Source organism: Eublepharis macularius, chromosome 13, assembly GCF_028583425.1.
Source record: "Eublepharis macularius isolate TG4126 chromosome 13, MPM_Emac_v1.0, whole genome shotgun sequence".
NCBI classification, from domain to species: domain Eukaryota; kingdom Metazoa; phylum Chordata; class Lepidosauria; order Squamata; family Eublepharidae; genus Eublepharis; species Eublepharis macularius.
In genome coordinates, this window is record NC_072802.1 from 32,013,042 (window position 1) to 32,589,757 (window position 576,716).

A 576,716-nucleotide genomic window follows, 5' to 3' on the forward strand; every position below is an offset into this window, starting at 1 on the left:
AAATTTTATTAGTCTTATAAGTGCTATTGGACTTTGCTTAAAGTAAGGGTGTAAGGTACAAGAATAGTGTAAGTCATCTGGTAGAGGTGGGGTATGAAAAGTAGAAAATCATCTCTAGTGAGATGAGAGCAAGGTTAGGCTCCAGTAGCACTTTTTATTTTATTTATTTATTTTGATTTCTGCCCTCCCCACACCAGCAGACTCAGGGTGGATTACAGTGACATACAGGTTAAAATACATAAAACAGTTAATGTAAATTAAAAAGCCATGAGACACCCAAAACTAAGCAATTAAAATGCATATATATACATGTACATAGCACCAAATCCAACCGACCAGTCCTTAATCCTCTACAGAACATCGTAGCAGTAAAAAATTACTAGATGGGGGTGTTACTAGTAGGGAGGGCATCTTCTACAATCAGCTGACCAGGAGGGCTCCGCTTAGCACGGCTAGATTCCAGGATATGAGCTTTCTAGAGTCAGAGCTCCCTTTCTCAGATACAATGTTGCTTCCGCCAGTTTGAATCAAAAGCAAATTAAGAGCAAACCCCTTGAATATTGTGTTGCAATATGCAAATGGCTGGTGTACAAGTGGAGGGTACTTCCACTTCTAAATGGATCTGAAGAAGGGAGTTCTGATGCTGGAAAGCTCATACCCTGAAAATCTAGTTATTCTTTAAGGTGCTACTGGACCTGAATCTTGCTCCTGTACTTAGGCCAATACAGCTACCCTTCTGAAGCCAAGGATATACAAAAGCTCTGCCTTATAAGCCCTGTTCAGGTGTAACATTTCACTGCATGCACAGAACATAAAATCTGATATATACAATCACTTTTTTTCTGAAAGGGGCAATGCATATTCCAGCTCTGGAACATGCGTACCAGACCCTAGATTAACCTGAAATCTGGTATGCATATGCCAAAGCAGAAAATCCACACACTGCCCCTTTCAGAAGAAAAATGGCTCACGTCAGAAGGATTGTGTACAGCACATTTATTCCATTAGAACAGTCAAGAGCTTCAGGAACATCTCAGAGGGGATTACATAGGATCTGAAATCTCTACAGAGTTGGGCCTTCCTCATGTCCTTTGGAAGATGGTTTTATAAAACAGGAGTAGCCATTGAGAAAGCCTGAACAAAAACAGTGGTCACTAACCTGAGTGAAAGAACTGTTACTGATGCCTGATCTAAAGTTCAGGGCTGCCTTATGGGCGCATATGTATGGAGGCAGTCCCCAGACAGGAGGGTCATGGGTTTTAAAGGTTAACTCCACTGTTATATTCTCCTTTCTGTCAGTTAGATTTTGCTTTTAACCTTTTTCTTCTTGCCCCCTCTGGGTAGATTGCTGCCACCAGGAATTATATTCCAAAATAATTTAAATTTCCCCTTTAATAATGTGCCTAAGCATCAGGCTCCTTCGTGGGACTATGTGGCCCTGTGGATAGGAGTGGGAAATAAGAATAACATATACTCTGGGATAAACAAAAAAAAACCCTTTTATTTTTACAAGAAATGTATCAGTTTCATATTATTTTTAAGCATGTTAGTTTCAAAGACTGTTATTTGTTCTTAAAGTTTCTTTACTTAGGCACAGTCACACAGATCTTCATGAACTTTCACTCTCAGGCTGCACACAGTTTCCCTACTAAAACCAGACTCAGTATTTCAGAAACACTTAAACATGCTCAGGCTGCACACAGCTTGCCTGCTTTCCCCAAACTGAATCTTTTCTCTCCATGTAACTGAAAATGGCATTCACTCTGCCCACACTCAGTCATCAGCCAATCATATCACTTACTCATCCCTCTCTTTCACCCCCACTCTTCAACAAGGACTTAAAGACACATACACGCACTTAAAATCATTACAACCACCTTGCCTCAAGGACTGCCATGGTCTTGCCCTAGATTGAATGGGCTTAATCTACAGGAAGGTGGATTTTAGTTGAACATTAGGGAACACTTGCTAATAGAGCAGTTCAGCGCCAGATACCATTAGAGACGACTGGGCTCTCCTTCACTGGAGATCTTCAGGCAGAGGCTAGACAGACACCTGCCTGGAATGGAAAGCCCCAGCTGTTGACTTCCCACATTCAGTCAGAAGATAGACTGGATAGGCCTGTCAGCCCCTTTCCAACTCAACTACTAGCTGACAGTATAACGCCCCAGCTGTCTACCTCTCATTACTAGAAACCTCCACACACCGTAGGGCATTCTCGTTAGCCAGGTGGAATGCACTCCCCTCAGCAGTGATGGAGGGACGTTATAGATACCAATGTGTGAGAGGGTCTGCCCCTGTGGAGAAGGCATGGTGGAGATAAATGAGCAGGTTTTGCTCCACTGTAAATTCTATGTGGATATCCGAATAAAGTTTATTTCTCCTTTGCTAGGTAGGCTTTCGGGGTGTTCTGACTCAGAACTTATTAGGAAACTGCTTTTTTAGGTGTTAACCCATTGATTACTCCCTGTGCTAGATTTTTCTGTAGCGTGTAAGATTCGTAAGGAAATAGTAAGAAATATAATTGAATTTTTAACATATATATTTCCAAAGAATTGTATGCATAAATTATGTATAAATCATGTTTTAAGTGCTGTACTTTTATGTGTTTTATTCAAAGGACCAGTTTTGGATGTTCTGGTCTTAGACCGTATTAATAAATATAAGATACTGCCTGACATAGGATCATACTTGTATAGTGTTGAATCAAAGGCAAATCAAGAACAAACAAAAAACCCTGAATATTGTGTTAGAATATATAGTGTATGGGGTACAAGAAGAGAATAAGCTCCTGTAGGGGGCAGCATATGGAAAGCTAGTGAGGAATTGGGGTCTCCACCTTATTCCTTCTTCTGAGTATCATTTCCTCATGTCTCCCCAAAATGCAATTATAGGCCAATTTCCATCTCCAAAATCTGCTCCTTCCAGCTGTGTAGCTTGTGCTGTTTTTCTTATATTGTTAGTTCTCCACTTTAAAAATAATAGGGGCAATTCTGAGATTTTATTATACCAAGGTCATAGATCCAGAGGAGTTAGCCGTGTTAGTCTGTAGTAGCAAAATCAAAAAGAGTCCAGTAGCACCTTTAAGACTAACCAATTTTATTATAACATAAGCTTTCGAGAATCAAGTTCTCTTCATCAGATGCCTGATCAAAACTGCTATAATAAAATTGGTTAGTCTTAAAGGTGCTACTGGACTCTTTTTGATTTTATTATACCAAGGGTGGATCTCTTGTAGACCCTGCAATAAAACTGTATTTATGTAAGGCAATCCCCCACCTCCTTTATGGTATAGAGGCCTGGGGTTGGAAAGAACATGTCATAACCCGTCTGGAATCGATTCAAAATCTTTTCATTAGATGATTGCTTGCACTACCCAGGGGGACCCCCTGCAGCCCTAATGAGGGCAGAACTTGGTCTGCCTTCAGTTAGAGCTAGGGTTTATTTGGCCATACTTAATTCTGGAGCAAGGGTAATACTGTTATTACCAACACTTTCAGCAAGCAATGCTTTCAGCTGATGACACACAGTGACTCACCCTGGGCAACCTGCTACAATAACATTCTTGTTCATTATACCATTCCAGATGATTTGTTGGAGGTCTTAAATAATGGCCCCAACTTATGAAATTGGGTCTACAGATGTGATGCTCTTTTGGACAGTCTTAGAATTTCCCAGTCCAGACCTTCCCCCTAGTTTAAACTGATCAAAAGAGATCATGTTAGATTTTATTTAGTGAATATCACATCCCAAAATCTCAGAAAATCATTTACCTCCCTGCGCTTTCAAACAATGCCGACAGCTTTACTTACAGGAAGATACCATCAAACCCCAATGGCTCTCCGTCTCTGCATATGCGGTGCCTCAGTTCCTGAGTATCTTCTACATTACACCTTATTTTGTCCCATGTATGCAGAGGTTAGAGCTAAATTTCTTGCTAACTTGTTAGTGGGCCGTAACTTTACCTCTGATATTGACAAATTAGTTTTTTTGTTATCTGATACTGATTCATTTGTCACTAGCAGAGTATCCCTGTTTGCCTTAGCTGCAAAAAAGATTAGGGCCAAGATTGTCTCCTCAGAAACCTAACTTTTCTCATAACTATCTGGTATTTATTAAGGTCCCATTTTAATTGTATTTTATTTTTAATTATTTTAATAACTGTATTTTGTGCTTGTAAGATAGATTTCTTTTTACTGTTTTTTAACTTTGTATTGTGACGGCATTTGGCCATATACAATTAAACCTACTACTACTACTACTACTACTACTACTACTACATAGATCTACTTACTACTACTACCTACCTCATATTGTTAGTTCCTAAATAAAGTACTCTGAGCCTTAACATTTGTGTGATTGACTCTATGTATTCACTCTGCTGAGCAGCAGGATTTGAATCTAGTGGCACCTTAGAGACAAACAAGATTTTCAGAGTATGAACTTTGGGGAGTCAGAGCTCTCTTCTTCAGATACTAGAGATTCTGCTGAGATTGTTTGTTTGCATACATATGAATTTGTTTAAACAAGGAAAACAAGGTCTGATGATATATAGCTCAATATCAAGTCAATCTTTTAAAAAATATCAATGTATTTGAATGATATGAATTCAACATATGCATACAGATCAAGATGGGTAGCCATCTTTATCTGTAGCAGTAGAAAAGAGCAAGAGTCCAGTAGCACCTATAAAAAGGTAAAGGTAGTCCCCTGTGCAAGCACCGAGTCATTGACCCATGGGGGGACGTCGCAGCATGATGTTTTCTTGGCAGACTTTTGTTACAGGGTGGTTTGCCATTGCCTTCCCCAGTCATCTACACGTTAGCCCTAGGAAACTGGGTACTCATTTTACCGACCTTGGAAGGATGGAAAGCTGAGTCAACCTTGAGCTGGATATCTGAACCCAGCTTCCCCAGGATCGAACTCAGGTTGTGAGCAGAGCTTAGGCTGCAGTACTGCAGCTTACCACTCTGTGCCAAGGGGCACCTATAAGTAGGGCCGGCGCACCCATTGAGGCCAGGTAGGCGGTGGCCTCAGGCGCGGGGTGCCAGAGGGAGCGCCGGAGGAGGCACGGGGAGCGGGAGTGTGCACCACAGAGTCGCAGCCTCCTACTCCTCCCGCCCTGCGCCACCGCCGCTGCCACCAGCATGCCCCCGGCCTGGCACAGCAGCCGCGGGCAGGCGTCTGTGGCGGCGCAGGCAACCGAGCAGGAGAGCTTGGAGGCCACCCGCGCACCGTCACAGCCGCCTGCTGCAGCGATCACGCCAGCGGTGGCACGTGCGCTCCCATGATAATGTTACGCGTGATGTCATCACGCAGGCCAGTATGTGCGTATGCGCGGGGGGTGCCCGGCCAGCCAGCCGCAAGCGCCGAAAACCCCGGCACCGTCCCTGCCTATAAGACTAACAAAATGTGTAGTAGGGTATAAGCTTCTGTGAGTCGCAGCTCGCGTCTTCAGATATGCATACAGATTCTGCAAAAATGCAAAAAACAGTTACCATTGTAGCCAAGTTAAATGAAGAGTTAACAATTAACAGAAACAATTAGTGCAAATAACAAAATTACCTTATTGTTTAAAATCTTTTCTTCTTAACACTTGTATCAAGGCAGAGAGCAGCTATGAAAAAGCCTTTCACCCTTTTACCAGACCTAGCAACTATATGAGAATAATTAAAGACATCCACTTGGGGACACCAGTAGCTACTCTTAGGAAATCCTTTTTTCTGGGTAACTCCTCTTCCTGTTTCTCTCTCTAACTGCCCATACATAGGGATCCTCCCATCAACCCTGTAAGGTAGGTAACTATTATTATCCTTTTGCGGCAGATCAGGGACAGAGGCTGAGAAATGGAGAGGCTTGCCTAAAGCCAACTGCTGTATTTGTGGCAGATTAGGATTGCCAACCTCCAGGTGTGTCCTGGAGAGCCCCCAGAATTACAGTTGATTTCCAGGCAGCAGAGATCAATTCCCCTGGAGGAAATGGCTTCTTTGAAGGATGGACTGTATGTATGGCATTCCTACCTGCTGAGGTCTCTCCCCACTCCCAAATCCTACCCTTCTTAGGTGTTCTATCTTGGATCGCAAACTCTTCTAAACTTATGCTTAGCAACAACAACTCTGGGTTTTTTTTCACTTTTTTCTGCAATATTTCTGACATAACCTCAACAATATTCCCCCAGAATTGTTTAGCCAGTTCACAAGTCCACCACATATGATAAAATGAACCTTCTTGTTTTTTACATTTCCAACATTTGTCTGACATTTGACTATTCCTATAAGCTAATTTCTTAGGCGTTAAATACCATCTATATATCATTTTATATATATTCTCCTTTATATTAGTACATGTTGATATTTTTAATGTATTTTTCCACAAGTACTCCCATGCATCCATTGTGATGTCTCTATTACAATTTATAGCCCACTTTACCATTTGCACTTCAACTGTTTCATCCTCAGTAAACCACTTTAACAAAATTTTATACATTTTAGATATCATTTTTCCCCCTCTTGTAATAAACATTCTTCTAGTTCCGAGTTTTTTGTTCTGAATCCTGATTTCCTGCGATCAGAGTCATACAAATCTTTGTCTATATTGGAACCACCCATAATGAAATGGTAGTTCCTCATTTGGTTTAATTATAACTGCTTTTTGCTCCAATTTCAAGATTTCTTTATAAGTCAACCACTCCTCGCCATTATATTCCGTTTTCGGGTTAACAACTTCAGCCGGTACAATCCACAACGGAGTTTCTTCATTTAAGTATCTCTTATATTTTTGCCAAACAATGAATAAATTCCGTCTCACATAATGATGTAAAAACATAGCATCTGCCTTGACTTTGTCATACCATAAATACGCATGCCATCCAAATATTTATTTATAACCTTCCAACACCAGTAGTTTATGATTCTTTAATGTCATCCACTCCTTCAACCAACCTAACAAATTGCTTCATGATATAGTCTCAAGTTAGGCAATTGTAATCCACCTCTTTCCTTGGCATCATACAAGATCTTCATCTTCACTCTTGGTTTCTTGCCTGCCCACACAAAATTTAATATCTTCCTCTGCCATTTTTCAAATTGCTTTTTATCTTTTACTATTGGTATTGTTTGCAGCAAAAACATCATCCTTGGCAGCACATTCATTTTAATCACCGCAATTCGACCTAACCATGACAAGTTTAATTTGTTCCATTTAATCATATCACGATCTATCTGCTGCCACAACTTGTCATAGTTATTCTTAAACAAATCAATATTCTTCGCCGTGAGCTCAATCCCCAAATACGTTACTTTGTGTACTACCTCACAATTTGTAATTTCCATTAATTCTTCTTGTTTTTGCTTAGTCATATTTTTACATAGCAACTTAGATTTGTTTCTATTAATGTAGAACCCAGCAAGATCTCCAAATTCTTTTATCTTGTTTAGCAACTTCGACATATTTTGAATTGGATCTTCAATTATGACCATCACGTCATCAGAAAATGTTTTTACTTTATATGAGAAACCTTTAATTTTCATGCCTCTTATATTGTCATCGTCCCGTATTTGCCTTAATAGAATTTCTAATACCATTACAAACAACAATGGCGATAGTGGACATCCTTGTCTCGTGCCTTTTCTTATCTCCAGTTTTTTTGTTAATTCGTTATTTACCACAATTGCTGCACATTGATCTTTATATATTGCTTTCACTGCATAAATAAATTCCTTGCCCATCTGCATTTTTTCCATAATTGCAAACATAAAGTCTCAGTTCAAATTGTCAAATGCCTTCTCTGCGTCCACAAAAAAAAGCCAGCCTCCTTCTCTGGATGTTTTTCATAATACTCCATTGCATTAATTACCACTCTCAAATTGTCTTTAATTTGTCTATCTGGCAAGAAGCCTGCTTGTTCATCTGCAACAAATTCTATCAACCAGTCTTTTAATCTCTCTGCTAAAATCTTAGCAAAAATTTTATAATCATTATTTATCAAAGATATTGGTCGATAGTTTTTCACATTAGCTCAGTCTTGCTCCCCCTTTGGTATCAGTGTTATATTTGCTTCATTCCACGTTTCTGGCAGTTCTTTTCCTTCCAATACTCCATTACCTTTTGCAAAAATGGTGCAATGTCTTTGGCCATTATCTTGTAAAACTTCGCTTATATTCCATCAGGTCCTGGTGCTTTTCCCAGTTTTGTTGCGTGTATTGCTTTGGTAATTTCCACCTCTGAAATTTTAGCATTTAGTCTTTCCTTCAATTTATTAGGTACATCTGGTAAATGTATCTTTTGCAGATATTGATCAATCTGGTTAATATCTATAGGTTTCTTCTGGTATAAATTAGCATAGAATTTATAAAATGCCCTACTTATTGCTTGTTGATCAATTAGTTCCTTACCATCGTCCACAATTCTATTTATTGATTTTTTCTCTCTCTTTTTTTTCAATTGCCACGCTAAATATTTTCCAGGTTTGTTGGCTCCTTCAAAAGTCTTTTGTCTTAATCTTTTCAATTCCCATTCCAGCTCTTTGTTTTCCATTGCTTTTGTTTGTTCTTGTACAATTTTTATCTCCTGTTGCAGTTTCTTTTTCCCTGGTCTTTTCCTTAATTGTTGTTCTTTTTGATTTATCTTTTCTTGTATCTCCTTTAATTTCAATTCTTTATTTTTCTTATCTCTAATATTTAAGTCAATCAATACTCCCTGGATAACTGCTTTATATGCATCCCATACCTTCTGGATTGGCACACCTTGGTCCACATTAAACTGAATAAAATATTTGGTCTCTTTTTGAAGAGCATCCAGATTAATTCTGTTATGAAGAAGGTCTTCATTCAGTCTCCATCTTAATTTCTTGGGTCTCATTCAAAACCTCCATAAAATAGGATTATGGTCTGAGCTTATTCTTGGCATTATTTCCACATCTTTTGTCTGTATAGCTAATTCTTTAGACGCCCAGATCATACCTATTCTTGATAGAGATTGGTGACTTGCTGAATAGTAGGTATATTGCTTCACTTTTACGTTATATTTCCTCCAAATATCTTCCAAGTTTTCCTGTTTTTCCAATTGAAAAAAGGATTTAGGCAATCTTCCCATTTTATTTTTAATAGCCTTCGTTTTTTTTATCCCATTGTAAATCCACAACACCATTGAAATCTCCAGCTAGTATCACCTGGTCATAAGTCATTTGATCTAATTGTACCACTATTTCGTTAAAAAATTGTTCTTTTGATCCATTCGGTGCATAAATCCCCACAATTAAAGTTTTTTTGGAGTTCCAAATAATTTCTACAGCCAAATATCTGCCATCAGAGTCACTAATAACCTCTTTTGGTTGTAAGTCTTCTTTTATGTAAATTACAACTCCCCTCTTCTTTTGCTTTGCTAACGCCACAAATTCCTTCCCCAATTTCTTATTTTTTAAATATTTAGCATCCTGATTTTTTATATGGGTCTCTTGCAAACAAATTATATTATAATGTTGTTTTGCCAGCCAATGAAATAAAGCCTTCTGTTTTGAAGGTGAATTAAGTCCATTTACATTCCACGATATTAATTTACATTCCATGTTCAAGATCTGGCTGGTTTTGGTAAGTCTTTTTCGTTTTCTGCCATAAAAACCTCCAAATCATGCCGTGATTTGATGACTCTTCTCAAGGTTTGAAATTCAAAGCTCAGACCTTCTGGTATTTCCCATCTATACCTTATATTCAGGGTTTTTAGAATCTGAGTTAAATCCCTATATTTCTTCCTCTCCAGCAAAATCCTCTTTGGTAGTTCTTTCATGATTCTCACTCGCTTCCCCTCCATTGCTAGTGGACTTGGAAACTGCTTGCTGATAATTTCTTCTTTCATTCTTTTTGTGTTTAACTGGACAATAATGTCCGTTGGCAGATCCATAGTGTCCCTTGGCAGTGCATAGCTTGAGTTAATTCTGTAGGCTATATCTAGGTTAGCTGCAATTTCCTCTGGTTGTCTGTTTAAAAATTCTGCTAGTATATCAGTAATTTGCTCCTCGGTTGATTTCGTCTTTGTTTCAGGAACGCCCCTAAATCTCAGTTGTTTTTCCATACCTTTACATTCCACAATAGCCGTCCTGTCATTTAACACTGAGTTCTCCACTTTAAGGCTTGTGGCTAGACTTTCTGTTTTTTTCTCTACCTCCTGAACTTTCTGTTGGGTAACTTGGAGCTCCTTTTTAATCTCAACAATATTTTTTGCCAACTCTGCCACTTCAGACTTTATTGCTTCTTTGATGTCACTTAGCAAAGTCTGTTGTGCTTCTTGTAAAGTCTGTTGTGATTTTTGTATGGACTCATTAAGCTCCATGTTGCCCTCTGTTACTTTTTTGTCCAAATTTTCAATTGCCGTCTGCCAATTTTTCGACATCGTTGGGCTTGATTTACTGCCTGTCCACGAGTCTGATCTCTTTCTAAGCTCCGTTTTTTTTCTGTTTATTAATTTTGTTTTGTAAATGTCTTTTATAGTTCAACACAGTTCCAAGCATTTTCTGCTGCGCCAATCAAAGTGTCGGGCGTTTTTTCTCAATGGTATACTCTATGGTGAAGCTTTAACCTTTCCCTTGTTCAAAATGGTGTCCTTCCGCTTCCTCTTCTAGTCCGCCGATCCTTCTAGCGCTTTACTCGCTGGTTCTCTGTCGCATTTCCTGTCTCTCTTCACACGTCTCACTGCTCTCACACCTAAACAAGCTGTCCTCTCACGATACTTCCGCTGTTCCCACACTCTTTCCCTCCACGTCGCTATCTCCCCAGACCACAGGTATGTAAACAAAATCCCTTTTCAGTTCTTTTACGCCTTAACGATTTTTAAAGTCTCAAAAAAAAATTCTGGATGGCTTTCATAAGACTTCTACTTTGTCTAGCCCTATTTTTCCACGTTTAAATTTTAGTCCTTAAGCCAAATTCGCGTCCATAGGGGGAAATAGTAATCTTTACCTCTTAATTTCTTCTCCGGGTTGTAATCACTGTTTCTTTTGCCAATCCTGTTCAAATTTGTTCCTGAGGCTTGGGTACGATGATCTTATGCCAGTTCGTTGACTCCAAAGCTGCTGCAGAGTTAGAAGCCGCCCTTCTTCGAGGGGACCTCAAGGCAGGGGGAGAGTCCTTGATTCAGAACCCCCCCCCTGTCTGCCGAGATCACTCACTCTTGGGGTCACAAAGTGTTCCTGCCTGCTCTCTGCCTGAAAACGGGAGGCTGTGGGTGGTCGAGGCACTTCGCCAGCCAGAAAAACAGCAACTCGGATGGTCCAGCTCCTTGGACCACTTCAGCTTGCCATAACACCAAACCGGAAGTCACAAAATTACCTTATTGTTTAAAATCTTTTCTTCTTAACACTTGTATCAAGGCAGAGAGCAGCTATGAAAAAGCTTTCCACCCTTTTGCCAGACCTAGCAACTATATGAGAATAATTAAAGACATCCACTTGGGGACACCAATAGGATGAGCAAGCCAAGGGAGTGTTATGATCAGTGTAAAGGCTCCCAGCAAGCCTGCCTGGACCCACAGGGAGCCAGTCAACCTTAATGGTGTCAGAGAGCAGAATTCTCCCCACCCCTCAAAAGAACTGGCAAGTCTCACTAACCAGAGTAGCAAGCTTCCACCAACTTCTCTTGACTAAACCTTCAGCTGTAGAAGGGAGAGGCAAGTTCCCAGCCCTACCAGGTTTTAAACAGGAAGTCAACCCTGCAAGGTAGACTACCTTGCAGATTGAGTTCCACCAAACAGCTATTTGGGTAGCTATGACCAAAATAGGTCAAATACAGGACCAAAATACAGGATTCAGATTGAAGCTACAACACTTTATAACCCCATACCAATATAAGTAAAAGAAATTTATTTAAGAACAGGCAAAGGGTAAATAAAGGAGCGTAGAAATGTGTAGGAGAAGCAAAAAGTAACAAACTTATTTAGTTAGGCTAGCATACACCTGTAAACCTAGGTGTTACCTTTTAGCAAGTTTCAGGATCCAAATGGGAGCTTCAGTTCTTTGGTCCAGAAACTCAGAAGACAAAAGCACAAAGGTTGCTAGCAACAGGAATCCACCAGTGACATAGTATTCAGAAGCAGCACAAAAGATTCCACTGGGAAAGTGTTCCCAAGGGAAGGAAGAAGAAAACAGACTAATAAACAACTCTTTTAAGACCAGCCGCCTGCACAAGTCTAGATAACTCAGCCAATCAAAAGAGACTTAACCAGTGATAACAAGTGCTAGTAACTCATAGGTAAAAAGAATTAATCACTCCCATTATGCTACCTAGTAATGAGCTGGAAGGTTGGTGCCAGCCTCCTCCAAAACTCTGTCCTTGAGAGCTGTTAAGTTTCTAGGGACTGACAAGGCCAACCAACCTTAGTCTCCCAAAAGAAAAAAAAAGGTCTCAAAAGCCTGAAGCAGAATGTTAAATAAGAAACAAATTAAATAAATGAGTTACTCTACAATTGGTATGTTGGATTTAGAACAGAACAGTTTAGGTTCAAATCTTTATTTAGTCACAAAGTTTACCTAAATAGTAAAGAGTCCAGTGGCACCTTTAAGACTAACCAACTTTATTGTAGCATAAGCTTTCGAGAATAGATGACTGGGGAAGGCAATGGCAAACTACCCTGTAACAAAAAGTCTGCCAAGAAAATACCGTGATGGTTCCCCCATGGGTCAGTAATGAATCGGTACTTGCACAGGGGCCATTTACTGGCCGTTTCCACACACATTGGATAATGCACTTTCAATGCACTTTAGCGATCTTTTGGAAGTGGATCTTTTGTTTCACACATGAAAATTCAGTTCCAAAAGATCACTAAAGAGCATTGAAAGTGCATTATGCAACGTGTGTGGAAGCAGCCACTGTTAAGCTTTTGAGAACTAGAGCTCTCTTCATCAGATGCATGGAGGATATGAAGAACCTCCAGAGATCTATAGGTGGGGAGGGGAGGGGGAGGGTGCAGGGAGTGAGGGTCATGTAAATCAGTTATAAAAAGTCATGAAAGAGGTAGAGTGCACAGCCCAGGCTGGGTGTGACCACTCCCCTTCATAGCAGAATCTGAATGGAATGCCTGAAGGCCGTTACTTCTGGTAATGAGATAACCAGTCATAGTCTCTATTCAATCCAAGTCTGACTGAGTCAAATTTACATATGAATTCCAATTCAGCAGCTTCCCCTTGGATTTTGTTTACCTAGTGAGTGTGTGCCTGTCATTCAGCACAACCTACATTACAGGGTTGCTGTGAGGATGAATGGGAGTAGAGGAACAAAGTATGCCATTCTGAACCCCTTGGACAAATGGCAGGATAAAAGTGTAAGTTTTTTTATGCAACCACATAGATGTATTGTCGAAGGCTTTCACGGCCGGAGAACGATGGTTGTTGTGGGTTTTCCGGGCTGTATTGCCGTGGTCTTGGCATTGTAGTTCCTGACGTTTCGCCAGCCGCTGTGGCTGGCATCTTCAGAGGTGTAGCACCAAAAGACAGAGATCTCTCAGTGTCACAGTGTGGAAAAGAAAAGATGTAGGTCATTTGTATCTACTCAGGAGGGGTGGGGTTGAGCTGAGTCATCCTGTAAGAGTTTCCCAGGGTGTGGAATGCTAATGGCGGGAGGCTTCACTGTATCCTGAGGAGGTTCTTTTGCATATGGATTGGTACTTGATGTGCTAATCTTCTCTGCAGGGCTATTGTCGGGGATAGAATGTTTTGTTAGCCTGGTGTTTTTCAGAACTGGAAACCATGCTCTGTTCATTCTTAAGGTTTCTTCTTTCCTGTTGAAGTTTTTGCTTATGCTTGTGAATTTCAATGGCTTCCCTGTGCAGTCTGACAAAGTAGTTGGAAGTGTTGTCCAGTATTTTGGTGTCCTGGAATAAGATACTGTGCCCTGTTTGCGTTAGGCTATGTTCAGCCGCTGCTGATTTTTCAGGTTGTCCAAGTCTGCAGTGTCTTTCATGTTCTTTTATTCTTGTCTGGATGCTATGCTTTCAGTTAGGTCACAAGGTCTACAGGAAACCAACTCACACTGATCGGTACTTACACAAAAACTCCAATCACCACCCCCGACAGAAAAGAGGCATAATGAAAACATTAGTGGATCGTGCAAGACGGATATGTGAGCCGCACTTTCTCAATGAGGAAATTAATCATCTAAACCACGCACTTCAGGCAAATGGCTACTCCAGAAATGAAATCCGAAGAGCAATCAAACCCAGGATGAATCAAACAACCAAGGAAAAACAGTCTCCTACAGGAAAAGTGTTTTTGCCATATATCAAAGGAATTACTGATCAGATGGGAAAGCTTATGAAAAAGCATAACCTTCAAGCAGTATTCAGACCCACCCGAAAAATACAACAGATGCTACAATCAGCAAAAGACAGTAGAGACCCCCTCACCTCTCCAGGAGTATACCGTATACCCTGCAGCTGTGGACAAGTTTACATCGGGACCACAAAGCGTAGCATCCAGACAAGAATAAAAGAACATGAAAGACACTGCAGACTTGGACAACCTGAAAAATCAGCAGTGGCTGAACATAGCCTAACGCAAACAGGGCACAGTATCTTATTCCAGGACACCAAAATACTGGACAACACTTCCAACTACTTTGTCAGACTGCACAGGGAAGCCATTGAAATTCACAAGCATAAGCAAAACTTCAACAGGAAAGAAGAAGAATGAACAGAGCATGGTTTCCAGTTCTGATAAAACACCAGGCTAACAAAACATTCTATCCCCGACAATAGCCCTGCAGAGAAGATTAGCACATCAAGTACCAATCCATATGCAAAAGAACCTCCTCAGGATACAGTGAAGCCTCCCGCCATTAGCATTCCACACCCTGGGAAACTCTTACAGGATGACTCAGCTCAACCCCACCCCTCCTGAGTAGATACAAATGACCTACATCTTTTCTTTTCCACACTGTGACACTGAGAGATCTCTGTCTTTTGGTGCTACACCTCTGAAGATGCCAGCCACAGCTGCTGGCGAAACGTCAGGAACTACAATGCCAAGACCACGGCAATACAGCCCGGAAAACCCACAACAACCATCAACCACATAGAACTGACAGATCATTTCCCTTCATTTGTAAAGCAGATATTGCAGAAGTGGGGATAACACGGTAGACAGGGATGTTGTTGCTAGAGCATGTGGCACCCAAGGTTTTCTTGAAGCCTTTTTGATATGTGCTACCTTTATTCTAAGAGTGAGATTTTGCTTTTAGAATAAGAACTTTTCTGATTGAAAATGTGGGGAAAGGTGTGGTCTCTTGTTTTCTCTCACAGTGGTAATTCTCCAAACACAACTCACTGAACACTCCTTTGGTCCTGTCTAGATTCCTTTAGATTCAGTGTGGATTTTCCTTTGCTATGTTGTAGTGAAAAAATCTCCCTTTAGGTATTATGATATTGAACCCAGCAAGGGAATTAAAGAGGAGAAAGCATGTCTTAAAGATGCTGTTACGAAAAAAGAAAAAAGAAGCTGTTATGGATTGAAGGAAAGTATTTGTTATAAGGAGGTAAATAAATCTGAATGTTTTAAAAAAAGTTCTTACTCAGATTGTACATTTTTTCAGACAGGAACAAGTCTGAAACACAAAAATCCACTTATTCATTCATTCATTCACTTCATTTGTACTCCACTTTTCTCCCCAAAGGGGACCCAAAGCTACACACATTGTTCTCGCTTCGATTTTTATCCTCACAACAACCCCTGTGGGGTAATGTAGGTTGAGAGTATGTGACTGGCCCACAGTCACCCTTCCCTGGCAGAGAAGGGATTTGAACCTGGGTCTCCCACACATAAACACTTGGGGATGGCAATGGAGTTATGAAAAAGCCACAAGAAGTGCAATTGAAAATATAGCAATCCTGAAACTTTAGCAACCCTGGAGCTCCTATTTTGATTTAAGCATTTTTGCAGATTCCACGCCCTCCCCTTCTCTCTTACTGATGTCCAATATTTGCCAGAGAGCAAGTGCAAAGCAAGCCACGTGTGCCCTTTAGAGGCCTCTTCCTCTAATATCCTCAAAACTACATCAGTTAGGTTTTAAAATCACATTTAGGTAAAATGTTAGTATTGCCCTTGGTCTACAAGGCCTGATCTCAGAGGATAGCAGATCCTATAGTGCTACAACTCATGAGGTCATGACCAAAGTACTAAACTATCTCACCCCTTCATTGAAAGGGAACTTGCACTCAAGACAGCAAGAGATTTCCTTATTGGTTAACAACTTCTAACTGGAGACAAGCTTAACAGGAGTGGAAAGGGGCATGGAAGACCTTTTGAGATGCCTGTAGAAACAGAAAGACCAGAATCGCACAAAGCTCAAAGTTGAAAACCTCTATTGGCTGTTATTGCCTATAGACCCAGAGCAGTGTCTGTGCTGAAATCCATTGCGTTGAAGTTCCATTTAAACCTGAAGTTCAGTTTTAAACCTGAAGTAATTCTGATCACTGTTTTAAAACTGTACCTCCTTGGGATCACTTAACCAATTAGCGGTCCCAGGTCTGAACGATCTAGTTTCATCATTACGGCAATTTGGCGTGCTTTCCTGTCTAGTGTTCTAAGGTGATCTGGGTGACAGCAGATGGCTCTCTGTGAGCTCCCACTGTTCAAAATGGGGAAGCCCAGGGCTTTTTTTCAGCAGGAACGTGGTGGAACGTGGTGGAACGGAGTTCTGGAACCTCTTGAAAATGGTCACATGGCTGGTGGCCCCGCCCCCTGATCTCCAGACAGAAGGGAGTTTAGATTGCCAAGCGGTGCGGAGGGCAATCTAAACTCCCCTCTGTCTGGAGATCAGGGGGCGGGGCCACCAGCCATGTGACCATTTTCTCCAAGGGCAGCCCACGGAGTTCCACCACCTCTTTTCCCAGAAAAAAAGCCCTGGGGAAGCCTATTACAACCCATTTCCCTTAGGATGAGACACCCTGCCCCCATTACTAGAAAACTGAGAGGGCTTCGTTTTTGTTAGCAGAGTTGCATATTGTGCAGAAAAGCATGTGCGTGGGAGCCTGAGTGCATGCACGGAGAGAAGCAAACTTACACTCAGTGCCTTGGTTAAGCTTTAGAAAAGAAATGATTTAATTTATTGTTGGAACTCCATACAGGATCGAAAAGGGAAGAGAGAGGATTCCTTCTAGCTATCTAGTCTAAACATGCCAGCAGACAGCAGGACGGTATGTCCTGCATCCATGATGTCAAGATGGAGAAGGAGCCACTCCTCTCAGCCCCAGCTGTATTGTGGGGATAATAATAACACTAACTTGTTCACCACTCTGGGTGGGGCACTAATCTGTCTAGAAGAGTGGTATATAATTGCAGTTGTTGTTATTATCATTTATTATTATTACTACTACTATTATTACTATTAAGAAGAAGAAGAAGTGGAGCAAGGAAGAGGAAGTTCCTGACAATACAATCTGCACATCAAAGGATAGCAGCAGGACAGTAGAAAACAAGGATGGGCAGATATCCAACCTTGCTATAACTCTTTGACTGCCCCCCTCTGAAACCTGAGAAAGGAACAGCTTAACAATCTTCCTCTCCTTACAGTTTTTGCATTGCCCAGGTGGGCATGGCTGACTCCTGGATTCCTGGCATACAGTTAGCAGATAGTTGTAAAGAAAATGATTGGTTTCCCATTCATTTCTTTAAAGCCTCAACCAGGGCAGCGACAGTCCCACCTAGCAAGGAAGGTTGGCTTAACATCCATGCTACCACACACACACGCAACCCAACTTTGCAGAAATATATTGGCCAAGTTGAAAGAAGTCCCCACCTTTCCTCAGACCTTCCAAACCATCTGCAAGTCGTACACCCGGGATATCTCTGGCAGAAGACGGCAGTGCAGTACAGAGGTGTGAATCAGGGCTGGCTGAAACGTCAGCGCACTGAAGGAAAGAAAGACTTGCTGCCTTCTGCTGCACAAACTTCAAGGTTGATTTCACCCTCCCAAATTCTCTCAGGAGCAAGGAGCACGCCCTCTGCACCTCTGGAAGGATCCCTGGCAGGGGACGTCTTGGAGGAACACACATGTAGTGCTCCCCTCCCCTTGGACTTATTTGTAAAAATTGCATGCCATGTTTCCAGGCAAGTTCACAGTCACAATAAGCAAATACATACAAGAGAATAAAAGAAAAATACAGATCCTTTTATTGATATGCATGTCACATCAAAAGGTATGTCTCCCAAACAGTGATACAAGCAGAGCTGCTGTAGCATAGTGGTTAAGTGGTCAAGCTGTAAATCGGCATCCTCCTGGTTTGAATCCCACTACTGCCATGTGCTCTGCAGGGGGCCCTGGATAGGCCACTCCTCTCAGCCCAGCTCCCCAGCTGTATTGTGTGGATAATAATAACACTGAATTTGTTCCCCGCTCAGAGTGGGGCACTAATCTGTCTAGAAGAGTGGTATATAAGCACTGTTATTATGGCATTTATTTATTTACTCCATTTGGGTCCTAATAGGGACCCAAACCAGCTTACATCCTGCATCTATTCTTCGCAACACCCCTGAGAGATGAGTTAGGCTGAGAGTGGGGGACTGACCCAAGCTTACCCAGCAAGCTTCCATTGCAGAGTGGTGATTCGGATCTGGGTCTCTTAGATCCTACCCTGACATTAACCCCCACACAGGCTCTCAGTGACAAGTGTCAGCCTTGTTGTGCTGCACAGAATGGTTTTGTCACCCCCACCCCCACGACACTGCATGCCACCCACAGCATCATAGGGATAGAATCCTGTTCATTTCACTGGGCACTCCCCATCTCGAACATGATTGCCCAGTGGAGACTGGCATCATCCACAGTACCTCTTTAAACACTATATGGGATCCCATGGACTGACTGCTTCATCAAAAGAGTTTTCTTTCACAGTACTGAGTAGTTCCAGTTCACGTCCCTTATCGCTACGCAGCCTGTTGCTGTTACTGCCCCACCAGTTTCATATCTTCAGGGCACTTTCCCTCCCACTATTTTATCCATGGGAAACACAAAGGCCCTGGATGCCCAACCACACCCAATTCAAAGGAAGATGCACAGGGGCTGCAACTCCACTTTGCAATATGCTCATTATGGTATGGCCTAACTAATCTCATAGGTAGTTAAAATGGGGAGGGTGATTTAACCAGGAAATGCCAGATAACTGGATTACTGATTGCACTTTTTGTCATGTCAATTGCAAGCAAAGGCCAGCCTTCCACAGTGATAGGACATCTCCTGTTGGTGGTGGAAAGTGCTGTCAAGTCATAGCCAACATATGGTGATCCCTACTGGAGTTTTCAAGGCAAGAGACTCTTCTAGCCATCAATAATGCCACTGAGGATAACATAATCTAAATTGAGTTAGAGACTGTAGACCTCACCACTATGTTGTCCTACGTACTATCTATTGCTTTAAGTATGTGCTCCTATGTACTACCTGTTGCTTTAAGTATGACCCTACTAAAATCAACATCGGATATGCAGTTGCTTATACAAGGAGCAATGTGTTGTGTTGGTTGTTTTTAATGCCCACCTAATGTCTTTAATTTTGGCCAATGAAAGTGCAGTTGTAAGCAGTGATACACTCTTCAGTCTGTTGACTTCAATGGACTTCAAAGGGTGTCACTCTATTTAGGACTGTAGTGTAAATAAATTACTTACTTTAGGCTGTGCAAGGAAAACAGCAAGATATGGCAATGTTTTAATTTCACAATGTTTTGCTATGGCATTTTTTCATTTTGTAGGGTTTTTTTATTTTTTGCAAACTTTTGGTGAAAACTACCACATTGTTACTCCACCCTTCCTTCAAAAAGCTCATGGTGGTATACCTATTTCTTCCCTCCCAACAACCCTGCAAGTCTGAGAAAGACTGACTGGCCTAGGATCACCCAAAGTCAGAAATGGAATCTTGGTTTCTCTAGTCCTCATCTGACATTAGGGACTATACTGTCCAGCTCTCCAAACTGCAGGCAAATATTGTCCTCTTGCCAGCTCCAGGGTGGGGAATTCCTTTGGGAGTAAAACCTGTGGAGGGCAGGATTTGGAGAGGGACCTCAGTAGGGTATATACTATATTATATTATTATACTATAATGCTATTATACTATTATACTATAATAAAATTATATATATATATATATATATATATATATATATATATATATATATATATATATATATATATATATATATATATATATATATATATATATATATATATATATATATATATATATATATATATATATATATATATATATATATATATATATATATATATATATATATATGGGGACACCAATAGCTACTCTTAGGAAATCCTTTTTTCTGGGTAACTCCTCTTCCTGTTCTTCTCTCTAACTGCCCATACATAGGGATCCTCCCATCAACCCTGTAAGGTGGGTAACTATTATTATCCTTTTGCGGCAGATCAGGGACAGAGGCTGAGAAATGGAGAGGCTTGCCTAAAGCCAACTGCTGTATTTGTGGCAGATTAGGATTGCCAACCTCCAGGTGTGTCCTGGAGAGCCCCCAGAATTACAGTTGATTTCCAGGCAGCAGAGATCAATTCCCCTGGAGGAAATGGCTTCTTTGAAGGATGGACTGTATGTGTGGCATTCCTACCTGCGGAGGTCTCTCCCCACTCCCAAATCCTACCCTTCTTAAGCTCCACCCCTGCAAATCTCCAGGAATTTTTTAACTTGGAGCTGGCAACCCTAAGCAGAGGTATGATTTGAACCAGGAACTTCCTGAAACACAGCTCATTCTCTCCGTTGCTCTGCAACACCAGCTCCCAAACACAGAAACAAAGCTCTCAAGGGACAACAGTAGACTGTTAGTGTTGATATTTGCAAAACATCGTGGACTATTAATCTTTAAAAGACTACAAATGGTATCTTTTTCTTTCTCTTCGTCTGCATAGCAAGAGTCCTCTGAATTTTCTATGAAAGGCCATGAGATCAACCCTGGAAAGAAAATGGGAAGGTAAATGATGATGGATCTTTCATCGCAGAGGTGGTTATTGTATTTCATAAATGCAATTTTGGAAAAAGGCAAGGAAACATTATCTTTGGTTGCATTCGACTTCTTTTTAGGAGGGGTTTGTCCTTTTCCTGTCCCCTGCCATTGCAAGCTGTGAATAAGGCACCCACTTTACATAACACATAAGCTTCAAACCCTTCAAAAACGTTACTGCTGCACTGATATTCTGGGCTGCATTGCTTTGCTTGCAAAATAGTAGGCCTGCTCCCATGAAAGCTGAAATCTCATCCTTTGAAGATTATAAGAATCTACTGTGTGAGCCTATGATAGCACAGCTACAAAGCAGAGCCTAATGTATATCAAATCTAAATATTGTCGCTACATTTCAGTCCACTGAGAGGAACGGGGGCGTTAAATTCATACTGAATGTTCTATAAAATTTATAACAAGGACATTTTAATATGCATGCATTTAGGAGACAAAAATGTTAGTTTTTAGGAACTTTTCTGGCTGGGGGAGATTTTCTGGCTGAGAGTTAGTTCTTTCCCCAGGGCCCTGAGGATGTCAGCCACAAAGACATAAAAGCCCTCTGTGATGCTTTTGTGGTGGATTTTGTGGATACAATTGAATGCATCTGCCATAACTTAGATTCCACAAGCAGTGCTGTTCAGTCCCCGGATGTCATTGGAAAGCAGTCTGACCTTGTTGTAAGGAGGACTTTCAGTTAAGGAGGCCAGATAAAGTGGAGAAGCTTCTTAGAAGCATGCAGCTCACCATGTCTGGACCTGACTCATTGCCCTACATGAGTAACCAGTAGGTGAGAGTATCATGAGCAAAGTCAATAACCAAAGAACCTCGTGAAAACTAACTAGAACCAAGAGTTAGCACAATGCGTGCTTGTTAATACAGTGAATTACGTAGTGAATATTCTTATAAATTGCACTTTATTGTTATTGTAGTATATCATTGTGCTACAAGAGGAAACGCCCAGGGTTTAAAGTTAGTTAAGTCACGCCTGTCTGTCTAATAAAGTTGTGCTCTGCTCTCTGTTACTGGCAAGAGTTGAACAACACACTGAGGGGGTTTTCAGGGTTCCATCATGACCTCCATGCTGTATGACATCTACATGAAACCTTTGGGAGAAAGCATCAGGGGACTTGGAGTAAAGTGTCGCCAATCTGTGGCTGACACCCAGCTGTGTTTCTCCTTGATAGCTGAGTCAGGTGGATCTGTGGAAGTCCTGAAGAGGGGCCTGGAAGAAACAATAGGAGGGCTGAGGGCCAATAAACTGAACATCAAAACGAGGTGCTGTTATTCAATGCAACAAAAACGAGGTGCTGTTATTCAGTGAAAGAACTGCTCAAAGACTGAGGAGTCAGCCTCTCAGGGAGGAAACTGCACTCCCCCTGAAGGAGTAGGTCCATAGCTTGGGGTTGCTGCTAGATCCTGGCCTATGATTGAAGACACAGGTCTTTTATCACTTGCCACTGATATTCCAGCTGTAGCTGTTCCTCGAAAAAGTGGGGGAGGCATGGTGAGCCAGGCTCTGATTACATTCCAACTAGATTACTGTAATATGATGTGTGTTGAAATCACATTTGGTGGTACACGTGGGATGCACAGGACTGAGTTTTTCCCTTTCCCCCTATTTTCCGGGTGTTGCTTCCATGGCAGACTACCTCTGGAGCCCCCCCAGCTGCTAACTGCTCTGGTTGTTTCTCGGTGTTTCTTGTTGGACCAACAGTTTGTCTTTGAAATTCTTATTTTTCTTCATGGCTTACTGTCTAAATTCTTGCTCCTTCTACCTAGAAAGGTCTTTGCTGAGGAGTTGGCTCAAGAAAGTTTGTAGTTCTCCAATGTCTAACTTTTCACAATTTAGCCTTTCCTGTCTGTGCTCTTCTATTGCAGAGAATAAACCGTGAGAAGGAATGGGTACATTAACTGGAAACGGTCAGCTCCTCATTGTGATCTCGCAGCTTAAGACTAGAGACTGCTGTGTAAATCCTGCATTCTCTGTGGTTATTTTACCACACATTTTATTTGGGGATGCCTCCGAACTTCAGCTGGTCCAAAATACTGCAGCTAGGCTACTGACAGGAGCAGGATACAAGAATCATATTACCCCAGTGCTGAAAAATCAGCATTGGCTGTGCCCGTCTGTTTCCAGGCACAATTCAAAGGCATTTTTCCTGAAAGCCCTAAATGGCTAGAGGCAAGGGTAGTGAAAAAACCACCTCTTCCCATACTATGGAATGACCTTCCCCACAAGGCTTGCCTGGCACCTACATTACGTTCTTTTAGGTGGCAAGCCAAACTTGTTTACCCAGAAGTTATTTAAAGATGATGATCTTTTAACTCCCTTTTCATATGTTTTTAGCCTGAAAACATTTAAATTCATTTTTAACTGCTAAGTGTTTTTATGTTTTTATGCTCTGGTTGGGTTTTAATTAACAATTTTTAATGTTTTGCAAGCTACCTCAGTCAGGTTCCCTGAAGAGGTCACATACTTTTTTTTATGTAATAGAGCAAGTGAGCAAGCAGGTTAACATTCAGGCAGAGAAGCAGGCGAAGAGTCAGTTAAAAGCAGCAGCTTCGTCTCTATCATTGGCATCACTTGCTCAGACTGAACAGAAAGGGCAGATTCTGGAAATGTATAGGTCAAGGTGAAATTTCATTGGCTGCTTGTGTTGGCTGACCAGTTTTGTCAGCCTGAACTTGTCAGGATACAAAACTGCAGCCGCTCCTTCAAACTGTGTTGACAAGCCCAAGAAACTGCAACTTTTAGATCTGAATAGACCAGATGTTTTTTCTGGGCAGTGCTGCAGTACCTGCAGCTGCAATTTGGTGGAGTGGTTACATGTAGTGATTAGGAGTGGCAGGACTCTAAGCTGGAGAACCAGGTTTGATTTCCCACTCCTCCGCTTGAGCCAGCTGGGTGACCTTGGGCCAGTCACAGCTTCTCTCTCAGCCCCACCTACCTCACAGGGTAATTGTTGTGAGGAGAGTAATAATACACTTTGTAAACCGTCTGGTATTAAGTTGTCCTGAAGGGCGGTATATAAATCAAATGTTATTGTTATTAATTTTAGTTTCCATTTCTCCCATTACATCTTTAAATTTTCTAAGAGAGCAAAGGGTAGAAAGGGGAGTGCCTTGGCAATATTTTCCTGAAAGGCACAGTCCAACCAGAGTATTTAGCCCATGCTCATGCCACACAGTGTTACCATCCCTGATTAGCTTTTCTTTTCACAATGCTCCTCTCCTAATCAGACTTGTCTCACTAGTTGGGGAGGGATCTCATTCTACAGAAACAGGCACCTCTTCTTACTTCTATCAGGCCCTTAGTTCCTTGAAAGAACAGGCACACTTTGCTTATATCCAATAGACCAGGAATGCGGAAAGAGGACAAGCTTTAGCCTTGTCCAATCCTCCTTCTCCTAGCCCACTGCCTTGCACACTCAGAAAGAGGCTGACTTGCATACTAGGAAGATGGGAAGGGCTGGTGTGCCCTGGGGCAGGCAACCAAAGCGCTACAGGCTGGCCCTCACGTACTCCTCCCTCTCACCTGCTTTAAAAGTCAGAATGGCGTAGTGATTAAAATACTGGACAGGGATCTAGGAGACCCAGATTCAAATCCCGTGTCTGTCTGGAGTATAAATTAAGTAAGCAATTTTGTAGCCCTAGAGACCCACATGTACAAATAAAGCATGTAAAGGAAGGATAGATTTTTATTAAAAACAAAACTAAAATGTAGCATTCATATAAGTCCTCATGTCTTCCCTGCTACTTGAATTTCCTCCCATTCACCACCAGTAACTAAATTTAGGTAGGCAAGGACTAGGGAGAAAACACTGAAGTGAATGAACCTAGTGCAGAACTTGTTCATGCGGGCCAGCTTTAGTGCCCGTCCAATTTACAAGCAAAAGGGACCTCACCTGTATTGATTTGGGTGGCATAAAAGAGAGAACAAATGCAAGTCTCCCTCCGTCTGCTTTCCAAGGAGAATTTTAGTGGCTTGTTTGATGACAAACCTCTTCTGCAGACAAACTGCCAGGGAACATAATTTGGTTGAGGGCTATGATCCCTGCCAGTTTCATATGAATTGGGAATGTGTGCGCGCAGTTACAGGAGGCAAGGCATTTCCCATAAAGAAAAATGGGAATGACTACCAATTTAACTAACCCGAACACATACATTGATATTAAGAAATCCATTAAAAAAACCCTGAATTGAGATTAACTAAAATTCCTGTTCAAGCCTTCTTGTCAAGAATCCCTGCCAGAAAAAAAACTAGTATCCTCATTCCTTTATATAAGAGAGGGCAGGAAAGGAGCCGGGGCGTGAGACTGCACCTTATTCATGATGGCACTTATCACTTCTTACCTAAATGTGAGAAATAAGCAACAATATGTAAGAAAATCACTTTATTAAAAATTGTCACCAAGGTTGAACTGCAAAACAGTTCTTATTTTACATAATTGTTTTTTTTAAAAATAAATCATCCTTCAGTACATTAGAATTTCTAAATCTTTGTTCCAGCATGGGCTTTTCTTCTGCCATGGGTCAATATATAGTAAATATATAGTATCATTTTCAAATCTCTTATTCATACATGGTCTAAGATTGTCCCTGTGTTTACAGATTAGAAGATTTGCATAGTTCAAGAATGTTTTAAAAAAACCCAAGTGGCCTAATGCAATGCAAAGAAACACCATATTTTGGAAAGATCTTTGGAGGGGGGTGGAATCTGCGTTCTGTGGGAATGATTGAGAACTAAAGTTACAAAGATGAACCAACAGGAGAGAGACAGACAGATTGCCAGCGAACAGCACAAGCGGCCATGTCCCACTGCAGCAGCCTTCATTCATTCTGACGGGCGACATTCTTGCATAAGTCTCATTAAAAATATGACGGAAGATGAGCAGCACGAGAGCTGGGAAGGCTGAGCTCAGCACTGATACTTGTGACTTTTAAATAAGTATACCAGAAGCAAAACACCAAACACAAAGTTACACAGCATTTTGCGGCTAGGGATTTTTGATTTCAAACTAGCCAGCGACCACATTCTTTATCCACATAGCTGCTGTGGAGAGCACCACCTTGGAGTGCTGCGGATGGCTTCCTTGATCTCCGCACAGTTGTCAGACCTGCAGAGGGGGTGGAGTCCACTTAACACCGCTGTGTTTCTCCTGGCAACAAGAGGAGCTGCATCAGCCGCCTCTGGCAGCATTGTGAATCAGGAGGACCCGAGGTTACAGTCTCACACCCTTGTTACCCGTGCTAGTGCTATTCAAGTCTATGGGGATTTCAAGCACTCGAGGCCAGTGCAGCAGCTGTACAGAAGGGCTCACATGCAGAAGGGCTCACGTGCAACACAAGTGCATGTGTGTGCAACATGGAATACATACAAGGTCTTCCGTTAGTGTTTGATGGATTTTCACTCAGCAGCAGGATGATGGCATTCATTATAGCACATCAGACTGTTACAAATTGATTTATAAAGTTAAGGAGCAAAACACTACTGACTAATCCAGCAACGGAACTGGGGGGGGGGGCAGGGGGCTGAGATTAACAGTAGCTCCAAACTCCCAACACTGGGGGATAATTTTATCTGCAAAGCACACAAATTTCTAAAATTGATTTAATTCATAGCAAGAATCTTCTGCTTACTCTGACATCAACAAAAAGACTTCATATTGATGTATTAGCAGCAAGTCCCCTGTGACCAACAGGAGTCTAAAGGGTCACTGAGCTGTAATTAAAATTAAAAAAGGAAACTCACCATCCTGGAACCTATTCGGGATTCTTTGACAAGTGCCTGGGCCTCTTATTTTTTTGTCAGTTTATCCTTCAAAATTTACTCTACAACTGAACAAGTGAGTATGCAGTGCATTTAGACTCTCAAATTCTAATGTACCCCATGCTTACGCTAAGTAGTGGGAGGGGACCCCCTCCAGCCTTGGTACTATGTGTGGGAATCCCTTAATCATTCAGTTTTCCACATTTTACAGTCATAAATAGCTAAAGCTCACAAATACCGAGTGCAATACATGTTAACACTGCTGTATTTTAGTGGGCTGGATCCTATGCAAGTGTCAGTGGAAGGTACAGGCGGATCTTGCCCGCCCTCCCCTTCCCTCCAGCAGTGGAGGACTGGGGGCTCACGTGGATGAAAAATCCATGTAATATGAACGGGGGCGATCATCCTCTTGCCTCTTCTGTCCTTCAAAGTCTCTTGTGAAATTCCCTCCGCAATAGCTGGTTGCAAGGCTTCTTCAACTATGGAGGTTGCAACTATGCATCTTCAACACTGCCTTCTTGTTGGAGGAAAGCAAGAAGCATCTGCTTCTGTCAGTCCTTTGCGCATCCCTCTTTAATATATATTAGCATCAATATTATCTATGTATGTACACCACAACAACGTAGGGATGGGAGAAGTTACTGGCTTTCTGTTTCCATGATAATAAAAGTAGAGAGAAGGGGAACCTGATTCCAGAGCCACAACACAGAGTGGAAAAGGCATGTAAGCGAGACAGAGCCAAGCACGAACACCCCAAATTGCAATGACAAGATTCTGACCAGAACACCTCTGGCCTGGAGTTCATCAGGGCGGTAAAACTCTCTAAAATGTACTGGTTTGGATGGCACGAGGGGTTTCATAGGGAGGAATAAAAAAAAATAGAGAGGGGGGGCCCTTGATATACATTTAAAAAAAGAAGAGCATACTATCATCCAAATTCAAACCTGCAATCTAACAGGTCTAGCCTAAACAAAGATGTACCACTTTTTTAGGAATTAGGCCTCTGAATACCTTTACCTGAGGCATGCCACAAGGCGTGGGGGGGGGGGGGAGAGGGAAGAGATGCTGATTGGTGCAGGCAACTAGTTCACTGTTCTACGGAAAGTGTGAGTCAGCCTCCCAGAACTTATGCTAGGAGAGGTTTCTGATGCCCTCTTACAAGCTCATGCCAGTGTGGATGACATCAGCAGCAACAAGCCTATAGGACTAGAATGAAGAACCCACAATTTAGAAGCCATTGGATTCGGACCATTGTTCAACATTTTCCATGAAAACCAAATAATTTGTTACTCCAAAATAAACACCCTCTTGAAATCCAGTTCGGTGTGTTAGCACAACTCCGGCAGTCAGCTAACAATATTCCGCTGATTGCGACCGACGTTCATATTTGCACCAGGGTGGCACGATCAGGACATGTAGATCTTCTGCCTTGTTGTGATAACTGTGCAACACAAAGGGCATTTTTCAACAGCTTCCGCACAGTCCTGACAAGCGACAAGGTGCCCGCAAGGAATAAGGACCACAGTGATGGTTTTATCCATGCATACTTTGCACAGCTTCTCTTCCTGCAAGCGTCTTAACTGTTCTTCAGTACTGAGGCCTATGGGTGGGGGGAATCAACACGTTTCAGAAGGAACAAAGTATTAGATTTTACATTTTCCCCTCCTTACGCTGAAAATACCCCCTTATGGATCTGTATATTAAAAAACAAAACAGAGACATAGTATGTCTAGTGGTTAGAGTAGTGGGAGTTGAACTAGGGACATCTGGCTTCGGATTCCCAGCCATAAAGTGCACTGGGTGACAACAAGCCAGTCATTTCTCTCAACCCAATCCACTTCACAAGGTGGTTCTGAGGAAACCGAGGTGAAAAGACCCTCTCTATGAATGCCATTCTGGGCTCCATGAAGGAAGGGCAGACACAAGCAAGACAGACGGGTGCAGTCTCCAGTTCAGATTGCATCACAGCAGTGTATTTGCCTCTCTGCTATATCCCTTCTACAGCAACGTGGGCAAAATATATTGGATCCAACCAACTTTCCACTGGGAGAAACAGACCTCTCTCTGCCTTTCTTTCTACAAGCAGTTCCTTTTCACTTATGTAAATGTTATGTCACACTTTGGGAGGCATGTGAGTGTGTGTGTGTGTGTAGGGGGGAGAGTTGCTTGGGATGGGGGCAGCAGTAAAAAAAATACACAGGAGAATTGAGTGAGAGCCTCTTCCTCCCTCTTGGGCCAGAGAAAAACTAGTCGGCTCCAACCCACCGGCCTACTTTTTAGGGCTCTTATAATATATAATAATAACTTTCGATTTATATACTGCCTTTCAGGACAACTTAATGCCCACTCAGAATGGTTTATGAAGTGTGTTATTATTATCCTCACGACAATCACCCTGTGAGGTGGTTAGGGCTGAGAGAGCTCTGAGAAGCTGTGACTGACCCAACGTCACCCAGCTGGCTTCAAGCGGAAGAGTGGGGAATCAAGCCTGGCTCTCCAGATTAGAGTCCTGCTGCTCTTAAACACTACAATTTACACAAAATGCCTTTGACACTTGAAGTATGCATTTTAAGTTTTGTAATCAGTGAATCCCTAAGCAAGGAATTCCCCCAGAGCCCATTCCTCAAAGTATCACAGAGCTAAAGGACAGAAGGATTCAGACTCCACCTTTGTTCTAAAAACCTCTCAACAACTTGAGGAGGTGCAAAAGCTCTCTCTCTCTCTCTCTCTCTCACACACACACACACACACACTCATTGCAACAAAAACATCTTTCACCCATGTTGCCTGTCACAGTGAAGATGTTTTACCATGTATTACACTCACTTTTCTGTAGGGTGTTCTCACAGGGTAGACTGCATATATTTTCACGCTGTGCATTTATTAAATCCGCAACCAGAGCCTCAATGGACAGGTGCCGCTTCCTTTCCACAGCTTTCCTAATTTCATCCAGGCTGAAACCCATCCGCATCACATCTTGGACCAAATTGTTCCGTAAAAGTTCCTCATCTGCAATATAAACAGTAGATGAAAAGAAATATCAAGAACAATATAGTTTCAAAAATATAGGTCGTGTCCTGAAAGTACTATCATATTTCACGTACGTAAAGGACACTGTTAAGACACCTAGATGTTCATTAATCATTTTTGCCATCAGAAGTTTAACCGCAGGAAGAAAACTGAAACATCCATCTTAAGAGAGTTAACATTTCCCTCCATCCACCTCCTTATTTTATTTTGAAGCAGAATGATGTTTCTAACAACAAAGAGTCTTGCGTTAAGCTTCTGTGGGCCAGAGCCTATTTTGTGAAATACATGAAGTATTATTCTCCAGTGCTAGGCTTCAGAAACACTCACACATAAAAAGAAAGTATGCGTGTGTAAATGGTCTGGAGGAGAGACAGAACAATGCTCAAGATTATGCAAATCATGAATGCTAAAAAGATCCTATCAAGAGATTAAAAGATCTAATCAGAAAGGGTGGGAAAACCACTCCAAACAGGATAAAATTACAGAGCAATCTGTGCTCAATCCAATGAATAAAAATCCCCGAAGAACAAGTCTTACGGAAGTCCAATAACTATTTATATTCAACTAGGCACAACTTGTGATCTTCCAAGCCAAACACACATCAGCAGCTTGTGCTGTCGCCCGCAATATGCTCAACAGCTCCCTTGTTCTTACAATACCAGATTTAGAGAACAAAAAATAGAGGGTTACAGAGAACCTATTGACTGGCGTACATGGCTGGTGGCTTGTGTTCACCTTGCTGGGTTACAAAGTCACAACGGTCTGTTGTGAGCATACATACCTCCAATATGTGACGTATTCTCAGTTTCGTTTATCTTTAAAAAAAAAAAAGGGAGAAACTTACATTAGACTTTGATTGTAATGGATGTAAGGTGCAGAAACTTAAAGAGGAAAACTCAATTTATAAACTGACTGGTATCACAATTGGTGCAAATCTATTCATCAGATCTATTCCTTCATTAAACATTGTTACACTGATGCTAACAACAGTATGCACTTTCTTGTCAAGGTTCTGCAAAAACAAGCTTTTATAAAAGTTTTTCCCACAATATTCCAACATCAGCAGGCACATGCACACACACTTGCAAATGCACGAACAAACAAACACCAAGCAACTTGAATGCAGCTCTCCAACTGAAGCAATTAACCAATTCAGTAACATATGGAGGCACCATCTGCTTACTGGAGGAGACACACGAGCAGCTAGAGAAAGACTAAAAAGACAGCGCTCTGCAACCCAAAGCCCTTCCATTAATTTAATCAGATGACTGAATTCACTGTCTAAAATTTGTTACTGAAGAGAAAGCCTGACACTTACTGTAGAACCATGAAGCGAATGAGTTAACTGAACGTTGTTGACGTAGTCTTGTCCCTTTTGTTCAAGCAGGTAGTTACATCTAGAAGAAAAACATATGAACAACAAAAAAAGTTGAGGTAACCCAAAATAGACAGTGCGGCTACACGTCAAAGGGTACATGTGACTGAATTTTGGATGACTATATTAACTTACGAAATACATTTCTTAATATATTCTAGAAAGAGAAAAGAGAATAATCCTTCAAAAAGCTCGAATTGTCAGACTTTCTGAATACAGATTAGCAGACATCAGTAATAAACATCAATCTGAAAATTGTGTAGGGAAGGAAGATATACCTATTTCTATAAACTGCACAGCTCACTTCTCTCCCTCTTCCCAATGAGGAAGGAAACATGGGCAAGGATTAATCACTGCTGTGGTTTTGCCAAAGTAAGTAGCAGGAAACCAGTACCTGATCTCAGTTCCCTCTGCGGGGAGAGCGAGAGGCGCACAGAGCAAGCGATATTACCTGCCTTGGCTCCTGAGAGCCTCACCTGCCCCCTCATCTGTCCCATCACCTCTTCTTGCCGAGTTCCCAGGTAGTAGGAAGAATACCTCAGTGGCGTTTTGAGCTATTTCTATCCCCTGGCTTGTTTAAAGACTGACAATTTATGCTGATCTTATTGCATTGTTTTTATTTCTGAGCCACTGTGAACAGACCTCTGTAAAAGTGGCACATAAATCTTATCAACCAATCAACAATCCTTTCTAGGCTGCCTCTCCCAAAGGAGAATGCTACCGTTAGGAATAGGTCGCCTCACAATAGGGTTGCCAGGTTCCCTGGGCATGAAAGTGGGGGGCTGATCTGGACACGACTAGATCGGGGGGCGATTTTTTACTAAGTCAGCCCCATTCACAACCCGTTGCTTCTGCACTGCTCCAGGAATGACGTCATGTCCGGTGTGACGCAGAAGTGCTCTGGAGCATGTAGAAGTGTGCTGAGGGGTTCTCTGGGCCTGTTCCTGTGTCTCGCCACCAGGTGAGAGGTGGCAGAGGCTGGGAGTGGGGGACCCCCCCCCCCCTCAGCAAATCCCAGTGCTCAGTTCAGTTGCCCACGGAGGAAATGAAAAATAAATGCCTCCCTGTGCACAATGCTGACGACTCCTGGATCTGGACCAGACTTAATCCAGGTTTGTCTATGGCGTATTTGTCTTCTTTTGCTACTATTCACTAACAGGCTGAAACTAAAACATGACTTATGGTTTCACTTTTCCCAAATGGACGAAGCAGTGCCTCATTTTTTCCTCTGGAGTTGGGGAAGGTAGAAGTGTTTGCATAAGACTCTTTAGTTTTCAGTGCTTTTGTCTACTTTGAACTAGCCATAATGTCAAAATATAAAAAGCTAGTGTGTGGCATCACTGCAGTGAAAACCATTGAAGTAAGAAATGTAAAGACAATGGGCAGAATTATACTAAAAATCCAAAAAGAAGCATTTAACAGCCTGTAGAAACTGTCCTGAAAAATAAAATACCAGCCACATACATGGAAAAGTCTACTTCCCATGTAAGTAAGCTACTTAATATCATAAACATTACTACATATTAGTACCTATATTCTTGAAAAAAACTGTACACATACTTCACACAAACATGCACACAAACTTCTTTCCATTAACTGAACAGCAATACTGGAAGGAACACGACAAACTAATTAGACCATCATGTTATTGTTTATCTCTCTGAAAAAAGCGTATGATCGAGTTCAAACAATGGTTGTTCAAAGCACTGGCCAAGCAGAATCACTGGCGCTGATGGCAGATGGATGGGCAGACACACATGGAAATCCTTTACTGAACATTACGTTTGCAACGCTAGAACCAAGATTCCCGAAAGCAACTGAGACCAGTGAACACAAGCCAGTATGTTGAGTAAAGAGAATGAAAGTATAAGTCCCTCCAATGTACAAGCCCTCGTAACAGACCATGTAAGTAACATGAAAGCCTCATGGTAAACACTGAAGGCAAAATATCCTCATTTAATAACATTCAGTTCTCTTGCTCGTGAGCTGAATCTTACGGCAAATGCGATATTAAGTGTGAATACAATGAAAACATGCAAAGCAACTGTGAAGGCATTCAGCAATCATAATGCAACAAACTTTGAAGAAATTACAGAGGCACACATAGGGATAGAAAAGTGCACTTCTGCTACCAGCAGAAACTAGATGAGGTTAGGCTACAACCGAGATTTTGGTACATACAGAGGATTGCTTGCATTATGCTTCAACAGATGATACAGTATCCCAGATTATTGCTGCACACATTTGGAAGCAGACTCTTGACATGTTCTGGGATCAAGTTAAAGGAGCATTCCATTTGCTGCCACCAGTTTCAGTGGCTATTAGGAGATATACCAAACCTTTCAAATATTCCCAGGATATCCAGATAACTGAAAGAAAATTTAACAGCGCTTTGGTCGCCTTCACCTCTGTCCAGGGCTTTTTTTCTGGGGAAAAGAGGTAGCGGAACTCAGTAAGTTGCCCTCGGAGAAAATGGTCACATGGCTGGTTGCCCCACCCCCTGATCTCCAGACAGAGGGGAGTTTAGATTGCTGGAGCAGCGCGGAGGGCAATCTAAACTCCCCTCTGTCTGGAGATCAGGGGGTGGGACCACCAGCCATGTGACCATTTTCAAGAGGTTCCGGAACTCCGTTCCACCATGTTCCAGCTGAAAAAATGCCCTGCCTCTATCCCAAAAAGAAAGAAGGAGCAAAACAAATGTTTGCCAACAGATCTGAGTTCTGCTCTCTTTCAGCTCATTTTACAGCAAACTTTTGGGATCCTCAACAGAGGACACTATCTGACAGAAGATGAAGCATCTTCTGCTTTTGGTATAACTGTGGACGTAGCTAAGAAAGTTCTCAGCACTGATGAAAAAGCTGTTGTGAGAGACATTGCTGAGTACAGTTTAAAAAAAAACCAAATAAACTTGGGAACAAAGACATCATCTGGCAAGCAGCAGGGAATGTGGCTCTTCTGACATGGTGGACAGAATACTGCAACACTTGACTATTGTTCAGAATTGCCATAAGCATGCTAAGCGTACCCCCTAAGAGCAGCTTCTTGGGAAAGGAACAGGAAGGCTTTCATCTCAAGGGAGACAAAAAGGAACAACAGACAAGCAAATGAACGCATTGCTAAACTGGTTTCTATTTTGCGAAATCTCTTGCTTTCAGAGAATCCGTTACAAGAAGCAGAAGTAGGAAGGAAGAAATGTGATCAGTTGCCTTTACCCACAGACTCACCGCTATCCTTCTGTAAAAAGGAATGTTTAAGTGGATCTGAATTAGATTTTTGTCACCATGACATGGAACTCATAAGCGGTGCAGATAGCAATGCTGAAACTGAAGGTCCCACAATTACATCAGCAAAAGAAACTTAAACTCTTGTCAATATAAGATATATCAGGCACAGCTTTTGGGGTATCCAAAAACAGTGCATTCAGTTGTAGTTTTCAAAGCCTTCATTTCCCCCCCTTAAATATAAACAAGCAACGTAATGGAAGTATATACGATCACTTTTACATTTTTACATAAATGTAACACCTAAACTATATTGTGTGTTTAAGTCAATTTCCCGCTAATCAAATATTTCAATTCAAATATTTTGTGGCTATTAGGAAAAATTTTGATATTTATACTGCACATAAAATTGACATGGCTTACATTTTTAGTTCTGTTTACTAAATATGAGATCTTGTGTTCATCTGCTGATAGAGAATGTGTGTGTGTGTGTGGGGGGGGGAATTAGTCAAATATGCTAAATCAGATCACTTATTTAAAGCACTGGAAAAATGTCTGATGCAAATCTTTCCCAAAAAACCGACATCACTTCCTATAACGACTCTTTAAATGACAAGGAGGGAAGACCCACTAACAAGTCCTGGAAGTGAAACTAGGAGCTGGACATGTACTTCATAAAGAATAAGAACAGGATCATTCAGGCTCACTTATGTAAATAAATTTATCTATACCTGTCAGAGCTGTTGTGTGGCAAATCAATCATGTTAGATGGGCTAAATGTGGGATATGAAGCACAGGCAACCCTCACCCCCACCCCCGGTGCTTGTACAGCCTTCTTTTGCTAGCACTATTTAAATTTTGCTAACAGTATTTAAATTATTTATTTAAATTTGAATCAGAAAATTTTCTGGCAAGTTTATGGAATACCTGTACCATCAGGTAGGGTATTAAATAAGAAACACTTCCCTAAGTTCAAAGCTATCCGGGTGCTGAGATGACAACACACAGGCTGCAGAGAAGAGTAGACAGCAGAGGGCCTTTATTCCCTATCTGGCATCAGGCCCGCAGCTCAGGGTGCCTCACAGCTTACCTATCCTCCTCTGGCAGCTGTTTCAAGGTGAGAATCACCTGCCAGCTACAGACACCATTGGGCCACAGCCGTATCTGCTTTCCTGAAGCATACAGCGGCTGCCACACTGGGTGTTCAGAAGAACTACATGTGGCTCCTGTTCTAAGCCCTGGGCAGTTAGTTGCATAATTATTCTGCAGGTCTTGATTAAACAAGAAAATGGGATGCAGGCATATGAAAAGTAATGCCATCATAATATACAAAGCAACACACACACACAGAAATCAAGGGTCTTACCCAGGAAACCACTGGGCATGTTGTTCCCAAGGATCGTCATCTGCCCTCCACTGTCGCAGCCCACCGCCACAATGAAAGCAAAGGACATTATCAGCATCACCTATAGAGAAAAAGAAGGAAGATCTGATACAGTAATCTGATTTTTTTTAAAGGTGCTTGATTTCTACAGTTTACAAATAAAATTCCAATTAGTAGATTGCTGCTTTATGATACGAAAGCTCCCCTACCCCAACCATTCACATTCATATCCAATTCTTCCGCAGGGGCATGTTACATGGATAGGCTGACCCAATATGGGTGTCAAGTATCAGCTGCACAACAACTGGACAAGCAAACAGCAAAACAAAAACAGCTCCAGTAGCCATCACAAATAGAACACAGAAACCAGGTGCCGCTACTCAAGTTATTAATGGGAGCCATAAAGATCCCAATGCAAATTCCTAGCAAATATGCCACAGCCTGCTTGGCACTACAGAGAAGGGCCACATGAAATGAGTGCACTCTCTAGGCAAACCCTCTCAGAGCCAAGCTACAAGTGACGCCTGACAGGAGTTGGACACGTGTCAGTTTCCCTCAATGGTTGATGGGAAGTGTAGGCGTCACTTGTAACTGCCCCGGCCGGCAGCACAAACTCGCCCGGCATCTGCCTCTACCCCTCAAATGGAGCCATGCGGTGTCAGGCTGCCGCCTGGCCAGCAACACAACCTCGCCCCTCACCACCACCCCTGCAGCCGTGCCCCCTTCTGGTCCCCGTTCCGCCACCACATTTCGGAGGCGGCTGCCAAGGGAGTGCAGGAAGCCGTGGTTTTGGCAGCGCTCCTGGCTCCTGCGCCCAGCTGGCAGCAAGCTTACCCAACGTCTGCCTCCTCCCACCCTCTCCCGCAGTGCAGGAAGCTGGCAGCAAGCTCACCTGGCGTCTGCCTCCCCCCCACCCTCTCCTGGAGCGCGGGAAGCCAGCAGCAAGCTCGTCTGTTATCTGCCTCCCCTCCCACCCTCCCCCGGAGTGCGGGAAGCTCTGCTGGGCTGATAAGAGCCGGGAGTACTGCTGGGGCTGCGGCTTCCCATGCTCCCTCAGTGGCCGCCTCCGAGATGCAGCAGCGAGACGGACCACGGCTTCAGGGAGCAGTGAGGGGCGAGCTCGCACTGCGGCCAGGCTGCGCACGACAGCGCATGGTTCCAGGAGAGGGTGGGGGAAGGACGTGGCCACGGCTGCAGGGGGCAATGAGAGGCAAGTTTGTGCTGCTGGGGCCGCAGCCCAACACCGCGGGGCTCCAGAAGAGGGGGTGGAGGCAGACGCCGGGCAAGTTTGTGCTGCCAGCCGGGGCAGCTACAAGTGACGCCTACACTACCCATCAACCATTGAGGGAAACTGACACGTGTCCAACTCCTGACAGGCATCACTTGTAGCTTGGCTCTCAGAGGTCCAGAGAAACATGGGCCTCTTCCAGCTTTTAAAAAAATGACTATACATTATCTACATAAAAATGCAAATGTTATAAAATGCCAACAAAATTAAAAAGCAACCAGATTTGGGACCCCTTTGAGACTAAGGCCCAGACCAAATGGTCCTATGCAGTGCAACCCCCCACTGGCCTTGATCCCAAAACATATTCGTTACTCCCCAAGGACTGCATTTGCAAAGGATAATAGTAGCAGACAAATTGTCTTTCTATGAATCTCATATCTGTTATTACTTATGCTTGCATTCAAGAGCCAAGGTAGTTTAGTAGTTACCGAGTCTTGGATAGCATCTGGGAGACTGGTTTAAATCCCCCACTCTGCCATGGAAGCATGATTGATGACCTTAAATCAATCACTCATGCTCTCTCAGCCTAACCTACTTCACAAAGTTGTTATTTTTTATTATTTACACTATTTATAGTCCACTTTTCTCACTAAGATTCAAGGCGGATTACACAGTGTGAGTCAGTACAGTCAATTTCAAAGACATTTCAATAAATATGGTATATAAATGCAAATTTGCAAAGTTTTAAAACCAGCATAAATCCAATATAGAGTTGAAGAAATGCTGAAACAGAGCATAAGCATATGAAACAAGATAAAAACTACCCCTTAGGATCATATTTATAGCAACAGACAGTATACAGTAGTAAAGTTTCTCTCTCTCTGTACTAATGCATCTATTTGAGACCACTTCCTTACACTACAGCCTCCTATCTGAGTAAAAAGCCCTCTTGAATAGTTCAGTTTTGCATAATTTGCAGAAAGCCAGGAAAGTGGGAGCTTTATTCAGGTAGGCCGTTCCATAAGATGGGGGCCACCATAGAGAATGTGAATGTACAGGCAGTGGTTGATTTTGTCCATGCACAAGGCAGCACCTGCAGAAAGCCCTGTTCAGATAACAAAGCTGCCATGATGGAACAATGGGAGAGAATCATAGAGTTGGAAGGTACCTCTAGAGTTATCTAGTCTAACCCCCTGCACAATGCAGGTAATTCACAAATACATTCCCCCACCACACACACCCAGTGACCCTTACTCCATGCCTAGAAGATGGCAAAACACCATCAGGATCCCTAGCCAAACTGACCTAGAGAAAACTGCTACCTGACCCCAAGGGGGTGATCAGCCTTATCCTGGGCAAGTAAAAAGGGGCCATGAGAACGAAGACTAAAGTAACCCTTCCTGCCCTCCTTCTCATTATCTGCCTAGGTTTACAGTATCAGCATGGCTGTCAGATGGCCATCTAACCTCTTCTTTAAAACCTCCAAAGGAGAGAGGCAGTCCCATAGATATGCTGAACCAAGACCATGAAGAATTGTGTATGCAACAGCCAATACCTTGAATTGGGCCCACCCTGATCTCATCAGATCTCAGAAGCTAAGCAGGGTCAGCCTTGGTTAGTAATTGGATGGGAGATCTCCAACGAAGACCAGGATTGCAGAGGCAGGCAATAGCAAGCCACCTCTGTTAGTCATTTCCCATGAAAACCCCAGCAGGGGTTGCCATAAGTCAGCTATGACTTGAGGGCACTCTCCACCACAACAGACAGGTAGCCAATGGAGTGACCGCAGAATGAGAGTGATATTCATGCTTATCATAGCTTTCAATAATGACCAAGCTGCAGAATTCTGCACCAGCTGGAGTATCTGAGGGCCAAGCTACACATGACAAATGACACTTGAATGGCAAGTGTATTTCTCCCTGTTCACTTGCCCTCCACTCAATCCACTTGCCGTTCAAGTGTCATTCGTCATGTGTAGCTTGGCCCTGAGTTAACTTAGAGAAGAGACCTATGTACAGTTGCAAGGATAAAATGAAGAGAGAATCGTGTACTCGAGCACTGTGGATCCCCATTGCGGAGAAAGGTGGGATATAAATAAACAACCCCTCTTAAGCTTCTAGGGATCTACAATTTTCCCTAGAACAGCACTTGAATTCTGCAACCTTAAGCTACAATGTTTTGCCACTTCACAATATAAAACCCCCTAGGGACCGGTTCAGAGATCTTCCATCATCTTGTCATCTGACCCCTGGTCCAAATAAGAGGCAGGAAAGATATTATAGTCCCCAGGCAGAGCAGAGAAGTCACTGAAGCACAATCACAGCCTGCCTCAGGAAAGCTGCTTATGGAGCACATTTGTTTCCAACTCAGCAGAAATAAGGATCAACTTCTTTCATGTAAGCAAACTGACAGGCCGTGTGACCCAACAAAATGTGTTGTTGAACGCTAAGAAAATCAAAATATATTTTGGGATAAACCAAATGTTGTACTAATTTTGTCTTAGGAAAAGAGGCAAGAAATTAAGTGGAAGAATGCAAAGTCCACATTGCAGGCCTCCAATATTGAGGAGATGCGAAATCCCAGGCACAAGCATGCTAAGATTCAACATTATGTACCATAGGACCTGTTTATTTTCTAACAGGATTGACAGAAAAAATTCTTATTGTACTGGCATGGATTGAGGCAGACGAACTCCGGCATACTTGCCAACAGCAGCACACCAGATTGTTTGGTTTGGCATGCAGGGCCAGATCTTTGTCCAAGAAACCAAGGCACTGGCGATACTGCTGGGGCAGGGAAAGGAAAGGCAATAGCCATGGATCTTTCCATTCATGACCTTCCCAGACCTGCACAATCACCTTTTGAGTCCAAAGCAAATGCTGGCAGCAGTGCTGGGCTTGGTTTGCTCCAAGCATGTCTGACTAAGTACAACCCTAATTCCTTCGCCCAACACACACACGCATGCACTTTGTTTGCTGGCACATCAATATCTTTGCATGTGGCTCTGACTTCTACGCAAACAGGGCTACTCTCATCCTAGCCGAGGGAAGTTGGCAACATGCGATCGGACAGCCTCTTCACCGTTGGCTGTTCAATAAAGTCTGTGTCGACCAACTAGTACCACCCTACCTCTTTGCTCACCTGCAGCTGCCAGCAGTTCCCCCCTACCTCCCCCACTCTTCCCAGCCTGCCCCACAGCTCATCCCTGAGAATGGTCCCCGGTCAGCGGCCACCAGGGAAGCAGCAGCTCCAAGGATCCACCAGGTGTTTCTGCCCTGTTGGATGGCATGGTCCCTGACTGGAGTGGAGGACCATTAATACTATGGAGGCTGCTGCTACACGCTACCCTCATCCTGCCGAGCCCCATCAAATGTCAAGGAGGAAAACAAAGTGGGATGTGGGGTCTCACCTGTGAGTGGGGTGGAGGGGGTGCTGAGACCCCCTCAGCAAAATGGGGCATGAGATGTCAGGCAGATGGACATTGCGGCATGGGGGACAACGATGATCTGGGGGGGGGGGGGAGCCAGTGCACATGCTGCATGCACACAGCCGCACGGGAGAGCTCCTCACCCCGAGGGTTCTTCTGTTCATCAATGAGAGTGGGGGTACAGACAGGTGGCTGCCCATCATTCCAACCATGACTGTTAACCCAGGGAGTACTGAAGGAAAGAAAAAAGGTGCTGGAGGGCCAAGGCCCCCCCTCGATCTGCGCTTCCATATGGAATGCCACTCTGAGGTGGGAACACACATATGGTATGGCAGATATGCACCAGCTCCCTATCAGTACTCTTAATAGTCCCAATCAGCCTGGCCCAGGTAGCCCAAAGGCCGCCCAAGCAGGATGAGCCCCCCTTCCCCCGTTCGTGACCACCTGCCCACTGTCCCCAGGGGGGGCCTTCAGCGAGCAGCCCTTCCGCGCAGGGGATGCCGTCCAGGAGCTGTAAGGGTTCCAGGCCAGCAGCAGCAACTGCCAGTGCGCAGTTCCCATGTGCAGCTCCCTGGCAGGGCGCAACCGAGACAGTTTCACATTGGAATGGCCCCCTCATCTGCACAGAGATCCTCCACGGGGGCAGGAGGGGAGGGGCAGTGGACCATATGGCCACAGCTGGGCAGGAATGGCCAGCCCTGTGCAGTGGGCTGTGCAGTGGGCCGTGCAATGCCAGCATTGAAGCATGTCGCCAAACTGTAGGTGCCATTGCCGGGGCAGGTGTTGGCAGGCAGCAGAGATCACAGCCCACACATTGGCTGTGCCTTAGCTCACCACACATGTACCTGTCAGAGGGGTGGCACAGTTATTGGGGGATGAAGGCAGGCTTGCCAGGGGAATGGCGGGGTGGGAGCTCTCACCAGTGGCCCTGCCTAGTGGGGGACCGCGGGTGCTGGCAGCCCACCAGGCCTCAGGATTGCACTGCCCAAATTGACTAGAAACATTTTTGTAAGCAATACATTCTTAAGCTAACTGAGGGAATTGGGGATCCGGGAGACAGATTTTAATGAATGTGTGAACTCTGACGTGAATACTTTGCATCTGTCATTTTTGTGACAGGGAGTAGGAGAAGGGAAGGGTATTATAAACTGAATTTAAAAATAAGAATTTACTTGGAAACAGGAACAGGGGAAAGTTCAAGCGTATAGGACACGACCACAAAGATACAATATGTATAAGGAAATCCCTATAGTACTTGCAAAAAATCTGAGACAGTTTCTTGTTATACAGAGTAATTATATACCAATAACAGTTTAAACTCATTGTCTGCTAACCCCAGCAACAAGCTATGTAGAAATCTTGCTAGATATTGCTAATCATATTGCGCAGAATTTATCCCATGCATGGTGGCAAAACAAACTATGATACCCTCCGTTCAGCTTACCTAGGCTATAAAACCCTGCTTGAGCAAGCTGCTCTTTGCTAACCAAATACCTCCATGTCAAAAAGGACTTGAGTCGTGTTTCGTAACCTGCCATAGAAGGGTTTTTGGGAAGGCTGACATTAGGTATTTCACTTCTATCCAGTTCCGCGTGGCCAGATTGACTCAGAACACTTTCAACATTCCCAACATCATGACCAAGGACAAAAAGACACCTTGGGAAGTGACGTCTATGTTCTGACCAAGCCTGATCATTCGGTTCCCAGCTCTTCAGTTTGCCTCCGCAACAGAAGCACTCGACTTGATCGGCAACGCCAGTATAAAATAATCCCGCATTGGCTAAGTCTGCTGGCGTTACGAGAGCATAAGTAGGCCAGTTATGGAAAGACCGCAGCCTGGTTTCTTCACTACACATGGCAGGAGTCCTGGGGTACAGGCTGTCCGAAAGATCCACCACTTGCCCACTTCTCAACAGATAATCTGCATAGAGATCAGAGGAGGGTTCAGACGACTGCTGCCAATTAGTGTTGGCAAGCCTGTCTTCAGTCCTTTGCTGAGAGTTTGGAAGAACAGAAGGCACACCATTCCTCCAAACGCTGACGCTATTAATAAAGGCACAGTTAGGTGAAACAGTTTTGTGCCTTCCAGCTGCCGAGTCACCATGCTGCCAACCTTCTACGGTTGCACGACAACGGAAGCACTTGACTTTATCCCCTTCGCCAGTGTAGAAGAAGCCAGCTCGGGCAAGAGTTAAAGCAGAAACAGGGCAATGACTTGGGAAAGTGGAAAATGTTTGCAGTCTGGAGCATTCATTTGCCAGCTCTTGGTCAGAGTCGTTATCATGCGTGGCACAAGCTTCAAAGCTGTTTGGTCCATTACACGTCATCCCTCCTTCACAGTCAGGTTCTTGCGAGTCCCCTAAATAAGAACATACGTAAGTTTGGAAATTATATTTAAATTTTAAACAGCAGCAAAAATGTTATTAGCAGAGTGACAAATCCAAATGCCTACCCCCATTCAGAAATTCTTGAACATTTAGTATGCCATAACTGAAATTCACTTTAATAAACGGGTGGGGGAGAGAAGAGGGAAATACATTATAATACACAATACTGTGCAGAAACATTTATAGTACTGGGAGAAAACTCTTGTAGAAACGTAGTTGGATAAACGTTATTTAAATTTAATTCCAACTTAAGCTGTTATTTTATTTATCCAAATAAACATTTTGTTTGCACGTATTATATCACTATACATTTATTTATTTTATTTAAGTCATTTATAGTCTGCCTTTCTCACTGAGACTCACAGTGTGAGATCAGTATCTTCAATATCAAGAACATTTCCATAAACCATAGAGTAAACAGATAAAAGTTTACATAGATATAGCGTTAGCAGGAATCCAATACAACATAGCAGTGAAGTCTATGGTTCCTAACTCATTAGCAAAGCATTTGAGACCCCCTCCTTACAATACAGCCCTCCTATCTGAGTAAAAGGCTTTTTGAATAATTCAGTTTTGCATCGTTTGCAGAAAGCTATGAGACTGGTGCTCTCCTGGCCCCTTCAGGCAGGCCGTTCCACAGGATAGGGACCACTACATGTACGAGCTGCTGGTGATTTCGCCCATGTGCAGGGTGGCACCTGCAGGAGACCCTGTTCAGATGAGCAAAACTGCCATGGGGGAGCATATGGAGGGAGGTGGTCCCATAGGTATGCTGGACCATTTTATGAACTTATTACATATGGACATAATACTAGAGTGGGGATTTGAACCTGGTCTCCCAGATCCTACCACGACACTCTAACCACTGCACCATACTGGCTCACTATGAACGTCTGCTTTCTCTGCCACCAAGTCCCCAAACCAAATGACAAACTGTGGCCCTACCTTTATAAAGGCAGCCACAATATATAATTGATAATTTCACTGATCCTCTTTACCTCTGTTATTGAAATTCAAATACTGTGCTCTCATAATGTATCTCAGAAACAATCCATAGGTAATTTAAAGTTTTGACAACTTATTATAGTGTTACACTGAATAATGTAACAACATAATGGAATGTTGGATTTGATTTTCCAGATAGATAAATGGCTGTATCTGTCAAGGGTCATCCAGAGCAAGACTATTTTTAAAAATGAGATTACTGTTTAGACTCTCCGATCTGCAGTACAACCGAGCCCACGACTGAAGCTTTTAATGTGCTGAAATGTGAAGCCTGCACAGCTGTAGAAAGGTCAACTACATCCAGGGCCAATCAAGACAGTAAATTCAAAAGCATTTTATTCTGATGTAGCCAATTGACTTCAGTGGAACAGATCTGAAGGTAGAAGTTGATGGATGGTACTCTAATCACAATATCCAAAAGGCTTATAATTTACATGAACAACTGAGGGAAAGGCATACAACAGCTATTTTTTGTGTTAAAATTATGCATGGATATTATGTATTGATAAAAATGTATTTCCCATTGCCAGGTGCACAAAACAATTTAAAAAAACCAAAACAGCTAAGCTTCAACTTTTATTTAGCTGATTAACTAGTTAATCAAGTCACTATCTTATGTATAAATGTACCCCAGTTAAGCAGTTAGTTTTTTTAAAAGGTATTACAAAAAAATGCAAGAGATGGGCAGCATCTGAGAAGGGGAATTCCTGCTTATCTCTTCTATGCAAAGGCATGCCTCTTTTAAAATGCTTTTTTTGAACAGAATAACCCAAATGATTATGCTGTTGAATGATTAACTGATTGTATTATGAACTGTAATTTATAGTTTCTATAGTGCTTTCAAATGTCCAAAGCACTTTACACACATTCCTTATAATACAGCAACCCTGTAAAGTAAATGGTGTTATCCCCATATTACAAATTGGGAGGGTGGGGGGCTGTGAGTAGCTTGCCTCGTCAATTTGCAGCTGAAGCAAAATCTAAGCAATGGGCCGAGTGATTTGGAGCTCAGCTGCCATAGTCCACTCGCTTTTTTCTGCTGGTCTTATTGTCTTGCATAAATTTAAATGTATCAATGGCAAGAAAAAGAAAGATGCCAATAACATAGCTCCATCTGACTCTACAAATGCAAGCAATGAGAACAGGAGCTCCACAGTTACTACGAAAGATCTAAACAGAACATTTCTATGCAACTTGCAGGAAAGAAAACTATATAGGTTGAAGTCTCCAACTGGTAAGGAGGTGCATAGATTTTGGATAATGGTACATACTGTAATACAAACCATCTTACAGACTGCAATTCCCTTCCAACCAGAGACATTTTTGCTAAATTGTATGCCAGATATGAGCAAAGAACAGAAGCACCTCATAATTCATGTAGTAACTGCGGCCAGAATTTTATTGGTGTCAGACTGGAAACAACAAACAATACCGCAGCAAGAGGAACTAATAGTGAAGATAATGGACACTGCAGAGATGGACAAATCAACTTCTTTAATGAAAGGACAAATGGAAGAATACTTCTCCGTGCCTTGGAATCCTTTCTGTAACTGGATTAAGAATAAATATAGAGACTAAAACCTAATAATAAGGCAATACTGTATGCAATGTTAGAATTCACAGTTGTATTAGGATGAAACATATGACCTGGAGAACTAGAATGTAGATATAATGCAAAAATAATGAACTCTTTAAAATTACTTTGTTTTCTTCTCTACTCCCCTACCTACTTCTTTCCCCTTTCTTACTTTCTTTCTATGTGGAAAATAAAAAACAAAATTAAAAAAAAAGAAGTGTCCAACTGAAGATGGGAATGTGAGCTGGAGAACTAGTTGGATGCTACATAAAATAAACTTACCACGTTAAGTGCAACATAAAATATATTAGAACAAGAAAGCTGGGTGACAAAGTAGGTATATGGGAGCAACTGCTCAAGTTAAACTTCCAAATTGTTCAATTAGATAATGAAGTGCAGAGAAACAATTTGACAATGCAAGGTGTATCTCAAAAACTAGTTTGAGAGCTTAACTCTGCATTAACATTGCTAGTTTTTTAAAAAAAATTAGAGGCACAGGCAAAAGATTCTAGAGCGAATTCTTCTTTAGGCTGGAAATCCTGCTATGCTTGTCTCACATGTGTCAGCAGAGCAGGGGTGGGCAACCCAAGCCCCCCCCCCCCGATTCAAAATCTACCTGTGAAGATGTTGTGTGCCAGCAAAAAAAAAAAAAAAAAGAGCACGGGTTGAGATGAAGACTGTACTGGATGCCTCTTGGAGCATGCTAAGTCCCAGTACTGCTTCCAGCATCTCGGTAATCAACCTGAGACTTGGATGGTGGCTTTTCAGACCAGGGAGGCAATGATGGGCATAAGCCATGCCGGCTGCCTTCTCTTGTTGACTTCAGCAGTGCTGCCAGGGCAAGCTCTGCCTGTCTGGATATCTGGCCCCAAGTGCCAAGCAAAACCATCTTGTGAGCTGCTGCCAGCATGATGCTGGGGGTTGTCTACCCCTACCTGCTCTTCTTCAGCTACTTGCTTTTCAACTCGGCAGATGGCCAGCACTGGAGACTGCAGATGCAAATTAACCTTGGAAGGCTTTTAAAAAATATGATAACAACTGCACTTGTATACAGCTCTTCCAGACAGATTAGTGCACCCACTCAAAGTAGTGAACAAAGTCAGCTTTGTTATTATCCCCACAATATAGCTGGGGAGCTGGAGCTGAGAGGAGTGGCTTGCCCAAGGCCACCTGCTGAGCTCATGGCAGAAGCGGTATCTGAAACAGCAGAGTGCCAATACACAGCCCAGGAGTGACTACAATACTGAAGGAAAGAAATGTACATCAAAGTACATTCTAGCTTCTATTCAGGACATGATGCACAAAAGGTTCCCCCCCCCATTTATTTACATCCCAATTCTATGCACATTTATTTGGGCGTAAGTCCTGCTAAAGTCTTTCAGGCAAGTTGTGTACAGGTCACTGGAGCTTCAGTTTGCATTTTCATGGTGCACAAAAGGCTGCAGAAAAAAATTATATTCCTAGGAGGAATCTAGACACTCAGCCCACTCTGTCACCCCAGAAGCAGTATCCTTGTTCCTTCTCAGCCCTGATTTGAGTCACATGGCACCTTAAAGAACAACAAGATCTTCAGGTTGTAAGACATCTGCCAAAGGCAGCTTTGACTCTCTGACAGCTTACACCCTGTAAATCTTGTTGGTCTCCAAGGTGCCGCTGAACTCAAATCCTGCTGTTCTACTGCAGACCAACAGCGCTACCTACCTGAAATTACCTCCTCAGCCCGTGCACCTGCGGAATAAAGAGGCTGGGTTTTTTCCTGCATCAAATCTTTCTTCCAGTTGCACATGGAAATGCGCTTGTCCAAACAGAAGTACAGCCCTCCGGAATCATACCAAGAATGCAGCATTCTATTTCCTCCAAGAAGCCGCAAGCAGGCAGGAAAGCGAAAGCTATCCACTCCCTGCTGTTATTCCCCAGCAACTGGCGCCAAGTGGCGTTTACATTTAGTGGTTGCAGCAAATACCCGTTAAAAGATATATGCTTCAAACATTTTTTCTACTTATCTTTTTTTAAAAAAACCTTAGCCTAACAGTTGTCACTGAATAACCGAATAAACTCTCGATCAAATAGAGGAGCTTAGCATTAGTTAAAGATACAGAGCCTTTTTCCAGCAAGACAAATTCCAGTAGTTAAGGACAACTGGTCGTGGGAAGCTTTCAAATAGCACTTAAAACACACACAGTCTGGATGGTAACATTCTCACAGTAAAATCCTATACCAAGATAATTCTACTCAAAACCCAAGCATTTGGACTGGAGCATCTCAGCTTAGCAGTATATGCCAAAAAACTCTATTTCTATTGTAGTAGAGGATTAGGGCAAATGCATTCGTCAGCGGCGAAGATGCCTGCCACACAGACCCCTGCGCCGGCAGCGATCGCAACGCACCCCTCCCTTACTGTAAACCCACTTTCGTTTGTCCTTGACGTGCATTTGCAAACACACGCGCTAACGCCCATACATAATGCGGACGCTGAAAAACGTCTCGTAGGAAACCGACAACCTGATGCATGGAGACCGCAGAAGGAAAGGTGTGCAGGCGTGAATTCTCCCCCTGCAATCTTCGGCGCTGGATGCAAGAAGGAGGGACAGAACGGCTGCTTTCCCTTCCCATTCCCACCCGTCCCAATTTGCAGGAGAAGGCGTGCAAATGGAATCCTTTTCCCTCCAGCCTTCAAGTCCTACAACCAAGAGGGAGGGGGAGGAGATCCCCATAGCAGCACCTACTCTGCTGGGAGGACGTGACCCAAGCGCTGCCGCCCCGCTGAATAATTCGGCGAAAGGCGTGCGTGTGGCTCCACCTTTTCCCCACCGGCGAGTTCCCTCTCCCACCTGCAGCAGCTAAGCATCCGCTGCCCTTGAGCAAAAGCATTCGGGTCCCCCTTTCCCCTCCAAAGTGCGCAGTCCGGGGCTGGAACTCACCACGCTGCCCTCCTTCCAGGAAGCCCGGCTGTCTCCTCTGTCTAGCCAACTTGACTCGGAGAAGCGAGAAAATGGCGCTTCCCCTGGCCTTGCGAACCACTGACCCGGGGGGGGGGGGGAGGAGGAGGAAGCGCCTTCCCGCGGCCTTGGAGAGGAGCCACAACCCAGGCGGCCCTCTAGGACCGAGCGACACCGGGTGGCGGAAAAAGAGGAACTGCAGATGGGCGCTCTTTGCAAAACGCGCGTTCACTGCGCTTGCTTCACACGTTCATAGGCAATCTGGTCAAACAGCTGAATGGGAGCCTTAGGGAAGGGCCAGGAGGCGCACGTTGGAGTGGTTCTTAGGTTTAAAACCTCCTTTTTTGTTGGCGTGGTAGTTTTTTAAAGTGAGGGAATATTCAACGCTCCTGGCTTCCTGTCTCCAGGTTGGGAAATATCTGGAGATTTGGGGTGCAGCCTGGTAAGAGTGGACTTTAGGGAGGGGATGGACCTCAGCAGGGTATAATGCCATAGAATCCACTCTCCAAAGCAGCCATTTTTTCCAGGGGAACTGATCTCTGTGGTCAGAACAGGTGTAATTCAGGGAGGTCTCCAGGCCCCATCTGGAGTTTGGCAACATTAGGAATATCCACCAGCTGCACTCTAAAGTGATACAGCCTAACATGAGGCTTACTTCTAAGTAAGCCTGTTTAGGATTTATCACAACATCAATCCTGCCACCTCATTCTCCTGCCACTGTGGACCACAGTGCAATCCTAATCCTAAACACCCTTCTTAATCCTTTGAAGGAATCAGGTTTAGAAGGGTGCCACTCTGCATGGCATTGCACTACCAGGCTCTAGAGGTGATGCCCACATAATGTCACAGCTAGCTTTCTTTATGGGATGACAGTGAGGTGGTAGAAAGGGCTGCACCTCCTATCTGTGTTAAAAAAACCCTCCATACAATTAGAAAAAGTACCCCAGCAGAAAGAAATATTTTGCCATGCTGGGTTGCTACTTGCAAGGGGTTTTTGATATAGCAGAGCTTCCTCTCCTACCCCTCAGGCCTGACATCTGCTAGCTCGCTCTCCTGCACAGGTAAAAACCCCAATTATTTACTTAGGAAGCGCTGTATTAGCAATGACTGCTAAAAACGATTGTTAGAATCAGGGATCCATAATAACGGGGGGTGAGTGATGATAGTGTAGGATACTACCTCTTCTTGCCTCCCACATATCTATAGGTGTGGATAGGTGTATTCTCTTTCCCTCCCCAAACAAGGGAAGTCTGATCCTAACTATAGAAGTTGAATCCAGTGTCCCCTTAGAGGCCATCAAGATTTTCAGCATGTAAGCTTTCAAGGGTTAAAGCTCCCTTCTTCAGACATGAGTAGGAATGGAGATCCCTTTGAATCCCAGCCAAAGGTGGGTATGGAGTTACAAGGGAGGGCATCAGGATGTAAAGGTACAATGCACCTTGAACAGAGCAGAAATTAGTATCAGTAGTGAGAGAAGAATCCTAAATGTTTATTCAGCCCCCCCCCCCGGTGCAGTGCGGGTTCCATTGTTCTGAATTTGTGAATAAACTTCATTACAGCAATTTCACTTTGTAATCTCCCCTTGAAGTTTCTCTGTTAGAGGACATCCACTTTTAGGTCAGCAATGGAATGTCCTGGAAGATTAAAATGTTCTCCTACTACTGTTTTTTGAGTGTTGTGATTTCTAATGTCAGAGTTATGTCCATTTATTCTTTTGTGTAGGGACTGGCCTATTTGTCCAATGTTGAGAGTAGAAGGACATTGCTGACACTTGATAGCATATATAACGCTGGAAGATGAAGAAGTGAATGATCCTGAGATGGTGCAACTGGTGTTCTTTAGGCCCAGTGATCGTGCTGTTGGGGTAACTATGGGGACAGAGTTGGCATGTTAATTTGCTGCAGACTCTGGTCCTAGAGTCTATGTCAGTGTTAGGAAGTACATTATTGTGAGCAAGAAGTTGTTTAAGATTAGGGGGCTGTCTGAAGGCAAGAAAAGGTTTGCCTCCCAATGCTTGTGAGAGAACAGTGTTATCATCCAGCATAGGTTGCAAGTCACTGATGATGCATTGAACTGGTTTGAACTGAGAGCTGAATGTGACCATCAATGCTGATTTATTGTTTTACTTGGGCCTGTCTTTTAGCAGGTTACCCCTTGGTATCATTCTGTCTTTGTCAGTGTGTTTCCTTACTACATGTAAGGAACTACATGTGGGTACTGTAGTTCCACAAATGTCTGTTATAGATCCTGCAGGTGAGAATTTCTGTCAGAAGGATTGAAACAGATGTGGCTGTAACATAGAGCTTTCCAATTCCAATCTCTTCAGTTCATATTGAAGTGACCAGTGCTCAAATACATGAAAACACGTTTCATCAGTTTCATACAATTCATATAAGTGAAATCTCATCAGTTTCATCAGTTTCATACAATTCATATAAGTGAAATCTCATCAGTTTCATACAACTTATACAAAAGATGAATACAGTAATGATAATGAGAACACTCCCCCTAAGGTTTCTAAAGGAACCAGGGATCTTGTTATTTCCCGAGTGGGGTTTCCCACTTTTTCACAGCATTACTGTACCGGGTTAGCCTTGTTTGTTGGTTTATGTAACGTAGAGCTTGGCTGAAGACAATGGATTGTTTGGTGTGTTTAAGATGATGACTGGACACATGTAGATATGTTTGTCAATCGGTAAGTTTTCAGTATAAGGTGGTTCTTAAGGATCCATCATGTATTTGTACGGTGGTGTCTAGAAAATGAACTTTCTGTGTGGATTGATTGATGGTCAGGTTGATGGTGGGGTGGAAGTTGCTAAAGGCCTGGTGGAATTCCTCCAGTGGTTCTTTCCTATGTGTCCAGGTGACGAAAATAACATCAATGAATCTCAGGCACAAGAGGGGTGTCAACGGGAGCTGAGAAAGCAGTGTTCCAAGTACGCCATGAAAAGGTTGGTGTATTGTGGTGCCATGAGAGTGCCTGTGGCTGTGCTGTTGATTTGAAGGAATAAATCTTTACCACATCTGAAGTACTTGCAGGTGAGGACAAACTGGCCCAGCTTGGCAGCTGCTGTGGTGTTGTCAATGATGGTGTTCCTAAGGGCTTGTAACCCAGCTTTGTGGGGAATGTTGGTATATAAAGATTCAGCATTCATGGTTGCAAACGTAACGTTACATGGTGGATATCAGGCCTGGTTAGAGGACTCTCTCAGACTTGCCACATCATTAGACACAGCTGCATGAGTTAAAGGTCTTTATTATAAGATTTCTACTAGTAGAACACTGTACAGAGTAATTTCCTAGAATGCCAAATTGAAACTTTTTCAGAAAAGTTATACCCCCAGTCTCCTCCCTCCTGTTGAATGAAAGCCAGTTGAAGTCAGAGCGTGGTTGCTAGGAGATGCAGAATGGAGTTCTCACAGCCGGTTCCCAAACGCTCACTCCCACCTCAGCTGAGACAGTAGCAGAAACTCAGGGCCAAGCTACAAGTGACGAATGACACTTGAACAGCAAGTGGATTGAGTGGAGAGCAAGTGAACAGGGAGAAATACACTTGCCGTTCAAGTGTCATTCGTCACTTGTAGCTTCGCCCTCAGTAAAGGAAACAGTGAAGCAGCTATTCTACTCTACTATTCCCCATCCCGCCCCCCCCCCCCGCCCCAATAGGTAGATACTTTCATGCAGGGCTTTTTTTCTGGGAAAAGAAGTGGCGGAACTCGGTGGGTTGCCCTTGGAGAAAATGGTCACATGGCCGGTGGCCCCGCCCCCTGATCTCCAGACAGAGGGGAGTTTAGAGTGCCCTCCACACCGCTCAGCAGTGCGGAGGGCAATCTAAATTCCCCTCTGTCTGGAGATCGGGGTGGGGCCACCAGCCATGTGACCACTTTCAAGAGGTTCCGGAACTCCGTTCCCCCTGAAAAAAAGCCCTGCTTTCATGTATGGCAGGCAGGCTGGCTTGCTAACTGATAGTACTTTTCTCGGGAAGTCTGTGTTATTTTCTCAGGAAGTTGTGCATTGTGCACACATAACAGGGAGCATTGATGGCATAGGGCCTGAGAATGGAGTCCATGTACCTAGATGCCCCAACAGTGATGGTTCCTATGTCTGAGACAATAGGACATCATGGGTTGGCTGGCTGCTAGGCTTGTATATTTTGGGCAGAAGATAGAAAGTATCTGGCTGAGGTTCCTGTGGTGTGTCCATATAGATTTGTTCCTGTACGTGTGTGGGTAATTCCTTCAACATCCTATTTAGTTCTCTGTGGTGTTCCTGAATGGGGTCTGAGGTTAGTCGTTTGAAGAACTATATTTTTCTTGGAAATTAATCCTATTAATTTTCAATTGGATTGATATCCAAGTAAATAAACTGGAATTAGGACTGCAGCCTTTATGCAGTTTGTACGTTACCTTGATTCCACCCATACTCAGAATAAGATTAGCGGCAAATCTTGCAATCCTGTGCACACTTACAAAGGAGTAAGTCACACTAAGAGGACTTCAAAGTGCACAGGATTGGCTCCACAGGGATCAAAATCAGAGAGTTGTATTCTTTGTCCATCGTCGTAGATTTTAAAATGTATTATGTTCAGGAAATCCTTTCTGTACTAACTTCTTCAGTGTGCCGAAACCTTGTTAGTTGTGGAGGATTCTTGAAAGTATTCAAGGGTGCATAGTAAAAAGTCCCTTCTTCCATTATCTTTGGAACATGACTCGTTTGCATGCTACAAAGTTAACATCAGAAGCGTTAGGTCACATGGGAATAGCCCACACTATAGTTCCCATGATAGTCTCGAAAGGTGCAGGGAAGAGCAAGCACGCGGGCTTCACCCACATATCCGGCTCTTCTCTTTTTTCTGAGCAGTCCAGGAAGGACCTCACAAGAACTAAGAATGCACCCTAAAACAAATTCAGTGCTCTCGTGTGACTGAAAAGATAGAAATATAGAGCTGGAAGGGACTCCAAAGGTCATCAGGTCCAACCGTCTGCACAATGCCCAGACTTCTATGGGAAGTTTGTGACAAACCAGTCCTGTTCATGTGTTACATTGGTCAGACATATATCCTGCAAGGGCATGCATACATCTGTTTTTAAGAAAGATCCAACATGTCTTCACTTGACAAGTGAAATCAGGGAGCTAAATGTGTAAAAAGGAATTGTTCAGAAGAGCATTTTTATGAAGGGAATAGGGGTTTCTGTGAAATGTTAGTTTTCATTGCTTTACTCTCTGCCCCATGGCGCAGAGTGGTAAGCAGCAGTACTGCAGCCCAAGCTCTGCTCATGACCTGAGTTTGATCCTGGCAGAAGCCAGGTTCAGATAGTCAGCTCAAGGTTGACTCGGCCTTCCATCTTTCCGAGGGCGGTAAAATGAGTACCCAGTTTCCTGGGGGTAAAGTGTAGATGACTGGGGAAGGCAATGGCAAACCACCCCGCAAAAAGTCTGTCAAGAAAACGTCGTGATGCGATGTCCTCCCATGGGTCAGTGATAACTCGGTGCTTGCACCTTTACCTTTACCTTTTACTCTTAGTATATATTATGCTGTTTTATTGCTTTGTTCTCTAATGTTGCAGTCCAACTTTGTCACATTGCTGTTGTATGTATTATACTGTTCTACTGTGTATTCTACTGTTCTAAGTGATTTTCTGTCTAACGGTACAATCCTAAGCAGAGTTAACGCAGACTAAGCCCATTGATTTCAATAGGATTGAAATCCTATTAGGATTGCACTGTAATTTATCTAATTGATTTTTATTCTATGATTGGCTGTGTGTATTATACTGTCTGTTTCATTGTTTTTAATTTGAAAATCTGCTTTGAGTCTCAGCAAGGAAGGCAGACTACCAATGAAATAAGTAAATAAATAGTATAGTCTTAGAGAAGATCCAGGTTCAAAGACTAACTGTATGACAAAATGTACTGGTTTTGGTCCGATCATTATTTCTGTATAATCTACCTCTCAAGATTGTTGTGAGAATAAAAATGTGCTGTGGGATCATGCATACAACCCTGAGCATATTTAGAAAGAATGGACTGTAAATAAATAATCAGGGCAGACCCTAGTTAAAGAAATTGTAGTTGTCAGAGGCTGCAACCCTGAGAATACTTTCCTGGGCGGGGAGGGGGGGGGACCAAATTAATATAATGAGAATTACTTCTGGGTAGAACAGCTTTGGATTGCCTCCTAATTATTTGTGTTTAATAACCCATCAACCCAAACAGTATGTATTTATATATGAGGGAGAAAATGTTCCAGTGAGGGGGGCACACTAACAGTTTTATTTTTGTTCACACATACAGGGTAATGAGGTGGCACAGATCTGAGGTGACAGAGTGGACTGCAGCCCTTTGGACTGCAGATGGAAGGACATGAAATTCACAAATCAAAATGTTTCCTTGTTTTAAAAACTCCCTGCAAATAGAAAAGCAGAACAGCAGGGACATACTCTCCCTGCTGTGTTAGTTTTCTATTTGAGTGGCAATTTTAGATTTCACCACCTGCCGTCTGAAGTGGTGCAATCTATTCTGACACTGCAGGCTTCTGCCTAGTGCATGTGTAAACCGGGCCTTATAAAGAGGGTGTCAGCAAGCTTCTTGTGATTCACGCATTAAGGGGAATGACGTGACAGACCCCTGCCCTGTCAGAATGGGCTGCACCACCTCAAATTCTAGGTGGGAGATCACATCAGAAAATGCTCCCCTATGTTTAAAGAAAAACTATGTGCAAGCAGGAAAACAGCAGAACAAGCAAAAAGTGGTAGATCTCTCTTCCCTGCTGTGGTAGTATTTTTTTCTTTGTCAGCAAATGCTTTGTGTAGGGAGACATTCAACGCTACAATCTGAAGCTGTTATTCTCTGAATACTAGGATAGATGGGGAGGGGGCAAGGATATGGGCAGATCTTGGTCTCTGTGTTCTGCTAGCACTTCTAGGAACAGGATGATGAACTTGGGTTGCCAGTGTCGAGGTGGGGTCTGGAGAGCTCCCAGAATTACAACTGATCTTCAGACTAGAGAGATCAGTTTCTCTGGAGAAAATGGCTTGAGGGTGGACTCTGTGGTACTATGCTCCATAGAGGTTCCTCTCCTCCCCAACCCCAGCTCTCCTCTGGCTTCACTCACCAAATCTCCATATAAAGCTTTTCATGGCCTTGGTCCATCATATCTATGGGACCATCTCTCTCCTTGTGTTTTACTATGGCAGCTTCGCTCACCTGAACAGGGCCTTTTGCAGGTGCCACCTTGTGCATGGCAAAATCAACATCTGCCCATAAACATGCATTCTCTGTGGTGGCCTCCTCCTTATGGAATGGCATACCTGAAGAAACCAGGAAAGCTCCTAGTCTCCTGGTTTCTGGCAAGCTATGCAAAACTGAATTATTCAAGAGGGCTTTTTTATTCTGATAGAGGAGGGTGTAAGATGAAGAATCAGTCTCAAAGAGATGCATCAGTAAAGGGATAGTCAGTTTTGTGTAGTGGTTAAGAGCGCAGGATTCTAATCTGGAGAGCTGGGTTTAATCCCCCACTCCACTTGAAGCCAGCTGGGTGACTTTGGGCTAGTCACAGCTCTCTGGAGCTCTATCAGCCCCACCCACCTCACAGGGTGTTTTGTTGTGGGGATAATAATGACATAGTTTGTAAACAGCTCTGAGTGGGCATTTAAGTTATCCTCAGCAGTATATAAATGGAATATTATTATTATAGGGAGAGACTATAGACTTTTACAACCATGGCTGCAAGTATCAATCTACAGGATAGTTCCTATGAAATTGCTTATGCTCCGTTTCAGCATTTCTTCAACTCTACTGGATTACTGTATATTACATTGTTTATTGAATGTATATTGCATGTATGTATAATGCATGTATATTACATTATTTATTGAAATGTCTTTGAAATCGACCGCACTGACTCGCGTTGGAATCCGCCTTGAGTCGCAGCGAGAAAGGCAGGCTATAAATGACCTAAATAAAAAGAAAGTACAAAAAATTGAAAATAAATGAATGCAATGGAGTCGGCAACTCTGTGCCGAACTAGACCCAGCAGATTCGGGTCCAGCAGCACCTTAAAGACCAACTAGATTTCCAGGGTATGAACTTTCGAGAGTCAACGCTCCCTGTGTCAGCCCCAGCAGGGATCCTCTTCGGTGCTGCCGCCCCACACTGCTCACCTCCGGGCCCTGCTCTCCCCACTTGAGCCTCAAGAGAGACATTCGCCAGACCCCGGAGATGGAATGCCTCTTCTAAGATGGCGCCGCCGCTCGGCGCCGCCGGCCGAACGGCGCTTAAAGGGCCGCCGGCTCCGGCGCTCCCGTCATGCCCCGCGCGGCCGTCCCCGCCGTCCCCTCTGACCTCGGGCCTGCCTGCCGTTCGCGCATCCGGGCTCTCAGCGCCACACGGGGAAGATGGCGGCGGCGACGGTGGTGGCGGCGCTCCCTGACGAGTGGATAAAGAACTGGGAGAAATCGGGCAAGAGCGAGTTGTGAGTGCGGGGCCGGCAACGGGGAGGGCTGCCGGAGTCGGGGTCGCCTGCAAGGGAAGGGGTCGCGCGGGGGGGGGATGGGGGGCTGCGAGGTCGGGCCCAGCTGAGGTAACGGACCCTTCCCCTCCTCAGCCAAACTCTTTCGACCATGCCCCCCCCCCAGCCCCTTCTCTTTCCTCTCCCCCTCCCGCCAAGTATTAGGCCCTAAGGTGACTCTTGGGTTCTCTTCTCGCCCTCCCTGTTCATTTTTCCGGACTTTCGTCTCCTTTCTTTCTCCCCCCCGCCCCCGCTGTAGAATCCTGAACCCCTTTGAGTTCTTTCCTCCCCCCCGCCATGGAAACTGATTCTCTCCCCCCCCCCCCTCCGGTCGCCGTCCTCTTCTGTCACCATTTCCATTTCATGCCTGACGTTTGTCAAAACCTGTCAAGTTGGCTGAAAACGGGACGCAATGAGACTCCCTGCCCCGCGGTTCTCCTGGTATCTGATGGCCACGTTCCCCCATTTCTAGCCTCCCAGCCAAGTCCCTTAGCTTTGTTAAAGGTTCCAGGCCCTAGTTCTGTGCCTGAGAGTGACATGGGTTGGTAGGGGGAAAGGCTTCGTTGTGCAGTAAGATTATCTTAACAACCATGTTAGCAATCTTGTCATGTTTACTCAGAAGCTGTGCCCCATCAGTGATGGGGATTTTCTGGGGGCAAATTCCCACTCAAATGTAAATAAATACACATTTCAGTAATGTTAACGTAACGTAAATAATGCTAGCAAAGGAAGGCAAATACATAGGGCTGCCAGCTTCAGGTTGAGTAATTCCTGGATATTTGGGGATGACACGTTTGGGGAGGGGCCTTGGCTGAGTATAATGTCATAGAATACATGTTTTGAAAAAACTGTTTTCTTCAGGGGGACTGATCTTTGCTAGCTGGAGATCAGTTGTAATCCCAGATCTCCAGCCACCACCTGAGGCTGGGAACCCTATGAAATACACTGTGTACAAGTGCTAGGGGTTGTCCATGTTTCCTGTCCCACATTTAGCTCCTTGAACATGATTGATAACTATAGATAAACCAACTGTGTTTATCTATGCGGGGTACAACATTTTCCATGGAAAAATACTGCATTTACTTTCTGATGTCAGTGAACCCCATTGATTTAAGTGTATGACAATCCTCCTTAACTAAGGAGTATGTTCCATTGAACTCAGTAGGGCTTATTGGCAGCCAGTGTGGTGTAGTTGTTGGACTAGGAAGACTCTTGTTTGAATCACCACTCTGCCATGGAAGCTTGCTGGGTGACCTTGGACCAGTCACACAGTTTCAGCCTAATGTCCCTTGCAGGGTGGTTGTGAGGCTAAAATGGAGAAGAAAAGGATATAAGCTTCTTTGTGTCCTCGATGGGGAGAAAGGAGGGGTATAAATAAACTAAAATATAATAGATAAGGTTATACTGTAGTGAAGGAGCTGCTTTTCCCAGTTGGGTTGCAGTAAGATTTGGCGGCATTATAGCTTGATGGTAACTTGTTTCATGTTGCTTTGGATTGGTTTAGTGCCTAAAACTGAGTACAATTTATAGCATATTCTTTAGTGTTTCATAGGCAAAGTTGATGTTAGTGTGAATTATTTCTAACTGCTCATTTAGGATTGCGGCCTAAATGCTGTGCAGTACTTAGAAGAAAGTTCCATTTAACTTTGTGGGACTTGTTTCTGAAGAAATTAATGTGAGGCAAGGCAGTCAGACTGCAATCCTGTTGTGCACTTAGTTGGAAGTAAATAGCCTTGGAATGGAAATCTCAAGCACTTGGTTGGAAGTAAGTTGCCCCTGAATAGAAACTCTTAAGCAATCACAACAGCACTCTTATGAATTTTCTTCATGAACGGATAACTTCAGATATGTGAATGAATTTTTTTATAGGTGTTGTTTTGTTTCTTACTGTGCTGTGCACTGTGGATCTCTGTGAGCTGTAAGCTGCTCTTGTGTGTACCAGATGATTGATACCACAATACTTCAGTGATCACCCCAGTTCTGATTTGTTTTGACAGAAAGGTTAACTTTCCATTTAACTTTCCTTCCCCATTCCCCACAAACACACACACATTGTATAATTGTAATTGGGAAAAGAGCTATAGACTGATCTGAATTTGTAAGTCTAAGGGAGCCTCATTCAAACCATTTCTCCAGATGCATGTTTTGTATGTAATAATGTTCCTAACTATTTTTAAGAAGTTCTTATGTATGCCATCTACACATACCGCTGCTGAGCTTCCTTAGAGGGCACCTATCCACTGCTTGCTTTATTTAAATCCCCTAAAACCTCTCCTAGGAAATCCTTGCACATTTTAAATGCGAAGCTTAAATTAGTTGCACAATTTTTTTAAAAGGGTGTTCGCTTAGGAAAATTCAAGCCCTTTACACTTTTCCAGATAAATTGATTGGAAAAGATTAGTAAAGATAAAATTATCAAGCATGTAGAAGAACGGGCATTGTTGAATAGGAAGCACTTTCTCTCTGTAAATGCATCTCACCAGATGTCTACCAGGAGGTTATCTGTTTATACAGTTGGACTTCCTAAAGATTTGACAGTGTCTCATCAAAAGTCTGGAGAAAATATGTAGTTTTCATAATAGTAATTAGAAGTGGGGTTCTTCAAGTATCTGTACTGGGATTTGTGTGACCGATCTGTATGTTGAAAGCCCAACCAGGCTATGAAGAGCTCTAAATCAATTTCTCTATAAACCACATTGGCACACACCACAAATTGGCAACAAAGTGGCAAATGAGATTCAGTGTAAGTACATGTAAAGTATTTCATATTGGGGTAAAAAATCGCAGTTTCCTCATTGCGCGAATGAACTGGCTGTAATTAGTTAGGAGAAAGATCTTGGTGGATGGTGGATAGTTCAATTAAAATATCGTCTATTGGGTAGTGGCAGCTGAAAAAGGCAAGCTCCATGTTGGGAATTATTAGAAAGGAGATTGACTCCAGATGCTTTATTTTCATATTACCTTTATATAAATCTATGGTGCAGCTGTGTGTGTGTTCTAGTCACTGAATTCAAAAACTGTACTGTAAGCTAGAACTGCAGCCAGAATAATTGAGGGATTAGAACACCTTTTCTGTGAGGAAAAAGATTTGAAGAGGCAGACTTTTTAGCTTAGAAAAAATAAGGGAGAAAATAATAGGGGTTAAAATGATGAACAGTATCAAAAAAGTGGCTAGAGATTTTTCACCTTTAGAGAATTTTGGAATGCCAAGTCAGCAAAAGTAGAATACTACCTCATGCAAAGTATAATTAAGATGGAATTGATGTTGGAAGACCGGTGGCGATCACTGGTTTAGATAGCTTTTGAAAAAAGAGCTTAGATAGATTCATGGTGGATAAGTATATCAATAGCTTGATAGCTGAATAGGACTTCCATGTTAGGACTTGTCTTGAAATTGCCTTAGGACAAGTAAGGATGTGGGATTGTTGTTTTCATGTTCATGGATTCTTCAAAGAATCTTAGTGGTTCCTATTGTAAACAAGGTGCTGGACCAGCAGAGATAGTAGTTATCTGACAACATCAGGATCAGCTTTCATGAAAATTATCCAATGCCCTAAATACAACCTGTTTTGACTTAGCATGTTGATTTTAACTTACCTTTAGTAAACAGATTTTAAAAGTACCTCATGTTAATCTTATTTCCCAATAACAAGCACTTGAACTGAAATATATGATTAGAAGAAAAAATGCATGTGTAATTTAAATGTTATATTCAAAGTTAATGTGAAAATTGTTTTTATTGATATAATATTTGTAAAATTGCATTGTTTAAATCTGAAGGGGGAAAAATTGAAGGCACTGAAAACTGGTTAACATATTAGTTTTAGTACAGCCCAAAGAACTGTGCACGATATGCTGTAGAAGTGGTTGTACACTCAGTTGTTTCAACAGAATTTAACTCTTGTCTAGAGGTTGCTGGGGCATCTCATTACTTGTTAGTTTCATACCAGATTGATTATTTCAATATCCCTTCCACTATGCAAGAGGAGACATACAAATAAAAAAAAATAGCTTTGGTTTTGCTTTGACCTGCAGAACTCATAAGGTGAATCTATAATTTTTTTGTTTGTGTTTATTTGTGGTTTTGACTCTCCACCTTGGTTTCCAAATCAGTGAAACACACACTATTCCTAAGGATAATTGGCTAAAAACATTAATTACTACTTTGAAACTGCCACACTTGCCATATTGAATTGGAAATAGCATCTATTCATTGATATTAATTTTACGAAACAATGACTCTTTGCTCTGAAGACATTCTTTCCTTTTTCTCTTCCTAAATTAGCATTCAAGGAGAGATTGAGCATGGAAAATGGTTCCTTCTATCCTTACACCCCTGGTGTTTTGGAGATTTTAAAGAGGAATAAGGTCTGAATGTATAGAAGAAGCATTAATAAAAATGAACAAAGGTTTTGTGGTTAGTCTAGCACATTGTAATGTGAATATTTAACACTTCAACTCTGATCCAGAATGCTCAGTGACTGTAAGTTGGAGTCAGGATTGTTCCAAGTTCACGCTTCACAATTAACTCTTTAAACCAGGATAAAATTATATGGTTCCAGCATGTAATATGCTTCACTGAAATATGTTAAAATACTATCCCTATTGTCAGGAAAATCTGTCATGTTAACAAATTAAAAAATATTTTTTTCATACTAGGCTGATTGAGATGTTAATCTAAATGTTAGTGTTAAAAACATTGATTCAGTTCTGGTTGGTTGTCTATATTAGTGTGATTTAGGATTATATGGCACTTGGGTTAGTTTGTCCAAACGGTTTGGGTCTGGCCAGGTTTCTTTTTTTAATGTTTATGTCGAATTAGGATTGCAAATGACTTCTTTAAGGGAGTTGTTTCTAATTAATAAGATTTATGCAAGAGTTATGACGGTACAAGACTACTATAAAGATGCTTATAGGACATAATCCTATGATTCTGATACCACAAGTATTTATTTTTGATAGCTATTTAGTATAAGTATTTGATAGTTATACACAGAATCTTCAAAAAGAGCAACAAAGTCACTTTTATAATAAATATGAAATAATATTATCTCATATCAAACACCTCTGACTGGTTACGAAGTGTATTTGTAATATAGATTGTCTGCCATGGGAGGTAGCATACATCACATTTACTTTAAGAATTTTATTTCCTATGATTACCTCTTTTTTGAGGTCTATATAATTTATTTCAGCATTTTGTATTTTAAGCTATAAACAAGGTAAAACAAATGAATATAAAACAGATTTTAATATTTATTTCATTTATATCCTGCCTTTCTCCCCAGTGGAATTCAAATTGGCTTACATCATTCTTTCCTTTATTTTATCCCAAATCAATCCTGTGAGATGGGTTTAGGCTGAGTGTGTGTCTGGTCCAAGGTCACCCATCAAGTTTCTGTGGCAGAGATTTGAACCTGGGTCTCCTAGATGCTAGTCGGAAACTTTAACCACTATAACCACACTGGCTTTTATTTATGTGTTAATTTATTTTGGCAGCTTATTATCTCAATGTGTTTGATTTTCTGATACTACTTTCTGGTTTGCCTGTGTCTCCTTTATTATGTTCTGAAAAATGCTGGCCACTTCTTGCTTTCCAGTCTTAAGCATAGTTACTTGAAAATATCTTGGTTTGGAAAACTGTTCTAATATCTAATGAGACTTCTATAAATTGAGTAGATATTTGCCATAATAATAATAAGACTCTGTTTTACTAGTAAAATCAAGTAGATATTTGCCATAATAATAATAAGACTCTCTGTTTTACTAGTAAAAATGGAACTAAGAGGAATGCATCTGTTTTAACATTTGGGAAATTAGCACAATATATGACTGGGCTCAAACATTTTGGGGTAAGCTTAATCAAAACCATCTGATTAGGCATCCTTATCCATTCAGACTGTAAAAAGCAGACTTTACTATAATTTGAACATATTAACCTATAACTCAGCGATGAGAAAATGTTATGTTATGTCAATTCCACTACAAAAATGTATTTGAGATGTCTCTGAAACTTTGTTAATAATGAAGATATCATTACAGTGATTCAGTGATTCAAACTGGTACAGCTGTCCAATAGATTCTTTCTTTTAGCAGTGGCTTCATCCTCTGTTACTTGGAAAAATACCCAGAGAGCACTAACTTGCTGGCCAGAAATGACTTGACTCTCTGTAGCTGTTTGTCAGAAGCATTGCCTAATGCTATTCATGAAGTGTTCATTGAAGAATGCATTTAATACTCATGGTTGGATTTCCCTGGATCGTTAATTCATTTTAAAGTGGCCATTGGTGGAATTTGATTTGAATCAGAGCTAGGGGAATGGCAGTAGAGCACTGAGTTTAACATCTTCCCCACCACCATTTCCCAGATACAAATCCATCTCTCTCTCTCGCTCTGCTTTGTAGAGAGAGGCATCCATATCTTTGGGTGGGTGTTTACCAATGCTAATAGCAACATGGAAATAACACAGGGGGAAAGGATTACTCCCTCCTCTCTGCACACACATGCTGCTTTTAAATAAAGTTAAACACATCAGAAGATCTGAATCACATCAGTAGCATCTCATCTGGTTGTATCCTGAGCTGAACCTGCTGCAGGATCAGAGGCTAAGTTAATCTACTCATGAGTCACTTAAGCAGGGAATTTCTCCAGCCTTTCAGTAAATTGCACATGAGTAGTTCCAGGCTGAGTTTCAGTTGTCAGATATTTTTGTTTTATATTTAAAGATCATTTGCCATATTGGTTAAGACTGAAAAGAAAAAAAATACATCATTGGCAAGAAATGAATGAGACCATCCATTTATTTATCCATCCCACCTACTGTTGGAATAGTATACCTTCCCTGTGGTGGTCAGTTAGTGCCCCCTCCCTCAAACTTTCAAAATATGCTTTAAAATTTCCTTGGGTCAAGCTCTAGTAGGGTTTTTTTTTTTGATGTATCGGTTTCATTTATGATTCATATTCCAGAATGTTTTGACCCTGTTGCTTCTGAAGTTATCTCTCAATTGATGGAGCAGCTGTTTTGCCTGGATTGGATGGCAGCTGCTATAAGTATTTATGATTATGTGAAATTGTTATAGATGAATTACCATCAATCATTTTTAGTGTTCCTCTGTAGTATTAAAACAGCAGCATGTATCATAGCAATGGATGCGAGTATAAACAGATGCTAGTTTTATTTTTCTCTTGGATAGTGGGGCAGAATGATGTTTGATAGTTGCAAAAGGAAAGTCATGTCATGCAAACAGTGAAGCTCTATTAAAGTCTCTTTCCAGTCTTCTAAACATTTACAGCACATTCCTAAGCAGAGTTACTCCATTCTAAGCCCATTGTTTTCAACAACTGGAGTAACTCAGCTTAGAATTGCACTGTTAGTCCCCTTATTTAGATCTGCTACTCAGGGGAAAGCTTCTTCCATTGTGATTATGTAGTAAGTAGATTATCTGCTTTTTTCCAGCTGCGCCAAGCCAGGCAGCTTTTCCCCTATCTATCCTCCCATGACTTCGCCACAGTAATTCATGCGACGGTCACATCCAGGTTGTACTACTGTAACTCATGCTATATATGGGGTATTCTACATAGACTGACTTGTAAACCGCAACTGGTCCAGAATGCAGTGGTGCATGTCCTAATGGGGCGCCGTTTAGGGCACATATATATATCTGGTGCTATGCCAGCTGCATTGGTTTCTTCCAGATCAGATTCAAGGTACTAGTTCTGACATTTAAAGCCCCAAGTGGATTGGGGCCAACATATCTACAGAACTGTCTCTCCAAGTATGTCCCTTGGAGGATCTTGCACTCCTTGGACCAACATTTGCTGTTCATTCCTGGGCCAAAGGAATTCCCCCTGGCCTCAGTTAGAGCCAGGGCTTTTTCTGCCCTGGCACCTGCCTGGCGGAACACTCTTCCAGTTGAGATCTGGGCACTGTGGGAATTATGCAGTTCTGTGGGGCCTGTAAAACGGAGATGTTCCACCAGGTTTGTGGTTGATGGTGGCACCTTCGTCTCCCCTCCCCTGTTTTTCTCTGCTTACTTTTTGGCAGATTTTTATCCACCTACTGCACTGTTAGTTACAACTGCAACATTTTAGATGTGCTTGTGGATGCTGTCAATTGTTTATACTATTTAATTGTTGTTTTAGATTTATAGACTAGTTTTAGAGTAAGATTTTATTCTGTTCATGTATATTTGATGCTATTGTAACCAGCCCTGAGCCTGCTAGTGGGGAGGGTGGGCTATAAATTGAACAAATAAATTAAAAATAAATAAAAGATAATACTGGACCTTTGTGCTCTGTTACAACCTGGTCTTAGATGTGGATGGCTTGTTGTAAGCAAACATTGACTTGAGTAACTGGCCTGATCATTTTATTGAAAGAGAGACTTCCAATTGCCAGACCAAATCTAAAAGCAACACTTGGAATAGAGGTGTTCATTTTACTTTCAAGCCCTTTAAACCTAAACCCTTTAAATGCTCAAGAATGTAATCTTGTCTCTGTTAGTATGTTAGTCTTCAGTACATCATAATAGGATGTGAAATTCATCCATATTCCTGGCTTGGCTTAGTCAAGAGTTACTTGTTTGTTTTACTGTACACAATTTATACCCTTCCTTTTTGCCCTCATAAGGTCCACCAAGGCAGCCAAGTTCTATTTGAATCTATTTTCTTTCAGGTGTTGTAAATGACCAGGTTGTGAAGAATCTAGGTAATAATTGGCAAATGACTCCAGTGATTTTCTTAAAATAAGAGATGCCATATTTATAGATGTATGCAACATAAAATTGTTATACACTCTGTATCTGAATGGTTATACACAAAGTATAAGAAATGGAGCAAACATTTGAAAGGAATTTCATGCTGTATTCTGGGAAACTAGCTTGACGTTATTTCCAACTTGGTGTTCAGGCTGTATGCTTGTCCTGACATCTTAAATTATATAGGATGAACAAGTAATGTGACTTCACAAAAAAGTAACTTATTTTGAAGGGCAAACTCCAAGTTTTGGTTAACAAAAATGCTAAATGTTTTTTCACTTTATTTCAGCTTGCAGTTATGTCGTTCTCTCTCTGAAAACAAAAGCCATGATAATGTGACTTTTAGAGGTAAGTAGGCTTTTTGTTTGTGTGTTAAAGAAATATTTCAATATCTTTAGAGTAGCATTAATTCTATCACATTTGCTAGAATGTGTTTCAAACTTATTACAGATGCCAGATAGCTTTGGGTATGTTTCCTTGACAGCAATCTCTCCCATTGTGTGTGCATGTATGTATGGCCAGTTTGAAATGAAAAACAGTTTGTCATGATATGAGAGTCTGTTATTCAAAGGAAGAAAGTAAACAATCCCACTGGGTATATAAAAGCCCATGGGTTTGTCTGCAGTAGCATTAGTTGATCTTCATAGACTGTTCTGGCTTGTTTAAGAAGGAAACTTTATATAAAAGGGAGAATCTTTTTTTAGGTTTCATAGGAACTGGTCAGGAACACATCATTGACATGGTTTTACTCATGAAAAATCAGGAATGCTATGGGCTCTTTTACTTTTGGTCAGAGCAGTCCCATGTTCAAATAAACACTGTGTCTGCTTAGTTTATTTTCTTCCTCCGTGGTGAGGAAAGCATGGAATGGAGTGTGAAAGCTGAAGGCAGGGTGGATTTGATTTAAATCAAACTGATTTAAATCACGATTTAAATCACTAGTCAGTAAGGCTTGATTTAAATCATAGTTTTCTACATAAAGACTAATTCTTGCTGGTATAACTTTAATATGCAAGTAGATGAAGATTTTTAGAATAACAACTTTTCATATTAGTTTTACAGTTGTATAAAATATTGATTTTAATACTATTAGAAACACATTATAGTTAATTTATTGTGAGATGAATTATCCCCAGTTTAGGTTAATCATTCATATTTGGACAACTTTTCTGTTGTACTTTATTGGAAGGAGAAAAATAATCATTACCTTAATAATAACAATTCAACTGAAACAATAACATTACAGCATATGTTATTTGCTTAAACAAACACCCATGTTTGTTAACTAATTTGGCTAAACAAAATATATATATTTTAAGAAACTTAGACTGTCAGCCCAGCCTACACATGAAAAACTTAAATACTGTCCTCTGTAGCTCACTCGTCATCTTCATCTTCTTCTTTGTTCATAATCTGGAAAAGAAAAACAAGCTTTCCTGCTTTATCGGGTCCCAAACGATTTCTCAATTTAGAATGAATGAGTCCAAAGGAAGAGAATATTCTTTCAACGCCTGCAGAAGAAGCTACTGCTGTTAAAAGTGAAATCATTACTTGAACAGTCTCTAAATCCAAGTGCTTAAGTGACTTCCACCAGTTCACTGGTGTGACTTTCTTTAAAATATCTTCAGCAAACATATATTTCTTGAATGGTTCCCCCTTAGCTCTGAAGTTTATTATAGTTGGCATTACAGATGGATGATTGCTGGATACCCATGTCATAGCTAACTCCTCTTCCTCAGCACTTAAGTTTTGACCCTGGTACTGAATATTGACAATATTTGCCAAAAAATGAGCTGGAGACAGTGCTTGTCCCATTCGTTTTTTTAATGCTTGTAATTTAATTCTGTCTATGTGTAATTCTGTTTTTAAGTGTTCACTCAGTTCCTTCCAAATTTCAACAGCATCAGCAAAAACCAGCTATTTTTCTGTATTTTGTTTAAAGCTTCAGAGATGGGTTTCAGGATGCTCAGCATATGTTCAACTTTTCTCTTAAGCCCAATGTTGAGGATTTTGGCAGTGACAGTTCCATCTATTTTATCTCGATTTTGTTCACAAACTGTCATCAGAATAGGCCAGTTCTTGATATACTGCTCAAAACAGTCCACCACAGAGTTCCATATAACATTTTGTGGGAGCGTTAGCTTGGTTCCACCCATCCTTTTCAGAGCTGCTGCAGCAAAGTGATTGTTACGGAAGTATTTAGCAATTTCAACAACATTAGTCTTTATTTCTGGAACAATTAAAGTCTTTGGCTAAGAGGTGCAGCAAATGAGCGCTGCAACCATATGTTATTAGCTTTGTATTCCCTTCCTGCTCTTCTAAATTTCTTCTCATCTTGGATACATTTGCAGCATTGTCTGTGACCAAACTGCATACTAGACATTTGAATTTTTGTTCACATGTTATTATAGCTTTTACTGCCACTTCTTGTAAGTATTCTGCTGTGTGTGCATTTCCTGACATATCAATTGTTTGTGCAAGGAAAACTTTCCCTTCTTCTGTTGTTATACAAGCACATACAACAGGATCATTGTGGACATTACTCCACCCATCAATACTTAGGTTAACAATTCTACCCTCCAGAGCTGTTGCACGTTGCTCCATTTCTCTGTCATACACTTTATCCAGCAGTTTCCCTGCAACATCTGCTCTGCAGGGTGGACTGTATCCTGGTCTCAGTGACTGAACCATATTAATGAAATGTGGGTTCTCAGTCAGACGGAAAGAAGAGTTCGTTGCATAAACAAACTGGGCAATTTTTTCATCAATTAACTCTTTTTCTAATCTGCTAGTTTTTATCACAAACTTATCTATGGTGGTTCCAGGAGGGAAGGGTTTTTTCTTTCTTTTAGGTGATATACTGTGGGTGTCTGATGATGATGCAAATGAAGCACTATCCGGGATGGATAACTCTGAAACTGTAGAACAGGAGGATGGTGATCTTGAAGGTGGATAGTTTCCAGAATCCTTAATGTTGACGATGAATTCCCCTAAACAAAAAAGTCAATGCTGTTATTTTATTGTTTATACAATTTCTGCTTATTGTACAGCACTGCCCCAAAAGGAATATTTGCTTTTCTTCATAACTGTACCAAATGACAGTAACATGCAGTAATAATAAGAAATATAATTTTGCTCAAACATGACAGTTCAATGCAGTCTTTAGAAATATGACTCAATAAAAATGTTTACCAACCTGAAGATCCTGCCTGTTCAAATGTGTTTCTTTGGTTATCTTCATCACAGCACTTCTCATGATGTTGCCTCATTCGGGCCACCAGGCCTTGCATTTCTTTGTTGCAGTGTTTGCATTTTGCACGCATGCCTGCCTTACCGACAGGTAAAGGAACTTCCTTAAAGTATTCCCAAACTGGGTCTCTTTTACGGCCTGCTGCCATTATAGGTTTTTTCCTCCAAGGAAAGAATGTGATAAACCTCAGGTCACACACAAAAGATCCAAAGTCTTGTGCAGTATTGTGCTCAAAAAGTTTCACTTTCATTTTGTACTGCTTGCCCCTCCCTCCTCACACTTAGTTTCTTCTTGTGCAGATCTATTCCACTCCAAACAATCAGAAAAATATTGTTTCTATTCACTGAACTTCTTGAAACTTAGCACTGAAGGGGTTGATTCTGTCTTCATAGGTTTGTAGGACAATAGGATTAAGGTCTTTTTCTCTACTCTGTTCATGTTCTAACATTTTTGCTGTGAAGAAGAGGCATGTGATCTCTGCTGAGCTGACACAAATTCAGTTTTGAGAACTGCAAAACCAAGCATCTGTGATAATATCTTGTAGGCAGAGAAACTGCCCAATAATCTTACAAAAACCTCTGGAAGAGCATGACATTGTGAATGGATTAATGGAATTTATTTACCAAAAAAATTAAACATATACAGCCTTATTCTACATAATTAAAAACTAATGTTTATTTCATGATGTAATAACCTTTGGATGGTAATATATTTTCCTCAAAAAGCATTTTATTTTAAAAAATCCAATTTAAATTTAAAAAGTCCGATTTAAATAAAAAAATCCGATTTAAATTAAAAAAATCTGATTTTTTTAAAAAAAATCATTGATTTTTATCCACCCTGGCTGAAGGTCATGTCCTGATCCCCATAGGAGTAGAACCTTGAGCAATGTTCCCTGAAGGGGACCATAGTGACAGAAGACTATGACTTCATCCACATGTGGATTTCCCCCCACCTAAACTGCAGGAAGCCCTAACTTAAATGATAGTGTCCACACAATGTCGTATCAATTCTGATATATAGGGTCGCTAGATTTTTGACTGCCAGTATAAAAATATGGAAACATAACAAAGCAACTCCATAAACCCTATCATTATGTGAGTGGTTTCCCATTAATGAACTCTTAGCAGCTGTTTGAGATCACTGGGTTGAGTGAACAGTAATAGAAAAGAAAGAGAGAAAGAAAGATCACAACTCATGGGCTTACTGGGGCTTTTCTCTTTAAACAGAGTCAAAGAAACCTTTGATCTCATTCAAAGGAGGAACTGCAGGGTTGCTGGGACAGAATGTCCATATAGATGCTCTACCTGCACCCACTAGGGGAAGAGGGCTGCAGAGTTAAGCTCTACATTTCATTCCACATGCCTTTTAAAGGACTTTTTTTCCTTGCTGAGCTGAGCTGTACCTTTTATAGATAATTTCTCAGCTTTTGGTGGGGGGGGGACTATGGAGGGAAGAGGGGAGGGTAGAAGATAACTGCATTAGCTAACAGTGCAAGGAAAGGGTGTGTGAATGGTGCTTCCATGTCACTTGCTTTTCTGCACCCTCTTATAGGTGTAGCTCATCAGAGTAGAACTGTTTGTTCTTAATGAGTTGTGTTAAGAATCACAATGTTCTGCTTTATATTGGTATTTCTTATTGAACGAAATAGTTTTGATTTTTTTTTAAAGAATCGTAAACCGTGTAGTGATTTTTAAAAAACCCGCAATTACATCTACAGCTCTTATGTAAGGGGAAAGTTTACTTGCACTAGCCTCACTAAAATGAATAATATCAAGATGGTGTCTAAGATCAGTCCATAAGAGATTCCTGCTAACATTTTAGAATAAAAAATGGAAATAATACTCATTTTTTATGAATGTTCAGTCTTCAAAGAGTTAGAAGTAAGATCTTAACATCTAGGGAAATAGATAAGTAAATAGGAAATTGGATAGAAATCTAACGTAAAATGGGAAATATTTGGCAAAAGAAAAGTACATTTTTTGTTATACATTATCAATATTCCTTCTTTCATCATAGTTAACAATGATATAATTTTAGTGCATTTTTATCATGTTCCACAGGTATTCAGCAGGCTCTGTATGAGCTTGCTTACCATGTTGTGAGAGGAAATCTAAAGCATGATCAAGCATCAAATGTTCTCAATGATGTCATAGTAAGTATATATTTTAAATATTGGTTAACACATAATACTTAACCTTGCTCGATGAGTCTGTTGGAAGAAGCATATGCCCTTTCCATTGTTCACAAACTGATGTTAATTTTAGTAATGAAATTGAACAAGTTGATGATCAGTTTCTGCCATAGCACTTTTCCAATGCAGTGTGACAGAATGTTCTAAGTGGGTGGTTTAAATGTTAGTATTATGCTGTTAATTCTAATGTTAGACCAGGAGCTGTTTCTGATTCCTGTATATACTGAAGCAATGACATCATTTTAGCTAGAAAAACTACAGTGGTTTATGTTTAAAATTTCATGTCTACTTTAATTAGCGGGTCACTGTCCATAGTCTGAAATTTAAAGCAATTCTAGTGTCAATCCAGTTAAAAGCACTGAAGTTACAGTGCTTTTATTCAAAACTTTCTCATTCATATCGATAGGACTTCCAAGTGCTTAATTTAATCAGAATCATGCTGTAGATTTTTAATGTCTGTATTTGAAGGTGAAGAACATGGCATGTAATGCCTTTTTTAATATATATTTTTATTCAATTTTAGAACTGTAACAATAATTAAACAACAAACCAATATAATACATTGCATTTACAAATATTAACACAGTGCTTCAACTTTAATACATTAACAATGAGTGGTGTGAAGAGGGAGGTTGCAGATCTCTTGCTTCTATGAATTCATAAAATGGGATCCATTTTTCCCAGAAGTTTGATCCCGAAGACTGATATTCCATCTGATGTAGATTATCAGTTATTTTTTCCATTATCAAATGGTTCCAGATTTTTGTAAACCAAAGTTCTGTAGTAGGTGGAGATTGGTCTTTCCATTTGGTTGCTATTGCACTCCTAGCTGCCACCAGGAGAGAGTTGATAAGGTCTCTTTTAACATTTGGGATCAATGTCTGATCCCACAGTCCCAAGAAGATTACTTTTGGTGACATAGGGACACTGTACCCTGTTATTTCCTTAATAATATTTAGTATTTCTGACCAAAATCGAGATATCAAGGGACATTCCCACCAACAGTGAGCAAAATTACCCTCATTATTGCATTTCTGCATGTAATGCCTTTTAATGGCATTTCTCAGTTTATTTTATTCATTAGTGTTTTTATATTTTGTAATACATGGGCTATAAATGAAGTAAATGAATAAAATAAACCAACTGAGAAATGCCATTAAAATGCCAGACAGTATAAGGCATCCAATAAACAATGCAGTAGGACTAGGATTACAGAATTAGAAAATGATATAAACAGAACACTGGTTAAAGAATAGCTTAGTATAGCTGTAGTCATATTCTTTAAATCCGTGTTTCATAATAGATCATACCTGGTGACCTCTAGATTATATTGCAAAAGTAATCTAGTACTATTTTGGGATTAAAAAGCTTGTGTGATGTTACATGAGTACTGTTTATTTTAATTGTTGTATGGAGACTGTTATCAATAATTGAGACACATCTGAGGAAAACCTCTACTGATCAGGCAACTTTTTTTTCTTTTTAGGAATTTCGAGATGATATGCCCTCCATCCTAGCTGATGTATTCTGCGTATTAGGTAGGTGACTCATCACTTTTATTGATAATATCACTTTTTGTAGCAACCAGTCTGCATGGAAGATACCTTGGTAGAGGCTTGGTGTTTCCACAGACTGTCCTAGAAGACTGTCACCATAGTAATCCATAGTTCTCTTTGATCAATACTGCTCAGCCTACTAGTTTTATTACCATTAGCAGATTTTAATTAATTGATTTTTAGAAGCCAAGCATTTTGTTTAGATTGTTTAGACCCCTGACCTTACGACAGTGATCCAGGCAACGGTCAACTCCAGATTAGACTACTGTAACTCACTCTACACAGGGCTTCCCTTGGGCTTGATCCGGAAACTGCAGCTGGTTCAGAATGCAGCTGCACGAGTGGTTGCTAGAGCTCCAATCATGGCACATATAACACCCATCCTCCGTCAGCTGCACTGGTTACCAGTTGAGTACTGGATCTGGTTCAAGGTTTTGGTGTTGACCTACAGAGCCCTATGCAGACTGGGCCCAGCATACCTTCGGGACTGCCTCTCCCCATATGTTCCCCGGAGGTTGCTTCGATCAGCTAACAAGCAGACCTGGTGGAACTCTCTGTCTGAGGAAACTAGGGCCCGGCGGGATCTGTTATCTTTCCGCCGGGCCTGCAAGATGAAGATGTTCTGCCAGGCATTTGGTGGGGGCTAGGCTATCATCTTGCCAGCCATACCACTGAAGACCGTCCACCACCCATGCAGGAGCTCATAAGTGTGGCGCAGGGCATGATGTAAGAGCCAAGCCCTGCGCCTAAAATGCTGTATTTTAATATTTATTCTGCCAATCGAGAAATGTTATTGCATATGGAATAGTGTTTTAATGTTTATTTATAATATTTTTATTGTTTTTAAACTGCATGTTAAAAAATTGTACGCTGTTACACCACCCTGAGCCCATCTGATGGGGAAGGCGGTCTAGAAATGCAATAAATAAATAAATAAATAAATAAATAAATAAATAAATAAATAAATAAATAAATATTGTATAGAAAAGTGGTCCAAAATGTTAAGTTAACTAGGAACAAACAGATCTGGCCTTAAGCACACTGTGAAAATGTTATGAAAATGTTAACATCTCTTAACAATACCACAGTGTCCATACCTTTGTTTAAAGGTTGAATGCTAAACTAAACTCAGTTACTGCAATGTGCTCTGTGTGGAGCTGTGTGCTCTGTGAGAAATCTGTCAGGAAGCTACAGTTGGAACAGAATGCTGCAGCCAAAGTATTGATTGGAGTTGGTTGTAGGGAGGGACCATGCTACTCCAGTCTTCTTCCATCTATACTGCCTCCCAGTTTGGTTCCAGGATTAATTCAGGGTATTGACATTTAAAGGCCTATATAGCTTAGGGGCAGCATACCTCAAGTACTGCCTTTTGGGACCTACCCATCCTCTCCGGTCATCTTTGGGTGCCACCACCACTCAAGTCTGGGCAAGTTACAACCTAAAAAAGGACCTTCTTGGTTGTGGTACCAAAATTTTGGAAGATTCATCTCTCTCCCTCTATTGGGAGATTTGTATGTCTCCCTCTGTTGTTGTCTTCCATAAGCAGGTGAAGACTTTGTTTCATTTGGCATACCCCCAAGCCAGTTACTGATCCTCTTCCCTGTTTTTTGTAGTTTGCATTTATATGTTTTTATTGAATTATTTTAAATATCGTTTTAAATGCTGTTTTAATGCTTTCGTGTTCACCACCTTGTGGTATTCATTTGGATGGAAAGGCAGCATAAAATGTTTTAAATAAGTATCATTCAGCTAAATAATACTGAGATACTTATTTTTTATAATTTAATGTAAAAAGTGGAATTGTACATTCATTGGATTCTGCCACACCAGTTTTTGTTATGGTATGATCAGACTAGCATAAAATTCCACAATACTTGTTTGATAAATGAGTCTTGGACAATAATCTTAAATACTGGATATTCTGCCAGTCTACCAGCCACCTAGTTTCCCAGTTAGCACCCTCTCTGAATTGGTAGAAATGCACTCAGATGTGGTGCTTGAGACATAGATTGGTATTGAATGCTCCAAGTTTGCTCAGTGAGTGTCCTAGCTATTGATTACATTGTATTCCCTTGCAATTCCCTTCCCTTGGATCTCAGTGAGAAAGGTGGACTATGAATAAGTAATAATTACAACATGGTTCAGATATGTGAATTACCTAAGCAATCATCAGGTTTAAATGTTTCCTTTCATGCAGCTAGATGATTGGGTCTTTCTGCTTTCATGACAAATCAGTTTTCTTGTGATGTTTGATGTACTATTGTTTTGTCCTATCCAAGATTCCAAATACTGGCTTTATTGGGACTTGAATCCTAGTACACAGGGAAAATGCAGATAGTTGTTTTGCCTATTACTGGTTTGCCATGAAAGCAGAAATATCTAATTATTTGGCTGTGTTTAAGGAGAGACGGAAGAGGAAGCATTCTGGTCTAGTGCTCCCTGCCCCCCCCCCCCACAAAGCATGCTTATATTTCCTAAACTGAAGAAGTGATTAGGAAGATATTGCAGTGATGTAATGCCAGTTTTACTTCTTGTTTTTTCCCCCTTTGGATAGATATTGAAACTAGTTGTTTAGAAGAAAAAAATAAGAGAGATCAGTTCATGCAGCTGGTGTTAGCGTGTTTGGTAAGTTCTGCATCCCTCCCTTTCTTTGAATTTTAAAGACCAACAAGATTATTTCTATGTTAGTATGATTTAGAATTGTTACTCCCATTTTGTCAGTTACTTTTTTGATTTATAGTCCATGATTTCATACTCTGAGAAGATTTGCCTCTGCCCTCTAGCCGAGGTGGAAACAATGGGACATTTTTTATGCTGTCCCCTCTATAAAGAAATTCGAGCTAAGGCAGTTTCCGCCCCCCCCCCCCTTTTACGGATAGATCTGTTATAGAGATGAACAGAATATGTCTAGATAAACTTAACAGATGAAATTTCAGCCATTATCAAGGTAACAACGAAACTCTGTGCACAGACAATCAAACTATGCAATACATTTCAGCCCTGTTCACTTGAGTCCTGATTCAGATCATATTAGGAGGTTACTATATTGTTGTAGTTTTTAGGTCTCTAGATTCAAATTTTAAAATGGTTATCCAGGATGCCATTTTATATTTTTTAGACACTATTTTAATTCTGTTATATAATTTTAGCTAGGTATCTTGATATTTGTATATATTTTTAACCTAAGTTTCTTTTAACTTGTATATTGTATACCAAAAAATGTTTTGTTTTATAAACCTGAATCTGGTCGTCAACCATAGTAAAACTTACTACTTACTAGTCCATATTTAATGTGTTTGTACTGAAACTGAGTTCTTACCAGACAGAATCCGGTATAAGTGGAATGCATATTCTTCCCTCCCCCGATCCCTTGGAGCTCAGTCTCTATGAGGAGTTTAAACTGTGCTAAGCTTCTGATGATACTTACAGGACTGGATGTTCTATGTACAGAACAATTCCTTGAAGGCTTACATGCCAGGCTACACTGGAAAGCCTTCTCTCTAATATTTAGTTTTCTGTATAGTAGATTTTTTTAAAAAATGACTAATTTGAGTGCCCCTCCCAGCACATGATCTAAGGTGTCTCATCCTGAACCTTGTTATGCGACCTCAGAGATAACTTAGCAAAAGTCTGCATAGTTTCTTGAATTTAAATTGACTTTCTTTTTGTAGTAAGATAATCAGATGCTGCTATAATTAATACTTGTGCTATTCTCCCCTTCCCCCCCCCCCACTTAGTATTTAGTTTCAGACACTATACTAAAAGAGCGTCTGGACCCAGAAACATTAGAATCATTAGGGCTTATCAAACAGTCTCAGCAGTTCAATCAGAAATCTGTGAAAATCAAGACAAAACTTTTGTAAGTATTAAAAAAATCTATTCTAGTCAAGTCTATTTCTGTGGCAATTTTTAATCTTCTAAAACATGGGCGGAAAAGTGTATTTGTACATTGTTGAATAATTTTTGGCTGGTATTCCAACATCCATTTATGCAAGCTTGCATTTCTGTATTATTTATCAGATTTGTATGCTGCCTCTCCAGAGACTTCCTCAAAGTGGTTGACAATAAAAAGTAAAAGCAAATTCAGAACACAATAAAACAAACCAATACAAAATGCGAGTGGCCCCGCCAGCAATGTAACCACCCTAATTATGCAGACATAATATCATGATCTACTGAAAGCAGAAAAAAGCAAAGTAAAAATATTTGGAGGAGTTTGTGATCTGTGTCCTTCCAGCAGCAAGCTCCTATGCACCCTTGAATTCTTTTCTGGTGCATTCCCCATGCCTTTCAGAATAGTTTCAGGCAGTCTGAAGAGTCTTGGTGCGTGTTGGGAACACTGCATAAACTCCTTTTTTCTCCCTAACAGTAAAATGTGTTCTGCTTGAAAGTTTGTCTTTTCTCCACTGTTTGCCAAACTTTTCTGCACACACTGCTTTCCGATGTGCATCATCACATGGTCCTGCATCATCACATGGTCCTGTTTGCATAGGAGAGACTACTGGATTACATTTTCTGTATTCATTTCTGAAAACTATCAGCTGGTTAAACTCTTTTTAAAGGATATGGAAGTTGTTATGAGCGAGCAGTCTCTGAAATCTGACATGCACCATTGTGCCACAAAACCTCCTAGATCCCTATGTTCCTAACCAGTATTTGCTTCAAAGTTATGAAAGTATTTATAGTTTATAAAAACAGGTACACAGTTTTATGTAAAGGATAAAAAGTAGGTGCTGGAAGCTTTTTTGTTAGATACCTGTTGATGTTTTTTGAAATATGCTTAGCAATAGTTTTTAGTTTGGAGTGAGTATTAAGTGTTTATAATAGCACGAAGATCACAAAGAGCAATGTTTGTAGTTCTTCAGATGTAAAACTATAGTCCTCATTGAATATTGGAACAGTTGAGCAGGCCATTTCACATAAATATCCTAGCTGTTTTTTTTTAATGGAGCCTCTGAAACAGTCCAGTATTAAATTTTTACTGATTTAAACTTGATATAAAAACTACACTACCTTTGGAAGAGTCTCACATTTGCATAGGCATAATGCAAAAAATCCAGAGAAATTGATGCAGGGATCACCAATTTTGAATTGAACCAATTACTAACCTTTCATAATTCTAAAATGAACATATTGTTTTTGTTCTTTTATCTAACTAGTTATAAGCAACAGAAATTCAATTTATTAAGAGAAGAGAATGAAGGTTATGCAAAGCTCATTGCCGAGCTGGGGCAAGATTTATCTGGAAATATCACTAGTGAGCTGATCCTAGAAAATATCAAATCTTTAATAGGTAAGGTGTTTTTTCCCAAGAGAAATGTAAGCTGACCCCCCCCCCCCACACACACACCACATATAGTTATGTTATAGAGGTGCCGCAATGTTAGCTTTAATTTGTAAAGCAAATTTTAAAATATTTGTATATTTGTTTTTAAACACTGAGTCTAATAGAAATCTAAGCTCTGTCTGTCTCCCACACAGTTTCTAATAACTTCTGATATATAATCCAATAAAGACTATTTCTCTGTTAAAACCCAAATGTATACATTTGCTGATATTGGTATCCCCAATTAAGAAGTTTTGATTAACTCCTAATTTGAAATCCTGTAAGATTATCAGAATTTTCTCATGTAGTCAATATGTTTACTTCAGCAGAGGTTACTGTTTTAACTCCTGCGTTTTCATTTTAATAGGATGTTTTAACCTGGATCCTAACAGGGTGTTGGATATTATCTTAGAAGTCTATGAATGTAGGCCAGAATATGATGAATTCTTTGTACCTTTGATAGAGTCCTACATGTATATGTGTGAACCACAAACACTCTGTCATATCCTTGGGTTCAAATTCAAGTTTTATCAGGTAATATAGATATCTGCAGCTTGACTATATAGTAGCTTTTCCTGTTACTTGGTATTTCAGCATGAAATAACAGTCTTGTTTGCTCTAAGTATATAGAGTAAAGTTGACCTTTATCATTATGATAGTGTTAGGGTTTGACATTTTATAGTATGTATACTTTTCCACAATATTTTATTACAGCAGCATTTGCCTTTGGAGGATCTAAATAATGGAAGAGAAACAATCCTTACATTTTTGTTGTTTTTCTAATCTTAATTTGAAGCCCTTCTTGGGTTTTTCAGTGTTTTGAGAATATGGAGACAACATATTCAGTTCTTAAAGGTCATATTGGAAATGCATAACAAAATTGGAAAATCACAGATTGTTTCGAAATCCATGACCTTTGCATTGGCATGAATAGGTAGCAAGCCACTGATGGAAGAAACATGTCTTGCTTCAAGTTGGCTGGGTTGGCTGCCCATCATTGCTCATCTAAAATAATTAAAATCCTGTTTGAGTCTCCTGACAACCATAAGATTAAAAATATATAGAAACTGAGACTGGTTTAATTTATGGCTACTGACTTTTTCAGACATGGTCGTCTGGCATGTTCAGAGCCAGCATTGTATAATGGTTAAAGTGATAATGGTTAGAGTGTTAAAACTAGGATTTGGAAGACCTGGGTTCAAATTCCCACTCTTCTATGGAAGTGTGCTGAGTGACTTTAGGTCAGTCACACACTCAGCCTGACCTATCTCAAGAGATTTCTTGTGAGAATAAAATCGAGAAGAGGAGAATGATATAAGGCACCTTGGGTCTCCATTGAGGAGAAAAGTGGTGTATAAATGAAGTAAATAAATAAATTCCGCAGGGATAAGTACTAAAACTTCTCTGTTCAAGCGTGGCTGTTCTAATACTCAGCAGCACAACCCATGGAGCCAGGAAGCCTGAGCAAAATATGGAGAAATGTATAAAAATGTCCTTCGGTTTGGTCTGTTCTCCTTGTAAAAGATTTTTGCAGAAGGAAACAAGTACACACTTAGAACAGTCATATAAAGTTTATTTGAAAAAGTGCAGTCAGTTATAGAAAATTTCATTTTAGATGTGTTTTTGTCTGTGTCAAATGCAATTTTTGGTATGTTTTTCATAATGGTAGTGTTGACCTAATGTTATTCTATAATACTGCAAATGGTCTTTCTAAAAATTATACTTCTCTCCTAGGAGCCAAATGGGGAGACTCCTGTCTCTTTATACAGAGTTGCTGCAGTTCTTTTGCAACATAATCTAATAGATTTGGAAGATCTTTATGTTCACGTAAGTTGTTAAAACCAAATTAAGAATTAAAAAATCCTCTTGAAATGATTAGAGTAACTTGCAATAAAGATTATCTCACTACTAATTTATCTCTGTGTGTTAATTCTGGATTTCCTTATGCAGTTAGGTATGCTAGGTGTACAATTATAACTTTTGCTTCTATTCAGAGCAAGCATCATATACTGTCATATGTATCTCCCTAAATTTAAGAAAATAAAGTCCTAACGGTTATGTAGGATGTGCAGTGTTAAGTAGAGCTGTCCATAGTGCTCATTTTTGCAAAACAATAAATAGGTTAGCAGAAAAAAAGTGCTACTAGATATACATGTTCTCAGTGGGAAGGGTCCTAGGAATGTGGAAGGACTGTGGAAAAATGAGGGGGTGCACCATTTGCTCATGACTAATCGCCTTTCACTAGCAGAAGTGATGTGCTAGGTATGACCCATCCTGGAAAAAGATAGCCTTGCCAGAGTTGTCCGTGTCCTGGTAACATCCAGGTTGGATCACAGTACATGGGGTTGCTATTAAAGACTACTAGGAAACTTCAGCTGATTCAAAGTTCCGTTCTTTAAGTTAGTTGATGCATTAAATGTTTGAAATGCATCTCTGCTTTGAAAACAGCTCTGGTGCTATCCATTGTGCTTCCAGGCACAATTAAAAGTAACATTTTTTAACTCATAAAGCTTTATACAGCTTTGGACCTAGATATTTTTTAAAAATGTCTATTCCCATGTCAGTGTGCCTGTTTTCTGTTATCCTTCAAGCCCTTCTCTAATCCTTCAACCATCAGAGATGGAATGGTGGTCAGAGACAGAGATCTTTTCTGTGATGGCACCATTTTTATGTGCCTTCCCTAGAGATATTCCTCTGTCATCTACTCCACTGAGTGCCAGGTGCACCTGTTCTTTTAATGCTTGGGACTCCAGATTGCCTCTACTTGGTTGTGATGCACAGTGGTTAAGTGGTTCAGCTATGAATCAGCACTCTACTGGTTCGAATCCCACTACTGCCATGAGCTCAGTAGGGGCCTTGGGTAAGCCACTCCTCTTAGCCCCAGCTCCCCAGCTGTATTGTGGGGATAATAATAACACTAACTTGTTCACGGCTCTGGGTGAGGCACTAATCTGTCTAGAAGAGCAGTATATAAGTGCAGTTGTTGTTGTTCCATTACCTACAGTGCAATCATAAGCAGAGTTGCATCCTTTCAAGCACATCAACTTTGGTAGATTTAAAAGGGTGTAATTCTGCTCAGGATCTCACCATTATCTTCCAGACAATACCATCCTGTATTGAAGGGTATTAATACTTCAGATGACTAACACTGTCAGTAAACTTAATTGGGGCTATTTGTTATCATTCTCCTGTAAGGTGAAATGTAAAGGGGAAAGGAGAGGGTGGCTTCCTGTCCCTAGACTGTACCCTTTTTCCCCAAGAGGTGTTACCTCTCAAATGGAGACTCATGTGTAGATAGCTGAAGATGTGCATTAAGGGTTCTTGCCTTTGAGTCAGCATCTAAAGCTTGCAGAAGACTGAATGAATTACATGAGCTGGTGAATAAGTGGGTGAGAAACGAAATTCGTGCAATCAAATCAAAGACAAATTCTCGATTTGGGGTTACAGTCTGAATTCCCTTGTGTGTATAAATGAGCACTCATCTGATGGTTGCTTCTGTTATGGTTGTAAATTTCATTACCTCTGAGTGCTTGTAATGTTCTTAGAGAATTCATGACAAAATCACACACCTTGCTCTAGTTCATAGTGTGACTTAACCTGTCAAAATAACAAAATCAGGAACATATACCCTAACCAGGAAATATGCAGTCTTCATTAATTGGGAGAAAGGTTTTAATTACCATAGTAAATTTCACAACATGTTGAGCTATTTGTTCATGAATGGGGCAAGAAGTTTTGTTGAATGTTAAAACGTCATTTATTAAAAAAGACACTAAAGGCTTAAAATCTGGATCTGTGATTTCATTTCCAGTCTGCTTTTCTGTACATTGAAGCTGCTGCGATATCTCAATAACTGTGTTTAAGTGGATTTAAGTGGTAATAATTAGATTGTATGTTGTTACTTGTTTGACCGTATTAAATATATTGATTGATTGATAGTAGCTTGTGATTTTTTTAAAAAAAATGACCCCAAACAGACTTGATGAGGCTCAAACATGCTGTTTGAATGCTGAGAGCAGTTGAGAAGTCATTTGAAGGGAAAACTCAGGAAATTGGCCTGTTCAGCCCCATAAGATTCCCCCTCTTTTGGAGGGAGAAATTTTCTAGTATATTTCTGTATGTGAGCCTCCAGCTTGTATTACAGACATTAACCATGGGCATCTGTGATGAACCATGAACCTTAAAGAAAGTACTTTTTATACGTTAGTAAATCTCCAAACTGTCTTTGTAGCTTCTTCCAACAGATAATACTATCCTTGAAGAACACAAACGAGAAATTGGAGAAGCCAAACAAATTGTGAGGAAACTTACAATGGTTGTATTGTCTTCTGAAAAGACTGAGGAGAAGGAGAAAGAAAAGGAGAAGGAAGAGGAGAAGACAGAAAAGGTATGCCTAGAATCTAGAGAGAGGATCCTGTCTAGAGTCACAAGGGTCTGAGATGCTGCTATTAGGCAGACTATGAGAAAATCTGAACACTTCAATTAGGCAGGTCTTTGTATAGCTGTGCAGTTCTTACGTGAATAGAAATCTCATTGCATTCAAAAGAGGTGAGGTTCAGTTGGGAAAAGTGGAATGCACAGCAAGTCTATGCTAGACTTTTCAACAAAAGTCAGCAAGTTTACTAATGAACAGAAGAAATTATTCAATTTGTGTTAGAGCAAACCAGCTTTTCTTCTGGTGCAAGAGGGAGGAGGGGGGGCCTCAGTTTCACCCCAAGTAGGCTATGTCAGGCATCTTAGGACTTGAGTAGGGAAAAAAGCCATATGGGTTGGCTACTGCAGTGAAGAAGATAAATGGCTATGAGTCAACCACCCCTCCCTCTTGTGCTAGTGGAAAAGGTGCTAGGATTCAACTGTTACATATTTTACTCAGTTCCCAGACAAATAACTGTTCCACCCTGGAAAACTAGATAATCTCTAATATATGTATTAAGACCTTCCCATACAATGTCAATCCACATTTTAAGTGCCAAAGAATGGGACAATAGGATAAAAAGAGGGCTTTTTCAGTGACAGTCCCACAATTATGAAACAGCAGTCCCTAGAGAGGTGGACCTGGCCCTTCACAGCTGATTTTCAAGAGGTAGCCAAAGACATTTTTATTTAGAATTGCTTTTAATTAACTTTGTTTCTGTGTCTATTGGCTGTCCTAAACTGTGTTCTTAACTTAGTTATTATTCATTTTATGATTATTTTGTAAGCCATCTTGAGTTCCTGCAAGGTAGAAAGGCAGCTAATAAATGTTTTAAATAAAATTAAATATTTTTTTCTTTCTGTAGCTATTTCCAAGTATTTTTTCTATAGGTAACAGGTTAATCTCCAGTTAAGTTTACCTGAAAACTGAACTGGAGATAATTGAATATAAACTGGAGAATGATCAGCATAGATTATTGGAGCTATCTCTACTTTCATCAAATATTTCAACAAACAAGTCAAACATTTAATCTGTTTAAGAATTTAATCTCATGGGGATGGGAAAAGAAAGTAAAGTCTTCATGTTTAGAATAAACTTGACAATAAACATTGCTACTTTTTCTCATTTCAACCTCTGCTGGAAATTTTTTCAAAATTATATATGCAGCCATTGGCCACCCTTGTTTGGAAATAAGACCCCTCCAAAAGGTCACCTCGGGGGCGATATAGCTAGAGACGGCAAGCTGTTTCACTTTTCCCCACTCAAACACTAGCCAGAGGGAGAAAGATAAGCAGGTCCAAATCAGCAGCTGCCACCTTTCCCCAAAGTGGTTTTATGATTTTTATTTGCATGATATTATAAGTAGATGTAATCATTGGTTAATACAATTACTCACCTATTATATTTTTCTTTAAAAGGGTAAAAACCCTAATACGTTTGTTGTAATGTGCCTTTTCCCCACTCACTAGGTATAAAAGCAAGATATGAAAACATTTGGAGAAAAAACAATTCCTGTGCTAAAAATGTTTTTCCTTGATTACTTCATCTTTTCAGCCACCTGATAACCAGAAACTGGGTTTATTAGAAGCTATGTTAAAAATCGGTGATTGGCAGCATGCCCAGAGCATTATGGATCAGATGCCTCCATTTTATGCGACTTCACACAAGCCTATTGCTGTTGCTCTTTGTCAGCTTCTTCATGTGATGATTGAGCCCCTCTATAGGAGGTAAAATGAACTGTGGCTATGTGTAAAGAGCTTGTATAGAATAGTTGCAGCATATTTTATATGTAACTGGTTTTGCATAGAGCCCTTCTTAGCAGCTCCACTGTTGAATGACGTTTACAAATGTTCCAACTGTATAGAAAGTTTTAAAACAAAACTTGTGTCAGAGGCCAGGGTGCAAGTGGGCTTGTATACTGTTCAGCATTGCCAGTCTGGAGGTAGAGCCTAGTGCAGAGGCTGTCCATCTAAGATGTTTTCATTAGGAACAATAATACCAATAATAATGCTAAGAAGGAAAACAGCCTTTGCCCTTGGTTATGTAGCAAGTATCACAAAAGCAGAACCGTAAGCCTCCCCCCCCCCGCCCCCGTTCTTAGTTCTGTATAGGCCAGGATCAATCAGCAGAAGTGCTTTAAAAATCATCTTACATACGTGAACCATTTGTTTAAAAAGTTGTTTGATCTATGTGAAAATAAGGGTTTTAAAACTGCATTCTATGCACATAGCTCCTCTGTTTCAGGGAAATAAAATATGTGGTATTTAGAGGTCTGGATTTATATACTCTTTGCTGTATGTTCACTTTTTCTTTATGTGGGTTATGATGACAATTAACAGATGCAGTGCTTCTGTTTTAGTAAATTGTGGATTGTGTGGAAGAGATTCTGAAATGTGCAGGTAGGGGTATGGGTCAAAGAACTTACGTGCTTCAGGTATCCGATTTGGGTAAAATACCCGAATCGAGCCCAATTCGGAAAGCTTTCAGGATTTCTGGATTGGGAAATCCCGAAGCAAAGCTTTTTGAAGCATTTGTAATGCTTCGGGAAGCTTCGGGGCTTACGGGGATTAAGTTTAAAGGGTCCTTTCGCAAGCAGCCAGGCCCTTTAAACACCCATTTCCCACCCTTACCCCACCATCCCCACTTACCACTGTCACTGTGCTGGAGGAGGCAGCCTCCCTCCTGCCTGCTGGCTTCCGGCAGCAGCAGCAGCCCTCTCTGCCAGCAAGCCACTGCGTGGCGACAGCGGCAGGGAAGGCCCTCTGCCGGCCAACCATGCTGACCGCGGCTGCGTGGTGTCGGCGGCAGGGAAGGCCCTTTCTGCCAGCAAGTTGGCCAGCGTGATGTTGGGCTGCTCAGCCTTCTGCCTGAACAGGTAAGTGACTTAGAAACCCAAATCCAAAGCGGCATGCCGCTTTGGATTTCAGGGCTTTTTCAGAAGCTTTTTCCTGCTTCGGATAAAACCTGAAGCGAGAAACCCGAGTATTTTTCGGGTGCACAGCCCTATGTGCAGGGATGGATGGAATACACAAACCCTGTAGAATAAAATAGTTTGATGTATTTATGTGTGCTAGTTTTAAGTGTCATGTAAACTGTAAAATGTTTGCTGTCTTTCTCTCAGACTTGGAGTGCCAAAAGGTGCTAAAGGGACACCTATTCCTCCTTTGCAAAACAAGAGAGCACCAAAGCAAGTAGAAAACTTTGAAGATTTAAGAAAGGAAGTATTCAACATGCTTTGTTACCTTGGACCTCATCTCTCCCATGATCCTATTTTATTTGCAAAGGTGGTGCGTCTTGGCAAAGCTTTTATGAAAGAGGTTGGTTGAACAAAAAATTGCAGTGACTCTTTCTGTATCCTATGGAAATGTGTGTGTAGGCAGGGTCTTCAGTATCTCATTTATATGCAGAGGGGTGGCAAAGCAGCGCAGACTGTGGAAAGGCAATAGTTTTTATTCAAGAGAGTGAATGTTGGAAACCTTTTCTTCATGGCTTTGATTTAAAACAAGGTGATGTCCTTATTTTCTCATTGGCTTTATTAGCCTTCCACATAGCTCCACAACCATTCCAGTTAACTACCTTGCCATAACCAGGCCCAAGACTAGATGAATCAACACCCTTGCCTAGTTCAGGAGCAATCCCTCTCAGGATCTTCAGTTTGGTTAATTATGCTTCATCTTATGTGAACTGATCAACATGCAGAAGGATAAAGTATGTTATTAACATATTCTTTTTAAAAATGGTCACATTTTCATCTTAGGGTTCCTTGGCTTTATGAATAACCTCCTCCAGGCTTTACTTCTGAAGTATGCAACCGTTATAGCCACTGAACAGAATTGTTCAGTGGGAACTGGAATACAGAAATGAATATTTAATATGCAGTGTGGTGTAGTGGACAGAGTGTTGGACTAGGATTTGGGAGACCTAGGTTCAGATCTCCACTCTGCCATGGAAGCTAGGTGGGTGACCTTGGGACAGTCATACATAAAATGGAGAATGTTGTAAGCCACTTTGGGTCTCCATAGGGGCAAAAATAGGGGGTATAAATGAAGTGAATACGTATTGCCTGACAGTTACATTGTAATAATTCCAGCGTATGCATGCATCTTCTCTGGTTAAAGTGTGCCCGGTGAATTGTAACTTGCATATGCAATGCCACTGAAAGGTAGCATTTTAATGTCTTCTGGATAATATTTAAATTATTTTAAGCATCTGTATTAAAAAGAAGCAAGACTCTTTGTGTTAGGCAACAAAGGATTTAGTAGCCTTATATATATCCAGTTTTAAAGATGCTTTTCTGCAGCCAGACTTTTTATCTATGAGTGTCTATCAGTCCTTGAATAGGCTGCATAATAAGTAGATAATTGCAAATGTTAAAGCATAAATATTGCTGTGTCAAAGGTACCAGTTTAGAAGTTTTGGGGTACAGGAAATGCTAAAACATCAGTAGTTTATTGTAGCCACTATTTCTTCTTTCTCCCATTCTGCCTTTGGTCTCTGATCTCTAGCATTTGTCTTTTAAATTACAAGCAAGTTGTTTGGAAGACAGGTGGCTAAAGAGGAAAAACAGTTAATGCACATTTCCAGGGTCTTAAAATGCTAATCCAGACAATGAATAATATGAGTGCATAAACAAGAGATAGTGATAGGAGCTATAATGGGAATCTTCATAGCGAGGTGTTTCTTTAGGACTAGAACTGCAATTGTATTGTGGTTGCACGTACAGATACTAAAGAATAAATAAAACTGTATTGTTGCTTTGAAAGAGAAAATTATAACCCTTTTCGCATAGCAAAGCATTCCATGTAATTTCACCGTTAAATAGCTGACAGCCACAGTAGTTTTCCCGTTAGGTACAATGAAATTAGTCTTCTGACAATTACAAGTTGTTAACAGATGTTTAAGTACTTTGCTAAGCACATGTAAATCTAAATTGGAATTTGTCAGTTCCCTAAGAAATGTCTCTGTAAATATCACCTTCGTGATAAGGTATGTTTTGTAGAAAAGCATCTAGCATAATACTATTGAGACTTGAAGGTAGTAAATTTGTACCCTTGTTTTGGCTCTCCTTATTGGCCTCTAAATGGAGTTTGTGCAAAGAATCCATGCACCTTTAGTAGTTGTTGGTTTTGACAGGTGCCTAGGCATGCATGTATGGCAGGAGAGCCCCTGTCCCAACTCTCTCCTCATACCAAACTCACTAGCAAAGAAAGAGCTTCTACTGCACTTCATTCAGTACTTCACTTTCTCTAAAACAACAGAGAGGACCAAGAAAATTGATTTTTCTGCCAGGATCTTTTGCTTTCTTGTTTGCTTTTAGCTGCTTTCCTCTATTGTGTCCTTGGTCCAAAACAATTAAATTTTAGCAGTGGTTTCATTTTTCTTTTTTAGTACCAATCTGATGGAAGCAAGCAAGAGGATAAGGAGAAAATGGTGAGCCTCTTTAAAGTTATTCCTGGAATTATACATAATACCTATATTTTTCTTGCACAAATAACAGCAACATTTGTCAAAGTACTCTCAAAAATTTAGCCTAATGCTGGAACAGGCATGGTAACAACTAGAACCCACTGAACTGTCCTGTGATATGTTACTATCTTGAGAGAGCCAAGAAGCATAACTCTTGTACCAGAAGAAGCAACTTCTAGGATCTCTGTGGCTCCCAAAGTAGAATTCTGATAATTCAGATCCAGAGATCTGTGTGTGTGTGTGTGTGTGTGTTTGCACATCCATGCATCCACAGCAGATCTCCATTCATTTAATTGGAAAATCAGTTTTGGAAAGGAGTACACTGCTCTCAGATCAGTGTCTATGATTACAATCCCAGCTGAAGTGTTTTATTTTGTTTTATTAGGAATTTGTTTGATTCAAATGTTTGGTTATATCTTCTAATCCACTTACTGATTGACTGATGATGATCACATTCTTATGATCTGCTTACTGACTGACATGTCTTTATCATACTTGTAATCCACCTTGAGTCCCAGGGAGAAAGGTGGACAGTAAATGGAAATAACAACAACAACTTGAGGATTTGTGAGTTTGGCTAATAGCCTTTCCCAACATCAGCTCTTGGAGAGAAACCGGCTGGTGTTAATTCAGCCATACCGCTGCCTTAGTATAAAGAGTAGTGTTTTGGTGGGTTAAGGTCACACAGATGTGCCATGATGCAACTGTTCACAGGAAAGAAAAGCATCTGCAACACATGCTTTTAAATGTATTTTAACTGTGTTTCAACCTCTATTTTTAACTGCTGTTTTCTGATTTTTCATCGTAAGCCGCCTTGAGTGTCTTTTGAGGAAAGGCAGCAAATATATATTTTAAATAAATAAAAATAAAACTGTTTCCCTTTTTATGTTAAGATTACAGAATTGTAGACAATATGGAGTTAGTGAGATTTAGTGGTTAGCTTTGGACTGATCTGGGAGATCTGAGTTCAAGCCTTTACATTTTTTGTTTTCCCTCCCCCTCAGGAATTATTATTCAGTTGTTTGCTGAGTATTACAGATCAGGTCTTGCTCCCTTCTCTTACCTTGATGGACTGTAATGCATGCATGTCAGAAGAACTCTGGGGGATGTTTAAAACATTTCCATACCAGCACCGGTGAGTACTTGCTTGAAAAAGATATATTTGGAAAACTGAAGTTAATTTTATAGAATTGTTTAAATCACATAGTGTTCATATGTGTTTTTTAATTTCCTTCTTGCAACATCTGATAGGTACCGTCTCTATGGCCAGTGGAAGAATGAAACGTATAATAGCCACCCACTGCTAGTGAAAGTTAAAGCTCAGACAATTGACAGAGCCAAATATATTATGAAGTAAGTTGTTCTGAAGTTTGTTCTTCTACTAAGGAACGTAAGTAATATTCTAGGAACTGATTGTCCAAAATGCTGTCTGGCATATCTGAATGGATTTATTAAGCTTTCTTCAGTGCTTTTGCATTGGTAAAATGATCAAACATGACCCCACCAAAGTTCTGAGCATGGGTGTGCGATTCGGGTTTTGGGTTCGCGTAAAGTACCCGAATTGGACCCGATTCGCAATGATTCGGGATTTCCGAAGCAAAGCTTCCTGAAGCGATTTGTATCGCTTCGGGAAACTTTGGGTCAAGGGGTTTAAATGCCCCTTTCCATGCCGCTGCGAAGCAGCACGGAAATGGGCATTTTAAACCAGCGGATCAGCTGTTTAGTGGGGAGATCCCTACCAAGCAGCCGATCCAGGCCTTCCCTACCGCTCTGCTGGCCACTGCAGTGGCGGAAGAGGCAGTGCGTGCCCTAAAGGAGCTGGCTCTGGGCTTCCCCGCCGCCCAGCTGGTCGCTATGGTGGTGGAGGAGGCGGCGCGGTCCCCGCAAGAGCCAGCTCCGGCCTTCCCCACTGCCCAGCTGGCTGCTGCAGCAACGAAGGAGGCAGCGCAGGCCCTGGAGGAGCTGACTCCTGCCTTCCCTGCTGCCCAGCTGGCTGCTAAGGTGGTGGAGGAGGCGGCACAGGCCCCGCAGGAAGTGGCTCCAGGCTTCCCCACCGCCCAGCTGATCAGCCTCCCCTATCCCTGCTGGCCAAGTAAGTCGGGTGGGTTGGTTTGCCCCAAGGGGGTGGGGGTGGGGGATTTGCTCCCCCTCACTTCAGTATGCTCTGAATCTTTATGGAGTATACCGAAGTCAGGTAAATACCAGAATCCCGAAGTGGCTTCGGGTAAACCTGAAGTGGGAAACCAGAATTTTTTTGGGGGTGCACACCCCTAGTTCTGAGGGAGATTGGTCTGTCCCCCTCTATTGCAGTCTCCTGTCAATGGAGACTTTTTCGTTTGGCAGACTCCCGGTAACTTACTGGCTTTGCTTCCTGTTCTTGCTGTCATTTATGTGTATATATTTATAATATTTTAAATGTTGTTTTAAATTTAAATAGTTCAGACTGTTTTAATTTTTAAAATGTTTGCCACCCTGGGGGACCCAGTTTGGATAAAATGTTTTAAATAAATGCCATTGCTTTCTATGGGAAAGATTTTAACAATGTGTTTACTCCTTCATGGAAATCAGTGATGCTTAAAATCACTTAGGCTAAATAATACCTATAATAGAATCACAACACAGGACCGTATTCTTTATTACACATGATTGTGGTTTAGTAAGTACCCTGTGATTATGCTTCAGCCACTCTCTCTTTGCCCATTCTGCCACACTTTGTATAATGCTAGTCTACATGGTAAGGGGAATATGTGTGAAACCAGTTCACGTTTAATGCCAAACCACAGATGTTACATTACTAAGCCAAAGACCTTCCCTTCCTTTCACGATTTACCATTAAAACAGGTGCCGTGGTTTGTGTCTGCTCTCTAGACAGACTCAGAAGCCATAATACTCATCTTGGTTTGCCAGTAAGACAGTGACTAAAACCCTCATAGTCCACCTCTTCAGGTTGAGAATGTTGTGTACAGTCAATGAGGCCACAAGGCTATGGTCATTTATTCAGTTACATTGCTTTTTGTATCTTACCCCACTCCTTGATAGTAAGAAATCTTAAATGAAATTGTATATAAAGCTCCCCCCGCCCCCCGTCCGGAGATGAAGGAACAATTGAACTTACTCCCTGTTTACAGGTAAATAGATGTGCACACAATTGTGAATGAAAATATAAAGTTGCAGATAAGAAAATTTAAATTGTGGTGATGTCTCTCATAGGCGTCTAACCAAGGAAAATGTGAAGCCTTCTGGAAGACAAATTGGGAAATTGAGCCACAGCAATCCAACAATTTTATTTGATTATGTATGTGACAAGATAAGTATGATGCCTCTTTGCTCTTTTAATGTAATCAGAAAAATAAGCTGTGTGTTCTACTGGGTTTCTTAACCATATAATGTTTTAAAGTATCTGGATTGCTTTTAAAAAGTGCACACAAAGCATTATTTGTTGAATTTTAGAAGGTAGACTCTAAAATTTTAAGGGCTTTTCTCACAGAGGTGTCTTGAGAGGAGCTAATTTTTATTTGGTCTTTTCAGATTTTGTCTCAGATACAGAAGTATGATAACCTAATAACGCCAGTTGTTGATTCATTGAAATACCTCACTTCGCTGAATTATGATGTCTTGGCATGTATCCTTTTGTCAGCCTCTTAGTTGGCCAGTGCCACCTCCACTTGCCCCCGATAATCTTTTAATTTCATCCTGTGGTTGCTCCTGTTAGGTTTTTTGCTGCATTGAAGCCAAAGTAGATGCTGACAGTACTTCTTCCAAGCTTAATTTGATAAAGCTGCTTGTTTAAAATCAACCCTTTTAAGGCTTATCTTTAACTTTAATAAGGAGTTTGCAGTCTTCTCTTAAACCTCTTGTCTTGTTACTTTGATGAAGTACCTTTCATCCTTGCCAAATACTGTGTAAGTTTCTAAATACTCAGGCTCGTGAACTGCTTTTAATGGTGTCATTTAAGAAGAGCTATCTGAAGAAAATGTCCTTGTTCTAACTTATACAGAAGCCATGTTTCTTGAAACTTTGGTCAAGGGGCCTCATGTTATAGAATCCTCTTGCTAGGAAAATCTTCTTACCCAAAACTCCCCCCTTTTCTTGCTAGAAGCCTGACTGAGAAACTAGCTGTCTCCAGAGTCTCAGCTCTCTGCGGCTTTGGAGATTTATTTATTTATTTTATTTATACCCTGCCCTCCCCACAGATGGGCTCAGGGCAGCTCCACACATTCCACCGTGTTAGCGAGTAAGCCTTCATGGCACAGTTCTTGAGTCAATTAACAAACTATTTGCACCTGTAGGACTGATGGGTGGTGCCAAGAACTGCAGATTTGGTCTCACTCCTCTTTCCTCACGTACGCACCTACCTTTGGTGACATCAGCATGTGGACACCTGATTGGTTAACAGGCCTTGGCCGCTTTGGTTTCCAAATGACATAAAAGTAACTAACCAACATGGAGCTATAAGCTTTCGGTGGGTTTCAGTGACTTGGCTGTAACATATCGCTGGCTTCACTCCTGGCTCAGAACTCTGTGATGGACGCTCATGCAACCATCTATTTGTTTTGCTGTGATGCCTTGCTGATTTGCCTCTTAACAGACTTTCTGCACCTTCAACAACATCTTATTTTGCCTTCTGTTGGAATACAGTGGTATGCATAGTAAGAGCTAACATGCTTTGGGATTTATTGTTTTATCCCCACATTCTGTCTTGTGTATGTAGAGTAACCTTGCACCTTAAAATAAATAATTATATGTTACTTTTGTGTGGGTTCTTGACTTTAAAGCAATAAATCATTCTGTTGAACTCACTTTGTGAACCTCGTGAACCACCTACAATAATAACATTCTGCTTTGTGAATTCTGCTTGCAAGACGCCCTTGCAAGGTAGGCTTCTGTTTAAGTTCCTTTACAGGCTTGGAGGTTTGCCCTTTACTCCTGTTTCTTGGGAGTAATTCAAGGGAATGGTGGCAGCCTACTACTGTAGGCCTACTACTGTAATTGTGAGACTTTCTCTCATTGCTAGTTTTGTAACTTATGTGAAACTGACCTATAGGGCATATGTGAAACTTATGTGAAACTGACCCTGGGTCGAGATGGCAGTGCCCCGTAGCCATGATAAGCTCAATCCCAGATTTCACGGAGTCGTGCATTTCAGTCTGGTTAGCCGTTCCTTGTTAACCATTCCTTGTATGGAACTGCTGCTTCTACCAGAGAAACCCCTTAAGTGTGTTCCTTGTTTTTGATGCAAGGATAGCAGAATTCTTTCGCTAAAGTTATAGGTTGTATGAGCAAGGAAATGAAAAAGAGTCTGTGAACACTTCAAAATGACAAATACTTTACTGAAGTTGTAGCTGTTTTAGGTTTATTTTGCTCTTAAATCACATCTTCCCATGTGCAAATGTGGCAGTACATTTATTTAGAAAATGATGTTGAATAATTCATCAGTGCAGTATATAACTGATTCAGAGGTGGAATCTTGCTTAACTTCCAAACAAAAAAAAGATTGCATTATTGAAGCATTGGCTAATCCTGAAAAGGAGAGGATGAAACACGATGACACTACAATTTCCAGCTGGCTACAAAGTTAGTACTTTTTAAACATAATTAAAATATCTATGTTTTGTTGCCTAGGGTAATAATTAATGTGTTGCTGGCAAATGCATAGGGCTACTCCTCTGCATTTTCCTTCCCTTTTATTTCAGTAATGTTTAGTTTTGGGAAAATGTACAGTTAGAGCCACTGATGTGGTTCCTTATCACCTAATGGTTGCTCAGGAGACAGGAAAGAGAGCAATCATCTTGTTAAGAAATGTGCAGATAAAGCAGTAAGGACTGTTTCTTGCTTGCAGCTCATGAGAAATTAATATGCAGTAACCAAATTCACATAAAGTATTTAAACGCTTATTGTACAGTGACCATACTTGGATCTGAGCTATGTCTTTCTCCCCATCTGCTGTAGGTTTAGCTAGTTTCTGTGGTGCTGTTTTTCGAAAATACCCTATTGAACTGGCTGGTCTACTCCAGTATGTGGCAAATCAGTTAAAGGCTGGAAAAAGGCAAGTATATGTTCCTGTGTTACTTCAGATTTCAAGGTCATAGATCCAGAGGAGTTAACCGTGTTAGTCTGTAGTAGCAAAATAGCAAAGAGTCCAGTAGCACCTTTAAGACGAACCAACTTTACTGTAGCATAAGCTTTTGAGAACCACAATTCTCTTCGTCAGATCTGCATCTGATGAAGAGAACTGTGGTTCTCGAAAGCTAATGCTACAGTAAAGTTGGTTCGTCTTAAAGGTGCTACTGGACTCTTTGCTATTCAGATTTCTAAGTATCCTTGCTGTGTTGCAGTTGCGCTGCTGCAGTTGTACTTGTGCACCATCACAAAATGTAGGACTAGAGATGTTTCAGTAAAGTGGCCTTCAGCCCATGTACTGAGGGGGATTTTTGAGGCCCAGCTGCTGGGTTATAAGTTCCTACAGAGCTAAAAAGTAGTTGCTTTTTGGATGGATCTGCTATGTGCTGTGTAGGCATGAAGAGCAGGCCATGCCTCTTGTCTTTCTTTGCATGCACACTGAAAAGAACAGCAGGAAGGTGAGGCAAGGTCACTCCTGATTGGAGAATCCCTCCTTGGTTGTTGCCTACAGAACACTTCATGGTGCTTGGCTTTTGTTGGCCTGCTGCCCATGGTTCTAACCTTGATGCAGGGTAAGGTCATAAATCTGGCTGCCCCTCACACTGTCACATTCTTGCAGCTTGGTGTACTCCAGGCTCAGTGCATCCTGAGCCTGGAGAAGTTGAAGATCACTGTTTTAGTACATAGGTGTAGGCAGTTGCATCCAACAACTCAAGCAAGGTGTGTTTTCTCCAGGAGCTGGATTGGGAATTCCTTGTGGAGTACCTACTACAATTATGTACATATAGATGCAAATCTGTATGCACAATGACATTGCAGCACATACAAAAGGCATGCCATTTCCATCAGCTGCACAGCTACTGTTCAAGAATGCTATTAATATGCTGTTGACTGCACGCGGCACCTTCTTGCCTGTGATCTGGTCTGGTCATCTGTAAAAAAATTTGGAAAGATGTTAGTCATTAATTCTTTTTTTAAAAAAATAAAGCCCCCTCAAAAAGCACTATGCAGTAACTACATTTTCAAAAACACACAGACCTTGCCTGCATGCTCACAATCTATGATAATTAGTGGCTCAATCTGTCCTGATACTGCTTAACTTAGTTTAGGAATTATGCACTGTGAATTACTGTTTACTGTGCTCACATTTCAGTTTTCTTTTGTTCCCATTCTTCCCTGTAGTTTTGACCTACTTATTTTGAAAGAGGTAGTACAAAAAATGGCTGGCATAGAAATCACAGAAGAAATGACCATGGAGCAGCTAGAAGCCATGACGGGGGGAGAACAACTCAAAGCAGAGGTGTGTTGGCAGTTAATTTTTTTAAAACAAATGATTTGGCAAAAATGCAGTAACAGGAATTTGGGTTGTATCACTGGTGGGGTGTGGGTATATATACAAATGTATGTGTTTTAAGAAAACGATGGCCTCAACATTGGAAGGAAAGAATAACAGTACTGAAATGACTTAGAAGCAAACAGGATGTATATTTATACTCATGGCTAGTGTATGCATAATATTCAAAGACCTTTAATGTCAACTAAATAATGTATATATTTGCTTTATTTGTAACCCACTTTTCTCCCCAATGGGGATTGAAAGTGGCTTACAACATTCTCTTCTCCTCCGTTTTATCCTTACAACAACCCTGTGAAGTATGTTAAGTTGTATGTGTGTGAGACTGGCCTATAGTCTCAGCAGAGTGGAGATTCAAACTGGGCTCTCCCAGCTCCTTGTTCATCACTCTGACTTGCTACACCATACTGGAGTAGGCCACAGGATTTTTCTTTCTTTCCCTGCTGCAGTATATTTCCTCCATGGGCTTTTAAGTCTTTCATTGGTACCACTTTAACCATAGTTACAGCAAGTTAGAGTTTGCTGTTAGCCAGGGTTTTAAAACCAGCTTCAAACCCCGTTTCAAATCTTGATTAATAGTGAAACCTCATTCTCAGAAGCAGTGGCTAAGCATGATGATTTGATTTATGCATGATCAAAGCACATTAACACCGATATTGGGAGAGTGGGAAAACTTGGCTGGAGCATCAAGGGATACCAAATGGAGTATATTTGGAATTCTCCAAATGAAGAGAAGCTTTATAGGTAGACCTCCCCCTGCCCCCAACAGCAAAGCTTTGTGTCTGCTCCTGTAGTTCTGTTTTCCTGATGCACCTTGTGATTTTGCTTTTTAGTAACTTATATCACTTCTTTGGTTAGGGTGGCTATTTTGGCCAAATCAGAAACACTAAGAAATCTTCTCAGAGATTAAAAGATGCACTTTTGGATCATGATCTTGCCCTTCCACTGTGCCTTCTCATGGCTCAGCAGCGAAATGGTGTGATCTTTCAAGAAGGAGGAGAGAAACATTTGAAACTTGTGGGAAAATTGTACGATCAGGCAAGTAAAAACTATTTTGGTATTTCCCATATTCTGCAAGGAGACCCTCTGTAGAGTGTATAGTAACAGAATTTAGTTTTGTTGCCTGTCCTCTGTCATGTCTTCAGGCACAAGCACAGGTGAGAACAGCCACAAAGACTGCAGTGGAGTGATAGTTCAAGCTGCAGATGTATTGGATCCGCATTCATCCTAGATCTGTCAGCTGGGAATCCTTTGGGTAGGAAGGCCCTGGGCAAGAACTCCCTGAGATGATGTTCCCTGAACTGGTTGCCTTCAAGAAATACTCACCCATGTCTCCTCTGAAACACTAACTTTTTCCTTGGAGCATTATTTCCATTGCCAAGCAAAACTGAGGCTCTAACCCTTTAAGGCTCTCAGCTGTGCAGAATGGGGTTTTTTGGGGGGGGGGAGGTATTGCCTGAAGGGTGTCTGGGCTGGTGGTCAAAGGGATTCATTTGGTCTTTTGTGAGCAGCCTTGGATGTGACAGTTCTGTATCATGTGGGACTTTTTTGACTTGCTGATCCAATACAGCTGGCCTGCACACCTTTACTTTGGATGTGCTCCTGCACAGCTAACCCAATACAGAAGTGGCTGCACCTTTATTTGGCTGTACAGCATTGTTCTTTCTGAAACACCTGCAATGTTCAGAGGAAATGCTACTATTTATTATGCACTGAGGAAAGCATCCATATTTTTTCAGTGGTATTTGTTGCCCATAGTAGTGATGTGTTTTTTAATGTTGAATGTCATTTAAAATAGATATTTTTCCATGGAAAGCATCCATTGACTATCTAATACTTCTTGTACTTCTCCTTTTAGTGTCATGACACTCTGGTACAATTTGGTGGGTTTTTAGCATCCAACTTAAGCACAGAGGATTATATTAAGCGAGTGCCTTCTATTGATGTTCTGTGTAATGAGTTCCATACCCCTCATGATGCTGCATTTTTCCTTTCGAGGCCTATGTATGCACACCATATTTCAGTAAGTACAAATTTTCAGTTGATCTCCATTCTAGATATGCAGTCCATACAGTTTTATTGACAGTTAATCTTACCATAGATTCATTTTAAAGGCCTTGCAGAGACTGGCAACATGTCATACTTAGCGACTAGCTCAGTTCAGACATCTCACTGAATCATGGTTAAGGAAGCTTAACTATGCTTTTAGTGTGATGTCTGAAATGACAATTCATGATAAGCAATAAGCCAGCAAACCAGAATTGGAAACAGTGGTGTGAAGTGGAATTGCAGACTGTGTTTTCTGCAAACCAGGGTATGTTGTGATACCTGAATTGACAGACCATCATTATGGCCTTTGTTCTTCTTCTAGAGACAAAGTACTGAGCAGATGAAAAATAAAAACAGATATGCAGTTATACCATGACTTTTGGAAGATCACACCATGGTTAGAGTTCTAAATTACAGTTAGCAGAAACTATGACTGGGCATGATGTCTGAATTGAGCCATTGTGGTAGGGTTTACTAGGACATGATGAGAAACACAGACTGGGCTTTAGAGGACCATTGCAATGGAACCACAGTTTAGGACAGTATTTTCATTTTATTTTGTTATAATGCAGTCTAAGTGGGTGATGCACTTTTGTGTATATGGCCAAGATCTAAAGAACTATGAAACAAGCTGGGCTTTTTTCTCAAAGAGCACCTTCCAATGGCTATCTGTCTTATGGCTTTTAAAACAGAGTTCCATTTTGAAAGGAGCTCATGATACAGCATTGGGAGTCTCTAAAACTCTTTGAATCCCAGCCTCATTTGTTGTCTCTAAAAGCCTCTAAACTCAAGGTTAGTGTGTCAACCTTTACAATAGACATGTCTCAATACAATAGGCCTGATTTGTATACTATGCATTCCATTTCTCCCAGCCCCATAGTATTATATTTGGGGTTGCTTTAAAAAATGTAGCGGCAAATGCCCACACAGACATAAACCTTTTTTTGTGACTCATTTTCTCTTTGCTTAGTAAGCTGTGGTTGCTTTTGAAAGCAAACTCTTATCTCTTACCCTCCCCCCCCCCCCCCAAGTTAGAACTTCATAGAGAAGATTTAAGAGAAACAATGTGAGAGCAAGCCAAGTTTTTTTTGTAAATGCCTGTTTCACCACTGCAGTGATTGCTGTGTTACCATAATGGCCTGGTCAACTATAGAGATGAAAAGGCCTGGAAAAATTTGGAGGGGTGGTGGTGGTCCAGTTTTTCCTAGCACTGCAAAAAAATCCTATGAATTTTATTTATTTACTTTGGGAAGAGTGAAATGTGGTATAAGATAACATGTGGTGTAACAGTCTGCATCTTTCTCTTGCTTTAATAGTTGATGTTGTTGCAATTTTGCTGTAAAAACTACAGCGTTTATATGATTACATTTCATAAATATGCCAATTAATACAATCTTGTATTGTCGAAGGCTTTCACGGCCGGAGAACGATGGTTGTTGTGAGTTTTCCGGGCTGTATTGCCATGGTCTTGGCATTGTAGTTCCTGACGTTTCGCCAGCAGCTGTGGCTGGCATCTTCAGAGGTGTAGCACCAAAAGACAGAGATCTCTCAGTGTCACAGTGTGGAAAAGATGTTGGCAGGTCATTTGTCAGACTGCACAGGGAAGCCATTGAAATTCACAAGCATAAGCAAAACTTCAACAGGAAAGAAGAAACCTTAAGAATGAACAGAGCATGGTTTCCAGTTCTGAAAAACACCAGGCTAACAAAACACTCTATACTCGACAATAGCCCTGCAGAGAAGATTAGCACATCAAGCACCAATCCATATGCAAAAGAACCTCCTCAGGATACAGTGAAGCCTCCCGCCATTAGCATTCCACACCCTGGGAAACTCTTACAGGATGACTCAGCTCAACCCCACCCCTCCTGAGTAGATATAACTGACCTGCCAACATCTTTTCCACACTGTGACACTGAGAGATCTCTGTCTTTTGGTGCTACACCTCTGAAGATGCCAGCCACAGCTGCTGGCGAAACGTCAGGAACTACAATGCCAAGACCACGGCAATACAGCCCGGAAAACCCACAACAACCATAATACAATCTTGTATGCAAAGTTACATATAATGCATTTTATGTTGTTAAAACAGCAAAATAGGTTCAAGTTTGATAGGAAACTAACCACTGCATATATTTTAATTTTTCCTGAAGTGTTGGGTTTTTTTTAACAGGAGTACTTTTTTGGCTAAAATTTTACCTATCCAGTCAGCTTTCTGGTGTGATTCCATCATGCATTTTAAAATGGATGATTGAATTACCTAAGCTTTTGCATATAACTCCACTTTATGGGCTGTCCTGCCTGATGACATCAGAAAGGCTCCCATCATCCTGGCTTTCTGCAAACCATGAAGAACTGAAGTAATCAGGAGGAATTTTTTACACAGTTAATAGGATTGTTACTGTAATGAAATCTTTTTCAGAAATAAGTTTTGATAAAGGGATAGGGACTGCACTAGTTAACATGCCATATTAATGTTTATGCTTTGTTTCAGCTCTGTTATCCGATTTCTGCTCATTTTCAGATTTCTGTGATCCAGACCTCTGTTGTATTGTTTATTGGTTGTCCTATTCCTGTTGATTTGTATTTTCTTGCACTGTGTAATCCGCCTTCAGTCTCAGTGAGAAAGGCAGACTATAAATGACATAAACAAAATATAAGGCAGATTTAGCAGAAAAGTATCTTTCTATATGTATCCAGAGGAGTTAGTTTGTGGTTGCAAAATAATAGTGTCCAGTAGCACCTTTAAGACTAACCAACTTTATTGTAGCATAAGCTTTCAAGAACCATGGTTCTCTTTGTCAGATGCATGATGCAGAGAACTGTGGTTCTTGCATCTGACAAAGAGAACCATGGTTCTCAAAAGCTTATGCTGCAATAAAGTTGGTGCTATTGGACTCTTTACTATTTTTATATGTATGTATATCAAGATGGGTAGTCTGTCTGTAGTAGTAGAAAAGAGCAAGAGTCCAGTAGCACCTGTCTGAAGAAGTGAGCTGTGGCTCACGAAAGCTCATAAGCTACCACAAATTTTGTTAGTCTTATAGATGCTAGTGGACTCTTGCTATTTTCCATATGTATGTGTCTAAGTACAACATATGATTCAATGTGTGTGCATTTTTTTTCAATCAGTCAAAATACGATGAACTGAAAAAAGCTGAGAAGGGGAACAAACAGCAACAAAAAGTTCACAAATACATTACATCATGCGAACTTGTGATGGCTCCTGTTCACGATGCGGTGATCTCCTTGCACCTTCCCAAGGTTTGGGATGACATCAGCCCACAGTTCTATGCTACGTTCTGGTCACTGACAATGTACGACCTCGCTGTGCCTCACAGTAGCTATGAGAGGGAAGTCAACAAACTCAAAGTCCAGATGAAAGCAATCGATGACAATCAGGAAATGGTATGTAATGTTGATTCTAAGAGACTTGCTGCTTTCCATGCTTGGTTGCTATGATACTTTACAGCCATCCCAGTTCATGACACTTTTTTATTTGAGTGATACATTGATGGGATTGAACACAGTATGTTTAAAATAAATAGCACATTCAGGTTCAAGGTCTTCAGTGTCTGGAAGTTAGTCATACTAACCTCAAAGCATATTTAATTTCCACAAGACCCCTTTGCTAGCAGGCAGTAGAAAAGGTATGATACATTTTATGAGGCTTGATTCTTATGGACTCAGCATGATTGTGGGCTGAATATCAAACTCATGTGTAGTGTTTTGGATTTTTTTAGCCTCCAAATAAAAAGAAAAAAGAAAAAGAGCGCTGTACGGCCCTTCAGGATAAGCTTCTTGAAGAAGAGAAGAAACAATCTGAGCATGTGCAAAGGGTGCTGCAAAGGTTGAAGCTGGAAAAAGATAATTGGCTTCTTGCAAGTAAGTGGGGCGGGACTTTTTCCTATGATCCCTAAACACACACACGTTCACTGCTTAAAGAGGATTGTTCTGGATGACTGGTCAAGCCTGATTCAGATATAGGCATGTACTTAAGAAGCCCTAACCATCTAGTTAGCTTTCCTATATCAAATCATTTAACTCCTGGCAAGTGGTACACCACAGATAACGTTTTAGGTTCATTACCAGGTAGTGTACACAGTAATACAATTACAGAATCTCTGCTTCCATTCCAAGCAATAAAACATAATTATTCAGCAATCTTAGTATCAATTCACTCAACAGAATTCACTCAACAGAAGGGAGGTGCTTGCCTATAGTATAGAGTTATAGCACACGACACTAATGTTGATGATCTAATGTTGCCTTTGAGATCAGTTGAGTTTTCCTGAGAAATAGGATGGAGACCTGAATTTTTAGCCTTTGTATTCTAATGCTAAGCGTATCTATTTGTTGCATCTTCATAAAATCCCAATATCTATTTCGTAAAATGCTAATATCTATTTGTTGCATCTTCGTAAAATGCCAATATCTATTTGTTGCATCTTCGTAAAATCCCAATCACATTGGTGTAATCAGTGTTGCTTTGTCCTAGTTGTTTTGATCAATAAATTCTAACTATATCTATGGTTATGGCTGAAAATTAGACATCCCAAAAACTGACATATTGGTGACAATAATAGTAAACTTTTTAAAAATACCTTTTACAGAGTCTACCAAAAATGAGACCATAACGAAATTTCTACAACTGTGTATATTTCCTCGCTGCATTTTCTCTGCCATTGATGCTGTCTACTGTGCCCGCTTTGTAGAACTGGTGCATCAACAGAAAACGCCAAATTTTTCCACACTTCTTTGCTATGACAGAGTAAGTATTTCTGAATTATGCTGTCCTTCAATTTTGTTTGTTCTGAGCCTTGTAGCAGCAACAGATAAACTTTTCTGCCAAGGAAAGCCACTCCAGCATTTCTGCTGAATTCCAGAATCTCTAATAGTGCAATCCTATGGAGAGTTACTCCAGTCTAAGCCCATGACTTCAATGGGCTTAGACTGGAGTAACTCACCATAGGATTGCACTGTAATTGTCTGTAATCTAGTTCAATAACTCCATCTTGTCCTCTGGTTAGTATGAAGCTTTGTTCTGCTGCTAGTTATTTCAGAAGCAGTCTGAAAGACAATGTGCATGAACAACAGAAATTAATCTTCCTGGATTCCACTGCTATTCTGAGGGCCCCAAAATTAAAAACTTGATAGAATGGTGAAAAAATTTGGAAAGTTACTTTTCAGTATAAAGTTGTTTGGAGGGTTATACAGACACCTTAGTTGCAGTAATATCCAGATCATTTGAAGGGAACTTCAAATTGAACAGGAGGATTTGGGTCTTGCTTTTAAATAATTAAAATGTTACTGAAACAAAACAATTATGTGTTTAAAGCATGGAGCTTGACTTTATTTTAAGGTGCATTTTTTTTACTGTGCCAGTGTTTTGTGCTTTAATTTCTCTCAGGTATTCTCAGATATAATCTATACAGTAGCAAGCTGTACTGAAAATGAAGCTAGTCGCTATGGCAGGTTTCTTTGCTGTATGCTGGATACTATAACACGGTGGCATAGTGATAGAGCTATATATGAAAAGGTATGTAAAGTGTTTAAATGATCCCTTGAAAACCTAATATTTAAAGATGAATTATACAGAAAAGCTTTAATGCTTATTAGTTTCTAATGAAGGAAATGAAAACTGCTGCTGGCCCAACTAAGAATGATTACACCACAGAGGTGGGGTTAGATCCAGAGACCCGAAGGATGTAGATTTTCAACACATTCCCCCTTTCGCAGCAGTCTCTTCTATCTCTCCCCCAAAAGATGATTCCTGGGAGTGCTGGACCTATGTAGATAAACAGGCATCTGCAGTAAGGAGGAGGAGAGGGTGCGTTCAATATAACTTTACCTTGGAAGGGGATGGTAAGCTGGGGTTCAGGAACAATGAAGGAGTGCACAGTTGCTGCCCTTCCTCCATCTAACTTCATCAGTAGTAGGAGAGAAAACTCCCATCTGGTTCTGGGCAACAGTAGAGGTGTTCCTAGCCACTTCCTGCCCTTCCTGTGACATGGATATAATCCTGAGATACTAATTTTCAGTAGCAGGCAGATTAACCCTTTGGTATATCTGGAATTGAAATCTGTGCGTCCTTGTCAGTACTTAAAAATGTATACACTTTCTTTACCACCTACTTCAATAAAACAAACTTTTTTTTCTCGGTGTACACCCAGGAATGTGGTAACTATCCAGGCTTCCTCACTATATTACGAACAACTGGTTGTGATGGTGGGAACAAAGCTGACCAGTTAGATTATGAAAATTTTCGACATGTGGTACACAAGTGGCATTATAAGTTAACCAAGGTATGCAAGGAATGTTCAGAAGCTGTACTAGTTCTGTGCTGTTGTTGGACACAGCTTGACTGCATCTTTCCTGGTTTGTTCTAGGCGTCTGTTCACTGCCTCGAAACGGGTGAATATACACATATCAGAAATATCCTGATTGTGCTGACCAAAATCTTGCCATGGTATCCCAAAGTTGCAAACCTAGGCACGGCATTGGAAAGAAGGGTCCAGAAAATTTGTCAAGATGAGAAAGAGAAGAGACCTGATCTCTATGCATTAGCTATGGGGTAACAAAACCTTCCTTTAAAAGATGACTAAACATTTCAAGCAAGTGTTTCCAAAGTCCTATGTATGAATGTTTTTAGCCTTCTTAATAACTCTAGGTTGACTTCGCCTTATCTTGGAAGATGGTGCCTCATGTGTCCAGAGTCTGGTGTGAGTGTAGCTTTGAGTTTGTTTTAGATGACTTGTATAAACAACAAACCTTCCTAGGCAAACTAGAATCAGGATTCCTCTTCTGTTATTTCCCACCCTCTATCCAATTGCCCCCTTGGGTAGGTTTTGATAGTAGGGCATGTTATTAAGAGAGATAAGAGCAAGTATAAGAGATATTAATACAGGATTATTTATATAGGTTAGAAAGCTTTATTCTGCATATATTTTAAATTTGGTAATTTTTTTTTTATTTAGTTCTCCTGTGTAAAATCACACCTATGTTATATTTTGCATCATTCTTTAAAATAAAAGCTAATCTCCCTTCTGTGTTCCAGAAACACTTTAAAACAGTAATGTGCTATTTCTTAATAGTGCCAAAGGTTTGTTTGATTATCCTTTGCAGTACAGGGGGAGAGATGTGTTTGATGGCAGAGATGTTGAGGATTAAGGTCTCCTAAGTAAGTGAGTTGAAGAATATTATTTGATTCTCAAAAGTCAAATGTATGTGTTTAGCTTGGGTGGGAAAACCATAAATGATTTGCTATCAGAAAGAAATGCATCTGTCTAAGCCTCTGCTCTCTTATCTTATCTCTTGTCTCTGTTGAAGTTGTTTGTGTGTATTTAACACTTTGTGCGACTTTCAGCTACTCTGGACAGTTGAAAAGTAGAAAACATTGTATGGTCCCCGAAAATGATTTCCACCATAAAGACCCACCCACCAGGAATGCAGTACCTACTACAGTGCAAAACGGGCCAGGTGGAGCTGCGCTGCCTCCTTTGCTGACAATAAATGCAGCTAAACTGGAAGAAAGCACTGCTGAGGAGACTGGTACGGCAGTAGTGAACAACAAGGAAAAATTACCCCTTCCCCTTCAGCCAGACAAACACTGAGGTCTGGTTTACACATGCCATTTTGTTGACTCAGTCGGTGACTTAGATGGATTTAAAAGTGGGTGAGGTGTCAAACAAATTCGCAGACACTCTGTCAATCAGTAAGTCATGTTGGCTAAACTGAGCCTCCATTTTCAGAGGCAGTATATCTCTGAATACCAATTGGGGTGGTGGAAGCATTTGCATCTGTGCTTTGCTTATAGGCCTTCCAGAACCATCTTGTTCATCTTCGTTCTTCTGTGCCTCCACACATTGGACTGCGCAGGCACAGGCCAGCCGCCGGAAGATTTTTTATCGCTTCCCTCAGCTCTGAAGGGGCTGTTGGGCGCGCGCCTCAGCGACCGTTTCCCGCCCAAACGGTCACGTGTCCAACGGCGACCAACGGCCCCTTCCCTCAGTTCTCTTCTTGCCGCCGCTAGAAGGGAATGTCTGCTTCGCAGCTCCGTGCTTTGTAGTGATTGTTACTTCGTGATTGATATTTCAGTTTTGATACTTGGATTTCGGACTTGACTTACTCTTCTTCTTGCTGATTTGGACGGACTTTGGACTCGGTGTGTATTGACTCGGACTGTTATTCAACGACGCGTATTGCTGAACCCCTTAAACATGGCCTCTAAGGCCTTATTCAAGCACTGTGCTCAGTGCCAGACAAAGATGGCCCAAACAGATGGGCATGATCTGTGCCTTTTTTGCCTTGGGGAGGGTCATATTGTCCCAACGTGTAAGATCTGCCAGAAGTTCACCCATAAGGCCAGACAGGAGAGGTATGCGCGCTTGAAGGCATCCCTATGGCAGAAAGTGTTGGATGGAGAGGAGACCTCCAGGCCCCCTTCGGTGGCGAGCAAAACTCCGTTGTCCTCCCCAAAGGCTGCCCTTAGCTCCTCGGCCGAACGGCATTCACGAGCGGGCTCTGTGGCTTCTGCTATGTCGGTGTCGACATCTCGACCAGTGAGTATAGCAGCACCAAAAGCGGGTTCACAAGTGGCGATGTCTCTGAAATCGCCGAGAGAAAAGGCGTCGTCGAGGCCGGATCTGAAGAAGTTGGTTACGGGATCGGATCCGATGGGGTTGGATCCTACCTGCCTGTCGACTCTGACGCCGGATCCGAAGGCCACTGCAGCACCGAGACCACACTCCGCTGGCAAGAAGTCCTCCACCAAAAGGGCGTCGGATCCGAGAGCCTGCTCGGAACCGCCGTCGAAGAAGCCGAAGAAGTCCAAACATCGACACTCTCGGTCCCCACGGCGCAGGTCTGCTGATGAGGTAGTGCTAGTTTCTCCACGCATGCCTTCCCCTCATCTGAACTCGCCAGACCGTTCTGCTCCGGAGGAAGTACTGGATCCGGGTGCGTATGTTGTGGTTTCGAGTGCTCCGTCGCCGGAACCGAGCCCGGCTGCCCCTCGTTGGATCCGACGCACACCCGACGCGCTCCTCCGCATCTCCAGCTTCCTCCACTCGGAGTCGACGCCCTGTCTCCGATGTGGAAAGCGTCGGTTCCGAGCGTTCCTTGGCTTCCCGGCACCGACAGGCCTCCTATATTCCACCTCCTTACCACTGTCAATGGAGAGGGGCTCCTGTGGGGTATAACTCCTCGGATCCGAGGCCATCAACATCCAGGCAGCGTGAGTGGCTACCTCCACCGTTTCCAGCTGATGAGGTGTCGGTTCCTGCTTCTGATGAGGAGGAGGCTGCTGTTGGCTACGAGTGTGGCTCTGAGTCCTTGTCAGAACCGTCTCCGGATGACAATGTGGCTCCCAGTACGAGTTCCCCGTATGAGGATCTCCGTATCTACGCTGACCAGGTGGCCCGTTGGACACGTGACCATTTGAGCGGGAAACGGTCACTGAGGCGCGCGCCCAACGGCCCCTTCGGAGCTGAGGAAAGCGATTAAAAAATCTTCCGGCGGCTGGCCTGCGCCTGCGCAGTCCCATGTGTGTCAGCACAGAAGAACTCGATGAACATAAGTTACAGGTATGTTAACCCTGTTTTGCTGGGAAACAGGTTATTGGACTAGACATATCTCAAGATCTGATTTGATAGGGCTAGTTTTAGGACTTGCAGCTGTGTCCACGGACTCTACCACAATCCGGTTTTTCAGTGATAACAGACAAAGATTATCTGTAGTGGCTCATGCGTACTTGATGCTCTAGTTATATAAGCTTTGCTCATGCATCTGTAAGCCAGCCCTCAGATGCTCTAGTTCAGTATTAACCCATAGGTTCAGTGCATGCTAAATATATTGTGTGTGTCAGAAGATAAAAATTAGGCTTCTGTTTCTTCCCCCCGCCCAAATAACTACAGTTTGAGTAAATTTGTTGAAGCTGTGCCTGTGTTGTATTTTTTTTTTATTGGCAAATGGCATTGCTTAGTAAAATGAACCCAATTTACTTGGTTATTTAAGTAGAGTATAATTGGTCAATAAGTCGTTACAAGCCACTGAGCCTCTCAGGCTAATATCTTAACCTTTGTTTTAACAGATAAATTAAAGGAGAAATCTCAGGGTGCTGTAAAAGTAATTAATAAAGCTGCCAGTGCAACACCAAAGGTGACTGCAAGCAATGGGAACAGTGCTGCTAACAGGTGAGTTAAGCTGTCTTTCTGTCTTTAAAACTTAGCTTGACATAAGGAAAAGACCCATTTGTGTATAGAAGAAAAAACACTTGGACTTTAAAAAAAAATCCTGGCATCCCAGCAAATGTCTAAGGAGAAATATTTTTTTAAATATACGGGTTTATAAGCCAGCACAAGGACATCATAATGACACTTTGGTGCCACAGGTGAAAGAATGTTTACTTACTCTGTTCTTTGGCCTGTGCAAGACCTCTGAGAATTTGGGCAGAGAAGAGACCTTGAAAATTCACATTTCTGGCTAATCATTCATGATATCAGGAGAAGGTTGTGCTACAGTAGCATTTGTCTCATCCTTAGTTAAGAAAGTATGGGTTGGGAATCAGGAATAAGAGTACAAGAAAAGCCCTGCTGGATCAGACCAGTGGTCTGTCTAGTCCAGCATCCTGTTTCTTACACTGATCAACCAGTTGCACTGTTGGGCCAGTGAACAGGGCACAGAGACCAAGGCCTCCCCTAGAAGTGGCCTCCTAGCAATGCTTTTCAGGGGTTTACTGCTTTTCAATATGGAGATTTTCTTTAGTCATCATGATGAAATTATCCCCTAACTCCTTTTCAAAGTTATCCAGTGCTTGTGGCCATCATACTGTCTGCTGCCAGTGAACTGCACAATTTAATTATTAAAGAAAAATGGACCTGATGATATTTTTGTCTTCTTGGTCTAAATGACAACCAGCTGGTTATAGTAGTCAGTAGTGGATGGACAAACAAAATTCTCTACCATCCCAAAACGTCAGAAGAAGGCATTAGTGATATAAGACCAGTTCCTTATCCTGATGGTGGATTACAGGGCCAATAATTCTCCTGTTACCAGCCATTATGTTCTGAGTAATGTTCACATACAGAACAATTTGGGATCAGTTATTTACTTCATTTATACCCTGCACTTTTCTTGTACTCTTATTCCTGATTCCCTGTAAGTGCTGTAAACAAGAAACTAATGATGTATTTCCGGGTGCCTCTTTGTTCCTGATACTGTACCCTTAACATTCATATTTATTGTTGTTTTGCTAAATTTCCTATAGCAATTACTAGTTTAGGGACAACAAAACTTAAAGGATTGTTAAGTTTGAGGCAGGCTGCTCTTTCGTTAAAAGGGGGAACTTAAAATTGCCTCTGATTACTAATACATAGTACCCCTTATTCCCTGCAGCAAAGTTATTAAAGAAAAAGAAGAAAAAGAGAAATGTGGGAAGGAAAAAGACAAGGAGAAAAAAGAGAAGACTCCTGCTGCCACTCCTGAGGCCAAATCTCTTGGAAAGGATGGGAAAGAGAAACCAAAGGAAGAGCGAGTGAACAAAGAAGATAAAGCCAGAGATACCAAGGAGAAGACTCCCAAGTCCGATAAAGAGAAGGAAAAAGCCAAGAGAGAAGAGAAATCCTCCAAGGATGAAAAATCCAAGATAACTGTTACCAATGCCGAGTCAAAGTCAACAGCAGAAAAGGAGAGAGAGAAGGAACCATCCAGAGAGAGAGATCTAACCAAGGATATGAAATCCAAGGAAAATATTAGAGGAGGTGGAGGAGGAGGAGGAGGAGGAGGAGGAGAGAAGGCGCCTGTTGCTGGGTCCTTGAAGTCACCTGTTCCCCGATCAGAAGCATCAGATTCTGAAAGGGGTAAGTTCACCTTCTCCATATTTTCTTCTTTAAAGATGGGCATTATATATAGTATCATGCCTAGAGAATCATTATGGTGTACTGGTGATGATGAGGCCAACCCCTGGCACATTAGGCAGTGTGCCAGCTAGTAGCACACCAGAGCAAGTGGCTCGGCAACCAAGCTGAGCCTTTAAGGTGCTTGCAGTGCTGCTGGTTCGGGTAGTATAAGGGAAGATGATATGCTTTGATTATGCCTGTTACTATCTCTTGGACTCGAATGGCAGCTAGCAAAAGTTAGAGGGGATCCCAGAAGTGCTGGCAGCATACTGGATGTCTGTTTGCCTCCCCTGTGTTTGGTCAGATACAACCTTCTTTAGTTTCCCCATGCCCCATTTTCTTTTCCAGTACACCTGTTCACAAAGTAGATGTTGAGATTTTTGGCACTCAGACTAAAAAAGATTGCTTACCTCTAGACTAGGGACTGGAAGACCTGGATTGAAATCCCTCCTCTGTCATGAAGCTTACTAGATGACCTTGGACTGGTCACACACATGCTCAGCTTACCTCACAGGGATGTTTTAAGGATGAAATGGGGAAAGGAGAACCATGTATACTATCCTGAACTCATTGAGAGTGAGCAGAATGAAAGTGTACTAATTAAGACAGCAGGACACAGGGACTTATTTTGTGTCTGTGCACAAGCTGGGGTCCCTGTTAAGAAACTTATTTTATCTTAGGCCTATTAACATTGTGAGGACGTTAAGTATCTAGATGGGAGGTGAGAATTTTAAAGCTCAGTGACCTTACGGGGTATGGATTATTTTGTTTAATAATTGAAAATGTTTCTCTCTTTCAGAACAAAAACGCCGCAAAGTTGATACCCATTCTTCTCCATCGCATTCCTCAACTGTAAAGGTTAGTATAGCCTGAGGAAGGCAGCGCCCATTTTAGGCTCACGTGTTTGGAATGGCAGTGTCCGACTTCCTTCAAGTTTTGTGCCAAGTGGAGCCATTGGAGGTTTTTTGTATTGCATTACAAAATGCATTCCTTTTCTTGGTTGGTGGACTCTTTTTTTCCATAAAAATAAAACAAATATTTTTTTTAATTAGAAAAAAAGAGAAAGCTTCAAGGACCTAGCACAATTTTTTGTAAATATAATTTTGGAAGTGTCAAAGAATTGTTTTTTTACCAAAAAAAAGTGCCTCATTGTTTTTAAACAGTCAGATATATTTTTGGAGTGCAGTGGTAGCTACAAGCAAATGAGTCTTGCAGCAAGCAGAGAGGAGCATATTTTTTGCACTAATGTTGAAGAATCTGTAGCACTGAAGAGTTCCTGGAGGATATGGGATACACGATACCTCTGAATTCATCAGGCTTCTTGATGAGCATCCTACCGCTGTGTGCCTTCCCGGGAAGAGCCTTGAAAAGGAGTCCTGTTTTAAAAGTCTCCTTGGTGATCAGTTCTCCTGTAGTTGTGTATATTCAGTGAGCAGGCAGCTTCTGTTGCACCTTTCCTGCGAGGTTTGTTTATATTCCAGTGGGTTCCCACCCTGTTGAGCTCTGCGTTCCACTTAACCCAGATGCGGCAGCCAAAACCTTCCACCCAGCAAAGAGAAAACCCCCAGCAGTCAAGTGCAGCACAAAAACCATGGCCGTAGCCTTCTTGAAGACTCAGGGTAGCAATTCCTTGCTCCATGTTTGTAATGTTATTTCTAAATCATCTAAGCTCATGGATTCTTTGAGTTTGCAGTACGTTGAAGCTTTAAAACTGTAAGTTACCAATACTTCATCAGAGCACTGGGATGGAATGTGTGGGGTTGTTGCTAACTTGCCAACATTTAAAATAGCTTTCTCGCTCTCTCAAGAGAGAGAGAGAAAGAAGTTGGCTTAAGGCATAGAACAGCCAGAGAAATAAAACTACATAATCACTTACAAGCAAATAGATCAAGTTGGGTAGCCATGTTAGTCTGTCTGTAGCAGAAAAGAGCAAGAGTCCAGTAGCACCTATAAAACCAATGAAATTTTGCTCTTTTCTACTGTTATAAGCAAATAGTTGATCATAATGTTGCTGTCCTGCATGCACCTTGCTTGGAAGCAAGTCCCATTACATTAGTGAGATTTGCTCCTGTGTAAGTGTTTAGCAGAGACAGCAACCGTTGGGGCTTGGTTTTTGCATTTCGAAAAAAGCAATGCTATATTATAACCTTTAAGGGAAGCATTATCCATGCATTTAACGTTAAGATGGAAGATAATTTTCCCCCAGTTGCTTAGCTGAGTGAGAAATTTGAAATTATTCTTTAGTTTGGGGTGTGGGGTGGGTTTGCAGTTTTTTAAAAGAATTATTTGGATTCATTACGGAATAAGATTTCTTCAAGTCTTCATATAATTAGCATAGGTATGTGAATGTAACTTTTCTTCTTTGAGAAATATTAACATTGGACTTATTCCCAGAAGGAGTAGCTGTTTTTTGTTTCGAGGGTATGATCCTGCTCTCCCAAGTTCCTGTGGTTTCTGAGAAATGTGCGAGCTTACGTGTCATCTCCATTCATTTTCTACAGGACAACCTCAGCGAACTCAAGGACTCTTCAGCAAAGGTTTGAATCTTTCATTCAGCCACAGCGAGATTTGTTCATTTTCATGGTTACAGCAGATCATTTAAGATGTACATTAAAGGGCTATTAATGGGCATGTTGGGACAGCAGGAGGTATTATGAGTAAAGTGTGAATGTGCATTGGGAATAGACATGGGCACGATCCAAAAAATAATCCCGATTTAGCTGATCATGATTCTGCGCCGCCGCCGAACGCAGGTACCCGATTCTAACTGATCAAGTCTCGTTTCCGGTCCAAAATCGGAAATCGGGGAGGCCAGCGCCTAGAGCAACTGTAGTCAGGCTGTTGCACGCGCTCCTGAGTCGCTCCCGCCCACGCAGCAAGCCGGCTGTCCCGGTGCGCTGCGGAGCTGGCAGCAGCGCGAGTGGCTCGGAGGCTGCCCGCGCCGTTCACCTGCCCCGCAAGACAAGGGGCGGCCGGCTTGCCCGCGCGCCCCTTGTCCTGGGGAAAGGCGAACGGCGCAGGTGGCCTCCCAGCCTCCTGCGCTGCCTTTTGCCTTTCCCCAGGACAAGGGGTGGCTGGCTTGCCCACGCGCCCCTTGTGGGATGTACTAAAACAAATGACAGAATTGCCCATTGAAAATAATGGGAGAGGATTGAATGCCCATTGGAAATAATGAGAACCTGGAATGCCCATAGACTTGCATGGGCTCCATTGAAACACATTAGAGCAAAAAAAAAGGTGCAAAGAAAACGTGGAATGGATTTTGAAGGAAACTCTCTGGGCCCAGATAGACTGTTCTGGGACTGGATTGACAGGCCCCTGAGTGTATTGACGGCCCCTGGGTGTCTCAGATGGGCTCTGGGACTGGAATGACAAGCCCCTGACTGGAATGACGACCCCTAAGTGTGACAGAAGGGGTCTGGGACTGGAATGACGGCCTGTGGGTCTGCCAGAAGGGCTCTGGGACTTGAATGACAGGCCCCTGACAGGAATGACGACCCCTAAGTGTGACAGAAGGGGTCTGGGACTGGAATGACAGGCCCCTACCTGGAATGACGGCCCCTGGGTCTGCCAGAAGGGCTCTGGGACCGGAGTGACAGGCCCCAGACTTTCACCCAGGGACCATCATTCCAGTCTCAGAGCCCTTCTGACAGACCCAGGGGCCGTCATTCCAGCGTGTGGCCTGTCATTGCAGTCCCAGACCCCTTCTGTCACACCCAGGGGCCGTCATTACACTCGGGCCTGTCAATCCAGTCCCAGAACAGTCTGTCTGGGCCCAGAGAGTTTCCTTCAAAATCCATTCCACGTTTTCTTTGCACCTTTTTTTTGCTCTAATGTGTTTCAATGGAGCCCATGCAAGTCAATAGGCATTCCAGGTTCCCATTATTTCCAACGGGCATTCAAGCCTCTCCCATTATTTTCAATGGGCAATCCTGTCATTTGTTTTAGTACATCCCCCCTTGTCCTGGGGAAAGACAAATGGTGCGGGTGGCCTCCCACACTGCATTTTGCCTTTCCCCTGGACAAGGGGCGGCTGGCTTGCCCACACGCCCCTTGTCCTGGGGAAAGGCGAACGGCGCAGGCGGCCTCCCAGCCTCCCACGCTGCCTTTTGCCTTTCCTTTGTGCCCACCCCCTTCCCCCTCCCTCCCCTGGGTTGCTGCTCCGTGGTTGGAAGGAAGCCTGCTAATCAAGGAAAGCTGGGCTTCCGTTCGTGTTTCGAGGGCGTCAGAAGGAGGGCAAACACAGCTCATTCCCCCCCTGACTCCGTTGCCCCGGGAATTAATTACTGGTGTCAGAGTGTCTGCAATTCCGAACAGAAACCGATATATCTGATCAAGTCCCGAACAAGCAAACTCCCGACTGCTGGATCGGTTGCCGTGGACAGAACTGATTAGCTGAGTCATGATGGAGCAAATGCCAAAATCGAGGACTTTTTGAAATCGTAATTCAGATCGTGCCCATGTCTAATTGGGAATAGGTAATTAGTTAGCAGCAGTCTGAACGATATTAATTCAGTCTGCCGGTAGTTCTCAAACTGTATTTGAGAGAACCCTAAGGTAATTGGGGGCCAATTTCAAGGAAAAAACAGTTTCAATATATTGTTGAAGCCTTTCATGGCTGGAGAACGATGGTTGTTGTGGATTTTCTGGGCTGTATAGCCGTGGTCTTGGCATTGTAGTTCCTGACATTTCGCCAGCAGCTGTGACTGGCATCTTTAGAGGTGTAGCACCAAAAGACAGAGATCTCTCAGTGGGGATCTCTCAGAGATCCCTACAGTCTGGTTCTGGTTCATGGATGATACCTTTATCATTTGGAGCCACAGTGAGGAAGAATTGATGGAGTTTTTAAACCACCTCAACAATATCCAACTGAACATACAATTCACCATGGAGAAAGAAATCGAGGGTAAGCTTCCATTTCTAGATACCTTGGTCATCCTGAAAGCAAACTTTCAGTTAGGTCACAAGGTCTACAGGAAACCAACTCACACAGATTGGTACTTACACAAAAACTCCAATCACCACCCTCGACAGAAAAGAGGCATAATACAAACATTAGTAGACCATGCAAGATGGATATGTGAACCGCACTTCCTCAATGAGGAAACTAATCATCTAAACCACTCACTTCAAGCAAATGGCTACTCCAGAAATGAAATCAGGAGAGCAATTAAACCAAGGATAAATCAGACAACTAAGGAAAAACAGTCTCCCAAAGGAGAAGTGTTTTTGCCATATATCAAAGGAATCACTGATCAGATGGGAAAGCTTATGAAAAAGCACAACCTACAAACAGTATTCAGACCTGCCAGAAAAATACAGCAGATGCTACAATCAGCAAAAGACAGTAGAGACCTTCTCACCTCTGCAGGAGTATACCGCATACCCTGCAGCTGTGGACAAGTTTACATTGGGACCACACAGAGTAGCATCCAGACAAGAATAAAAGAACATGAAAGACACTGCAGACTTGGCCATCCGGAAAAATCAGCAGTGGCTGAACATAGCCTAACTCAAACAGGACACAGTATCCTATTCCAGGACACCAAAATACTGGACAACACTTCCAACTACTTCGTCAGATTGCACAGGGAAGCCATTGAAATTCATAAGCATAAGCACAATTTCAACAGGAAAGAAGAGACTTTAAGAATGAATAGAGCATGGTTTCCAGTCCTGAAAAACACCAGGCTAACAAAATACTCTACATCCTACAATAGCCCTGCAGAGAAGATTAGCATATCAAGCACCAATCCATATGCAAAAGAACCTCCTCAGGATACAGTGAAGCCTCCCTCCATTAGCATTCCATACCCTGGGAAACTCTTACAGGATGACTCAGCCCAAACCCACCTTCCTGAGTAGATATAAATTATCTGCCAACATCTTTTCCACACCGTGACGCTGAGAGATCTCTGTCTTTTGGTGCTACACCTCTGAAGATGCCAGTCACAGCTGCTGGCGAAACGTCAGGAACTACAATGCCAAGACCATGGCTATACAGCCCGGAAAATCCACAACAACCAAAAAACAGTTTGTTTGCTTGTGCTCCTCTTCCTTTATGTTGTATGGCTGCAGAAAGAATGTAGGCTGTGCATGCAACTCTTTGTTCAAGCATGGCAACAATGAGTCCCACCAAGTCTAATGAGTGCCACCCATGAACTTTAGATTTCCCCTCACTTCCTTCGTAAGCTAACCATCACCAAAATCTGTAGCTTGAGTGATCCTACGAACAGAACTGGGTCAACCATCTTTGGAGGCCAAAGCTTGGCAATTGGCCTTCAATTTGTATCTTAACCTGCTCTATAGCAACTCTGGATACCTATCTTTATTGAAAGTAGATTCTCATAAATTGACTTGGTTCAAGACTCTTGATTCAAAACAATATCTGATTGAACTAAATCCTGATACCATCCAGGGTCTGAAATTCACACCTGTTAAGTCTTATATTAAGAAGAATATCCAAGAAAGAGATTACTTGAGCACATGATTTCTCGCCTGCACCAAAATTGTTACCTTCCTATGCATTTTACTTAACTACCCCAAATTATTTTAGAGCATTTTTATTAAGTCGATCGAATGCGCAGCCCACTGCTGTTATGAAGGGAAGATTAAGGAAGGTTCCTTATTAGACTGTCTTTGTGGATGTTCTCAAGGGAAAATTGGTACCTTTAATACACGCTATGTTCGAGTGCCCTCTTTATATTAGTCTTAGAAATAGGTTTTTAACGCAGTACCTAGATAATTTTTCAGCTCTGTTTCAATATGAGTTAGTTTTACTCCTTTTATCTAATAGATCTCTGAATTTTACCCTTGCTGTTGCAAGAGTCTTTTATTATTTTAGTGTTATGTCAAGTTGATGTCATTCAACAGACGGGTTTTGACTGCTCAAGACTTTTAGTCAAGGAGCTTTAATCAAATTAAAGGAAAGGAAAGGTATCTCCCAAACCTTTTTCAGTAGGGCTCAGGATCAGGGATTCCTTGGCAACTACTGTAATATGTAACCCATCTTGGATGTCTTCCATAACCTGTCACTTGTCCCAATGCGGCTGTTTATTTATTGTGACATTTTTTGAAGTATGTGGCCCTTTGATTTGGTCCAGCGATTCCAGTATTCTTATTAACTTCAGCAATGACCAGGAAGACTGAATTTTCCAAAAGGGGGACTGTTAGGAAGCAAGTTGTATTCCAGACTTCTTGATAGAGAACAGGGAATACACTTGGGCCATATGATAGTCACTAAGTGGAAACACTAGAAAATTTTTTGGTATTAACTAGGGAATCACCAGAATCACAAACTTGCTTTAAATTAAGTTAGAATAATTCTAGATTAAACTGCACCACAAATAACATAAATGGTGTGTTTTAAAAGAGTGGGTTGTTTCTTTTTTTGTGTCTCATAGTGAGGAGGCTCCTGAGAAATAATCACATGTGGTCAAAAATTGGAGCCTCTCTCCAAGCACCTCCCTTAACGAACTAAATTTCTAAGAGCTGGGAAAACACAGATTGTAATGATTTTATCCCAAATAAATAATTTAAGCTTTAAAAAAGTAAATAATAAAGATCAGGGCAGAAGTCTGTATTGTTTTTCTTTTTTAAAAAAAGATCATCACAATTTCAGGGAAAAGTGAAGTGTTTCTCTCCCCCCCCCCCCCCCTTATTGAACACTGTAATTGATTTTTATAAATTCACAAAAATTAAATATGGAGTGAGGGGGGAATCTGTTTGTAGAAGTTCCACTTTCCATTGCTTGCCTTCACTTCCATTTAGCTTTTATAAAATCCCCTGCAACAATATCAAAGTAACTTCTAATCTTTCAGAGGAGTTTAATGAACTTTTAAGAAGTATGTGATATCTCTGGCCTAACTTTTTTATTTTTTAAAAAAATAAAGTTTTATTGAAGAACCATATACAACTAATTAATTACAATACAGAACCAAACAGAAATCCATTTGAAGTGTATTATCTCAGAACCAAACAAAATACATTTGAAGTATATTATTTCAAGTCCTTATAGAGAATCTACAATACACACCCAACCTAACTTGGAGTTAATATTAGATAGTGATAGCACAGTGTCATTGCTGGTCCTATATTTAAGCTATGTTCTTCTTTTTCCCTTACTTAACTTTACAACACAATCATTTCTAAATGCTATGATACAATCAACAATCTCTAACTTCTCAGGTTCTTTGAGATCTTCTACCTTCTTGTATTAAACCATATAATACAACTAATTATCAGACAGGTACATGTACAGAGACTTGAAAAAACTAAGCAGGTCTAGGGAAGACCAAGTGATGGGCTGGGAAAGAAACCCAAAAAAAGAAATCCTACTCCACCCATAGACCTGTGATGTGGGAGCACATACCTAATTGCTACCCATATCCCCCAGCTCCTTGCATACAGAAAATTCAAGAACGTTACATATTCAGCTTACTAATTGAAACATCTCCAGACTTTTCAGAGTTTAGAACTTAGAGTCCCTTTATTTCTATTTCTCCATTTTCTCCTTCTTCAGTAACAAAACATTTGTTACTTTTAGCTGAAGTCAATGGAGATTGTCTTTCTTTTTTCAGCTCTAGTTCCCACTTGCTCTAAAGTAGACAGTCCCAGTGCAGATAGTAGAGCTGCTCCAGAAGCATGCTCATATGCAATATATTGAGCTTGGTTTTATTCCACAAACATTTTGCCAGTGTGTAGCCAACGATATTTAACCCCAGCTGCCTGCAGTTTGGAAATAGTGGGTTTTACGTCTCTATGAATCTTGAGCATTTCTGAAGGGAGGTCAGGAAATACAGATCTCTTACTTCCTTGGAATTCCAAGCTGTTCTGCTGGCGTGCTTCCATCAAGATTTTCTTCCTGGTCCGGTAATCAGCAAACTCCACCACTATATCTCTACTGGGAGAGGCCACCTCAGAAATATTTGTTGTTTTGTCAACTTAGTAGGCTCTCACAGTTAAAGACATCACACACACCCCTCCAGTTTTAGCTAAGTAGCTAACCAGGACACCATAAAAATAGTGAGTTCCATTGCTGCTTCAGAGTTTGATGAAAACCCACGAAATTTTAAATTTTTATCTCTTAAACGAGAATCCAGTATCATGTTTTTTTCTCTGGACCAGCCGTCTTGAGAAGTTATTCCAATCTTTTTTTCCAATCCTGCAAGTTTCTTTAAAGCTGCTGCTGCTTTTTGAGCAGTTTGCTTATGCTGAGTCTCCAGTTCATCCATACGGTGAGCTAAAGGGGTTATCATGTCCATCATATCTTGTTTTAATTCTTGACACTGTTTCTCCAAGCCTTCTAATAAGAATGTTGTCGTTAGGAACTAGCCTGCATTGTTTATATCTCCGTGGCTCGAGGAGGCTATGGAGGTGCTGGCTGCTTCTGCTGAAGCAAAGAAGTCCTCTGACGAAGACGCTCCCCCGACATTCTTTTGTTTCTGTTCAGCCTTCAAAGCCTTGGGTGGCATTTTCCAAGACTCATTTGTTTCAAATTAATAAGTTAAAGTTATTTTAAGAGTGAGAGACATGGGAGCAACAGATAATGGCTTCTGCATGGCACACCGTCAAAGCCATGCCCCCCCCTTTTATTTATTTAAACAAATAACTTGTAATGGTTCCTTTGGCTGAACCTACATCTTGGACAGAGCAAGCTTTGATTGTTGTCACCACCACCACCCTCAACTCCCAGTTGTCCTTGCTTGACTTCTGTTTTGGTTTTTTTTTGAAATTTACAACTTCTTTGTGTTAACTCATAGCATTGTTCTGTACCCTTTCTATGAAAACAAATTTTACATCTATGGTTTTGAAGTGGTCAAGGACTTGTTGAAACAACGTATGTGATAGGAATAGTTCTACGGCTTCTGGACATTGGGGAATGCATAATGTGTGTGATTTTAGTGCAGGAAGGAATTACTTCAGTGTACCACATCCAAGATGATGCGTTAATCCTTTGTAATGTTGCCTTAATTTAACAGCACTACATTAACCACTCAGCTCCAACACTGTCCAAGAGTAAAGAGAGAGAAGTGGAAAAGAAAGATTTGGACAAGTCAAGGGAAAGATCCAGAGAGAGAGAGAAGAAAGATGAAAAAGAGAGGAAAGATCGAAAAAGGGTTTGTGATCTCTGCATATTAGCTTAGATCAGGGATTTTCAATTTATTACCTTGAGCCTAAGGCTGCATTCAGATGTTGAAACAAACTAGAATTCAATTTCAACTGGGCACAAGCATTTGATACAGAACTTCCCAGCTTAGTCAGACTCAGATTTGCTTTGATACCCAAATGTGGGTTCTTGGGCAAATTGGAAGTTTGTTTACTCCACATAATAGGAGGTTCTGGGTGGACTAAGGTTTAGAACCCCAGTTTGGGTGGAGTAAAGAAACTCCTGTTTACTGAGATGCTTGCCTTTAGACCAAATGTGGAGGTTGTCCATCAGGCTGTTTATGTGATGGGAGTGGGGAGAAGCAAAGGACTACTGGCATGCCTGACTTGAAATCAATTGCAACTGTGTCCAAGCAACTTCTAGCTCTTCTTGAGACACATAGAAGACTTCATGTGACTATGGTTCAAGTAGGCAGTTTAAAGGGGGGAAAGAAGTTAGTGCGCTCTCATGGCTCGTAGAATGTTATACTACTGGGATGCTTCTTCTTTGTCAAGTTGGCAAAGCCCAGTTCGTAAAGGGAGAGAAATGGGCCTTTAGGAATAAAGTACCACACTAATCTGCCGTTGCAGTTTATAAACACTCCAGGAATAGGTTAGTGTTGGGAAGGAAGAAAAAGAATACTTTTTGAATGTCATGGCTTCTTGGGGAGAATGTAAAAAGGGTGTGTCCCATGAGCAGTGGCACGGCATTTTACTTTCAGCTGGAGGGATCTTGCTCCCCCCACCCACCCCCCAGTATTAAGTACATTGAGAGAATGCCACTGTTGATAATGACTAGCAAGTAAGCCAGTATTAAGGCTCGATCAAGATGCCTACAGAAATGCATAAGGAAGGATCTTGGGCTTCCTTTGACAAATTATGTTGTCTGAAAAAGTCTTATTTGTTCTTTTGAGAACTGTGAATGTGCTGAGTCATATACTTTGAGAAAGGCAAGCTCTTGGTTGCTTGTCTTAAAGCAGTCAGAAAACTGATTTCATTTTTACAAGAGGCTCTTGTTAGAAGTTAAGTTGCCTTTCTTAACATTTGAAATGTCAGTGTTTTGAATAGCATTTGAACATGATATGCTTAAAGTGTAATGTACGCTTAATAGTTAGCTAAAATTTATATTCTGCTAAAGGTGTATGATACTCTAGAAATCCATTAATTTAATCTGTTTGTGTTGTATCTGACTAGGATCATTCAAATAGTGACCGAGAGGTGCCCCAGGATTCCACCAAAAGGCGGAAAGAGGAAAATGGAACAAGTATGTCCTCTCTTGCTTGGCCTTTTCACAATATGCCTAGTTGCTGCTGTGAGTCATCACATTTATGCAATTGTGTCTTTCCAGCTGTTTCTTCCAAGCATAGCAAGAGTGAAAGTCCCTCTGATTCCCCTCGCTCAAATGAGAAGGAGAAGGAGAAAAACAAATCAAAATCTTCAAGCAAAGAAAAAGGAGAGTCCATCAAAGTGGAAAAGATGGAGAAAAGCTCCTCTGCTAGCAAAAAGGTAAGATGGTTCTGCTTCTTTTGGGTGTGTAAACTCTGATTATTTGCTCCTCCAAAATAAATACTAGTGTTTGGAATTACAAGGCCAGGATCCTGAGTTTTGGTACTCCAGAGTGTTTCATAATGTTGCAAATAAAATAAGTAGACATTCTATACAAGTAGATTTAGTTCTTGATTTGTTTTCAGAATACTTTAGTCTTTTGCTGTCCTATGAAAGGAGTGCATGCATTGGTAATTGTATTTTTCTGCTGTATGTATTTTGCATAGGAGTCCAGACATGATAAGGAGAAAACAGAGAAAAAAGACAAGCGGGACAGCACTGGAGGCAAAGAAGAAAAGAAACAATATCCTTTCACTGGGTGACATTTTATTTCTGCTGTGAGATTTTTAAAAACAAATAAATTTCCCTTAATGTTTGATCTACTCATAAATCTTCAGACAAGCACAGATAATGAACACTGTTCTGACCAAGGTAAGAGCAACTTGGAAGATTCCTCTTCATTGGAGATTAAAAAGATATTTGTAATAAAACTGTTCATGTTGAGAATGCTCCTTTCCTACAAAGTAGCAGGCTGTATTTTTCATATGAATGTTGCCCCTGCTGTTTGTTTGGAACATATATATGCCACCTCTCCAGAGAGGAATGTTGAGAACCACAATTTCAGGTTCAGGGAGATTGTAAATATAGATGAATCCTTCCTTCCTTCCTTCTCATATGGGGGGAGGAGGAGGAGCAAAATATTTGCACAAAAAGGATGTGAGTTTCTGTGGTGGGTTGCCATTCTCCATTGGCATTGGCTATCATGGATTTATATAACCCAATTGAAAGCATTCTACCAGTTTTATAAGAAGCTTTCTTTGAACTGGTGAGCTGTTTAACTGTTTCTACTTCAAGATATTTTAGACCTGGTGTTCATTAATTGTTTTTCTGATTCTCCTTCATGTGGCTGCAGCTAATGAGCATTGGGTTTCATACTAGTCAATATGAGAGGATCTCTCTCCCAAGAAGAGCTATGTAGATCTCTTACCTGTAGATCACTTCCAGGGCCCAAGTAGACATGACCATCAATGCACAGCTTTGCCAAAAACAGTCCCCCTGAGACTAGTGCCTCACCGAGCAGATATAACCCTGTTCCATAATGTCACAATGTTCTATGTTTCCCCACTTACCTTACCATCAGCAGCCAATGATGTGGAGGAGGGACAGGGAAACACAGAAGGTCATAATTTCAAGACACAGAGCAAGTTCTTCTAGATGTTGGGGGCAGGACTAAATGAGTGGCAGACATTTTTAGTGGCAGCTGTCGATTCACCATGCTGCCAGTATAGCCCATAGTTCAGTACTAAATGAGAAAACATGTTTTTCCACTACCACCTTCATCTGCTTTATTGCTCCTAGGTATTGTGTAAGAACAATGCTTAGCACAGTTGTTTAGAAGGACAAGAGAACACGTCCTCTCCAAACTGTTGCTCATACAATCCATGTACCAAAAATTCAAAACCCTTCTCTTGAGAGGCCCCAGGACAGTTTTACACAATATTTTTAAAAGTATATAATTAGTGGAATTCTTACTTGTTACTTTATTCAGTTTGTACCAAGTAATCTCTTCATTCTCACTCTTTCTTCTCTGCCCAGTTTTGACCGTATGCGAACAGTTGATGTCGCATTACAAATAGTTGTGGGCCAGTGTTGAGCCACTGCAAGCAAACCTGGTGCCAGTCCTCTCCTGCTCAGGGAGTACTGCTGCTATGGGAATAGAATTATGCCTTGAGGCATGTCAGCTTTTGGCGGGGGCGGGGGCGGGGGGGGCAGAGTTGGTTGATGCCACATAAAAAGCACAAACACTGTAGTGTTCAATTTATCTAAGGGAGAGCAAATATAAGTTCAAGTCTAAATTTTTCAGTCCTGGTTAAAAATGGCAAGGAGCTTATGAGCTCCTTGAAACAATATGTTTAATTATTTTTTTTTTAATTTTTAGGCAAGGTTGAAGTTGGGAAGACATCTAGCTGTGATCAAAAATGTATTTTCCAGAATATTAGATTGCACAGAAGATTGCAAATGAAGAGGACCCATCTGCATCTCCTTAAATTATTCAGTTCTCTGCTTTTATTTCCTGCCCATTGCTGAAGATTTGATTGTTGAGTTGTACATTACTGTATTTTTAACTTGTCGCTTAGTTTCTTAAAACATTTATTTTCAGTACCTGGCTGAAAGTGTTACATGTTCCATATTTTAGCACAATGTGCTGCAAACAGTTGCCATCGTGCAAATGAGGTTTTTCATGTGTACAGAGTTCAACATACTAGGTTTATCAAACAATACTGCCTGAGTTAGTAATCCTTTTCAATTTGGAAATGCATTATTTTAGGTGTTTGGAAACCAACAAATAAACAGTTATATGAACCTTTTGGAATTTACCTCATTGAAATCTAGTTTTTATTTATTGTTTTTAATATCAAAAACTAAAACCAAGTGGGAGCACTGTTTTCGAGCAATGCTTAGGATTTATTTGTATATTATGTGCACACTATTGACCTGTTCAAAAACAAAAAAGCCAACCCTACACTCGATCGTTCCTCACTACACCTTGTTTGTCATGTTTTTAGATAAATTGGGAAATACTTTCTTCCAAACAGAAATTAAGATTAGGTTTCAATTCTACAGCTGCAGGAGCTTTGTATCGCTGGACTTTCGTCAAAAACGTTTCACAATGACATTTTTAAAAAGGAAAACGATTTTTTTATCTGAATTCTACCAGTGTAACCTTTTTTCTAAATAAACGATAGTTTTCTCAATGGGTCGTAAATCATTGTGTGTGTTGCTTATTCAGGTGGTTTATGCACTGTAATCCTAGCTGTCCTCATCTACTTCTGTCCTTTTGAAAAGTAGATTAGTTTTCTGCTTCACAGGCACTGAAGAATGGCTTTAAAGGGGGATTAGACAAATTTGTAGAGGTTTATTAATGATTGCTAGCTATGGCTAAGTGGAACCTGAATACTAGTTACAGGGAAAGCAGCAACATGGAGAAACCTGGGTTGCCATGTCTTTTGCAGATCTTTTAGGAGCACTAGATTGACCTCTGTAGGGGATGCTAGGCTTGATGGACCATTGGTCTGATCTTTCTATGCCAAGCAATGGGTCCCACTTAGAGCTGGGCACGATCCAAAAAAAAATACCAATCAAGCTGATCGTGGATCCGCGCCGGCGACGACCCCAGATCACTGATCCACACCGATCAAGTCCCATTTCCGATCAGGGATCGGGGAGGCCAAAGCGGAGGGGCGCCCCCCCACACACTTAGAGCATAGGGGAGGAAAGTTTTTAACCTGGCGACGAGCCGCCTCCCCTCAGGGAAGGGACGTTCTCTCTCTCTCTCTCTCTCTCTCTCTCACACACACACACACTCACACTCTTAGAGCAGAGGGGGGGGAGTTTTTAACCCGTCCCTGCCTCTCCAAATAGAGAGAGAGAGACACCCCATCAACATGTTTCAGCCAACTTTTAAAAAAAAGCAGGGACAGAATCCTCCATTCCTCCCCACCCAATTTTAAAAGCAAGCAGCCAGTCTTCCAAAAGCATATTTTAAAAACACACACAGAGCCGTGAATGAAGTTTCCCCACAAAATACAGTGTTTTAAAAGCAGGTTAAAACAGAGAGTGACAGACAGAAAAACAGCCATTCCTCCTACAAAGCCCCGTTTTTTTAAAAAGCAAAAAACATTTGGAGTGCCCATGGCTACAGAACACCCCCTTCCCCCTCCCTCCCCTCTCTTCTCCCAAATGGTGATGCGTTGCTGGCTGCTCCGTGGTTGGAAGGAAGCCCTGCTGATCAAGGAAAGCTGGGCTTCCATTCGCGTTTCCAGGGCGACAGAAGGAGGGCAAACACAGCTCAGGCATTCCCCTGGCTCCGTTGCCAGAGGAATAGATTGCTGGCACCTGCAATCCTGAACAGAAACCGATCGATCCGATCAAGCCCCGAACAAGCAAACCCCCGACCGCTGGATCAGTTGCCGTGGACGGCACCAATCAGCCGGGTCCCGATGGCGCAAACGCCATTATCGGTTTTTTTTTTCAAATTGTAATGCCGATCATGCCCATCTCTAGTCCCACTCATTCTGTGTTAGCTCTGATTCTAGCAACTTTGCAGTGATGTTATAGGCAACTAGGTTCTCCGTGTTTACTTAAACTATTCTGCAAGGAAAGAACAGAATTGATCTACTTTTTTCCTTATGATCATCCTCCATGGAGATCCTAGAAAAGAACAAATCTCTTGCCTATCTTGAGTAGCATGACTTTGTTACCTGGAACAGTGATAAATGAGTTGAGAGACCATCTGAAACACCACAAGACGTTTCCAGGACATCTGCTGCAGCCTGCAAAGGCCACCATGTGGTTGCTAGCTTCGTCAAAGTCCCAGGTGGTGCTCCAGGCTAGTGGGAAATTTCATGTGGTTACAGACGACTCACAAAAGCTGTATCCCCTTTTGGTTTTTAAAAGTAACATGCAAAAATTATCAAAGGGGAAAATGCTTGGATCTGGAAATGAAGTCTGTAAACATTCTAGTGGCTCACTTGGCTGTGAAAATATAGTGGAAGAGGTAAAACAGCTGGTATTGAATTGTTCTGGCAGAATTGTGCTGGGTTTAAAACATTTGGCTCTCAGTGCTTGAAAATAAAAACAAACTACTTCCTCATTGTCTGGTGCATTGCAGCCCCGCACCACTGAGATTTCTCCTGAAATCCGTTCAAATGCACACACACTGAGCTCTCGTTATTGACACAGTCTAGAAAAAGAAGATACAGCAAAAGGCAAGCGTCTGAAAACTAGATCTGTCTTAAGTGAATTTGTAAAGATTTCTGTGGTTAGGAAACAGGTTAAATTGTTAATTTTCTGTCTTGTAAAGGTTTTTAATAAATCAGAGGAACAGATGCTTTGTGTAGAACCTTAAACTAATGAGAATGCGGGATGCGACTTCCCTTGGGCTGGATCCTACCAATTCTCTCCTGCTTTTCCTCGCTTCCAGCTCACTGCAGCCTCCATCCCAAGTGGCTTTGATTCAGGCAGATCCTCCTGTGTGGGTGACTAAGAGGGATTTGTCCTTTCACTTTCATCATTGGAAACATTGGTAGGATCCGACCATATTGTGGGCACCTCCACCCATCCCAGTCTGTAATTTATAGATTCCAGATTTTGTTTGGAGCTGTGTTAAACTAGGATGACATTAGTCCATGTGAGAATGAAATGAATGACTCTTAGAAGTCAGTGCTTTCTTCCACAAAGGAGGGAGGTCCTTCCCCATCATTCTGGACTGCCTTCCTGACACCATGAGGCAAGGAGATGGATAGGAAAGAAAACTTTTTTTTCTTCTGATCAAGCATGCTGGATCATATTTACTCTTTAAGTATTGCTTCATTAAGAAACGGAAGGGTGGAAGGTAGCTTTAAAACTTTTAAGTCTACACTTCCCTAAAAATGTTTTGGAGATGCTGATAACTATACAAATCTTACCTTGATTCATTAAAGTAACATTGGGTCAGCAGATGATGAAATTTTATAAGGGGTCTACAAGAATGTTGATCCATTCACAGCGCCTAAATGAAATCTCTGGAGTGGTTTCAGTAGAGAGGATCCAAGGAATGGGTTCCAACCTGAACTTAAAAGGGGAATTTGAAAATACTTAGGAGAGATGGGACAGCATGTGCACCATTTTACTGTTACGAACATATTTTGGACTTCTCATCTTTTGTCTTGTTTGTGGGCATCTTGTTAACAACTGTAGGAAGTGGAATGCTGGCTTAGAAGAACCCTCAACTCAGACACGTAGGCATTTTTCGTAGGTACTTAGGACTCTTGGGACATTTTCTCTTACTTTTATTCCACCCATTCACCACTGAAGAGTGGGTGGCATGCAAAGTTCTCTTTCCCCATTTTATTCTCACTGCAAGGTAGGCTGGGCTGAGAGCATGTGACTGACCCAAGGACACCTAGTGAGCTTCATGGCAGTGGAGATGTGAATCCAGGTCCCCCACTTGAACCACTACAGTAGCAGCTTTCTCAAACAACAAAATACAACATGAGAAGGCTAAAACAGCAGGTTTGTGTGTGTGTGTTGGTGCTGACAAATGACAGCTGACTTATAGTGAACTGTAAGGTTATCAAGGCAAGAGATGTTCGGAGGTAGTTGGCCATTGCCTGCCTCATGTGTTGTAATGCCAGACTTCCTTGATGGTCTCTCATCCAAGTACTAACCAGGGGCCAACCTTGCTTACCTTCTGAAATCTGATAAGATTAGGCTAGCTTGGAGTATCCAGGTCAGGGGAATGATTAAGTCCTGTCACCAACGACTCCTGGTGAACCCTCATGGAGTTTTCAGGGCAAAAGGAGCAGAGGTGGTTTTTACACATATCCAGTGTTGGGTAGAAGAACAAGCATCTGATCCCACATCTGCTGCTGAAGGAACATGGCACAACTTAGCAAAAACCCAGATGCTGGACTTGTGGGGTCAAAACACACAAGACGCATGGGTGAGTGTCGTATCCTGCAAAGATCCCTGGGAATTGTAGTTAAAACCAGCTGCTCATGTGAATCTTAGCCGGGAAGAATCGCAACTGGAGGGACTTTCTCTCACACACACTCTCAAAAATCCTCCGGAGAGCTCAGGATGGGGGTGGGGGTGAAGGGTTGGGAATGATGTAACAAGAAGCAGGAAAAAAGCTGAGGTGTTTTGCAAGCGAGAGAGAAACCCAGTCCCTCCCATTCTTCTTCTTCCAGCAGGGTCCTGTTACATTCCCCCCCACCCCACCCCTGAGCTCCTGAAGGAAAACCAGCCAATTGGATTTTTGAAAGAGAGAATCCAGTCGAGCGGCAAGAAAATCCACTTTGCTTGGTTTTTCTTCAGTTGCTTGGAGAGGGAGAGGATCAGACTACCACTCCCAGGGACGCTTGCAGGACCAAAGAAGTGCTCTTCATGTGTAATTTATTTTGTGTGTTTCCACTTGTGCTTGCCTGAGAAGGGTTCAGAGGAAGAGCATCACAATTGGTAGGCAGGAAGTCCCAAATACAGTGAGATGGGTGTCTGCAAAAGTCAGCAGGATTTGTCATCATTCTACTGGGCCTGAAAGACAGAGATGTTCCACAAGGTATATGGTGGCTGAAGAGGGCGAGCCATCCAACCAGCCTCCTGCCATAAGGGGGCTGTATGCCCCTCTGGTTTTGCTGCCTTTACCAATCAGCCACCCTGCCCCAGAGATTCGTTGATACTGGAGAGTTGTGCAATATGTGCGCTGCTGTTTAAATGAATTTTTGTTTTACATTTTTATGCTACCCTGTTTGATTTTATATTTTCTGTTTATAATCCACTCTGAGCACGCTTGTGGGGTGAGTGGAATATAAATCTTATTAAACAAATACATAAATAAATCTAGCCCATGGAACTCTCTGCAGCCATTCTTGTCCCTGCTCTTGTGAGTTTTGAGTAGCTAGTGAAGATGTGTTTGTTTTCACAGGGATTGGTGCTTTGGCTAGCTTTCAAGCCTTTTAATAATTTCTTGTTTTCAAACCACCAGCTGACTTTCAGACTCTTTAATTGCTGCTTTATGGAAGTTTAGCTTATTACGGCCCATTTTCTTACGTAGTACATTTTCATCCTGCCCATTCTTCAGGGACTCAGGGACTCATGCGTGGTACTTGCCTCCTCCATTTTATTTTCACAACAACCCCATGAAGTAGGTTAAAGTGAGAGCAAGTTATTGACTTGAGGGGGGATTTAAACCCGGGTCTCTTTGGTTCTAGTTTAACACTCTCACCACTACCTGACAGTGGCTGATTTGTCATTGGAAACGTGTGCAAGTTTATCACTTTTTTTGAGGTGAACTGTCTCAAGAACTTTTATTAGTTTACACTGGTGATACGCAGTGGCTCTTGAGCCACATGTGGCTTTTTGAACTGCCACCTGTGGCTCTTCTGAGCACTGGCCTCCAAACATGGGCCACTCATCCCATGTTTCAGAAAAACTGGGCAAGTGCCCAGTGGAGCTTGTGGTTTGCAGTTGGTTCCAGATGAAGACAAAGAAGCACTTTTCCAGGACAGAAGACCCCCTATCCTTTATCAGACCCCCAGAGAGAGGCCCAGCAATACCCCCAAAGCCCTTCAACCAGCTCACATCATTCAGACATGGACACATTCCTGCCCCCTCCCCTTCAGCTAAGTGGGACATTATTCTCCTCTAGCTTCCTCCCTTGCCTGATAGGTGTCATTTCTGAACACTTAAGATCCACTGAGGTAATATGTACAATCAATAACAAACCTGATGCTTCCTTTTGTCAGGGGCTCTGGCTGCTGCCAGGTATGACACTACAGGCTTAGTCCATCATTTAGAATTCATAATTTTTTTAAAAAAAGAAAAACAATACTTTCTTGAGTAGAAACTGCCAGCTGCAGTTGGGTCCGTCTGTTGGTTTCAAAGTTCATTTCACTTCAAATTGTGTGAGGAAAAGGGATCCACATTTTTGCCAGCCCCAACTGGCCACTGAATGTCAGTGTTGTTCTGAATGAAAAACGAGGAATAACCTTCACTGGTAACAAATACTTTCAGAGTGAAATGACTGATACTAAACAGAACCAAACTAATGGAACTAGCTACTAGGAACAAGAGTATTTGTTGTGTAGCCAAAGGCTACTACAAACAAACACAGAGAATTAAAAGAAAAGAAACATAAATCATGAATATCACACAGTCTAAAAAAAACCTTACATTAAAATATGACTAGATTTTTAACTTCATCATCTACAACCTTCCTCACTTTTTCCTTACACCTATGATGACTTTGTAATGCAGTCTAGCAACTGTAATATTGGAGACCAGGCACTTATGAAATCGCTTCATATTGAGTCTGACTATTTAGCTCAATATTATCTACTCTGATTGGCAGCAGTTCTCAAGTGTCTCAGAGATAGAGAGGTCTTTCCTGACACCTGAAAGCTTTTTAAAAATTGAGATGGCAGGGATGGAACCTGGATGTGGGACCTTCGACATGCAAAAACAAGTGCTGCATCAGTCACCCTGTCCAATTATGCTGTGGTCCATTTGTTCTAAGTTGTGCCTCAGTAGGCCTGTGTTGGCTTGTTTGTTCCAAATGTGCAGGGCTTTGGAACAGATGTCATTTATTCCCAGTTTACAAAGAAGCAATCTCCTTAACCAACTGTCATCTATCCTTCCTTCCTCTGCATAGTACAAAACAGGAAATGACAACACCACATTAGGGCACCATTCTAGAATTCACTCATAACTGTGTGGCTAAAACTGTAGTATTTGTGGTGAATCCTAGAGCATTGCCCTGATGCAATGGCGTCACTTCTGGTTTGCATTGGAAGTAATGTTGTGACATTGAAGAGCCCCCCTTCCCATCTCTTGTTAGTGATAGTGGAAGATGTGGTTGGCCTGGGAAGTGGTTGGCCTGGGAAGATGTGGTTGGCCTGGGAAATCTACCTCTGTAGCTTTATGTATACCTATTCCTCCTATGACTGGAATCCAGTAATTATCTCAAAGGCTCAGTGAAAAAGGACTTATTTGCTCAGAACTTTCTTCTTGTTAATTTTCTTTGCTCAAGAACATGGATGTAAATCTGATGGAGATCAATAATTCAACTATTTCTTACCTTGGCCCTCATCAGTGAATCAGGACATTCTAAAAAGGAGCTGCCAGCTGAACAGTCCATAGCAGTTTTTTTTAAAGAATAATGTTCTTGTGAATGTCTTTGGGGTAAGACTAAAGACTGGGCCTGTCATATGAAAAGTACAAGAATCACAGTAAAATTCTATGCAGTTACTCCAATCGAAGTCCATGGCTATTAGCGCCCCGATGACTAAAGGGACCTGCTACCTCTAGAAGCACTTAATCTCTGAATGCCAGTGCTGGGAGGCTACGTCAAGGGAAGGCCTTGGCATCTACACCCTATTTATTGGCCTTTCCGGACATCTAGTTGCAGGGATGCTACTTTTTTCCATTATTTTTTTTTTTGCCCAATGTATATAAATATAGTCTGCTTTTCTATAGTTGCCAGGACCGTTGGGCTGAAAATCAATAATGTGAAGTGGGCTAAATGTGGGGTATGAAGCATGGATGAACCCCCTTGCTTGTGCATGGTCCAGTCTTGTAAATGGTGTATTTACCTCCTTTTGCAAATATGAGTTAAATATTTACATTATTTATTTAAATCTGAATAAGAATTTTTTACAGTTCAGATTCTCTTGGAAACCCACATCACTGGTTAGCCAGTATGAGAAACAGGATGCGGGACTTAGGTCTGATGCAGCTGAGCTCTTCTTATGTTCTTATGGACTTCAACTAGAATAAAACTGCATACAACTGTAGTGTGGTGTCGCTATTCCAGCAAGACCCAGCAAAAACGGAACCCAGAAGTAACACATCCTAACAGTTATGTGGCTTTTGTATTAGGATTTATAGAAACTACTTGATGATGGCTGGTGGCTTCTAGTTCCTGGACTAAAGTTGCCAACCTCCAGGTGGGACATGGACATCTACCAGAATCCCAACTGATCTCCAGACTGTAGAGATCAGTTCCCTTGGAGAAAATAGCTGCCTTGGAAGGTGGACTCTAGGACATTATACGCTGCTGAAGTCCCTCACCAAACCCCACCCTCCCAAGGCTCCATAACCAAATCTCAAGGATTTTTGCAACCCAGAGTTGACAACACTGTTCTAGACACAGCTACCAGCCTGGTTGTGGCCAAGACCAGCATTGGCCTTGTTTTGTATGTCTTGAGGCAAGAGCAAAACACAAAACAGTATGGAATTGGAACGTAGCCCATGAAGGAAAAAGAAGCAGCCTTTTGCAGATCAAAGGGGTGTGAGATGTGTTTATTTGGAAATTTGTAAATGAAAGAAAAACTCATCCGTCTCCAGTATATGCTTTTCTCTGGATAACTGATTCTGTAGCATGTCTTACTAGAAGTTTCCACTGCTCTGGGAAGTGGGAAATCATCAAATAACACATTCTGAGCCCTGATATTGTCAGCTGAGGTGCCACTCTAGGTTAAACCCATCTTCAGATGTTAGAGGGCTGTCTATCAGAATCTCTCTACACAAGACTTTTGAACGTGTTCTTCACATGTCAGGAGACACAATGTTAGTTGTGCAGTGTAGTTTTAAATGACAGAACCAGTGGAGACCTCTCCAGAGTTGATGGATTCTCTCATAGCCCTCTGCTACCACTGGGGGGCCAGCCTGTCTCCCCTTTTGAAGCCTTTGCTGTGCCGAGGCTCTGTTAATTCAAAGTTTGAAGCAGAAAGGGCAGCAGGGAAAAGGCTCCAGAAGGGGAGACAGTCTGGCATGCCAGAAGCGGTAGAGGGCTGTGAGAGAATCTGTCCCCTCTGGAGCGATCTCTCCTGGCTCTGTCTTTTAAAACTATGCTTCCCTGCTAACATTGTGTCTCCCACCACTTGATGAACATGCACCTTGGTGTGTAGAGACTCTCAGGAACAAGGCCTTTCCTGCTGCAGTGGACTTAGAAGAGTGTAGGTAACTCTGTTAACAAATTCACTGGCCCATACTGCAACTACTGCAAAGCTGCCCCAAAGCAAACTCCTGAGATCCTGTAAGTAGAGTTGCCATCCCTCCCTCCACTTTCACACCAGGGGCAAGGAGTGCTGGGTGGGTGGGGGAGGGGTCCTCTTTCTCAGCACGCATGTGCTAGAGTTCCCAGGTACCCGCTGGTGGCAGGCAAACTCTTGGGGGGTTGCCTCCTTGCCTGCCAACCCGCCAGTGATCTGCAGGAGCCCACAGAGGGTGTTCATGTTCCTGGGGGGCACGATGATATCACTTCTGGGGGTGATACCATCACACTGGCTGGGCAAACGCTCCTGTGCTTTGTTTGGGGCTGATTTTGGCCCCAAACGGGCTGAATCGGCTCTGTGCAGAGCATGGGAGCACTTGTGTGGCTGGTGCAATGACATCACCCCTGGAAGTGTCGTCATTGCGCATGCATTTGGAGCACAATGCAGCCGGCCCAGTGGGAGGGGAGAGGGACCTGGCAACCCTAGCGTGTGCTCTGGGGGAAAGAAGAAACCATAATGCTGAAACCTAATCAGTTCTTTCAATAATTAGTTTCCTAGAACAAATCTGGGATGCGCTGTGCCTTGTTTTGAATATGTGGAATGTTAACAGTCATTCCCTGCTGCTGCTCACGCATGCAGATTCCTGCTCAGAGATATGGCAGTGGCTTTTGCACCAAATCTCTTCCCTACCCAGAGCCTTTTCTGCTTCCCTCCCTCCTGTGCCCTCATGCATTCACTGTCACTTCTCATCATGTTATTCCTCTAGCTAATGACTCCATCCTTCAATCCTATTGATTCGGACCTCTCCATCGTTGAGGCTGGGCGAGTTGTCCTGCTGCAAGCTGCCGGAAACATCTTGCTGACTCTCTTTGCATAAAAAACTCAGGACGTCATTGCACATCATGCTCAAAAGTGCCTATGGCTTTGCAATTTTGGTGTGCATATTGGAATGCTCAAAATGTGAACTAGAGCACTGCCTGTTTTGGAAATTGCAAAGAGATTTTATGATGGTGGCACTGAATCTTCAAGTAGTGATCTTCCTGGTTCATGAGGACTGGGCAGCCGAAGAGGTCTCTTGCTGCCCAGATCCCAGGAAGGGGCAAAGTGGGCAGTAAATCCTAGGTAAAGAGGAATAATTCAGGCAGGCAGGCAGGAGTTTTTACTGTGGCAACAGTAGGGCAGATAACTCCAAGAAACTTTTACAAATTGAGTCTAGATGGATATTTCACCTTAAGACTTTAGTGCCACATGGGCTTAATAATGAATTAGACCTGTCTTGCTTTATTGGTCATTAGAACAGGAGCAGTTGTTAGCTGTGCATGCGACCCTTGATAAATGAGGTGTGTCTCCCTGAAAAACTTAAACAGCAATTAAATGGTTAAATAAGAGATGGTAGGCAGTTGAGTCACATACCACACATTCCTTTGCTACTTGGTAGAGCACAGGGCCAAGCTACACATGACGAATGACACTTGAACGGCAAGTGGATTGAGTGGAGGGCAAGTGAACAGGGAGAAATACACTTGCTGTTCAAGTGTCATTCGTCATGTGTAGCTTGGCCCACAGAGGGAGCTGAAGCGCAGGCGGCCAATGTGTGAGTAGTTCATTCAATGTTTATTTGGGAGATGAATATGTATGAATTATGTAAACAGTTATGTAAACATATGTGTACCCACTCAGACCACCAGATATTTGCCCGGAGATGAAGATTTTCGAAAAGGGAATTTGATAAAGTTGCTCTGCATCACCATCCCGTCGGCAAATGGCTCAAAAGCATCAGAACCCCTCTTCCAAGGACTGGTGTTTGTCTATATCGGAGGTCACAACTCTGCGCTCCTCATGCTCTAGCGATGGACTCTGTTTACAAAATTAGTTCATGAAAATTACAAACTGTACTGGATGACTTTGTATTGTGTGGCTTGCGGATATTTGTAAAATTTGAATATTTATTCTGTATTTATTAGCACATTATTTATTAACACTATTGCACGCTGGCACTTTAATATATATAAAAAGTGTAAATTATTGCCTTGAGCATTTATTGTTTTTCCCGGTCTGCATTTGTTCTAACCTCCAGGTGGGGCCTGGGAATCTCTTAGAATTGCAACTTATCTCCTCCAGACTACAGAGATCATTTCCCCTGGAGAAAATGGCTGCTTTGGAGAGTAGACTCTATGGCATTATAACCTATATAAGTCCCTCCTCTCCCCAAACCCCACCCCCCAGGCTCCACCACCCAAACCTCCAGGTACTTCCCTACCTGAAGTTTCCCACCTACAATAGGTTCCTGCATCTTCAGACTGTTTTGAGCATCAAGAGAAAACTATGCTGTTTCTCCTGATCCTTTTCTGACAGTGCAACCCTAAGCAGAGTTACCCCAGTCTAAGCCCATTCATTTCAATGAGATTAGACTGAAGTAACTCTATTTAAGATTGCACTGTGCGGGTGTCATGATCTGTTGTGTATTATTACTTATTATTTGCTGTTGAACTTGTACCCTGTGTGTGTTTAGACAAAAGGCTTTTTATATTTCTCTGTTCATTATATTCCCACCCCACATACTTCAGGGTACATGCAAATGTTTCCAATAGCAAATGTGATCCCTAGAATAAAAAGGTTTGCAGTGGGGTGGAAACTTCTGCAGAATGGTTTGATGGGCAGAACCATTCATTTTCAAGACAGAGAAATTGGATGATGAGTGATCTAGAAGGGAAGGCTTGAAACGAAATAGGTGGGAAGGGAAGAGACAAAGCCTGTAAGGGTGATTAGAGAGTTTGGTGGTGAATGGGTTTATTTTTGTGGCCCCCAGGAACAATGCACGCGCAAAACAAATTCCACATGCCACACGTGCAGCTTCTAACATGGGACTGCATAGAGAGAGAGAGAGTCTCTGTTCCTTGGGTACCAATAAATAAATGCAGCCCCGTTTCACGTGTTTTGAGGATGAGGCCTGTATCAAATCAAATATATAAACATGAAATAATTGATGTACTGGGAATCCATTTTTATTAAATAGCGAGGTGGGTGTTTGTTTTCCTCCCCTTATGCCAAGTGTGTAGAAAAACCCTTTCAGCTTACCTAAGGGAAATTGTGACATTAAATGGGCTTTTACACTTGTTTTAGCATCAGAAACCGTTTGCATATGTCAGCGTAACATTATGGATGAGATACAAGAACTGGAAAAAGAGAGGTAAGCATCTTTCAAAGATTTATAGCTGAATGATTTCTAGTTGAGAGGATGCCTGTTGTCAGCTGTAGATTATATACTGGCGCATCTAAGAAGCTGAGACCAGGAAGAAGCTGCTATAGCCAACAGTGTGTTACTTGTCCTCTGCTCCTGCAACTCATCTGTGCCACCAAATGTTATTTACACCGGTCCTAATCAAGTTATAGGAAATCTTGACCAAGCCTCATGGAAAGCTGTGGGATCTAAGTTAGATGCAACTGACTTTCAATGAAGCTTTGGACAGGTCAGCAGCACATGCAGAAGAAGGAAATAGTAAAGCCCTGAAGTAACAGAACCACTGCAGATTGTAGGTGATAAATATAACTTTTTGAAAGCTTGCAATTAAAAAACACACACACCCTTGCAATTAGAAAATAAGCACACATGGGAAAGAGAATCTAGCCCAGTCTTCTCCCTACTGATTTCTCCTTACGTTTTTTTTTTAAATAGGAGAGCATCCTCCTCCCCCTGCAGTTTGAATTGGTACAGCCCATTCTGCTTCCTGTGGTTACCGCCATCTCACTGGTGCCTCATTGTGCTCTGTGTGTAATTCTGTCCTTGTTAGGCACACCTAGCTTGAACTGGATTGGGGGCAATGATGTATTCAAATGTTACTGTTTTTTCAAAGAGTTGATCCATTCATTCCTCACATTCATCTCTCGTCTTTCCTTGCAGGAGCTCAGAGTGGCACGCATGCTTGGGGTGATCCCATTTTCCCTCTCACAACAACCCTGTGGGGTAGATCAGGCTGAAAGAGATTGAAAAAGAAGACACTTGCCTGACCTAAGTTCAGAGAGAAAGAGAGCATGCCCCAGAAACCTTCATGGCCTGAAGAATGATTCAAACTTGAGTCTCTCTCAGTTGACACTCTTACTATGATACAATACTGGTTAGGAAGGTACTCCCATTCTCTCAACAACCCCAGGAGACAAATTTAATTTGTGAGTGACCAGCCAACACTCATTAAGTGTCATGACTAAGGACCACTCTACACATTACAAAATCCTCATGTTTCTTGATGGACGACAGAAAAACTTTGCATCAGATGTGCAGTGAGATTGGTCCTGAGAAGGAGTTAATCCAAAGTTTTGATAGCATGTTTTAAACCTCCTCACTACCTACCATAGATTTTTGTATTTTGCACCCCATAAGAGTCTGGAATCTCTGATCCTTCTCATCATTCATTTAAAAGCATCAGTTCCAGTCCCTAACACAGGGACTCGCACCTGAATGATTTACATTTGGATTTAAAACAGGTTTCTTTCTGCTATGATTTCTACCCATTCTTCTCCCCCCTTGCTGTGATTTTGGATATAAAAATCGATGTAAAAATGTTCCACACCATATACATCTGATGAAGTGAGGTCTGACTCAAAAATTCTTAAACTGGAATAAACTTTGTTAGTCTTTAAACTGCCTCTGGATTTAGGTTTCATTTTTCTGCAATAGACTCTCTGGAAGTACTCCCATTTATATCATACTTTGCCCTATTAAACCAGTATTCAAACACTCCTTTGTCAAAAATGATGCAAGATATACTTTATGAATGATTCCCTTGGTCTCTTCTGCCCAACACTCTACCTATCACTGGCCTATTATTACTACTATTCCTATTATTCGTGTGCTGTAACCTTGGATCACTTGTTTTGGAATGGGGGTTGGCAGACAAGCCCCTTCTCAATAGGAGGCCCAGCTGTCTCTGCATTGGCATGGTAATATTCTGTGTCTCCCCAGCCCCATTCCGGAGTTTCATAGAAACTAATAAGTGAAAATGAAACTGGCAATATAGATTATTGGTGAGCTCGAAGTACAGCATTATTCTTGTTTTACACAAACCAATTTAAATTGTATTATATGGCCTGAATTAATGCCATTTGGTATTTTATGGCTTCCATGAAAAAGAAATTATCTACATATGAAAAATCCTTAGCTTAATGGATTGCTTCCAATATGTTTTTCAGGCTGCAAAAGACAGCAAATTTTAACCCAAGGCTCAATGATCAACAAGGAATGTTTGTAATATCATTACAACACCCATAAATAACCGTTTCCTCCACGACTTCGGCTTCTGTTTATTTCTCGCAGATAAGCTTATCACATCTTGCTTTGAAGAGACAATTTTCACAACAGACAGCCATATTCCCATTTTGTTTGTTTGCACAGCAATATATTCTGAGATGCTTACACAAGCTGTACATCTCCTGAAAACAACTTTAGAAAGTCATTGAATCTGAATCTAAAGATTGCAAGAAGCTGCAAAACTTTGATCGTTAATATTGGTCGATGCTATAAACCTATACTGTTTTCATAGCAAATTATTTGGATGCCAAACTCAAGCTGAAGTTCTGTAATTGGAAATCCAGGTGTGTAATTTTGTTCTACAAACAGCTGCAAGGGATAGCCTGTCTGGATTGTGTCCACAGAGGTAAGGGAGTTAACTCCTTCCTCCTTGTGCTAGGGAGGGGAATTGTGGAAACGTGGCCACCGGCTGTAGAACATCAAGGCTCAGCATTTGTCTCCTTCCTAATTCCAGGTATTAAGAAACCAGGCCTTGCGGTGCGAGCTGAAAGACAGCCCGTGGCTTTGAGTGGCCCCACCCAGACTAGCACAGGACTGAACTGAATTCCTTTTTCTGTCGCTGGATGTTTGTCTAATTGTATTTGTATTTGTGTGTGTTTTTAATGTAAACGCCTTTAGGTCCCTTGTCAGAGAAAAGTGGCATATCAATATTTAAATAAAGAAATCCCCCCCTTCCATACGACCACGCTGATGATTTTATGAGCATTGATGCTCACAGTTCAACTTGAGTAATTTTGAGTGGGTTTGCATCTGCACAGTTGGTAGCATTCTGCGTAGCAGCTGGCAGGGAAGCTGCTGTTTGTGGATTGCTCACAATTCCCTGGATTGCTTGGACTGAGTATGACCCAGTTCCATCAAAGGCAGATCATGCTTCAGTTAGAAATGCTCGCTGATCTACATTTTGAGTGCATACATTGCTTTTGTGCCAAAACACCTGACAGCATTCATTGTGCGTATATGCTCAGAATTTACAATATGGAACTACAGTTCCCAGGCAGCATTGCAAAAGTGTGCAAAGCATTAGCAATCAAAGTGAGGTACGTGCTCTGCTTTGGAAGCTGGACAGCTGAAATGAGGAAGGCTGGATTTCTAAAGAGAAAAGCCCAAAGATTTTTTTGCTGGGGTTACTCACTCACCACCAGTACCGAGTACCAGCACCTTTTTTGGGGTGGGTGGGTGGGTTTATCTCGACTCCTGAGAAGAGAATTAGTAGAAATCAGATCAACCGTAGGCATGAGTACTAGCACCTTTTCTAAAAACAAAAAAGCACTGGATAAGTCAGACTGCTTTTGACTGCACTGCAGCAGGATCAAGACAACCAAAGAAAAAACACCTTTAATGTTTTCTTTTTCTTTCTTTCTTTCTTTCTTTCTTTCTTTCTTTCTTTCTTTCTTTCTTTCTTTCTTTCTTTCTTTCTTTCTTTCTTTCTTTCTTTCTTTCTTTCTTTCTTTCTGACAGATTAGACAAATGGCAGATGAGGAAGGGGACAGCTGCAGGAAAAACGTAAGGACATGTGCTCAAACCATTTGCAATGCAGTCTAGAAGAAATTCAAGTGCTTAATAAGTAAGGTTTTAAAAAAAATCTTTGAGGCTGCTGCTCAGAATTTGTGATCAAATTGCAATTTGAACTGAAGAGTGAATGCAGGTCCTTACTGGAGCACTACATGAAACTAGGAGTGTCCCTGAATTCTACCTGCCACTGGCATGCTAGCCAGAACCCTAATACCAGTTAGGATGGTAATTCTTTTTCTTTCTTTCTTCCCTTCCCTTCCTTTACCTTCCCTTCCCTTCCATCCTAACCCTTTTTTATAATAGTTGTTAAAAAAGTTTCTACTAGGACAGGAGTCACTAACCTTTTATTTAATGAGAGTTGCTCTGAGTAATTAAACAAACAAACAAACAAAAACCGCAAGATACTTCCCCCTTCATCTGACACGATAGCATAAAAAAAATGAAGCTATCACCTAATCAGCACAGACAAAAATCCTATGGAATAAAAGCCTTTTATAAAAGCCTAGAGCAGATTCGTTCACACTCTTTCCCTCAGTCTTCTAAAGGAAGCACAAGCTTGCAGCAGCCCAGGAACTAATGGTAGCTCACAAGTTAGCTGTTCGAGATACTTGGGCATATCTGTGCTATCATGCTGTGGGAACGACACAGACAATCCTGGTCTCTGCAATGTTTACACAAATTCTTGGGATGGTCTAGAGTGAACCTGAGATATCTGCAATTACACGACTAAATGGTTTTCTTACAGTCACTCGCCTTTGGGGTCTAGCTCACTTCTGCACTCTAATACAAGCAGAAACAGCAGCTGCCTGAAAGCAATGCATATGTGCTGAGTCACTGGAGCGCAAAATTGCTGTAAATCTGCCATAAAGCATGGTAGTGTGGAGAGTGCTGTCAAGTCATAGCTGACTTATGGTGACCCCTGGTGGGGTTTTCATGGCAAGAGACTAACAGAGGTGGTTAGCCATTGCCTGCCTCTGCAATCCTGGTCTTTGATGGAGATCTCCTATCCTATTACTAACCAAGGTCGACACTGCTTAGCGTCTGAGATCTGATGAGATCAGGCTCACTAGGTCTATCCAGGTCACGGTGCCATAAAGTATACAGCTGTGAGAAAATGTCTTAAGACTCAACTGCACCATAGGCTAATTAGTCATTGCATCTTCCCAAGGGTCCAGTTGGGAAATTCCTGAAGATTTTGGAGGTGAAGCCTGGAGTGGGTGGGATTTGGGGAGGAGAGGGACCTCAGCGAGGTATAGTGCCATAGAGTTCACCCTCTAAAGCAGCCACTTTCTCCAGGGGAACTGATCTCTGGCTTGGAGATCAGTTGTAATTCTGGGAGATCTCCAGTCACCCCCTGGTGGTTGGAAACCCTATTTTTCATTTATCTCCACAAGGAAAAGGAAAGAATATAAGACTTCCTTTTTTAAAAAAAATGAAAGCTGAAAATTTAGAGCACCTGATGCATATTTTGCTATAATGATTAGAGATGGGCACGAATTTTGCATGGCGTTCATAAAGTTTGGTGTTCATAAACCAGTGGGTCATGGGAGGCCTGTTTTCCACAGACCCATGGACTTTTCACTGGTCCGTTGGTCCATAGTCTGTTAAAGCCTCCCAGCACTGCTGGGAAGCGGTGCCAGGAGCACTTTAACATTTAAATCCCCCTTGCTCCAGCTGACCAGCAACCCGGGGGGAGGGGGTAGCGTGCTCCTGATGCCGCTGGCAAGTGGTGCCGGGAGCACTTTTACATTTAAATCCCCCCTTGCTCCAGCTGATTGGTGGGTCCACCAGACAGCTGAAGCAAGGGAGGAGTTAAAGCACTCCCGGTGCTGGCCCGGACAGATGAACTGGTGCATTTGCTGGACAATGAAAAGTTCATGGTCTGTGGTCCATGAAATGCCACGGATCACAGACCCACAGCCCATGGGTTTTTCCCGGTTCGTGCCCACCTCTAATAATGATGTATCACCATAACATTATTAAATTATCATTTTAAGAAAAGGAGAGAAAGAGAGAGAGAGAGAAGCCCTGTACAGTAGGAAGAGGAAATGGATGTTGTAAGGAAAATGACCACCCTTTGGGCAGAACCAGGAAAATCCAAACTTTTCTGCCTACATGGCTTTGCTGAGATCTTTCTCAAAACTTCAGAGCAAAGCAGGTTTGAGAAAAATCAGAGAAAATCTGGGGAAACCACAGAGGTTGTACCATATGGTGCCGAGAGGAAGGAGGAAAAATCCCTCTTCCTGACAGCATCAAATTTGGGGCAAATAACCTGTGCAGAAACACCTGTTGTCTCCTGTGCATTGAAATGAACAGGATATGCGTCGAGCTCCATAGCACCTCCATGTGCTTCCCCATCTTTGGCTGAGACTTGGGCATCCAGCTTAGTTTAAATGGAACACTTTTTCAGCTTCCTGTAGCGTACAGAGCCTTGCTGCTGGAATATCGGCACAGAGGGCTGCTCAAACAGCAAGGGCTTTATTTATTAGTCTGTTATTATAGTTTCTTTCACACTTGTGTAGCTCTCACATTGTGAATAGCCCGACAAATTAACAGCCAAGTTCTCAGTGGCATGCTGGAAATTTTGACATGTGCTTCAGGTGGTTAGAATATCAATCATCGGTATGTGGTGAGTTTTGCTTGCCGTCTTCCTCCATGTTTTGTACCAAGTCTAACCTCCTCTCCCAGCATTTTCTATTTGTAGAGAGGGGAGGGAAGGATCCTACCTTGGTCTGACTAAATTTGGAGCATGAAATGAAGTTGCTAACAAGGAATGTAATTTTGCCCTCCATCATGCATTACTTGCATATATATCGTGTGGGAGGTTCACTGCAGAAATGGATTTGTCTCACTGTGTCGAGCTGAATGTCACACATTTGAGCAATGCAGCGTGCTTTGGATTTTATCATCTAACTTTGTACATTCAGCAAATATCTTCCCAGCTTGGCTGCTGAGGGGTTTGCCAAAAATTCTCTGCAATTTGTGCTGGGCAGGAAGTGGCCTGGAGTTAGTGTAGAGGATAGTGTGTTGGACTGGGGTGATGTAGGATCCGCAGGAAGAGATATATTATATGTGAATGTTTCGAAATACTTTCAATTTCTGTGAACTGGTCTGTGAATTGGTCTGTGAACGGCACATCCTTGACAAGGCTGAAAGTTTAATGAATGAAATGAAAAATGAAAATGACAAAGGGGTTTTGGAAACGAGGTGGTAAATCCAGGTCCTCATCGGATGAAGCCTTGGAAATTCCTCTTCCTGCCTTTACAAAAAAAAGACTAATAGCACTGTAGTCACTTTATTGGATTCTTGGACATTTTCCAGCTGCACATGCAATTTGTTCATTGATTTTTACCTGGAATTTGCAAGTGTATTTATCACTATTTATGTATTTATGAGATCATGATTGTTACTTATTACTGTATATGCCTATGAATTAATAACATTTCTCAATGAAATTGAATTGTGAGTCTGTTTATAAGTTGGCTCTATATGATCGTTGGAAACTTATTTAGATATTGTCTTGAGTTATATTAGTTAGGCTATTACAGTGTGGACTTTTTGATAACACATTTAAGCAATGCAGTGTGATTTGAATTTTATCATCTAACTTGGCTGTTGAGGAGTTTGCCAAAAATTCTCTGCAATGTGTGCAGGGCATGGAGTGGCCTAGAGTTAATGTGTTGGACTGGGGTGATGTAGGATCATAAGCAAACCCATCATTACCTCTCAGGCTAACACATCTCACAGGCTTATTGTGAGGATAAAATTGGCTAAGGCCCATGTATGCCTCCCTGAAATCCTTAGAGGAAGGGTTAGCTATAAATGTGAAATTAAATAACAAGCACATGTCTTGGTTCATGTGGAATTTTGGCCTCACCGTTTTTGAATGAAGTGTATGCTTCAAAACATAACCAATGCCTCTCCCCTCCAGTATGTGGATAGGGAAAGTCTGTGAAGAGGAGGAAACTGTCTGAGGGCCAAGCTACACATGACGAATGACACTTGAACGGCAAGTGGATTGAGTGGAGGGCAAGTGAACAGGAAGAAATACACTTGCTGTTCAAGTGTCATTCGTCATGTGTAGCTTGGCCCTCAGATGCCTTATCGGTCCTCTTCTTAAGGACCCCTTAACAAATTTCCAAAGTGTTCACTGATGGCTTTTAGATCATTTTCAAAAAGTAGTAAACAAATACATGATGGGAAGCATCCCTTAGCCACAGCCATGAAATCTGAATTGAATCTCCGCTGAATATCAAGCAACGAAAGGTGAGGTTTTGGGTTCTGCATCCTCCTTATTGACCTTCTGGAAGCATCTAGTCCCTCTGGGAAACGGGATGTGGACTAGATGAGCTGTAGAACCAATCCAGTGCGGCTCTTAGGAATCACAGAGTGTGTCTGTGGTAATCCCAAGACCTCCCAATCAGTATCATGATCATCCCCCCGCCCCTGTACTTTGTGTGCGTGCGTGCACATGCAGGCTCATGGGGGGAGCAGCATGTTTTGACAAAGCACAGCTGGCTTAAAGCTTCAGAGTGGCAGGGAGAGAATTACTGCCTTTTTCGGTCTGCAGAGAATTGAAGGTCTCCTGACTTAACATCTGCAGGGCCAGGCTCCCACTTGCCGGTGGCTACTTATCTTCACAAAGGACTAAAGGCAAGTAGGGAAGCCTGCACTAATTTGGAGAACAATGATAAAATTAATTACACCCATCTCTGGGCAGTTGGTATCTTGGACTCTGACCAAAATCTTGGGAGTCCAAAAGGCAATCCTAAGCAGAGTTACTCCAGTCTAAGCCCACTGAAATCAATGGGCATAGACTGGAGTAACTCTGTTTAGGATTACACTGTAAATCACTCGGTAACAGCTGCTCTGAGACGCAGCTACGGAGGGAAGCCACGGCGAATCCCTTCCATGACAAGCGGCTTTTGTAGATTCAACTGTGCTATCATTTATGCCTTGAGAGCTGCTGGGGAAATTCCTCCCCTGTTTTCTGTTTTCCTAAGCATATTAGAGCTGGTGACAAGCTTGTGTGATTATTGGACACATGCTCACACAACCTGAGCTGCATTTAGCTTGGAGCATAAAAAATGAGAGAGGTGGAAAACAGGCCTGAAAGCAGATAGGGTGACAGAGATTAGCCAGTTTGGTGTAGTGGTTAAGAGCGACAGGACTAATCTGAAGAACCAGGTTTGGTTCCCCACTCCTCCGCTTGAACTCAGCTGGGTGACCTTGGGTCAGTCACAGTTCTTCCAGAGCTCTCTAAGCCCCTCCCAACAGGGTGATTGCCATGAGTATAATAGTAACACACTTCCACATGAACTGTCAGCTAGATGGGAGTTCCATGCTGGAAATTTTAATTCTCAGGCATGTATGGGCCTAATTTGGATCGTGTCATGAAGGCCTCCCCTTTTGTTCCCTATGCTGGGAACTTCTAAACTCTCTTTCCCAGGGCAATTCTGCACAGCCCAGGGGTGCCACAATGGTGGGCAAACTTCTGAGTGCCAACTTGTCCCTGTGAAAGAGCACCTGACCTGACACACAGACAACCACCCCCTGACACCCCCACCACCTACAGAGGAGGCTGGCCAGCCTCCCCATTGTTCCCTATGATGGGAACCAACTGCACAACAAAGAATAAAACACGAACAACACAAAATAAAGTTTTTTAAAAAATATTTTCTCCCTTTCAAAGTACAAGTAGGCAAAGCATTATGACACATTACACCAGCAGTCCCCCACACAGAAAAATAACACAACTCTCACTTAACACCAGAGAATCACAAAAGCACAATTCCTGTCAAAAACACTTTATTTCTTTAACTACTTTAGGTTACACAGTAGGAGGGCACAACAGGGCATGATAGCAGTGTACTACACAAACTAATACAACCCACTTCACCGTTTTTGACAGCAATTGTGTTTGGGTGATTCTCTGATGTGAAGTGAGTTGTGTTATTTTTGTGTAGTACACTGCTTTCATGCGCTGTGTGTAGCAGCTGGGGGGGAATTGGGTTTGTGTGGGGCTGTAGGGGGTGGACTTTGGGGCTGAGAGCACCTACTTGGGGAGGCCATGAAATGCCCCCCCAAAGTGGGAGCTGGCTGAGCCTTGGTGGGGGGTGGGAGTAGAGGTGGGAGAAGGGTCCCTGAGGGTTGGGGGGCATTTTGCATGCAAAATGCCACCCCTGGCAAGACAAGCCTCTCCCAGCTGTAAGTAGTAGAGAAAAGAGCACCTACTTGGGAAGGCCATGAAATGCCCTCCCAAGTGGGAGCAGGATGAGCCTTGGTGGGGGGTGGGAGGAAAGGTGGGAGAAGGGCCCCTGAGTGTTGGGGGGGATTTTGCATGCAAAATGCCACCCCTGGCAAGACAAGCCTGCCTCTTCATTTTCCCCCCATAGGAAATAATGAAGAAGATTAGCAGCAGCAAGCTAAAAATACGTTCACGTTTCCCTTTTTTAGGCGAGGATAGGGGGACCATAGGGGGGCCATAACAAAGTCCAATCGGTCTGAAACTTGGGGGGTTGCTAGAGAGGAGTTAGAGGAAGGTCCCCACCAATTTTGGCTTGATTTGGTGGGAAAATGCCTCCCCCAGGCGTCCGGGAAGACGGAGGCATTTTCCCATTGAAAAACCCGAAACAACGCGAAACGTTTCGGAAATCGCTGTTTCGGATTACCCGAAAAGTTTCGGGTTTTCTGAGACGTTTTGGGAGAACCTGAAACAGGTTGTTTTGGGTTTTTTTCGGGTATCATATACCCGAATTGCACACCCCTAACCAGGAGTCACTCTTTGCCCTGTTGCGGAAACAAATATGTACTGAGGACTGCATGTAAGTTTCCCCAGCGGAGCAAATGCCAGCTCCGTGAGATCATTTCAGATTGTGGAAATGGTACAGAGGGAAAGCTGAGGCCATCTCTTTCTACCCACCAAGCTCCTAGTCCAAAGGCGGCCCCAACATGCCTGGGAATTAAAATCCCAGCACAAAACTCAACCTCTTGTGTTACAAGCCCACATGTCTTCCATGTAGACTTCATAACATGTGAATTGGCCTAACTGATTAATATTACAAGGATTCATACCTCATAGTTGAAGAGTTCCAGCAGGAACCCTGAAAGAGCATGAACAGGTCAGCCAATCCCAATGTGTGTGTGTGGGGGGGGTGTTAAGTTTTAAAACCGCTTACAAGTCTCTTTTGTATTTGTTCAGGGTTGATCATGAGTTATGCTGTCAATGAGGAAGAAGGCCTCACCATCACCTTTTTAAAAAGCCAAACACACGATGAGGAAATTATACCATCTATAAAGAAAAAGGTGGGGGTGGGGGGAGGCCTCAGTGAAGCAAATATTCAGTTAGGAAAGTAAACACTATCCTAGTGTTACCTGTCTGTCTGCCTTTGAGAAAGATTTACATAATTGCCTTTTCTTCTAAGATAATGTTCCAGTGTAGAAGGGCTCCTCTTTTCCACACCTGAATAAACACTTTCCATTTCAACTGACAAAATAGCCGTGGATTTTGTTACTGCGTTCTGCGTACTTATATATTTAGGGAATTTTGATGCTGCCTGCTACAAGTAAAAACAATACCATCATATCATTAAAAACACTCTAAATTATCTGCAAAAGGCCAACCACGGATTAATCTTTGCCTGTGCTTCTTTTCCCCGGCTTTATTAATGTAGCTCAGATGAAATTTGGTCTGGTCTTTCCGATGTTCAGATGGCGTGTTTGGCATTTAAAAACAGGTAGTGGTGGTGGCATCTACCTTTCTTCTCCTATGATCCGGGTTTATCGTAATGTCTGAACACAGCTTGAAAACTGCTGTTTGTGATAGTCTGTGTATATGTTTTTATTGCATTTTTATAAATTTTAAAATTTTAAATGTTTTAATGTAGAAATGTTTTCCTGTTCTCTGCCTTAGGGCCCTATTTGATGGAAAGGCATCAAAGAAATATTTTGACTGGATGAATGAATGAAATGAAACAAAGGAGAACCTCTTGTGAAAACCTCTATATTTTGCTACTGAATTGTAGCTCACTTGCTTCCCAATGTGGATGGGGGAGGGGGGTTAAAGACATTAGCCCTTTTTATCTTTCCGGTAGAAACACTCAGCTATTGCCTCATGCTACTTCAATGTCTTGCAAATGGTGTCTATATTTATGGTGTGATACTGCTGCAAAATTATTTAATTCATTTACTTTATTTGTATCCCACGGTAGATCATATAATTCTCCTCTCCATTTTATCCTCACAACAACCCTGTAAAGTAGGTTTGGCTGATGGTACAAAATGGGAAATTAGGAAAAGCAGGATAAAAGGCAGTGTGCTGTTCCCAATATCTGAGAAAGAAATTTCTTAATAATAAAAGACATCTCACTTGTCCTTTCCTCCTACCAAGACTTAAAGTACTTGGGGTATGCGTGGATATGGTGAATTCATCTGGGCAAATATCAAAGAAAAAGAGTCTATCCCACTCCATCACACCCCAAATTTCACTTCATTCCAGGGATTCTTTATCCTTATCCCGCTGGGTATCTATGAGCAGAACCACAAGTGACAAAAGGCACAGATTGGACACTTGTCTGCTTCCCTCAAGTTTTGATGGGAAATGTAGGCATCCTTGTCTCGCAGCTTCGCTCTCTGACTGTTGTCCAATGGACTTTTCAACTGTCACTTGTCCAACATTCCGCCAAGCTGCCTACATTTCCCATCAAAACTTGAGGGAAGCTGACAAGTGTCCAATCTGTGCCTTTTGTCACTTGTGGTTCTGCTCTATATCAGTTCATGCCATCTGCAGTCAAGCAACATGCATGAATTTTGCCACTAGTTTTTTGTCTGGATCTGGGACTGGACACAGAGACTGTCCGTTTGCTGCCGATACTGTTCAAATACATTGTGAAAAGGAGCTGTTCCTTTGATGGGATAATACAAGTCTGTATTACCCCATCATGCTGGTTCCAGCCAGTAGCCCACAGACTCAGGATAACACTTGGCAGCTTATTTAATTAAATGGGCTGCTTTAACTAGACCAATGTCTTATACTTTCAGCTCAGCTAGTTCAATGTGAAGACTGCCTCTGGTGACAATGCATGAAAGCCCGAGAGCTGTTGCCATGGCATATTCTCCAACACTGCAAACAAAGATAGAAACACACTCCCAACATACAAATCTCATACGAAGGGTCACTGGTGGAGCATTCCTGCCTGCATTGCTTGAAGGCGTTACTGTGCATTTCCTCTGCAAGACGTTTTGATTAAAAATATATTGGAAAAAGTATAATTGTCCTGCAGTAAACAGTAAATAAAATAATCCTTAGTAACTACCAGTGTGGGAAATGGAAGATTGTACACTGTACAGTGCCTAAATGTGGAAGCCCAGACTTATAAATGCCTGAACACAGAACTTTATCTTTCTAGAGACCTCAGGGAAGGAGTTGAACCCTGCAGAATTGCAACACTGACATAATTTGAAAGAAGACTTCCCTCAAATGCAGGGGGAAAGGACAAATTAGGGCCAGTGCTTTACACCAGAGACTGGTAACAACAGCAACAAAAATAAAGACTATCCAAATAGGTCAGAGAACAGATCGATAATTGAATTTTGGAAATGTTGGAAGATACACATTGTCAGTGCTGTTGAATGCTATTGTGAACCCACACAAAAAGGTTCTGTCTGCACACTGCCTACTCAGGGCCAAGCTACACATGACGAAAGACACTTGCCTGGCAAGTGGATTGAGTGGAGGGCAAGTGAACAGGGAGAAATACACTTGCCATTCAAGTGTCATTTGTCACTTGTAGCTTGGCCCTCAGACCCAATTAAAACATCACATGAAAACAAATCATATGTGCTGCTCAGCATCATGAGCCCCCAATATGATCAACCACTTTGTAATTAGTCCCTTTAGTCCCTCTCTCTTGAAGGCCCTGAATTAGAGATCCCAGACCCCTGGTGAGGGTGGGGGGATCTCCCGCCCCCACTCCCCACATCCCGCCCCCACTTACCTGAGCAGCGGGGGGGGCACACCTTCCTTGCGTGCTCCCCGCAGTGCAGTGTGCTCCCATGCACTGCAGCTGCCAGGATTGGGCCTGTTTTGGCTCGGATTGGGGCCGCTGCGGAGCGCAGGAGCGGTCCTGCACTCTGCAGTGTTCAAAATGGGCCCAATCCATAGCAAACCAGGCCTGTTTTCAGCAGCTACGGAGTGCAGGAATGCTCCTGCACTCCGCAGCACCCCCAAATGGGCCTATTTTGGGGCGGATTGGGCCCGTTTTTGAGGTGCTGCGGAGCGCAGGAACACTCCTGTGCTCCGCAGCACCCAAAACGGGCCCGTTCTGCCACGGATTGGGCCTGTTTTGAGGAATGCACCTGCACTCCGCAGCGCCTCAAAACTGGGCCCAATCCACGGCAGAACGGCCCATTTCGGGTGCATTCTGCAGCGCCCAGCCGCGCGATGACATCACCCCCGAAGCGACGTAATCGCACCTATGGGGGTGCGCATGTGCATGCTCTGCACGCACGCGTGCACCCCCTCTCCCTAAAGTGTCAGGCCCCTGTCCCCCGCCAGGAGATTGAGGGGGCCTGGTAACCCTACCCTGAATAGAGTTATGTATTGGTGTTCCTTGGCTCCAAGGAGGCCCGCCTGACCTCAACCAGAGCCAGGGCATTCTCGGTCCTGGCTCCAGCCTGGTGGAACTCTCTGTCCAGTAAGACCAGGGGTGGACACAGCAGGATGTGTTATCATTTTGCCAGGCCTGTAAGATAGAGATGTTCCGCCAGGCATATGGCTGAGGTTGGGCTTGGCCTCCACCAGCAGAAAAAATGGAGAAGAATAAAACCGGAATCCCTACCTACTAGGGTTGTCCACCACCTTATTTTGTCAAGCTGTGTCTGCTGCTATTGATTGTTGCCATCTGAATGTATATTTTCACATGTGAAGTTTTAAAAAATCTATTTATGGTTTTAATTGTATAATTTTAAATGTGTTTTAAAATGCTGTAATCTGCCCTGAGCCCTTCGTGGGAAGGGAGGAATAGAAACCCAAAGAAAACCAACCAACCAACCAACCAACCAACCAACCAACCAACCAACCAACCAACCAACCAACCAACCAACCAACCAACCAACCAACCAACCAACCAACCAACAAAATGTTTTCAGGACTAGAAGTTAAAACAAGTAAAAATATTGATTCTTAGCACACTAAGGAATACTAATTGATTGAATTTAGATATTTATACCCCACTTTTCTCCCCAACTGGGACCGAAAGCAGTTTACAACATCATTTCCCCCTCTTATCCATACAACAGCCCTCTGAGGTAGGTTACATCATGTGTGTGCATGTGTGTGACTTGCCCAAGGTCACTCATGAACATTCATAGTACAGTGGGGATTCGAACCTGTGTCTCCCCAGTCCAATGCTATAACCACTACACCAAGCTGATGTTCTACCTGAAAAAAAATTGCCAGGAATTTCCATCTAGACCAGCTAATTCTTTGATGGTCTGGTTTAGGCAAGTTCAGAATCAGGCTTTTTATTTTGTTTTCTTTACAATTTTATTTACAAAATGTATTAAAACTCTTTGTACAAGGCCTCATTCAAATGAGGCTCAGGAATTTATGCCCAGACATGCAGTTTACACTTTTACAGCCATGAGTTTGCTTGGCAAGTTTCTTTTTCTTTTCACTGAAGTGCAATTTTAACAACCAATAAAGAAAGAACCTAAAAAGATTTGTTTTGAAAAGAAAATAATTAAAAAAAGGAATCCAAAAATATCCTCAAGTGGTTACTGCTGAACTTCTACAGCTTGAAGTTAGAAGCAGGATTTTTTTTAAAGCAGTTGACACTTTTTTTTAAACATGCACTTTTTAAAAAATAACAACCTATTTCCCAAGTCTTCACACATGTGAAGCCACTCTCTCTGCAAAATTATTTTCATTTGATAAACATACATTTCTTTTTTGTACAGTTTCTAAGAAAATGTTTTTTTCTTTTTACTTAAATACAACATATTTGCACAGCGTTGCATTTCCCTTTGCTGAAACATTATAGCATTCAGAAATCGAAAATCACAGTTTCATGAAAAAGAGCAGTTTCTTTTTGCTTAATTACCTTTGTAAAAACATGAGCAGCAACTTGGTCTACAGGAGTTTTCCTTTATGATCTTTTTTTTTTAATGTTACATTTTGTGGAAATGGTTTTCCCCCCTCTCTTTATTCCTATATTATATCCCTTGATTTAATGAGCTATCAAATATATCATCAGTGACATTTTATATGTCTTGTTTGTAATGAACTATCAAATATATTGTCAGCAACCTCTTTCAAACATTTTCTTCTTTTTTAATTTTAAAGAAAAAATATATTTGTTATCTTTTTTATCTTGTTTAATATCCAGTATGTTATTTATGAAATGAAACCTTGCAGAACTATCAATCGCACATATTGTTGTATTAGAGGTAATTAGTATGTAGATGATACCTTTTTATATTTATCTATTTGGTAACTGACAATGTGGCTTTAAAAGATGCAGTTATGAATGTATGAAGCTGCCTTTTACTGACTCTGGCCATTGTTCCAGTTCACTCTACATTGTCCATTCTGACTGGCAGCACCAACGTCTCAGGTTCAAACTCTTTCCTAAACCAGGCACCTGAGATATTTTTAACCCAAGGTACCAGGGACTTAACGTGGGATCATCTCAATTCCAAGCATGTGCTCTACCACTGACCAATAACCTCTCTAGCTCTGATAATTTCTGGTAGGTTCATGGATGGAACACATCCAGCGTCTGAGAATTTGGAAGCCAACAAAGCCGAGTCTCTATCTTCAGCAGTATGTCCTGGAATGTGTCATATTCCTTGTGAAACAAAAAAGCCTAACTATCCTGTTGATAAGCAACCATGACAGGATGACTGAATGCACTTGAACCTATTGTAGCTCATACTGGAGGGTTTCCCTTGTGATCCAGACCAACTGGTCTCGTTTGAGGTACCATCCTGTTTTTCTTGAGCCAATCTGCAAAGCATCATTTGGGCACAGTGCTGTGTTTTGAAGTACAAAATTAAACTGGGGGGGTGGAGGTCTAAATCTTCATTATGGGGATAACGGTATTCTGCTATTTTCTCACTTTTCTCTTTTTTGCTATCAGTGGCTCAGTGAAAACTGAAAGCACGCAGATGGAGATCTAGGGCAGGAAACGAAATAGTGAATGTTTTCTTCTCGATACTAGTGGACACTATTTAAAATAGAAGGAGATCATGTGCCGATGTTAGAGGAAAGGTAGGTTGTGTTTCTTGCTGGCCCTGCATTTAACTTCTGAAGAACTAACTCGTCAAGATGCTCTGTCTTCTCCCTCCTTTAAAGATTGATTCCTGTTCCTCCACAGCTTGTTGATGCACCCTCCCTCCTTTCTGTTGTTTGTTACATTCACTTAGAATTGATATATGCATTTTCTTAAAATATGAGGCAGGATCTAGAGTAATGATGGTAAAAGAGAAACCTTACCACCAGGAAAACGAAGCAAAGCTTAGATCTACGTTACAGGCTGTTTTTAAGGAATACAAGCAGTGGTATTCTGAGGCTTAATATTAAGGATAGCTTAATATTTTGATGGGGGGCACTTGAAAACTTTGTTTTATTTCTTTTCAAAAGAATGTGTCCATATACTGTGCAGTGGTATCAAAGAATGGCTTCTGTTGAACTTCTGTTAAAATTCTTTTTACAAGAATATTTTTTCACACATTTAGACTATTGTCTTGTTTTCAGTCCGTGTTCATTTGTTGTTGTTTTGTGTTCAAGCAAAGCAAGAATATTTTGATGGTTTGCATTGTTTTTGAGTCTTAAGAGTCTCCCATAAGGCACTGAAGGAAAAAAAAATTCCTATGAAAAGTTCATTGCACCATCATCAATAATGTATCCTGCCTGACACCTTGGAGGGAGAAAAATTGGCTGAGGTGGTCAGGATTGCTGAAGTAGCCGGGATCTCCGTTGCTCCTCCCTTCACATGCCGCCATAAGCGTGGGATCTGTAACGAGATTGCAAATCACTCAGCTTTGGCCTACGAGAAGGGGGCATTATCATGACAGCAGAGGAGACAGACAGGAAGACTTGGTTGCTCATGACATGAGATCCCGGACATGGAAAAGGCTGACTGCATAGAGGTCTACTGCATCTAGATGGCTGTCTTCAGGGTCACTGATAAAAGGGGAAAGGAACAGGTGAAACTATTACAGAAGGCCCCAGAGCTGAGATAGATTTCTGAACACATGGCCAGGGATCATGCTTTTGTCAGGGTGGAGGGGGTAGAGTGGGAAAGTGAATGCCAATAATGTACTGGGCATAGAAGTTCTTGACAGTTATTGACCCAGTCCATTCACTAGTGATGCTTATTCTGACTTTCAGTAGTTGTCCAACATCAACTCAGAACTAAGCTACAAGAGATGAATTACACAAGAACATGCACATGAAGGGAGTTGCAATGTTAGCTGGGAAGCTGAGTTTTAAGAGATTGGAAGGCTTTGTCAACTTCCCCTCTTTACAGAGCCAGGGAAGATGGCTCCTCAGAGGGTTTGTTAATGTCCTCTTTGCCTCCTGAAGGCTCTGTCAGTTTCACCTCCCCTTCTAGGAGGTGAAGAGGAAATAAACAAACCCCTTAAGCAGTGATATTTGCAGCTCTGTAGAGAGGGGGAATTGAAAAAGCTGCCAATCTCTTTTAAAACTCAGCTTCCCGGCTAACATTGTGACTCCCTTCATGTGAGCATCCTCGTGTAATTAGTCTCTTGTAGTTTAGCTCTCAGCAATGGCCCAATGAGCAGGAAGTCCAGGGGCTGGTGTGGTGATGTAAGCACAATGGTTTTGAGCCAGAGAACTGGGCATGAAATGGATCCTTGCCATTTTCAGTATTTGCGGCAGCCCCTGCAGGCCCCACCCATTCCTAAGGGCCAAATCAAACAAGATGCAGGAGTTCCATGATCAGAGCTCCTAGCAGTTAAAATCATTATTCAGGCAAGTAGGATCCTAGAGTGAACAGGACTGTGGTGCAAGAGGAGTAGGGTTTCTAGGCCATAGCCAGCAACTACCAGGAGAAATTGGTGGCAGAGACTGTTAGTATGCTGGGACTGCTAGTATGCTGATGTCACTTCTAGTAAAAAACAGAAGGGCATCTTTAGATGCTCTTAGCAGCTTGCTCTAGCATTTACCAAATAAAAACAAAGAAAGAAAAGAAAACTCTATGGTTTTACTATATAGTTTTTGTAAATGCTAGAACATTAAGACACTTCCGTTTTTTACTGGAAGTGACATCAGTGCGATGCTGACACACACTCCATTCCCCAGTTCCTTCTGCCAGCTCCTCAGCTGGGATGCTGTGAGCTATAGTGGGAAGCCTGGCATCCCTCAAGCAGAGTAGGAGGTTAAGATTTTCCCTGGTAATATTTTCCCAATCCAAAATGCCTCTACCGTTTGACCCACTCAAAGAATTCTGTGAGTGGGAAAAATGATGGGGCCATTTTGGACTGGGAAAATGGCACTAGGGAAAGTGTATCATTTGGACATGAGTATCGGGGCACGCAGTGTAGATGACTGGGGTAGGCAATGGCAAACCACCCCATAACAAAAAGTCTGCCGAGAAAACGTTGTGATGCAATGTCCCCCCATGGGTGAGTAATGACTCGGTGCTTGCACAGGGGACTATCTTTACCTATTGGGGCATGCAGAGCATGGAACTATAGCAGGAAGGAGAAATCAGTGGAAATGGTCCCCCGCCACTCTTGAACAAGCCAAACATTATTTTAATTATTAAGACCTGGGTTCAAACAGAAACATAGACACAGAGGATTTCTGACTTGCCACTCTTAAAATAGCAACCTTTCCCCCCGTCTCCACATGACAAATCAGTTTTGAAACTGCAGGAAGCTTTTGCAGTGGGATAGGGGTCCTCCTGTTCCAATAAAACAAGTCGGCAATCTCACTAGTCCCTCCATTTTTGGATCCTGTGCTTTTATTTTCACAAACACACAAAAAACCTTACCCACTTTATTCCCCTCACCCCTCATCATATCTGCAGTAGCTCTTGGCCTCCGGAAGACTCTTCCAAACATACTGATGATAAGGAAAAGCTGACATTTGTTGAGATTCTGTCGTCACAGGCACACAAAAATGGACAAACACCATCTATAACACATTTCCACTTATGGACAGAGGTCCCCAAACATGAACACCTCATAACTGGTATAAACAAGTAGCATATTTTACGGATGGATAGGCAAGGGGACACAGGTGCAGCAGGCTGGGAAGATGGGACTAGTCTTTTCTTGCTGCTGTCTAATACTCATTTACTACCTATGATTTGCATTCCACCAACAGTGACACATTTCCTCACTCACCAGATGCATTTCCCTATGGTGAGTGCCTCTTGGATTTTCTGGAGAAGGCTCTTTGTGCAGAGGGAAAGTGCCACCATTAGAAGAACAATTTTGCAGGATCCATTCCAATGAACAGGAAAGGGATTTCTGGCAGTTGATTCCCCACTGCTCTGAGTGAAACCCCATTTATTGAAACTCGTCATTCCCCCTTAACTATGTCAGTTTGACAGTTGCAAGCTTTAATATTCTGCAGTATGCAAGTGGAAAAAATCATTTACTTACTGGAAAGCAACGCATTTAGTGTCTTAACTGGGTAGATTTCTTTTTTTTTAAGTATTTGATGCATACATTTCTTCTTAAATAAATCCCATAGTTATATTGTAGAACACTGGCCATTTTTCCCCTATAGCTTTGTTTTAGCAGTAGGGGAAATACCTACAAGAGGCACTTACCTGTATTCAGTTCAGTTCCCTTTAATAAATAAAAGGGGGAAAGATCGTAAGAAAGCAGGAAAGAATTCTCAGTTATGTCCATTTCTATACATAGGATTGGTGGGCCAGCTGAATGACCTGTGAAAGGCAAGATTTTTTAATGTTCCGTACTGAAGAGTATCCAGGCCCTGAAGAAGAATGAAGCTGCTTCCTCAGGTGGCAGGTTTGGGGGCACCATTAAATGGTAACAAACCACAACATTTTAATCTTTCATAGAACCTGTTTTTAAAAAGTGATCTTGTTTGGTTTTCTAACAGCCTTCTGTAAAAAGTAATGGCCTTGGAGTGTTATTCAAATGGATTTTGAGTGTGTTGGTATATCTGCAATGATAAGCAAGGTGTGTTTTGTTACACCAGCTAATACCTTTGTGAAGTCAACCCCTTCGGGTATGTACTAATGTGTGTGTCGTTCAGATTATCAAATGCCGGGAGGTCTTAGGTCAGACCCGGATTTTTTCATTGAAGATTTCTGGTATCGCCAAGAAACTGCAGGGGGCACCATGATTAAAAGTTAAGAAAACGGAAGTGTGTGAATAAATATGGTGGGCTTTTGAACTCGGTTTGAAAAGATACCAGCTGCGTTGCGCTCTGCTCGTACTTCCAGAGAGTATCATCCAAATGAGGGAACACAACACTAAACACATCACGACAGGGACACACCGAAAACATAAACCAGTTGATTTGCTTACTAGACCTTTAGTCGTACCACTAGATCTTAACACTTTCTGTTCCATAAACGTTGTAGCCTTCTCTGTACGTAGCATAATTCTGAGTATTGGGTGCAGGCGCAGGCTTAAAGTTTTGTGTGTTCTTTGTGATTTTCATTCGTTTGGACTCAGCCCGAGACTTGTAACAGAATTCTATCAGAGCCACCGTCATGGCAAGGCCGAGGCCTCCGACAAGAATATAGAAAACCCCAGCAACATTACTCAGGCTCAGAGCACTTGTCTTGTCCTAAGAAAAATGAACCAGTTGATTAGTTTTGCTGTAGGGGAAAAAAGAAAGAAAGAAAGACAACATGTTACTTTGCTAGAACAAGACGTATCAGCTTTGGAAGATTTAAGTGCATATTTAAATAACTTGTTCTTGCTAGTTTGGAGCTTAGATTCTTGTGCCCAAATCTCAGTTCAGAGGTACCAAGTAAATCAAAAATGCTTCTGCCAGGTTAATCTAGGTCCTTTTCACACAAAAAACGCGGAAGATAGCGTCTTCTCATGAGAGTTTTGCGTGACATCGCACAAAACTCTCACGAGAAGATACTATCTTTTGCGTTTTTTGCGTGATATTTTGCGACGTTCCAGCAGCAGGTAAGCAGTGTGAAAAGGGCCCTAGTTAATCGTTAATTGTTTAAATTTGTCCCATAGTGGAAAGAGTCTTAAAGTTGGGACATCCAGTAGAAGATACTCTTTTACCTCCTCCTATTTGGAGTTCACTCTGCCTGATTGCAAAATTAGTATTTCCTAGTCCAGTGGTATTCACCAGGTAAGCTGCTTGGTTATGTGTGGGCTACTGCATAAGGAATATCACTGTTTAATTGGTTCATTTGAATTTTTCCATGGGAGGTCAGCTGAACAATGCAGGGTGAATTAATTGAAGATTACTTTCAAAGCAAAGGCCATAGATATAGTTGATATTGAAGAATGTACAGAATTTTAATTTTGCTAAATTTTTGTGATTTCTATGCAGCAATAATGTTTGATGAAGTTGGTCAGGCTGTGCTACATTATCCTAAGCTCACTATACGTTTCTGGGGTTGAATAAAAAGTAGTATCAAATTAAAGAGAGCTTGACTGTCTAGGGTGTGTATCTTAATTGCATAAGAGACAGTGGGGGAAGTTGTTCATATTTTAAAAAAAATCTGTCTGTTGAGACACCATCATAACCATTTTGCTGCTGGATTGGATTACCTGCTATGTTGGTTCTCCAATGTTTCAATATTTATTGTTTGAGCTGTGACACAAAGAAAATCAGAGGGCTTGTCAACATGAGAAAGTTGGGCAGGTATTACCTGACATGAATTCAAACCGATAGAGTCAAACCGGTTCAAGTCCCAATGTGGACAAACCCCTTCTGGGCTTCAGAGATTTGAAGGGGAAGGAAGGGGGAAAGGTTAGGCAAAAACTTGCATCTTGTGTTGGTTTGAATGCTGCAGGATTAAACCCGTTCTTCTGACAGCATTTCTGCTAGGAGAGTCTCAATTACTTGAGTCTCCATGAATGCAAGGAAATCAAAACCCAATCCAGGGAAGAGAAAGTGGCCATAAGACGTTCTAGAATGGAAAAAGCAGTGTTCACATACGGGGGCTTGCACTGGTTTCACAACTGCTTTAATCTAAACCAGCTCAACTCTCTTATGTAGACAAGGCCTGAGTAGTTGATGTCAATCTGGATTCCAGACCAATCTGTGGCAGAAATTGGAACTGACTGTTAAAAAAAGTTGCAGGCTAAGCCTCTGTTGACTGAAAATCTTTCAACTTGTTGCAAAATGTCTATAAAATTTGGAAAGAAATAAAAATTACCAAAAAAAAAAAAAAAGACGGGTAATCAATTTCAGCCAGGAGAAAACAAAGGCATTTTAGAAAACTGGGCTTGGTTGTGAGAATCAATTTGAATTCTTTCTTATTTCAAGTTTGCATTACAAAGAGGCTGATCCTGCAATGGTGCATTCAAACGTCCGTCGGCCCAAAGGTGATCTTAACTAGAGGTCATATCCTAGTCCTGCCGGAATCAATATCAATCAATTGACTTTGGTAGGACCAGAAGATGTTGCCTTCTGTAAAGCACATAACAATTATTGCTATGTTCATCATCATAGTAAATTTCAAAGGTACAAGCAGAAGGTAGGTGCTCAGTTCTCATTAATTTCTAACGGGGGCTGAGCATCAAGCTGTGCTTTGTGCCTCAGAAAGGCATGCCAAAGTATCTCTTTCAAAAGCGCTCCATCATATAAATCTCCATGTTTCGGCACAGCAAATAAGCAGAAGGTTTTCTCCCAAATCAAGAAAAAAGTGTCCAAACCTACAGTGGCCACTCTGCATATGGAACATTCACTGAGATTTACAATTGTTCCATAAGCAAATGTTTCTCCAGGGTCACTCTCCACCCACCTTCCCAGCAACAGAATTCGTGTGTGTTGCTCAGTGACAATAAGCCAAAAGCCATACCAAAAACAAAATCATAATATGCAACTGCAGAAGTTTCAGGTATGGAAATGTGATAATACAGTAGCAAAATGGTTTGATGAATAATTAAAAAAATAGAATTCATGGAATGAGTCAGCAATAAAATAGTGCACTATTTGATTTTTAAAAAATCAACTAAACCCCTCCAAAATTTCAACTTTCTTGGCAAAAAAAAAAAGAAAAAAGGAGGATGTGTCATGCTCATTAATGCGATGTCCTCTCAAAAATATTCATCCTTAGCAATCATGCGGCTATTCTTCAAAAAACATCACGTATAAGAAGAAGTTACGAAATTTCATCATACAGCGGTATGTAAACTAGTAAGGCTTTTGGAGGATTAAAGCATACAGTTGACTCAAATGGAAAGTGTATATTGAAAATGGAGATACTAGTATGAGTGGCTTTTTGTAAATTTTGAGAAAAATTATCTGAGTAGGTTAAAAAAACGTACTTACAACTAACACCTTTGATACTGCAAAAGAGACAGGCTGTCACTTTTTCTGATCTTTTAACGAATTTCTCCTTTTTTCGTTAATGCCCTGCCTTTTTCTTGCTCCCCCGTGAACCTTCAGAATGTAAATAGTAACTTTGGAAAGCCATTTGGTATAAAATAAAACAGTTGGGTCAAAAAATGTGATTGCTAATCAGTACAAAAAGACCTTCAGCGACTGACCTTACTTCCGGAGTCCTTGGCTCCACATTCACCCTTATCGTACCACCATTTGTTTTTCAGCTTGTCTAAGATGCCTTGTTCACTGAGTTTCAATACTGCAAGGTTTACAGGAGTTCTTCACGTGGGAAATAACATAAATAACATTATATTATGTTATTTTATGTTATTCAAGCTTTAAACTACTTTAAAACTATACAAAGCGATAAAGCAGGGTTCCTGGCCACAAACGTAAAATTATAATACTGCAGGCAACTGGATCAAACCCCTTAAAAAGTTAAAATTCTAGATCATCACTAGATCACCAGGTCCTGCCCATATCGCTTTGAGTAATCGGCATACACTGTTAAATAAACTCCATGGAAACAAGGTAGCTCAATTATTCCCCACTTTGGATTTTTGTTTTGTTTTGGTTTTTGAGTAATAAGGTTTCTCAGCTTGCAGTAGCTTTGCATTGGATTTGGAAAAAGTGGTACTGAAGGCTTGCTTATTGAACTAACAGAAAGAATGGGTACCGCTTGGTTTTAGCCAGTGTTCACATATAAAGTCTTTTCCCACCATCAGGCGGATAAACAGGATATTTAGTTCTTAGAGACACTTGTGCGGAAATTTTCAACTCTAGGACTTTTATTTCCCTCTTTGGAAGAATGAGAGAGAAATTTTTCTGCCTTTCCCCCTTAAATCTGCATAAATAGAACCTACTGTAGACATCCTATGGTGGGATTATCATTTGTTGTATTGTTATTCTTTATTCCCATTGATGGAAATAAACAAGATGGAATCATTGGGGACATTGGCTAAAATGTTCCTACAAACACATTGTTCACATGGATTCATTCCACCAAGGGCTACATCTTCCACCAGAAAGACACCCCCCATATTTTTCTCATAAGCACACAATGTCTACACCCTTTAAACGATGCCAGTTTGTTACATTTGCATTGTATTTAGAAGTGCAGGGAAGCAAAAGAAGCAGGAAAAGAACTAGAAGAAACATTCAAATGAGTTATAAGATGCCCTAGTTCTAAGGCAGTTCTAATTTATTTTATTTATTTATTTGGTTTATAACCTGCCCTCCCCACAAATGGGCTCAGGGCGGCTAACAACATTCACAAAACACAGCGAATCAATCACAAAACCATAGAATCAATAATGATCTTAAAAGAGTCATTAAAATAGTCCAGGCACAGGCTATTTAAATAAATATTTAGGAGTTCGTATATGGGCATAGCACATGGCCGGGGGCAGTCGCAGAAAAAGTGGTGGTCTTAGGTGGAAGAAGGGGGACACCCACTGGCACTCAGCCAAAGGCCCAGTGGAAGATCTCTGTTTTACAGGCCCTGCGGAACTGTAACAGGGCCTGCAGGGCCTGTATCTCCAGCAGGGGAACATTCCACCAGGCCGGAAATAGCCCTGGCCCTGGTTGAGGACAGACGGTCTTAGGACTTCTAAGAAGTACCAAGGTGGCCCAGTTCAACATTATTCTTGTGGTCTGGTCCCAGAGCATTCTAGGAAGCTCTGTGAGAATGGGGCACAGCTGAATGATGTGCCTTTTTCTTGTAGACACCAATCTACAGGGAAGCAACTTAAGTAGTGCATGAACAGGGCCACATGCAGTAATCCACAAAATTAAGAAAATAAGATAAGTGCTGCTGGACCAGGTCATTGGTCTATGTAGTCCAGCATCCTCTTTCCCCTAGTCTGTAATTAGCTGCCCCAGAATTCCATGTGGTACATGTAGCCTGAAATGGATATAATCTTAATATACATTTTGTGCAGGGTGAGATGCTTTCTGTCCAGTCTTTGACTCATGAAATGTAAGGAAGAGCCATGGAAAGACCATGTAGCTGGAGCAAATCCCTCTTCTTAGATACCCTTGATTTCAGGACACCACCTCCAGAATTTTTTTTCACAAATAATCAAGTCTGTACAAAGTAGAAGACCCTTATTCTGCAGAGATTAATTCCTGCAACGCAAGAGAAAAATTAGAGAGCCCTAGTATAAACCAATAGGTAAAACTAAGCTGTGGAATGGTTGGAGCCAGAATTCCAAGTAACCAAGACTTTGAACGTGTTTAGGTAAAATAACAATCCTGACTTTACCATGTGTTGCGATGAAGGTAACGATCAGGAGCAAACAGAAATCCTGTCTATGCAAACAGCTGAATGAAGTGGCATAGTCCTGAGGCAATTGAATGGGCATGTAAGACTTCAAGGGGGAAATGAAATCATATTTTTTAATGTGTGAAGGAAAAATTATACAAGTAGAAATTTAACACAGCAGAAAGCAAGCTGGGAATAGAACCTTTCTCCCTGATGTATTATTTTGTACTTGCAGGGAGTCTTGCCCAGTGGAGCCTTTAAAAATATAAGCTCAAACTGCATTCTGAAGTGGCACAGTCCATCCTACCACCTCATTATCTCACCAGTCACCACCTTATTCTGCTGCATGTATAGTCCAGCCCTTCCCCGCTCCTGAAACAATTTATGAATGAGAAAAGATGAATGACTTCAAATTGTCCTATTATCACCTATAAAATGGACAACTGGGGCATCATTGCCTATTGTTAGCTCTATGCTCTACTTCAGATTTTTTATTCCACATTAACATTCCTCAGCCATAGCTATAATCTAATTAACTATCAGTCCAGAGAATCTTAAACTCCTTTCACTGTAGATAACTACTGCATTGCAGTGATGGGTCCCATGAGACGCAGCAAGCTTGCTATCATCTCTCTGTTGGCAGAGCAATTATGGAGCCTCCTCAACCAGCTTCGGGCAGGAGCAAGACAAACCCACCGCTTTGCTGTCTCAAGATATGGTTTGCATTATATGAATAGCTGATGGTGATTGTAAGCCTCAGTCCTCAAACATTACAACGTGGCTCTGGTACACCCAAGCAGCATATGAGATGCAGCAACTATTTGGGAGGCTTCAAGCCACAGAGGGGGATTTATATGATCAAATGCTCTGCCACACTTATAAAATTTCCCTGCACATAGAAAATTATACGCCCTAGAGAACTGCTTCTAGCCAGAGTGAGGGCCAGTGGGAGTACTATTTCTCTGCCTTCCCAATAATTTCTCAAAAGACTTTTAATTTGCAGCATGGTTGCTTCCATTTGAAGAATGGGATCTCATTTTTAGATGATGACTTAAAACCCTCCCCAACATCCCTTTATCTTCCATAATTGTGAGCACAGCAGGGAAACGGGTACCTGCAATAAAGGACCGGCTGCTTCTTCAGCGTAGGCGATGGCTCCTCCATGTCCGTGACGTCACTGTTCTCCCTCACTCTACCCCTGCACTAATGGGCTGGACAACACCTGGAAATGCTTTGAGGTTAGGTGCAGCCATGGTTCTAGTGTGAGCTGCTCTCTAATATGCTAGGTTTCTACGTATAAGGATTCTTTGTTGTTATTCAAACACGATCAGTCATGCTTTCCCCTGCATTCTGAAACAGTACAATCCAGAAACAGTTTTACCACCACATCTATTATCTGTAGGCCTAACCTGTGGGAACAAAGCATATCTGGGTTGGATATTATGGCTTGCTGCGCTGAGATGTTATTTTACTGGTATTGGAATGTTTGAATGTAGTTTATTTTATTAATGTGTCTTTATATCTTATATATGTTGTTATCCACTCTGAGACTGCTTGCAGGGAGCGCACAGACTATAAATTTAATAAAATAAAATAAATAAGTATACATCCCGAATGTCTAGTTCTGAGGCCTAAAGATTGTGATACTGACTTCTTTACAAGCAACCATCACAGAGTGGATCAAGACAGGCAAACTATATAATCAGTTGTATTGTCGAAGGCTTTCATGGCCGGAGAACGATGGCTGTTGTGGGTTTTCCGGGCTGTATTGCCGTGGTCTTGGCATTGTAGTTCCTGACGTTTCGCCAGCAGCTGTGGCTGGCATCTTCAGAGGTGTAGCACCAAAAGAGATCTCTGAGAAACGTCAGGAACTACAATGCCAAGACCACGGCAATACAGCCCGGAAAACCCACAACAGCCATATATAATCAGTTGCTGGGAATCCATCTGATATTCTCTATTTCAGATGGGGGGGAGATGCATGACCGAATGCTTCCCCAATGAAAGAAAGTATATGCAAAGAGGCTTTTAAAATGGAGAATCGTTCAATCATACAGCACCCTTCCCCTTAGTTTGAACTGGTACATGGTTTCTGTTGCCCTGCAAATCCCACCCCCCTCCCTATTCCCAACACTGTAGAAATGGTAAAAGTTTCTATCAGACTCCTAGAGCATTCAAGGAATCTGCCCATCTTCATACACATCAGACTACCTTTTACACAATGCTGAGATTCTAAGGATGGTTTGGCTTGATAATAGTTTTTTTTTTTAAAAAAAGCTAATTTTAATTCCATGAGAACACGAACTCAAATTATCTTAATGAAACAGATGTAAATGTGCATTCGTCATGGCTTGTCAAGTGGAACTTGTCATGGTTACTTTTCAAGTAATCCATTTACACCATGCTATTTATAGTCCCCAAACGGAAAATTAGCCCTCTAATCAATTATCACGTGAGAAAGGAACATTTGAAAGCCACTGTGGTGTAGCGTTTAAAGAGTTGGATAAGGACCTGGGAGATCTGGGTTCAGCTTCCATCCCCTGCACTCCATTTACTAAACTTGCTTGACTGAGCAGCAGGAGAAAGAAAGTGTGTGTGTGGGGGGGAGGATGACACTACAGACACTATGACATCATTTCCAGGGGACTGTCTGCAACACTTTAGAAATCTCCCCTATCTCTATGGTCTTTACCATAGAGTGGCATGAGGGTTTGCTGTGAAATCATAGCATCAGGGATGCTTCCCCTCCACGTACTCCCCCTACAAAAGCTCCAATGGTTTGCTTGTGCAGGACAGGCAACCCAATATAGCAAACTGTACTCCCTAATCAACATCAAGGAAAACTAAACAATTCATCCATGCATAGTCATCACTTGATGACTTCAGTTTCAAGTGATAACATACCTGCATATCTAGCCCATCATAAAGTTAAGGCCACAGACAGAACTGTGCAATGCTTTCCAGCAAAGTTGGACAGGAGACCCATGATTGGGTTCCCTGCTGTTTTTTTTATACTTAAACAAAGGCAACTGAGCGTAGCCTCAATTGGGATCACAGACAAAGAAGGTATGAGAGGAAAGGGGTTTTAATTCTGCCCCCCATCCCACTCACAATGTGGATTATCTCTCCAGGATTTTCTCCCATGAGGGAAACACAACTTCCTGTACCATATGTGTATTTTTCCTCCATGGGGCAAAATGACTTCTGGATGGGAAAGAGATACAGATTGGGGGGAAAGTGGTGCATGCTACAGCCTCTGACACAAACTGGCCCCCGTGCAGGTGCAATTTCAAGTTTAAAAACCACGGAGAGATCAATGCATAGATCTCCCATTGCTGTACTTAGTAGGCCTGTCAACTGCAACTGCAGTCCATCAGATGAAGTGCCAAACAATGAGATGCATGTAGGAGTGAACCACGCAAACATTTGCTGAGAGGAAAATTATAGAAAATTACAAACAAAATGCCATATAACCTGTATAATGGTGGCAAGCTAAGGATTGGTGGGAGACCCCTGATCAGGATCTTGTATGGTTTCTTAAAAAGAAGCTTGGTTGGGGGGGAGATAACTTGGATCAGGGCTTTGCTGCTGGGTCAAGAGGGTTAACCCTTTCTCCCCATCACTGGTTTCTAGATTTAGGGCACCTTCCCCTGGCAGTGCCCTGACCTGGATAGCCCAGGCAAGTTGGATCTGGGCTGCTAAGCAGGATCAACCTTGGTTGGTAAGTGGTTGGGAGACCTCCAGTGAAGAACAGGGTTGCAGAGACAGGGCATGGCGAACCACCTTGAAAAGCTCCAGCAGGGGTTGCAATAAGTCAGCTGCTACTGGCTCCATAGGAACACCATAGAAGCACGCCCTATTTTATGTTTTGTCCTACAAGGCAGACAGGCCCAATCTCATCAGATCTCAGAAGTTAAGCAGGGTTAAGTAGCCTTGGTTAGTAATTGGATGGGAGACCTCCAACAAAGACCAAGTTTGCAGAGGCAGACAATGGCAAATCACCTCTGTTAGTCTCTTGCCATGAAAACCCCAGCAGGGATCATAATAAGTTAGCTATGACTTGAGGACACTCTCCACTCAAGCATTGGGAAGAGGAGGCATGGGAAAACAGCAAGTGGGAAGCCAGAAAATACTTTCCCCAGTAACTGCACCTTCAGTTCAATTTAGGCCTCCCCGGAACCACTTTTCACCTTAAAAAAATAGGTGATCTGTACTAAATATCACCTAGTTTGGCTGTGAGGTTCAGCTGCTCTCTACAACACAGTGATCAGGACTATAGAGATGTTACTGAGGTTTCAAATAAAACTTTGGAGCAAGTAAACTTATCAGAGTACCAAAATTTAAGACCGCAGTGAAACCAACAGGGTAAAACTATGCTCAAGGGTTCCTGCACAGGTAGCTTTGCTCTGTGTTCCTTTAATACCACTGAAACGGCACACAGAATTCCTTCTGGAACTACAAGGCAGTGCTTAACACATAAGGTACCACACAACCAGTCATACAGGTATTCCTATGAAGATCTTGAAGAACACTGCACTCCCCACTTTCAACGGGGCTTAACTGACTCTTGCAGATTTGGTTAAGAGCTTAGGGATTACACTGGATCCAACATTGCTGCTAGACAAGCGAGTTAATGCATCTGCAAATGGGGCTTCCAACTCAGGGCCAAGCTACAAGTGACGAATGACACTTGAACGGCAAGGGAACAGACTCGCATGTATTCCTCCCTGTTCACTTGCGCTCCAATTGCGCTCCACTTGAGTCTAGCCTTGAAAATGACCCCTTCCTTGACACAGCCAATTTGGCCTGCTGGATTCATACCAAGGTAATGTCCAGACTAGAATAATGTAATGTACTCTTCATAGGTCTCCTCTCAAGTCAACTTAGAGATTCCAGTTGATGCAGAACGCTGCAGCTCAGTTATTGTCAGGAGACAGAAGGTGCATGCATATTACTCTCATTCTACACTCACTCCATTGGCTACTTATCAGTTACCAGGCTTGATTCAAAGTATTGGCCATCACATACAAAGCCCTTCATGGCCTTGGTCCTTCATACCTGCAGGACCACCTCTTTCCTTAGGCCTTCTGCAGATACTACCCTGCCATCGGGTAAAATCAACAACTGCTTGGACATATGCATTCTCCATTGTGACATTCACCTTATGGAATGGTCTGCCTGATGAGGTCAGGAAAGCTCCCACTCTCCTGGTATTCAGAAACTATGCAAAAAATTATTCAGAAGGGTTTTTTTTACATGGGTAGGAGGGCTATACTGTATGGAAATGGTTCAGAGATGTGTTGGTAAAGGGATAGGCTGTGGGCTATACTAGTGTGTAAATACTGGCTAGCTTCCATGTCATGTCTAATAGCTTGTGCTTTGTTTCAGCATTGTATTTGGATTTCTGTTTGTATTCAACTTTCTGCAGTCCATACCCTGCTGCATTGTTATTGAATGTCCAAGCCTCTGATTGTATTCACTCACACTGTGTAATCCACCTTGCATCTCAGTGAGAAAGGCAGACTATGGCAGACTATAAATAACATCCTACTATATAAAAGGCAAGCCATATTAGCGACGACTCACTTTGTATCCTCGTGCAGGTGCGTTGCCGACAAATCTAGCCTCAAGGCCGCTGTGAAGTGCCCATTTTCCATTGGGAGGGGCCCACCAAATCAGTTTTCTAGTGTCCATTGTATTTTTTCACACAATGGGTGTTGGTTCTAGTACATACATACATCCGATGTAAGGAAGCTGGTTTGGCTGAGCTACAAATCAAGAAGATCTAGGTTCATATCCTGCCTCTGCCAGAAACTCACTTGAAGATCTTAGTTGAGCACACACTCTTATTTCTCTGTCTGTCACATAGAATTCATAATACCCATCAACTCCACATAGATGAAATAGAAACAGACACGTAACAGCCTGACTCTTGTAAGAAAATGGAGGCTATCTCTGCTGAACAGAGACAGTTGGAGCACATAAATTCCAGATCTCCCATTTTGCTGCTGCTTTTCTATCCTTTATCCTCCAATACAGACAGAGTTCAGTTGGGATATACAATTACTAGGAAAGGCACATCAGTGGTTCTGTTTCTATTATTTCATTACCTGCTGTTTAAAACTTCATTTCACCCTCAGCAGGGATAATTTGATGCTTTACAACTTCTTTTTAATCAGCCTATTGTTAGCTTCTCTCTCTCTCTGGACTATGTGGCACTCCATCATGTTCTACACATTCTTTACTAATCCTCTGCTAGTTTGGGGGTATTTTCCTTTCTGTGACTGTCTTTCCAATTGCCTTCCAGTCTAGCCAGATGCTGTTCTCTTGTCTACTTATCAGTTCCTGTTATTATATAACCCCCTACACCCCACAACACAGCACACTGAGTTTGTGTTCCAAGTAGTTAATTTTACCAGTGTTACATCTCTTTAAAAAAGTTGTTTGCAAATGTCATTGACCAATTTTGCCTTTTACTGATTTGTGTATGTGTGTATAGTTGGAGGAGGCACACCCACACCCACTTTTCAAGCTGCTCTCTTTTAGACACCAGGACAAAACATTTCTGTTCCCCCAGGCTTTTAATTAAGGGATCTTTTAAACACCATTTTAGTATGCTTTTAGTTTGAAAACTTTTTTTGAACTGCTCAGTTGGGTGTTTTTATTTTGTGGCTGTGTTTATTTGATGCCAGATTTTAATTAATAACTTTAAACATTTTGTTATCATGATGTTTTATTTTGTAAGCTGCCTCTGGCAATTTCCCTGGAGAAGCAGCATAAAAATGTACTAAATAAACAAATCTAAATAAATAAAACGTGTTTCACACCCATTGCATATAATGGGAGAGGTTCCATTTTAGCAGAGAGATATGCTAAGCAAGGTCTGCCACCTGTTTTGCAATTTCCATTCAAAGCAGTGCTTCTACAACCCATCTTTATACCAAGATTGTAATCAGGGAAGCATTTGCACACAAAGAGGGATGCCATTGTCAGGGTGGAACAATGCAGTCTTCCTGACCTTAGTGCATCAGATGACAAGTGATTCTCCAGAGCTCATACCTACTTAGAACTGGTTCTGTACAAGTGACTGATGTTATAAGCAATTCAATGGAGCTATGCACTAGGTACCCAAAGAGACAAATTATTAACAAAAAAGAGAGAGACCACTTGACCGGTGCTAGCAGGAAATAATTAAAAATGGCCAAGGAAATTTTTTCAGGGAAGAAATGGGGAGTGTAGGAAAATGACTGTGCCTCCAACCACTAAGATAGATCAACTTGGGTAGCCATGTTAGTCTGTCTGTAGCAGTAGAAAAGAGCAAAAGTCCAGTAGCACCTATAAGACTAACACTGCTTCAGATACAGCTAGAATGGGAGTCCAATGTATCCACTTTGATTGAATTGGGACCTAGGCTTCCTGTCTCATTACCAATGCTGATTTATCCACACCTACTACCCCCTCTGCATACCCCACCTTATCCAATCACGCCTGCTATTGTCATTCACTGGCGATTGTCATTTACCTGCTATTGTCATTCAGCATCTGAAATCTGATAGCACTCTCCAAGATAGAAGGACAGATGGACTCACATTTTAGCTGCATCTGAAGAAGTGAGCTGTGGCTCATGAAAGCTCATGCTCTACCACAATTTTGTTAATCTTATAGGTGCTACTGGACTCTTGCTTTTTTCTGCTCCAAACACCAAGTTTGCCCTACAGATGTTGCTCCCCACCCACATGTTAAGACAAATCAGGGGTTGAGTTCCCCACCTTTGCCTGTCTCTCTCATTTTTATCCATCCCTTCCTCCAAGAAACCTTGGGCATAGTGATTAAGTGGCTGAGCTCTGACTCGGCACTCTGCTGGTCCAAATCCCACTACTGCCATGAGCTCAGCAGGTGGCCTTGGGTAAGCCACTCCCCTCAGCCCCAGATCCCCAGCTGTGTTGTGGGGATAATAAAAACACTGATTTTGTATGTCTCTTTGAGCTGGACACTATTCGGTCTAGAAGAACAGTATATGTGCAGTCATTATATAAGTGCAAGGAGTCCAGGACAGAAAATATGATTTTCCCTTCCTCTATTTTATCCTCACAACAATGGTGAGTGGTAGGTTAAGCTGAAAAAGAGCAACTGGCCCAAGGGGATTCAGTGAGAGTCTCTCTACACAAGACATCTGACACATGAAGAGCACATGTTGGGGGATGCAATGGTAGCTGGGAAAGGTTGTTTAAAAAGACAGAGCCAGCAGCAGGACAAAGGCTTTGCTATACAGTGGAGCTGTGTGAAGTGGCTATGAAATGCCAGAAGGGAAACTTCAGCCCATTATAACCTCTCCAGATCCAAGCCTGGCTCTGGGAGGCAGCTCCAGCCCATTTCCATTCCTCGCTGCCCTCTGGTTACCATCCCACACAGTAGACTGGAGAGGTGAAATTGACAGAGCCTTCCAGGAGGTGAAGATGAAATTAACAAACCCTGAGTAGTGATCTCCACTGGCTCTGTCTTTTTAAACCATGCTTCCTGGCTAACATTGCGTCTCCCTACACTTGGTGAACATGCACCAAGGTGTCTCGTGTAGAGAGAGAGACTCTGAGTTTCATGTCTGAGAAGAGCCTCATTCAGTAATGTTTAGTTCCTTCCTGAGGTCAGTTGTAGACTGGGAGGAAGTTTAGGATTATTCTGTGCTCTGTCGGGATGATAATATGCCACTTATTTGAAAGGCTCTTAGGCTATTCCAAATATTCAATGCTTCATAATGGATCACAACTTTAAACAGGCATCACAATGTTGGTGTTTTGGGTATATTGACTGTCAAGCTGCTAACCTTCAGCCAAAGCCCTTTTCACAACCCCCAAATGTCATCCTTTACACAAATTTTGTCATTTGCAAGTAATTGATGCCATCACTGCAATGACACAATGTAATGATAGGGAATGCCACATTGATGCTAATGATTTCAAAACAGAAATAGAACTCAGCAGGCTGGCTGCATTTTTTGGATAATTTGTGTCCCATTCCATATGCTAATGAGACATGTTGTAAAGGTTATTCTAAAGACCCCCATTTTGTTGAAAGGCAAAATGCAGAGAGGCGTCTGCTAAAGTCAAGCCAAGCAACCCTGCTGCTGTCCTTCAAACTCAATGAAACCCTCTTTGATGAATGAATAGTAACCAATTGCTTAGGAAAGCAAATTGCAAATAAAAGACCTAACAATTACCACATTTTCGAGAACTAATAATTTCCTTTGGGTGGCATTTAATCAGTGCGGACGTAGACAAACTGATGACAGATATCAGAGAAAGCAGAATCGCTTTTGCAAATGTTTCACTTTTGCAGAACACTTTCCCTGTTGATTCGTCTGCTGGAGAGACCCAAAGCTTCTGCCAGGGAACCTCAGTATATTGGAGAAGATTCGGGGCCATGGTATAGGGGGTCAGTGCCTCCTCCTTCAAGAAGCAGAACATTAGTTTCAAATACATCCCTGACAGATAGCTCCTTCACCTCTAAGTAAAGTGACGCCTGACACAGGTTGGACACTTGTCAGCTTCCCTCAAGTTTTGATGGGAAATGTAGGCCTCCTGGTCTTGCAGCTTGGCTCTCCATTTAATTGAAGTTTACAGAGCAGCAGTCTATGGGAGGAAGAACACGCGGTTGGGAGGGGAGTGCAGGCATCGGGCTCTCACCAGGCACCCCCTTCCCCTCCACTGGGTGTGTGTGTGTGGGGGGGGGGGGGTTCTGTAAACTTCAATTAAATGGAGAGCCAAGCTGTAAGACCAGGACACCTACATTTCCCATCAAAACTTGAGGGAAGCTGACAATGTCCAACCTGTGTCAGGCATCACTTGTAGCTTGGCTCTCATCATTTGCCTCTGCAAAAGGCTCATTTGGGGCCCAAATTGACCTGCTGCAAAGTGCAGGAGAGCTCCTGGCCCCTGCGTGATGAGATCACGTCCCAGAAGTGATGTCACTGCACCACCTTGTGAGCATGCACATACTTTGTACATGTACGAAGACATCGAAAAAGATGAGTGCCAAGTCCCCCCTCCTGCTGAGAGGGTAAGGGGACCTGGCAACCCTAAGCAGACCCATTAATTTGGGCACAGCAGGGGGATAACCTGGAAGCTTCACAAAATAAAAAGGTACTTTTAAAAACACTAACATGGAAAGAAACCCATAGAATAAAGGTTAAGTGTGCATCATGGCACACGAGCAATTCTAAGTACTCGCTTAGAACATGCTTTTAAGCAGTGCATTCACATATGCTCTCCTTCATCAAGACAATGAAGATCCTTGTACCAAAGAGCAAACATTTTCATTTCTGCTGGAGCACAGTTTCATGTCTGTTGATGTGCCCAAGGCCTGGATTCTTTTGTTTCCTGTTGTGTCATTTGAATCCTGAGGGATGCTAAATAAATATTTTGTCCGACTTGTTGAAGTCAACTTGCTGCTTGCCAGCCTCTTGCCCCTTGTTTGCAGTTTCGAGTAGGCTACTGTGCATAACTGGTGAACTGCATTTGGCGTGGGATATTTCTAGTTTAGTAGTAGCAGCGGAAGTGATCTGAACTGAAGTTGCTTCTGTGCCCGCTTTCTTGTGTTCTGTATGCCGATGTCTGATGAAGTGAACCAGTTTCATGGATTTAGGTAACAATGTTGTCTTATGTTGTAATTCATACCAACAATGAAATTACTAAAAATGGATGTTGGCCATTGCCTCTCCCTGGAGCATATACTACACAAAGACCAGTAAGAGACTGTTAGAAGCAACATTCTGCTTCGTTCCAGAATAACAAGCACTCCTCAATGAATCTGCTGGGTTTAAATTGCAATCTAAAAACACTGTTTTCATAAGCAGAAAATGAGAAGCAATTTGCAGTTGACTTTCTTGTAACCTATGGAAATTAGTAGTTGAAGTGTTAAATTCCCTTGATGCATTAAGAACAGTTGCATCACTGAAGACTTCACACTAGGTGTTCTCTTCCATTTTCTGTTAATATGTTTGTTTCTGTAATTAGTTTTCTTCTGAGCAATTTAAAATGTTTCTTATTTGGTTGCTTTCAAGTGAGCAAATTTAGCCTTTGAGCTCAGTTGTTCTCCTGGTACTATTTCGTGCCATTTCTTTTCCACAGTGTTGCAACAGGATTTAATTTACTAAACCAGACAATGCTGGATTAAAATACATAATAAGAAAGACATTGGGACAAATAAAGATACACAGAGATGTCTATCTATAAAGAATAATGATTATAAAAGCCAAAAGTATCTGATCTACTACTACTACTACTACTACTACTACTACTACTACTGTGCTTATATACTGCTCTTCTAGACAGATTAAGAACATAAGAACATAAGCAAAGCCATGTTGGATCAGGCCAGTGGCCCATCCAGTCCAACATTCTGTCACACACAGTGGCTAGAAATCCAGTGCCATCTAAAGGACTGTCAGTGAGGCCAGGACACCAGAAGCCCTCCCACTTCCTTCCTTCCAGCACCAAGACAACAGAGCACCACCTCCCCACAAAGAGAATACCATCTATCTCCTGTGGCTAATAGCCACTGATGGACCTCTGCTCCATATATTTGTCCAGTCCCCTCTTGAAGCTGGCAATGCTTGTAGCTGCCACCACCTCCTGTGGCAACGAATTCCATGTGTTTATCACCCTTTGTGTAAAGTAGTATTTTCTTCTATCTGTTCTAACCCGACTGCTCAATAATTTCATAGAGTGCCCACGAGTTCTTGTATTGTGAGAAAGGGAGAAAAACACATCTTTCTCTATCTTCTCTAACCCGTGCATTATCTTGTAAACCTCTATCATGTCTCCCCTCAGTCGTCTTTTCTCCAGGCTAAAGAGCCCCAAGCGCCTCAATCTTTCCTCATAGGGAAAGTGTTCCAACCCTTTAATCATTTTAGTTGCCCTTCTCTGTACTTTTTCCAGTGCTATGATATCTTTTTTAAGATGTGGCGACCAGAACTGCACACAGTACTCCAAATGAGGCCTCACCATCGATTTATACAGAGGCATTATGATACCGGCTGATTTGTTTTCAATCCCTTTCCTAATAACCCCTAGCATAGCATTAGCTTTTTTTATGGCAGTCGCACACTGTGCTGACGTTTTTAGTGAGTTATCTATCATGACTCCAAGATCTCTCTCTTGGTCAGTCTCCGCCAGTTCAGACCCCATCAACTTGTATTTATATTTTGGATTTTTGGTTCCAATGTGCATTACTTTGCACTTGGCTACATTGAACCTCATTTGCCACATGGATGCCCACTCTTCTAGCCTCGACAGATCCCTTTGGAGTGCCTCACAATCCTCTCTGGCTTTCACCACCCTGAACAATTTCGTGTCATCTGCAAATTTAGCCACTTCACTGCTTAATCCCAATTCCAAATCATTAATAAACAAGTTAAAAAGCATTGGACCCAATACTGACCCCTGTGGCACCCCACTGCTCACCACCCTCCACTGTGAGAAGTGCCCGTTTATACTCACTCTCTGTTTCCTATTAATTAGCCAGTTTTGAGTGTCCCACTGTTCTGAGTGTCCCACTCAGAGCAGTAAACAAAGTAAGCATTATTATTATCCCTACAATATAGCTGGGGCTGGCAGACAAATTAAACTCCACACTCACAAGATCATAATTTAATATGAGTACTAATGGAATAATGCACACATATGGGATTAGGAAACAAAGGCTGGTACAAGTGATTTTAAAAAATTCATTCACAATGCCTGAAAAGGAACTTGGCAAGATATAGCTCAAGTTAAGCCTCACTTAAGCCCCATTAGTTTCAGAGGAAGAATTCGGTCCATTCTCAACTCTCGCCCATTTGGACGAGGTGTCTTTTGCCACTATAATAAGGTTTCCTCCATTGGAGGAGGGCTATCACCATCAGGGGAAGGGAATCCTTGGATTCAGACTAGTGGATGCAATCCGCTGACTGGATCAAAAGGTTAATTTCTGTAGTAGACAATGCCTCTTTTAGCCTCCACAGCTCAAGCTAAGCAAATCTGGCCTTGTAAGTCACCTTGATACATGACCATTTGGGAGCCATATGTAAGCTTCTCTGAATCCTCAAATGAAAATCTTTATAGTAGTGAAGACATGCACAAAGCTTGATTTCTCTCACATGGGGACAAACATTTCACTTGTTCTCTTGCCCTTGTGTGTGTTTTCTTTCAACCTTCTTTCCCCCTTTATAAAACCTTCCCTTTGCTCTTGCATCTTCTATCGACTCTGTTGTCCAAATATTGCTTCATGCATGATTTTTTTCCCCCTATGCAAAGATTAGTCCCATGTAATAATTGCAAAGAGCATCCTAGGAGAGATGGGTTGAAGTTATGTAGTTGTACTGAGTAAAGATCTTAATGAAAGACATGACCTTCGTGAGATGAAACTCTTTTTGTGAGAATGCAAACACTTGAGGACTCAAGATTCACTCAGCTATTCTTCAGGCAAAACATCAAAATAGAAAAAAACCCCGGTGGTTGTCTGCAGAGGAATATTTGTGTTCCTGAATGTATGAAGACTGGAATATAACTGGAATAAAAAAGTCCCACAATACAGTTGGAAGGCACATGATCCAACAATCTGACTGAAGATAAGCTGCTCTGGGCTTTGGTCTTGAATTTTGGACTTCCGTGTACACGTACATCTTATGAATGCTTCACACATTATATAACAACGGCTGCATACCCTCATCAGAAAACTGTCTTGCTTGTTTCTTTCATGAGTGCACCTGATTAACACTCTCATTTATAAGTACATGACATGTCTGACACTCCAGAATTTAAAACAAGTTTGTTATAAGCACATCTTGCATTGCTCCTTTAAAAAAAGTTTCAGGAAAATAACTTTCCATTTCAGGAAAATAACCTGCCCAATTCTGAACATGAACTTGATTTGATTTGAGTTGTCAGCAAATTTGTTCCACTCTCCTTTCTGGTCTTAAATCTCTTTTCTTGGCCATTCAGAGTTGGTGTCCATTTTGTTCTTAAAGAGAGATAATTGGCCAAATGATCCATGCTGTGTCGTTTGTTGAAAGGAATCTGCCTGCTTTTCTTGTGCATGTTACTATCCAGGAGAAAGCTTGGATGTTTGTTTTTTAAAGTATTACTTGGATATAGTCAGCATATTGTCAAATAGTTCAAGCACCATCAAGGTAAGATGACACATTTCATTAATGAACTCAGAAGAACTTATTTTTCCTTGGCATTCATTGGAAATTCTGAAATGTCAAGATAGATCTTTGCAAGCTTCTTCAGCAATCAGTTGCTGCTATAGAAACTTCAGTGACACATAGTTCTCTTAAGTACAGAAACAGTATTGTAGGACTGCAGTCCAAATGAAGCAATCCAATAAACATCACTCTTGTAGCACCCAAATTAATTTCAGTGGGATTTCAATGAAAACAAATGGTGTACCAGAGAGTCATTCCATCCGCCATATTTATGACCGTTCCTCCAGTGTATCATCTGGTTGTAGGTTTTGAAACTAAACACTGTCACTTTCACTAAAGCTAAATATTCAACCTTAAAATTGCCTCTGGGCATTGCAACAGCATCATTTACACATAACTAGCTTGTTCGGTTGAATAGAAAAGGAAAAGTTAACATATTCATTCCAAATAGAGTGAGCAGGTGCAAGAGAGGACAAAGGCTTCTCTACATTTAATCGTTGCATAGAACAAGAGATTTTGCCAGGTGCAGGTGACATTGCAGGAATGAGAAGCTGTACCTGTGAAAATCTTGTCTTTCCACATAGTCGTTGGGGGAGGAACTGTGGCTCACTGGTAGAGCATTTGCTTTTCATGCAAAAGACCCCAGGTTCAATCTCTGATATCTCCAGTTAAAAACATCAGGTAGTTGGTGATGTGAAAGGCCTCTGAGACCATAGAGAGCTGTTGCCAGCCTGAGTGGACAATACTGACGTTAACAGACTAGTGGTTTGAGTCAGACTAAGGCAGCTTCATATATGTGTTCATTACAGGTAGTAGAACCCTGCATTTCCATTATATCTGGTTACCCTAATCAGAAATGCATCTTTGAGCTTTGTAACATTTAAAACATTCACAGAATGATACTGCTGTGCTGTTACCTACAATGCATTCTAAGACAATCAGGGGATAGGTAGGCATAGAAATATTTTTAAACAAATAAAAGTATAGGAGATTCCCTTGTGATAGTTTTCTAATCTCTGTTCCCAGTCATCCGATCATTTAAGATGATGATCCGGGATTAAAGACCCTCATTCACCTTAGAGGAAAAATATTTAAACCAACTGATAAAAGCAGGGAAGGAAAGTATAACTCCGATTTCTCTGTAATTTAGTAATAGCCATCAAGATAAAGCCATAGGTAAAGGAGGCACACACTTACTGAAGTTCTTCAGCCAGAACAGAAGCAGCAGGCTGCCACAGTAGTTACGTTTCTTAATTTGTAATTATATTTCCATGCATACAGTACTTGCCTCATGTAATACAAAAAGATCTGCACAATGCCAAATCTAGACAATTGTCTCTCTCTCTCAAAAAATCGAGATTTTCCCTGTTGTGGCACTCTCTTTCTCTACCCATGCACAGGGAAGGGCTAGCAGTAGAGGAAGCAAACGCTGAAGCAGTCAGGGAGGCGGGAGGGGACAATGTCATAGGATCCAAGCTCAGGTTTCTACTAAGCCAATACACCTAGCTGTTTCATTGGCCTCGCTGATAGATATGTCTTAAATTTGTATATTCCTTCACACATTATAATACAAAGACATGTAAGTTGAATACCCACAGCCATTTGCCAGGTGGTAACTTAAGTCACTCGGGGGTCACCAGGTGGTGTTTAGGGAACCACCTGGTTAGCAGGGCAACTGAGAGGTGACCTCTATCACTACAGAGTTGGTCTGGCCATCTGTATCAAGCGGGAAGGGAATTTTACCACACACGGGTGAACATATATGAATAATGGTCGTTTGTATTCACTTTCTGTATCATCTTGTCCACTAGTAGAAACAATTTTACCAAACACCTGCAATCAGTGAGCTCTGGGACACAGGGGAATAGTAGAATTCCCCTCACGTATTGTTGGACATTATAGATAACCAGCTTCCCACATGGATTACAGACACTATGGGTTCTAAACCACTGAATTCTGTCCAAAAGTGCCCTTACACTTATAGAAGAAAGTTGCCATGATTGGAAGAACACTTTCTGAGTTCAGAAGGATGTCTTAGAATCCATCCCTATAGTTTCGATTCAACTTTATAGGGGATACAGACAACCATTTTACTTCACACAAGGTATACAGAAGGTTACCTACTTGGTAAAATCCTCCTTACCATTTTGCAGTATGGTACAGTTGATGATGCTATCTCAAGGTAAAAGAGCTCATCCTGGGGTACTTAGGTTGTCTGTATGGGCTCACTATAGTAAGTTAACATTTAAATCATTGACTACGTTCAGTCCCAAACACATGATTTCATTCTATAATGCAAATGCTAGGAGAAGTTTCTCAGAAATATGCTCTTTAAACACACACATGTGCACACACACACGCACACAGACACACAAATCTTACCAAACTATTTCACTTTTTCTCAGTAGATGATTAAAACACACTTCTTGTCATGGTATTTTCTTCATTAAAATTAAAAACAGTGTGAAACAAAATCCTTCAACGCAAGGATTACAATGGTGATCCACTGTGAATAGAACTAAAATAAAGCTGCAAAATCTTCCTTACTTTTGGAGAACTTTGACTTCAATATAAAAATGAGGCATTTCCCCTTCAATTTCCCATTTCCCCTTCAATTTCCTCTGTGTTTTGAAAGTCGTTTCATATGTTGCCTGGATCTCCTGGAAGTTGTCCAGTCTCATGAGCAATACAATGTGTGAACCAGAGACTTGCAGGTCTGAACCACTCCATTGCTGTGGTTTTATTTATTAATAGTGGGTAAGATCCATTTACTCTATTCTGCTAAGACAGAAATCTTCTGCTGGAGGAATGACTCATTTCTCTAGTGGAAAAAACCTTCTTCCAATGGAAAATTTCTCCCATATCTTATTTATATATTTATACTCAGCTTTTCTCCCTAGTGGGGACCCAAAGCAGCTTACAATATCATTCCCTCTCGCCTCATTTTTATCATAATAACCCTGTGAGGTTACCCTAAGAGACAGAGACTGGCTCAAGGTCATTCAGTGAGCTTCCAAGGCAGAGTGGGAATTCGAACCCAGACCCTAGCCTAGGGTTGCCAGCTCTGAGTTGGGAAATTCCTGGAGATTTGGGGGTGGAGCCTGAAGAGGGCAGGGTTTGGGTAGGGGAAGGATCTCTGTGGAGTAGAATGCCAGAGTCCACCCTCCAAATCAGCCATTTTCTCCTGGGGAACTGATCTCTGTCATCTGGAGATCAGCTGTAATTCGTGGAGATCTCCAGCTACTACCTGGAGGCTGGAAGCCCAGCATTCTAATGACTACATCATTTTGGTTCTCTTAGGGAAGTGAAACATTGGATTAAACACAATAATTCTAGACTGCTTTTTCCTGCACTCACAGCAGCTGATGATGTTATAAAACAATCCAAAGCTATCAATCTAAACAGAAACCAGCTCAGATCAAACCCATAAAAAACACACAATAGTTACCGAATTCTGTTTTGGAAATGCCAAGTGGAAAAGGAAGCTTTATACAGCCTTTATGAGAAGAGAGAGGGTGTTTTATGCAATCTGTCATTATGTTATCATCACCCTCTGATACAAGAGATTGTGTAGTATTATACGGTGGCAGAGGTACACGAGTCTCATGCCTTGGATCGCTTGTCCAAAAGCAGCCTGACTCCTCAAAGGGGAAAACCTCACTCCCAGCTTAACATGCGAAATAGCTCTCTGGTTTCAACATATATTGCCTTACACTGGGTCAGGTCACTGGTCTGTCTAGCTGAATTTTGACTAGTTTGACTCGGTTGCATCTCTCCAAGCTCTCAGGCAGGAAAGCTCTTTCCCAGTTCCTTTGAATCCTTGAGATCTTCTGCATGCAAAGCATATGCTCTGCCACTTAGTCACAGCCCCTCTCCTTTACATTAACGGAACAGAAGACGGGTCTGGAATGACTTCTGTAGAGCCCTTTGTCCAAGCTTGCAATTGTATAGAAAGTCCTGCCAATCAAAAACACCTTGGCGGCTTTTATCTGTTATAATAGATGATAAACACTGAGTGAGTGTTGTCATTCACATGACAATCCCAGGTCAATTTCAGAAATGTCCCCCCAAAATAAGCATTTACATACTTTGGGGACACACACCAGTGCATAACGACAATCATGTTTAGGTGACAGTCATTATTCTTGGGTGTCTTGTGAATCAGTCTTTGGTGGGCTGTGCTATATACAGTCTCTGAAATTCTTCCATGTTTGATTCCCCAAGCATCAGATTTAACTAGCCTGTCACTTTATTATTATCAATACTTCACAATGGTGACAAGTATGGAGTGGGTGGAAATGTGTGGGTTATTAAATACTTATTTAAGGTCATAATAGAACTTGGCATAAAAGATTTGTGTAGGTAGGTGCGCAATTACTAGGTGACAAACTAAAGAAGTGAGGGGGAAAAGAGACTCAGACTGGGAAGCGAGATGATGGGGGTCCATATGAGAGAGATAGAAAAACATCACTTACGAAGCATACATTCACCCCTATTTTATGCACATTATGTGGAAGGAAGTCCTACTGAATCAACGGAACAACATGGCAATGATCCAGCAACACCCCTGGCATGAGCGCAAGAAAGTGAGCACTTGGAGTTTCTTTCAGTATCATTTGGAAATCCACAGTTCAATTTCTTACGCTCAAAGGGGTTTAAAATGTGGGTTAACTATGCCTACATGCGAGGGTGGTGAGAAGACAAATGGAAAGGCCGAGACCAAAAGGGAAAGGCCAAGCCAAAAAAGATGGTTGAGTTTGGACTTTCTCTTTGGACTTTGGACTAGTTAATTTCTCTCTCTTAGGGTCAAACTAGATATGCAGGTTTTAAAGAATTGGGTCCAGGTTCCCCAGACCCAACTTGGGTTCCCCACAGCCACACAGCAGCAGAGGGAAATGGCTGTTAAAAAATAAAGGCGAGCCCAAATGGCCTCAAAATGCCACCACAGGGGTAGGAAGAGTGCCTGCCTCAAGCCATTTTCCAAAAGAACAAGCAGACAGATGTCTCTGTTCTTACTGCTCCATGTGGAATAGCCTGTGCACATGGAGCAGTAAATAATCTCCCTCTGTGCTATTTTGACATGGGAAAATGCTGTCTGATCAAGATACTCTCTGGAATCAGGAAATCTTGTTTACAGAAAAGACATTCATGAATGCTCTTTATGAACAGACCATGAAATTAGTGCTCTTAGATATACAAGGAAAGTGCCTTATGAAACAATGTTGTTGTCTGAATCTCAGAACAGAAGACAGTCACTACATGAATATTTGGCATGAATCAACATAAAACTTCAGGGCCTAACTACATTTAGTCTTCGGGTCCTGTCCAGGTCTGCCATATGATCTTTCAATCAGAAGTGTGTTTAGGGATCCCATTCCCCTGGTGGGGGCAGGCGATCTCCTGCTTTCACCCTCCACCGCCTGCTTCCACTTACCTGGCCAGCGGAGGAGGAAGGCACAGGAACGGGCCTCCTGGGTGTGCTCCTGGAGTGGTGGGACAACATCAGTGACGTCATCACACCACCCCAAGAGCACTCCTGTGCTTCATTGCAAGCCGATTTGGGCCCCAAACGAGCCAAATTGGGCCTGTTTCAGGCCCAAATCCACCTGCTGAGAAGTGCAGGAGCACTCCTGTGCCTGCGTGGTGTCGTCACCGGAAATGATGACATTGCAACATTAAGTCAGGAAGAAGGAGGTAAGAGGCTGGTCTCCCCACCTCCCACTGGGAGGCTAAGGGGACCTGGCAAGCCTAGGTGTGTTAGTTTTCCACTGGGAACACCATTTCCAGATATACAGAGGTCCGTTTGCATCAGGCCTGTGGGAAGAACATGAACAAACCTTCTCCCCCATCGTGTTTATCTGACCTGAACACCTGCAGGAGGTGCTATTTGACCCATTTAGGAAGCCTCTTTGTACCCCATCAATATATTTGGTACTTCTAGTGGGGCAAATACCACCCCCAGGGCAATTTTAGTTCAGGAAAATGGCACATGAGGGGGATGCTTAAGTACCTTCTCCCCATACAGTGCAGCACCAATCCAAATCAGGTCCCCATGCACCTAGGAATTGGGTCCTTAGTAGTGAACTTACAAATCACATTTGATTGAAAGTCCTTGCAGCAGATCTGAACACAACCAAACACCTTTGTAACAGTTAAGCCATTGGCTGCATCTTCATGTAAAAACATAATACAGAAATCTAGTGTGAGGGTCCAGAGAATGGTAATTTTGGACATGTGCAGGAGCTCCGAGACCAGTCGCTGCTATTTTAACTTGCCTAATAAACTGAACGCAGAGAATTGAGCTTGCCACCCCCATTACTTGTTAAATCCTAAAGCCAGCAAGCCTATTCCTCGAAGGTTATGCCACCTCAGCAAACTCTCTTGAGCAATTGCAGTTGACGTGTCTTATTTACAGTCAGGAATAGATGGTTTTAAAGTGCTGAATATAAAGACATCCCAGCCTGGAATATTAAATGGGTATAAAATGTCACGTTAGAATGAAAAGCTATTTTGAGCAAAAGCAACTGGCGCTGCCAGAAGATGAGCACAAAGCATTTGCAATGTGCCAAGAAGAAAAGAAGGAAGAAAAGCCTATTTTTTAGTGGAAGGCAAAAAAACCCTTTAAGCAGTTTTTAAGGGCTTATTTTAGTTCCAGGAGGGAAGAGTATATGTGTGCATCTGGAATGAGCAACTGGCTTGACCCACATTCTGTTCCCAAGGGATATGGCCTGGGGAATGGAGGTTTATAACTGAAAATGACCGCCAGTTGTTATGAGTTGCATTGTGCAAACAAACAAATGAATGGGAGCAATTTGCAACCTGCAGGTTAAAACTATGGAAGCCAAGGCTCTAATTTCAATTTTTATTATATAATGTGGGACACAGAAAGGGCTACGACACCTCTGAGCATTTTGTCAGCTGGGGTCCAATTAATTCCTTCAGTGCACCCAAAAGCTTAGTCCTACCTAATGGGATATTTGGAGGATTTTTTAAAAAGTGAAGATCTTCCATGCATAGTTAATTTATAGCATTCATTGTCATAAGCAATGGCAGTGGCTATTTGCCTAGACAGCTTTATAAAAAGAACTGAACATATTTTTGAGAAAAACATTGGAGGAGATCGACAGGATTGGACCAGATGTCCACCAGTCCAGCATGATACTTCTGACTGATGCTAGCTCTATGTCTCCATGAACTTACAAGTGGATCAGAAAGATGAAAGCCCTCTTCTGAATTTTGTCCCTGGCACCCATGTTCAGGGGCATATTCTTTTCAAGCATGGAGATTCTATTTAGCTAAGAGCATGGATCTGTACATTAGTGGCTGTTAGCCCTAAAAGCCAAATCAAACCTTCATCTACAAGGGCATTATATGTAAGAATACCGCAAGTTAATCATGGGACAGCTATCAGTTTTATGTCTACTTGCCTGAACTTGACTGGAGCATCTAGTTGGCCTTTTGGAAACATAATATGGATATAAGTTAGGATCTAACCAGATGGCACATTGAGAGTTCTGCGTGCAGAGCTCACAGCGTTTTTTTAAACTCACCAAGCACGTGGGGTGTCCAATTTGGACTGGGACTGCAGCACACCATTTTCCCAATTGCATGACAGGCAAAACTTGTGCTGAGAGCTCCATACAACCTATCATCTGGTTAGACCCTTATTCTAACCCACTGGGAGAGTTCTGAGGCAATATCACAAATTGCTTTTGCTGAGTATACAAACGATGTTTGCAGCAAAGGATGTTACAGATAAACACCTATCTCACTATTTGAGGTGGGTATAGAGAACTAACGGAGTGTTTATTTGTATCCTGACCCTTATGTTGAATTTTAACAGATTAAGTTGAAAAGCAAGAATGGTCCTTGATCAGATACACAGAGTGGTAAGCGGCAGTACTGCAGCCCAAGCTCTGCTTACAATCTGAGTTCGATCCTGGCAGAAGCTGGGTTCAGGTAGCTGGCTCAAGGTTGACTCAGCCTTCCATCCTTCCGAGGTTGGTAAAATGAGTACCCAGTTTCCTGGGAGTAAAGTGTAGATGACTGGGGAAGGCAATGGCAAACCACCCTGTAAAAAGTCTACCAAGAAAATGTCGTGATGCGACGTTCCCCCCATGGGTCAGTATAGTAATGACCTGGTGCTTGTACAGGGGACTACCTTTTTTTTTAATGTAAGTTGAAAAGCAAGAATGGTCCTTGATCAGAACCAATTAAAACATCACAAAATAACAAGCAAGCTTTCAATGTCACCAAAACTCTTCTTCAGGATGGGTGCCCCACTTCATTTCTGCCTCTCCTTTGCTATCCTTTCTATATTTTTTGTTAACATCCAGCTTGAAGAAGCAGTCTAGTGAATTCAAAAACTTGCCTTCTACTTTGTGATATTTTGGTGATCCTAACAAAGGCATTTTATAATATTTTTTTTCATAATGGACCAACCCATAATTAATGGATTGAAATTACCCATGGTGTTTTAATAAAATGAGAAGAAGCAGCCTGTAATCTGACATAAAATAAGACATTGGGTTGCAGCCCGTGAAGCGGTTCAGCTAACAGTGTATCCTTGCTTCAGTGAAAATAGCTTCGCTTCAGCAAAAAAGGTGTGGTTCTTTAGAGCAAGGTTCCTTGGGGAAGGCACTGCCGTTAGTGGAACAAATTTATAGCATCCAACCCATCAATTTTAAGCTCATGGAAATAAATGGACTCAAATGGACTCAATCCTGCACTGTAGTTCCTTGGCTAGCTATTGAAAATAGTACATGTGGCCATAGTTTCAGTTGAGAAATGGCTTAAGGGCAGGCACTGATGGCTCCACCCACTGACTCATTCCTATACCTGCAGGGACACAAGCAAAGGGATCTTCAACCCCTTTTCCTTCAGTGTGAACCGCCATAGACACTTTCAGACGGAGATACCCTTTGTGACTCTGAGATGCCTTTTCTCATTTCTCTTTATGTTGATTTGTGCACAGAAGAGAGCAGCTGAGGTAAATAATAAAGGGATGATTCCGTCAAAGCCTCTTGCACTGTTCAAATGGAGAAGAGAGGATTAAAGAGAACTTTATCCTGGGTTTCAGCTTCAGAAAAAATGGCTGAAATTGGTAATAGTGTGCACAGGTGAGTGCTGGTGGCCAAAGGGAAACCCTTGGGACTTGGATTTGGCTATGAGGCATTTGGTTGCCTAGCCCAGTTATAAATGAAATGTTTCCCCCCCCCCCTTTTCTTCTATGGCTTAATAGAATGTGACTTGTATGCAATGCCTGAGTAGGATAAAAAAAAATGAAACATGATTTTGTCCCTGAGCTTCCCATTATACAAATGTTCTGTTAAAATTATTCAGAGGAGACAGTAATATCTCTTTGCACTAAGATGCTTGAAAGGGCTGTGATCTACTTTGGGAAACCAATTGCCGAAGCACCTTGCACAATGCAATGCTATGAACATGCAGGAAATTAAATATTTCATATACTGGTGTGTGCAACATTAAATTTAAGGTTGCATTGGGGAGTAAGCATTTGAGCTAAGATGCCTATTTGGATATTTCCCCCTTTCCAGCTTTTAGTCCTGGTGGGGTAACGATGGAAGAATAGAAGAAACTGCATAAACTGTTCTTTGTTTTAATCATGAAACCATTTTTGCTGTTATCCAATATGATTAAAGTAACTGATTATTCCATTTGCCGGGCAGAGAAAAGCAGCCCTTATTAAGAAACGCAGGAAGAGCAATATGCACTTGAATGCTTTTCTATCAAGAATCTTTCTGCAATGGGTTGGTTAGCTACAGAAGAGCCTACAGGACATTGTTCTTTAAGTAAGATTGCATGAAAACATTGTAATTCAGAGAATGTACTGGGATCCCTTGGGGTATTTGTTTTCGATGAATGGAACTAATTCACCTTCCATCAATGCCCGTTCCCCATTAGGGTGATTAGCTTTGATAAACAGCAATGTAGGTCAGATATTGGAAGCTAAACAGCGTTGGTACTTGGATGGGAGACCACCAAGACTCTGAAGAGGAAGGCAATGGCAAACTGCTGTGATGAGTTCACATTCTTGCCTTTCTTTCATAGTCAAGACAGAGCGGGACTCATTGCTGAGCTCCTCCCTTACTCTCATGTAACTCATAAGGTCTGTTAAATATGGGCAAGGACCCTTAATGGTTCATGGGGACTAAGCTGGTACAGAGATGCAGTATTTTTGTGAAGCTGTAACTTGAGATGCCTCAAAACAGCACTACAGATGTCAAGGGAACTGGGGCATTCACGTAAGGACCGCTGAACTCAGAATGCCAATTCATGCTGGTCCCACATACTGTAGCATTGTTTGCCTGGGGGACAATGAGTCATGCAGTTTGGCAATTAAAGTCCTATGTGCCACAAAAAAGTGGGCTCAGACCCTGGAAATGCAAATGATGCCATTTGTGAGGGAGGCACGTGGATATGGTCCAAATTACATCTGCAAACAGCCAACCCACACATGACATTGGTCGTATAGCCATTTTGATGTAGTAGTTAAGAGTGGCAGGACTCTAATCTGGAGAACTGGTTTTGATTCTCCACTCCTCTGCTTGAAGCCAGCTGGGTGAGCTTGGGTCAGTCACAGCTCTTCCAGAGCTCTCTCAGCCCCACCCACCTCACAGGGTGATTGTTGTGAGGATAATAACATACTTTGTAAACCGCTCTCAGTGAGCATTAAGTTGTCCTGAAGGGTGGAATATAAATCAAATGTTATTATTATTATAAATCAAATGTTATTGTTATAATATTGCTATGATGATGTGCTTCTGGGGTCTATACTCTGCTCTCCAACACAAGAAGGAATTTACATTCAGCCTGAATTGGCCTGATAATTGTCAAAACATTTAGTGCAGAACAGTACTATATGTCTCAATGGGCCTCTTTCTTTGCAGCATTACAACTTCCTTGACAAAAGGCTCTTCCTGTAGCTTTAAGAGCTGCACGACCCCAATGCAGCTGTTTGGTGGAGAAAAACTGTTCCTGTTAAATTTCAACCTTGCATGCATTCCATTAAAAACACAGGCGGCTTTGTCAGGAAAAGAGTTGGCAGGTATTACCCCTTAAGAAATTCTTTTTTAAAAACAAGCTCTGGAACTAAATACCCATTTTCTAATTTCTCCAATATCACCAGCCTCATGTTGCATATGCAATACTAATATGGAGCTTTAAAAATTCATAATAATTAAGTGGCTATGAGAAGTTGTCAGCCTTATAAAACAAGGCCCCTTTATAATAATAAAAAAACCTGCAACAAGCCATGAACCTAAAAACTTGCTTCCTAGTTTTCACAGTATATAACGTGCAGCTTTAAAAACCTACTAATAACGAATTGTTGGAAAAGGGTGCTATATACAGAAGGCCTCTTTGAAATGGTTTTGAAACTAGCATAATGGCCTTTTGATATTTTTCTCCACAAACATGCAACTTCTTATATGTAGATTTAAAAAAAAAACAATTACAGATGGGATCCAAAGAGCCTCAAGCACAAATTTACAGTGAAATCCTAAGCAACACTTTTACATACACACAGCTCTACTGGTCATTCTCAATTCTGAAAGGAGCCCTTGAACCTTCAGGAGCTGCATTTTAGGGATGGATGGAAGGGGGTCGCCCTGAAAATCCTCTAAAACGTGCACTGAGAATCAGTTCCTGGACAACAGATGCAAGAGATGTTGACTGGCTCTTCTCTCTGTTAGTTAAACAAGGGCCCAGGGTTAGAGTGCAATGGTAAGCAGTCTATAAAATAGAAAGCCTGCCCAATTGAAGAAGCTACTTAGCAAGTGAGTCACTCAGCCAGGTCAGTTTCAAGACAGTCTCTCATCTTCTAAAGGCTCTTTTTTCCCTGATGCATAAAATAACAGCCTTGCCGATTACTCTTGACTAAGGTACCCGATTTTGGTGACATTGAGGCTGACCTTGGAGTCACCTCCCCCGCTGCCGCACTCTCCTTTGTCGTACCACCATTTGTTTTTCAATTTGTCCAAGAGGCCTTGCTCATTCAGTTTTAATACTGCCAGGTTAACAGCATTTCTTGAAACGATAAAACATAACTCGTAAGAATAATGCACAGATGCTCGGTTAAGTCGTTCAAACGTATAAAGAAAGGAGCACAAGAGGACAAATTGCTAGAAAATTTTCACAGGGAGGTGGAGCTATAGAGATGTGTTTGTTACAGCAAATAACAGGGTTAAATATTGGAAGGTGGCATGGAGGATAAACATTTGCTCAAAAAACTGAAGTGTGCGGGACGGGAAAATTGTCTTTGAGAAAAAAGAAGGAACAAAAAAGTAAAGAAGAAGTAGAAGAGGTAACAAGAACACCACGTCATGCAATTAACGCTTGTCATGTATGGCGGTCTCAAAACTCGGGCTTTTACCATCTAAATTGAAAAAAAGCCACTGGACTGTAAAAAAAAAAAAAACAGCAACAAACAATCAGAAAGGACAACACGGAGAGAACATTTAGAAAAAAAAATGGATGCATTCAAGTCAATGAAACCATCATTTACCGTCTTATTTAACTCCATGGAATACGGAAAGATTAGGTATATTTTTTTAAACTGTGCAAGTTTACCTCAAATCCACAAGAAAGAAAATGACAACACAATACATCAGGGTAGGTGGAATACTATAACAACATGGAGATTGTTATATTATTCCACCCACCTTAATGATGAGCCTTTGGGAGTTGCTACACCATAGCCTTTGGAATCCAGGTTCCCACCAACTTTCATTGTGTCACAGGGCTTTCGTTGTTCAATGTACTCATTCATGGTCGATTCAAGCAGGAAGGCAAACTTCCCCTTTGATTTCCTCACGCGGGCCACTCCGTCTGCTGTCGTTTTGGCAAAGACCGATGGCTCTGCCGACTTCATGTATGACCACATTTTCTCATACACAGCTATTTTGGATCTCTGTGGAAGGGGAAAGAAAAAAAAAAGGAAGACAAGGTCAAGAAATAATTTGCCACTCTACAGACTTCCTGAAATAGGAAAGGGATGATTTTTAAACTTCTCCTCTCTACTGTTTCAACCTCCAAATCCCTTAAGCAATTTGTTATTTTCATACTTTTTAAAAGTGTATCGAGTTTTAGCCATACATTGCATGCATTTTTCAACATGATTTGTGCATCAATAATTTACATGCATCATATAAATGACATACATTGTACTTTATAGAGGCTGAGATCCCTTGGAGAATTACCACATGCACCACATCACTTGTGCAAGGGGAAGTGCTATAAAATGGCACTGCAAGCTGCTTGCACTGAGGGCCAAACTGCAAGTGACGAATGACACTTGAATGGCAAGTGTATTCCTCCCTGTTCACTTGTGCTCTACTCAATCCACTTGCCGTTCAAGTGTCATTTGTCACTTGTAGTTTGGCCCTAAGATAAATGTACTGGATCCAAACATTCTTTTCTGCATATACAAGACACAGTACAAGGTATTTTTCGTTTGGATCAACACTGCAACGAAGCACTGAGGGCCAAGCTACAAGTGACGAATGACACTTGAACGGCAAGTGGATCGAGTGGAGGGCAAGTGAACAGGGAGAAATACACTTGCTGTTCAAGTGTCATCCATCACTTGTAGCTTGGCCCTGAGTTACACTATACATTCTGCTCATGCTTGCTGGATCCAATCCAGAATGTGTCTAAAAACGGTATAACTTGAACGCATAACACAAACAAAATCGACAAAATCAACAGCGAGAAATAGAGAAATGAAGCTGCTGATGAAAGTATAGATAGGTAGAAACATGGATAAAATAGGGAACATTCACTCATCCCTAAAATTGGCAGGTTTTTTTTTTTTTGGCTTTACATATATTTGATTACAAGTATTGTTAGGAGCAGGGAGGGAAGGTGGCATGGTATAGCCTGCTGATAGCAGAGAAACAGCCCCAGCACGGGAAAGAGGGTGAGAAGGTGATGTACACCCCCCTCCTCCCTACAGCAGGGGCATGTCTTTGGACTGGTCAACCAGGAAGGTGAGCCCCCCCAGGCAGAGCTTGACATCCTATATGATTTGGAATCAATATACCTTAACAACAACAACAACAACTGCGCTTAGATACTGCTCTTCTAGACAGATTAGCGCTGCCTCACCCAGAGTAGTGAACAAGTTAATGTTATTATTATCCCCACAATACAGCTGGGGAGCTGGGGCTGAGTGGAGTGGCTTACCCAAGGCCACCTTCTGAGCTCATGGTAGTAGTGGGATTCGAACCAGCAGAGTGCTGATTTGCAGCCGAACCACTTAACCACTGTGTTACTAAGGATTGCCTTCTCCCATACGAACCTACCCATGTACTCCAGTTGTCTTCGGAGGCATTGCTTTGGGTGCCCCAACCATTTGAGGCCAGATGGCCAGACAGAGCCTTCTTGGTCATGGTGCCTTCTTGGCCATGGTGCTGAAACTTTGGAACTCCCTCTCCAGGGAGATTCACCTGTCTCCCTTCGCCAGCAGGTGAAGGCTTTTTTGTTTCATTTGCCGTACCCCAGTAAATTCTTATTGGTCCTCCTCCTGGTTATGTGTATGCTTGTTTATATTCTAGATGTTTTGTTGTATTTATGGATACTTTTAAATGTTGTTTTAATGTTTTAATATCTGATATTAACCACTCTGAGGACCCTATATGGGTGGGAAAGTGACATATAAGTGGTTTAAATAAATACATAAATAAACTAACCCCCAGGGCCTGGCACCAAAAACCCCACATTGTGGATTTAATTGATTGATTCCCAGAGTCTCCTGTGAGCCAAAGACTCTGTCCACTTTTTGATTTATTTACTGGTTCGCTCATCCAACTTCTGCTAAGGTTGGATAATTCTGCCATGTATCATTTTTGTGTGTGGATATGGTAAGTTTAGTCAGGCAACAAAACTACAAAAGATTTCCTCCAACTATCACTATACAATACAAAGATTATCAAAAACAGTGAACCATTTAATCAAGAACAATTGCGGAAGTAAACAACATGAACTGATATTCATTTGACTCTGGTATCTGGTGCTACCAATTACGACATGTATGACTGACTGATTGATACTTGATAGTGATTATACTCATTGGATGTTGTTTACTTCCGCAATTGTTCTTGATTAAATGGTTCACTGTTTCTGATAATCTTTGTATTGTATAGTGATAGTTGAGGGGAATCTTTTGTAGTTTTGTTGCCTAAGTTCCCCCGGAGCTCCTCTCACCCCTTTGCCTAGTTTAATCAGGCAGCAGTGATACACAGACCCGGCAAAATACTCACCATATGGGGAGGCGGCCTATTGCATCTCTGCTTGATTCACTGCTCTGGCCATGTCTCTTTCCAATCAGTCTGCTGTGTTTGCAGGACTGTGATTGGGACATTCAACTGCTTCAGATGCAGAGAGGCAGCAGTGTTTACTTGCCCTCAAAGGATGCATACCCACAACACTGGCTCATGCAGAATCACAGAGGGTAGACTCCTTCACAGCAGGTTATTGCCACCTGTCTCTAGTTTTAATTCAGAAAGCAAGTGTGACATCTATCAAGAGTGTTGGAAATCCTGCTCTAATAGTAGCACCTTAAAGACCAACACCCTTAAACTGCAGACCAATAGGGCTACCCACCTGAAACAGCTCTAATCTGAGAGTTCCAACTAGGTCTGCCAGTTTTTTCCCTTCTGGCAGGGCTCCTGTTTCTTTAACAATTGCATAGCAGGCAGAAACCAGCTGGGAAAACCTTTCCCTAACCTAGGAATTCTTGAGCTAGGAATAAAGAAGAGGAGACTTCACATCTTGCAGTGTGGATGCAAAACACAGCTACAGCACAATAACAGCTCATATTGGCTGATAACACACAACAGCTGGAAAGATTACAAATGCTGGGATTACAAAGACGGCATTAAACATTAATCAACAGTTTCGGCAATGCACATTGTTGAACATTTCACAGGATCTCAATTTGCCTCCCAAGACAAGTAATGGGCTGTTACTCTCCATTTAAATCTTTTACTAGCTATGGAACGAAGATGCGGCCCATTTTATCATTCTAACCAACCACTGTGATACATCATTTAAAGGTTTTGCTTGTTCCAGGGTGAAAGTGAGTTTAGTGCCATTTGCAACACAGCAGTTCTGATTCTGCCAGAATCTACAAAACCCAGTTAATCAAACAATCTAACCCTGCTGTGGGGTTGTCTCACTTTGGACTGCAGAACCAAAATGCAGAGAATAATAATATAATAATAATAATATTCGACTTATATAACGCCCTTCAGGACAACTTAACACCCACTCAGAGTGGTTTACAAAGTATGTTATTATTATTCCTATGACAATCTCCCTGTGAGGTGGGTGGGGCTGAGAGAGCTCTGGAAGATCTGTGACTGACCCAAGGTCACCCAGCTGGCTTCAAGTGGAGGAGTGGGGAATCAAACCCAGTTCTCCAGATTAGAGTCCCGTCGCTCTTAACCACTACACCAAACTGGCTCCCTTGTATTGATAAAATTAGCTTATCAGGGAGAAAGAAATGAGACATGCCTTCTCCCTACATTTTTTAAAAAATTGGGACAATTGCTTTGACAAATGGAGCATTACTGCTGGAGTCAGATCTTGGACTGGAGTAGAATTTAAAAAAACATAATTATATCCAGTGCACTGAAGTTCAACCAAACCTGTTTTTTCCCTTCTGATGTTAGAGGGGATATTTACATGTACGTTCGAAGCTGCATTATACAGAGTCAGACCATTGATCCATCTCCAGTGATCCGACTGACAGCAGCCCTCCATCCCTGCTACTTGATATTGTCGAATTGGTGGAGATGCCAGAAACTGAACCGGTGCCTTCTGCATGCAGAGCGGGTAGTCTACCATTGAGTTATGTGCTGTCTCCTGCTAATTGAGGTCAATAGCTGAGCATATGCCGCATCTGACACTAATTTCAGAGCTTTTCTGCAGTTCTCTGAAAGGAAGGGGAGGAGGAACTCAGAGTCACTTTTCTCCTCCTGCTAATATTCTTTGATCTGGGTCACTGAATTTGATACAGTAAGATATTAAGTAGTTTTGCAGACCAAAACTGATCTAAAATTTTTATTCTTGGCTAATTGAGAAAATTGATCTTTTCTCTCTTTTATGGGGTTTATTTTTTATTTCATACTAACTTCTTTCCTAAACTGCAGTCTCAGGGCCTAACATGACATTTTTCACGTGTACACTTACGTCTTGCTAGTCCCTTCCCAAGGTCAATATTTGCTCCCTACCCAAGACCTGAGAAAATTGTGCTGCATTGCCCTGCAAGGCCTCCTTTCTACTCTGAACTGCTGCTGCTGCTTTGGGAAAGATACCCTTCTATTGTCACATTCAGCCCACCTGCCAGGGCTTGCACTGGGCCCCCCTCTGTGCCCCTGACACAGGCTCAGTGGATGCCCAAGGAAGGAAAGAGAACCATATTAGGTTCTGATCCTGCCATCTGGTCAGGGAATGTTAAGGACAATTCTGTGATCTGGACCCTGTGAAGTTGCATCATGAAAAGGCCACGGACCTGCTGCAGAGGCTCCTCCCTCTTCCAGGTTGCTCTTCCTTCCTTGAGTATTTGTAGGGCCTGCGGTGTGGTCACCTTCTCCGAAACAGCAGCAGTTTGGGAAACGTTAATTTCTTCTGGATGGAATGCAGCTCTTAACTGTTGAAGAAAGGGTCTAACCACCTGCCAATGTACACTTACAATGTATACCTGTGAGTGCACACATGTAAAATGTCATATTTGGACATTTTCTCCATGTGCAGCAGAAAAAACTGGGAAAAACCCTACCCCTGTACTATTTTGACACAGGGAAACAGCTTGAGTGAGGAGCCCCTCTTCCTCCCACGAAGGCATTATGAGGCTGTTTGGGCTCACCTTTATTTTCTAACAGCTATTCCCCAAAGCTCCTGTATAGATGCAGGGAACTTGAGTTGGGTCTGGGAAACCCAGACAGAACTCTTTAATAACCTATATGTTTAGCTTGACCCCTACATATCCAAGTTCCCATTCCTTCTATAGGTTTTTATGTGCCATTCAGTTCACCGACAGTTCACTCATCACCTGGAATCTCCCAGAGCCTTTTCTGTTGTAGCTTCCTCTTTATGGGCTTCCCTGGCATTGTGGTCAATTAAATAATTAGATATCTGCATAATTAACCTTTAAAAAACATAAAATTGCACCAATTGGCTATTTGGGATGGACAGCTGGGTTCACTACCACTCTTCTAGGTAGGATTGCCAGCCTCACTCCCCACTAAGGGGGGGGGGGGGAGTGCATGAGCATGCCCATCACAGGATGTGATAACATCACTTCTGGAAGTGATGTTACATTCCCTGGGGATCACACCCAGGTTCTTTTGCATATGGATTGGTGTTTATCATATGGTGCTTTGCATATGGATTAGCATATCAAGCACCAATCCATATGCAAAAGAACCTCCTCGGGATACAGTGAAGCCTCCCTCCATTAGCATTCCACACCCTGGGTAACTCTTACAGGATGACTCAGCCCAACCCTACCTTCCTGAGTAGATATAAATTACCTGCCAACTTCTTTTCCACACTGTGACACTGAGAGATCTCTGTCTTTTGGTGCTACACCTCTGAAGATGCCAGTCACAGCTGCTGGCGAAACATCAGTAACTACAATGCCAAGACCACGGCTATACAGCCCGGAAAATCCACAACAACCATCAATAGGGATATTAATGGTATTTTGCTATGGGGCATCTGTGGCAGGAACTAATGAACATATATGGTGAGGAGCTGTGGTTCAGTGGAAAAACACCAGCTTTGCATGCAGAAGGTTTCAATTTCAGTTCCTACACATAAAAGAACCTGGTAGTAGTTGATGTGAAAATCTCTGCCTGGAGAGTTGCTGCCAGTCAGATCAGAGACAATACTGACCTTGATATGCTGATCAGAGGCAGCTTTATATGTTCACTGGATACAAATGTACTGATGCACAAATATGTTCCTCTGATTTAAGCAGAGCTGTGTATATTTTATTTGCTCTAATGCCTGCCTCTCCCATCCCATAAGCGTGGCTAGAAGACGAGTTCTGAAGCCCATCAATGAAACATATTTATCTGATGTTCTCTGCAAATTCCCGTTTGTTTCTCAGCTGTTTAGAAGTCCAGAGGCAAATGTTTCTTAGGACTTCAAGAGAGGATGATTATAGACTTTTAAAGAACAAACAAAAACAAACCCTGGCATTCAAAATCCAAGATTTCTGAGTATTATATGCCTTGAGGGAGAGAAAGACTTCTACCCACAGCACAAGCTTATTTTAGACTATAAATAAGGACAACCAACAACTCGGCTTTCCATTTTTATCCAGAAATATTTACACAGAACTCATTATAAAGACACAGATTTCCTTTACCACAAACATGGTATGTTGCCTTTTCTACCATAGCAAACAGAAATACCAACTACATTGCTGGGAAAGTGCTTCCTCCTTCCAGTTCTGCTTGCATCTGAAGAAATAAGTTCTAGCTTATAAATGAGGGCACTGTCTTAATGGTCATAAAAGTTAAAATTAATCTAAGAAAGGGTCTCCGGCAGTTTTAAAAAATGTTAAAAGCTAACCTCCGCATGGGAGGTGGAGTTCTCCTGGAATTACAATTGATACAATTGATCTCCAGACTACAGAGGAAGTGGTAACTTCAGAGAGTGGGATCTATGGCATCACATTGTTGTTGAGCTCTGTCTGCAAACTCTGCCCTCCCCAGGCACTCTCCAGGAATTTTCTGCACCTGAGATGGCAATGTCTCTGTGTGTATCATGGTTGCCAGCCCTCCTCCAGGAGTGGAGATCCCCTGCCCTCATCTGCCACCCCCCTGCCACAGCTCACCTGGCTGGAGGGGAGGGAGGAGTTGTCAGAAAAGGGGAGGAGACAAACTGGTAGGCACGTGGGCAAAATGGGCACGTACATGCTTGCATTTCTGGCAATTGCATTATTTCTAGAGTGATCCAGAAATGATGGGTCATCCATGCCCATTTTTTAAAGAATCATGGCACAGGTGTGTGCTTTATGTGAGCACACAGATAGGTACATGTCATCCCCCCATCCTGGCTTTTTAACCTGGGGAAGGGGGTATCCTTGCAACCATGGTGTGTGTGGAATCAAGTCAGGAAAGCCAAGGGGAAAGGATTTTAACCCTTTTACTCAGTGCTGATTTCACATTCTAAATCACCTCCTCCCTCCAAGGTGTTATATATTCCATGAACCTGTCCCAGTAGGTTTCCCCCTTGTGAAGCAGTGGAGGATGGGAATCTTCACTGGGACAGCATATACCACCTCCAGCAGCCCTGCTGACCTGATTTCCCCCTATGATCCCCTCTCCTGTGATTGATTTCAACTTTTAAAAAGAAACAGAAGTGATCCTACTTGTGGATTTCTGGCATCTTGCCTAAGTTGGCCTCAAAGTCAAGTCCCATGATTTTTTCCTCCATGTTTTTATTTTCAACCAAAAGTTTCATTTGAACAACAACAACAACAACAACATTTGATTCATATACCGCCCTTCAGGACAACTTAACACCCACTCAGAGCGGTTTGCAAAGTATGTCATTATTATCCCCACAACAATCACCCTGTGAAGTGGGTAGAGCTGAAAGAGATCTAAGAGAGCTGTGACTGACCCAAGGTCACCCAGCTGGCTTCAAGTGGAGGAGTGGGGAATCAAACCCGGTTCTCCAGATTAGAGTCCCGTTGCTCTTAACCACTACAGTCGAGTGTGCTGGGGGAGGCTGACAGAGTTACCCCTCTTCTGTTTTTCAGCTCAAAATCATTTTGTTTTTTCTTTTGTGGGGGAAAAAGGCAAGGAAGCTACAGCGATCTTATTTTAGATATTTATAACCTGCTTTTCTCCCCAGTGGAGACCTAAAGCAGTTTACAACATTATTCTCCTCTCCTCTATTTTGTCCTCACAGCAACAACCCTGTGAAGTAGGTTAGGCTGAGAGAGAGTGGCTGTCTGAAAGTCATTCTTTCCTCCTGTGCATGGAAAAGCAACTTAAGCAAAGTGGATTTTGACCTAATGGGAAACAAAAGGATTAAGAAGCCTTCATCCATGCTATCATTCCTTGGTTTCAACTTAAGCTGATTTCACATGTGTGTGTGTAAAAGTACCCTCACTGCAGCAGCAGCTCTAAGTGGTGATGGTGCAGGCAGGTATGGCATACACCCCTCCATTCCCACACCACTTACTGCTTTGGCCAGTGCCTAACCTCTACTCCTCTCCCTTTCCCTCATCATGCTTGAGCAAAAGTAGAGATATAAGTGCAATTGTACCAGGGACCCACAGCTCAGAACTCTGTAATCCTACTGAGTGGCTTGGCAGGAAAATAGAAAGGGCTAAAAAAAGAGGGGGGATTTGTGTGCAGTAGTGAGATACCCACACCATGATGAAAACAAAGCTTAGCTCTCCCCCTCCAAATGATGGCTACAGGTAGAACATCCATTCACAGCCATCTTGCTCTTCCTCCCATAGACCAAAGAGAAAATGCTCCAGGAACACCATGAACCATGGTTGGAATGATCATGACACCATGCTTATGTCATCGCTTTCTATATTCCATGCAGGGGAAAATCCCTGTATGAAAGCAGCCTTACAGCCTCCTATGGCTGCTTAAAAAAATAGATGAAAGACCTGCTACTAGAGGAGCTATTGAACTCAGATGTTTACCTTATTGAATGTAAGGCTAGCACAGAGTCCACTCAGTGGTTTTTAGAATTGTGGCTTTCTGTACTGATCCAATAACTATTTGCCTACAGGAAGCTCAGACATGGAGCCAACTTGTAAGTAGTCAGCCCTGACCTCCACCATATTTAATATAGGCCTGTAACACAAAATCATGGGGCCCTTGGATTAAATGCAGCCTGATCTGCATCAGGGGAATTCCAGCCAGCTGGGCAGAGCATTGTTAAGACCCACCTGGGAGATCAAGGCATGTCATGCCTTGGTGGTGATTGTATTTACTGCCTCCCCAGCTGCGGGTGTGATATCATGACAAGAAAGTGTCTCATTGAGTCACCCCACTTAGTACATTCCGATGCCCTCCTTCTGAGATTAGATTCCCACCCCAATATTGAGGAGCGATCAATCAGCACTGATAAGTTTATAATTTATTTATGGGAACAGGCATTTTCATATCTAAATTCAGCAACGCAGCTCCAGGAAGATTCATTACAAATTGCCCTTTTGTGAGGCAGCAGGAGAGACTTTGCATTTCCTTTTACACACCCCAGTAGCACCAATCAAAGGTAATCAAATGATTGTTACTTCCTGGAGATGCCACAAAATTCACAAGGGGACGGTCTTCAAATGAAAAAGCGTGAAAAGACAAAGTCCCACAGACCGTTGTGCTGCAAAAAATATTCCTTTTATGAGCCTGAAAGCTTCAAGTACTCCAATTTTACAGGCACAGAATCAACAATACCGCAACTGTAAGTTTGCCGAATATCAATCCGAACGCCATGAGAGCGTCTCATCTGCTGTAGACAACCCCCCGGCAGGAAATTGGCAACAGGTTTGCCGGCTATGTTGGTACCCCATTTCGCTGTACCATGCTTTAGAAGCGAAATGGGGTACCATACTCAACATTTGTTTAGTATGCTCTGTCTCTCCTGAGCCCAAAATCTCAGAAAATAGCATTATAACATCCCTGTTACTATCCCTAACACGGATAAACAAAATAATAGCAAGAAAAAGATATCTTCTAAAGCTGTAAAAAAAACTTCAGGATTTTTTTCCTACACAGAGTCAAATCGCACTGCAGCAGAAGAACACCAGTGGACACGCCAATGTGGTAGATGAGCAAAAAAATGACACAATTTCAGCAAATGAATCTGAGCCTGCTTTATCATTACAACTAGCAAAGTTAGAATGTAATATCTTAAACCAAATGGCATTATTGTTACAACCAATTGCGGCACAACTAGCAGAAATTAGACTTAAACAAAATAGATCAAAAAGCCGAAAAAGTTTTAGATCTTGGCATCACAGTGCAAAACGATGTGCAAGACCTTCAAAAAGCAAATGATACTCTTCAAGAAAGAATTCTAAAATTAGAAATCGTGGCCAGACAACGAAATTTTAAATTTAGAGGCCTGGATGAATCATTGACAATAAATGAAGATCTTTTGTCATTTTTGGCATCGTGGCTAGCAAAATCCCTTCATTTGGAAGATGGAGTGGTTTTGGAAATATCAAAAGCATATCGCATTGGATCAAACAAACAACAAAACAGTCCAAGAGACATCTTTGCCGAATTCCCAGATAAAAGAATTCGAAAGAGATTATTTGATGAAGCGAGATGTAAAGGCTCAGTTTTATTCCACTCCCATCCTTATATTTACAGACTTACCTAGTGAGGTCCTCAGTAAAAGAAAAGAACTCAAGACAACAACAGAAGTCCTGAAACAAGCAAATATTCAGTATAGATGGGTGAACTCTATAGAACTTCTTGTGTTTCATCAAAGTAAATACTACATTGCCACTGATTTTAAATCAGGATTGGCCCTTTTGCAGAACATCAACTTAGAAGCACCAAAGAACTATAAGAACCCACAAAAATGGAAAATGTCTCAAAAACGGAAAACTGTCCCCATAGAAAACAAGCAAAATTCTTGTTCGCTCCAATTAAGGAAAATCAGATGACTATACCTTCTCAGTAACAGGGTTAGCTTTATAAAATGAAGCCAATTATTAAGCAACATTATAGGGGTTTGGGGTCGGGAGAGAACGGACCTCCCAATGTTTGCTCCTTTATTTAGTTTTTTATAGCTCTTTAGTACTAGGTTTGAACCAGTAACAGGCAGGGCTCATTTCGAGGGGGAATGCGCAGGAACGCAGTTCTGGCAGTTCTCCAAAGAGGTCACATGTCAGGTGGCCCTGCCCACCTGACTTTCAGCCATTCTGGGTCCATTTTGGCCTGGATTGGGGCCAAAACAGCCTGGATTGGATTGGTGCCGGGCGGGGGAACCCTCCCCTGCCCAGCACTGACCCGATCTGGGCTGTTTTGGCCCCAAACCAGGCCCAAAGGGGCCCAAAATGGCCACTTTCAGTCATTTAGGGCCCCTTTTTGTCCTTTTGAGCCCAATTTCGGCCCTGAATGGCCAGGATTGGGTCCAAAACAGCCGGGATACGTGATGCCAGGGGGTGTGGCATATGCAAATCAGTTATGCTAATGACACACTTGTGGTGATGTCAAGGGGCGTGGTATATGCTAATGAGTTATGCTAATGAGTTCCTCGAGCTCTTTTTCTACGAAATGACCCCTGGTAACAGGTGTGTAGAAATCAACACACCAGTTACAGTGAGCTGTAATATTCAATTGTATTATATTTTGTTAGCTTCAATAGAAGGAAAGGGGAGAGGGTAAAGGTTTATAAGGGGAAGCACTTGTAAATCCTAAAAAACAAAATAAAAGAGGGAAGTGGGAGATAAGGGGAAAGGGAAAGGGGGGAGGTGAGTGAACAAGTAAGTGCTTTTAGAAGCATATATGGCAACTTAAACAATAATATCTGAATCAGCTTCACTATGTGTATTGCGAGTAGGGAAGCTTGGGGGAAAAGTTGGTGAGGGGGGGAAGGGTTAAGGGGGAAATAAATGGACAGCCAGTTTGGTGCAGTGGCTAAGAGCGCAGGACTCTAATCTGGAGAGCCGGGTTTGATTCCCCACTCCTCCACTTGAAGCCAGCTGGGTGACCTTGGGCTAGTCACAGTTCTCTGGAGCTCTCTCAGCCCCACCCACCTCACAGGGTGTTTTGTTGTGGGGATAATAATGGCATACATTGTAAACTGCTCTGAGTGGGCATTAAGTTGTCCTGAAGGGCGGTATATAAATTGAATGTTGTTGTTGTTGTTATTTTACATATAACTAATGTCACTGATAATAGTTAATTCCTGTTAAATAGTGAAACAAATACTTATTAAAAGCTTATCGTCATATTCCTATTAGCAGTTATATATCAAAACAATCTTAAATTGGCAAAAAAAGAGCAATGTACATAGTTATCGTAATATATAATAATTGGTGGAATGTATCTTTTAAATTGTTTTATTATCTTTATTGTATCTCTGCTGTGTGTGTTTATCTAAATTAAAAAATAATCTATTCCACCTTCAACTCTGCTTTTCCTAGGAGTCTGTGTGCTTCAGCATTGCTTCTTATGTGTGTGTGTTTTCTCCTATTAATAAAAACTACACTTTGAATTCAAAAGGATCAAGTCTCGTCTACTACCTTGGGGAAGGGACCCCATAAAATTGGTGGAGTTATCCCACAGTTACCCCTCTCGTATAGCTGTCTTCCTTGCCGGTAATTCCCCCCTACTCACAAGGAGACCAACTCAGGTAACAAACCGAACCATTATTTTCCACTGGATCGTGGCCCTGATCAAGTTGCATTCCTAAGGGTATAAATCTGCCTATCGCACCATACTATACTATATTCATGTGGGAACCCCAGTGAGATTGCTAAGGTTGCTGTGGATGCTACAGAAAGCAGCTTTCATTGGCTGGGCTTAGGAAAGTCACTATTTCTTAGTCTAACTTTGCTCACATGACTGTTGTGAAAATAAAACAGGAACTCTATGCAGGCTACCTGGATCTCTTTGCAGGAAAAGCAAGATTGCATTTCATTAAATGAATGGGGAAAAAAATCTCAGTGCTCAGAGCAAATCCCCAGATTGTATGCTAGCTAGTCACAATTCCATGGAGCAGGGTAAAATGACATTTGTGACTCCACTACCTTGAATGGCTGTGTTAGCCTTGGGCTGAGGGCTTCATTAGAGGAAACAGTCCTTGCTTTTCATCCTCTGGGCATCTCTCTCAGCCTCAGGTCCTGCTTTCAGCCCAAGCTCTACATTCTTAGGGAAATACAGAGGTCTGAATTTCCAGGATGATCATGTAAAGCTCTTGGGGCCCTAATGATTTCTTGCCTGAAGTCAGAATAAGAGGAGGTGATATGCTCCCAGAGGACAATTCATACCATTACCATTTGCAATGCTTTGTGTCATTGCTAGCAGGGCTGAAATAAAAATCATCCAGCATTTTGAATAGATTTTTTTTTGCAAGAGGATTTTAATGTATTTAAAGAAATTTTGGAAGATTTAACAGAGTAAATGATACCTTTCTAAACCTGCACACATTTGAATATCAGTAAGGCCAAAAGTTCTGAAGTCAAAAAGCATATTTCTTTGTTGATAGATGTGGCACACTAAGCTCAGGGCAGGCACTATCTTAAAAGAGGCATTCCTTTGAGAGAGGAGAGTGATGCCTTTTTCTAAGAAAATGCCTCTTGTTATATCTTACAGCATTTTTCAACAGCATGCATTATGGTCAAACGCTTTAGGCCAGAACTTCTGACTTCAAATGCTTTTGTAGCAGTTTTGCAGCAATGCAATTCAGCTATTTGGAGATTGCTTTCAGCTGTAGCCTGCACCACTTCACTCATCCTAAAGCCCCCAGGCCCCAAAGTAAGCCAGAATAAGGTTTGCTATCTGATTACCCCTGGGTAAGTTTTACCCTCTAATGAATAAATCATTCCTAGTTAACCACAGAAGAAGAGCCCCATGGTGCAGAGTGGGAAGCGGCAGTACTGCAGCCCAAGCTCTGCTCACGACCTGAGTTCGTCCTGGCAGAAGTCGGGTTCAGGTAGCTGGCTCAAGGTTGACTCAGCCTTCCATCCTTTCGAGGTCAGTAAAATGAGTACCCAGTTTCCTGGGGGTAAAGCATGGATGACTGGGGAAGGCAATGGCAAACCACCCCATAACATATTATCGTTCCGCCGGGCCTGTAAGACAGAGCTGTTCCGCCAGGCGTTCGGTGGTTGAAGGGGGCAGTGCCATGTCGGCCTCCCACCTTTGGCGTGGGGAGGTTCTCCCCACCATTGCACTTGGTTAATTTATTTCATGTTGTTTTATATATTGATTTTAGTATTGTTGTTTTTTGTTTTTATTGATTTTAAACTGTTCACCGCCCAGAGCCCCTGAGGATGGGCGGTATATAAATTGAAATATAAATAAATAAAAAAATAAAATAACAAAAGTCTGCCAAGAAAACGTTGTGATGTGACATCCCCCCATGAGTCAGTAATGACTCAGTGCTTGCACAGGGGACTACATTTACCTTACCTTAGTTAACCACAGAAGTGTCTCAGATTGTGCTTGACTGTTCTTGCAGCACACCAAGATAAAAACGTCTATTTTAAACAGTTTTCAGATGTTATGTCCATGTTTACATGGAGTCTCCTAACCATGCATAACTCCCCAACATGTGCAGTCATTGTATCATCTGAACAGAGGCAATATGGGCATTTTGCATGCATGTACAGCTTCAGTGTATGTAAACTAACCACTGGATTCTTCAGAGTTCTGGTTCAGATGTTGTGAAGTTGTACATGCATGCAAAATAAACACATTCGCTTGTTCAGACAACATGGCAACATAGCAACCATACATATCAAGAGCATACTGATGGCATATACTCTTTAACATGTATCTAGGGTTACCAGCTCCAGGTTTGGAAATTCCTGGAGGTTTATGGGGTAGAATCTGGAGTGGGTGGGGTTTCAGGAAAGTAGGGTTCTCAGAGGTGTTTAATGCCATAAAGTCTGCCTTTCAAACCACCCATTTTCTCGAGGGGAATTGATCTCTATAGCCTGGAAATCAGTTGTAATTCTCGGAGATCTCCAGCTACCACCTGGACGCTAGCAACTCTAGCAATATGCAATGCATGGATATAATGTCTGAACAGGGCTATAACTCCCATTTCAAACAACAGCAACTACCTTTTTAAAAATCTGCTAGCTTGTTAATTGGGATGAAATTTGATCCAAAGTTTTAAAATCAAATTAATCTAACTGATCATCAGCTGAGCCTTGCAGCTCTAATTAGAACCCATATATCCTTCTAACAAGCTCTTATTCATGTGACACAGCAGGGTTATATAAAGTGGTACAGTAAGTTTGGAAAAAAAAGAAGACATGGAGCCTGAGCTGTCTTGGGCAATGTCATTATCATTACGGCATCGTTGTTCTCCCAAAAGTAGAACACTGAAACTGCAAGTGATTGCTTTCCCTGGGGCAGTGGTAGCTTTGCTCCAGTGATACATTCCTAGCCCGCTAAGTTAACCCATTAGCCTATTCTTCATTTATAATTCCACTGTAGGGTTGCAATTCCTGCACATGCTTTGATCTGCATTAAATCAGTCCTGCAATTAGTACAGCCTGCAAGCAAATATTCATGAGATGGGGAGCTGGGATTATTAAGATGCATTTGCTTGTGTGTGTGTGTGTGTGTGTTAAAGAGCTTGAGTAGCAGGTCAGGTGGAGAGGAGGGAAGATCTGCAGGATTTAAATCAAGTAGGGCTATTTTTTCTCCCAAGAGATTTGGTACAAAGATACAATAAAGAGAAGATTTCACTTCATTTCACCCCCTTAAGAAAAAGGGTGTTAACCTAAACTATTGTACAAACAAGTTTCCTCTCTTGTGGCCTGCTCCTCTTAATTGCCACAATGATGTTCCCATCTTAATTCATGTATACAGACAGCAGAACATTTAATGCGAGTGCTTCATAGCAAAGAATTCCTTCTACAGCAACATACAAGACAATAACATTTTTCCAGATTCCCCTCTCCCAGCTATTCTTTGCTAGCTTTGAGCCCTCCATAGAGTTGCCAGGTTGGGAAACACCTGGAGATTTGGGGGTGGAGCATGGGTAGGATGAGGTTTGGGGAAGGAAGAGACCCTGGGGGTATAATGCCCTACAGTTCACCCTTCAAAGCAGCCATTTTCTGCAGGAGAACTGATATCCGCAATCTGGAGATCAGTTGTATTTCCAGGAGATCTCTAGGCCAAGGGTTGCCAGATCGCTCTAGCCTCCCTCCAGGAGGGTTGGGAGCTGGCACTTACCTTTACCTGTGCTGGTTTCAATCTTTGCACACACACAAAGTGTGAGCTCCAGCGGCAATGTGATGATGTCACTTCCAGAAGTGATGTCACCATGCCAGGTGCGTGGTGCCATCACTTCCATAAGTGATGTTGTTGTGCCAGCCGCGGGAGTGCTCCTGCGCTCCATATGGCTCTGATTTGGCTAGTTAGGGGCCCAAATCAGCTCCAAACGGAGCACGGGGGCACTCCTGTGGCCAGTGCAACAAAGTCATTTATGGAAGTGACATCACCACACCAGGTGGGAGCATGCACGTGGCATATGCTCATGAGGTGCCTGCCAGTGGCATCCAAGCTCCAGGAGTTTGCCCCCTCCCGCCGATCGCCCAGTGATTGGCGTATGAGGGGGCAAATCCCTGGGAGTTTGCCCGCCACAGGCAGGCACTTAGGAACCCTATCTAGGTCAATTACATTTGGGGAACAGGCAGGCACTTGGGAACCCTATCTAGGTCAATTACATTTGGGGAAGAGGTATTTTGGGAAAGAAACAACTAAATGCCTGGAAACACACCAGTGGGCACCATGTTATGGATCATGGCTTTTTATGAACCTGCGCAGGAACCAAGGTTATCAGAGTCCCTTTCAAGCTCTTGCCATTTTTTGCTTAATTTCTGGGTACTGGGAACAGGGCCATTCAGTGATGGTGTTCCCATGAAACTCCCTCTCTCGGGATATTTGTGAGATGCCACCATTAAGGTTCCAGATTAAGACCATCCTCTGGTGTTGGACTTTGAATAGCAATACATATTTTTATATTGAATTTGTGTCTCAGACTGGATTTATTCTCATTGGTGATGTATTGATGTGATTTTTTTTAATGCTTGCTAAGTCACCTTAGAGAATTTAGCCCAGTTTACATGTTACAGTTCTCTTCACATGTATATCCTGCATAACATCAGATTATATAGTTTGTATCATTAAAAGTTATTAAACAATGGGGATAATGAAGACATAGACCTTCTGTTTTTGGTAGCAGCTGAATGGGGGCAAAAAAACTCATCTGTTTGTAAGAAACAGCCAATGTACATTCGCAATACAAATGAAAATAGGAATCAGTGCCTGTATAAATGTGGGATTTAAATCACATGTCTAGCTGTACATGAGGTGAATGTAACACGAGAATCACACCACACATGTACTAAGAAAAATTGAGTCTACACTGTATGTGGATCATTCATGCATCACTATAACTTGTGAACAGGATAGGGATTTTAAGATAGAGTGGTGTAGTGGTTAGAACAGTGGACTAGGATCTGAGAAATCCAAGTTTAAAGCGCTGCTCTGCCATAGATGTTGACCAGTCAGTCTCTCTCTCTCTCAGCCTAAACTACCTCACAAGGGTTGTTGCTGTGAGGATAAAATGGCAGCAGGGAGAACAATATTGTAAGGTGCGTTCCATTAGGGAGAAAAGAGGGGTATAAGAATCTAAATAAGTAAAGGATTTTTTAAAAAGGTTTTAAAGTGTTGCATGAATAGAATTTTAAAATACATAGCATGTGCTTAAACTAGTTGGTAGGGAAGCCTTCCAAGTTCTAGACAGCTTCCCATGTGAATGGTGGTAATGATGAGTAGCCTGGCCGTAATTAAAGGAGACTCCAAGATTCAGGTGGAGATTTATACTCGAAAAAGACTAGACAGGGCCTTTCGGTTAAACACACCCAATTTTCACCAGTCATTAACAGGGCACAAAGGTCACTTTGGTCTACTAGAATTTTAAAAACCAATTAAATTGCAACATCAGGCTTTTTTTAGTGCCAATTGTGGATTAGATGGCCCCCTCGCTAATTTTGATGCACAGGTTATATTTGTTTGAAGCTTTAATTGAATACATTAGAAGATATTGGTTCTTCGAACCCATAAAGTGATGATTCTGATGATTTTTTTTGGTAATTGCTTTCTATCATGGTTGGCTTTTTTAAAAAAAGATAAAGAAATGTAGTAGAATTAATTGGAGCTTCGATGCTAATGCTTCCAAAAGAGAGAGGTCCCCCCCTTCAATTCCATCCCTCTGGGATAAGCGCTCTCTGAAATCAAAATGAAAACTGGGCTTTTTAAAGACTAGCTAAAGAAGGTTGGCTTAGAGAGAAACCAGCTTTTGAACAATTAATTACTGGAGACAAAAACCAGCTATTAGGAAAAATATATAAAATGTCATTGCAATATGACTCAGAAACAGAGCAAGTAAAAAATGTATGATAAAACGGACGCAAAATTTCAGAGAAAATATATCCATGAGCTAGTGAGAAAATCTATGGACTAAAGAAATCAAGTTTACTGAATGTCAAGTACTAAGAGAACATTGGTATAAAATGTTTTTTAGATGGTATATTACTCCCAAAGACATTGCAAAAATTAATAAAGAGTATAATGGAAAATGTTGGAAATGTCAGAAATACGGATGCAACTTTTTATCATATATGGTAGATGTGTAAAGCAGCAAGGAAATATTGGATAGATGCATGAAGAAATGCAAAAGATATTAAAATTTAAATTTGTGACGAACCCTCAAAATATGTTGTTAAATGTTATGCCACGCAATATTACAAAAATGCATCGTGAATTATTTAAGTATATGATGACGGCGGCAAGAGTGATTTTTGCAGCAAAACGGAAGGCAGTAAAATGTCCAGATTTGAAGGAAAGGAAGAATAAATCACATGAATAGGCAATGATGACAAAATTAATATCTTATATACATCATAGACCAACCTCAGAATTTCAAGAAAAATGGGAAGTATTTTCGACTACTTAATTAAAAATCAAGAATAAGGGAGAATTTTAAGTTTAAATTGGAATAGGTAAAGAGATTGGCAATATATGTTTGTAATACATGTTTATAACAAAATCATTACTGGGGATGAAGATAGATGATAAAGATAGAATAGAAATGTTGAAATAGAAGTGAAAAATCAGGAATATATAAGACAAGTCGATACAGTTATGTGAACTATATAATTTGAATGGTGTTAGTTTAGGTTTATGTTAAAATGTCTAGGTTCAGGGCTTTTTTTCAGTGGGAATGCAGTGGAACGGAGTTCTGGCACTTCTTAAAAATGGTCACATGGCCAGTGTCCCTGCCCCCTGATCTCCAGATAGAGAGGAGTTTAGATTGCCCTCCGCGCTGCAGAGCAGTGCGGAGGGCAATCTAAACTCCCCTCTGGCTGGAGATCAGGGGGGGCGGGGCCACTGGCCATGTGACCATTTTCACTGAGGGCGATTTAAACTTTAAAAAAAGCTCCTCCCTTGTTCCAGCTGACCCAAAGTAACATCATTGAGCAGTTTTGAGTTTCACTGAGTTTCACCACCTCTTTTCCCAGAAAAAAGCCCTGTCTAGTTTTATGTTTTATGTAGACAAATGTAGAAGTAGATGTATGATTTAGTGATTATATGGTTATATTTTTGAGTTTATAAACTGAAATAAAACTTATTAAAAAGAAAACAGGGGCATTTCATTGATTAATCTTTGTAGCACCACCTTTGTTAAGCATTATATTGTTGCAAAAAGCATAATCTTGCTATCAAGAAATATTATCAGAACCATGAAAGCAATGGAATCTTTCTGTTGGCAGATAATTTGCAGTTGTGAATCAGCAATAATTCAGAAGTTATTGAGAAAGCTACATATCACTTCCTGAGAAAATGCTGTGTCTAGAACATCAGATCATAAGAATTCAGCATTGCATATTTCTTTGAGAAGAGCAATGTTTAACCTACAAAGTCCGAGTACTACGTATCACCAAACCACAATGATGGTTAAGGAAAAATGCTATAAAGCAGGTGGTGGCCTGGATCTTGCCCAAGTCTGAAGCAGATGAAATTCATTACCATCTGTTTGTACAAAATGAGTTGCTGGTGAGTATCCAACAGCTAAGGGCTAAGTGCCCCCGTTTCTAACAATTCCATTAGTGCATAAAGAAAGATTCAGTGGCTAATTTCTTGGCAACTTCTCTAAAGAGGTCAGAGAATGGTCAGAGTGGAACACCGCTCACTCGGAGACAGACATGTGCCAAAGATTCTGTGGCTTGAACTAGGGAACTTTACTGCCTGAGAATGGAACCTATCTGAAATATTTAGAAACCCAGTTTTATTATAGTTCTATGGTACCAGAATCTGGAGCAGTTTCCAGATCAGGTAGGGTTGCCAGATTCCCTTACCCGGCAGGACGGGGGCGGAGGGGACCCAACATTTACCTTTAGAGCATCCTTGCACACGCTCCTGGCATGATGTAATGTCATCACTTCTGGGAGTGTCATCATTGCACAGGCCCTGGTAATGCTCTTGAGCTTTGCGCTGGGCCAATTTCAGCCCCAAATGGGCTGAATTAGCCTGGCACAAAGCCCTGGAGCACTCCTGGGGCCTGCACAATGAAGTCACTCTTCCGAGCATTCCGAGCTAGGTCTCCATATTCAATATATCTGTCTCAGTGACCTCATCTCTTGCCTTTGCTAGAATGCTATTTTCAGATCATTTAAAGCTGTAGCTTCTCCTGGAATTCCAATAAAGCCAACATCTACCTAAAACGCACAATGCAACATTTAGATATTTGTTTGCATTCAAAATAACTATTTTTCATTTTCTTTTCCAAGAAAGGATTTCTATTTGGATAACTGGGGTGAGGAGGGAGAAGTAAGAGAAGTAGATATCCTCTCTTGCTTTCTTTCAGTAATTGTTCTTTTCCTTGAATCACAGGGTTGGCAGATAACTGAAGGGCCATGTAATCTAACTCTCTGGAGAAGAGTTATCAGGTGAAGATGATCTGTTCCAAAATCATTATAAGAAATACCCACCTGAAATTGTACAGCTTGGTTGGTTGGGCTTGTAAGCAGATCCTACACAGTTACTGTACTCATAATTAGAGATGGGCACGAACTGAAATATGATCCAAAAAAACCCATGAAACAGGCTGGTTCGGGGTTCCTGAACCAGGGTCCGTGGAAGGTCCTTTTCCAGGACTTCCATGAACTTTATACTGGTTCGTTGGGTCGTATTTACAGGGGCAGTTTAAATGGCCATTTCCCCAGGGAAATGGCCATTTAAACTGCCTCTTTAAGGGACTTGCAAGGGAAGGTCCCTTTAAACTGCCAAACTCCAGCCCCCCTACCTCCTACCCCCTCAGCCCCACCCCCACACTTAAATGGCTGCGCGTGCCATTTGAGGGGCAGCACGGCTGTTTTCGGCCTCCTCCATCCCTCCCCGGGCCTGCGCAGGGGCGCAGGAGTCTGAAAATGGCCTTGCCGCCCCTCGCGGGAGGAGAGGAAGGACCCCCATGCTACAGTGGAAGGTAAGTGTGAGGCTGGGTCAGGGGTAGGGGAGTGGGGGAGTGGGGTTTGGGGGGCTGGGGTTAGGTCCCTTTAAACTATCAGCTGGCAGTCGATGGGGGGATAGTTTAAAGGGACCTGCTGCTAGCAAAGCAGGAAAGGGCCCTTTAAACTATTAAAGGCTGTTTCCCTGCCGCTGCTAAGCAGCTGGAAAGTGGCATTTAAACCCCACAAACCGCCAACCATGAACTGGGTCGTAACTTGCCCCCGTTCTGTGCCAGTTCGTAGTTTTTGGTCCGTTAAAATCCACGAACCACGAATCTCATGGTTCTTTTTTTTTTTGGTCCATGCCCATGTCTACTCATAATATGAGGATCCTCTCTCTGTTTCAGAAGGATTGGTAGGGAGAAAAGGTTAAGACAAGCCCCAAATACCCTACCATATATACAGGACTTCCAGGTAGGGTTGTCTCCAGGTTGGGCCTGGAAATCTCCTGGAATTTCAGATCATTTTAGACTGCCATTTAGAATGGCCATTTTGGAAGGTGGACTTTATGTACTGTACCACACTGAGGTCCCTTCTCTCTAAAAACACCACTCTCCTGAGGCTCCACTCTCAAATCTCCAGGTATTTCCCAACCGTGAACTGGCAATTCTACTTTCTGGTAGCAATTGTGTAAACCAGTCTTAAGATGAGTGATTACATACTAGATTAAAGAAATCTCAGCTGATTAATTCTATGAGGTTCAGTTGATCAATTGACTAAGTTTGCATAGGCCAGTTTGGTGTAGTGGTTAAGAGTTGACAGAACTCTAATCTGGAGAACTGGGTTTGATTCCCCACTTGAAGCCAGCTGGGTGACCCCTAGATCAGTCACAGCTCTTCAGAGCTCTCTCAACTAGAGATGGGCACGATCGGCATTACGATAGAAAAATACCCACGATAATGGCGTTCGCGCGATCTGGACCCAGCAGATCGGTGCCGTCCACGGCGACCGACCCAGCGGTCGGGGGGGGGGGCTTGATTGGGGCTTGATCGGGCGATCGGTATCTAATCGGAGATCCAGTCACTCCGGCGCCAGCAATCTATTCCCCTGGCAACGGAGCCAGGGGAATGCCTGAGCTGAAAACTCCTTCTGTCGCCCTGGAAACCCGAATGGAAACCCAGCTTTCCTTGATCAGCAGGGCTTCCTTCCAACCACGGAGCAGCAACGCACTCACCAGTTGGGAGAAGACAGCCAGGGGAGGGAGGGGGAAGGGGGTGTTCTGTAGCCATGGGCACGCCAAATGTTTTTTGCTTTTTAAAAAAACGGGGCTTTGTAGGAGGAATGGCTGTTTTTCTGTCTGTCACTCTCTGTTTTTAACCTGCTTTTAAAACACTGTATTTTGTGGGAAAACCTCATTCACGTCTCTCTCTGTGTGTTTAAAATATGTTTTTGGAAGACTGGCTGCTTGCTTTTAAAATCAGGTGGGAAGGAATGGAGGATTCTGTCCCTGCTTTTTAAAAAAAGCTGGCTGAAACATGTTGATGGGGTGTCTCTCTCTCTCTATTTGGAGAGGCAGGGACGGGTTAAAAACTCCCCCCCTCTGCTCTAAGTGTGTGTGTGTGTGTGTGTGTGTGTGTGTGTGAACGTCTCCTCCCTGAGGGGAGGCGGCTCATCGCCGGGTTAAAAACTACCCCCCCTCTGCTCTAAGTGTGTGTGTGTGAACATCCCCTCCCTGAGAGGAGGCAGCTTGTCGCCTCCTCCCCATGCCCACCGGGCCCGGTGGTCACCGCCACCACCCACCTTCCCACATAGCTGGGAACAGCGGGGCGCCCCTCTGGTTTGGCCTCCCCGATCCCTGATCCACGGATCGGAAATGGGAGATGATTGGTGTGGATCGGTGATTTGGGGTTGTCGCCAGCACTGATCCCCGATCAGCTTGATCAGTAATTTTTTTTGGATCGTGCCCACCTCTACTCTCAACCCCACCCACCTTGCAGGGTGATTGTTGTGGGGATAATAATAACATACTTTGTAAACTGCTCTGACTGGGTGTTAAGTTGACCTGAAGGGTGGTATATAAGTCAAATGTTATTATACATTTGCGTATGAGTAAGAACAAGAATTCTTTACTTTGCTTTTAGATTATGCAAGTATTTGCCATAGCATGCCTCATCACAGAAAATGTGTAATCTGTGTGTGAAAGAGGAGGGAATTCTTCTTCTAAAACGGTGGTATTTGAATTAATTTCTGTTTAAATGCCAACATGTTAATTGGGAACTTTTTTGATTAAAAAATTGTAGTTGATTAACTGATGATCAATTAAATGATGCTGTAATGGTAATGATTTGCTTAAATTTTGTACTATAATGCATTATAGAACTAAATGGCAATGTACAATAAATTCCAAGAAAGAAAGAAAGAAAGAAAGAAAGAAAGAAAGAAAGAAAGAAAGAAAGAAAGAAAGAAAGAAAGAAAGAAAGAGTATAAGCATAGATGGTATTATAGAGAGGCAATTGTAACCCGCCAATGATCTGCCTCTACACAGGAACTCATCTTTCCCCAAGAGCTTCTACATGCAACACACAGACATTATGTCCATAACATCTATTTTGTTTTCTTATTCGTTAAATATAATGTGACCAGATGGGGTTGTTTAACAGCTACTTACCTGGTCAGCAGCTATATTAAACCCCACTGGAAGTAGGTAGAGTGGGGGAGGAAAAAGGTATGACCTAGGGCTGCAGGACTAGGGCACTACACAGAAGAGCTATCTGAAAAGAAGTGATGTTCATGCCCCTTTTCAGACAGCTGCGTTGGTGCGAAGTCGAAGGGCAAGATCTTCAGATAGAGAGACCTTTACCATACCCAAGCCCACTGCTCCGTTTTTTAAAAAGTAAATTACAGAAAGTTAAACCCAGGGACACAGATGGGCAGCTAGAATGGGATTACAGGGTGCCCTTTCCCATCAAGGGCACTTCTTTGTCCCGTCTAACACTTTTTTTTAAAAAAGAAGCTTTTAATTTAGAATGAGAGCTTGGTTTTAGGACAGGAAAAAAATTACGTGAAACTAATTCTCGTTTATCTACTATGACTGTGGTCATTCTGGGGTGCTTAAAAAGGAAAAGGGATAATTAAATGAAGGTATGAAAAACATATCTAGCTCTGTGTGTGTGAGAGAGAGTGTGTATGTGAATGTGTGAGTGTGTACCTACAGAATCAAGACCCTCTTTACAGGACAGTTTAGCGTTGGAAAAAAGAGTTGAAGCCAGGAACACTTACTCTAAAAAATTCTTTGGTTGAGCCTGAATCCAAAGTCCCATAGGCTATTTCGGTCTGCTTAGCCAAATCTTCAGCACTTTCGATGGGAGACACCATCCTTTCCACCGTAAGGAAGGCAGCGAGGTTGGCAGTGTAGGAAGAGATAATGATGAGCGTGAAGAACCACCAGACGCCTCCAACGATTCGCCCTGAGAGAGATCTAAAGAAGAAGAAAGGCAATTTCTCATTAAAAAAAAAAAGCTAAAACAGAAAACTTGATTTATATCGGAGTGAATTTTGAACACAAAATGATGTAATACACTAACAAGGATAAAGGGCAGCTAGCAAAACAAAATCAATACAATGTTTTACAATACTGCTTGTTTGAAAAAAATGCATTAATTCCACACTGTACCTAGCCTATACATCATACTATGAGATCATTCCAAAGGTGTTGAACTCCTCAGTAGGCAACAAGCTGCGGTTGATGGTTAACTCAATGAATGTGTTCCAAATTGCAAAAACTTCTATCGTGAATAAATTACCCTTCCTTTTTCTTTCCAGAAAACAAAGACCGTGGTTTTGCTACTGTTTCCATCTCATTGTGCCTACAGAATTGTATGTACTTTGGGAGAATCCTAGCGTTCTGCAAGCAATCTATTCAAAGGTATCTTATAGAAGGAGTTAATAGTAAAATCACAGAGCTGTATGGGGGCTTACAGGTCATCTAGTGTGGCCTCTGGACAATTCAGGAAATTCAAAGCTAGTGCATTAGCAAAAGATGGCTGCCCAGTGATAGAATCCATTCTCATTCCAAGTCATTGGTTCTGCCGTTCGACTGCTCCTAAATCAAAAACGACCCTCGTATAACTTAAGCCCATGAAATCTAGCATCAGAAAACGAGTCTTTCCCCATTCTATATCTTCAGGTATTTGAAGGGTGTGATCATCCTGACCTGGATAGCCCAGGCTAGCTAGATCTCATCTAGAGCTCAGAAGCTACACTTTTCCTGGCATGGAGTAAATGACAGAAATATCTTCCCTCGCTTTACCTTGGACTGCTGTTAAGGCAGAAAAAAAAATCCAAGGAGCAGCATGTTCTGCTTGAGTTCTACAGTAAGGATAGTTCAAACTAGAGATCCAAGCACAGATCTGGAGGGATTGGGATCACGCCCGCTTCCGCCCTCCTCATGTGGATTGGATCATTTACATAGGGGATGTACCCGAGCAGGGTGCAGGTCACAGGTTGAGTCTGTTCCTGCCTCAGCTCCATGCAGATGACCTGTGTGGTCAAAGCCCGTGGGTATTGATTGTACACTGATAGATATGAGCAGTCTCTTTGTGTTGACTCAAGCTGAGGGAGGAGAGGGGCAAAGAAGGAAAGTGTAGCAAGTCAGGGGAAGTGTAGCAAGAGGAGATCTCTAAATGTATATGTTATGGACAGTTCCTAAAAATTCCTCCTTTCAGTCCAGTTTCTCTGCTTATCTATGCTAGAGCCAGATTTTTTGGGGAGCCTAAAGATCTCCCAAGCAAATGACAATTGCCATTGCTTTTTCTTACCACATGCCATTTCCCCCTCCTCATTCAGACAGAAGAAGAAAGACAGTGATAGCGGCTGTTGCTGATTTGTACAACCATAGTTATGCCTGCAGGGTGAGCAGTGATGAGGCTTGCCAAACTTCATGTTGTGGCTGGAGATCTCCCAGAACTGCAACCGATCTCCAGGATACCTGGAGAAAATGGCTGCTTTGGAATCCATGGCATTATATCCCATGGATATAATGAAGTTCGCCATGGATATAATGAAGGTCCCTCCCCTTCTCCAACCCTAACCCTTCCACTACCCCAATTCTCCAGGAATTTCCCTACAAGCAGCTGGCAACCCAGGCAGTGATGGTTGTTTGGAGCAGCAGCAAAGGAGCAGGCAAGTGAGTGGCGTCAGCTGCTGCTCTTCGCTGCCATCATTGCTTGCTTATCTGGGCATGCTCACAAGTGGGCAGTAGAAGGCAGGCATGGTGTTGCTGTGCCATGATGTCAAGGGGCCATCATCAGAGCCCCCCAAAGCTCTTGGGCCTTGGTGGCTGCCCAACAATGCTAGCCTATGACACCAGACTAGCTGTTGGCAGGATTCCGAAGGGGGGGGAGGGGAGGATTAAAGATTTTTTGCTGGACCAGGCAAGTAAGGAAGTAAAATATTCATTGCAATGGAATTATGCATATTAAAAGCCAACAAACCAACAAAATATCATCAGGCTTTCCTGATCTTCCCCCCTTGAGAATTTGAGAGTCTAGCTCCAAAGCGCAGTGACAGGAAGAGACATTCTAGTGTATTTTGTGTTAATTAGAATTTGCATGTCTAAAACCCACTGTTCCAAAGCAAGCATATTCTTATTTAGCAATCTAGGCTCCACGATATTTCCATTTTCGCTAGTGCTGTTCACAGAGGAGAACTGCAAATATTGAGTCATTTCTGGCTTCCAGTTGGTTTATAAAAATATGTAAGTTGTCATCCTACAGATATTTGCAGAGATGCTTTCAGTTTTGTGATCTAGGCACAATGGTGGAAAGAAGTAGACTTCTCTTCCTCCTCTACAAAAGCATTAGAGCCAAGCTACAAGTGACGCCTGACACAGGTTGGACATTTGTCAGCTTCCTTCAAGTTCTGATGGGAAATGTAGGCGTCCTGGTCTTGCAGCTTGGCTCTCCATTTAATTGAAGTTTACAGAGTGGCAGTCTATGGGAGGGAGAACATACAGTTGGAAGGGAAGTGCAGGTGTCGGGCTCTTTCCAGGAGCCCCCCTTCCCCTCTACTGGGGGGGGCAGTTTCTATAAACTTCAATTAAATGGAAAGCCAAGCTGTAAGACCAGGATGCCTACATTTCCCATCAAAACTTGAGGGAAGCTGACAAGAGTCCAACCTGTGTCAGGCGTCACTTGTAGCTTGGCTCTTAGTCTCTAGGATGGCCTCTTTGTATTTGGCAGGATTCAGCCTGAATTTTTCACCTCTCCTTTCTGAACATCATCTCTGCCACTTCCTTAACTGCAGTGCCCTGTCCCCCAACCCACCCACTCCCCAGCAGCAAGAGAAGCTTTTCCTCAGTTTTCCATAATACTAGTACTCGAATGCAATCAAATTCATTGGCAGTACATTCAGGACAAACCAAAGGAAGCGTTTCTTCACAGAATGCATAATTTACTCATGGGATTAACTACCACAAGGTATTTATTTTTATTTAAAACATTTTTAAGCCGCTTTTCTTCCCCGTTTAGGGTCCTCCCAGCAATAAACAATCAAAACTACCTTTGAACACACACACACACACACAAATTAAAAACAACCACTAAACTATGGTGTTTAAATGAATGGTAATACTTAGAAGCTGAGATGGCTTTGAAAGGCAAATTCATGGTGGAAATACCGAGGGTTATCAGGCATGATAAGTATATCACAGTATACCACAATATTCTCGGTATTCTAAGTATACCACAGTATTCTCAGCCAGAACTTGTCCCTAAAAACAACTTCAGTATTGCAAAAGTTGATGCCCTCCCCCAACCAAAACTGAATCTACCCACCATAAAGAATCGACATGAACTTAGCTATATAAGTTAAACTTGCAAATAAAATCAGTTGCAATTGAGAGAAGATTGGCTGCTACAGCTGTTAACAAATCAATGTAAAGAGGATGCATTCATTTACCTTGAGAGGAAAATTTCAGTGGAAGCATGGGGTTAAAAAGAGAGCAAGTTAAAAAAAAGAAACATTATTATGCAAATATCACCTTCCCTTTACGGAACAGGATATATGGATGCACGCTTAATCTTTACCGCAAACAGCATGACTTTCTAATTCTATTCTCAGCGACAATTTATACTCCTCTTTTTCTTTAGACATACTGGCCTTGGGCTCCCTCTCTCTGTATTGTAATTAATCTGGAGCACTTAAAGTTTAATCCTATTTTCTCTAATGTAAATCAAGGAGCTGGAGTCGCAAACTACAAGTATAATACGGTCCTGCAATTGACTGTAGTTGACCAACATCTGGGTCTGCCTAAGATCCATTTGCATGGCCTTCAGCCTCCATCCCCTTCCCTAAACCTGGACGCAGTTCCTGTTGGGCTTTGGCCTGTCTTTCTCCAGTTGTAGTCACGTCACACACATCACACCACAAGGGAACTGTACAAAAAGACGGCAAGTTTACTTTTATTTTAAAGTTTAAATGTTCACTGGGCGTGACCAAGTCCTTCAGTGAGCCTAAAGTAGGTCTTTTGATCCTAGGCTCCCAGTACAATAATGGTTCAATTAAAGCTGTAAAACTGTTTGTTTTGTTTCTTATCCTTTGACAAGCCAACAGCATCCACTTCAGACACTTGAAAGTCAAGCACCACATCAAGCTGTGTTTAGATTACCACCAAGCGCCATGTTAAGGGTTATCTTCCTACTTGGGCTCTCATTACTCATAATGGGAATGTAGCTGGGGTAAAAGAATAATTGTTTGTGAAAAGTAAACGGTTTGCCACCCAAGAATCTACTAACTCTCCATTCCCTTCAGTGAAAGTGTTCTAAGGGTTGTACAAGTTATGCATTAGATCAGTAATATTCAGTCAGTGGCTGAAAAACCACATGGGGCTCTTTGATATGCCACCTCTGGCTCTTTTGGCACTGTTCCCCGGTGTGGCACCTGCCCCATGTTTCAGGAAAGTGAGCAAGGCCCTTGCCTGGTGGGGCTTGTGGTTGGCAATCGGTTACAATCTTGATGCAGCCAGCACTAGATGAGTAGATAAGCTGTGAGCTTCCTTGAAGTTTCAGCTTCATTGTCAGAGTAAGTACCACTGCATTAGATAGTGTGCTTCATATGAAACTTTTTTCAAGTAACTAGTAACTACTACAACTCCAGATCAACCGGTTGCACCAGATCTGCATTGTTCAAGCTTCTCTTGAACATATTGTATTACGGCAGTCAGGTTGGGAACCATATGGAAAACAAAATGAACATAATAATATAAGAAAGTAGTTCTTTCTTACAACAGTCTAGCCATATGGAGGGCATATACATGTTACCTTGATAGTGGAGACAAATTAATAAAAAACTTGTGTTAAGAAGACTCATCACCCAGGAACGTAAATACAGCACATGGGCACAGAAGATGTTACATGAGGATAGGGTCATACCCTGGCAGGACACATCAAAGCATGCTAACTTGAAGTATTTGGAATACAGTATTTTTAGACCCACAAGTGATCAAACTTTCATGAATGCCATTGTTCATGAATACTGTGCAAATGTCAAGACTTCCGCAGCATTATGCCAAAAAGAACTTAGAAGCCAGACTGTTTGATATCACTTTTGTTTGAAAAGCAATTGCTCAACAATTAAATAAATGATATAATGCTTGTTGGATCTGTCATGACTAAATTCCTTTAAAAAACCCATTTTATATATTGCACAGAGGTAAAATGAGTACCCAGTTTCCTGGGGGTAAAGCATAGAAGACTGGGGAAGGCAATGGCAAACCACCCCGTAAAAAGTCTACCAAGAAAATGTTGTGATGCAACATTCCCCCATGGGTCAGTAATGACTCAATGCTTGCACAGGGGATGCTTGCACCTTTACCTTTCTAAAACCTGCATTAACCACCATATCAACAGAGAGCTTCAGCCTATGCTGCCCTCCTGACAAGTAAATCCACAGGACACACATTTGTTGCATCCCTATTCTACATTTTTAGGTGTCTACTTAATATATATTTAGTGTATGCTTAATTGTTAAGTGGCCTGCAGTAACAATGATTATCCAAGGCTGCATCCAAATAGAGATTTTCTCTGGCTGGGTTTCGAAACTGTAGTATATTTTGGGAGCATCAATATAATGTAGCCCTGTAATCATCCACTTTCCAAGCTTTTCTCTTGTCTCAAACATGGTTTGATAAGATCTTTCCATAAAGAATGCAGTTCTTGCCAATTAGCAAGTTGTCTAGGTGGGAAAGTGTGCTTTTTAGCAGGCCCTATCCACACTGGCACCATTTTCTTTACCTCAGTCCTCACAAACGTCTCCCCCCCCCTCTATAAGATCCTCTGAATTCCCAGCTTGCATTAAAAAAAAAAGTCAGTCTGTAGCCCTTTTTGTTGTGGAAAGGGAAAAAGGCAACCACGGAATTTCCCCTTACAGCTTTGCAATGAAAAGAGATGGAAACTTATGGAGTGGCAATATGTGTAGTGGGTAGTGTCAGACTAGAATCTGTGAGACTCAGGTTCAAATCCCCACTCTGTCATGAACATTCACTGGGTGACCTTGGCAATCACACATTCAGCCTAATCTCGCTTGGTTGCGGTTAAGGATACAATGGAGAGGAGAATGAGGTAAGTTGCTTTGGATCTCCTTTGGGGAGAATGGTGGGGTATAAATGAAATAAGTAAATAAATACTAAACAAATATGGTTTTAAACTGCTGGGAATTCAGAGGAACTTGGCAGGTCATAGCAGTAGATTACTATAACTTTGTTAAGCTATAGCGCAACAGCAATTACCATTTTTTTTAAAAAAGCCTGACAAAAGCCCTATGGTGGTCTCATGGTGAGGGGACTGGAGGGGAAATGGTAGCTGATAACTGTGTGTCAAATTGTTATGCAGATGCTCCTTAGCCAGTGCAAATACCTCTGCATATGTGGCAGGAATGACAGGGAAATGGAGACTCCTCACCATATGAATACTGAAATATTTAGGTTAGATGATGCTTTTTAAATGCAATATATCAGCTAAAATAGCCACTCTAAATACTCACCTGATATCGATCTAACTAGCTGTTAGGAGTCGCAGTGTTTTTGCACAAAGGCAGCTGAAAGCTTTTACCAGGATGCTAAAAAATGATGCTTCTCTCAGATCCAGACCGTTCGTTAGTATCTAACTCTATGCTTTCATTCAGAATTGTATTCTTATCAAGCAACAAATCTAGAACCTCATTTGACAGCAATGTACAGATTTTGTTATGAAACAGAAAATCATGTGCTATAAAAGGTTGAACTACGACAGCATCTTCTGCAAACACAGCAAGTTTAATTCTGTCCATAGAATGATATGCAAATATGAAAAAATATTGCACAAATGGCAGGGAGTTTGTTCACTTTTTCTCCTGGCAGTTCCCACCGCTGAAGAAACAAGTTGCTGTTGTGCTTTCAAAGTGACTTATCTCTACAATGGATTTGATTTATAATTCACTGGAATAATTCATTTCAAGACAACACGCAACCCTCTATTGTTTTCACTTCTACAAATTCCCGTCTGTTGCAGAACATATTATATTGTGTTATTGTATTTGTTCTAAAGCATTTTAAAAAGGGGGGGAAAAGTGCTTGTCTTTTTGGTGATGAGAATTACTGTGAGGAAAATTTTCTCCTGCATTTGATCCCAGCCATTAAGAATGACTGAACAAGTGAGAAGAAAAAGAGGGTATCCTGAATACAGATACCCTATTTCGGTACAATCTCTAGGTGCACATTTGGAGTAAGACACCTTATGAGTGCACACATTTGATATTTATACAATGATTTTCATCACCAAATTGCATGCTGTCAATTGCCATCTTGTTTAAAAGCATGAGGAAATGCCACAACCATGACTGACGCTTGTTTAATTTATATGCGGAATGTTCATCAATACTGTTACTCATCCTCAAAAGTGAGGGCCAACCCAGACAAGACATGGAGAGGTCTCTAAATAGATCTCCTGAGCATTTTTTATTCATAAACAGTAGCCATCTTCTCCCCCAATACAATGATCTCCATTGTATGGAGAATGGGGTTTATTGCTGCACAGTTCGATTGAGCTCATATGGCCCTTCCTCGGACTAACAATTTGTCCCACTGAGAGAAACATTCAGACATCTGATATGTTCCCTCAAGCAGGGTAAACAGAAGTGGGGGATGGGGCATTTGAATTTAGAAAAACTGTGGATGTGGGAAGAGATCATTTTCCCTCCTTGTGTTATAGTTCCAAACCTCACAGCAGCTATTTACCAACAGAAAATTCTCAGGAGATCCCTCCACGGAGCTCTCTGTATCTCGTCTAATTTGGCTCTAAGAGCCAAGCTACAAGCGACGCCTTACACAGGTTGGACACTTGTCAGCTTCCCTCAAGTTTTGATGGGAAATGTAGGTGTCCTGGTTTTACAGCTTGGCTCTCCCTTACAGCTGCAAGACCAGGATGCCTACATTTCCCATCAAAACTTGAAGGAAGCTGACAAGTGTCCAACCTGTGTCAGGCGTCACTTGTAGCTTGGCTCTAAGATGCTATACTGGAATGGGTTATCCGAGCAATCTCCCCTCGCAGGACTTGTGAGGAACATAGTATACAACATATATGTTTTTATTAAAGATACTGTATACTCATAAATGGATATTCATTAACTTCTTGATTTATTAATGGATGTTCATCGAACAGTCAGTCTTTGTATGCTTCTGTTACATGGGTTGGTTATAACACAGTGATAAAAACCAAGAGAATTTTGACATTTCTGGAATGATATAGCCAGGGAGGGAAAAAATGATGGTGTCCAGTCAATGAGAATCAGCTGAGAAGTAGCTAAAATTATTAATAACATCAGCTGCTAATGGACCTATATGTATAGGCTGCTTTTGAATTATCACAGGCATTCCTGAAGAATTTTAAATTGGAACTTTGGTAAGAAGAGAAAATTTGTTAAGTAAAAGAGAGAGCTGAACAACACTCCTTGCAGGAACTTAAGAAAAATGTTGAGGACTCCATTTACTGGCCCCCAAAAAGGCCTAGTAGAATGAGAAGAAAAATGCCTACAGCTTTCCATGTGATGCCCCATGCTTATTTTCTCGGTCCTTTAATGGTTGAACACATGGTCAACAGCAATTTAAATGCTATCTCTTTGCATTATCCAATCAGCAAGCACAGAGGCAAAATTTTCGGTATTAAGTTCCAAAGCACACGTGTGTGCACATGCGCGCGCACACACACACACACAAGGGAGAGGCTAAAAGCTACCCATATACAGGAACATATCACAACAACTCTGCAGATCATTTGATAAATGTGTTTTAAAAAGCATAGCACCTATTTAGGAAAATGCCATTTGTGCTAAGTAAGGTGGTACATAGATATTACTGGAACTTGGACTGAGAAACTTCGGTTCACATTCTTTATACATAAAGCCTATGGGGGGGGAGCTTAGACAAGTCCCTTTCCCCCAGTGTAATTAGCCTCAGAGGGTTAATAAGGGTGAAATGTGGAAGGGGAAGCTCTTCTCACCAGGCTGAGATCTGCCAACCTGAACACCTGTCTGAACAAAGGACAGGATATGAATAAATAAGTGATGCTTTTCCAAAAAAAAAATTGCATTCGCAGATTCCATCTTCTCTGCTCTCAGGTGCTCTTCCTCCAGTTTCATAATGGTTGTGGGCAGGATGCAAAGGAGCTCTTCTGCTCATAAAACAGCATGGAAAAGGCACCTTAGCACCCAATAGCTACTGTGAGAATCAGAACTGCCCCACATTACAAATACTATTTACTGCAAGCAGTGGGGTCAATCTTCATGCCCAGAACAGACCATGAAATCTAACTCAAAATGAAATCTAATGCTGAGAGCCAGTGTAGATATTAGAATATCAAACTAGGATGTGGTAGACCCAGGTCTGAATCCCCGCTGTGCTATGGAAGCTCTAGGTAACCTTGAGACGGTCACGCTCCCTCAGCTTAACCTACCCCTCAGAGTTGTTGTTGTGAGGATAAAATGGAGGAGAGGAGAACAGAGTTGCAATCCATGTTGGGTTCCCATTGAGGAGAAAAGTGGAATATAAATATCTAAAGAAATAAACTCAGAATGGGACAGTTGTGAAATCTACCTACATCCATGGATGAGCCTGCCATAGTCCTGTGGACAGAACCAGTGTTAGATCCTGACACCATAGATTCTTCAAGAGGCATTATGAATGAAGTGACAGTTCTGCAGTAAAAAGGACACCTTTCCAAACATTCAGAGGAGCTGTGCTTTGTCACTCCATATTTGAAGGATGCTTCATCATGCACGGCGTCTGGCACTGTCTCTGAGTGTTTGTAGACACTCTTGCCATTCACGCTTTGTGTGTTCCTTGTGACAAACACCTTTTAAAACCTCTGATGTACTTGTGGAACTGCGTGAAGTGTGGAGCAGCCTTTAGCCAATGCAGATCAATTGCAAGAGTCACAAAGATCCAGGGCATTTTTTTCAGCTGGAACGCAGTGGAATGGAATGTGCCTCTTGCTGCAGGCATAAAATTCTGAGGGGCTGTTTGGCGCTGCATGGAGATCCGGTGTGAGTGGCTGCTCGGGGAGGGGAGGCTGGATCGTTGTGAGGAATGGGTTTCCCCAACATATATGAGGGACTCACCGTGGCTGCCCTAGGAAGGGTATAGAGGCAGGGCTGGAGAAACTTTGCGCCACTCAGAATTTTGTGCCCGGGGCAAGAGTTCACGACTATTGTGATAAGTACAATCCTACTGGGTAGTTCCTATGTCATTTAATACCTCCACCCCTCACAAGGTAGGGGGTTCTGTCTCACAGTTGATGTAAGTCCATAGCACATGAAAATAATATTATTTCGAAGAATCACGTGTTTCTCCCTCATTTCCCTCTTGAGAGTTCCACCACCTCTTTTCCCAGAAAAAAAGTCCCGCAAAGACCTCCTCAGAGTACAGATATTTTAAATCCAAGCTGTACAGAGGTTGCTCGGCTGAGTGACCCGTTGGCTTATACTTTATTGTCCTGTAGGTGTGCTACTTTGTAATGCCACAGCAACCCTTATTTTCTTTTTGTGAAGAGTTGTGGTGGCATTGTGAAATCTGTGTGGCAAGTGGTAGATACTCATTGAAAATACTACAAACCCTGAGCCACATATAGTAACCACTACATGGCTCAGACAATGGGTGATTATCGTATGTTTGTATGACTCTGGCCATCCATCCTCATTGATTTCAGTGGAACTTGTTATTGACTATCATCTGCTTAACAGCACAATCTTGACATTTATTGGGAGGGGCTCAGTGGAATTCCAAAGTTTCCAGTTTAAATTCCCAGCATCTGCTATGCAGATTCAATCCCCAGTGTGCAGGAGGTCTCATGTTCAATTCCTGGCATCTCCAGATGAAAGGTGGCAGGTGATATGAAAGGCCTCCACCTGAGATTCTGGAGAGCTACTGCCAGTCTCAGTAGGCAATACTGCCTTTGATGGGCCAATGGTCTGACTCCGAAGAAGGCAGCTTCCTGTGTTCTTGCTGTGTTGCAAAAAATGAAGTCTCCTAATGATTGGATGTGTGGATTTTCCAGAAATTCAGACTGATTGATTGATTTCCTTTATTTAGAGCCCCTCACTTCTCCCCAATGGGGACCCAAAATGGCTCACACCATTCGCCTCTCCTCAATTTTATCTCACAACAACCCTGCAAAGTAGGTTAGACCAAGAGTGTATGACTGGCCGAACTTTTCTGAACACGTTTCCATGGCAGAGTGAGGATTTGAACCTGGGTCTCCCAGATTTTAGTCTGACGCTCTAACCACTGTACCATGCTGGAAAGAGAGAGAGTTTACTTGTTTCCTATGTGTGGCTTCATCAACTGAATGCACCCCAGTACTGTTATTAGCCCTCAAAGGGAAAAAGAAAATTGAAATAATATTTTTTTCCTTTGAGAGATAACATTAGTATGGTGCATGCATGTGATGGTGGTGGGGAGGCCAGTTTTGGTGGGCAAAATCGTACTTGAAAGAAAACACCCTCTTCTTTTCTGCTGCAACTTTGAATTAGCCCTCATATCATTTAAAATGCTGGAAGGATTTGATCATGGATCTCCCATTATCTTTTCTATTTTGATCCAATGCTTCCCTATTGAATTAGCCAGATAAACCCATGAGATTAAATATATTTGTTCTAAATTCCAATGCTTAAATAGGATGATCATATTTAATATAAAAATGTATATATGTTTGCCTGGATATTAAATGAGTGTTTTTTCCACCACTTTCACCACTTAATGGTTTATGTCAGCTAAAAAGTAAATTCACATAGCTAAGTTTATTGTTCAACATCATATCAGAATCAGGAATGGAAACTTAGATTTATTGCTTTTGACAGATATTGTCAGAAATAAAATCACAAAACAGATTATATTGCTTATATTGAAGCTTATGCTGTTTTGCACAGATCTAAAGTGTCCATGCCCTACTCCGGTGTAATCTCAGGGCTTCACAAAGTTTTCACTAACATGCAGCTGAACATATTTTGTGAGGGGTGGGGGGACTGCAATGGGAACAAAAATTTTCATGCAACTGGTTGTACAAAGTTTAATAAGCAGTTAGGTTGTTTCTCAAAAAGAAACTAGTAGGAAAAAAGATAGAAGGAATCAGAAAATATAATTCCATGTAATTTTGCCTTCTGTCCTCCTTTTTAGTTTGAAAAAGTTCCAGTGTGTGCGTGTACAGACCAGAGCTTTCAGTCCAGTAGGAAGAAAAGCTTGAAGTAAAGCTGGGACTTTTTCATTGCCAACCTTCAGGTGGAGCCTGGAGATCTCCTGGAATTGCAAATGATCTCCAGACTATAGAAATCAGTTTCTCTGCAAAAAACAGTTGGTCTGGAGGGTGGACTCTATGGCATTATACCCCACTGAAGTCCCTACCTAAGCTCCATCCCCCTATCACCAGGAATTTTCCAGCCATGAGTTGGCAACCCTAGGGCCTTCCCACCTCAAAACACAGGCCTACATTCAAAAGACTTGAGCCAATTCATTTCTGATGACATGCACACAGTACATTACAAAACTTTTCTTAGAGGGTATATTTGGAGAAATGAAGAGATAATGATATAAGGAATGGGTGAAGGGTTGATGGAAAGCAGGAGACGGAAGAAAAAGTGGCATAGAGAGAAACTGGTTAGCATAAGTTGTGGTGAGCAGCATGGTGTCTTATTTAAAATGCTGTTGCATGTGGCTTTGCAAGGAATCAGCTCTTGCTTTGCAAAGCAGAAAGAAAAATGTTATATGCACCAAGCAGATGACCGTAAAATGAGATATGCAGCAAAAACACGGTAACCCTCCAAGCATTGCTGAAAGATGTAAAACCCGATGCATTTTACAGTCTCAACATGGTGTATATAAGTTCAGGCAGCAATGCATGAATGCATGGCACTGAAAGGCAATACCGGCCACTCCCGTTTCATATTCGGGGTGTGTGGGTGTGAATGCAATGGAGGCTCAATGGAGGAAGCTTAGCATTGGATGGAATGTGAAAATAAAATTTGGAATCCATAAAAAAAGGTTGAGAAAGAAACATATATGCACCATGGCATCAGCGGACGACCATAAAATGCAAAAAGGTGATGGGAGTGTGATATGAAAAAACAAACCTTGGAGAAATATCGCATCCTTGCTGCATAAAGGCACCCAGGGAAAACCAAAGGCTGTTAAATATTCCAAATTCATTTGGAGGGTCAGGAGGGTTCTGAGGGTCTCGGGGCTCTTCTTGGTTGTCTTCCAAATGCCACTCGTAAGGGCTGAAGCGACTGACTAGGAAAAGAACCACGCTGACGCCAATGTAAGCAAAGACTATACACATCCATATTTCATAGGCCAAAGGATCCAGAAAGGAGAAGACACCCGGCTTAGATTTCTGAGGCTTCTTGATCATGATCGAGATGCCCAGACTCATGAAAGGTTTGGAAAAATCAATGACTTCTTCTCGGACCAGTGTTATGGTAAGTGGGGCCACAGCGATGTCTGCTCTCTGAAAAAACAAGACATACAATGGACAGAAAAGAGCATTACAGCTTAACAACCAGATCGCTTGATGTTTCAGACTTCTTCACTGAAAAGCCCCTCTCTGGACACCCGATAGGTGTCAATGCATGTACAGCAGTTTACTCATCCGTTATCTGTGGGAACCTTTCATTACTGCCACTGAACCCTGCAAATGAGTAAGATCGGCAGCTACCCAAATATGTGCTTTCGCTGCTGTGGCTCCCACCTTCTGGAATGGCCTGCCTGAGAAGATCAGGGAGCTCCTCCGCTCATCTATCATTTTGCAGAATATGCAAAATAGAAATGTGCAGGGAGGTATTTTTATACAGGGATCAGAACGGTAGTACAATGGAACAGCTCAGAAGGTAGCTTTTATAAGGGAATAGGAGTGTAGTCTCTATTGGCGCCAGTGCGGCGTAGTGGTTAGAGTGTCAGACTAGGATCTCGGAAAACCAGGTCTGAATCTCCATCCTACCATGGAAACTCACTGGGTGACCTTGGGTTGGTTTCACATTGTCACTCTAACCTGCCTCACAGGGTTGCTGTGAGGATAAATGGGGGGAGAGGAGAATTATTTAAGACATTTTGAGTCCCCATGGAGAGAAAGGTGAGGTATAAATGAAGTAAATAAATAAATAAGTGTTGCAATGCTTATTTACCTTGCTTACTGCATTACGAGGATCTGGGAGGACCAGGTCTGAATCTCCACTTTACTATGGAAACTCACTGGGTGACCCTGGGCCAGTCACACACTCTCACTCTAATCTACCTCACAGGGCTGTTGTGAGGATAAAAGGGAGGACAGGAGAATGATGTAAGCCTCTTTGGGTCCCTATTGGGCAGAATGGTGGGGTAGAAATGAAGTAAATAAACATTGCAAAGCTTATTGTACATACCACCTTGCTTTTACTGCATTGCCTTCTACCCTTGCAACTCACTTTCTGCATTATGATGTCATAACTTAGACATTTTTTTTTCTTTTCTTTTTTGCACTGTTTTCTCATTCTGTATTCACAGTCTTACTGCCTTGTTTACTGGATGTCTTATGGTGTTCAATAGAATTATATTTATACTTTGTAAATCTACCTTGAATCTCAGTGAGAAAGGTAGGCTATAAATGAAGTAAATAAAATAAATCACAGAGAATCCTAGATCTATGTTGCACATAGGGTATGTGCAAGCTAGCCTTCAAGAAGTCTTCTCTGTCATGAAATTCACACATGGCTGCATGTTGTAAGAAACAAGAGGTATGGACAAGGTGTTTTTCGCTGATGCAATACTATCAATCTTAACAACCAACCACTGATAAGCTTCCAAGAAAAGCCAGGGTTTCCCAAAACAGCTTGAAAAGCACGGATACAGTGTAATCCAAGTGTTCAAATTATTGGCCCTGCACTATATCAGCAATATATCCAGATTGCAGAATGTTGCAGAACTCTTGTTCTGTGACGTGTCTGTTATGGTTCTATGGGAAATTGCCCACACACTTTCAAACTTATCTTTGGAACCCCAAGAGCAACAACTCTGCTTTTATAAGAAAATCAGGATGCTGGATTCTCTGGCTATCATTCTATGCCCAGTAAAAACACATTGACTATTTGTTGGAAGGCATCATTATATTTTGCCATAATCAATTGCAGTGTTATCCAGTTTGGGTAATTCCCCCCCCCCATTTTGTGCTAAGGCCAAAGACAGCACAAAAATGAAAAGATGAAATGGCTCCGCACCTTTCCTGAAAGCAGAAATGGATCTCAAGAGGCGCAGCCACAGAAATAGGGTAAAAAATAAGGTTATGAATTAAACTGACACAAATTTTCCAGCACTGAAACAATTATTCAAAAGAGATGGTAAATCACTGAGGAAGCCAATCCATCCCAAACTGAGAAAAAAAGAAGCTTATGAAACTGAATGTGCATATTCTGACAGAAACAAACAGGCAAGGCTATTCCTCTTGCTCTGCTCCTTCTCTCCAGACCGCCCTCCCACTCTATTAGGAATGCAATGATTACATCCAGTCTGTGGGAGTTTTACACCTGGCCCTCAAGTTAAATCCTGGACAGTGAGGATGGATGTTTCAGTAGCTGAGTTTGACTTGTGGCTCTTTTGTCTCTGGGCCTGCCACTTACTCAAAAGGTTCTGTTTTAAGGAAGATGTGATGGAATGAGCTTTTAATGAAAGTGCAGCACCCAAAGAGTGGAAGAGAAAGGCTCAAAATACTACCTGAAGGGAGAATAATTGACAGGCTGCTCCCCCCCCTCTGTGATTGGCTAGTGAGAAGGTAACAATTGGTGCCAACAGAATTGTAAGAGGAGTTGAAGTTTGGAGTCTGGCAAGGAGGGACAGATTAGTAACCCTCTCTGTGAGGAAAAAGGAAGACTTTAGTTAAAGTACTTAAGTGTGAAAGCCAGCACCGATTTACACAGACAAGATAGAACTGGGCATGTATTGTTGGCCGAGGAAGTGGGTAGTAAAAGGAGACTCCCCTTCAGCCAACTAATCGGGGTTATGTCTTTTGGAGAAGAGTAATTCTTGGCCAGTGTCTAAAAAGGGTTTTTTGGCTCTGAGGAGGACCGTAGGTCTGGTGTAAAGGGAAAAGAGTGCTGTACTAAAGTCAGAACACCTAAGCTGTAAAATGAAATCTATGAAGGAACTTTGTTAAAGTAACCTAAGTATGAAACTACTAACCTCTCACTTTGAAGATAACTACTGAAACTAAGCTTTAAGAAGACTATTGTGCCTAATGCTTGTGAAGTATTCTGTTATACAATCAAAAGTTACCCCAGCTTTTCTTTCCCCGCCTACCTATTTACCAGCCCTGCCTGTATAACAAACCTGCCATTTCCATTTGAACTTTACTCAACCTCTTGTGCCGTTTCCTTTAAAGAAGACATGTGCTCTTGCTTCTCCCCTACCAAATATTTTGGCTGGAATATAAGCCAAAAATATATACATGTTAAAGTGTGGGACAAAAAGACAAAATGTGGCAAGCAATTCCTCGTCTATCTGAAGATTTACTGCTCTCCAGTGTTGATTTAGTTTCTCATGAGAAAATATGGACAAAATCTATCCATAGCTAGCATTCTACAAAGCGTCTGAAATATGAGTAATATGTCCAAGTTATAAATGGGTGTGGAACCTTACTGTAGGGGCAAAGGTGATGTCTTTGTTCAAGGACTCAGAAAGCTAAAAGAATCATGTCTTTTTCACAAGGTGCTCAGGCTAAGGTAGATAGCAATCCCATTTTATCATCATCACAACCTATAAGATAGGTTAGACTGACAGATGCTTCTCCAGGATCACACAATAAGGAGCTAACAATAAATTACCAAGTCCTTCTGTCCCCCAAATCCACTCCAGTCCCATTGACCAGATGTGAATTGGCACTTTCACGCCATAGGACTGATTTGTCTCAGTACTGCAGTGCAGAGAAAGGGGCTGGTCTCTCCCTCCCTGCCATTATTTTAGCCACCTGAAACAGACTCAAGGAGCTGCTATTTGCCCCAGTGGGGAACTTACATGTAGCCCAGGAGAACATGTAAGCTTCTCCAATAGGGCAAATTATAGCTCTGTCTCTCCATGTGCTACAGTCTCAACCTGAATTAGGCCCATATGCACCTGGGAAGTAAGTTCCAAGCTCCCAATGTATAGCTGGCTAGCAGGACCAGGGTGGATATGTGAAAGTATAGCTAGATCTTGAGCTTCAGTGCTGAATAGAAATTTAAACTCAAGTCTCCATGCTTGGAGGCCCTAACTAGACATAGATTAAGAGTTAGCTGTGTTAGTCTGTAGTTGCAAAATAGTAAAAAGTCCAGTTGCACCTTTAAGACTAACCAACTTTATTGAGGCATAAGCTTTTGAGAACCATCTGACGAAGAGAACTGTGGTTCTTGAAAGCTTATGCCTCAATAAAGTTGGTTAGTCTAACTAGATATGGCATTTTACCTGTGCCCTTCTATAGATCGTGCCCATCTGGACAGACCTGCCGCCACCAAGGAACACAAATCAGTTGGGAAGCAAGAGGTCAAAGTGTTGCATCCCCTGGCACTGCTTTCACTGAGCATGCCCTTCACCACCACTCCACCACCCAGCTCCCTTTCCTGCCATTTCCTCCTGTGGAGCAGCCCAGTCCCTCGCCCCCTTTCTGCTCCTGATGGTGTATTCCGCAATGGCAAAAGGTCTAGGACTTTTTCATGCATTACAGAGTACACAGGTTGAATCTGGGGATCCCCACTCAGTCACATGTGAGTTGCAGGTGCTCCTCAGTGCCTGAGCATGAGGTACTCAATTAAGATTATGTGCAGAGGGTGCATCCTCTTCCCTCTTGTTGTTGACTATTTTCTCTACCTGAAATATTCCTGGGAGGAGGATCTATTGGGGGGAAAAATGTATTCTCCCTGGGATATAGGTGGGTTTCCCCGACAGACCCAGCATCTATTTTTCATCATGCTACACTGTTTCTTTATAATCTGGTCTAATAATAATAAGAATACCAATAATAATAACAACAACATTAAATTTGTATACCATCCTTCAGGACAACTTAATGCCACACTCAGAGCAGTTTGCAAACTGTGTTATTATTATCCTCACAACAATCACCCTGTGAGGTGGATGGGGCTAAGACAGCTCCTAGAAGCTGTGAAGCTGTAACCCAAGGTTACCCAGCTGGCTACCAGTGGAGGAGTGGGGAATCAACCCTGGCTCTCCAGATTAGAGTCTTGCCACTCTTAACCGCTACACCAAATATTAGGGTCTGGAGTGTTATTCATGGGCAATACAGCTGTGGTGTCCTGACAGACGAAGTGCTAGGGGAGTTGGGCTTAACTCTTTCCCTGCCCCTCTGCCTCTCTCAAAAAGACCTCTCCCCAGACTGCTTGAAGCCAAGCAGGGAGAAATGCAGATTATTGTGGGGGAAAGGCATTCTGATTGAAGAAGTGGTACGGGGAGAGAGTTAATTTCCTCTTCAATATTGCTGTGTCCCAATCTGTATTCCCCCTTCTCCCAAAGCAGCTTTTTACAGCTAAATTATACTTCCAGGATTCAATCCCAGATTCCTAACTTTATGTGTAATTTGGTTTGAGAGCAGGAAGGGAACTAGTGTACCTTGGGCCACTCCAACATCACAGGGACACCAAAGGAGATGGTTTTCTGTTTTTATTGAGATGTTTATCTTCCTCATCAGCTTTCCCCCTCTCAGGAGCTGGAGAATTACTGGCATAGGAAGGAGCCTGTTTGTGAGTTCATCTCACATAGGCCAATGGTTTAGGACTTAGCAGCGTGGCATTTGAAGGCCACCTGCTTTCAAGCCACTAAGGTAATGTCAGAAAAGGCCTCGGCATGGGTGTGTTGACTACACTGCCTACATTGTAGGAAATAACTTGTTTCCCATGACAGGTAAGTACACAAGTGGATGAATTATGAATTACACAGCCACTCAGTTCAGCTGTTGGTTTCCACAGCAGACCAGAGCTGGGTCTCCATGCCTCGTAATGCGTGCATTCAAAATTAATGCCATGCATACAAAATGTGACAACCACTTTTCCATACAAGACTCTCAGAGGCACTGGGAGAAATGAACACCTCCGCTTTCAACTTTTGTGAAAGATTTCTAAGCTCTTGAGAGAAAGCAAAGCTGTACCACAGTGAAAAGCATACTTATCATAATTCATCATTTTATAGGACTTCTCTGGGCCCAAAAGAGTTCCGGGAACCTAAGATTTCTAGTCGGAGGATCCACCTGCACTTTGGCTACTTGAATGCTGCAGCTGGCGGAATGCAGATAATCAATGGTTTGGGGAGCAAACCACACATCTGGTAGCAGACCAGCTACAAAGATGTGGGTGAGGGGTGTTTAATCCCACCCACTTCTTTCCCCTGAAAATTCCTATCCTCATCCACTCCTCAGTCACTTGGCAAACACACATGTGGAATTTCAGCCGCAGAAAAACAGTGTGGTGGAGGTTTCAAGGTGAAGCTGGCAAACAGGGGTAGCGTTAAGCAATCTTCTCACTGTTTCTCTCCTACAAATTATCCTCTCCTAATTCCTAGAGCCGTATTTGCTCCCATTTAGTTTCCTCCCATTTAGTTTCCTCCATAGATGTCTATGGCTGCTTCCACCCTGGGGTTTTTAATTTCCCTCGAAAACCAAACTAAAACGTTATTTTTGGAATGTCCGCACGACATCGTGCCCTAGTAGTGTTGCACAACCCCAGTGTCTACTTTCAACTAGGCCATCAGCCATCATGTGTGCACACTTAGCATGTCAGATATCTGAGGCCCAGGAAGGCATGGCACTAGCATGCTAATATTGCATATACATCAGGACTGCACATGTGGTAGCTGTCTTATATGAAGGCCTGGATTTCTGCAAAGTCACATGGGTAAGCCCTCCTTGCTGGCTGCTGTCGTATGTAAATGAGGTATTGACTGCCATGTGTCATCCCAGCAGCTAAGATGGATAGTCCATGTGGATGAGGCTTCCTATGTACTGGTAGAGATGAGGTTATGATTTCAAAGCAGACAAACAGCATTTCATGCTGAGTGAGAACATTTTCATTGTGCAGGCTCCAGGTGTTTAACAAATCCTTGCTGAGTGCAAGAAAGCTCATATCACTCTTCCACATTTTATTGCGGGGAAGTGTCAAGTCCTTTGAGGTTAAATACCTGGTCAAACACTGAATAGCAAATCGACCAAAGGGCCAGACCACAACACAGCGATCTTGGCTTCCACTCCATTTCTCTAATCGCTCAACATTTCTTAGGTTAGGAAACACTTCCTCTTGGTGAGCCAACATCTACTCCCCTGTAAGTTGAAAGCATTACTTCTCACAGTGTTCTTGGTCCACAGAGGAGGGAAATGTTTCCTCTTTTTTCTCAGAGACTCTTTTATATATGCCAACAGTGCACCTGCATTATATATCCAACTTGATTTAACAATCTTTCCCCAAAGAATCCTGGGACTTGCAGTTTGGTCGGGGCCATTTTAGGGATTTGTACCAGAGAATTCTCAGCACCCTCACCAAAGGATTTCTTGGGGAAAACAATGACTGATAAACTGGTATAAAATTGATATATGTTTGCATATACTGTAACTGTCTATATATTTACCCAGGAGAGCATCCCTGTTTTTAAACACCTGCCCTGGTAAATCACCAGCCCTATTTTGTCCCTATTTTTCCCCTTAGTATGCCTTAGTAAAATCTGTGTGAACTGTGGCCATTGTCATTATTTTGGGTTCAGCTCCCCCACCAGGGGTCCCTAGAAATCCAGTCTCAGAGTAGGGAGTGCAGTGTCACTTCACACACTGTAACTGCTTAGGTATATTTTGACCTGGGATTGGGAACAACCTTTGACAAGATAATTAAGTTTTCCTAGTGGATCTTTGGAACAAATACCAATCTGTCCTTTAAATCACTGGAAGGCAAGATAATGCACAGTAAATGAATACAGCATACGAACAGTGAAGAAGCACCTTCATTTGTGTGCAAATAAGGAAGGGAACTTAGGCAGTGATCCTTGGTATGAACTCTAGAGTGCCAAAAGAGTGGCCCTTTTTTTGTTTGGGAAATATTGGAAACCAGAGCAAAGCAGCCCTCTTCTAAGGGCATTTTCATACATGAAGCTACTGTGGGACAATTAAGTAGGGTTGTAAGAGAGATATTGCCCAATTTTGGGGCTACTGTGGGATATCCGGTTGGCCATTGTAGGAAAAAGAATGGTGGGCTAGATGGATCTGTTGCAGAGTTCTTAAGAACTTCTTTCATTATGCCATGCCTTTGTGGTCACACCAAGTTTAATTCAAAACTAGGAATGAACTGGACAATATAGGCATTTTGTCCAAATAATAATGGTAAGGACAAGAAATCTGCTATGCATATTAGCATAAAAACTGAGCGATCATCTACATAAGAAGAGCTCTACTGGATTTGCAGACCATCTAATCCAGCATTCCAGGGCTTTTTTTCGGGGAAAGGAGGTGGTGGAACTCAGTGAGTTGCCTGCACAGGGGGCAACTCTTGGTGGCAGGTGGTGCCCCTGGTACCACATATGTGGGCGCAAAGTGCACACATGCTCCCAGGGCCAATGGCATCACTTTGGGTTAGCTGGACCAAGGGGGGAGTTTTTAAAAGTTTAAATCTCCCTCGGCGAAAATGGTCACATGGCTGGTGGCCCCAGCACGGAGGGCAATCTAAACTCCCCTCTGTCTGGAGATCAGGGGGCAGGGCCAGCAGCCATGTGACCATTTTCAAGAGGTTCCTGAACTCCGTTCCACCGCATTCCAGCTGAAAAAAAGCCCTGCAGCATTCTGTTTTATACTGTGGCCAACCAGCTGCACTGGAAGGCCGACAAGCAGGGCATAGAAGGAAAGGCCCTCCCCTGATGTTGCCTTCTGGTTTGTAGCTCTGAATGTGGAGATTCCCTTTACTCATCGTGAATCTTTCTAAAATTTAAAATCTTATAATATAATTATTTTTAAAACATGCAGAAAATAAACCATCTGCTTCTGCAGGACTGAATGACTTAATAGTATTCTGCAACAAAGCAGCCTTTTGTTGACAAAGGGAAATATGATGTATAGCCCTCAGGGTCCTATGTGACCTTTCAAAATCTCCAACTCAGAAATAGATCCAGAACATGAAATTGGAATATTCATTTCTGCTTTTGGAAATGATTAAAAGGAAACCTTTTCTGGGGGAAAAAATAAGCTGTATATCTTTTAGAAGAAATGGAAAAGTTTCAGATGAGGAAAACATGAAAGAACAGCTTACGAAATCCTTCCGCAGGGTTAGCATATGCTAGGCTTATGTTAAAGCAGGTTTACATTTCAGTATCCTGTCATATAATTTTGAAAAGCAGTAACTTAGCATCTGTGGTTGGGGGAGGGGGGCATCACTGATAAATAGGACCTTTTGATATATTTAGCCCAGATTTCAGTTGAGATCCAAGAAACTGAGGCTGTTTAGGTATGATCATGAACTGTCTTTTAGGAAAGGACACTGTGTTCATTGATGTTAGAGCCTGTAAAACATCCCCGGATACACACAATTCTCAAAACAAAACTTCAATTGCATTAACGTGTTTTAATGCATATGCAAAACTTAGCTTTGCTAGAATACTAATTCACATTCCTAGCAATATAGGTTTTCATAAAAAAAAATGCATGAGAAAAGCAGACAAGAGAGTGTTGTTGTACCTTGATAATATATCTATTTTCTCTATATATTTGGTACATTTTATCTATATATTTAGTACCAAGGCTTTTTTTCAGTGGGAACGTGCTGGAACAGAGTTCTGGCACCTCTTTAAAATGGTCACATGACCAGTGCCCCCCCCCCCGATCTCCAGACAGAGGGGAGTTTAGATTGCCCTCTGCACTGCCGAGTGGCGCAGAGGGCAATCTAAACTCCCCTCTGTCTGGAGATCAGGAGGCGGGGCCACTGGCCATGTGACCTGTCATGGCCCAGTCTGAGAGTGAGGTCTCCTCCGGAGGAGAGGAGCCTCGTGTAGCCAGCCAGGACTCCTCAGGAGAAGAAGAGTTCTGTGTAGCCAACCCTAGCCCTGACTCAGCAGAAGCCGGCAATCAGGAGCAGCAGCTGCTGGCTGATCAAAGCCTATGGCCAGCAGCTGAGACACCAGCACCTTCTAGCCCCAATACCACGGGGGAAGCTCAGCCAGGAACTTCCACAGGGGAGGCTCAGTCAGGGACTGCCAGCACCACAGGGGAAGCCCAGCCAGAGGCTTCCACCCCACCAGGTTCACCCACGCCTAGAGAGCACCACAGACAGCGCCAGAGACTGGAACTGCAGGAGAGATGGCGCAGTGCTCGTCTCCTGAGCCAGCGCCAGCTGCTGGAGAGCGATGATGAGTAGCATCAGGATGGAGCCCCAGCAGCTGGCTGAAAACCATGCCTGGCTATAAAAACCAGCCAGGAGTGACAGCCAGGCGTGGACGCAATGTGTCTACGGCTTGCAACCATGCTGTGTTCCTTGCCCGTGCCTGCTTTTGGACCTGACACTACCGGTAAATGACCTTGGATTATACCTGACCTTGCTCTTGGACTCTGGACTCACTCCTGGCGTTATCTCGTGCTCTGACCACCAGTTTGACCTGGCTTTTGCTCTTGGAACTCCCCTCAGACTCTGGCATTAAGGTTTGGACTTGAACCACCCTGCTTGAGCTGGCCCAGCCCGTGACATGACCATTTTTGCGGAGGGCAATTTAAACTTTAAAAAACTCCCCCCTTGTTCCAGCTGACCCAAAGTGACATCATTGTTCAGTCTTGAGTTCCACCACTGAGTTCCACCACCTCTTTTCCCAGAAAAAAGCCCTGTTTAGTACTATATATTTAGCACAGTTCTCCCATTTCTTTTTGTCCTCACAACAACCCTGTGAGGTAGATTTAGATGATAGCTGATGAGTGGCCCAACCCTCCCCTTCTAGGATACTATAAACTCTTGCTAACCTATTCTCTCATCCCCCTCTGTCAACTGCTATCAACAGTCTGAGGAAAGTGATCAAATTCAGGGCACATCTGGATTGGAGTGGTGGCAGAAGGCTCTTCTTAATTCACAAACTACTTTTTAAATACAAGAGGCATTTTCCTGAGCGTGCAGAAACTCTAACTTTGTCTGCAAGTGGGCCCAAGGTACTCAGCCATAAAGTCTGCTATTAGAGTGAACACACAGAGGGCCTGAAAGGAATCCCATTCAGAGATAAATAATGGAGACGCCTGAGTAGGCCAACTACCCAATCACAATTGTTCTCTCTCCTTTAATAAACTATCAACTGCCTTGACATGTTATGCATTCTGCATTTTATTTATTTATTTACTTACTTCCTACCCCACCTTTACTCCCCAACGGGGACTCGAGTGGCTTCCATCATTCTCCTTGCTTCGCTTTTATCCTCACAGCAATGCTGTGAGGCAGGTTAGGCTAAGAGTCCGTGACTGGCCCAAGGCCACCCAGTGAGCTTCCATGGAAGAGCAGGGAATCGAACCTGAGTGTCCCAGATCCAGGTCCAGCACTCTATCCACTCATCAGGCCACTGTATAAGCTACCCACTTTATTATAACAACAACATTTGATTTATATACCACCTTTCAGGACAACTTAACACTCACTCAGAGCAGTTTACAAAGTGTGTTATTATTATCCTCACGACAATGACCCTGTGAGGTGGGTGGGACTGAGAGAGCTCTGAGAAGCTGTGACTGACCCAAGGTCACCCAGATGGCTTCAAGCAGAGGAGTGGGGGATCAGATCTGTTTCTCCAAATTAGAGTCCTGCTGCTCTTAACCACTACACCAAACCAGCTATATTATTAGATATAAGAATTCAATCATCATCATAAACTTTATTGCATAGGCTCAAAGCCTTAGCAAACAACATTAAAATAAAATAGACAGTCCAAATAATTACTATACAAATTGAAACTTATAAAACATCAAGAATTCAATAATATAAAATAATGATGATGTTAGAATGAATGTCCAGAATGTGGATATAATCACTGACTGTTACTGAGACAATTCCAGTGAATGGTTGAAATTACAGATTTGCACTAAAATGAATATTAAGATTGGTGATAGTGTGTCAGATCAGGGAATGTTGATACAGTGCCTCCTCATTTTGTACATTCTCTGTAATATACATAACGTGATGTTTATGTGCATGTATTCGTGAATGCAAACCTGTGAAACTGCCAATTATAGTTTCTACCGTCACTTATTCATACAATGTTTGATTAACAAAACTATAATAGATGTACAAATGTTTTAAGGGCAACTTACCCCATAGACCAGCTCACCCACCATGCCATTCCACATCTTGGTGTCAGGATCCCTCGCTCCATATTTACCATCAGGAACAATGGACAGTTCATATTTTATTCCAACATGTTTTGCTATTTCATAAGCTAGATCTACACAATAACCTTCATACTTTTCATTTCCTTCTTTTTGGTCAGGGGTCTGCTTGCGCATTACGTAAGGGGCTTCCTGTGAAATGAGAGGAAGAAAACAAAATCAACAGCCTTTTTGAACACCCAGGTTTGCAGAAAAATAAGAAAGGTTTGAAAAAACTGGGGGGGGGGTTAAACCCCCCCCCCAAAGGAGGCGTGGGAACTGTGGCTGTACTAGATAGTCTATGGCAATGGAAGTCGGCAGGTGTGGGACAGAGGGCAGGAGACACTGCCACCCGTTGCTGCTCCCCATGGCAAGAAGGAGAACAAATGAGTGGCCCTGGCAGAGTGGCAGGCAGCTGGCAGGCACAGTGCTGAGAAGAAGATGGATGGGCGGGCAGGCAAATTTGGGGAAGATGGTGAGTGTGCAGAGCAGGGGGAGGGCAGGCACGATTCCCTTCTCCCATTGGTTTGTTGTGAGGGGAGGAGCAGAAGCTAGGCCTGTGCCCATGGAGGTGGCCATACTGCAGGTGGGCAGCAAGGTAGGAGAGTGGGGGGGGGGGAAGGATGGGAGTCTCCTTCATGAGCTTCACAGCACCCTGCTTTTCCCCATAATGTTCCAGATGTTTGCAAGGATTCACCTTCTGAACCACTCCACTGCTATTACAGAAGTGATATTATCAGGAAAGGTAAGGAGAATAACAGACAGGGTTGAGAGAACTGACGACATTCTATCCAGCGTCCCATTCCCTTTAGAACTTCCTCAATGCACAAATAAGGGTCGTTATGGCATCGGTAGCCAACCCCCTCCATCTGCCCTCTCCCCTGTAACAGAAGCAGCTTTTTCCCAAAGGCAGGCCAGCTGCTTTTCTAACTCCCATGCTGTTCTCAAAGGCAAAAAGAAGGTAGCTCTGTCTTGAGGGAAGCAAGTGCAAAGGGGCCCAAAGGCAGGGCAATGCAGTGCGAATGAGAGGTGGGAGGGGAGCAATTGGAGCAGATGGGAGTGCCTGTTTTAGCCTTAAAAATCAGACTAGGAGCCAAGCTACAAGAGACGAATTACATGAGGAGGAGCACGTGAAGGGAGTCGCAATGTTAGCCAGGAAGCTGAGTTTTAAAAGAGATTGGAAAGCTTTGTCAATTTCCCATCTCTACAGAGCCAGGGAGATGCCTGCTCAGAGGGTTTGTTAATTTCCTCTTTGCCTCTTGAAGGCTTTGTTAGTTTCACCTCCCTTTCCAAGAGGGGAAGAGGAAATAAACATTCTGAGCAGCCATCTCCCTGGCTCTGTAGAGAAGGGAAATTGACAAAGCCTTCTGATCTCTTAAAACTCAGCTTCCTGGCTAACATTGCTCCTCATGTGCTCCTCCTCGTGTAATTCGACCCTTGTAGCTTAGCTCTAGGAGGCAGAGGCCAGTGAGGTAAGAGGGCTCCCAGACCCTCTTTGATGCAGAGCTGCCTAGTACAGAGGTTCCAGCCAAAAGAGCACCCTATCAAACATCCCAACCAGAACCGTGTATTCACTAAATACAAGCCAGCTGCTACGGAACTTACAAGGATGGTGGTGACGACAATGGTTCTATTCTCTACAGAAGAGGTGTCATTAGAGACTGATGGGTCAATTGCAGGCACAAATCTTTCATATTCATTCCAGTAGCCAGCCTGCCAATGAAGAGCACATATATTAAACGCTGCGTGTGTGCCACGTGAAATGCTTTCCCAACCATTCCTGCAACAACCGGTCTTCCATAGGGAGAAATTAAAATACTTTGCCAGTTGGCACTCCAAATAGAAGAAAACCATTAAAAATTGTTAAGGCTGTTATTAAAGATTGCATGTGGGAGGCTTTCCCCCCTCCCTTCTTTCATTCTTCTGCCTCCAGGTATTTGGAGCTATTTGACAGAAGGTTGAGCTTCAAGGAAGGAGACATTTGCAGGTATTAATTTGAATGTTACTTGTTCGTATTATTTCATCCATATCTTGTTAGATTAATTTAAATTAAATGAAATGTATTGATGATTAGAATATGTTTAAATACATATATATTTATATAATTTAAACCCTCAAACCCCATTTTTTTAAAAGAGGAAAAAGAATGATACAGAGGAACCTACTCTTCCTTCAAAACCTACTAGAAAGCCATTCTTGTACAGTGATTAAAGGGTTGGACTAGGATCTAACAGTCGTGGGTTCATATTCTTTCTCTGTGACAAAGCTTGTGGGCGGACCTTGAGCCAAGAGGGTTGTTGTGAAAATAAAGTGAAGAAAGAAGAACCATGGACACTACTGTGACCTCCTTGGAGGAAGAAAAAATTATGTAATTTTAAAAATTTATTTATGTCATTTACAGTCCGCCTTTCTTACTGAGGGCCAAGCTACACATGCCGAATGACACTTGAACGGCAAGTGTATTTCTCCCTGTTCACTTGCCCTCCACTGAATCCACTTGCCATTCAAGTGTCATTCGTCACTTGTAGCTTGGCCCAAAGACTCAAGGCAGATTACACAGTGTGAAATTAGTACAGTCTATATCAAGAACACTTCCATAAACAATACTATAGGGTAAATAGAAACAAGTTCACAAAGACATAGCATTAGCAGGAGTCCAATACAACATAGTGGTGAAGTCTATGGTTCCTAATTCATTAGCGGATCATCTGAGATCCCCTCCTTACAATACAGCCCTCCTATCTGAGTAAAAAGCCTTTTTGAATCATTCAGTTTTGTATCATTTGGGGGACTGCTGTGCCCTTTTCGGGAAAAGCAGGCATGGAAGGTAGGGCTGCAAACCAAAGGCAGGAACTGTCTGCAAGATATCATGTTGCCAGCTGTGGAACCAGAGAGACAATAGGGGGTGATGCTGTAAAGAATCATAACCATCACACTAAAATTTTCAAATACACAATTGCCATAATTTTATTTCTATTTATTTCTCCCATTTGTATTTTGCACTTATGTAAAGAAGCAGCATATACAGGCTACTTTTATCTTATCTGTTCAACAACCTTGACAGGCAGATTGGTCCTTTGCCTGTTATGACCTAGTCAGCTTAGAGGCAAAGCAAAGATTTGAACCCAAGCCTCCTTGGTCCTACCCCTGAATTATATGGACTTAAAATGTTGCTTTCATTTGTACACAACTGATGACAGGACCTAAAAAAAAAGTCAGTTCTGGGCAACAGCTCAACTGAGCAGGTGACTTACCTTCCGTGGTCCACCAGGTCTCATTTCATACACATCAATTGTATAATTAGTTCTACGTCCATAGGTGTCAAATTGGATATTTCCAGTCATTCCTTGCACTTGAACCTTAAAATGACAAATTGGCACATATTGATATAGCAAGAAATAAAAGAATCTCTGAGAGTTTTGAACATTTTAACCCTTTCAAGATGCTTTCACCCACACTTTTTATTTCCAGGTGGAACCCATTCCTCCTATTTTTTCCATATTTTATGTATCATGGTTTTAGAATAGCAGCTGGAAAGAAAACAGAATAAAAGTTCTCAAAAAGTTCACAAATGAAACAATACTGAATGATAACAACAGTGGTGTTATTACAAAAAAATTAAAATTTATCTCTTGAGAAGATGTGGGCATGGACCAGAAAACAGATCTAAATTTGACACGAACTTGCCCTGTTCGGCGTTCACGAACAGGAGGCCCATGGGAGGCGTGTTTTTCATGGAGCCAAGACTTTTGGGCAGGTCCTTTGGTCCATTGCTCCATGAACACAGACATTCCCATGCTGAGCAATCAATTCCCTAGGCAACATAGAAGCCACCTGCAGGCCTTTTGCTGCCTTTGGAACACACCAATCTTAACCCTGAAAACCTTGATAGGCAGCTCTGGATGCCAACCAGAGAGCTCCCATTATTCTCTATGTGAACATTTAGGATGGAGTCACAGTTTCACTTTCCAGCCCACAGTTACTGAGTGATGAACTGCTCGTTACGGAGTGTTTTTGTATTGCGTGTCGCAAGAGGAAGGCTTGGGGCTTGTGCTGCAGCAATGCTCTGCAAGCAAGCTTACAGTATTATAAGTTTTTGGGTTTCCTTGGCTGAGGGCTCTGAGTTTCTGGAGTTAAACCCGTGTTGGCTGACTCTATTTTTAAATTGATCTGTAGTTTTTTAACACAGAGCTGCAAGGCCCCCTCCAGAACAGGTGCACAATGGGGCAGCCTTAGCTGAGCGTGCTTGTTAACTGGCCAGCTCACCCAAGGATGATGCAAGAGGAAGACAGCAACCTAATCTAACTGCCTCTCTCCACCCCATTTGTTTGTATTGCAAGGAAGAATCTGACAGCAAATGGAAGTTTCCTGTGGGTGGCTGCTTTGGGGGTCTGTAACTCGGACCTCCGAAATGCAATCTTGTCCAAACTTGGAGTATGGCTGGAGGAGAGCCTGCTGAAGAATCACTGCAAGTTTGGCATCTCTGAGTACAAAGGGGGCAGTCTCAGGGCCCCTGGAAGTGACAGATCATGGACCAATGAACCGGTCCGTGAACCGGGGCGGGTCCATGAAAAGTTTGTGGTCCGTGGTCTGTGAAATGCAACAGACCATGGGCAATGGTCCATGGGTTTTTCCCAGTCCATGCCCACCTCTACTCCTGGGTAATATTTTTACCAAACAAGATGAATCGGTTAATTACAATAAAAAATTTAACGTAGACGAAAATGTATAAGAACATTCACAAATTGTTAGTGATCAATAAAAAATGATATTTGGATGGCTTTGTCATGTGTGAATCTGGTTTCTCTTCCTCATCTACAAACTAATTCCCAACTTTCACAAATGCTTCCAGTTTGCATATATTGAACTTACTCTGATGAGTCAGGCTTTTAAATAAAAAAAAAATCTCCCAAACTTTAGCTAACTGCTGAGACTCAGAAGGGACTTGATTAGCAAGCCACTTACCATTTCAATGATGGTAGACCCACTGCATGGTATTGTGCCATTACAATAATTCTCCAAATACCAAGAAAAAAGGGCATAACTAACAAAGGCTAACCACTATCACTGAATCAGTAAGTGGCTTGCTAATCAGAATGGAAAATGAACCTAATTTAAAGCAATTGCTTTGCCCTGAAGGGGCCATGTCAAAAATAACGGTACTATTAAATAGGGGAGCATCACCAAATTCACAATTGCTCATGACGCAATAGACCCTTTTCTTTGGAACATTTATTTCATCTACCCATTTAAATGAAAGAAAGTTCTCAATGAGAAATATCAGCTGATGCTCCCAGGCAAATAAGACCCAATGGCAACATGGATCTTAAAACTTGGCCCAATCTGAAATTGCAGCCAATAGCTTTGGCCTCAGTAGTAAATGCTCAGGGAAAAATAATGTAAGAATGGCACCATGAGAAGAAAATCAGGTTTGGTCCCATCCTCGGATTACTCCTCCATCACTGGACTATCAGGACCTGGACCCCCTTCCTGTCAAGACCTTCTCCATGCTATTTCCACCTTTGGCAACTGCACTGTATCAGGTAAGGAAGGAAATGTATGATGCCTTCTGCTTGCTCCATTTGTTTTCCTTCCCCTTCACTCCTAACCTCCTTTCCCAAGTCTAGTTCCTCTGCTTCCCATACCATCTCCCCCTCCTTTCTTAGTTCTGCTCAAAGAAAATCCTTATCCTTCCATCTAACTCCACCCCCAAGACACTATACACTTGTAACAACCCCAAGGCTGTGTCCACATGCCCTTAAAGGGATGGCACACTACCGGAATGCCAGCAACGATTCTGGTTTTTTTTCTTCTGGGATCACGGAAAGCGTGATCCCAAAAAAGGCAGCCAAAAACTCAGAAGCCAGATGGCCTGCAACCGTTTTGCAAACAGAGACATCTGGATTCATGAGGAAACGCCGCCAGTGTTCGGTGATTGAGCTGTCCTTTTAAGGGCATGTGGAAATGGCCCAAGGGAGGGTTCCTTCCAACCTTCTGGACTAGCACAAGGGAGGACACATCTCGCATAAGTGGGCTGGCTTCTGCTTGGATTCATCTGATTTGCTCGTTGAATCATTATTCCCCAAATGCTTGATTATTTCTCTATTCCATCCCGTTACTTGTAGCTTAATAATTCCACAAATTTGGAATATCACATTGCCGTCTCCAAACTGGCTTACTTTTCCCTTGTTTTTTTCCAGTTCTCTTTACATGTTCAAGAAAGCTTAAAACTCAGTCCTGTCTCCCTTGTTGCCTCCCCCCACAAGTCTTTAAGGTATTGTTCCTAGACTGTGCCTGTGTAAAAACAGATTCAAAGGTCCCCTTACCCTGGGACTTGGAGGCACACGTGGAAAAGAATGAACATGTGTCATCCCCTCAATTCCCTGGTAACAATAGGTCCATTCTGGTAGCTTTCAGGGCCCAAAATAGGTAGCCTGAAATTGCCCAGGGGGGTTCTGAATGCATTCATTATACTAATAAATGATTTAAGTTTATTCACTATATCAATTCAGTATCATGTAGTAATAGTGGGAGCTACGACTGAGCTTCTGACAGAGATAGAACATGAGTCTCTGCTCCGTTTCCTGCTCCACTGGATGGGGTTGTGATTTATGCTACGCTCTTGATCTTAGTGAGAACATTTTGGTATGATAAGTGGGAAGGGGGGGGGGTATGATGACTAGTTCATAGACTCAGTCCCATTCCCAGTCTCTCCTATTAAGGGATATCTGAGACCAGAATATTTATTGCATGTGGCCAAAGGATATCACAATCAAAAGAATAAAACTCGAATAAAACACGTAAGCAAAACATAAACACCAAGCAATAAAACTAAGATACTAAAAACACATCAAATTACTTAAAACACAAAAGCACCTTTGTTATGCTTAGGCAAAGGAGTCTAAACCTTAAAGCACAGCTCGAGCCCTGATTTCTTAGCTGCCAGGGCAAATTGTGCTTTTCTATAAGAGATGTGTAGATCCAGGTCAGAAAGAAGGAGGGTTAATTTTTCCACCATGGGAAGAATCAATGTTTTTTGGGGGTGGGTGGGGATGGGGACTGAAGCTCCACAAATAGAGAAACAGGCATCAGTTGGTATTTGTGTCACGACCATCTAGAATGACTGATGGTATGGTTTGAAAAGAGAGGTTAAAGCTATTCTAAGACTAGGAAAGGTGATTTTGATCAAATAAGAGGCTCTGCCATGGTCCCTCTTGAGAAAATTTGGGACAGAGAGTTGTACTTCTGTCCAATGCAGCATTGATCTTAAAGATCCAGCCTTGTATACTGAGACTGGGCAAGGGGACATCCCGAAAGTCATCCACCAGGGAATAACGACAGAGGATATTGTTAAAGCCGGTGGAGTAAATGGCATCTGACTGCATCAGCGTATTGCTTTGCCTTAAGAGTGGACTGGCAGAGAGATTCCTTTGATTTCTCCAGAATCTAAGGGATATCCAGTAGCTGATATTGGTATATCAGCTCATATTTCTCTGTCCGAAGACTTAGAGAGCTGCTGCTGCCAGTCAGAGAACTAGGCTGAATGGACTGATGGTCTGATTCATATGTGAAACTGATGAAGGCTACCTTTATGTTAAAAAAAAAAAAGGCTGCACACTCAGATTCCTCACTTTACAGTGCATGCATGGCCAAGCAGATTTTTAAAGATGTCCTGAAGATTATTTACACATTCAATACATGGCAGGGTGGTTGTTATTTGGTTGTTATTGTCCTTACCATTTTCAGTGCTCTCTCGATATCAATTCCTTGGCTCCAAGGCACAGCCGGGTTCGCTAAGCAGTCTCCAGCACTTCCTCTCCGGGAGACATCGACACGCTGCCTTCGGAGGTACCGGAACGCTTCTGCTATGACTAGTATGGCATCGTGGGTCAATGCAGATGTATACTAAAAGAAGATACAAAGGAGACAGTTTGACAAACTGCACTGTGAGGCCTGCAGGTGGCCTGTTGCTTTCCTCCATGGAACTGTCACCCTAACTAAGCTCTACGCTTTGAGATATCAAACCTTCATTTTGCAATGACGTGTTGCATACTTCCTATTCCCCCAACCAGTGAGAAGTTCTTGAGGCATTTCTAAGAGTATGAATTCCTTTAGAGGTGAGTGCACTTTGCAATTGTTGCTTTATTTAGAAATATGCCATAAGTGGGGGCAAAGAGGAATTCTCAGGAACAACTTCAGAATATTCCCCCCGCCCCGCCCCCAGTTACTGCACTATATAAGACAATTCCAGCTAAAAACTCTCTGTTCTCTCTCTCAACTGCTTTTATTATTTTTTGGGGGGGGGGGCGTGTCATATAAAATGAGGGAGGCTTGAGTTCAACACTTTGAAGGGCTTTATCTTTGCAGATAGCAGTTGGACAAGAACCTGATCTGAATCAGGATCATGGCATGGGGCAGAGAGGACCAAATGCTTTTCCTCTGCGGAGCTAGTATTTATCCTGCTGAATTAAAGAGACAGTTTAGTCCCAATGAGCAGGTCCCTGGGACCATTCCCTAGGAAGTTACAAATCAGTGTGTGTGGGGGGGATGGGGTGGGGTGGGGTGGGGAGGGTTACCCTTCCCCCCCCCGGCAGCCCCCTCCTAAATTGGACTCCACATGGCTGCTAGTTTGACTGTCCCCTTAGGTGTCACCTTCTCCAAACTCTGGTGGGCATTTCACTCAAAACCAGAAAAATTCCTATGGAGAAGGAATCCCTGCCTACCTACTGGTTCCTCATTGAAGAAACACCAAACAATCATCCTCTCTACTAAACCAGCAAATCCGTCTGACAAAGGAAGGGTCAGCATGCATATCAAGAACGGCCAGCGGGCAGTCAAGAAAGAAAAGGTTTACGTTTCTCTTCCATGCTTCTTTATATTAAGAAGCATAGCCCACCTTTATATGACAAATAATGTTCAAGGGGATTCAGGCAAGACATTTATGTAACAGAAATAGAACAATGAAGAATAAAAACAGCATGCAAAATCCCTCCAGGAGGTGAGGGTGCTGTATGAGTATTGTAATGTACACTGGAGATACCTCCTTTCAGGACCAAACCAGAAATACATTGGGGGGTCCGTGTTTGTAGCTCCAAGTGATTTTTAAATTTAATATATGGGCATGGAGAGGCCTGATTTAGACTGAGAATATGGTGCATCATGCAGTTTTCCCTACTTGAAATAACTCCGGGAAGTGGGGTGGATTGGCTGTTTAACTTAAAAGGGAAATTTCCCAATGAGCAAAGAGCTCCATGGCGCAGAGTGGTAAGCTGCAGTACTGCAGCCCAAACTCTGCTCACGACCTGAGTTCAATCCTGGAGGAAGCCAGGTTCAGATATCCAGCTCAAGGTTGACTCAGCCTTCCATCCTTCCAAGGTTGGTAAAATGAGTACCCAGTTTCCTGAGGGTAAAGTGTAGCTGACTGGGGAAGGCAATGGCAAGCCACCTGGTAACAAAAAGTCTGCCAAGAAAACATCATGATGCGACGTCCCCCCATGGGTCATTAATTACTTGGTGCTTTACCTTTTTACCTTCCCAATGGGCACTACCCTAGAGTGCCACTGGTGGCCCATGGCAAGCAGACCCAACTCCTAGACAGTACTTTAGGGTTTAGACTCTTCATCAACAATGGTAGCTGGTATCAGTTCACCAACTGTGTTTTCCTACAGTGCTGTTAGTTTTCAGGAGGAAGCAACGAATAAGCTAATTCCCATTGTTTGCTTCACTGAGCTAAGTGATCCTTGGCTTATGGCACATTTGCCAAAAACATAGGCCAGCACTGATGTAAAACAAACTGATAGTCCTCATTAGATAATGATCAATTTTCTGCAATATTCTGCCTCCAAAGAAAACTTTCAACAATGTTGTTACAAACAGTAATCTATAACATAGATTTCTTCCTCCCCCCACTTTCTTTTTGGTTGCAGTTTTCTTCTTTCTTGTTTAAACAATGAGCTAGCCAATATAGACTGTTCAATGTTAAAAGCAAAGCAACCATGAATCACATCTCTTCAGACCATATTTCCTATTAGCTCAAATATGAGGCCAGCAATAAATCTCTTTCTTTTTCTTTGCCAAAGAGAACTTTCACTACTTTCTCATGCTGTTCAAAATTACAGTTCTTACCGAGGTGATAAATCTGATAAACATTCCCATTCACTGAAAAGGAAAGATCTCTAAATGGCATTTTTGGCCAGTGAGCTATATTTTATTTCAGAGAATGAGGCAGAAACCTCTTCAACACCAGAGATTTCGTAAATTTATGAATATAGTATTTTTTCATGGTCAGTATCCCATTTTTGATAGTTTTTTTAAAATATAAAAAAGTAATTAACTGAATTCTTTAGAGCTGACATAGTCACAATGGAAGCCAGCTATGAAACACTCACTAATTCAATCCGTGGAGCCTATCTTTTCTCCACGGAGCTCAAGCCAAAGATATGGAACTTCAAAAGCTGAAGACATCTTGCTCTCACTCTTCTCCATTTATACTTTCATAAACTTGTGTCATGTATAAGGGTCCTACTACAAACAATGAATGGTTCAAGTTGGCCAATCAACAGAAGGCTGAAAAGGAAACCTATTTGATTAACTCATCACTTCAGAAAACATCATGCCACCGTTCACTGGAAATGGAGGGCTACTTGATTTACATGACCATTTTGATCCACATCAATGACTGTGAGCATCCATTAATTAATTAATTATTATTATTTCAATTTATAAACCGCCCATCCTCAGGAGCTCTGGGTGGTGAACAACAGTTAAAATCAATTAAAACAAGAAAACAATAATTCTAAAATCAACATACAATAAATAATAATAAAATACATTGCACCAAATACATTAAGGTGCAATGGTGGGGAGAACTCCCCCACCCCAAAGGTGGGAGGCCGACATAGCACCGCCCCCTTCAACCACCGAACGTCTGGCGGAACAGCTCTGTCTTACAGGCCTGGCAGAATAATATGTCCCGCTGGGCCCGGGTCTCCATTGACAGAGTGTTCCACCAGGTGGGGCCAGGACTGAAAAGGCCCTGGCCCTGGTTGAAACAAGGCAGGCTTCCTTAGGGCTGGAGAGCACCAGTGAACATTTATCCACTGATCGAAGCGGTCTCCGGGAAACATACAGGGAGAGGTGGTCCCGAAGATATGCCGGTCCCAACCCGCTCAGGTCGTTAAAGGTAAGAACCAACACCTTTAAGGCAATTAAGGCAAATATGTGGGTGTGATTACATATATATGCCTTTATAAATGGGCACTTGAACAATCAAGGATTACTGGCATCATTTTTTAACATGGTAGTGGCCAATTCACACATTATGGCATATACAGGTTGAGTCCCACATTTTGTAATAGTCACACACAAGTTGCATCTTCTCAATTCCTGTTTATGAAGTGTCTAATTCAGATAATTAGATATGAGGAAGAAGTTACAGCTTTCCACCTCATACCATTTTTCAGTCCTGTGAAGGTACTATTTGAACTGTTAGTGAAATCCACAAGTGTGCACATGGATTTCCTCTTGGGCCAAATACTGCACAAATAAGTCCAGTATGAACAAGCCATTGTGAATTAATCACTGGGTTTAATCCACATTTCAAACATTTTCCAGGATGTAGTCAGCCACAAGTTCAACACAGGTTGAAGACTTGGTCTTCAGGACCAATAGTGACCTGTAATGTGTTTTCATGTGGTCTTTGATATTTAGCTATCAAATTTGCATCCCTTCATTCCTTTCTTCCTCCAAAAAACCTCTTGACTTAGTGTGTGATGCTATTTTCTCCTCATAACAGCCCCATGAAACACATTTAACCTGTTTATTGTTGGCACAGGCTTTCATGAACCAGAGGCAACAGTTGAAGGGCTGAGGTATGTGTGTAACAAAGTGGACTCACAAAATCTTATGCCGACAATTAATGTGTTAGTTTTCTTTAAGTTGCTACAAGACTCATTGTTTTGCTTATAGCAGATTTACATGGCTACCCCTATAGAAGTTGTCCCTATGAAGTACATTAGGCTGAGACATGGTTACTAGCCTATGGTTATCTTATGAATTTGAACCCAAATCGCCCTGGTCCCAAACCAACATACACTCAGCCACTATGGTGCAGAGGCTAGAATACTGGACTATGATTGCAGAGACCCAAGTTCAAATTCCTGCTCAGCAGCAAAGTTCCCTGGATGTCATATGACCAGTTCATTCATTCATTCATTCATTCATTCATTCATTCATTCATTCATTCATTCATTCATTCATTCATTCATTCATTCTAGTCTGTCGTCCCCGCAAGCAGGCGCAGAGCAGGTCAGTTGTGGCCTCTTATTCTCTTTCCCACACAAGATTGTTGTGTGGATAAGAAGAACCATATTCAGTGCCCTGAGATTTCTTGGAAGAAAGATGAAAACAAGATGAAAACAAGATGAAAAATACCCTCTGTCTAATGCCAAACTTGGTCCCCATGTGGAACGATAGACCCAGAGAATGGGGCCAGGTTTAGATAGGAGACGTTCTTCTGCATGGTGTAGTCATTAGACTAGGATCTGGGAGACCCAAGCTTGACTCTGCCATGGAAGTTTGCTGGGTGACTTGGGCCAGTCACACACTCTCAGCTTAACCTACCTCACAGGGTTGTTGTGAGGATAAACTGAAACAATGAAGGATGGTGTAAAACACTTGGGGTTTTCATTGGGGAGGAAGGTGAAATATAAATGAAGTAAGAAAGAAAGAAAGTAAGTAAATAAACACACTGAAAACTGCAGCTTTGTGCTTCTCCTTCTTTTCTTTCCTGTAATGTCTAATAAACTAAAAATGCATGATGTGTTCTCAACCAGTGGCACATTTCTCTGCTCCTATTCTTTGTTTTGTTCACTGATGGCACATTGTATGTTTAAGCTGATTCGATGTTATTGTCGAAAGAGGGGGAGGAAACACAGGGCAACAAAAAACCACTTCCCGTTTTGTATAAGACCCATTACCTTAGCTAAAGGGACTCATAAATTAAGAACTACCCAAGTCTCCTGTTTTTCTAAACAGGCAACATCCAGGGAAATCAAGCTCCCAAACTTTAAACTGCAGCTACATCCCCCAGCAGTTGTCACAGCAGTTAGCAGTAGCCAACCTTTTAAAAACCCTGTCATCTACTTGCCCTCCCCCCAACATTTTCTTTTGTAAAGGGTCTCTTGTTTTTTCTTTTCAAAACAATTAAAATAACCAAATATTACAGAACATTCTGCCAAGCAACAGAGAATGAGATCATATTTGTACTCTATATTTTTGCACGAACACCTCCCTTTCCTCCCCCCAAAGGGGATCTTGCAATAGCTGTCCACTCTAGTGTTACACGAGGCTTCATTTCCCCTCACCAGCCTGCCTCAGTAATCAGCAACTTTAATGCAGTCTCGTCCAATTCATGCCAAAAGACATATCTAATTTTCTGCTTTATTCAGATTCTGCTAACAAATGCATGAGCATGCGAAGGAAAGCCAAGAAAGGAACTGGTGAAATACTGAATAAATTAAACGCTAAGGTTTTAGCCTCTAGCCCATTTTATTTTCTAATCAAAAATATTGTACATCAATTTCTAAGCATAGTGATTTTTCTAAGAGGGAAGGGGTGCCTGTTTGATAAATTCTATATAAGTTTATATAATACAGAGTAAATTTGAACAAATGTTAGCATAGCTTCTGAGCAACTCCTTAGATTAAGGGTATTTTAAAACAGGGGCATATTTTTCAGCCACAAAAAAAATCTAATTTGCTTTTAACTGGACCTAACTGAGAACAGCAAAATACCATCTAAAGTTTTTATAGTAGGATACAATCCATCCTTGATTTTTTAAAAATGATTAATTTCTAGCAGCTCTTACATTTAATCACACCCCATCCTCTGTATTCAGTAATCCATGGTCATGGTTGCTAACATGGAAGAGAATCTCATCTCAACTCATATACATCTTTTGAAATATTGTGTGGTGGGAATCTGCCCCTTTGCTACTCTTTCAACTCTGTGGATTTTGAGTACAGTACAAGTGTGCTAAGAGGTGACTAATCATGTTAAGTGATCTTCAGCTCAAGGATGTGTAAGGTACTGGCAGGATCCCGTGAAACATAGCAGCTTACGGGCAGAAGGAGCAGCTGCCTGGCAGTGTCACCACTGCAGATGGCCAGAGGGCAATACTGCAACTACCAACACAGCAGGGATCACATGATGTAAGGGACCAATAATGTTCCATCCAGTTCTAGGAATCAACTGACACTGGTTTGTCCTTACAATCTGAGGGAGACAATCTATATGATATAAAGTCTCCATGCTTATTGGAGGAAGGCAGGAAAATTTGGGATCGACTGTGGGATATGAGTTTTGTGTCTTCCAGATGCACAGTGGTCCTTTTCTACTAATGCCCATGGCACGTGGGGAGAAGTACCTCAGCCTTGCTTCCAGGGCCATTTTTGCATCCTCAAATCACTCATGGAACAACCATTGGCTCTGCTGCAAAAATTACATGCAGCCACCAGCCACATAAGTAAAATGATTTTCACAACATAGCCAATAACAGCTTCACAAGGCAGTTTGAGAATGAGATGATAGCAGTACTAATCTCACACTATGTAATCTGCCTTGAGTCTCAGGGCCAAGCTACACATGACGAATGACACTTGAATGGCAAGTGTATTTCTCCCTGTTCACTTGCCCTCCACTCAATCCACTTGCCATTCTTCATGTGTAGCTTGGCCCTCAGTGAGAAAGGCGGACTATAAATGACATAAAACAACATTTGATTTATATACCACCTTTCAGGGCAACTTAATACTCACTCAGAGAAGTTTACTATTATTATCCCCACAACAATCACCCTGTGAGGTGAGTGAGGCTGAGAGAGCTCCAAGAAGCTGTGACTGACTCAAGGTCACCCAGCTGGCTTCAAGCAGAGGAGTGGCGAATAAAAACCCGGTTCTTCAGATTAGAGTCCTACTGCTCTTAACTAGAGATGGGCACGAATAACAATACGAACAAAAAAAAAGCTGCAAACAGCCCAATCTGCTGTTTGCGAACAAGCTGCTCATGAGGCCCCATTTCAAATGAACAGGTGGTTGTTGCAAGCCTCGTTTGTTGCTGTTCAGCAAGCCAGACAGTCTGGTACCTGCAATCAATTTCCTTGGCAATTTAGGCAGGGATTGTCTGAACTCTGTCTGAACACCTGCTGTTGCCCTGGAAACCCCAATCTAAGTCCAATTTAGCTTGATAGGCAGGTCTTCCTTTCAAGTGTGGAGCTCCAAATTTATTACAAGGAAGCAAAGACCATGGGGGAGGGGGGCTCCCAGCTCTGGATTAGTTTGCAGACAGTGGAGAGGGAGAGACAGTTGCTGTTGGCATTTTGATAGAGAGAGTGCATTGGAGCTTGAATTGTCTTTGTGTGTGGTAGGAACTTGAACCCCTTCAAGTTCCAGGGATGCTGCCAGGCTCTGGGCCAAGCTATTATTTATTATCGGTACCTTTTCTACTGCCTGCTCAGGTCAGGTTTCTGGGAGTGGTGCAGTAGAGATCTTGACTTGGATGATGGCTGGAGGAGAGCCTGCTGGCCCCCACGAACAGCCAACCATGAACATGTTTGTGAACAGGGCCATGTTCGTGGTTGTTTGTGAGTCCCTGTTCATGGATGGCAATGAACAACGAACATCATGGTTGTTTTTTTCCCCTGTTCATGCCCATCTCTACTCTTAACCACTGCACCAAACTGGGCTGGGGGAGATTGAAAACACTTTTCCCCTTGAGCCATGGTGGTGAATAGAAAAGGGCCAGTTTGTGTCTGAGAAGCTCAAGACTCCCATCTCATGTCTGATACAAAGTCCCTGTGTCATCCCTTAATAAAATTAGGACATTCTAATGGTCCTAAGTTCAGCACAAACCAAAATGCTATTGCATCACCCAACTCTGTTTGCTTTCTTTCAGACCACAAGCCCTGACAACACTCTAAACTGCCTGAATTTTTTGTTTGATTCCAGCACTGGGCTTTTTGGGTCTTCTGGGAACAGAATCATTTTTCTCACCCATTCAGCCACTGTGCTGCAACACTTACCTTTAATGGAGAATTTTTGGCTTCTGGAAATTCCCTTTCATCCAGCCTAACCCAGCGCTGCATAAACTGCTGGACCATGGGGTTTTCATTATTAATGATCTGAAATCCAGTCACATTGGCGCCTCCTTGAACCACTCTTTCCAGCGAAATGTCTGTAAAACCCTGGAAAGATAACCGATAGCTCAGACCGAGGCCCTCCCCAAGTACATCTCCAGTTGATGCAGTAAGTAAAACAGATTGTTTCCATTATGATTATTTACTATCATATATTTGCCATTTCTTTGTCTGCTCCCTTAATTTGTTTTTAAATTTGTCTTTCAACTATGCTGTCAAAAGTTGAGCAGGCTGGAGTTTTCATTTCAACTTATATTTGTCATGTCCTATTTGTTCCTTGAGAGAGTGAGAGAAAGTTATGCAGATGATGTTTGCGGAATGGAAGTGGTACACATGTTGGATTTTAATGTTACGGTGGAGCAGTTTTCATTGCAGATCTGTACAAATGATCACTTTCTATTTACTATCTATACAGTGCCAGCATTGCAAAGTGGCTATACCTCCTCTATCCTTTGTGCTCCTCTGAGGATCAGTGCACAGACTGAGGGGGATGGGCAGAGAACCTCTTAATGAAACCCACAAGAAGAGAGAAGCTGAGCTGATATGATCATTTTAATTTCTTTTTGATTTTGTGTGTTGCAAATGGTTTCATTTCACTTCACTTGCATTACTATTGTTGATGATTCTTTTAAATCATTTATATGCTTCAGATACCAAAACAATGTTGAAAAAATGTATTAAGTATAATGGGGGAATCTGGGGGTAAGCAAAGAGAAATTGGTTTGGTTTCTCATAAATGTGAAATAAAAATCAAATTGGTGATACAAAAATGAAATAATCAGCCCTGAGCTCGGTACAACTAAGGAAGAGAAAGGGTGGCATCATGCTGAAGGAGTGGCATAAGGAGGAACCAGGAAGAAGGGTGTGTGTGTGTTTTTAATGGGGCAGGATATTTGGGGGCAGCTAAGGCTGTTGAGGCTGGAGAAGCAATATTAAGGGGAATGTGCTATATCAGGTCGGGTTGTCAACTTTGGGCTGGAAAATTCCTGGAGATTTTGGGATGGAGCCTGGGGAAGATGGGGTTTGAGGAGAGGAGGGACCTCAGTGGGGTATAATGCAATAGAGGCCACCCACCAAAGCAGCAATTTTCTCCAGGGAAACTGGTCTCTGTCATTTGGTGATCATTTGTAATTCCAGGCCCCACTTGAAAGTTGGCAACTCTATTACCAGGTAGGCAGAAGATGAATCAGGGCCTACAAGTAGATCAGTGGCCAATTGCAGTTGGGGCCTGCTAGGACCCTTGTTAAGACTGCTGGACTGGATGAATCATGATCTGATCTGACAAGGCATGTTCTTAAGCAGGGACGCCAACTCAGAGTGACTAAGTACAGCCTGGATATGCCTATACTGTTAAGACAATATGGAATAAGCATTTCGGACCAAGACTGAAGATAGCCCATCCTTGACATTACTAGATGTTGCAAAGTGGGAAGGTACCTGTGTGAATACCGCACGTCCTCACCAAAATGAAAAAAAAATTGCTGTGCAAACAAATCAGTGTGTTAGAGAAAATGGTTCAGCTTAGACTTCTCCCCTTATGCTGTGTCTCCAGGTTCAAAGATTTGGGTGGGGGAGAGTGGAAAGGAACAAGCACAGCCTCCCACACCATCTGTCACCCGAAATGGAACAATGCAGCACAAGATTTTTTGTCCTTTGTTTAATATACTTAAGACCAGCCAGGTGGGGCTCCCTAAATGGTTTATCTTTCAAATTCACCACAAAATATTATTCATACTAAAGAATCTCGCAGAGCTCTGCTGAACTGATGGAACAGAAGAGTTTTGCTTTGGAAGAAAAGAAAAAAAAAAACTTTGCCTATGCTGGGCCAATGGACTCAACCCAATGTATCTAGCAATAAGAATGTCAGATACACTCCATGTTCTCTCTTAATACATATTAAATTATCAGTGCAAAAGCATATGCATATTGTATGTATGTGTGTGTGCGCATAAGGAGGAAAGCAATGTGAGAATTCAGTGAAGATTTTGCTCGTTTCCTCCCTTTTCTAGGATTATGAAAAAAGTCTTGTTTTTTGCTCCTCCTTTTTTCTCCTCTGAGGTGTAAAAAGCATGCAAAGAATATAGCTCTTAAGTATTTTTGAATGTACAAACAGTTAAAACATAACTCAGTTTCATTAAATGATCTCTGGTGTCCATCCTCTTGTTGCCTAAGAATGCAAGAATTGCCTTGCAGCATCGGATCAAAGTTCACCTAGCCCAGCATTCTTGGCAAGAATCCTAGCAACTGACAGGCATGAGAATGTCTACTTGAAACTAGCTAGTGGTTCACAGTGGGCCACATTCTGCCTTCTGCACTAGATGTTTTACTTTTGTATAAACTAAAGAATCCAGTTGTTAATGTAAAATGTGTCATCATGGATATAGCTAGAGCTTTTTTTCTGGGAAAAGAGGTGGTGGAACTCACTGGTATCATATGCGTGCACGCAAAGTGTGCACACACTCCCAGGACCACGCAATGACGTCACTTCTCAGAAGTGATGTCATCGTGCAGGGTGGAGCTACCCTACAGAGGATATAAAAACAAAAGATAAGGAGACCAAGCTTAGCTCTAAAGAATTAGAAGTGAGCCAGCTGGGTTTAAATGCCCCTTTCTGTGCCGCTGCACCAGGCATCTGAAGCAAGCCAGCTAGGTGCTGCTAAAGAGCCTGACACTGTGAGCTGCAGGTGGGAGGAAACAGAATGAAGTAGGCGGGGCCACAAGACACGTGATCTCTTTGGAGAACACGTGATCTCTCTGGAGAACTGCTGGAATGCCGTTCCACAGCATTCCGGCTGAAAAAAAGCTCTGGCTATATCCATGATATAGGATATATGATATAGAACAGTTCCTAGATATGACCAAGAAAACAGGGCTAGCTCAGCCCCATAACTAGACAGGCCACAAAGGCCTAAATAGAACAAACTTGGGGACAAGCGTGAAACAACAATGAGTAGATCTGAAGTACCACCTAACTTGTATCACTATATACAAAGTTAAGGCTCAGGTGCAGAGGGTGTCTGAGAATGTCAGGAATGATTAACTTCATAGAAGCTGGCAATATTATTCAAGAATAGATGTATTGATTGAAAGCCAAAAGATAATTCATATATATGAGAAACTTGTAATTGCTAATTGTACATAGCTTTGGTTAAGATAAGAGGTAGTAAGAATGAACTATTTTTATATATTTTAAGAAGATGTTTCAAATATGGATCACCTTGCCTGCTATTTGAAGCTATAAGATAGCCAAGAATGTGAGCCTTTGAAGCAGACAGACAGCTATGGTAAGGAGATTGTTTTGAAACTCTATAAATATGACAAGTTGAATTGATCAGGAGTTTCTTCTTAGAAGGGGCTCCTTGCCTGTGACCTTCATATCTTTTGACAAGATACTTCTATCATGAAGAATGGAAATGTGTATTTTAAAAATAGATAAACATAGGGCACACCATACCTGGTTATTGAATATGAAGTAAGTTATCTCTCTCTCCGCAATAAGCTTTAGATTTACAGCCAGAATTGGACAAATGCATTGTTAAGAAGGCTGGCAACTTTACTAAAATTTATGGATTAACTTTGGCTTTTTGTAAAAGCTATAAAATAACCATATATATTGTAATATTTTTTCAAGAGTGTTTGCATTTTAGAAGGGATTTGGATTATAAACAGTATCATTTTAGAGGGCATACGAATAAAGCATTGATTGTAATTCAGCTTTTCTTAGGAAAAGGGCTGGACATTTGTCATTGTATGAAAAGGGATGCTTGGAATGGATCATGCTTTTTATGATATTCATTGATACCTGGTCTAGATATTAATTGCAGTTTCTAAAGATTATTGGTGTTGAATTGTTTTTGTTACTTCATGTTTTAAAAGAACATTATAACATGCCTTGAGCCCATCACTGGAAAAAGGTGGGTTAAAATGCCTTAAATAAATAAATTAATTAAAGGTTTAGAAAAAGTGGCTTCTTCACTAGCACCCATAGCCACTGGCTCAATAAAAATAACCTCCCAATGTTTGCTTTTTTCTAATGAAACTGATGAACGTTTGAGAAATACAGTCTAGCTAGGATTCAATGAGAATTGTGCACACTTACTGTGAACTATGGAATTCTCTTTAGGGACAAAAGCAATTCATTTATATAGAAAATGTATATTCCACCTCTCCAGAGACTAGTGCAAGGCATCTTACAACTAAAACAATTAAACAAAACCACTATAACATAGCCACCCAAACCAAAACAACACCATTGAAATAAGCCAAGGCATAAAAGTAGGATAACACCAAGTGAGATGGGGGTGGTGGTAGAGCTGATAGTTAAGAAATACAAGTCCAACCCTCCTCAAAGAACCAGGAGCTTCTTATAGGGTTCCTTGGACCTTGACTGGTTTCCTTCTTTCTCAAAGCCTTCTGGCTTTGGCTACTTGAAAATGACACAACTTAAATGCCAGTATATTATTTCCCAAAGTTCTTACCAAGTTAGCAAGCATGTAGTGATAGCTTCTGGAATGTTTACTCAGGGTTACAACCTGCATAAAAAGGAGAAAGAAAGAAAACCCATTACTTCATGAAAGGAAGTTATTTTCAACAAGAACAACAAAAGAGGAGGAGGGAGCATCTACAAAATGATGTAAATTTTGAAGCACTTAAAACGTGCAATCTGCTTTCTGTGGTGATCCCCAACTGTCCTGCAGGGAGTGTTGCACAAAACTCTATACATCACCAAGCTGTTCTCTTACATATATTCCACAGTAAAAGGCTCTTCTGGTTATAGCTGTAGTCGTGCATGCCTCCTTCCCACACAGCATGTGCAGATGTTTTAAAAGTGAGTGCAGTCAACACTCTGTACACCAGGAATGATCAACACATGTAGGCCGGGGGAAGGGCCAGCAGGCAACATCCTAATACCACTGCACACATTGATAGTAGGGGTGTGCACTCCCAAAAAATCTGATTGATCTGGATCCGGGTTTCAAGGATACCAAAGAAATTCTGTATCCCTGAAATCCAGGTCAGATTCTCTAGTACGGTTAGAGAATCTCAAATTTATCCTACCATTATTTCTTATGGGGAAAACTGTCTGGGGTGGGGGGGTCATTTGTCAAGCAAATTCCCCCAGACTTGTAGGGAACCTACTCCTTCCTATCCACTCCAAATTTCAGGAAGATTGTACCGCAGGGTCCAATTCTACAGGCCCTGAACAAGCTGCCCCCAGCCTGTCTCCATTGTTTCCTATGAGGGAAATATTTCCAACGCTTTCTAGGCAAAGACAAACCCTGATCCAACAAAACCCTGATCCAACAAATATTAACCTGAAGTCACCAAATGATAAATTGGATGATGAGGTATCACATGGTAAACATGCACATAGGAATTTGTTTCAGATGTAACTAGGATTCCTTCAAGTTTTTGGTTCAAATAGCAGTTTGGTGTCAGATACACTGACAAGTGTCCATGGAGAAACATCCAAAAGTTGTTGAAATGTGTAGTTTTGAGAATTTGTAGTGTTCTACAAAGCTGCTTACTTCTGTCCTGAAGCTGCTACAACTCAGAAAAACAAAACAACAAGTATTATCTGCCCAGATGATGGAATAGAACTATTTTCTGCACTGCACCATTGTTTTCTGTTCTTTTTGCTCTGCCCTCTTCTTTTACATGCTGCTACAGCTCAGTTAATGAGCTCTACCTATCAATACTGGCCAACGGTTATCGAAGAAATTGTTAAACTTGGTCAGGAACTTTTATAAAACTAACAGCAGCACCAGGCTCTCGGAGAAATAGAAAGTAACCAGTAACTGTGAAGTCCCTATTGCAAGATGGCACCTGCTTTGAAACTAGCCCCCCTAAACCTTGGAGAAAAGTCAGCTCAGAGACAGAGAACTGCCTTTGCTTACAGAATGTGATAATTTTCATTTAGATTTAAAAAAACCAAACACCCCACATTCTCAAAAGATATTCCTATGAAAAAAACAGGCTTTCATATTTTTTTTTGTCCTGCTTCTTCCAAGCAAATGTCAGTCGATTACATTTAACATGGTATTCTCTTGCCAAGATGAAGTGGGAACAATCTCTTGCAGCTGCTCATTGAATGTCTGCTACCCACACACAGATCCTGGAGATTGCCGTAAGTCCTGCTCTCTTCCCAAGTTCAGACGTTTTTATGCCTAAACAGCAAGGAGTCCATTATGACTTTCTCCCCTGGCCAACTCACTGCCCAGCAAAAAGAAAGCTCTGCTGCTCAATGGCCCATTTGTGGGTTTTTAAAAAACAAAGTGCTCGAGTGTACAATAGGGTCTGTCAGGAAAACAAGCAAAACTGGAAAAGTAAGAAGACTGTGTCAACTAACAGAGCTATCCTAGGCAGGTCTATTCAAAAGCAAGTCCCCTTTTATTCAGTGGAATTACTTCTAGGAAAGTATTAATAAGATGGTAGCCTAAAACTTAATTTATGGATGAGTGGATTCCCCCTTTCCCCCCCTTAATTGTTTAGGAAATTTGCTTTGCATTCCATTTTTCCCAAGAGAATTTTCAGAAACTGATCCCAGACTTGCAGCCTGCATAGTTGTCATTGTCTTCCATTTCTCTGCATCTTTTTTTCTCCTCTGTGCTTATGTATGTATGTATTGAAAAAACACCACAAAACTGCAATCCTAATGTGATCATATATACAACTGCAAGACGATTCCTTTTCCATAGTGATTTGCTGCTTCATATGACAAAGGTGAGAGTTGTACTTGTGTTTCTTAAATAGTAACCTTTTCCCATGCCGCATAGTATAGTATTTTAGTTCTTATGGTAAGTGTAAAGCTACTAAATCATTCCCCCGGGGCTTACATGTGCTTGTGGTCAATTATAAAACAGTATACAGAAAGCATTTTGATACAAGCATATATCCAATCACGTCTAGATTAGTTTGCTGTACTGTCCTAATACATGTGTAAAAAATACACCGCTATAGGCCAGCTGAGTGAGCAATCAATCTGATTGTCTCATAATAACACAAATGAATTGAAGGACCGAAGAACTGAAATCCAAGGCAAAACTTGTATACACAATATTCTAGGAGAAGGGCTATGGTTCAAAGGCAGAGCGCATGCTCTATGTGAGGGAAGTTTAGTCCTTGGCATCTCCGGTTGAAAGGCTTTCAGGTAGCAGATCCTGAAAAAGATCTTTTGGAGGGCCAGAGAGATAATGCCGGTTAGATTAGACGTTGAGTGATTCCGCACACGTTGGATAATGCACTTTCAATGCACTTTATCAATCGTTTGAGGTGGATTTTTTGTTCCGCACATGAAAAAATCCGTTCCAAATGATCTATAAAGAGGATTGGAAGTGCATTATCCACGTGTGCAGAATCACTTACTGATCCTGCACACGTTGGATAATGCACTTTCAATGCACTTTAGCTATCGTTTGGAAGTGGATTTTTTGTTTCACACTCAAAAAATTCAGCTCTAAATGATCTCTAAAGAGGATTGGAAGTGCATTATCCAACATGTGCGGAATCAGCTAATATCAAGCTACCTGGGTCAATGTCTAAGGGCCAAGCTACAAGTGACGAATGACACTTGAACGGCAAGTGTATTTCTCCCTGTTCACTTGCCCGCCACTCAATCCACTTGCTATTCAAGTGTCATTCGTCACTTGTAGCTTGGCCCTAAGTCAGTATGATTTTTTAAAATGGAAGCATGAGGGCAGGGTCCTAATGCAGCAGTTCTACTTTGGGGGGGAAACCCAGACAAGTTGGAACTCCTATATCCAAAGAGAAATTTGGGGGAGGAAACATTTGGAAGAATCCATGGATAACTTTCAGGGACCAGATAGAAACTTCTCACAGTCCCACTCCTAGCTCTAAAAGCATGAAAACTAAAAACCCAAGCATCTGTATGGGACCCCCTAAATAATTTTGTTGATAAAGACTATTTAAATTGTGTTCCATTTTACAGCCCATTTATTTTGCTCCATAAAACTCAATAACTCAATGGCAGCTATTGAGAATCTCTATGCTTAAGCACATCCTGTGTTCAGTTTTGTGATATGACACTAGAGGTAACACAATTCTAGCAAATGGCTTTGTGATATATTAAGTATTTCTCTTTTGTTATAAACCATTGTCACATCCTCCCACATGCCATAGCTCTTGGCCTTCAGGATACAGTCGCAACAATCAGTTTAAAAATTTCCCTTTGTTATTGTCTAACACTGAAGTGGAACTAAAGAAAAACAACTCTACATCGGTAACTTTCTTGTTACCTTAATACAGGTCTAGCAAAACAAAATCAGATTTTTTTTAAACATCAGGGAAAAAACCATAGGGCTCAAATCCAAAGCCCCGGAGACCAGGCACTGGCATGTTGTAGCAGGTCAGCGTGGTGGATGGCGGGGCGGGGTGGAGACGGAAGGCCTTTCAAGTCAATAGCAGAAACCAGTTTGAGGCCAATACACAATGGATCTATAGACAAAAGAAGCAACCCTAAGCAGGTCTACTTGGAAATCAATATATTTAACATATTCGACATGGCTCCATCTATGAATACTTAAATCCAGGGACTGAAGCCAAAAACAGACAAGACAGATTTTTCTACAAATTTGAGAAAAACCCAAGAAAAAATACAAAATATATAAAAATACACTCTTATTCCCTCCAAATAAGCCCCAGCATATGACACTGTTCCTCAGTCTGACAAACTGGTCACCTAAACAGACACTTGGCTGCTCCACAGTGCTTGCCAGACTTGTAATCCCCAACCCATGCCTGGGTGTTTTTTTAGTCTACCTGTTTGCCACCTCTGCTCTCCTTTATTACCCTATCCAGCCCCAAACTGCTGGATCTACAGCATGGAGAACTCAACATTTCAGTCTGCTTTTGTGAAGCCTAATGGAAATCCAGCACAGTCTCTTCCACTGCATGCAATTCTGAGAAAAACTACAAGGAACCAACGTATCAAATTTCTGCTTGAGAATATATAGCTTTTCTGGAAGAAACCCAATCATCGTTTATACGCAGAGAATTCCAGGCTTGTTAGAGGAAAAATGACTTAATTAGATCCTAATAGCACTTTTAAAATTCAGCATATCTTCCTAGCCTAGAGCAAACAGCACATAAACTATAGAGAATATTGCAGCAATCAAAATGGAAACAGAGAAGACCCAATCAGCCATGCTGGTTTTAGTTCTATGGGAGCAAAAAAACCTTGAGCATGCTTTCCCATGAAACAGAAATACAAGAGAGGAATTTATAAAATTTGTCAACTGTTTGCATCTTGTTGAGCATAGGATGCTGGATATCAAGGAAAACGCTGACAAAAATTCTTTAACGGGAGCATAAAAACAATACAGAACTCCTCAGCAAATAGTTCTATGGTCTGTTGTGCATGGAACAAGACTCAGGTCTTCTACTGCTGAGGGAAGTAAATTTGGCCATTTATCCCAACAAATGATGAATGTTATAATCAACAATAGGGTGTGTGTGTGTGTGTGTGTGTGCCATCAAGTTGTCTCCGACCTATGGCGATCCTATAGCGGTGTGTATAACCAGCACCCACTGAAGCCAGGTAGGCGGTGGCCTCAGGGCGCGGGGTGCCGGAGGGGGCACCGGAGGAGGCATGGGGGGCGGGAGCGCGCACCACGGAGCTGCAGTCTCCTAGCCCTCCAGTCCCATGCTGCTGCCACCAGCACACGCCCCCAGCCGGGTTCAGCAGCCGCGGGCAGGCGTCTGCAGCAGCACAGGGCAACTGAGCGGGAGAGCTGGGAGGCTACCCTTGTGCTGACCCAGCCGCCCGCTGCAGCAATCGGGCCAGCGGTGCACCCACGCCCGTGATGATGTCACATGTGATGTCATCATGCAGGCTGGTGTGTGCGTGCGTGCATGCACGTGCAGGTGCCTGGCCCACTGGCCGGCCATGGGCACCAAAAACCCTGGCGCCACTGCTGTGTATAACTGGAAAAAAAACTGAGTTGAAATTACATATGATTTTTGCTGATTTGGCTCATTATAGTGGATTCTGGAACGCTGAACCAAATTCAGGAAACTAAGAGCGGGACCACAAGTGACGCCTGACACAGGTTGGACACTTGCCAGCTTCCCTCAAGTTGTAATGAAACTGCCCCTCTGTTTCTTCATGTATTTTCATGCCATGCACTTCAGCTCAGTTCTTACCAGTAGGCTGGGCAGCAGCCAGGCCAGCATCATTGTAGAGGGAAGGAGAATGAGCCAATTGAAAACAAAGTCACCCACTGGATGAGAGGAAAAGGTGAACTATTATTTTTGGCTGGTTCCAAAGCAACAGCATTTTCTTCAAGCCAATGGAAATTCATAGGAGAACTGCCACTGTACCCCTTCCAGTCCATCACCTTGCAGGGGGGAATCGAACTTTGGGAGGGATGGGGGGAGAGCATGGGCCCCCAGTAGAGCAAGCAGGAGTCCCTCCCAAGCAGTAACAGGAAATAGCATGCCAGGATAGAAAGGTAATTGTGCAGTGCACAAAACTTAGTGGATCAATGGAAGAAGGAGGTGGAGTGCATTCAGGGCTATTTGGGGGGCATTCTAAGCAAAGCTGGCTGCAGAGCGCTGTTTCCCTCCCCTCACTGCCCTGTGAAGGACAGTTGGGAAAGCGTCATGCATTTTCCCAAAAGCAGGCATGGGGACCTGTTAATGAATGTGCGTACGTTCTGCTTCTGCAGAAAACTTAGTAGGTTGATGGAAGGAGGAGGAGTGCGTTTGGTGTTATTTGGGGGGCCATTCTAAGCAAAGCTGGCTGCCCCAGAGTGCTGTTTCCTCCCCCACCCCCTGCAAGAACAGTCAGGGAAGTGGCAAAGTGCATGCTTTGCCAGTTTCAAAACTCAGGATATATACTGGTAACAAAACAGACAAAATCTGAAACAGCTCTAGGGCCACTGAAAACAAAAAAATAATGGCAGTGGCTTCATTCTGAGACCCTGGATTTGAAAGGAAAATGGCAAAATTAAAATTGCACACCCTTAACATATCACAGGAGTCCATGAAAACCATGCCATCAAAGGCCATGTTGTGGAAAGATCATTACAGCCACAATGTTTTCTTTTAGTAAGCTACCCAGATCTACTAATTCTTTGTGATTCATACTGATTTGTAAAACAGAATTGTGTTTGCTTGGTGTGTGTGTGGGGGGGGAGGGGGTTTACCCTTGCTGCCACTGAAGGTGACATTTCTGATGTTCCTGAGACTATTATATTTTTTCTCACCAGATAAAATATTGATGTCAGAGAGTGTTGCTAAAGTTTTTCATCTGTTTTGCAATAAGTGAGAAGTCATAGAAGTATGCCACCTTAAAGAGGTGACAGTGTGAGATTGACTTGTTGTAATGTATCTTTCTTATTTTTTAATAGCACAAAATGAAGAGCATATTTCACTTATACTTCTTGGGGCTCAAATAAGAAAGGAGACAGATCAGCTGTGAAGACTGACACTTGTGGGTCCAGATCACCTTGTCTGGTATCATATTCTTGGTAAGTATGCGGAATAGCTATTGCCTCAAAACTCGGGCACACATCTATGATAGTACCCAGCTAACTCCAGAGCCCAACCTGCTTCTTGGTCTTAGGGGGTTCTCAGTTCTACATAGCTTATACCTTGTCCCACATCGGGGTGATGTTCCCACTTTGCACTCTGTGTTTGCTTCTGGCATTCCAAACTGACACTGATTCAGCTTGATGAGGAGACTCGCTTCCTGGATAGCACCTCACTCTCTGGCCACATGATCAAAGTATGACTCCAAATCCTGGCTAAAATTGCAATATCATCAAAATATGATACCACAAACTCGTCATCGCATCCAGCAAGCTGTTCAGCAGCTTCTGAAAGTTTGCTGGCAAATCCCTATGTCCAAATAAAAGTACAGTAAATTCATAAAGACGGGGAGTAATGAAAACAAATCTTAATAGAAGTACTGCAGGTGCCCGTGGATTCATGGAAGGCTGAATCACTCTTAATGCCAACATTTCCGGAACCTTTTCTCGTGTCGCTTAAAACTTTGCTGCTCACTATGAGGCAGGCATCCAATTGACAGATAAGACCTTGTGTTTATACTGTGCTTTGCCAAATCCATTCCCTCCGGTTTGTTCCTAAAGAAACTCTAAAACTGGTGCTAAACCAAAAGGATTTTCTCGCTGTCCTGAATGACATGTATCTTGGCCACTTCAAAGCATCTCACCGCTTCTACCACATGTGAAGAAATGGACCTAAAAACCTCATTCCCTTGAACCCCATGAGCTTATAAAAGCTGCATGGCCAATCCATGTTTCTGCACAGTGACAGCACCCCTTTCCTTTACTACCAGAGTGTTCCAGTTTCTCGCTGGGTAGCAACTGTTGGGATGTGTACATATAGCACTCTGTCTCCACATCACTTTTTAGAGGTCCCGCCCAATTGCTGTGTCTTCGGCTTTGCTCATATTACCTAGCATAGAGAGGATCTATTGAACTTTCACACTTTTGAGCTCTCATGCTGAAGGGATGGTGAGCTGAACTGCTGACCCTCCCCTTTACAGCTCTTTGGAAGGTGGAACCAAATAGGCTTGGGGTGTCTACACAGATCAGGCTCTGAGCATTCAAAATATAGGAAAGTTTAATAAACAAAAGTAAAAATAAAAGTACCTATAACAACAACAACAGCAACATTTGATTTATGTACTGCCCTTCAGGGCAACTTAGTACACACTCAGAGTGGTTTACAAAATATATTATTATCCCCACAACAAACACCTTGTGAGGTGGGAGGGGCTGAGAGAGCTTCAGGGAGCTGTGACTCACCCAAGGTCACTCAGCTGGCTTCAAGTGGAGGACTGGGGAATCAAACCCAGTTCTCCAGATTAGAGTCCCACTGCTCTTAACCACACCAGCAAACTGGCTCTGTTCAAACATCAGGGTGAGCAAAGATATAAAAAAAGGTGAAAACAAGCAATCCTTTAAGTCCTAAGCTCTATATTTATCCTAAATGATGTTGAATTAGAACAGACAAGTAAATCTTGATGCTGCATCATTTAAAAGACTATCTATACTTTAGTTCTCAGAGCAGCAACTTCTTCCCATGTTCCCTTAACTGGGGATAAAGATGGAGTCTGTAGGTAAAGGTGTAGTCCTACATGGCTTGTGCCCATCCAGAGAAAATGAACAAGGAGAAGAGAGCTTCTTCCTCAGGTCTGGAGAATTTATAATCTCCCCTTGGGAATCTGACCCCTCTTTGGGGTCAGTCCTGATGTTCTTGCCCCAAGAAGAAGAAATTGTTATCTAGCTTTTTGGCTTTCTCAGTTTCTGTACCTTTAGATTTGACATTCCGGCAAGGTGTGAGATGTTAAACCTTTTATTATTACTACTGTCAGAGCCATTTGCGTAACTAAACTCTGGAGTGCTCTATGCTTGTGAGATTGATGACTCACCTCCTTGTAGTTTTTCCCTGTTGCCAGCTAAGAGCTTGTATTCCCCGCTCATGAGCAGAGGGTTGAATTATTGGGGTGAATTCTAGAATGGAGGGCATTTCTCTGCAAATATCAAGCAACCCAGCAAACACCATGGGTTAGATAGTCCCTTGTGGAGACTGGTCAGTCTCTACCAGCTGGACTATAGTTCATGTTCTGTACATCTCATACTAGTTGTCTAAGTCTTTGTACTTGTAGAAATAGAATTAGCACAAGACTGCCTTTTATTAGCTTAGCTGATGACAAAAAATAGGATGACAAAAAAAGGCTTGAAGAGAATCAGATGGAGCAGGGATAATCTAATCAGTCTGCTGGTATCAGGAAACAGATACTAGATCCCAGGGAACAAAAGTAGCATGAAGAGGGAGAAATTGACCTTTTCAGGACCAAGGAGAGCTCCATGCAATAGAGTTATTGTTACAACAAAAGTGTGCTTCCAAACCGCCTCCTAACGGCAGCACAGGTCTGCTAAATGCCTTATCTCCACCTCCTTAGTTTAAAGTGATTAGGAATTTATGGGGGCAGAGCCTTAGCTTGGAGGCTTCTACTCCCAGTTGTGCCTAGTGAAGAGGCTGTCTTCCCTTACAGATGTAGCCAATATAGTCACACTGGTTCATGCTACTATGACCTCACAGCTGCATTATTGTTGCTATATATGGGTCTGCCTCCAAAAACTACACATAAATTCCACTAGGTGTAGAATGCAACTGCTTGCCTACTTACTGGATTAAGTAAGTTGGATCATAGTACTCCAATAATAAAGCAGTTGCACTTTCTACTGATTTGCTTCTGAGTTCAGTTCAAGGTGCTGTTTGCTACCTATAAAGTACACATCACAATGTGGGACCCACATGCCTAAGGGACTGCCTGTCCTGGTATAAGTCGAATGGTGTACTGAGATCTGTCCAGAACTCACTGTTAATTTCTGCTATAGATTCAAAATTGTATAATGATATCCCAGGGAAGATCTTTTGTTCCCCAACTCTTTTTAGTTTTAGAAATAGCTTTTTATGAACGCCTTAAAATTAAATCAGACCACTGGCACACCTCCAAGCAACCCTATCTCTTTTGGACTGGGAGATGGCAAAGTAGCAAGGAAGCACCTTGTATGTTTGAGAAGATGAGAATTCAGCTTGTTTGCTTGAGGAGTCTAAACCACCAGTCTTAAAGACAAGAGTTAGGTGTTGAATCCTTTTGCCCTACATGACCTGTAGATCAATCCCATTTGAATGGGGTACTAGACTGGCTGGGGTCTGTGGAATGCCCAAGGCAGGCTTGGAACCCTTTTCCCTGGAATAAATATTCAAAGCAGATGGGGACCAACCATATATCTCTAGTACAAAGACTTTACCAAGTACAGATCTAATGATGAAATGGGAGCTGACCTAGTGAGTTAGCGAGTGTGACCATGGCTGCATCTGCACGTCATGGGATATTATAATATTGTTGCATTATAGCAATCACTTGCAAATGGGATAATCCTGTTGTGAGTGATGACTATGGTGCAGTAATAACGCAGTATTTAATGATGCCTGGATATGGTATGTATATGCATACAATGCACACGTGTAGACACTAATGCCAGGAGATCATTCGGACAATAACACTTTTTGAAAAATACACTGTTACCAGGACAACAACGTTTACAGAATCTGAACTCAAATCCAAGGAGGCAGAGATCCCTGCTTTCATATAAAGCGCTCCTGAACTCAGCAGTCCCATCAGGGCTACTTTCAGTGATTATTTGGCTATAACCTAGAAGTGTCATTCTTGTTCAATCCCAATGCCATGGGAAGATCTTTCGAAAGACACTTATATGACACAGAGTTGCCTTCAAGGCAAATGAAGAAAACCCTCAACTGAAGCCATCTTTTCTTGTTTCTAAAGTGCACCCTTTCAAAGGACTTATGAATGCAAAAATATTGTACCTCCTCTTTGTAGTTTTTTCTCCCCAGAGCTTCCCACTGAAAGTGAAAGCATAACTAAAAAGGTACTGCAATTTGTTCTTTTCAGCGTATTGAAAGAATACCAGAGAATTATTCTGCTTTGCTATAGATCTCTGAACAACAAGGCTATCTTCAGCAATGGGATTCTGCTGGACCCCACTTATCCTGCTGAGCTACTCCCATCATAGTTCTCCATGGCGACATCCCACCGAACTCCCCCTTCCTGTTTCATCCATGGAAGCCCCAGCTAGCAGCTCTACCTCCTTTTCAATATTAACTAGAGATGTACGAATATGGACCTGGATCTTGCTTTTTGAATCTTGTAATTGTGAATATTTTCATTTTACTGATTTTTGTTGTTGGCCCCAATGTGTTTGTTTCTCTTACTCTGTTTATACATAAGTGACCCCAATTGGACAAAAATTGCACCAATTTCCATTGCAAGGGAACAGAAAATGCTGTAAAAATAGAGTTTCCTTGGCTTGATCCATATAAGGGAGAAATTAAATCAAGATCTGTTGAAAAAGCAGGGATGAGAAATCTGAAACTGTCTTTAAATTTAACTCAACAGCAGCCTGCTCTTATGCAAGATCACCTGAACCTTTGTTCATGGCTCCTCATTTCACTGAAAGAGGTACAAAAGGAAAGCTGCTGAAATTAAAATTAAAAGTGGGGAGCTCCGCAGCCGTCTTCCACCAGTTTCCTTTACCCCATATCTTCCCAACAGTGTGGGTGCCTATGTGGCATACAAATATTATCTGCACAGGAGGGAACTGATGCCACAAACCTTTTTTCTGCATTGCACACTGGTGCACTGTTACCGATGATCTCAGAGCCTCAAATATCATTTATTTAGTCAATCCTCCATATATTGATTTTAATGGACCTTTTTAGGTTTTTGATCTTAATGTTGATGAAACTGAATTGGAAGAGAACATGCTGCACATGCTGTGAAAGAAGCCGGCAGAAACTATTATACTAAGAATGCTATGGAGTTATCTTCTGTGGTCAGCTATTTCCCTAGGTTAGGTCTAGCGCTACTGCACTATGGAATCCTACGCTGTGAAGCCTAATATGGAAAACTGTATAAAACAGGTAAGTCTGGAAATTTCAATCAGAAATTAGATTTGTTGGCAGTTGCACTATTTTGCAGATATTTTCTCAGAAATGTTGTTCTGACTTAACTGAAGAATGTAATCTCTCAAGGGTTTGCTTCTCTTCAAAAGCAAAGCACTACTCGCCAGAACAAGATGCCAGGGCCCTTTTGCTGCTTTTTTCATTCCATATGTTTTCATTGTTTTTGGTTTTGATTTGCCTTAATTTTGTTGATCATACTTTCAGGGCACTGATACACAATTTATATGCAGCTGATATACAAATAACATTTTTAAAGGCATGTGGTTTTATAGGAAAGATTTGGCACATGAAAACAGAAAATGGTGCCCCTCAAAGGCTCATGGGCTCATTTCTTGTGAGAGAAAATTGAAATGGGGATATTCTCTATTGATCAGTGTTGGAAGAGGAGGATTCAGCACTGTCCCTTTTTTCAGGATTCAGAGGGGGACAAATCAAAGAGTTAGAAAGATAGACAGGTCAGGGCACTCTGTTTACTGCTCTGTCTGTCCTTTGATATGTAGATTGCTATCCTCAGGATTTCTTCCTCCTGACTTCCTCCCTCTCACATCTTCTTTTCCTGGCATTGTCCCAGGCAACATCTCTCTCCTTCTCCTCCCTCCGTCTTGGCAGCATGGATGAAGGCCTTGTCCTGCCATCCATGTCCATCCTTAGACTAGATAGGTAGTTAGGATCTGTCTCTCCTCCTTTCCTATCAGAGTATGGAGTTCCTACAATAAAGAACTCTTATTTCTTTTCTAAATATAAAGCAGGTGTATGATTTATTATTTTCTCTCCTGCACATACACCAGCCAGCAGAACCAGCTCACAACCACCTATAATCATGCTTCTTATGCCAAACAATAGACTCTGCTAACAGCCCGAACATGGAATCCTTTAATTAGGTTTCTGGAACCTACGTAACGATTTATTTGTCAATCAGTTAGAAAGAAAGCTGCAATTTTTTTCAGTTATATGAATTCATGTTCATTTGGGATAGCCAGTCCGGCTATAAAGTGGAAAGAAAATAAAAGGAAGGAATAAGCTGTATTCTAACCTTTTGTGTTACCTAGAAAAGTTTGTGACAATTTGCCCTATCACCTGGGAATACCTTGCAGAAGGATCTAAAATGCTAGGGAGTAAAAAACTTCAGTCTCTGGGGGGATAGTTTATTCTTGGTTTTACTGAGAAATCCTCAGACAAATCTAAGCACTGACGTTAGTTGGCAGAGAAATGCTCCACTACTTCAATGCACAAGTTCTCAGGTATAATGGAAGGAAGCAGTGCTGCAAGTCGATAATTTTAAACTACAGAGTTAATGATTTTAGGGCCCATCACTTCACCATTGATGCCAGGTGTTCTGAGAACTACAATTCCCAGGATACAGGGAAGAAAATAGATGGATAAAGATGAAGGCTAGCTGGGTAGAGCTTACCCATCTCTAACTACAATGTGCATTTCAGGTTCTCCTTGTGGTTGGGGTCCTGAATTTTCACCCTGAAGTCTGATCTTGATGGACCCACTGGAGGAAAGTTCATGAATTAAAGCTGCAAAAAAAAAATCACTCTTCTTTTTCCTTTTAAATTCAGCATACTGGATGAAAATGTATCAGGATAAAGCCTTTCACATCAGCATTAAAGTCATCCCTACTTAATTTCTGTGTTTCAAAGGACTGGAATAGGGTTTGTAACCAGCTGGAGAAGCTAATTACTTATGGAAACTTATGGTTTTCCATCCTAAACTATCTCACATGGCTGCTATTAGAATACACTGAGATAACACTATATAAGCTTCCATGTGGATCATGGCGGGATGGCAGGAGAGAGACAAATATGAGACACAAAAAATATAAGTAGCACAAGAACCAATGGGGTAAAGGAAAGAGGAGTTTTTTCCTTCCCTGTCCCAGAAATGTCTTTGGAAGTGCGGGCAAAACCTCTCTTTGCGCAAATCTATTCTTGAACGGTTACTGTTTCCCCTTTCCCTCAATTTGATTTTAACTGAGTCCTCTTTCTGAAGGGGTTGCCTTGGAAACTAATTAAGGAGTGACTGGTTGGGAGTGAAGTTTCCAACCCAATGCTTAAGTTGAGAGACAGATGCAGAAATTAAGGTAATGCCTGCACAGATAACAAAGTGCATGATCCTTTATTTGGAGATGAACAAAGACACCAAGGTTACGACTGCAGCTCCCTCATACAGTGCGGCCTTTTGAGGTCTTCGGCAAAAACAGAGGTGCTCGTCTTAGCGGTTGCCATCGCTCAGAGGATCAAACCAATCCATTTTCATGTGGTAATTCATTTAAACAGAGGTAAATTTGGAATACTTGGCTACTACTCTCAGACAGCAACGGTGAGTTCATCTAAGGAGGTCTACTAGAAGTTACTCCCCAGTTTCTAAAGCACTGCAGGTTGATACACAGTGTAATCTTAAGCAGAGTTACACCTGTTGATTTCAATGGACATAGAATAGGGTAACTCTGGTTAGGACTACACTAGTAGTTTTTTTTATATTATATATAACATATAGGGGCATCAGAGGGAAGACTGGAGCAGTCAGGTACCCTTCCATCCTGCCTGGGCCCAGCTCAGTTTTGAATCCTCTCCTCAAGAAATATTTGCACTGAATTTTACTTTTTAAAGAATCCCACAGGCCACTTTAGGGAGTCAACCTTGACTAAAAAGTAGGATTTAAATAAATGTCTAGAGACTTCTTGGTGGTGGCACTCTACTGGGGAACTTTGTGCCAGAGAGACATTCACTTGCCATCTCCTTTATGGATATTTAGACCATGGGTATGCTTTTACGTGTGCCTCAACTGTCTTAGTAAATTTGATTTATTGAAAATGTTTGTATATGGCCTCTCCACAGGGTGGTGTCCAATACAGTAAAACATTATTAAAAATAGACGTGACATAATCCCATAAACAGCCAGCAACAGTTTATATAATGAAGCAAAACTAGGAAAAAGGCTATAACTATTGAAGCAGCAAAACAAGGAGCAGCACTTTAAATGCACACTAATAAAACAAAAAAATCATCATGATAACCCACAGGGGAAAACAATCAACCACGTTCACTAAAAGCATAATTCTGGTTAATGTTTTATTGTGATTTTATGAGGCCATTTCCTTCAAGACTGCTCAGAAAGCCCGGCTATTGAGTGTTCTAAATGAAATGAAAACAAAAAAAAAAGTCCAGGTGGCTAACATTTTTTAAAAATCCAGATAGTGTTAAACTAGCCAGGTGGTAAAGCTATATTAAGGCAAGGATTTTTAAAAACCTAGGCTGGGTACAAATGCCACAGAAATAGGTTGCTGGAACAGTTACAGACAGCAAGGTGGGCCCTGAGCTGGCAGAAGTAAATGGGGGAAAGATTAGTTTTTGAATCAAATTGCCCTCCTACTCTCTTTCTCACTCTCCCAGCAATTCAAAGCATATTTTAGAGACACCTCCTCCACTCACAGAAAGTTATCAAGCCAAGATGACAGTGTGGCATTCTAGAGGGTTATGTTTACCTCCACAGGAGAGACCCATTTACAGCAGGGTAATCTCACACCGCGTTAAGTCTCTAACTGCCTTTACAGGGGAAGGTGCTTCAGTCTCTTATGCTGGGAAGCTGTCTTTTCTGGTTTATCCAAGTTATTCCTGATTTAGGCTGCGCTACTGAAAACATGCCCTGGAATGCCGGAATTGCATTAGGTAAGTTTTTGGTACCTTTTACGGCTTTTCCTAGACCAGCCCTAGAATTGACCCCACTACAGATCTCACCACACCTGAGGATTGGATCAAGTCAGCATGTGTATGGGCACGATCCAAAAAAAATTAACGATCCAGCTGATTGTGGATCGGCGCCAGTGATGATCCCGAATTAACGATCCACACTGAGCATCTCCCGTTCCCGATCCATGGATCGTGGAGGCCAAAGTGGGCTGCGCTGCTATTCCCAGCTATGTGGGAAGGTGGGTGGTGATGGCGGCTGCTGGGCCTGGCGGGCACGGGGAGGCGGCGATGAGCCGCCTCCACTCAGGTCCCATTCAGCAACACAGGAGGTCTGTGTTTGGCCGTCAGAGCTGCCTATCAGGGTTTGCAGGGATGAGATTGGAGTGCCCATGGCTACAGAACACCCCCTTCCCCCTCCCTCCCCTGGGTGTCTTCTCCCAACTTGTGACTGCTTTGCTGCTCCTTGGTTGTCAAAGAAGAGTGTTAGATTAAGACTAGGGAGACCTAGGTTCAAATCCACAGCCATGAAGCTCACTGGATGGCTTGGGGCCAGTCACACACTCTAAGCCCAAAGTGCCTCTCAGGATTGCTGAGAAGATAGAATGAAGGATGGGAGGGGCATAGGTTGCCAGCCTCCAGGTGGGGCCTGGAGATCTCCTGGAATTACATCTGATCACCAGACAACAGAAATGGGTTGCCCAGGAGAAAATGGCTGCTTTGGAGGGTGGACTCTATGGCATTACACCTGCTGAGGTCCCTCACTTCCTCAAACCCATCCTCTCCAGGTTCCACCCTCACGTCTCTAGGAATTTCTCAACCTGGAACTGGCAACTATTAAAGGGCCATATATATTCAGAGGTCATTGGAGGCAGGCAAAGTCAAAAAAATTGTAAGACAAAAAATGTAAGACAAACAAATTGTAAGACAAAAATTAGACAGATAGAGAGGAGGAATGGAAGGGCAAACAGGCCTAGATAGGCCCTTCAGCAGAATCACTTACTGGTCCAACATCCCCTCAGAGCAGCTCCTTGCCTAGGGAGAGCTGACCTGCTCTCCAGGCCCTAATACTTCCCAAGCTTCCAAACTCAGTGGAAAACTCCAGTGCTGTTAAACCACCAGACGGAACCACCTGCTGCCCTGATAGACAGGGCTACATCTGTCAACTTCATAACAAGACAGTATCCCTCCTGTTTGCTTTTTTTCTTTTAGGGGAGGGAGTCCATTCTCTATATTTTGAATCTGCATTTTTCATTTTTAGAGACTCAAGTAAACATCTGTATACAGCCTGCATCATGAGCAAGCCTTGCTGAGAAACATGCAAACCTGAAGAAAGGCAAGAATGATACTAAGTATCAGGGCTAGGGAGGGAACAGTCCGGCATTCAGGGTAGCTGGTGTTACACATCTCAGCAGAATGAGATCAGAGTTTGCACCAGGGTGCTCTAGCAGGGTCCCAAAACAGAGCTGGGAAGATAGGCAAAATGAAAGGGATTTGAATCCAAGTCTCTGTAGTCCTAATCTTTTTTATTTTATTTTATTAAAACAAACAGGGAATACAGAAAAGAAGGGAAGAGAAAGGGGACAAGCAAAGCAAATATAAAACTGTGTGCTACAAGGTTTGTTAAAATACAGGGTACAAAAATCATAACCGTTATAGATATTAGAATAGTGATTAGAATAATAATTAAGCCTATTTAGTATATATTTTCCCAAATATATAAAAGTCAAACCTATTTCTACTTATTATTTTAGGAATAATAATAAAAAGCAATTATTAACAATAACAATGCTTATTACTTAATGTAACTGATTGTCATAGCTTTTAAGAGTATTAAGATAAAGTACTATTGAAGATTCGGACCTATTTCTACTCCTTATCTTAAAAAATGGGGAAAAAATCTTTATTTCCCCTATATTTATCATTACCTTTAACTTTACTTAACAATAACAATGTTGACTTTTTGCCAATATTTCAATATTATACTCCAGAGGAGTTAGCCGTGTTAGTCTGTAGTAGCAAAATCACAAAGAGTACAGTAGCACCTTTAAGACTAACCAATTTTATAGTAGCATAAGCTTTCGAGAATCAAGTTCTCTTCGTCAGATGCATAGTACAGAAAGTTTCTGTATCATGCATCTGACGAAGAGAACTTGATTCTCGAAAGCTTATGCTACTATAAAATTGGTTAGTCTTAAAGGTGCTACTGGACTCTTTTTGATTTCAATATTATACTGTCTATTCTACCAATTATCTTAATATAACTAATTATCTTACAATCAAATTATAACATATATCAATATGCAATAGTTTTCAAATTTACAGGGTGGAAGATGTCTTATACATTTTATCCATTATAAGTGAAATATTTCCCCCATTTCTCTTTAGATTCTTTAATTGGCCTTCTATTTATGTAATTCCTCAATTTTGCAATCACCATATATTCTGACATTTTGTCCTTCCAAAATTTCCCTGTTGGGGCGTTCTCCTTCTTTCCATTTACATGCCATTACCACTCTTGCTGCCGTCAGCAAATGCTGAAATAGTTCATATAGTGTTCTGTCAATGTTATCTGGTATCATTCCCAACGACATAGTCCGGGGTTTCATGGCCAAATTACTTTTTAAAATTTTAAAATCTTTAAAATCTTCTGAATCTCAGCGTGTATATCTTTCCAATTTTTTAAAATCTAACACTCATCTTTCACATCTAAACACCACTGCCTTCCTGATGCAAATCCTCAGTGGAAAGGCAGGATTAAAAAATGCAATAGATGGAATAAGACTTTAAAAGCCATTTTGAAGGCCTTGGGGCAATCTGACCACTGTGTTGGGACATCATATTCCTCACAGCAGTACAAATTAATGTTTTGCTCACCGAATGCTTTCACTTAATCTCAAAGTTATCTCTTGGTCTAATCATTATGACTGCATTAAAAAAAACCCTCAACCTCCTTTTGATAAGAAGCAAAGGCTCTGGGGAATAAGCAAGCCCTTTGTAATGTTTCGCTATTTTGATCTTGAATGCACTTCTTCCCCCTTATTTCCCCTTTTGGGGATTGGAGTTTAAACAGACACAAAAGCACTCTGGCTCGAAATAAGACATGTTACCTTGGCAAAAGCAAAGCCGTCTTTCTGAAACAGAATTATTGACTGTTCAAGTACGCAACAAAATTCTAAGAGTTCCAAGACAAGATTACCTTCTCCTTGTGGGGGAAAAAAAAAATCATTGACTTGAAGGCAGCACTCTCTCACACACATACCTACTAAGGAAAGTTTTTGGTAACAAGATGCAACTGACCAAAATAATGAGGATAAAGTTTGCTTGTTTGGCCAAAATTTGCTTATGAGCTTAGGGAGTGATACAGGTCAGCAACTCATTTTAATATAGACCAGATTTTAAATTGCGTAAAGGCTCATCACAAGTCAACAACCTTGACTTTTCCCACGGATGCAGGCCTGGAAACCCATGCAGCAGACTGAGATTGTAGATTCCTGAGAAGGTATAGTAGCAGGGCTTTTTTTCTGGGAAAAGAGGGGGTGGAACTCAGTGGTGGAACTCAGGACCGCACAATGACATCACTTTGGGTCAGCTGGAACAAAGGGGGAGTTTTTTAATGTTTAAATCACCCTCGGCGAAAATGGTCACATGGCCGGTGGCCCTGCCCCCTGATCTCCGGCCATGTGACCATTTTGAAGAGGTGCTGGAACTCTGTTCCACTGCGTTCCAGCTGAAAAAAAGCCCAGTATAGTAGACTGTTCCATTTCAGGTTGCATTTGTGAATGCTCCTTCATGTAAAAAAAGAAAAACCTCTGTAAATAAAAAAAAAGTACATGTAGGCAAGACCATGCCCTGTCGTGTTACTTTGGTACATCCAGGGAGTCTTTTATTTAGAGACGCATTCAAAATATGGAATCTGAAGTGGCATAATCCCTTTTACCACCCCAGGTTCAATTACTGTCATCTCCAACTAAGGACCACACTAAAAGTTACATTTTTAAAAAAGAATGGGCCCAGGTCCCCCTGACCCAACTTTTTCTTCCCACAGCAGTGGCACGGTGGTAGCACAGAATGTCAGATTGGGCTCAGAATGGCTGATTCCACACACGTTGGATAATGCACTTTCAATGCACTTTATCAATCGTTTGAGGTGGATTTTTTGTTCCGCACACAAAAACATCCATTCCAAATGATCTGTAAAGAGGATTGGAAGTGCATTATCCAACGTGTGCAGAATCACTAAATGGCACCTCAGGAGGAGGGGCTCCTACCTCCCTCTGTCAGTTTTCCTCACTGAAATGGCACGGAGGGGAGTTATTTCCCTGTTTTTGTTGCTCCGTGTGCACAGAATGCTCCATACAGAGCAGCAAAAATAGGTAAGCATCTCTCCCCCTCAGTGATTGTGTTAGTGCAAAAAAATGGTATGACTGGTGGGCAGACAAGAGTTCTCCCATGGCGGCCTTCTGAGCCCAACTGAGCTCTCCTTTACCTTTACGCTGACATTCCCTGCAGCTGCTATGTGGTTATGGGGAGAGAGTTGTGTCTGGAGGACCTACACCCAACCTTAAAAGAAATGTAATGACTACTTTAGCCCTAAAATATCTCATGTAAGCAGATACTGAGAAAGGCCTTTCTCTCCCTGAGACTCTAGACAACCACTGCCAGTCCGAGCAGCTAACACAGATCAATGGCCTGACAGAACACTCTCCAGCTGCACGTTGCCTAGAAATCTTAGCTCATGCTCACAACCTCTTTCTTAACAGGGGCCCACAGTAAATTGACCAGTTATGCCTCCTCTGAGCAGCTCTGAGAAGTCTCCTATCCAGCCTGCTTGGCTGACCCCACCACCTAGATCATCTCAATGCCAGATGACCAGTCATGGACAGCAGAGGATAAGGTCATGGACGGCAGAGCAGGTCCCCACAAGCAACCTCCCTTTTCCCTGCTCATGATGGAGTCCGATTCTCTACCAACATAGCACATATTAACACTCATCTTGCTTACTAATACAGGACTCTTACCTTTCTAAAACCTCCAGTTCCCATATTACGTTCTGGAGTACACAACTGTGTTACAAGACATCAGTTAGCTTGCTGTTAATTAACATTAGTACATTATTAGAATAAGGGTCCTAAATTAACATTACACTCTCAATTCATTCAATGTTCATATGCTCCAGTGAACAGAAGGATCCACAGAGGGGGGCTGTCTGCTGGGTCTCTGCATGCTTTACTGCTCTGGACTTATACAGAACTACTCCAGTCAGCCTTTTTCTGTGTTGCTGCATCAGGTGTGCTTAAACAAGTCAGCCAAAGACGCAACAGAATTATTCTTTGCTAAGAAAGCTGACCCCCCTCCCCCACGGTCTCTCTGTATGAATCCCTGTTCTGTGCTGAACTCATGTATTAAAATGGAGGGGGAAGAGACAGCTAAATCCTAGCCTTATATTAAAAGTAAAACTTTTGTGATGTAAGGATGCAATGCTTAAATGGGGGGGGGGGGGTTGCCTCAGCTAGCGGAAGTTTGGGAACCATTAATCTAAATCCTCCAGACTCAGTACAGAGCAATAACTTTGTATGTTTCATTGATATCCTCCTCCCCCTTTGGGTGTATATTTTCTTCTAAGCTCAGTGGAAAACCCATCTGAAATATGCAAATCCAAAGTTATCCTCTCCCATGGTGCTGCATTATCAGTGAAGTGCAGTTGCCTATAAGGAGAATACCTCCTTTCCCCCTTGAGTATCCCTACTGCAGAGATCTAAGAAGTGTTTAAATTTCCCTAAGAATTTTTAAAATTACTTTATGTGGAGATAATGACTAAAGCTGGAAAGAATGAAACAAAAGCTGGCAAAGGAAGAAGAAAAGGAGAAAAAGTAATTTCCTCAATGGTAAACCCAAGGGATATATCAATCCTGACTTCCATCTATGACAAGGGACATCATTACTTAGAACCAGAGAATTCTCAGGAGGCCACCGTCTGTCCACAGGTGGGTTCTAAGTTGGGACAGAAACTTGGGTTTATCTTGCAACCCTCACTTAGGACTAAGTCACAAGTAGCAATCATTTCTGCTCTCTGCCTGAAAACCACATACTCAGTAGCCCTAGTCTGTTACAGTGAATATACATACATCCTGCATGTACTTGCTTAAGAAAGAGCCAATGCGTATTCCCTTTAAAAATGAAACCAAAGAGGAGTGCAATCACGTGTCCAGCTGTACATGCTTTGAATGTAACAGGAGAATCACTCCACATAAGTATAAAGAAAAAATCAAATGTACACGGAACACAGAGCTACTATTATGGATATTGTCCCTAACAGACATCAGGCCTGTGATTTGATTCATGGATACAGAACAAAAAAAAATGATGTTGGTTTAATTATACAAGCTGTTGTGCATTTTTAGATAGTTGTGCCACAGTGATTCAAATCTGCATTCATTTATACCATGCTCCGAAAGGGGAACACAATGACTGGCTGTGCAACAAATATTCAGACTTGTTTTGTTTCTTCTGTTAATTTTATTTATTTCCGAAAGTAAAGTCAAATATATATACAACAAGCACAACTATATCATATGATCAACCAAATCATATCTCTACAGTGATCTACTACTTTAGTCATCAATAATCATCTGGATCAGATATGAATCTAAGCACGGCATCTGAATCCTATAAGAAAGAAATGTAATGCATACACTACTATCAATTAAATCAAATTGTCATGAACCTATACAGAACTTGCCCATATAGATTCCTAGTTTCTTCCTTCTGTTTAAATATTTTTCTGTCTATCACCATATTTAATAGTAGGTGTTCTTAATTATTCTTAAATTTCCAGCTACATAATCCAAAAACATTTTCCATTTTTCCGGGAATTCTCAGATTGGCCTATTTTGTGTATAAAATGTTAATTTTGCCATTGATGCAATGGCATCATATAGCTTGTTCTTTGCCCTGTTTTGTTTTTAAGAGAGAATGAGGCATCTTCACCTCTTGACACACATTCAAGGATTAATCTGGACCAGAGGTGACCAGAACTCAGACTCAAAACCTGTGCTGAGTTCCAGGAATATAAGAGAGGCATGTCAATTTATAATAAAGACAATGCTTTTGAACATGTACAGATCACATAATGATCGGGGAAAGGCAATCCCAGCCTTCACTACTATCAGATTAGGAGACAAGTTGCAAGGGAAACAGTAGCATGTAGGGATATTTGAGCTCTACTACCCTTTTAAGAAATTAGTCACCCTATGTATTAAACAAAAAAAATCTTACGAGAGGTTTCCCTCTGAATCAGCACAGACTGACCCACATTTCCTGGACTTTCAAGGCTGTGTATGTGAACTAGCTCCCAGCAATATTCAGCAGAAATTCTTTTATGATGCCAACAGGGGGGTACCATCAGCATAAAAAACAACTGTGATTATTTACAGATTCTCCAGTATGAATTAAACCCATGATATTCCAGGGACATTTATGATAAGCTATTGGCTTTTCTTAAAGAAATTCATCTACAGTATAGCTCTCTTGCGATGTTCCTGCTAGCCTCAACGGCAGCAGGATGTGACCCAAGGATTCCACTAGCTTCAGAAGATGCAACTCAAGCCTTGATTGGAACTGAATGCTGTCGGAACCAATTCACATGTGTATCACTTCTTCCAATTTGTTTATGGCAGAAGGCTAGGCTGCCGTCAGTCAATAGTGGAAAAGTTTCTCAGAAGAATATGCTAACACTGCAATCCTAAACATATTTCCCAGGAAAGTAAGCCCACTGAACTCAGTGAGATTTCCTAGCAAACAGCTTCCAAATGCATCTGACAAAGAGAGCTATGGTTCTCGAAAGCTTATGCTACAATAAAGTTGGTTAGTCTTAAAGGTGCTACTGGACTCTTACTAGCTTCCAAATGTTACTTTAATTTAACTCTCAGATATAAATATAGAGCTATTTCAAAAGTAGTAGGACTTTAGCCAAGGATCTTATTGCTGCTGCAGGACGAATTTCAAAACTGGATCAAATGGGCACTTCGCATGGTTCTTTAATTTGTATATGTGCAAAATTGACTATTTTACACAGGCTTACATTTATATCTGACCTGGATAGTCCAGGTGAGCCTGAGCTCATCAGAAGTTAAGCAGGATTGGCCTTGGTTAGTGATTGGATGGGAGACCTCAGGGTTGCAAGAGGCAGATAATGGCAAACCACCTCTATTAGTCTCTTGCCATGAAAACCCCACCAGAGGTCATCATAAGTCTGCTATGACTTGAGTGGACTTGCTACGTATTTAAATATATTAACAGGTGCAGATGTACAATGGAATAAATTGATACCACAGCCAGCCATTTTCAATATGTTCCATTTCCCCACATTGTCATTGTGAACTTCTCTGTTCCATCCATATGCGTTAAATCTATTTCCTATTTGTTTCTTTTATGCCATTTTTAAACCACAGAAGCCGAACAGATGCCAAAATAGCATTAGAATGTGAACAAATGTGATAGGAAAAAAATTGACACAAGGAAACGGAAAATAGCATGAAAATAATGATCCACCGGCTCGTTTTTCACAAGGGAGAACCCAAGGCTAAGACAAACTGGTGGGACTATGAAAATTGGTAGCATTATTAGTCATTTTTTAAAAAAGTGAGAAACCCAAGTTTGAAATCCTTATCAGGCGCAATCTGAATTCAAATGTTCCAACTAGCTAGAGTGTGGCTTATTGTGATGTTTGAACGCAGCTGATACATCTACCGCAGAAAGCAAGACCAAGTGCCACGTACCTGTTCCAAAATGGTGTTTATTCTTTCTACTTCACAGTCAATCAAGTATCTTTTCTCCTGCCGTTTGTCCATTTCCTCAATGATTGCCTTAAATTCTTGAACATCCTTTATACTTCCCACAGATCGAGCTGTCACTTGCCAGTTATTTTGCACGGCTGCTTCCATGATTGCCTGGAGAATGGCAAATCCTGTGCACAAGGGGGGAGGAATGAAAGGTTGAATTAGTGAGGGGGAAACCCTCTAGTTTGCCTGGAAACATCTGCAATGTTTATAATCCAGGAAAGTGAATAATCAGTAGCTATTGGGTAGCTCTAAATTTTACTACAATAGAAGTCCAGTTTTAATAATGTGTCTTTAATGATATAAGAAGCATGTTGGAGGGGAAAGTAGAAACTCAGATGTATACTTCTGTCACTAGTTTAAGAGAAGTATTTTGTGCTGTACAGATAATATCCATTTTTTTTGCTGTACATACCAATTTATTATTGGTATCACAATCCACCTCTCTTTGGAGAATCTCACAGCTTTAATAGTATTTGTATTGAGTTGTAAACTTCTGATTAGTGGCTTTTCAACAAGCTCTTCAGGGCCTTGGTCTGGCATACCTACAGGCAGGGGTCATTTCATAGAAAAAGAGCTGGAGGAACTCATTAGCATAACTCATTAGCATATGCCACGCCCCCTGACATCACCAGAAGTGTGTCATTGGCATAACTGATTGTATATGCCACACCCCCTGACCTCACCTATCCTGGCTGTTTTGGACCCAATCCTGGCCATTCAGGGCTGAAATTGGGCCCAAAATGGCAAAAAGGGGCTGAAAAATGGCCAAAAAGGGGCACCAAATGGTCAGGATCAGGCTGCTGCTGAGTGGGAGAGTGATCCACCACCCGTCAGAGGCCCGATCTGGGCCGTTTCGGCCCCAATCCAGGCTGAAACAGGCCCAAAAGGGCCAAGAGTCAGGTAGGCTGGGCCACCTGACATGTGGCCTCTTTGGGGAACTGCTGGAACTGTGTTCCGGTGCGTTCCCCCTTGAAATGAGCCCTGCTTACAGGACTGCCTCCCTCCTTATGTTCCTCCATGGCAACTTCGCTCATCTGAACAGGGTCTCCTGCAGGCACCACCCTGCACATGGGCGAAATCAACAGCAGCCTGTACATGGGCTTTCTCTGTGGTGGCCCCTACCCTGTGGAACAGCCTGCCTGAGGAGGTCAGGAGAGCCCCCCCCCCCCACTCTCCTAGCTTTCCGCAAACGATGCAAAACCAAATTATTCAAAAAGGCTTTTGTATTGTAGGGAGAGGTCTCAGATGCTCCACTAATGAGTTAGGGATCATAGACTTCACCACTATGTTGCCTTATGTACTACCTGTTGCTTTAAATATGTGCTTCTATATGCCAGCCCTAGAATTGCTTATGTTCTGTTTCAGCATTTCTTCAACTCTGTATTGGATTCTTGCTAATGTAAACTTTGTAAACTTTGTAAACTTGTAAACTTGTGTCCATTTCCATTGACCATTGGTGAGGTGCCATGAGACAGGCATATAGTTTAAAAGTATATAAACATCCTCCCAAATAAATGACTATTCTAATACTAAATTAATATGAGTAATGAGTTCCTCCCCAAAGGATCGAATATGTCCTAAGCATATACTTAAGAGACACATCCTGTAAGTTACAGTGTCTACAACTGGACACCCTGCTTAATCCTCTGTGGTGACCCCTATATCCTAAACATAATTTTTTGCTGAATAAGTTGCAGCTTAAGATCTATAGAAGCAATTGATATAAAGACTTCAAGCCATGTTCCATTGCTTTGGCAGAATTGGACCATCTAGCTAGGGCTGCCAATCCCCCGGTGGGGGCAGGGGATTCCCTGCTTCCAGCCTCTGCCCCCTGCTGCCACTCACCTAGCCAGTGAGGGAGAAAGGCCCCAGAGAATAGGCCTGGGAGCCAAGAAGCCTCCTGGGCCAGTGCACTGCAGGGGCAATGATACCACTTCTGGAAGTGATATCATTGTGCCCGGTGATGGGCTTGCTCTCTCCCTTCACAGGGGCCTAAATTGGCTAAAATTGGCCCCAGTGAAGAGTGAGAGCACACCCACCTCCAGGCACAATGGCATCACTTCCAGAACTGTGTAAGCCTGAGAAGATCACAAGTGCTATATCCCCCCTCCTGCTGAGAGGTTAAGGAATCTGACAACCATAGATCTAGCTCACTGTTCCATTCATTTCTGAGATTCTGCATATCATATTCATTAAGCAACATCAAGTATTTATAAACAAATACTGTAGGTTTCATTTTCAGTGTTTATTCACTAAGAGCTTCTGAAAGTATTGGAGGAGATTCTGAAACGCTGATTACCAACACAACGAACCTGTCAGTCAGGTTCAGATTGACAAGAGCAGGTCCTCTTCCTTACATTCGTTCCATGGACCCAACTCAAGCATTCTGCAGACACAAAGTCATTGTGGGAAATGGGTCTTTAAAAATAAAGGAGCTCCTCCCAAATGTACTCAGAACACTGCTGTTAGGGGAGGACAGGCTCCTGCCTTCCCCTCAAGCCATTTTCCCACACCGAAACAGCACTGCAAAGCACGCACAAGGAACAGCGAAAATGGAGAAATAACTCCCCCCTCCTGAGTGCTGCTCAGGGGTCCCCTTATGCACAGTACTGGGCTCTTGCTCTTTCATGCCCCCGTCTGCCTGTGCATTCTTCCCTTGCCCACTCACAAGTTCTCCTACTTGCAGTCATAGTTGCCCATACTGTCTGCACTTGCTTTCCCCGATGATGCTGGGTGATAGGCACAACTAGGAATACCATTGCTGTGGCCACCAGGAATGGCAATGCTTTGTGCATCACCCACATGTCCTTCTTCAGCAGCTCTTGGCAGCATAGGCAGCGGAGAGAAGACAAAGCACTCACAAGCAGGCAGTGGAAGGCTGTGAGCGCAGGCATCAGAGGAGACACATGAGTACAGAGTCAGCATCAGTGGGCCCCACCAGAAGCCACAGGCTCTGGCAGCTGCCCCACCTTGCCATGTGCTGACACCAGCCCTGCATTTAGGCCTTTGTGGTGGCTACCTATGGCACACACTGTTGTGGCACAGGGTAGATGTATAGAGTTGTCATATGCACATTTCCTAAATCCAGGCAGCCTAATTTATATTCCATGCAAATTGCTTGCTCATTGTTTGCATATTATGCAAATTGTTGTGTTATCTTCCACTTGATTTACATTTCCTCCAGTTAACTACTGCAAAACAATTTGGATAAGGATCACAGAAAACATATCTTTATCTGACCCCTTTGCTCCTGCCAGGATACAGCAAGGCTTGTCTGCCAGATCTCGAGCCCTACAATTTCTGGTTTTGGTCCTTCAGCGCTACAAAGCTCTGTAATTAACACGCAGCTGACGTTTCTGTGTATGTATGAGCTTCTTGTTTGTGGTTTCTCCCTTTCTGAGCCATTGACAGCTAAATAGGAAACGCCCACATACATAGCACCCCTTAGCTTGTAGCTTTCAGTCTTAGTTAGCAGGAATGCAGTCTTTAGAACTGAGCAGCTTTTCTGTGCCTGCTTGCTTCCCACTGATTTCAGCAGAATTTACTGGTTTCCATGAAACAACTGTCTATGAAATGTGAAGAAGACCATAACCTTAAAGTTGAATCGTACTTTACTCAGAAGTAAATCCTATCCATTTAAATAGGACTAACTTCCAAACAGGCGTGCATAATATTAAAGCTTTAAGCATCTTAGATATCTCCCAACAGAATGCAGTAATATTGAGTCTAAGAGTTTCTGCGCACAGTATAAACTCAAAATTAAGGTATCAAACCATAACCTCGGCCAGTTAGCTGTCTCAAGAAGTGCCACCACAGATTCCTTGCTGACAGCCAGCTGTACTGCTGCTCCACACCCCCACCCCAAGACTGCAGAGGTTGAATGTGTTTTTAATGAACATACCCAATCAAAGCAAGTATACCTACGGAAGACCATAAAGTGATAACTGAATTCTTTCCAGTGTCCACAGCCTCCAAAACAAAGCCCCCCCCCCAAAAGACAGGACTGATTTCACAACCTCTGTCCACCAGGTAATGCACCCAGTTGGTTCCTTTTGACTTGCTAATGCGCCATCTACCATTGTTTTCCAGTTTTGAAACACTTTGCTTCTCTGCTGCTCTCAGTCTTGCAGACAGAGCTAGGAAAGAAATGGATACATTTACATTTTTAAAGAGAGAGATTTCTTTCAATTATATTAATGGGGATAGAGAGGAAATGCTTTTCTGAACATTCCTTTTAGAAGGCAGCTAACACCCACAAAGGAGAAAACGGCCTGGACCGTAGGTTCTCAATAAGCTCAGAAAAAGCAGCTTCGGGCAACAAGGAGACAAAATATTCCCTTGGGTTTTTTATAACTGTCAATCCCTGCTATGAATTCCTTCCTTAGCTAGAACAAAAGCAAGGCAGAAAGACTGGAACCTGGACAAGCTAATAGTCCAAATGAGCACAGGGGTGTGGAGTGGAGGGAGAGGTACCCACAGAGGTAAAACCTGGCCAACCATGCAATATGATCATCTTACAGATGCAGCTCTTTATACTACCTGAATCACAGCACTCACCTTGTCAGTCACCCGGGAGGCTTGCCAACCTCCAGGTGGTAAAACAATAGCAAGCAAAAAAGCAGAGGGCAATATCAATGAAAAAAAGTGTAAGCGTGAAAAAGATATATTCCAAACAGTATTTATAACCTCCAGGTGGTGGCTAGAGTTCTCCCAGAATTACAAATGATGTCCAGATGACAGAGATCAGTTCCCCTGGAGAAGATGGCTGCTTTGGAGGATGGGCTCTATAGCATTATAACCTGCTGAGGTTCTCCCTCCCCTGCCCTCTCCAGGCTTGGCCCCCAAATGCCCAGGAATATCCCACCCAGGAGCTGGCAACCCTAAGGTTTTGAACCTTCTATGTGAGCCATTAATATAAACCAAAAGTTTACAGTATTTTCAGAACTCAGACCCATCCCAATATTGACATTTAACAGTCTGGAGCTGTATAGCCCAGAGGCTAAAAGAACGATACAGAGTTTCTCCAGGTGCAAGAATTTTCACCTGTGAAGCACAACTTTTTCACCTCCCATGGCTGCCCCAAAAGCCTCCTGAAATCCTGTTCCTGGAAGACACCTACCAGTTTTTCAATACTCACATTATGCCGTCTGCATTAACTTATGGTCAGCCACCTGCATGGCAGGAAGTGGCTTCAGTCTTGGGGTTAGACTCCCCAAGATTGGCCTGGGCAGTAAAGAAACTGGCCGAGAGATTTTGCCAGACCAGTAATTGGCACAGGCTGCAACTCCATAAAAGGAAAGCGGCAATTAAGTTATTGTGGCAATTATCCACGGCATGCAATGTGGACATGCAGCGTGCTGGTATTCGCTTTTATTTCATGTGGCGCATTAAAAAATGTGTGGAATGTAATAGCATTAAATAACACTCTTAAAGCTCATATTAAGGTAATATCGACTCATTTAGCAGCTTCAACAGAGCAGGGAGGCAGCATGAAATGAACAAAGAGCGGCACAGTGGGGAATTTATGCTTGAAGTGGGCAATTCATTCCTCCCGAACAACTGTGACTGGGATGCAGACAGAATCTGAGCAAACTGCTGAGAGTTAATTGCAGAGCAGCTGGGGAGAATAATTTCCTACTCGAGGGCTACCTTTGTGGAAGCTTTTTGGGGGACCACAGGGTTTGCATTCTGGCTCTGACATCTTACAGAACGCATGCAATGATCCCAACATCAGTCAAGATGCTGCCATTGCCTAATTATAAGGATTCAGTCTTAGGCCAGGCTGGGGTCAAGCCTTGCTTTACCAGGGACTCTGAAACACAATCCAGAGGTTGTAGCTGGAGAATGGAATGCAACAAGGAGCAGATCCCACTCTGGGGCCAGGAAGGGGCAGAAGGCCAAGTTAGAGTTGCCAACACCTGGTTGGGAAATTCCTGGAGATTAAGAAGTGGAGCCTGGAGAGGATAGGGTTTGGGGAGGGACCTTAGCAGGATATAATGCCCTATAGTCTACCCTCCAAAGCAGCTGTTACTGATCTATGTGGTCTGGAGATTCCAGGAGAACTCTATGTCATACCTGCAAGTTGGAAAGGCCTAGGCCAGGCTCCTACCCGAGTCCAGACTGGTTCCAGTTTGCAGGGGCCAAGCAGCTGCACAGTTTGTTCACTTCTATGCCTGAAGAGGATTGCACGTACACATTATTTTGCACAATTAAGGATACATGATTTTTTCCTGAGAAAGGACAGGAAGAACCTCTAAACTAGCCTCCATTTCTTTCTTAGTATAACTTTGGTGGGGTTTTCTATGATCTTCTATACTCACTCCAATTTACCGCATCTGCACTCTCTTGCCTCAGCTGTAAAGGCAGGTAAAAGTAGATCTGGGTCATGTGGTAAAGCTCACTGGATGACCTTGGGCCATCACTCTGTCTCAGATTAACCTACCTCACAAGGTTGTTGCGAAGATAAAATGGAGAAGTAGAAAAAAAACTATGCACACTGTGTTGAAGTAGTTTGAGGAAGGGGGGAATAAAGTAGGTAGACAGATGGATGCCGATAGATGGAAAAATAGATAGATTTGTTCCTGTAGAAAACACCACCACTAGAGGATGGTTCACGTATGCTGTTTTTAGGTACGGCAAAACCACCATGAGTTGATTTTGATACATTGCTTTCCCATGGGGAGCACATTCTGTACGGGGAACAGAAGAATAGACTTTGTTCAGAAACAATAAAATGTTAAATGTGCTGCATTCAGAGGGTTTGATCCAGCTAGCTTTTTCAATACATCTTGCCCAATTCCCCTCTTTATTACAATGCATGTCACAATAGGCTTTTGTCTATGCAAGACCCACAATTCCCAGCATAGCTATTTTGATGGCCAAAGGAGACCCCCATCTCCCTTTTTCACCAGTGGGAAAACTGGCTGGATCCAGGGGTCATTTTGTAGAAAAAGAGCTGGAGGGACTCATTAGCATAATCCATTAGCATAACCATTAGCATATGCCACACCCCTTGCCATCATCAGAAGTGTCATTAGCATAACTGATTTGCATATGCCACACCCCCTGACATCACCTATCCTGGCTGTTTTGGACCCAATCCTGGCCATTCAGGGCCAAAATTGGGCCCAAAATGGCAAAAAGGGGCTGAAAATGGCCGAAAAGGGCCCCCAAATGGTCAGGATCAGGCCGCTGCTGAGTGGGAGAGTGATCCGCCACCCGTCAGAGGCCCAATCTGAACAATTTCGGCCCCAATCCAGGCTGAAACGGGCCCAAAATGTGACCTCTTTGGGGAACATGTGACCTCTTTGGGGAACTGCCGGAACTGCGTTCCTGCACGTTCCCCCTCAAAATGAGCCCTGGCTGGATCTAACCCAATGATCAAAGTGGTAATGCAGAATAGAATTTTGTTCTGTCACCTTGTGGTGACTTTTTCACAGCCTACATTAATGTATGATTTGGCCCTAGTGATCCATTAATTGCTTTATGGATTGGGCTGCTTGGCCTCTGCACTTCTTTATAAGACATTCAATTCAGGCTGTTCCCAGTGCAGCATATATTTTAAATATACAACTTTTTAGTAGGCCTTTCTGCCTCCCTTAATGATGTCCTGACTTTCGCTGTTTAATCTTTCTTGAACGTTCTTACTTTCGTACGTGTGCACTTTATTGCCTAACAATTAATACATGCTGTGCTTGGGAATACTGTCTGGCTTCCCCTCTCCCCAGAGACCAATGAAAGAGAGGCATTTACATATGAATAGTACAATGAACTCAGCCTTCCTTAACATCATATTTTACAAAGATGGCTGTGATGTTTGAGACAGCATTACGATTCCACGACATGCTGGAGAACGAGGAGGCATGCAGCTCAGTTACTCAGCAGCTTACAAATGAAAGATTTTGATAATTGAAAGTCTAAGTGCAATTAAAGGAAATTTATGTCAGTTTTTAAACTACGGAAAATCTTGCCTTTTATTGTTTGCACTTAAGAGTATTTATTACTTTATGTCTGGAGCCTAGGAGAATTTGTGGATGCATCAAATGGGAGTATAGTGATGTCGTCCCATTGCTTTTATGGTTTTGCTTTAAATTCATGATTTTCATGTTATATTTCATGAATTCATGGGTAGGGGTGGTCTTTGAGAGTTTCTTTGGTGAGAAGTGTCAGGTTTTGCCTTGGACACTATGGTGTGAGACACTGAAATGCCAGGCTCTGACCTCAGGGGGGTGTCAGGGATACTGCAGGACCCTGCTCTGTGGAAGGAGGGGCGGTATACATCACCCTGACACCCTCTCAGTCCCCTCGCTGGCCTGCGCAACCTGACCCAGCCGCCACTCGCCCTTCTCTACTTCTCCTTCTTCACCAGCCTTCCTCTTCGTATCCTCAAAATCTCTCGCTTCCCACCACTCCTACTCCTACTCTACTCCATCACTCCTATATAACCCACCCCACCCTGTGGGTGGACTTCCCTTTTATCCCTTCCTCAATTCTCTGCTCCATCGGTCAGCCATGCCCCCCTCCTTCACTCTAGCCATGCCTCTGGCATAGTGTTATATTTATTCAAATTTATTATATCTGCAATACAGGTGAAATAAGAACTATTAAAAAAATAAACTTTGCTGAAAACTTGAAGAATAAAGTAAGTCAAAGTTCCGGTTAAATAAAGTAAATAAAGATTAAAGGAAAAAAAGGAGGGTACTGCTAGTGGCTGTATGTAGAAACAGCTGACAGGTAAGCAAAAGTATAATAGCTTTATTTGTGGTTGTGTTTTTGCTATAATGCAAATGTTTATGAATGTGCTTAGGCAAATCTTCTATGTCCTTTTTTAATATGTACTGGTCGCAGATTGTAACAATAAACTTGAACTTGAACTATGTCCTTTTCTAATGTTTAATTGTAATATTGGGTTGGAGTGTTACCCTAGCCATTTCATATGCAACTACCATAATTTGTTCATCTTTAACCATCCTAAATCATGACACTACCATGCATGCACGCAAAAGATTAGTGCACTTCCTCCCAGCTAGTAAGCAGTGCTGAATATGACTACAAAATAGTCTTAAGATTTTTTTTGAAAAAATGAAATCCTGGTTACTTAGTACTAGCTTCTTCAGAAGACAGTGCCAGTCGCCTTCTACAGCAGATAATGGGGAGTTCTATCCTTGATAGGTATATGTTTAAGTACATATGTGTATCCTTATTTTCATCAATGATATGCTGGAGGGAATGAGGGCCAAGCTACAAGTGATGAATGACACTTGAACGGCAAGTGAATTGAGTGGAGAGCAAGTGGAGGGTAAGTGAACAGGGAGGAATACACTTGCCGTTCAGGTGTCATTTATCACTTGTAGTTTGGCCCTCTGAGTGTATCCTGAGTCCTTCCACAGTCTTCAGATGTTTCTCTGCAGTGCTGAATATTAGCAAAATATTAATGTTAAAGAATGAAGGCTCAAGTTCGCTTGGATCCAGAACAACTAGCAAACTGAGGACCGACCATGCTTCCATGGCAGAGTAACTTATTTGCATGCTGAAGGAGATGGCTCGATTCTTGGCCTCTCCCATTAAAGGATTTTTGGTGACAAATATAGGAAAATCTGTTTTCCACCTGAGATCATGGAAAGTTACTGCCAATGAGTGTGCAGTTTGATGGCCGAATTGTCTGACTCAGTATAAGACATGTTCACGTGTTCTGTTTTGCATTTGAATGCTCTTTCTTTGCAGTTTGACTAAATTGCAACCATGGCCCAATTTCTGCTCAGTGAAAATCAGGGCTGTTCCCTCTCCACTTCCTATATACAAAGCACAAACCAAATTGATTGCTCATTGTCAAAGGGGAAACAAAAGCTAAATTGAAGCAACTCCTTTATATCACCTTTTTTGAGATCAGTACTTCTCAGATGATACCACTACCACAGGTAAAGAGGCCTCTTCACCCTGTTTAATCACAGTTTAAAAGCTTGTGAGAATCAAGCTTTCAAAATCAAGCTAAGAAATGGGAGGGAAATATTCCAATTGAAGAGCTCTTTCATCTAGATGTAATTCCACCTCTGGCAAGAAGGACCAAATATATATGGATGCGTGTGTATGTGGGCACACGCATGCACACACACACACTTGATAAGACAGCATTGTAAAAATCACTGAATGCAAGTTATGAAAGGATAGATCAGATAACATCTTATACCCAGCGGACCATATGGGCACGTAGCTTTGGTAGCATGAAAATCTTTATGACAGACATCAAGTATATGAAGGCAAGAAAGCATCAGTAATGCAAATCTCTCTACACCCCAGTACACTCTCCTTTGTGGGGAAAAGTAGAGGAAATAAGAGCTGTGCCAGCATACTTCCAGGGTTTCTAATCTCCTTGACCCCAGGAACTGAGAGGAAATGAAAAGATTATTTGGGGGAAAAGCCATTGTTGATCATCTGGATCTTCTGTCCTCCTCTTGGTCATTTGTGTGCTCAGGCAACCTCTACAATTCTTTACTTATGTGAGATGTCACATTTGCAAATATCACCACTGTGCATGATGAGAAGGCCCATTACCCCACTGAAGCACATACGCCCAATCTTGGCAATTGACACCAGTTCTCCTTATAAATCAAGGTGCAATGTTGCCCAGAGTTTGGGAATAAGAGGCCCAACCCTGCTGCAATCAACATCTCCATAGACAAACTTGCTCCAGCTTCATAACGTGAGCATTCACAGACCATCTAAAGAAGGTTGATGATGAATACCTGAACTCAAAAATTCTGCAATCAGAACGAGGCCTAAGGAGAGAACTTCCAGGTTGGGGGAGAATACCTGAATCTGCCTTATACTGAATCAGACCATTGGTCCATCAAGGTCAGTATTGACTGCTGAGATTGACAGCAGGTCTCCAGAGTCTCAGGCAGGGATCTTTCACATCACCTGCAGCTTGATCTTTTTAAGTGAAGATGTGGGAACTGAACCTGGGAGCTTTAGCATATAGAGCATGCAGCACAGATGCTTTACCACTGAGCCACAGAAGCAGAGAGGATCCATTGATGGGCCAAATGATAAGAGATGGAACTCTGCATAAATGCTGTCTATTCACTCAAGATGTACAGTTAACAAAATACTGAAGAAGATGGGGTGAGAAGAAAACAGCCTCTCTCCTTGCTTTCCTAGCAACACATCCAGCCAGGCTGCCCGCTTCTTCTTTCTGATCAATTGGCAGGGTTGTCTAAACAAAACCAATGTTTTCCCATGGCTTCTCCCCCTTCTCCCCCCACATGCAAGCTGCTTCTCCCACCTCCCACTGCCCCAAACAAGTAATGCAAGCTAGGTGGATAAAAGGGGGTGGAGGAAGTTTAGTAGTTTGTTTCTCTTAATTCTTGGATTGCCCTCCTGGTTTTGAGACCAGATGTACATAGAGGAGGGGCTGCGACTCAGTACAAGAGCCTCTTGATTGGCATGCAGAAGGTCCCAGGTTCAATCCTTGGCATCTCTGGTTAAAAGGACCAGGCAGTAGGTAACATGAAAGACCTCCACCTGAGACTGTGGAGAGCTGCTGCCAGTCTGAGTAGATACTTTTGACCATGATGGACCAACAGTCTGATTGGGTATAAGGTAGCTTCATGTGTGTTTAAGCAGGTGCAGCAAACTAACCCAGCAGAAAATATTAAAAAAAGATTTGAGAAAGAAAACTTGGCTCAGCAGTTGCTCCTAGTGGGTTTTAAAACTCATGGCAACTCACAACACTCCCATCAACCTGGAATGTGCAAAAATAAATGTGTGTGTGTGTGTGTGTGTGCACGTGTAAAAGAATCTCTTTGTGCCAGCTGCTGTTCCATTGAAGATGCAAATGAATACATGTCTGCCCATGTTTATGTATTTATCTAAGGGAAAGGGATCTAATTAGGAATCATGCAGTTAGTAATTAGCAGGTTAGTGGATAACCCATGCGCTGTGTGAGACAGTTGATCTGTGCTCCAGGAGGGTTGAGTGCTTGGAGGCAGGGTTGAGCAAATCTATAATCAGGTAGCTCTCAGCTGGAGGTGAGATGGTTGCTGGCTTAGCAAGCCCCAGAAGCCCGATTCAAAAGACGCAAGGGTAAATTTGGCTCAAAGAACCGTTTCTGAGAAACGGTACGGAGGAAACATTAATTGATTTGAATCTTTACCCTGCCTCAACCTCTTCCACTCTAAAGGTCATTTGGCAAGAAAGTCTCATTTGTTCCCCAAACAGCAAGGTTGCCCCTTTCTCACAACAGGCTTTTCCATTAGGGCACAAGACACTTAATTTTTCACAGGAAAAAAACAAACTTGTCTCCCAAGGCATTTTTGTGTGTGGTTAGGATCAACGTGGTTGCTGTTGCCAACATAGTTGTTTCCTACCTCACTCCCGGTAATGGTTGCATCATCCACTCACATGGAGCTCATCTAGATGTCCAACTGCCCTAGGATGAATGTTTTCTCCCGCTTGACTATCTTGGTCACACTGCAGCACACAACCCAAGAGTAAGGAGCTCCATATCAAATGCTGGTACAGAGAATAATGATAATCTGAATGGGTTCATAGGGAAAATTCTATGTTGACACATCATGCTAGTAAAACCCTTAATGGGACAGGTCAGCATGCTACATAATCATGTGTTCCATATCATGTGGATGGGATGGACAATGCAGAAGACACTACAATTTACCAGTAGATGGTTCTATGACACTTTGATATATATAGGACAGCATTTTCTGTATATATCTTTAGGTACTGCATCCTCCTTTGTATTTCACCACCCATCATTAAAATAGATCAAGAATTTTAGCCAATAATGTTGTGATCCTAGAGATGGAGAGAAAATGGCAATCTGGTCAGTTACAGTGCCGAGTAGTATATTATATGGCTGAATAGCTACTACCTGAGCATTTTAAAAAGCTCCAAATGCACATGGAGCCTTTTCTAAACAAGCGAGCAGATGCTCACGCTGTGAGATCCAGGTTTGGAAATGGCTCTCCATCAGTTTGTCTCCCATTGCCTACATTCATGTTGGGAGGTTTTTTTGATGTGTGTACATGTGCCCTCCTCCTAGGATAAGACTGTACAAGTCTCCAGTGACATTTGTCCCATGCAAACCAAAGTAGTACAGGCAGGGCTCATTTTGAGGGGGAACGCGCGGGAACGCAATTCCGGCAGTTCTCCCAAGAGAACCTGATTCTTGGTCATTTTGAGCCCGTTTCAGCCTGGATTGGGGCTGAAACAGCCTGGATCGGGCCTCTGACAGGTGGTGGATCACTCTCCCATTCAGCAGCAGCTCGATCCTGACCATTTTGGGCCCAATTTCGGCCCTGAATGGCCAGGATTAGGTCCAAAACAGCCAGGATAGGTGATACTAGGGGGTGTGGCATATGCAAAACAATTATGCTAATGACACACTTCCAGTGATGTCAAGGGGGCACAGCATACGCTAATGAGTTATGCTAATGAGATATGCTAATGAGTTCCTGCAGCTCTTTTTCTACAAAATGACCCCTGAGTACAGGACAATTAGTTGGTAAATTGGACTGCCTGCTGCATTGTCTATGCATTGTCCAGTGATGAGACATTTGTCTCTTGGTCACCATGCATCTGCTGCAGTGTTTCCTCTTTTCCTGTAGGGGCATTACATATCACAAACCCAGCGTGAATGCTGATGAGAAACTGCAGACCTTGAGAAGACTGACAGAAATTAAGCGGCGAGGAAGAACTTTTGTCATTTGAGGTCAAGGACAATGCATTCTCTTCTCAATACTTATAAGGAGCAACATAGCATTTGCTCCCAACTATTGTCCAGTGGACTGAACACTTAATCTGGATCTGAAAATCTTGTCTTCTTATTTATGCTCATCTCTAGACATCTGTGAAAAATCAGGGTCTTTCCGCCCCAGTTCCACATCCACAAATTGAGAATAGGAATGGCCTACCTCAAAAAGGTTGTTGTGAGCTAAGAAATAATTATACAAGCACTGAAACAGTATGAGAAGCAAAAGAATGGCATCAATGCTTTAAAGTTTGAACATCTAAAACATAGTAAATCACAGCAATAGAAAAGCCTAGTTCACTGTGGACCAGTTCACACATTTTTGGCGTAATTGTACATAGTCTAGTCTTGGCAAACAAAAAGGAGAGAGTCCCTTATTAGAGCAAAACAACCAGAAGAACCTGACTAGTTCTAAGAGACCCAAATAAATATACTTTTTTATTTTTAACAAAGTGCAAGTGCTGTAAGTGCAAGAACTTATAACATTATATTACTACCATTTCACATATAACAGATTCTCCTATATAACCAATGCTATATAGCATTGCAGATTCTCCTATATAACCTATATGCAGATTCTCCTATGCAGATTCTCCTATATAACTAATGCTATATAGCATTGGTTATATAGGAGAATCTGTTATATTTGAAATGGTAGTAATATAATGTTATAAGTTCTTGCGCTTACAGCACTTGCACTTTGTTAAAAATAAAAAAGCATAGTCTAGTCTAGTCAGGCTAATCTAAATCTATTGATTTCAATGGGCTCTGCTTCCTCTGTAACTCTGAACAGGACTGTGTCAGCCTGGAGTCACCTCTGATGAAGAGCACCTTTATTCCTCCCATCACACAAATGCCACAAGAGCCAGGTGTTTGCATGCTAAAATGTGTCCAAGACACCCAAGATCCTAAAACTCCTTGTTGTCCAATGCCTGACTCTCACAGGAGTTTGTTCAGATGGTGTCAGGTGTGTGTGTTATGTGCCATCAAGTCACCTCCAACCTATGGCGACCCTATGAATGAAAGACCTCCAAAACGTCCTATCATTAACAGACTTGCTCAGATCTTGAAACTGGAGGACGTCGCTTCTTTTGTATGTTCTTTAAATCCAGGCATCATACCCACTAGGACTGTTCCACTGGGTTGAAAGTCTGAACTGGCTCTTACAGGGCAATCCTAGGCAGAGTTATGCTCCTCTAAACTCACTGACTTCAGTGGACATAGAAAGCTGTAACTCTGCTTAGCATAGCTTAGCACTGTTAGTTTAAGTATGACCCAAACCTTTCTTTTGATATGAAGCTGCCTTTCCATGGGGAACTTCAAACACATGCTGTAATCTTAAAATTACTGATAACACAAATTAATTTCTTGGTTGTGGTAACTAGATAATGCTGAGTAACTCTTTTAAAAATACATCCAGAAAGCACAGAGTTTAAATAATGATAAATATTATTCCTTTGAAGAAACAATCTTGGAAGATTATGTTAATTGAGCCAGGAATGGCAATTCATATTCTTCATAAATAAAAGTATGTTAGTTTAGTGTATCTTAGGTAAATGTCCCAGAAAAGTCAAATATTTGTCTCCTTGAATTGCCTTCCTGTTTCCTCAAAAGATTCTTGATGCCTAACCTTCAGTCATCAAAGATGAATATATAGTTTCTCCTTGGCAAACTTCTTATTAAAAATATTCTGTAGCAAAAAGGCCTGTGCTTCTGAGAATTAGAAAATTCTTCCCAAGGTACATCCTCAAATTCAAAATTGTTTATAACCGGGTCACCTTCAGGAAATCAACTTTGCAACTGGAATATATCTTGAATCTGAACGCATATGTGAAGAGTAATTACTATTTGATTACAATTTGTTTAAGATAAGACTCTTGTACTCTGCAATTTAAATACAATGTCCAGGAGGCCATTGATGATAATCCATGGTTTTCGTATTCACATACTCTATACCAGGGCTTTTTTTCAGGGGGAACGTGGGGGAATGGAGTTCCGGAACCTCTTGAAAATGGTCACATGGCTGGTGGCCCCGCCCCCTGATCTCCAGACAGCAGGGACTTGAGAGTGACCTCTGAGCCGCTGAGTGGTGCGGAGGGCAATCTAAACTCCCCTCTGTCTGGAGATCAGGGGGCGGGGCCACCAGCCATGTGACCATTTTCTCTGAGGGCCACCCACTGAGTTCCACCACCTCTTTTCCCAGAAAAAAGCCCTGCTCTATACAAATATAACATTTTTTGACATTCATCTCAAAGGCATGCATAAGAATTTAATTAGGAAATTGACTATGCCTGAAATTACCCAAAAGAATAAGCCCTTCTTCTTCTGAAATACCGTGAGGTCATGGCATTCTGCAAGGAGTAGAACAAACATGTGAAGGGAGACTTCATGGAGCTAAGCAGGGAATGGGATGCTTTAAAGTGAGGTGTAGAGAGTTTCAGCTTGACATGACTGACTGGTTATAGGGACAGTGTAGTAGAGAAGAGATGTTTATGGTGCCACATTGGGTTGATTTCAACTGACATTTCCACTGGTGCAAAAAGGAGGCATGGTCCCCTTTGAACCCTCCAAAGGCTATGTAGGGGATCATGGGATCTGTACAGACAAAAGGCATGAGGGATGCAGGAATAGAGCAAGGAGAGGAATCGGGTTAGATTGAGTGAGAAAACTGGTTGGATACAACCATACTCCGCACATGCAGAGAATATGATTGCAGTCACAGCTATACAATGCATACAAAAGACTCATAATAAGGAGTCCTAATGATGGAACCACACAATGATATTTCAAGATTCCAATGCAAATCCTAACAGCGGTGCACTTTCCCCCAAAACATATTTAAGCGTTAGCTGATGCATTCATTCTAAGAATGCAAATGTTTAATAAATGGACTCTGATGCATATTGGGTAGAAAGAACATTTATGTTGTGCTTGCCCCCCTTAAGAATTAATCTGGTAATTTCCTCACCCTCCCCTGTTTTATTTCATGCACAAAGGGGAAAAATGGTTTCAATTTAACATTGCCTCACTACAGTATTTTATCAGTGCAAAAATGGAAGGCAAAGATAAAAATTGGGTCAGTGTTGCTTGTGGACCAAGTACAGTTATCTAAATGGAGGGGAAAGACTAATTATTAGCTTTCAGATTTTACATAGTTTAACTGTAAGGCTAGCATTTACTCCAGGGTGTAGTCTACAATACTGCACCATCTTTTGCCCTCTAGTTAACATTAACTCTTCTGTTGAACAGGTAATGACATAGTCCTGTTCAGGGCTTTTTTTCTGGGAAAAGAGGTGGTGGAACTCAGTGGTGGAACTCAGGACTGCACAATGATGTCACTTTGGGTCAGCTGGAACAAGGGGGGAGTTTTTTAAAGTTGAAATCGCCCTTGGCAAAAATGGTCACATGGCCGGTGGCCCCGCCCCCTGATCTCCAGACAGAGGGGAATTTAGATTGCCCTCCGTGCCTGTGGCATGGGACCACCGGCCATGTGACCATTTTCAAGGGGTGCCGGAACTCCGTTCCACCACGTTCCTGCTGAAAAAAAGCCCTGGTCCTGTTCTTGCTTAGGCCCCACTGAATCCAGTGAACCTTATTTCTGAGTCAACATATTAGATTGCGAGATCGGGCTGCAAATCTTTTATTTTGTAACAGCATCTTACGCTATTGATAAATGTCTGATGTTCATAGTTCTCCTTGACACACACACACACCCCACCTCACAACAATGTTATGAAGTAGGTTAAGCTAACAGAGTGTGTTTGGCCAAATATCACCCAGAGAGCTTGATAAATTAAGGGGGAGATTTGAACCTGGTCCAATCCTAGTCCAGTTCCTTGACCATTACACTTCACTTGATCTATATTGGAGTAGACATGAATATGTATATAAAACCTGCCTCCTTGTTACTGTGGTAATGAGCTGCATCCCACACAACGCAATAGATTTACAATCTCATAATATATTGCTGCTAGATGAGTTCACATGTCCTCAGTTGTGGGTAAGGTTGCCTATGCCAAAGATTTAGATCAAGGGTAGCCTTTTGGGCTGTAGAGCTTTTAAAAAAGAGAACAGTATCTACTTGTGAAGAAGGTGATGTGTTGGCAAACAAAAGTGGGGAGGGAGAGATGAGGACGGCACTTTGCCGTTGGCACACATCTTGACAGGAAGCCAAGGTCCAGCAGCATTGCAAGTGTGTCAGGGGCATCCTGGGACCTGCCTGACAAACTGACTCCAGTGAAGTTCTGCATCCACAGCCCAGTGGTGGAGGTAATGTCCCCCTGACTGGGCCCTTGGTGTTCCAGGAGAAAAGCCAAAGAACAGGATTTTTAAAAATTATTCATGTCACATGTATGGGAATCTTATATCACGTTTCTGAAGAAGTTAGTTATAATAATTCATTACCAATTAAATGTTTTTAAAAACCCTACTTTGCTAATGTGTTTTGTAATTAGCATAAGAATTAAACCCATTAATGGTTAAAGAATCTTTTATATTATTCTAATAAAACAAAATTCTTTAAACACATTTGACCAATTCTTTATCAGTCAGCTGACTGGATCTTTTTTGATTGCATAAATGGTCAGTCCTAACTAGAGATGGGCACGAACAGGTAAAAAATGAACCGTGCGGTTTGTTGTTCATCGCATTCCACGAACCACGAACTTTTACAAACTTGCCCTGGTTTGCGGACCAGTTAGTTTGGTTCGTGAAAATGTCACTTTCGGGGCAGCAGAAGGTCACTTCCAGGGCTGCAGAAAGCCCATCCCCTCATTGCCTAGGAAACTGATTGATTGGCGCTAGGCTGCAGTTACGAACTAAAAGTGAACCAAACAAACTGGCCTAAAATTTCATGGTGGTTTGTCAGAAATGGGCTCTGACAAACCGCTGGTTCGTCAACCATGAACTGGTCCGGTTCGGGATGAATTTTGGTTTGTATTTCAGTTCATGCCCACCTCTAGTCCTAACACAGGGAATCAGTCCACTGGGTATGCCCTATCTATGGATATGCCTTACCTATGCCCTATCTAGTTTTACGTGGGTAGCCATGTTGGGCTACAGTAGAACAGAAGCATTTGAGTCCAGTGTCACCTTGGAGACAAACAAGATTTTAAGAGTGTATGTTTTTGAGAGTCAGAGCTCCCTTCTTCAGACATGAGTAGGAGTTCCTATTTGTGTCTAAAGAAGGGAGCTCTAACCCGCAAAAGCTTACACTCTGAAAATCTTGTTAGTTTCTAAGGTGCCACTGGACTCAAATCCTACTGCCCTATCTATCTGGTACATTTTAATTTTGCCTTGCTCCATGAAGCTTCTCTCTTCCCTCATTTTATTCTCAGAAGAACCCTGTGAAGAAGGTTACAGTGAGAGATTGTGATTGGCACAACAAGCTACATGGTGCAGTGAGGAGCTGAACCTGGGTCACCCAGATTCTAGTTGAATGCTCTAACCACTACAACACACTCTCTCATCAGACAACAATGTTCTGTGATATCAGCATCTTAGGAAATCAAAACCCCAATTTCAGAGCACTGGTACAGGCAGCATCCAGATCACTTATTAACAGTCCTTCCCTACTAAGCTAGCAAAAAAATACCGAGAAAACATGTCTTTTTCTTTCTCTGTAGCACAAGGTTTGTGTACAGGCTTCAATTGTCTCCTTCGGGATAGAATGATTTAAATCAAGATGGAGTGCAAGCACAAAAATTGATTCAAGTGGGGAAGCAAATCAAGACTGTTTAGCTACTAAAATCTCCAGTTTAAATAATCAAACGGTGCTCGTTTAAGTTATTGACCTTCATCAGTTTTCTATTTGTACACCAGTTACTTCCTAAAAGTCCTTCTTGACTTCTTCCAAGTCAGGTGGAACAACTGTAATTTATGCCCAAGCAGACGTCTGTCAAAGGTACACTATAACTTTATTCATTCATAGGCATGACCTTTCAGATTTTAGTGGTGGGAACATAAGAAGAGCCCTGCCAGATCAGACCAGTGGCCCTGCATCCTGTTTCATACACTGACCAACTAGTTGCCCTGAAGGACCAACAAAAAGGGCCTTGGTCATTCCCCTGGAGTCATTTTAAAGACATCCTGGGGCTCCTGCAGGTGCCACCCTGCACATGGGCAAAATCAACAGCAGCCCTTACACAGACTTTCTCAGTGGTAGCCCCTACCCTGTAGAACGACCTGCCCGAGAAGGTTAGGAGAGTCCCCTGCTCTTCTAGCTTTCCACAAACAATGCAAAACTGACTTATTCAAATAGGCTTTTGTCTTGTAGGGAGAGGGTCTCAGATGCTTTGCTAATGAGTTAGGGACCATAAACTTCACCACTATGTTGCCTTTCATACTGTTACTCTAAATATGTACTCCTGTGAGCAACCTGTGCTTCATGTTGTCTAATGCCAGTCCTAGAATTGCTTACGTTCTGTTTCAGCATTTCTTCAACTCTCTATTGGATTCTTAATAATGCCATGTCTTTGTAAAATTATGATATTTTCCCTATGGCATTGTTTATGGAAATGTCCTTGAAATTGACTGTATTTATCTCACACTGTGTAATCTGCCTTGAGTCTCAGTGAGAAAGGTGGACTATAAATAACAAACAAACAAACAAACAAACAAACAAACAAACAAACAAACAAACAAACAAACAAACAAACAAACAAACAAACAAACAAACAAACAAACAAACAAACAAACAAACAAACAAACAAACAAACAATTTCTTTAGTGAAGGCAAGAGTTACACCAAGATCCATACGCTCGCAATTCAATAGATTCAAGATTGAACTGGATCCAGGCAGGGTGAGCTTTCTCTTATTCTCACTATGATTACTATAGTGTCAAAGTTAAGCAGTCACACCAAGACTGGCTGTAAGATGTTATGAATCCTTAGGCCCAGGATACCCACTGACTCCTCCATTGTATCTGCCTTCACTTCCCCTAGTCATGGCCACATTTTATTCCCCCATTGTGACTCTGTTCTTAGCCACAAGTTCCTTCTTTCCTCCTCTTGCTGGAGGAAGCAGAATGTGATTTTCTTGCTCTACCTTTAGTCACACCAGTGCTGGTGGGTCTAAAAGGAGAAAGAAAGTGTCAGTGCAGAGTTGCAGGAGCCTGGAGGAAGTAGCAGAGGATGATTCCCATGCACTCTTCTGTTTTCTCCACAGACACTTTCCCTGTTAGAGAGTGACTCGTCAGCTCCTCTTAGGGTGGCCAGGTCCCTTGAGTCCCCCAGCGGGAGACTGGGAGCCTGGCACTTACTCTGCATTGGCTTCAGCATACTTTCTCGCGTGTTCTGGGAAGTGACATCATCACACAGGTCAAAGAGCAGCCCGGGCGTGCTCCCACATTTGCCAAAGGGCTGAATTTACCTCCTGTGCGCCCGATTTGGGCTGAAACGGGCCCATTATGGGGCATGAGAGCATGCCGTGGCAGGGCACAGGGATGTGCTGTGCCACCTGGGGGTGCACTGCACTGCTGGGAGGGCCCCCTGCTGGCCAGGTAAGTGGGGGCGGGGGGAGGTGGGACCAGGGGATCCCCACCCCGATCAAAGGAATAACAAGCCTAGTTCCTGTTAGAGTGGGGGCACTGCCAGGCTGCAAGCCTTGGCAGGTGCCCAACCATGCCAACCTCTAATGCCAGTCTAAGTTGGTTGGGAATACTAATAGGCTCAATAAAATTTTCCAGAAAAGCTAAATGGGCTTGGATTGTGCAGATTAATCATGCATGTCCTTACCAAAGCCAATTTAAAGAAGAAAACACTCACAAAACTATCTTGGCCTTCTCAAAAGCTTTGTGGATAATGTTGACTTGCCCTTTCTAGTACCCCCAGGAGGTTAAAGAGAGCAGAAGGATAACTCAGAAACCATTAAAATCATTAAAGAACCTTTACCCTAACATTTCCCAAGAGTTTGGTAGCTGGGGAAGACTTCCTCTTCCCCTTCAGAGAGTCTACTTTTAGTGTGAAAAAGTAAGAATGATTCTCCCTCAGAGGAACGCATCCCCTGCATATGTTTGCAGCATGGGCCATTATTAAAGAGAGGCAAACTCAGAGCAGCAACTCATGTAGATATGCAACAGACGGCCTCCATTGTGGGGAGCATTCTGTTGAGCCTTTTGGGGGAATGCAATTAGATAATTTAATGCAGAGATGCAACAGAATTATTTTCTTTGAGAAGATTGACTGGATGAAGGCCAGATCAGAACAGTAATGCATGCAGAGATGCAGCTGGTCTCCTCTTCTGTAGCAGAATGTTGATGCCTTGAATTAATGGATGAAACAAGCCTCTCCCATTTCAGATTGTCCATTGGGCATGTTCTCCAAAGTAAGTCTTTGAATTTGATGCATCAGGGTTGTGTGTTTGTTTCTTTTTAATGGTGCTCAGGAGCAACTATGTACATGTAATCTGTATGCCTTCTCAACTGATTCCAGTATTCCACTGTTGTGAATAACTTTACAAAATACATATGAGAGTCTTTTGCTACTGCAAGCAGGAGTTCAGTAAGAGAATGCCTGCCTCTCTTTGACATTTCTCCAGCTCTACTTTCAAATCTCAGTCCAAGCTTACTGTTGATAAGCCAGAAAATAACAGGCTGTTAGAGAGTTAACTTCTCTGTGATCCATTGGCCTCCACAATATGAACTTCAGTAGAGCTTTTGCCAAATGGTTGCTTTTGAGAATTTACTTCTTAGTTTGCCGGAGAGCTGGCGGGCTTAAACAAGCTTTGAGTCAAGCTCTGATCCCCAGATTGGCTGAATTCATAGCCTCATTATGACACTCTTAGTCAGATTCCTAGGTATGAAAATCATGCATAAGATTTTAGCTCAGACAGTCATAAAAACTCTTCTTCTGTATCCCTGGTAAAAGCTACATATATTGTGCATGAACAACTTTTCTTCACTTGAAGAAGGTTCACTTGCATTTTCATGCACATCATTGTTTTGGGTGTCAGCGGCCTTCCTTTAAAAATAGCACTGGTTTCATTTCAAAGCATTCTCAATGAACTGCAGTGTTTTCAAATCCCTTCTGAAGACACACGTAGAACAAGATGTATTTTAGGTAAACAAATGGAATACAGACCTCATTTTTTTTCCTTCTGGTTTTGCAGGAACAACTTTCATGTGAAAATCTCACTGCTGTTTGATAACAAGAGGGTAATGAGATCAGAGTGAGTCTTCTCATTTGTTTTTTGTGAGATCGAAATTGGGACAGCTGGTATGTCTCCTCTGGATGACATACATAACATAGCATGTCAAAAATGATACACAGTTACAGATCTTTTGGCAGACCGGAGGAAGCATTGAGATGGATCCAGCCAGGTTTTTCACTCAGTTTCACCTAATTCCCCTCTTTCCCCATCCCACAAGGCTTTTATCCATGCAGGTTCCTTGATCTGAACAGGTTAAAGGAGACATGGTATCTTCTTTTTCTCCAGTAGAAAAGCTGGTTGGATCCAGCCCATTGTCTAAATCTTCTGAAAGACACAGTGGTCAATGGTTGCTTAGATATCCATACAACAACTTTTTGTCCTTTCCTCAGATTTCCAACCCAAACATATGAAAATGAATCACTTGATGCTGTTAGCATGAATGAGCTAAAAATTGAATCTCTTTATGAATTTTCCCCATCCACTACCTCACATTTATATCCCTCTCTTTTCCCAAGGAACGCAGGCCATTGTGTACTGAGTCCCTCTAGTTTGTCCCCACAATAGGCCTATGCGGTGGTTCAGGCTGAGAAACAGTGATTATCTCAATGATTTATGAACATATGACTCTGCTTCCTGCTTGCTCAAATCATTCGCTCATCTAGCCCAGCATAGTCTACATTGAGTGGCAGCAGCTCACCAGGTACTTAGTCACAGAAGGTTTTTCCAAGCACCAGTTACAGGAGATCCTTTTAGCTAGAGTTGCCATGGGCAGTGGAATATATGGCCACACACCAGCGGCATCTCAAACAGTTCCCCAGGCCCTCATGACAACTAGATTCCCCTCCACCCAATTTTGCCCTTTTAGCTCCCTCTACCTGGCAATGCTGATGCAAGTGTGCTGTTCTGTAATTTTTGTAGGACAAAAAGTGGGACCTTACTGAAGAAATGAGGGTGGAGGACATCAACGCAAGAGTCTGCTGTCAGAATCTAAACTAGCACATAGGTTTATACAGAGCAATGTGGTTCTTCAGGCATGGGGAATCTCCTCAGGTGACCAGGCAGGGAACATTTTATAAACTAGAAAATCCCTCCCATTTAAAAGGCCACTGATGTGCCTCAAATGTCTAAAAGAGTACCGGGTAAGCCGACAGCTAATAATGAAGTTTTGAGCTTGGAACTTCTGCTGGTTTTCGGTAAGACTGATTCTGGTCAAATGTTAGTAGGTTTGAATGTGAAAAGTTACTGCCTGCCATTTTTCTTAGCCTTGTGTATTTAATTCCAGCTTCCACATGCGCTTGTTCCACACGCTGGCTTGTAATGCCTTCCAAAAAACGCTAAAACCATTTCCATTGCTTGCCTTCTTTCTTTCCTCCTACCCCCAGAAAAAATATCGTAACTGAGATATTCTTTCTTAACAGTGGTTTTTAAAACTTCTCTTCGCTAGTAAATCTTGAAGGTATTCTTGAAAATTCAACAAGCTAAAGCAGCTCTTGCTACATTCGCCTTCCTATAGCACAATGAAACCTTCACCTCCATTGTACCTGACATAAATTGTTATGCTGTAGGCATTATCGATCACCACCAACAATGACCAGCCAACAATTAAGTCAAGCTTTTATATAAAAATGTAAAATCTAATTTTAGCCACTGCTTGCCTGTCAATATACCACAATGACAACCTGTCCTAAAAGGATAACAGGTGTTACAGAGAGAGTCATCTCCCACCACTTAAAATCTCCTTTGTTACTGGTTCATGTTTCAGTTCCTTCAATTTGCTAACTTACTTCTCCCCCTTCCTCTTGTTCTTTGCAATTCCATAGACTCTCTCTCTCTCTCTCTCTCTCACACACACACACACACACACACAAATGAGTGTGTTAATGGCTGCCCTTAAGGAACGTAGATAGGGATGATGAGAAAGATGAAAAGAGAAGTAGATATTTGCCATTATTTCTGAAGGGAGGGTGGGGGTGGGTGGGGGGAGAGAGTAAGATTATATTTGAAGGGAGGAGAGAGAAAAGGATGCATAAGCCATTGCTGCCTCGAGGCAACAGTAATGTATGCACTGACAGCTTGAGTTTCATGCTCAACTATTTAAAAAGAAAGACATTCCGACAAAATTGCTTGCGTTGGTGTGTAAGGATGTGTCCACATCCCAGGAATTCATGCTGAGCATAAATGGCTGAAACATATGAGCTTACAATGTGTGAATAAAACACGCATTCCCCACCCCTTTATTTTGTAAAAAATTGAGAATAACAAGAATTACTAAGTATTGGCAGCTTTCTTTTCTTTTTTGATATGCCAAATATATTTTTTGACCTTTTGTTAATGGAAGGTGCGAAGCGGCCACATATATTTATGATAGTTCCAGCTGGGTAGCCTTGTTGGTCTCTCATAGAACAGCAAGATTTGGGTCCAGTAGCACCTTAAAAATGCTTTGGGGGTAGAGAGTGCCCATAAGTCATAGCTGACTTATGCCGACCTCTGGTGGGGTTTTCAAGGCAAGAGACTAACAGAGGTTGTTTGCCATCACCTACTTCTGCAACCCTGGTCTTCAGGAGAAGTCTCCCATCCAATTACTAACCAAGGCCGGCCCTGCTTAGCTTCTGAGATCTGACAAGATCAGGCTTACCTGGGCTAGCTAGGTCAGGGCCTATAAGATGCTACTGGACCCAAATCTTGCTCATATATTTATGAGTATGTTAAGCTTTGTTCCTCAACAGCATCATTTTTGTTCTTTCCTTTTCCCAGAAAGCTACAAAATGGAGACGTTGGAGTGGATCTTACCCCTATCCTATCACTCCACGGAGCAAAGTTCCTTACTTTATTTAAATATTTATACCCCACTTTTCCTTTTGGCTTAAGGTTAAAGCCTTCCTCCAAAGTCTCTCTTCCATTGGAGAAAGAGCCACTTCCATTGTACAAAGTCTCCTTAGGCCTGAGGAGGGCTGCTTGGAAGTTTGTTGGATTCACCCCACTCCATATGCACAGGGCTAGTCAAACACTTCCCATAGCTATGAGCTCAAATGCCCGTTCATCTATTGAAGTCTACCATTCAGCATGCATAAACCTTTACATTCCTGACAGACAGCATGGTGTAGTAGTTAAAGGGTTGGACTAGGTTCAAATCCCCCATCTGCCATGGAAGGTCGTTGGGTAATCTTCAGCCGGTCACACTCTGCCCAGCCTAGCTCACAGAGTTGCCGTGAGGATAAAATGGAAGAGGACAGAACGATACTGTGATCTGCTTTGGGTGTCCATTGGGGAGAAACACAGGGTATAAACATCTAAATAAATAAACTTTAAATGCCATGTAAATTAATTATGCTTTGTTTCAGAAAGATTTCATCTCAGTGCTTGATTTTATGCTTGTTTTTCAAATTTTCTGTTACCGTTCCTTCTTTCATTGAATGTCCTAATTGTTGTTCATTATTGTACTTTGCACAGTGAATGTTCTAGCTGTTGATTATATTGTATTTTCACATGCACTGTGTAATCAACTTTGGATCTCAGTGAGGCACATGGAATGATGATGATGATGATGATGATGATGATGATGATGATGATGATGATGATGATGATGATGATGATGATGATGGTGGTGATGATAAAGTGGACGACAGGAATGCTGCAGCTAACTCTGCCCCTTTCTTCTTCAGTCCCATCACCTGCCTTCCTCTCTCACTTGCAGTGCTCTGTAGGTTTATCACATCCTTAAAATCTTCACTTCCTTAAAAAATCAGGCAAGTTACAAGACTGCCTCTTTGAGGTGGGCAAATAGATGGGTGCTAGTTTTACTGGAGAGCCCTGTGAAGAGTGGGTGGATAGTCATGCCTGTAGGTTTGCAACTGGGAAAGGGCAGATGGTAACCTTCAGGAGGCCAAATTCTGCCCAGAGACCACCAGTACATTAAACAGCAAAAAAGGAGAAGTGGCCAGTCACTCTCATTATTGGCCAGATGGCACTTGAAGGAGCAAAAGGAGAGAAAATGACGAGAAAAGACCAATTTGCTAGCCTGTTGGTGGTAGAGCAATCTCTAACACCACTGAATTAAAACACACTCGGCAAACACATCCCAAGACCCAGTAACATTCCAGCAGATAATATATGTACTGTGCTAGCGATACAATCAGATACTGCGAGTGGCACTGATGGAACTATCTCAGAGGCAAAAGACATGTTAAAGATTTTGTGACATACAGTTGCACGACTCCTTAACAACTGACACTTGGACTCCTTTAACCTTCCCCAAGAGAATCTCTCTTTTATCCGACCGCCACATCACGCCACGCTGTAATCCTGGTAGCTAAACTCAAATTTATGATTCTAATACAATATGTTCCCTTCAGGCCCAAGAAAACAGAGCTAGAGTTTATGATTTCATTAGTTACCTTCTGGCTTCTGTTCTACGCTACACCCAGGACCATATCCTATTTACAGACAGATGGCTTGCAATAGTCCTCCAATGGCTACACTGTGTTCCTCTGGACTCAGACCGATTTCTTGCACACAGTTTTTAAGACATGGGGCCAGTTCATACATACGCTTACATTACTTGATGCCCTGCAGCTGAATATGAGAATCTATTCTACTGAAAAAAGTCACATTTGAAGCAATGTGATGCAGTATAAAAATTTCACTAGGCATGGCTAATTCATGTGTGTCACCCTTGATTCAACATTAAGTGGTGAACACACAAGTGGATGAATCAGTTCATGCAGAACTTAACTTGAACTGTGCTTTCCATGCCAGGAGGACTCTGGTATGTGAAAAGCTGTTTGAGGCATGCATGAGGATTAGAGTTAATAGGACTGCCTCAACAAATGCTGGGAGATTTGGAGGACAATGCCTAGGGAGGGTGGAGTTTGGGGAGGATGTGATGTCACTTCCAGAGTTCTAGGAATTTCCTCTATGTCTATGGTAAAGACCATAGATATTGGTGACATTCCTAGAGCATCACCTGGAAGTGGCATCACATCTTCCCCAAACTCCATCCTCCCCAAGTACTGCCCCCATACTTCTGGGTGATGCTCTAGGAACTTCCCCAATCTCAGTCATTTTAAACATAGTGATTGATGAAATTCCTACACCATTTTGGATCTTTTTCTCTCTCAGTTTTTTGAGGGCAGGGGATTCCTGCCAAGGGTGCGAAAATGGTAAGCCTAATAGGGATAAGCAAACAGAACACTTTCTGGTTTACAGGAAATGGATATAACTTGCTTTGCATGTCTTTGGTCTCCAAAGTAAGCATTTCCTGCAATCTCCCACTGCATCTCCATAAATTGCCTTCAGCAACAACAAGATAGAAATTGTATTTTGATCCCTAAAACATATCTTGCACTGATTCCTCCCCTTCCTTGTTAAGATGTGATTGAAGTTAAGCCCTGATTGGGGGCTGATTGCCTGCAACAAGCTGAAGGTCAATGTCCATCAGCTGGAGTGCACAGAATGGCCTAAACCTGTTAACTCCATTACAGTCATACATGATTTGGGTATTCTCCTCTCTTCCGGCACACAGTGTTCCTGCTCCCAGCTGTACTATAGCAACAGCATGCATGGAGAAGGACCTTCAGCCTTCCCTTGCGGTCTTGTGTAATGGCTGAAATAGCTCCCTCACTGGCCTTTTCTGTTTGGGGTGCTGAAATTCATTTTGCATGAATGCCATGGACTAATCTGGAGAAGGAATAGCACACACAGGAAGAGAGAAGAACATGCAAATCACAGAGGACTGTGATGGAGTACACGGTTTCAATATGGGTCTCCCTATAGCTTGTACCCCAGTGAACTCCATCTTATGAAAATCAAGCAGACCTACTGTAATAGCAATTTATATTCCGATTTCCTTTGGAATGTTCACCTACTCTTTCAGATAATTTAACAAAGTTTCAGCAAATCTAGGGGTAAAGGTTTCTTTCTTTTTTGGCATTATTCCTCAGGCTGCAGGTAGAGAGGGTTGCATGTCTGAATGCTTTTCTCCCCCAAGGAAATAAATTCCTCTAAGTACATAGGAAATCAACTGAACTGGGAGAAGAGTCCAGCTTTGCCTTCCTTTTGGCATTCTATTTTTCTACTTCCAGGACATTTTTGTGAGAGGGGGAAGCATCCAAATCTCCCTTCGCATGCAGCTGGTGCGAGACAGTTGAGGAGAGGTAGTATCTGCTGATTTTTCTGGATATATAAATTGGCCTATAATCACTGTGTAGGGCAGCCAGGTCTCCCAACCAACAGCCCCAGTTGTTTGCCACTGGTCAGTAGAGTGGTACAGGAGTATGGAATGGTTGGAAAATCAGCATTGTACCAACATCATGACATCACTTTTGGCGCAAACTTAGAACATGGCACCCTAGGAATCCCTTGAATGGCACCCTAGAGCATGGCACCCTAGGAATCCCTTGAATGTCAGGGAGTTTTTGGGGAATTCTAAAGCATTACACTGACATGATGGAATAACTTCTGGGTTTGCACTGCAAAGGACCATGTGGCATTGGCATGATACTTATTGGTATGTTCCTGTCCCCCTAACCCTGTCACCGGTTGCCAGCACTGAGCTGCCAACTCTAGCCAGGGGTAGGGTTGCCAGGTTCCTGGGAGGGGGGACCGGGGCATGAGGGACATTGAGGGAGTCACATAGGGGGACTTACCCTTGCATTGTAGGAATGATGTCATTCCTGGTGCGATGTGGAAGTAATGGGTTGGGCCGGGGCCGATTACGTGTAAATTGGTCCCAAAAGCTAAATTTGGGGGTGATTTTCACTCGGTCCTTGGAGGCATTCTGGAGCATGTGGGAGTGTGCTTTGCCCCCCAGCCCCTCTGTCTTCTGAGGTGCTGGCCAGTGAAGGGTCCACAAGCCACCATGGAGCTTGGGCTAGGGTTGCCAGGTCCAGGTTGGAAAATGCCTGGAGATTTGGAGAGTGGAACCTGGAGAAGGCAGATGGGGAGGGAAGGGACCTCAGCAGGGTATAGTGCCATACAGGCCACCCTCCAAAGCAGCCATTTTCTCCAGGGCAACTGAGCTCTATGGCCTAGAGATCAGTTACAATTCCAGGAGATCTCCAGCTACCACCTGGAGGCTGGCAACCCTAGCTTGGGCCCTGTGAGGCCCTCCCCACAGCGTTGCTGATTAGCTGCTGAGACAGGCAAGAAGTCCTGCCTTCTGCTCAGCTGATGGGCAGCTGGGCCGGGGTGGAGAATCCAGAAAGTCCCAGCTGAGTTCTCTTCATAACTTTTTTGTTAACTTCTGTATTTTATGCATCTTTAATCTAACTCAGGATTGTAAAGGTCTTTGGCCATAGGTAATAAAACTGTTACTACTAAGGGAAGAGGGAGGCAGCTGAAGATGTTAAGCAAGTACTTGTTCCAGGCTGTGAGAGAACAGGCCAGGCAAAAAGGAAGAGGACTGGAATGGCTGGAAACGCTCTTCCTTTTCCCACAGGAGGCCTACGAGGGGTGGTGGAAGAACCTGCAGGGCACAAGGACTGCCTTAGTAGACCCGGAGAGTGACAATCACATTGTTAATTCTTAAAAATTTCCACAACAATACAATATTGCCTATTTACCAGAGCACGTACTTGCAGGACTATTAAAAACACGACTAAGTAGAAGCAAACACATTTAGCAAGAAAAAACGAGCAAGATTCTAATCATCTCATTGGAATGCTAAACAAAACCCATCTACGTAAAATGAAAATACTTTACAAATTGCTTTAAAAATAATCCAGAATGAGATAATTCCATACTCCAAATGAGCAAAGTTTGTCATGTTTGCATTTCAATTTTTTTCCTATAAACCATCAGAGTCATCATTATGCTCCACAAAGGGAATTAATGCTTTCCCAAAAAACATGACATGGATAATTAAACAGGTAAGAGAAAGCAGTTGATTCTATCGTGTGAAGTTTTTTTTAAGCATCAGAATACATATTTAGAACAAAGGAATTACTATCAACTTTGGGCCAATTCACACACTGGAAGGTTCCATGCAGTAACGCTACCTTATCAATTTTCACTTGTGGAAAATCTTTATGTAAAATAATTCTTCGGGTGGGGGGATGAAATTTAATTTTGTCTTACTTGTGGAGTATTACTTCCCCCATTTGACATCTGGGGCACTCCAGCTGGCGAACATGATTCCCCCGTCCTCTATTTTATTTTCACAACTACCCTGTGAGGTAGGTTAATTTGAAAGTGACCGTGTAAAGATCACCTGGTAAGCTCTGTGGCCGAGTGGGGATTTGAACCAGGGTCAAAATGAGGGCATGTAAACTGACCTACCATTGGTTTCTCTCTTCATAGACTAATGTTACTAATATTTTGAACTAATGGGAAGGAAACGTGATTCATTAACCAGGCAAGGACTGGTTCACATATTAATATAATCACTGGGTAGAAAGTGAACAAATGAACTGACTCCTTTGTGTTAAAAATTATCTGAAAATTCCATCAGTGATGCTTGATTGGCAGTGTCTACTAGACCCCTCTTCCTTGGTGCTTATCATTTGTATATTAATAGTGCAAGTACACCGTGAAGACAAAACACATCACAACATGTAGTCCAACCAGCATTGCAGCCCTTAGAGCCAGGCTATATTAACAATCCTATTTCCCAATTATCCAAAATGGCATTATTATCCAACTTTATTGCTTTATTATCCATTTTCTTGACCTTGCTGCTAAACTGGCCATTTAGATAAACTAAATAGTGTCTATCTAATGAAGGATTCATATGGAGTGTAGTTCTGGAAGTTTTTTTTTTTTAAAAAGATAAACTGAAGGAAGATAGGTCTATCAGTGGCTGTTGGTTAACACAACTGTTATCCAGGCACAGAAGTCATACATTTCTGAATGGCAGGTGCGTGACAGCAAATGGAGACCATCTCACCTTTTTACCCTTCTTACAGGCTTCCAGATGCATCTACCTGGTCACTTTTAACGAGAGCATGCGAGACCTGGGCTGTTTTCACACACCTAAAACTTCCAGAAAATCATGCAAAAACGTCCAGAAAATCACGCAAAAACTTCCAGAAAATCACGCAAAACTCATGGCACGGTGGTGTCTTCATAGCACGATTTCCCATTTAATGGCATGATTTCTGACGTCATTGCACCATTAAATGGGAAATCGCGCTATGAAGACGCCGTCGTGCCACGAGTTTTGTGCGATTTTCCGGAGGCATTTAAAGGCATGTGAAAACGGCCTTGATGGGCCTTGGCTAATTCAGCGAGGTATTATGATGTTAAAATCTCAAATATAAAGCCAAAATATTAAAGAGTTGACAAAGTGCTAAATCTTTTTTAAAAATTTAAGTACATAAGTAGCTCTACTGAAGTCAATTGGAATTACTGCCATGATCAATGTCAGATGTGCATTTCAGAACCCATCATTTTGTACAATCTATTGCTTTAGGTATCTAAATAATAGAAAGAATGGTGGAATTAATCAGCCTCTGCCTGTTCCATCTTTACAGCAGTAAGTCTTATTCTCGGCAATGCTAAATGAAACACCTGCAGTTTTATCTGTTCTCCTTCACCTTGATATATGGAAGAAGCAGCTAAAGAAATGTTTATACGGCAGTAGTCCTAAGAATTAATCTCTGTGCTGTTATTTTTTAATGGGAGAAGAAGAACAGGAGAAACTGAGCAGAGTTTCGTGGGGACCTCCGATTATTTTACAGTGGTTATAAATGGCATTCACAGGGAGACCCTGGAGAGAGATTCCTTTTCCGCAGCCTTAACAGTGAAGCTGCCAAGAACGCATTTCAATGACAAAGCGGAGTTGAATGGTCAGTGGCACACAGGCAGAGTTGCTCAAATAGTTTGGACTCAGAGGCCCATTTCTAAACCAATTCCACCGTCTAGTGTCCCCTTAACTTCAGCAACAACTGCTTATTAGGAAAAGCAGACCAATACCTATGTCCAGCTATGGATACACAGATTGCTACAGTGTACAAGGCAAAAAGGATTGTAAAGACTTCTGCTCCTTCCCCCCTCGGCCTCTTGGATGCTGCCCTCTTGCACAACTGTTACTTCACTGACTGATTGACACTCACTCACTCACCCACTCATTGGCTACTACAACGGCCTGAGACTATCTAAACTATATGTCAGCACAGCATAGCTGTATCAACCTAATGCAGGCAAGAGCATATGTTCACATCCGTGGTGATTATGGTAGCAAAGCACTTGTATTTCTCCCCTAGCACTGTCAGTGCAAAGCTATCTGGTAGAGCTTCTCCAAGTTATGAGCAGGATTCTTCTTCAAGCCGGTGATGAAGTAGAATTTGGAAATTCGGACTTGTTGAACACTTTATAGACAAAATTGTTTATGTCTCTTATGACTGAAAGCAATGTGCTCTATTTCTAACTAGCTGATGGGTACCAGAAGCTGGTGCAGGAGGACAGCAGTTCCTTGACGCTTGTGCTGCAGAGTCCCATATAGTTCCATCTTGTTCCTTATACTGTTACAAGATAAAACTGCCGGGAGAGTGTCATCAACGTGCAAATGATACATAATTCCACTTCCTCTTGAGATGGTGAGATGGTTTTTAAAGGATTTTCTTAATGGATGTTTAGAAGTGGTAATGAGAGGGGAAAAGGCCAATAACATTTCTGCGATATCCACATTCTGGGTACAAACAGAAGAGGGTGCCATTCTCCACAGTGTCTGAGGGCCAAGCTAGAAGTGACGAATTACACTTGAACGGCAAGTGAACAGACTCACATGTATTCCTCCCTGTTTACTTGTGCTCCACTTGCACTCCACTCAATCATGTGATCAAGTGGAGTGCAAGTGGAGCGCAAGTGAACAGGGAGGAATACATGTGAGTCTGTTCACTTGCCATTCAAGTGTAATTCGTCACTCCTAGCTTGGCCCTGAGTGTGAACGTCCAAAGGAATCTGGCTGACCATTGTTGGAGAGAGATTACTGGTCTCACTAAATATCAAATCTGATCTAACAAGGGATTAAGGATGCTTTAATTGAGAAGACAAAACATAGTTAAGAATTAAAATGGAGAATGCATCCTGGCTGAAGTCCAGCCCTGACAGGCAATACCCTGCACAGGATGTCTTATAACTTATTGACTGAGAGCGGGACCACAAGTGACGCCTGACACAGGTTGGACACTTGCCAGCTTCCCTCAAGTTTTGATGGGAAATGTAGGCAGCTTGGCGGAATGTTGGACAAGTGACAGTTGAAAAGTCCATTGGACAGCAGTCAGAGAGTCAAGCTGCAAGACCAGGATGCCTACATTTCCCATCAAAACTTGAGGGAAGCTGACTAGTGTACAACCTGTGTCAGGTGTCACTTGTGGTCCCGCTCTGAGAAAGCTGGGACAGCATTGACATTCTGGTCCCTGGCTTCATCATATTGGAAACTGTTGGCCAGGGGAGGCCAGGGGAGGTTTCCAAGCAACCATCTGGGCTTCCCTCAGAGGACCTCATCAAAACACTGCATTGTAGTATTTTTACAGTGCAATCCTAAGAACACTTTCCTGGCAGTAAGACCCTTTGAATAGATCTAAGCAGGATTTTGAGTAGGCATGCTGAGGATTGCTCTCTTAGAGATGGAGTTTCACTGGAACAATAGAAACTGTTCATTACAACAAATGTTTTTACACACACCCCTCGGCGCAATTAGGGTGAGAGCTGCACCCTCACGCAGTAGGCTTTGTAAGCTCTTGGTAAAAATTAAGGAGAGGAAAGGGTTAAGCATCAACTACAGAACCATTCCAAATAATCTTAAGTAGGGAAAAAGCAACAGCATGTAAATCAGAGTTTAACATCTCATCTGGATGCATGAGAATTTGTTGGTAGAAGCAGTCCCAATACGCATCCCCAAAATTCTCAAAGAACAAAGGATCATTTACTTAAATTATTTACACATATATACATACTATCAAAATTAAACATTCTGCATCCTATTTTGTGCAAGTAGCCAAAACATGCATATTTATAAGCTGATTAATATTTAAATGGCATGCACTTAAATGAGAGCCTGCTTATAAATATCCTGTGTTTCCAGCACTCACGGTAAAATTATCACCACTTTCCTTCTCATATCCACATCCAGCGTTTCCTTTCATGCTCTCTAGGATTCTGTTTGCTTTTTTGATCAGTGCATGGGAAGCTTTGCAGGGCTTTTAAGGAGTTGCTTCTCCAGCATTATTTCACAACCCATTTCCAAATGTATTGGGCTGGATGTAAGAACTAAGTATCTGGTATTAAACTCGTAACTTAAAGTGGACCCTGAAACCAGCCACAGATGAGCAGTTCTCTGGACATTTCAATTTTCACTGAAAGGCAACAATGGAGGGGGAAGGAAGCTGCAAATTTGATTTGGGGGACAACTCCGGGAAAGGGGTGTTAAAGATAAGGTTTTCCGTAGCAGCATTTGCAGAAGATGTGGGGAGGGATAGTGATAATGGAGAATGGGAACTGGAACGGAAGGAGAAGTGTTAAATATACATCTAACAGCTGCTCTCCCTGGGTTAAATTAATAAAAATTAAAATGTTCAGACAGCCAATATCAGATCTCCTTAGACTTGTCCGTTTGCACCTAACATTATTGTTGCACACTCCAAGTACATCTGGAAGTCTAGGAATGCCAAAGCAGGTGAGTCTTGGACAATTTGCAACCCACCAAGATGAATGGCACCCATCAGAAATGTATTGTGGTAGAACCGGCACTGGGGCTCAGGCAGTTGCTACAAGAAATGCATACTGCTGATATATGAACTTTGCAGCACAAATGCTGCCATCAGCCATCATTTCTGGGTGGCAGTGGCAGGATTTGCCCCTTATAGGAAGACTGAGCCCACCCTGTTAATACCAGGTTGGGTAGTCAACTAGACCACTGACTTTCCAGGTGAGGCAATGAAAATGGCAAGCAGCAACCTTTGATGCTGAGTGGCAAAGGACACAGAGCCACTGTTGTGGCACACTTTTATCAGGAGCTTACTGCCCTCCAGAAGCTGGAATCACAACACTGTAAAACAGCTTGCCAGGTATCTGGCAAGGAACCAACTACATGCTCACAAGCTGGTGATGGCACACAAGCAGAGCTCAAGGGCAGAGTGCTTGTGCCACTTCTGCTCTATTGATTGAACATGCAAATGGATCACATCTAGTAAGCCAGGCAAGGGAGGAAAGATGCCAGTATCAGAGTTCCGGCATCCAGCATCTCCTTGCTTCCTTGGCAATGCTAGATCCTTTCAAGGCAATAAACTCTTATGAGAATGGGAAATAAGGATTGCTTTTCTGGAATGTGAAGGAATTATGAAAGCCTTGCAAGATCTCAAAACCGTGTTTATGATAAACAGTGATGTGTGTGTGTGGTGAGAGCTCTCAAGTCATAGCTGACGTATAGCGACCCCTGGTAGGATTTTCATGGCAAGAGAATAACAGAGGTGGTTTGCCATTGCCTGCCTCTGCAACCCTGGTCTTTGTTGGAGGTCTCCCATCCAATTACTAACCAAGGCCGACCCTGCTTAGCTTCTGAGATCTGACAAGATCAGGCTCACCTGGGCTACCCAGGTCAGGGCAAACAGTGATATATTAATCCTAAAAAAAAACTATGGAAGAAATGGTTCATTGTGTTATTTCATTTCAACACGGCTCTGAACACAGAAATCAATCACTTCTCATGCAACATTCCAGTCTTTCCCTTCACAATGTACCCTGTTGCACAGTAAAATTTAGAAATTAAAGACCAGAACAGAAAACATGGATATGGAATGACTGCTGGTAATATGGTATCTTTTGCCTCTCTCAAACTGCATAGGAGAGTCCATGTAGGCAAATATTCATGGCCATTCTAAGCACAAAAATACAAAAGTAAAAGTCAACACAAACTGCTGAAAACTGGATTCCATATTCACAGTAAAAGGTTTTATTCTCAGTAAAATAGTTCATAATGCACAGTGGCTTGTTGGATTTGCCAATAAAAACAAGTGCATATAAATACAATTCAGGTTAAAATATTCCATATATATTTCAAAAGGCCTATGAAATTTTCTGGGTGGGAGGCAGGGTTGCCAACTCCAGGTTGGGAAATTCCTGGAAATTTGGGGGGGGGGTGCAGCCTGGGGAGGGGAGGGTATAATGCCCTCAGTGGGGTATAATGCCCTAGAATCCACCCTCCAAACAAGCTGTTTTTTCCAGGGGAGCTGATCTCTGCAGCCTGGAAGTCAGTTGTAATTCCAGGAGATCTCCAGGTTCCACCAGGAGGTTGGCAAGTCCAGAGAGGGGAGGCTGGGGTGTGCTCCAACCCCATGTGCCAGCCTTTTCCAATCTATCGTGATCTGTTAAAACATTTCTATTCCTCTCTGGCAGTTCATGATAGTCTAAAAGCCAATTACAATATGATATACTGCACAGAGTAAAATTACAAACAGCAGCTTCAGTAGATGAGGAGACAGCCCTAAATGTTCACAGAGTCAGCCCAAAGCTTGATGGTGGAAAAAATGTTTTATCAGCTTTCCTGTAGACCACAAGGGAGGAGGTAATTGTTTGTGTGTGGGGAGGGATATTCCATAATCTTGTTGTCACCAGATTTAAAAAAAACCCTGTCCTGTTGCCACCTGTTAAAACTCTTATCATGGTGACACCCAAAGTAGGGTCTCTCCAGATGATTTGGTGAGGTAGGCCCATATCAGAGACCATATCAAGGTGAATGTCCGTATCTTGAGTTAAGGTCAGAAATAACTGGAAGCCTTTCCAATTGGCTTCCAAGCCATTTCCTTTCCACGTCACCTCTTCTATCCCCTCGCTGCCTGGAATTGTTCCAATGGATCTTCTAGTCTTCTCCAGTATATTCCTGCTCTCTCGTTTCCTCCTCCCATCAACAACCCTGCGGCACCTGTTATTCTCCACCCATAACACTTCTCTCCTGTTCTGTCTCTCGCCCCACCTCAATATTCCTTCCCATTGTAACATTTCTCTGGCTCTCTCTCTTTCCTCCTTCTCCAGGTGTGATGCTTTACTTTCACTCAAAATCTAGAATATTAGGCATTTGCTCAAGGATAAGGAGATTAAAAAGATGTATTCTTGGGCACAATTTGAGTGGGATTAATTCTGTTTTCTATATTTGGGGGGCATGCCATCACAAAAATCAAGATGCTTCTGAGTTTGATTGCCTAGTCATTCTGAAAGTGCTGCCATTTTAAGATTTAACATAGATTAGATTATTTACTCATTTATTTATTATCTTTTATCCCTTCCTTCTACCACAGAGCTCAGAGACCTCACCATAATAAGATTGGTGTCAAATAACAATGTAACATACTTTATAGAGTTTGCTGAAAGTGCTAGGTGCAAAATTCACAGCATACTAATTGTTATAACAGAAATAAGGGTGGAATTTCCCTTTGTAGTGTAGATTTACTGCGATACTCTTTTTTTGTCTCATAGAGCTCAGAGAGGCATACAAAATTCTGTCCCCTCCTCCATTTTATCCTCATAACAACTCTTGTGTGGTACATTACACTGAAAAAGACAGCTGCTGTAGCATAGTGGTTAAGTGGCTGGCTTGTGAATCAGCACTCCATTAGTTTGACTCCCACTACTGCCATGAGCTCTGCAGGTGGCCTTGGGTAAGCTGCTCCTCTCAGCCTCAGCTCCCCAGCTGTATTGTGTGGATAATAATAATAATAATAATAATAATAATAATAATAATAATAATAATACTGATTTTGTTCACCACTCTGAGCAGGGCACTAATCTGTCCAGAAAGGCAGTATTGTTGTTATTATTGTTGTTGATGTTGTTGTCATTATTGTTATTGTTAAGAGTGGCTAGACCAAGTCACATCCAGTCATTTTCATGCTAAATGGGGATTTGAACATGGCTTTCCCATGTTCCAGTCCAACACTCCAATTACTATGCCACAATCGCTTTTATTTCATCAACATACATAGTGCTCTACAATGTTCCATAACCAAACTACAAGTCTCTAATCTCAAGGAGATTGCAAGCCAAATTCCACAAAATAATTTTTTCATTTCATAGGATAAATGTAGAGTCTCTTTTGTTTCAATTCAATATTGATAAAAAAAGAAAATAGTAAAAAAAAAAGAAAATAGTAAAACATTTTTTTTCTGCGAACAAAGCAGGAACTAATAGCTCTACATCTAGCAATGCCTCACCAACAGTCCAGTTCTAACGGCAACCAAGTAAGGCTAAACTAATAACATTTAGAGAGAGTGGGAGAAGAAATATTTAAATGAAAATACATTGCAAAGACAGACAGAAAAAAATGCTCCAAACTCTCTCTATAGTGCTTGCGCCCCAAAGTAGCAAAGGATCTATTTATTGCACATGCTGTTAACAAGTATGACAGTTCCAAAATCCTCCCCTCCCCCTTATCAATGGGATCTTAATATTGACATACACATGGTCTTTTATTTCACCATATGGCGCAAGCTGTCATTCACCATCATTATAGTGAGGCCTCCTGAGATGCTCCCTTATTTGAAGACCCATCACAATACATTAGGCAGGGCACTGAAATTGCCAAATGTTTCAGGTGCTGTCAAAAACAATTACAGCTCCCGAGAAGATGGAATTTGGGGTCTATTTCTCAGAAGGCAATCCACTTATTCTGCAAATCTAGCTTTGCTCTGAACTTTCAAACACAAACGAGGCCTTTGAACTTCAATTCACTCCTCTCTGGCCTGAAATGATGAAACAATTAGTCATTTTGAATGGAGCACACTTCCCAGAAAGGATAGTTTGAGGATAAAGTCAAAACAAGAAATAGTGAGGTCTTTAATGTGGCATTAGAAACACACTGATGCTCTGATCCTGCAAAGGAAATCCTAACATAGATGCTTCCATATACCATTGTTGAATTGGACTTGAGACTTTTTGTCCTCTTCAGTCCAGCTATAACCCTAGAGCATGCTAAGTTACAGGGGACTGTCCTTCACCAGGAATCATCCAGCAGTGGGAACCAAGAAACAGAAAGCAGAATCAGGTTCTGCAGGACCCTGGAGAGCTCCCAAGGACAGCAGACCTTGATCCCAAGTGCAATGGCTTCATTTCCACAGGCAGAATTTAAGAACGTAAGAAGAGCTCTGCTGGATCAGACCAGTGGTCCATCTAGTCCTACACAGTGGCCAGCCAGTTACTCTGGATGACCAACCACAGAGCAAGAGTCTGAGGCCTTCCCCTGATGATGCCTCCTGGTACTGGTATTCAGAATGTAGAGGTTTCTTTTAGTCACCCTGGCTAAACTGATAGATCTATCCTCCTCCATGACTCTGTCTAATCCCCTTTTAAAGCTGTCTATGCCTGTGGCCATCACTACATCCTCTGGCAGCAAATTCTACATATTGGTTGTTCTGCAAAGTTGCAGAAAATGTAATGGAGCAGCACTGGGGTTCAGAAATATGCACTATGAATGCTGTAGATGAGTCATTGGTAAGCTCTCTGTCTCTTCCAATTGGCCCTCAACAGCAGGGCCAATTTAGACTTCTTACATAAAAGTTCAGAGCTTACCAGACACATTCAGAATCTAGTAACCCATATTCTTCAGAAAATTCTTCAGGGACTGAGCTCCAGGATAACATCCGGCAGCTTCTGAAGCCACAAGACTTCATGGAAACATGACCCTGGCTAGAGGTCATCAAAAGACTAGGGGACCATGTTCCAATATGGCAGATGTATCCACATTGCAATATTCATTTGGGCACAAGGCATTCATACTACAAAGTGTAGAGGAGGCTGGGTCTTTGGATGTGCGCTGCAATATAAAGGGGAATGCACATCCCTAGTCAGTGCTAAGGATACGGTTGTGCACACATTTGTGCACACATATTTGGACTGGGACTTCAATCTCTTTGTTGCTCTTTCTCTATTCAAAGAGTGCCAAAGGTAATTGAATACACTTCTCTTTAGTTTTCCAGCCCAGAAAAGATGTTCTCATAAGTGTTCAGAATGCAACGTGGCAAAACAGAAGTTTTTCTGATTGGGACTGGATTTCTCATATTCAGGTCAACACAGGAGCTACAGTCCGCAAGAAAGCCAAGTCAGACAAAATATATACCTAGAGGCGGACTATGAATTCAAAGATTCAGCAAAGGCCAATAAAAAAAAATCACAGACTAAGTTATCTTCCTCAACTAAAAATAGAATAGCTGTAAGACAATTTTGTTTTAAACCACCAGACAGTTAAAGCCATCTAGTCTGCATTAACCACAGAACAACTAATTCTGGGTATCCCTAAACAGGCTCACAGCAAGTTGATTAATGGTGAAATCTTACACAGAGTTCCTCCAGCCTTAGCCCACTGAAATCAATGATTTGTGACCAAGGGTGATTTTGTGATTTTCTTTGATTTGTCAAGGTCACTGCTAGTTTTCAGGGCTTCAGCGGGGTATCTTGAGTAAAATATTCTTGGTGCTCTCCTTCTCACACACTATTAATAGTTAAAATAACATATTTTATATGAAATACTGATTTCACAGCTTGGGTCAGGATCACTTAAGGAAATGGTGGAGTTAATGTTTTTCCACCTTTCTCTTCCCCAATAAGTCTGCTGTTTACTTTGAGTCAGGACAGCCACGTGAAGAAAGTATGGCACAGTATGGGCACTGCCGCAATGAGGGGAAATAGGGCAAACTCACCTCCCACTCTCTCTTCTGATAATGGCTGGCATCAGCAGATGAGGAAGCAACTGGCAATTTTACCCTGTTCTCTTTCATTACTGCACTACCCCGTACCATGATACATTTTGTTTGGGTGTCTCTTGGCCCTCTGAGAGCAAACACCAAGCTGTTTGAGGAAGGGGATGGTGTGGAAAGACTCCCTCCACCAGCTCCTTCTATGAATATTCCTCTGGATCCAATCCCATAAATGTACCTTGCAGTTTAGTTGCAGCATTTAATGATGTAAGCTTTATTAACAACCATGAATGCCATTTCACTAGACAGGAAAATAAACTTCTGTAAGCCACTGTCGTGAAAGCCAAATGTAAGAGATAGGATGGGCACAACCAGTTTGAGAGCCCGGTTTGGTGTAACAGTTAAAAGAAGCAGGACTCTAATCTGGAGAACCAGGTTTGATTCCCCACTCCTCCACTTGAAGCCAGCTGGGTGACCTTGGGTCAGTCACAGCTTCTAGCTCTCTCATCTCCTCCCACCACACAGGGTGTTTTGTTGTGGGGATAATAACAACATACTTTGGAAACTGCTCTGAGTGGGTGTTAAGTCATCTTGAAGGGTGGTATATAAATAGAATGTTATTATTATTAACCTTTGTAGTCCAATAACCTTTGGCAATGTGAAGGTTATTGGACTGGGGGGGCCTCAGCTGCGCCAGGCCCTGAGGCAGTTTGTCCCCTTTGTCCCCCCCACCCCTGCTAGTTTTACCACCACCAGTTGCTAAAATAATATCCACAATGACAAAATTATTTCCTTCCCTTCTCATATACCAACATACGATATCATTGACATTCCTTCTATTCATAAGTGGTTGAGCTCCCTATGCCTAAACCATACGCACTTAAAAAGGCTTCGATACCATTTGGGTTTTTTTGCAAATGCCATTAACTTACAATGATCTGAAAGTATAATGTGAAGAGCTGCTTTCATTCTCTTCCAATTTGCCTCTCCAGAGACAACAAGTAAACAACAACAAGCCCAACTGGCCCATGCAACTTCTTGCTGCCTGCACCTTTTACAGACAGATTGCAAATGTAAGCTGACCTTTTAGTATGCCGAAATGTTTTTGGTTATGTTTGGAAACAAATTTGAAGGATTTTTGACTTGAAAAATGAGATATGGGTTACCTAAGCAAATAAGATGAATAACTCTCATCTCTGCTTAGAAGACAAATGGCCAGAGAAAGGCCAGAATGTAGAGACTCCATCCTATTCTGAAGCCTAGTTCCCATCTGGTAAAGCCAGGATGGGTTTGTACCACTGCAGGCTACAGGTGGAGGGTCCTGTAACTGAATGCTCTTTAAAAATGCCTCCACATACAGAAATATGGAGCAAACTGTTTGGTTCAGTGAGCTCCCTTCCCAGGCTGAAGTGGTGCTGTCCAGGCCTAGCCTGTCTAGCATTAAATGGGGGTGGCTGGCCACTACAGGAAAACCATGTTGCTTTTTCAATTTAGTCTTGCTTTAGTTGTCTCATCATTTTCACTTGATAAGCACACAAAAGGACATTTGCTTTATTTTAAACTGATTTTTTTCCAGAGACCCACTTTGAAGAAGAAACAAAGAATAATAGGCCAAGGCCCAGTCCCCTGTACCTCGCTATGGCCTGTTTTCAGGCCCCTTTGTCACAGACATTATTCATTTGCACCTAATGTTGTCAGATACCTCAGGATCCAGGAGTGGAGGGGGCGTGGGGGGTGCTGGGGGAAGAAACTTACCATGTGCACATGTGTTTTGGAGCCTTCATTGGCACGTCATTGTCATGAAGGCACCAGAATGCAGGCCCATTCCCACACCTCCCCCCCACTGGCCAGGTAAGAGGTGGCAGGGGCAGAGGCTGGGAGTGGGGCATCCGCTACCCCCACAGAGAGACTGGGAACCCTATTTGTATTCCTTCATTTCTGTAATATCAACAACTGGACTGGCTAGGTGGCAACTGCCCCAAGCATCAAATTTGGTTTTGAGACTGCCAGTTGCTGACCCCAAACTTAGATCATGCAGTTAACTCAAGAATGAAAACAAAATGATTCTACACTGCATTTAGGAGCACAAAGAAGGGAGGGATGGAGATCAATTCTCACCTCTTTCTGTGTCATAGAGGTACACAAATTTTTCCCAGTTGTAATATGTCAGAAGGCTCAAGATGGCTCCTTTCAGAGCAGGCCGCATTTGAATGACAAACTGCACATCGGCATCGGTTGGGAAACTGGGGGTGATGAATGATGTGTGCAGTGCCCCACAAAATGACGTCAGGGTGTTCATCGACATCTGATCATAGAATCCAAAGATGGCATAAACTCCTCTGGAGAACTGTGAACAGACTAAAACAGAAAAGGGTCAAAGTTATTACAAAGAAGGACAGTTGCCAAAGGGCTATTCTAACGCACTGACAAAGACCACAATTAGATCAAGAAGGAAGCCAGACTCTAGAACAGGACCCACAATCTTGTCTTAGCAGTGACTCCATATTGCTAAACAGAAGGAGAATGGGAGGGCATAGAAATAACTTGTATGCTGATTCCTATTGGCTTTGCTACAGCCCACGGTTCCTTGAGGAAGGCCCATGCCCATAGATCAATGGAACAGCTCAGGCTTTGCATGCAAAAGGTTCCAGATTTGCCAATTGTTGATTTGGCCATTTTTCTTTTAAAAAAATCAAGCCTCAAAAAAGATGGATAGAATTTATGAACTCTTGCATCTGGCATCTTTTCTGTGCATTCATTTCTGCAGATGTGCGTTGTGCTATTCGAAAGTGATTTCATAGCTATAATCTCCATCGGTGTTTGGAAACCAACCATTTCCTAGTAATGATATATTTTATTGCGCAAGATCCATGGAGAAATAATTGCCTGAGATAGAGGCTACAACCTTTGCTGTAAATGCACGGTATTGCATTCCCAAGTAGCATCCCCAGAACATTCATTACTTCCACAAATCATAATATTTAGGCTCTCTAAAGCCAGTTAAAGCAATTTCAGAAGGAAAAAGAAAAGAGATCCTCCACAATGGCTCATTGACACAGTATCAAAGGTAATGTCTTAAACAGGTATTCAGTTAGAGGAAAAAATACTTTTAAACCTGTCCCCCCCCCCCCCCACAATGCAAATATACAAACCCTTAAAGAAGACTTGGTTTTATTTCGGAGTGGTTAAGTATAATGAAAGACAAAAGACATTTGCATGTTCAAAACAGGGCACATGCTTTTGGATAACAAGCAGATATTTACCAGGCTCATGGAAGAAAGCACAGGATTTAAAGGGTGTGTGTGTGTTAAGTGCAGTGTCAGCAGCAGAAAAGAAGACATAAAAACAGCTAGAATACTACATTATTCTTCCTCCCTGGGGCCTGACAGGAGTATGAAATCCATTGCTACCACTACACAAAAGGAGAGGGGATAGCAACTGTATCTATTCCCATTACTCCTGGTATTGTTAAAATGCATGGATGCTTGTAGAGGGCACATAAGCTTGCACTTATGGTCCCAGGCTCACCTCTTAGGATCTTAATGAGCAGGGCTTGGAAAATCACGGCAAAGATCTTGGAAATCCACCTGCCAGTCTCAATGAAAACTACCGTTTTGTCAATGGACAAATCAACCAAATCCCAATAGATCAGTATAATCACCATTTTTTTCTTTTCCAGTCTTGTGTAGTTTGTCCCTCTTCTATAGCAGAGGTTCCATGCACCAGGTGGGATGGGGTGGGTGTAAGGGAAACAGGGATAATCCAGTATTGCTTCCTTTGGGAATTTTGTCAAACTTGGAGCAATAAAGCAGAGTTGGCTCCCACCCACCCCTTCAGCCATTTCCCAGTGTCATTCCAATATGGACATGTAAGCAAGTACATTTCAGGGATATGTTATACTTTCTCATATTTTTTTGCCACCAGTTACATTCTAGGAACTAGCTGGCAAATTGTCAATATACTTCAACAGCCTTCTTTTGTTTTTGCAAAAGTGGTTTCTAAGTGATCAAATGTTTCTATGCTAAGTTGTGGTGTTAATGTTGAAAAAAAGTTCAGACCATTGCTTTGTTAATATTCCCCTCTCCTTATCCTTTCAGATAAACCCACAGATGTGTTTTTATTTCATAATCAAGATAAACCAATTTAAAATTTTTAGTCTGTCATTATGACCCTTTTTTTAAAAAAAACTGAGTTAGGGAATTCCCTCTGCCAAACTCAGCAGCAGGGCCAGCCCTTCCCACTATGGTTCAGATCTCGTAGTATAAAGAAACTCTCTCAAGGCAAGGCAACTGGCAAAGCAGAACAAAGTTTTTAGGATAGCCACTTGATGCAGATCAGTTTGGCTAGAGTGCATGTCAGAGGACTTTTCAGCTTCAGCTTTTATACAATTCAATCTGGTAATGAGCATCGTTAGTTTAGTGACAGTGTCGTCAGTCTGAGGTCACTAAAAGATATCACGTCTAACAATGCAACAGTTGTAGGTTTCATGATACATATCAGCATTAGTCAAAGAGAAGAACAAAACATGTATAAGCATATTAGATAAGAGATACGGTAAGGCTGGGCATGTTTAAGAATGGACCGTCCCTTCTAGGAAGAGGCTATCTGGTACTGTACTAGTTCTCACACACCAAGTAGAGAACAAGCTTGGTCAGCAGAAACACATAGCAAGAAAGGTCAGAGAAGGGGGAAATGAGTTCCTACTAGGCTCATCATAAAGGCAATATTAAATACCATAAAGGGGATATTCAATATTCCCTACGAACTTGTACTCCTGATTTTAGCATGCAGAAATGAACCAAAATCAAAATTTAAAAGCAATGCATCCCAACTCCTAAACCTCTTAGCCCCTGCAATGACCTTGGCAGCATCTATGGCACATATATACAGAGTGAAAAGAATGAGGTTTTCTCAGACACTTGTTTTATAATATATTATATAAATAGAAGAGAGCTATTGCTGCAGGGAACGCATCTGGTTTACTAAGAAACCAGCTCTGATGATGATTGGAAGAAATGCCAGCAAGAAAATGAACTTTAAGTTTAGAATGCAAAAATTGCTCGGAAAGCCAGCAAGTTCTAAAGATATCACATTTATGAGACTATTCTGAGAGCTAAAAAAACCTTACAGTCTTTGGCCTTGGTGCTCATACATTTGCTCTAACAGTCACTGTTTTGTAATCCCAGGTCCCCATTTTGCCTATTCAATGCCATGTTAAAAGGTTGCCAGTGTTCTTCTGGATTTAGTCTCCTTCTCAGAGTTTCTGCAGTGTTGTGTTTGAGTGAGAACTACATCTTGTCTCTCGTGCACATGCATACTGATATGCTCGGATGACCACTAAGGCACCATGCGGGGCGATGCCTGCCATTTCACACATGGCAACCGTGATGTTCCCTTTTGCTTGCAAATAAGGAAAGTTTGACTCACTTGGGTGCCTGCTCTTATATTCATGCAGCAGAGACAGGTGTGTTCAAAACAACATCCATATATTAGCAAGAAGATACAGGGATGGGAGCTACGGGTGTCAGAACAAGGAAGTGCATGCTGTCTACAGTTCAAACTTATAAAGAGGACCCAGCAGGGGGCTCCACCCCATGAGGCCCAAAGAAAACTTTCTGGGCTTTTATATCTATTGGAGGAGATGGTGTTGCAGACTAATCCAATATAGCCTACAATAGGTGGAGTAGAAGCTTCACCAATGAGTAAGGGTGGGACAGTGATGTTTGCAGTGTGGTCCTAATTAGAATTGTGACTGTGTATAAAATGTCGTCAAGTTACAGAAGACTTATGGCAACCCCTCATGCAGTTTTCAGGGTGAGGGATGAATGGAGGTGGTCTGTCATTGCCTGCCTCTGTGTAGCAACACTGGACTTCCTAGAGGGTCTCCCATCCAAGTACTAACCAGGGCTGAGCCTCCTTAGCTTCTGAGGCCAGATGAGATCAGACTAGCCTGGGCCATCCATGTCAGAGACAATAGAACTACACTCTTCTAAGCCCACTGACTTCATTGCACTGGTATGTATGAGAATCGGGGCATTATAAGTAGGGTTGTCAAACTCCAAGTGGGGCTGGGAGATCTGGAATTACAACTGATCTTCGCACAACAGAGATCAATTCCCCTGGAGAAAATGGCTGCTCTGGAGGGTGAACTTTATGGCATTATACCCTGCTGCAGTCCCTCAACAAGCCCTACCCTCCCAGGGATCCACATCCAAACCTCTAGAAATTTTCCAACTTTGATCAGGCAGTCCTAGTTATAAGCATGTATCTATTTCCATCTGTGAAATGTTGGAGAGTCTGAACATAGTACTCACACTGGCTTTCACATGCTTTCTTTCCGTCTAAAAATGCAGAGCAATTCCCGCTCTCCTTCCTCCGTGTCACCCAGAAAACGAAAGTCTGCTTTAATGTGTTCCATCTCCATTTGAAGTACATTGTGGACAGAATGGGAAATGCATAAATGGGTTGTTAAATAAGCAATTTCAATAAGTTACGACGGAGCAAACAGCAATATAATATTCTTTAAAGAAATGCTAGCCTCCGCAGGCTCATCTCCTTAATAATTACTGCTCCTTAGAAACGCTTTCCACTTTTATTCACTTAAGTTTAATATTTATTTCAAAGTAAAAAAAAAGAGAAGAGGACACTAATCATTTTTATTTTAGCTTTTCCGCTGCAGAGAATTTCACAGCAGACCGGATTTGTCTTCCTGACAGTGCTGCCGAGGTCAGGGCATTGTTTAGAATATGCCTATGGTTTCTTCCCTTTGCTGTAGATGCCTGTGTGGGGTGGAGAGAGAATTTGCTAGGCACTATCTCAGAGGAGGGTGCAGTGTTCCTCTACCCAAGATTACAGGGTTTAACACTGGCCACTCTCAAACTAGCTCTGTAGGAATGAGTGGAGCTTAAAAATACAAGCACTCCAACACATTGAAGAGGTGCAGTTGAAGCCCAGAGCTGAATTGTACCTGTCTAATTTCAACCTGGCTCCCATTGGGGATATGAAAGACTTTAACCTGCTTCAGACGATGCATTTGTGAACAGTGAACATGCACGGGGAGAGCCTACATGTGTTCTGTTGCACAACTGAATGAAATATATCCACTTAGGTATATATTTACACAAATGTCATTGTATGAGCACGAGGCTCTTGCTGTGTGAACAGTAACCATGGAAAAGCAAGGTACAGGTGTGTACTTCATGAACTCGTTCAAATGTGTAGTCTCCCACATTCCATGCATGTTCAGCCTTGTGGTGTACTGATTAGGGTGCTGAACTAGGAGCTGGGAGGCCCAGCTTCGAATCTCCACTCTGCCATGGATTGCTGACTGACCTTGGGTCAGTCACGTACTCTCCGCCAGACCTACCTCACAGGATTGTTGGGAGGATAAAATGGAAGAAAGGAGAACGATGTAAGCCACTTTGAATCCCCACTGGGAGAAAAGGCAGGGTATAAATGAAGTCAAATACATTGATGTTGCCTGAGCGGGGCTTGCATGCACAGTGGTCTCCTTGAAAGAATTCTGAGATTTCTGCAGTCTCCTCCAGTTTTTCCTTTTCATTTGGGCCACAACAAGAATGCACTACTGAATTTAGCTGAGACTTAACCAGTTTTCTAACACTATTTTCCCTGGTAAACCATCTTTTTAATGCAGTTTCCAGGCCAGACTATTCTTTGTGCCAACCCAGGAAACTCAAAAGAAAAAGAAACACTAGAATTCTCAAGATTCTCTGGGAGGAAGGGATGAGAGTTAAACATATAAAACCAACACAAGTTTCAAGTACAGATATGCCCCAAGTTACAGGCTGCAAGTATCCCACCAAAATCGAACTCTGCATGCTATGTGGAGAAAGCAAAGAAATGTGTCAGGCATTTAGAAATTTAAAAGCAAAGTAGCCAAACTCAAATAGTTTGAATTAAGTACATGTGGGGGAGTAAAATGGCTGTGTTAGCTGTTACAATCAGATACCTCTGTGCTTAGCTGTTGCAAATAAATAATATGGTAATCTAGATGATCAAGGCAAAACCGGCATAATCAGACAACAAGACACGCTATCTTATTTCAGCTTATCTTTGGGTCCTAGATCCTCATGTCTCCATTGGAGGACTCTGCAGCAACTGGCTACTGCCTGAAAGCAGAGTATACATTGCTGAGTCATAGTTCTGCCAAACCGCCAAGAAGATGCTAGAAACCAGTACTGCTCATATGAAGCATTCTGCCATGAAAGCACTATTTGTGCTGAAAAAAGCAGTAGATCCTCAAAAAACCTTGATTAACCCTTCACCACTGGTTAGATTACCACTAGCTCCAGTTGCCTGCTGCCACTCAGTGGAGTGGTGGTGGGGAAACGAAGGCAGGACAAGCATCTTTCCAAATCATAGACCCATAGAGTTTTGGATGAATCCTAGAGCATTGCACTAATGTGATGACATCACTTCTGGGTTTGCACCCTAAGTGGCATTGTGGTTTCAGAATGACATCTATTTACATGTTCCTGCCCTCCTAAACCTCCTACAGTTGCCACTGCTAAGCTGGCAACCCTAACCAAAAGTCCATAACTGTATAATACAATGAAAAAGGAACAAACATTGGACAAACCTGGAACATCCTGCATTTCAACAGTTTGCTTAGGAAACTTCAGTGACATGGTGTAATGTATTCTCTGAGCATAAGAAATATTGCAAAAGAAAAACAAAATGCATTTTAAAAAAATCTGTGCTACCTTCCTTATCAAGTATATGTTTTCTTTTGCATTCCTGAGCTCTGTTCACAAAGCCAAAATTTATGTACCATTTGAACCATTATGCTATCTTTATTCTAGCCGATTGCCTGAGAAGCTGAAAATTATGCAGAAGTTTGGGGGAAACTCATGCATGAAATTGGTACTTTAGTCTGCAACCTGCCAAATTTGAACAAAAAACTCTTCACTTTCTCTGTATTCTACCTCCTGCCTTATTTTAGGAGACTCAGGGATACTTCATTTAAGTTCAGACCTGTGTTCTATTCACTGTGACTAATCAAGGTTAACGCTTTTCCCCTGGAAAAAATACATACAAAACTACCACAGATATTATCAAAGTGAAAGTTACACCTTTAAATAGAACCTCTGAGGAAGGCAACAACTCTGTTTAAAAAAAAATTAAATGGTAGTCATTTAATAATGTTCTATGCAGAGGCATAGCATGCCCCCCCCGTGGGGGGCAGCCACACTGGGCACAAAATGTTGAGGGACCCTCCAGGAACGTTCCCAGCCCACCTCCCTGCTCCCGCTCGCCTCCCCACCCCTTCACTGGAGCCATCTGCGCCGCTGCCACCAGCTCAGCACCCACCATGCTGGGCACCCCGGTGGTGCGGCAGGCAGTGCAGCAAGCGGCCTGCCACCCCGCTTGTTTCCCTGCTCCCACGGTTTGGGCCGCTCACCTCCTCTGCCCCTTACCTCTTCAGTGCTGCCTCCCGTGCTACTGCCATCAGCTTGGCACCCAGCGGTGGTACAGGCAGCTGCAGTGAAGTGGTAAAAGGCGGTGAATGGCCCAAATTGCAGGAGTTCCCCCTGGGGGTGGGGTGCACCCCTGCATGATGACATTATTTCCTGGAAGTGACATAATCGCACAGGGCTGGAGTGTGCATGCACACTTCATGTGCACGCACAGGCCCAGGGGCGCCACCTCCTGCCCTGGGCAACCCTAGCTCATGCTACACCACTGGTTCTATGTAAGATTTGAAAGCCTGTCTGTCTGTCTAGCTCTAATATTGGCCAGCAATTCCTAGGCAAGGCATTTTAGCTCACAGGCAGCTGCAGTGAAGTGGTAAAAGGCGGTGAATGGCCCGAATTGCAGGAGTGCTCCCGGGGGTGGGGTGCACCCCTGCATGATGACATTATTTCCTGGAAGTGACATAATCGCACAGGGCTGGAGTGTGCATGCACACTTCATGTGCACGCACAGGCCCAGGGGCGCCACCTCCTGCCCTGGGCAACCCTAGCTCATGCTACACCACTGGTTCTATGTAAGATTTGAAAGCCTGTCTGTCTGTCTAGCTCTAATATTGGCCAGCAATTCCTAGGCAAGGCATTATAGCTCACCAGAAGGCCTCAAGTTTTTCATGAAGAAGTTTGTCAGTTCAACCTGAGCCCTGGCAACTTGGATTGGTAGATCTTGTAGATCTTGGTACTAGGTGCTGGGAAAGACCTTGGAAAGCTGTACAGTGAGATCCTAAGCAGAGTTACTCTAGTCTAAGCCCACTGATTTCAGTAGGCTTAGACTGAATTAACTCTGCTTATAATTTCACTGTTAATGTACACTGAGGCTCAGTCCCACCATCCGTTTTCAATAGTAAGTCTCAGTCCGGGGACAAATAAAGGACAGATCTAAAGCACCCTTGAATGGATGCAGGGTTCAACCTGAGTAACCATGGTGAAGTTAAAAATATCAGATCATCAGGTAAGGAATCTGAAAAATGAGCTCCACCTCCATCATCTCTCATGCTAGAAATAAAATATCACAGTACTAGGCTAGACAGATCAGTGATCTAATTCTCTGTATACAGCAGCCAGAAATATATGTTAAAAAGTCCAGTAGCACCTTTAAGACTAAACAACTTTATTGAGGCATAAGCTTTCGAGAACCACAGCTCTCTTCGTCAGATGCAACAGAAATATATGGATGCTCATAGAACAACAACATTTGATTTATATACTTCCCTTCAGGACAACATAATGTCACTCAGAGTGGTTTACAAAGTATGTTATTATTATCCTCATGATAATCACCCTGTGAGGTGGGTGGGACAGAGAGCTCTGAGAGAGCCATGACTGACCCAAGGTCACCCAGATGGTTTCAAGTGGAGGAGTGAGTAATAAAACCTGCTTCTCTGAATTAGAGTCCTTCTGCTCTTAACCACTCCACCAAACTGGCTCTTTGGACAACAACACAGTTAGGTTAGCAACCAGGAAAGACATTTTGCTAGGGTTGCTAACCTTCAGGTGAGGCCTGGAAATCTTCTGGAATTGCAACCAATCTCCAGACTACAGAAATCAGTTCCCCTGAAGAAAATGCATGCTTTGGAGGGTGGGCTCTATGGCATTGTAACCTACTGAGCTCCGCTCCCTCCCCAAACTCCACTTTCCTCAGATTCCATGTCCAAATCTTCAGGTATTTCCCAACCCAGAGGTAGCAACCCTACATTTTGCTCTGGACTAACACCCCAGCAAGAGACTCTGCTTCATCTCACAGGATTATTCTGAACAATAAAATGGCTCGTGCCTTTATTTCTAGGTAGGGAGTCAATCAAGTGATTTGGTGTTCCCCAAACAAGAGTACATTTGATGCAGAATTCTGAAAGCGGCTGATGACATTATGCTAAGCACACAGTCAAAGTTGCCCTTGTGTGGTTCCTGTATATTATTTGAGAGTTAGGAGAACATTACCACTTTAACGGGGCCATCACATGTTTAAATGCCTCCATTCCTAAAAATTTCCCTTCACATTTCAAAAAGGCATTAAATCTTTTTTTTTAAAAAAAAACCCTGTTTGCAAACTAGACCACCATATAGAGTCATATGGTTAAGTACTTAATCTTATTTAAAAATACACACTTTAAACCAAAAAAAAAAAATCTCCTAACCTACATCACAAATTAGGTGCCCTTCTCCCTGCCACACTATCTTTCTATGCTTTTCTAAAAGTGGGGAAGCATTCAAACATATGACATTCTAAACAGTCCCTACTTTTTAATTACTAGTCCCTGATAAATTATCTCTCCTGTTGGTCCCTGCTTTTCCCTTGGTGCTTACCTGGTTAAAACGTTTAGTATAAGTTGTTGGAGCTGTGTTCCAGATCCAGCTCCTTCCCCATAGTCTCTGGAAGTTACATATCTTAGCGGGTATTGGATATATCATCATGTCTCTACTGTATATGCACATAAATGCACGCACACATGAGCACTAAGGCATCACTCAGTGCACGGTCTGTCATTTCATACACTGCAGCTGCTGAGGTATGTTTTGACTCAGGGGACAAACTATTGAAGAATAAAGGAATATACCATACTGGAGTAGAGACTTCAGTAACACGAACAGGGAATGGAGCTCTGGCCGTGGTCTTTGACAACTGATGTTCACGAGCTTCTCCCTATATTTGTCTGTGAGATTTTGAAGGATATGTCCCACCTGTGAGCCAGCCTCCAATCAGAGTGGTTTAAAAACACAAAAACCACGGCCATTTGGAAGCCTGTTTCTGCTCAAAAGAATTTTTATTCTGCCTTCATTTGTCCAGAAGACACGCCGCTCATTCTATTTTAAAACCATGCCGAGTTCAGCATTCCAGAACGGTATTTCTTGTCCAACAATACTGAAGAGATTGCCCTTGTATCCAGACCAGGCAATCTGTGGGAGTTTTATAGGAAACAAACCAAAATGGAGGTTTAAGGATTAGAGAGGATTAGAGGTGAACAAAGAGAGGAAACATGCCAGGCTATTAATTTTTTCCCAACACATTTCAACACGAATTAAACATTTATCCAAGCATCTTACATTTAAGACATGCCATTAAGATTTTTTTCTGGATATTAATTACAAGGGCTAACATGCCACAGAATTTCAGGGAGGCAGGATGGCTCAGCACTAACCATATTATGCCAAACACTGAAGAACGCTTGAAGCAGCTGGACCTAATTTCCCATTCTGTTCAAGCACAACTTCCCCTTGTCAGCCAGCAAGCAGGTCTCATTAATTCCCAAGGTCTTAAAAGGAGGACAACCAGCCAAGTTTTGTTTTTGTTTTTAAAGTGAAGGCAGCACACAGTTTAGTCTTCAACCCAGAAAGGAAGCTAGGTCAATATGTCACAGGTCAAGGGGGCTGAATTTTAACCCAAACCAGAATCTGATGCAGTAAAAAAGAGCAAGAGTCCAGTAGCACCTGTAAGACTAACAAAATTTGTGGTAGGGTATGAGCTTTCATGAGTCACAGCTCACTTCTTCAGATACCTGTGACTCATGAAATCTCACTCCCTACCACAATTTTTTTTAGTCTTATAGGTGCTACTGGACTCTTGTTCTTTTCTACTGCTACAGACAGACTACCACTGTCAGGCTATGGATGACAGGCTATGGCAGATAGATCCCTGTACCATTGCAACAAGAAATCCAGGCTCTTGGTTAAATGGCTTTATTCAGAAATCAAATCATTTCCATAGATATGTCCATAGGGTTACTCAGAAGCAAGGTAGGCATCTAAGCAGTAAGAACAAGATTGACAGGAATAGTAACATGTGGGAAAATCTTTCCTCTTAACACTCACGTTTGCTCCTCCCCCCTCTCAACAGTAAACAGGACTTTTGGCGCAAACTTGTCCTGAGAACGTCTCGCATAGCTGTACTATCAAGTTGAGTCACTGAGAAAGCAAGATATAGCAATGCACAGGAGTGAGTAGTATACAAGGTCATGAGCACTGGAAGTTTCTACAGTCTGTTAGATAAGCACCTGCAATAAGCCTGTGAAAGAAACAGTTATGGCACTGGCAATATGATATCAAGTTACAGCGTGAAACATTGGTTCACAGCAACAGGTCAGTTTTAGCATTAGCATTGGCATGGATGGGGCTCAGACATGACAACCACAGCTACACATCCTGATCTCTCTTGGAATCTGATGGTGGATCTGACAGCCTGGGCAAGTGGAGTCTGAGGATGATTCAGCCAACTGTGTTACAAGGGCCATGCAGAGTTGTCAAACTCCAGGTGGGGCTTAGAGTTCTGGTGGAACAAAGACAGATCTACAGATGTGTGTGTGTTATGTTCTGTCAAGTCGCCTATGACCTATGGTGACCCTATGAATGAAAAGACCTCCAAAACATCCTATCATTTACAGATTTGCTCAGATCCTGCAAACTGGAGGATGTTGCTTCTTTTATTGAGTCAAGCTGTCTCATTTTAGGTCTTCCTCTTCTTTCACTGCCTTTTTTCCTACTGCCTCTGTATCTCCAGATACAGAGGTCAATTCCCCTGAAGAAAATGGCAGCTTCAGTGGGTGGGCTCTCTGCCATCACATCTCCATTGTGCTCCCTCATCTCCCCAAATTCTGCCCTCCCCAGGCACTGCCCCTAAATCTCCACACCAGAATTGACAACTATATCTGGAACTCACAGGGTCACTTGCAAACACACATTTCCTAAAGATTACACTAGACTTTTTGCAGAAGCAATACAGGGTGCTGGTGTAATCTCAGGTTCCACCAAGTCAAATACAGAGAAATGTATTTCCTCCAAATGGGGCTCCCAAAATGAGGGATGCCAATGGGGGAGTAGAAGAACTCAACCATCACCCTTTCCAACAATCTGACTTACAAGTTGTTGCTGTAGGGTGTGGAGAGAAGACCCGAAGAACCCAATTAGGGTTGCCAGCCTCCAGGTGGTGGCTGAAGATGTTCCAGAATTACAACTAATCTCCAGGAGACAGAGATCAGTTCCCCTGGAGAAAATGGCTGCCTTGGAAGGTGGACTTTATGGCATTATAGCCAGCTGAAGTCCCACCCCTCCCCAAACCCCACCCTCTCCAGGCTCCACCCCCCAAATCTCCAGGAATTTCCCAACCAGAAGCTGGGAATCCTAAACCCAACCCATTCTTCCTGCTAATCAGTGGTGTGTCTGAGGGCCAAGCTACAAGTGACGATTGACACAGGTTGGACACTTGTCAGCTTCCCTCAAGTTTTGATGGGAAATCTAGGCATCCTGCTCTTGCAGCTTGGCTCTCTGACTGCTGTCAAATTGACTTTTCAACTGTCACTTGCCCAACATTCCGCCAAACTGCCTACATTTCCCATCAAAACTTGAGGGAAGCTGACAAGTGTCCAACCTGTGTCATTTGTCACTTGTAGTTTGGCCCTGAGATAATGGCAGGTACACTGGGTGACAGAGAGCCCTCTTATTTATTTGTTTGTTTATTGTTTGCCTTTTTCATAGAGATCCATGGCGGATTACACTGTGCAGGTGAATACAACATAATCAACAGCTAGGACATTCACCGAGCAAAATACAATGTGATCAACAGCTTCACCTGCCTCACAGTGAGAGCGCAAGGATAAAATGGATGAAAATTCATGTATGCAGACCTAAGATCCTTAGAGGAAGGGCAGGGTACCAAAATAATCCACATTTCTGTTTATGAGGATTCTCTCTTTCTCATCCCGCTCTTCTTCCGAGGAACTCAGGGCAGCGTACACAATTTGCTTTCTCCAGTTTATAGTTACATCAACCCTCTGAAGTAGGTTAGTCTGGGGAGAGTGATGGGCCTAAGGTCACCAAGTGGGGAATTGAATCTGCTTTCCAAGGCCAAGTCTGGCATTCCAACTATTATATTGCAATGTCTCTGTTACGATACCCCAGTATCTGTAACACACATTTGAGACACTACACTAGCATTCATGGTATGATTGATCATTTCCTCCAGATTCTTCCATTTACCAAAACCAGATTATCTTTTTTTATTAAAAGCAAAAGCTGAGATTCTACTAGTTTTTACAAACCATTTTTGAACTGGAGAACTGTTCATGGAAGGCCAGATGTTGTCTACTTCTTGTTTATACACCGGGTGATTTCACTCTCAGCTGTGTTATTAATTTTTTTTTATTGCAACTGCAATGTGACCATATGTTGGATCAATACCTTAAATAATAAACAAACAGTTAAACAAGAATTTTATGGCATAAAGGTAAAAAAGAAAATAAAATCAATTGGCAATGTCAGGTACCTGCTAGACTGGGGATCTAATATACAACCAGAGGCTTATTTCTGTTAAAAAGATAACTTAAATGCAATGTTCTGTGACTTATCCATAGATCAATTCCCGAGTATCTACTGCAGTGGGCTAAATCCAAAGGGAGTTATCATTTATTTCATTTGTGTATCCAAATGTGATAGAAGTCTGGTCTGGAATCAGTTTAAGTGCACCCTAATATTTGTTGATGAAGCAGAAAGGAAGACTTCCTTTTGAAGAAAACATTGGACGATTTAATAATGAATTGCTAGAATCACAGTATATCAAGGTCAGATTCCAACAAAGTGTCAGCAGTTTTCTTCCTCAGGCCTGCAAGCTCACTGCACACTACTTGCAGGCGGCACTATTCATACAAAAAACTCAAGCTGCCAATGAAAATGGAAGGCATGTGTCCCTCATAACATATCACACCTCCCGGAGCTTCCTTGTTTGTTGATTGAACTATTTATACTCCTTCTTTCTTTTTGGCTCAGACTCTGCAGTCAGCCTCCTAGCAGTCCAAGAGAAAAGCCTGAGCATAGCATGCCATTTCAACACAGAGTCAGTACAGCATTGTTGTCAGAATGTCACATTATATCTTGGAAGACCTAGGTTGAAACTAGAATTTCTTACACCAGGTTGCGGAATTCCTGGAGATTTGGGATTGGAGGCTTAGTGGAGCATGATTCGGGGTGGGGGTGGGACCTAAGCAGATTATAATGCCATACAGCCAACCCTCCAATGCAGCTATTTTCTCTAGGGGAACTGAGCCCTCCTGCCTGGATATCAGTTGCAATTCTAGGAGCCCTCCAGCTCCATCTGGAGGTTGGCATCTAGGATTCCGATTCCCCCACCAGGGGCAGGGGATCCCCCGATCCCACCCTTTCCCTCCACACCCACTTACTTAGCTGGTGGGGGCATGCTCCCTGGGGTGCTACCTCTTTGGGCACCACGGTGCACCCCTGGGCGGAGGGGCACTCCCATGCCACAAGAGCAGGCAGCAGCAAGCGTGGGTGGCTACAGCAGCAGTGAAAGTGGGCTGCTCTCCCTGCTGCCGCCACTACTGCCTGCTTTCGCTGCTGCCATCTGCTCTCCCCACCACCGCCCCTTTGTGCCCAACAAAAGTGGGCCGCAGAGGTGGCAGCAAGAGCAGGCCACGGCTGCAGTGAAAGCAGCCCACGCCAGTGAGGAAAAGGTGCCCTTTGACCTGGGGGCACCCTTTGACTCCCGTGTGATGATGTCACTCCCTGAAGTGCTGTCATCACAGAAGCTGGGAGCGCGCGCACATGAAGAAAGAAGCCAGGGGTAAATGGCTTGGAATCCCCTGCCGGGAGAGTCCGGGGCATCTTCTGACGAGGGACTCCAGGTCCCTGGCAACCCCACTGGCAACCCTATCTGAAAGCCGCACTTGCCCACTCAGGACAGATCCAAACCACATAGCTGTGGCTCTCATTTTACCCTACTGCACAGAGGGGGGGAAGGTCTTGATCCATTCACTAATGCCAGGAGAAATTTGTCAATGCAAGTTCCTTATCAATATATACATAGTTAACATTATGGAAGAAACCAGTCCAATGAGATCATAAAAAATACCTTAAGACGTGTCAAACCACAATTTTGATGTTTTCTTGCTTCTCCAGATGCATACGAGTGACCACTGAACCTGCATCTCAGTCCCTAAGAACAAGTAGAAGTTTGAATTGACTGAGGGGCCATTTGCACATGCCCCCATAACCCTCCGGAAAATCGTACAAAACTCACGGCACAAAGCATCTTCCTAGCACAATTTCCTGTTTAATGGCACAATGATGTCAGAAATCGCACCATTAAACAGGATCATGATAGGAAATCGCGCTAGGAGGATGCTTTGTGCCGTGAGTTTTGCGTGATTTTCCAGAGTCTATGGGCGTGTGAAAACGGCCAGGATCGCTTCCAAGTCAGAGGTGACCCTGATGGTTTAATTGATAGGAAAAATCTTAGCACTCCGAAGGGTCAACTTTTTTACAGTATCAAAGGAAAACGCATCTTCTTTGAAAGCCTGGTTTTTGGGTTTTTTTTTACAGTCACAGGAAAAGAAAAGATTATTCAATGTAAATTATGCATAATCAGTATTTATCAAGCTCAGTTAATTGGCACATAACAAAAGAGATGTCTGGCACACTGCTGAGTAATGTGCATGCCAAAAACAAGGAGGGAGACCAGACAATGAGCAACTGATTGCAAAAAGGGAAGTAATTGTTACTCTCTAAATGCATCTCCCTTTTTCAGAGAAGAAAAAAAGCTTCCTTTTGTGTACATAGATGCAGAGGAGTTAGCCGTGTTAGTCTGTAGTAGCAAAATCAAAAACAGTCCAGTAGCACCTTTAAGACTAATGAAGAGAACTGTGATTCTTGAAAGCTTATGCTACAATAAAGTTGGTTAGTCTTAAAGGTGCTACTGGACTCCTTTTGTGTACAGACATCCCTAAATGGTGTTCAAGCTAACGGGGGTTCAATGGACAGAATGCTGGATTTGGATCAGCCAGACTTCGGTTCAAATCCATGGGTGGCCTTAAGAAAGGCAGCTTCTGAGGGCCAAGCTACACATGATGAATGACACTTGAACGGCAAGTGTATTTCTCCCTGTTCACTTGCCCTCCACTCAATCCACTTGCCGTTCAAGTGTCATTCGTCATGTGTAGCTTGGCCCTCAGTCCAACACACCTCACAGTACTGTTACAAGGCACAAAAGCTAGTGTGATGTAGAAGACGGAGTGTTGATGGCCTTGAACCAGAGGTCAAATTTTTGCTCAGACAATAAAAGCTTCTTATGTGGCCTCAGGACACTCGGTGTCTTTGTGGGCCAAGCTATAAGTGACAAATGACACATGCCTTGATCAAGTGGAGAGCAAGTGAATGGCAAGTGAACTGGGAGGAATACACATGAGTCTGTACACTTGCCAGGCAAGTGTCATTTGTCATTGTAGCTTGGCCCTCAGTCTAACCTACTTCACAGGGTAGCTGTGGAAATGAAATGGGAAGAAACCCACCAATGCTCCCCTGGAGCAAGGATGGGATACAAATGCTTGGAAGGGGCAAGTGTAGAGATGGTTCTGTTTTTATGGACCTCCCAGTTAAGGAAAGCCAGCAAGAGGGAGAAGATGGGCCGAGACTCAAAGCATTTTCTTTGCATGCAGAAGGCCCCAGGTTCAACCTTTGGACTCTCCAGTTTAAAATAGGGTTGTAGTTTAAAATAGGTTGTAGGTGGTGTGAAAGACCTCTGCCTGAGACCCTGGAGAGCCACCACCAGTCTGAGTAGACAATGACTTTGATGGACCAACGGCTGATGCAGTACAAGGCAGCTTCATGTGCCCCTAAGGGCCAAGCTACAAGTGACGAATGACACTTGAACGGCAAGTGGATTGAGTGGAGGGCAAGTGAACAGGGAGAAATACACTTGCTGTTCAAGTGCCATTCGTCACTTGTAGCTTGGCCCTAAGTGGTTGAAACTGAATTGGTCCACTGAGCAAAATAACCTAGGGAAGGAAGAAGGTGAAGGCGCTGAGGGAACATATAAAGGTGGCTGATGGAGCACTGGAAGAAAGGCTTGACTAAGCAACACCCCCATGAATATCATCAGGAGTGGCAATTGTGTGCAAGATTCAGGGCCAAGCTACACATGACGAATGACACTTGAATGGCAAGTGTATTTCTCCCTGTTCACTTGCCCTCCACTCAATCCACTTGCCATTCAAGTGTCATTCGTCATGTGTAGCTTGGCCCTCAGTCAACATAATGGAAATGGGGCATGGTCTGAGTCCAGCCGGTCAGAGCTTTAATAATAATAACAACAACAAAATTCGATTTATATACCGCCCTTCAGGAGAACTTAATGCCCACTCAGAGCAGTTTACAATGTATGTCATTATTATCCTCACAACAAAACACCCTGTGAGGTGGGTGAGGCTGAGGGCCAAGCTACAAGTGACAAATGACACTTGAATGGCAAGTGTATTTCTCCCTGTTCACTTGCCCTCCACACAATCCACTTGCCATTCAAGTGTCATTCGTCACTTGTAGCTTGGCCCCGAGAGAGCTCCAGAGAGCTGTGACTAGCCCAAGGTCACCCAGCTGGCTTCAAGTGGAGGAGTGGGGAATCAAACCCGGCTCTCCAGATTAGAGTCCCGCACTCTTAACCACTACACCAAACTGGATCCTGCCCCTGCTCCTTTGGTTCCTGCCCTGGGGACTGAGGGCGAAGCTACAAGTGACGAATGACACTTGAACAGCAAGTGTATTTCTCCCTGTTCACTTGCGCTCCACTCAATCCACTTGCCGTTCAAGTGTCATTCGTCACTTGTAGCTTGGCCCTCAGTCCCTTGATGATGCTCCACTCTGGGGATGGAATGTCACCTCCTATAAATAGACATGCTATTTCATTACAGGCCAAGCAAACACTAAGAGCAGCACTGCCTTTGTTAGAACAATGGGATTCGGATGCACAAATATACAGAACTGAATTATGATTCTATAATTTTCACTGCATTCAACTTCCAAGGTGTTAGTCATTTCTTTTAAAAATATGACCCAGGGAGGCAGAGGACGGATGCACAGAGGATTAGGATGTTATATATTGTGTGAAGAGAGTAAATATCACACCTTGTGTCTTTATACTTAAACTTGGGGCCACCCAACAAAACTGACTGACAGCAGGCTCATGATAGACAACAGGTGACTACATCTTTGCACAAAGCACAAGAAATGGGAGCGATGGCCACATGATGGGCTGCTACCCACTAGCCTAAGTGGTTTTAGGATGGAACTAGGCCCGTTCATGGGGGACAGGTGCATCAACAACCATTGGCCAAAACAGCTAGATGGAATCTTCATGTTTAAAAACTGTGTGCCTCTGAATCACAGATGTTAACCAAGAGGGAAGGGCTGATGCCCAGCTTTTCAACTTCCCAGAAGCAACTGACTAACCACTGCTAGAAAGCTGATGTTACTTACTAGGTGGATCTTTGGTCTGGTTCAGGTGGGCTCTCTATATGGTTTTATCTCATGTCAGTCCAGTATGCACATTTTAGAGTCAAGGGGGTTGACAGGTGCACAAACAACAATATCTCAACAGGGCTACTTTAAAAGCAAAGCATTACATCTAGAGGCATAGAGGGCAATTAGAGTTTCATACCTTTCAACCGTTTTATGAACTGGTCAGGGAGTTTATTTCTGATGTGTGTTAGGTCTTGACATCTTTCAAGCACTCTTGTTTGGCAAACTGGAATAGTGGAGCTTTTCAGGTAGATTAACAGATTAAGTGAAGAGCCTCTTCAAACTAGGAAGGACAAGAAACCTCATTTTCCATCAAGTGCCGGCTCAAGAAACAGAAACAGGTTCTTGAGCTATTGTTGCCTTCTTTGATTGTGCATTTTAATCTCCGTGAACAAATCCATTGCCTTTTTTTTTCTTGCCCAGCTAGCAAGTTATCCGTCAATGCAAACCTCTTTCTGCACAACAATAGCATAGGAACAGCTAATGCAATAGAAGTGAGCTGAATATAATTTGAGCAAAAAAGAAAAGAAACAGAATATAATGATTTTGAAAGGGACTGAATGAGAGAGTTCTTTCAGCTAGTAAGCTTTGAGAGCTGGACGGGAACTATAGTCCAGGTTTTTTTGCCCACATGAACAGCAAGGCGCACACACCCCCATCCACAAGTTCTGTCCAAACCTTGCATCTCAAGCCAGGTTCCTTTCAAGACTATGAGAGGTCTAGTGCCTGAGTTTTATTTCACAGCTCCCCCCATCTTCCTGCCTGCACCCTCTTGAAAAAAATAGATATGCTTATCATCTCTTAAAGAGCATTTGGTACCTGAATCAGAATTCCAGCTGGCAACCCTACCTAGAAATCCCAAAAGCAGGACATGAAGGCAACAGACGGTTTTGTTGTTCCTCTCCTTCAGCCGTTGAAATACAGAAGTAAACTCCCTCTAAACATGAAGGTCCCCTTGAGACAACACGGCTGATAGTAGTTGACAGATTTATCCTTTAATTTGCTTTTTTTTAAAAGCCATCTAAGCGCTATTATTAATAATACACACATTTGTAGAGTTCTTTCCAAAGTGTTCAAGGCACTCCACATTTCAGCCATTGTTTTCACACAAAAGCTTGCCTCCTGCATTTGCAACACCACTAAGTCCAAAATTTATTTAAGAAAGAAGAAAAAGAAGGGTATTTTCTCTTTGTATTTTAAACAATCCTGCAGCATCTTAAAAGAAAATCAGCCTTCCCTACCTGGAAAGGAATACAGAAAAAGAAGCGGAAAAGGGGGAAGATTAAGGGAAGAAACTAATGGACCTCTTTGAATTGGTATTGCTCAATAGGGTTCTTTCAAGAGTTTGGGCTTGTTATTGTAAAGGCAGTAAATACTCACTATGCAAGTTTTGTCTTTTTTTCATGTAAAGTAGGAGCTGTAAGGAAGGCATTTTCTAGGGCAGGTCTAGCTATGTATTTTTAAATCCTGGGGTATAACTACCCCCTAAATACACAGCTACTACAAGCCCAGGATGGAGCACACATTGCTTTGAAGCAATCATCGCTCCATACTGGGAGATCCAGTTCATGAATCATCAGTCCAAGTCTGAAAAAACAAAAGCTGGAGCTGGGTTCTCATGGGTTAATGCCAAAATGCTTACTCCTGGTCTTGGAGTTACCTTTGCATTGACCAGTATAACTATTGTGGAAGGAAAAAGAAAATGAAATAGAAGAGTTTTGTCAGTATTGATGTGGCCCCTTTGAGGTTGCCAATTGGCCAAGAGGAAAAAAATGTCCTGTCTCTTTAACAGAGGTTTAATGAGTAGAAGTGGACAATGGAAGCTTTTCACAGTAGTAACATCACTTGAGAATTATCCAGTGCTGATCAGCGCTTAGTTCTCATAACTGGACCACCCAGGGTAATGCCAATTGCCACCTTGGGGTCAGGTAGCAGTTTTCCACAGGCCACTTTGGCTAGGGATCCTGGAGGAGTTTTGCCATCTTCTGGGCATGGAGCAGGGGTCACTGGGGCAGTTGGGGGGTGGTAGTTGTGAATTTCCTGCATTGTGCAGAGGGTTGGACTAAATGACCCTAGAGGTCCCTTCCAACCCTTTGATTCTATGAAGTGCTTCCACATCAAACTTGTATTAAAGGGACAGTTAGAAAGACCAGTTTAAAAGGTGGCAAACCTAGTCCCCTTCCTTGATCGAGGATAGGTTTATCAGATCTCTTGCTAGAGTGAGAGATGTCTGGTGCTTTCCACTGCCACACCTTTGGATGGTGGGAGAATTTTTTAAAAAATCACAATTGTTGTGTGCAATGTGACGTTGCTTCTGGGGAAAACTGGACATGATGCCACATAGCTCTAAGAATCACATAAGAGTTTCTGACAATTCCTAGCACATATTATCACTTCTGGTTTTCCCCAGAAGTGACATCACATGGCACGCAACAGCAATTTTAAATCCGCCCCTTATTCCCCAAAGGAGTAATGACTGTGCCCCCATGTTCCCATCAGCTGGCAACATGTGAGAAGTAGTTGCCCCCATGAAGAGACTCCATCTCAGACTTGCCAGGATAAAAGAAGTGTTGGATCATTTTCTACCAAGGAGGTAAAGTTTGGCAGACAGGATCAAGGCTAAGGAACTGGGTTAAACAAATAAGTACTAAGCAAACAAGCTGGACTTGAAGGAGATTTAAAGCACCATCACAAATCATCTCACCAAACAAGCACTCTCAAACCGGTGTTTGTCAAGGTAGCACAGATGTGGGTTGATATTTACAGGGGAGAACTGGTGGCTAGCATGTGTGTATCCACAGCTGCTAAGCACCCTGCACCGCAAGTAATAGTCATTTCCCATTACAGAGAAAGGCTGGGCTGAAAATATTAAACATAAATAGGGAGGATTAGCAGAAGACAGTAAGTGGTCAGGCAAAGTGTTATGCACCTATTGATTCTCACATTACTGATACAACATGAGTTGGGACTCCCATGCTGGCCTCTCAGCATGCAGTTCCATCCTTAAAGTAGGCTCACACATGAATGTTCATAATTGGACTGCTACAGCATCCACAGCAGGGCTTTTTTCCAGCTGGAACGTGGGGGAACGGAGTTCCGGAACCTCTTGAAAATGGTCACATGGGCTGGTGGCCCCGCCCCCTGATCTCCAGACAGAGGGGAGTTTAGATTGCCCTCCACGCAATGTGGCACGGAGGGCAATCTCAACTCCCCTCTGTCTGGAGATCAGGGGGCGGGGCCACCAGCTCATGTGACCATTTTCTCCGAGGGCAACCCATTGAGTTCCACCACCTCTTTCCCCAGAAAAAAAGCCCTGATCCAGAGGATTGGCATATGCAAATGACCTATCACAGATATAACACCAATGGTAGAATTTATCATCAGTTCTCATTACCTCATACATATTTTTTTTGAAAAACTCTAGGCACATGTGCAGCCAACAGTCGTCAAGTACTGATTAAACAAGCAATGCACGTTTTAATTAAAGAGTGCTATAGTTGGTTGTTGGGGGTTTTCCGGGCTGTATTGCCGTGGTCTTGGCATTGTAGTTCCTGACGTTTCGCCAGCAGCTGTGGCTGGCATCTTCAGAGGTGTAGCACCAAAAGACAGAGATCTCTCAGTGTCACAGTGTGGAAAAGATGTAGGTCATTTGTATCTACTCAGGAGGGGTGGGGTTGAGCTGAGTCATTCTGTAAGAGTTTCCCAGGGTGTGGAATGCTAATGGCGGGAGGCTTCATTGTATCCTGAGGAGGTTCTTTTGCATATGGATTGGTGCTTGATGTGCTAATCTTCTCTGCAGGGCTATTGTCGGGTGTGGAGTGTTTTGTTGGCCTGGTGTTTTTCAGAACTGGAGCCCATGCTCTGTTCATTCTTAAGGTTTCTTCTTTCCTGTTGAAGTTTTGCTTATGCTTGTGAATTTCAATGGCTTCCCTGTGCAGTCTGACAAAGTAGTTGGAAGTGTTGTCCAGTATTTTGGTGTCCTGGAATAAGATACTGTGCCCTGTTTGAGTTAGGCTATGTTCAGCCACTGCTGATTTTTCAGGCTGTCCAAGTCTGCAGTGTCTTTCATGTTCTTTTATTCTTGTCTGGATGCTACGCTTTGTGGTCCCGATGTAAACTTGTCCACAGCTGCAGGGTATACGGTATACTCCTGCAGAGGTGAGGGGGTCTCTGCTGTCTTTTGCTGATCGTAGCATCTGTTGTATTTTCCGGGTGGGTCTGAATACTGCTTGAAGGTTATGCTTTTTCATAAGCTTTCCCATCTGATCAGTAATTCCTTTGATATATGGCAAAAACACTTTTCCTGTAGGTGACTGTTTTTCCTTGGTTGTTTGATTCATCCTGGGTTTGATTGCTCTTCGGATTTCATTTCTGGAGTAGCCATTTGCCTGAAGTGCGTGGTTTAGATGATTAATTTCCTCATTGAGAAAGCGCGGCTCGCATATCCGTCTTGCACGATCCACTAATGTTTTCATTATGCCTCTTTTCTGTCGGGGGTGGTGATTGGAGTTTTTGTGTAAGTACCAATCAGTGTGAGTTGGTTTCCTGTAGACCTTGTGACCTAACTGAAAGTTTGCTTTGCGGATGACCAAGGTATCCAGGAATGAGAGTTTTCCCTCACTTTCTTTCTCCATTGTGAATTGTATGTTCAGGTGGATGTTGTTGAGATGATTCAAAAACTCCATCAATTCTTCCTCCCCATGGCTCCAAATGATGAATGTATCATCCACAAACCGGAACCATACACTGGGTTTGTGGGGTGCTGATTCTAGAGCTGTTTTTTCAAAATGTTCCATGTAGAAGTTTGCTATAACTGGGCTGAGTGGGCTCCCCATGGCCACCCCATCCATCTGTTCATAGAATTCGTTGTCCCATTGGAAGTAACTGGTTGTCAGACAATGATGGAATAAGGCTGTTACATCCTCTGGGAAAATCTGATTAATCAGTGCAATAGTGTCTTTTACTGGAACCTTGGTAAACAGGGATACAACATCAAAACTGACAAGTATGTCTTGTGGATTGAGTTTCAGAGAACTGATTTTGTTGATGAAATCTGCTGAATCTTTGATGTAAGACGAGGTTTTCCCGATGTGGTCCTGCAGGAGATCTGCCAGATGTCTAGCTAATTCATATGTCGGTGAACCAATGGCACTCACAATGGGTCGGAGTGGGACTGAGTCTTTATGTATTTTGGGGAGTCCATATAGTCTAGGTGGCTGTGCTTCAGTCTTGCATAGTTTGCTGTGCGTGTCGGGATGTAGTGAGGAATTCTTGATCAGCGCATTTGTTAGCCTGGTGATTTTGCAAGTGGGATCTCGTTTTAGTTTTTTGTAGGTGGAGGGGTCCAGGAGTTCCTTAATCTTCTTTTTGTATTCCTCCGTTTTCAAGATCACTGTAGCATTGCCTTTATCAGCTGGTAGAATGATGATGTCTGGATCTGCATTGAGGGTCTTGATGGCATTTCTCTCCTTGCGTGTTATATTGCTGGTGGGAAGCTTTGCCTTTCGTAGAATCCTGGCTGTCTCTCCTCTTATTTCCTCAGCTTCCTCTTCAGGTAGATGACGGATGGCAGCTTCTACATTTGCAATGATGTCTTCCACAGGAATTCTGGTTTCCTGACATGAAACGTCAGGAACTACAATGCCAAGACCACGGCAATACAGCCCGGAAAACCCCCAACAACCATCGTTCTCCGGCCGTGAAAGCCTTCGACAATACAGTGCTATAGTTGTGGGTGGTCCAATTTTGAAGTATACTTATGACGGTATGGAGCCAAATGAATTTTTGCAGTGGCGAGGATGGCTTTTGCAGTATTTCATTGTAACATATAGCATTGGCACATTGCTCTAATTTATTGTATGGTGTGGAATTGCGTAAGCTGCTTTGTGCATTTAATGAAACAAGATAAAATACTGTAAATAAAGGAGTAATAAAGAATATGCTTGTGTGAATTGTTCCACAGCGATACCTCACAGTAGAGGTAAGGCAAAGAGTAGGGAGAAAAGATTTCAAATCATGACCTCATGTCATTACTCTGATGGATCTGTCTAGCACTGTTTTCAATGGAGGACAGCTAGCATTGTTATAGGGAGGTATATTCCCCCCCCCACAATTAATTTTTTAAAATATAGCCACTGATTCCTCTCATTTCCTTTTTTCTCTTTTAAAATATGGAAAAGTAATTTCTCCTTGGTTTCTCTTTACAAAGAAATCAATGTGCTTTTTTGTGACATCCAGCCCCTGCAGTTGTTTTATGTTACACACCACAGGGTTGTGCTTTAGCAGGAAGGTAGGAAGATTTGGGAAGACGTTGCCTGCCTCTGAGCATCTACGAAGTGAAATTCTGGAATTTTGCAGAACATCCCTTCCTGCTCCTCTTCCTTTCGGATTGATTAGAAACTGTCTCCAAATTCCCCCCAAAAGAGTAAAAGAAATCGTTAGATGCATTTTAGGGAGAAACTGGGTGAAGTGCAATTAAGAAAATGTCTCTTAACTCTGCCAGTGTCAGCTACAGCTAGATATGTGCAGTTGTTTTTAGAAGAATCACTTTTATCATGGATTTAATTTCCACAATAGAAAGAGAAATAATAGAAAAGCTCTACTGAACTCCACCAATCCTACTATATAAAAGGCAAGTCATATTGGCAATGACTTACTTTTTATCCTCGCACAGGCGCACTCTGGCCTGCTTGCTGCTGGGAGGGAGCCCACTGAATCAATGGCCTAAGCTCTCTTTCCCGTTCCTCCCCTCAGCACCTTCTCGCTCTGGCCTCCAGGATGCTGTGAACTGCCTGCTTGCTACCAGGAGGCGTACTCAGGCTGTTCATTCGCTGGGCTCCCTCGCAGCGGCAAGTGGGTGCTTTGCAGAAGACCCCAGGCCAGAGCAGGAGGATGCTGAGGGGGAAGAAGAGCAGAATACAAATTAATCTTCATGCAGGCACATTGTCGGGAGGGGGCCCACCGAATCGATGGCTTCAGCACTCCTCCCCTCAGCACCCTCCTGCTCTGACCTACAAGACACTGCAAAGAGCCCATTGTATTTTTTCACACAATGAGCTTTGTTGCTAGTTTGTAATAAGCCTGCTGAAATAGAAGTGGTTGGAGGGGCTTATAAACCAACTTTGCAGGTTCTTCTAGATGCTTTTGGTAGGTATAGGCTTACAGGGTTCCATTAAAGAAATGTCATATTTGGTTCCCAGCACAAGGAGGAAAGGGATGCTGAATGAAGAATATGCTTATTAGTGGCCCGGAAGGCAATCAGGAAGGAGGTAATCAGAATGCAATTAGATTGCTCAAGAATGCAATCAAGTTGATATTTCGAGAAGCCTTTGTATCTCTGTAATGCAACTTATCCCATAAACACACACACAGAGTCAAAACTGAAGCTCTGTCGAACATCAAAGTCCCTGTTCTGCTTATGCAGGGCAAGATCACAGTGCCCTTCTCAACTTTGCCTTGGATCAGCAGTTTATTTAAGCATGAGCTAATGCAGAAGCAGGGCACCATGGGCTGCCAGTGAGCTGGCGGTCTGCAGAAGGGAAGGGCAGTATAGGTCAAAGGAGCCCCCATGTTGTATTTGGCTCTCTTCAGGGACTGCTTCCCATGCTTCTGCTACTTAGCTTTATATAGCACATTTCAAGTGTTCCAGGCGTTCCACATACATAATCTCTGTAGTCATCGTGACAATCCTACATGATAGGTTAATATTTTTATCCTGTCGCTGATTGGATGGAAGGGAGCTGAGAAGTTCCTTGCCTATAAGCTGTAAATGAGCATGTGATGGACATAAGAGTTGTATCAGCTCTCAGGCATTGGTCTGCAAGAGGCTCTCCTGTGAGCCTAGCCAGGACCACTGCTGTTTACAAACAAGGTATTAATATTATCTGATCCCTTTCTGCAATTTGCATCTCTTTAAAAGAAATGTGCACATTGCACATTTTCAAGTACAGATCCATCCGCCCACTCCATCTATTCCTGCACCCCCTCTTATCCTAACATCACAACCGTGGTGTTTGTGGAAAGTGCTGTCAAGTCATAGCTGACTTTTGGCAACCCCTCCTGGGGTTTTCAAGGCAAGAGACTAACAGAGGTGGTTTGCCATTGCCTGCCTGTGTAACCTTGGTTTTCTTTGGAGGTCTCCTATCCAATTACTAACTAAGGACCTTGCTTAGCTTCCAAGATCTGATGAGATCAGGCTTGCTTGGGATATTTAGGTAAGAGCATCACAACTGTAAATAATTAATTCATTATGTATGTACATGTGTGCCCTGGTATCACTCCTGAATCCTAAACAGTATTTTTAATTGATTTCTTGAATGTGGGATCCCACTTAAGTTTATTATAACAACAACAACATTCCAAGGTTGGTACTTGGATGAGAACCACGAAGGAAGACTCTGTAGAGGAAGGCAATAGCGAACAATTCCAACTTCTTACTTGCCTTGAAGGCCCCTTGCTTGGGTTGTCAAAAGGTGATTGTGACTTGATGGCACATATGTATGTACATACATAATGAATTAATTGTGACATCTGGTTAATTGTTAAAGTTTTATGGCAGGAAGTACATGGGACAGTGAATCTTGTAGGATTGTCACGATGACTACAATACATGGGACAGTGAAGGACCTTTGAAGTACAATGGCTGGAGGCTTAGGAGAGAAGAGAAAGGCAGACTATAGGAGGCAAGACCATAAAAGACTAGGGGGGACTATAGGAGGCAAGACCATAGAAGAAGGGAGAGGGACTATAGCTTTCCATGCAGAAGGTCCTAGATTCAATCCTTGGCTCAACCAATTAAAACAAATATTAACTCAGGTGGCAGAAATTGGGAAAGACGTTCCTCTGCCTGAGAGCCTGGAGAACTGTTGCCGGTCTGTGTAGATATTGTAGATCAAGGTCAACTAATGGTCTGTGTAGATATTATAGATCCAGGTCAACTAATGGTAGTCTCCAACATTTCCAGACCCAGGATCAGACTTTAAGCCCTTCTGGCAGGAAGAAGAGGAGGCAGAGTCTCGGAACCTCCCAATGCTAGAAAGGAATCCTCCCTTCCCATGTTGTCCTGCTCCTCCTCTCTGACAGCATGCAAAGAGAGGTCAGAGATGTTGATCCCTTGCTTTCTATGCCTGTGCATGAGCTGCAAGCAGTTCCAACAAGCAGCAAAAAAATGGCTTTTGAGATCTAGCAAGTGGGGCTCCGTCACCCACATTAGGCTCTTGATCCAGAGGTGAAAGTCCAGTGGTTTAACTGACTATTAGGCAGGGGAAAACGTGTGTGTGTGCGCGCACACATGCACACATATGAACTACATTTAATTCACCACTTTGTGCCTTCTGCTGAGTCAAGAATTTGTGACATTTTGGCAGCAAGAGACAACTGAAGTCACTAAACTGACGGGTGGCACAACAAACTGGAAACTCTACTTTGCATCACTTCAATGCAAGAGAACTTCCTGGTGGATTGTGTCTTTGGATCATAACTGTCCACCATGCTTCTCTCCAAAGCAACCCTAAACATGTCACAGGCAGGCACATCACCTGCCTTGCAATAAAGTGACTTCATTCACAATCAGCTGCACTTGGGGCTTTTTAAGGGTCTAGAACATTTCTGTCTGGAATGGAATTCTTTATTTCACCTTCACTTGGGTAACAGTTTGGCTGATTGGCAAAGCATAAAAAGAAAAAGGGGCTTTCACCAGAGACATTTCTGTGTCCGCTGCAAACATCTGCTCTTTTTCTTCGCAATCCTTGCGACATCTGTCTCTTTGCTTAGAAATGCTGAAAAGGTCCCAGTGCTGCTCACATGCTCTCAACAGTGTATTATTTATTTAGGCCAACTTCTTTCTCTCTCTCGCCCACCTTTCTGACATCTGTCTCATTCCAGATTTTCTCCACAGCACTTTGAACATTATCTACAAATGTGAAGGTTACAAATTAGGTCACGGTCCCTCTTTGCTCCTCCAATTCGACCATTCTCAGCTGCCCCAAAGTCTCTTGGTCCCTTAAGCTATTCTCTCTGTTCTCCTTCACTGCTCCGTATCCTGGGTCTCAGTCTCTTTTTCCCCCAGAACACTTACAAGAGCCTTCTTTTTTTGTCACCAGAAAACACACAACTAACAGGTTTGTCAATCATCCTGTTCCTCTGAAGTATTATTGGTGCCAAATCTCCATCCATTTGAAAAAGAGGCACTTGTACAAAACTTATTTTTCTATCACTAGAAACTCTGGAGCAACAACACGCAGCAGACTCGGCCACTAAATTAATTATAACACGGGTGTTGTGGGCGCCATTCTGAAATGATCCAAAAATGGTACTTAAGCTGTGTTTGGTAAAAGGTTCTAATAATCTTTGAAATGAGTCCACGAGCGCCATCTCATTTTATTTCACAGGTCTCCTTTTTCATCTTTTGTTGCTTTTATTGCAACAAAAATGAATTAAGGTCTCCTTTTTTAAAGAAACAAAAACAAAATGGGCCATACGTCGTTGCATGCACTCGTTTTGGAAGATCACAGTCTTCTTTATATAAATGTAATGAAGACTGAAAATGAAGTTGGTCTGCCGCTCCATGCAGCTTTGACTAGCAGAATGAAATTGTATCGGGAAAGTTACCATTAAAGATGAATTGAAAGCATCAAGAAGCTGTCACTCTGACATTTTCTTGCACCATAGGGAGCCCTTGGAAGAAAGCAAACAAGGGCATTGCCTAGTACTTCGGTGAGTTCATATAAGGAGGATGTCTCTCTACCTACCCATTCATCCTTATCCTGCCTTTCTTGGGCATTCGAGTCATGAAAAATACAGCTGTCAAACTAATAATTGGCAGGCATCACTGCCTTGGGAAAAAGGGTGGGGAGAAGCAAGACCCCAGAATGCCCACCACATACATCTCAGAAAGTTACTAAAGACCAAAAAATTTCATCTAAGTCAAACAAGACAGGCAAGCTAGAAAAGAAGATAATATTTACAACATGACACCCCCACTCCCAGATCTGCAGCTACCTGACCTGTGGCAAAACATAGTGATCAGACGTGTAGCGGCACTTTTAATTCATGAACCTGAAAACAGTGATCTGGGAAAGACCTTTCATTTGAGACCAGGAGCAAGCTCAGAATAAACAAAGATACACAGAAAAAGAGACAAAGATACACAGAGACAAGATTTTTACAGCTGTGGAGCTAGTCCAGGTAGGAGAGACTAAGGTACCTGTAGGCATTTTCAGCCCACATTGTATACTTCTTTACAGGCAACCCCCTGATGCAAGAATAGTGATAAATCACATGGCTACTTTATTTCTTACACTCGGATTGAAATTGTGAGTTCACTCTCCCTGTTGTTATCTAACCACATTGTGTGTTTGATTAGAAACCCTGTCTCTCTTGTTTAGGACAGAACATGAAATTTGCCGTCTCTGATATCATATATTACAAGGAACATGTTAAATGAGAATATGCATTATAATAAACTGGCCACTCCGAATGCCACAGAGTGCTTCTCACATGCATGTTTTGATGATTGCAATGTAATAAGTTTTATGCACTGGGTTTTTATGTGCTTTTATGAGCTGTAATGTTTCTGGTTTTTATTGACTGGTTTGTAATGTTTGTTAATCTTATTTTGTGATTCTTATGACTTTACCTTGTTTGTGAGCCACCTTGAGCAGGTCCCCAAAGGGGCTGCATATAAATGTTTTAAATAAATAAAGGATGTCATGTTTGTGTGCATAAGTAGAAGTGAGTGAGTGAGAGGAAACAGGCTGTCAGGTATATATTGAACTATCACAGCTCTATTCTCCTCCACTTTGTGAAGTAGGTTGGGCAGAAAGAGAGAGAGAGACTGCATTTGAAGCAAACAATCCACACCATCAACTGCCAGACTCCAAACAGAGAAAATCCAAGTGACTAGAGAGTAAGTAAAATTCATCACATAAATGTTTCCCCGTTTGAAATATTAACATACAAGACTATATGGCCTAATTTCTATCGCTTGTGCTTCACCCCAATATTAAAACTTGGGCAAGCAATCTCGGCTTCACTGCTTAATGGGACATCAATAAAATTCAGAAGAATCCAGTCCCTAAGTTTCTAAAGAAATTTGTTAAAGCCATTTGTAGTGAAGGAAAGAGCATTCATTTTCAACAGCCAATCTTGAAATATAGTTTTCTGCTCTCTTTTTTTTTAACTTTCTATCTTTGTTTACAAAGAAAAAAACCCAGAAAGAGAAATAGATGTTGTCTTATATCTTAGGTTAGCTTTTGGAATAATTTGATGGTATAGTTGAACAGTTCAGTGCATGTTTTAATTAGAGAGAGACTGAACACCTGTTTGCATCCTAAGCCCATCCATTGCACAAAACAGCAGGAGAGTTCTCATCTATCACAGAAATTCAGCTTGTGTTGCTAGCTATGCTGCATAATTCCAGTTGGAAAAGTCCTTGCAACGATAAAGCGGAGGCTGTCTCTCAAGAGTCGCTCAGGTTTGGCAAGTTTAATAGCTTCCATCAGATCTTTCCTACTCTGCTCTGTCAGACGCTGCAGTGAATTGATTTATTACGATTTATTTCCTGCTCTATCCAACCAGCTTGCAGTAATCTTTTTTTTTTTCCAAATGCAAAAATTCCTTCAGTCTGCAAAGGGCTCACAATCTAAATAATTAAATGGTTTTTGAGAGAAAAGAGGCCAAATTAAATTTAAAAACATAACTGTTGAGATTCAAAACCTATTTAAAATTAAAGAAATAAAACCCCAAAACACTAATGAAAGAGGAAATGCTTTCTGGAGGCAGCCACCTGCTAAATGGCTATATGCTGAAGAGCTGCTAAGGAGTCAACTAGGCGAGGTGAAGAGCAGTATGCAGCCACTACTTAGTGTGGTGCTGATGTATGTACAAATTCAATTTCTGCTGAATCTCTACCAAAATTAAGGTGCTATTAAGAGTGATGTCATTCAAGAGTTTCCTGCAGCAAACGTGACTTTTGAGCACTACGCAACTCTTGACTGCACATCTTTAAACAGCCTGGAATGGTTGCCCCCCCCCCCCAATACTCCAGCTGTTTTTTAAACTTTTGGTCCAGCTAGCAGAATTTGTGTGAAGCTAGTGAAGTTATCAACTTAAATGTTTATATGAAGAGCTAGCTTTCTGAGTTCAGCACTTTACACTCCGCAGCATGAGAAAACAGAGAACCCATTCGTGTGTCTTCTCCACAGTCTTTTCTCCTCACCTACACGCATAAAGCTTTTCTTGAGATGAGGGAGACAAGATGGGTGAAGGTAGAGAAATCTTGGCAGCAAGGTGGATACAAATGGATGATTTTTTTTTAAATCAGATTTTTTAATTTAAATCGGATTCTTTAAATAAAATGTTTTTGAGGGAAAATCTATCTAAAGATAGTTTTCTATTTAAGATACATTATAGTCCAAAGGTTATCATCATGAAATAAGGATTAGTTTTTAATTATGTAGCATGTGGCTGTATATTCATGCAATGTTTAAATTTTTTGGCAAACAAATTCCATTAATCCATTCACAATGTCATGCTCTTCCAGAGGTTTCTGTAAGATTAGTGGGCAATTTTTCTATCTAGAAGATATTATCACAGATGCTTGGTTTTATAGTTCTCAAAACTGTGAATTTGTGTCTGCAGAGATCACATGCCTCTTCTTCACAGCAAAAAGGTTATAAAATGAGCATGCACAGCTGAGAAAAAGACCTTAATCCCATCGTTCCTTTGCAAATCTTTGTACACAGAACCAACCCCTTACCCCTTAAGTATTAAGTTTCAAAAAATTCAAGGAATAGAAGATTTGTTGGGAGTAGAATTAGAGAATTGTTCAGTTAGGAGGGCCTTCTGAGATGCTCTGTTGCACCATGTTATGGCATTGAATATATTCAGGGAGAAGAAGTTTTAAGTAGGTTTTGGCTATGATAGCCAGATGGAGCCCTCTTGCTCAAAAGAAACATACGTCTGTTGCTGGAAAGGCCTCTGGCATCCTTCACGTATAATCATCCTATGAATAGTTAAGAAAGTCCTATACAGTCCCTGCATTCACCAGCAGTGCTGGGAGGACGAGCGAGTGTGAGCACACCGGCTGTAATGTATTGGTCGAACTCTAGCTTTCAAGAGAGCTCAAGGCTATGCTATCACTGGTTACTAATTAAGGATAGCAGCCAATCATGGGGATAAGATAAAGACCAATCACTGAGCGGTAAATAAGTTACATTGTATATGGGTTATGCAAAAGAGGGTATTGTAACGTTTGTGTTCTCATTGGCTATCAGTTATTCTGGGGGTGGAGCTGCTGTATATATATTGAACGGTTCTGTTCAGTCTTGTTGTTGTGTGTGTTCCTGCTAAATAAAGAGCTGTTGATTTACCTCAAGTCGTAACCCACTATTTAATACTAGCCTTGCCTCGTATGATTGCTGAGTGGTCTGCATGGTATGAACATGAGAATGAAGTGTCTGTGTATACGCTACCTTCCTGTGTTTGGCATATGCAGGAGCTCATGCAAGGAGCCCATGCATGGACGCTTCCTCTGTTGTTTACACCATGGAGATCAGTCAGTATCTCATGGGGAGGCAAGAAGTTGCTAAGCTGTTTCTTTGCTCTAGTGGTAGCAATAATGGGGACAGAATGGTTGTACCCAGAAGTGACACTCCAGGGATTTCTAGATCTTTTTGGCAAACCCCATGAGTAATTGCTAGAGAGTTCTGCTATCACTTCTGGGTACAAACAGAAGTGACATTGCAACATCATGTGACAGTGCTCCCCCCCTTTTTTTTGCTCCCATTGGCATGAAGAACCCTGGTGGGCAGGACTGTATTAACTAGGGTTGCCTGGTCCCCTCAACCTCCCAGCAGGGGATAAGGGCCTGGCACTTACCTTGGGGGAGAGGGGGTGTGCATGTGCAAAGTGCACATGTGCACCCCCACAAGTGCGATGATGCCACTTCGGGAGTGACGTCATCACACAGCCCCTGGGAGCATGCCCAGGCTCCACAGGGGCTCAAAATGGGCCCGATCTGAGCCAAAATGGCCCGTTTTGCGCCCCTGTGGCACGCAGGAGTGCTCCTATGCTCCACAGTGCCCAAAAAAGGGCCCGTTTTGAAGCACTTTGGTGTGCAGGAGCACTCCTGCGCTCTGCAGTGGCCCCAATCCAGGCCAAAATGGGCCCAATCCCAGCAGCTGCTGCGCACAGGAGCACACAGCGCCGCAGGGGAGCATGCATGGAAGGTGCGCCCCCCCCCACTGGTTAGGTAAGTGGAGGCGGGGTGTGGGGAGTGGGGGTGGGGGATCCCCCGCCCCCACCAGGGGTCTGGCATCTCTAGTATTAACCCATGGCCATGCCCCTAGGCTTTCAGGTATATCGGGCCCCCTCCGACACTTCAGTCTTTCACCCCACTACATCTGACAGCCTGACCCTGGTACAATAGGTACTAGACCACAGTACATAGCTCTATATCCATTTTGAGGGTCTCCTGAAGAATTCTATTCACATTTTTAAAAATATTTTTATTGTGCAAGTAGAACTCTTCAGGAAAGCACATTTCAGGGGTATACTTATGAAAGTTTATATATGGATAAATATACATGTACATGTATTGCTACAGAGGAGAGTGCAAAGTGCCTTTAACCATTGGAGCCCTATGGCACAGGTAACAGCAAAAAAAACAATAATGATGGGCCGCTGGTCCCTGCAGGGCCCCTCGGCTTCAGCCTAGTCAGCCATATGAATAATATGGCCCTGCTGGTGGAGCTTGTAGGCCAGAGGTGGGAGCTTCCCCCACCACCCCTGGACAAATGACATCTGTAGGAGGTGGGGTTGCAGGGCTGCTCTGCTTATTTGGGTGGTCAGTCAACATGAGGGCATGTTGTTTGTACAGGGCTATTATTGGGACCTTGTCCCATGCTTGGGATCTATGATGTTTTATGGCTTGAGCTGTATTTATATTAACTTTGTCTGGCAGTTTCATACGTGACTGCACTGTAGCTGGTGTCTGTTGTCCACACAACACTTAGGAGTGGATGATGATTGTATCAAAGACAGGCAACTATTCTTATGGAGCACCCATTCTCCACAGAAAAATGACTGAGCTCTGACTTCAGCAAAGAATATCTTTTGTAAAGTGTTCCTCTGCTAAGCTTTGTTCTTCTTTTTTCTTCTTTTCCTTCACAAATTGTACTCTGGATATTTTAGAAGTGATTTGGTGCAAACAAATGGACTGTCTCTCTCTCAGCTGTTTTCTTTGGTTTTGACCATGGTTGGTAGTCAGCTGGGCATTTTGGGCCTCATTTATCCCACTTTTTTTGTGGAAGGAATCCTGCTCTCTTCTCTCCCTGCCCCCCTTCCCTTGTGTCTAAGAGTCGAACCACATGATACAAATTACACGAGACCAAGCGAGTGTCAGGAGTCCTGTCTTACCCCAAATGCCCGTGTCCAGCATTCTATCGATGAGCACGTGTCCTGGTCCAGGCACATATTCAAAATTTTCTGCTCCAGTGTAGCCACGACGGCGCATGTATGCGGTCATGATCAGTAAGTCGGCAATGCAGAGCGTCCTTATTTCCTATATCTTCTGCTTCCTATCTGTGCAAAGTGGAGATGCATGATGGCATATCTTGGAGGTACGCGGAGAAAACCCGTGCCACCATGAACATGGGTTCGATGGAGGTCCTGCAGTCCTGGCGCATGTAGTTGAAAACAACGTTGGAACACGTGTAAGTAAGTTTTTGTGTCATTTGTGTGTAATTCGTATCGTGTGGTTCGGCTCTAAGAGTGTCTATCTCATTGAACATTTATTCTCAAGGTGAATTTATCACACTGGAATCCACTTCAGGGAGAAAAGTACTTGGAGGTCTTTGACTCTTAATAGAAGCTTCTACCCAACTTCTTGTCTTTTCCATGTCCCTTGATACTGTCTCAGCTGGAATCATAAATGAGTCTGTCTTGTGGGAAGTGCTGGGATGCTTTTATTGTGAGGTGAGAGAAGTTTATCGGTAGATAGAAACACTGTTACTTTCTGAGGAACAGTAAAAGTTATTTTAAAGTGCACCTTCTGTTATATCAACCAACCACTTATTCCAAAAATTTGAATAGTTAGGCTTCTCTAGGGAGGTGATGACTGATGGACTTTGGTAGGAAGAAAACAAACAGGAAAAGAAATTATTCCTTTGGCTGGCACTGACAGATATTGAGAAATGAGCTAATGCTTTGCTTCTTTGATAGGATGAAAAGGTGTACGGAGGGAGATAAATTTAAAAGTTGCCATTGCCAAGCAGGGTGGATTTGATTTAAATCAAATTGATCATGGTTTAAATCACTAGTCGAGTTAGCCGTGTTAGTCTGTAGTAACAAGAGAGAAACTAGTCCAGTAGTACCTTTAAGATTAACCAACTTTACTGTAGCATAAGTTTCGAGAATCACAGTTCTCTTTGTCAGATCCGATGAAGAGAACTGTGGTTTTCTTCGTCAGATGCTACAGTAAAGTTGGTTAGTCTTAAAGATGCTACTGGACTCGTTTCTCTTTTGTTACTACAGACTAACATGGCTAACTCAACTAGTAATTTAAACCATGATTTAAATCAATTTGATTTAAATCAAATCAATTTGATTTAAATCAAATCCACCCTGCTTGGCAATGGCAACTTTTAAATTGTCCTTACACCTAGCTTCTTGCATAGATCTATTGTTCCCCCGGTTATCCCTAGCATAGGATCACATATGCGAAACAGTCCCTCTATCAATCCAAGTGGAAAGTGTAGATTTCCCCCTTAATTCAAAAAAACTCCACAGCTAATTTGATGCTTTGTCTGCCTCTTTCTCTGTACCAACTTATCGGTGGAACCAGCATGTCATCTCCAAAGCTGCAGTTTTGAAGCTCTGAGAAAAGCAAGTAATTTTATTTAATTTTCTATATAGCTCATTCACTGAATATTAACAGCATGAAATATGCGTAAGCTGACTTAAATCCTAAAGGTAGTTCCATGGAAAATCAGGGAAAGTTAGCTATTTTAGTCAATAATTCTACACTGTGATAAGTGGCTGAAAATCACATCACATCCAGTATTCTGCACACAGGAAGCCGCAGTTGGCTGGGCATTTGAGAGAGCCCAAGGAATGTTGAAGGGCCAGCCATGGAGTCCCATTACTATCTTCTCTGCATGCCCACCAACAGAAATCTTTGGTATGTTTCAGATACGGTTTCTCTAAATATAGGAAAAAAGTGGAGTTGTCCTGTGATTAGGCTGCCAGCTCTGGGTTGGAAGACCTCTCGAGATTTGGGGTGGATCCTGGGGACAGTGGAGTTTGAGAAGGCAATGGAGCTCAGCAGGGATGTGAGGTCATAGAGTTTCTCCTCCAAAGCTGCCATAGTCCCCAGCAGAACTGATCCCTGTATTCTGGCCATCATTTATAATTCCAGGAGATCTCCAGGTCACACCTGGAGTTGTGTGACAATTCAAAAATACCACCTCTAAAAATCCCCTCCATGTTTCTCAGGATTCTCTCTCGGGGGGTTGATTTCTCCCCCCTTTCCTTTAACTGAACATTCTATCCCTCCTGGAATGGTTTAGCGCTAAGAGAGTCAGACTAGGATCTGGGAAGCCATGCAGCTAGGAAACAGTCACACACTCTTAGACTCACACAGTTGTTGCAAGGTTCGGATCAGATAGAGGAGAGAACCATGTAAGCCACTTTGGATCCCCATTGTAGAGAAAAACGGGATATAAATGACATAAATATTAAATCTGCATCAGGCTAAGTTCTGACCGGATTTTTTACTACAGTTAGAATCAAAAATCAGAACAGGAAATGATCATTTCCATTTCAGTCCTCCTTCTGTTATACTAAAAGCAGGGCTTTTTTTCTGTTATACTAAAAGCAGGGGCAGCTGCATGGAGGGAAAGCTAAACGCCCCTCTGTCTGGAGATCAGGGGGTGGGGTGACTGGCCATGTGGCCATTTTCAAGAGGTGCCAGAACTCCATTCCACCACATTCCCGCTGAAAAAAAGTCCTGCTTTTAGTATAACAGAAGGAGGACTAAAATGGAAATGATCATTTCCCATTCTGATTTTTGATTCTAACTGTAGTAAATAAGTACCCTTCTTAATAAATTATATATACTCTGGAAAGCTGTCCATGAAAGAATACATAATTTAAGCCAGATGCTGTGTTCACATACATACAAATATATGCATGTGATAGTTTGCTTGACTATTCTGATTTAGAGCAACAGATTGCAATGATAAAGGCAAAGAAGAAGCAGCCAAACAAGCCATCTGCTGAGTTCCCTGGAGAATTCAGCACTAGGAGAAATAGGTAACTGAAGAGACTTGGAAATGGATACACACACCATTAGCTAAGTGACAGCATGAACGATAGCAAACTTTTGGAGGTTAGTTTCAACAAAAACGGCCACAGCAATTTTATTTTTTTGCTTCCAATGGAATTCAGATAGGCAGCAGAGAAGGTTACTGCAGGTTTCAAAATACAGAAGTTGTGCATGGAGGTATGAATTAGTGTATTATATTGTAGTGTAGTAGTTGTAGCATTGAACTAGGAGGTGGGCGACCTGGGTTTCAATCTCCACTCACCATGGGACTCTCTGGGTGACCTTTTGCCAGTCACTCTCTTCCAACCTCACCTATCTTACAGAGTTGTCATGAGTGACATTGAGAAGGAAAAACCACGTACACTACTCTGAGACTCTTGGTGAGATAAAAATGAATGATCGATATCCAGACATTGTGAGCAAACCACCATTTTTTCATGACATCAATAAGCCTGAGGTAAAGGTAGTCCCCTGTGCAAGCACCAAGTCATGGGGGGACATCGCATCATGATGTTTTCTTGGCAGACTTTTGTTATGGGGTGATTTTGTCATTGCCTTCTCCAGTCATCTACACTTTACCCCCAGGAAACTGGATACTCATTTTACCGACTTCAGAAGGATGGAAGGCTGAGTCAACCTTGAGCCGGCTACCTGAACCCGGCTTCCGTTGGGATTGAACTCAGGTCGTGAGCAGAGCTTGGGCTGCAGTACTGCAGCTTACCACTCTGTGCTACGGGGCTCCCATCTTTCCAAGGTTGGTAAAATTAGTACCCAGTTTCCTGGGGGTAAAGTGTAGATGACTGGGGAAGGCAACGGCAAACCATTCCGTAACAAAAGTCTGCCAAGATAACATCATGATGCAACGTCTTCCCATGGGTTAGTAAAGACTCAGTGCTTGCACAGGGGACTAACTTTACCTTTACCTTTTACAGTAAGTTCTTGGCCTCACATGTTTCCCTCCTCTTCCCATCAACATGCCATGCAGAGATAATTTCCCAGTTTGGGAAGTCTTCTATATAATCAGAGTTTGTTGCGACAACCAGATTTGTTGTAACAAATTCAAGTTTGTTTCCTACCACAAAGAAGCATTGTAAACCACAGTTTAGTCCTGATTTAGAGCCCAGTTTTATGGAGAGGAAACAAACCAGATTTTTTATTTTATTGGATTTATATCCTGCCCTCCCCACAAACAGGCTCAGGGTGGCTAACATCAACAAAACATCAATACATACAGGCTTAAAAAGTATGAAACTATAAATGTTATCATCAATCACAGTAGTTCAATTCCAGATGTCATTAAAATACTGAGGCCACTATAAAAGGTATAAACTCAAATTCTACAGGGTCACAACAAAGAGGTTAGATTAAAGACTTCTTAATCTAGGAAGTATTCAGGCCAGGCTCCACACATGAGAGGGGGTGGGTATGGGGGAGGGAACATGCACCCAGACTCATTCACATCAAATGCAAATGATCAATTGCAGCTTGTTTGTGACATCTGAATATACCCTAACAGATATTTTTTCTGTTACCAAGCATTGCCTTTTTCCTTTCTTTGCTGGGACTAAAAAGAGCAACCAAGATGATCAAGGTTCAAGTTCAAAGAGTTTATTGTCTATAGCCATAGGCCATCACAATTCACCAAACACTGGCCGTTTCCACACGGCTTACCTCTCTTCGTAACATCCCGGTAGATCACGCAAAAAAATGTGGAAGATCGCGTTTTCTTGCGCGAGATTTGCGTGATGTCGCACAAATCTTGCGTGAGGAAATGCGATCTTCCGTGTTTTTTGCGTGATCTACCGGGACATTACGAAGAGAGGTAAGCCGTGTGGAAACAGCCATTGACTAATAAACAATTAAATCCATGGTTGTTGTGGGTTTTCCGGGCTGTATTGCCGTGGTCTTGGCATTGTAGTTCCTGACGTTTCTCTGAGGATGCCAGCCACAGCTGCTGGCGAAACGTCAGGAACTGCAATGCCAAGACCACGGCAATACAGCCCGGAAAACCCACAACAACCATCCTTCCAATCTCTTTTAAAACTCAGCTTCCTGGCTAATACTGCGATTCCCTTCACGTGCTACTCCTCATGTAATTCATCTCTTGTAGCTTAGCTTGTAGAGTTTAAGGGTCTGACATTGCCTCCTGGCTCTGACATCCAGAGGTTTACTGCCTCTGAATGTGGAGGTTCTCTTTAGTCACTACGGTCAGTAACCACTGATGGATCTAACCTCTATGAATCTGTCCAATCCCTTTTTAAAGCCATCTATGCCTGTGGCCATCACTACATCCTCTGGCAGCGAATCGTACATTTTAATCACTTGTTGAGTAAAAAAGTATTTCCTTTTGTCCATCCTGAATCTACTGCCCATCAACTTCAGTGGATGTTCTCAAGTTCTAGTGTGTTGGGAGAAGAAGAAAAAGTTCTACCTGCTCCTTGTCTCTTCCCTGTGTATAGGTAAAGGTAAAGGTAGTCCCCTGTGCAAGCACCGAGTCATTACTGACCCATGAAGGGATGTCACATCATGATGTTTTCTTGGCAGACTTTTGTTAAGGGGTGGTTTGCCATTGCCTTTCCCAGTCATCTACACTTTACCCTCAGGAAACTGGGTACTCATTTTACCAACCTCAGAAGGATGGAAGGCTGAGTCAACCTTGAGCCGGCTACCTGAACCCGGCTTCCAACAGGATTGAACTCAGGTCATGAGCAGAGCTTGGACTGCAGTACTGTCGCTTACCACTCTGCACCACGGGGCTCATCCCTGTGTATAACATATTGCAAATAGAACAAAAGAACACATGTAGCTATTAAGGTTCCCAACCCTCAGGTGGTAGCTGGAGATCTCCCAGAATTGCAACTGATCTTCAGGCCACAGAGATCAGTTCCCTTGGAGGAAATGGCATCTTTGGAAGGTGGACTCATTATACTCTGCTGAGCTTCCTCTCTTGTCCAAACCCCACCACTTCCAGGCTCTACCTCAAAAATCTCCAGTAATTTTCCAACCTGGATCTGGCAACCAGCAAAGCAAGTCTCATGTTTGTTAGATTATTACTATTATCAGACATACACACACCAATTCCAGATTTCGAGAGACAATCTGAGAACAGCACAGGGAGTGGGGATGGAGGAAGCAACAGACTGAAAAAGAACGAGAGAGAGATGGTGGGGGGAGGAGTGCTGTTTTTGGATGCTGGGGGTAAAGGTAAGCCCCAGATAAGTAAAAGTTGGAGATAAGTTTTTTCAGGGGTCATTTCATAGAAAAAGAGCTGGAGGAACATATTAGCATAACTCATTAGCATATGCCACACCCATTGACACCACCAGTAGTGTGTCATTAGCATAACTGATTTGCATATGCCACACCGCCTGACATCACCTATCCTGGCTGTTTTGGACCCAATCCTGGCCATTCAGGGCCTAAATTGGGCTCAAAATGGCAAAGAGGGGCTCTAAATGACCAAAAGTGGCCATTTTGGATCCTTTTGGGCCTGGTTTGGGGCCAAAACGGCCCAGATCAGGTCAGTGCTGGGCAGGGGAGGGTTCCCCCACCTGGCATCAATCTGATCCAGGCTGTTTCGGCCCCAATCCAGGCCGAAACGGGCCCAAAATGGCCAAAAGTCAGGTGGATGGGGCCACCTGACATGTGACCTCTTTGGAGAACTGCCAAAACTGCGTTCTTGTGCGTTCCCCCTCAAAATGAGCCCTGAGGTTTTTTTTAAATCACAAGACAGACAGGTGAGAGCAGAGGACATGCTATATATCTTTACCTTCTAGTGAAAACTTTACTTTTAAGAAAGTGGATTTTTACTCCCTGTTCTAGATGCTAGATCTTTGTTTATTTCAGATGGAGATGACTCCTTAAAGCTATTTTACATGAGCAGAACTTAAGACTATCAGTGCAATCGTAAACAGTGTTAATCCAGTTTAAGCCCACTGATTTCAACGGACTTAGACTGATGTAACTCTTCGTAGGATTGCACTGCATGTTTCTTAACTCTGGCTGATTCCGCACACGTTGGATAATGCACTTTCAATGCACTTTATCAATCGTTTGAGGTGGATTTTTTGTTCCACACATGAAAAAATCCATTCCAAATGATCTATAAAGAGGATTGGAAGTGCATTATCCAACGTGTGCGGAATCACTCTCTGCCTCATTTGAAAGCATTATAGTAATCTTTTGTTTCTTAAAGCCATATTACTCATCTATTTTAAACATCCTACTGTACTTTTGAGCTATGAACAGTTCTCAAAAGGCAACCAGCATTAAAACAGGTATAAAGGGAAGTTTTTTTGTTTCTGGTTTCCCACTGTAAATAAAAAGCTTCTTTTTATGCCTGTTTCTATGCTGGCTGGCTTTTGAGAAACCGTTGTAGCTCAAAAGTGTATCAGGGCATCATTTCATACCCCGCATAATAGTTTCCCTGTACAAATGCCAGTGCCCCATAAATAGCCCTGTAGCTGCCAATACAAAGCCTCTTATTCAACTGGCAACATTTTTCAGACAAATAAGCCCATCTGCTACATTTCAACTGGTAATGAATCTGATTATTTCCTGTCATGCCATCAGTATATACAGTGTTCTACAGAGTAACATAAGGCAGTCCCTGCTTCAAGGAGCTTACAATCTAAATTGACAGTAGGGGAGAGACAAGCATGAATATGTACAGGAAGTTATAGATACACCAGACTTTGGGTTGGAGCCTATAACTCCATTCTGCTAAGCCTTCCTTCAACAGAGAAAGACAACTGCCAATGGAGAATGATGTTTTTTTCATAGGGAAAGATTTCCTCTGATGAAGAAAGTATTTTATTGTTGTTGAAGGAAGTCTTTCTTTGATGGAAGAAAACTTGGTGAAAAGGAGTCATAGGATCCAACCCATTGTGTCACTTTTGGACAAAGACTAAGGGGTTATCATGATTCATGAGCCAGCTCAGTTTCAAGCTGAATCAAAGGCCATAGAGGCTCACAGCCAATGCCATCTTGTCACCTAGATGTGGCACTGGAGCCAACCATCACCTAGCAACGGTGCAACCACAAGCTTCTAGGACCAGATCCTAAGGGTCCTAGATTCACAGTATATGTATGATGATGCATTCGGAATATTAATATTAACCTGTATATGGTTTCTACATGACCTGATCTGCCAGCCCAACACCTTCTGCCATGCTCAGGGTCCTGCTTTAGTTGAAGGATGCACACTTTGCTGTGACTCGTAGGAGACGACTGCTCAGAGTCCCATCTATGGATGGTCACAAGATCAAGACTCTGGGGAAGAAGAGAGACATGGCCTAGCATGGGGGTGCAAGGTTTAGGTGACAATGCCTATGCTGGTAACAGGGATAAGATCTATCTTGATCCTGTGACCATATGGTGGTTAATCACCAGAGTCTGTTTGGAGCAGGCAACATCAATGGTGAGCTGAGAAACATGCCCAAGTAGGGAGATCATGAGCAGGAGGACTCTGTCAAAGTCACTGGATGCAGTAGAAGGGTAACACAAACCATGGTACCTTCCATGAAGATGGAAGATAGTTTCAGGTGGGAAGCCATGCTGGTCTGTAGTAGAAGAGCAAGGGTTGGTTCCAGAAGCACCTTAAAGACTAACAAGATTTCCAAGATATAAGCATGAGAGAGTCAAATCTCCCTTTGTCAAGTATCTGATGAAGGGAGCTTTAAATCTCAAAAGTTTATACCCTGGAAATCTTGTTGGTCTTTATGGAGCTATTGGACTTAAGTCTTGCTCTACAAAACATGGTAGAATGGCTGGAGTAACAGCCAAGTGTCTGTTGCTCATTCAAAGGACTGCAGGCAACTCTGGATGTATTTATACCCAGCAAAGGCACTGGTTACACTGGCCTGGGTGAAGTCAAGCTATGCAAAGTATCACTATTCAAGCCTCTTCAAGATCAAACTCACTGCTGTAGGTTCTAGGAACTGGACCTGGGACTTTATATACGCAATAAGCATTTGCTGCTATTATAGCCCTTCCCCTCCCACAAATCTCTGGCCTTCTGCTGTGTTTTAGTGACCTTCTGTAAAACCAGAAATTTCCTCATACTTTCTGAAATGTTCTTTTACTAGGACAGAGGATCATCACAATTTCAGAAGGCTGGCGATGACAAGATTCCCCTAGAATATTTTAAAGGACATAACTCTCGGATATAACGATTAAAGGATTAAATTGCCCCCAAAGAGAATTTTAGAAGCATTTATTGGGATTAACTTATAATATCTTCCCAGAACAGCAATGTACCTGTATTTTGCTTTTTATATATATAAAAAAGGCAAAGTCATTGGCATCTTCAGTACGTCAGCCTAAGCCATTTAATTGTTTGTAACAACAGGGTGTAGAAGCAGTGGATCAGCAAAATAATAATTGCAAGTGGTCCGAAACCAGGAAGGGAGGGGGACAATATTGCCGTTGCCTTCCTGAGTGGCACCTCTGAAATTCAGTGCAGGCTACCAGGAGAATGCTTGGTGTGTAAGTGCACCCTGTGATTGCAGCAGATGTCTGGAATCAGTAGAGTCTTATTTTAAAAAAATTCCCACGCATCCATAACTTTCATGTTAGAATAAGTTGCATAAGAGCTGCTGCCCTTCAAATTGTACCTTCTAATCATGCCAGCTTGAATTTTGTGCCAATACTCATCAATGGTGAAAGGGATAATAATGTTAGCTCTTAACTATTTATAATGAAGCCCTAAAGTATAAAAAGAGCTTCTTCTTTTCGGTATGAATGTTGGAGATTCACCCTTTTCTTGATGGTCCTGCCCCCATGGCTCCAGGGACACAGATAGATCTCAGCTTGTACTGTGAATCTTTTCTTAGCAACCAACAAGGATGGAGCTGTTCTAAAAAGAAAGCTTTGATTACATTTAAAAAAAAAAATTAGCAGCAACATTTACTGGGAATGGCTAAATTCTTGGGAATTTCCCCAGGTCTCAGGCATTGGCCTGCCTGTTTGCATCATCAACATTTCAGGGTTACATTTGGTTAATATTGGTATTCTTTATTCCTAGCACACACAACATCGCTTCTTTTTTTGACAGGGTGGGCATTAAAAATTAGTCAGCCCCAGAATGCAATCCTAAAATTTTAAGCTAGAAATACTGTTAGATGCATTCATTAGAAAGCAGCAGGTTGGCTGGCTAGAAGTTCCTTTTAAATCTGCTGAAATAAATCAGTTCCTTGTAGATGAGAAAGGCCAAATTAGACATAGTGGCAGTAGGGCAATTTGCTGAAACATGGATCACTGTAGGGAGAACCACCATAGGGAGAAGCAGTGACATTCCGCTATGGCTGCACTCAATCCCAGCTGGCTGCACCACACAGAGAGAAGTCACTGGTATGTCTTGTGCTGGCATCACCTTGACTCATCCCACTGCAGGGGATCGGCTTGCTTGTGGGAAGAGGTGATAGAAGGCTGCTTGGGGCAGCAGAAGACATTGAATACCAGCATAGATCATTTATTTGTTTACTTCCAGTGTGCTTTTGGCTCTTAATTCTTGTTATTGTAAGGCATATTTGATTTGCTGAGTATTGTACTCGCCTGTGATTAATGTTCAATGGCAGGGTTTTGATACTCCAGTTGGGATTAGAGGGGTTTTCTGTATTTGTATTATGTTGTATGTTTTACTGAGATTTTATTGGAGATATATTCTGTTTTGTATTGATTTTAATTGGCAAAATTCCTTTATTAACGTGAACCGCTTAAAGATCTTAATTGAAGAAAAGCAGTATAAAAATCAACTAAATAAATAAAAATAAGAACGAATACTTTATTTATAGTCTGATTTTCTCATTGAGAGCCAAGGCAGATCATGTAGTAAGAGAATTGGGAGATATTTTTTAAAAAAACAGTGGAAGAAAAAGAGTACACAGGTGAAGGGAGCTGAACCTTTCTCTTTCAGGTCCTGGTTCCACCACCACAGCCCCCCATTCTTTCATGATCCTATTATTCACAAGCAAGGACTGATATCAGTAGCAGGGATTTATTTTATTTATTTAAAACATTTATTAGCCACCTTTCTATCTTGCAGGAACTCAAAGGCAGTTTATGATATAAATAGAATAAGAATAATAAAATGAATTAAAAAACAAAGTTTAAAAACACAGTTTAGGACTGCCAATTAACACAAAGTTAATTAAAAACAGTCCTAAATAAAAATGTCTTCAGCTGCCTCTTGATGATCGGCAGTGCGCTCGGGAGTGGATTGGTAGCCAGCGTAATCACTGTAATATTGTGGACAAATGGCCCCAACCAGCAGTCTAGCCACAGCACCCTGTACTAGCTGCAGCTTCCAAACCCTCCTCAAGGGTAGCTCCAATTAGGGCACAATGCTATACTTCAATCTACATGTAACTAAGAGTCTCTCCACATCTGACATATGAAGAACATGTGTTGAGAGATGCATGTTAGCTGCCAAGGATAGTTTAAAAAGACAGAGCCAGCGGCAGGGCAAAGGCTTTGCTATACACTGGAGCTGTGTGAAGGGGCTATAAAATGCCAGAAGGGAAACTTCAGCCCATTATAACCTCTCCAGGTCCAAGTCTGGTTCTGGAAGGCAGCTCTAGCCCATTTCCATTCTTCTGTTTGCAATCTCACACAGTTTTAGACTGGAAAGGTGAAATTTACAGAGCCTTCAGGGAGGTGAAGATGAAATTAATAAACCCTCTGAGGAATGATCTTTGCCAGCTCTGTCTTTTTAAACTATGCTTCCCGGTGAACATTCTGTCTCCCTTCACTTGACGAACATACTCAAGGCATCTCGTGTACAGAGACTATAAGGTATGGATAACTGTAGCTAGATTTGACTGAGCCAGGAATCAGCACAGCTGATGCTCCAACTGAAGCTGGGCAAAAGCACTCCGAGCCACCTGGTTTTCTAATATGACTGTGTCAAGCAGTACTCTCAAGCTCCAAACCTCGCTTTTCAAGGGAAGTATAACCCTGCCCAAGACAGGAGAGATCTCAAATTCCTTGTCTGCCTTTCTGCTAACCCAGAGAACCTCTGTCTTGTCAGGCTTCAGTCTCAGCTTATTCTCCCTCATCCCACCCATTACTAACTCTAAGCACTGGTTCAAAACATCAGTGATGAGTGAATGTTGCCATTTCATTTCCTTTAGTACTAAATTCTGTTGCAACAATAACAAAAAGTCTTCACCCTCCTGAACTCTTTAGCAGGCAGGTTTCAGCATTCTACATTAAAGTGATACAAGGTGCTCAATGTAAATCATTTTGGTACCTGATAAAGCTACACAAGCATGGGAGAGATGAATACAGAATTGGACTATAAAAACAGGCATGCTATAAGATACCCAGAGCATTCTGTCTCTCTGTATGTTTAACAGCGAAATATGTCATGTTTTGACATCATGTATATGCTGCAAGGTGTGTGATTCTGCATAACTGGTAACTCCATGCACCAAGGTTAAAGTGTCTGGCAGTAAGTGAAGTGAAAAACCTTGGCCTAAGACCCTGGAGAGCAGCTGCTGGTCTATGAAGACAATACTGATCTTGAAGGACCCCCCCCCCAAAAAATCTGATCCATTATAATGCAGTTTCATGTGTTCCCCAAGAACTCTCATGTCATTGAAAACATGGCAGGGGAAATACATAAGAGCAGAGGCAGAGATGCAGCATCCAACAGAGATTCTGACGGCACCTGCTCTAATGAAGAGACAGACACTCTCTTTTCTTTCACCTGAACCCCCTGACTTGCTCCCAAGGAGAACTATTGCATGGGAGGTGTCTTCCCCTTCCCTTACTGAGAGATTCTCACTTTCATTCCAGATCGGCACCAGCAAATGAGACCTTATATCAAATGGAGATCAAGGTAGCCACTCGGACGATGAGGGGATGGTTTGCAAATATTTCTGGGGCTCTTCAGTCAGACTAGCGCTCTGTCCTCTAAGAGAGTCTTAGGAGTATAGTCTCCCCCACTGACCAAGGGGCCCTTTTCATGCATTTGCTCTTGCTCTCAGCCTCTGTGCCCTAACAGTTTCCTCAACAATGGACTTAATTCTATTTGCATTTCCGAGAAAGGAGTCATCCTATTAGTAGGTCACAGCTGCTTTGCATAAACAAATATTGAAGAACATCATTATTGTTATGATTATTTCATGGTATTCAAGAATACCAAGCGATGAGTTACATGTTACACGGCAGCCATATTTAACAAAGCTCATACAACCCCTTCTCTCTTGAAATGGACCTTTAATGGGGAGGGGGCAATTTGCATTGGAAAAATGGGGAGAGGAGGCATGAGCTCCTCTGCCCATTCCTTTTGCCCTGAAACGTCTCCAGTCCCGCAAGATAAACCTATTACTCCAAATAAACGTAACGAGATAAGAGCAGCAAGAAGGCAGCATGTTCTTTTTTTTCATAACTAACACGCTGCTGCAAAGTCATTCTCCACCAGAAGAAAAATTAAGCAGTTCATACCCTTTCGACAGTAATGGTGCATTAGGCACAATGGGGCCACACAAATACTATTTGCCTGCTGCTGGATTCTTTGAATGCAATTCTAAAAATAAAAGAGTTTTAGCTACTTCTATCTCTAACAGGTTGCTGTCAGCATTGATGCCAAGCAGCATGCATCTGCTAATGTCTGCTGGCGGAAAGCCTTCAGTTATGAACATCTGGCAGCATGATCTTAGATGAAAGTCCTTTCCAATGGCTCCTCAAAACCCGAAAATCACTGGCTTGTGAGGTAGGCAGCCAACTTGTGGCACAGGCAGATGAAAACCACTGGCAAATATAGCCTCTGGGTCTCTTTATGGCATAACATCAGTATTCCTGCCTGCCTCTCACTTGCTACCCACTTATAGAGCTCGAAGGTTGTAAACTGGAGAGTTTGGTAGCAAGAACCAGATACTTGACATTCTGCATATTCATGACAGGTTGCCAGAGAAGGGAACGTCTTGTCTGCACTCTGCTATACCTCAATACTGCCACCACTGCAAGTGGTCAGAGGATGGTAATTGCAGCCACCAGCTGTGGAAAAGAAAGGTGATGTACTGGGCCAATGGCATTCTGTAATGCTACAGACAGGGTTCTTAAGATGATCCATCCTTGCCTCATCTCAACCTGAGAAAACTGCATCATGGTTCAACAGATTAGAGTAAATATACTGGAGAAAAGACACTGGAGGCGCTGTCCTAATAAAAACAACATTCTGCAGACCTCTGCTTGAAGCAATATGAACACATGAAGCTGCCTTAGGCTGAATCAGATCCTTTGTCTATCAAGGTCAGTATTGCCTACTCTGACTTGCAGCTCCTCTCCAGGGTCTCAGGTATCAGGCAGGCAGGCCAGCCTGCCCGCCTGCAATCACTGTGAATGCATATCTACTGGGGGGATGGGCTTTCTTCCTGCGGTGTAGCTTTCTTCCTTCACTGTATCTTGGCTATGCTTTGTTGAGAGGTGTTATCAGTACAGCTGGGAACGTCTGGAAACCGACCTTGGGAAATTCAGCTTTGCATCTTTTTCAGGATTTCGCTGACTTCAACTGACTTGTTTAAACTGGGGGGAGGGGACTAAAGGTATAACCTCTCGGGGAAGACTTCACTTCAGCATTCCAGGCAATACTATGTATTAGTGGACTTCTAGGGAGTTTTATCTAAATAAAAACCTTTAACTCATACAACCATGTTGGATGAAGTGGAGAGTCTGAGAGAATCCCCTAGCCAGGCCTGACATTTTGCCTGGAATCACGTCAGTCTTTGGGACCAGGGGAAACCAGTGAGATTCCCTACCTGAAGCATGGCAGCTGGAGGGGACAACAGATCTCCTGTGAGCCCCAAAGACCTTTCTCAAGACCCTGCAGAACTACTGAAGCTTGGGACTAGCTCGAAGCTGGGGCGATTCCCAAGAGAGGAGCCAGGTTCCTGAATTGGCTGGGTACAATGCCCCGAGGATGGATGTCATGTCCCTTGTATGGAAGGATGAAGGACCAGAGGGAGTGGTGCCGAGCGCACCTGTTCCAATCCAGCTTGGGAGGAGGAATGGGAACTCCAGAGAATCCAGGAGGGGGTCTGGAGGATGAGGAGCAGCTGTTTGGATTAGCCTCTCTTCGGAAGACTCAAACCGAGGACGTCAAGGAAGGAGACCTCACCACAATGGAGGAACAGGGTGTGAGTACAGATGATGAGGATGGAGATCCCCAAGATCTGAGTGGAGTGTCTGACCTACAGCAGAGGCATGAGGAGATGGAGGTGGTCAGGCAAATGATACTGGAAATTATGGACAGAATGCACAAACTGTACTTAGATGTGGAGGCGGAAAAGGGGCACAGGTGAGGCCTCCCAACCAAGGGGGCCCCTGGGTGGATTGCCCCCAGATGCAGTCGCACCTTCCCTCCCAGTGGGCCCAGCACCACCTGTCCTCCCAGGGTCCCCAAGACCATGTGTGAGAGGGGCGAGAGTCCCACAGGACTGGAACCTGCCACCCCTAGCCTGGCATAAACTGGAAGCCCATTTTGACAGAGACCCCATGGAATTGGGCTATTTCTTGATGCAAGTGGGGGAGTTCCTAAGAGAGTGGGGCCACATTTTCCGATATGAACTGAGCCAAGTAAGCTACATTGGGTCTCGGCTGGGAGGCTCAGCCACTAAATGGTGTGTGACTTTATACTCAATGCAGGCCTCAGAACTGGGGAGTGTGGATGCATTCATCTAGGCACTTAAGGAGCAGTACAAGGACCCTCTCAAGGAGGAGAGGGCGAGAATCCTCCTGAAGCAGATTAAGGCAGGGCAACCATCCAATCTGAGAGTATGCAGCAGAGTTTTGAGATTTTGCAGCTAAACTGAGGGACAGGATGGAAGGAGTGAAGATAGAGTTTTTCAGAGCCAGCCTGAACCCCGATCTGATGACCAAAGCAATGGTGCAAGATGACCCTCAAACCCTCCTGGGCTTGATCCAACTGGCTTGCGAGATTGCAAATCGGGAGCAAAAGTGAAGTTGCTAAAGTTGCAGCATCAGACCAGTCAGCGGAAAGGGCTGGCGGATGCACGACCTCGGGAGAGAGGGAGGCTCTGAGCCAACATTCCCTTGAGCAAGAGAGATCAGAGAATGAGACTAGGGCTGTGCTTGAGATGCGAGGAAGTGGGCCACTTTGCCACCGAGTGTCTGGGTGAAGGGAAAAACCGCTTGGAGATGGAGCCAAAGCTGAGGAGGCTACCAGAGAGGCGCTTGAAGGGGCAACCCCGACCTACTTCCAGGAAGGAATCAGCAGCAGCAGCCATGGTGCTAGAGGAGGGAAGGGACACTGTGAGTGAAGGGCTCTTAGACAATGAAGAGAAGCCGAAATCACCGACAGGAAATGGAGGAGCCTTTCTGCGAAGGGCACCAGCCAGCGGGTTGTGGAATTCCCGGTGCTGCATAGGGTGAGATCTAAGGGATTGTTGTTTTTCATAGTGGTCACCCTGTTAAACCCCTTGAGTGGGACAAACATAAGGGCCTTGATTGACTCGGGGTGCAGCAGAGACTTGATTGCCCCTGTACTCATGACGGGATTGGGGCTGGAGGTTGCAAACCTACTTGAGCCTCTGGTCTTTGAACAGATGGATGGGGTGGTGATGAAGGGGACCCCCTAGTTACAAAACCAAGACCACCCCAGTGGGAATGGGGGGACACTGGGAGGAAAGGTTTTTTTGTGGTCAGCCTGGCCACCAAGTTCCCCCTGGTGTTGGGAGTGAGATGGCTGTGGGGCCCAAACCCTACATGAAGTGGAAGGCCACTTCCTTCTGAAGCTTGCCAAAAACATGTATGGGATGTCAAGTGGGGCCAAAATCCTCCCCCCCTTCCCAGAGACTGCATGTTTAACTATGGAGGAGAGGGAGAACATCCCTCCAGAATACCAGGACTTAAGTCAGGTGTTTGAAGAGGAGGAGGCAGATGAATTACCTCCTCACAGAGCTACAGACTGTGCAATTGAGCTGATCCCAGGGACTAAATTGCCGAAAGGGAATGTAGACCAGGACCAGAAAACAAAAAGATTATATTGTTCTCTTCTGTCTCAGAACCCCCAATATGTTAACCAAAGATATATAAGCAACCACTAGCTAGCTTTTAGAAGGAAACCGGTGTTTTCAATCATTTAAAAATAGATATATGCAGACATATAGTTGAGGAAGTAAAGCGAAAACTAGGTCTCTCTGTGGTTAAGCTAGAAGAGGTGTATGTGTGTGCTAATGTGTGACAGCCTATGTATGGTAAAAGACAAATATGAGTAAGGGGTTTCGCAATCAGAGGAGTGGGAGATGTAAACTAAGGCGGAGTTTTAGGCGAAAACCGGAAAGGTGTAACTCCCAAGTACCTCAGCCTATGGGGAAAGGGAGAGGGAAACTGCGGACGGGGATAGGATGCTTAGAATCTGTCATTTATTAGTAGTGATTTGAAGTCTATAAAAATGTGTGTTCAGGAAGCCTCTGGGTTCCTTCTAGGCACCCACAGGCCCGTGTACTTTAATAAAGCAGCAGCTTGTACCGCTCGAAGTCTCGGTCTCTCTTCTTGTGGTTTGAAGCAGGAAGGCATTGGCTGTCTGGCCCAGCCGCCTTCGGGCGACAGTTTTCTGGTGCCGAAACCCGGGAAACTTTCTTCCTGGGGACCTCACTGCTCTCCCACTCTGAAACCGTCAGCCACCTTCCTGACTCTTGATCTACGGTGAGACCTGTCGACGACTCGCCAGCCGGCACACGACATCTTTTGTCTCGTGGGCGTCTCGGCCACTTGTCTGTTGAACCAGATCCCGAAGCAGAGAGACTGACAGACTGAGAGTGACAACGCGCTGCACTGGTGCCTGGGGAACCTGCTCAGGTCCTGAGGACACCCTTCTTTGGTAAATATCTTGTGTGGTTGTTCTTGTACTGACTGGCCGGTTGTGACAGACACGAGTGATCCTTCTATAATTTCTCCGGGGGTGCCCAGGGTCCCTGTTGTCAGTTTAATCGGAGGGGCGACACGACACCTATACGAGCCTCGCCAGGCAATGACTGTAGGGTCAGATGAGCTTTGCTCCTGACAAGTCGGACTCAGCAACGCTTGACTGGCAACAAACCCCACTCCGCAGTGAATGAAGTGTGTATGGTTGTATGATACCGGCATAGGGGATCCCTGATTTTCAGACAAGGTACCTAGTAAGTCCCATTTAAGTCCTCGGTGACGACCGACAAAAACCTCTTGGTTGAGGGATGGGCACAGCACAGTCAAAGATTCCTAGTGCAGATACACCCTTAGGGTGTGTTCTAAAACACTGGAAAGCGGTAAGAGAAAGAGACATGAGAAAGAAAAAGATGATCAGATACTGTACAGAAATCTGGCCACAATACAAAGGTAGATGACTATGACCAATGGGATGCTAATGGGTCATTCCGAATGGCTCTAATTCTCCCTTGGCTTAACTGGATGCTCAGTGTAGGAAAGTATGAGGAGGTTCGTTACATGAATATTTTTAGAAGGATTGCAGAGAGTGATGTCCCAGTCCTGTTCTTTGGACCACGTTCCTACCCACAAACTCAGGAAAATAAAAAGGGGACAAAAGCAAACAATCCAGTCCCAGTTCGGGATTCATCAGCGATCCCAGACCCGCCCCCAGTATATCCAGGATTACCACAAGTAGATAGTTCTGGCTTAGATAAAGGGGAATCCCCACTTCCAGATTTGCAGACAGCAGCATCAAGCATACCTTCGGCTCCAATGTATCCACTACACCAGAATCCACAAGTTGTTGTTCCTCAGGGAGGCCAACCCACCAGTGTTTCTGTATGGAACCACCATCCTTGGAGTCCAATGGACCTTGCCAAGTTTAAGGAGATGTCTGGAGGCTTCTCTAAGAAACCCCAAGAGGTTATAAATTTTCTTCAGTCATTGTTCCAGACTGCCACACCATCATGGGAGGATGTTAAAGTTATGGCACCCATGATTTTTACTGAAGTTGAATTACAGAACATTATTAATAAGGCACGAACAGAGGTTTTTCTGGCATTCCGACTTGCCAATAATAACATACCAGCCCGTGTTGATGATGTCTTCCCATGGGCCACTAATCCCAATTGGGATCATAACAACCCAGGTCAGAATGCTTACGGAGGCCAATTTGCCATGCAAATTTTTAGGACCATGTTTCTGGAAGGAGCCCGCCGGTCAGTGATCAGGACCAATAACTGGACACAAGTTGAGGAAATTTATCAGGGAGAGAAGGAGGACCCAGCCACTTTCCTTCAGAGGCTTAGGGATGCCTGTCGTAACGGGGCTCAGGCTGACCCTGATGACCCAGATAATCAGACTGTTTTAAAACATCTTTTTACAACTCATTGTGCTCCAGACATACGCCGTAAGTTACAGAAGTTGCCTGGAGGTCGGGGACTACCAATGAGCGCCCTGTTGGAAGCAGCTCAAAAAGTGTTCCAAGGGCGGATTATAGAAAAGGAGAAGGGGAGGAAGGCCATGGTGATGGCAGTCCAGCGAATGCAGACTATAGATAGACCTGGCCCCTCCAGACCTCGTGAGGACAGAGAGAGAGAGAGAGGCCGTCCTGGTCCACAGGAGAGACGTGCCCTGAACCCCAGAGAGTTAAGGAGAAACCAGTGCGCGCTGTGTCGCGGAATGGGTCACTGGAAGTCTACCTGTCCTAAGAGGAACCCTCAAGGACGGCCGATGATGGCCATCGAAGAGGAATCCGATTGAAGATGTCCGAGGTCGAGTCCCCAGCCACCCGCCTCGCCTCGAGTAAAACTGCGGGTGGGAAATGTCCTCCGTAACTTTCTCATAGACACCGGAGCACAATATTCAGCTCTAACCTCTCTCCCAAAGCATAAATCCTCCACCCATATCAAGGTCCAGGGAGCCACTGGCCCGCAAGATACCTCCCTCCTTCATGGAGTATCCCTCCAACTTCCTGATGGTTCCACCGCTGAGGCAGACTTTATCTACCTGCCACAGGCTCACACTGACCTCCTAGGAAGGGACCTCCTGTGCCGAACCAAAGCTCTTATTGATTGCCAGGCAGATGGCCATATTAATGTGACTTTTCGGACCCCAACTGATTATTGGAGGGGAAACTCTTGGCACTCAGCAGCGTCCGTCCTCAGTCTACAAGTTACATCCATGATAGATGCTGTAGACCCACGGGTTTGGGCCACGGGGCTGCCAGGACTTGCCGTCACAGCTGAGCCAGTCAAAATCACCTTAAAATCATCTGCACAGCCTGTTCGACTGGCTCAATATCCCATTCGGCAGTCATTACTTGAGGGCCTTCGAATCACCATTCAGACACTTATTGAGGGAAATATTTTATCTGACTGCCAGAGCCCATGGAACACTCCAATCCTTCCAGTCCCTAAGAAGGATGGCTCTGTCCGGCTAGTTCATGATCTTAGAGCTGTTAATGCAGCCACACAGGACCTACCACAACAGGTGCCTGACCCATATACCCTCCTCAGTGCCGTGGGACCCCACAAAACGTGGTTTACTGCTTTAGATCTTAAAGACGCCTTCTATTGTATCCAGCTACATGAGGAATCTGTCCCCATTTTTGCCTTTACGTGGAAGGACGGTGGCGAGGCGCCCCGTTCACTGGCATGGAAAAGACTCCCACAGGGCTTCAAAAACTCGCCCGTAATTTTTGGCCAAGCATTGGCCCGTGACCTCCGAGACTGGGAGCGCCCCCTAGGGACAGTTCTTTTACAATATGTAGACGACATTTTGCTAGCGACCGAGGAGGAAGGTCAATGCGCCACCACCACAGTTGACCTTCTGAATTTCCTAGCAGATAGGGGGTACCGAGTTGCCAAGCCCAAAGCACAACTTGTCCAGACTACTGTTCGGTTCCTTGGACATGATTTGACGAGGGGCAAGCGAAAATTAGCTCCAGAAAGAATCCAGGCTCTTTTGCAGATTCCCATCCCAAAGACCCCTAAGGAACTCCGGTCTTTTCTAGGGATTGTGGGGTACTGTCGCCTATGGATCTGGAACTTTGGGGTTTTGACTGCGCCCTTGTATCGTATACTAGCCCGAGCTGAAGAAGCGAGCAGCCCCAATTTGCCCGAGTCAGCTGAAGTCCAGCGTCAAGTTCACAAACTAAAACGCTGCTTGGCGGCCTCCCCTGCTCTGCAGTTGCCAGACCCTGAAGGACAGTATCGGCTCTTTATTGATGAGGAACAGGGAATAGCAAAGGGCATCTTGGTTCAACTCCTCTCAGGGGCACCAGCAGTCACTGCCTATCTAACCAAGCAACTGGACATGACTGCTAAAGGATGGCCCCCTTGCCTCAGAATAGTGGCAGCAGCAGCCCTTCTAGTCCCAGAAGCCATCAAATTCACCTTGGGGGGCAGCTTGGAAGTTGTGTCACCACATGCTATCCAGACCCTACTAGATGCCAGAGGATCCATCTGGATAACTGCTGGCCGGCTCCTCAAGATTCAAGCCCTTCTGTTTCAAAGTCCTCAGGTTTCTGTGATTCGTTCAGAGTGCTGGAACCCAGCCACTTTGTTGCCTCCAACTGAGGACCCACACGAGGCCTGGCTGTTACATGACTGCCTAGATGTAGTAGACTCCCAGACCAAAGCCCGACCAGACCTCCAAGATGAGCCCCTGGTAGATTCACAGAATGTCTGGTTCTCTGATGGTTCCAGTTTTGTCTCTGAGGGAGTTCGCTACACAGGCTGGGCAGTGGTCACTCTAACTGGGGAAACAGTCGAGGCTGGGGCCCTGCCACCAAGCTTCTCCGCCCAGCGGGCTGAACTCAGAGCAGGAATCCGAGCTCTTGAACTTTCTTCAAGACAGTCACTCACCCTGTACACAGACAGTAAATATCTCTGGAGTATTGCCCATGCCCATGGGAAATTGTGGCAAGAAAGAGGCCTACTCACAGCATCTGGGTCCCCAGTGAAGCATGGGCCTGAAATTGGCCGCTTGTTGAGTGCTATCTATTTGCCCAGTGCCTTAGCTATCATCCACTGTCGTGGACATCAGAGAGGAGATTCAGATGTTGCCACTGGAAATCGTGCTGCAGATGCAGCCGCTCGTCAGGCGGCACTTTTGCCCATTCCAGAAGCAGAAATGTGCCTAGCTAGCATTGAACTTCCAAGTCATCCCAAGTACTCTCCTGCTGAGTCTCAATATGCCACTGACTTAGCATGCACCTTTGACACTGAGGGATGGGCTATCCTACCAGACAGGCAAAGCCAGATCCTGATTCCCAAGATACTGGTTCGTCCCCTGCTTCAGCGCATCCATTCACAGGGCCATTTAGGAGAAGAATCCCTCCTCACCTTGTGGAAACGATATTTCCATACTATGGAACCAGTGCGTGCAGTCCTTGCCTCTGAGGTCCGGTCCTGTCCCATTTGTCAAGCCAACAACCCCTCAAACCACCAAAAACGACCAGGACCCCCAAAGCATCTAAACAACCCCTCAGTGTACCCAGGACAATTTTGGCAAGTGGACTTTGCTGAGTTGCCTAGAACGAAAGGGTACCGATATCTTCTTGTATTCATCTGTAAATTCTCTGGTTGGCCAGAAGCTTTTGCAACCCGAACAGCCAAGACATGTGAAGTCGTCAAGAAGCTGCTCCAGAACCTTGCGGTTTTTGGGGGGATTCCCCAGGGGTTAGACAGTGATTCTGGCGGTCACTTCACTTCTAGGGTCTTAGCTCAGGTCAGTCAGGCGCTAGGGATCCAGTGGAAGTTTCATTGTCCTTATCATCCTAAAGCCAGCGGAATGGTCGAACGTCTGAATGGGCGCTTAAAATCCCTGCTAGCCAAAATAGGACAAGAAACAGGTCTAAAATGGCCAGATGCACTCCCACATGCACTTAGTGTCCTCCGGTCAGCCCCTAGGGGAAAACTTAAACTGTCTCCATTTGAAAGAGTTTTTGGACGCCCCTGGCCCCTTGTTATAGGCCAAAGGGGGGAGGTCCACATTGGGGATAAGACTCTGTTAGCGCATGTTCAGTCGTTGTCTCGCACTCTGTCTGTTCTTCGTTCTGCAGCCTTGCTCGAGCGCCCCTTCAGCCTTGACGGGCCCGTGCACGACCTTGAGGCCGGAGACTGGGTTTCAGTCAAGATCTGGGACGCAAAACCTCTCCAAGCCCGGTGGACAGCACCCGCTCGAGTCCTGCTGACTACCGACACAGCAGCCAAGGTTGAGGGATTCAAGTCCTGGATTCATCACTCGCGGCTCAAAAAGGTCCCCGCACACGAAAAGTGGACAGTGCGCCAAGTTGACGGAGATCCTGCTGATGGACTCAAACTGCTGTTCCAGAAAGATCCTGATCCTACTGTTTAAGAATTGCCATTAATGTGTTCGACTATTTCCTTTTGGGTTGCTGTGGGATTGTATATTGTGATTTTTTTTCTATTGTTTCTTCTTTGGTTGTATGACCATGCCCATATTTATCCTGATCCTTGGATGCCTCAGTACCCTCATGACTCCTTTCCATTGTAGTTCCCCTCTTGGTAGTTCCTGTTCCCACTGTTATGGCCTCCGGCGAGGAGTCAGAGTATTCAATTCAGTTGCCTCTATTGATGACCGGTGTTACCAAACACCCCCAGCTCTCTGTCAGTATGCAGGTAAGCAATATATTATGGCCCGAAGTGTAACCACAACAGGTTCTAAAAATGGGGCAAACTGTCCTCACGTCCCATGGGTCTGTTTTCCACCCACTGCATATTGGGCCTCGGCCATAAAAAGGGCTAAAAAAGGGAGTAAATCAAAGGCCCCTAAGGCCTCTAGTAGGTCCCTGCCCACAACCACTACCAAACCTCCATTAGTGGTGTATCCCTCATTGTATCAAGAGGTAGCACATGAATTGCCGGTCCCAGTTCCAGGGAGAAATCTCTTTCTAACACTGGCAGAACAGATTGCTGCCTCTCTAAACGTTTCTGATTGTTGGGTATGTGGGGGACCTCTTATGAGTGAGCAATGGCCATGGGTGGCATCAGAAATAACTCCTGAAGTGTTAGCTCAGTGGAATCATACTATGCGAACTGCCTATCAGGCTCGGCCTCGCAGCTGGGCTTTGGCCTCCCCAATCATTGGCACCTTTTGTCTCACTCGATTCCCAGTTGCCAAATATACTATTCGAGTTGGCGACACCCCTTGTCGAACTGCCTTGATAGTGAATGCGAGTAATGCTGTACCCACCTGGTGGACCAATGGGGAGGTGCCCATAATAGGCAATCTCTGGGAAAATAACACCATCTTAAAGCCCTTTTGGGAAAGCCCCCAAGACCTTTCCCATACATGGGATGCCCCTGAAGGTCTATATTGGATATGTGGATCCACTGCCTATTCTCGTCTCCCCAGAACATGGACTGGTTCTTGCACTATAGGGACAATAAGGCCTGGGTTTTTCCTTTTGCCTAATAGGATAGGTCAAACCCTGGGGGTTCCTCTGTTTGATGATCTGCATCGCTCCAGGCGATCACTAGACATTGGGGGAACCCAGTGGGGAGATGAGTGGCCCCCACAGCGTATCATAGAGTACTATGGTCCTGCTACTTGGGCTCAAGATGGATCTTGGGGTTACCGGACCCCAGTCTACATGCTAAATCGCATAATCTGCCTTCAGGCAGTCCTTGAAATCATAACTAATCAAACTGCCTTAGCTCTTGAGCTTTTGGCCCGACAACAAACTCAAATGAGAGCTGCCATCTATCAAAATAGATTAGCCTTAGACTACTTGTTGGCAGAGGAAGGAGGCGTATGTGGAAAGTTTAACTTGACCAATTGTTGTCTCCATATTGACAACAGTGGTCAAGCGGTCACAGATATAGCCTCAAATATTCGCAAAATTGCCCATGTACCAGTACAAACATGGAAATCTGCCTGGGATGTTGGATGGTGGGACTCAATACTTGGAGGGGGTTGGTGGAGAAAATTCCTACTCGTTATAGGATGTGCCTTAGCTGGAATTATTTTGCTCCCTTGTTGTATCCCTTGTATAACCCGTCTAATACAGTCCACAGTCTCAAATATGACTATGTTAGCAACCCCAGTTTCATCACCTATACCCACAAAGGACTCTGCCTCTGTGGCACATCTAATGACCTTTACTACTTTGCCACCTGAACAGGTACACTTAATAAGGGAATTACGCTTAATGGGGTCTGTTCCAGAAGAGGAACAAAGGGGGGAGGATCTGTAGACCAGGACCAGAAAACAAAAAGATTATATTGTTCTCTTCTGTCTCAGAACCCCCAATATGTTAACCAAAGATATATAAGCAACCACTAGCTAGCTTTTAGAAGGAAACCGGTGTTTTCAATCATTTAAAAATAGATATATGCAGACATATAGTTGAGGAAGTAAAGCGAAAACTAGGTCTCTCTGTGGTTAAGCTAGAAGAGGTGTATGTGTGTGCTAATGTGTGACAGCCTATGTATGGTAAAAGACAAATATGAGTAAGGGGTTTCGCAATCAGAGGAGTGGGAGATGTAAACTAAGGCGGAGTTTTAGGCGAAAACCGGAAAGGTGTAACTCCCAAGTACCTCAGCCTATGGGCAAAGGGAGAGGGAAACTGCGGACGGGGATAGGATGCTTAGAATCTGTCAATTATTAGTAGTGATTTGAAGTCTATAAAAATGTGTGTTCAGGAAGCCTCTGGGTTCCTTCTAGGCACCCACGGGCCCGTGTACTTTAATAAAGCAGCAGCTTGTACCGCTCGAAGTCTCGGTCTCTCTTCTTGTGGTTTGAAGCAGGAAGGCATTGGCTGTCTGGCCCAGCCGCCTTCGGGCGACAGGAAAATTTACTCAATGAGCCCGGGAGAAAGCGTGGAGTTATGTAAGTTCATTGATAAAAGCCTGGCATGAGGTTTCACCCGGCCAGCTAGCTCCCCCTGCATGCCGCGCCAGTGCTATTCAGAAAGAAAAAGGATGGGGGCTTGTGACTGTGCACAGATTATAGAGGGATCAAGGCCATCTCGATGTCGAATGCCTACTCCATCCTATTGATTAGAGACTTGTTAGGGGTAGCAGCTCAGGGGAAAATATTCACAAAGCTGGATCTCCGAGATGCTTATTTCCAAGTAAGAATAAAGGAGGGGGATGAGCAGAAGACTACCTTTAATACTCCACCTGGGGCAATTTGAATATCGAGTCATGCCTTTCAGGTTGCAAGGGGCCCCTGGGGTGTTCATGAATTTAATTAATGAAGTTCTCCACAAGGACCTTTATAAGGGAGTGATCATTTATCTTGAAGACATGATGGTGTATTCAGAGGATTATGAATCCCATGTGAAATTGGTGCGGGAGGAGCTAAAAACTCTGTACCAACACAAACTGTATGTAAAACTGTCCAAGTGTGACTTTCACAAAGAGGAGATGGATTTCCTGGGGTACTGAGTATCAGGGAGAGGCTTAGGAATGGATCTGACCAAAGTGGAAGCTGTACTCGGATGGGAAGCCCCTCAAACAAGGCGGCAGCTACAGTCATTCCTGAAGTTTGCTAACTTCTACTGACCCTTCATAAAAATTTTTTGCTCAAGTTGTCTTGCCACTTACAGACTTACTAAAAACCAAGGGGAAGGGCACTGGGAAAGTGAAACCAAGCGCCAAACTAGCCTGGTGTAAGGAGTCCCAAACAGCCTTTGAGGAGCTAAAAACTTGCTTCACCTCCGAACCTGTACTGCGCCATCATGACGAGAGCTGCCTGTTCGTGATACAGGTGGATGTGAGTGATATCGCTATGAGCTGAGTCCTCCTGCAGGAGGGGGAGGATGGGAAAATGCACCCCTGTGCTTATGTGTCCAACAAAATTTTGGAGGCAGAAAGGAATTGGGCAGTATGGGACAAGGAAGCAGCAGTAGTCAAACTGGCCCTAAATACATGGAAGCACTGGCTGGAGGGGGCTAAGGTGCCATTTGAGCTATGGACTGATCACAGAAATCTGGAGGCGTTGAGAGAGCCTCGAAGACTGGGAGCCAAGCAGCTGCGATGGGCAGAGTTTTTCTCATGATTCAACTTTGTACTTAAACATTTCCCTGGGAAATCAAATTTTCTGGCAGATGTGCTATCCCGCCCTCCCCAACACAACAGCCAGCAGGAGGAAGCGGTAGACATGATGTTCCCCCCCGCCCAGTTTGGAGGGGCCATGATTACCAGAAACAAAGCAGCAAAGGCAAACCACCTTCCCCTCGCTCCTTCCCCAGAATGGGAAGAGAAAATTAAGGTGGAACTGGAAAAGGAGGGAGGGGGAAATCAGCCTGAGGACTTAGAAAAGGGAGAAAATGATTGTTGGTATAAGAACAACACTTAATACAAAGTGTTGCACTTAATACAAAGACTGCACTTAATACAAAGACAGTAGTTTTGGTGGCCAGGAATACAGAAGGATGTATCGCAATATATATCCATATGTCAGACCTGTTTAATGGGCAAAAAGAGGGGGGAACCTCCAGGACTACTACAACCTCTGGAAACCCCACTCTGACCCTGGTCTGTAGTATTCATGGACTTCATCACTGACCTTCCGCTGAGTGAAGGGAAAACTGTGATTCTAGTGGTGGTGGATTTGTTTTCCAAACAAGCCCATTTCATTTGATGCTTTAAGTTGCCAACAGCCAAAAAGTTGGCCACATTGTTCATGCAGCACGTAGTAAGACTCCATTCATTTCTTGATAAAGTAATATCGGATCGGGGCCCACAATTCGTTTCCAAGTTTTGGCGGAAGCTGATGGAAGTAACAGGCATGAATCAAGGGCTGAGTTCAGTGTATCATCCCAAGACCAATGGGCAATCCGAAAGGGTAAATCAAGTCCTGGAGGAACTTTAAGGTGTATCAACAAGATAATTGGACAGATTTCTAGCGTTTGCAGAATATTGTTACAACAATAGCGTTCATAGCTCTACAGGCACATCCCCATTCAAGATCATACAGAGCTTTGAAGGCAAACTTTTGCCGTTTGTGAAAGACACCCACCCGGGAGTGGAGGGGAATCTCAGTACTTGGTAGAACTCTATTGTGGAACAGTGGGATCTAATAATAAAAACCCTGGAAAAAGCCAAACAGGATTACAAAAAACATGCAGACTGTAAATGCTCCCCCCTACCCCCGGGATTTGAAACCTGGAGATGAGGTTTATGTGTCCACAAAAATCTCAAGAGAGAACAACCAAGCAAAAAGTTGGGATGGAAATACATTGAACCTTATAAAATCCTCCAAGTAATACATGGGGTGGCTGTTAAACTAGACCTGCCAAAGAATTTAAGACACACACACCCGGTATCCCACCGCAGCTTGTTAAAGAAAGCCCCGGAGGCAAACGGCACCTGAAATCTGGAGTCCCCCCCCCCCACTCATGGTGGATGAATAACCTCATCATGAAGTGGAAAATGTATTGGACTCAAAATGAAGAAGAGGAAAAATATTTTACCATAGAAAATAGAAGTGCTTTGACCGGGGGCAAAAATTAGTGGGTTCAAGCTAAAGATGTAAAAGCGAAAAGACTCATCAAAGCTTTTCACAAATGTTATCTGGAGAAACCGAGGCAGGGGTGATCCTGGGGGGGGATAATGTCAGGCAGGCAAGCCAGCCTGCCTGCCATCACTGTGAATGCATACCTACTGGGGGGATGGTCTTTCTTCCTGTAGTGTAGCTTTCTTTCTTCACTGTATCTTGGCTACACTTTGCTGAGAGGTGTTATCAGTACAGCTGGGAACGTCTGGGAACCGACCTTGGAAAATTCAGCTTTGCATCTTTTTCAGGACTTTCACCGACTTCAACTAACTTGTTTGAACTGGGGGTATAACCTCTTGGGGAAGATTTCGCTTCAGCATTCCAGGCAATTACTATGTATCAGTGCACTTCTAGGGAGTTTTATCTAAATAAAGACCTTTAACTCATACAACCGTGTTGGATGAAGTGGAGAGTCTGAGGGCCAAGCTACACATGACGAATGACACTTGAACGGCAAGTGGATTGAGTGGAGGGCAAGTGAACAGGGAGAAATACACTTGCTGTTCAAGTGTCATTCGTCATGTGTAGCTTGGCCCCCAGACAGTCCCCTAGCCAAGCCTGACAGTATCTGGAAATGGGCATTGATTACCTGTTCATACTACCTGTTGCTATATAAGTAGGTTCCTACTATGCAATTTTTGCACTGTTTAACATGTTATGTTAACACTTATGCTTTGCTTTATCAATGTTTTTGATCTCTGCTTTGTTCCTATTGCACTATTGGTTGTGTCTCATCCTGTTCACTGTATTGACTTATCCTAACTTGTCTTGAATCTCAGCAAGAACAGAGGACTGTAAAGAAAAAGTAAACAGATAGACCGAGACCTGACACCTTCTGCATGCAAAGCAGGTGCTGAGCCAGGAAAACTGCCCATTTCAAGCACCCAGCTCTACGGAGGACACACAGAGAGAAGGAAACTAGCAGACCTTATTTCTTTCAGCTTCTGCCAATATTTGAATGCATTTGATTTAAACATTTTAAAGTTTGAAACAAGTTATGTGGGTAGGAGGAGGCAAAAAAAAGTTTAGCCCCTAAACAGGACTCCTGCTTACTTGGAAGCCCTTTCATTTAAACTCCCTGGATGTACAAGGACTAGTTTGAGGTCTCGGTTGTGAGGAAAAGACTTTTGGCCTAATGTTCCCTACTGAAACAAAGCTTTAGCACCTATGACTGAAAGGAACATATTCCTCCACTGTTTATCCTCAACACCATCTCACTCCCCTCCCTTTGCAGTTTTCAGGGGCCATCTTAGCGATTTGGGGGCCCCAGGCAAGTGTCAGGATGGGGCCCCAGAATTACTGCCATTCTGACACCACCTCCCCTAGTGCCAAGCGCCCCAGACAGGGAGGTGCAAGTAGAGACAGGAGGCTGCTCTTCCTGGCCCCTCCTTGGAGGGCAGGCCAGGGGGATTTAGCTCCAAACAAGAGTGGGTCCTGGAGCAACTACCCTGTTGTCCATTGGCTAGGATTGGCCCTCCTTGTTTCTCCTATATAAAATTTTAGATTGTAAACTGCTCAGGGCAGGGACTTCTCACTCTCTGGGAAGCAATGTGCCCATTGAATGCTATAGAGATACCAACAGGGAAAAGCACTCTGTACAGCCTCAGAAATTCTGTTCTTTATTGGTACTTTCCATCTATCACAGTTCAGTCTTGGATGAGTGCTTAGATTAAGGCCTGGTTGAAAGATTAAAGAGCTAAGAAATGTACGGTCTCTTCACTATTGGCCACACTAGAGCTTTAAATGTTCATTTTATGCTAATTAAAAAATGTTAAAAGATTATTGGCTTTTATCTTAATGTTCTCCTCAATCATGAACTATATTAGTCATTTTGTTTCATATGTTATTGTTTACTTGTTTTTGTAGCATGCAAGGATAAAATAAAAATAAGATTTTTAAAAAAGGTTAAAGACAAGTCAGCACGACTGGATTCTAGGAAGCAAGTTCCCTGGAAGGCGCTTTGGATTTTCACATTTGTTCAGGCATTGTCCACCGAATACTGCAGCCATATTAAATTTGCTGTCACTGCAGACATCAGAGAGTTCAGAAGTTCACAAACAGAAGAATACTAATTAGCTATCACTCAGCTGTAGCTAGACAGCCGGTGCTTTTCCTGACCCAAACGTTGCCCTGGGATCTGAACTCCGCGCCACCAACTGCGAAACATCAGAACAACAACATCTTAAAATATTCATTACAGTCTATCTAAGAAAACATCTAAGAGCGCAGGATTTGAACTGGCACCTGCATGCTGGATCCTGCCTTGGTAGAGAACTGGACTGCAACACGCTGAGATACTCCAAGCTTTTTTGCCTACAGAGCTGAACTATCCCTTCACACCATTGCTCATACACAGCACACAGCGGCACCATCTGATGTTTCTTTGTTTTCTTCCTCAACAGCAACAAGGGGAAGCTGGTGCTGCAGGTGCCAAAGCCATTTGCACAAAGAGAAGGTCATCACCTGAATACCTGAAGGGTTACCTGTTCCTCTATAAGCCAATGAGCCAACCTATTTTCATGCATACGGGATAGCAAGGAAAAAGGAAACTTGCAGATCAAAGTCTATATTTGAGCAAGTCAGAGGAAAGAGTCCATCAACTAAGAGGAAGAATACAAGAGTGCAGAATTATGGCGTGACATTTCCAGAGGTTCTCTCTTCTCTGTTGGGTGTGCATTACAATTATACGCACACTGAGAAAAGCAAATATCCTGTGGTGGCTGAACGCAGGGAGACTTCCTCAATCCCCTAATTATCTTCATATAAAATTCCTCCAAGAGTGACCTAATCTGAATGGTAACAAAAATGTCAGCGCCGGAGCCCACGTTTGCACCGTCTGATGTTTCAAATGTGCGAAACAGGCTGGCAGAGGCATGGCTCTGTTGACATTAAGCAAAGCTAATTAGACATCTAGAAGCTTGCAGTTTCGAAATAAATCAAATCAATATGTTGAAATGGAAAGTAACGGAGGAGAAGCGGTTGTTACCCCAACCCCCTGGCGATTGCAATTCACTGTGCTCCAGTTTTCTGACCTTTGGGTTACACGGAGGTTTTTTACCTGATCAGGACCATCTTGAGGACAGAACAGTGCGCAAAGGACTGAATCAGGTTCAACATGCAGAGAGCGTTATGGCAACTTGGATCTAACAAAAGCAACAAGAATTAAAACTGTTGAATGCGAACAAAAGACTCAATGCTGGTCTGTGCAAATAAACTATCCACAGACATTATGTGTTTTCTGTCTCCTCTTTCCCCTCTACAAGAAAGCCGATACTATGTAAAGCTCTGTAACCACTGCTCCATACATCTTAACATTTTATAAATGCTAGAACTCAGGGGCACCCAATGAAGTTGATGGGCATTAGAAGCAGCAGAAACAAAAGGAAGCACTTCTTCACTCAACAAGTGATTAGAAGTTGGAACTTACTACGCAGTGATGGCCACAAGCCAAGAGGGCTTTATAAAGGCATTGGGCAGATTCATGGAGGAGCGGTGCAGCAGTGGCTATTAGTGACTTAAAGGAACCTCCATAGCCGGACAGTAAGCCTCTGAATACCAGTGGCTGGGAGGCAACATCTTGACCTCTATGTCTGTTGACCCTCCAAGGTAACTGGTTGGCCACTAGGGTTGCCAGCCTCCAGGTGGTGGCTGGACATCTTCCAGAATTACAACTGATCTCCAGGTGACAGAGACTAGTTCCCCTGGAGAAAACAGCTGCTTTGGAGGGTGGACTCTATGGCATTATACCATTCTGAGGCTCCTTCCCTCCTCAAGCCCCACCCTTTCTAGGCTCCACCCCTAAAATCTCAAGGAATTTCCCAACATGAACCTGGCAACCCTATTGGACACTGTGAAACAGGTTGTTGGACCAGATGGCCCACTGGTATGATCCAGCAGGGCTCTTCTTAGGTTCACATTTATACCCCACTTTTCAGACCATTGTATCCCAACGTTGCTCCCATCAAATGAAGAGTCATTCTAGAGTGCAGGAATGAAGAGAGAGATTAGTTTGACAGGTTAGAATGAAGTTATGGTTGATATCCTGCTAAATCCAGGCCAGGCCAATCTTCCCTTACTGGTATTCTTGTTTGGGTGGCGATGGTGCAACTATCTGGTGGCCTTTAGCCATCTGACTAGTTTTAGAAGACAGAGTATTCTTCTGCAGTTTCAGAGTAAGTCATAGTTAAAGCAGTATTATTTCTGGCAGGGGGAGCAGTTTCCTCTTCAATTACTTTTCATAATAATAAAATTATCTATATTTATGTCGTCGAAGGCTTTCACGGCCGGAGAACGATGGTTGTTGTGGATTTTCTGGGCTGTATAGCTGCGGTCTTGGCATTGTAGTTCCTGACATTTCGCCAGCAGCTGTGGCTGGCATCTTCAGAGGTGTAGCACCAAAAGACAGAGATCTCTCAGTGTCACAGTGTGGAAAAGATGTTGGCAGGTCATTTATATCTACTCAGGAGGGTTGGGCTGAGTCATCCTGTAAGAGTTTCCCAGGGTGTGGAATGCTAATGGAGGGAGGCTTCACTGTATCCTGAGGAGGTTCTTTTGCATATGGATTGGTGCTTGATGTGCTAATCTTCTCTGCAGGGCTATTGTCGGGTATAGAGTGTTTTGTTAGCCTGGTGTTTTTCAGGACTGGAAACCATGCTCTATTCATTCTTAAAGTCTCTTCTTTCTTTTCTTAAAGAAGAGACTTTAAGAATGAATAGAGCTGTGGACAAGTTTATATCGGGACCACAAAGCGTAGCATCCAGACAAGAATAAAAGAACATGAAAGACACTGCAGACTTGGCCATCCGGAAAAATCATCAGTGGCTGAACATAGCCTAACTCAAACAGGACACAGTATTCTATTCCAGGACACTAAAATACTTGACACTTCCAACTACTTTGTCAGACTGCACAGGGAAGCCATTGAAATTCACAAGCATAAGCACAATTTCAACAGGAAAGGACTTTAAGAATGAATAGAACATGGTTTCCAGTCCTGAAAAACACCAGGCTAACAAAACACTCTATACCCGACAATAGCCCTGCAGAGAAGATTAGCACATCAAGCACCAATACATATGCAAAAGAACCTCCTCAGGATACAGTGAAGCCTCCCTTCATTAGCGTTCCACACCCTGGAAAACTCTTACAGGATGACTCAGCCCAACCCCAACCCTCCTGAGTAGATATAAATGACCTGCCAACATCTTTTCCACACTGTGACACTGAGAGATCTCTGTCTTTTGGTGCTACACCTCTGAAGATGACAGCTGCTGGCAAAACGTCAGGAACTACAATGCCAAGACCACGGCTATACAGCCCGGAAAATCCACAACAATCATATATTTATGTCAGCTGCGGTCTTTCTTGCTGCCTCCTACTGTACAGAACGCCTTCACTAAACAGCTTCTTCTCACACCTTCTGAAAGCCCACATTTTAAAGGACTTTGGCTTAATCCCTGAATCTACATTCTCAGCGTCAACCTTGTTTAGGTACCAGTTCATCCAAGACTTGCTACCTACGTACTCCCCCAGATGTTGTATGGGCTTCAAAAAAGCAAAAAATTCCCATACAACCAATGAAGACTTCTATAACCTTCTCCACCAAGCTGTTCATCGTAGTGACTATGAACTGTTCATATCAGAAATCAAAAACAGCTATTTCTAAATTCAGGTTTTCCTGTGTCTAATGAACACTTTCCTTTGTTAAGTTGCTCACTTACTCCCCTTTAAACTCGCAGCTAGTCTTACAATCATAGCAGTGGAAGTAGCACCTCCCCCACATAACTTCAACATAAAAGTGATGGCCTTTCCCCAAAAAGGAAAAAAGGGGAAAAGAGGATAGGAAATGCAGAAAATAATTCATAGGTGGCGTGCTGCAGGTGGATCAATGCCATCTCCTACATCTGTTGTCCTGGGACAACCAAGAAGAGGAAGCTAGGAGGACCCAATTCCAAGGATCCTTAGCATCTGAGGGCCAAGCTACAAGTGACAAATGACACTTGAACGGCAACTGGATTGAGTGGAGTGCAAGTGAACAGGGAGAAATACACTTGCCGTTCAAGTGTCATTTGTCACTTATAGCTTGGCCCTGAGTAACCTAGGAAGCTGGGTAAGGTCCTATCAGCGTGTGCCTATATATTCAGCAGCCCTTTATTGGGAGGGGGGAAGGAACGGGAAGTGTGATAATGGGCTATTTACTCTGCCCCATTCTAACTCACAGGATTGTGTAAGTATAAAACAAGGATGGGTCAGATACAAGCATGAGTGGGAAAATATATGGAACACAAAGAGATAGTATGAACTGACTAATAACAACAGGTCAAGTGATTTGTTTCCACAGGATGTTTGGCATGGTCCAGGTGATATGAGGTGGAGGCTCTGAGGTAATCTTTGCCTAAGAGCCCATGGAGACTCTTGGCAGCCCTGCCAGTATTGACTTTAGATTTAAAACTCTTTTTGCCGAAGAGAATCATCTGCTCTTTTTTCTTATTAAAGTTAAAGCATTATATACCCAGGTGCAGTTGGCTCCTGTGGATCCATTTAACTAATGGTGGTGCTTTTCTTCAGCGGTCCTCCATCAGTGAAAGAGCCTCTTGCATCAATGAAAGGCTCCTTGCACTGGGCAAAAGGACAACTGTTTAAGGAATAAATCTCCACAGGATCAAACCCATGTCATTGTGTTGACTCACTGAAAATAGCCAATTACACTAAAGGATTTCATGATTTTTGTTGTGTTGATTGCTGAGGGCTTAAAGTGGAACATACAGCAGTAGATGAGACATTACCACTTTGGTTGTTGTGGATTTTCCGGGCTGTATTACCACTTTGTTTTTACTCTATTCTTGTGTTGATAAACTTGTCAGCCATTTCGATGTTGGAGTGCAGTCATGTATTCTGGGTTTTTTTATTTTTTAAAACACCCTAACAGTTCAGATGCTTTCTAGCCTCACTGTTGCTAATAGAGTGGTCCAGTCTTTATTCAGTGCTTTCGCTATTTAGCCCAGATGTAAATTTTCACTCTTTCTGATCCTTTCAGAAAAAGTTACTTAAGCCAAGCCCTCCCCATCTCGCTCACCATGTGCCTCCATGCTCCCTTGGATCTGAACTCCTGTGTGTTCTACCAAATTTGTCAGAGATCTGACTTGCTGCTACAGCTCTTTCATGTGAATATTCCCAGTGGGCTCAGTCCTGCTCCTCCCAAAGTCAAAGGCAAATAAAAGTCTCTTTACCTCAGAAGCATAAGAGAGAATCCCATGGCTTCTTATTTAAGAAAGAGCTCAAAGTCAAGCTCTTTCTGCTCCCAGGCGGAATACTCAGGAGTCGCAGTCTCAAATTCTACCCATAACATTCCCAGAGAGAAAAATGATGCAGAAGTGACCTATAAATGTTTATTATGTAGCTTAACACACAGCTGAGAGGCCCTGAGGTACCAAAGGTCAACAACAAAAGAAAAGCACAGCAGCCTGGATTATGGGCCAAAGCCTTAGAGAACTCCTGGGACCTTATATGAATGCTAAACATAGATGGACCCACTTCTTACAACACCAATAACAAAGTAGTTATAATTTTCGCTGTATGGGCTGTTCGCTCAAGCTAAGAGACATACTCAAGGTCACCGAGTGAGTTCATTAATAAACCCATTCAAAAACTTTGTGAATTAAGGATGGCCCATCCACATCAAAGACTGTACTTTTATCTCAGTCTACAGGGTTTGAAGGTGGCACAGAACCCAGCCACTGTGTATCACTTGCTGCTGCAGCATCCCCTAGCCAGGCCACATCTCAACCACTGCTTTGGCAGGATTTGGAGTAGAACAAAGAATCATCTAATTGCAAGAGCTGCAGGGCAGAGGAAGGCAGAAAGGGAGCAGTGCTGAAGCCAATGCCAAGATAACAGGTTGTATCTCACCAGTTTCTCCCACTCCATCTTGTTCAATTCCTGTCTTTACAAGAGTCCCAGTACCATGTGGTCTTTGCCCACAATGGGATCTACCATGTCTGACAGAGCCCTTTTGGGTGAAGAGTGGACCTTCCATCCTCTTGCTCCAGCAGAAAAACTGGCAGGATATAACCCAGTGACTTAAGGACACAGGATGCTGCTACCATTGTTAAATCTCCAGCTGGAAGAACACAAACATTTCAGACATCCCCATTTTTCAAGGACTGTACCAGTTTTCCAGTATCTATTCCTACTTATGTTGCTATCCAAGGAGACTTTGGAGATGCCTTTTAAAAAATTAAGCAATTAAGCACATATGCTTTAGAATTCCCATTCCGGAGCAACTTCCACCTGGCTTGGAGAAGTTAAGCGGGGAGCAGATCCACCTTGTCTTTAATGTACATGCAAATGTGTGCATGAATACACAGGCATCATTGAGCATACAGCCTAGTATTTCACATGTATTTCACAAGGAAGTTTATTTGAAATTGTTGCATATTATAGGATCATTCCGCTTTTCTTATTGAAATATGCATTTCTAAATCACTCAGCTAGAGGGCTGCATTTTGAAAAGAAAAGTAAAATTTAGATTCAAAATTTGAGGGAGGGGGTACCAATACCACAATCCTGAATTTTTTGGTATCCCTATGCCAGTTCAGGTTTATTTCCATGTTACCCCCAGTGGATTTATGGATCCATTGTTTCCTGTGGAGAAACACGGGGTCTTTCCAGGAGTCTAGTAAGGGTATTTTTAGAGCAAATGGCACCAAATTTTCATGGCATCAAGACCCCACCTCCCCCCTAAAGACACCCCCCACCATTTGAAGGGGATTGAACAAAGGGAACTAGGTGCTCCCAGTAGGGTTGCCAGCTCCAAGCTGGGAAGTTCCTGGAGATCTAAGGGGTGAAACCTGGAGAAAGTGGGGTCTGGGGAGGGAACAGACCTTGGCATGGCATAATTCCATAGAGCCCACCCCCCAAAGTAGCCATTTTCTCCAGGTGAACTTATCTCTGTTGTCTGGAGACCAGTTGTAATTCCAGGAGATCTCCAGCCACTACCTGGAGGCTGGCAACCCTAGCTCCCAGCCATCCTGATCTCTATTGTTTTTTATGGGAAAAATTCAGATTTTCTTTTCAAGGCTCTGGAGCAGATGTTCCTTAGATGTACACAACAACCCCAAAAAGCATTTTTAGTTGTACTTTTCGCTCAGGAGTTTTAGAATGCACATCCCGACACATATCCAGATCCTCCAGACTATGGCTGACAGTGCAATCCTATGGAGAGTTACACCAGTCTAAGCCCACTGAAATCAAAGGCCTTCGACTGGAGTAACTCTCCATACAATTGCACTTTAAGTTGCCTAAATGAGAAAATGCCAGCACTCTTCTTGCCTTTTACTTGTTTAAGATATTTATAGGCTGCCCTTTCCATGAAAAGATGCTCAAAGCAGCTTATGCTAAACCACAAAACTATTAAATCACAATCAAACCAACCCAAAACGACAAACAAAGACACAGATGAAAGCAGCAATAGAGAGAAAAATTAGAAACAGCAGATGAACAAGTCACAGAAGATTAAAAGTGCAGATCAGACACACTCCATAAGAGCAGGGGCAGAACACTATTCACTACCACCCATGTTTGGATAAGCAACACAGCTTTTACCTGGGACCTGAGGACAGGCTCCTGTGGGAATGGTATTCCATAACCAGGCTGCCACCACAAAAGAAACCTCCTGTCTTCATTTGGTAGGAGTACGCTGAGCTTGGAATCTATTGCTGATCTTAAGTAAGGGGCTGAGTCATATGGGAGTGGGTGGTCCGGACCCCAAGCCATTTATGCCCTACTGAACTGCCTCTTTAGATACTAAATGCATTTGAAGTTGTAACTTTGCTACAGTGAGCATGACCAGACCCAATGCAAGAGTAAACATTCATAGGGTCAGTTTACAAACACACCGGAAGCTAACAAAGGACAGAATAAATGTGTATGGTTTATAGCAGGCAGAGAAGAACTGTTAGCAATGAGCCATGAGAAGGGTACAGCTCGAATAAGCATGTTAGAAGTATGCACAATGCCCCTGTTTTTGTTTGGAAAACGCAGTGGGCAAAAAGATGGCCTGGGAGCTACAAGCTGCCCCATGCTTCTCTATGGAACAGCAACATATAAAACAAACTGAGTCAATGTAACAAGCAAGGGCTGTCCCCTTGTAAGGCCTTCAAGGGCAATTTGCACTTTGACTGCAAACCCTGTTCCTCCCAATGCCTTTCATTTTATGTTCTGAAATTTGCAAAACCGTTAGCAGAGACATCTTTGGCAGCAGTGAGCTGACCAGTTTGAGCATCACATTCTCTCTGCCAGCTGGCGAAAGAGAGCCCAGATGCAAGGAAGGCAACTTGTTTGTCCACTGGCAGGAAGAAACACGGACAGGAAAGCTCTTAGCTGCATGCACATCGGAGGAGGTCAGAAAGAATAAGTCAAAATCCAAACCAGTCCTATTTACCCTCTGTTTACATCAATTCCTATGACACTTAGCATAGCAGTAAAAAGGGGAATAAAATCCAAATCTACAGACGCTCCCAGTCTGAAGAATCCCACCCCTGAGAATGCAGAAGACACAAACACAGCTAAGGAGACTAGTCAAACCACAAGCCCCTATTCAAAGCACAGTACACAAACAAATAACTAAACGGACCTCATCAAACAAGGATAATTAGGTATTATGTTCTTTTCCTTGTGGCTGGCAAAGGAAGAAACACGGCAGACGAGAAAAATTTGTTAACACGTAACAAGAAAGCTTGTGGTCCAGCTCAGGGATACTCCGTTAGATCATTTTAGATAGGATGTGAGCAAGAACAGACAGGCCAACGGAATGATTAAGAGGCTTATCTACAGATTACAGATCACCCCGATTCGACAATCAAAGCTTTCTGCCCTTTTATAACATTCCACCTTCATTAAGATCAACAGATTTTCTTCAGGTTTTCGGGAGGATGTGTGTGCTCTGAAGTATTAACGCTAATCCTTCCCCTAGGAAAAATTCTGTTGGGGGGGGGAGTAACCCGAGGGTTAAGTTGGCTTTCCTAAATATTCCCTGCAAAACGTGCAGTAATCCGAGAGAACATTTGTTGGCCATAAAGGTGTACAACAGCATTTTTTTTTTGCAATGACACAGTGCAGAGAGAGAGAGAGAGAGAGAATATGCGATCTGAGTGCTAATGAGCTGACACTGCAGTGGCTACAGCTATGTAGTGGAGAGCACTACAAGTGCAGAACAGAAGATACACAGGCAGTGTTATTTCGAGGGAATCAGAGCAACAGAACTTTAACCATAATGTAGACACTAATAGTAACAGGTGCCAGTGGAGGTTTTAATCTAAACCTGAATGGCGGGAGGGGGAGATTATATTTATGGATGCTAGAAACGGAATTATGCATTTAAGTACTCTGTTTCAATATATTCTGACAAAGACATCTCAGTCCGCGTGTATGTGTGCGTAGTCACATTTGCAAAGGAAACCTGCAATGCTTCCGCTCCCACCTGCTTGCTTAAATGTTGCATGCTGCTCACAAAACCAGTAATCATTCCGCTTTCTTTTTTTCTCCCAAAGACTGCAGACACCTGCAAGACATTCTTCTGCTTTTTAGATATAGCTTTATAGCCAAAAGAACCGAGTGGGGCGGGGGGAAACCCTCAAAGTTGATTGAATATTTTATGATTCCAATCAAAATATAGCCTATACAAAAAGAGAGAGGTCAGCATATGGCTACAAGGTATACTGGGACATGGGTACAGGTTTATGCATCTGTTTAACAAAAAAAGTGCTGCTTCCTATTTTTTTTTTTTTAATGAAAGACCTTTGTAGAAAATGTTTCACCTCTGAAGAGAATTTCGGTAATTGGCAGAGGGGTTTTTTCTCTCTCTGATTTTCCATGAAGATGGTCAATATACCTCTATGCCACTTTTGAAATACATAAGATTGCAGCAAACTGAATACAGCATAAGAGAGAGAGGCTTTCTCCCTCTTTGATACACTCATGATAGACATTCTCATGGTTATCGTTTTGAACTCTGGATTACTCTAGTCTGGAATAAGATGCCATTTTCAAGTGCTGGCCTCATACTCATAAACCTGGATTAAAAGTATTCAGACTCTGAGATACATTCTCAACAACAACTGCCCAGTCCTTAAACCATGTTGTGTTGTGTCACCGTGCCATCAGGGTGGGAAGGACTTGGCAGAAAGGGAGGCCTTTCCTTTCTTCCAAAATATCAACATGGGCACTCGCCCACACAAGTGTTAATTGTGGATTTTTTGCTTGTTTGTTCTAGGATTAACTCTACAAGTGCTTAAAACCAGTATATCCAACGGTCTCTGAATGACATTTGGAAGAGTGGAAAAATATCCTTCTGCTACCATCCATAAAAGGCTTATCAACGACAAGATAAAAGGATGGCTGGGATGAGCCAGGAATTAAATATATGAACCTCCACCTCTTTTCATTTAAAATACCACGGACCTCAATATTTGTAGAGCTATTCTATCTGTACCACAAAGGCCCAGCAAATTACAAGCAGATTCAGATGAGTGAGATTTTCCCATCACCCCTTGCAGCATCTGTTCCACTTAGGACCGGTTGACTTCATACCTCTTTAACTGTCTATAGATCCCACCCCCCCCCCTCCTGAGCCATAAGAAAGAATCCTGAACATTATAACTGGGTGAGGCGTTAAGAATTCCCTCAAACTACTCCTAGTAGAACTACAATTTCCAAGGTTCCCTGGGAAAACAGAATGATTGTTAAACCAGATTAAATCTCCCTGGCCAGATTCACTACAACTTTCTTTTACCTGAATACTTACCGACTGCAAATATAAAAGAAATTAAATATAAAGAAACAAGCTGTCTTGGATAGAGGCCGTTTCCATACACTCTTAAAGGGACAGACCGCTTACTGAACTCTGGCGAGTTTTCTCACTCACTCCATACGTCTCTAATTTCAAAGCGGAAGCAGGCTGTTTGGCTTCCGTTTTTTCAGCGCCTTTTCTGAGAACACGATTTCCCACAGTTTTCTGTGCCCCCCAAAAGACATCAAAAAAATGGAAGCCAAACAGCCTGCTTCCACTTTGAAATCGGAGACGTATGGAGTGAGTGAGAAAACCCGCCAGAGTTCAGTGAGTGAGCCATCTCTTTAAGAACGAGTGGAAATGGCCTGAGTGAGAAAATCCGCCCGAGTATGGTGAGTGGGCCATCTCTTTAAGAATGTGTGGAAACGGCCAGAGTCAGGCCACTGATCCATCTAGGTAAGTATTGTCTATGCTACCCTTTAACTGGAGATGCCAAAGACTGGGCTGGGGTCTTCTGTATGCAAATAATGAGCTGCTGGCCCTTCCCAGGGTTGTACAGTGGCTCTTGAGCAAGGCAAGACACCTTTTTAAAAAGAAAAGATAAACATTTATAAAAAGAAAATTCGTTCACTGAGTCATCGGAAACAAAAATTAACCACCAGCTCATCAGCAAAGTGATCTCTAATTGGCAAGGGCTATGCAGGATCATTTTTGCACGTAGTAGCAAGCCAGAATATCAGCCTCACATACTGGAATGTGTGAGAATTCTGATTTTTGAAAGACGATAACTTCCCAATCTAAGGAAGCATGGCAGCCCTCTTGGTTATTTATTTGTAGCTGCAAAGACTTATATGTTCAGTGGGCAGGACCATAAATAATATTTTTCTTTCCTGCTACAATACATCATCATGCGAACATTTCACCATAGACAAGGTCACCTTTCTCTATCTTTTCTCCAGTTTACTTAGCCACAGATGGTACTAGTTTATAAACTGGAATATGAAGAAAGTGAATAAAGAGGATTTTTCCTCCTGCTCAAATCATACTAGAATTCAAGGTTAAACACTTAAGAGGGTTGTCAGTCACATTACAAGAAAGTGCTTTTCATAATTAACTCACGACATTCATTACCACAAGATGAAGAGATTGCCACTGGTTCAGATTAAACTAATTGATGACAGATGATTATATATTTTATGCATTTTCATTTTTTCCCATCCTTCCTGTAAGGAGCTCAGAAAAATGTATGCGGTTCTCTGTTCTGCATATTGGTCTCACAATAACCCTCTTGTGGCCAGTAGCACCTTTAAGACTAACCCACTTTATTGTAGCATAAGCTTTTGAGAACCACAGCTCGCTTTGTCAGATGCATGGAGGGTAAGAAACTGGCCAGAGATATATAAGCGGTGAGGGGATGGGAGACAGGGCCATGTAAATGTAAATCCATTGCAAAAGTCATGAAAGAGGTGGAGTGCGCAATCCAGGCTGGGTGTGACCCCTTCTCTCCATTGCTAAATCTGAATGGAATGCTTGAAGGCAGTTACTTCTGGTAATGAGATAACCATCCAGAGTCTCTATTCAATTCAATTCTGACTGAGTTAAATTTACATATGAATTCCAATTCAGCGGCTTCCTGTTGGATCTTGTTTTTGAAAAAGGGGTCACACCCAGGCTGGGCTGTGCAGTCCACCTCTTTCATGACTTTTGCAATTGATTTACATTTACATGCCTCTCACTTCCTGCACCCTCTCCCCCCTCCCCTCCCCACCTATATGTCTCTGGCCAGTTTCTTCATACCCTCCTTGCATCTGACAACGAGAGCTGTGGTTCTTGAAAGCTTATGCTACAATAAAGTTCGTTAGTCTTAAAGGTGTTACTGGACTCTTTACTATTTTGCACCTACAGACTAACAAGACAACACCTCTGGATCTACTCTCTTGGCCTAAACTCAAGGCATCCAGCAAGTTTCATGTCAGAGTGAGATTTGAACATGGATCCCCCAGGACAGTTGTCTGTAAACTTCACTGGCCCATGATCTATTGTGGTAGATTAGACATGATAGCCCATTTGACATGATAGCCCATTCATCCCTCTAGCCTTCGCTCCAGTGGAATCTGACCAAGGTGATCCATGTGCCGATTCCATCCAGGTTAGATTACTGTAATGCACTCTACACAGGCCTGCCTTTGAAAGAGGTCTGGAAATCAGCTGTCCAAAAATGCAGCAGCTGATGTTTCTAGAACTGAAGGGCTGTGTTCTCCCATGGCCCATTAGCAAAGATCATTCGCACAAGCCCATCTCCCTGCCCTCACTTTCAGAGGAGGGGTAGGTGGTCACCAGAGACAGGGCTTGTTTCAGCTGTGGAACCTTACCTATGGAATGTCCTTCCCTTGAGGTTTGCATACAAGTGACTCTCTTTTAAGCAGCTGGAGAAATGTTTCTGCTTTTAATTAAGGGGTTCATCTTTTAACATCATTTGTATAGTGCGCTTTCTTGAAAACCATTATTCATTTTACGCAGCTCAAAGATGTTTTTATGCTCTGGCTGGGGTTTTTAATGCTGGATTTTAATTAACAATATTTAATGTTTTATGTTTTTATGATGGCAGGTTCTCTGGAGAAGTGGCATAAACATTTTCTAAATGAATAAACATCGAGCAGTATGCCCCTGAGTTGCTGGAGACGAAACTCATCCTTACAACGGATCAGACCACTGCTATTTGCTCCAGCCGCAGCAGAGACTTGGGTGGAGAAAGGCGTCCCCCAATATCTATCACCTGAGTTCTTTTAGCTAGAGATGCCAAGGATTAAACCAAGGACCTTCTGCATGCAAAGCTTGCTCACCACCACTGAGCCATGGCATTATCAAGTACCACCTCCAAAACCTCAGCCACAGAGAGGGGACAAAATCAAAAAGAGTCCACAGACTAACACGGCTAACTCCTCTGGATCTATGAGAGAGGGGACAGGGTTCAGTGTTCAGATCTACTGCAATGGGATGAATATGAATACATATGTGGTTACTCTATAGTAAATGAAAAGGTATTCTACATATGCTTAGAAATATTCTTACTGCTGTGTTACATGTTTTGGGCTGAGCCCTGGCACCCAAAGGAGATTCCTGGGGAAGCATTTCTCAGCTCAGAAGACATTTCAGTGGTCTTATCAGAAGTCATAAATCCCTCGAGGTTCTGCTTGCACTCTCAACATTGCTCAAGGTTCTATTTGAAAATGAAGCCCTGAAATTTGCTTGAAATTTGTCTTCTGGAACAATGAGACAGGGTCCCTTTAGACAAGATTTAGTCAGTTTTGCTTCTTGGCACATTAGTTTCTTACTGGTAGTACATATCCTAAAGATTGTTTACTTTACTTTACAGGGAATACTAGAGGTCACTTGAGAGAAAATGAGTATCATTTAGATTCCAGCAGTACAATTGCTAAAGTACGAGAGAACTCATGAGCAATAAAAAAGTGGAGGAAATCTACCCTTTAAGCATCCAGCTGTTTGTACAGTCAGGGAATTATAGAACAACTAAATCACATTAGTCTCAGAGGGATGGTTATGTTAGTCTGTGGCAGTAATGGCAAACAGGAGTCTTGTGACATCTTAAAGACTGATCATTTTTTTGGTGACATAATGTTTCATGGACTAGGAGTCCACACCATCAGACGGATCCTTTGATGGCAGACATACATGCATACCATACTAGAACTTGGGGTCACTTAAGGATTGTCAGTAGAGTCCAAAGACAGTACTTGCTCACACCATTTATAATTAACTTGCAGAATTAATTGTCAAAATGTTGCCATACCTTGTACTTCCTGTCTTTCATGGCCTATTGAAGCTGCTCTTTACCATTTCCCCCCTCCATAAACGTGAATGTGTACATCACATGTACACACACACACACACACACACACACAAGAATGTCTACACACAACATGTCAACCAAGGATCCATCTCATGAACTGAAGAATCGGGCTCTAATCCATTAGTGCTTCAGCCACGATAAAATGTGTTAGCCTTTAAGGTGTCAACAGAATTCCTTTTTGATTTAACCCGTATCAATTTTAGTTGAAAACGCACATGTGGAAGAAAAATAATATACCCTTGACTTTTCCTATATTACTTTGGATAGGAGCCGTGACAAACATAGAAGAACTAAGGATTTCTGTGACACTTAATGCAACAAAAGTAATGCTACTAAAGATATTTATGATTCCATAGACCAGAAAAAAAATAATAGTTTGCAAAAATCATCAGCTAAAAGTATCACCCCCCCCCCGGCTAGTGTCCCCATATCAAGCAGCTGTTAAAGGGACAGCTACAGCGGCTGGTTGAAAAGCCAACACCCATAACTGTACTCAGGTCATTGAAGATTCACTTTACTTTTCAAAAGTTTGAACCCCAAACTGTATACACAGCAAACCACAACTCACAGAAAGCAATTGCAATACCTGGTATCCTCATAGAAAAACAGAGGCTTCCTTATAAAATCAATAGATTTACTTATGAGTAGACAGACATTCCACAAGGTTAATTCTTTACATTCTCCCAATACCCCCTCCACATCGTTATTAGGCAATGTTGCAAAAGCTAAACAAACAGTACAAAACCCCCACTAGGATAGTAACTTGCAGCTCGCAGCCAAGCAATACACCTGAGAGAATGAAAATGTTGCCTTAAGGTAGGAATTGACAGACACACGGAGGCCTCTGGGCCAAATCTACTCTCCAAAGTGATAAACAGGCCCCTTTGTTGCCAAGGTACAAATGCAATTGACAGTTTCAGGTCTGCCACCTTGCAATCTGGCAACGATCTGTGTGCAGAATTTCACTGTTCCTGTTTCCTGTTCTCTGCTTCCCTAAACCCTTGCCTTGGATTTCAGATCAAAGTTGGCACAGTCAGGGATGCTCTTGTGCTCTAAACATCTTCCACCCCTATCCCAATAAATAAAATACCCAAATATCAGAGTGGGCCTTTAAAAAGGTCTAGCTGCAACACAGATGGGTGGGCTTCCTTTTAACAGTGCTGTCTTCTCTCTTTGTTTGGTTTGCATCTCTCTCTAGCAAAGCATCAGTAGGTATGAAAAACACGCATTTGCAGTGCTAATATTTTTTTTAAAAAAAACTGGACTGCCAGGCTTTCCACACTGTTTCCTTCCCTCTCTTATAGCACTCATCACTTTGCAGTCTCACCGGTTTGTATCAAGACATTCTCTGCAAGAAAGGCTGTGTTAAGGCAAAGAAGGAGGCTAGTAAACCCATCCTGCTCTGTCACCTTAAGGTCACTTTAAACTGCATTTGCCACATTTCATTCCAGTGCAATGTTATTTGTAGAAATAATGCCCCTCGTATATCCAAGCTGTTGCTGAATACCAATATCATTACCCATCAAAACAATGGAGGAACACTAAAACCAGGACTGTAGATCTTATTCTGAACTGTTCTGTTGGATTGGGGGGGGGGGGATACTTTTATGTAATAAGAATTAAACCTTTATTAAACATAATGGGAATGCATGCAATACTGGAAAAGAAATGAAAGCAGTGCTAGCATTCATGAACTGCAGTTCTGGAGAATAAATCAGGGCTAAGGGAGTTCTGGGCATGGGCGGGGGGGGGGGGGGAAGGTTACCAACAAGCACCACACGGCTATATGAAGAAGACTGGGCAGCTACTTACATGCGTTTGTGACTGAAAAGCTGTTGGAGGAATCCAGATGGTCAACATGATAGTTCAAATGGAAAGGTTTCTCTGTGAAATTTTGGTTTGTGTTGTATAACTGTACAGCAAATCGGAATGCACTGTGCTCCTGGACTGTGTTTCTCATGAACAGCCCTCCTGCAATGAAGAACAAGTTCTTTATGTAAAACAAAGCTCTCCAAATTGGGTAGGGAATGAACATCTGGTCAATAGGCTTAATAAAAATCTCTTTTTCCAAAGCAATGCATTCCCACACAAAACATATCTATGCTGTATTATTTATATCAGTGTCAGAGTTCAAAGTGATCTGATTGGAATACTTGCAACAGCCCCATAAGGTAGGTTGCTATGGACAGTGGCTTGCGTAAGGCCACCTAGCGAGGTCAAGGCAGAGAGGCTATTGGAAGCAGGATCACAGCTCATTCTCTGTGCCACTAAGGCCACCAGCTCGTATTACTGTACAACAAGGGTCCCCAACCCCCAGGGCCACAGACTGGTCCCGGTCCATGGCCTGTTAGCAACCGGGCCGCACAGAAAGTGTGTGGCGGGCGAGCGCAGAGCCATCTCCAGGGAGCAGGCAAGGTAGTGATCTGATTGGAATACTTGCAACAGCCCCATAAGGTAGGTTGCTATGGACAGTGGCTTGCGTAAGGCCACCTAGCGAGGTCAAGGCAGAGAGGCTATTGGAAGCAGGATCACAGCTCATTCTCTGTGCCACTAAGGCCACCAGCTCGTATTACTGTACAACAAGGGTCCCCAACCCCCAGGGCCACAGACTGGTCCCGGTCCATGGCCTGTTAGCAACCGGGCCGCACAGAAAGTGTGTGGCGGGCGAGCGCAGAGCCATCTCCAGGGAGCAGGCAAGGTAGGGACCGTCTAGTTGTAGGGAAACAAGCTCAGGGCTCCCACTGATTCTGCATTGTGGTGAGTTGTATAATTATTTCATTACATCTTATAAGGTAATAATAGAAATAAAGTGCACAATTGTATCATCCCAAAACCATCCCCCCCCCCCCCCCCGTCCGTGGAAAAATTGTCTTTCATGAAACCGGTCCCTGGTGCCAAAAAGGTTGGGAACCGCTGCCGTGCAAGATCAGTCTCTGTTCAATTTTAATAGCAATTAAAAATGTGAAGGTTACTTACTACCCTACACATCCTTGCTTTGGTGTAAAAGCTGCAGAAATCAGTAGGGACTGGATAGTAAGCAGTGCTAGTCCTGGCCATGTTTACACTGGAGTAAGTCCCACTGAGTAGAACAGGACACAAGGTTGCAATCTTATTAGAAAATAAATACCATTGAACCCCATTGCACCTACTTCACAGTAAGCATGCGTAGGGGAAGGGTGGCCAGGATAGAGCACTCTTCTCCAAAGCACTAATAGTGCTGTCCTAAAGAAGTCTACTCAGAATCCCAATCAGGTCTGCTCAATAAGGATTACTCCCAGGAAAGTGCTCTTAGTGACAATTACACAGGGCCTAAGTCCCTCTGAAGTCAACAGGCGTAAACACACAGTTCCAGACTATAGAATCTAGAAGTTAAGCAGGAGCTGCAAAAGCTTCAAAATCAAATCCCTTTGAAATAAATCTTAATTGCCAAGGAAATGATGAGTGGGAGGGGACAGATCTGCTCCTCGGGCCCCCGTCCTTCCCCAGGGCAACTCATCTCAAGGCAGAGATGCGCTTCTGAACAGCTGCGTGCAGAGGTTTCCCTCCAGACAGGCGGGGATCAAAGTTGCCGGGGGAGGGGGAAGGAGGAGATGCTCCCAAAGCCAAGCGAGGGAACTTCTCCCGCAGCTTCGTGCGTGCACGTTGTACACCTGACCGCCTGCTCCGAGCTCAGCAGCCGCCTTCCGCAGTGTGCAAGGAAGACGCGACTACACACGAACTCGCCTTATGAGAAAGGAAGAAACGCTCTTTACAAGCGCCGCCTGGCACCCCTCGATTCTCCAAGAACCCGGGGCGGGTGGGGGGCGGGGGAAGTTGCGCTCCTACTCAGAAACCGCAAACTGAGCGCATTGGATGACACAGCCGGGCAGACGGACCATTGATTATGGTGACGATCCGCCTGCGCTCCCGCCGGGCATGTCTGATGCGCCCTCTCCCCAAAGCCAGCCGAGAAGCAGTACCCACTCCCAGCTCAGACGCCTCTGCTAAGGGCACTGGCCCGGGCGGAGATTGAACTCCAAGTTGCATTTTGGCTTCTTTTCACCGTCTTTAAAACAAGGCAAGGGAGAATTCCCGGGGGGGGGGGGGACAAAGCCAGGAAGCTGCTCTGCCAGCTGCCCAGTTCTCTACCCGAGAAGAGCAACATCCAGCGCGATTCCGATCAAAGGGAGTTTTTACCACCGGGCTCGGGGTGGGGGGAGGCGTCCAAATACCGGTAGTCTGGGCATTCTCGCCCTGTTGAAACCAATGGACGCGATTGGCCATTGGAGTCAAATGGAGACCATCGCTGAGGCTTTGCGAGAAGCCAGGCAACGATCCTGAAAAATCACGGGTGGGCTTCGGGGAAGGCGGGTGGGGGGGATTCACAGCTTCGGTAGGGGTGCAAGCGCTGTTGATAATAATGACATTCACGCGATAGTTCTTAACGCTGCAGTTCAATTCCACCTTCCATCACCACCCCGTTTATTAATCTATGCACTGCTATGCAGTTCTCTCTCTCCGTCTCCTCCTATTTGTCAATAGGACCGCGAGTTGCCCTAGGATGATCGGACTAAAAAATGTCAAGCGCCCCCGGGGGAGAGAGAAGCCAGATGCGTAAAAGAGTTTACAACTCAAAACAGTGAGGACAGCCCCCTCCCCCCCCATGCACCGGAACACCAATATATATATTTTAAGCTTTGCAAAGAGACAGGAGGTTCTTACCTATACTGATGGTGTTTGGAAATCCTCCCAGAGACTCTCTCAGAAGCCCCACCAGCAAAAGGAAGAGAGTTGGAGGCACCGGCTGCCCCATTTTTTAAAAAAATATTTGGGGGGGGGGTGCCTTCAGCCCCTGCAGTTCAATTCCTAAAACGAAACTGACAAGACGGGCATGGGCGCAACAGTAGCGACGGGGCTGGGAAGGCTCTGAAAACTGCCGCTGGTGGGATGCCCCGTGGCCAGCCCCCCAACCTTCCTTCTCGGCCCCCTTCACCCCAAACTGGAAGGGCTCATTGGCTTGCAAGCGTCGGGCTGGTAAGGCAGCCGGGCGGCAGCACCCCCCGCCCCCGAGGCAGGGGACTTCTCCCCCACCACGCAAAGATGGTGGGCAGAGCAGCGAAGCAAAGGCTCCGGGGGCCCCCCCTAGACGAGTCGCCGCCGATCGGCCCACGCAGGGGGTTTATGGCTCCAACTTCATTTGCCGCCGCCTCGGCCCCGCGCGTCCCTTTTTAGCTTCCCTGCAAAACTGCGGCGCTCCGTGTCAGTTTCAGAGCAGGCAGCCGAGCCGAGCGATGCAATCAATGGAAACACACCGCGGCTCACGTGGACCTCCCTTTAAAGCTGCAATGCCTCTTTCTCTCTCTGGGAGGAGGTAATGGGGGGGGGGGGGAGAGGAGGAAAGGGAAGTGCACGGGAAGAAAGGACGGGGCGGGGGGGATAAGCAACCAGGAAGAGAGGAGATGGGATGGAAGAACCGGAGCAAAGGGAACGAAAGCCACGGGTGAATCTGCCCTCCAAGGACTAGGAAGAACCTGCGACGAAAGGAAGGAGCCCGTTTAGAGGAGTACGCTTTATGATGACAGCTATGGGGTGGGGGGAGACGCTCAGGATCCAGAGGGATCCTTAGGAACAGCTGCGATCCTGTGTAAAAGTCTCATAGAGCCAGGTGGGGTGTATTTCTTGATGCGCAGTCTGGGGCTGCGAGGCTGCAGTCCTCTGTGCGTCTTTGCCTAGGAGCAGGCCACACTGAGCGCAGCAGGGCTGACTGCTTGCACATGCTTGGGTTGGAAGAGCTCTTGTCCGGGAAGGAATTTGACTCAGCACAGCTTTAAATGGCGACCCGTCTGGAAATCCCTTCTTCCACAGGACTCTTAAAAAGGGCAGGAACCTTCTCCTCGCCCCCCTCTTTTGTGTGGGTCTACTAGATGGAGCAGAGATCCAGAATGGATGGGGCAAAAATGCACATGGGGTTTTTTTGGATGTTTTTAAATATAATCCACTTTTCAGAAGCACTCTAAAAACTGTAGGTGGTGAAAGATTTAAAAAACTGCCAGGTGAAGGGGCGGGGGGAATTCAGTAGTCTTTGGCTGACTAGGGGCATGAAGAAAGGGATTGAGTAAAGGGTTCTGAGAAAATGAAGCATGAACCCTAATAGCAAAGGGATGTCAGGGGGAAGTAAACGGCCACGCCAAGCAAACGGCCACGGCCACGCCAAGCAGATGAGTACTGAATCATCAGAAAGATGCAACTCAACATTCTTTGCAGTGCTGGAGAGGATGCCAAGGGGCAACCTTTGGATCATGCATTGCTGTGTGTGGCCTTAGAGAGGAGCCTGGGATCTCTTTTGCATGCTTCATTCATTTTTCTAGCAATAAAGATGCCCCCGAAGCAACTGTTGGAGTGGCATATACAGTCCTGCTTGTGGATCAATGATGGATAAAGGGGTGTACCTGTTTGCAATAATCTTTGCAGGGGAGATAAATCAATGCACTGTTATACATGTAGCAGCCCTAATATCCCAGACTAGCCTGATCTCGTCAGAGCTCAGAAGCTAAGCAGGGTCGGAACTTGCATGGGAGATCACTGAGAAAGACTGGGGCTGCTATGCTGGAAGAAGGCAATAGCAAACCACCTCTGCTCCTCTCTTACCTTGAAAACCCAATGAGGTGGAACTTCATGGCATTGCCACAAGTGCTTTGTGATTTGACTGCACACTTTAGCTTTGTGTGTGTTCAGATAAAAAAGAAAATGGGTACTAAAGCTTATTCAGGAGTGGGTTCATGTGCTGTTGGCATGTAACGTGCTGTAAAGTGCCACACACACAACTACATTATGTTCACTTTACTGTGTGTGTGCATGTAAAGTGCCGTCAAGATACAGCTGACTTATGGCAGCCCCTCATGGAGTTTTCAAGGCAAGAGGCTAACAGAAGTGGTTTGCCATTCCCTGCCTCTGCAGAGCAACCCATCCAACTTACCAGGCCAGACCCTACTTAGCTTCTGAGTTCTGGTGAGATCAGGCTAGCCCGGGCCATCCAGGTCAGGGCAAATTTATTAGTGACATGAATTTTCATGAGCCAGGGCCCACTTCGTCACATGCATGAATGGGCACAGTCACTTAGCAGAAAGAGAAAACCATCTGACAGTGCCATCCTAAGCAGAGTCACTCCCTTCTAAGCCCATTGACTTCAATGGCATTCAAAGGGTGTAACTTGCTTTAGGATGGCACTCTAAATGGACTGACCATGCAGGCTTTGGCTCATTATTTATCTATTTAAAATATTAATATCCTTGCTCTCTCTCTACGACTATATCAGAGGCAGTTTACAATATAAATAATGAAATAACACTGTTAATGCTGATGCTACAATAGTTAGTTTTTAAGATGCCACAAACCATTTTGTGGTCTACAGAAGCCTACAGATAATATAAGTGGCCCATAAGTGGACTGGCCCATAAAACAACAGATACAGATGCTGACCTTCATAAAACAAACCCATTAATACACACCTACAGGCCCCTTAGAAATAGCAGCATGAAAGCTTGAGGACACAAAAGCCTTGGACCTTTTTAGGGGAAAACAGCATCTGTATTTTAATAAACAAGTAAAATAAAAGATACCCCAATCAAAAAGAGCGAGTTACCATATACAAAGTTTCATGGTTTCTTAGTCAAGCAGATTTGATCCTTCAGGCTTAATTTAGCCTCAGAACCTCTTGCGTGGGGGGGGGGGAAGCCCCTGTAAGAGACCCTTCTAGAAAACATGCCCTGTCCAGCATGTCAGTTCTTTCCCCTTTCTTGTTCCTTGAATGTTTTTTCTAGATTCTTTAATTCAATTGTCTCGACTGCTGTGCTATGCAAAATGCTGAACGCCTTCTCAGTGGCCGGGGCTATCTTAGGAGACCCTTTCCTTTTGGCCTGTATGCTCCCTATTAAAAGTCATTATTAAGCTGCACACTCTATCCATCTGCCGCTCCAGATAGTCTTCACGCTTAGCCAATATGAATCTATAATAACACAAATTACTGTCCATAGCTCTCTGCTCAGAAATTAAGGGATCACATTTACAAATTTGTTCAGTAAAAGACAAGCAGAGAATCGCTATGTCTTGCTGCATCTTTCTGCTTTATGCCAGAATGCTTTGTGCCAATACTACTGGCTTCAAAAAGTTATATAGCAGTATTGTAGCATTGAGATTCGATAATATACATACAGCTTTCATGCAGTAGCCAGGTGCTGCTTTTTGTCCATACCCGGAAGACAAGCTGGGATAAATTAATCTATGTTTTGGTTTAGATCTTTCAAATATCTTATGCAATCAAACAGTTCCTAGTAACAGAGGGGTCTCAGAATATGATTGCATCTTCATGGAGCTTTGCTTTGCTCCATGACCCCTCAAATCTTCAAGGGTTTTGGGGTGTGTGTGTGCTTCTGCACAACATTGTTTTTGCAATAGTGCACTTGGAATTTCTTTGGCTTCACTGCATTTTTTCTTAAAACCTCCTTTGGTATGATCTTTCCAGGAACATTGTACTCAAAGCAGGTTTGGAATCATGTGGATGGGAAGGTACAAATTTCCACACCTCCCCAAATACATCTTGTGCCATTTCCCTCTGGCGCCTGCTGTCCCACACACACCAGGAGTAGAGATGGGCATGAACAGCAATACGAACTAAAAAACCCCACAAACAGCCCAATCTACTGTTCTCGAACAAGCTGTTCGTGAGGCCCCATTCTAAACGAAAAGGTGGTCATTGCAAGACTTGTTCGTTGCTGTTCATTGCTGTTTGTCAAGCCAGACAGTCTGGCACCTGCAATCAATTCCCATGGCAACTCAGGCAGGGGTTGTCTGAACTCTGTCTGAACTGCTGTTGCCCTGGAAACTCCAATCTAAGCCCAATTTAGCTTGATAGGCAGGTCTTCCTTCCAAGTGTGGACTGGAGCTCCAAATTTGTTACAAGAGGAAAAGACCAGAGGGGGAGGGGGCTCCCAGCTCTGGCTTTCAGGGAGAGACAGCTGCTGTTAGAGAGAGAGGGTGAGTGCATTGGAGCTTGAATTTTCTTTGTGTGGTAGGATAGGGATCTATCTCTTTAGGTTCCAGGGCTGCTGCCAGGCTCTGGGGCCAAGCTATTATTTATTGTACCTTTCCTGCTGCCTGCTCGGTTTTCTGGGAGTGATGCAGTAGGGATCTTGATGGCTGGAGGAAAGCCTGCTGGCCCCCACGAACAATTAACAACAAACATGTTTGTGACAGGATCATGTTCAACAGTGTTCATTGGTCATTGTTCGTGGATGGCAACGAACAATGAACACCATGTTCGGGGTTTTTTCTGTTCGTGCCCATGTCTAACCAGGAGTAGCCTTTTTGCTTGTTTGTTTTTGGTAGTAGATATATCACTATAGTATAAGGTTTTTTTTAGGATTGCAAAAGGCCTGCTGGTGTTGGTGTTGGTGAGGAATGGTAGACACAGAGGGAAGGCACAGAGATCATCTGCCATTGCTTCTGCAAATGCCTCTGTATTTGCAGAGGCAGTGACTGCAAGACAGGGAATTACCTCTGTGTAGCCGCAACCAATGTCTGCTGCTTCTATTGTAGAATAATTTAGACCACAGTCTTACCTGTTCTGAGTTCTGCAGGGCCTCAGTTCATCCAATTGGCCTGATTCCTGGCATAATGGGGTGAGGTATCTGCAGTTATGCACTTATGATTAGGAGAAGGCTCAAGAGTTGCTGGCAAGGTGTGTTGATTTATGGTCTCAAAATAACTCTAAATAACACTACCGTTGATGTTTTTCTTTCCGTTCCTGTTTTTCTTCTATGGCATGTTTTATCCACATCGCCTCTCTCTAGCTCCCATTTCCACTTCAGCTAACACTTTTTATTTGATGCAAGTTACCACTTCATCACCTAGTATTTGAGAAATGATATGGCCAACATTTAGGTGTCAGCTCTTTCTTTCAGCTGGTTGATGCCTACTTTCTCAGTCACTTGACTTTATACTTGAGCTGCATCTCAGTTCTCTTTAACGCAGAGTTGGCTCACAGATTGCTTTTCTTTGTTTGCTTCTCTTGGGTGGGCAGATCTTCACTACAAACTGACATGACTTTCTACTACTTTAGCTGCCATGGCTTCCCTCAAAGAATCCTGGGAATTATAGGTTGGTGAAGGTAACAAGAACTCTATGTTAGAGATCCCTGGCCCCAGAAATAACAGTTTTCAAGGGACAAAGAAAAAAATCAGCATGAATCTGGAGTGAAGAGATGTTTACCAGCCTGCCTACCTACCTACCTGGTGGTGGAAAGTGCCTGAAAGGTTATCTGTTCCAATGTCACCCAGGAAACTGAATGGGGAATCGAACCAGTCCTAGTCTAAAAGTCTATCTACATTGTCTGATTTATGGACTGCTAGCATTCTCATATGAATTGTGCTCTCTGTCTACATATAGTTGGTTCTTGGGAACTCTGTGCTCTTTATCTCCTAGACACGGAGTACCCCAGGGAATCCAATAGGAAGTGAAAAACAGGAAGTCCCTCTGCTTAAATGATCATGCTTAGATGATCACGAAAACTTAGATGATCATGAAACCTTCTCAACCTCCATCAAAGCATACATAGAACCAGTCTGGGAGTCGGAAAGGTGTGTGTGTGGATTTTGCATCTCCTTGGGTGGTAACCCATGCTCCTTAGGAAGCTCTGTCTCATAATTTGTTAACTGTGAATATATTATTAAGCCACCTTGTAATGTACTGGGAGCTTCAAGCAAAGGTCATTGTTAGAGAGGCTCCTTGCAGCTGTACTCAGATTGGCTGCGCTTGCTGAGCTGGCCAATCAGGTATCATGTACTGGGAGCTTCTATCCCTTTGTTAGAGAGGCTCCTTGCAGCTGCACTCGGATTGGCTGGGCTTGTTGAGCTGGCCAATCAAGATACTCCTACTAACTAATGATTAGCGAATGGGGTTTCTGAATGCCGGGTGTTTGCTATTGGTTGATGTGAATTTGGGGGGATGTTTTGGTGACGGATTGTGGGTATGTAGTTGCGGCTTGCCACGTGTTTTCAGTGGTGTTCCTGCCAATAAAAGAGCTATGCTGAAATCTCTCTAGCATCTGAACCCACTACATTACACACCTCTCTTTTATTGAGACAATTATTCAAAACCTTGACAATTTGTTTCCAGATTACCTCTTTGTCTTGAGTGCCACTGAAACCACTTCAGAAGTTTGGTTTTTTAAAAAAAGCTCTAATCCCAACAGATGTCCCTTCTTCTTGGAAACGTTGAGAGATTACCAAATGATTTTTTTCAGGAAGGTTATTAAAGTGCAGCTAGAAAAGAATCACTGTGCCAAGTTTTTGAGCAGTGCATTCTGGGATGCCTGCAGCAGAAGTTCTATTTATTAAATCTCGGTTATCCAAAGCTCCTGATTTGAGTGATTATTATTTATAAAGCACCTACAAATTAAAAATGAAACAGGCTTTGCCTGCAGGCTGACAATCTAATCAAAAACAAGACTCATTAGGACGGGAAATGAAAGAGAAGGAGGGCCAGTCAGGAAAAGCCAAAGGAAAAGTTATGCAGGCCTCCAGGATAACCCTCTTGTTAGTGTTACTTTGGCTTGCTTCTCAGGTAACGAGAAATCATGGTTTGTCATTAAGGGAATGAGGTTTGGCTTATGTTGGCATTGTGATGTGGCTGCAGAATACAATGTTAGGCTGCATTAATAGAAGCATAGTATCTAACCGTGAAATCCTAAGCAGAGTTAAACCCCTCTAAACCCTTCAATAGACTGAGAAGGATATAATTCTGCTTTGGCTTGCGCTGTTGTCACAAGAAGCAACAGTCTGACTTTATTCTGTACTAGTCAAACTTCATATAGAGTTTGGGTTGCCAGGTTTGAAACTGGTCCCTCTACTTGTCCATTTAATATCAGTTTTGTCTGCAGCAATCATCAGGTGATGTTATTGAGGTCCATCCTTTGAAAAGCTTCAGCTGCCCTTTTCTGCACATTAAATCTCTGTTAAAGGGACAGGATTCCCCACTCCACCCCCGGGTAGCTGACGAACTTATCTTGGGCAGAACAGGCTTGCGGCATCTATGATGGTTGATGGTCTGGAAAACAGGTCTTAGGAGTAAAGGTTGAAGGAACTCAGGATGTAAGTCCGAGGAGAGATGCGATCATGCTCTTCAAATGTCAGAATGGCTGCACGTGAAAGAAAACAGAAGACTTGCTGTTTGCTGCTCCAGTAGGCAAGACTAGATCCAATGGGCTTAAGTTACAGGAGGGTCTATTTTAGCTGAACATTAGGGAATCCCTCCTAAGGGTGAGAGCAGCTAGACATCAGAATCTGTTACCAAGAGAGGAGGCTATACCTCATTGGGGGCCCTCTAGCAGAAGCTGGGCACTGCACCCATCTGTTGGGAATCTTCTAGCTTTGGCTTTCCTGCTCTGAGGAAGGGGGTAGACTAGATGTAAGGCTGCCAGTTCCAGGACTCATTGTGTTCTCCTTTCCCCTTGCATGCAAGCCAATAGTTAGACTTCCCTGCAAACTGTTGTTTGTCTTTATATACAAGTCACAAACTGTTGTTTGTTCTGTTCCCTACAAACTGGGATTTCTTGGTGGTTTGGTCCTGATTTATCCTGATTTGTAGGGAAGAAAGAAACGGTGACAGCAGAGATCTGTGATAGTTAAGCTGCATGTGGGTGCAAGAGGGAGGGTATAATTATGAGGAACCCCCCCCCCCCAGTGTATTCTCACAATGGCAATAGTGGGTGTTTTATTCATTTCATGTGGAACATGCCTTTGTATAAAGTACTGATAGCCATGAATTGCAATTTTAGGAACAGTGAAATTTTTGGGGAGGGGGGGGGTTTGACTGTTCATATGACCGAATCTCCATCACCATCAAGACATTTTTGGTGATTGTATTGAAACTTCTGGACTTCTCTTAAAATTTCTTAAGAGTTTTGCCCAACTTGGAACCTGCACATTTGCCTTGAAATTTCACTTTGGATGAATTTTGTGGTGCTTTTAACACTGTGCAAAACTCAACAGAGACTTCTGCTGGTCTGATCATTTTGGCTTTCCATTGCAAACTCCTCAGAGGTTGTGTCCAACTAAAAATCTCCAGTTTTGCCAAAGGCAAAATTTGGTAACAACTCTAATCTGAAGAGCTCCAACAAATAAATAGATGATGATGTTAGAATGCCAAAAGGAATTTTTCCAGTACTTTTCTACAGGGCAAATATATCTGATGCGCCTAATTAGACATAGGGAAAGATTTTTCAAAAGTGATTATTTTGCACATGGCCTTTCTCTCCTCTTTCTCTCAGTCCTTGTTTTGTCTGTCTCCCACACATGACTACTGTTGCCATTGACTGTAACTTAAAGCTACTCACTGCCTACAGGCAAAGTCTGCCTTTGAATATCTGCCCTATGTTGCAGATTCCGCTCTCAAATTGCTGGCACAATGTTTGGAGGCTCAAAATAGACTTTCAGTGCAATTCTAAGACTGCTTTCCTGAGAATAAGCCTCACTGAATAGACCTGATTAGGATTCTGAGTCAACCTGTTTAGAATTACTCCTTTTGTGACAGATGCAGAAATACTTCTTCCTCCTTATAAACTAAGCCCAAACTTAGAGTTGCCAGCTCCAAGATGGGGAATTCTTGGAGACTGGGGTAGCTGAGCCTGGGAAGGGCAGGATGTGGGGAGGGGAGGGACTTCAGCAGGCTATAATTCCATACAGTCCGACCTCCAACGCAGACCTTTTTCTCCAGGGAGGACTGATCTCTGTGGCTTCGAGATCAGTTGTAATTCTGGGAGATCTCCAGCCACCATCTGGATGTTGGCAATTCTACCCAGACTTGAGATAGGCCCAGGGATGTTTTTTCTAAGAACCAGCCTTAGCAGAGAGGTTTGACTGGCAGGAACCTGGGAGGAAGGTTCTTGGGGTTTTTTGGCCGCTGGACCCTGATTGTGGAGCTTCCTTAGGAGCAGAGAACTTCTGTTTCCCTAAAGGCCTTCTTGATGGTTCTTGAGATCTTTGAGTTAAATCGTGCTATGGGGGTATGTGGATTGATTGGAGGAACTCCTGAAGTTTTAAAGCCACTTTATTGATTTTCTAATACTTTTGTGGATTTTATAGTGTTTTGTTGTGTTGTAAACCGCCTTGGGGACTTTTGTAAACAAATAAAAACTGCTGGCAACAGCAGACCCCATCTCTTTGATTCTCCTGGGAAGCATGTCTGGGTGGTGGGGGCTCTAAGCTGCTTAACAATTTTGGGAAAGCATCAACCCCCAGGTAACCAATGTCTGATGCTCCTATTATAGCTTGAGGGCCATGTATGATGGAGTAAAGCATGATTAAGAGCAGCAGAGTGGGAGAGAGAGCCACATTGGAGTTTCAGTCTGCATGCTTTTGAGGCTCCATATTGGACATCCAATTTTTCTTAGTTGCCAAGAAAAATAGATGCTAGAAACAGGAACAGTCAGCATTCAACTTGAAGACCTGAACAATGAGCAGAATACTAGGTGTGACCTTAGAGGGGTGGCAGCTGGAGATCTCCTAGAATTACAGCTGATCTCCAGGCAACAGAGATCAGTTCCCCTGGAGAAAATGGTTGCTTGGGATGTGAACTCTATGGCATTACACCCTGCTGCAGTACCAACCCTGCCCTCCCCAGGCTCCACCCTCAAAATCTCTAGGAATTTCCCAGTCCAGAGCTGGCAACACCATGTGACCTTCAGGCCAAACAAATTTCTCACTCCTAGTCCTACCATGTATTTTTACATCATAGTATTTCAAGATTATCTGGAAACATGTTTTATATTCTGTGTTAGTTTGCTGGTGACCCAAGAATGAGTATTGAAATTCCTTGGGCTTGCACATTGCCTCCAGTCCCACCCCTCCCTGCATGTCCTAAGTCAAGGCTTACAACTTCCTGGACTGTTTTCATATAGATTGTTTTGTCCCACCTTGACTTCCTTTCAGCTGTGCTGTTTTTGGGAGCATCAACACAAATCATCCTCTGTGTGTCCTGTTTCTGTGGGGTTCTTCCTGGTTCCGTGGTGCTGGATTATTGTTCTATCTGGCATCCCCAGATCCCTAGCCTCTTTCCTGCTGCTGCCATACTTCCACTTCCATGAGCTAATAATGAGGACTTTGCCACAGCCAGGGGAGTCTGTCTGGCTCTTTGGCTAGTCCCCAACTTCCCTTGTGGTCTCCTGGTACCTTCTTTATACAGAGGCCACAGAACCCTGTTAATGACAGTCATCTGATGCTGCTCAGTCCACTTCTGGCTACTGCAAGTGCCGCTCCAAAAGCCTTGACAGGGCACACCAGAACCACCTCAGCAACTTTTGTGTTGAAAAACTGTCTGGTAAATCAAATAAACTCTGTGCATTTCCAACGCTGTGTCACTTCATTGGCCACCCTTTATGTGGATGGGGAAGCTTATAGTACGATGGCATCAAGTTGCATAAGAAGTATCCCGAACAGAGATGGGCACGATCCGCATTACGATCGGAAAAAACCCACGATAATGGCGATTGTGTGATCATGACCCAGCGGATCATTATCATCCACGGCCAATGATCCAGCGATCGGGAGGGGGCTGGATCGGGGCGATCGGGCTTGGATTGGGGATCCAGACACTCAGGCGCCAGCAATCTATTCCCCTGGCAACGGAGCCAGGGGAATGCCTGAGCTCTGTTTGCCCTCCTTCTGTCGCCCTGGAAACCCGAATGGAAGCCCAGCTTTCCTTGATCAGCAGGGCTTCCTTCCAACCACGGAGCAGCAAAGCACTCACCAGTCGGGAGAAGACACCCAGGGGAGGGAGGGGGAAGGGTGTGTTCTGTAGCCATGGGCACTCCAATCTCATCCCTGCAAACCCTGATAGGCAGCTCTGATGGCCAAACACAGACGGCCAAACACAAACACAGATGCCGCCGGCATCAGCCACTGTTTCTGTATAGCTGGGAACAGCGGGGCGCCCCTCTGCTTTTGCCTCCACAATCCACGATCCACGGATCAGGAACGGGAGATGCTCGATGCAGGTCGTTAAATCAGGATCATCGCCAGCGCCGATCCACGATCAGCTTGATCGTTAGTTTTTTTTTGGATCGTGCCCATCTCTAATCCCGAATTACAGGGGAAGATGACACAGGGATGCTGTTTTCTACAGCAGCCCTGTGCTTGCTGTAAAGACAAATTACAGACTTAAATAACTGGAAGTAATAGGGACTATAGAAAGAGAAGTGAGGGAACTTAAAATCCTCAAGACAGTTTTTTCTTTAAAAATACTTTTTCCATTCTGTTGCTTAATTGCAAGAGAGGATTTTGAACACAACAACACCCATCTCTCTATTTTGCTTCTCAAACCATCTCCAACTAGCAAGTGTTATCCAGTAAAGCTTGGTTTTTTGTATCATACTGTTTAATATGGCATAAAAGGAAAAACCAAAGCAACCCTCAACAACCATAAGAAGAGCCTTTCATCTAATCAGAAATACATACCTTCTCAATGGTTATTTCCTCATAACTCAGAGGAGAGACAATTAGCTGAACTTTATGCTAATACCAGCAGTTTGATTAGTTACAACCTGATTAATTCCAAAAGAAGACTGTCCTTTGCAGAAAACGCAACAGTTGCACTGATAATAAGAAAGATAAAAGAGGATTAAGGAGAAAGGACAGAACAGACCAAGGGTGCAAATCATCAAAAGAATGAGAGAGTGTTAATCTCACTGAATATACAAACACGCCACTTGGCATATACAAAAGAAAAAGAATTCACAATCCAGACAAATGCTATGTATAACAGGCTGGATCTTCTCCTACACAGGCAGTGGAAGATGCTGGTGGAGGTGGATCCTTCCTGCCTCCCCTCAGCCAACAGAGAAGGCTGCTTTTGACGGCTTCCCCCTCCTCAATGCAGCTGCCAATTTTGCCTAGCTTGTTGTCCATGTGCCCCCTTCCCCAGCCTCAGCAGCACCATTACAGTCCTCGCAGGGGGGCTGCTGGGAGAAGGAGAGAGACATTTCTGTCAGCACCTAACACTGGTAGTTCATAAGATCCAACTTGTTATTTAAGGAGTACAAACATTTCAAGGAAGTTTACAAAAGATTTAAATGTTACAACAATAAAATACTAAAACATTAAGACAACAGAAATCAGCAGATCACTAGCACTTGCATAAAGAGCAGTAGAATAGTTCTGTCTCTACTGTCCAGCCTAAGCAGAGGGGATCCAGTGGGTATGGATGTATTTGAATGTTTCATCTCAATTTCTTTAACCCCAATCCCCATTTTGATTTTCCTTCTCCTTCACAAGACCTGAACTGCTATTATTTATTTTCATGCCATTTTATGTTTCTTTGTGCTGAATTCTCCCCATTTTTCAACTCAATTTGTGTGTCACTGAATCAGCATTATGCATTTTGCGTATGCTGTATGTACAAATGACACAGACAGTGTATATAAATTCTGTCAAACATGGTGCAGGAAAATCACACAAAGACATATACCTGACACAAACAAATCTGCAAAGCCATCAGGAAAAAAACACGGAGAAAGGGCAGTCAGAAATATAAATGAATACAAGAAGAAATGAAATCAGGAACATTTGTTTATCTCTGGACTGAGTGCCACAGATCTTACGCAGAGGTCAGCAATTACTGAAGCCATCGTCCTGCTCCCACCAGGTAATGTCTGTTTCAGAAGTCAAGACTCCACACAGCACTGGAGCTATGCCTGAAGAATGCATACCCATTTCCCCTTCCTTTTAGCAGTGAGAAGGAAATCCTGCTTCAGACCTCAGACAGCCTATAGGGAAGGAACTCGAGGGCAAACTACTTGTTGCAAATACAGTACCTGGATTCTGCCAACCTGATTTTCAGTCAGACGATCACACCTCAGCTGTGAGTGAACATGTTTCCCAAGCACAAGGAACCCTGAGTTGCATCAGTACCGTGACATGGGGTGAGAAGGGGCTTTAGTCTGCCTCAGCATGCCATCTTTACATCTAGAAATGGAGCTGTTGTGAAGTTACATATGTAGACCATCAGTCCATGTGCAGCCCACCCGCAGTGGGGCAAATAGTTCCCCTGGGGGCATTTCAGAGTCAGAAAATGGCACAGGGAGAAAGCATGAAATCACTCTCCCCATCAAGGCACATTCCTCCTGGCTTTCCACCTCTCTCTCTCGCTCTTCTGCCTGAGAAAGAGTGAGCCGGGGGCGTCTTTTTTCCATGCCTATTTTGAGCCCCCCCATCAAACCTGGAACCTACTTAATCTCCCCTTTAATTGTAAATATTTTCTCAACTTCAGATTCTATCTAAAGGAGCCAACACATCACTCATTGTTTCATCAGTTGCCCTGAACAAGTAATTAAAAAAAATTGTTTGTGTAAAGTAGAAAGAAAGCAAGCAAGAAAGCAAAGCTGGCAAATCACATAAGCTTCTATAAAAGTGTCCAAATATCTCAAATAAATCCAGTTGACCCATATATGTGATATGTTGAAATGTTGGTAAGGTCCTTAATCCAATGAGTTATGAAAAGTGGGCTTTGTCTTTCCAGTGCTGTAGGACAAGTCTTTTAGCAATGGTAAGGGTATGGAGGGTTCATTTCCATTGACAAGTAAAAAGTTTAAAAGTACAGGCAAATAGTTTAAAAGTACATAAACGTCCTCAAAAATAAATGAGTATTCTAATACAAAATTAATATGAGTAATAGCTTTCTCCCCAAAGGAGTGAATAATTGGACATGTCCAAAGCACATGCTTAAGAGATGCATCTTGTCAGTTATATTGCCATGAGGGCATAAAGGGATGAGCTGGTACTAGGCTCCCGTGACCCTTACTTCTATGCCCTGGGTAATGCCAATCACCACTTTGGGGGCAAGAAAGAATTTTTCTCCAGGTCAGATTGGCCTGGGATCCTGGTGGCATTTTACCTTCCTCTGGGTATAGAGCAGTGGTCACTGGGGGAGTGAGATAGGGAGGTTGCAGTGAATTTCCTGCATTGTGCAGATGGTTGGATTAGGTGACCCTTGGGGTCTCTTTCAGCTCTATGTTTCTTCCTTTTCTTCCGTTTCTTTCAAGCTCCGTTGATCCAATGATCTCGAGCATTGGATAAGAAGTCTTTATTTCTTTAAGGAAAATATGGTGGAGAGATATTTGACCACAGCCAACGTAGTCCTTGGGTTTCTATTCACCAACAGAGAAGGGGCTATATTAACTTTTAAATCAGTGGAAGATAATTTAGTTAAAATAGGGGCAATCCATAATTCATGATAAAATTTATAATGAGAGCATTCCAATATCATATGGGGCAGGGCGTCAACCTTTTTCAAAACACATTGGCAGAGTCTATCCGAATAAGGCAGTCTATCCGATTAAGCCAAATTACAGTATCTCCCATATAGGAATGCTGAGGGAGCAACGTTCAGGTGTGCGAGCATAAATGTTCTACAATAATGAGGAACTGTTTGCTGTTTAATGTAGGCCAGATGGTTGGAAGTGGAAGAATGCCGAAAAACTAGGAAGAGCATACTCTCCGAGCTCGTATAACTGAGCTAGAGTAATCTAGGTCTTTTATGTGTTTCTTGATGGTTAATAAAGATTCGTTTCCCCAAGTCTCAGTATATCATCCTTTGCTAGGCCAAGACTAGATAGTTTCTTATCTGTTTCTTGCATCCAGCAGGAGTAGAATTGATCTTGATTTAGCTTGTAGAGCAGACCTTCCTTCTTAGAGGAGAAAAGGACCCTTTTCCATTGACAGGCCTATGTTTAAAAGCATGCGATGCTTTGGCTTCAATAGAGCTCTGGCCCAATTTTAATCTTAAGGCTATATCAGCTATACATTTTGGGGTTCCTGTAAAACGTTGCAGAAAATGGCAAAGTGGGTGCCCCAGGTTCTGATTTACTTGGAGAATCCATATTGAAGCCCCTTAAATCCAGTTGACACATGTGGAATAATTTTCATATTGAACACATGCAGACCCCCTGGAATATGTTTGCCTCCCTTAGAGAAGCAGAAACTTTAAACCATTGGCACAGAAGGTTTGATTTTATTTATTTCAAATTGAAAATAGGATTGCCAACTGAGATTTATTTATTAATTATATTAGATTTTTAGTCTGCCCTCCCTGCCAGGCAGGCTCAGGGTGGAATACAATATTTCAATTTACATAAATATGGGGATCAAGATGGGGATTAAGAACCACACCCAGGTATGGAAATTTGGAGACTTACTCTAATTGAACACTGTCAGCTCTCCAGACCAATGGGGTAATTCTTTTGGCTTTAGAGAAGACCACAACCGTTGATTTTGAGTAGTTAATCAAGTACTTCACATTACAGTATTTTAAAAAACGGCTTAGGAGTCTTCTCAGTCCCACCTGAGCGTAGGTCATAAAGATAGCGTCATCTGTGTAGAGAAGTAAAGTGAGTGCCTTTGAGGATAACTATGGAAGTTGGAATTCCGCTGAAGAGAGGGCAGTTGCAAGGGCATTCAGATGTGAATTGAAAAGCAGAGGTGCTAAGAGGCAGCCTTGTTTCACTCCTCTATCAAGGCAAAAACACTCCGTTGAGTTCTCCCTTTCTCCACAGCTCTATGTTTCTATGTTTCAATTGGACACTGAACGTAATCCTTTACTGAAAAGAAGCCATGGTGCCCAATATACCCTAAACATAATTTTTTTCTGAATAAGTCACAGCTTATTCATAGAAACAACAGGTATAAGGCTTAAAGCCATATCCCTGTTCCATTGCTTTGGCAGAACTCAAAGATCTAACCCACTATTTTGAAGAGGAAAACCAGCCGTTTGCTTTCATTTGGTATTAGATTTTAGTTGATGTTTTTCCGTGACAATGTTTTGGTTTTTTCAAGCAAATGGAGGAGAGGAGAATTACGTAAGCTGCCTTGGGTCCCTGTTGGGGAGAAAGGTGGGGTATAAATAAAGTTAACAAAATAAAATAAACTTCAGAGACAGACTTTTGCTAGCTTCGCTTCCATGTAAGAAAAAAGACTGTATTGCTGTATTGGAGTCTTGCTCTTTTTAAAAAATGTTTTGGTAATACAGGGTTATTTATAAATGTATAAGTTTGAATGGGAAGTAACAGACAAATATATTGATAGTTTTTAAGGCAGCATCAGCTCCCCAAAGGCAAGAGCACATCCTTGGAGCCTCTCAAGCTACCTTGTTGCCCAGGAACAATTAAAATTCAGTGTTATTTTCTCCTTAACTGGCTACTGCCAATCTATTTCTTTTAAATTCCACCTAAGCATGGTTGGATATGTTCAGTAGCTTATTACCATCTTGCACACCATTGAACTACATACGCTCTTAGGATCCCCAGAAGGCAATGCAATTTACATTGACTACAGGATAAACTAGCATGTGACACAATTACTTGGAAATCATTTTTAAAAATCCAGAATTCATGATGACTAACAAACTTCCTTACAGGTCATCATTTACAGATTGGGTTGAATATTGATTTTTGAACGTTAATTGAAGGTTGGGGGGTAGTCCATGCATTAAACACCCCCACTGAAATTAACAAGAAATGAATTAATGTAATTGCTTAAAGCGCCAACAACAGGATAAGTGATGAAAAGTCAATTAGGGTTTTAATTAAAGCAGCAATAATCGCATATATTATCTAATTAGTGGGTGGCATTAATTTTAAGCTGTCTCCCAATTAACTGGACTTTTATGGATACCGATTTGAAAACTGGTTATTTTTATTTTTGAAAAAAAAAAGAGAGAGAGAGATTTCCATTCTCAAACAGGCAAATCAATAGGAAAACAGATATTTTTAAAAAAGAACAAGCTTCCAAAACCAATCATTTTTAAGTGGACATTGCATTTTCTTATTAAATAGATTGCAACTGATGGTACACTAGAATCACAGCTACTGACCCTTGGCTAAGCTGCTGGTTCTGGTCACTGGCTTTCTCCCATTTGAAAGCCCATTTTGAGCCATTTCCACTGAGTGGGTTGGATAAAGACTAAAATTTCCAAAACTGACCACTACGCCCCCCCCCCAGCAGCCTCTACAAATTGCTGCACCCTGGAGATATGGGACCTGGGTGTCTGGAGCAGGAATGGAAAATTGGTGCAAACTGTCAGTTTAGTTGATCCAACCCTGTGACTTTGGACCAGCTTTGTTAACTTTTGGAATGACAGGGTTTCCCTTGTTCCAGTCCTTTATTGTGCTGAAATTTCTCCCTGTGCAGCATTTCCCTTCCTCCTTAATTAGCTTAACTAAAAGAATTTAAAATATTAATTCTGGAATTAGAGCATATGTGCCTTTTGCTACAGATTTCATGTCTTTTTGCCAATGTATACTTTCCACCCTACATTAACAATGCAACAAACATGAATAAAACAGTGCTCTAGTCAAGTGCAATGCAAAATAAATCTTGCTGCAAATAACAAGACTGCACATTGAAATTGCTTTTTTGTGATGTTTTATCTATATGCCTTACAAAAAGAACACTCAAGGCAGTACCTTTTTAACTGGTGACCTGAGGGATACCAGGCAGAGATTTAGCCTGTGTACCATCACCTGGCTTCAGCCACAGGATGGAAATGCAGAAAGACCTGTCAAAAGACCTTCTTTGAATCAATAAGTCAGTACAGGTCAGATTAGACTGCAGTGAAGCCTTCCTGTCAGGTTTCCTAGCTGGTCAAGCAATTAGGAGGTGACTTCTTGATGACTTCAGACTGCCTTCATATCACTGTCTATCTTCACCTACAAAGGATCCTTATTTACCAGCTGATGCTGTACCATCTCTTTAGACGCAGTGGGGTAAGATAAGGATAACTCTAGACTTGAGTTTGAAATTCTTTCCTTTTGTGTTGTTAAGGCAGCTTCTGCATTACTTTGATGTACTGTACTTATTTGCTGTTTAATCTTGTATAATAATTAACTCCAATTGATCCACTGCAGCGTTTTAGCAAAGTGCTGGGGCCTATTAAATTGGACAAAGAATGCACCAACACTATCTCTGTTCCAAGCACAACCAGGCAACTGGGGGAAAGGAATAGATTAAAATAATGGCATCACTAGATGGGACTCTTTGGCACTGTAAATTTAGGAGTGCTGCGGTAAGGTTTTAAAATATTTTAAAAAGGCAGTATTCTGGAACTCTCCTGATTAGTGAATAAGCTTCCATTATTCTGGGCGGGGGTGAAGGAAGCACTTTTTCCTCAGATGGAAGAAATAAGCAAGAGCACTGTAGAATTAAATTCTAAAGTTTTTTATTCAATTATGACCCCTGTTTTCTTGGACTGACGCTTTAGATAAAGTACAGAGGCACAGTTTGTTCTGAAGGAACCATTTTCTACCTAACTATTGCTGAAAATCTCAAAGAGGCAGAATTTCAGCTTTCTGTTTCCAGGCCCTGAGGGAGAGGGCCTGAAGGATCTGATGAGCTACGACTCCAGACAATACGTACGTGAATGGAACCATGCGTGAGGACCACACACTAGAGCAGTGCTTTCCAACCTTTTTTTCATGGAGGAATACCTAAATTATTTTTCAAATCCCAAGGAATCTCTACCTATGAAAATGCTTACAGGTCAGACGAAGTTGATGATATGGAGCAGAATTCAATTAATGCTAAATCATTGTCAATAATTTTTATTTGTAAAGATCTGTGTGTGTGTGAGAGAGAGAGAGAGGGAGGGAGGGAGGGATTATTTTATGTTTGTTTTATTTAACAGATATACTGCCTCTCCACCGTATTTAGTGCTCAATGTGGTTTACAGATTACATGACCTTAATAACCACAATATTTCAGGGAACTTTTTATGATATTTCTATTTATTTATTTATTATTTACTTATTTGTTTATTTATTCCATTATTTCTTACAGAAGCCACTATGATGTCTTGAGGAACCCCAAAGTTTTTTAGAATCCTGACTGGGAAACACTAATCTAGAGTTTTAGCGTTCCAACAGTGCTATCCTAAAAACACTTTTCTGTCCATAAATCTCACTGAGTCGACATAAGTAGGATTCTGGGTAGATTCTACTTAGGATTGTATGTTCCTGACTTTTCAGTCTGGAAGAACCCACAGACACTCATCATTCCCTGTTTAGAATATTGTTCTTCTGCTTACACTTCTTTGTGGACTTTGTGCTTACTTGGACAGGGATCTGAGACATAAAACAACAATACGAGTCATCACAAAATGATCTCCCCCCCCCCCCCCAACCAGCCAGCTGGATGAAAACAGCAATAGGCTAAAAAGCATTATACAACATGCCTCTCAGCTAGAGACAAATTCTTTTAAAAATAACATATTCATCTGTTTTGCATTCAATGGAATGTAAAGTGGGGACTACCACTTTGCAAAGCCTGGTCCTAGACCCTTCCCAGTTTTACCGGACCAAAGGATGGAATAAAGAGCAGGCTTTACCTGTTGAGCTAAGAAAAAAGGAAGACGGTTGCAGGTGGGTAGCCATGTTGGTCTGTAGAGAAGAGCAAAATTCGGGTCCAGTAGCACCTTAAAGACCAACTAGATTTCCAGGGCATGAGCTTTTGAGAAGAGTCAGAACTCCATCCCACTCATTTCTGATGAAGGGAGCTCTGACTCTTGACTCATACCCTGGAAATCTAGTTAGTCTTTAAGGTGCTACTGGACCAGAAAAACGAAGAGACATAGTATAGCTGGTTTATTGCTATCTTGCCTCTGGGCCTTATTTAGGGCCCCCATGGAAGCTTACAGCAGTCATAAAAACAGAGAAACAGCCACTTTTAGGCTTTATTTATAAACACAGTTGTGTCAGGCTCTAATTGGTGGGCCTCAGGCTTTTTGTCCCCGAAAAATCAAAGCAAATCACACCAGCCTGATACCTATTTGTCCGTCTTGTAAGGAATGCAACAAGGCCTAGTAGGGCTGTCCATGGTCCTGAAGGGCACAAGCAGCAACACATTGTAGAGTGTTCCTTTAGAGCAAGGACAGATGTCCCATCCATTCAAGGGACAGAGTCCACCTGACAGTTGGTGACTGTCTCCATTGTCATGAGAGGTGCTTGATATCATACACATGCAGTGATGGCTCCTTTTATTGTTTGAACTGCCTGGGGGGAGCCACTGCCATGTCATCATCAAAATGTCACACGGCACCTTAATCAAGAGTAAGAAGAGAGCCTGGAGCAGCTCAACAAACATCAGGCAGGGTATAAATATTGCATGAATTCAAGGCTACGTGACTGATGTGATAATGGCGCTCTGATTGTTTGCCCCTTAAAATCCTTCTTGAGTGCCACATCTCCTTTCTCAACATGTTCCTCGGCCTGTGTGTGTGTGTGTATAAAATACACTAGAAAAGGAATATTTTAAGGAAGGTCAATTAAAATCATATACTAATTCCCAGCTTTTGTTTCCTTTGATCTGTTTTCTCGTGTGTTTATTTTAGTCTATCCAGCGATTAGGTTTTGGATAGTAAATGAGCCAAGTGTGGGACTGTTACATTAACCATCCATAAAGCATATGGTAAGCCGCTCCTACCACATTTGGATGGTGCCACTTGTTTATATCAATACAAGCTCTCGGTCTTTCCATAAGCAGACATCTTACCATGGCCAATGAATCTTCTCTACATAATGAGAATTTCTCAGTTTATAATAACCCACTCGTTCTGTATTTCTTCCTTTTCTACTATAAATGGTTGTTTCCATTTTCTCTTCCATTAGGCAACCCCACTTATCCACCTACTCCAACTAACTAATTTATTTTTTATTTTATTTTATCGTATTTATATTCTGCCCTCCCCACAAGCAGGCTCAGGGCAGATAACAACATTAAAACATTTCATATAAAACATTTAAAACATTGAACACAGTAGGTTATCTCTGCACCCATAGGTCAGTGCCAGAACTTACTCTAGGACTTATGTCATGTGAAATCATGCAGATGCTATACACTGAGTCAGACCCTTGGTCTATCAGGGCCAGTATCATCTATTCTAAATGGCAGCACCTCTCCAAGTTCTTAGACACAGGGCCATCATATCACCTACTAGTGGGTGCTTTTAACTGGAGATGCTAAGGATTGAACCTGAGACCTTCTGCATGCAAGGCAGATGCTCTACCACTGAGCCATGTCTCCTTATATGGGATTCATGCTATATGCTTCCTGTTCTTGCTCCTTCAGGATCCATGCCATTCCCTTCTTAACTTTCAAAACTATGATTTAGTTTATAAGGTCAGTCAAATGCCCTGATAGTAAAAAGGCAAGAAAGGAGTGGAATCTCTATGCATATGGAAAAATAGCTTGTCAAGGAGAAGCCTAGTCTGAAAGCTCCCTGGCGTGTAGGTTTTCCACATGCAAGAGGGTTTTTAAAAAATATATGGGAGGATTCACTCATGTGATCTGCCAATGATGTGTTGCAGTGGCACTGCCCAAGAACGGCTTTGTGATTCTGCACTAGGCATCCCACCCCCCATTTCCCAGTAGTCTAGAACAATGACCCCAATATGCCTGACAGACAGATGTTCTCTCTTCCCAGTAATTTTGTTGACTCCTCAATAGCATGTGGAAAGAGGTAATGTTTCCAAGTACCAGTCTCTAGTCCCAGAGGAAAAGTTTGTAAAGTGGTGCATGGCTGAAATGAAGGCAAATCCTTTGGACAAACACTGAAGCAAATAACAAATCATGTCTGACAGTTAAAGTACAAAATTACATACCCAGTTCTCTCTTCCTTTCTCTAACACCCCCTCCCATTATAAAAAAGTGAAATGAATTCCAGATTCTTCTTGTTGAAATATTCATGCTCACTTGAGAAAGGTGAAGAAGGCATTTTAGTACCCAAGATAATGGAAGCAACTGAAGCTTCCACTTCACTCAGGTATGAATTTGCAAAAGGCTCAGACCATGCTGATTCCAGCTTCTGCACAAGGAAGTCCACAGGTCAGCACTGGAGAAGCTGAAGTCAAGACTGTATCAAGTCACTAACTGGAGAAGGTTACAGGGAAAGCCAGAAGCAAACAACAGGAAGGAATCTCAGCACACAATAAACTGTGAGGCTGCAAGCCAAACTAGATGTTAAGAGTGCTACAAGGATGCCCAACCTGACATGCTGTCACATGTAATGAATAGGTGGGTTTACTCACCTGAAAAATGCTTTGTTGCTTCATTGGGCTCCAGAGCAGCGGGAAGGAGGTGAAGGGGTGTCCAGATTCCTTACGTTGCCATTTTCACAACTAGGGGGAGCAACTGGGGGAGGAGGCTATTTGCCCCTTTCTCTGGCTTCACCTGTCAGCCTCCTGCAGCTATTTCTGCTTGCAAAAGAGAATCTGGATGCTCCTCCTCCTCCCTTGCTGTGCTCTGGAGCACAATGAAGTGCTCTATAGATGAGTAAACCCACTTTATATGAGTCAGTAGGAGTGATAGCGGGACAGGTCAGGTACCCGTTTTCTAACCCATGTCACTCATATATCTAGTTTGACAGGAATCCCGTCTTCCTCAGAGCCAAACTATATGAGACACCAGACGCATGTTCTTCACGTGTTGGGTCCTGCAAGGTTCCCTGGGAAGTGTAGTCTTACAAAGAACAGCCGCTTGATGCAATTCTCCACTGGGAGAAGAGTGATGGGGGGGATTCTCTCTCTTGCAAAAAGACTTGGCTCAGGTTTTCCTCTGGGATCTCAGGGTGGTGGTAGGGGGCTTTTTGCAAGAGAGAGAATCGCTCCCCACCTCTCTTCTCACCGGTAGAGAATCACATCGAGCGGCTGTTCTTTGTAAGGCTACACTACTCAGGGAACCTTGCAGGACCCGATACATGCGTGGGCATCTTGTGTAGTTTCCCTCATAATGCTTTTATATTGTTTCCCATTATAGGTTGTCAGCGGAATGTCTGCCCTGTATAAAGCCTCGCTCAGGCTAAGAGATTCTTATAGCCCCAGGACTGGTCATGCTCTTGCCCTCTTTGTTTCAATCCCCAGTAGTTCCTGGTAGGAAGATGCTGAGATCATTTGAGAGAGGTACCTTTAGACTTAATTTCCTTTTAGGTGCTTCTGACTGGACATAGCATACTCAGCAGTATCTGGTGGAGTTTGCAGCCATTGATGCCATTGATACATATATGTAATCAAAAGTTTTCTGCCAATTCTGAAGTAAATCCTACTGAATTGGGTGGGATTTCCAAGTAAGTTTATTGAGGATCATACACACTCGGCACTGCCTTATACTGAATCAAACCATCGGTCCATCAAGGTCAATATTGTTTACTCAGACTAGCAGAGGCTCTCCCGGGTCTCAGACAGAGACCATTTCCACACACGATGAATAATGCACTTTCAATGCACTTTTGCAATCCTTTAGAAGTGGATTTTTTGTTCCACACATGGAAAATCAGTTTCAAATATTCACTAAAGAGTATTGAAAGTGGATTATCCAATGTGTGTGGAAGCAGCCAGAGATCTTTTCGTGTCACCTACTACCTGATCCTTTCAACTGGAGATGCTGGGGATTGAACGCAGGATCTTCTTCATGCAAAGCAGATGCTCTAACACTAAGCCACAACCCATCCCTGAAGTAATGTACCTTGCCGTGCTCATCCAGGCTCCATTTATTTTTCAGTGTAGATCAGGATGTATAATCACATCTGAGGTCACTGGTTGTTGTCCATGATCACCTCCTTGAATTTATAGCTCGACCAGGGCAATTATCTTCAAAAGGTGGTAATTTTTTAATAATATATGAAAACTGGGACAACAAGTTATAATAATACCATCTTTCTCACTGTGGGGCTAATGTATTAATTAAGAAATTCGGTGATCAGAATACCATTTTTAGGTAAGCGACATGAGATTGTGGCTCTCAGAACTGAGCCGGAGATAACTGAGAAGAAGAAGGGCTGGATTTGAAAGACAGTAAATAAAGGATCTGATGCTGGGATTTACATCCAAGAAGTAGTAAAGAATCACAGTTCTCTTTGTCAGATGCATGGAGGGTATGAAGAAACTGGCCATACCCCCCATGCATCTAATGAAGAGAACTGTGGTTCCTGAAAGCTTATGCTACAAAAAAAGTTGGTTAGTCTTAAAGGTGCTACTGGACTCTTTACTATTTTGCAACTACAGAGTAATACAGCTAACTCCTCTGGATCTATAGCCAAGAAGGACTGTTGTTTTCTAGGCAAAACTCTGAGGGCCAAGCTACAAGTGACGAATGGCACTTAAACGGCAAGTGAACAGACTCACATGTATTCCTCCCTGTTTACTTGCGCTCCACTTGTACTCCACTTGATCATGTAGTGGAGTGCAAGTGAACAGGGAGGAATACACATGAGTCTGTTCACTTGCCATTCAAATGTCATTCATCACTTGTAGCTTGGCTCTGAGACCCAAACCCCAAATCTCAACCTGAATAGGAAACCTTGATAACCTTCCTAGTGAAAGGGGTCAAGGGCTATCCTGAATGGCCAGGCCTCAAGCACCCTTTACTGGCCAGGGAATTTTCTGGCCCACAAATTCAAAGGGTGCCTTACATGAGGCAATGGTATGCTGATCCCAGGAGCCAGATGTTGCCATAGTAGTTTAGTGTCTACTCTAATGTGCAACTGAAGTCATATTTGAACTGCGGGGAATAAGTTCTTGTGTAGCTGGGCAAATCAGGGTTTAATAGGCATTCATATTTTTACTTTAAAAGAAACAGACAAGAAAAAAGGTTCAAAGAAAAAGAAAAGAGGATAACTCTATAATCACCTCAGTCAACAGACTGGAGGGGGGAGCAATCGCCTGCCCTGCCTACTGCCATACTCCTGTCTTCCTGAGCAGGACTCAGAAGAGACAGCATATACATTTCTTAAATAAATAACAGTCTGCTTGCCAGTTGCTCCTCATCTTCTGTCCCAGGCCTGGAGCCACAGAAGATAATCCCCCTTGCCCCCTCACACACAATCACTCTCTTTAAAATTAGTGTTGCAAGCTACACAGACCAATCCCCCAAATCTTGCAAGATTCTTTTTTCTTATGAGAGTTTGGCCACCATTTCTGGATGATGGTTGTCAGGGCAACCAAAGTGGTGGCTGAACTCTCGTGAGAGAAAGTAATCCCATGAGAATTCAGGAAGCTCTATGGGCTTGAGGGATTTTTAAAGATGACTGGGGCAGCAAAGGGGAAAGGAGGACTATTAACCCTGGTGGTGGCCGCTATTACTGCAGTAGCATTGAGCTACGGTAGCTACTGCCTCAGGCCACAAAAGATCCCCTCTTCCTTCCATTCTGGGGGCTGGAAGTCTCTGCGCCACCTGCTTGTGCATGATGGAAACAAATTTAGAATAAAACCTGCAGCAGTTCCCAATAAAGCCCCAAAAATGTGAAACATGCTTGTAATGCATTTGGCTCATTCTCAAAAGAATATGAGCCAAAAACTATCTAAACAGTCACCTTCTCTATGCCTAGAAGACGAAGATACCAACGTAAGGTCATCTAAGGATTCTCCGATGGACACCAGGGATGTCACATGGGAATTCATGTCATTTGTTGGTCCTCCACCTCCACTCTGTTCATTTCATTCATCAGTGGGCTTGGCATTATTCCCCATTGGACAAGAATGCTCTCCAGTCAACTGTCAGGGAGTATCCAACAGTCTAGGATGTAATCTTCCCAGAAAAACCTCAGCTTTGAGTTGTACTATTTGCTAGGACATGTGCCATGCTCTCTGCTAGCCATCCCAATCCATGGGGGTGGGGGATCACTGATGTAGAAATCAGTGAGACAGGGCCAAGCTACACATGACGAATGACACTTGAACAGCAAGTTTATTTCTCCCTGTTCACTTGCCCTCCACTCAATCCACTTGCCATTCAAGTGTCATTCGTCATGTGTAGCTTGGCCCTCAGTGTGGGCAACAGAGTGGCCTCATGGCTTCTGAGCTGGCCTCGTTTACTTCCAGCTAGTTGGTCTGTGAAGTGGCTGACAAGCCAATGGACATATGACTCCCAACACTTTCTACAACAACATTTCAGATCCCTGCTGGATCAGAATGGGAAGGGGAGGTGTTATCTAGCCCAACATACTATTTCCAATAGTGGCCAGCCAGTTGCATTCAGGAAGCCAAGAAGCAGGACATGGAGGCATCAGTGTGACCCTGATTATGGCTCAGAATGTACTTAGTAGCTGACCTTCAGCTTTAGAATTCTCACCGAAGTCTGAGCATCTGGGGCCTGTGATTGGAGTCCAGTTCATACACTGACCAGTCCAGAAAGAGTTTTGTGAGTTGGGAAAGCTGGTGTGACCCTTCCTTTGATCACCAAGATAATCACATATGAGACTTCTTTTTCCTGGTGCGGTCCAACATGACATCCATTATAGGAATTTATAGGAGCCCGCTGGCACAGAGTAGTAAGCGGCAGTACTGCAGTCCAAGCTCTGCTCAGGACCGGAGTTCAATCCTGGTGGAAGCTGGGTTCAAGTATCTGGCTCATGGTTGACTCAGCCTTCCATCCTTCCGAAGTTGGTAAAATGAGTACCCAGTTTCCTGGGGGTAAAGTGTAGATGACTGGGGAAGGCAGTAAAAAGTCTGCCAAGAAAACGTCATGATGCGACATCCCCCCCATAGATCAGTAATGACTTGGTGCTTGCACAGGGGACTACTTTTAACTTTTTACCCTATAGGAATGTATATTTCTCTTCCATCAACCAAAGGTCTGGTCAGTGTAAGAGCCTGGACTCTGCTTTGGCAGTCTCCAAAGCAATGGAAGCCCAGAGCCAAGGAGCAGAACTCTGGCAGAAACAAGTGCATTAGTCATCGTGCTAGTAGCCATCTTCTTTCTGCTCGTGGGTCTTTTAAAACAGGCCTGTGCATTTGCCACTTTCTTTGTAATTCCAGAGTTCTGCACCAGTTTCTTAAAACAGTTTAGCTAGAATAAGAAGCCCATGAAGGTGATTTTGGAAGCACAGGGTCAGATTTATGCTTAGAGTAGCATTGCTGGAGTTAATGAAGTTACTCCCGGGATGAATTAAGTCAGCTGTGTTTATTCTCTAAGCTCCCTTTACGTTGTACATCATGGTAAGATTAACATTAATCTGACTGAAATATTTGAGCATCCAATTCCCTGGCTAATTCTATTAAGCACTTTTCTCTCCCTCCCTCCCTCCCTCATAGTACTTTGAAATGTTATCACATGGTGACAAAAACCTAAGCTTTTTATTGGATTTTTGTAAATCCTTTCTTTGCTAGCTGCTCTTGGAATGGGGTCTGTGTGCTGAATTATTGTTCCTTCAGCACTGCAGAGTAGTTTTAGGAACAAATAAACAATCATTTGGAGCTCAGCGTGGACTCGTCAGCAAAGTGTCTGATCCAGCGATGGCATGTTGTTAAAATGTAATCACTCTAAAAGCCATCCATGGTCGTATTTCAGGGATGTGTTAACTGCTCTGGGTCGCGTGGAGGTCTGGCCCCAAGTGGTTAGGTCTGAGTGTCCTTGGACAGCTAGATTCCTGCTTATTGTGGCCAGAATTGAGTAGCACAGTTCAGGATAAGCATGAAGCAGAAATGGGAAGTAAGAAGGCCTTGCCTTGCGCCTACCATACTGACTTGTAGGTGTCATACTAGAACATTTATTTTCTCCCAAGCTTTCAAACAAGAGGGTTTATCTTCTTAGCTATTTTATGGACTGCTTTTGGTCTGGGATTTGTTTTATGGATATTTTTTGGGTACTCAGTGGTTGTTTTATGGTGTTTTTTATGCTCCTGCTTTGTTTTTATACATGACCACATGAATCTGCCTTACACTGAAGAGACCCTTGGTTCATCAAGGTCAGTGCCATCTATTCAGACTGGCAGCAGCTCTCCATAGTTTCAGGTTGAGGTCTTTCACATTACTTACTCCCTGATCCTTTAAACTGAAGATGCCTGGAACTGAATGTAGGGTGATCTGTATGCCAAGCAGAAACTCTACAACTGAGTCACAGACCCTTCCCTTGGCTTATTTTGGTTTTATACTGACAATTTATGATGAGTTTATGGTTTTGCTCTCACTTGTAAGCCTTCTTAAATAAATAACATAGTTCCAGTTAAGAAGGTAGGTAAGGGCCAAGGTGCTTAGGCTGGCAAGGTCTTCTCATTCAAACTGTGGAGGAACCTCTGATGCTGATGCTTTTTAGGTGCTTGTGGACAAGGACTGGTTTAGAGGATGAGCGAAGTAGTCCATAAACTGAGATGACTGAGTGCTGAGGCAAGTGGTAGAGCTGGTATTTCAGCCTAGGTGGCATCTCTGAAGAACAGAGACCAGCCTGCAAAGATGCTGATGGCACAGGAAGTAAGGTATTAAACCTTGGTGGCAGGAGAGACCTGGGTCAATACCAGCCCCATCTCATGACCTGCTTTCAATACAGATGTTTAACATGCCTTTGTTCCCCACATGACTTTCACATTAGGCAAATTTGTCTAATCTTAGATTTTACCCCTCCCAGCCTTTCCTAGTCTCTCTCCAGCATCAAAGTTTAGAGTGAAATCGCCTTGGGATTGGAACATGCCCTTTTAATGCTCTAAAGAATGGTGCAGAGTTCCCTAGTTTTTTTCCTGGTTATTCTACCTAACTCTTTATAGACACACACCATTCTAATATTTCTGCATACAAGTTTGTTCCTTGACGTTCCAGAATACTCAAGCATGACCAAGGAGCAGGATACAAAAAAGGATTCTACAAATGAAGAGACACAGCTATGTAGAAAAGATGCTGGTTTGATTCCCAATGGTTTGGGTCACTGAGGTTGCCAGTGGCTGGATTATGCTTCTCAGCAACTGCATTGCTTATACCTGCCTATAAGAGTCAAGCTACAAGTGACACCTGACACGAGAAGAACACGTGTCAGTTTCCTGAAAATTTTCACAGGAAGTGTAGGTGTCTGTTTAACTGATAAGCTCTCAGAACTGTGCAGGGAGGAGGGGGTGTTTAATCTCCAGAGCCAGACTGCAGCACCCAGGTGGTGGCCAGCTGGCCCTGCTCCCCTGCACTGTGTTGGGAGGAAGTGTTCCCCCACCTCCGTGTCAGACATACATGACACTCAGACAAGGCTTCAAACCCTCCCATCTTCCAGGCATTCCTTGCCCACCCTTTCCCAGGTTGAGCTGGGGTAGCGTGGGTTGGGAGGCTGGCTGGGAGATGGGACCAATGCCTATGCTCCAGCTGGGCCACGCACCTGCTCCATGGTCTTCCAGCTAGGCACTGAGGCAGCAAGGCAGCAGGCCACAGCCCAGGTGGAGCCATGAGTACCCAGCCCCACTCCCTACGTGCTTGCTCCAATGGTAAGCTGGCAGTTGTGGTGCAGGCCGTATCCCTGTACTGTGCCGCCCAGGAGAGCCGGGGACGGGCACACACTGTTCCAGTGGCTGTGCAAGGCTCCAGCTGGACTGCGGCCCACCCTCTTGGTGCCTCAGCACCCAGCCAGAGATCCACGGAGCAGGCGAGCAGCCCAGCCATGTGTCTTTCCTGATGGTGGTGTGGAGGCCGGCCAGGAGTGGTGGTGGGCACAGCCCCGCTGGGTCTTGCGGGTCTCTGCTCTAAGTCAATAATTGGTATTCACTACTATCACTACTATGGAGAAGGGTAAAGCATTGCACTTATACAAAGCATTACAATGAGGGCAAAATCCACCTATTCCTCATTAACACAGTGGGCATGTTGGTAGAAAATGTCTCGATGTACAGAGCACAAGGAGACACGTGGCACTTTTGGGAGAGTCTGGTAATTAAAGCCCATATCCATAGTCTCCACCCATTGCAATGATAGACATCTTGCTGATTATGCAATTTTTATTATGAAAATTTCATCAAAAGGTAAATACAGAAGATCCTCTTCCTTGCATCAAGGGAACTGCCAATCATTGAACTGAGCTGCCCCTTAAAAAGATGGGTCTTAGCTTTTTATAACTTTTTAAAATCTTAAATGCGGTGGCTGAATATATTATTATTGGGTAATTAACTTATTTTTCATGCTGCTGTTGAAATTTTTACAATTTTATCATCTCTGTTGACCTCCGCTTTATGGTGATTATTTTTATTGGAGACTGGAAGCTACTTTGGTAGCTGCAACACTAAGAATGAGACAAATATTTTAAATAATGTTTAAAATGCCTTGGAAGAGGAAGGGAGGGATTTGGAACAGCAGCTAGTTGATATAAGACCTTGTTTCTCAGTCTCTGCATTGTCCCTTTTTGTGGATAACCTTTTTACGCCTGAATTTGGTAGAGACCTGTGGTGAAGAGCAAGAACTAACAGATTGTCACTCTGATACAGGAGGAAGATCTGTAGCCAGAGAGGCAGAGACCTGCCCTGCAGTCAGTAGCCTCCCCCTACTGCTTGTTTATGTTGTATTTATGTACTGTAAGTCCCTTTAGGTCCCAGCAGGGGAGAAAAGTGTCATATAAACAAATAAGTAAACAAATAAAGACACAGTGGCAATTAATGATGAAAATCTACAGCAGATTTATTTACGATATGAAAGTTAATTATTCAGTTTATTTAAGGTTTAATAAGCATTGTAGGAATGTGCTTTCAAACAGCATGTAAACAGAATTTTTTTCTTTCATAGTGGAAAAAACCTCCTTTTATTCTTCTTTATTTAAACATTGCCCAACTAAACAAAAGTAATATTCTCTCTGTCTATTTGGGAATTCAATTAATGTTTCCCAAACTATGAAAGGCTAAATGCCACATTTACAATTGTTTCTGCTTGACCTTTATTAAAGCAACCAAGTAAATGTACAACTCAGAAGGTTTTCTTTCTCGTGTAAATTAAATGGTATATTTGTTGATGGAAAGGTCAGTTTTCGAGTAAAGCTCTGCTTCCAAATCCCTCCATCTTTCCTATCCTAAATGGGATAAGTTAATTAGTTGTACAGTCAAGGTGCATAACATAATGCTCTTATTTTGGTATGAAAATTGATTACTTATGGTGTGAACAGGTTGGTTTGCCACACTGGCAAATTCCGCTTCACTTGAAATAATTAGGCATTGGATATCTGAGGGCCAAGCTACACATGACGAATGACACTTGAACAGCAAGTGTATTTCTCCCTGTTCACTTGCCCTCCACTCAATCCACTTGCCGTTCAAGCGTCATTCATCATGTGTAGCTTGGCCCTCGGTAATAAAAATCTTGGGGGGATGTACGTAGTTTAAACCCGTCTGACATGCAGGATTTCATTTTGGTTTCTTTCTGCCTGAATGAAAACACTATCCCACCCCATCCTTCTGTCAGGAGATGAACAAAGAAATTTCCCATTTCAGCGCAACAACTATAAGAGAGCATGAAGTGAAGCAGCACGCCCAACATGACCAAAGGAGAAAAAAAACTCAAAAAACAATATATTCTCATCATTATTATTATGAACTGACAAAATGAATAAACTTCATGAAAATTAAGTATGGGGAATAATTATGAAGAAGCCTGAAACCTGTTTATGAGTTAAGGGAATAGGTTTAGAGGTTACCAACATTAATCAATCTTTTTCTTCCCCGAAAAGTAATTTATTAGGACTGTTCATTAGCAAATATTACCTGTCTGGACTCCAATGTCTATAAATACCAAAAATGATGCTGATCTATGTAAATATGTAATTCATATTATTTTAACAATTAAACATAAAAAGTAAGTGTCCAACAAGGAATTATGAGAGACGGTAAATCGCCCCCTTTTCTGTTCTCCCTTGATGTTTTCTAAGGGCCAAGCTACACATGACGAATGACACTTGAACAGCAAGTGTATTTCTCCCTGTTCACTTGCCCTCCACTAAATCCACTTGCCGTTCAAGTGTCATTCGTCATGTGTAGCTTGGCCCTAAGTTCAGTCGTGCTTCACTATAGCCTAGAGGGCTACGGCTGTTATGCACAAAGCCCCTGAACCCAATTCCTGTCCCTCACAAACACACTGGCATGTATCCAACCATACATGTACAGAACTTTCCCCACATTCTTCTCCATTTCTGCAACCTCTTCTGACCCCTGGAAAGATTACTCCTGGGGTTGTAGGATCCATGTGGAGGAACAGCCATGCAGGTCAGAAGGCCAGAGTGTGGAAGGACAAGAGGGTGATATCGACCCCTTTGTTTAGAGGAGATGCACCTGCGGAAGAGGAAGAAGGACCAATTTCACCCCCACCCACATAGGAGCGAGCTTTTCCCAGGCTGAAAAGAGTTGCAGGAAAAGAAAGAAATACAGGGAAATCCCATGATCCATGTATAGAGTGATAGAATACTCATGCCACTAATTCCCTTTAAGGAACTAGGGAGGGTACCCTTTTTGTTGCTTTTTGTTGATAGGAATATATTAATCAGGGTCAGAAGAAGCTGCTTTTTAAAACTAATTCATGGGATACGCTGGTCCCAGTCCGCACAGGGCCTTATAGGTCTATTTATTTATTTATTTCAGATTTGAAGAGGAGGGAGTATAATGCCATAGAGGCCACCATCCAAAGCAGCCATTTTCTCCAGGGGAACTGAACTCTATAGCCTGGAGTTCAGTTGTAATTCTGGGAGATCTCCAGGCACCACCTGGAGACTGGCAACCCTAGAATAGTTGGAGTCAGGGGACATGGCATGATGGCACTTAATCCTTACTCAAATAGCAGCAAGATGCATTTCCCCCCTTCATCTTGGTGACCACTTGTGCCTATGCTGTGCCCTAATGCTACCAAATGTGGTACAGTCCTGTTTCTGTGCACTCCTGACCCTTTTTTTGGGATCCCCCTCTCTTTTGTGGGGTCAGTTTGGAATCCCATATTTTTCTAGGTACCTGCAATTTCCTCTGGCTAACAAAGAAAGAGAGGGTGGGAGGACCCCCCCCCCAATCAACCCAAACGAACAGTAGATACTACAAGGGTCAAGCTAAAAACCTTTAAAATATATTCAAAATAAGTATTAATTATGCAGTGTATTATTTATTTATTTATTATTATTTATTTAATTTATAGCCCGCCCTCCCCACAAGCGGGCTCAGGGCGGGTTAAAATAAAAACAAAAACACAGGCATAACAATAAAATCACAAATCTTACAATAAAGCACTTCAACAATTCACCTGATCAAAGGGTGAAGGTGTGGAGCTGCTCATATGTAGGGGGCAGATGACCATATAGCCCCCCCTCAAGTGGGAGGCCAGCAGGGAGACTCATTTGTTGGATTTAATGTTGGCCTCAACCAAATGCCTGGCAGAACATCTCTGTCTTGTAGGCCTGCTGAAAGGATGGAAGATCTGAGCAGGCCTGAGTGTCTTCCGACAGAGAGTTCCACCAGATCGGGGCCAGGACTCAAATTAAAAATATAGAGCCTGAATAGCGGACTACACACATATGCTTAAACTATGTAACATTCTCCAAATACAGTTGATGATACTGTCAAATGCCCAACACTAAACCAGCCCATATACTTTTGGGCCTCAGCCTTCCTCAGTGGTCAGTCATGCAATTTTTGTAATAAGGAAACAACCCCACCCATCCAGAAACCATATGTAAAAAAATGCTCCCGATGTTTTTATCTAGAAACAGGGTAAAGGTGCCATTTGATTGCAACTACAGATTGATGATACACATCCAGAAACAATGGAAACCTAGCACCAGGATTTGTTTGGAGACTGGAGGGCCTTTGGAGTTTAAAGGTTTCTCTATGCAATATTCAGCTCATATGTAATTTTTGCTCTATAGAATATAAGAAGAAATGAAGACCTTTGCATGAGTACAGTCACCATGGGAAGTGATCCAGGGCCTACTACAATAATCTATATCACACCACACAATATAAGAGGTAAAATTGTTCTTGTGTTTTTCGAATTTTTTTTTACAGTGTAATTATTGCCATAATTATAATTTTTTAACTTTTTTTTTCTTCCTCCTTTCTCCTTTTGCATTTCCAGATAAGAATATCAGGAGCATTTTTAGCTTGACCCTTGCAGTATTTCCTCTGGCTATGCAGAAATCTCCATCCTTAGTTTGGGTAACCATCTAGGACTTAGTTCAGTTATAGCTGAGCACTTTGAAGCTAATCTTTCTTACTGGGATAGATTTTGGCATGTGCTTAATTATCTCATTAAAATCAACAGGAACTTCAAAGGGTTTATGTTTAGTTGGATCATTCACATGGTTTCAAGTGTCCCACTGACATTATCCCTGTCATCCTTACAACAATTCAGCAAGGTATTATTTTTGTATTGAAGATGGATCTGAAGCTGAAGGAGAGTGACCAGACCCAGCCCGTGAACTCCATCACAGGCATCATTACTTACACATGGAACTGAATCATACCATGGGTCCATCAAGGTCACTATTGTCTAAGACTGGCAATAGCTCTCCAGGGTTTCCAGATGAGGGCCTTCACATCACCTACTGCCTGGTCTTTTCAAGTGGAGATGCTGGGGATTGAATCTGAGGGCCAAGCTACACATGACGAATGACACTTGAACGGCAAGTGGATTGAGTGGAGGGCAAGTGAACAGGGAGAAATACACTTGCTGTTCAAGTGTCCTTCGTCATGTGTAGCTTGGCCCTCAGACCTTCTTCATGAAAAGCAAAGCCAGTTTGGTGTAGTGGTTAAGAGCGGTGGGACTCTAATCTGGAGAACTGGGTTTGATTCCCCACTCCTCCACTGGAAGCCAGCTGGGTGACCTTGGACCAGTCACAGCTCTCTCAGAGCTCTCTCAGCCCCACTCACCTCACAAGGTGATTGTTGTGGGGATAATAATAATAATAATAATACTAACAACATACTTTGTAAATCCCTCTGAGTGGGTATTAAGTTGTCCTGAAGGGCAGTATATAAATCGAATGTTGTTTCTACCACTACTACTACTACTACTACTACTACTACTACTACTACTACTCTCCCTCTGAGCCATGGCCCCTTCCCATGCAAGTACACTTGTATGTTCTCCTCTCTTTCCATGCACACACTTCCTGCTCCAGATTGTGACTGAGGCACAGGGCAGAAGGAGTTTCAGCTTTTCTTCATCCTGCTATCCCAAACAGAAATAGTTCAGGGGAGATTACCTGACCCATTGCAGAAGACCATATAGCCATGTGTTCTACTGCAGTGGGCCAAACAGTACCTTTCCTGGACCATTTCTGTTTGGGGTACCAGCATGGGAAGAGGGAGCTGAAAAGTGCATGGGAAGAGCAGGGAATGTGCAACTAGCATATGACTGTGATGGAATTTACAAGATGGGTCTGGGGTCTCCACTCTGTGAACTCAAGCCTGGCACAGGGCCAAGCTACACATGACGAATGACACTTGAACGGCAAGTGGATTGAGTAGAGGGCAAGTGAACAGGGAGAAATACACTTGCTGTTCAAGTGTCATTCGTCATGTGTAGCTTGGCCCACAGACAACAGGAAAATGGCACAACGAAGAAGGGCACCGTGTAGTAATAGGCAACTAGCAAGATAAAGACCTACTGCGGAAAGGTCTAGAAGACCCACTAAACTTAAAGAACACCTTAGAGCTGAAAATTAGAAACACAATTAATCTAAATGATTATCAAAAATATTTTTATCCAAACAGCTAGGCATTAGCAAATCTATAACCAAAATACAGTTACAGTGTTCCAAAGATAAGTCAGTCAGTATCCAGTAGATTTGAGCATCAAGTAGATTTACACAACCCTGTAAGTAAGTCTGGCTTCTCCAAAGTCCATACAAAATGAATGTGGAGGCAAAGCTCTCTTCTTTATATTTCTTCAGGGAAACCCAAAGTCACCAGGAAGCAAGAAGCCAATTCCTGAGCTGGAGGTCCCACAATGGAGATGCCCGGCATGCAGGGAAGGAAATACAGCTAATCAATTGCTCAACAGGGCGCAAGCTGCATTCCTGTTTCGTGGAAGCTTTCTCCAGAGCGTTGACAGACAGAGTTCCCAAAGCATGAATAACTTCTCTAATCCCCCATGGGTACCCAGATACCAGGACAACAGCCTGAGAGCAGGCACAAGCACTCTGGTTCTGCTCCTGCCTCTGCGTGAACACCTGGTCTGCAGGGCAACCATGCGGTGGAAGTGGCTGTGTGTGTATCCCTGTGATCAGCAGCACAGCAGCAGTGCTGATCAAGCAGAGGGGACACAGGTGAAGCCACTTCCTCTGTGCAGTACTAGCATTTCTTTAGTGCCTGTTCCAGCCTGTTCTGTGCTGTTCTGGGAGCATTTCGGCAGGGAAAGGGTTAATGAAAGCATGATATTTCGATGTTTTGATTTCTAAAATCTTATTCTGCAGTGCTTTTAATGTTTCCCACGGTTCGTTGTGGTACTAGTGTGTCTTTAGTACCATGAACGTGACCAGGCAATTGTGCCAAAATGAGGGGTGTAATATTTGGGGAGGGGGCAGCTTGCTCGAGCCTACTTTCCCTCCCCATGTGTTCAGTCAACATGCAAGGCTATCTTCTGTACTGGACTTCTGTCTCATGGAAATTGTCCATTATGCACTGTGTAGCTGGTATTGTTCTTATTTCTAAGTTTATTGAATCTCTTTTTGGTAGAACCTTACACAACATTTTACAGCAATATAAAAATCTAATCAATAGGCATAACATTCCAGCAGTCTAAGTCTACATGCAAAAGAGGCAAAATAGTAAAGAGTCCGTCTTTCTTTTTTTAAAAAAAAAATTAGAATGGCCTTACCATTTTGTTCTCCCTCATGTCTTAATTTCAGCAGGTGAATCCAGTGGAGATATTGTTGAATCTTCAGAAATACTTCTATGGAGCATGCCCCCTTCAGTCCCACTCTCTGACTTCCCCAGCTTAGGGTCTCTCTCTCTCTATTGCACTCAATTTATTGTGAACAAACCCTCTGACATTTCAGAAGACAAGATGCTCCTTTCAGCATGACTAACTTACAGAGTTTCCACACATACAGTTTGGCCTCAGAGCTGGAAATGTCAGGTTTGAATGAGCAGTTCTTCTTTTAATATTACAGTCAGGGTTGCAATATTTCCTTGTTTGTCACACTAACCTATGTGGCTACGCATTTGTAACTAGACCACTGATACCTAAAGAATCCTGTAACTTAGGCTTCCATGCTTGCTGACAGCAGCTGTCAAACCACAATGGGGAAGGTATTCCTTACATCCAGAGCCTAAAAGGGGCTCAGTCATCGTTGTGAAATCATACATCCCTGTTCCACCCCTTTCCATGAAGCCTTAAGATAATGTTGAAAGCTCTGATAACTAAAGCAAGCTTTTGTTTCCAAATTAAAACTGGAGGCTGCCCACTTCATCATTATAGGATGTGAAGAGGACTGTGGCAGGGTGCACAAGAGAAATTTCAGGAGCAGGCAGGACCTTACAAATTGATCTGCTTCTGAAGCACATGGAGAGCCACTGAGGTTGTGTGGTGAGATGTTCCCTGAGCAGTGACAAAACCAACTACAAAATTACCAATTGCCTGCTTTTTTTTTATTCTGAGGTCTGAATTGCAGACATTTCCATGAACTCTGTTTTACTAGTTTCAATTACTGCTATTCTTTTGTAATACTTGTGTATCTAACAGCCATGAGTGCTCTCCACCCATTCTGATAAAGACAACTATCTGCACCCAGAAGTTGCCAAGAGGTTGCGGCTCAGTGGAAGAGCATCTTTTTGTCATACAGGAAGTCCAAGATTCAATCCCTAGCATCTCTGGTTAAAAGGCCCCAGTAGCAGGTAATGGGAAAGACCTCTGCCTGAGACCCTGGAGAACTGCCGCCAGTGTGAGCAGACAATGATAACCTGGATGGACCCATAAGTTTCATATGTTCGTGTATTCATGGGGTGAGTTTTTAGGGCAAATTCTGCATTAGGGTGCAATGTCTGAAATTTTTGTAAAAAAATGTGGATCTGTTTCTGTGATACTGTTGCAAGTCACCTTGGGCAGGAAATGGAATGGCAGTGTGTGTGTTTGTGTGTGTGTATAAAATGTTATATATCTACATACATACTCAAATAAATAAATTGAAATGTTCTGAAATAAAAAAAATATAATCATGGCACTATATCCAGAGAAATCCTAAGCAGGCCTACTCAGAAGTAAGCCCCAGTTTATTCAGTGGGGCTTATTTATTTATTTATTATTATTTATTTATTTTATTCGATTTATACCCCGCCCTCTCCACAGATGGGCTCAGGATGGGCTCCTTATTTCAAGGAAAGCTTTTTTCCCCCTATTGCAGCTCTAGGCTATCAGATCTGCTGATAATGAAACCAGCCTAGCCTGAGAGTCATCCTTATTGCCATTGCTCCAACTTGGAAAACATTCCCCCACCCATTATTGCCAAAATGGAGGCTTGAATGTCACAGAAAATATATTTTTTTTGGCAAAACATGCCCCCCTCCCCAGATTAGCTCTACAAATTATTAAAGGAACTGAAAAGTTTGGCACACTCCACAGCTCTGGCCAATCCCTGGATTAATTTTAGATATTATACTAGTTAAAATGGAATTGAAGAGGAGTAGAATGCAGCAGACAGAGAATTTCCGGGAGAAGATAATGAAACAGAATGGGAAAATCTGTTGTGAATATGCCTTTGGTCTGAATTTATGATAGTGAGATTTAAAAACTGTGACAGCAGATGATGTAAGCAAAAATGATTAATATGATTATCATAACTGTTTATTGAGACTAAACACTGGATTTATATAATATAAATTAATGAAAATGAAGATGAAAAGCTGGAGAATATGGATGTTTGTTCAAAAGTAAACTCCCCTTCAATAGTATTTATTCCTTGGTAAAAGCAAGAAAACATTGTGATGCGATGTCCCCCCATGGGTCAGTAATAACTCAGTGCTTGCACAGGGGACTACCTTTATCTTTAAAAGCAAACAGATACATACATTTTGGAACAGTAGTAGCTGTCCAAGGTACTCCTTCAATCGGGAAGGCCAAACTACTATGATAGAAGGCAATCTGGGATAGGAGAAGAATGAACTTGAAAGACATTGAGAGTTGCATGAAGGAGTCACTTTGTGCCGGATCACTGAAGTCCCCGAGGTTAATGTCTTCTCAATCAGCATTTTGAAAGCATTTGCTACATAAAAGCGTGTGCTGTATTTCACAAAATGCCTGTTTCATGTGAAAGGTTTGATTCCATTAAACACTCCATAGAAACAGAATTCCACAGGGCTGATGAAATATTACATAATTGTTTCTAGTGCTGAAGCTTACACAAGATTTCATTACGTCATTGTTGAGGTGGGGAGATGACCTTGTGAAATGGCTGGAGATGGGTGACTTTCAGAGGCCCTCTGGGCCAAAGGTATGTAGCAACAAAAACCTATCAAAAGCTGGAAGTGTTCTTCCACCCATGACTTCCAAAGCTGCTATGACAGCATTTTGTAAAATTGCGTAATGAATTCTTAACGTCTTTTCATACTTGAAAAAAAATTAGGAGGCTCCTCTTGAACTTACAGAATTCACTGCCACAAGACCTACAGTGCAGTCCTAAGCAGAGTTATCCCATTGAAGCCTGTCGACTTCAGACTTAGGGCCAAGCTACAAGTGACAAATGACACTTGAACGGCAAGTGTATTCCTCCCTGTTCACTTGTCCTCCACTTGCGCTCCACTCGATCCACTTGCCATTCAAGTGTCATTTGTCACTTGTAGCTTGGCCCTTAGAATGCTTAGAATGAAACTATTAGTAAAGGCCAGTGCCTTAGGCAGCCATAAAAGGGAGTGAAACACATCCATGTAGAATCAGTCTAGTAACCTTGATAGGATAATGGAACATCCATGTTCAGAAGGAATATGCTTTTAAATAAATTTAATATGGTACAGTAGTTAGAATATAGGGCAAAGAATGTAGAGCAAAGGGCCAAGCTACACATGACGAATGACACTTGAACAGCAAGTGTATTTCTCCCTGTTCACTTGCCCTCCACTCAATCCACTTGCCGTTCAAGTGTCATTCGTCATGTGTAGCTTGGCCCAAAGAAAGTTTCCAGGATTCCCCATTCTGCCATTTACTGAGTGACCTTGGGTCAGTCACTATCTTTCAGCCTAACCTACCTCACAGGTTTGTTGTGAGAATAAAATGGAAGAGGCGCCATAAACAGTACTGTTACCTGGTTGGAAGAAGGGCGGGATAAAGATATTTTATTTATTTATTATTTTTGACTTTTATTCCACCCTCGCCGCAAAGCAGGGCCAGGGCGGATTACAACAGATATAAATCATATATGAATCAAACATTCCAGTTGCTTGGGAAACAAAAATTAGGGGAAGGAATGTATTACTTTATAACCTGTTACAGGGTCACCCAGCTTGAGGACCACAACCATCTGGGATGAGAGGCACTGCAGCTTGCAGGAAGTCAGGAACTGCTGGCAGAAGGGAAAGGGTGTCCAGACAGCACTGAGAAGCTGGGCTCAGGACGGCAGAGCCTGTCTCAGGTAGAACAGCTTTTGGCTGATAAATCCGAGACTTAGCAGGGCCAGCAGAAATCAGCAACAGCATCTAGGAGAGGAAAGGTAGGCCAGGTTACTGGTGGAAACTGGCCTTAAAAGCAGCAGCCAGAGGCTGCTTGGAGTGGCTGATGTAGGAAGAAAAGGGGTTTCAAGACAAAAGGCAGGAGGGGTGCTGGCAACCACCTCCTTGCCTTGATAGTTTCAGGTGGGTAGCCGTGTGGGTCTGTAGTAGAAAACCAAGATTTGGGTCCCAAAGCACCTTAAAGACCACCTAGATTTTCAGGGTATGAGCTTTTGAGAGTCCCCTTTGTCCCACAGAGAAGCATACCTTGGAGATCCAGTTAGTCTTTAAAGTGCTACTGGACCCAAATCATACGCTTCCTTACCTTGACTGTATGAAGCTCTGAATCACCATCTGCCAGCAAAGTGACTGGAGAATCTGTCATATTTTGGGGGGTGAAAAAGGGACCCTGGCATCTGAACTCTCGACTCATCTTCCAAGGACCCAGAGATCCAAATTACCTGGGTGCTGCCCAGCCCTGCCACATACCCTATTTGTGTATTTTCTAGTGTCGACTGTCTGGGCACTGCTGGGCAACAGATGATAGACTAGGCATCCCCATTTCCTGCTTCAGCAGGGCTTTTGGTTTATGTTCTTACTGTTTATTTTTTGTTTCCCCCAGATAAAGACCTTCTAAAGGCTTAGAAACCTGTCCATATATATCACTTGATTTCTTAGTACTCAGTGCTTGAAAACTCACCACTGAACAAACCTGAATGAAACCTTGGTGTTTGCAATGGTATATTGCATCCTAGTTGTGAATGTGATAACTGTCATGGAAGAAAGAACATTTTCACACCTGTGATAAGTGGTGGTTATTACATAGCTCTGGATCATCTGAAAGCCATTGCTCACCAGCTTATTGTGTTTGATGATGTCCTCTCCCCAAAACAGACATTAACAACTGGAAAAAATGATGATGTAATGGCATCTCGTGTAATCTTTGGCTCCAGAAGCCATTATGTAAGATGTCTTCAACTCTGTGAAATCCTCATTCGGCAGAGTGTTTAATGGAATCAGATCTTTCCCATGACACAGGTGCTTTGCAAAATATTGCCCTGGTTTTTATGCAGCAAATGGGTTTCAAAATGCTGATTGAGAAAGCATTAACCTTGGGGACTCTGGTGACACAACACAAATTCTGTTTCTAGTGTTGAATTGGTAATGGCTTCAGCATATAAGCATGTCACCATATAGTGACAAAAACACATGCATCAGCTGTCCCATATATATTGGTTCCATAAAGGCTGTGGCTGTCACTTATTTTGATATCCTGGCTTTCATTTAGTGAATTCAGGTATAGATGGATGAATACATGCAACAACCCTACAAAGTAGTTTAAGTTGAGATATAATGTCTTCCCTTGGGCTAGCCAAATGGCCCCAGATCTTCTTCCAAGTCTGGCAGGGTAGATGACTGTTATATAAAATCATTTATCCAAGGAGTCATTACTGGGAGGGGTTGGAGATCAAGTCACAACATTTGCTGGGAATAAAACTACACTTTATCCCACTTTTCTTGTGGGTTTGTGCCCTCTAGTTATGAATAATTCTCCACACTTTCAGATAATTTTGTAGTAATTTCTCATTATGAGTAGTATATTAACTTTTCATTTGGGAACTATCTTCAAATGAAAGAGGCTTCAATTGGACACCCAATTTTGCATAACTTGGCAAGGCTTGTTAAAATACATAAAACGATACATTCCATTAAAGTACAAACCAGGCCAATTAAAGGCTTATATTTTGTGTAGCTAAGTTTCAGAAGAAATTAATTATATTTTGAGTATGTTAGACTTTCATGAGCAATTATTCCGCTGATAGGTGGTTTTCATTTGCTTTCAGGTAGGCAAAGACCATGATACAAAATTTATTTAGTTTAGAATAGTTAAAGTGAAGGGAAAGACTCTGGTATAAGTGGGCCATGTGTGTACTGCGGTCCAAGTTATCCTGATAGACCAAAGATAAATAATTCTTTATAATTTAAAATAATTTTGTAGCAATTTCTTATTATAAGCAGTATATTACTCATAGTAACAAAATTTCATCAGGCGTGGCTTTTCAATAGTCCACCTGCTTCTGAGAGAAGAAACAATCTGCAGAGGGACCTAGACCCCATCCTCTTATCTAGCACAGCAGATCCACGGAACAAAGATCATCAAAAAACCCAAGCAACAGGGGCTGGCTTTGGACAAACCAAAGAAGCCCAAGATGCCGGATCAGGCAAATCAGAATACAACACTAGCATTCCGGATGAAACAACAGCCCAGTGCCAAATTAACAGGCGTTTCAGCACTGCGGCACCATGTTTAGGATGAATGGGGGTGATGGTGGAACATACAATGGAGGGGACCCACCCTGCGACGATGGGGAAGAGGTGGCAGGAGGCTGGTTTAGCCTAATTTACAAAAGTCCAGGAAAGATATGAGTACTAGTCTCAACAGGCTGAGGAAAGGAGGAAGACCACGGGTGCTGAGATCCAGTGCTTCAGTGCCGAGACCCTTAATGCAGGTGAAATGATTCCTCAGCCTTCCCTTTACAAACCACCATTGATTATTCTATCATAATGGTACCTTCATCATTTCTTTATCTACTATGGGCAAATCCACATGCCCTTGGTGTGTCCCGGCGTTGCGCTAAATGTTCGCTAAACACCCGGAAGTATAGCGTCTTTCTAGCGCGATTTCAGAAATCACACTAGAAAGACACTATACTTCCGGGTGTTTAGCGAACATTTAGCGCAACGCTGGGATGCTCCGAGGGTGTGTGGATTTGCCCATGAGTACACACACACACAGAATGCACTCAAGATCTAAGATAGTAAAATTCAAAGATGAATCCCCTCCACCCCAAACAGCAGAAATTTCTCAACCCAACAGCATGAAAATAGTCTCTTACTTTCACCACAGAGCATTTAGACATTACCGGAGAAGTACTAGGAGAAGTCATTCGGATTGTAGATTTGGTTATAGAGAAGTTTACTGCATATGGTCAAAGACAGTCAGAAGGAAAAAAAGATATGAATTAGAGGAACATAAAATGCAACAATTAACAGATTTACAATTAAACAAAGTAAAATGAGATTAAAATGCAATAGAAACTCCATGCCTGAAGACATAAACATAAGACATACTACAATGGAATTAGGCCTCAAGTGTAGCTCTAGCCCAAATTATCCTGGTGCCCAGTGCATATATCAACAACAACAACAACAACATTCGACTTATATACCACCCACTCAGAATGGTTTACAAAGTATGTTATTATTATCCCCACAACAATCCCCCTGTGAGGTGGGTGGGGCTGAGAGAGCTCCTAGAAGCTGTGACTCACTCAAGGTCACCCAGATGGCTTCAAGTGGAGGAGTGGGGAATCAAACCCAGTTCTCCAGATTAGAGTCCTGCCGCTTTTAACCACTACACCAAACTGGCTTCCAGTAAGTGGCATACAGATCTACATCAGATGGAGCAAGATCATTTTTTCAGCCCCTGGGCACAAATTGATACTGGGTAAAATAGCCATGAAGAATTTAGACCTGAGTTCTAAGCAAAGAGAACAGAATGGGGAGGAGTCTCCAGTTCTAAGGCTTCACAGGTGTTGGGCAACAGGCTTTCAGAAGCAATGGCTCATTAACCACTAAGTTTATGAAAGGTGATCTTGGAGAGGCATGACGCTCTGTCAAAAGTCCTTGTGAAAGAACTTCCACTGCAGTAATGTATCAACTAGGCCTTGAAGAAAATACGAAGCTGCCTTATAGTGAGTCAGCACATTGTTCCAACCAGCTCAATAGTCAGTATTGTCTTCTCCGTCTGGACATGGCTCTCTAGACATGGCTCCGTCTGGACATGGCTCTCTAGTGGAGAAAGGTCTTTCCCAACATCTGCTCCCTGAAATACTTGAGGTGGAGATGCCAGGGACTGAACTCAAGACCCTCGCCTAGCAAGCATGTGCTCTGTCACTGAGCTGCAGCCCCTTCCGTTCAGACTGTAGCCAGACTTTTGTTTTCTATTTTGTCCCATTTTGAAAGCATGCCACTACTGCTTATTCAGTGCTACAGAGTTCAGTTAAGGACAAAATTGATCTCATCCATCTCTTTTCTCCTTCTGAAAACTTCATCATGGCATAGCCATGTGTCACAAGCTCCTATCAGCTCAGCTGCCACGTAGCCACCGTAGCCTTTCTTCGTACAAGTTATGTCAAAGGATCCTTGGACTTTGCTCGTCTTTTGGAAAAACAACCCAAACAGAATTATGTTGTTTAGGCGATACTTGCGAAAGACAGAAATCTCTATCCCTTTTATCCAGCTGTGAGACTACAATACCTCTCCCCTTTGAGGAAGGTTTTCCAGAAGAACCAGCCATAGCCAGGGCAGATGATCAAGAAAACAAAGAGCATCCTTGCTGAATAGTTTGTTCCTTGCATGCCAAAACAGGAGGACCAACCATACCTGTTCATGGCCACTTCTAGGGCACTTCTCAGCTGTTCAAGTCAGCCATTCCAGTCCTTCATAAACTATTCCCCTGCCATGCAAGGAAAACATTGCACACCGCAGGTTGAAGAGATAGGTAGGATACAAGAAGTGGGACCCAGATGCCCCATAAAGGTAGGGGAGGTAACTGTGAATTTCCTGCATTGTGCAGGGGGTTGGACTAGATGACCCTAGAGGTACCTTCCAACTCTATGTTTCTAAAGCCTGGGATGATTTCAGGAAGAAGCAGGAGAAAATTGGCAGGTGGAATGTGATTTTCCTATAGCCAGAATTAAGTACATGTATCTTTCTGCCTGAAAACAAATAAGATTGTACTAGATCCAGTGTTCTGGAACACAGAGTACCAGTAGAATCAAGATCTAGTATGATCTTATTTGCTTTCAGAATATCAGGTCAGAATGTGTGGTTTCAAAGGGCTGCTAGATGAGCTGTAGAGAGCTATATAGGATTGGAGGTATTGGCTGTTGTTTCTGTGATGGAAACTTATCATTGGTGCTGAATGGCTTTAATCTCCACGTCTTTTGAATAAACTGGGAACTCTCTTGGGCCCACTACATGAGGAAAGATTGTATATAAATGTTCGATATAAATAGGCTATAGAGCTCTCGTAGGTAAGATGCTCAACTGCTTTCATACACTGACAGTGCAATCCCGTGAAGAGCAACTCCAGTCTAAGCCCATGGAGATCAACAGGCTTAGACTGGAGAACTGCTTCATAGGATTGCACTGTAAGTATGATTAGGCACCATCAAGTCCAATGAACATATGAAGCTACCTTATACCATTTAAGACCATCGTCCTTCTAACTCAAGCCTTGTCTACTTTGACTGGCAGTGGTTCTCCAGCAGAGAAAGTTCTTTCCCAGTACCTGCCACTGGAAATGCTATACCTGGAGTTGTTGGGGACTGAATCTGGGACTTCCCAATGCAAACCACATGGTGTACCACTGTGCCATGTTCTGTCCATCTTAGCTGCTCTGTGCTTGAACTGGACCAATGAGCTTTGGCTTCAAGATTGATTTCTTCTACTCACCAGGGTCGCAGGACCTGGTTTCTATCATGGAGCATTTGCTCAGATGACTCTGGCCTTTGGGGTTTTACCTTCCAAGAGGCACACTGTTTCTGCAGACTCATCAAGGATAGAATACTGTTTGCATTGCAGCAGAAAAGAATAGATTCTTTGGACATTTCAGGTTGTTGCAAGTGGAGAAGAATGATCCTTTTTCTTGCTTTTGTTTTAAACAAAGGCTGACTGTTCTGAGTCTGAGAGAGAAATGAGAAACCACAACTTCTCTCCCTGGGGCTATCTTTCACGTGCGACTTGGCTGTTGGGAAATTACAGACACATTACACGGGTCTAATCAACCGCTCTGAGACCTGGCAAACTTTTAATATTGGCTTTTTATGGCATTGCTTTTAACTTAGCTCTCAGGTCACAAACTCACAGCAGCAGCATTGTAATGATGAAGTTGTCTCCGCCAGCTAAACCATCCCCTTATTGAATAGATTGCAGGAGAAAATAGATAAGGGAAGAGACACAATAAAGGAGGAATCCAGAGTCGTGCTACAGTGGGCCCATTGCAGTTCACATACCATTCTTGCATTGTTTAACTCACTGATCTATATTAGGACTATAAATTTTGGCAAGAACTCAGGTTAGGTGGCACAGTATCATGGCTATGCCCTCCGTTCACAACTCAGTCCCGTGGAAAACTACACCACAAACAAATGGTTTAATCTGCCTTCTAAACACCAGGAGAGAAAGAACCTGATGGGTTTCTTTGGGCAGGGAGCTCCACAAAGGAGGAGTTGTCACAACAGCCGGGGGGCCCACATGCATGTGTATGTGAGTGAGTGTGCTCCCTAAGTCTTCTCCCCACTTTCCACTGGGTATTTCTGGTCTTCCACCACCACCCTAACTGATCCTGTTTCTCATTTGCCACTGGTAGGGCTCTGTGTGCATGACAGGAGTATAGATGCTCCTGTCATGCACATGTTTGATGTCCAACCCAGAAGACTGTAGTGTGTGCATGGAAAAACAGCTAGACACATAGGTGAGGATCTTTGAATACAATCTGATTTCTTGAAAGAGAGAGAACTTTATTTACTACATGACAGCTTTACACTCTAGAGCACAGATGCATACAGAAAAGGTATACCACAGCATTAAAGGACTATTGCAGAACTAAGAAAGAAAATAAAAAATCTTGAAGCTAGTCTCAGCATTAGAGACACAGATATTAGCTTTTAGCTTGGCTTCCCCCCCTTGGGATGGGCACAAAACCATAGGAACTTATGAAACAGAGACAAACAGCCCTCTATTCTCTCTGGGATCCTCAATCGGCTAGCTTGAGCTTGCACATGGCTAATAAGGTGTCCTGATCTTTTAAGCCTTCCTGTCTCATATGGGTGGGTTTCCCTTCACCCAATCCTGAATTTGGGAAGTGATGCCCCTTCTGAGTCATTCAGCACTCTTTTATCCAATCAACTTGGAGCGGACTTCTCCTCCTTTATTGCCCCACTCAGATAATCCAATTAGCCAACCATCTTGCCCATTCCTGGCAGTTGGGCAAATGGGTAGTGCCTTGCAGGATACTAAGCTCTGCTTAGCTGGCAATTAAATAGGGTTGTTAAGAGAAATTCTCTTAATTCCACTTTACCCAGCTTCTCCCTGAAATTCAACAATCCTTTTCCTTTCGTCTTTTAGGAATTTAGAGTCAGTTTCTGATCAGTTCATCTTTGATCAAGGAAAAACTTGGAGGGGCAGGAAGGGAAGTTCTGCCAAATTTCAGAATGTCACTCTGTAGAAGCTCAGAGGCAGGCAATGTCTTTGAGAGCCTTCCTGTCTTCCTGCTAGAGAGCCACACTGGGGCATATAACATAAAACAACTGGAAGGGCTGAAGTTACAAAAAGGGTACCTTGATTTCTCTTCAATGAGAAATGAAAGAAAACTCCTGCTCTTAAACGAGGAAAAAAGAGAATAAGAGGAATCAATGGCTATACCACAAAAAGTGAATTTCAGAACAATAAATTCCCTACGCCATAACAAACCCGCCACACCCCTGTTTGGCAAACCAGAGAGAGTGCTTGCCCATTATTGCATGTTTTTTCTTTGCCTATCACTTGTTGTTGCTGACTTGGACATATTCACGATACTTCTATCTGATCCTACCTTGCTGGATCTCACAAAAACCAAAACACTGAATAACCATTTGTTTCACACAATCAAAGGGCTATATCAGGCTGCCTTTTAAATCTCTTATATAATTATCTTGCTTACTCAAAGGAGCCCAGGACAGCATACCTACTTCTCCCATCCTTCATTTTATCCTGGCAAGTGTTCTGTGAAATCAGCTAGGCTGAGAGAAACAGTGGCTGACCAAAGTCACTCACTGAGTTTCATAGTTGAGTGAGGATTTGAACCCGGGCCTCCCCAGCCCTATCTGATATTCTTAACTACAGAACAACACTGGCTCTCAACTATTACAGTTTTAAAACTCCAACAGTTTTTTTTAATGGATTACAATGCTTGTTTATTCACAAAAGGAAGGTTTTGGAAAATAATCCCCTTAAATGAAGTCAATTTATCTTGGAGAAAATGCAGTAAAAAAACCAACACAGGATTTATTTCCTATTTATTGTGCAATTTCTATTAGGACTGAGAGCATTTGTGTGGAGAAAAAGTAGGTGGGGGATTGGGGTAGAGGACAAGATATGGTCCAGGTGGGATACTTTCTGAAGAGAAAAAAACTAAACATTCTCTGAAGCCTTTGAAGAGCTTAATTAAGTTACTGGAGAAAAGAGTGATAAAGAAAGTTCTTCAACAAAATGAAACTCCTTCAAGCATTTCACTGGTTCTAATAGAAACAAGAGTAGAGGAATGGCCTGGCTGATCTATTGCAGCAAAATTGAAAAGGAATCCTGTAGCACCTTGGACTCAAGATTGTCTGTGGCAGAAGCGATTGTGACGTTTCTACATCTGATGAAGTGGATTGTGAAGTTTCTACATCTGATGAAGTGGACTCCAGTCCACAGAAGTCTATAATAAATCTGCTATTCTTCAAGATGCCACAGAACTCCTATTTGGTTTCAGAATGGAGCCAATGCTGTGTTTTCTAGGATACAATAATGAAAGCAGGCAAAGGTTAAAATAGTCAGGGTCCTACACAATACTGGCAAATTATACTGACACGCTCCCATTAAAAATTATTCACCTATTGGAATCCAAGGGGAGAAAGCCCTTTCATTATTAATTAACTCTGTTAGTGGGAAGGGGTGACATGAGTGTGTATGTGTTGTTATGAGCCCCCAAGTTGCCTCCAACCGAATGAAACATCTCCAAAACATCCTATCATTAACAGACTTGCTCAGATCCTGCAAACTGGAGGACGTGGTTTCTTTTATTGAGTCAAGCCACCTCGTTTTAGGACTTTCAAAAACAATCCTGCCTGCACAAAGCAAAAGGAAAACTTATGGAAAAAACACAGAGCTGTTTAGGTGGGGCTTGGGAGTGGGGAGTCAGACAATCATGTTACCTGCCTGCACTCGGGTGCCAGAGACTGGCAGTGATTCATGCAAGATCGCCCCTTCATTGTGAGAACAAAACTGCAAAGTACAAGGAAACATGGCACCAACAGGCAACAGCAGGATGTAAAGGTAATAATTTATTGGCACTATAGAGAAGAAAAAAGGGAACATAAAGAAGTATTGTTTTTAATGCTGCTGCCATCCTGCTACCCTTTTGCCAGCCAGTTTTCTGCGACAGAATGCACCTGCCTACACTCTTCTTCTTCAGGGTCCTTGTTCTTGTGTGTGTGTGTGTGTGTGTAGTGTAGTGTAGTATAGTGTAGTGTACCTGAGGAAATACTTGGTGGATCAATGATTTAGAGGGAGGACTGTGTTCTGTGTGATTTTGGTGCTGTTAAGTGCTGAAACAGCTGCCTCAGGGCCAAGCTACAAGTGACAAATGACACTTGAACGGCAAGTGTATTTCTCCCTGTTCACTTGCCCTCCACTCAATCCACTTGCCGTTCAAGTGTCATTCGTCACTTGTAGCTTGGCCCTCAGAGAGCCTGGAAGCCCTCATTGCAAAGAATGGGACCGAAACTCATGAATAATGAAAAATCCAAACAGATTAGACAATGTTACCCCCCTCCCCCATAACAGTACATAGTTCCTTTGGAAATCCTGGATCTGAAATTGAAATGATGATTTTTTTTTAGTGCAAAAACAATGTGACCAGATTTATATTGTCACTGACTCTGTCTTTCAAGCAAGAAATAAAAACCATTTTTGCATAAGCGTAACATTTCACTGTCTCCTAATGCAATCCTAAGCAGAGTTACACTCTTCTAATACCACTGTAGTCAATGGGTATAACTCTGTTTAGGAATTGTACTTTTTACCTTAAAAAACAAACGAACATGATTTAGATGGCAACCATGCATGGTTACTTGAAAGAAAGTGACATTCAATGTTTCCCAATACTCTTTTCTTTTATTGATGGAAATGCCTTGTTTATATAAGTCCCTCCTCAGACAGAGACACACATTTGGGTGGTTCTGTCCCTGTTAGTTTTTATGTGCCAGATAAAAAAGTCACTGTGCTTTCTCATGGCTTTCGTGGATGTTTGATTCTTTGCTTTTTATTGCCACTAGACTTTTTTCTGTTACTATTTTAATTGCTCCATTCATTGTTCATTTCTTTATTTGACTGATATATTCTGTAACTTTGTGGTACATATAAACTACCATGGAGAGGTTTTAAAAAAACAAACAGAAATACTTTAAATAAATAAAATAAAAATTGTACCTTAGGATTGCTTCCACATAAAGATCAGGCTTACACAAAACATTACAAAGCCCGTGGTACAATCTAACAAATAGGGAGAGAGTCTTTCTTTCTAGAATTGGTAATCAACATCTTTCCCTGCTAAGAACAAATTAAGTATAATTTTAAAATCACTGTTATCCACTTGTTGATAAAAGATAATTACAGGCTCTATATACAGAAGATCCAGTCATATCTTGTATTATATTAAATATTTGTACCCAGTAGAGTTTGATAAGATGGCAAGTCTTTTAACATACAACTCCAGCAGTTATCATTATACAATTATAATGGGTTCCCCCAGTCTATATGGCATTAAATACCACTACTATTGAATTCTGTAGATTCATTGTTAAGATTTCCACCAACAGCCACTTTTAAAGGATGATTCAAAGTCCATTCTAAGGTTTCATTAGAAATCGTAGAGCCCAAATCCCTCTTCCCACGGCAACTCTAGAAAAAACTATTTTGGGGAAGTAGGAGATAAAGGATTTTTCCATACACATTAAACAGGCATTGTAAAGAATGGAAGGAAATAAAAATTTAATCCATGTTATGGGATATTAATGTAATATTACTGAAAGCTGGAGGAGGCACTCTTTAGAGAATGTACCTGCTATCTTTTGCCACTCCTTGGCATCATCCAGTGAGAAGCAGCTGTGGCTAGTGGTGGAGCATTTGCATGCAAAAAGTTCTGGGGTCAGTCTCTGGCAGATAAAAGGATCAGGCAGTAGATGATGTGAAAGATCTCTGTATGAGTGCCTGGAGAGCCACAGAGAGGCAGAGTAACACTATTGTCCTTGATAGACAAATGGTAAGGCAGTTTCAAGAGTTTATGATATTTATTCAGCTTGACATTCAGATTCAATATTATCTAATATTATCTAATATATACTGCCCACAATAATCATTCTGATTATTAAGGACTACCAGATCTTTAAAAACCATGCTGTCCCTCACGCAGCTTCACAATTGTTTTGTCAACAGAAGTCCCTGATAGACATTTTGAATATATGCAAATACTTCCTTTGATCATGCTTCAAAGCCTCCCTTGTTCTCAGACTGGACACTTGTCCATTCACCTGACTAATAAATGGATATTCAGTTTACCAAAGCAAATACCCAGGTGAAGTTGATCATCCTATTATTGTTCCATGATCTCTCATCTCAGAGTCTGACTCAAAAATTACATTTGCTAAACAGCAAGTGTCCTGCACCCCAACAAGTGTTTCAAAGCTATGGATGAGGACCACTACTTCAGGCTGCAGAACCTGATGAGTTCCAGGAGCAGTCAACATACCCTGATGGGCATTCTGACATCAGCCAGAGAAGAATCCAAAGACATATCCATGATCCATTACATCTGTTTTGCCCCAGAATACGATACTCCCCCAGATCACTCCCAAGTCTCCAAGAACAAAGATGCATGATGAAAGTCAATGTTGACATGCCCACATCACAGCAAGAGGCCTTCCTGTTCTTAGCACAGCTTCCAAGGAAACATACTCACAAAGCAGGGATATGCCTCAAGGCCAGACTTTCAACCTAGACCTTGCTTGAACAATGCCTTTGTCTGCTCTCAACATCTTGCAACATGGGTAGACTGCTTCTCTACGGTTTCAGCAACTATGGCCTGGGTCCTGCTGGACAGCTCCCATGACTAGATGGGGAATAATTGTGGCCAGTTTCCACATTATGGAGTGTATCAGTTGAGGCCAGGGACTCCACTCTGTCCTGTGTATCAGTCACATATGACCCCTTCAGTTTCCATGCTTGCTATGCCTGATTTGGATCATGACTGTGGCAGATGTCGAGAAGTGGCTTCAGCCTTCCCCTCTCATCATTTTCTGGACCTGAAACAGTCAAAGGGAGCACTGTTGAGGAAGCATGCAAGTGGAAATCAACCCTCAACCTCACCATTCCAGTGCTAGATGGGACTCAAACTGGCATAGTATTGGTTGGATCACTGTAATGAAGGGACTGGAGCAGTGCCCTCTACCCCATATAGTATGTATTTATTGATCTTTAGAATTTCTATTCCCAGAAGCAGGTTGCCAAGGAGGTTTATAAAAGCAGAAATAATCAAATATTTTTTAAATAAGATAGGAAATAATATATTAATATAATAAACAATACTATTCAAGCAGCACAGCACATGCATATACTCACAGAAAGAGTTAATTGAAAAATAAAATCTGTAATAGTTACTTAAAAATGATAGTAAAAGTAGAAAAATTGTAAGAGGCAGTGCTGTAGAGTAGCTAGAGTTGCATTTGAAGTCAGAGTGGCATTTGGGAGATGGAGTGTCAGATCTCCACTCTGTTAATGAAGTTCACTGGGTGATTATAGGAGAGCCATTCTCTCTCATTCTAAACCACCTTTCAGTGTTGTTGTGAAAACAGAGGATAAGACATTTATGTTATGTGGACCCGAACTCCTTAAGATGGGATAAAGAAGTGACAGAAATTTTCTGAGGGGGTGATAGTGGACTAGAGAAATTCAATAAATCAAATCTGTTCAGGAGAAACACTTGAGGTGCTCGGAGGGAAAGCAAAAGAATTTGGATAAGCCTCACACAATTTCTTAAAGAGCTTTCACACAACCTTGTTAAAAACAGAAGGAGAGATCACAACAGCTGTTGTGCACATGCAGGATATTTGAAAATCCAGTGGTTAGCAGTGATTCGATACAGTACTAACTGTATAAATCCTTTTTGCGTACCCAAGTTCAGTTGGCTTGGAGTCTTTGGAAAGCATGATTCATATCTAGGAGTTAAATCTCTTTACAGACACACATACATCCCCCTGCATGGCGTGTACCCCTCAAATGCAATTTAACAAGCACAATTAAACATTCTGCCGTCCAGAATATACTTTGGCACTAGGTAATTTAACACAAAGCTCCTCAGTGATTTAAGATACTCTGTGTCACTCTTAGTTTAATCCATAAATCACCAGCAACTAATTAAAAGAATTCCATGAACCGTACATATATATCTGAATGAAACGTAGGCAATGAGTATGAACTGCACCTGGCCAGACTTATAAAATTTTTAAGGTAATTCACCAAGGCCCAGATGCTGCTGCTGTTTTTAGTTCCTTTTCTCATAGTCGCTTCACATTCCCTTATGCCTCCTTCATGCATGCTGCTCTCCCATTGCGCTCGCCAATGTAGCTTTGATATATGTGTGTGTTTGGCTATATTTGTGTGGCTCCTTCCTATTCAACCACCCTCTCTTTCTCACTGAGCTGCTGATTGGCTGGGAAAGAGTCATGTTGATGACCACCTCCACTTGGTTGCATTATTCACATACAGGCTACAGCCATATGGGACAGCACCCAGGATGCCTCCACATAGCTGGGTGAGAATGTGACATAGTCCTCCTGCTGGCAGCCTTGTTTGTCTGCCACTAAACACAGTGACATCAGCTATGTTGTGATGTCACTTCCTAGAGTTCCTAGAGCTACCCTACATCATTTCCGTGACATTGCAATGTAGTAGATGTTGCTCCCCCCCATTTCCCCACCCCCAACCCTCCCACTGGCTGCCTGGCAACCCTACTGCAGACTGAAGTGGTGCAATACTCTCTACCACCTGAGTAGTAGGGCTCTGAGTTGGTATTAGAGGACTGCACCAATTCTGATTGAAGGTGGAGGATCCTTTGCCTGTTCCTTTGCATAAAATGCTCCTGTGCACAAAAAGCTTTGTGCAAAAAGAAACATTGCAGGAAGTGCTGCTTAATATGACAGGTTGTTACTTTTGGCAGCCCTTTCCACGCCTGCAGTCTTCCCCTACCTGCTGCTCATTCAGCTACTCTAGGATTCTCCATCCCCCCCCCCCACATGCTCTTGTAGAAAGACCAGCTTGTCAAGGGTTCCCTCAATGGAGTTGTGTTCTAATTGGCTACTGTCCACCAAAGGATGGAGGATGCAACCCCCTCACAAATGACTGAAGGTATTGCTTTATTAGTTTTGACTGACACATAAATAAGGCACAATGCTCTATCTTTCAGCAATGCTGTTGTTTTTCATTCCTGGCATAGAATACAAATAAATAAATATGAATGGTATTTATGCCGTTTCAGAGCATATGCCCTTTCAGAGCATATCTTTAACTTCTTTATTTAAAGCCATTCCATTATTTTTAGCAAACAGAAAAAAAATCCTCTTTGTAGCTCTGTCTCTACAGAATGAAGTCATGTTCCGAGGTCACTCCCTTTGGAGAGAATAGAAAAATGTAATGACATAATGAAATACAGCATATTCTACAATAAAATTGCATAAGATTATATAGAGGATTCTGTTTTGTCTATTAAAATGAGGAAAGCTGGTCAATAGCACGAGGAAGAAGAAATTAAAAGGGAAAATATGTTATGCTATGACCATGGCTATTAGCAGGTTAAGGACTGCAGCCATGTGCTAAAGAACTTGCCTGTCAATGAAAACAGGACTCTCCAATGCTAAGGTAAGGAAAATAAGATATGCTCCAACTGACCCTATTTACCTGGGAAAGTCCCTATTTTCAAAGTACTTGTCTTTGGTAAATCACTATCCATACTTTGCCTTTTGGGGATAACTTTTAAAAATATTATTACTGATTTTATTTATCTATGCTGTCTTTCCATTTAGGGTCCCCAAAAATGGTGAACATAAAGACATTAAAACATTTAAATCATGAAAAGGGTATTTAAAACGTATATGTAAAATATTTAATAATGCAATAAAAACATGTAGACATACAAACCCAACCAGGAAGGAAGGCCAATAAAAGTTTACTGAGGGTACACCAAACAAACAAACAAAAAAATCTTCATCTGCTGGTAGAAGACAATGACAGAGGGAGACATTATTATTACTATTGTTAATCCGGTTATTAATTAATCACATTATTAATGGGATTCAGTTAAATGTTGTTTCTCTATATGTGCCCACTTTCCAATGACAACCAGAAATATTATTTGAATGTCACTGCACCTGTGACACCTTGTGCAAAACTGCCCTGGGAGTCAGTGAGGAAGGAAAACGGCTCCCAACCCCAGTCTCACCTGCTTAACAATCAAGACGCATGTAACAAATACAGAGGGGCAAAATTGCCTAGGAAGCACTCTCACAGCATTTCATTCACGCACCCCTTCTCTCTCCAGTGTTGAACTCCAGAAGAAACCAGCATCAAATTCCAACTGCAGACAGTATTGATCAAGTCCTTCTCCTCCCCCTCCCCAATCCCTGCAGTAGTTTTGCGCAAAGAGTCAGAAATGCAATGAAGTTCTAGCAACACTTCTGGATCTCAGCGAATCCCGCTGTATGAGGCAGGAACATTATCATGAATGGGCAATCTTTGCACAACATCTTGTTTAATTAGGAACTAGAAGATCTTCATTGATTCTACAACCTCCCAAGCTTGGCTTGGTATGTCTGTTATAAATATTGCAAGGCTGGACTTCCACCATGTGTGTATGCATGACACAGAGAAGAAGAAGCTGTCATTTCTATCTTAAAGTTATGTCTGTCTTCACCCTAAATCTGCATGGCCTGAAAGTGGTGAATACATTTTCTCTGTGTAAATGAATACAGATAAACGCTGGAAAGGTTTTCTGACTTCTGATACCAATAAAACTGACCTAGTAGACAAGGCTAAAAGGGCAGAGGCAGGACAGGAGGAGTCACATGGATCAGGAACAAGGCAAGACCTAGAGCAGAAGTTCTCAACTCTGAGCCTGAGGAAGTGGGTAGTACCACAACAAAATGGCTGCCATGGGGACCAGGGCTGATTACAAAATGTTAGGCGGGGGGTGGGGGTGGAAATCATCCTCTTATGATGGAAGCAGCTATTTTTGTTTGGGTGTGCCTGAAAAGTGATGCATCCTGAGGAATTCTGAAGCACTTCCTGCTCAGTAAGGTGGAGCACAGCCAGGACTGGCAATTGGGTTTAGGGAAGAGATGATTTGGGGAAGAAGCAAACGGCCACCAAGAAACCTGTTGGTGAAAGCCATCGGCCCCAAACTGGGGACCACTGACCTAGTAGGTCAGGACTCAGGAAAGCTTCTGAAGAATTCTCATGGGTAATGGACTGACCCAAGATGAATGTGATGGGTTGGGCTAGAACCCAACGTGGAAACAGATGAGCTATGCCTACAGGCTGGAAGAATTTGGATTTACTGCCTTTGTAGACTGCCATACTGGTTATGCAACAGAACAGGGACCAGTTTACCAGACTGGTCAGTCTGGTAAAATGCTGGGTAGACCCTGTGTAAGTTTTTCCACAAGCCAAGTCAAATTACAAATTTGCCTTGCACTTCAATTTGTGATTTATTATATACTAAGTGACATAAGAAGTGTGACCATTAGCAGACCAGGGTATTGTTTTATTCATACAAAACATATTTTATTTTTGTTCAGGAGGCATTTTTAAGCACCCACTGAGAAAAGAAATCCCATTAAGATTTGAATCTGCACCCCCTCCCCTGTGCACTGTTTCCTTTATTTTGTCAAGAAATTTTAAATACCGTACCTGTGTACTGTTAAATGCTGAAACTGTAAAAATAGTAGTACTTGGAAAGATTTTATGTGATAATAAAATTAAAGTGTTCCTTTTCCATTTTTAGTTAGCACTCTAAAAAACTTCTAGATAGCATAGCAATTTGGAACGCAATGGTCAGCAAGCCTTACAATCCAATTAACAGAGAGACAGGGTGATCTACCATCTCCCCTATCTAGGGCTGCCAACTTTTTCATTGGATTTGCTCCTGTGCCTTCAACACCAGACTGATCTGAGGGCACTGGGAAGGGATGGTGCTCTTCTCCATGGCGAAAAGCATTGACTGCAGATTTTTATAACTCAAAGTTGTGACGGGCACAGGTATACACTAGGCTGGTTTCTCTCCAATCAGTTGGCAACATTTCCCTCCCAGAAATCAACCAGGCAAAAGGCACCAAACTAGTTTATTTTTATTGCGTAGAGTTGTTGTTTCTCTAGGGTGCTATGAGCTTTCCTTCACTTTGTGTATGTTTTGTAGGGAGATTAGGCAATGCTGCCCACAGAGATTACGCTTGAAATATTTAACATTTAAATCCTCGTTTCCTGTTGCTTCCTTTCTGATTGCATGTCTGTTTCTCTTTTATGAACACCTCTTAAAATGCCATCTGAATCCTCCACCAACTCAAATCTTAGTTCCTTTCTTCCAAATCACCCATTATGTTTGAAATCCCTACTTCCTTTGTGTTGGCCAGCTACCAAATTTATCAGCTTTCCAGCTGCACACATAAACTCACTTCTTTTCAGTAGCACCCTTCAAACAATATACATACATATTTTAAAGAAATTTTTAAAAGATACAGACTGCTTGAGGGCTAGCTCATGCTACTGACTTCTCCACAAAATAGCAGATATTGGAATATATCTCTGTAGAACAACATTAGTGGAAAGGTAAGAAGATATTTTCTAACATACCTCTTACCCTTAAGTGATAGATCTCTATTTACAGAGAGGGGGGATTTTTTAAAACATGGGAACATTCAACATAAATTCAGGACAGACAATAGGTAATATGGCTATTAAAGGCTTTCAAATATGCCTGGAATACTTTTATAAGCAAATATTAAAACGATGTATTGTCGAAGGCTTTCACCGCCGGAGAACGATGGTTGTTGTGGGTTTTCCGGGCTGTATTGCCGTGGTCTTGGCATTGTAGTTCCTGACGTTTGCCAGCAGCTGCGGCTGGCATCTTCAGAGGTGTAGCACCAAAAGACAGAGATCTCTCAGTGTCACAGTGTGGAAAAGATGTTGGCAGGTCATTTATATCTACTCAGGAGGGGTGGGGTTGAGCTGAGTCATCCTGTAAGAGTTTCCCAGGGTGTGGAATGCTAATGGCGGGAGGCTTCACTGTATCTTGAGGAGGTTCTTTTGCATATGGATTGGTGCTTGATGTGCTAATCTTCTCTGCAGGGCTATTGTCGGGTATAGAGTGTTTTGTTAGCCTGGTGTTTTTCAGAACTGGAAACCATGCTCTGTTCATTCTTAAGGTTTCTTCTTTCCTGTTGAAGTTTTGCTTATGCTTGTGAATTTCAATGGCTTCCCTGTGCAGTCTGACAAAGTAGTTGGAAGTGTTGTCCAGTATTTTGGTGTCCTGGAATAAGATACTGTGCCCTGTTTGAGTTAGGCTATGTTCAGCCACTGCTGATTTTTCAGGTTGTCCAAGTCTGCAGTGTCTTTCATGTTCTTTTATTCTTGTCTGGATGCTACGCTTTGTGGTCCCGATGTAAACTTGTCCACAGCTGCAGGGTATACGGTATACTCCTGCAGAGGTGAGGGGGTCTCTCAGAACATGAAAGACACTGCAGACTTGGACAACCTGAAAAATCAGCAGTGGCTGAACATAGCCTAACTCAAACAGGGCACAGTATCTTATTCCAGGACACCAAAATACTGGACAACGTTTCCAACTACTTTGTCAGACTGCACAGGGAAGCCATTGAAATTCACAAGCATAAGCAAAACTTCAACAGGAAAGAAGAAACCTTAAGAATGAACAGAGCATGGTTTCCAGTTCTGAAACACACCAGGCTAACAAAACACTCTATACCCGAAAATAGCCCTGCAGAGAAGATTAGCACATTAAGCACCAATCCATATGCAAAAGAACCTCCTCAGGATACAGTGAAGCCTCCCGCCATTAGCATTCCACACCCTGGGAAACTCTTACAGGATGACTCAGCTCAACCCCACCCCTCCTGAGTAGATATAAATGACCTGCCAACATCTTTTCCACACTGTGACACTGAGAGATCTCTGTCTTTTGGTGCTACACCTCTGAAGATGCCAGCCACAGCTGCTGGTGAAACGTCAGGAACTACAATGCCAAGACCACGGCAATACAGCCCGGAAAACCCACAACAACCAAATATTAAATCCCTAGTAATTAAAAGACAAACATACACAATGTGGGTTGCCAACTACAGCTTGAGAAATTCTCGGAGATTGGGGGGGGTACCTAGGAGGGTGGAGTCTGGGGACAGAAAGGAAACTCAGGGCCAAGCTACAAGTGACGAATGACACTTGAACGGCAAGTGGATTGAGTGGAGCACAAGTGAATCAGGAGAAATACACTTGCCGTTCAAGTGTCATTCGTCACTTGTAGCTTCGCCCTCAGCAGGGAGATGATACCATGTAGTCTGACATCCAAAGCTGCTATTTCCAAAAAAACCCTGCCATTTCCTAAATAACTTAAAACAAATACCTGTGAATGAGAGTGACATCCTATCACTGTGGGACCAAGGTGATTTTTTATTCATTTCACCTATTAGTAAACAGATTTCTGACAAACAGAAAAGAAAGGTTTTGAGGATGTAGTTTCCAAAATGAGGTTCTGAAACAACTGGACCATCCTTAGAATGGGTAACAGAGCTAAAGTTCTCTATCTATAACAGCTGCAAACCTCTTTCCATGGAGAATGAGAGTTAGAGGAAAAAGTATTGGACTGTTTTCTAAGAGGGAAATATACATGTTGTTGAAGGCTTTCACGGCCAGAGAATGATGGTTGTTGTGGATTTTCTGGGCTGTATCGCCATGGTCTTGGCATTGTAGTTCCTGACGTTTCTCCAGCAGCAGTGACTGGCATCTTCAGAGGTGTAGCACCGAAAGACAGAGATCTCTCAGTGTCAAACTTTTTGCAATGTGCAAGTTTGACACTGAGAGATCTCTGTCTTTCGGTGCTACACCTCTGAAGATGCCAGTCACAGCTGCTGGCAAAACATCAGGAACTACAATGCCAAGACCACAGCGATACAGCCCGGTAAATTCACAGCAACCATCGAAATATACATGTCTCAGCTGATGGGATGCTTACTAACCAAGTGTGCAAACTGTGATAGGATAGAGACAGAGTCAGAGTCAGGCAAGCAGGCACAAAGAGAGAGCTGCAATTCATATAAATAATGGAATAATTGAGCTTTGTAGATATGAGAATTTGCCTTGTAATTTTTTTTAAAGTTCATAATCATAAAAATGATTTCAGGTTAGGAGGCTGGCCTCTTTCATTTTCAGAATGTAAAATTACGACATATCCAGAGAATTAATTCTATGGCAGGGTAAAACTTTGGTTGCATATATATTACTTATATTACTTTTTAACACTTCTCAATGCTTATGTCAGAGGGTTTTCACTTTCTCAGATATTAAACCCTGGAGAAAAATGACCCTGATTTCACATGCTTGCAACATATTTGATCACTGATAAATAGAAATTACTTGGCGGAACCTTAAAGAGAGACAGATTGGTGGATTCTTTGGGTGCTTTTCTTGAGGCTACTGGATATTCTGGACCTCACTCACTGTCCTGAAACATGGAGCAGATGCCACATTGTGGAACAGTGCTCAAAAGAGCCACAGGTGGCATGTCAAGAATCCACATGTGGTTCTCGATCTATTAAGTATCACTGAGTTAGGCTTTTATTCACTGGACCTTTGGTACGAACAGAGTGATAAAGGGGGCGCACGACAGGTGTAGTTTAGGCAAGAAAAAAAAATCAGCACAGCCTCCAGTGTCTTCACAATAGTCATCACGTGTTTAGCAGCCTCAAAGTTACCATAGCAGCAGTGAAGGGCACCCAGCAAGGTCTTGTTCCCTGACTTCTATCACTTGCTGCCACCTGCCAGTACTCATTGGTTCAGTCATTCACCTTCCCATAGCGTCTCACTTTTTCTAATTGCAAAAAGGAACAATGAAGTTGTAGCAAAGGGAAGTCAATTTTGTTCCTCTCTATTTGAGAAGAAGCCAAGTGTGGCTGGATGACAAGTAAGTGGAGACACTGAGAAGACTTGAATGTGCCTCTCTGTGGTGCTTGTAGCTCTCAGGTATCAGAGCTGTAGCTACTGTCACCCTGAGGCTTCTGAGCACAAGGTTGCTGGTTCCTGAGCTACTGTGTATCTCTTCCCTAAGAGTTTACAAGTTTTAGTAGCCTACATCCCAGAAAATGTATTATGGTTTCATAGCACCCAAGATCAAAGTTGATATGCCAGGTGTATCTGGAAGGGGGATATGCCAGGACCTTCCAGTGAAGTCACAGACTCTCGGAATGTTCTGCTAAAATTGCATTTGTCATTCCTGCTGTCATATCCATTACAGCAACACATCTATTTTTTACTGAACACTCCTTAGTAGGTCTCTCTCAGCACGAGGTTCAACCAGCCAACAACTCTGTTTAATGAGGCTCATTCTTTCTTTCTTTAGGATATTTCTATGCCACCTTTTCAGAGTCCTGCTACAATTAAAACAAAGTAGCAATGGAAAATAGAAAAACAAGCCATTGGACATAAACAGCGTAAAAACTATCCCCAAAGGAGAAGCAGACCATTCAAAAGCTGGTAAGATAAAACCTCTAATTAAATGCCTGGGTAAAAAGGTGTGGTTTGGTCTGGTAACTGAAAGAAAGCAAATTAGGCAGCAGGCGAGCCTCAAGGGGGAGGGCATTCCGTAGGCTAGACTTCACCATAGAAAGTGCTCTGTCACTACCTGCCTCAGTTCTGAAGGTGGGAGTAGAGCAGGAGGGCTTGAGAGGCAGATCTTAGCTGGCAGGCTGGATAGTATGGGAGGAAGCAGTCCTCCAGGCACCCTGGCCCCAAACCATTTAGTGTCTAAGGTAAGAACCAGCACACTGAATTTTGCCCAGAAACCAATGGGTAGCCAGAGGAATAATCATAACTGGCAAACCAGCTAGAGCTGATGAAAGGCACTACATGCCACAGAGGAGACCTGAGCCACCAACCATAGACCAGGGTCCAGTAGCAGTTCCAAGCCATGGACCTGCTTGTTCATGAATGGAGTGCAGCTCCAACAGCACCTCAGTCTAGTCTGGAGTGAGTTTCAGTTTGTTCAACTGAATTATTTATTATGGTCAAAGACCAGCACAAAAATACATATAGAAACATAAACAGAAGTATTTACATTTTAGTTTATAGGCCCCCATCCACCCCATTACTTTCTCCAGGTACCTATTCAGGACTTCCATGGACTGGCCTGGCATAGCTGTTAAGGAGAAATAGAACTTGGTGTTATCCACATATTGGTGGCACCTCACTCCCCAGATGTCTACTCCCACCAGTTTCATGTAGGTGTTAAATAGCACAGGGGTCAAGATGGAACCCTGTAGGACCCCATAGCATAAAGGCCACAGGGCTGAGCAGCAGTCCCCCAGCACTACCTTCTGGAATCAGTGAGTCAAGTAAGAGCAGAAGCACTGAAGCAGGGTGTCCCCTACTTCCAGCCCCAGCCAGCCTCTCCATGAGGATACCATGGTTGATGGAACTGAAAGCATCTGAAAGGTCCAGGAGAATCAATAGGGACACAATCCTCCTGTCACTCTCCTGGTGAAGGTCAGTCAGGCTGACCCAAGCCCTTTCCCCCAAAGCCAGGCCTGAATTCAGATTTGAATGGGCCTAGATAATATATCTCCTGCAAGATCATCTGAAGCTGTGTAGTCACTATCTGCTTGAGCACCTTGCCCAAGAATGAAATGTTAACTACTGGGTGGTAGTTGTTTAGGTCATCTGGGTCCAGGGATGCCTTTTTCAGGAGGGGTCTTGCAACTGCCTCTTTCAAAGTGTTTGGAACGACACCCTCCCAGAGAGAGCCATTGACCACCTGGATCCAGTCAACCAACCCAATTGGGAATGATACTATTAGATCCTTGAGGGTCAGGGGCAAGCCAGGATGTGGTGGGCTGTACACTTCGGAGCATCTTGTTAGCAAAAGAAGGCAAATGCACCAAGCACAAGCCTGGTAAAAATAGTGCTATGTGATAAAAGAAATGAACAAAATGGGAAAACTAGAGGAAGAACTGGCAAAATGAAAAGTCTTTCAACAAAGAGGTTCAAAAATTGAAAGAAATGAAATGTGGCACAGATTCGGGCTCACTGACCTTGATGAGTGTCTCCTCCTGGTCCCCAGTAGCTCTGGGGACTGGGTTGTGAGGCTTGGGGATACAAAATTTCTGTGCCTCTGTCTTCTCTTCAGAGAATCAACCTTCAGAGCCAAGTTCTGAGACCTCATGGAACATGATACAAATTGGGGTTGCCAGCCTCCAGGTGGTGGTTGGAGATCAGGCCACAGAAATCAGCTCCCCTGGAGAAAATGGCTGCTTTGGATGGTGGACTCTATAACATTATATCCTGCTGAGCTCCACCCGCCATGCATACTCCACCCCCTCTAATCTCCCAGAATTTCCCACCTTGGAGCTGGCAACCCTACCATCTATAATGATCCTTCCATCTATGATGATCCTTAAGGACGCAATAATTCTCTTTTTTTTTTGCCTTGCTGGGATGAAAAACAAATGGAGAGGGTTTGTTGAGTATAAATTAGGCCATGATACACTGCTTGATGACTCATAAATTGTACACGTCTGGTATAGTTAATTGCATTTCTGTTTTTCTGCCATGGGTATTATTTTGACAGTGCAATGTTCACAACATTTTCCAGGAAAAGCAAAATAAGGCAGGTCTCTGCCCCAGGGAGATTACAATCCAGAGTTTAACATTGGGAAAGACAAAGGGCAGTGTGGGATAACTGCCAGCAAATGTACTGCAGAGCTTGACTGATCTTCTGCTCTTTGCTGGAGTGACTGTGGAACACATATTATGGCTGAGAACTGCATGCTGTGCAACAAACCTATCCTTTTGACTTCCAACAGAAGTTTCTTCTCTTCTTCAAAGTGGCATAGGGGGAGAGGGAATCTTGCAGCAGTCAGGAATAGATTATTTTAACTAGAGATGGGCACAAAGGAGGAAAATTCCGAACCATGTAGTTTGTGGTTCATTGTGTTTCATGAACTACGAATTTTCACGAACTTGCCCCGGTTTGCGAACCAGTTCATTCAGTCCATGAAAACGTCACTTCCAGGTCAGCAGAAGGTCTTCAGAGAGCCCATCCCCCCTGTTGCCTAAGAAACTGATTGATCGGCACCAGGCTGTCTGCAGTGATGAATCAAAATATGAACCAAATGAACCGGGCTAAAATTCATCACGGTTCGTGAGAAATAAGCTCCCACGACTGCCGTTTCACAAACAACAAACTGGCCCAGTTCATGACAAACTTTTGTTTGTACTTCAGTTTGTGCCCACCTCTAGTTTTAACCCTCCTCTTGCTTGTTGTTCCTATCAGGTGCATGTTTTCCCCACCAGGATCCAAGAGCTAAGGCTGCAACAGAAATAGGAATCTGGAACCTCTATTAGGAACCAGCGGTGATGGGGCAGGGGGAGGGCAAGCAGCTATATGAACTGCAGGGGGACAGCAGCAAGAAAGAGCTAAACATGGTCTCCTGCCCACCACTTCTCTACTACTAACCACCTCCTCCCAATACAAATCTGCAAAGAGGGGAAAAATCAGGAATGGAGGCTTTAAAAGGTGCTGGCTTTATAATATGTAGTTCCATCCAGCCTAAGGCAGCAGCTCATGCTGTGTCTGGCAAGCTTAAGAATCCTAAAATAATTTGCAAAGGTTAAACACATTTTCCCCCTGCCACACTCCCTTGCAAATGTCTTATTCCAGCAAACTGAGTCATCCAAGAGTACACAGAATCATAGCATAGTTTGCTCAGGATGCCCCCTCCTCAGAGAGGAAGACAGCATGCTTTGTAGAATCTGACTAGTTTTGTGTTAGAACACGGAAAAGGCCAATTAAAACACACACACACACACACACTACTTGTAAATACACTCTAAATACTTTCTGCAGTCTCCTAAATGTCAGGCTGAAATTTTCCACTGTTTCCTTCTGCCAAGACTCCTCAGGGTAGTGATTTGGGCCGAATGATTCCCAAGCCTCCATTCTGCAGGAAGTATTTTATTAATTTTTTAGACACTGTCCTAACTCTTAAATGGCCAAGAACACCCACACAGATAAAGGGTGCTGCTTCTTTTTTTCCCTCCTGCGTAAGCTACCAATTGACAAATGAGCTTATTTCCTTTGATGCTCTCCATGTGTTATTGTACAGCCAGCTCAACTCTAAGAAATAGTGAGGAGGGTAATGCTGTAACAATTTCAAGCATCTTTTAAAGCTGGGGAGATTTGTGGGGGAATTGGGCTTGTTTAGGGAAACCAGAGTCAATTCAAATCATTTTCTAGGAAGTGGATAAACTGCTATACTGGGTGCAAAGCAAATTACCCAGATGAGCACCTTTCAGGGTGCCTGAATTGAAAGTTGGCTGTGAAGAGAATGGATCAGAGGGACTAAATTTATCCCTGGGGTAAGTCCAGCGGATTCAAGAGCCATCTACAAAGGACCGAGGGATTTTGAAGAGGGCAAAGTAAACCTTGATGGAAAATGATTTGTGTTGGGAAAATATTAGAGATTCTAGGGAAAAATGCTTTTGCTTGAGAGAACTGATCCTCTGGGATCACAACACACACAGCGCTGATCTCTATGGCATTTTGAGAGTCCTTGAAATGACACACCATACGACTATATCAATGATAGGGATGATATCAAATTTCTCATCCCTACTTTTTCAACCCTCAAATCCCTCTTTTGATTGCTGCTCCTTGTGAGAAGAGAACCCTTGATTTTTTAAATTTTTGCCCCACTGTCTTTTCCCATGCGCTGAACATCGTCAGGCCCTGCCAGGGGATTCTCCTAGACTACTTCACTTCATCAGGCCGGGCTGGATGAGTTAAAGGTCTTTATTAAGAGATTACCACCTTCAGAGCACACTACGAAGCAACTGCCAGGATTACCAGGGTAAGGGTCAGTGGGCTAGTTATATCTTCCTCTCTCCTCCCCCTTTGTCAAGTAGAAGTCCGTTAGTCCTGGCGCTCATTTTCTCGCAGGAAAGCTGGCAGGGGGGAGAGAGGCACTCGCACTCCCTGGACCAATTAGGCAGTTTTACGTACTCCAGTTAGGTGAAAAGTGAACCATAAAACAGCATGCCTTATGCGGCATCACCAATACATGCTGTTTGATAGGTACAAAGCATGTAAAGCAATTTCATATCCCCAGTTTATTGCTCCCTGTTTCTGGACAAATCCCCCATCAAATCAGTGCCAAAAGACTCGGGTTCAAATGACAACTTAGGGCTGGAACTAGACAAGCGAGTCTCTCTCTCTCTCTCACTAGAGGAAATGTGGGCTGCAGATGTGGCAGGCAACCAGCACAATGCCAAGAATACAGCACCTCTCTATCTTACTAGAGAAAAGGTTTTTCACTGCCATTATCCTTCCTGACTTAAGTTCTTCTTACTAAGCGGACCAATTCCCTACACGTACATATACAATACCCTGTGCGTAATAGATAAGATTAAAATATCTATGTGTCTTTATTTTAAACAGTAATTGGCAGTAAAATTTGGAAGCTACTTTTTCATTCACAACTATATATGTAATATATGATGCTTTGAGCTTTCTTTTTAAATGCGCCTGAGCTTCTTTTCTCCAGCATAAGGAATTTAATGCTAACATTTTTGCAAGGCTAACGTTTAACGTCTGGGTTAAAGCAAATGAATAAAGTCTTCCATTTTCCTCTGGGAGCAGCTGGCATTACACTGCCTGGCTGTAAAATGGGATATCCAAGCAGTAATTCATTCTGGTTATAAAACCAAGGTCCCCAATCCTGAGAAAATTAAGGGCATTGCAGGATACATGAAAATGTGTGCAATGAAATCCCAATGGTGGCCTTACATAAAGAATAATACTTTGGAGGGAGGGATTATTTTAAGCAGAAAAGGGCTTAAACCCTTTCTCTAATGGGTTGAGACCTTTCATTATTTAACATTATTTAAATTATCATATATTAACATCATATTTTTAAATCAAAACTGACTCAGCAGAAAGTAAGGGTAAATTAGTACATATTTCAACTTGCACCAGAAACTTAACTCACTTGGACCCAGCTAGGTATCTCTATAATCAAGGCCTCACCACAAAAAAGCTGTGTTGTGTGTGTGGCTACTAGGGTTACCAGATTCCTAAACCCTCCCAGTGTGGTGGGGGACCAGTAATTACCATGGCTCCTGACACCAATGTGATGACATCACTTTCAAGAGTTATGTCATTGGGACAGTGGTGGGCATGCTCCCATGATTTGCACAGGGCCAGTTTGCCATTGGGGGCAAAAATTAGCCCCTGTGAAGTGCAGGAGCATGCCCGTTGCCTGTGCGATGATGTCACTCCTGGAACTGACATCATTGCATTGGCACCAGGAGCAAAGCACACCTGCAAAGTGACGTTATCGCCACCCTGCCAGGAGAGTGCCAATTGTGCTCTTGCCCTGGAGGTTTTTCGCTTCCCAGGCCTGTTTCCCATAGTTTTTCTCCCTCTGCAACCTCTCACTTGACCAGTGAGAGGTTGCAGAGGGTGGAGGTTGGGGGATCCCCACCCCCACTGGGGGAATGGGATCTCTAGCAGCTACCTATGCTATGAGAAACCATACAACAGGAGAAAGTCAATTTTTAAAAGGGTAGGGTTACCAGCTCTGGGTTGGGAAATTCCTGGAGATTTAGGAGGTGGCGAGTGGCAAGAGTGGACTTTGGGGGTGGGTGGGGCCTCAGCAGAGTATATAATGCCATAGAGTCCACCCTCCAAAGCAGCTATTTTCTTCAAGAGATCTGATACCTGTCAGTTGTAATTCTGGGAGATCTCAAGCCACCACCCAAAGTCTAGCAATGAGAGGTGTGCACCCCAAAAATACCCGAAGCAGGAAAAACATTCGGAAATACCCCAAACCCAAAGCAGCAAGCCTCCCTGCAGCCCTGCAGGCTCAGAGGAGGAGGCAGTAGTGGCGGCAGCGGCGCTGGCCTTCCCCACCCAGCAAGCCGCTTTGGATTCGGGTATTTGAATCACTTTGGAATGCTCCATAATGATTTGGAGCATTCCAAAGTGATTCAGGGGGTGAGCTTTCTCCCAGCACCCCCATCCACCCCCATCCACTCCCATCCCTCACCCCCAATTAGCACTCCTATCCCCTCCAACCCACTTACCTGGCTGGACGGGAAAGGCCAGATCCACCTCCTCCTCCTCTGCCTTCTCTGGGCCCACAGGGCTGCAGGGAGGGCTGGAGCTGCCACTGCCGCTGCCACTGCCACTGCACAGCCTCCTCTAGGCCTGCAGTAGCTCTCAGGGAAGCTGGAAACGCCAGATCCAGTGGTGTGTGGCACCTCAGGGTGGCGGGGAAGGCCTTTTCTGGCTCCTCCACCGCTGCACGTGCTCACAGGGTGGCGGAGAAGGCCGGAACTGCCTCCTCTGGCCCTTTCTGCTCCTCAAATGGCTGCTGCAGCTGGGATGTTTAAAGGGCCCTGCTACTTGCAAGTGGCAGGAAAGGGGCCCTTTAAACATTAGCTGTCAGGTGGGGGAATCCCCCTGCCTACCAACTGAAGTTTAAAGGGACCTGCCACTTTCAAGAGGCTGGGAAAGGGCCCTTTTAACTTGGCCCCCAAAGCTTCCTGAAACTTCCCAAAGCTTCCCAGGTCCCATTTGGGTTTTTTACCCAAATTGGAAACCTGAAGCGCACACCCCTACTAGCAACCATAAAAGCTTTGATTCAGGATGCATGCTCACCCCGATTCGGAATTCCCGAATCTTTACTGATCGGGTCTCATTCGAGTATTTTACCCAAATCAGAAACCTAAAGCGTACACCCCTACTAGCAACCCTAAAAGGGCGGGGAGGGAGGAAGGTCTACTAAGCTCCTTTTATTAAAGTAAATAGAATCCAAGCCCTATGCAATGCAATCTAGTAGAAGCTGAACTTAACTATGATCTGATCCAAATTACTGCTATATCATCCATTGTGGCTGCTTTGCCCCAGGAAGAACTCTTACGAAAACAAGACGGCTTGTGCATTCAGAATTTCATCAGCTTGAAGGAATGGAAAACAGATACATCATTACAGCTGTGAAAGAAAAATAGCAGGCTAAATTGTCTAGCAATGGATTTACAACAGAGGAGACACAATCCCAACCGCTGGGCAAGGATCAATCTCCAACTAAGTGTATTCAAAGGAGGTATCCAGGAAGTCAGATTACAAGTCAGTCAATCCCTCCAATCTCAAATAGTTGGACATCTTCCTTCCCTGATTTTTAGATGGCTCAAAGGAAGAGAGAATATGTTTTGCAAAGGCCAACATTGCTTCCAAAAGTCTGCTGCTCTCAAAAAGGAATCTGATTTTCTATTTATGATGCCATTAATCAGTAACACCCACTTGTTATTCTAAACTGTAACAAGCAGAATGGCTTATTTGCTCAAGTTATTTGGGGTCTGCCTTGCAGATTCCTTATGTGGTATGCCAGCTCTGTTTCGGATTGCATTGGTTGGCTCTACACAAGTGGATCCTGCCTAGAATTTCCAGCAGTGCAAGGAAATTCCTGAACCTTCCCCTGCTGGTCTGGGGAAAGAGGGAGAGCCTACCAGTGTGAGGTCTCATCCCAGAAGTGGGTGCCTGGCAACGACTGCCTCCCCCCTTTTACCCAAGGAAATTTTAGTGGGATCCAGACTACAGGCTAAAAGGTTGCTCTGGAGTCTTCAAGCGTAAGGTTTTTTTAGATATCTATGCACTATCTAACTGCATTACCTCCACATTTTTTAGCTGAAAACAAGGACACATTTGGGAGAGCCCCCTGTTCTCACAGCAAGTATCATGGCCTGTAATCACAGTGCTGAAAGCTCCCTTCTGCCTGTTTAGGCTGTATTTATTTACTATGCAATTGCTAGTCCTATGCTGTTAAGCCAAGAGCTTGGTCTTCATCTTAAAGATACACTAGGAAAAAAACCCCATAGTTCCCTACAATCTGTCCTAAATAATTAAAACACAAGCCTCATAGGTTGTAAAATGGCAGACTGACCTACACTTGAGGGTGTTAACAAAATGTAGCCCCTTCCAACACACTATTCAGAGATTTGATTTGAGAGATTACATCGAACATGCATATGTGTCTCAAGTTGCAACTGACTTATGGTGACTCATAGGGTTGTCGGGTCCCCCAGGGTTCAAACCAGAGAACAGGGAGGTCATAGGGGGGACATGCTCAGGGGAAACTTACTGTGCATGCAAAAGAAGGGAAGGCCCATGTGTGTGTGTGGGGGGGAGTATTTCTGCTTAAAATCAGCTGATTTTAAACAAAAATACCCCCCACGGGGGCCTTCCCTTTATTGTCACACTTGGAATAATGTCGTTTCCCACACAACAATGAAGTCTCCAGAGCATGCAGGAGTGCACTCCAGAGCTCCCATTCCTCACACCTCCCCCCCTGCCCTGCCAGCCAGGTAAGAGGGGGCTAGGAGTGGGAATTAGACATGGGCACGAACCAAAAAAATTTAACGAACCAGCGGTTTGTGGTTCAGTGCCAACGGCGAACTCAAACCAGTGAACCGCAACGAACATTTCCTGCTGACGAACCAGTTCAAGGTTTGTGGTTCGTGGGCATCAGAACAGCCCCTGTTGGACTTAGAGAGCCAATATTCCCAGGGAGTGTTTAGCAGGTTCTCCTCCAGCCAGCACTGAAGTTTGGTAAAGATTGCAATAGAGATCTTGGAGTTATACCCTCTCCAATCTCCCAGGAAACTTCCATTCGATACAATTAGAGTCACCAGTTGACGTTGGCCCAGTGTACAAGGGGTTGGCTGTCGGAACTGCCTATCAGGATTTGCAGGGATGAGATTGGAGTGCCCATGGCTACAGAACACCCCCCTTCCCCCTCCCTTCCCCAGGTGTCTTCTCCCATGTAACCAATTGTAACCAATTTATAGCTCCATGGTTGGAAGGAAGACCTGCCAATCAAGGTAAGCTGGGCTTTGATTCAGGTTTCCAAGGCAACAGAAGGAGTGCAGACAGAGTTCAGGCATTCCCCCAGCTCCGTTTCCAAGGGAATTGATTGATGGTGCCTGACTGTCTGGCTTCACGAACTGCGGGCGAATGCAACGAACCGGGCTTCCAACGAACGCTGGTTCGTTGGCCATGGACCCTCACGAACCACTGGTTCGTGAACAGACAATCAGGCGGTTCGTGGTTTTTTTTGGTTAGTAATGCGGTTTGTGCCCATGTCTAGTGGGAATCCCCCATTCCAACCAGGGGAATCCTACAACTCCTGGAAGGGTCTTTCAAGGCAAATGAGAAGCAGCAGTGGTTTGTCATTGCCTTCCTCTACAGAGTCTTCCTTGATGGTTGCCCATCCAAATACTAACCCTGCTTAGCTTCTGAGATCTGATGTCAGGCTATACCATGCCAACTTCCCTCCCAGAGACTGCATCAGTAGTGGTAAAAGTGTCAAGACGAAAGTCTGGGAGACTCAGGTTTGAATCTCCACTCTGCCATGGAAGCTTGCTGAGTGACTTTGGGTCAATCAATCTCTCTCAGCCTAACTGACTTCAAAGGGTAGTTGTGAGGCTAAAATGGAGGAGGGGAGAATGACGATGAAAACTGCTTTGGGTCTCCATTGGGGAGAAAAGTGGGGTATAAATATCGAAATAAAATTAATTTCACTTGTTAACACACTGCAAAAGAAGGTGACTCCTGAAGAAATGTAACTGGAACAACTTAAGAGTTCCTTTTTTAAAAAAAAGCATCCCCAAACAGCAGAAACAGTGACAGTGGTTTGACATAGGCAGAAATTGACCCCAAAGTAGAAATGCACCTGTAAACAGGAACAATTGTTGGAACAATTGCAGCAAGTCCCTGCCAAAATGTACCTGTTTCTTACTGATTTTCTACATTGTGAAAATAGTGTTATTTAACATATTGCAGCTAAGAATGGAACAGGGTAGTGTTAGAGCTATGAACATTCATGTTTTCACATTCCTGAAGCAAATTTTTTCATTTTTGCAGTCAAAGTAATATGTCCCAAACAAGCAACAGGTTTGTAAATAGTTTTTGTGGACATGCACACACACACACACACGATGCACAGCCAGTTGGGAACTGCAATGAACAGATTGCTGCAAAAATGCCACCTTTGTCTTTGCAGATAAGTATGCCGAAAGTGCAATGTCAGTTTTTCAGAAAGTAGAAATATTTGCAGAAATGAATGGGAAGATTTCATACATCCCTGCAGAGAACTCAGGCTTTGCATTAGAATGCTTGCTTAGTGATAAAGAATAGACCATTTACTCCCGTAAAAATTGTTGTGGAACTACAATCAGGATGGCTTTTGTTTGTCTGCTCGTTGATACAAACATGAAACTAACTAGCATTATCCTAAATGCTAAAATTTGAGGATGACTCATAATTATTGAAGGAAATGAGAGACAAGGAGAATGAGAGATTAATTCAATCTCATAACTATCTTTGAGTTTTTGATACTGATAGCACCAAATGTTTTATCTTGATAGTCACTAGGTTTGCCATCCCCCCCACCCAGGGTAGAGAAACCGCCACCCCTACATGACACCTCCAGCCCTGATCACTTGGCTGGCAGGAGGGAAAGGGGGGGAGAGAAGTGTGTGCACATGCCATCTTGCTCCCCTGTTACACCGGTGATGGAGATATTGCAAGGTGTGCTGAAGTCCAGTTCAGTAAAAATCACCTGTCTGGAGGCAATTATTACTCAACTGAGCTTCAGTGCACCCCATGGCTCCTCCATCAACCTGAAAACTTATGTCTTTTTCTGGCATGACGGAAAGCATGGGAGGTGAGTACCCTGCTGCTCCCAACCCCCTGTACCTCTGCTTTGGCCCCTGGGGCCCCACTCTAATAGTCACTGTACTAACTTCCATGTCACCAGGGCTCATTTCGAGGGGGAACGTACAGGAATGCAGTTCCAGCAGTTCCCCATAGAGGTCACATCACATGTCAGGTGGCCCCTCCCACCTGACCCTTGGCAATTTTGGGCCTGTTTCAGCCTGGATTGGGGCTGAAATGGCCCAGATTGGGCCTCTGTCAGGTGATGGATCACTCTCCCACTCAGCAGCGGCTTGATCCTGACTATTTTGGGCCCCTTTTTGGCCATTTTCAGCCCCTTTTTGTAATTTTTGGGCCCAATTTCGGCCCTGAATGGCCAGGATTGGGTCCAAAACAGCCAGGATAGGTGATGTCAGGGGGTATGGCGTATGCAAAACAGTTATGCTAATGACACACTTCCAGTGATGACAAGGGGCATGGCATATGCTAATGAGTTGTGCTAATGAGTTCCTCCAGCTCTTTTTCTATGAAATGACCCCTACATGTCACAATGTGATCCCTAAAGATATTCCAGTGTTTTGTTTCAACAACATTATTAAAAAATTCAGCTTTCCGGGACTGTCGCTTTTGAATTATTTGTATTTTAATCTCTTGGCACAGGATACTAGATAGTGGAGCCAAACTTTCTGTGTATAGTTAGAGGAGTTATAAATATTTGATCATGTTAATTGGCATCAGGACAGAAGAAAGCAAAGCTGTGGTGCATAAAAGTGGTGCATTTGGGGCCTCTGTGATTTTGAAACACTGCTTGTATCTCTTGTGTTAAGCATTTCAAGTATCACAGAAACTCAATGGTCTCAGTTTTAACATGCTTGTTATTTGGCTGAGCCAAAAGCTTTCAGCATTTTCCATAAACATTTTTGACAGAGTAAAAAAAAAAGCACTTCTTTTCTGTCATTTGTTGGCATTGCTTGTGAAACTGTGGTCTTGTTCATTTACATTGACCTTGCCAATTCCCATTACTTTCAATTGCACCACTTGCCACTGGCAACGTCACCACAGGGTTAAATCTGACTGGCTACATTCAGTTGTGAATCCATTCTGTTTATTGTATGAACCTTGGTTTTGTTGGGTCCCTCATAGAAAAAGTAGTGCTGACACAGCAGCAACCAGGGGACACAGGATGGTAATAAAGATTATGATGATAATGAGAGCAGGTTTGGTGTAGTGGTTAAGAGCGGCAGGACTCTAATCTGGAGAACCAGGTTTGATTCCCCACGCCTCCAGTTGAAGCCAGCTGGGTGACCTTGGGTCAGTCACAGCTCTTTCAGAGCTCTCTCAGCTCCACCCACTTCCCAGGGTGATGGTTGTAAGGATAATAATAACACACTGTGTAAACCACTCTGAGGGGCATTAAGTTGTCGTGAAAGGCAGTGTATGAATCAAATGTTGTTGTTGTTGTTATACAAAAAAGTGAATATTTTCACAATCAAAGTGGTTTTCAGGACTACCCTACCAAAATTTTCTGGTTTCTACCCAGAAAAAAACAAAATGGGGGAATATTCATGTCAAGTTCAATCTTCATAAACTTTAGGGGGGATTATTTTCAACTAACATGTTCAGTATTACAAAATGAAATGTACACAATGGAACCAGGGCACAGCCATGGCTCACGGGTAGAGAACCTGCTGGGCATGCAGAAGCTCCCAGGTTCATTTGCCAGGTTTGAAAGGATCAGGTAGTACATGATGTGAAAGACCTCTGCCTGAGACCTTGGATAGCTGCTGCCAGTCTGATGGACCAATGGTCTAATTCAGTACAAGACAGCTTCATGCGTGTGTTCAAGTTCTGACCTCATTCATTCTCATAACCAGTTTATGAGATTGCTCGCTTCTTCCGATTTTACCCATGGAAAATTAAATATACTGAATGAATGACAAGGACAGGTGTGCTCATATAGCTATGTGAGCATGCTCTGGAGTATCTGCCATCAGTCTGGGCTTCCTGTACATACACATGATGCATGCATTTACACATGCGCGTGTGCACACACTAAACCAGAAAGTGCCATCATGTTTTTTCCTAAAGTGAAATTTGAAGTGAATTGGATAAGTGCTGCTCTGATTAAACATCTGCAGGAATTTTATGGGCGGTCAAATAATTGCAAGAGTAATAATGAAATTTCTCAGGCGGTTGAATCTCTCTCAGCAGACTTCAGTTAGGTGCACTTTTCTGATGGGGCATATAATCTGGAAGTCCCTGAAGCTAGTTGAATGGAATTAGGTTGTGTTGTAGTTATATTTAGCAGATAAAATGTTTCCTTTCTCAATGAGAAAAAAGTCATGTTAATATTGCAGATCACATAGCCAAAAGATCTAGGTCAATGACATAGTAACTGGGAAATAAATATCTCTGCATATGTTCAAAGCACTCTTCATACATTATTTCAGCTTCCCCCTGTGAAAAATTGAGCTGCATGCTCTGTACAGGCTGACTAAAAGAAACAAGGAAGCATCAAATTGGATTGGTGGATCTGGGCGGCATTAATGACTGAAGAGTATAGGGCAAGGGGGTGACTTTGAGACTCTAGTACGTTGTGCTTGACAGTCTGTGTGCTATTGCAGCTGGATTTTTGAACTGAATGGCTTCTATCTTTCATCCAGCACTTAAAGAAAAAGATGCATCTTAGCACTGATAATTATTATCAGGGCTAGACTGATAGTAAAATACCTTGGAACAATTAGTATTATCTATTGCATGTATATCCTACCATTTTATCCCATGCAATTAAATGTTCCAGGCAGCTGGCCGTCCAGACACAAGCCTGCTTATTTTCAGCAATGTTTCTGCCTTAGTTGCTTTCACACTGAGACGAAGACCTCTGCTGTTTTACCCCTGCAAAACCCTGGGAGGAGGTGATCAAACCAGAAACACTGGTAGCAAGAAACTGGTACCTTCTTCTATGCACCACTGGGGTAGCTTGCTGAAGAAAGCTGCTTATCTGCCTGCTCCATGCTGTACTACTATGCTGCCAAAGGGTGGTAGGGTAGGGAGGCAGGAAAGGGTAGCAATCACAGTGAGAAGAGGTAGGCTTAATAAGAGAGCAGCAAAGATCGTTGCAGCAAGACTGCAGAGATAGAGGCTGAGAGAGCAAGCTCCACCCTAGCTCTCGGAAGGTTTGCAGTCAAGACCTCTGTGGCTCCTGACTGTAACGATACCTCATTCTACTTCAAGGCATCGCTGAAATAGAGATACACAAAGCCTTGTCTCTATTTTTGTTCTAGTGACATAAGATTAACAACAATCAGGCTTTTAATTTCTTCAGGTACTGTATGTCCAAAAAAAGAAACCAAACCCCAACAGAACTCTGGCTAGGATTGATAGAACTATCACAGATGTTTCAAAGGTCAAACAGATGCCCTGGGAATCCTGATCCCCTGCCCCCCTTTATCCATTCTATAGCAGATCCATATTACCACCTGCTTTGGAAATTTCCCTGCATTTCAGAACAGAGGAATATGGCAGTTTGCTCTTGACAAAATACAAATTCAAGGTCCTTTGGGGCATATGGAAATAGCCATATGGCATACCCCTCAAATTTCAGAAACAGAAATAGGAACACATTTATGACACCCCAATCTTAATACCAAGTATCACTGCCACAGCTCCCTTCCCTATGACACACAGCAAAGAAGCTTTCCCCCCACCGTCTAGAGTCAGTATTCATTTATCCATCAGTAGTATGTCTTCTACTTGTTGAAAAGCTAGCAATGTTGTACTATATGAGATGGCAGGTTGTACAGTGCATGGTGCTTTAATGCTCCTGTACAGGCACTTGCATGCATGTTCATTAAAGAGTAGATATACATCAGTTCCATCCTCAGAGAGACTGTGGGGGAGGGAATTAAATTCCAAAAAATAATGCTTCCAGCAACTCAGACTGGATTGCATAATAAGGCATCCCCAAAGGCAAAATCAGGGACAGCAGTTTACAAAAGGACATACACTAGGATAAATCGGGATAGGTGGGAAATCTGACATGGGTTGAATCCACACTCACCAATGTTCCGCTTTTTAAACGGAAAACATCCGTGTGTTTCTCATCCGCAACTTTCTCCTCCCCGTTCACATTCAGTCCAGAAATGCGTTTATCTTGTGCCATCCACCGTTCACATTACCTCCGGAAGAGCCGTTTAAGTGGGTGGATCCGTTATTCCCCGCCCCCTTTTTTTTTCCTGTCCAGATTTCCGTTATTTCGATTCAGCCATATAAAGAATTCCATCTAAACTATTAGCCAAAGCATTCCACCGGGCGGATCAGTTCCCGCCCTTATTTAAAAAAAATTTTTAAAGGGGAAGTTTTCCGTAATTTCGATTTAACCATAAAGGGGAAGATAATTGAAGCGATATACCACGTGCTCGCTCTCATTACGATTGGCTCGCGTTTTCTGGCGGGGTTTTTAAAATGCCTATAAAAATGGGTGCTTGTGCGACTATTCATTTTGTGGGTGTTTGTGGCTGGTTGGTTTTGGAGTTGTTGGTGGCAGTGGGTGTTTCGAGAGTCATGGATCCTATCATTTCTCTGATGGCTAATGTGATTTGGATCATGATGCAGTGCACTGCACAGATGATGCTCGCCTACAGGCGATACTATATTCAGAGGCGTCGTGTCGCTGCCAGAATCCTGTTTTCTACTGCCGATAATACCTATTCCTTGGCACGTTTCAGAAGGTGGAGGCGCAAGCGCATGCATCGTTGGTTTCTGCTGGCAGAGATAGAAGAGCCGAGGGAGCACTGGGTGTACCCACGCAGCACAGACTGGTGGGAAAACATTGTTCTTGTGTACTGGGACGACCGTAGATGGATGCGTCGGTTTAGGATGTCCAAAACAACTTTTCTAGAACTTGTTGAGGCTCTACGACCGAGGCTTCAGCGACAAACAACGTGCCTTCGTAGGCCAATATCAGTCGAGCGAAGAGTCGCAGTGGCAATTTGGTGGCTAGCAAGTGGGACCAGCTACCAGGTGGCTAGTGATCTCTTCGGTATTGGGAAATCCACCGTTGCATCGGCAGTAGTGGAGTTCTGCCTCGCGGTAGAGATGGAGCTCCTTTCAAAGACCGTAACCTTCGGAGGTGCTATCGGCGAGGTATGTTTAACAAAGATGAAGCATAAAATCGTTATAACACTGCATTGTTCTGTCAAACACAATAATGCTTTGCTAGAGAATCTGTTCATGCAGGTTGCCATGCTTATGGGAGAAGCCTCTTTCAATGCATTCGTCATTGGTTCTGTGTGTCATGTCAGTGTGGACTTTTATTTGCTTTTTGCCCTGCGAGTAAAAGTTTAGGATACATGTGAATGAACCCTCAGCTGTCTGTTGCAATGTTTGGTGCAGAATAATTTGAGTCCAGGGGGTTCACAATTTTTTTTTCTGGTAGTTAAAAAAATGCGGGGGGGGGGGGGGCGTTCTGCGCATATGTTGCCAAGGGATGTTATGCACAAGGTCGACATCTACTTCAAGAAAAAAATGTGCTATCCCTTTAATAGAGGTGCAATGGGATGCAATTTGCCCACGTGAAATGAAAATTTTCGGTTGCTCATTTTCCACACAATGTGCCTCCATTAAATGCATTTAACTATTTTTCCTGGACCTAACAAAAAAAAAGGAAGCATCAGGAACAGAAACAGATTTACCTGCTGCTTAAGATATTTTCACCCTATTTCTCAACAGCATTAGGCAGCTCACAGGCCTTCCATTGAAATACAATACAATCAATAACACAAAGCATTAAATGGTGCTTACAGTAACAAAACCTTCTGTTGTGAGTTGAATTGACATCATTTCAAGTGTTTTCCAAAGGGATGACCAGTTGGTGCATGTGGAGGTTGTGTAAATGACAATTGTGCTGATAAATTGAAAACCTGTTATCTAATAATCTCCCCTTTTTTCTCCTCAACAGATAATGGATGGCTTTTCAAGGCTTGGCTTTCCACATTGTGTGGGTGCCATCGACGGCACACACATCCCGATCTGTGCTCCAGGTGGTCGTCCTGACCAGTATGGCAACAGAAAGAATTTTTCTTCGATTTTACTGCAGGGCACAGTGGATCACAAGGGCAGATTTGTGGATGCGGAGGTGGGCTGGAGTGGGAAAAACCACGATGCCTTCGTGTTTGCCCACTCCGCATTCTGCGCAGCAATGGACTCAGGAACACTGGTACCAGGGAACCCATGCATTGTGGTGGATGGGGTACGCATTCCGCCAGTGGTAATTGCGGACGGTGCCTACCCAATGCGGAAGTGGCTAATGAAGCCTTATGGTCGTTCAGCCACAACCACAGTCCACCGTCGCTTTGATAGCAGGTTATCACGGGCAAGGAACGTGGTCGAATGTAGTTTCGGCCGGCTGAAGGCCAGATGGAGGTCCCTGGGTCACAGACTGCAGGTCAGGGAACAAAACGTGGTGACCATTGTGACAGCGTGTGTGGTGCTGCACAATCTTTGTGAAACCAAAGGGCACCCAATAATTGGAAGAGGATCTAGTCCGGCGCCCATTCTATTATCTCAGCTCGAGGAGCCACAGAGCACCACCGCCCGCCACCATTTGGAAGAGGGAAAGATGGTGCGTGATGCACTTGCAAAATTCATGCATGGCACCAATGTATTGCACTAGATCTGAAGGACCCTGCATTGGAAAAGGATTACTGTCATGTGGTGGTTGGGCATTGATTGTCTAGATAACATACCTCCAATTGCTGTTAGTGTGCATTATTTTGTTTTACACTACCGTGATGTTAATAAAAAAAAATTTTTCCCACAAGATAAAATACCGCTTCTCCAGTCTTTAAAGGAACCCATCATCAAGCATGTTTTATCGAATGGGTGCCTTATGTAAGACACAGTGTTCCTTTTTTTTACAAAGATTCAGAGCATGGTGTGCTGGTGTGGTGAGGAAACTGGACTTCGCTGATTCAGGAAAAAAAAAAAACATCGACACCTCATAGAGATGAACCTGAGGGAATTGTTTTCTTTTATTTTCAGTTTCAGTTTCTAATTTGTACTACACCACCCCAGCACAACAATGATTCCTTTGACTTTTCATACCTTGACACTTTGCTAAAGGGTCGTCATTTCGAGAAGGGCAGCAGTCAATATCAAGTGGGAAATAGTCTGACATTTCCACAACCATTGTCAAAGGCTTTCACGGCCGGAGAACGATGGTTGTTGTGGGTTTTCCGGGCTGTATTGCCGTGGTCTTGGCATTGTACAATGCCAAGACCACGGCAATACAGCCCGGAAAACCCACAACAACCATTTCCACAACCATTGCAAAGCTCTGATGGTTTTTTTAAGCATGAATTTCGTGGTAGGGGTCCATGTCCAAAAGCAGCCATGCAAGTCACGGACTACAGGCACCGCTGCCCAAGGGTCTGGAGGTCTGTGATGGGAATTTATTATGAGCCCGTCTATCACCGCTCATCACCCAAAGCCTACATTTATGAAAAACCATAAGAAAAAATTGGTGCGTCTGAGTCCAGACAAAGGACTTGTGTTTTGGGTCCTCCCGTGGGCTGCATCTTTTGTTTGAAGATGCAGCCAGTAATCTTGGGAGTACAGTTGCTCTGCATCACCCGTTATTCCACACAGTCCTAAGCTAAGGGGGTGGATAGCATGGGGAGGACATGTGATTGGCACAGTTATCAACTCTGAGATCTCAAATAATGGTGAGCAGAATTGTTTGTTAGTGTGCATGTTCATCAACTCACGATTGCTGTTGATTTGTGGATGTATTCCCTTATTTTTAATATTTTTTCAATGATTTCCTGGGAACAACAGACATCCGATTGAAAAAAAAAGTCATAGAAATTATTAAATTGTGATTGGGAAAAATAAGAATTACGCGTTCGGGCATGATTTGAAACACCAATTGAAATTTGACTCAAATCAAAATTTTCACATTTGTAATGTCATTGCAACATTGAGATGACACGTGCAAATCAAATAAATTCATTGTTAACGAGAACAGGTTTATTCCAAAAGAGATCGTTTACAAGGTCTCTGGCATAGCATTTTTTCAGCAGATGTGCGAAAATTATGACAGCTTAAAAAAATATGAATTCTGCTTATACATGTGATGTTGCAAACATCATTCAAAAGTGGTTGTCACAAAAAACAATTGTAATGTGGTAATTGAAACTGGTGATTTAACATGAAAAGACTAGACGGAGAATCACAGTATGGTCAAGGAACTAACGTGGAATAACAAGCGATTTATGTAGAACTGGTTCTCTGCACAATTGGATCAAGCATTTTGATAAACCCAGATTTACGGTTTGTAATCACAGTGTCAGCCTGTCCCTTGCTTTTCCAACACATGAGCGCCGGGCAGAAGCAGACTTGGAAACAACTGGTGTGTTGGATGGAGCACTCTGGACATCATTAGTGTGAACAGCATTCTGTTGTCGCTGCTGGGCAAGCATTTCTCCAAGTGCTCTTAGTGTTTTAACTGCATCACTCATAACCTCAAAATTCTGTTTCCATGCTTGGGAGAAATTTTCCCTTTCCTTCCTCGTCTCCTCCAAAAATTCTTTTTGAATGTTCTTTTCCTCTGCCTTCCAACCACACATAAGTTCACGGTCAACGTGCCATTGAGCAAGGTGCGCTTCATGTTCCTCCCTGGAGCGGCTCATCATCTGATCCGCAACACCATAAAGTGCTGCGTTCCTGCGCTTCCTGTTCTTTATGTTGCTTAGCCTTGTCCCGGGAGAAAGCTCTGCAAGGCAAGTGTTGCTTCTTCCTGCATGCCAAGAGGAAAGAAAAGGTGATCCACTCAATTTAAAAACTGGTTGGTCCATGCAACGCATGAATGCTTTGGGGGGGGAAAGGTTAGAACCACAAATTCTACTGCCAGTCGCTTGACAGCTTGTTGTGCACCTCTTGTTATTTACAACATTTATGCTGCAATGGTGATTACTTGGCACTAGAATGGTGTGTCCACGCTTGCAAAATCTATTTTCATGCCACTCTCAACGGGGCATAAAGTGTAACATGAGTTTGCAAAATTGATTGGAAATCAAAATTAGAGGCATTCTGCAATTTGGTCATAAATTTTGAGGCATTGGAAACATGACTTTCACTCCATCTGTGTGCATTTTGAAAAAAAAATTTTAAAAAATTTCCCTGAAAGGACACCACGGGGCTTTGAAGTAATGGAATCAGAACGCATGCCCTGATCCGGAACAAACATCCATTCCTTCTGTCCTGGAAAAAAAAGTCGGATATTCCCATAAATCAAGGCGCCAATTTTAAGAAAGAGGGGGGGCAACTCCCTCTTCAATCAGAGGGAGAGGAAATTGATGCCAGTCTATTTCCTATTTATTCTACAAGTTGTTTCGAAAATCAAAGATATTCAAATCACGTACCTGCACCGCCTCTGTTGCGAAGGTGCAATGGGAGATCGGAGTCACTGTCAGCATCCTCCTCCATGTTGGCACGTGCGTCGTCGTTTTCTGGGGGGGGGGGGAAGGTTCATGTGAGTTGTCGTGCAAAACAAATCCTACTTGTGCAACATGAATTTGCATATGTAAAAGCTTGCATAGGGTGCTGCACATTGGAAAGCCTTCATCCTAAGATCCAGTCGAAATACACAAAATATTTTTTTTACATTGCCATGTTAACTAAGGCTTGATTGTTGCAAGCGCAAATACTTGCGCGTCAAGTAGGCTTGGAATTAATGACAATCTATGCTCACCCTTGTCCTCAAGGCCATCAATAGTACGGTCAAGGTCTTCCACCGTAGTGTCTGTAGATGATGACGAGTTGTTCTCTGTAAAGAAAAAAAAACAAATTAGGGCTGTTTAAAAGGCTTCCTTTGAGAGAAGGAAAGAGAGCTCATTATGTAGATATGAAAATTTAAAGTTCATAAATTGACTCACGCTCTCCCATGGGCGCAGGTGAGGAGCTCCTCACTTGGGCGAGATCTATGGTGACATACTCATGAGTAAAGAGCTCCTCAGATCCTTCCATCACCATTGCTGTACCGTCATTCTGTGGGCGGCAGAAATCAATGCTTATGCTTCTCGCAATCCGTTTTGGTCTCACACTTGCGTCCCCTCTGAGAATACTGTCCAGCTCTCGGAAATATGGGCATGTCATGGGAGCATTTCCGGAGGTTGCATTATGTGCAATCACACGCTTGTACTCCAGTCTCATGGACTTCGTTTTATTGCGGCACTCAACAGCTGTCCTACGATGCCCTCGGGAGACCATCTGTCTTGCAATCTTTTCAAAGTTATCCAAGTTTCTGTGGGAACTTCGAAGGGCTTCTTGGATTTTCTCCTCCCCCCAGAAAGATAGCAGGTCTAGCACCTCGCGTTCCCTCCATGTTGCAGAGCGAGGAACACAGTGAACGACGCCTGCCATCTCTCAACAGTGAAATGAGTTGAAAATTTCCTCTACCGACCTTTGAAAAGAATTGTCTCTGCCTTTTTCCACGCTTCGTGGGTAAACACAACTGGAAGCAAGTCCTGAAAGTCCTCTGCGTTCTGCGTCCGGACCAAATTCAAATGGCAGCGCGCAAATAAATCCCGCCGGAGGTTTGGAGTGGTAAGTGGCATGCGCACAACTTGCAAACCGTTCTCAAGTAATTTTTTTAAATATCAAAATTTCGTTATAGCAAAAAAATATTGAACCATAACATCGATGTTTTAATGTTCTCCAGGCGATTGATTGACACGGGGCACAGGTGGAAGGACAATGATGGGTCTGATTTTCAGGTGTACAAGAAAGTGAAGTTATGCGTCCAAGAGGCGAATCGGAGTGTTAATGCCCCATCCCGGGTTAACCAACATCAAATTGATTCAAGCTTTCACCCAGCCCCTTTCTCCGTCACTATGTGACACAATTTAGGCATGTTAAATAGAGTCGAGCCATTAAAAGCGTGGTCAATATGTTTACGTTTAGGAATTGAACGTTTTATCAAGAACGAGGAAAAAATACCGGGAGGAAAATTAGTTTCCCGCCACTAACAAAACCTTAACAGCCATTGGACACAAAGTTTGAATTTGTCCAATCACAGACGATTTTGCTGTTCAATTTCCTGGGCAGTTAACAGAGCGTGCTCATCCCTTGCCGATCACATTTTCGGTATCCCGGTTTTTTGATAGGATGGCCTCCAAAGCCAAAGGAGTTTTCTGGCGAGATGAAGAGGTGGAGACCCTGCTGGACCTGGTCGCACGCTCCGGTAAAGCGGAGCGTGTGATGAAGAGCACACATCTGCCCACCAAGCTGATTTTTCATCGACTTTCAAGGCAGATGTGTGATCGCGGGTTCAGCAGGAGCCCGGAGCAGTGCCGCTCAAAATTCAAGAGGGTTAAGGCGGCATTTTACGGAGCACTGGAGGCATGGCAGGGCATCCCTCGCCAAAGTGGGAAGCCCCCTTATTTTGCCTCGATGATGCGCCTCTGGGATCTCGCCGGGAAACCCAGCTGGCAAGCCAGGCGACATGCAGGTAAGCTGTTGCTTTAGTTTTTAAAATTTTTTATTTTTTGTTAAAAAATCCCAATCTGAAAGCACTGAGACATTGGCTAACGGTGAATTACTCTTATTAATGTCTGGGAAACACTTCTATGGTCCGACTGAACGTTATGGCCACAAAGAATTAATGACTCGATAAAACGTTATCAAAATAATATAGTTTTGCCACCTGTGCCATGCACCCAAACAGAAGATATACTTTAAATGTAAAAAGCCATCGTCCCTCTCCTCTTGAAAACGCATCTAATCGATTAGAATGGAGAAATTGTGTGTAAAATGTAAGGATCATCTCCAGAGGGGCAAAACAGCGAAATATTTTTTCCTTTTCCAAACAGCACTCATGCGTGGCCGAGAGACCGGTGCCCGTGCAGAGGAGGGAGAGCCTGGGCCCTCTCATGTGCAGCCCGCAGGATCAGAGGAGCAAGCAGTGGCCGAGGATACCGTGCAAGACTCGGGGTACTCTCCCTCCGGTGAGTCGTGAGTGATTCTTTGTCCCTCTCCTTTCAAGTCCCAATAGTGAGCAAGCGAGAGCAGGTAGTCCTTCATTGTCCAGCGGACAACTCCTGAGGAGCGCCATGCATGCCCCCATGAAATCTCCCCTCATCCCATTAATCGACATACAGAGAACGCCAGTAGATTTTGCAACCATGGGGGCCCGTATTCAGTAACCTTGTGGGGGGGGGAATTGAGGAAGAGGAAGGCCTATTTCTGCCATTGAGTATTGGAGATAGACCTTGCCATCATTGGAAAGAAGGACACGAAAAAGTGGCAACCATCAGTCTTTTGGCAATAACAAGTATTTTTAAAATTTTAACTTAACATCAGAGAATCTTTGTGGGACCATATGCGAAAAGGGCACCCATCTCTGCAGCAAACCGTCTGTATTTCTCATATAGAGGACAATTATTTCCCCCCTTTTTTTCAACAGGTGAAACAACAAGCCAACGACAACCCGCTGGGGAGGTTCCGTCCACCAGCAGGCAGGAAACCCCTCCAGCCCGAGCCCCAAGGAAAACAGTGGATGATATTTTGGTGGCAATGGAGGGGATGGAAGAGAGACTGGGATCCTCAAGTAAGTGCATAACATGTGGATCCACCACTGGCAGAGAATCCCTTGGAGCTCATAATTTTTTTCCCCCCTTTCACACACAGTAAACAGCCTTCAGGAGAGGGTTTCACGCACTGAGGGTCGTCTTAGCAGGCTTGGAAGACGAATGACGGCCATGGAACGTCGGGAGCGGCAGCATGAGCGTGCATCCGCCTCGGGGCATGCCTCAAAGAGTCAAATATAAAAATCTTTTCCGAAGGTGGTTTTTTCAAATTTCAAAAAAGTTGAGAAAATAAATCCTTTGATTTTCCATAGCTCATTTGTAAAGATTGTTGAGAATTTAACCAGTTTTTAAAAAAAATAAAAATTCATTTCTTGGATGTGGACCACCTCTTGCCCGTCACCTCTTCATTTTGCAACCACAATCGAAATCCAAGTAAAAAAGGGTTGGCAGTCATGTAAACAAATGAGCAGCTGTTTGTGGACCCCTTCCCAGGTGTTCACATCACTCCACAAACAGGACACATCCCCCAGGACATGTGGTTCAAACATCCATTAAATCAGAATGTGCCAGCATGACACAACCCTGTAGGGAAAGAATCACATAAGCATCTCACGTAGTGTGTCAATTCTGGCCTTCAAGCGGGATGTTCTTCATGCAAAGGTTGCTGTGCTGTTTGAAGATCATTTTTTTTAAAAAAAGATTGATCCTAATGTAAAAATATGAAGCACCTGGTCAGACTTCTCTCTGGAAGAAGTGGGCCCCCATAGACAAGTGGCAATGACGTTCAATCTGGGCTCAGAGACCCACCCCCCATCTGACTCACCCTAATTTGAGCAGTGCCTTGGATGCCTTTAATTTCACAGCCGCACATCTTACTGTCATTAGTTTGTTTGAGGATTGTTTATAGTTTTCATCTGTTAATTCGGAAAGAAGGAGTTTGTGAGTTGGGGCCATTTTTCCACAACTAGTCAATGGAAAATTAGAAACAAGTGGATGTTTTCTGCTGTTTCCGCCTCACCGGTAAAGCCGCCTGAAGCATAGCCACTGGCAATTGAGAGTCAACTCAACTCATAGCCCTCTTATGGCGATCCCTGGCATAGTTTGCATGTCACTGGGTAAATGGTGGTGGTTGATCATGTCCCGCCTCTGCAATCCTGATCTTGGCTGGAGGTCTTACATAAAGTGATGCACAATTGCTGACCCTGGTTAGCCTCTCAGACCTAACATGAGCTTGTTTTCGAGGGCTGCAGAGGACAGCCAATAACACCCCCAAAACAGGCTTAGAGAAGATCATATCTCATGATTGGTGTGCATATGTGGGTTTGCACAATTCATACATGTCGGTGAATCCATACAATTATTGGGTTGAACGCTGAGCATTGATATATTCAACTATCCTGGACATTTTTAGGAGGTGGGGTATCATTGAGGTGCTCTTAGAGGACATGTTATGTTAAACCTGAGTTCATATTTCTTTTTCCAATTTTCAATGCACCTCTGAAAAGACAAACCACAATCACAAAGTTTAAGCTCCAGATCATTTGTTTACAGGAATCAGAGCATGGTCACTAGCATTACATCAACATACTTGGAAAGGTTAACACATGGCAATATAATCCATGAGCTGGGCTTTATGTTTGGATGGAAAGCTTCATCTTTAAAAAAAAAACACCTTTTATTCCACTTATCTTGCTGTTGAGTCCTCATGCTGAGACATACAAACAAGCTTTGGATGATAGCTAAGTCAAGCCACAGCACAATCATAATGGGAGCTGCGCATCATGGAAAACTAGTGTTGGGCTCCCAATTGAGCCCAACATGAGTAACTCTGCACATTGTTGTCCATGTGCAGGATTGCAGGATTATGCCCAAATCTAATTTGCTGTGTTTTCATCAATTAAACACACACTATTTCAGAGCTGGATTCATGTTTTTGCCCCCACAGGGACAGGTCTCCAAACATCAAATGCACTTTTGAAGAATGAGCATGTTGCTGCAGCGCGGTGTACCATCAAACCATTGATAGGCTGAGAGAAGGATTAGGCGAGCTCACTGTATCTAGGCTGGGCATTCATGTAAGGGCCGTGATTTTTTTCAAAGCATGGTGCCTCAAAACTGCAACGTGTCTCACACGTGATATGGCAATGTTAAATTTTTCTTCTGGACAGGCGTTGTTAAATTGCAGGAAAGCCGCAGTCTGAGGGGGAACCATTTTTTTCTGTTTTTTTTCTATTTATCATATTATCGTTATACCAAATTATCGAGTCAAAAAAAACTTGAAAACACCCCACCCCTCCCCACCCCGAACAACACGAAAAGGCACAGTAGCTGTCGTTGAAATCTTTATTCCGATAGAACATAATGGTGAAATTTCGATATGACATTTAATTTTCAAAAAAAAAAATTTAAAAAGTTTACAGAAACCAACCGAAACAATTATTTTAATAATGAGTTAAGACGTGAAATAATCACAGTTACGGAAGCGTACGATTTTGGATTGCAGAGGAATTGGACAGTGGATGGTAAATCGGCGTTTATGGAGCGCTTGTTAGCGGACTTGGCCAATAGGAATGCAGGGATCGTCCGGAGATACGGAGGTAAGGAAGGTTTGAAAAAAAGGCGCGAAATATCCGCTTCGAGGCGTTCATGTCCCCCGTGAAAAACCCGCAAATAATCTGTTAAGGGGAAACCGTGAGGAATGCGAGAGAAAACCGGAACTTTATGACGGTGGTGTGAATGGTGCTCAGAAATACGAAAGAAAGGTGGGCAAAATGCGGGAAAAAACCTGTAATGTGGATTCAGCCATGGTTGTTTGTGAACCCTGTCTTTGCGACGCCATTGCAGGCAGCAGATCCCAAACTTATTGGAGAACAGTTCCTTCTTACTCTATACAACTGTAAATTTACAAGTCTTTTTTTATTCACTTACAGATAGAAAAGGAATTTCAATATTTTCTTTACTTCCCAGGATCAAACTATGTATATAATAAAGAAAAGGCAAAGAGCTTTTACGATGAGCGCCTTGTATGACAGCCTCTGGCTCATTAACCTTAAGCATACCATTTTGTGGTCCCATTATCTAGGAAAATGCAAGAAACAGTAGACTGTGATAGGGGAGCAGACGGCTCATTTGCTGGCTCTGTTGCAAGCATCGCCCTCTTAATGCGGGGTGGGGGGGGTTGATTTTACAGATAACATCCGTAAATGGGTAAATAAATAATTGAACAAAACACACATTGTACACAAAGAAGGCTGGGACACAATAACTAGTTGACTCATGGACTCATTGGAGCTTTAAAATGGTTAGGGTACTTTCACAACAGATACAACTTTGAAATATAGCACAAAGAAGTCTAACACACCCCAGTTACCCAGCAAAGTCTGGAAGCAGCATATGTTTACATCAAAACAGTTAAAATAGGACATAAGCGCACAGTACAAAGACCTCAGGCTGGGCACAAGTCTGCCATGAGAACTGGTCAGTAGATATGTGCTTGCAAGTTCTTTGCTTTGCAGCCATGACATGCAGGAAGAACAGGTTTATGCCTCCTCTCCCACATTGTTTTTCTGTTCCAGAGGAATGGGATTTTCCCCGTTGTGTAAACCTTTGTGTACCCACCAGTACACATGGAGACCCCTATAGTGCAAAAAGCCTATAAAACTATTTCAGGCTAGGGGCCCTGTGCACCTGTCAGTTTGAGTTCCCCGTGGGGAACTCACAAGCACAAGGGAAAACATCACTGTTTTGGACAGCAGACAAGCAAAGTCACATCTCTGGCAGTACAGAAGGGACAAGAGGCTTCACATGCTATCGCAATCCTCGGATTGAAGGACAGATGGCTTTTTAGCAGGAGCCAGGTATATCTCATGAACACACATGCTGAGAAAGGGCATGGGCTGTGGCTCAATAGTAGAGCACAAGCTTTACCTGCAGAAGATTACATAAAGCTGCCTTATGCTGAATTGGATCATTGGTCTGTCAAGGCTAGTATTGTCTGCTCTGACTGGCAGCAACTCTCCAGGGTCTCGGGGAACAGCCTTTCACGTCATCTACCACCTGATCCTTTTAAACTGGAGATGTCAGGGATTGAACCTGGAACCCTCTGTATGCAAAGCAGATGTTCTACTACTGAGCCACAGCCTCTCCTCAGGTTCAGTCCTTACCATCTCTAAGTTAAATGGTCTCAGATAGCAGGCACTGGTAATAACCCTTCTTTGAGCCTCTGCTGTCTTGCCAGGGTTGGCAGGGGGTAGCACACCCTTCAGGGCCTCACTCTTTGGGGCCTTGGCTGGCCTCAGTCCTGAGAGAGAAAAGGGTTTGGGTTGCTGATACTCCTCCTGGTCTCTCCCCACTGATTCCTCCTCCATCTAACTAGACACACGAGGAGATGGGGCATTTCTTCCTTGGCCTGAGTCCCTGGCCTCTGTGAAGCAGGCACTTTTGGCTACACCCACTCCCTCACCAGTTTCTGCTTCCTCTGCGATTTGCCCTGCCCACAGGAGCAAAGGGGAAACCTGGCTGTTAGTCTGGTGTGGCCTTTGCTGTGGCTGGCCCTTCTTGCCTGTTCTGGTTTCCTTCCCCTTAGGAGAGTTTGCCCTGCCTAGATGAGTCAGCTTGATGGCAGACTCAGAGTCCCCCAGGCCCTCCTTGCAGGTGGTCTTCCTGCAGCATTCATGCAGTAACATCAAGCCTGGAGATGCACCTGTTTGCCTAGTGTTTGCCCATTATCTTGGCTCTGTCTTGGAGCAGGGGACCTTTTGTGGCCAGTAGCTATGGACAGGATTCCCAGTAAGTACAGAGGTGTGGGGACTGCCTCCAGAGACCCTCTCTGCCTGCAAACCTGCTGCTGTCACCCAGACGAGGCAACACTGAATCAGATGGACCAATGGCTTATAATTCAGCATGAGCTCATGACCAAAGAGGAGAACCACAGAGGAGAACCTGGTGCACACTTGCATCATCAGCCAGGTCTCTAATGTTCCTGGCATGCTGTGCTTGGTAGTCTGCAGTAGAGTTAGCAGATTATTCTTCCATCTACACACCTATATTCTACCCTAGCAACACGGTATGCAGTTTTATTTTTACCAGTTTACATTTCTCAGCTTGTCTCCATGATTCATCTCATTGCTACCAATTAATAATTATCTGTAACTCTTCCAAATGGCTTTGGGATGTGAGTTGTTCTGTCAGGAAGATCATACTCATCCCAAAATATCTCCAGCCAGTTTGGTCACTCTGGACTCTGTCATGCTGATCAAGTGCAGATCCTCCCTCTTGATCTCAGCAGTGGTGCTACTTTCCCAGCCAAGCTATTTTGAATCAAAATCTTGGAAAAATCAAGTGTATTCCCCAAAGAACCTAAGAACTGGCTTGCTAGATCAGTTCAACGGGCCACCTAGTCCACCACTGTGTGCATCAGTAGCCAGTGCAGGCCTTGAGAAGTTTGCAACCAAGATAATGTCCTCTTTGTCTCCAGCATCTGGCATCCAGAGGTATACTGCCTCCAAACACAGAGGTTCCATGTAGCAGTTCTGGCCACTGATAGACCCTCTCCCTGTATGAATCTGGCCAGTCTTTTTATGAAGCTGCCTAAGCTAGTGGTCCCTGTTAGCAACGCTCTCGAATTTATATAGCACCCTCAGAGTCCCAAAGCAGTTCCCACACACTACTGTCTTATAACCTTTACAATGACCCTGTGAGGGCCAAGCTACACATGACGAATGACACTTGAACAGCAAGTGTATTTCTTCCTGTTCACTTGCCCTCCACTCAATCCACTTGCCGTTCAAGTGTCATTCATCATGTGTAGCTTGGCCCTCAGTCTGATGTTGTCCTTATATTGCATGCTGGTATGGAGAAGGAATGGTTTGTCTAATGCAACCTACTGAGTACAGCATTAAGGGAATGATTTGAACGAGAGATTTTATGTGTCACAGCTCAACTTCTTAGTCATTACACTACAAGCAGTTCCACCAGTTAGTAACAAGACATACTTCCTTTTTTTGGTCCTGGACCTGTTGCCAATTAACGTTACTGAGTGACCCCAAAGAGAAGAATATTTTGCTCAGACACATAGCCATTTCTTAGACATATCCTGTTAAAGATCAGGTATGCATAGTGGAGGCATGTACAGTGTGTGTATCATATACTAACAGTGCAATCCTAAGTGGAGTTACTCCAGTCTAAGCCCACTGAAATCAATGGCTTAGACAGGAGTAACGCTGCTTAGGATTGCACAGTGAGTTACGATTTCCTTCCCTTCCAGTAACTGTAGAGGTCTAAATAATCTTTGGGGGCCTTAAAAGCCCATCAACAATTGTCTCCCCAGGGCCTTATTAAATCAGTATCACAATATTATATTTGGGGGAAATTTAGATGAAAGCAAATCAAATTACCTATAGTTCCTTCAGACTTGGATTGTATAACATATTATACCAGCTGGATGAGCCAATCAACTATGTTCCAACAGCAAAAGTGCTTGAGATTTTGGGCCATTATTATGTGTTCTCTCTGTGGTACAAAAGACAGGATAAAACAAGATTGTCATAAATACACGGCAATTAATCTGTATCTACATATGGCAATGGTAACGTGTTACAAAGTTAAATTTGGTAGCATTCCCAACCTCACAAAAAGAGGTGGGGGATCATTATACTGTATTCTGTCTCTGTATGAAAAGGCACATCGAAAAGGAAGAGACCCAAATTTAGAGAGCTATGAAAAGGTATAATTTTGGAACGTTCTTCAGATATTGAAATGCTTCTCTTTCTGTATTTAACTATGGCTCTGATTTCAGGCGTAATTGGCAATGGAATAAAAAGGAAAACATTTAAAGCGCTGATGGAATCAGAAGGAAAGTTTCGTAGTTTTTGCCTTCATATTGTAAGCAAACGCATATGATTCAATGTTCAGAGATGACTAAGGTTCTGTTTTAGCACAGCTGTCAACATTCTTGTAAACTGCTTTTCAAGGTGCAAAACTATTAATGAATAAACATAATGGGTTGGATCCATTCTGATAACGGCACTGCTTTCCCAGGAAACAAGGAGCCTTCTCTTGACAACCTTTTGCATCACAGGAAAAATCCTTGCTTCTAGGGAAAGCGCTGCCATTACCACAACAGGTAGGTGGGACCGACTCCCATGGCCCAATCTGGCTAAAGTTAGTGATGACTAAATACCATTTTAAGCGCTGGGAAGTCAGTCCCAACCACTGAGTTTCCATAAGACTGCTATCTTCTGAACACTTACTTGGGAGGAAACGATTGGATACAACAAGGATCATTTCTAAGTAAATGCTCATAGCATTGAAGTTCTAATCACAGCTAACTTTGAATTTCACTGTGACTGAGGCATGACTAACCAGTTGAACTGGGGCTCTCCTTTATGCGTAAAGTTTTTATTTTGGGAGGGAAACGGGGAAGATGGACATAGTGGATAGATAATGCTTTTCTGGTGCATGGGAGTAGGGTATAAGGACTAATGGTTTTCTTCCTCCTGCTAGCTATAAAGACCCTGATTTTGCAAACATAATGCTATAAAATGGGACAGCCCGGTTTGGGAGAAAAAAAAATAAGAAAGGAAGAGAGAGATGGTAAATTCCATTCATGCCAATGAGAAATCCCTGCACAGGGACCGATACATTTGCTTTGCTGCTGAGAAAAGCAGAGTCGATCAGTTTGCTGTGTACTCTCTGGAGATCATTTATTGTCTCCGATGGACTGAGTCTAGGCTTTCTGAATCTGATTTGTATGCATGTTTTCAGAGCCATACTGGGAAAGGCAAAGAGCAAAACAGATGGGCTTGACAGATGAAGCCATCATCCAGTGGCTCTTTTTTTGGGATAGGAGAGCCATTAAACCTGTGAACTAGTCGCCTGAGGGGTGTAGAACACCATCAGGTGCAGCTTCATGGCATCATTATGCAAAGAGGGAAAACAACAGCGTAAGCTTTCTTGGGCTTCAGAGGCTCAAGAAGGAGAAGGCTCCAGTTTGCCTTTGGCTTCTTGGGCCTTGTTCTCACTAACAGGGGAAAAACTGAACTGTAACAATTCAGACGGCAGATAAAAGCTCACAAGCTTGAACGTGGCTCTGCAGGAAAATACTTCTTACATTTAGAAAGCGATCACATCAAGACTCTGCTAGAATCCTACTTCTCACCTGTGTTTGGGGAATATTTTTCTCTGAAAGCACATTCAGCTATGACCCTCCACTTGCAACCTGTGTAGCAGCAGAGTCCATAAAAAGGAGTCCAATCTATGTGAGAGCCTCTTTACACTTCTGAGTGGATGCTGTCCTGCTTTCCTGAGATCACAATTTTTATCAAAGTCAATCCAGAATGCAACTGATATGGTGTGATATTCGCAACTGACACCCCACAGTTTCCATGCAAGAGAATATTGCTGAGCATTGCACATGACTATTTTCTGGTGGGCAGTGCCAGGGGTGGTTGTTGTTGCCAAGCAATATACATCTACGTGCAAGCCAATGGGCTTTCAGGTACCTGATGCATGGCACCTGAGGTCGAAAGTACCCTTTTCCAAATTTTACCCCTTCTGTTGCATGCTAGAAAATGGATTTTGCAGTGTGGTTTAACCTTCTCTAGAAAAGCAATGAGCTGGGAAGAATATTATCTGGATTGTGAGCAATAACAGACAATGAAGTGTTTCTGTTATGAGCTAAACACCATGCCTAGCTGGGGCCAAGGTTTTGAGGTTTTTCTAATTCCAGCAATCAATAAGTATAAAACAGTTGTTGCTACAGGATCTGAAGATTATACTGCATGTGTATGTTTGTGCGCGCGCACACCATCAAGTCACAATCAATTTATGGTGACTCCAGCAAGAGGCTTTCAAGGCAAATGAGAAGAAGAAGTAGTTTGCCAATGCCTTCCTCTGCAGAGCCTTCGTTGGTGATCACCCATCCAAGAACCAACCCTGCTTAGCTTCCAAATCTGATGAGATCAGGCTATACCATGCTGCCTTCCCTCCTGAAGATTATACCAAATAACATCAGTACAAAAAGACTCATTTTGTTTATATTTTCTGGTACCACAGTCTCCACCTAGAGCAGCCACAGACAACAGCCAGGTAAGTTGAGGGTGGGCATTAGAAAGGTTTGATTTGTAGTCCAAGCTAGAAAGGAACTCTTACACTGTAATGCTTGTCTCCAATCTGAGCATTGCAAAGTGCCAATACTTGTATTATTAACTTTAACAGACATCACTGAAGCAAATCTATTACTTCCTTTTGTTGAAATGACTGTATTTAAAAAATTTTTTTACTCCACTTGATGTTAGGAGGCCAGGTACCCAGAGAATGACATTTTTCAGGGTTTCTGGCACATGGGATGCTGCTCAAGGACCATTCAAAGCAACATGTGTGTGTGTGAAGCAGGGACGATGACACCCCTCCTTCCTACCACGTTACTGACCCTACATCAGCAGTCAGGTCTAGAAAAGTGGGTTTGAGGATGACTAACAGTGCAGTCCTAAGAAAAGTTACTCCAGTCTAAGCCCATTGAAATCTCTGCTTGGAATTTCAGTGTTGGAGAAGTTGGGATCTCATAAGGTTCTCCCAGGGGGAAATAAGAGAGGGGTGAGGCTCAATAGCTGAGCATTTGCTTTGTATGCAGATGGCCCCATCTTCAATCACTGAAAGTTAAAAGGAATGGGCAGTGGGAGGTGTGAAAGATCAGAGACCCTGGAGGGCTGCTGCTAGTCAATGTAGACAGGACTGACCATGATGAGCAGTCTGAATTAGTGTGAGGCAGCTTCACATATCCATGTATTTAGAAGTCGACAGGACTCCCTCGACATAGTGATGTCTCCCACGCAAACTGTTCTCAACAGTGACATTTGATTTATAGAACTGGTGGCCTGCTGAGGTCTGCCAGATTTAGGATCTTCAGCAGAGTGGAAAAGAACACCACCCAGGATTAAAGAAACAGTAATACAATCTATTTCAAGTGCGAGTGCTCCCAAATTCATATACATTTACAATGTGCAATTCATACAACAAGATCATATATTAAATACAAAATACAAAGTTCTAAGAACAGGGATCACATATTCCCCGCCCATACATTCCAAGGAAGCAGGATGCCAACTCCAAGTCCAATAACAGGTAAGTAAGGTGCTTTTTAGAGAGTACAAGTCTCATTTTTGTTCTTCTTTCTTGCTTATAGGTTTTCTTCAATATTCTATATGAGAGATCCTGAAGGGTAGTAGCCCAAACTGGGGGCCGGCTGCAATGCCAGATTTTGTCTTCCGACTTCCTCGGGGGCAGGCAGAGGATCACCATATGGAGATTAACTATTTCAAATGTCCATTCCCTCATAGAACCTGGAGAGTGACGCAGATACAGTGATCATGCGTGTGACGCATGGAATATTGAAGAAAACCTATAAGCAAGAAAGAAGAACTAAATGAGACTTGTACTCTTTAAAAAGCACAGTACTTGCCTGTTATTGGACTTGGAGTTGGCATCCTGCTTCCTTGGAATGTATAGGAGGGGAATATGTGATCCTTGTTCTTAGAACTTTGCATTTAGTATTTCATATATGATCTTGTTGTATGAGTTGCACGTTGTAAATGTATATGAATTTGGGAGCACTAGCACTTGAAATAGATTATATTACTGTTTCTTTAATCCCGGGTGGTGTTCTTTTCCACTCTGCTTTTGAGCTGTCGCTTTGGGATTTGCTCTGTTTGTTTGCTATAGATTTAGGATCTTGGCTCTTTCAAATGGGAATCAAGACCTTCCTGTTTAAACAAACTGTTTAGAACAAAGGACTCCACCTTGTTTATTTGAGGGCTTGGCCAGTTTCTGCTCATCACCCATTGCATATTTAGGACATTTTTAGAGTGCCATCCTAAGCAGAGTTACACCCTTCTAAGCTTGTTGACTTCAGTGGACTTAGAAGGGTATAACTCTGCATAGGAGGGCACCGTTAACCTGTCCTAGTCCAGCGACAGACCCAAAGGGGTTTACATTTTAAATTACATTCTGGTTTTTTAATACTGTTCTCCTTTAGAATTTTTTTTTTATTGAATTGTGGAGTGTTGATGGTGGAGAGTGCTGTCAAGTCATAGCTGACTTATGGCACCCCCTGGAGGGGTTTTCATGGCAAGAGATTACCAGAGGTGGTTTGCCATTGCTTGCCTTTGCAATCCTGGTCTTTGTTGGAGGTTTCCCATCCAATTACTAATCAAGGCTGACCCTGCTTAGCTTCTGAGGCCTGACAAGATCAGGCTCACCCGGGCTATCCAGGTCAGGCCAAATTGTGGGTTACACATTTTTAAATAAAAAGCATAGGGTTGGATCCAAGCTCAATTTTCCAATGGCAGAATGGACTGTTTCTTTCTCCTTGCTCCCTCTGCAGCCTTCTGATCTCCATATTTTGCAGCTCCTGGGGGCGACAGGACAAATGACATGAGTGGAGTCTGCAGCAGGAAGGGCATAGGACGGAAATTGCCAATTTAGCCTGGATCCAACCCATACTTTTTATACTATTAAACTAGCCATTTTAAATTTTGATTTTGAAAAATAGGGATCATTTCCTACTTCAAAACAATGGAAAAGACTAAACAAACCACTTTACATGCTTCTGGAAAGTGCCTGGTGAATTGCCTCTCTCATTCGTCTGATGTACAGCTGATATTTAAAGGCCATGACTTTTAAATGAGGATGCAAAAAAAAAAATTAAACATGTCTCATATTAGTTTATATCAAACCATGGCACTGCTTATGCAAAGGTAATTTTTGTTTCCAAGGCTAGGAAAAAACAAAGTGAGAGTGGAATGTTTCCTTGTTAAATTAACCCCAAGCTGTCTCAAGAATTAATTGCACCATGGGAAACACTTTTCATTTTCCACTGTTCCAATGTCAGCTCTTTCCTTATCTCTTAGAGTCACACTTTTGACAATTGATTAGCGCTGTTATCCTACCAAAAAAAAAAAAACCTAACAAAAAGAATAGAAGATGTGGATTTAATTATTTTGGCATTTCTGAAGTTGATCCTAAGGCCTTCTAGAGCGTGTGCCAACTGCATTTTAAATTTTTACATGATATTCCTTAGCATGCCGATGCTTGAAAAGAGAAGCACAACACATCCTTCAGAAAAATAACACAAAATTTACAGCAGAATCCTAAGCATTCTTAGGATGTCTATTGACTTCAATGGATTTCGAAGGGAATAACTCTGTTTAGGATTGCATTGTTAGTGCTGCAACTAAGGAATTAGCAGGTCAGCACAAATCAATATAGTAAACACTTGAATATCACCCTTCCTCAGTGTTGCATCTCTTGATCATGTTCCGCTCTCCTCTCCATTCATTCTCTTTACTAGGTTTCCATTCTCTAGCAGACTCCTCCTTCTAGCCTTTTTTCCCTCTTGGTTCTTCCGGGCCACTCCCTCTTTCAACTTCTCTTAAATAGGTTTCTTCTTCTCCACCTGTCCTAGACTCTTCTGTATACAGTGCTCTTCTCTTGCATCACAGTACCTGAGCCAATAGCAACCAGCGAAGTCCAACCAATGGCATACAGTGGTCCAGCTTTTCAGTGAGATGCAAGAAGTTGAAGGCTTGAGGTGTCATGACCATCAGATCATCCATTCATTACAGCACAATTGAAAGGGTCACAACAACATAGTGCAGGATATGAGGTAGGATCCTTCCATCCTCAGGTCATGCAATCACATTACTAATAGTAAATATGTTGAGTGGCTGGAAAATGTGACACAATGCCAGCGTATCCTGTGTCACTAGACCGAGCAACACAGGCAAAAAAACAAATCCCTGTGCAGAGGAATATAAAACCTTTATTTCAGTAATTGGGGTGGGGGCAAGGAAAGGAGAGGAAGGAAGAGATTCGTGTCATAAACAGCAGGAAAAAAATCTCTCTCAAAGCATAATCTTTGCTGGAACACATTAGAGTGGCTTCCAGATAGGGAATTCTCTCCACCTCATTTCTCAAACTGGAATGGATTCTTCAGAGTGTCTGGATGACATCACCCTCATTTTGCCTCCCAAGGTTTCCCAAGGTTTGCTGTGGTGTTTCTAGAACCTGGTTTGCTTCAATCCTTTCAGATGTATTGTAATCAAACTGGATTTCCTGATAGTGTGGATGGGAAGGTCTAAATTTCTGAACCTCCCGGTCCAGATCCGATGCCACAAAGACTGGGAGGAAAGATCAAAGAATAATCCAGCATGGATGCTCTGTTGTCACTATGAATGCCTTGCGTTCTTAGCAGCAATGAGTCCATACTGTAGAATCACTAATGTGTGGAAGCAATCTATGGCTGCAATCCTGCTTGACTTTTGCACAAAGACCAGATTGGCTCTGTTGGAGTTAATGAGAGGTTGGCAATGGGGGGATGCTGCACTCTAAGAATGCTACCTCACATCCAGAACATTAACTCTAGAGATGACAAAGTTTAGAGTTACCAAACTCCTTTAGAGTTGCCAAACTCCAGGTGGGACCTGAAGAGCTCCCGGAATTACAATGGATTTTCAGATTACAGCAATCAGTTCCCCTGTAGGAAATGGCTGCTTTGGAGGGTGAACTCTGTGGCATTATACTCTGCTGAAGTTCTTCCCATCCACAAACTCAGCTCTTCCCAGGCTTCACCTGCAGATCTCCAGAAATGTTCGAACCCAGTGTTGGCAACCTAAGAGTCCTTCCTCTCCTACACTTCAACCACCAGGACCCCTGTTGGTGGCAAGAGTAGCCTGCATCGTCAAGCTTGCTGGACATGTTGTAGTATACACAAAGAGTACAGGACAAATGAAAAACTAGCATGCATTTATCACATAACCAACTAATCTTGTGGAAAAGCTACTACACTGCACACAGTTGCTAGCACACACATGACACTGATTTCCATGAAATTCACCTGGATTTGTAAGCAAGATTTGGAAAGAAAGGTAGACACTTTTGAGAAGGAAAAATCATCATCATTTATCAGCTGGATAGATTCTCTAGACCAGAAATGCATCACAATTAGTTCTGCTGGAGCACTGATTAGAAATAACTTGCTCATAAACATGCTTCAGGCAGGTCCCTCAAACATTGCACCAATTAATATATACATTTTCATTTTCCTGTCATTGGAAAATTGTATTCCTTATTTAGCCACACAATAAATCATTAGGAAAATACTTACTGCAGTGATGTGGAAAATGGTAATTAATTGCAAATGGGCAGGGAAGGATAAAGAATATTGTGCACAACTGGAAATGCTCTGAACTTGCATTGGTTCAAGCTACTTTTCAGCCAAACCCTGATTTGTTCATGTGTTCCAACAGTACAGTCCAATGAAGTCAATGAGTTTAGAAGGGTTAGCTCTGCTTTGGATGGCACTGTTGGGCCCTAGAAAAATGTCTAATATGTTTTGAATGCTTTTTTTAAAAAAAGCTCTGCCACAGGTTGATTGCAAAGAATCACTCTATGGGAACCTTTATTCATTTTTATTTTTGAAAATGGGTGGTCATTACTGATTGTAATGAAGTGTGGATCATTGGGGGATTAATTGACCTTCTGATAAAATAAAACACAAGAAATTGCCATTGGTTTTTCAAAAAACTTGGAAAGTTTAGTGGATCTAAGAATCTGCCAAGATGGTTCATAAGTATTGTCGAAGGCTTTCACGGCCGGAGAACGATGGTTGTTGTGGGTTTTCCGGGCTGTATTGCCGTGGTCTTGGCATTGTAGTTCCTGACGTTTTGCAGTGAGAGACACTGAGAGATCTCTGTCTTTTGGTGCTACACCTCTGAAGATGCCAGCCACAGCTGCTGGCAAAACGTCAGGAACTACAATGCCAAGACCACGGCAATACAGCCCGGAAAACCCACAACAACCATGGTTCATAAGTACTACCCATCAATTGAGATCTTCTGAAGTCCTGCTCTGTCTCCCTCCATGACTGGAGGTAAAATGATCACTGATAAGAGACTGGATCTTCTTCAGCTGTGGCTGAACTGTTGGTTTTTAAAATACATTTCTTGGTTTTCTATAAAGAGGGCTTTTTTCAGGGGAAAGAGGTGGGGGAACTTTCACCCATGACAACTCCTGGCAGGAGGTGGCACCCCTGTCACTACAGGTGTCCAGGAAGTGATGTCATCACATGCGGCTGTCCCCCCCCCCCCCCGGGAAGAAAGAAAGAGAAAAGATGGGAAAGAAAAAAATAAGAAAAGACATGGAAAGAAGGAAAGAGAAAGGATGGGAGGAAGGAAAGGAGGAAGGAAGGAAGGAAGGAAGAAAAAGAAAGAAAGAAAAACATGGAAAGATATGGAAAGAAGGAAAGAGAAAGGGAGGGAGGGAGGCTTCAGCTGGGAGCGGAGGGAATCCCCCTCCTCTCAGCTGAAATGTAAAGCCCATTTGGGGCTCTCTCGGACCAGCCCGGAATTAAAGAGCTCTTTCCCACAGCTTGCCAAGCAAAAAGGAGCTCTTTTAACCCCTGCACTTCAGCTGGTGAGGGGGGAGGGGCTTCTCAACCAGCTGAAGAACGGGGGTTAAAGAGCTCCTTTCCCTCGCAAGCTGGTCAGGGCCAGCTGAACACATGACTACTTTGCAGAACTGCTGGAACACCATTCTGGCGCATTCTGGCAGAAAAAAAGGGCCTGGATATTGCTGTCGGTGTCTGGTTTTTAGTGTTTTGCTACTGTCTTTTTTCAGATTTTATGCTATGTTTTCAGTTCATTTCCAGAGTATTTATGTTTCAATTGTATATTGCATTTTCATCCAGGCGTAAGCAGTATCAAAAGCCAGAGTTTGACAGGGGAGTTCCGGAACAAAACAAAAGAGGAAATGCCAGGATGAAAAGGGTACCACATGGGGTGTTCCTGGCCAAATCCAGCTACCAGAGAGAAAACTGGTGACAGTGTTGCTTAGATATTTGGAGGTAGGAATGGGGGGGGGGGGTGTTAGATTTCCAGTGCAATCTTCAGCAGAGTTATACTTTTCTAAATCCACTGAAATCAGAGAAGGGTGAAGCTTTGCTTTGGATTGCACTGTTCGTCCCCCCATTTCATCTTCTCTTTCCTTGACCTGTTTAAATACATTAGAGGCAGACTCTGCAACAATGTTCAGCTGGAAATGTTTTGTGCAACCTTATCGTGCTACTCACAGTAAATTTCTCCCACTAACCACCACAGTTGGCACTCAAGAGCCAGATGACAAGATGCTTGAAAACACAATTATGTACGCTCATTGCAAGCTGGGTTCAAAAGAAGGTTAACACAAATGCTCACATTAGCCATTAACACCCACTATCCAAATAGAAGCAGGGAAAGGACGTTGGGCCAGAAAAGACAAAGTGTGCTTACACGCATAGGGCTATGAAGAAGGCAGAGCAAAATCAGACATACGTCATGCAAACGTTTCTCAACAAAGAATGGTGAAAAATAAAGAACAGCCCAGTGCATGTATGCACCTAAAATTCCAGGATCTTGATTTAAGAGGAGACTTAATGCTCTTACAAATTCATTTGTGCTCTAAAAAGCCTGTAAATGTACATGAAATACATGCTTTATCTTCTGTGCCTGATAAAAGCCAGTTTGGTGTAGTGGTTAAGAGTGGCAGAACTCTAATCAAGAGAGCCAGGTTTGATTCTCCACCCCTCTGCTTGAAGCCAGCTGGGTGACCTTGGGTCAGTCACTGCTCTTCCAGAGTTCTCTCAATCCCATCTACCTCACAGAGCAATTGACATGAGGATAAAAATAACTCACTTTGTAAACTGCTCTGAGTGGGTGGGTGGTATATAAATCTGCCCTGAGCCTGCTCGCGGGGAGGGCGGAATACAAATACGATTTAAATAAATAAATATTATTATTATAATTATTAAGTAGTAGCACATTGCACTGCCTCATACATGATGCTCACTTACCCGTTGCATTCCAGGCAATCATACTTGTATCTTTCAGCCCAACAAGGCACTCCTGGTCAGTCATCCAACATGACTTTTCCCATATGGATGTTTATCTCTGCCTTGGCTTCCTTACAGCAGCGCTGTTTTCAGGGTTATCCACATGGAGACTAGTACCAATTTGTTTTTGTTTTAAAGCTCTCCACAGTGGCAGGTAAGGAAATGGCAGCTGTGGTGGCCTATGGCAAGAAAAATGCAGGGGGGAAGCTTGTGTCTTTGTAGCACAAGATGGCACATATGGTGGGTAATAGAACACCACCACTTAGGGTTGCCAGCCTATAGATGGTGGTGGGAGATCTCCTGGAATTACAACTGATCTCCAGGCCATAGAGATCAGTTCCCCTGGAGAACATGGCATGGGGACAGGCTGTGTAAAATCACCTGATTCTCAGAAACAGGAGGGATGCTCGTCCACGAGGTTTGTGAAGCTTGGGCACACTCTTGGGGCAGCATGATGATGTCACTCCTGGGAGCATGATGTCACCAGGAGGCTTATTCCCCCCACCCAGGCTTCCCCCACCCAGGAGGCCTGTTCCACCACCTTTCCCCCCCTGTCAGCCAGGTGAGTAATGGCTGGGGCAGAGGAACGACAACCCTACACCATTGACAGGCCTGCCACTGCTGTCCCAGGTGAGATCCCACAAGATGGCACCCATGGTGGGCAACAGAACACCACCACCAGGCCTATCCACAAAAAGCAATGCCCAGACCACCAACCAGCAACCCTGCCTGCCCAACTGTCAAAACCCATCCCCAGCAGCCAGGCAGAGAATCCCAGAGGAGACTTTGGAGGGTGGGGTAGGTATTCCAAATTACGTCTCCCCTCTCCAGTTCCTTTCAAACCTTCAGCTTACTTGTCTATTCTACATTAATTGATGGCTTTAACTTTTCTTCTCTTCCAACCATGATTTACAAAGGTGCATACTTATTGCAGTCACTCTCCCAGCCTAATCTACCTAATTTATATTCTGTCTTTCTGCCCAATCTAGGCCACTAAGGAAGTTAACTATTTAAAACAACATGATAAAAATGCATCATAAAACCCATTTAAAAACAGAGCTAAAATAGAGGTATAAAACAAAATACAGGCAAAATTAAAAAAATAAGGCAGGAAAGATGGGTTACTTAGGAAATGGCAGGAAAAACAGGGATAAAAAGGAGGAGGGGAAAACCATGTCTACCATCCTCAGCTCACTGGAGATAGAATGGGATGAAAATGTAATAAATAATTAATGGTCCAGATGTAACTCACAGAGGAATGATGGAAGCTGTACCACTTGTAAAGTATAACATTTCCTGAAAGTATAAGATTGTACTGTTGGCCCTTTTTTGCTACCTCTCAGGGCCAAACTACAAGTGACGAATGACACTTTAATGGCAAGTGGATTGAGTGGACAGGGAGAAAAGGAAGCGGCTGACTCATCAGCAAGCTGGGTTGCCACCTGGGGCCGGACGGAGTGGAGGCGGGATGAAGAACGGAGGCGGAGCATCCATCCCACGAGAATCCAACCGCATGGTCAGCGCCATTGCTGCCCGAGCATCTGCAGGATCAACATGCACCCTCCCACCCTCCGCATTTTCAGAGCTTTTGAGGGGGCTCTGTCACAACTTTATGGGTTGGCGGTTTTTGAGGCATTGGGCTGGATCCCAACAGGGTGAGCAGGCCTGCAAGCTGCTCACCCCGACGGATCTGGAGGCACGGGTCGCCAGGCGGGGCCGGCGACGGAACAGCACGTGCCGTGGTGGCCAGCGGGAGGCTGGCGGGTGATGCATCGCTTCGGCAGTGAGGCCTACGATGCCAACGGGGATTCAGCCCAGATGCCAGGCCAATGCTCCATACATAGCTGTAATCAATAAAGTTGTGGCCATTTCTAACCCACACAAGTGTCTGGTGTGTTTACTCAGCTGCAACGCAGTCCAACATAGCCCCTAGGTGGCAAATACACTTGCCGTTCAAGTGTCATTCATCACTTGTAGCTTCGCCCACAGTAACCCAAACCCTGTGAGCAGCCAAGGACACATTGGTCTCTTTACTGCATGGACATTGCCTGGCAACATGATGACAGTGCAAACCCACATATTTCGCCTGCCCTATCTCCGGGGAGAGAAGACTGGTTTCAGCCTCCCAATATTTTTCAAATTTGCCTTTCTACCCACTCAGCAAGGTTGCCAGGTTGTCCAAGGCAACCAGTAGGGACCAGGGGGAGACAGCAGGGAGCAGGAGAGACCTGATGCAATTGTAACCCCGAGTCCCGAGGTCCGGGTTCAATTTTTAGAGATATGTTTACAAATTCAAAATGTAAATCCAATTTATTTAAATATCACAGAACACAACTGTGAAAATGTTCCCAAAGTTATCTGATTCACTAACCAGTGACCCCAGAGCAGAGTCCTGCTCACACAATCCACTTGGTAGAGGGAGCAGACAGTACTGTGGGTTCGTACAGAGGCTATGCCTGGAACAGAATCCCAAATACCCAGAAGGCCTTGCAACAGCAAGACTCTTTTATGAAGATGCTGGAGCTTGCTTGTTGCCCTAGGAACAGTTCTCCTTTCCTCCTGGCAAGGTCTCAGGCAGTCAATGAAGAGTTCTCCTGTCAGCAATTCCTGCTCTTTGCTCTCCCTTGCTTCTTCAGCTCTTCCCAGCTACTGCCGTTTTCCCAGGAAGAAGTATTCAATTCTTCCCAGCTAGCAGTTTCAACTCTGTGGCCTTCTTAGATCCAAAGCTTGGAAACAAGCTTTGCCTTCCAAAGAGCACTAGCTTCAGCACTCCTCTCTTTCTTCCAGTCTTTTTAGCGAGTCTAGTCCTGCATTATACACCATTTCTCCTAGTTAGGCTTCCCAGGTCCCCGCCAGTGGCAGGCAGACTCCCAGGGATTTGTCCCCTTGTCCACCGATCGCCCAGTAATCGGCAGGAGAGGGCATGCTCATGGAGGTTGCGACACCAGCAGGCACCTCAGGAGCACACACCAAATGCACGCTTCAATTCCGGAAGTGATGTCATTGCGCTGCCCGCAGGAGCATTTCTGCACTATGTTTGGGGCTTATTTGGGCCCCAAATGGGTTGAATTGGCCCCATGTGGAGTATGGGAGAACTCACGCAGCCAGCGTGGTGACATCACTACCAGAAATGACATCATCACGCTGGCTCCGGGGCATGCGCACACAAGGTAAGTGCCAGGTAAGTTGCCAGGTACCTTCACCCTCCCAACGGGAGGTCTGCTAGTCTGATCTATCTAGGTATCTGCAGTCTATTAATCAGACCTAGGTCCTAGACTCGAAACACTTTTTCAGTACAGGCTTACAGAATGCCATCACTTCTGGTAGTAATGTTATCAATATACTGCCACACTGGAACTGCTCTGGTATTTGGGCAACAACACTATGGCTTCACCAAGCGACTTGAGGATGTCATTCTGGGCATATAGGAAGTGACGTTGTCATATTGCTGGTGACATGCCATCACTTGTAAGGGGCCCATGGTGACTGGGAAGACCCCCATTTCTTCCCCTGCTGGCCACTCACACTTTTTCACTGGGAGAATTGACACATAGGCTGACTGCAGAAGTGGATAGATAACAGTCCTTTTATTTCTATAACACCTGGCAGTGTTCAAAACACATCATACACATTACCTCTGTAATCCTTATGACACTCAAGAAGGTAGGTTAATTTATTCTCACCTTGCAGATGGGGGCAGACTGATTTCCTCCAAGGCCAGAGTGGTTAGATCTGGACCTGGAATTTTTGACTCACAGCTCAGTTTCTCACAATGCAATCCTAAGGAAAGCTATAGCTTTCTAATTCCTCTTACTTCAATGGCCTTAGAAGGGCATAGCTCTCTTTAGGTTTGCACTGTCAGCCATTACACCAGTTCTCTATTTCTCTACCATATGTTTGAGCATAGACTTTTGTACATGTTTTAATTGGGCTTAAAAAAAAACTATCACTTTGAAATCATCATACTTTATTGCTTCACAATTTGGTTTGAGCATATTTTTAAAAAACCCAAAATATGATGATTTATAAGTGACAGTACCTGGCATGGATCTAGAGTTTGGCACAGCCTCCATGACTGAATGGCAATTTCAAAACAGATGGTACCTAAGCAAGCTGCTGTTCTCCAAGGGCAGCAGTGAATTCTTTCTCTCCTGCACTTCCCTCCTTTAGAGCTGGTTTCACATTTTTTGCCATTCTCCGTATTTTTTTTTTTTGGTCTAGATCTTGTTCACTAAGTAACAGGTCAAGCCCGCATAAACTGAAGTAGTGCTTGAAGTGATAAGCTTGGCATGATTTCCTTACAGAACAGCTGGGTCACGAGTTAGGTCTTTTGTCGAGGGCCAGAGATTTCATGGAGTTTTCTTCCAATTATTATGTTTCTTAATTGTTTCCTTTGCAGTCTTCTCTGAACAGGCAAACTGGCACAAGTTCTTTATTTACAGATGCAAAAAGAGAAGTGGGATGCACTGACATGATACACAACTGATGTGCAGGTCACAGAACATTGTGACAGAACAAAATAACTGTGAAATGGAAGACAGCTAAAAAGTTTCCCATACTGGCAGTGCAATCCTAAGCAGCAGGGTGAAAACTGCATAGGAAGAGAACTAAGCCTTGCACAGGCATAAATGGCACTTATGCTGACGTAAACCCCTTTCTACCAGCGCCTGCCCGAGGCACAGTACCGCAGATGGGGCAGCGGCAGCGGGTATGTTGGCGGCTGGGCGGAGGTGCAAGTCTGGCGCAAGTCCCCACGCTGATGTGGGAGGGGGCGAGACGGGGGGCAGGGGTGAGTTAGTCCGCTTCCAAAGCCACTCCAGCCCTGGAAACGCCCCCTCCAGCAGCAGAAAGTTACACCAAGAAAAAAGGAGGTGCCACCCATAGGTGCCCATTGAACATGAAAACATGAGCTCCTCTCTCGCTGCTTGGCCTCGCCCCTGCAGCAGCATAGGATGGGAACTACTATGGGAGCCAATCCGCGTCCGCTTCCAGGGTGGGCGATCCCCCCCTCCCTGCACCCAATCACCTGCTCACGCACCCTACAAAACGTCCAGCTGCACTGCTCATGACCTCAGGTGAGTGAGCACACGGCCAAAAGCTCTGCCCATTAGCTTTCTGCCGTGGGTACTTTGAGCATGAGGTGGGAGAGAGGGTACTCATGGTGGTGGGCACTGAGTGCACTGGGGGGACTTAGTGAGAAAACTGGGAGAACTTTGCACTCACTCAAGGGAAGAAGGGCAAAGTCCAGAATGTCTGGCTAAATAACAATAACCACTCAGGGTTCCTTGCAGGTTACCTGACTCTGAAGATCCATCTCAGCAAGGGGCGAGGTAGCACTTACAGGTAAGAAGGAGATGGGGCAGTGGCAACGCAGCTTGCTGATTTTTGCTGGCTGCCCCATCACCTGAACTTGCCTGACTGCTAGCCTTGGTGGGGGAGAGGATGGTGGCGGCAGCCCCTGCCTGCCCCAGAGGCAGTTGCCCAGAAAACTATTCTTGACCGGGTGTTTGTAACTACCTGTTAACTTTCTCCCTTAAAGGTAATATCACCCCAAGGCAGAGCGCTTCCTTGCCAGAGGGTCTTGCATCAGCTGGTCGCTAGCTGCACCTGTGGAGCTGCTGCTACTGCTCTCTACTATGTGCATCTTCTTAGATGTTGGAGTGTGAGCTTTGGCTCATCCATGGACTGGGCTGGGTTACTTGCAACATATGTGAGTCTTTCCCTTGCAGGCATGTCGTGACCCATCCAGGAGACTACCGAGCATGTCTACTTCAACCCCCACCCCCGTTATCCTCTGCGAGTACCATTCAGATCCAGCCCAGGAAGCAATATCTCAAGGCAGTCAGCATCTCAGCCTCGCCCCTGGGAGCACAGAACAAGGGATGCACCAAATGCCTCGGCTCCCTCATTTTTTCCAGTTTAATAAAACGTGTTGAAAAACAACAAACCTCTGTGTTTGCATGCCTGACTGACATTGCCATTAGCCCCTCTCTCAACTCCCTGTCATATATGTCCACTCCCGCAACCGTGCAAATGTATCAAGTGGCACCCCATCCAGCCTCCCTGTCCCCTTCCTCCCCTCAATGTAACTTCAGGCAGTGGGGTGGGAATTGAAGTGCGGCCCATGAATGTCTGCGGGGGGTGGGGGGTGGGGGGGAGGCACGGAGGACTTTCATTCTCTGATAGTCTGAGCTGCTGGCATCAGATAAACCAGGAAGATGGTCGCTGTATGTGGAAAGCTGCTGCCAGAGGTGGGGGATGTGTTTGCGGAAGCAGGGATGAACTTGGCCAATCTGGTGTGGGGAGGGCCTGTCAGTCCACGCTGTGAGGGGGCGGCATCTTCCCAGTACTGGGACATGGCTGTCAAGATCCAGCCCTTGTTCCCACTTTGTAGAGATGCAATAATGTGTTCAAGTGGTGCCGTAGCAAGTTTGTGCATGCTTTTCATTTCCCTCGCTTCCAAATGGCCTCCCGGCCTCCCATGTTGTTCCCAGTGGGCATTCCTGTCACTCATTGAAGACCCCGCCTCCACCCTCCACACACACACACCTGCTTCTCCGGAACCTGGGGACTACTTAGGGTTGCCAGTCTCCAGGAGGTTGAAACAAAAAGTGGAAAACCACAAACCAGGGAATAGAATACTCACTGAAAGTTAACAAATTAATTAATGCCTTCTATTAAATATATTAGTGTAAAGTGTACAAGTGCAGGATCAATATAAACAATATTAATGTCTTATTCCAACTACTATACAAAAATACATTTATTCACAAATACTTTTATACAAAAATACATGCTATAAATAGTACTCTGTTCCACTATTGGCAATGGCCAGGCAAGAGATAACCAAAAGTTCAACAACACCATGGGTTGCATATTCTGTTCTCTTATAGGTGTGTGGATCCGTGGTGCTCCACTGAATCTTTTTCCTTCTGCACATGGATCCAGAGACTCAACCCTTCTTTGGAAATTCAGTTTGGTCTTGGGTCTTTGACCTGTCCCTCACTTACCTGTTGGACTTTTACTTGGAGCACCACGGATCCACACTTACCTGTTGGACTTTTGGTTATCTCTTGCCTGGCCGTTGCCAATAGTGGAACAGAGTACTATTTATAGCATGTATTTTTATATAAAAGTATTTGTGTATGAATGTATTTGTGTATAGTAGTTGGAATAAGACATTAATATTGTTTATATTGATTCCGCAATTGTACACTTTACACTAATATATTTGCATTATACATTGGTCTCCCATCTAAGTTAACTAGGAGGCTCCAATTAGTGCAAAATGCTGCAGCTCGACTGTTAGGAGGAGTGAGCAGGAGCAGGAGCATCACTCCCATCCTGCAGTCACACCATTGGCTACCTATCAGTTACCGTGCTCAGTTCAAGGTATTGGTTATTACATACAAAGCTCTTCACGGCCTTGATCCGGCATACACACGGGACTGCATCCCGCCCTATGTTCCTCCATGGCAGCTTCATTCATCTGAACAGGGTCTCCTGCAGGTACCAGGCTGCACATGGGCGAAATCAACAGCAGCCCGTTCATGGGCTTTCTCTGTGGTGGCCCCTACCCTGTGGAACGACCTGCCTGAGGAGGTCAGGAGAGCCCCCACTCTCCTGGCTTTCCACAAATGATGTAAAACCAAATTATTAAAAAAGACTTTTTACTCAAATGGGAGGGCTGCATTGTAGGGATGGGGTCTCAGATGCTTCGTTAATGAGTTAGGGACCATAGACTTCACCACTATGTTGCCTTACATATTATCTGTTGCTTTACATATGTACTCCTATGTACTTCCTGTGCTTTATGTTTGCTTTATGTTGCCTAATGTCAGTCCTAGAAGTGATTATGTTTTGTTTCAGTATTTTCTTCTACCTTGTATTGGATTCTTGCTAATGCTATATCTTTTAAAACTTGTATCTATTTACCCTATGGTATTGTTTATAGAACGTCCTTGATACTGTATGGAAATGTACTTGATATGGATTGTACTAATCTCATACTGTGTAATCCGCCTTGAGTCTCAGTGAGAAAGGCGGACTATAAGTGACATAAATAAGTAAAATAAATAAGGGCTGGGAATGCCATAGCCAGCTCTCCTCATTAGGCGAGTCTTCCACAATCCTAAATGGAGCCTCAAAGAAATCAGTGGTTTTTTCCATAGGCAAGAGAGATTGCAATCCTGCCCCCCAACCCCAGATTTGCAATGCTTACAGTTCCTAGACACTTTTATCCACTGTCAGGTGGATAAAATTTTGTTTTTAGTTCTGAACTTTTAAAATAATAGTTAACCATGGGGTAACTGCCCTCCTCATAGATCAAAAAACAAGTGTTAGAATAACACCAAAGACTCCATGTCTCTGTCCTTTTAAAGTATTCATTGCAGACATACAAACAGAACAACTTTCTCTGCTGGGGTCCTTTATGCAGTGTGTGTGGTTTCTGTTTCCTAGTGGAGGTTCACATTTCACTACAACCAGCACAGATTAAGGTTCTGCAAAAGGCCATGCGATAGGGCTGTCAGCTTCAAACGGATCCCTCCAGTTGTCCCATTCATAGCAATTTAATCTGCAGGCAATTATTAGGTGATGTTATTTGACTTTGTGTCATGAAAACTTTCCATTCATTAAGCCTCTAGGAGTAGGATATTCTTTCCCCCGTCCGTCTGGCAATCTGATATGAAAGCAAAGGGGTGATGGCCACCAGGAGCAGGCGAGAAGCGTTTTCCAGATTCAACAAACTGGACAGAAATGTATATTTCTGCTATTTATAAGCCATTTTTCTCCAGATACAGGACTCAAGCAAGCTCACAACATCATCTTTAAGATACCAAATATTTTTTTAAAAACTCTAAATGCAGACCTCCTAAAAACTGATCCGCTGATACCTGAAAACTAGGGTTGCCAGCTGTGGGTTGTGAAATTTCTGGAGATTGGGGTGTGTGTGAAGTGGGGAGCCTGGTGAGGTTGGGGTTTAAGGAGGGGAGGGACCTCAGCAGGGTAAGATGCCATAGAGTCCATCCTCCAAAGGAACTATTTTCTCCAAGAGTGCTGATCTCTGTCATCTGGAGATCAGTTGTAATTCTGGGGGATCTCCAGGTCTCACCTGGAGGTTAGTAACCCTACTTAACACCCTTATCAATACTCTCATTAAATGGTCTAGAAAAACTCTTCGCAGTCCATCTCAGTAGCCAAATCAGCTTTTCTTATAAATTATCTTCATTTGGGGATATGGTCCACAATCGTCCCAACTTGCATCACGGAGTATTGTGTAGACATGGGCACAAATGGAAAAAAAACCCTGAACACCCTGTTCATCGTTCGGTGCCATCCACGAACAAAGAACAATGAACATGGACAAACATGAACTGTTACCAGACATGTTCATTGTTCGTGGGGGCCAGAACCACCCCCCGACCCCCCCACTTAGCCCTCTCTCCCCTCAAACCCTTTAAACTATCAGCTGGAAGGCAGCGGGGGGGATTCCCCCCTGCCACTTGCCAGCTGGTAGTTTAAAGGGCCCTTTCCTGCCACGTGCAGGGAGCAGGGCCCTTTAAACATCCCACAAACTGACCTTCCCAATGTCCAATACACGGCAAATTTGCAGGGGACATAGTCCTCACTGTCCTCTGAAGACTCCCCAAGATTCAGAGAGATTGCGCCCTGGGAAAGGCATGATCCACGGGTCTCCCTGTTGGCTGTCATCTTCTCTTCACAGTGGCAACAATGGGACTGTCTGCTGGAAGTACTTTGAAGGCTTAAAGCCAGAAGGAAAGCCAGAAGGAGTTCAGACAGAGTTCAGTCCCTCCCTGCCTCCGGTTGTCAAGAGGATTGATTGATTGCAGCAGGCGCCAGACTGTCTGGCTTGCCTAACGGCTGCTGAAGGCAATGAACAAGGCTTTTAACAACCACCTGTTTGTTTAGGATGGGGCCTCACGAACAGCTTACTCGTGAACAGCAGATTGGGCTGTTCGTGGTTTTTTTCTGTTCGTAATGCTGTTCGTGCCCATGTCTAGTATTGTGTACTAAAAAAAATGTAGGGTCTATCTGTGTCTTGGATACTGGTATGGTTAAAACTTCGTAGGTGTTTGATTTATGTTCAGGACTCTTGAATCTTCTCAGCAACTACAGAAATCATTTTGAATGTACCAGGCCCAGATGATGAATTGTATTTGAGGGCTCTTTGCTATAGAAGAAAAACCACATCTCCCAAAACAAATCACAAATTTAACTTTTGTTGCTCCAGTTTTAGAAAAAAGACTATCCAAACAAACATATTGTAGGCCTTTTGAAATCCTCCTTAGTACCCTGAAGATGAGAAAGACCGAGATTTCATAGGAGAGAAACCATACAGAATTTCTTCCTTAGAAAGCATATTTATCACAGCTGGTTCCAGAAAGCAACTTTATGAGTTTTTTAAAAAAAATCTTTTAAAAAACTCTTCCAAAGCAGTCAAAACGCTTTCTTAGCACCTTGATAGCATTTCTCAATTTCACAGCACCTTTCAAATGTGATTAATCATCTTAACTGTGTAAGCAATTATTCGCCCACCTGACGAGAAAGAACGCTGGCCACAGCACTAAAGCATAAAGCTGAGCAGCGAAATACAAAGCCACCAAACTCTGACACATTCTAACTATTTGACCTTGGGTAGGTCACTTGATGACTCTGTACTTCTCCTTTGTAATGGAATCAAAAATATATACTGGCAGCTGGGCGAATATCTGAGGTTTTAAAATATTATTTGCCTTTTTATCCAACCTTTGCTCCAAAGAGCCAGAGAGGGTTGTCTCCTCCCCCCCCCCTTTATCCTCACAACAACTGTGAGGTAGATTAAAGATAACAATTGGCCCAAGGTCATTTAGTAAAGGCTGAACACGCATACATGAAGCTGCCAGACCATTGATCTATCAAGGTCAATGATGTCTACCCTGACAGGTAGTGGCTCTCCAGCGTTCTAAGAAGTAGTCTTTCACATTACCTACTACCTGACTCAGGGATTGAACCCAGCACCTTCTGAATGCAAAGCAGGTGCTCCACCAGTGAGACACAGATCAGGTTACCAACATCCAGGTGGTGGCTGGAGATCTCTCAGTATTGATCTCCAGGTGATAGAGATCAGTTCTCCTGGAGAAAATGCCTGGTTTGGAGGGTGGTCACTATGGCATTATATCCTGCTGAGGCCCCCCTTCCTCAGTCCCCACCCTTCCCAGGTTTCACTCCCCCCCCCAAATCTCCAGGAATAGCCCACTGGGGGTCTTCGGGAAGCTAGTGTGTCATAGTCAACAGAGTGTCGGACTAGGATTTGGGAGTCCCAAGTCTGAACCCCTGCTCTGCAATTTGGTGAGTGACCTTGGGCCAGCCCCACACTCTCTGCCTAACCTACCTCACAGGGCTGGTGTGATGATAAAATTGAGACAAAGAGAATGATATAAGCAGCTTTTGGTCTCCACTGGGGACAAAGTGGGGTATAAATGAATCAAATAAATAAATGGATAGGACTCAATGTGAAGTCACTTCTGGGTACTGCTGGTGACAGCTATTGTGGGTCAGTGCTTGCAGGGGTCAGCCTCACCTCATTCTGAATGGAATCTTGTGGGTCTCGTTGCCTTCAGAGGATGGACTGATGCAGAAGGGCTAAGCCATGATTTGAGCAGAGGCCTCTGTGCATACAATACATTTTTTCTCCATCCTGCTCAACTGGATCTATACCTTGTTATGTTCCTATGAACTGTATTACTTTAATGTAAATATATTGCCTTAAATGGTTATTGAATGATGTATCAATGCTGCTCATAGGCAATTCCATCCATTGTATGCACTAGCACTTTATGTATAGATCTGCTGCTTGCGTGTACCTTTTTGGATTTAGGACAACTGGAAGTCTTTATGATGTAATACAAACAATTGATTTTGTAAATGCTTTATTAATGATTATTTCTTTAGCAATTCACGACTTTTGATACAGTTACTGCTTCTTGTCATGATTCTCCTTGTGCTGTTAACAATTTGAACAGAGGCTTCTGTGCATACAATACATTAAATGTGATCAAACCACATTAGTACATATGAAATAAAGCCTGCTTGTGGCCCTGGAGCCTTCTGAACATATACCAGAACTGGCTGGGTCCCCAGCACTTTCCGCCAAGTCACTTTTCAATTCCAGTTGGAACTGATACTGGGCGTATTTGGATAAGTGTCCAACAACCCATGACAACAAAGCCATAGGGCCAATGAAGGGAGGGTTAACTCCAATAATAATAACATTCGATTTATACAGCGCCTTTCAGGACAACAACACCCACTCTGAGTGGGTGTTGTTGTCCTGAAGGGCACTGTATAAATCCCCACAACAATCACCCTGTGAGGTGGATGGGGCTGAGAGAGCTCCGGAGAGCTGTGACTGACCCAAGGATACCCAGCTGGCTTCCAGTGGAGAAGTGGGGGATCAAACCCGGCTCTCCAGATTAGAGTCCTGCGCTCTTAACCACTACACCAATCTGGCTCTCTCCTCCTCCTGGGCTACTTCCTCAAGTGAAACTGGGCTTCCAAGTCTCCTTTTTGCCCTGGAAGGCAGAAGAGGCAGGTCACCCATAATATAGCTGCCCTTTCTTCCCCACAGTGGATTAAAGCAGCCCAGAGGGACATTTTCAAAATAGTATAATGGGAAAACTTAACCCTGCTCCATTCCCAAGTACCACAGCCCCAATACACATCACACAGTTGCCCTTCAAATCTGTTATACACCAGAGGACACCATCACAGATTCCCATAGCCCTGTGTTGTTCAGTTTTTAAGTCAAGCTTCAGCAATGCAGGGCAGAGTCCTCTCCAATTCCTCTCAGACATTTTCCCAATCCAGATGGGAAATGACCCAGCCATTTAAGTGACCCTACTGTGTGGGAGGGAGCCAATTGCATGATGGTCCCCCACCGATTCATCATCCCAGAGCAGTGCTGATTTCTGTGAGAAAGAGCTCCTAGCCACGGGAGAGCTGTTCACAGATAAGTGGCTCCCACGCAGCTGGCAGCACGTCTAAAGGGCACCTAAGAGGGCTTCACGACTGAGATGAGAAAGGTATTAATAGATTTGTTTCTTTTCGTTCCCTTTTGAATAGAGCATTGTCTACGTTTTCCTTTCAAGCCGTTAAACTGGTACTGTACACAGCAGGTGGAAAGGCTGAAATCTTTTACACACCCCAGCTTATCATTGATTGGAAACAAGAATTCAGAGACTCCAAAGTTGGCAAGCTTCCAGTCACACCCACCCACACAGATACCACGTTTAAAAATATACAAACTCGTATCTTCCAGATAGCGATAAGGAGGTAGGCAAGATAAGGATGACAGAATAGACAGGAAAACCTGTATAGAAACAAAAAGGGACTGCACTGGAAGCAAGTGCTCAGTTCTGAATCTCACTGTTATTTGAGGTTTACCTTTTCACTTTAAAGATAATGAAGATACATTTCTGTCAGTGAAACACTTAGAAATGGTTGGAAGGTGAAACTCAGGGAGATTTGCACTTGGCTTTCAGTAGCCTTGACTCAAGGGAAAAGTCATCTTGACCACAATTAGGAATGATTTTGATCCTCTCATCCCTCCCAATTCCCAATTTGATTTCCCCTGTCTCTCACACAAGTTGAACTTGTGATTCTTTTATTTTATGCTATTTTTCTTTCCTTCCATTGAATTTCTTCCATAAAATGTATGTATTTTTCTATGCTGTTTGGTTGTCAATATTAGCATTACACATCATCAATATGTCTAATTTCAAAATGGCCCAAATTTTAAATCCAGAGATTGGAGCCATGAACAGAAAAGACAGATCTTTCTACAAACTTGAAAAATGGCCTAGGTTTGCAGGGGAAAAAATCTGAAATGTAAAAATAACAAAACACTGGGTAATTAAACTCCCAGAATGTTAAAAGGAATGTAAGAAAAGGATGCTGTTAGTGACCATTGCTAGGCAGCCACAACAGTATGGCTAGCCTTCAAGACTTGGTTTCTGCCAGTAAAAGGCAGGAAGAGGGGGCAGGGCCCTTTCCAGGGCTGTTTTGGCCTTTAAGGGAGGACTCATTGGAGCTGATCTCAGCAGCAAGCACTGGGAGACTTGCTACTACTCAACTCACCCAGGCACAGCTGCTTGCTTCTGTTCAATGACAGCCACTCTGTGAAAGCCAGTGTTGTATAGTGGTTAGAGTTTCAGACTAGGAGCTGGGAGACTCAGGTTCGAATCTCCCTTCTTGAGCCCACTGAATGATCTTGGACCAGTCGGACACTCTCATTCTAACCTACCTCAAAGGTTTGTTGTGAGGATAAAATGGAAAAGATAAGAGGAGAATGTAAGATACTTTGCATCTCCATTGTGGAGAAAGATGTAGAGGAGTTAGCCATGTTAGTCTGTAGTCAAATGTATGACTGACTGAGGGCCAAGCTACACATGACGAATGACACTTGAACTGCAAGTGTATTTCTCCCTGTTCACTTGCCCTCCACTCAATCCACTTGCCAGGCAAGTGTCTTTCGTCATGTGTAGCTTGGCCCTGAGTCATATGTAAATTTGACTCAGTCAAGCTGGGATTGAATAGAGACTATGAATGGTTATCTCATTATCAGAAGTCACTGACTTCCTTAACAGAAGCAAACTGATCTCCATATCAGAAGCTACTGTTTGCATCTACTCCTCCCTCCCCTCTCCACCTATATATCTGACCAGTTCCTTCTTGCCCTCCATGCATCTGATGAAGAGAACTGTGATTCTCGAAAGCTTATGCTACAATAAAGTTGGTTAGTCTTAAAGGTGCTACTGGACTCTTTTTGATTGTGGAGAAAGGTGCTTATTTGGCTTCTGGATGAAATCCTCATGTAATCATCCACCTTCTGGGTTTTTGCCCACCTCACAGCATTTCCCCCCCAAAACCTGCTTTGGAACGATCTTTCCAAAGTAGTCTTGGTCAATGTATAAAAGGTGAGGAGCAGATTTGCATACCTCTCTGACTGCATCCAGTGCCATTCTGTCTCCATTTCCTGTTGTGTCTACCATTCCCCTTCCTCACACACCAGTAGGATTTTGCCAGCTTAAAAAAAACTGTAGAAGGTCAATTGCTGTAGGTTTATTTTGTTAGTTATATTGCTATACCTACCCATTTTTTTGAGAGGCCAGCAAAAAACATTTGGGCAGTGGAACCATAGTCCCCCTTGCAGACCCCCTCCCATTGCCACTGCAAATGCTTCTACACTCACAGCAGCAAAGAGAGCACAATAGGGGAGCATCCTCATATGGAAGAAGGTTAATGCTTTTGACCTGTGCCCACAGAGCCCATTTTTGTCTGTATGCAGTTTCAACGTTTCTTCCAAAAGGCCAAAATAATTGCTCCAGGTTTTTGTTTTTGAAGTTGGGGAACTGGTACAGGAACAAGAGTTAATCTCCCCCCCCGCCCCCCATCTCCTGAGGGTCCAGTCTGGAATTCAGGTCTTCTGTTTCAAGTAATTTTAAAAAAGATTGCCCACATTGGAAAGAAAACCACAGGTCTTCCAGCATCTCACTTCACTTGGACCTAAGCAGACGTAATATTAAGAATGATCCAGGCAAGTTCATCATTTTTTGGACCTACAGATTTCAGTTGGAAAGTTGAAGCACGTGCTTCATTCTCTCCCCTGGAAACTAATGAAGTTATTCACTTTGACTAGGCTGTGCTCACTAGGAAAATGAAAATCCATGTGTGTCCCCCACCCCACTGCAGCAACAAAACACAGCCCTGCGTAGCTACATTTAACAGTAAGTTGCTGACTGCTGCTGGCACCTTTCTGGAATTAGCCTATTAAGAGCATATGGTGGTGTGCTGCACACGGCTTTGTGCACATTAAAACTCTACGAGGAATTGCATTCCAGGTTTGTTAACTCTGAATGGAACGTAAATGAGTGTTTTTAAAGTCCTCAAAGATGTTTTAAAAAATCTCTTTAATGGTTTAATGGAATGTGATGACAACATTTTTTTTGTCATCTCACTGGCAAAATACTTACGGTGCAAATAATTTTGTAACAAGCCTTGACATACAAGTAGGATTTATATCCTTTAACAGATTGTCACAGGCTTCTGCTCCTTCACTGAATAGAGGCAGTGTTATAAAACTGGATTTTTGGACATCAAAGTGACTCTGTTCTGATCACCCTGTCACAAAAAGGGTATCATATAGCTGGAAAAGGTGAAGAAAAAGACAATCAAAAAGACCAATCAATGGGTTGGAGCTAGAGGTGGGCATGAACTGAATTATGACCCAAAGTTTGTCATGAACCAGGCCAGTTCGGCGTTCGCAAACACACGGCTAATAGGGCTGCATTTTTCATGAACTGCTATGACTTTTTTGGCCAATTTGTTAGCATCATAATTGGTTCGTGAAGCCAGACAGCCTGGTGCCAATCTAATTCCTAATTCCTAGCACCTAATTCCTTAGGCTACGGAGGGCATGAATGTCTGCAGACCTTCTGCAGCTGTGGAAACACTAATCTTAGTCCTCAAAATGTAGATAGGCAGCTCTGCCTGCCAACCAGAGAGCTCCCATTCTGCTCTATGAGAGCAAGGATCAAGGATTAATTCCCTAGGCAACGGAGGGGATGGAGACCTTCTTTAGCCTTGGGAACACCAATCTTAGCCTCAAAACCTTGATAGGCAGCCGTGCCTGCCAACCAGAGAGCTCCCATTCTGCTCTATGAGAGCAACAACTATATAATAACCAGCTCTCAGGCTTGTGGCTTCATTTTCCAGTAGGCAGAGAGAGAGGGAGAAACTGCTGCTGGGATTTGGAGTGACAGAGGGCAGATTTGGGAACTTTTTGGTGGGGTTGCTGGCTTGCTGCTTAAAAAGAGACTGCTGGGAAGGTGTCTGGGTGGTGGGTTAGGGTGTTTTTTTCCTCCACTCCACCCCAGTCTCAGGGCCAGGGCCAAGCTCAGTGGGTTTCCTTGACTGAGGGCTCACAGTCTTTTGTTTGATTTTCTTTGTTCCAATCCTTATTTTGTGCACCTGTCCTGCCTAGGCAAGTGTCTGGGTGGTGGAGTTAGGGGCCTCTTTCCCCCCTGCCTTAGGGCCACTGCCTGGCTCTGGGGCCAAGCCTATTGGATTCCTTGACTGAGGGCTCACGGGACTCTGATTTTGTTTATTGATTCTTCTTCTTTTGTCCACCAGTCCTGAGTCTGGGAAGGTGTCTGGCTGGTGGGCTAGGGCTATTCCCCCCTGTCTATAACTTGGAGATACGAAATGTAATCTTCAACAAACTTGGAGAATGGCTTCAGGAGAGCCTGCTGAAGACTCCCTGCAAGTTTCACATCTCTGAGTGTGAAAGGGGCTGTTCTAGGGCCTTGGGAAGTGACAAACCATGAACCAAACAAACCGGTTTGCAAACTGTCTCAAGTTTGTGAAAATTTAGGGTTCGGGGGTCATGAAACACAATGAGCCATGAACCCTGCGATTCAGATTTTTCCCAGTTTGTACTCGCCTCTAGTTGGAGCACCTTCCACAGCTGAAAATACTTTGTGACTTTTCAGGTTATAAAAAAATATGACAATGGGAGACATGGTACAGGATTATAAATTTTACTACTTACAAAATTTATAAAGCCAGTGTGGTGTCTTCGTTAGGACAAGGATCTGTTGAACTCAGGTTTGAAGGCCTGCTCTGCCATGGAAAGCTGATGCTAGGAGACCTTGGGCTAGCCTCTCTCACTCAGGGCCAAGCTACACATGACGAATGACACTTGAACGGCAAGTGGATTGAGTGAAGGGCAAGTGAACAGGGAGAAATACACTTGCCGTTCAAGTGTCATTCGTCATGTGTAGCTTGGCCCTCAGCCTAACCTACCTCATAGGATTTGGTGTTGTGGGGACAAAATAGATGCAAGGAAAACAGACTCATTGTCCTCAGCTCTTTGGAGGAAAGGCACAATTAAAATTTAATAAAAATGGGAAAGGGAGAAATTATGTTTTAAAACACTTTGGGTCCTCACTGGAACAGACCAACAGTTCCACCTGGCCCCACCTACTTTACAAAACCACTTGAAAGGAACCAGAAAAGGTGTCAGCGGGCACAACGTTTGGGGGAATGGGCACCATGTTGAGGACCTCTGCTCTAAGCACTATACCACACCGACTCAGTGTTGCCAGCTCCAGGTTGGGAAATTCCTGGAGATTTGGAGGGTGGAGCCTGGAGGGGCAGGGTTTGGGAAGGGAAGGGACCTCAACTGGGTATAATGCCATAGAGTCCACCATCCATTGGCAACTGATCTCTTTCATCTGTAGATTAGTTGTAATTCCAGGAGGTTTCAAGCCACCACCTGGAGACTGGCAACCCTATCTTTTACAGAGCTAGGCTGGAATTTATGGATTCGGCATACTTTGTCCACCATTGGATCTGAATTCAATGTTTTTGATTATTAAATTTTACTTCACTTTGACCCTTGCACAGTGCCAACTCTTTTGAAAGGGTTTTGGGGGTAGTTTTTTATGCTGATTGCTGCCTCACCATTTGATATGTCTGTATCTATCATTTGTGACTTGTGTTATCATACTTTTTTTGATTGTTTGTGTACATGTATTATTAGACACCGTCTCAAATAATTCTACAGAGGCATAAATACTCCACAGAAATAAAATAAAAATAAACATATACTATGCTTAGAGTGCAAGACTTCCACAACGGGCTTGCTTCCCTTGAAAATGAAAACTTCATAGCCACCAAACTGACATAAGAAAGTAGAGCTTCCTCAATTCCACAAAACCTCTGGATTTGAGAAAAGACATAGACGATGTTGTTTATAAGGTGATGGGAGCAACACCATCTATGATTAAATGGGAGTATTTTGCCTGTTTTGTGTTTTGCATCTCAGACATCTGTGATTACAAAGCAAACAAATGCCTGCTCGGAGCCAAAAGTAGCATTTTCAACTAGGACAAAATGTTCTAGTCTTACACTATCATCTTTATGACAGATGGCACACTTGTTTATGTATTAAACAAATGCATCACAAAAAGAGAAAGCCCAATATTCCATTAAGATTTTACAACAGCGTCTGGATGACCTTCAGCTAAACACTCCCTCCCTCTACCAGGTCCTCATAAGGCTGGACAAGGCACTGGATGCCATATGCAGGAATGAGGAGGAGGAAAGCTGAATGCAGCAATAGCACATCTTTTGTCTGCTTCAATTAGACATTGCTGTGAGATAATGGAGCTACAGACTCTGCCCACTTACAGCTGCTCTGTTATCTCCCAGTAATGTCTTGATGAAGCCAATGAAACATCCAGCATGACCTTAACTCAGTCTCAAGAGTTGTGATTTTACAATTTGTTTGAGGGAGAAATGTCACTATAAAGTGGCATTTCCCCATCATCCTTCTCTGGTTATTTATGTTTACCAACATACCCCCTCCAAATGGTTAAGGTGCGTTAGAATCACTTTTAAGTGAAGCCATCAAAATCTGTAGAAATAATAATAACAATAATAACAACAAAAACATTCGATTTATATACCACCCTTCAAGACGACTTAATACCTGCTCAGAGCGGTTTACAAAGTATGCCATTATTATCCCCACAACAAATAAACACCTTGTGAGGTGGGTGGGGCTGAGAGAGCTCCAGAGAGCAGTGACTAGCCCAAGGTCACCCAGCTGGCTTCAAGTGGAGGAGTGGGGAAAGAGCAAGAAAGAGCAAGAGTCCAGTAGCACCTGTAAGATTAACAAAATTTGTGGTAGGGTATGAGCTTTCGTGAGTCACAGCTCACTTCTTCAGATACTTGAGATACATGGCTTGACTAACATCTTCTTGAGCTATCTCCATCAAAAGCTAGCATTCACACAGAGTTCCTCCAGTGAGTTCCTGCATTCGTTCCACTGTGAGCCTTGGGTCACTCACATGTTCAGCCTAACTGACCTCACAGGGTTGTTGTGAATTAAAACAAGAAACGGAAGAATTAAACATGGTCCTTGGAAGAAGGGTAGGATAAAAAGCTTGTGTATGTATATCTGGATTTGCAGTAAGGAATTAGGATGAAACAGATAGAACGAGAGAGACTAATCAGTAGGTACACACGTTAAATGTATACATATCCATTTGCGCAGAGGCTGAGCGGGGAAGCCCTTTATTCAAAACTCATCTCTGCAATGAACCCTGCAAATGACAAGACTGGGAAAATACTGGGCTATCTTAAAGGGCTGCCTATTACTAGGATAATGTGCATGAAGTGCTTTTAACTATGTGTGAAGTGCTTCAAAATGTGCTAGATAAATGGTAGACATTCTATTTGATCCATATTTTCTTCCTCAGCTCAATTCATGATACAATTGGCTAAGGTTTATCCTGGCTTCTAAATACATAAGCTCAGATGCCAGCTTTTTCCTTTCGAGTTCTTTCTTTATAAGGTCTTTATGCTTCTGTGTCTTTCTCTGGGCATAAAATTCTCCTTCCTTAGTATCAAGTGTTTCCTAACATGTCTCGATATATTAAATAGTAAAAAGCATTTCTTCTCACAAGCCAAAGACTGTTTAAACATTATGTCTATGTGCCAAAATTCTATGGTTTCCCGTTTTCCCCCACTTGCCATTTCATTTGCATAGCCATGGCATTCAGGTGAGCGAGCAAGAAATTTTAAGTGAAACAATGTGCTTAAATGAGGCAGAGTAATGGAGAACTCCAAATTATAACAGGCAATTCAAAGGTTTAGACAGATGCTTATTCATTATAAACTTTTTTTCCTTTTTTTTTTTTTTGGAATTAGCAGAACTAAGCTGAACATCTCATTAGGCCAGGATTTGGCTTGAGTTCTCTGGCACTGAACATGGCTAATAAGCATATTATATGCAGCTTGCTTTGCACTGGGAGTCCAGTCAAACACTCACCATAGTCAAGGGAAGTCAGGAGAAGAAAAAGGAAATAGTTTTCAAACTGTATTCCAGGGAACCTTGTGTTTCCTTGGAAGCTTGTCAAACAGAAGTTCATTAAAGCTTCCCCAGAAGACCACTTTCTCACCATTATCTCTCTAGCCCTGTAATATGCAGCCTCAAGAGTGTCCAGTGTGTTCTAGTGCAGTGATTCTCAACTGGTGCAACATGAAACGAAAAAATAGTCAAGGTAGAGTTGAGTTTCACAACAATTACTAAGAATTCATTGTCCGCATCAGCCTGCAAGTGTGACGTATAGGGATGCCAGATGCCCAGCAGGGGTGGAGGATCCCCCGCCCCCCACACCCCACCCCCACTTACCTGGCCAGTGGGGGGGGGGCACACATCTTCCATGCGCGCTCGCTGCAGTACTGTGCGCTCCCGCGCACAGCAGCCACCAGGATCAGGCCCGTTTTGGCCTGGATCAGGGCCACTGCGGAGCACGAGAGCGCTCCTGCGTGCCGCAGCAGCCCAAAACGGGCCCAATCCGCGCCAAAATGGGTGCGGATCGGGCCCGCTTTTGCATGGATCGGGCTCATTTTGGGCCACTGTGGAGTGCAGGAACGCTCCCCCACTCTGCAGCGCCTCAAAATGGGCCCAATCTATGGGCGTGTTTTGGGCTGCTGTGGAGTGCAGGAGCATTCCTGCGCTCTGCAGCAGCCCCCAACCCAAGCCCCGGTGGAGCATGGGCACACTCCCAGGGCTCCGTGATGACATCACTTCCCATGCTCCCCCCCTTCTCAAAGGTAAGAGCCAGGCCCCAATCTCCCGCTGGGAGATAGAGGGGGCCTAGCAACCCTAGTGGCATACCATATCCTGCCAACTCTGCTTCCCATGAAATATCTCTCTGTGTCCTTCTGGCATTCTCGTAGTAAAACAGAATACCTACAAACATATATCCAGAATCTCCTTCATCTGACAAAGAGAGCTGCGGCTGGCTAGTCTTAAAGGTGCTACTGGACACTTTACTATTTTGCTACAAACATATAAACATCCTTGGGGAAAGTGGGGGAGTTGTTTCTATCATGGTGGGACCAGGTTCTTTAACAGAGTGATCAGTGCAACATAAGATACAAAACATTGAGAAGCCACTATTTTAGTGAACAATGCTAGAGCATGCAGGGAAATTGAATGAACATCCTATCCATGTGGCCTCAGGCTGAAACTGACATTGAGGTACTTGGGAAACCCAAGTAATCCACTCTCTGCAGCAGCCTTCATCATCAGCCCTCTCCTACCCTGCAATGAGGAAAGCTAATGTTAAAACAACATATTAGAACAACACATCACATCAGCCATCCCTCCTACCCCTGCAATGAGGAGAATCAAGTTAATATTAGAACCACAGAGAACAAACGTTATATCACACAATAGCATTCTGTAGCTTCATTTGGGTGTTTCTGTGAGTTTTTCTCTGTGATACTTAGTGTATCATTCTTTGCTTCCCCTAACGTCGCTCTCTGACTCTTTCAATCCCAGGGGTAAGAGAACAACATTTCTGGGGCCTCTTTTCTCAATAATCTGCAGAAATGTGTGATAAGATAATACAGGGCAGTGGTTTTGCAGTGTATGGGGAGTTGGGGTCCAAATTGCAGTGTGCGTTTGTTGTGCCAACTGAATCAACTGTCCTTTTCCTGCTGGTTTTCTACTAACTCTTAACTCTTAGGAAGAGCATTTCCCCCCTCCCAGAGGAAGCAGGCTACAAGATGGGCTCACCTCATTCACTCTGGAAGTCCTAAACTGGGAAATCGAAAAGCAGCATGTTGACCTTCAGGGGGGAGCGTTTGTCATACAAGACGGGGTGGATTATGAATCAGAAGTTATGAGTCAGCTTAACAATCAGACTTGTTACATCTCCTGTGATTATAATCCTTTACAGTCCCATCCAGGATGAGATTAAATTTCTACTGGCAGAAGGTGAGATTATGGGTTATATCCGGGGCTTTTTTTCTGGAGAAAGAGGTGGGGGAACTCTCATAGGAGGAGGTGGCACGCTTCTTGCTACATGTGCAGAGTGCGTACACGCTCCTGGAACTGTGTGATGATTTCACTTCATGGCAGGGCCTGATTCGGCCCAGATAAGGCTAAATTTGGCCTGGGACGGGCTACTTCGCCACGGGGGAGCACTCCCCCACCCAGCAGAGGCCAAATCCAGGCCATTTGGGGCCCAAATTGTGCAAAAATGGATCCAAAATTGCCTGGATCAGGTTGCTGTGGCATGGGAGAGGACTCCCTCACCTGACAGCAGTCCAGACCTGGCCATTTAGGGCATGGTATGGGCCATTTTGGGCCCAAAATGGGCCAAAATGGGACCAAATTGGCCCAAATCAGCCTGGAACAGGCTGCTGCTGCACAGGAGAGCACTCCCCCACCCAGCTGCGGCCTGATCCTGGCCACTTAGGGCCCATTTTGGTCTGAAATGGCCAGAATCAGGCCCGAAACAGCCAGGATCAGGCCACAGTGGGGTGAGGGAGTGTTTGCCCTGCCCAACAGTGGCCTGATCCTGGCCATTTCATGCCCCTCGCTGTTTTGGGCCTGAAATGGGCTCAAAAGGCCCTGAAATGGCCCAGATTGGGGCCAAAACAGCCTGGAATGGGCCACTTCCAGGCAGGGGCACCCTTCCCCATCCAGCAGCGGCCCGATCTGGGCTATTTCAGCCCCAATCCAAATGGTTTTGGACCCTAAATGGGCCCAAAATGTCCAAAATGGCCTCCAAATATCCCGGATCAAGGCCTAAATGTCCTGGAACATGTTGCTGGTAGGTGGGGGGGGCACTTCCCTTCCTGGCAGAGTCCCGATACTGGCCGTTTCGGCCCCAATCTGGGCTGTTTTGTGCTGTAAATGGGCCCAAGGTTGCCAAAACACCCCCCAAACAGTCCGGATCGGCCTGAGTCAGCCTGGAATGGGCCGCTGCCAGGGGGGGAACCCTCCCCTCCCCGGCAGCGACCCAATCTTGGCCATTTTAGGCCTGATCCAGGCCATAACTGGCCCAAAATGTCCAAAACAGGCCATTTTAAGAATACCCACCTGACACCAGTCACGTGGGTATTTTATAGAGGTGCCGGAATGCCGTTCCAGGGCATTCCAGCTCAAAAAAAGCCCTGGTTATATCTCATCATGAAAAAGCATATTTATACAGTACTAGCCCCCATATAACCTGCATTCTATGTACTGCCAAAGATTCATAAAGGCATATACCCTCCCCCAGGGAGATCTATTGTGTCAGGCAGTAATTCAGTATTAGAACCTATTTCCAAGTATGTGGGGCACTTCCTCAGATCTATTGTTCCTAATATTCCCTCCTATATTAAGGACACCATGGATTTTATTAATAAGTAGATTGATCTATTCCATGTTGACAAAATCACCTTGTTTGTTACATTTGCTGTGAATTTCCTTTACACCAGCATTTGTCAAACAGAGGCTGTAACAATCATAGAAAAGACATTGAATAGTAGGGCCAACAACCTCCCCCACCAACACACACACCTCTTTTCTCACATTCTTATCAGAAATTGTACTTAAGAAAAATTATTTTAAGATATTGAAAAAATGGATAAGAAATATGTAGGGTCCTGTTGGAAATGTAAAGAAGCAGACGGCTCTTTTTTCATATGTGCTGGACATGCAAAAAAAATTAAAAATTTTGAAAGATATACACGCTGAGATTCAGAAGATTTTAAAAATTGATTTTGCTATGAAACCTCAGACTATGTACCAAATAATGTTGACAGAACTCTACATGAAGCATTTAGGTATTTGCTGACAGTGGCAAGAATAGTAATGGCAAAGAAAAGGAAAGAAGAAGAATGTCCAACTGGGGAGCCAGTTTGGTGTAGTGGTTAAGAGCGTGAGACTCTAATCTGGAGAATCGGGTTTGATTCCTCACTCCTCCCCTTGAAGCCAGCTGGGTGACCTTGGGCTAGTCACTGCTCTCTGGAGCTCTCTCAGCTCCACCCACCTCACAAGGTGTTTTGTTGTGGGGATAATAATAACATACTTTGTAAACCACTCTGAGTGGGTGTTAAGTCATCCTGAAGGGTGGTATATTTGTTTGGAAAAACAAAATGTCAAAATATGCAGTGATGACAAAACTGATGAGCTATATAAACAGAAGACCAATTAAAGAATTTGAAGAGAAACGGAGAAACTATTTTGCTTACAATGGATAAAATTCATAAGATGTTTTAGCTCTGTAAATTTCAATATGATCACACACTGATATGTTTCATAATTTGACTGTAAGATAATTGGTTAAATAAAGATAACTGGTAGAATAGAATGTATGATAGATAATATTGAAATACTAGTAAAAAGGCAACATTGTTATTGTTTTTTATTATATTTGATTAACTTTTCAGAAAATCAAAACGGGGGAATGGGGATAGAGAAGGGGTAGGAAGGGGAGAAATGAGAAATATGCTATATAATCTGCTTACAACATTACTCTACATATCATTTAGTATGACAAACAGGTAGACTGATAATTGAAACGAATTACATTAAAGCCTTTATATCCTTAATACACTCAAATCTTTAAGCTTATTTTTAACCCAATCATAAAATAGAGTCCAAGGCCCAGCAGTCCCCTTCCATTTGTCTTTTCAATATTGAAGTCAATTTGTCCATTTCTGCACTCTCCATTATCTTCATCACTAGTTCTTCTTACGTTTGACGTTTCCAATAGTATGCTAATAAGATTCTAGCAGCCATGGGTACATGTATTATAAAGTATTTCTGATCCTTACTGAATTCATCTGGAATGCAGTTCAACAAAAACAACTCTGGTTTAAAAGGTATTGGTACTTGTAGAATTATGGTTGTTGTGGGTTTTCCGGGCTGTATTGCCGTGGTCTTGGCATTGTAGTTCCTGACGTTTCACCAGCAGCTGTGGCTGGCATCTTCAGAGGTGTAGCACCAAAAGATAGAGATCTCTCAGTGTCAAAATTGCACACTACAAAAAGGATGACTCAGCTCAACCCCACCCCTCCTGAGTAGATATAAATGACCTGCCAACATCTTTTCCACACCGTGACACTGAGAGATCTCTATCTTTTGGTGCTACACCTCTGAAGATGCCAGCCACAGCTGCTGGCAAAACGTCAGGAACTACAATGCCAAGACCACGGCAATACAGCCCGGAAAACCCACAACAACCATCGTTCTCCGGCCGTGAAAGCCTTCGACAATACTTGTAGAATTGTTTGAACTAATGTGTGCATCATTACCCAGAATTTATGTATATCTTTACAAGTCCACCACATGTGGTAGAATATTCCTGTATGTTCCCCACATTTCCAACAACTATTTGACATATTTTTGTACATTTTAGCCAATCTATCCAGTGTTAAATACCATCTGTAAAATATCTTATATAAATTCTCTTTAAAAGTAACCAATTTGGTTATTTTAATGTTCACTTTCCACAATTTACTCCATTGTACTAAATCGATATTATATTCTAAATTTTGTGCCCATTTAGTCATACATTCTTTTACCACCTCATTTTTCATTTTCATTTGCATTAAAAATACATACGTTTTTAATCAACTTTTCATCAGAGGTACACAACAATTTTTCAAAAGTAATTTGTTAAGAAATACATAAGTAAAAGATAATGACAAAATAGGGGAAATAAGGACTTTTTTATTTTCTAAGATCATGGAGTACAAATAGATTTGAATTCCCAATGTTATTTTAATACTCTTAAAGGTTATGATAATTAATTGTATTAAAGAATCAGCATTGTTATTGTTAAGAAAAGGTAATGATAAGATAGGGGTAATAATGGAATAATGAGTTTTCTAATTTTTTAAGACAAGGAGTAGAAATAGGTTGGAATTCTGCACATGTTGTTTATTTGAAAATATATACACTAAACAATGTATTGTCGAAGGCTTTCACGGCTGGAGAACGATGGTTGTTGTGGGTTTTCCGGGCTGTATTGCCGTGGTCTTGGCATTGTAGTTCTTGACGTTTCGCCAGCAGCTGTGGCTGGCATCTTCAGAGGTGTAGCACCAAAAGACAGAGATCTCTCAGTGTCCACACCAGGGCATTCCACACCCTGGGAAACTCTTACAGGATGACTCAGCTCAACCCCACCCTCCTGAGTAGATACAAATGACCTACATCTTTTCCACACTGTGACACTGAGAGATCTCTGTCTTTTGGTGCTACACCTCTGAAGATGCCAGCCACAGCTGCTGGCGAAACGTCAGGAACTACAATGCCAAGACCACGGCAATACAGCCCGGAAAACCCACAACAACCATATACACTAAACAGTTTGAATTATTATTCTAACACCTTTAAAAGCTATGATTTTGTACTCTGTACTTTAATAATCCTTGTAGCACACAGCTTTATATTTGTTTTTCTTGTCCCCCTCCTTTATCCCTCTTTTTTCTATATTCCTTTGTTTTTATAATGAAATAAAATATTATTAAAAAAGAGGAGCTGCAGTTGAAAAGGTCTGTCTCTAAAGCACAAACAACAGGCTCTGTTCAATAGATGTCACCTAGTGGGAAGATTTAAAAAATAGAAGGCAGTCCATAAAATACCCTAATCCCAGACCACAAAGTCTTTCTAGCTAAAAACCCGCAATTTGGATTGGGCCCAGTTGTACATTGACAACCAATGTAGATCCTTCAAAAGCAGATAAATATGTTGCCTCTAGATTACACCAGTGAGCAACTACACTGCAGAAGTTTATACTAATCAGAGCTTCTGGACAGCCTTCAAAGGTAGCCCTACAAAGAGCAGCAATCCAACCAGGGCTGCATCCACACATCATTTGATATTGCACTACTATTGTGTTGTAACAATCATTTGCAGATGAATTAGCCTGTGCAGACAAGCCTATACAGTTCCAAATAGTTTCTGTAGCACAAAAGCTCAATATCCAGCTATGCTGATAAGTTATGATCAAAGCATGGATATCTCTAGCCAGATCATGCTTCCTGCAGAAAGGGCAGAAGCGGCAGACCCGCCAAAGGTGACCAAAGGCAGTTTGGACTGCAGAGGAGACCTGCACCTCCCTCTGGAGGCACAAATCTCAAAGCACCATCACTACCCCAAGCTGCAAACCTGATCCTTTAGGGAAATGGCAACAAAGAACATTTCAGCACTTAAAAAGATGTGTGTCCCTTGATTCATGCCATGACACACTGTCCTTGTTAATCAGGAAGACTTTTGATAGGAAAATAAAAGCAAAGCAATTATTACAGATTTAGAGGGGGAAAAGATAAGCATGAATAAGTGGATTTATGCAATGCCAGAAAGGCCTTGTTTGGGTTCATTTTAGCTCAATTAACGTAGAAACTGACGGAGAACTAAAAGCTTTGTATGTATTTTGCCTTCACCTTAATGCTTGATTCAAGTCACTGAAGGGCTTTGAGAAACAAGGTGACTTCGTTCAAGGTTTTAAAGAGCTTTGAAACCCACATGGATCAGTCAGACAGTAATATATGCATCATATAGGGCAGACAGAGGCTAAGTGGAGAAGAAGGAGATCATTCTATAGCTGCTCTCTAGGGACTGTTGCATTTTACCCATGCAGTCAAAGAACCTTATCTGCATACCCACCAACATTTCTTCGATTAAAATAGGGAGGGACATCTCAGTTCTCATATGGAGGGTAACTGACTGAGTCCTTTCCCCATTATAGATTGCTGAAGGGTGTAATCTATCTGCTGTGCTGTATTCATTAACTCCATAATAACCATGTCCCATGTGGTTTTAAATTCAATAATGTGTTTGATATTTTGGTTAAGGCAATTGTCCTACAGGCTGTCATCAGCAGCTACTAATGAACCTCGCCAGCAGTTGAAGTAGCAGGCTATGTGCCTTAGCGTTCATGCACATGCATGGACAGAGAAGTGCATCGGAGCTAAGATGAATCTCTGTCCTATCTTCCAGAGAACCCATAGAGCAAGTTGAGCCAGAGCAACAAGCAACATACTAAAATACTGAGGAAGACATTAGGCCAAAAGTGGGACAGTAATTTACCAGAGAGAAGGACCACAAAATTGGGGTTGTGGATAGTTGGAGGGTATGCTTGCCCTTTCCACTAGCAAGGGAAGAAGGAATTTTCAACTAAATAGCAAGAAATCCAAATGCACTATTACACTGCACAAAGCCAACATTTAACTGTCTAACTCTTCAAAGCTATCGTGTTTGAATGTTCTCGGAAAATTTCATTTTAATTTAAAAAGTGTCAAAAGGAACCTCTGAACTGGAACAGGTACAGAAAGGAAGTCTTAAAACATTCCAAAGGCATACGTGGCTGAGAGAGTTCCAGGAGCGCCCAAGTGTTTTGACGCATATGTCTTCCTTTATTTTGTTGAAATGTAGTGGGACAGGACCTGGCTACTGAAGCAATCATTGCAAAGGGAGATAAGAGACGGAGAGAGAAGATTCACCTTTTGTTGATTGATTGGGACTTTTAACAGCATGGATCTTGGCGTGAGCATTTTAATTCAAAGACTTGACACTGAAGATGCTGGGAAGGAGAGCAACCTGTTCTAAAATATCGAGTGATTGGTACTGAACAGAAAAGAAGACAAAACTTAGTTTTCAAAAAGACCCTCTTATTGACAGATTGTTAGTATGCTGTCCATCAAAAGTCTGAAATGCACTGGAAGGCTTTCCCTTACTGCATCATTGTATGCTGGTCATTAACCCCCACCCACCCCCATCTCCCACCCCCCGCTGCCCAGTGGTTTTTAGAGAGTAGGGGAAATGGAAGCTCAGAACAAGTAACTTCAGGCAGTTATGCCTCTGACATTATTTTTAGCTGGTAAAATACCACAAAATGTCCACTGGCATTCTAAGTGGTTGGACAACAAAGTAGTTAGCAACAATATATTCACAGACCAGTTTCTGTGGAAAGACAGAGCTGTCAGTCTGGTTGGGACTAAAGATGACAAGAAGGTACAGAACAGTTGACAGAGATCTCAGAGGTAGAGGGAGGGGGTGAAGTAAAAGGGAAGCAGTGTTGTGAGGTCTGGGCTGGTGTGTCAATGGAGACAGGTCCAGCAATTGCCTCCAGTGCAGAGGCGCCGAATGGGGCGGCAGGGGCAGGTGCACATGCTGTGGAGCAACTGAGCAGGAGGGCTGGAAGGATGCACGTACGCCAAGCATTCCCCCCATCTCCTGCCTGTCGCCTCACAAACTGGAAAGGAGCGGGGGAAAAGTGATACGTTTCTTTTGGGGGACTGGGGGGGGGATGGGATGGAATAATGACAGAAGAAAGCAAAGGGGAAGGGAAAGGAGAAAGCAGGAAGGACCTAGAGAAACAGCTGCGCCTCAGCGTGTGCGCTTTGAATGAGCTGCTGAAGACGCAAATCCTTCTTCCAGGCAGAAGCCTGCTGGATGCGAGGGCACCCAAAGACCATTCCGGGGTGGGCTGCTGCTGCTCTCTCCCAGGGCACCCTCACGTGGGGAGGGGGGCATGTGCCTGGAAGAAGGATTTGCGTCTTCAGCAGCTCATTCAAAGCTCGCACCCTGAAGCGCAGCTGTTTCTCTAGGTCTTTCCCGCTTTCTCCTTTCCCTTCCCCTTTGCTTTCTTCGGTCATTATTCTATCCCATGCCCCTCCCAGTCACCCCAAAGAAACTTATCACTTTTCCTCTGCTCCTTTCCAGTTTGTGAGGCAACAGGCAGGAGATAGGGGGAGAATGCTTTGGGGCTCCCCCCCCCCACGCACAAACACACAGGCAGGAGATAGGGGGAGAATGCTTTGGGGCTCCACCCCCACACACAAACATACATTTTCAGAGAGAGCAGTGAGCAGTGGCAGAGAGGAAAGGCATCTCCCACGTTTCCCAAGAAAAATTGCGCGACCCTCATCTCGTTTGGTCTGGCTCTAAGTTGCCCCATACTGCTGCTGCCACTGCCACCACACACAGCTGTGGGCCAGGTGGCTGGGGCAGTGCGAGGTAACTGAGCCATCTGGGTGTGTGCACGAGCATGCGTGCGCACATGTGTGCAGGGGCGGCAACAACCCTGAAGCTGCCCCCGGCCTCAGCTGCCAGAAACTCTGGCGCTGGCCCTGTGTGAGGTGCGAGCGGAAGCGAGAAACTTGAGAAAAAGTGTTGGGAAAGGAAGCCATAGAGCACTGGATTGTCAGAGATAGATTCCAAAATGGTTTCTCCCTGTGTCTTTAAGAGCTTCATCGGCAGCAGAGTTCTGCCAGCATCACAATCTAACAATTCTAAGGAGACATGACAATAAAGAGGCAGCAGGATGATGGATGATATGGGTGCGGAATTTCAGATATGGGTTTGTATTCTAGCTCTGGTGACAATAAGGAAGGGATCCTACAATATCTAAGCTTACACTTACTTCTTGAGCTCTCCAAGACAAGCCAGAATATCTTCAGTGGGAGAGACGTCACTTCAGCTGACCCCACAGAGCCTATGGCCACAGGCTAGAGGGTCATCAGCTAGAGCTCTCCCTCCTCTTAAGCCACATGGTGAACTGTGATCCCCAGCAAGGGCCATTCCACACAAATCATCAAGTCCAAGAAATGATTTTACTAAGAATCAATGAGGGCAGAGTGTAGTGTAGGTAAGAGAGAGACACACACAAAGACTGATAACCAATTAATATTTAATTGTTTGCCAGAAAATATCAAAAGCTCATCTCAGATCTCTCAATAGAATGCTGTGATGACAAGCTTCGAGAGTTACTTACTTGGAAGAACCTCACTGGAACATCAGCAGTAAGTTTCACACCTTAACTTGGCAGTTTCCCCAGATTCGGGGCTTGGCTGTGTGTTTTCAGTGCCTACAGTTTCTTTCTTTGGGGGGGGGGCATTGTTTCTATTCTTATTTGCTGCTTTAATTTGTTTACTTGTTACTAAAGTCACTATTGATTTAAATTAAATTCACCAAGGTTCATTAGTTCAGTTAACTCACCTGCAAACACACATACACAAGAATTCGTGCATACACAACACACAAGTTGTTTTCCATCTGTGCTAGTAAACAAATCACTGCAAAATCTTTATGCTGAGAGCACAGAAATAAACCCCGTCATGAAGACAAGGTGAGGTGCTTAACAACAGGGCTTTGACTGCTGAGAAAATGAAAGGGCAATTCTATAATGTGTGTGTGTGTGTGTGTTATGTGTCATCATCTCTGACCTATGGCGCCCTATGAATGAAAAACCTCCAAAACATCATTAACAGACTTGCTCAGATCCTGCAAACTGGAGGGCATGGCTTCTTTTATTAAGTCAAGCCATCTTGTTTTAGGTCTTCCACTTTTCCCATTGCCTTCCACTTTTCCTAGCATTATTGACGTTTTCAGAGAACCTTGTCTTCTCATGATATGACCAAAGTCCAATAGCCTCAGAGCGGAACTACAAGTGACAAAAGGCACAGGTTGGACACTTGTCAGCTTCCCTCAAGTTTTGATGGGAAATGTAGGCATCCTAGTCTTGCAGCTTGGCTCTCTGACTGCTGTCCAATGGACTTTTCAACTGTCACTTGTCCAACATTCCGCCAAGCTGCCTACATTTCCCATCAAAACTTGAGGGAAGCTGACAAGTGTCCAACCTGTGCCTTTTGTCACTTGTGGTTCCTCTCTCAGTTTTGTAATTTTAGCTTCTAGGGAGAATTTAGGCTTGATTGGATCTAGTACCTGCTTCTAAAATACTGTACAAAAATTACCCAGCTATCAGCAATTCCAAAGCTTGAAGCAGGAACCTCATAGTTTATAGTTCAAATATAAAGTACTCAAACCTCAAAATCCCTTTCAAGGAAAGAAGGAAGTAGATTGCAAAATGTCAGATCTACCTACAATTGGTAGACAGTATGAAGCCATTCAATTGGCCAGGCTTTGTCAGCTGACCAATATCTTTTACCTATTGTACTTCAAGGCTCCTCATACTAGTCATCCAATCATATAGTGTGCTGCCAGTAGTTGCCCATCTTGGCTGTTAAAATCACATAAGTTATACTGGATCCAGCACTACTATTAGAAAAACAAGTTAAGGCAGCTGCAAAAAATGCTTACTACAATCTCACTCTAGCCTGGAAGATGGCTTCTTATCTCGACATGGCCGACCTGGCCACCTGGATCCATGCTATGGTGACATGAAAACTTGACTGTTGTAATGCACTATACATTGGTCTCCCATCTTAAGTTAACTAGGAGGCTCCAATTGGTGCAAAATGCTGCGGCTTGACTATTATCAGGAGCATGAAAGTAAGAAGGCAACCACCTACCAGAGGGTAACAACTTCCAATAAATCAACCACAATTCAAAAATGTCAATCTGAAAAATGTAAAGTGCTGAAAGTGCTCAAATATGCTCACAATAAGTACAATAAATATAGTAAATACAATTCATATGTACACAATGTATAGCAAAAGAACTTTTTGGGAAGAGTTCAAGAGGTAGCTCAACACTATACACCAATTTCTAATGAACACACCATATACAATACTATGAGTCTAAAAGGCTTAGTGCAATAAATACTAATTTCTATACATAAATATCCAGTCATTGGAAATAAATTTTGCAGGTAAGTAATAGATTTTCAAGTCCATGAATATGTTATGATTGTTTCTTCTTTCTTTACAGGTCCTCTGAGAAAAAGACGTGATGTCTGACTTCTTCCAAAGGAGTAACTTGTACTGAGTCTTGAAGAAGAGACTGTCAAGATGGAGCCTAACGGGCGTTTGCCAGCATTATTAATCCCATTTCGTAACACCAACTTTTTCAAAGGCTCAACATTATCAAGACCATCAGAGCATCATGTTGCCAAGCAATTTCGATAACCAAATGGTGTGTGTTATAGACCACAATTTACCCTATGACATTGTTTATGGCAATGTTCTTGGCACTATATTCATTTACTCTATGACATTGTTTATGGAAATGTTCTTGACACAGTATGGCAATGCCTGCCCTTGTCCTTGCCACTGACTGTACTAATCTTACACTATGTAATCCGCCTTGAGTCTCAGTGAGAAAGGCAGAATATCAATCAATCAATCAATCAATCAATCAATCAATCAATCAATCAATCAATCAATCAATCAATCAATCAATCAATCAATCAGAAGCTATTAAGCAAGCATCTTCTAACTAGGGATGATGAGAACTTTGAGGCAAACATGTTCAGTGGGTAAATCTTGGATCTCCTTACCACTATTTGACTTGAACCATTTGATGGGGTTTAAACTGGCTGGGACTGACACTGAAAGAGATCTTGGGGTTGTTGCAGAAAGCTCAATAAAAATGCTGTGTGCAACAGCAGTTAAAAAGGCAAACTCCATGCTAGGGAGTAGGGACTATTAGTAAAGGTATTGAAAATAAAATGGCCAATATTGTAATGCCCCTTTATAAAGCTATGGTGTAGCCTCATTTGGAATACTGTGTGCAGTTCAGGTCACTTTATCTCAAAAATGACATTATAGAACTGGCAAAAGTACGAAGGAGAGGAACCAAGATGACTGTGGGTTGAAGCCTTTCCTATTTAAAAAGGTTAGAGAATCTAGAACTTTACAGTCTAGAAGATTATAGGTTTGCATATTCACCTGGAAGTTAATCCTAGTGGGGTGGATCTTACCCCATCCTACCATTCCACTAAGCAAAATATTTATTTCCTTTTGGCTCAGCTCTGAAGCCTTCCTCCAATCTAAAAAGTCTTCTTCCGTCCGAATTAAGTGGCTCTTCGTTGAAAGAAGTTGGAGGAAGGCTCCTTAGGCTGGAAGAAAGCTCCTTGGAGGATGTTTGGATCCACCACACTATTTCAATATATAACATTCTATTTAATGCACATAGAACTGCATCCCCCCCCCACCCTGCCCCAAACCTCTCTCAAAAATAGGTAATGCCAAAATGAATGGCTTAAGGAGTTTTTCCTACCACAAGCGATGCATATTTCTCATCCTCTGGCTTCAAGGGGTTAAATCGCTTGTGGTGATGACAACCAGAAATTCTAGTTTCTCCTGTGCATTCATTATTTGGCACAAGTCCAAAAATGCCTTGCAATGAACTAATCCAAACATTTGGTTGAAAGGCAGTCTTTGGAAAGCCAGAAAATCACTTTGTGAGCTTGAGAAAAGAAAACGCTTTGAAGTCTTTTGCAACAATTGGGTAATATCTCCAAGCTTGAAAGGATCCCTGTTCATAGGACTCATATACTCAAAAAACTAAATGAAAGGAGACCAGTTTGAAGTAGCAAAGATAGAAAGGATTCTGGCTCTCTGGGGAGGGATGGGTGTCTTGGGTTTATTTGTAGAAGGAGCTTTAGGGGAAAGCATATAACACCTACTGCACTGACAGCTCCAGAGGGTGCAGGGACCAATTTCTGCTACATTTCCAAGATTAACAAAGAGAATTACCACCCAAGCAGTGCAGCTCAAAACACCCAAGGAAGTCAAAGACACACAGATAACTTTTTGCTGTATACCTATTTCTGCCAAGTTAAGGTGACTTGTCCAAGACCCCTGAAATTCTGGAGCTGGCATTGATCTGATATATTAGATAGACAAACACAGTGGTGGACCTTTATACACATAGATTGAAGTACACCAAAAAGGTAAAACAAATTATCAAGGTAGGACTCAAAAACAGTGAAGCAAAAAATAGATCCCAATAGCTGGAGCTCTGAACATAGAAACGGAACATAATCTAATTTTATGCTATCAACTTCACCAGTATTTCTAGCAAAAATGCACATTTCAGACCACCAGTGGGGGAGGGCAAAGACATGGGTAGAAGAGCAGTCCTGGAAGTTTTTATTTCCAGGGACTCCTTTCCACATTAATTGTTCTGCCAAGGGAACCCTGAATGCCATAAAGTACTCTAGAGTATATTCTAGATTGCCTATTGTTCAGACAATACATTGGCCAGGCCTCTTTGGCCTTAGTAAAATCAAAAAGAGTCCAGTAGCACCTTTAAGACTAACCAATTTTATTGTAGCATAAGCTTTCGAGAATCAAGTTCTCTTCGTCAGATGCATGATACAGAGACTGGTCAAATACAGAAGAGGAGGGAAAGAAGGGGAGGAGAGAGAAGAGGCAATTAGGGGGGGAAACCAAAACATTCCTTTGCTAGTATATGTAAACATCTCCTTTTGGTGTGTGGATCAGTTGGCTTCAAAGGAGTTTGCCCTGTTAGTTTGTAGCAGCCAAACAGCTAGACCATCCAATTCCAATGCAGTATGAGCCTTCGATAACCACAGCTCTCCTTGCCAGATGCATGCGACAAAGAGATCTGTGGTCCCCGAAAGCCCACGCCAGGTGCCACTGAGCTCCCCCAGACCCCGCCTCTGTAAAGGAAATCTGTTACCTGTGATAATGTGATAACCATTCATAGTCCCTATTCAGTCCCAGCTTGACAGAGTCAAATTTGCATATGAATTCCAGTTCAGCAGCCTCCCGTTGGATTTTGTTTTTGAAAGGTTTCTGTTGAACTACAGCGACCTTTAAGTCTTTGATGGAATGTCCTGGTAGATTGAAGTGTTCTCCCACTGGTTTCTGGACGTTTCCATTTCTAATGTCAGATTTGTGTCCATTTATTCTTTTGCGTAGAGGTAGCTTTTGAGAACCACAGCATCTGACAAAGAGAGCTGTGGTTCTCGAAAGCGTATGCCTCAATAAAGTTGGTTAGTCTTAAAGTTGCTATTTGACCTAAAAGACTCCTCTTTGTACACTGTGGGGTGAGGTGAACAAATGTTCTTTGAAGAAAACTTGTTTACTTTAATTTTAGTTAATTTATACCCCACCTTTCTCTCCAATGGGGACTCAAAGTTATTTACAACATTCCCCTCTCCTCCATTTTTTTGTCACAACAAACCCTGTGAGGTAGGTTAGGTTGAGAGTTCGTGACTGACCCAAGGTCACCCAGCGAGTTTCCATGGCAGAGTGGGGAAGCAACTCTGGATCGCCCTGCTCCAAGTCCATCATTCTAGGCACTACGCCACACTGGCTCTCTAATAGATGTTTGCTGTTTGACATTATTGATCTCACTGGGGAATGCTGATGTTCCCTAGATCAGCAGCTTGAAAATGGCTGGTCTAGAATAACAATCACTCAAAATAATGTACAGTTGCTGAGTTCTCTAGAGGTCTAGATGCACCTGAAAGACAATCATACATGATCCTCACCTTCTCTGCCTAAAGGAAGAACTACCATTTACTTTGGAAAATGCACTCTAAGCCCATCCTTGCCAAAATAACAGAAACAAAAGAGTGGAGTAAATATATATATAGGAGAGAGTCAGCCAGAGAAAGGGGAAGCGATCTCCCCTCCCTGTTTCTGTGGTTTACCTCTCCATGGGAGTGGCATTCCAGGCACCAGATCCATCAAATATTGTCAATTGACTGCTATTATGTGACTGCAATGAAATATTTATCTTCTTTATTTGTTGTTGATGTTAAACCCAGCACAATGAAATGCAGAGTTCCCCCAAAGATGCAATGGAGGAGTGGGGGAGAACAGTGACTGAGTCATAAATAAAAAGCACTGGAGAGAGTGTTACAACTTCCAACATACAAACATATCACATCGTCATGGCAACATGCCTAGCATTCTCTTAAAAAAATAAGAACAATAAGAAAACTTATCCAATAATGTGTCAATGGTATAGATGAGCTTACACTGAAAAAAACCCCAGTAAATTGAATAGATACAATTTGAGATCTTAAACATGGAGAGAGTCACAGAGACTTTACATAAAAAATCTACAATACGTATTAGCTTTCAGAGTGGAGCTATTTGTTCAGAATCTCACCCGGGATTGGATTACAAACACCTAGTTACATATCAGAAGGTGAAATGAATGTGCAAATTATGCTCAAACTTCAGGAATCTAGATGGCTGGGGGAACAGTCTGAACGCTGCCAAGAATTTTATGTGAGGGTAAATCTAACCAGGTGTGAGTGAAGTACTCTGGACAGATCCTTATTATTCAAAGCTAAAGCAGGGGTGGGGGTGGGAATCATTTACCAGTTCTGTTGATCTTGTCCTACTTCCCATTATTCATTATATCAATTTAGCAGAATCCCTCACATCTTTGGTGATACCTTTTTTGAGGAAGATCTTAAATGATAGGCTGGGAGGAGGTGTTCTTTCGAGTACCCTGGCCCCTGGGGCTTTAAAGCAGTTTGAATTGTCCCTGGAAAAAAATGGGAACAATAACAACAACAACATTTGATTTATATACTACCCTTCAGGACAATTTAACGCCCACTCAAAGTGGTTTACAAAGTGTTATTATTCCTTACGACAATCAGCCTGTGAGGTGGGTGGGGCTGAGAGAGCTCCGAGAAGCTGTGACTGACCCAAGGTCACCCAGCTGGCTTCAAGCGGAGGAGTGGGGGATCAAACCCAACTCTCCAGATTAGAGTGCTGCCGCTCCTAACCACTACACCAAACTGGTTGTAGTTTACTTTATTGTGCTGCTTGCTGAATGTATTATCCTGTTGATACAGCATCAGTTTTGAATATTTGTTATCCAGCTGTTGCATTGTTTATGGTATATCTTACACTGTTTTCTATCCAGCTGTTGCATTGTTTATGGTATATCTTACACTGTTTTCTTTAATCATTTTTTTCTACTTATTTTGCAGTCTGCCTTGAGTCTCAGCAAGAAAGGTGGATGATAAGTAAATAATTAATAATAATAAATACTGTTTTTAAAAACTTGAACCCATGTTAAGCTTGAAAGGAAACCATCTAGTGAGGGCCGTTTTCTAGCAGTGTTCCAGCCTGAGTAATCTTGCTTGGGGGTACCAACTCGCAATATCCTAGTTCAAGACATAAATCAGCTTGGGCTAGATTGATCTGCAAGGACATACCATTTGGCAAGGAATGACACAGAGCAGTGATTCTGGGAGATCAACCCAAGCAAAGCCTCCTATGGCTAAGGAGCACCCTAAACTCTGCTCTGGGGCAATTAATTCGCTGCTGACATCCCTTGCCAACTTTTATGTTTGTGGGTCGTCTGCTATGTAAAGAGCACTAGAAATGCAATGCCCTCTTGGAAATAAGTTGCTCGACCCTTAGTCTATCCATCAAATAGAAAAATATTGCCATTTCAACTGGCATTCACTGCTCATCAGATATGAAGAGATGGGCAGGATGATGCTTGAATGAGCTTGGAAATTGAACAATTGCTGGTGTGGAAGAGCATCCTCTTGGATAGTGATGAATTGCCTGCGCCTACAACAAAACATTCCTAGCTATATACACAAAACTTTAGTTTAAAGATACAGCCACATTTCACAACATTTCCCATTCAAGTGGAAGAAAACGTCTGTAACAATCAGCTCCCTAGATCTGATCTGGATGCATTGGAAACCAGTGGAATCAGCAGTTTGCAATGTGCCCTGCCTTCCACTCAAGAACTGAGCGGGACCCCCTGTCTGCATTTGTCCTCCAAAACGCAAAGATACTGAAGTCAAGGGGTCTTCCCTACTTTCCATATTAACATAGCTATGGGTTGGATCCAGACCTCACACCATCAGGGTAATGACTCTGAAGCCCTGGATGATATGGGACAAGCCCAAGACCTGGATTCTTTCCCACACCAGCATCACCCTTCATGGAAGCTGGGGCAATTCTGGTATGTGGAGGAGCCAAGGCTTAGACTCCTTTTACATGATTTCAGGGCTTGTGACATTACTCTATGATGCAGTATTTATTTATTTATTTATATTCCTTCTTTCTCACTGAGACTCAAGGTGGATTACATAGTGTGGGATTAGTACAATCAGTGGCAAGGGCAAGGGCAGGCCTTTCCATACAGTGTCAAGAACATTTCCATAAACAATGTCATAGGGTAAATGAATACAAGTTTACAAAGACATAGTATTAGCAACTATCCAATATGGGGTTGAAGAAGTGCTGAAATAGAACATAATCAATTCTAGGAACTTACATTAAACAACATGAAGCACAGGTAGTACATAGGAGTACATATTTAAAGCAACAGATAATATGTAAGGCAACATAATGGAGAAATGTATGGTTCCTAACTCATTAGCGAAACATCTGGGACCCCTTTCCTACAATACCACCCTCTTTTTCCTGTTTCAGTAATGTCAGAGTAGTCCAGTAGATCTTATAGTGGCATGCCCGCTGCTTGAGTCGCTTCTGTGGGAATCAGAAGTGAATCAGCCCCACACTGGATATGATGGACAAGGCAGGGTCAAAATGCTGAATTAAGATGCTGATATAAAGAAGGCACAAAGCAGCATATAGGGCAGTCAGGGGTCAGCAGGTAAGCCAAATGCAGGAAATAGGAGGAAATTTAGCTCCCCAATGCCATCCCTTCCATAACAGGCTGCAAGAAAATAGAGGCTAAAGAGAAGGAGGATGCCAGATGCACAACTAGAGAGTGTCTCTGGTACAGCAATGCAAGGAGGCATGGCAGGAATAGAGGTGTGAAAAAAGTCCTCTGCTTGACCTTCAGAAACAAAGCCCAACCGAAACAGGTGTACAATGAGGTATGCATGTCCTCCCTGGCAGAGGCAGGTCTTGTTGCCTATGGCTCGGACTGTACTTTCCAAGGCTTCTGAACACCTGTGAGTGACAGCTATCATCTTCCCACATGTGTCTGTCTTACCCAGTTTCAAGGGCAAGAGAGGCATGTCCCTAAAGGAGAAGCCATATGGTCAGAAGCAGCATCACGTTCCCGTGGAGTTAGTATGGGAAAGAACCTTATCACTACTCCCTGCTGCACATCTGGACATCATCACAGCAGCAAGGAACTGACCTATGAGGAAACAGCTCTTATGCCTTCAAATGCATGCATTCACAGATGAAAACAGGAACATGCTTGCAATACTTCTATTTTCATAATAAGGATTGCTGCCACTGCACTTGTACCAAGCGTCTGTTACATTGCTGATGGTTCTGTTTGGTGTATACTATACTGGTTCCATCTCTAGTTCAAAAGATCCTCTAGAAACAATAAAACTATCCTATGTGATGTCATGGAGGGATCCTACTACTCTACTTAGCAAAGTTTGAAGATTTCCTCCATTGGAAGAGTCATTTAAGTTAGAGCCACACCACTGTGAAGCAACAGTTCATAAATAAGTCTTAGCAACTGCAGGCAGTGCAATGGCAGGATGCATATAATGTGGTGCCTTAAAGTCCATGTGCTTGTATTTACATGTATGTGCACTACAAACAAGATGCATCCCCAAGTGATCTAACTTTGAGAGACTCGGGGAATGATGTTAGGATGACAATGCTAGGAACCTTCACTAAAAAACGTCTAATGAGAAGTCATCAAAAAGCAAAAATAGGGACAGTGATTTGTGAGGGACAGATACTAGAAACAAGGACTGTCCCTGGTACGTAAGACAGTTGGAGCACGCAGCTGCAGGGACTGATCCTGGAGAGAGGACTTCTTCTCCATGCATGCATGTGGCAACAGCATCATTCCTTTCCCTTCCCTAGCCACAGGCCTTTTGCAGAATCTATAAGCACTCTGTGTAATCAATAACAGTCACAAGCATGCCTTCCATTCTATTATGCAGCAGCAGAATGTTTACAGCATCAGCATTAGCAGAAGAGATGTCAAAGGTACCCTGCTAAGCGCTTCTGCCATTTCACTAGGTGAAGGGGGGGAGAAGGAATTATTTCCTCGAGAGCTGAAGAAAAAGGAAGGGCATCCCAAATCACCAACACTTCCAAACAACATCTTCCATACCTGAATGTTAAACCATGGAAAATGTCTTGAGACTGCAGCAATAGCACTGCAAACTCTTGCAGCTATTTATTTGCACATTGCAACATAATATCTTATGGTGCTTTGCAAAAATCAAAGAAAAGAACTCTCCACTTGAAAAATTTCCATCAAAAACACAACAAAAAAGGTTGAAATGAAAGCAATTGCTACGCAATACTATTACCAAATAGTAGTCATACTAATAAGAGCAGCTTTGCTGGATCAGCCAACATGGAAGAATACAGAGATGGACCTTGCTGAAACAAAACATGCCACTGAACATAGAAACTCAATCTAGCTACCATAGTTAACAGCAATTGAGATAATTATCTTTCATTAATAGTCAACACATCTGTAATGCATGCATCAGATGTGATCCAGTAGTTAGTGTCAAACATCTGGGAGACCCAGCTTCAAAACTCTCCCCCTGCCATGCAAGAGCAGTGGGTGACTTTGGGCTCACTGAGCAGCACTCTCTCAGAAGCCCTGATAATGCACTTCTGGTGGAAAATCAGTAGCTATGGGGGCTCAGCAGAGCCAAACTGGACCCAAACATAGCATTTTCACTTTATTTGGGGCTGATTTTGACCTCTCTGAGACCCAATAGCTTCTGGTTTTCAACCAGAAATGATGGAAATTGGAGCCTTTGCTTTGCACTCACATGAGGAGACTGGATCAAGGCTCAACACCTGCAAAGCAACCCCTATTTCCTGCTATCAAAGACCCCTCCTTCATTCCCCAACTCTGAGGCAGATTTTCCCACCAAAATCCAAGTTTGTCTGCTTTGGCTGAGCAGCCCCAAGTAGCATGCCTCTATTTGTGGTTTTAAAGTTCTTTTGTGTCCCACCCTGATTAGCAATTATAGTTTGAGCTTTTTTAGCCCATCCAAGAAACTTGATGGGGGCAAAGCAGGAGCCCTCTTCCTCTGTGTTTGAAATGGCCCTGGAGATTATATCATGTTCAAAAGAAACAACAACTTTATTGAACAAGCAGGGAAGAATAAGGGCAGTCAGGGGATGAAAGAGCTGATCTAAAATTTGTTGATAGAACAGAATACTCTTTAAGTCACAGGTAATAATAATTTCCTTGAAGCTTAGTTTCTATGTTTTTAATCCTTAACAGTGTGGAGTGTTTTGGTTAATACTTTGGTTATAACAATGTTTCTTCACAGTTCCCTTTTACAACTCAGGTTTCTTGATGTTAGTTTAAAACTGTTTCCCCTTTACAACAGACCTAGGGTCCCCCTCAGAGACAACCCCCATTTCGACACTGGGCAGAAATTAATCTTTTTCTCTTAAGAAGAATCAGCCCTTCTTCATTTCACTTAAATGGGAGTCTCCACTTTACTACTACTCTTGCTTTGCCAAAAGCACACACACTCAGTTCCATTGTGGCTGTGTAAACAGGTTGCAGCTTGTGCTGGCTTTTATATTTGGAATTCTTAACTAGAATTCTCCCTCAAGGCAATGATGTTACAGTTAGGGCAGAAGATTTCTTTTTCCTCACTTCAGAGGGGAACCTGTCTGACCTTCCCTGTCTACTGAAGATCCTGTCACCAACCAACTGTCATCCTAAAGACTGGTTCTGACTGACCAAGCAGAGAGAGGAGTGAGCTGCCTGTCAATCAAGTTCACATTCCAATGGGCACTGGATGATAGCATGTGTCAGTTCTAGGGATGGCAGTCCATGACAGATAGATCCCCAAACCCCTCACAGCAAGTACTCCAGGGTCTTGGTTGAGAAGGCTTTATTATAGAGATCCATTAAGTTCACAGGTACTTCCAAAGATGAATAGGATTGGCAGGAATGAGAACACAAGCATATGCACTTAGATATAAGGAGCAGGAATCCCCCTCCCCTGGGGCAGTTAGCAATAAGGCGTGAAAGTCCCAATTCCCATGAGAAACACAATAGCTTTGTCTGGCCAGAGAAAGCCAGAAGATTACAAGGAATTCAACTCCCTCGGTCTCTTGTGAAGAGTTGCAGTTTAGTACAAGGTCAGCAAGCAGGCTTTATAGATAACAGTCTCAACATTAGTACTTTCGTTTTTAGGCAAGCTCGAGATGGCATGAATATATTGGTTACAGTACATGAGCATAATAAGAGAGCATATTACACAGTTTGATCAAATCAATACAGGGAACAGAGAACATATAAATGGAATGGATGAATGGTATGCAGACATGACAGCATGTCTAGAACCTGGACAAAACCTTGACAATACTCCATAGCAACTCTATCAGTTAGGAAGCTGGGACCCAAAAAAGGCAAGACCATGGCTTCTGGTCTATGGGCTGTTCACAGGAGGAACACAGTGGGAGCACAGATGAACATTGACAGCACAATTCTAAGAAGAGTTACTCCAATCTAAGCCCATTGAGGTCAATGGGTTTAGACTGGAGTAACTCTGTTTAGGATTGCACTGTGTGTTACTCAATCAGAAGAGGAAATTTATATGAGAGGAAAGGAAGATTATCAGAAAAAGAGATGCAGCAATTCAGGTGTTACAACTTACCTCCAAACAGGCCCACACTTTCCATGAGAGATGCAATAGCTCAAAAACTGTGAACCCAGCTCTGGACATCAACAGTTTAAGTCTGGATGCATTCTGTCTCTAGCATCCATGTGTGTATAGTTAAACACACGAACACTGATGCAAAATGGATTGTCATACTACACTAAAGCAAAATGCATTGTCATAGCCACTGCAGCTGCTGCAGTATATTTTGTACCATGGATTATTGATAATATTGCAATTATGTGTTATTTTCCCTGTTATATCTTTAAGCAAAAGAACAAATAATTTTGTGGATCTTAAGTCAGCAGGAGGCAGACTATTGAAGAATAAGTGAATATGGCATATGGAAGACCCAACAGAGGGTTCAGCAATGTCTAATGGGGGTGGGGCGGGTGGAGAGATCGGCAGAAGCAGTGATCCTGGGTCTGCAAATCAGGTTCAGAGAGACTCCTATTTTTGTTTGGTGGGCATCACCCACCCAACTATTATTACAATGTTATTTTCATCCTGGCAACGCTCTGCAACTTAGCTTTTCAGTTCTCATTCTGATACAGCAGCCCAGACTGAAATGTTTTTTAGAAACACAACACTTTTGCACTTGCAAACTGAGTCAATTAGACAAGGGTGCCATACTAGACAATGAAAGCTGAGCTTTGGGAGACTTCTCAGAGCATAACACATTAACAGTCTCCAAAAGCAAAATGCACAGAAGAAAATAACAGGTTTGCTTTTCTGTTGCCTGTTAGCTAGAGATGTGAACTTTTCAAACATTGCTGTGTTTGAAATACACATAAGGGCACAGAGGAGACTGTGGTGGATTCAAGCTTGCCAAGTTGCTACCTCCCCTTTCAGCTATGGCAAGCTGACACTAGGGGTGCTTTCACACAACTTGGCAACACTGTGCGATAAAGTGCCCTGTGTTGCCACTGAGGAAGACAGCCACATCAGAGCACCACTCAAAGGGCTTCAAACTGTGGAAATGACCTCCTGTCAACCCCTAATGGGGAAGCTGTCAATGTAATGTGCTTGTTATTGTGTAGTGCTGCCCTTCACAGAAAGCGGAGCGGCTGCTGGATGTACCTTGGATAACAAATTCCTAGCAAGGTATATGAAAGCAGGTTGCTTTAATTTGTGCTGCTTTGGGGCTTCATGAAGGCATGCTTGACCATGCTTGGAGAATGGAGACCACAGCAGTGAATGTTGGGGACAACTGGACCAATCAATCTATTTACCCAAGAATTTGCTTCTTGCTTGCTGTTTCTGATATATAATTTGCAATAACTCCCCACATTCACCCCAGAAACTGCTCCATTGGGACTATAGGTAGAATGGCTCATGCAAACTTTGAGAAAGGTTTTGAGTCAGGACAACAAAATCAATAGGACTTAGACTGAACGATGAATAGGAACTCTGGGATTTGGCCCTAAATCAGCTTATCCAGCTCTCCACAAATTGAGTTTTTACAATCTGGCACATACTCTAATTATGCTGTCATAAAAATCTCTGTTTTGTCAATGCCTTCTTTCTGAAGACTCCCAAAGAAGCATCTTTACAGGCACCTTTACAGTTCCAACAAGAGACGAAATGGGGAGTGTCAGAAAAACAGGGTCGTCGCTGGTCACACGATCTCCATCAAGATAGTGACAGGGAAGCCAATAACACAAACATGTTTACTTTGCTGAAAGGCATCAGTGGGCAGAGCTCATTGTCTGAGTAAAACTGAGGAAGAAACGGAACAAGGATTACAGGGTTTGGCCTGTGAATTTTTACAATTGGTTTCTAAATGTACGTTCAGAGAACCCTTCCCACATCAATCTGCTTGCCGCAGTACCTTTGTGTATCTGCCATGGAAAATGAGGAGAAGTGTATTCTAACGCACTGTATGGTTATGTGCGATCCCAGTACATTTCCCAGAATCTCTAGCCACATATAGGGACTCCTCAACAGACAAAAGAAAATGGAAGGACCTCACTCAAGGTAGAAAGTTGCCACAGGGCCAAGACAAAATATCTCTTTCATGAGAGAGGAAATTCATTTCCAGGCCAGTTATTAATTTGCTTCCATCTAATGAAAATAGCGGATGCAACAACGTCACTTCCAGAAATGACATCATTGTGCTGGCCGTGGGAGTGCTCTCAAGCTTTGTTTGGTGCCGATTCTCAACGAATCAGCCCCACACAGACTGCAGGAGTGCTCACTCAGCCAGCACAATGATATCACTTCTGGAAGTGACATCATCACACAAGCTTGGGGAATGTGCATACGCACTTTGCACGCATATGAAAACGCACACATGGAAGGCATGAAGTAAGTGCCAGGTCCCCTTCCACTGGGAAGGCATAGGGACTTGATAACCCTACATATTAAACATAGGTTGAGTCAGGGTTTCCCTCAATCAAACTAGGATTTGGGGTGCATGTAAAGAGGCCCCAAGCTACAAGATCCTCAGGACAGGGATCTGTCATTTTATTACTGGGCAATTCAGCATGCATATAGATGATGATATATAAAGAAGCATAATTCAAAGTTTTGATTATACGCAAAATTTTCCACCTTCATACTTTAGCATATACAACAGCAGGTCTTTTGTGTCATATCTCAAGGGCCCTTGCAATTCAAACTCAAGCAAATTTCAGTTTTAAAATCAATCGACCTGTGTACACTCTTCTAGTATTACAATACAGAGGAATTTGTATCCTACAGAGGGTATTTTTAATTGAGCAGTGCCGTATGGAACACCCAGTGTCAATAGGATAATCAGAATTCATTGCTAGTAGAAAAGCATCAGCTAGTTGATGGTTTTGACAAGATTTCAGTTCCCCAAGTCTTGTTTTCATTCTTCACACAGAGAGATATGAATGTAAACCTCCAGAGTTCCAGCCTAAATTCTCCCAGATCAGTGATATTTACATGTTATGCTGGGAGCTGGTTACCTACATGAGTGCTAGCTAATATTTCAGACAATATAGCATAAAAATCTTAGAGTGGTATGTGGAAAAGATTGTGGCCCAGTGCTATTACTGACAACTGGCAAGAGGGAAAAATACAGGTCCTCTAGGGACCCTCATACATGAATGGGGATTTGAACCTAGTTCTCCCCAATCTTAGCCCAATACTTTAACCACTATATAAACTAGCTAAAGAGACAGCTGGGGCGGGGGGGAATAAAATTAATGGGAGACAGAACTAGCTAGCTTACATAGGGCTGCCATATTTGGGGGTGGGCTATGACGATTTCTTCACGACCAACAGAAACTTCCAGAATCCTACCTCAAAGCTCTAATGTCTATGTTTATTTCAGATGGAAAAACAGTTAATATCATAAATGTAGATTCTGAATAAGAACAGTTATTTTAAAGTGTAGAAGCTTTTACCTAATCATTACCATACCTTCCTTAAACAAACAAACAAACAACATTCAATTTACATACCACCCTTCAGGTCAACTTAATGCCCACTCAGAAGAGTTTACAAAGTATGTTGTTATTATCCTCACAACAATCACCTTGTGAGGTGGGTGGGGCTGCAAGACCTCTGGAAGAGCTGTGACTGACCCAAGTTCACCCACCTGGCTTTAGGAGTGGGGAATTAAACATGCTTCTCTAGATTAGAGTCCTGCCACTCTTAACCACTACCCAAACTTTGTTAAGTTACCTTTTACCTCTTCCATATACCCTACTGTGCTCAAAATAAGATCCTAGTCTTTAAATGGAAACCATCAAAGGAGGGACAGCAAGAATCTGGGTTTTTTTTTAAGGTGGTATAGTGCGCACCCCTCCTCCATAACCACAGCCCCATGAACTACTCAACAGACATTTCTGCAGCAAGGTTAGGCATGTTTATCAGTCAGTAGGCTGTTTAGAATTGTGCTGTTATGGTGCAATTCAGAGGAATTCACATCCAGGTAAATCCGAACACCCCACATAAAGCTAGGCCAAACACTCTGCCTTCCTGTGGTCAGAAGCAGTGCCTGAGATCCATTTGATTGATAAGGTAGAGTGGTGTGGCATCCAGCTATCCACATGGTGGGAAATCCTATTGGGCAAACAACCCAGGAGGACTAATAGGATCTTGAAAAGGGGGATTTCTGCCCATTGAGGAGAAAATGTTAGCCTCCTCCCTGCACTGACATCAAGGCCTCGAGATTCAATCTAATCCTGCACACTCACAGCTCCTATCTAATTGCAGTTTGGCCCTTTGAATGGCAGTTAATCTTGTCATCCTCTTTTAAAAATATATGAGGAGGAAAGGCCATTTCTTATAAGTTTTTTTCCATTAAAAAAAAATCTATTTTTCCCCTCAGACAATTTCTGCCACGGTTCCGAGCTCTCTAGACAGAAACAAAGCATAGGAAAATCATGATTCTCAGGGACAATTAAGGAAAGACATTCTACAAGAGAACACTGGGCCAGACCTTCCAGATGTCAGCTTTATTCTCCAGCCTCCTTCCGCTGTCTAACACAATCACTCATTTAAAGAACTAATTAATGTGTTAAGAAGAAAATTCCCCACAATAATATTTGGCGTGTTTCTGTGGTGATATTCAAAATTAATTACAGTGTGCCGACATTCAAATAGATGTATTGAAATAAATTATTTAACCTGCCTGTTTATGACTTGGGTCAATAGAAACAAGCTCCTTTGTCATGTTTTGACTGGCATTCTTTTTCCTCTTAACTTATATCATAATCCTGCTTTATAAGTAAAAAAAAATATTCAATAATGTTTTATTTAAAATCTGCTAAGGATTTTCCCCATCTTGTCTCCTCCACAAAACTTCTTTATTCTAGCCTTTAAATACACTGAGGAGGCGGGGGGGGGGGTTGAAGGCAGAAGCACATTCACAACACATTGTTTAAGACGTAATATGTTTAATTAATGTGAACAATTCCATCCCTATTGTAATTTATCTAGAAAGTTTCAACATCACAAAGTTTTCAGGAGAGAAAAATAGTAAGAAATTTATGGCACAACACAGCTAAATTGTGCCACAATCTTTGCACTCACGAAAACTGGATAAATGCAAAGTTTCATTAAATGTTCTTTAAAAGTTTATTCTATTACACACACCTACTTATCTGGAAAGGAGGAAGACCTTCTCAACAGTACTATTCCAGATGTGCTACCCTCAACCCTATTAAATTTTTTGCACATTTATTTGTGCAAGATTTTAGCTCTGTTTGGTTGCTTGGTTCTCTCTTCCTTTACATATAGTTCCACAGGTTTTGATCGCCTTCTGATTTTAAACATCTTCACTTGTTGACCCTGTATTAGGCTGCCATGTCCCCCTGAGGGGGCAGGGGATCCCCCACCCTCCACCCCCTGCCACCACTAATCTGGCCAGTGGGGGGAGGGGGGGCAACAAGCCTCCTTGGGTGGCCCAACAACATCACTCCTGTGAATGACTTTATCATATTCCTAGGCCTGCGTGATGATGTCACTTCTCAGAAGTGATGTCATTGTGCTGCCCCAGAAGCTCGCTTAGCATGCATGCAAAAAGAACGAAAGAACGAAAGAACGAAAGAAAGAATCAGATTCCCGCACCACACTGGGAGGATAAAGGAACCTGACAACCCTACCTTGTACATATATCTTACTGCATTTATTCATTTTGAAGGTGCTTTTATTATCTGTTAATACAGCTCTCTTCTAAACATATTCTGATTTTGTTGTGGCTTCTACTTATTTTCCTGCTGCTGCTGGATTATGGTGTGGTTTTATTGTTTCTATAGTATTATTGCTGTTTTATTGATGCTGTAATCTAGATTTGTTTATGTTTGTAAGCTCTCAAGGCTCTTGTAGTTGGAAGGGAAAATTAGCCTAAATACCTAAGATAAATGAAATAAATACCTGCTCATTCACACAAGCATGCACATATAGAGGGTTGCCAACTCTAGGGGGGGAAATTCCTGGAAATTTGGGGATGCAGTCTGGGGAGGACGGAGTTCAGGTAGGGGAGAGAGCGCAACCAAGTATAATACCATAGAGTCCATCCTCCAAAGCTGCCATTTCCTTTGGGGGAACAGATCTCTGTAGTCTGGAAATGAATTGTAATTCCAGGAGATCATATGCTCCTATGGTGATTCAGGAAAAAAGACAGCAAAGTTATACTATGAATCAGATGTTTATACATAGGCTTCCTTGTGGAGGGGACACATAGCTTAGTGACAGAGCAGAGGCTTTGCACACTGAAAGTACTAGTTACCATCCCTTGCTTCTTCTATGAAAGGATCTTGGGGTGGCGAGGCATGGGATGTCTGATGTAAGGTCTTCAGAACTGTTTAATTTTATCTAGAAGCAGCCACGAGAACCTTGATTTGGAGACAGGCTGTGGCTGTATGGCAGGAGTGGGTGGGTTACACTTCCCACCATGAGTTTCCCTGACAGAAATCCACCTACCCACCTTCATTTACTATTAGCACTGCACAAAAGGTACAATATGGATGTCTGCCAGTTTCCCCTACTAGGGCTAACAATAGCTGGGAAGGGGGAGATTTCTACCCAGGAAATGACATGGGGACGAGTACACACACTCTCTTTCTCACCCCCCCCCCCCATACAGAGCCCAGAACCATTAATTCAGTCTAAACCAGGGCACTATTTGGCTACTTTTAAATAAAAGGATTAGTGGTGGAAGATCTAATTGCACCCTCAGGTAGCAGAAAGATCGTCCTTTGAGAAAGCTGCCAAACCAAGTTCTGCTGGATAAAACAATGGCCTGGCTTAGTTAGTACAATGTATTTAAAGAATCAGTGAGCGTGCACAGCTCTACCTGAGGGATGCTCTGTGTGCACAAAGTGAAGATTTCCCAAAACGAATGTAGAGTGGTTGCCACTACACATGTGAAGCCCCGTGAGTCCATCATAGTCCCTCCATGGCTGCTGGAGCAGCTGGATTGTGACATATGGCTGGGAGAGTGTTTGTGTTGGAATCCCCAAAGAGCTGTGCCCATGTAAATTTAAGCAGCTGAACTCAGAGCAAATGGGCTGCCTGGGTGATTTAGCCAGTTTTAATAAAAGTGATCATATTTCATCCAACCTTAAGCACTTTTAAATCCCACTGATTTAAGCGTGAGAGAACTAAAAGATTATTTAACCGCCTAGTTTGTATTAAGAGGGCTTTGAACATCATAACTTTGGCTAGATTGTTGTTTTTGTCAGGAGTTGGTTGGACCAGAAGCAATGCAGGATTGTCATTGTTTGGGCTCTAGAATCTCAATGGCATGCTGGTGGTCATAAAATCCTTGGCCATAGTGGCATAGGGGAGTGGAGAGTGCAGGAATCCAGGCTGGAGGCAGAATCAGTCAGGATAGCCTGTATGGTGTAGTGACTATATTACTGGATTAGGGAATCACAGGCTGAACACACAAGAAATTACCTTCCCCTGAGTCAGACCTTTGCTCTATCAAGGTCAATCTTGTCTACTGCCATTGACAGCAGTTCTCCAGGATCTCAGGTAGAGATATTTCATGTCACCCGATCCCTTTTATTGGAGATGCTGGGTTTTGAAATTTGGACCTTCTGAATGCAAAGTAGTTGTTCTTCTACCATTGAGCCACAGCCACTCCTCAAATACTCATTCAAACATGAGGCTCACCAGTGACCTGAGGCCAGCAGGGGCATATTATTCATAAGGGTGACTAGGCTGAAGTTTAGGGGCCCCACAGGGACTAGGGGGTCTGTCAATTTTTTTGCTGATGCACAACCCCACATAAATTACAATTAATTGATTATCTTATATAACCTCTGGTAATAAGATAATTAACTGCTTTCTTATTGAAGTGAAACAAATTGTCTCATATTAAAACAGTAAATTATATATTTATTAATAAATAATAATAATTTATTCACTTCCAAATATTACAATATTGAACAATTATACCCCCAAAATGTGCTTTCCTAAAGATTTCTACTTGTGCAATAAAAATATTAAAAAATTGTGAATAGAATTCTTCAGGAGACCCTCAAAATGGATATAGGGCTATGTATTGCGGTCTAGTACATACCGTACCAGAGTCAGTCTGTCAGCTGTAGTGGGGTGAAAGACTGAAGTACCGAAGGGGGGGGGGCAAAATACTTGAAAGCCTAGGGGCTCGGCCACGGGTTAATATGGCCTTGGAGGCCAGTCATTCCCTCTGAGTCTAACCTACTTCACATGGCTTGTTGTGAGGATAAAGAATGGATAGAGGAGGAAACTACTCAAACATCTCAGAAGAAAATTAGAATGCAATGCAATAGTGAGAATGATGGGGCAGGCAAAATCTGATGACCTGCAACAAGCCCAAGTGGAGGAGGAACACTGAAGACAGGAGGTGCCGAGGGATACTGGACCAGGCCCTCCACGGCCCCACATGAGCACCAGCCAGGACATCATCCTTGCAAAAAGCACTTTTGTATGAGCCCTAAGGCAGGGTTGGACATAGCAACAAAGAAAGACTGGTGCAAAAATGATTGGGTGTCCGATGATGAAGTGAGTTCTTCACAGCTAAAATCATCCCTTAGTTTTAGAAAATGCTCTAAATCATCTTCTGAGGGAAAACTCATCATGAGACAAGATCTTCCATCGATTCCTCACAACAACTGTTATACATGGAGCACCATATGTGTACTGTGCTTCGCAAAAAAACATTCCTTGCCCTAATTTACAAGGTAGTCATCAGAGGTGGGAGAGGGGTAGAGAGGGCCTTCACAAGCATAGGCTCCCATGTCCCTTCAGCTCTGCCCATGAAAGAGACTTGACCCCACATCCGGGTCTCAAAGCCCAGAGAACAAAATAATGTTTATAACACTCAAGGAAATCACATATCTTCTGCACCAAAATTATTTCTTTCAAAAAAGCTTTTTCATTTCATTGAGTAAAGCAATGAAAATGAACACTAAAGCAGACCAATTCCCCATACAATAATCTCTACATAATTTGATCCTTACTAACCACGGTCCCATCAAGAATCAAATACAGCAAATGGCTAAGGATTACAAACTATGTACTAACTATTGTTTCTTCATGCAATTGCCCAATTATTTGACTGATACTTGACTTCAAGCTCATTTAATCTCACTGTGTAATCAAAGAGGTTCACTGATAGGGGGAAAATATCATTAAGACCACAATTAATCGGAGAGACATTGATTTAAGGATAAACAGGAAGAGAGTTTGTATGCAAGTCTATTATTTAGCTCTCCCCTTGAATGAACAGGAGCATTTTTCATAAAACTCTACTTGAATTGAAACAATTTTTAAACTACACAGTTAACTCTTGATACTTCCTACTGACCATTTTCACAGTTGGGTTCCCAAGACAACAGACTATGGAGGAAGGCCAATCCTTCATAGAGACTAATTTGGAAGTCATGTGGACACATTCTTGGATAACAACTTGAGAGTTAGGAATGAAACCATGAGCCGAGCCAACAACACACTTTACACACTCTGACCTAAACACAGTTCAAAGCTCTGTTCAGACTTCAAATTCACTGATATCCTTGGCAATGTCAGTAGATCCGCTGTAATGTACCTTCTATGGCAACTGTGAGTAAAATCAGATATACAAAGTCCTTGGGACAGAGCACCAAACAGTCTTAAATTCGATCCCTAAAGATATAGACTGGAACATGGTGCTGGGAAGAAGCAGGTTAAATCTTCCCAGTACTCTTTCTGTGATCAGAAATGCCCCCTTGGGCTGGTCGTTCTTCTTACATACCTAGAGCTGCCAGGGGCCCCAGGGGCCAAAGTGGGGGAACAGGAGCTTGGGGGTGCATGTTTCCCAAGCTCCCCCTTCAAACCAGAAAATGATGTCTTTTCCCAGCATGATGGAGGAAGTCATGGTCATGCTGAAGCAAAGCTCTGTGAAAACTACTCTTTTGGAGGCAGTTTTCACTAAGCTTGGCTTCAGCTTTAACCATGAGTTCTCTGTCACATTGGAAAATGAGCTCAACGGAGGAGTCGCTGTGCCTGCTGAAGCCAAGCTCAGTAAAAACTGCCTCAAAAGGGGTGGTTTTCACAGAGGTTGGCTTCAGCACACCCTGTAGTTCCTCTGTTACTGGCATGAGAGGGGAGTGCAGGACTGCGTGCACCCACTTCTTCCCCATGCCTTCTCCCTCACAGGCCAGGTGAGTGAGGCTGGGGGACTGCAAGCCTATATGTACATGTATATGTTTTTCCCCCTACCAAGGCTAGTTCAGGCTGGGAGGGGTGTTTTGAATTTGGTAAATGGAGCAGGAGGGAAAGAGTTTAGCTTCTCTTTCTCCAGTTCCATAGCGCTGATCCATATTGCCCTATGGATACTTAAAATCCGAGACTGGATCAATGAACAGATAAGACCTTGCTACAAATCTGCAAAAAAAAAAAAAAAAGCCCCAGGTTTGTAGAAAAATCTGAGATCTATAAAAAAAAATACATGGGGTCACAGACAACCCAAACAATATAAGCAGTATCTGTAGCTTTAAGAAATGAATGCCCTCTTTGGCCATTGCTAGGTGACCTCCATAGTATTGCCAGTCTTTAAGCCTTGCTTTCTATCAGTAAATGGCAGGAGGAGGTGGCAGAGCCTTTTCTAAAGCTGTTTTAGTCTTTGAGGAAAGACTTCTCAGGGCCTGGGCCAGCAGCAACCATTGGTTGTCTTGCCACCACACAATTTGCATCGCTCAAGCAAGACTGAGTGCTTGCTACTGTTGAACAGCTTCTACTCTACAAAACCTAGTGTGGTGTAGTGGTCAGAGTTTCAGATTAGGATCTGGGAGACCTAAGTGTTCGCAGTGGAAATTCATTGGATGACCATGGGCCATACACTGTCAGCTTAACCTACTGCACAGGGTTGCCAGCTTCCAGGTGGTGGCTGGACATCTTCTGGAATTACAGCTGATCTCCATCAGTCCCCTACAGAAAATCACTGCTTTGGAGGGGGGATTTTATGGCATTATAACCTGCTGAGGTCTCCCCCCTCAAACCCTACCCCCAACAAACTCCACCTCCAAAATCTTCAGGAATTTCCTAACATGGAACTGGCAATCCTATTGTGGGAATAAGATGGAAGATATGATAATGATGTTTTGGGTCTCTGTTGTGGAGAAAGCCTGGGTATAAATAAAGTAAATAAAGAATAAATGCAGCTGAAGATGGGGGACAGGTGGAATATAAGGTATGTTGTGGATTGGTAGGAAGGAGAGAAGAAAGCAGGGCAAGGTGAAGATGTTTAGGTTGCCAGGAGGGAGAAAAGAGGAAATACCGTGGGAGGGGAGCACAGGGGAAAGTGAGGTGCCTCCTCCACAAGTCCTTGCAGGTTCCCCGCTGTGCAACTGGGTTTGGCATGGCAGATAGCACCATGCAATTGGGCCCAGCCAAGCCCAGTGGATGGAATCATGCATTGTTTTCCCAGGGAGAGGCTGCCAGGGGACAGGGGTGATGAGAAAGCTGAAGCCAATGGAGAGGGGGGAGAAGATAAAGGTTGGCTGGTGAGCGGGAATGAGAAGGATGCAGAAATAGGGGAAAGGCTATGAGAAAGTTCAGGGAAGGGAAAGCATACTAATAGTGAAGGAAGGGAAAATGAAAGGCCCCTGCAAGTCTTTGTGGTCCTCCTCTTGAAGTCTTGATCAACCTTGAGCTTCAGTCTGATAATAGGGCTCCAACCTCTGCCATAGTTATTTGTTCCCTTTCCATTCTGTTCCTGGCTGCATTTCTCTCTCAGACCTTTTCCCTTTTCCATTCCTTTCTCTCCCCTCAGGACAAAGGCAACTTTTCCTCAGGTCCATGTCAGAGGTTGTTGAAAGAATCATCATTACACAAGCTCAGTTTTAGTATTAAAGTCAGGGAAGGAAATACACCTACAACAATGAACTTTGGATTTGAGCATCCTTTCCCCATGTGCTCCTTTCATTGTCAAATGTACTCCATCTTCTATGCAAATGGACCACTCGTGCAATGCCCCATCACAATTAAATACGACCCTAAGGGCAGAGATATCCTCATTGAAATTCAGACCCAAACCATTCCTCAGGTTTGGGAAAGGCAGGTAAGCTCGGCATCTAAAATATGTAAATCTACATTTATATACAAAACCATGCCCCCCCCCCAATTCTGTAGTGTCCGGTTTGTGGTACGGGGAGCCAGAATAATCCTTTCCATCCCAGTTTTGGCAGAAATGAGGTTCCCATCCCACATGTCTGACACCCTCTCCCTCTCTATTACACTCCTGTGCACAGAATACACAATTCATTCTTCCATCTTTCCTGGGAGATGTCCATGAAAACTAGTTTCCCCTAAATGGCTTCATTCAACAGAGGGGAAAATCTTTTCCTTCTGCATGGGAAGAACAGGAAACTTGGGTTGGATTGCGTGACTGTTAAACTAAGTAGGTATGTGTTGATGAGGCCACATTTTCTGGGTTCTTTCTTTTTTAATAATCAGCACTGCTGTAAAATCTGTGGTTTCCTACAGGAACGGCTGTAGATGTCTTTCCCCTATGAAACACTGTGCTGCAATGGGCTATTTCAGCAGGGTTTACTTCATTATCGCTGCTTGACAGCCCAGAAAAGAATGCAGAACACAGCAAAGGACTGACAATTGCCAATCCTGAGTTGAGTTCATTACAATGCCTCCTCCTGTTCTGAATGCATCTCTATGCACGGACACCTCTGCTTGCAGCTACAGGTGATGCTGCACAAGCAGACAGCACAAAAAGGACCAGTGAGCTGGAACGCCTTGCTTTAGCTGATAGGTTGCCAAACGGTTTGGCTGCTGGAGCTCAGTAATATATTTTGAGGCACTTGGCTATATGCAGCTTCAAAGATCTGGTTTGCTTCTTCAATGCTCTGATGCCGTTCATGCTTCACCTCTCAGGCAGAAAAAAATAAATATTAGTAACTACACAGAAGCCATATTAAACCTAGTCGTCTGTTTGCCAAGTAGGCGTATATAACTCGTGGCAGGAAGTGGAACCACCACTTTCTGTCCTTCACATCTAACTCTCCCCCCCACCCCAAGAAAACCCCTAGTCTGCCTTGGACACAATCACTAGAATCACTTCTGAAATTTTGGCTAAGTGAACAGCATGTAGGGATTCCTCCTCTAGCAAACCGTCATGGGAGGCCAAAAGACAAGCAACATGTCTCAAGAGAGTTCTGTCTTCCTAGATTGTGCCTAAAATGAACTTTACTGAGAGCTCCAAGCAAGGTTCCTTCTCAGACTTAACTCTAATCTGGAAGCAAATGTAGATATTACTCTTTGGGTAAAATGTCTGAGGAATTTCATCAGAAGACAAGACTAGAGGAGTTTCTTAGGGCATGGGTAGGGTTGCACTTAGGGTTGCCAGGTATCCATTTTTCCCACGGACAGTCCGGTTTTTTGAAGTTGAAATACTGGATACCTGCGTGGCATGTGCCCACACTTGCCCAACTGCTTGGACTGCTGCATGCCTGGGAAACAGCCAGCCTACTTGTCTTCCTGGCCTGCTATGTGGCACACATGCCCCACTCACCCAATCACTTGGCCTGCTACATGCCAGGCCACTTGCCTGCCCAGCCTGCTGCACAGCATGCACCCATCCGGCCTCTTGCACTCCAGTGAGGATGTCATGGAAGTGACATCATCATGTTGGACTGGAAAGAAAAAAAGGGTAAGTAGTAGGGCCCCCATTCAGTTTGGGGGAGGACCACCTGGCAACCCTAGTTGCACTACCATGATGATCTCATAACTACTAAACCCCAAAGCAACAGGGGTTGAATGGTGATCAGTCAGCTGATGGTGGGCTGGGTTTGCAGACATTACATCCAGAAGGAGTTTTTTTGCGGGGGGAGGTCTGCATCCAATATGTATGCAAGCACTGTGGATCATGCATGCCCATCTATATCCAGTCTGGCCTAAGCACTTTTGGCACTCTACACAAGTTCATGCTCCCTCCATGAGGTGCAATGAGAAGGCAGGAAGATAATCCCCACCCTCCTCACCTTCCTGTCCGTTCTGTGGCCAGCCACCACAGGGAGGAGGCAGTGAGTAGAGGTGGTGGGGCAGAACTGCCCTCCTCTTCTTCTTCAACTTCCTGAAGGTGCATTGTGACAACACTCACCCCCCTCCACCTTCCACCCCACCAGTGCAGGTTAAGGGTGAGAGAGGGAGAAAGAAGACTCCATGCGTCCATTCCAACCCTACTGCCCAAGATAGGGAGGGAGGAGGAGAAGGATGGGGGGAAACAGCAGGGTCCCCATGGCTGCCCAATGGGGCAGGGGAAAAAGAAAAGTATGGCCGTTTCTGCAACCGCAGTAAAGACAAGGGAGGGGTTACCCACAGAAACGTTTGCACTCTGTGTGCACACCGCAACAATAATGAATGATTATACAATTTTCAAAGTGCAAGTGCCTCTTGTTCGGTAAGCCAATATTACAATTCATACAAAGACCATTGCTCATAGGACAATTCATACATGTGCAAATCGTACAAGTGCAAAATCATACATGTGCAATTTCATTTCTGGTGCAGTACAGCTCTACAATACCAGGTATATAAGTAATACAATGAATTTTATACAGATTCACTCCTTCCTCTCCTTCAACTAGTTCTTCCCAAAGGTGGTGTAAAGCCCAAATGAATTCCAAAAGAGGGAGTGGAGACCGCCACGCTCAATCTGGGGCCGGCTACGAACGCAGATTTCGTGCCACCTTCTTCAGGAGCGTGCCATCTATGATGAAAACACTCTATGAGTATGCTACCCATTTACAACCTTTTCTCCATAATGCCCCTTCCCTGTAGTTCACAATCTTTCCTACTTACAAACACTCCCCAATAGAATGTCACCACCACATTTCTCTCATCGCCTGGTTAGTAGGTATGCTTGTTCTCTTCCTTGTACGTCATTGCAAACTGCCCCCTATTTAAATCAGCTGTAGCCTGTTGGTACCACCCTTTCTTAAAGCAACCACATACTGTATGCTGTAACCTCACATGCTATGTGCCTCAGTTCCTCACAAGAAACAATTCAAACATAATTCATTATTCAGTCCCTTTGGTTTTATCGTGTCGAGTTTGTGAATCCAAAAAGCTTCTCTGCGTAGAAGCCTTGTTTGGATTGTATCGGCGCTAGTTCTTCCCACTACTTCTAGGATCATTACCTTAAGGGCATTCTCTGGATGACTGCGTTCCCTGTAGTGTTGTGTGAGTGGAGCTTCCTGTATGTTATTGCGGATGCGTGATATGTGTTCCAGTATTCTGACCTTGACCGGTCTGGACGTGCAGCCGACGTAAAGCATTCTGCAGGGGCATTCCAGAAGGTAAACTACTCCCTTGGTCTGGCAGTTGGCGAAATGGTGAACTGTCACTTTAATGTCTCTGATGTTAAACTCCCTACCCACATTCATGATGCTACAAATTTGGCAATTGCCACACTGGAAGTTACCCTGTGGGAGATCAAGATGTTTCTCCCTCTCTCTAATGTCTGCCCTTATCAGGTCGTCCCTTAAACTTTTGGTTTTGCGGAAACCAATCCTTGGTCTAGACTCACAACCCTCTACCCCTTCTATCAGAGGCCAATGTCGATATACTATCTTTTTGATCTGGTTGGCTCTGGGGGTGAAATCCAACGCCCACGTTATCCTGTCACCCTGGTTCCTCATTCCCGGCATGAAGAGTAACGGTCTTCCTGTATTATTTGCCCTTTTCCAAGCTGCCTCTATGACTTTAACCGGGTAGCTCCTTCTCCTAAACTGTTCACAAAGCCTCCTCCCATCCTTTAAGAAATCCAAAGCAGAGGAAGAGTTGCGTTTAATCCGCAGTAATTGGCTAAAGGGAATGTTTTCCCTCAAATGCCGGGGGTGGAACGAGTCAAAGTGTAGATAGGAATTCTTATCTGTTTCCTTATTAAAGGAACGTACCCTGATGGTGTTGTCTACATCCCTAAAGGTAATCACATCGAGGTAATTGATCTCATTCTTACTATATTGCCAGGTGAACCTAACCTGGGGGTCCCTGTTATTGAGCCATTCGCAAAACTTGACGACTGAGTCTGTCCCTCTATATACGAAATAGAGATCATCAATAAATCGAAAATATTGTATGATCTGTGTCTCAAACGGGTTCGATTGATCCAGGATGTGCTGATTTTCCCATTTACCCATGAAGAGATTTGCAATATTTGGTGCTGCAGAGCACCCCATGGCCACTCCCCTCACTTGAAAGAAGAACTGATCCTGAAAGCGAAAATAGTTTTTTTCTAATATCAGGTCCAAAAGCTGTAGAAGAAAATTCTTTGATGGTCTATTGCCTCCTACTGAGTCCAAAGCCTCCTCCACTACCATTCGTGCCAAATCATGTGGAATGATTGTATATAATGACGTTACGTCCATGGTGAGGAAGCATGCATCCTCTGCCATGGGTGTCCCCTCTATTCTTTGG

At 42.8% G+C, this 576,716-nt stretch overlaps 4 protein-coding genes across 5 annotated transcripts; 1 reads left to right on the plus strand and 3 right to left on the minus strand.

Moving 5' to 3' along the window:
• Positions 1 to 25,439: 25,439 nt before the first annotated feature.
• Positions 25,440 to 48,394, minus strand: XIAP (X-linked inhibitor of apoptosis). The gene is made up of 7 exons (XM_054997055.1): positions 48,313 to 48,394; positions 41,868 to 42,782; positions 35,751 to 35,850; positions 31,107 to 31,185; positions 30,570 to 30,603; positions 29,585 to 29,767; positions 25,440 to 28,358 (listed from the first exon to the last, which is right to left on the minus strand). Exons 2-7 carry the CDS (start codon positions 42,748 to 42,750, stop codon positions 28,165 to 28,167), a joined length of 1,473 nt encoding a protein of 490 aa, XP_054853030.1. The 5' UTR covers positions 42,751 to 42,782; positions 48,313 to 48,394; the 3' UTR covers positions 25,440 to 28,164.
• An 8,311-nt stretch (positions 48,395 to 56,705) lies between these two features.
• On the plus strand, positions 56,706 to 122,997 carry THOC2 (THO complex subunit 2). The gene is made up of 39 exons (XM_054995949.1): positions 56,706 to 56,803; positions 65,884 to 65,942; positions 70,908 to 70,999; positions 72,525 to 72,576; positions 75,149 to 75,219; positions 76,332 to 76,453; positions 77,754 to 77,887; positions 78,288 to 78,454; positions 79,655 to 79,747; positions 82,152 to 82,307; positions 83,889 to 84,061; positions 85,456 to 85,651; positions 87,723 to 87,764; positions 88,805 to 88,935; positions 89,052 to 89,153; positions 91,011 to 91,095; positions 91,329 to 91,422; positions 93,294 to 93,374; positions 93,750 to 93,846; positions 95,103 to 95,220; positions 96,133 to 96,312; positions 97,133 to 97,297; positions 100,456 to 100,731; positions 101,067 to 101,208; positions 101,937 to 102,094; positions 102,734 to 102,862; positions 103,497 to 103,628; positions 103,713 to 103,897; positions 104,690 to 104,874; positions 107,414 to 107,516; positions 108,718 to 109,181; positions 110,020 to 110,078; positions 111,722 to 111,757; positions 119,201 to 119,338; positions 120,561 to 120,630; positions 120,715 to 120,872; positions 121,139 to 121,215; positions 121,296 to 121,343; positions 122,851 to 122,997. The coding sequence occupies exons 1-38, from the start codon at positions 56,727 to 56,729 to the stop codon at positions 121,321 to 121,323; spliced, it is 4,827 nt and encodes a 1,608-aa protein (XP_054851924.1). The 5' UTR covers positions 56,706 to 56,726; the 3' UTR covers positions 121,324 to 121,343; positions 122,851 to 122,997.
• A 33,816-nt stretch (positions 122,998 to 156,813) lies between these two features.
• On the minus strand, positions 156,814 to 413,151 carry GRIA3 (glutamate ionotropic receptor AMPA type subunit 3). 2 transcript variants are annotated; one of them, XM_054995939.1, is made up of 15 exons: positions 413,061 to 413,151; positions 410,172 to 410,330; positions 328,258 to 328,497; positions 284,543 to 284,730; positions 260,010 to 260,063; positions 255,418 to 255,579; positions 247,077 to 247,244; positions 242,594 to 242,698; positions 240,945 to 241,052; positions 239,286 to 239,492; positions 227,104 to 227,480; positions 213,733 to 213,931; positions 188,924 to 189,171; positions 159,960 to 160,074; positions 156,814 to 157,059 (listed from the first exon to the last, which is right to left on the minus strand). In XM_054995939.1, exons 1-15 carry the CDS (start codon positions 413,149 to 413,151, stop codon positions 156,814 to 156,816), a joined length of 2,667 nt encoding a protein of 888 aa, XP_054851914.1. The 2 variants fall into 2 exon arrangements, with proteins under 2 accessions (XP_054851914.1, XP_054851913.1); XM_054995938.1 differs by lacking the exon at positions 159,960 to 160,074 and adding an exon at positions 188,174 to 188,288.
• Positions 413,152 to 494,789: 81,638 nt separating this feature from the next.
• Positions 494,790 to 497,100, minus strand: LOC129340925 (uncharacterized). Its single transcript, XM_054995821.1, has 4 exons — positions 496,614 to 497,100; positions 496,430 to 496,504; positions 496,101 to 496,187; positions 494,790 to 495,475 (listed from the first exon to the last, which is right to left on the minus strand). The coding sequence occupies exons 1-4, from the start codon at positions 497,098 to 497,100 to the stop codon at positions 495,018 to 495,020; spliced, it is 1,107 nt and encodes a 368-aa protein (XP_054851796.1). The 3' UTR covers positions 494,790 to 495,017.
• Positions 497,101 to 576,716: the final 79,616 nt, after the last annotated feature.

Bases quoted from the DNA above. Each gene is read 5' to 3' on its own strand.
- XIAP (XM_054997055.1), bottom strand. From the start codon at position 42,750: ATGACGTGTAATGGACCAAACAGCTTTGAAGCTTGTGCCACGCATGAT. The intron at 35,851-41,867 runs GTAAGCTGAACG...TTTTCTCTATAG, and splicing joins AGCAGGGTTTTATAGCCTAG to GTGATGCTGATAATGTCCTT. The intron at 29,768-30,569 runs GTATGTATGCTC...TTTATATTGCAG, and splicing joins GAATACGTCACATATTGGAG to ATGAGGAACTTTTACGGAAC.
- THOC2 (XM_054995949.1), top strand. From the start codon at position 56,727: ATGGCGGCGGCGACGGTGGTGGCGGCGCTCCCTGACGAGTGGATAAAG. The intron at 88,936-89,051 runs GTGAGTACTTGC...AACATCTGATAG, and splicing joins ACATTTCCATACCAGCACCG to GTACCGTCTCTATGGCCAGT. The intron at 107,517-108,717 runs GTGAGTTAAGCT...TATTCCCTGCAG, and splicing joins GGGAACAGTGCTGCTAACAG to CAAAGTTATTAAAGAAAAAG.
- GRIA3 (XM_054995939.1), bottom strand. From the start codon at position 413,151: ATGGGGCAGCCGGTGCCTCCAACTCTCTTCCTTTTGCTGGTGGGGCTT. The intron at 227,481-239,285 runs GTAAGTTGCCCT...TTGTTTTTTCAG, and splicing joins TGGGTGAGCTGGTCTATGGG to AGAGCAGACATCGCTGTGGC. The intron at 189,172-213,732 runs GTAAGTGTTCCT...CCCCTTCCACAG, and splicing joins CAACCAAAGAATTTTTTAGA to AGATCCAAAATAGCTGTGTA.
- LOC129340925 (XM_054995821.1), bottom strand. From the start codon at position 497,100: ATGGCAGGCGTCGTTCACTGTGTTCCTCGCTCTGCAACATGGAGGGAA. The intron at 496,505-496,613 runs GTGAGTCAATTT...TTTTCTTTACAG, and splicing joins ACCTGCGCCCATGGGAGAGC to AGAACAACTCGTCATCATCT. The intron at 496,188-496,429 runs GTGAGCATAGAT...CCCCCCCCCCAG, and splicing joins TGATGGCCTTGAGGACAAGG to AAAACGACGACGCACGTGCC.